The 575,424-nt window shown below is 40.3% G+C and overlaps 11 protein-coding genes, 2 long non-coding RNA genes and 1 other non-coding gene across 32 annotated transcripts; 6 read left to right on the top strand and 8 right to left on the bottom strand.

The window, feature by feature from the left end:
• The first annotated feature begins 7,048 nt into the window (after positions 1-7,048).
• RANGAP1 (Ran GTPase activating protein 1) lies at positions 7,049-40,844 on the top strand. Of its 4 annotated transcripts, none has more exons than XM_089523698.1 (16): positions 7,049-7,302; positions 18,012-18,156; positions 22,951-23,078; positions 24,762-24,821; positions 25,726-25,905; positions 26,360-26,494; positions 27,720-27,878; positions 28,277-28,390; positions 28,986-29,085; positions 29,932-30,016; positions 31,602-31,773; positions 34,337-34,459; positions 35,518-35,620; positions 37,481-37,569; positions 38,251-38,372; positions 39,318-40,844. In XM_089523698.1, the coding sequence occupies exons 2-16, from the start codon at positions 18,045-18,047 to the stop codon at positions 39,385-39,387; spliced, it is 1,752 nt and encodes a 583-aa protein (XP_089379824.1). In that variant the 5' UTR covers positions 7,049-7,302; positions 18,012-18,044; the 3' UTR covers positions 39,388-40,844. The 4 variants fall into 4 exon arrangements, with proteins under 4 accessions (XP_089379824.1, XP_089379825.1, XP_089379827.1 ...); XM_089523699.1 differs by lacking the exon at positions 7,049-7,302 and adding an exon at positions 8,335-10,009; XM_089523701.1 differs by lacking the exon at positions 7,049-7,302 and adding an exon at positions 10,072-10,092.
• A 10,621-nt stretch (positions 40,845-51,465) lies between these two features.
• On the bottom strand, positions 51,466-51,581 carry LOC149311973 (U5 spliceosomal RNA). The gene has a single exon (XR_016281541.1). It is a non-coding gene; the product is annotated as a U5 spliceosomal RNA (small nuclear RNA).
• Positions 51,582-54,976: 3,395 nt separating this feature from the next.
• Positions 54,977-68,646, top strand: CHADL (chondroadherin like). Its single transcript, XM_089526766.1, has 5 exons — positions 54,977-55,076; positions 61,167-61,334; positions 63,112-64,782; positions 65,949-66,115; positions 68,047-68,646. The coding sequence occupies exons 1-5, from the start codon at positions 55,038-55,040 to the stop codon at positions 68,276-68,278; spliced, it is 2,277 nt and encodes a 758-aa protein (XP_089382892.1). The 5' UTR covers positions 54,977-55,037; the 3' UTR covers positions 68,279-68,646.
• A 3,172-nt stretch (positions 68,647-71,818) lies between these two features.
• L3MBTL2 (L3MBTL histone methyl-lysine binding protein 2) lies at positions 71,819-110,965 on the bottom strand. 4 transcript variants are annotated; one of them, XM_089523693.1, is made up of 18 exons: positions 110,924-110,965; positions 105,565-105,823; positions 105,349-105,381; positions 102,850-102,983; positions 94,835-94,958; positions 92,872-92,951; positions 90,908-91,025; positions 87,957-88,091; positions 85,903-85,991; positions 83,309-83,540; positions 82,798-82,874; positions 81,836-81,940; positions 81,149-81,296; positions 79,806-79,888; positions 77,767-78,001; positions 76,662-76,727; positions 75,201-75,368; positions 71,819-73,736 (listed from the first exon to the last, which is right to left on the bottom strand). In XM_089523693.1, the coding sequence occupies exons 1-18, from the start codon at positions 110,960-110,962 to the stop codon at positions 73,570-73,572; spliced, it is 2,292 nt and encodes a 763-aa protein (XP_089379819.1). In that variant the 5' UTR covers positions 110,963-110,965; the 3' UTR covers positions 71,819-73,569. The 4 variants fall into 4 exon arrangements, with proteins under 4 accessions (XP_089379819.1, XP_089379821.1, XP_089379823.1 ...); XM_089523696.1 differs by having other exon boundaries at positions 73,661-73,736; positions 75,191-75,368; XM_089523695.1 differs by lacking the exon at positions 105,349-105,381.
• Positions 110,966-124,591: 13,626 nt separating this feature from the next.
• On the bottom strand, positions 124,592-227,218 carry EP300 (EP300 lysine acetyltransferase). The gene is made up of 31 exons (XM_089523692.1): positions 225,573-227,218; positions 212,095-212,750; positions 191,984-192,160; positions 174,829-175,090; positions 174,202-174,315; positions 170,945-171,181; positions 168,476-168,569; positions 166,898-167,035; positions 160,885-161,002; positions 160,120-160,291; positions 158,836-158,913; positions 156,759-156,868; positions 156,257-156,412; positions 155,049-155,507; positions 154,034-154,222; positions 151,036-151,192; positions 150,666-150,784; positions 150,059-150,298; positions 147,195-147,283; positions 145,068-145,148; positions 140,612-140,668; positions 139,475-139,552; positions 138,720-138,787; positions 135,784-135,934; positions 134,794-134,940; positions 132,938-133,051; positions 131,672-131,837; positions 130,814-130,978; positions 130,071-130,232; positions 128,583-128,864; positions 124,592-127,932 (listed from the first exon to the last, which is right to left on the bottom strand). Exons 1-31 carry the CDS (start codon positions 225,664-225,666, stop codon positions 125,692-125,694), a joined length of 7,371 nt encoding a protein of 2,456 aa, XP_089379818.1. The 5' UTR covers positions 225,667-227,218; the 3' UTR covers positions 124,592-125,691.
• Positions 227,219-231,951: 4,733 nt separating this feature from the next.
• On the top strand, positions 231,952-264,512 carry LOC149311969 (uncharacterized). Of its 2 annotated transcripts, none has more exons than XR_016281393.1 (5): positions 231,952-232,549; positions 243,653-243,746; positions 244,314-244,382; positions 248,448-248,526; positions 263,995-264,512. It is a non-coding gene; the product is annotated as an uncharacterized LOC149311969 (long non-coding RNA). The 2 variants fall into 2 exon arrangements; XR_016281394.1 differs by lacking the exon at positions 263,995-264,512 and adding an exon at positions 262,026-262,337.
• A 14,335-nt stretch (positions 264,513-278,847) lies between these two features.
• Positions 278,848-283,842, bottom strand: RBX1 (ring-box 1). The gene is made up of 5 exons (XM_089523691.1): positions 283,598-283,842; positions 281,374-281,452; positions 280,266-280,336; positions 279,225-279,310; positions 278,848-279,006 (listed from the first exon to the last, which is right to left on the bottom strand). Exons 1-5 carry the CDS (start codon positions 283,715-283,717, stop codon positions 278,994-278,996), a joined length of 369 nt encoding a protein of 122 aa, XP_089379817.1. The 5' UTR covers positions 283,718-283,842; the 3' UTR covers positions 278,848-278,993.
• A 6,842-nt stretch (positions 283,843-290,684) lies between these two features.
• Positions 290,685-326,286, bottom strand: XPNPEP3 (X-prolyl aminopeptidase 3). Of its 2 annotated transcripts, XM_089523690.1 has the most exons (11): positions 326,155-326,286; positions 320,713-320,829; positions 318,475-318,873; positions 314,890-315,092; positions 311,929-311,991; positions 310,546-310,659; positions 303,800-303,885; positions 301,526-301,709; positions 297,666-297,786; positions 293,905-294,103; positions 290,686-293,427 (listed from the first exon to the last, which is right to left on the bottom strand). In XM_089523690.1, exons 1-10 carry the CDS (start codon positions 326,228-326,230, stop codon positions 293,937-293,939), a joined length of 1,530 nt encoding a protein of 509 aa, XP_089379816.1. In that variant the 5' UTR covers positions 326,231-326,286; the 3' UTR covers positions 290,686-293,427; positions 293,905-293,936. The 2 variants fall into 2 exon arrangements, with proteins under 2 accessions (XP_089379815.1, XP_089379816.1); XM_089523689.1 differs by having other exon boundaries at positions 290,685-294,103.
• A 1,221-nt stretch (positions 326,287-327,507) lies between these two features.
• On the top strand, positions 327,508-349,670 carry ST13 (ST13 Hsp70 interacting protein). Its single transcript, XM_089523688.1, has 12 exons — positions 327,508-327,720; positions 334,238-334,295; positions 334,727-334,811; positions 334,906-334,976; positions 335,530-335,596; positions 335,905-335,989; positions 337,535-337,645; positions 338,115-338,217; positions 341,648-341,764; positions 344,194-344,257; positions 346,314-346,426; positions 348,052-349,670. Exons 1-12 carry the CDS (start codon positions 327,611-327,613, stop codon positions 348,178-348,180), a joined length of 1,113 nt encoding a protein of 370 aa, XP_089379814.1. The 5' UTR covers positions 327,508-327,610; the 3' UTR covers positions 348,181-349,670.
• Positions 349,671-354,908: 5,238 nt separating this feature from the next.
• SLC25A17 (solute carrier family 25 member 17) lies at positions 354,909-371,693 on the top strand. Of its 3 annotated transcripts, XR_016281216.1 has the most exons (10): positions 354,909-355,087; positions 361,973-362,033; positions 363,908-363,974; positions 364,822-364,973; positions 367,074-367,190; positions 367,763-367,908; positions 368,032-368,127; positions 368,577-368,637; positions 369,193-369,275; positions 370,932-371,018. XR_016281216.1 is itself a non-coding variant. In XM_089523685.1 (9 exons), exons 1-9 carry the CDS (start codon positions 355,034-355,036, stop codon positions 371,077-371,079), a joined length of 924 nt encoding a protein of 307 aa, XP_089379811.1. In that variant the 5' UTR covers positions 354,912-355,033; the 3' UTR covers positions 371,080-371,693. The 3 variants fall into 3 exon arrangements, 2 of the variants coding, with proteins under 2 accessions (XP_089379811.1, XP_089379812.1); XM_089523685.1 differs by lacking the exon at positions 368,577-368,637 and having other exon boundaries at positions 354,912-355,087; positions 370,932-371,693; XM_089523686.1 differs by lacking the exon at positions 368,577-368,637 and having other exon boundaries at positions 355,009-355,095; positions 370,932-371,693.
• Positions 360,158-373,734, bottom strand: LOC149311964 (uncharacterized). Of its 2 annotated transcripts, none has more exons than XR_016281218.1 (4): positions 373,588-373,734; positions 373,350-373,455; positions 360,699-360,799; positions 360,158-360,363 (listed from the first exon to the last, which is right to left on the bottom strand). It is a non-coding gene; the product is annotated as an uncharacterized LOC149311964 (long non-coding RNA). The 2 variants fall into 2 exon arrangements; XR_016281217.1 differs by lacking the exons at positions 373,350-373,455; positions 373,588-373,734 and adding exons at positions 368,736-368,883; positions 371,687-371,772.
• A 7,510-nt stretch (positions 373,735-381,244) lies between these two features.
• MRTFA (myocardin related transcription factor A) lies at positions 381,245-484,475 on the top strand. 4 transcript variants are annotated; one of them, XM_089523677.1, is made up of 18 exons: positions 381,245-381,311; positions 398,902-398,955; positions 411,487-411,595; positions 415,971-416,232; positions 449,934-449,999; positions 462,818-462,873; positions 463,824-463,899; positions 466,017-466,178; positions 467,536-467,708; positions 468,233-468,391; positions 469,780-470,072; positions 470,791-470,962; positions 471,841-472,950; positions 474,329-474,424; positions 477,855-478,019; positions 479,855-480,028; positions 480,309-480,369; positions 480,941-484,475. In XM_089523677.1, exons 3-18 carry the CDS (start codon positions 411,548-411,550, stop codon positions 481,450-481,452), a joined length of 3,585 nt encoding a protein of 1,194 aa, XP_089379803.1. In that variant the 5' UTR covers positions 381,245-381,311; positions 398,902-398,955; positions 411,487-411,547; the 3' UTR covers positions 481,453-484,475. The 4 variants fall into 4 exon arrangements, with proteins under 4 accessions (XP_089379803.1, XP_089379805.1, XP_089379802.1 ...); XM_089523679.1 differs by having other exon boundaries at positions 467,533-467,708; positions 469,819-470,072; XM_089523676.1 differs by having other exon boundaries at positions 467,533-467,708.
• SGSM3 (small G protein signaling modulator 3) lies at positions 484,459-524,767 on the bottom strand. Of its 4 annotated transcripts, XM_089523682.1 has the most exons (24): positions 524,538-524,704; positions 515,454-515,618; positions 514,973-515,070; positions 512,919-512,962; positions 510,145-510,230; positions 509,030-509,096; positions 506,727-506,935; positions 506,157-506,264; positions 504,512-504,655; positions 502,477-502,672; positions 501,067-501,212; positions 499,737-499,961; positions 497,431-497,485; positions 494,393-494,520; positions 493,689-493,844; positions 493,097-493,151; positions 492,907-492,956; positions 491,056-491,208; positions 490,619-490,689; positions 490,218-490,266; positions 489,894-489,979; positions 489,537-489,659; positions 486,480-486,540; positions 484,459-486,007 (listed from the first exon to the last, which is right to left on the bottom strand). In XM_089523682.1, the coding sequence occupies exons 4-24, from the start codon at positions 512,923-512,925 to the stop codon at positions 485,924-485,926; spliced, it is 2,259 nt and encodes a 752-aa protein (XP_089379808.1). In that variant the 5' UTR covers positions 512,926-512,962; positions 514,973-515,070; positions 515,454-515,618; positions 524,538-524,704; the 3' UTR covers positions 484,459-485,923. The 4 variants fall into 4 exon arrangements, with proteins under 4 accessions (XP_089379808.1, XP_089379807.1, XP_089379809.1 ...); XM_089523681.1 differs by lacking the exons at positions 515,454-515,618; positions 524,538-524,704 and adding an exon at positions 524,719-524,767; XM_089523683.1 differs by lacking the exon at positions 515,454-515,618.
• A 3,729-nt stretch (positions 524,768-528,496) lies between these two features.
• On the bottom strand, positions 528,497-551,674 carry ADSL (adenylosuccinate lyase). Of its 2 annotated transcripts, none has more exons than XM_089523674.1 (13): positions 551,450-551,674; positions 543,956-544,159; positions 542,538-542,582; positions 542,008-542,087; positions 540,691-540,862; positions 540,181-540,227; positions 538,946-539,036; positions 537,110-537,179; positions 536,193-536,340; positions 535,185-535,275; positions 533,271-533,360; positions 529,472-529,648; positions 528,497-528,639 (listed from the first exon to the last, which is right to left on the bottom strand). In XM_089523674.1, exons 1-13 carry the CDS (start codon positions 551,600-551,602, stop codon positions 528,553-528,555), a joined length of 1,455 nt encoding a protein of 484 aa, XP_089379800.1. In that variant the 5' UTR covers positions 551,603-551,674; the 3' UTR covers positions 528,497-528,552. The 2 variants fall into 2 exon arrangements, with proteins under 2 accessions (XP_089379800.1, XP_089379801.1); XM_089523675.1 differs by lacking the exon at positions 551,450-551,674 and adding an exon at positions 545,456-545,612.
• Between the last annotated feature and the right edge of the window lie 23,750 nt (positions 551,675-575,424).

Genomic DNA, 575,424 nt, shown 5'->3' with positions numbered 1-575,424 from the left:
AAGATCATTTTGCATACTGAGATTCCAAACTAACACAGCTTTGTTTCTGAGTATAACTGCTATTAAACATTTGGTAAGGATGTAGAGCAAAAGAAAAAGCATAGGTGCAGAGATTTCCTTGTCACTTAGTAACATCAGATGCTGGACTGACACATGAAAACCACCTGCAAAGAAAGCAAAAAGAGACTATATATGTGTGTGTGTATGTGTGTGTGTATGTGTGTTTATGACAGCTAAATAATGGAGGAAATATCACAGTCTGCATAGAGATACTCGGCATCTCCTTCAAGACCGGAATACTGTGTTAACAGAGGAGGAAGAGAGGATCAAAATTTAAAATGACCTCAATAGAGTAGAAAGCTGGGCCAAAACTAACAAAATTAACTTCATCGAGGAAAAATGTAAGGTACTGCACTTAGGCAGAAAAAATTAAAGGCATAGATATGGGATGGGGACACCTGGCTTAACAAGACTACATATGAAAGGGATCTATGAGTCCCAGTAGACCACAAGTTGACCATGAGTCAACAGTGTGATGCAGCAGCTAAAAAGGCCAATGCAATTCTAGGCTGCATCAATAGAAGTATAGTGTTTAGATCAAGGGAACTAATAATGCCACTCTGTTCTGCTTTGGTCAGGCTTCACCTGGAATACTATGTCCAGTTCTGGACACCAAAATTCAAAAAGGATGTTGAAAAGCTGGAACGTGTCCAGAGGAAGGAAACCAAAATGGTGATGGGCTTGGAAACCATGCCTTATGAGGAGAGACTTAGAGAGCTGGGTATGTTTAGCCTGGAGAAGAGATTGTTATTAGGTGATATGATAGCCCTGTTTTGAAGGGGTGTCACATTGAGGATGGAGCAGGCTTTTTTTCTGTTACTCCAGAGAATAGGACCCAAACCAATGGATGCAAGCTACAGACAAAAAGATTCCACTTCAACGTTAAGAAGAATGTCCTGAGAGTAAGAGCTATTCAACAGTGGAACACATTCCCTTGGAGTGTGATGGAGTCTCCTTCTTTTGAGGTCTTCCAAAAGAGGCTGGATGGCCATCTGTCGGGAGTGCTTTGATTGTGAATTCTTGCATGGCAAGGGGTTGGACCAGATGGCCCTTGTGGTCTCTTCCAACTCTATGATTCTAGGCATCTTCAAGACTCACATAGTTGTAACCTTATAATGAGCAAGAACCTCATCTCTAGTAGTATAAGTGGCTAAAGTTAACCTACTGAATCACTTGTTGAATAGTGAACTCACATTTGGATATATGCCTTCAAGTCACCTATGGTGACCCCATTAACACTTAATTTATTCAAACTCTAGTTAGCACTACCAATAGGATTCAGGCCTTAGTAACTGTTATCTTTACAGTAGTCTGTGGAGAAGGAACAGCATATGGGCTGCATCTGCACTGCAGAAATAATCCAGTTTGACATCAGTTTGACATCAGTTTGTCACAATACAGTTGTCCCTCCATATATCAAATAATCAAATCTGCAAATATCAAAGCTGTAAATATGGAGGGATGACTGTACTGTGACATCACTCACAGTATGGTGAGATATTTAACTTTCACTGTCAGAGAGCTCTAGTGCCACAACTGACTACAATTCCCAGAATTCCATGGCTTTGAGCCATAGCGATTAAAGTGGTATCAAATTGGATTGTTTCTGCAGTGCAGATGCAGCCATGTTTCCACTGCTGACTCTATTGTGACAACTGTTGTTACTGCATAGCTTGCTGTCAATTATGAGAAAAGACATGGTAGGTCCAGGAAAGAATGAATGTTTTGTACCCTGGGCCAGTGGGTTGTAGTATTTAGATAGAGGAGTTATATAGTTATAATTGCTGCAGGGGAGGTTGTAGATTATATACCAACTGTATACAGTAATTATAATGGTCACTAGTTACTTTTTAAAGTAATTCCAGCTCTTGACAAAGGATTTTATAGTATTTAAACTGTAACAACATTATTACCAATTGAGTTGTCACAGACTGAATTCTACTTTGTCACGTGCATCAAATCTTATCTAAGTATAAGTATATATATATCTAGGTATATATGTCAAGTATGCAATACATACTGTTGAACCTGCAGAGGATACAAGACAGTGAAGTGATTAAATAGGAAATTCCCATTTTAGCACCATAGATTCTATCATCTGTGTTAATTAGTGAGAGAAATTGATTTGAATCAAACACATAACAGTTAAAAAAAAAAGTTAAAAACACATAAATAGAATAGCAATCATGTAAGACTATATAACCATATTCTATTAGATAGATAGATAGATAGATAGATAGATAGTCACATATATAAATATATACTATTAAATAATAATAATAATAATAAATATATATCTAATAGAACAAAAGTCTAAACCATGTGTAACCTTTAAAGTTTTTTCCTTTAACTTTAAAATCACTTAAAGGATTAATCTTAAGGTCAAAGGCTGAGGCCCTTTAACTGAAAGGCAGTTTTATAAAAATATAAGTTAGTAAAATAAATAGTTATTAGATGAGCTTTTTATATCATGTTCACTTTATAAAAGTTTGTTGGGCTGTAAGTTTCTAAATATACCGATCACTTGAACATTGTTATCTATTAAATACATTACTTTGCAAGAATAAAAGGGGGGGTTATATCTTTGATAACGAAGAAATTACATTTATAAAGTATGCTGGGCTTAGTTATTTTGTAAAACAAACTGAATAAATAGTATCTTTTTCTGGCTATATTAAGACTAACTAGACTTGTATTACAAATGTAGCAAATATATTTCAAAAAAAGGGTTCACAGAAAAATTCTTTTTGTCTGCACCTGGGATTCAATGACAGCTTTACAAAGGGGAGTCAAACCAGTCTGAAACTATAAGGGAGCTGCATTCTCATTAATTGCCAAGAACACTATTTTTTTTAACTAGGGTGAGTTAAAGTTCAACATCTAAAAAACATCTCAAACTGAGCCTGCATAATGAAGTCAATACATAGTCCTGTACCACCCTTTCATAGAAAATTCCTAATTTAAATGGTCATGAGATGTATGAAGAAATATGTTATGGGAGGAGATCGTAGAATCATAGAATTATAGAATCGTAGAGTTGGAAGAGACCACAAGAGCCATCCAGTCCAACCCCTTGCCATGCAGGAATTCTCAATCAAAGCATCCCCAACAGATGGCCATCCAGCCTCTGCTTAAAGATCTCCAAAGAAGGAGACTCCACTACACTCCGAGGAAAGAGTGTGTTCCACTGTCAGACAGCCCTTACTGTCAGGAAGTTCCTCCTAACGTTGAGGTGGAATCTCTTTTCCTGGAGCTTGCATCCATTGTTCCAGGTCCTGTTCTCTGGAGCAGCAGAAAACAAGCTTGCTCCCTCCAGATGTTACATACATGAAAAGATGGTCTTGATCACATGTCTTGATCTGGCCAATGAAAACTGTGATAAAAATATCATAACAGAAAATTTCTAATAAATGTTGTGTAAAACCTCAGACAGGTGTGCCTACTTGTCTGAGACACCCCTTCTTGCAAGATTGTAGTTAATAAATCGGAAATTGCTCCTTCACTTGTTTTGCCCTGATTAATTTGATTTGGTACTTTGGTACATAGAAAAATCTATACCTCACAATTAGCTTAGCTAGTAGGAAGACTACTAGCTAACAATTTCAGTAACTTTCAGTTATAATTATGTGAGTTAAGTCAAGTATATAAACAAAGTAGGAATGCTAGAATGGAAACTAGAAAGGACCTTTAATGGTTGCATAGAAAAATAAATTGATTGTTATCTGATATTCTCCGTACATGGGTTTATGACAAATAACACCTGCTGAAATCCCCTCTTCTGCACAACCATTAAAGGTTCAAGAACCTTCTCCACTTCTCACAGACAACAGTAATTCTCACTGTCAGTACTCTCTTTTTAACATGCTTAAATTCTACTCAGCTTTTTATTGATGGCTTTGTTTGGGTTTGCTTCATGGCAAGATTCAGAAGCCCCTTACACTGCTTCCCACAATAACCAACCAGATACTTTTTGGTAGCCCACAATCAGCATATTAAACTAGTATTAATGATATTACTAGTATTAATGATATTACTCCTACATGTGCATGCATAGTTAGTATGAATGGGCATATACAAATCCAGCTATCACGGTTAATAGGTATCTCTGGCCTGTTCCAGACTGCCAAAATAAAGCTGCTTCGGGTCTCTTTGGAGGTATGCTGTTTAAATGATGCATGCACCCTAAGAATCCGGAAGCTGCACCAAAGCTGCACTCCAGTGCTTAGGAATGGAGTGTGGCTTTGGCGCGACCTCTGGACTCTTAGGACCCATGCATCATTTAAATAGCATACCTCCAAAGAGACCCGAAGTAGCTTTATTTTGGCAGTCTGTAACAGTATCTTCTCTATAAATTTGTCCCCATCACTGCATGACTTGTGCTAGTGAATTTCATAAATTACTTTTGTGTTCTGTTGTGGAAAACAGATCTACCCTAATCACAAACAGCAACATAGGGGTAGGGTTGCCATAATTGTCCACTTTTACCAGGGACAAAATGTGGAACAAATTCAAGACCAAACTGTAGGACAACTGCAGGACAAAACTCAGCCCAAAATGTAGGACATTGAAGAAAAATGGTGGACCTTAAATGTCCTACATTTTGAGCTGAGTTTTGTCCTGCAGTTGCCCTACAGTTTGGTCTTGAATTTGTCCTACATTTTGTCCCTGGTAAAAGTGGACAATTATGGCAGCCCTACATAGGGGGGTTGACTCATCACCAAAAGAAGCTTTCAGCAGCTTTAAAATAAAATGCATATTAATACAATGCATAGACGTTTATTAGTAACATTAGCGATTAAACCTTTAGCAGAGAGTCACTACCTCTATTTCAACCAGACAACATGAAGAGATAATGGCGGTTATAAATCATCTGAAAAATGGGAAGGCCTCCAGGATTTACAATGTGAAATAAACTGTTGTAAATTATTCTATTTCATGTATGAAACAACAATTTAATATATTATTGTAGCTGAACAGAATGCCAGGATACCTGTGGAAGACACTCCTTCCTCGGAGTGTAGTGGAGGCTCCTTCCTTGGAGGTCTTTAACAGAGGCTGGATGGCCATCTGTTGGGTATGCTTTGATTGAGAGTTCCTGCATGGCAGAATGGGGTTGGACTGGATGGCCCTTGTCGTCTCTTCCAACTCTATGATTCTATTATTCTTTAAACCTGGGAATGACCAGTCTGTTGTGGTTTCCTTCTGACCTATAGTGCTGTTGAATTAATAACAATTATTGTAGACAAAATGCCTTCATAATACAACATAGGGAAATGCCCTATCCACTCTTCTTATGGAGTTTTACAGGTTCAAAACACACTGCAGAAATAATCCAGTTTGAGACCACTTTAACTGCCCTAGCTCAGTGCTAGGGAATCCTGAGAATTGTAGTTTATTGTGACACCAGAGCCCTTTTTGACAGAGGCTAAATGTCTCACAAAACTACAGTTCTCAGACTTCCCTAGCAGTGAGCCAGGGCAGTTAAAGCAGTCTCAAACTGGGTTATTTCTGCAGTGTGTTTTGGTTTGGACCATAGTTTCAGAATCCTTTCTGTTGGAATACAATGTACAGACAAGCTAAAAAAATTGAACAACTAGAAAATCTACTAAAACAAACATAATTGTATGGAAGTTAACTACATACTTATCTCCTCCTGTTCTGTGTTATAGCTCTGGTGCTCCAATAAACTACTATTTCCAGAACTGAATGGCATTGAGTCATGGCAGTTAAAGCAGTGTCAAAATGGATTATTTCTACCATCTGAGTGCGCCATAGTCCAACGCTCAAACCACTACACCTCACTGGCTTTTGTACTTTTAATGATTGTGTAGAAGAGGGAATTTCAGCAGATGCTGCTTGTTACTTGTGACGTGCTGAAATGTCCTCTTCTACACAACCATTCAGCCCTCTCCAGTTTTGACTCTGGCATCCTTACAATACAAAATACAAGACTGTACTATTTCTGCAGTGAGAATGCAGCCTATGACTCTGGAGATCAGGGTTCGAATTCCTTCTCTGCCATGGAAATCCACTGGGTGGCATTGGGCAAGTCATACTCTCTCAGCCTCAGAGGATGGCAATAGCAAAACCTTTCTGGAAAAAAATGCCAAAAAAACCACTGCAAGGTTGGCGTAAATCAGAAACGACTTGAAAGCACACAACAACAACAACAACAACAACAACAACAACCCCTCTCCATGTAGAGAGATCTTGTTGCACCTTTGAGACTAACTGAAAAAAAGAAGTTGGCAGCATGAGCTTTCATAGACTTAAATCTGCTTCCCCTGATGCATTTGGATATAATAATAATAATAATAATAATAATAGATGCAGAGAGATATTATAGCACCTTTGAAACTTAACTGAAAGAATTTGGCAGCATGCACTTTAGACTAAAGTCTGCTTTTAAATGCATCTGAGGAAGTAGACTTAAGTCTACGAAAACTGATGCTGACAACTTCTTTCTTTCAGTCAGCCTCAAAGGCACTCAGGCAGTGATGCCCAAACTTTGGTTCTCCAGATAATTTTGGACTTCAAATCCCAGAATCCTTCACTATTGGCCAAGCTGGTTGGGGGCTTCTGGGAGCTGAACTCCAAAACATGTTAGAGAACCAAAGTTTGGGAGCTACAATCTCTCTCTCTCTCTCTCTCTCTCTCTCTCTCTCTTTACATAACTGATTCTACATACTAACACGGCTATATATTTGAATTCAGCCCCTTCTCTAATTTTTAGTGTAGTTGTGAGGAACATGTCCTCACATGTCAAAAATAATTTGAAAAGGCCTATATTAAAAATAAAATAAAATCTGAGGGTGTGTGAAAAAACTATACCCCCCACAATGCTTTGCGACAATGAGCGCGAGCCACGTCTCGCGAGACGCAATTGTGACCCCCTTTGTCCCCGCCCCCCTGAGCGACCATGGCTTGAGGGGAGGGAGAAAGGAAGAGCAAAGGCAGGGAGGGAGGGTTGGAGAGAGGAGGGGGCGGGGAAAAAGAAGCCGCCCTGCGCAGGCGCCAAAGGGAGAGCGAATCAGAACGCAGGAAACAAAACTGCCGGCTTTCAAATCCTCCTCCTCCCTCAACGCCATCATTATCATCAATGCAAGGCAACGGACGAGGCAGGAACAGCGGCGGCGGCGGCGGCGTGACAGTCAGGAATCCGCCGGAATACCGGAAGTAGTGCCTCTCGCGCACGCAGCTGCTTGGAACGTTGGCGCGGTTTGAATTATTGAAGCGCCGTTGGTGAGTTGGCGGGAAAGAAGGCAGGCTTCGCTTCTGTTCAGGAAGGAGAGAAGGATAGGCGCTTGCTTTTCAGCCCCAAGGCGACACGTGTCTGTACATACACACATATATACCGTCTCTGTACACGTGTCTTGGGCTGTTACAGACCAAGGACTAATAACAGCACAAACCCACAAAAGCTGCACTCACACAGGAGAAATAACCCAGTTTGGCAGCGCTTTAAACTCCTTGTGTGGCTCTTTGCTATGGAATTCTGGGAGTTGGAGTTTGCTGTGGGCCCAGAGCGGAGCTCTGGGCCCCACAACAAACTCCAACTCCCAGAATTCCATAGCAAAGAGCCACACAAGGAGTTTAAAGTAGTGCCAAACTAAAATGACCTAGTTAGGTACTTAATAATAATAATAATACCACTAATAATAATAACAAGAATAGTAGTAATATGGCAGATCTCTTCTGGCAGGTTATTCCATAGTTTAAGAGCAGCCGTTGTTTCTCCTGAAACGTTGACAGCGTGCCACTGGTGTGTATGTTTTGGCTACCGATGTCTAAAGTGTTGACGCTGATCAAACTTGCAGATGATGCCAAATTGGGAGAAGTGACCAGCGGGTGTCCTGGGTCCAGCGCTATTCGACATCTGTTTTCAACGACTTGGATGAAGGATTAGAGGGCATGTGTTTGAAATTTGCAAATGATACCAAATTGAGAGGCTAGTACCTCAAAATGATCAAAATTCAAAATGACCTGAATTGATTAGAAAGCTGGGCCAAAGTTAACAGCATGAATTTAAACATGGAGAAGTGTAAGGTAGAAAAAAACGGAACACATAGATATAGGATGGGGGACATCTGGCTTAACAAGACTACATGTGAAAGGGATCTAGGAGTCTTAGTAGGCCACAAGTTGAATGTGAGTCAACAGTGTGATGCAGCAGTTTAAAAGGCCAATGTGATTCTAGGCCTCATCAACAGAAGTATAGTGTCTAGATCAAGGGAAATAATAGTGCCACTCTATTCTGCTCTGGTCAGGCCCCACCTGGAATATTGTGTCCAGTTCTGGGCACCACAATTCAAAAAGGACATTGAGAAACTAGAGTGTGTCCAAAGGAGGGCGACTAAAATGGTGAAGGGGCTGGAAACCATGCCCTATGAGGAATGACTCAGGGAGCTGGGGATGTTTAGCCTGGAGAAGAGACTGTCAAGAGGTGATATGATAGCCCTGTTTAAATATCTGAAGGGGTGTCATATTGAGGATGGAGCAAGCTTGTTTGCTGCTGCTCCAGAGAACAGGACACAGCAATAGATTGAAACTAGAGGAAAAGAGATTCCAGCTCAACATTAGGAGGAACCTCCTGACAGTAAGAGCTATCCGACAGTGGAACAACACACTCTCTCGGAGACTTGTGGAGTCTCCTTCTTTGGAGGTTTTTAAACAGATGTTGGATAGCGATTTGTCAGGGATACTTTGATTGTGAGTTCCTGCATGTCAGAATAGGGTCGGACTGGACTGGGTGGCTCTTGTCCTCCACCTTGTCTTTATTTTGCTTCATTTAAAATGAGCCGAAGCTTGGAAGATTCCTCAGGAAGCAGCCAAGAGAGAGGCTTAGTTGGTTAAATAATAAATTAGGAATGATGAGAAAAAGTAATAACTTGCAGTATTGTGAATGTGCAAGGAGGGATAGTGCATTTGTTTTTCTGTGCCTTCAAGTCATTTCCAAATTGTGATAACTCTAAGGTGAACCTATTTTTCTTGTCAAATTTCTTCAGAGGGGTTTTGTCATTGCCATCCTCTGAGGAAAGAAAACACCATGATAGGGTCACCATAAGTCAGAAATGATTTGAAGGCACACAACAACAACTAGATCAAGGTTACCCAAAAGCACAGTGAATGGTCTTAATATGTCAAAGGCTTCAGTAAAGAGAGGGGATAGAACAGTTTACTGAGGTAAGGAACTCCACTACTAATGTTTGTTGTGGTTGTGTGCCTTTGAGTCCTTTCTGGCTTGGCAACCCTACAGTAAACATATCATGGCATTTTCTTGGCAAGATTTATTCAGAGGGAATTTTGCCTTTGCTTTCTTCTGAGGCTGAGAGAGTCACTCTGGAGCTGGAGAGTGTCCACAAACTGGAGTTTCCATGGCTGAGTGGGGGTTTGAACCCTGGTCTCCAAATAAGTAGTCCAGTGCTCAAACCATTATACCACACTGTCTCTCCCAACTAAAAGAGGTCCAAATTGCACCTCTGACGGTGGTAAGGTGGGGATGACCTTAGTGAGCCAGTAGAAATATGTGAGGAAAACAAGTCTTTTGAAATAATGTGCTGTGTTTCCTAACAATTAGAGCTTTAAAGGAAATTACTGGCACTTTTGTATTATACTCAGAAATGAACTGGAAGCCAGTGATGACAGAAAGTACTGAAGCTGCATTTTTTAAAACCAACCCCAGACCAAAAACTGGCTGCAGCATTTTACATCATTTGAGGTTTGCAGACATTTGTAGACACACACACACACACACACACACACACACACTGCTGTTCAGTATTGAACTGAGATGTGGTGAAGGTATGCTACCTTAAAAGTACCCAGAAATTTTGCCTGAACTGAAGGAAAGAGTATAATTGCACAAGCTGAATCTAAACAAATACATTATTGACAAAAGTTACTACCTGACTGTTCTGGAGGAAAACTGGACTGAGAGATACTACCATTTGTGAGTATCATTCTCTCAAGCAATGCTCCCCACTTCCAGGACAGGCTTTACACCTTACACTGGACCATCTTACATACTGACCAGTAAGTAGCACATGTGTCTAATCTGATCTCAGCTTGTTACTTCCAAATTTAGAATCTCTACAGCTTCCTTAAAAGAAAATGAAAATGCTGGTGACGGTGATGGTGTGCCTCCAAGTAATTTTTGACTTAGGGTGACCCTAGGGCAATCCTATCATAGGGTTGTCTTGGCAAGTTTCATCAGAGGAGGGTTGCCATTGCCATTCTCTGAGGTTGAGAGAAGCTGAGATTCTCTGAGGCTGAGGCTGGCCAGTTTCTTCAGAAGGGTTTTGCCATTGCTATCCTCTGAGGCTGAGACTTGCCCAAGGTCATCCAGTGGGTTTTTATGGTCAAGCAGGAATTTGAACCCTGGTCTCCAGAGTTGTAGTCTATTACTCAAACCACTACACCACATTGGCTCTGTTTCTCCCAAAACTCAGAACATCCTCTCCAAGAGTTTTCAAGGCCTGTTACAGACAGGCCAAAATAAAGCTGCTTCGAGTCACTTTGGAGGTATGGTATTTCAATGATGCATGTGTCCTAAGAGTCCAAAAGCCGCACCAAAGCCATGCTCCAGTCCTAAGGACTGTAATGCAGCTTTGGTGTGGCTTTTGGACTCTTAGGACTCATGCATCATTGAAATACCATACCTCCAAAGTGACTCGAAGCAGCTTTATTTTGGCCTGTCTGTAACAGGCCCAAGTCAGTGTCAAATACTTGGGGGAGGAGGGGCAAGATGAACCCAGTGGAACCCTAAGTCTAGAATTGGGCCACTGCATCAGTTTGCAGGTGTGTTTTCTGCCCCTAGACTCTCTGGTCTGTCAAAAATGTGAAAAACAAAATCAAACCAGAAGTGGACAGAAGCTCATCTCTGGTTTTGAAGAACCTTTAAAGTTAAACAATATAAGAAGTGTGTGCAACCTATTTAAAAGGTGAATTGTTTCTTCTGAAAACTTTTTTTTAACCAGAAAACAGGTAGTCTGGGGGTCTAAGAAATGAACAGTCTCAAAAACAGCCTTGCATGCAACCGCAAGACCACAGTTTGCATACCTCTGTCATAGACCAATAGCCATGGTTTATTCAGTGAAGTCCCAGCACCATCAGTTGATATTTGCTTTTTGGATAGAGCCAGAGAATCTACAGAGTATTTTGAAAGTTGTTCTATGACAGTAATAGTTGTACTGCAGAGGTGAGTATCCTTTGATCCTCCAGTTTATTTGGACTTCCAACTCCCCAGAAGGCCCAGCCAATTTGATAAGTAGTAAGGGATTATAGAACTCCTCATCCAAAAATGTTAGAAATTCAGTGGCTTCCCTTGAGAAGCAGTATGGTGTAGTGGTTTGAGTTTTGGACTACGACTCTAGAGACCAGGATTTGATTTCCAGCTCAGCCATCAAACCCACTTGGGCAGGTCACATGCTCTCAGCCTCAGGAGAAGGCAGTGGCAAACCTCTGAATAACTCTTGCCAAGAAAACTCAATCATAAATTATTTGAAGAGACAACCTAACACCAAAGTGGTTCCCCACTCCTGCTGTTCTGTCAGTGTTCACTGCCTACATTTTTTACAACACATATCAGTCCAAACAAAATCACTAATATAGTGATATACTGATGTAAATAAGATACTTGTACAGATCATTACCATCTGCTTAACCTGTGTTGTAAGCTGCCTTGAGAGGTAGGTTATAAATGTTTTTTAAAGACAAGCATAAATACTTGAAAGGATTACCAGTGATCTAAGGTGCATCATTCGCCTTAAGCAATGCATCCACCAACGCAAGGCATAGTATATATGACCTGACAGACGCTGACCTGACAGATGCATGTATTCCTGCCCCCCATACTTTGTGACGGCTGAAGGCCAAGTAGGCTACTGCCTCAGTTACCTTATATAACAAAAGCTACATATCATTACTAGTGAGTCAGGATTTGATCCGCATGCTGTAGGTTGGTCATTTTTTATTCTAAATATGCATGTTAATGATGATGATTAAGAACATAAAATGCAACATTGCTGTTCAATATCTTCTTATACACAGTGGACAAGTATATGCTTCCAGGAAGCCAGAGACAAAAAGGCAAGAAGGCTGTCTCCTCTTATTGCTCCCCAGCAACTGCCATCCCAGTAGGATAGTGTATCCAGCCTTGATGGTACCATTGATTTGGGGCATTTTAAGTAGAAAATTGTGGCAAAGCAACACATTAAATCAGAATTCAGGTTGAAAGCTGGTGGTTTAAGATGTTAACATAATATTAATGCCAAAAAGGTATAATTAGGTCTGTAGGGGAATGTGATCCCTTCATTCTGAAATAGTGTGAAGGTGATCTTTCTTGTAGAATGCTGTAGCAAAGGCAATGCTGTAGACATAAAACGATAAGAAAAGTAGTACAGTCAGCCCTCCTTATCCACGGATTTTTTTATCCATGGATTCAAGCATCTAGGGGTTGAAAATATTCAGAAAAAGCATAAATTTCAAATAGCAAACCTTGATTGTCCATTTTATATAAGAGACACCATTTTGTTATGCCATTGGATTGAATGGGATTTGAGTGTCCATGAATTTATTATCCATGGGAGGGGTGGGGTCCTGGAACAAAACTCCAGTGGATAACAAGGGCCCACTGTATTCCTTACTATTTAAGTGGTGATATTGTTATAGACCATTTTGAAATAGTGTGTGAGATAGCAGAATGTCTTTTGCTGTCGGTTTAGAAGGATTGTTCTTAACCTATCTGAATAATGTGGCTTGGAAGAATATTATTCAAACTGAAAAATAGAGTGGTAAGCTTTAATTTATAATAGAAGTGAGCACATACTTTAACTGATGGTTCAGGAATTATTCCTTGCTGAAATTCATAGCAGTCTTCATTTGAATTTTGATAAGTGTCTTCAGGATTTTATGTGTTTTGGGCTAAAAACAACAAAAACCTCAATATTCCTCAGAGAGCTGGGGTCTGCAACTTACAAAAACCATACAGATTTTCAAAACTTTGTTTCTTGTAGTCATAAGGAAAGGAAACTGGATACTGTAGCATCTTCCTCCACAACCAAGGGAAGTGATATGTAGCTTTGCTCTCCCCAGTTGTTTCTGTGGTCATGATTCTACTTTTTCCTGCCGTCATTCTTTGTGGCAAAGCAGATTTTTATTTATAAATATTACATCTGGGAAGAATGAGGATTTATTTTGCCATTAGAGGCTGTAATTTGGATATGAATTAAAACTGAATTTGTAAAAAAAAAAGGTCCAGTTTGCTAAAGAGAGGTTGATTTGGCATGTTTGTTTGACCTGACATTTACTAAACAAAAATTCTGAATGTCCCAGTGGCCCATGAATGTATGAACTGAAATTTTGATTAGGAAAGATAACCACACTTATGACATTCAAATAAATTCAGAGCTTTATATGGAAATTATTTTTTATTAGAATGGTTGCCTTTAAATTCCTTAACAATGTTAAAATTGTAGAGACTAAAGCACTAAGCGCACACACACACACACACATTAATTTTAGCACAGTCAAAGAACTATGTATATTAAAAGAAGAAGAAAAAAACGAACTATGTTTATTATGGTATGGATGTTATTCATATGATTCCGCAAAGTTTACTCTCTTCTCCTAAGGCTACATCTAATTTCACTGTCATTTTTTGAAGAATTACTTGTGCCACTGTAGAATCATTTGCTTACCATTACATTCTCATTCCTTTGTGTTTACTCATGACATGAAAAATGTGTGTTTTTCTTCAAAACAGAAAATTTTATTTGGAAAAATTAAACACTGAAAATGTTTCCTTTCCCACATTGGTGCTTAGAGGAGCTTGCCACATCGAAAGGTTGAGAACCCCTAATCTTTTGGCTCTGGTTAGACTAATGAATTGCAGATGAAGTTATCCTACTGTTGCTTTGTTGACAGGTTCATATAGTGACATCTCTATTTGAACTTCATGAAAGGATTGAGATGAAATGTGCTACTGTTAGGGATCATAAAGTGGAATGGTTTAACTGGTTTGTATCTCATCCTTATATCAAGGAAATGTTTAAGAAGTACTTGTCTGGCCATCATAATCTTAACTCTGGCTGAGAAGTTTTGCTTGCCTTGTCTTTCAAATCTATTGGACAGACATAATGGATGCTACCTAGGGAAAATAATATTGCCCTACTACAGTATGTTTTAAAATCAGTGAACTGATTTTGCTAAATACAGTACACATAAGATGTTAGGTTTCTTTTCCTGCAGACTTGAGCTGACAGTAGACTATTGATCTAGTCTATGGTTCCTAAATATTTTAGATCAAGTTTAGACTCTACCTAGCCATCTGCTATCTTTGATATGAACTTTTCCATCTAGTTCAAACAGCAAAACCTAATCTCTCAATAAGCTAAAGTGGACTTTTGAAGTTGCCCATCAAAGCAGTAGCATCAACAGGAAACAAAGCAAGCTGAGATATTACTAGGAAATCTGAGAGTTTCACAAGCACTTTATTGTTCCAAAATTTAAGATGCTCTTCTTCCATCCTCCTACGGGGATTGTATGAATTGGCCATTGTATTTGGGAGATCTATCAGCCTGCAGACACTTGTTAGCAGTGAACTTGCAGTCTCCATATATCACTGCATATATTTGACAAGACTGTACTATGACTTGAAAGGCTTAATCAGGCCTTCTGATGTTTCCACTATGGCACGGTTGGCCACATAAAAAGGAGAGCAGGGCCTCTATACCTTTGTTCCATGCAAAAGGGAATTTTAGCAAGCAAATAAGTGACAGTTTATAGTTGTTAATTGCTGTCAAGTCAACTTCAACTTAACAGTGAAATACCTCCAAGTCACCCTATCATCATGTCTTGCAGACTCAGGGCTTCATTGAATCTGTCCACTGTGTAATGTTATCTTCCTCTTTTCTTACTGCTTTCTACCTTGCCAAGCATTATTGTATTTTCTAGTGAGTAATGTCTTCTCATAATATGGCCAAAATACAACAGTCTCAGTTTAGTCATCTTGGGTCCTGGACAAATGGGCCTATAGGGCGCTCTTGTCATGTGCTAGGGGTTGGCCGGGGGCGCACCGCCCATATGTGCCTCACCCCTAGCACGTGACGAGGGCGGCAAAATGGAGTGCCCTGTACACATGGGCGCTGCCATTTTGACACGACGGACGCTTAGTGTCCACATGTTGCACCCCTTGTGATGTCGCAAGTGTGCCATTGGTGCACTGTGGCATCATAAGGATGTCGCAGAAAGAACCCGCTTTTTGAGGGTTCTTTTTGCCATTCGAGGAAGCCACGTGGTTTGTCCGCTGTGGCTTCTTTGAGCGGCAAAACAAGGCGCCAGCAGACTGCCCTTTTTGGGTGGTCTGTACCCCGCCTTGGCTTCTGAAGATAATCCAGACTTGATTTGTTCTAGGTTTTACAGTATTTATTTGTTTCTTTAGCAGTCCATGTTATCCATAGAACTCTTCTCCAGCACTCCATCTCAAATGAGTTGATTTTCTTCCTATCAGCTTTCTTTACTTTCCAGCTTTTGCAAGCAAACATAGAAATGGGAAATACAATGGCATGGACAATCCTAACTTTAGTATTCAAATATGTATTTTTTACACTTCAGGATCTTGTCTAGTTTCTTCATAGTTGCCTTTCCAAGTCCTGGTCTTCTGATTTCTTGACTGCTGTCTCTATTCTGATTAATAACTGAACCAAGGTATGGAAAATTAACTAGTTCAATATCTTAATTGTCTGCAGTCATAATTTTTGTTTGTTTAATCTTCAGCTGTAAACATGCCTTTGCATTTTCTTCCTTGACTTTCTTCAATAATCATTCCAAGTCTTTCTGCTTGTAGCATGGTTTCATCTGCATAGCTTAAATTATTGATGTTCATTCCCTGAGTTTCCTTCTTGAGTATAATCCTGCTTTATGTATTATATGTTCAGTATAGACATGAAACAATTATAGTGATAAAATGCAGCCTTGCCAATTCAAAACTGTTCAGTTTCTTTGTATTCTGTCCTAATGATAGCCTCTGATCCTGAGTACAATTACACATCAGGGCAGTCAAATGTTGTGGCACACCCATTTTTTAAAGAGCCAGTAATCGTCTTTCCTGGTCTACACAATAAAAGGTTTTTCAGTTATCTATAAAGCACAGACTATTTTCCTTCTGGAATTTGGAAATTAAATACCCTGAAGAAACCGGATCCTGCCTGATCTTGGAAGCTAAGTAGGGCCAGGAATGGTTAGAATTTGGATGGGGATTGCCCAGGAATACCAGATATTGTAGGGTGTATTCTAGAGGAAGGCAATGGTAAACCACCTCTTGGTATTCTTTGTTTTTGAAAACCCTGTAAATTTTATGAGGTCACCCTAATAGGTAACTTGAAGGCTCAAACACACACAAGCAAGAGCTACTGAAATTCCCTCTTCTATACAGGTTTTAAAATTTCAGGAGCTCTGTCTTTTTTCTTTTTTTTTCATATGCCATTCTAGCTATGATGTTTGGTACCATACAATCCAGCCTTTCTTTTTCACCAAAACAGCAGAAGGGAATTGACAAAACTGCCTCAGAATATTCCTTGCCAAAGAAAACCCAAGAAATTAATGGGGTCACCATAAGTCAACAGGTGACCTGAAGGGCACACACACATCAGAAAACTAATTACTTTTATTATTTGGTAATGGCTACTACCCAATTCTTAGTTTCAGCCTTTTTAAATTAAGGTTTGTACTGTTGTGTAGCATAATATGAAATGTGAGGGAAGAGTCCATTTAAAACAGAATTCCTTGTTCAGTATCTTTGTAGGGTGGTAAATGCCTGCAAAAGAACCTGACTCGAGAATCAGAACGTATGGTTGGGGGAATGCTTCCTTCCCATACTACTGAGAATAAATAGATACAAATATGAGCAATTTGGTTACCACTTTAAAAAACAAAAGATTTTCCCCCCATCCTTAATTGAATGTTTCATTTTCTGGCTGTATCCCAGGTGTTTAAACACTTAATTGTGGAGGTGATTTGGGTGGCAATCACATATTGGGACCAGAGAAAATTGTACAGTATTTGTTGACTGAATGTGAAGCTGACTTCATAAAATTGTGGATGTGAGCTCCTGGGTTCTGCCTGACAGTAGATTTTTCCTTCCAGTGACAGTAATGTGTTTGACACCCTGCTTTAGTTCTTCCTGTCTCGTGCTACCAGTACTCTGTTGAAACATGCTGACACTGAATGCTAAACCAAGTTGCATTATTTATGTGGAACTTAGCAGAAGGATTGTGATATACACTCCTAAACTATGACCTCTTTTCAATAGCTGTTTTATAATCCACAGCTATTAGAACTGGCATGTGGTGACTTGGGTAATTTTTTGTTCTTTTATTTTTGCCAGCAACATGTGACATGGCCTGCTTGCTTTGACTTGTATGTGTAAATATTGCTGTTTTCACAGGATGCATTCACTGTGATATTAGCTGTTCTGACCCTTTCTGTTCTTTTCTGGTGACATTATATAATGTGAGATAAGAAGACATATTATCATGTTGGAATTTTTATTTTTATAAGCAGCTACTATCATGGCTTGACCCAGACTTTGGAAATAGTGTTGTTTTTTTGTCTATAAGTCCCAGAATCCATCAGCCAGCATAGTCAGACTGTGTTGGCTGCAATATTCTAGGAGTTGTAGTTACTTTTCCAAATTCTGGTTGGCCCTCTTGATATGCACTCTTGGTTGCTGTGTTTCTTTTTGCTGTGTACAGTACATTAAAACACTAAGAGGGGAGGAGCAGGGTTGAACTCGAACTAAAGAATCATTTACTTATAAAACAGCATGTTCAAAATAATAACAATTTTAGGCTGCCTTTATAGTTGCCACAGAATGGTCAGATTCTACTCTCTAGGAATTAACATTCCCACCCCAAATGGATGGTATGTAATGTTTTCCCTTATTTTCCCCCCAGCATACGTCTCAACTGGTAACAGCACAACCTGAAATGGCATCAGAAGACATAACCAAATTGGCAGAGTCGCTTGCTAAAACACAGGTGGGCGATGGGCAGCTGAGCTTTAAAGGCAAGAGTTTGAAGCTTAACACTGCAGAAGATGGTAAGAAGAATAACACTGCTGCTAGTGTCACAACTAATATAAGATAATAGATCCTAGAGAGGTCCAGCCCAGAATATGTGGATATATTGCAGTAATATTGGACTAGGAGCCAGCCTGGTGAAGTGGTTTGAGCTTTGGACTATAACTCTGTCTTGTGCAGGTCATACTCTCTCAGCCTTAGAAGAAAGCACTGGCAAATCTCCTCGGAAATTTTTTGTCATGAAAACCCCATGATAAGGTTGTCTTAGATCACCATAAATTGCAAACAACTTGAAGACACACAGCAACAGATTAGACTCATATAGATATTCACTTTGGTTAGAAAAAGGATAAGTAAACTGCAGCATCCAAAACACTTTTATATGTTCTATTCATGTTAATTAAAACGAAGGAAGGTAGAAATAGAGTTTTAGATCACATTTAAACATTTCTTCCTGCACAGACAGCCAGTCTTCACCTAGAACTTAAATTGACTTTAGGTCATGTTTTAAGATTCTGATTTGTTCTGATGAAACAGGAAGTAGTGGGCACTTGTACACTTCCAGAATTTAATTGCTGCAGGCTGTTGGTGGAGGAGATACTGGAATCCATGCTTAGGCAAACAGCTTATGTATATCTTGGTTTGCTTAACTGAGATATAACAACTTGGAACAGACCTAATGGAGCATTGTTGAATGTTGATGTCTGAAAGTTTATCTGTAAGCCTTTGTCAATTTTGTGACTATACTGTATTGATCCAACCCTTTAGTGTATGATAGAGTTTTTGATACCGTCTTCCATGTTGAAAAGCTTGTCTGTCTAGCAAAGTTATCACCTTTTCACATCTTGCCAATACACATTTTGGTTAGGATGTATGAACCAGGGATCCTCAACTTTTTTGTAGTAGTGGACTCATTTAGAATTGTGAAAAAGTCCTAGGTACCATTACAAAATGGTTGCCCTGGAGGAGGGGTTTTGTGTTCTCAGACTGTTTGCTGTGGTTTATATAGTCAGTTATAAAACTTTCCAGAAAAGTAACATGCCTGAAAGCCTGAATAATAATAATAATAATAATAATAATAATAATAATAATTTGTATACCCCGCCCTATGGCAAACCAATCCGGGCGGTTGACAACAGTAAAATATAAAATATAACAATTAAAAACACTTTATCCCTCCCCCCCCCTTAAGACAGTATTAAACAGTATAACATGTTAAAAACACAATATCAAAGCATAAAAACAACAATTAAAAACTAAAAACCCTGATATCCCTCTGTTGATCCTCAACCATCACTAAGATGGGGCCACGGGTAGGTCAGTGAGCTGTACTGTGAAAATTCTTCAACGGTAGCTGCTTGTCATGTGCCTGGACCCAGAGGCATTCTGAGAAATAAGGAAAATGAAGATGGTGGCTATCTGCAAACCATATGCTCTGCTTTGCAGGTATCCAAACTATTTCATTTAACAAAAAACAAACAAACAAAAAACACAAAGAAAACACACACAAAAATGAGTAGCAGACAACCTTGGTGAGGTTTGTGGAATGAAAGAACATCAGTGTAAAAAGCTCATATTCTATTCTCTATCCAACATGGATTTCAGTATAGTGTATGATTCATCTATATTAAGAGAGAGCAAGAAGTTTCTTGGCAGTACACTTTACCATTTTGGGACAAAACTTGTTTGTTGGCAAGAAGGTGTATGGCAAAATGATTCCCCAGAAGGTTCCTATCTATAACATAAGGGCAATTATAAAAGAGCAAATACAATATATAATGAGGGTTTAAATGACAAAAATGTAACACATCTGGATAACATAGGTTCCATGCAAGACTGTTTAAGGAAGACATTCCATACATTCCATGAGTGTGCCACATTTCAGAAACTGCCTTCTGATGAAATAATGTGTCAATGGTTAAAGGGCCATCAGGATCAGAGCTTCAGAAGAAAAGTTTGGTTCATGGCCAGATAATATTGGACTATATGGTCTTTTGGATGTGAAATGTTTGGCTGAAGCCCCTCTCCAAACAACTGGTGTCTTGCCACTTTCTGTTCTGGATCTCGTCCTCTAATAGATTATACGTATGAACCAGTCAAGCCCTGTTTATCTGTTTTTTCACTGTACTGGGATAGTTATTGCAGCCTGAGAAGTGCCAGATGGTGAACCCTTGAGTCTTCGGTACATCAGTGTAATTGGTTCTAGAATGGAAAAAAGTCTATGCTTTGAAAAATTTCTTCTGTTTTACTGAATGAGCATATGAATATTTAACAGCTGTCTCTAATTTTAAATGAGTTGAGGAAAGCATCATATAGTGTCTGAAAGAGACTCAAAAATCTTATTTTCTTGGTCTCAAATGCGTTGTGAAGGTAATGGATCTCATTGTGGATAATATACCTAAAATTTGAATCCACTATTATAATTCTGTATAATTTGTATCATCCTAATATCAGGATTATTTTACCACAAACTATTTTCATAAGCTTTTCTTGCTAGAATCCAAGGAGAGCAATGCTGAAAAGAAGGCAGAGCTGGTTCAGCAAGTATATGGAATGGAAATTTTAAGGGAGGGTTAATACAGTTGGAGTAGAGTGGAGAGATGATAGAGATCCTAACCAAGCCATGCATTTTACTTCGTTTCTCATTCAAGAGAGCAAGCCCTTCGTTTAAAAAATGTAAAATTTACAGATTCCCAGGAAACCAAATTATTATGTTGACTTTTGATCCATATTTTGTATTCAGAGCTTTAGGATGGTATTCCATTCCACTTTGAACTTTAGACAATTCTTCTTGGTTTTAATTCCATGACAAAAACTATCCTAGGTACGAAAGGCCCACACAAGAGCCATAGGAGAGATTTGCCAAGAATTGTCAGTATGGAACTTAAGTAAGGAGTATGCAACCTCTGACCCTACAGTTTTGGTAAAACTGCAACTCCTATAACAGTGATGGTGAACCTTTTAGAGGCCAAGTGCCCAAACTGCAACCTAGACCCCACTTATTTACGGCAAAGTGCCGTGTCGCTCTGGCTTTCTAGTAATAAACTCTTGCAAACTCTGTGCTGGGGCGATGGCACATGTGCCCACTGAGAGGGTTCTGAGTGCCACCTCTGGCACGCGTGCCATAGGTTCGCCATCACTGTCCTATAATCTCTCACCATTGGCCATACTATTTGGGATTGATGAGAACTGGACTTTGATTATTTCTGCAGAGCTTTCAAGACACTCTTAGTTGTGCCAAACTAATCTGAGATCTCTCTTTCTCCCCCCCCCCCCCTTCTTTTTTCTTTTTATATAAAATTGCCAGCTTGGTAAATGTAGGGAATGCTGTAGATGTAGCATATCTCAATTTCAGAAAGACTTTCAACAAGGTCCCCTGTGATATTATTGCAAACAAGCTATTAAAATGTGGTTAGACAATGCTGCTGTTAGGTGGATTGTAATTGGTTGACGGGCAGAACCCAAAGGGTGTTCAGCAATGGCTCCTCTTTATCCTGAAAAGAAGTGACCAGAAGAGAGCCACAGAGTTCAGTCCTGGGCCCAGTGCTGTTCAACAGCTTTATCAATGACTTGGATGATGGAGTAGAGGGTGTGTTTATGAAATTTTCAAATGACACCAAATTGAGAGGGGTATCTAATACTCCAGAGGCGAGGATCAGGAAATAGAAATGTGCAGATAAAAGATGGAGGACACCTGACTTGGCAACAGTACATGTGAAAGGGATCTAGGAATCCTAGTAGACCACAAGTTAAACATGAGTCAACAGTGTGATGCGGCAGCTAAACAGTTCAATGAGATTCTAGATGGTATCCATAGATATATAGGCCTGTTACAGACAGCCAAAATAAAGCTGCTTCGAGTCACAGTGGAGGTATGGTGTTTCAATGATGCATGCGTCCTAAGAGTCCAGAAGTCGCACTAAAGCCATGCTCCAGCCCTAAGGACTGGAGCGTGGCTTTGGTGTGGCTTCTGGACTCTTAGGATGCATGCATCATTGAAACCCCACACCTCCACTGTGACTCGAAGCAGCTTTATTTTGGCTGTCTGTAACAGGCCATAGTGTCTAGATCGAGGGAAGTAATAGTATCACTCAATTCTGCTTTGGTCATACATCACCTGGAATACTGTGTCCAGTTCTGGGCACCACAGTTCAAAAAGGATGTTGACAAGCTGCAGTGTGTCCAAAAGAACACAAGCAAAATGGTGAAGGGTCTAGAACCCATACTTTATGAGAAGCAACTTAGGGAGCTGGGTATGTTTAGCCTGGAGAAGAGAAGGTTAAAAGGTGATATGATAGCCCTGTTTAAGTATTTTAAGGAATTTCCTATTGAGGATGGAGCAAGCTTGTTTTCTGCCTCTCCAGAGAATAGGACCCAAAGCAATGGGTTCAAATTACAGGAAAAGAGATTCCACCTAAGCATCAGGAGGAACTTTCCGACAGTAAGAGCTGTTCGACAGTGGAACACTCTCCCTTGAAGTGTGGTGAAGTCTCTTTTGGAGATCTTTAAACAGAGGCTGGATGGCCATCTGTTAGGGGTACTTTGATTGTGAGTTCCTGCATGGCAGACGGTTGGACTGGGTGGGCCATGTAATCTCTTCCAACTCTGTGGTTCTGTGAACTTCACCAAGCAATGTCATGTATATGGTAAACTGTGCTTTGATTGTGAGTTCCTGCATGGCAGCATGGGGTTGGGCTGGACTGGGTAGCCCTTGATGTCATTTCCAACTCCATGATTCTACATAGCGCAACTGTCACATTTAGCACTTATGTCTTAATTTTAAGAAAGAATAATATTGTTCTTCCCCCATGCAGCTGAGGAAGTGATTAAAGAGATTGAAGAGTTTGATGGCTTAGAAGCATTGCGTCTAGAAGGCAACACTGTAGGGGTGGAAGCAGCAAGGGTCATTGCCAAGGCTTTAGAGAAGAAGTCTCAGCTCAAGGTGAGAATTTCAATAAATGAAGAAAGAGGGAATAAAAAACTGATCGGCTAAGATCCTGCATTGCACTGGAAGATTATAAGATATTCCATGCATAATTAAGCATCCTGCCCTCTTTCTGTACATTTGGCCTACTTATTTTCTGACTGGATGCCCATTATTCAGTTGCTGGGCAGGATGTGGTGCGGCTGGGCAGCCAGTTGGCTCCATTCCTGCACCTGGCATCAGGAAGAAGACATTATCCTTGATTTCTAGGACCCCCAGAAGGTTAAGGATGATTCCTTTTCTTCCTGCAGAATGAAGTTAATTTGCTGCTCCTTGCCCTCTGGCCACTGAATAGGAGTATCTAGTCAGACAAAAGAGGTACATGGCTCAAGTTATAGTAGATGGAGGTGATTATTTCATCCAAACACCACAGCCCAAAATATTACGTGCACAGGGATAACTTTCAGTTACCGGTTACACCAACTTATGTCCCAAACAGGATACCAAACATTATTTTTCTGTCATTTGTACAAGACGAAGTATAGCTATGAAGATAACTTCTTGTATTTACTGGCTGACTAGCAGATAACAAAGGCTCAAAAACATATGTGGCATTGACAGTTATAAGAAACACCTACAGTTGTCTTAGCTGTATTGAATTGTGTGAGGCCTATAGTAGCTTCCACAATTGAATCTGTAAAATACAGTTCACTAAGAAATTGGTTTTGATAAGCACTGCCTAATTGAGCAGATGGGAACTTGAAAGTTGCCATGTTTCTATGCAGGATTCTCTTATATTGCTTTACATATACATATTTGGAGAAATTTGAAAAAAACGGGTTGAACTGGTAGTGTAAATACTAATTCAAATCATTCTTCAATAAAAGATTATTTTTCCAAGGAACAAAAAAAATGTTGGGATGAATGTGCAGTACACACTCCACTTGCTCTTGCTGTGGGGGTGATTCTGGAGCCATTTCCCTCCCCCCTCTCTCCCCCTACTTAAACAGGACAAAAGTAATTATTTCTAGGGGAAGGTTGATTACTGTATTTGTGGACTGTGTTTTGAAGTTACTAATTTTTGTCTAACTTAAGCAGGGGAGTAGTGCTGGTGCAACCTCTGAGATCTAAGTTTTTTGTTTTGTTTTTGTTTAGTGGGAGGGATGGAGAAGTAAGCTTTTTAAATATAAATGTGAAAGATTGTTCAAGCTTGAAGTTCAAGCACAGGACAATTTTGAATAGAATATTTCATTGGTAATATACTTTTCTTAATTCTTAGGTATTATTGCTATGTATTGCTATGTACCTGTTATGTTACACAGCAACATAAGTAGCAAATTCTCCAGACAGTCTGTGGTACTGCATATTTTTCACCACAGTTTTGTATTCTTCTGTACTGAGTATAAATAGTTTTTTGTGAGTTTTTCGGGCAATGTGGCTATGTTCTAGAAGAGTTTATTCCTGACGTCTTGCCAGCATCTGTGGCTGACATCTTTCTCTGAAGATGCCAGCCACAGATGCTGGCAAAATGTCAGGAATAAACTCTTCTAGAATATGGCCACATAGCTGGAAAAACCCACAAAAAACTATGGATGCCGACCATGAAAGCTTTCGATTTCACATGAGTATAAATAGTTTGTAATAAAACCACTATGATGTTTGAGCATATAATGTATATATAATATGGATGTCTTATTCTAGAAGTGCTATTGGAGTGATATGTTCACTGGGAGATTGAGATCTGAGATTCCTCCTGCTTTGGTAAGTGCAGCTCATGGCTCTTAATTTGATCATAATATCTTACTGCAGGTTCTTAGTGTGGGACTGTTCTGAGTTTAAAGCACAGGAAAAACTTAATCACCAGCAGTTTATTGTTTCTTTTACAGAGATTTTATGACAATAGAGGAACTGAAATCCTATTGGTAGTGCCAACTAGAGCAGGCCATTGAAGCAACTGGCAAAAAAGAAAGGGAAACCCAAAAACCTACAGTAGCAAGGGCAGGCATCAACGGAGTTACTTTGCTGCTCTTTACCTCATTCTCCTTTGCATACACTCACTCTCTGATCAGAGGTTATTGCAGATTGATCACTAAGTTTGCCCCTACACATTACCACACTACTTCTATAGCATAAAGGCCAGAAGGAAACAGCAGGAAGGGATAGATGGGTGTCACTTGTCCATCCTTTCTCCTTGCCTAGCACTCATGGGTAACCCACAGAACTTGAGAAAGAGCAGCTGCCCATCTAATTGTGTTGCCTTCATTTTGTGAGTGAATAGGAACCTCTGAGGTCAAGTGGAAGGTTATAAGTAGACAAGGAGCAGAGCAGATATCCCTGATGCCATAGTGGTGCCCCTGTCAAGGACCTACTCCAGTCACAGTCTTTCTACTGAAGGCAGTCTGTCCAAGTACAAAAGGAATTAAGCCCATGTAAAGATGCCTAAGTATATGGCCTTGATATTTTCCTTCTTAGTAGACTATTGTACATGTAAAGACTGCATCCTTTAATCCTGGAGGTATTTTCTGTAATATAATACAATATTTTATACTACATAGTTTCCACATGTGAAGAATAAACATTTACTTAAAGTGTCATATCCTGGAGCCCCAAATACTCCTTAGTATGAGAAGAGACTTGGTCAATTAACCCTTGCGTCATTTTGCAGATATCTCTTGGAGATGCCCTAATTAGTGCTGGCTGCCAGCTTACAGAACTGGACCTGAGTGACAATGCCTTTGGACCTGATGGTGTGCGTGGATTTGAGGCACTACTGAACAGTCCAACCTGTTTCACATTGCAAGAACTCAAACTAAACAACTGTGGCATGGGCATTGGCGGTGGCAAGGTAACATATTTCCTGTATCTGTACAAAGATCAGTAGTAGTTTCCCTTGTTTTCATTCCACTGCCATTGTTGTAGGTTGTTGCCTTGATAAAGCCTCCACAAGATGATAGAAATAGGCTGTACAATGGGAATTGGAATTATCTTGTGGCAGGTACTCAAGGTCAAAAATTGACTCAGTTCTTTTGCTTACCATAGAACATTTTGGGAGGAAACAAAAGACTTAACCCTTGGGGTGGGTAAGGAGCCTTATCTCACATGGAAAGAAGTGTGTACTGGAGACATATAACACAATCATTGCATTTTACTGACCTAAATTACCTTTATGTTAACAATTGACAGTTATTTTTAGTGATATGTAATGTTTTTGTGTGACTTAGAGGAAGGGAAATCCCTCTGACCAAAATGATATTCTAACAGCGTAAACAGTTTAATACTTTATGATGTTTTTTTTAAAGATCTTGGCAGGAGCTCTGACAGAATGTCACAGAAAATCAAGTGCTCAAGGCAAGCCTTTGGCTTTGAAGATATTTGTAGCTGGCAGAAACCGTCTGGAAAATGATGGTGCAACTGCTCTTGCTGAGGCATTCAGGGTAAGTACGAAGAGTAGGGGCTTGACACAAAATTATTTAACCTGATGCTTGTTGTATGTAAATGGAAGATTTTGCCATTCTAAGACAGTCCTAAAGAACATGTATATTCTTTGGAATCCAACATAGTTTAATGTCATTTTTTAAAAAGTTCCTACTATTCTTTCAGGTGCTGTCCTAGGTATAGCTGTTGACAGTACTGATGTACCAGTGGTCAGTTCACTGGAGCAATAGCCAATTCCTCTTATTCTTCCGTCCTACTATAATAAATAAAACTATATTCAGAAAACATACCCAGGCATAGCTGTATGGCCATGTAGCAAAGTACAGTAAGATCCAAAATCCACAAAACAGTAATACCTTTCTTGGGCCAGCAAAATTGCACAAAATACATGTTGCAATGTTTTGAAATTCCACTGGTTGTTTCTTCATCAGGAAAAAGTGTTAAAAATCATACTGGAGAAGAAAAAAATTATGACAGTGTTAGTCACAAGCCTGCATTTTGTCAAGATGCAGCTGTTTTCAGTTCAGGTGGTATTCAGGCAGACAGGCCTCTCCTCCTTCTGGCCATTGGGGTACTCCAGGAAATGAAATTTAAGTTCCATTAGCAAGACAAAAAGAGATCCTCCTGTTGAGATCCAAGTTGTCTCTATCTTCTACCATTTGAGATTTCTGCTTCCAACAAAGATAAAACATCCCCCCCCCCCAAAAAAAAAAAAAGTTGACTACAGTTGGCATGTTTTACCAAAACAGCACCTGAAAAATGTTTCCTAATGCAAAAACACGGAAGGCTTCTTTAAAAATTCAGTGCTCTCTGCCTAACAAAGGAGCTTATAGCTTCACAAAGGAAGGAGGCAACTTGGATCTCAAGAGCAACAACTCTTTTTGTCTTGCTAAAAAAAATAAATTAAAAAATCTGGTGTGTTTTTCATTTACTAAAGGCATCATAACACTTACAAATAATCTGGTTTCTAGTCTCTAATGTAGCCATGAGGTTTAGAAGTTTGGCTTGGTGTGATGTCTGTAAACTATAACCAAAATTCCAGAATTCTGGAATAAGGGATGCATATTGGTCATTTGGACATTTGGAAAAGCTTCTCTTGAAGGATATCCAGGAACAACTGCAGTTAATGAGGAGGAAAATGTCTCAGAGCACTGTTCTCCAAGAGGTAGGCCGTAAACTTAATCTCTTTTGTATAATTGGCTTCCATGCTGTTTTGCTGCTCAGGTTATTGGGACTTTGGAAGAAGTTCATATGCCACAGAATGGAATCAACCATCCAGGAATTAGAGCCTTAGCTCAGGCCTTTGCTGTCAATCCCCTGCTAAGGGTGATCAATCTGAACGATAACACTTTTACAGAGAAGGGTGCTGTGGCCATGGCAGAGGTGAGTTCCTTTCAGTTGTAACTTTGTTGTTGTTCACCTTCAAGTCATTTTCAACATGGCAACCCTAATGTGACCCTATCACAGAGTTTTCTGGGACTGAGTGTGTGTGACTCACTCAAGGCCACCCAGTGGGTTTCCATGGCTGTGAGGAGAAGTCTCCAGCATCATAGACCAACACTTAAACCACTACACCACTCTGGCTCTCTTCAGTTGTAACTGCCCAGCTCTTAACCCACTACACCACTCTGGCTCTCTTCAGTTGTAACTGCTTGCTTAAAAATATGAATAGCCATTTGGGTTACAAAATCCTGGCAAGATGTAGGCAAAGTATCATTTTTTTCAGGATTTAGTCTTTCGTTGTCTGAATTTTTGATATCCTGTGTTTTTGTTCTTCTCAGACACTGAAGAAACTCCGCCAAGTGGAAGTGATCAACTTTGGTGACTGCCTGGTGCGATCAAAAGGTGCTGTTGCTATAGCTGAAGCTGTGAGAGAAGGACTTCATAAGTTAAAGGTATTGGTTAGATCTTAATCTTGCTATAAATTGTTGTCAGCTAAAAATACCATTAATGGACAACATAAAAATCAGCTTTCAATTATTTGAAAGGACCCAGTTATGTCTGATGTATGGAAATGGGTTTTAAAGTGATGAAATAAAGAGTAATATAGGTCATTGGCTGAGCACTGCTCTTGCTGGATGGCTGCTGGGCCAAGCTGTAGCTAACTTTTGCCCCTGAGTCAACTGGCTGAGCTCATTGGTCTCTTGTGGGAAGAAACCTAAGGAGAGACTGGAGGGGAGAATCTCTCCCTAATAGTCTGTGTCTGGGGTATATACAGAGATCTTGAACCTCTTAAGAATTGGATAACATGCAAATATTGTAAATAAATACATATCTTCCAAGGTTTGCAAGAAAAGGAAAAAGCATTTGTTGCAGTCTGTTCCACCATACTGTTTGTCATGTAAAATGAGTATCCAGATTGTTGGAGGCAATTAGCTTACAGTTGTAAACAGCTTAGACACTGTTAGTTTAGTATGAAGCAGTATATAAATGAAGTGGTTTGTTTTGTTTGTTTGAGTATTCTTGTAAAACCATTCTTTTGTCTTTCAGGAACTCAATTTGTCCTTCTGTGAAATCAAGAGAGATGCAGCTCTGGTTATTGCTGAGGCTATTGAAGACAGATCAGAGCTGGAAAAGTTAGATCTCAATGGTATGGAAAAACATCTGTGTCAATAGTGTGCTCTAGTGTTATCTACAAACCTGCTGCTAAACAGTTGACTGGCTATTTCAGATTGGCATATACAATTACCCTAGTTCCTTTTTCAAGCTCCCCCTTTCACCCAAACTTCCCTCAGATTTTGAATTCATTACCTACTTTATATAGTCTTGCTTCTGAGGTTCCTGTTCTTTAGTTTTCCTAATTCCTGTGATTTTCCAAGCCTCAAATAATTATGCAAAGCTATTGTTGTTTGTACGTCTCAATCCTAGGCAATTTGACATGATACTTTTTCAGGGAATTGATGAGATAACTGTGTCTCATCAATTCTCTGAAAAAGTATCATGTCAGCTTTATTTTCTGAGGCAGTTGTGTTTATGAATGCGTATCATACACGAAGCTGCACCAGAAAAAAGCCTTATGCACCCTGAAAGAAGTAATGGGTTGTGCAACTGCAGTGGGCACAAGCCCCATTACTTCCAATGGGGCTCGAGCTTATGCGCTTTATCTTTTACACGGGGAGGGGGGTCCAGAACAGATCCCCCCTGTAAAGAAAGGGCACACTTAACTGATCAATGAAATTTCAGCACATGCACTTATATCATGGATTTTTTTTAATGTCCTATGTCATTAACCTAGCAAACAAGCTGCATTTCAGTTTCCTTCAGAGAGCAAGTCCTGTACCTGGGCATCCATTTTTGTTTATTCATATAAGCATTATAGTGAAACAATGGCAGGTTTGCCCAGTTGGAATGACAGGTAGTTTTCAGCAGTTCCATTATACTGTCAAATTACCTTTGAACAACTCTAGAGCTCTGTATGCTTCTATCCTTTTTATAGGCAATTGTTTTGGAGGGGAAGGTTGTGAACAACTTCATGAGATCCTTGAAGGTTTCAACATGGCAGAGGTGCTTGCATCCCTGAGGTAAGGGAGAAGAAGAAGCTATTGTGCTCATGATCTGCTTGTGGATTTTCAGTAGGCATCTGGTAGGCAGCAGACCTCTTCTTATGTTTTTATGTATAGTTCTTAGATTTTTTATTGAAACTGAGTATAGGCAGTGATATTTGTAAAAAGGCTGCTTGTCTGGCAGTACTAGTGATTTTATTGTTTTTAATAACCATGATTGCAAGGAGAAACTGGCTGAGCTGGGGTGGCTTTAAATTGTCCAAATTTTTGGCATCAACTTCTTATTCTTAAAAATCTGAATTGTATATACTCTTTCTGTTAATGATTTGTTATGGTTGTCATTTGTAGTTGGTGGACAATAACCAATTGCTGATATAGCAAAAAATTCTGTTTTTTTATTTCTTTGTCTAAATAATATGTGCATGTAAAGATTTATTTTAAGGCCAATCACACTGCCTGGAAACTTCTGGGAGTGTGTATTCTTAAAAACAAGGTGCATCCTGGCCTTTTCATGTGAAAAAGTAGCAGTTTTACTACTGTAGCAAGTTCAGAAATGGGGAGCAGATAGGGGGCACAAAAATTGGTGGGAAGGAGATGCTGGTCCACCACAAATATAGTTAAATTAGTGCAAGTCAGAAAAGCTTAACAGGTTTTGTCACTTTATACATCTTGCCTAAAAATGACACTCTGTGTGCAGCAGCCTTGCTGTGAACTCTCTTTAAAATGGCTCCCTCAAACAAGCACTTGCCACTTTGGCTATACTAGTGCCTCCAACCTGGCATCTCTTAATTTGTCAGTATGGACAGGCATGTTAACACATATACCTCAAGCTCCTTGATTTTTTTCTCTGGACTTCTTACCTGTATTCTCTGTCTTTGACCCACCTACTCCTTGACTCCTCTGCCCCTGTATCCTCAGTCCTCAATACTTTGTGCTTGTCACCCAAATTGACCTGACAGCTGTAATAGGAATCAGCCCAGGCTGTTCTGGCTATGTTCCCTTCTTACCAGAAAACTCTTGAGACCACACAAGTATTTACACTAGCCCTTGACCTCACAGTATTCCTGGGCAACATCAGGAATAGATGCCAAGAGTTGAATTCTACCCCAGAATTCTGTTCAGTAACTAGATTTCAGTTTAGTGACAAACCTTTCTATTTTGTCTTTGAGTAATTTTAAAGACCAAAGCTCTTTGGAATAATTAACATTTTGGCAAACCAGATAGCTTCTGTTACTGGACTAGTTTTGTGTCATTTCTTCTTCTTCTTCTTCTTCTTATTATTATTATTATTATTATTAACCTTTATTTATAAAGCGCTGTAAATTTACACAGCGCTGTACATACATATTATTTCTTAATAATGTTGTGTCTCCAGGTAGCTTTTACATTATGCAAGATTACTCTGGATCAATCTTGGCTTCTTTACCTTTCATTACGAATCTGTTTGAATAAATACTAACTTTTAACTTGTTTCTACAGTTAACACATTTAAGTTTATATGTTAATCTTTGTTGTATATTACAAACCAGGGAACTACAAAATGTACATGCAGTATGTAGAAGGAGCCTTATTTATAACATTTTACACAAATTTCCTCACATAGTGATGATGATGGCGAAGATGAGGATGACGATGAGGAAGAGGAGGAGGAGGATGACGATGAAGAGGAGGAGGCAGGGGAGGAAGAGGAAGAAGAGGAAGAGCAACCTCAGGTTCAGGAGAGGGGCCAGGGAGAACAAGAATCACTAACACCTCAAAAAATCATAGTGGCACATGTAAGTACGTTGCTTTTAGATGAAGAGAACAAACTGTTGTAAATCGGTACATTGCTGTGAGACAGGAAAGTGCTAAAAAAAATTTCATGCCAATTTTCCATGTAAATACAGTGGGACCTGGGTATCTGTGGGGGATCCGTTCCAAGACACACACACACACACACACACATTCAGATACCAAAATCCATGGATGCTCAAGTCTTGTTGTCCCCAATGTTGGTGTATGCATGCACGTGGCTGCACTGCCATTAGGGACAGTGGAACAGGGGCTTATCTAAATTCTCATTGTCCCTAATGGCAGAGTGGCCGTGTGCATGTGCCACCACTGGGGGCAGTGGGGGCTGTCCCTAATGGAGGCGCAGCCATGCTCATACGCCACCATTGGGGACAATGCAGGCTTGCCACCCGTAGGTGCTGAAATCCACGGATAACAAGTCCGCAGATAATGAGGCCCCACTGTATTTCCATTTCCAAAAATGGATCAATGGATCAGATTAATTAATGAATACAGTACTAGTACAGTATTAATTAATGAATTACAGTATTAATTAATGAATATTGTACAGTACTAAGTGGTGGCTTAGTGGTTAAAATGCCAGTTGTGATGATCTGAAGATCAAAAGGTTGGCAGTTCGAAACCCAAGTGTTGTATGATGGGGTGAGCTTCTGTCACTAGTCCCAACTTCTGCCAATCTAGCAGTTTGAAAGCATGCAAATGCAAGTAGATAGATAGGTACCACTTCTCAGTGGGAAGATAACAGTGTTTGATGCAGTCATGCTGGCCACATGACCATCAGAGCAATCCATGGACAACGCTGGCTCTTCGGCCTAGAAATAGAGATGAGCACCGCTTCGGCTACGACTCGGCTACGACTAGACATTCGTGTCAAGGGACTACTTTTATCTTTTTACTAGCCAAATGTTATTGTTTCAGAGTTACTAACTTTCTTAGGTGACTATGTAGCATATATGCATATGTAAATTTTTTTGTAGCTGACCAGTTTGTAATACAGTCAGCCCTTCATATACACGGATTTTTTATACACGGATTCAAGCATCCATGGTTTAAAAATGTTCAAAAAAAGTCTACATTTCAAACATCAAACCTTGATTTTCCATTTTTTATAGGGAACACCATTTTGCTATGTTATTATATTTAATGGGACTTGAACATACATGGATTTTGTTATACATGGGGGATCTTGGAACCAAAGCCCAGGGTATAACAGGGGTCCACTGTATATAGCAAAGATTAATAGAAAGCTGTTTTGGGCCCCAATTTTGGAAGAAAAGCAGGATTCCAATTAATATAATAGTAATACAATAATAATAATAATAATGATAATAATAATAATAATAATAATAATAATAATAATAATAATAATAATAATAATAATTAATTGATACAATTACAAAGCTGTTTGACCATGCTAAAATGAGCCTGTTGTTTCTTTCATTGTTGATTTCTTTAGAATTTAAGCAATGTAAAGGAATATAGGTTGTACTATCTTGCAAAAGTCAAAATTTATTCCAGAAAGAGTAATTTCCAAGCATTAACGTGTTTGAATATAACATTTTAAAACAACATAAAGTGCAGTTTATATAAGGTTCTTTTCTGATCAGATATTTAAATTCAAATACTTTTTAACTTTGCAGAGTTCATACAGTATTTAATATAGCAAACTTTTAAATTTAAATATGTCAGACATGTTAAATCAGATCACTTTTGCTTTAGAAAACTGAAGTTTTTCTAGAGAAGCTGTTATCATGGTTGATGAGTTTTTGTGGACTGGCAAGCCAGGACCAGGCATCATGCTGGTGAATGATGCCCACTTGTATTCATTGCAAGCAGAAACAGCTGAATAAACATGTTTCTCTGATTTGCTTACCACGATTTCCCCATCTGTCTTGTTGCTCCCCTGCCAAGCCAGATAAATTACCTGTGTTTTGTTCTATGATTATTTCTCTGGCTTTGTGGGAAGAGACAAACTAGATTGCTGCATTCAGAAGTAACAGTAAACTGTGAATGAAAAATCTTTCATTTGTTCATCTGCTCCTGCTTGCAGTGGGAGCAACTAGGCAGCATGTAGTAGTGTTCTCCCTTGTTCTGGCTTGCCATTCTGTGCAATTTTATGCTCCCTTCTTGGACTAAATTGAGCTGTAAATTTATCATCTAAAAGCTCCTGTTGATGTTTATCCCATGATGCTTAGCCCTGAATTCTATTGGTTAAGCCCATCTAGAGAAGACCCACTGAATTAATTTTTGAATAGAGAGTCAGCACATATGTAAATCAATGCATCGATTCAATGAGTCTACTGTAGTTGGGAATAAGAATGCCATACAGGCTTTAGTTTCACTACTGGTGAGAAATTTCCTTGCATATATTGGGTTAGATTTAGTGATACCCATTGAAATGAGATTTAAGTTAGCTATGATTTAAGTCTAGATCCAGCCTATAGGCTGTTGCTGCCCCTGCTGTTCTGGACCAGCTTTTTATTTTACTTTTTCCTCTTTAACTGCTTTCGGTGAGAAGTGCTGATCTTCAGAGCTTTCTGTTCCCAGGGTACTCCTCCAGTGTCTTCCCCTCCTCTTCCTCCTGTGGATGTTGGCACTTTTTTAGCTTTTCCATCTCCAGAAAAACTGTTGCGACTGGGTCCCAAGTGCTCAACACTGATAGCCCAGCAGGTAAGCCATTTCCCCTCCATGTTAGTAAATGTTCTCTCTGCCCAGGCTCATTGTTAGCACTTTTTTTGCCCAAATGTTCCACCCTTTCATTGCTATGTAGAAGAATGCTTTGCATGTAAATAGAAAAGGAGAACATTAATCTCTGGATGCTGTAGAGGAGCAATGCACAATGTATGCATTGCAAAACTGTCTAATTCCACCTGAGCAAATTCATAGAGGTGAGTATTGAACCAATCTAGAAGCAAAGGCTTCAGTGAGAGTTTTGTAGTGCCTAGCTTCCCACAGTTGCATTTTGCCAGTCCATGAATTTCTTTCCTGGACTCAGAAGACCAATTGCTTACTTTAATTTGTTCAAAGGATATAGTTAGAGATACTTGAAATTAAGTAAATAGTAAAGCCTAAGAAAACCCTGTGAAATTCATGGGTTTGCCAGAAGTTGACACAGAAGTTGAATGTGTGTGTGTGTGTGTGTGTGTGTGTGTGTGCACATGCGCGCACACACACAAACAGCACCATGAAAGCTTAAAAAAATTTTTTACCGCAGTGAGTGTAAAACATGGCTTATGTATGCCTTTCTATTTTTGCCCATAGAATTTATTGAGGCTGCAGTGATCATTTTAAATTCTGCATTGTCCTCTTAAGGCAAGGCATGTTGGGAACATGTACCATGGATTAAAGTACAAATGGATTCCCTGAAATACAGTTCTTTAAAACATGGTGGATGTTCCCTGTATGACTTGACAAAAAGCGTAGTTTTGGATATGTGTACGTCAGAAATAGGACCCCCAAGCCCATATAGGTTAACCACTCTGCTTAGCTACTTCAATATCTGTTGTCCACAGAAATTCATCTTACTGTTGAAAACATTTTGCTTTTCATTTATGTGTGTAATTCTGGAAAAGCTTACAATACTCCCTATTATAAACTGAAGTTGCTGTGATGTAGTTTTCATAGATTGTGACCCAAGTATGACAAACATAAATCAGACGTTATATCCAGCATCGAGATATGTTGCCATACACATTTATGTTTATGTTCTGGAATTTTATTTCTTTTAGACAGATACATCTGATACAGAGAAGGTTGTCATGGTTTTTCTGAAGATCTCTTCTGTGTTTAAAGATGAGATAACAGTAAAAACAGCAGTGAATGAAACAACAGGTAAGTGTGTATTTCATTTGTTCAAACCAGGTAACATCCAGGTTCTTAATAATTTTCCCTTTTCGGCAGCCTCACTAAGGATGCAAATTGGGTTATCAGGCACTCTTGTGCATGATTGATGGGTGGCCTGTTGTGTTTGAGAGCCAGCATAGTGTAGCAGTTTGAATGCTGGACTAAAACTGGGAGACAAGTACCTAAAACCCTGCTCAGCCATGGAAATCCACTGGGTGAACTTGGGCAAGTCACACTTTCTCAGTTTTGGAGGAAGGCAGTTGCAAGCCTCTGAAAAATCTTGCCAAGAAAATCCCATGATAGGGTAGTCTTAATGTTGCCATAAGTTAGAAACAGCTTGAAGAGACACAGCACACACAGTTCGTTCTGTCTGTCTGTCTGTCTGTCTGTCTATCTATCTATCTATCTATCTATCTATCTATCTATCACTGTAGAAGCTGTTGCACAACAACTGCCATCAGTCCTAACCAACATAGGCGGGATACAGAATTCATAGAGGTGAATTCATAGAGGTGGTCTATCCGCACCTGGTTTTGTTGCGCAATGGAGCTGCAGCGGACAAACTGCGCGGCTTCCTCGCGCAGCAAAAAGAACCCTTAAAAAGCAGGTTCTTGCAGCGCCATAAGGATGTCGCAGTGCACCAATGGCGCACTCGTGACATCCTTATGGGGGCGTGACATGCAGATGCTAACGTCCGTCACGTCAAAATGATGGCACCCATGTGTATAGAGCACCACCATTTTGACGCCCTCGTCACGTTCTAGGGGTGAGGCCAGTATGGGCAGTGCGCCCTCGGCCAACCCCTAGCATGTGATGGGGGCGCCGCAAAGGCCCATCTGGAGAGAGCCATAGCTAATGAAAAGAGATGATGGGAGTTGTAGTCAGCAACATCCAGAGGGCTGCATAGCCTGCTTCCCTGACATAGAGGCTGCCTCATACACATTAAGAACTTCTGAAACAATTTAAAGAGATACATATTAGGTCGCCAAATGTGGAAATCAATTTCTTAGGTAAAAAAGAATACATGTAACTCTATGATAGTTAACATGCTTGTATATCAAATCTTGATTCCCCCCTTTCTTTCCTTTTTCTTTGTCCCATTTTTAAGAATATTTAAAGTTAGAACAAGTTACTCTCTTGTTTATTTTGTAGCTTCAGGTATGTAATTCCTCCCTGTGTGTTTGATGGCTAGCCTCACCCTTTGCATATTGTGATTGTACACATTATGGATGGAAAATGCAGTTAGTCCTTTTCTTTATGTTCAATAATATCTTGATTTGGAGTTGTTGTGAATTGTCGCTCGAATTGGACAGTGTTAGTAGGCATGGGAGCTGCCCTAAGGCTTTAGGAAATAGGAACAATACATTTTATTCAATTTATTCAATTTATTTATTTATGGGTATTTATAAACTACCAGCATTTGCAGATTTCTAAGCAGTGTACATAGAATCATAAATACATATACTATAAAACCAAGATATGTAATCAATGTACTATATATACATAAGACTAATATGCATGATACACTAAACTACAGCAAGGCATAAATCTTCAATGTGCCACTAAAAATTAGAATTATCAACACATGTGTAATCTCTGAGGACGTATTACTCTTATAATGGGTAACAGTACATTAATGTACTGTTCTTAACAATAGCAGAAATGATTTTGAGAGTGTGGCATGATCATGAGGGCAGTAGGTGATAGCTCTGTAGTAGAGAAGCAGTCTCCAAGGATAATATTTTATATTCATATTTTGTTAATTGTTAATCAATCTTCTGATTGTCCAGTGCTGTGATTGAAAGTTCTCATATTCTTAAAATGAAATCTGCCTCTGTCCATTTTTAGATGCCTTGATGAGAGATGCATTTTCATCAGCTACTTTCAATTCAGATGCTTTCATTACCAGCCTCTTGATTCACATGGGATTACTCAAGGTGAGAGGAGAGACAGGCAAATTATGACACCTTGGCAGTATGATCTGTATTCATATTTGCAGCTTTGTTGTGAAAAGGAGAAAGATTTGTAAGGTCAGGATCTCTGGCTGAAGAACATGTTCCTGTCCCACTGACCACATAAATCCACTTTACATATCTTGTGATGATGGCTACTATAAAGCTGGTCTTACAGCAGGATGTTATAACATGGAAGTATCTGTTTCTGTTCTTAGCATAATAGAAAGCATACATAGGAATAAAGTTAACACCTTTGCATAGATAGGACATGGATCAAGCACTAGGTGTGCCCAAGAATCAGATGAATGAGAAGCTGTGTCTTCACTGCTCTCACTATATTTACTGTTCTTGTTTGGAAAGATAGTTGCATACCCTGCCTTGGCTGATTCTTTAAGATAAGGAGTGATACTTAGCACAGATGCTGTAGTGCTCTATTTATATTGCTTAGGCAAACACACAAACACACCCACACACCATAAACTGTGCTTTGAAATGCTTGTGGTAGGACATCAGGATGTTTGCAGAATGTATGAAAATGGATGTGGCCAAAAGAAATGAGAAAGCTGTAGTATCTGGATAGGTATTTGCAAGGTTGAACTATGCTATCAGAGCCATATATAGTTGTTTATTTCTGTCTCCCTCTCTTCTGCTTCCTCTTTCCAGAGTGAAGAGAAAATAAAGGCTGTACCAAGCCTTTATGGCCCTCTGATGACACTAAACCATATGGTACAGCAGGATTATTTCCCTAAATCACTCATCCCAATCCTCTTGGCTTTTGTCACAAAGTAAGTATTGTGCCTCTTTCAAGGGAAAAACCTAACAGAGCAAGGCTGCAATCCTACATTCCCTCAGCATAGTATAAACATCCTTGTGTGGACCTACACAAGGCTGAGGAACTGAGAAGCCCCTGAACTCCAATCACAGGGAGCAGGAGCACAGACATGTCTGGCTATGTCCCCATAGCAAACACAAAATGATGGCATCACTGCTGAGACTTTTAGAGAACTCCAGGTCTCTCAACACTGATGTCATCATTTCACATTTTACAGGGATGTAGCCATGTATTTTTATAATTCTGCTTGCTCCCCATGGAGCAGAGAATGGCTATCCAGGGCAGCATCAGGAGCAGTTCAGTACATTGGGGGGGGGGGGTGCTGGAGAGGGAGGAAGGGGATACCAACCCCATCAGTGCCCCCAAAAAGGACATACATACATAACTAAAATATGTGCGTGAAGATGTCCCGAATAGAATGTTGGCCCTTATTTTATTTAGCTGCCTAAATAGACCTGATTCATTCATTATGTACTGCTCTAGTTGCCAATATCATGGTTTCATGTCAACCAAATATGGCTGTTCAGACTATTGTTGAGAAAATATTTGTATTCAAAAGGCAGGCAGATTTGAATAGATTTTCCCTGGTTCCAGTCCCCTAGTTCATGTCTTTCTTCCTCCTATTTCAGAGCATTTTCTCCTGCTATACTTTGCCCCACTTTGCTACAAGTCATAGCACCCTGTACAACAAGTGTGCTTGACTGTTGTATCTTCAGTGTTTCCTTTTCAAACATGCTGTGATCACAGTTGCCTGAAGAGGATTCTAAGGCTAGAAAAGTTTTCATTTAGAATAACAGATCTTAGACACCTTTGAGAACTTCTGTTGAATAGAACTTCAGTTGAACCTGAGTGCAAGTGAAATGATTATTCGCCTTTCATTTTTATTTTCTTTTGTCAGACCCAACCGTGCTTTGGATTCCTGTTCCTTTGCTCGCCACATGCTGTTACAGACCCTTCACCAGTTGTAATATAAAGGCAACTATGCGCTTTCCCCGCATGGGACATGCATCAAAGTGATCTGAGATGGAAAGACAACAAGGACATAAGAACTTATAGATGAAGCATTGTCACCAGGATGTCTGGCTGCCTTCTGCTAAAACACAATTCAAGGAACTCTGCCATGTCCGTTTTATGGTTTTGTGTTTGGTTTTTAAGCTCCTTCTTTCCAAAGTGAACTCTGCATTCCCCAGCATCTTTCTCTTATTTGGGGAGGGGGACTGTTCCCCCCTTCCTTAGGTTAATTCTCCCTCAGCTTGTATTTTTGCTGTTTAGCTGGAACTTCACCTGTTGTCAAAGTGCTTAGGACTTAAGATCCCAAACTGTGTTGTTAGATGACAGCCTCTCTTGAGGTAACAGTAAAATTCTGGAGACAGCTTAATTACTGCATTGTGTTCTCAGCTCAACACTGAGGTTTTTCCTTCCACTTTATGCCAGCACCAGGCATAAAACAATTTCACTTTTTCCCCCTCTTTCTGAGCATTGCGAAGTCTGGTAAGTGTGTGGGATATGGTGTATATATTCCTAATTGGGGATATTGCGTTGCCTATTTGGTTTTCATGTGTGATCCTTCAACTCTGTTCATTTTTTTTCTACTAGAAAGACTGATTATGGATGGCCTGCATAAGACTGTTAGTGATGTTGCTTTACATGCTTAAACATGTGCCTAATTAAAACCGGTTTGGTTCACTATAAGCATAATCAGTTTTGACTCTCCTCCTGATCTCTTTCTCTTTTCTTTTCCTGCTGCTCCTTAAGTGGTGAGATTTATTGTTTATTAAATGTTAGATTCTGTCAAACTTGTGGATAGTGATTCCATAAGTGAAATTGGGTTAATCAAAAAGATGTCAAATTGAAGCCCTTCATATCACTCAAATAATAGTGACTATTTCTCTGCTATTTTAGCTAATTTGCTTCCCAATTTTATTGCCTTTTGTTTATTTTCTGTTTCAGTATTGAATGTTCTTCCTTACACTTCACTGTGTTTCTTCTTTTTTATGGCCTATTTCATAATGAGAAGAGAAGGAAGCATGTTGCAAATTAGTTTCTTATCTCACATGTTTTGTCCAGCCATTATTGTGTCTAAATAATGGGGTTTGTTACTCATTTAGGAGAAGAGAAATATTCAAGAAAATGGTTTGGACAAGTTCCCTACAAAAGAGCAAATTTATGTAATTGCCATTCATTTCATTGGAAATTATATAGAAGCCATTGTATTGTATATTTTGCTTCCATATAAAAGTGAATAGTGCTCAACGGTGGGTACACTGTATCCTCAATGACATATATACTTCTATTTAAAAATATTTTCTCCTCAATATTACAACTACTTTCTGTGAAGAACTGGTTTCTTTGTTTTTCATCTACTGCGTTGCCATTTGTGAATGCTTTTTTCCAACTGCATTGTTCATCTGCTAAATGCTACTACTGATAAAATATAATTCATTTTTATTCACTGAATTGAATAAAAGCAACTGCTCCTTTTCTTCTCCTAACTTCAAGAAAAGGACACTTGGTGCATCACACTGTATCAGAGATACAGTCTGCTACGACACATCCTGTAGAAGTTGTGGCTTTTCCCAAAACTAGTGGAAAGGGCAGTCTGTGAGACAGGGTGGCCCAGGCTGGTTTATAAAAACAACTGCTACTTTCATGCCACAATTGTTTGTCAAACAGTTCTGCTGGGTTTTGCAGTGCTTCCAAAATGTACCAGAGCCTGTTTTAAGTAGGCATACTGAGACGGACAAAATAGGAGTGTGTGCACTCTGGACAATGACATCCAAGAGGCATCAAATTTCTTTAAAACCATTACCTATTCCCAGCTTTAAACAAAGGCCCAGAAAACATATTGCAAAAGATCTGGTCTTCTGTTTCTCTTAGTTATAGCAAAGCAAGAGGAGAGACTATAGATTTGATCACAGCATCTAACCTATTCTCTAAAATCCATTTTTGCAACAGATCTTTTCCTGGCTGCTTTCTCATATACAGGAGAGAACGGTACACACACACACCCGCCTACCTGGGATGCAGTTTTGATTGTACAAGTGGTCTGTAGGGAAAGGCTTGAAAACTCTTCTCCAGCGCCATTACAGTACTATGATCAAATTTACTGTATATACTCATGTGTAAGTCTAGAAATTTAGGTTAAAAAATTGACCCAAAATACCTGGGTCGCCTTATCCATGGGTCAATGTAAGTACTGTATTTAAACTCACATAGAAATGCAAGAGTTTAATCCACCTTGGAGAAGTGTTGACCCCCTTCTAGTCTCTTATCCATCCAGCCTTTTGTATAAGCAGAAATTAGTTATGCCTGCTGGAATTTTGTTAAGTTCTTTGGCGTTGTTTTTCTTTGATTCATTCACTTAAGATATTTTGTTATATGCCCCTAGGTTTTACCCTTGACTTATCCACGGGTCATATCAAAATCCATAATTTTGGCCCCAAAACCTGCCCTTGACTTATAGTCAAGTATATACAGTACATTCTCCAGCATCTGTACTTCAGTTAAAAAGAATACCCAGTGAAATATTGGGGATCTGCAGTCTAATGTTAAATCTGGTTCTAGATCTGAGGTGTTCAGCCCATATGACCTGAACATCTCCCAACATAGCAGAAGTCTAACTTGCACCATTAAAAATAAAATGAAAACATCTATCCACTCAATTTTGTTTATCAATATATTGTATCAAAAATAGGCAATCCTTCACAAGTGGAATTTATTTAAACTATATGGGCAGTTTGTGCTTTTAAAGATTGTGGCCAATCTGATTATTTCTAGATGGCACAATTGCAAGTATGATGGTTCCTGCCAAAAATGTTGAGTTATCAGTGGCCTAAGTGATATAGTTGGAGTGCTTTTCAGAAGTATCTAGTAATGCCACTCTTTTCCATAAATATGAGGTAATAGATCCTTCCTTACATTCAGTTATTCCTTTGAGTAATTTTTCAGTAAGAAGGCAATAGATACATATCTTCTGGTTGTTTTAATGCTTATTATGATCATGCATAGAACCTCACCCGTAGCTGTGAGATTTTTAGTATTTGTAACTCCTAGTTATTTTAGCTATGATAATAGAGCTTTGAGGGTTTGTTGTTTTTTTTTAAATCGGAGACTCATAGATTGATGTGAATGGAAATCTGGATGAGGAAACAGAAGTGCAGTCTAGGTTTTCTTCAGGCCATTGCTTGACAGCTGTGATAGATAGATAGATAGATAGATAGATAGATAGATAGATAGATAGATAGATCATACTCTAAGCTGTCATAAACTGACTTTTTGGTCACCTTGGACTGGTCAGTGCCAAGATACTAAGAAGAGGGTCCATCATCAACATCATAGTAGCGCTGGAACTGGATTGGTCGGAGCCACCGCTTGTAAGCAGTAAAGACAGTCAGAGGTATCAGTACTAGAACTGTAATACTAACACCAGTTCCTAGGACTAAATTGTAGTGTTGAGACAGAGTGTGGGCACCAGTATGCCCCAATGTGCATTGCTGGGCTTTAGGGGCCACACACTCAAAGGTTCTCACTTTGGGGAATAATGCAAACTCTGTAATTTGTCCCTGATTGGAGATGGTGACATTCAATCTCTGTTAATCACTCACAGTACTGTATATGTTGATTCACAGAAGACTTGCATTGTATTTCAAACTGGTCATGATCTCCAGAGAAAGATGAGGTAACCCCTAGGACAGTGTTCCCTTTTGTCCTTGTGCTGATATTAATATGCTCAAGAGAGACATGGGTCATAGTTTTCCAATCTATGATGATTATCATGAGTAATTGGTCTTATGGTGATGTTATTGTGAGCAGTTGATCCTGCTGTGGAAATCATTCTGCTGGTAATTAAAGCAGCGGGAGCAGTAATAGGAAGTGTGGTAGCATTTTTGAATGAAAGTTAGTGTCATGGCCTTCAGTATATTTACCCATGAGGTGACTGAGTCAGATACAGGATGAAAAGGTAGGAAAGTCAGTTTCTGTAACTGGGTAGAAAGAAAGACAAAAGAATAGTCAAAGTCCTTTGATGTGGTCTGTAACATTTACTCTCTGTAAGTTTAAATTTTAAAAGAAGATTCTTGTTGTCTATCACAAATAAGGCACAGTACAGACTGCCCGAAAATGGCGGTCTGCAGGTGCCCATTTTAAATCCGGAGGGACGCTGCAGCCGCTAGACCGTGCAACCTCCCTCTGGAGTAAAAAGAACCTGTTTTTTCCGGGTTCTTTTACCGGCGCCCGGGTTACATTGCAAGTTTGCCAATGGCGCACTCATTATGTAATGGATGTGCTGTGACATACGGACGCTATGCATCTGTTAGGTGAAAATGGTGGCGGCCATGCAGACAGGACGCCACAATCAGGCTGCCACCATTACATACTAGGGTTCCAGACCGTGCGGTTGCTGCACAGTCTGGAACCCTAGTATCGCCGCTGCCACGCCTCTTTCAGCCTGTCTGTCTCGGGCCTAAATAAGACATATAAAATGATCCTTAGTTGCAAAAGTGTATCATTTCATAGGACACTTCCAATGAACTTTGGAACTGAACTTTTTAGAAGAACTGGAAGGAGGCAAAATGCTATGTGGTGCTATGTGGTGTAAGCCATTTTTATCCCACTGTTACTCCCCTGGCTAACGATTTTGCACATTCTTCATGCATTATAAAAGCCTATGAAATCTATGAAATCCACAGTGACTTGTGGAGTGAAAGTATATTTTTTTAAAAAAAAGGATTTTCATATCTCATTTAGTTATGGCTACAAATTGTCCACCTCCAAGGTTGAGATTAATTAGATTCTGTCATTCAGTCAATTCACTATTAGCATCATGAAAAGAGCATTTCATTATCAGAAACAGAGTACTTATTAGAAGAAGGGAGAAAAAATGTAATTAACAAATAATAAATTTGAAATAGAATCATAGAATAATAGAGTTGGAAGAGACTGTAAGGGCCATCCAGTCCAACCCCCTGGCATGCAGGAAATCCAAATCAAAGCATCCCGGACAGATGGTCATCCAGCCTCTGTTTAAAGACCTCCAAGGAGGGAGATTCCACTACACTCCAAGGGAGTTTGTTCCACTGCCGAACAGCCCTTACTGTCAGGAAGTTTCTCCTAATGTTGGGGTGGAATCTCTTTTCCTGTAGCTTGCATCCATTGTTCCAGGTCCTAGTCTCTGGAGCAGCAGAAAACAAGCTTCCTCAATATGACATCCCTTCAATACCAGACAGAGAAATTCGAGCTGAGGATAGGATGTGAATACTTTACATTACAAAGGCTAGTCGTACATTTTCTGATTTTAAAATCACACATCCATTGCCTTCCATTATGAATTGGGACAGAATATGTCTTTTTCACATGGAAGAAAGTTTGGGGTACTGTTAGGACAAACAAAGGAGTAAATTTTAAAAACCTGTTGCAAAAATCATTTGACTTGTTGTAGGTCTTTACCACTATCACCATAAAGACATCAAGTGATTTTTTAATGCACATCCAGCATTTCTTTAATCTTGCCAATGGGAGATTTTTGGTGGGAGAAAAATCACACTTTTAAAATGTGAAAAAGTATAAATAGATGGGTTATGGAATTGTAATATTGGTTTTAAGTTTTGGATTATACATCTGAAAAACAGTGAGGTTAGAGTTTTAGGCCTCAAATTTAAAGGGCCTTTAAAAGAGACAAAACAATTACAGAAATAATCCAGTTTGAGACCACTTTAACTGTCTGCCCTGGCTCCGTGATAGCAACTTTTGGGAACTGTAGTCTGTTGTGGCATCAGAGCTCTCAAACAGAGAAGGCTAAATGTCTCACAAAACTACAGTTCCCAGAATTCCCTTGCATTGAGCCTGGATTATTTCTGCAGTCTATTTTGGCCCTAAGTGTTCATATGTTTGTGGCCAAAGGCAATGCCCCAAAAGATTAAAAGGCCAGGCATAGCACTTTTAGAAGTAGTTGGCAATTGGAACTGGAAATTAGTAAAGAAGAGTCTTGGAAAAACAAAAAAGGAGAAGGACTGAGAAGAAAAAGTAGCTATAAGAGAAGAAGGTGGCTGGGCTTGAAGTCTAAAGGAAGCGTAGAAGAGAAAAGGCTGGAAAATGGTAGTAGAAAACAAAAATATTTAGAGGAGTTGTGCTTAGGAAAGCAGAGATGCCTCAGTAAGCAGGCAACTAAGAAACACCACCGTTTTCAATATGCTGGTTTTAACTCAGTTCAAAACCTGTCTTCAAAAAGAAGCCCTCATTTCATTTCTATGCCTAGTGGGTCAACCAAGACAAGAACAAAGGCTGTACATAAGACATTTCATTACAGAAGTCGCCTCACTTCTCAATGCTGGACTGAAATTGGAACATTTGACCCTTAATTTAAATAAAGAGATCTAAAGAAAAAAAGACTTGTATTCTTCACAAGTGTAAATAAGCATAACATTTTATGTTAAAAATGTATTATCTTGCTAAGTATGAATAAAATCTATTTGGGTATATATCAGTCAGTACAACGAATGCATTTTGTTCTTACGGAAACTCTGGCTTAGTCGTGGGTCACTCTCACACCTAAACTATAATAGACAACAGTGAAATTAAGGGAGTGTTTGTTTTAATGTATACAGGGGCTGTGGAAATTTATTAGTAAGGTTAAATTGAAAAATTATATATTTATAAGGAGAGTTTGCCACAATTCTGTGGTGAACAGATGGGATTGTAGGAACACCAAACCTAAGCCTTACACTGTTAGTTTGGAAGAGGTGAGAACTCCATCCAGTTCTGGGCACCACAATTCAAAAAGGATGTTGGCAAGCTGGAACATGTCCAGAGTAAGGCGACCAAAATAGGGAAGGGTCTGGAAACCTATGTCCTATGAGGAGCGGCTTAGGGAGCTGGGAATGTTTATCCTGGAGAAGAGATGGTTAAGAGGTGATATGACATCCCTGTTTAAATATTTGAAGAGGATGGAGCAAGCTTGTTTTCTGCTGCTCCAGAGAGTAGGACCGTGGAGCAGTGGAATCAAACTCCAGGAAAAGAGATTCCACCTCAGCATTAGGAGGAACTTCCTGACAGTAAGGGCTGTTTGACTGTGGAACACGCTCCTTCGGACTGTGCTGGAGTCTCCTTCTTTGGAGGTTTTTAAACAGGCTGGATGGCCGTCTGTCAGGGGTACTTTGTGAATTGTTGCATGGCAGAATGGGCTTGGACTGGTTGGTGCTTGTCTCTTCCAACTGTATGGTTCTACATTGCCTCTAGCTGTTGCTGGACTGGAACTCCCATCAGCAAGCAGTAAGGAATGCAAGGAGTAACCATCCAACTATAGCTTGTGGGCTACATAATCCCCACTCCTGGATTTTTGTGTTAACGTAGTGGATTTAGTTAACAGGCACAAGCCCTAGGTATGCAGACCCACGCCATTGATATAAACGGTAAACAAGACAATAACAATTATTCTCTGAGATTTGTAATTTCGTGGTGGTTTTAGTAGCTTGTCCTTTTTGTAAGTATCTTTGAGCAATGCAACTCAAAGGTTAATAAAAATCCATCTGCAATTCAGATTATTCTGCCCCAGACTAGATTTTCCTGGAAACTATAGGAAGAAGTGAGTTTTTAGAAGTCACGTTAAAGCCTAAACTACTTTCACAGATAAAGTGTCTTATTCCTATAGCATTCCTATGGAACCAGAATTGCTGAGATGGATTTTTTTCCCTGAGGTAAATGGTGGAGCGCTGCTGGTCCTTGAGCCATTGGCTGCTGGTCCCTGGTGAATTTCCAGGAAAACATTAAATATTTGTAGCCAATAAGCACATACATGGTGCCAGTTCCTAGTGTAGTGGTTTGAGCGCTGGATTACAACTGTGACAACCAAGGTCTGAGCCCCTGCTCACCCATGGAAACCCTTGGGCAAGTCACACACACTCGGCCTCAAAGGAAGGCAAATCTGCTGTGAACAAATCGTGCAAGAAAAACCCCTGATATAGCCACCATAAGTCAGAAATAACTTTAAAAGATACAATAACAATCCTGGTGCTTTGGGGGGGGGGCAATTGCCAGTCCCCCTGAAAGTTAGCCTGAATTGCTCTGCTCTAAGGTACTACCTATAAGTATGACATAACTAATTATTTTAGATGCAATTTCTATTTAAAAAGTAACATATTGTATTACATTGATAGCACCCTTTAAAAAAAATATCCCAGAATGACTCCTCAGAACATCTTGAAATAAGAAGATAACACTAATTATTGAAAGACCTAAAATTTACAATGACAACATTAATGTCACTGGGCTGTTTTTGCTGTTATTATCTGCCTTCAAGACAACTCTGACTTATAGCAATACTATTAACTGGAGATTCTTGCCACAATTTGTTCAGAGCTTTGCTACTGGCTTCCTCTGATATAGCCGATAGCAGTGGTATTCTGTGGACTAACACTAGTTTGCATCCTGCCAGTCCTCAGCAAGTTTCCAGGGAAGAAACTGTTGTAGTCAGTGGCCACAAATATGGTGCTGGTCCCTGGCATTGTGAGGGGGGGGGGGAGTAAAGTCACAAAATTTCTGCTAACAGGGATTCAATAATATTGTAGATAGCAACCTGTCAAGAAATTGCTAGACTTTCTAAAGATAAACTGATGGTATTGCATATTTCTTCTTCATGGTCTCTGCAAATCATACAAATGGGTTGTACTGCGCCTGTGTGATTCAACCCATTTGTATGTATTCACAGATGACCACTGGAAGAAATACCATTACAGGTATGCAACCTGCCCATCTCTTACTTACTTTATCTTTAAAGGGACTTGCAATTACTTCTGTATTCACCAGTTGTTGCCCATTAAGGCCACCTGGGGAACTGCACTCCACAGGGCTGTGATCTGATCTTCCTTTTACTGGGCTATATTTCTTCTCCCTGCCTTTCATATACTCCTTTTGAGCCAGATCATGTCCAAAAGGAAACTGCACTGAAGCAGCAGGGTTTCCTTCGATTGTTTTCTGGTGAAAATGGTAATGTAGGAGGCCTGGAGGAGAAGAGGATGCTTACCCCAAAACATAATATATGCATTTAAAAGTACGTATCTGATAGTTGCTAGACACTGTCCCAAACGTGGGCACAATGTAGAACCAGAGTACTAATTTGTTTTTACATGTTCTGTTCTTTAACAAACAAACAAACAGGTTTTTTTTTTTATAAACAGGAACCAGCATTTTATTTTATCCGAACATTTGTAGACTGGAATGCTTATACTGTAATTTTCATAGTTGGCCAATATCATAATTATAACTAACCAAAATACAAGAAAAGTGGACAAACTGCAGGTTCTCCAAAACCTTTTAAGGTAAAGTGATTACAAACAAGCGGGGGCCCAGCTATAACTTGTTTTGGAAAATCCCATCTTTAACCCTTCCAGGCAGAATGTGTTACTAGATGAACTTTTTATTCTACCATCTAAAGCATAAGTTGTAATGGAGGGTTAACCCCATCCAAACATTAGGCAATACAGTTTGCCTTTTTCCCCCATGTCCACATCCATGTTTCAGGGGGAGAGATACTGCAAATACTTAAACAGAACAAGGATTTCTCACTTTCTTTGGTTAGGTGATGTTTCAGTGCAATCCCATAAAATCTCAGCAAATCAAAACATATTATTTTCCCAGTCGCACCCCTTTCTTTTTCCTCCTACCAAGTTTCAGCTTTCCCATAAGAATTACCTCGGTCATTGGTATCTTATACTTGCTCCCCACACATCTACTTGTTACCCCAGGTCACTCCTGATACGCAGCCTTTTCTTTTCCCAGCATCAACAATAAGATAACCTATTATCTTATATTAACATACTGCGTATGTCTAAACAGGGCAATTAAACATGGCAAGAATTCAGCATGGCAGGACCATGAACCTGACTTGGAATTTGGGGGGGCAGGGGAGGAAGGGTGTGATTGGGGTCAATTTGAATTGATGACAAGTAGGATTAATGGTTTTGCAAAAGGTGGATTGTTTGGACTTGAGATATAGTATGCAACTGAACACATTTTTAGTCCTGACAACAATTATATACAGTGGTCCCTCTACATTCACTGGGGTTAGCAGTGAAAGACTCCCACGAATGTGGAAAAACTGCAAATAAAAAAACACACTACTCTTTTTATCCAAGATAGTACCTCTCTAGGAATTTCCAGGTCCTCCAGTGCCAGAGGCTGATCACAGATTCATGTTGGAGGACCTATAAATGCCTAGAGAAGTGTTTTCCCTAGGAGCTTGTAGGTTCTCCAGTGCAACTCTATGGTCAACTTCTGGCAGAATTGTGCTGGAGGACCTAGAGATTCCTAGAGAGGACACATTAATCAAAGCCACAAATAATCAAATCCACCAAAGTCAAAGCCGCAAACGTGGAGGGACAACTGTCCTCTGATTTACTCTTCTTACTAAATAAAGCTTTTCGAAATCTACTGCCAAATCCAACCGGATTCCTCAGTAAAGAAATTCAGACTCAGAAGTAGAAACTCAATGCCTTTATTAAGAAACCTGTCTGGTGACTTTGTCAGAACTGATTTAGGACTGTTATATCCACATAATTAAACTGCACATACAGTAATTCAAGCTTCCATCTGACTTCATTCTAATTGCTGAGAAAAAATAAACTTGTTTCTCCTGCTATTCCCACAGCGCCTTTTTCTTTGTTGTCCCAGGCTCTCTCAAATGTCCTTGGGCACGCTCCCCTCCTTTCCTGGCTTATCTCAGCACCTGGACTGCATTCCCACTTCTAAAGCACAGTGTTACAACATTGTTAAAACATACTGTCACTACTACATATTTCATTACTACGTTATGGCAGGACAAAAGCATGTGCAACTCCCAACATCCACTCAAGGCTTGTCTAGTTCCTGGAATGGAGTAAACCTGTAGATTAGGAGTGAAAAGGGCAGCTATGAAGGAACTAGGCAAGCTCTTGAAGTGTAAAGATGTTGGATACTAAGGTTAGGATTGCCAATGCCATTGTATTTCCCAATTCTGTGTATGGTTGTGAAAGCTGGACAGTGAAGGAAGAAAGCTGGGAGGGAGAAAAATAATTTGAAATGTGGCGCTTGAGAAGAGTTACACAGATAAGACTTTGGCCATATCTTGAAAAGACGTGACTCACTGGAAAATATAATAATCCTTGATAAACTGGAGGGTAGTAGGAAAAGAGGACATTCTCTGGCTGCATCCACACTGCAGAAGTAATCCATTTTGACACCACTTTAACTACCATGGCTCAGTGCTAGGGAATTCTGGGAACTGTAGTTTTGTGAGACATTTAGCCTTCTCTGTCAGAGAGCTCTGGTGCCATAATGAACTACAATTCCCAGGATTCCCTAGCACTGAGCCAGGGCAGTTAAAGTGGTCTCAAACTGGATTATTACTGCAGTGTGTTTTGGACCTGAATCTACAAGATTTAAGCAAAGCAGTGTCTGGGAGGTGCCTCATGGATTCAAAGACATAGCTGCCTTAGGCTGTGGAATCAGTCTGTAGAGAGACCTTGCAGCACCTTTGAGACTCACTGAAAGAAAGAAGTTGGCAGCATGAACTTCTGAGGAAGTAGGCTTTAGTCTAGGAAAGCTCATGCTGCCAATTCTTTTTCAGTTAATGTCAAAGGTGCTACAAGATCTCTCTGAAAACATGTTGAGGGCAATTAACAACAACAACGAGGGCTATATTTCAGAGGGGGGAACTTGCAAAGTGGTTTGACTGTGGGGACTATAGGGACCAGAGTTGGAATCCTGGCTCATCCATGAAGACCCACTGGGTGACCTTGGGCAAGTCACACTCTCTCAGCCTCAGACCATGGCAAATGCTTTCTGAATAAACTTGTCACGAAAACACCTCAGAAAATGTCCTTCCTTGGTGCCCCTGTGAAGTCAGAGAGGACTCAAAGGGACACACAGCAACAATCAAAACAGCCCGCATCAATTGCCTGAATAAAGAGTAGGAAACTCCTGGGGCCGCCATTTTGTGTCCCTGAGGCAAATATACCTTCTGCCTCTGAGGTAAAACTGAAGGTAACTTGGTTCTATTTTTTCCACCAGAGAAAGGTAGCTCTGCCAAAGCAGAGCCTCAAAAAATTGGTTACAAACTCATAAATGTTCCTCTCCACGGAAATCTTTAGTAAAAGGCGAAAGATTTATACGATCTGAAGAGAAACCAGAGTATGCCTGACTCCCTTCAGGCGCAGCCACCCGGCCTCTGGTGACTGCTAGCCAGGTCATGGTGAGTAAAACAAAGTGGCTAAAATTAATGTAAACCCCTAATTCCACCTTCGTTAGCCGTGTCTGGGAACCGAATTTACTACTAATATTATCTTCGGTCATGTTTATAAACCCTAAATATGTATCGAGGCGTATGCAAATTGACGCAATGAATCATGGGTATGCAAATGAAGCCGCTCTGAGTGACAGGCATGCAAATAAAGCCGCTCTGCAGCTGACGTCACTCCCGCTGACTCCCCTTAGTCTGTTCTCGAATGAGGAGGACGTTCAGTTCCCTGACGAAGGCATGCCGAGTAGCCATGCGCATGCGCTAACCTCTTTACGGAAGGGAGGGGGAAAATCAACCCAGAGGATGACGTCAGAGGCTCACTTTAAGCCTTGAGCCAAAGGCTGCAACTGCACTGCAGAAATGATCCAATGCTATGGGATTCTGGGAAATGACCCAGCGTTGGAATTCTATCCAATATTATGGAATTCTGGGAAATTATCCAATGCTATGAAATTCTGGGAATGGTAGTTTGTTGTAGCACCAGAGCATATGCTTTGCATATGTAAGTGCATTGAGGCTGTATGTATGATATTGTAATTTGAAGGTATAATTTTAATTTTGCTGGTTGTTTTATGTCACAACTATTACCATGACATTCAGTGATATGCAGGAACTATGATTAATGCGCAAGAGTAGTACAAAAACCATTGCTAAAGATTCTGTATGGCATGGTAATGGAGGAGGTAAATAGGGGAGTGACACCATGAGTTAACACACCAGGTGACACCAACCCTAGTGACACCACTGCAAGGTTGTGGTCCTGTGGTGGTGTTTGGGGTGTGTGATGGCTGCTTCTCTCCCGCAAGGTATTTCATAGCAGCCCCAGAGGTACCCCTCTCCCAGTCAGTGGCAGGTAGGAGTTTGCTGTTGCTCATCTGGGGGCAAAGGCATCGCACAAAGAGGCAGGGAACAGCTCTTGCATATTTTTAGATGTACTTATACAAATTACTCTTCAGATTCAACATGTTCTTCTGCCTCTGTTTTTTCAATACGAGTAAACACAGTGGAGGATAAGATAGGTGAGGGAGTAATATAAATGCAGGATGATCTTTTAAGACAGAATGGGGAACTTTGGCAGGTTACATACCGCTGAGAAGCGGCGCTCTCCCGCCGCTGCCGCTTGCAGCATCCGGGAGCTGGAGCTGCCACACCACGCATCTCCCGGATGCTCTGAGGAAGCGGAGGACGCTTCCGGGGCCGAGAAAAGGCTCATTATCAATACGTCACAACCGCGCCGCCTCATGTGGAGGCGGCGCGGTCGTGACGTAATCATGGTGGCGGGCGTGTGGAATGGCTGCCGCCATTTTGTGCACGCAGAGCGCGTACTAGGGTTAGGGGGGTGCGGAAGCACTGCCCCTTCCTAACCCTAGTACGCGCTCGTTGCGTATTTTCTGGCGGTCTGTAACCCGCCATTGATTCTCCAGATGCTTTGGACTGCACCTCCAACAATCCTCTTAGCATTGACCATCCTGGTTTGGACTCATGGGAGTTGAAGTTAAAATATTTGGATTACCAAAGTTTCTGCATTCCTGTCAGGGCTTCATGTAGGTATGCTTCTCTCTGCATGCGCCTGCATGTGCCAATTAATTAGATGCAGAGCAAGGACTTCTCTGTCTTCGTAAATAAGACATTGTGTAAATACAGGTTGGCACATTTGGCAAACTGAAAGAAGTAACACATGCTACAGTTCTACTATATAATACATGTTGTTTTCTTATGCTGAAGACCCACATTTTGCTCACATCAACACTATAGACAGAGACTCTAGTGTTAATACAAGGATCAACAGCTCTTGACACATGTTTCCCATACCATCTGCAGCAATAGCAGGCCACACAAATAGCCATAGTGTGTAAGAGAGTGAGTCCTTCATTCCCTTATATTTCACAGTAAATTTTCTAAAGCAAAAAGCATTAAATGCACAAATTTTGTTGAATGAAGGGTTTTTGAGATTGTTCTGAAATTAGGCACACTCCTACTTTCTGTGATTCAAACCAAAGTTATCCCAGAACTAAGGGTATTTTCAACAGAAAAAGAGTCTCTTCATCATATGGCAAACAAACTATTTTGTGATCTTTTTTTCTTCATTCTACAGAAGAAGAAGAGTTTCTTCAGTCTAGTGGAAAATTCCAGCCTCATAACACACCATTCCCTTTCCCAGGCAGAACCTGTGAGAGAAATAATATGCTAAAGAACCAACTATTTGACGCACATGGCATTATGTTAATATTTTGAAATAAATTAAGGGGTTGTCAAATCTGGAGCTGTTTTGATGAGAAGCGAGCAAGGTCTTGAGCACAGAATACCACTCATAAAAAGAAACATAGGAAACACACAGTAACACCCCCTTCAAAAAAAGCCCCTTCTCTTTGTAGTATTTAGGCCATTTCTCTTTTCTCTATTCTTGAGTCTACATCCTCAAGGCAGAATTTGCTCTTGCCGCTCTAGTCAGCAATACTGGATAGCAAGATAAACCTGCAAACATTTTTACAGTTACAAAAATAATTACAAGTATGTACTGTATATACTCGACTATAAGTCGACCTCATGTATAGGCCCAGGGCAGGTTTGGGGGCAAAATTATGGATTTTGATATGACCCTTGGATAAGTCAAGGGTAAAACTTAGGGACATGCAAGAAAGGATCTAAATGATAAAGCAAAGGAAAACAATACCAAAGAACCTACACAGTTCTGGCAGGCATAACAGTTTTGGCTCACACTAAAGGCTGGATGGAAGAGAGAGCAGAGGGAGGTCAGTGCTTCCAGGACAGATTGCACTCTTGCCATTCACCTGGGAATGGTTCTCTTTTTAATGAGTTAAAGTATTTACATTGGCCCATGGATAAATCGACCTCAGTTATTAGGGTCAATTTTTAAAATGAAATTTCTAGACTTACACATGAGTATATACAGTAACAATAAAGTATGTGCATTTGTGTGTGTGTGTGTGTATTCCTTTCTTTTACAATATCTGGTTATCCAGAAGAACAAATGGAATGGAAAAATCATCCTCTTTTTTCGTTCAATTTTTTGATGATGATGATGATGATGATGATGATGATGATGATGATGATGTAAAGTAAGGCCCAGAACATTTAATGGGCTTACAACCAAGGGTATGTGTCTAAGATTGCAGTCTAAAGTGAGTTTTGGCAGGAAGCATGAGTGTGAGTGTGTATGTGTGTTTGTAAGAAGGGGGAGAAGGGGAGAAAACTACTGCTGAACAACAGTTCATTCAGCTCGCCTTTAACTGCACAGGCGCATACCAGGAACATCCACAAGGTTTCTATTAGCTATTAGGTGAAGGGCTTTCATGCTAATATTTTCTTCATTCCTCCAAGCTGTACTTTATGTCTGCAACCATCATCTTCATGGGAGAAAGCAAGCGGGTAAGTTATGGGGTAAAAGAATGGGGCAAAACAACTAACCTGTTCAGAGATGAGGTTGTTAATTGCATTTTAGGATGTCTTAAAGATCATTTGCTGGGAAAACTTTCTGGTTGAAGCAGTCAAGATTCTGAATCCCGAATCTGTGTTTCCCCACATCACACACACATGGAAACTAGGTAGCTGTGCAGTCTTTACATTGTCTGGAGCACAATTTAAGCACAAAAATTAAGCAGATTTAAATCAGTTGCTAGGCCTCATGTCAGCCTAGAAGTATGAGAGATTAGTTAGAAGTGTAAGATATAAGGTAGCATCTTACAAGGTGTGTGCGTGTGTCTTTATCTTTAAGGCTTTCAACATCAACATTTTGAAGACTTTTGTATTTGGGGAACACACCGCAGACAATGTAGCCTCAATAAAATTGCAACTCATTTGGAATCATCTGTAATAAACATCACACTTAATTAAAAACTAAACTAAACCAAACATATGAGGAAACTGCCTTCCTTCTTGTAACTGTGTTCCAACTTTCAGTACAGATTCATCTCTCAAGACATACACCATTACTATCTTTACACTCCCCAGAATTATTTCAATCACTTTTACACACTTACATGTGAGGAATGTATGCTAATTGATACAGATTTTGCTGAAAATAAGTGAAGCTCAATATTTTACACTTCCACTTAGTAAGACTATTCATTAGTAGACTTCCTTAAAATGTTATATTTTCCAGGCTGATATTATTAATTATTCTGTGGCCTTGAAGCATGTTTTTATTTTTGTAGTAGTTGTTGTTATGTGCCTTCAAGTCATTTCCAACTAATGGCAACCCTAAGACACAGGGTTTTCTTGCCAAGTTTCTTTGGGGGGTGGGTTGCCATTGTCATCCTCTGAGGCTGAGAGAGTGTGACTTGCCCAAGTAGGTGTTTATACCTGTGTTGTTGTGTGCCTACAAGTTGTTGCCGACTTATGGCGGCCCTAACACAAACCTATCACAAGGTTTTCTTGGCAAGACTTAGCACCAAGATTACCGCACTACACTCTCATAGTTACACCCCAGAATGCAGCATTAGGAGTGGGTTTCAATGGCCAAGCTGGGATTTGAACCCTGGTCTCCAGGGTCCTGTGCTCAAACCACTACGCCATGCTGGCTCTCTTGTTGTTGTTTTTCTAGTTTTTAATTATAATATAACAGCAATGATGAAGATGGTGCAATATGGTATGTATATGTGGACCAGAGAGAGTGAAACCTCAGTCCTGGTAATGCAGGAAAGTTAAAAGGTACAGAAAATAACTAGGACACAGCCATAGGTCACAGGGCTGGACCAAGGCATTTTGCTGTTTGAGACAGAGCAACAAAACCTCCCACCAAAGTCAAGATACATACTACTCAAATATGTTGGCACCTTAGGCAAAATAGCATTGCTTTCCCTGTTGTGTGATTAACATGATATCCACAGTGCATAATTATAGCACTGTGATTCCACTCTCATTGCCAAAGAGTCCATTTTATGGAATCCAGGGATTTGTAGTTTGGTACAGCACTAGAGCTCTCTGGCAGAAAGTTAAAGTGCTGCAGTTGAGGGGAGGCTATTAGGGACTTTGTTGTTGGGTGCCTTCAAGTAATTTCTGACCTATGACAACCCTAAGGTGAGCCTATCACAGAGTTTTCTTGACACAAATTGTTCAGAGGGAGTTTGCCCTTGCCTTCCTCTGAGGCTGAGAGAGTATGACTTGCTCAAGGTCACCCGGTGGTTTTCCACAGCTAAAGAGGGAATTGAACCCTGGTCTTACACTGCAACTGATAGACTACAAATCCCAGGATTTGCAGATGATGGAACCACAGAAATTAAAGTGGTATTAAACTGATATAATTGTGCAGTGTGGATACACCTGTTGTTATTACAACAATTTACAAAATAGCTAGCAATCTGTTGCCCTTTCATGACGACAGATCCAGTCAAATAATCTGGCTAAGAAAATGCTTCAGTCTGCCTGTGGTAAGGCAAGCCTTGGGACTGCAGACTGGAGAGATGCAGAGACAAAGGAGGTAATGTGAAAAAAAGAGAAAGGAAAGCAAGTAAATGAACAGGTTTTGTTGCTTTATATAAAATATCCCAAGTATCAGTGGGCATGAAGTGCGATGCTGTATAAATATATTATACCACTGAGTTCAAAATCTTGTGTGTATGTGTGTACCAAAATATGTATACTTCCAAGTCTGTAGAATTTTATTTTTCCCTTTGAATTTTCTCTATATTTTCTGTTGGCCTGAGATTTTGGCAGTCTTACTGCTTCGCCCCCTGTTTCACCAACCATTTCACCCTCTTTCTCCCAAGCTTCCTGCTGTCCTCTCATCTCTAGCTCTGGGGTCTGCGAATGTACATTAGATCCCTATTTAAGAATGGTAGACTAAACATTTGCCTTTTTAAAAATGTCATTTACATATTCAGAAAGTGATAAAGACTGGATAATGAGCAGGAAGCAGCAATATTAGAACAGCACAAGCACTTCGCAGCCTACATCCTCTGATTTTAATTAATGTTCATTCATAAGAAATGCAATTTCCATCATGTCAAGGTGTGTTTGTGTGTAATGGGATGGGGCAAAGAGAGAGGTTGCAGGGGAAGAAAACATCCGGCAGGGAGAGATTTTATTTTTAAGAAAATTGGAATGTATTTTAAGATCATCTTTTGTGAAAATGTCGCCAAAGCAGAGCCAGAGGTATCACTTGTCTGTGGCGAGACCCTTGTTTTGTGGAAGTACAGCATTTTTAATGGAGAAAAACAAAATCCTTAAAGGTCAGACATTCTCAAAACCGTGGGCACAGAATGAAGATTGCTATTTGTTTGCTCTAATGAGTCTTACTTTATAAGATGATAGCAAGGTGAACTACACGGGATAACATTTTATTTTATTTCTTTTGCTTTAAAGCAAAGGTTTTGTGCCTTCAGCATGCAGTCCTAGCACAAAGGTTAATTTGTTTAACTGTTATTATAGAGGTACAGCAGGAGAATATGCTACCTGTTTGCCTCCTGTTTTCTAATGCAAACATTTAATTTCTGTACCCATTCAGTACTGAATTGCCTGAATTGGCGTGTTCATGATGACTAACTTCTGTAACAAAAGAGGACTGGAGCTTTGAGACTGTTCAAGGCAACAGGCCACAGCTTAGTCACAGAACATCTCCATTCTTCTACTATAATTGATTCAACCCCCTTCTTTCATTCTGTTTCAAAAACTATATTCCCCAACTCATGCTTGCCAAGGTAACATGATTACAGGGGGAAAGGAAGACCTACAAGGCAGAATCAGTCCAGAATCTTGTGATACCCTAAATAGGTTAATTTAGCATGAGCTTTTCCATAGACAGAAGCTAATTTAATATAATACATGGAGTGCCACAATTGGCGGATCATTGCACACATGCTTGTGTGATTGAATGAGAAGAGGATGTAGTCTGTCTGATGAGAAGGAATACAAATATAAAAACTGTGACCATTGATAATTATCTGTTATTGTGTGCCTTCAAGTCATTTCTGACTTATGGCTACCCTAAGGCAAATTTGTTATGGAGTTTTCTTGGGATAATTTCTTCAAAAGGGATTTGTGTTTCCTTCCTTTGAGGCTAAGAGAGTGTGACTTGTCCAAGGTTACTAGTGGGTTTCTATGGCCAAGCAGCAATTTGAACCCTGGTCTCTCAGTGTCCTCATCCAACAATCAAACTGCTACAGCATACTGGGTTTTGATAATTATCTAAACAGTGATAATTACAAATAATAGTTAGCCCAGACAACCTGACATAAATGGGCTGGTTATATGTGTATGCATATAGCACATATGGTATATATAGCAGGGGTTTGTGCATCTCATCATCCTCTGATTTGATACACACCATTATGTATCATCAAAGCCCTACTGCATTTTAATAGTTCCTTTGCAAAAGAAGGAATGAATGTAAATATGATATTAGAAATGGCAATATACAAAAAACAAAGGGGCACACTTCATTCTCCCAGGACATCTTGGTCCTTGAACAAAATAATTTATAGGACAGGTTCCAACAAAAACAGTGGAGCAGGAATCAAGAGTTCCCGCTCCATCTCCTGCAGGTCAAATATAAATACAGGGCTTCTATCCCACTTAGGCCACCTCACATCTGCATATATATCTTTTGTTCTTGTTGCAGAGGTTGATATTCTCTTCTGTCCTTTGCAATGACCAAAGCAATGACCACCTCCAAACACATGGTTTTGCTGTAAACATTATCCCAAATAGCCTTTCTTTGACTGGTAGGAAATGAGCAAAGGTCAGAGATCCAAAACACACTGCAGAAATAATCCAGTTTGAGACCACTTTAACTGCCCTGGCTCAATGCTAGGGAATTCTAGGAACTGGGGTTTAGTGAGACATTTAGCTTTCTCTGTCAGAGAGCTCTGGTGCTACAATAATCTCCAATTCCCAGGATTCGTGAACACTGAGCCAGGGCAGTTAAAGTGGTCTCAAACTGGATTATTCTGCAGGTGTTTTGGACCAGAGAAACATCTGGCTATGTCCCTAGAGGCAGGCACAGAATTATTACATAACCCATCAAGAACTATGGAGGATCCCAGTGGATCTTGATGGACAATGCCATCAATCTTCATCTTCTCTGACCCACCCTGCCACTCTCCGCCCATCACAGAATAACTGTTCAGATGGGGTATCAGCAAAAAGGTGAGTCCTGGGAGTAGTGAGCAGGGAACTATACTGGAATTCTGCCTGCAGAATTCTTATGCTTTGCTGGGCAGTGTAAAATATCAGCTATCTATACCACCACCCCACTACTGTATGTCAGTTGCCATTATTTAGGCAATTGCCCCTGTTTTGGACTAATTGTAACTCTGATTATATGATAATAATGTCAAATGCACAAGAATTTCCCAGGATATTCAGCTATATCTCTTGAGATGTGAATAGGTCAATGGCTACCCATGTGTTAAATCCACTTTATGCCCGTATATGCCTTCTTTTGTTCACTGCAGAAGTTGATATTCTCTTCCACCCTCTACGTGTTAATGTACAGAGTGCATGAAAATGTTCAGATGTAACATTTTGGAAATGGTTATTCACTTTGCAGAAGCCTGGAATTGGCTGCAGCTGGGACTCAAACCAACAGGTGATGTCCAAGATCACAGTGTGTGCCAGAAGCATGTAGCAAGATGTAAATATAGTGTGTCATCTTTGCAAGGGGGAAAGTATTTCAAGATGCACAGGAAATTGTACAGGAAGGGGTTGAGCTAGATTGCCACATGGCAATTATGTATATAAGCTCAGATGTCCGTTTGTACAGTTTGTGGGTTTTGTAGTTGGTGGATGGTGTTGATTGTTCTCGCGTGTGTCTTTGGCAACAAATAAACAAAGTGCCTCTACGGAGATAAGCCAGGTGTCGGTTTGCTTTTCTTCTAGCAGCTGTTTTCCTGGCATGCTCCGGCAGCTAACAGTTGTTTATCTTCAACACAAGGCTTCCAAGTTTACTCTGCGCGCTCACGTTTGCATCAACACTACGGTGACCAAAGCCCATGCCAAGACTCACAGCTTTGCTGTGAAAGCACCATTAAACAGTCATTTAATGACTAGTGGAGAACTTGCAGGAGGTGTGTGTGTGTCAGAGAATAATGTGACTAGGTGCACATAGTCAGATGCAGAATGATTACATCATCCACTGAAATCTCTGGAGGACTCAGTGGATCTTTATGGAAGTTGCCATAGCCAGGTGTTTCTCCCCCTCTCTTCACCAGTCATGAAATGGCAGTTCTGTGGAGTTATGAAAGTAAAGCCATGTGTCTTGGAAGTGGTGAATGGGGAGCCGTACTGGAGCTCCACCTGTGGAAGTCTTAAGTTATGCAGAACAGTGTCGGGTTTCAGCAGTAGTGTCCCACCAAGAAAGGACAGTGGTCCAGGTGGAACAGCTGGAATGACCTGGCTGTTGTTCTCCAGCAGCCACTGCCTGAGCTGGCCACCTCAGTCTGCCTAATAAAAGGGTTGGCCATGAGCCCTAGAAATGTCAATATTGACCGATCCTTTCCGCCTTTTGTCTTCTCCCCTCAGCTTCTTCACAATATGAGGGCTTCTGCCACCCTCCTCCTGATATCAACACTGCTTATTGGAAAGCTGGTTGCTGAACGCTGCCCACTAATCTGCATCTGTGATCGCATCAAATATCAAGTCATGTGCTTAAACAAGAACCTCACGGAGGTGCCAGTTAGCATCCCTCAGGTCAGTCTGTAGGAAGTGGTGAGGCATAGGAGACATGAGGGTAGTAAGTACTCATGAGGTTGTTTTCCCTGTTCCTACTCCAAATGTCATCGTGCAACACTCGTTGCTCCTTTGGGCTTCAGTTGCTATTACAAATCTTGGAAATCGCTGCAACATTCCCAACATAAGGAAGGGAAACATCTGGCCTTCCATGTAGTTTTAGATTTTGATGCCTATCATTCCCTCACCATCAGTTATGCTGGCTAGGGCTGATGGTCTAACAATATGTATGTTGCCCATTGCTTATCTAGGAGAGCCAAAAAAGCCAGGACAGACCTTCAGTCCTGAATAAAAACAGGGTCTGCCTTCTAATTATTTCTCTTATGAACAATATCAGTAAATTTGTTAATTTCCACAGTCTCTTAAGGTTTTAATCATATGCCCTTTCATGGGTGGAATTATTTGAGCTGCCTAGTTTCTAGCAATACAGTAACATTTGTGCCTGTGATCTGACCTATTTATATACAATACCTGCATTCAGTACCCATGAATCACATGGACAAGATCACCCTGGTTTTTCATTGCACACTACCAACCCTTTTAACTAGTCTGACCAGGAGCTTTTGTTCAATCTTTGGCTGGATCAATTAAACCTAAGTTCATACTGGCCCTACTAAAATTAAAGCAGACCCTAAACAAGTTTTAATATTCACTTCCAAAATCCACAAAACAGTTATGGCCCTTCGTAGGGCTAGTCAAAATGCACAATATCCACACTGCAAGATTTAGAAGCTCCATTGGCAAAGGTGGTAAGAATCATACAGGAGAAAAAAATATGACAGAGTTAGTCACAGTGAGCGGAAATGGTATGGAGGGATGACAACAACAACTTCTTACCTGCCTCTCCCCATGAATCGAGGTGGGGAACAACAACAAATCAACAATTAACAACATTAATTAAAACATGCAACAGGATTAATAGTTTGAAAGGATAATTCACAGATTATATATCTGAGAAAATACTAATGAAAACTTATTTTTAAAATTCACCTAAAAATAATTACAATCCCATACTTACTTGCTGAAGTTTTAATTAGTTGCTTCATTTTATGTCTGTCTCTGTGTGCACACATGCATGCACCTCCCAGTCACCTGTTGACTTGTGCTGATCCCATGAATTTGCTACAGCAAGGAGTTTTCAGAGGTGGTTATGCCAGTTCCTTCCACTGAAATGTACCCTACAGAACCTGGTATTTATTGGTGGTCTCCCATACAAGTACTAACCAGGTCTGACACTGTTTAGCTTCCAAGTTCAGACAGATCTGGTGTCTTCAGGGCACTTAGGCCTTTTATAGTGACTAATTTAAGCCCCACTGATTTTAGTAGGTCTGATCTACGTATTACTAAATCTGGAACAAATCTAATATTGCCAAGAATTTATCCAGTTTTTTTTATATTGAAATAATCTTGTAATGTTACCTTGTAATGTTAATTCCTTTTTAGGAGCTCCATGGATCTATAAATGTTATGCTTTCCCTCCCTCAAGAAGTCTCCTAATTTTTTCTCTCCCCCTGGCAATAAATTTGATTTTTAAAATGCTTTTTATTTTATGCTATAAATTCAAAAGGTGAGAGTTACAGAGTGTTGATTCCTGTATCAATTCCAAATACTTTAAAGAGCATTAATATTTTATTGCCTAACACACTGGGGAACTACTAGAAGCAACATTTTTGTCATTAACAGTGAGCAGGACAATTAATTGGGGATAGAACTTAATTTTTATCTGTGTAATTTGCAGGTAACTCAAAGATTTGACCTTCGGGGTAATGAAATCAAAGTCATCCCTGCAGGAACTTTCCTCCCTATCCCATATCTCACCCATTTAAACCTTCAGAGATGCAAGGTGGAAAGAATTGAAGAAGGAGCATTCAGAGGGTTAGGACGGCTGGTTTACCTCAACCTGGCATCCAACAATATAGCCTTCATCTATCAGGAGTCCTTTGATGGTCTTTCTTCTCTCCGGCAACTTATGCTAGAAAATAATCGCATTGAAGAAATAATGCCTGGAGCATTTGGACAACTGGGCTTCCTCAGCTTTTTGAATTTGGCCAGGAATTCCCTGGTGTATCTACCAGATATGGTCTTTCAGGGTCTCCAGTTGACCAAGTGGATCAATTTGTCCCATAATTCACTCAATGTGCTCGCTAATGAAGCCTTTGGTGGACTACCAACCCTTAGGAGGTTGAGCCTAAATCACAATGAGCTGCAGTTCCTTCCCACTGATGCACTGTCTAGGCTGTCAGGCACAAACAGACTGGACTTAGGACATAATCCCATTGCCTATATTGGTGAGGAGGCAATTGAGATGGCTTCCCTGAAACAACTCTTCCTGGACAACATGGCCCTTCAGGATGTCTCACACAGAGCTTTCATCAAGAGTCCCCTGCTGCAAACCCTTGACTTGCACAACAACCAGCTCCTTGTGCTACAGCCATTGACAGAAATGACTCATCTGAAAAAGATCAACTTAACAGGGAACCCGGTGCTTTGCACTTGTTACATGCGCCCCTTCAAAGAGTGGGCTGCCAAAAAAAGAATACATGCTGATGTGGTATGTGCTGGCCCAGTTATCTTTAGGGAAGAACAGCTGGAATCCTTGAGGCCAACAGATATGAAGTGTAAGGATCACGCCTTGGAAGAGAAGTTGCTTCCTAGCATGGCCACAGTCACCAGTGGCCCAGAGGACGGTGCTGTAAAGTGTCCAGAAGGGTGTTCCTGTTCCCCTGATTACCAGCATGTGAACTGTGACCACAGAAACCTCCAGAGCATTCCCAAAGGATTTCCTAGCAATACCCAACTCCTGGACTTGCGCCACAATGAGTTCCATTCCATACCCAAAGACTCCTTCCCTGGCTTGAAAAACCTGACTTCACTTCATCTGCAGAACTGCAGGATCTCCACACTGCAACCTGGCGCTTTCCAGGATCTGAAAAGTCTTGTCTATCTTTACCTGTCTAACAATGACATCTCCTCTTTAGATGCTGCTGTTTTCAAAGGAACTGCCCAACTTGCTTACCTCTACCTGGATCACAATGGATTCACCCACATGCCTCAGGGTGCATTTGGCTTCTTACCCAACCTCTTTGCCCTTCACCTGGAACACAACTCCATCAGTCGCATGGCAGACAATGCTTTGTCTGGGATGGAAAAGCTCCACTGGCTTTTTCTAACAGGGAATCGCATCACTCAGGTGTCTCCCAGGGCTCTAGGTCAAGCCAAGATGCTGGAAAAGCTGCACTTAGATGACAATTCTTTGCAGGAAGTGCCCACCAGGTCCCTCAGAGGGCTGCCCATATTTAGTGAGCTGAAGTTGTCAAAGAATCCTATAAAGTACATTAAGGATGGTGCCTTCCTTCCAGTGGCAAGATCACTGCAACACCTCTACCTAGATAATATGGGACTAGAACAGGTAAGTTGTAACAAGAGCATTAGAAGCTGCAGTAAGAAATATGGCAAATCTAGGGGCATTGGAGATGGTTTTGCCATATTTCTGCCCCCCCCCCCCCCCAATTTTAAGCCCCAAACAGGCCTTTTTCTAGAACAGAAAGTGAGCAGGAAGTTAATGTTGATAAAAAGGATACTCCTCAGAAATGCCCCCCATACCTCCATTTTTAAAAAACTTTTCCCAAAGATTGTAGTGAGAAGTGTGATCCTTGAAGGTCTCCTGAGAGGCTAATGTGGCCTCTTAGAGTTGCCCTTTTCTGCCCTTGATAGACCCGTTTGACAACTTTTTTTAATATGGCTTGCATTGAGAACATTATCATGCTACACTGATTACTATAGTGCTATATTCCACTTTAACTGGATGGCAGCATTCTATGGAATTCCAGGATTTGTAGTTTAGTGAGACCCAAGAGCTCTCTGTCTGAGAAGTCTAAATGCTCCTCCCTAACTTGCAAATCCACAGGATGTTGCCATGGCATTTAAAGAGGAATATAATAGTATAACAGTGTCGTGTGATAAGCATCTTGGAGTAGCTGCACAATGTTTACATAAAATCCCAGCATTATTACTGTTTTGCTTTTGATCAGACAACATAAGTAAATGGTTTTCAGTGGGACTGGGATATGATGCAATGCCAACCCCCTTTTGCTCAGGAAAATGCATATAGCTAAACACTGCTAAACCTAGTGCTGACCACCAGCTGTCATAAACTAAATGTGGTCAAGTCTGGTAAAATAATTCAGATTTTTTTTCTACTCTGAAAATGAAGTTTTGTAAACATGTAAAAGTATCTTCACTCTGAATGGTCTGGAGAAGGACTGGGCACCTTGGATGTCTGGATTAATAAAAGAGCTGCTTAGGTAGGAGTGTTGATCTTAATGTGACACTCGGTGGATCAATATGAGTTTCAGTTTTGTATAATGGCTTGAAATAGTAACGATCAGGACTTGGGAAAGCTACTTTTTAAAGGCTACAACAGTCAGAAGCCACCAGACATGTTGGCTAGGGGATAGTGGGAGTTGCAGTCCAAAAAAAAGAAAAACACAACAAATTTTCCAAGCTCTGATAAGGATAGTAATGCATTGTTGTTGTCCGTTAATTTTTCACATCAAACCTTTTCTGTATTTGCAGATTTCCTCTAGTGCCTTCGCAGGCTTGGGTCCAAGGATAAAAAGCTTGTACCTGGAAAAGAACAAAATGCATGCAGTGCCTGATTTCAGTGGCTTTACAGCTCTGGAGGTCATCAACCTGAATGACATCCCTTTTCATTGTGACTGTCAACTTCTTCCACTACGCAAGTGAGCCACTGGTCTTCACTACGGGAAAAGAGCTGTGAGGGGAAGAGGAACCCTTGTCTCCCTACCCTTATTTGGCCACTGTGATATATTAGTTAGAACAGGAGTGAGGAAAATGTCACCTATATGTGGCCCACTACTCCATTTTCACAGCACCTTTCACAACCTTTGGACCGCCCCCCAAATTACATTATTTTCAATGGTTGAAAGGGTATGCTTTACTTTGTTTTCCTCTCCCAACCTCTTCCAAAATGAATTTCAATATGGAGTAATGTAATCCATAGATATAGGATGTGGGACACCTGGTCTAACGAGACTATGTGTGTAAAGGATCTAGGAGTCCTAGGAGACCATAAGTTGAACATGAGTCAACAGCGTGATGCAGCAGCTAAAAAGGCCAATGCGATTCTAGGCTGCATCAATAGAAGTATAGTTCAAGGGAAATAATAGTACTATTCTGCTTTGGTCAGGCCTCACCTAGAATACAGTGTCCAGTTCTGGGCACCACAGTTGAAAAAGGATGTTGACAAGCTGGAGTGTGTCCAACTAAAATGGGGCAACTAAAATGGTGAAAGGTCTGGCAACCATGCCTTATGAGGAGAGACTTAGGGAGCTGGGTATGTTTATCCTGGAGAAGAGATGGTTAAGAGGTGATAGGATAGCCCTGTTAAACTATTTGAATGTCATAAAGGATGAAGTTCGCCGTTTGGGAGTACTCCTGGATCCGTCTCTGCAGTTGTCATCTCAAATAGATGTGACGGCCAGGAGCGCTTGGTATCAGTTTCAGTTGATACGCCAACTGCGTCCCTACCTGGACCAAAAGGACCTTGAAGCAGTGGTACTTGCACTGGTAATCTCTCGTTTAGATTTCTGTAATGCGCTCTACATGGGGCTACCCTTGTACCAAGTTTGGAAGCTTCAAAATGCGGCAGCCAGATTGGTCACTGGAACATCTAGGTTTGACCATATATAACACCAGTTTTAAAATCTCTTCATTGGCTGCCAATTAGCTTCTGGGTGCAATAAAAGGCGTTGGTCATCACCTTTAAAACCCTACATGGCTCGGGCCTGAGTTACTTATAGGAACGCCTCTCCCTACACAATCTGCCCCACACTCTCAGAACATCAAGGAAGTACTTATTGGAACATCATAATACTAGGTTAACAACAACTTCCCATAGGGCATTTACAGCTGCGGTTCCAAAATTATGGAATAGCCTACCGGAAGAGATCCGTCTCATCAATACATTAGAGGCCTTTAAGAAGGCAGTCAAAACAGATCTCTTCCGGCAGGCTTATCCATCGGACTCTATATAAAAGCTTATGATGATGTTCCACTCTCAACTATTACTATTGGCTACTGATGAACTGTTTTTTAGAAAATAGGAATGTGGTAAATTCAGTATTAGTGTTTTATCAATTGTATTTGTATTACTGTAATATTGATGTAATCCCGCCTCGATCCTGGAGAGGTGGTAAATATAAATAAACATCATCACCATCATCATCATCATGCTAAGCAACTCTCAAGCCATCTTCTGAAATGCTGCAGTCTCCATCTAGGCTGGCGTGAGAATCATGCAGCCCTCCAAATGTTGTACTGCAAGTCTCAGGAGCCCTAGCCAATAATGAGGAATGCTGGAAGGTTGCTTGGATTAACTTGCTTGGATTAAATATGCCAACCCACAGAAATTAAAGGATCCATTGATTGTGATAAGCTGACCAACTAAATTCCTGTATTTCCTTAGAAAATTGTAATGTGGGTTAAGTTAATGGACACATTATGTCCCAAGAGCTTTCCTCCCCATTCTTCATGTTTTTTACCAATAATAGACCACCTAGAAATGTATGAAAATATGTTAGCCGATTATGAATATACAAGAGCTCATTGGGCAGATGGATTCAAATTTCTCATATCTTCCTCTGTTTCTCAGGTGGCTTGACAAGCTGAACCTGAGAGTAGGAGCCACCTGTGCCTCTCCAGCAGATGTACATGGCCAGAAAGTAAAACGCATAACTGCCTTCCAAAGTTGCCCAGGCTGGAGTACCAAGAAGGCCAAACGGACCAGCTCAAAAAAAGCCAAAGCTAAGGCTTCAAGGAGCTCTACTAAGAGGCAGCACGCAGGGAAAAGGCGAATGAGAGCAAGCAAGAAAAACAAGGCATGAAAGGAAGTAAACCAATGCTGTTGACAGAAACCTGTTTGTGATCTTCTATTAGGAAAATAAGTTAGCGAGCGAATGTATGCATGGCCTTCAAATCCACTCTGCTAGAACATATTCTTCTTCTTCAAAGGGAGAAAACAGACTTAATTTAATCCAAAATAGAATGAGCATAGGATGTTAGAAGAGATGTGCAAAGATTAAAATAAAATATATTCAACATCCTGCAACCTATTGTAGTTGAAATATGTGAACTGTTCAAAATAGATAGATATCACTGCTTTCTTCTGCTTGCCAAGAGGCAAAAGAAAGGGTGACTCTGGAGACTTCCACTCTCTTAAGCCTGTCTTTGTACCCATAAAGGTCTTTATTGAAAAATGGATTGACTTTTGCTTAAAACAAAACGAATGTTGCGCCTCAAAACTGCTGAATTTTGTGGCCATTATTAAATTACCTACTATTTCTGTATCTCTACTGAAGTAATAATTGTCTTTCTTAAACAATCCCCAACATGACAACTGCCTTTCTAGCAGCCAATGGATACTGGGTAATTGGCCAAGAAAGGAGCACATGGCAACCCCATGGATAAGACGCTTCCAAGACCCTTGTCCTTAACCGCTTTGCTCAGGGCTGTGGTCTCCTTAACTGAATCTATCAATCTAATAGCCTTCCTCTCTACTACCCTCTACCTTTCCTAGCATAATTGTCTTTTCTAGTAAGCCATGTCTTCTCATGATTTGGCCAAAGTACAATGGTCTCAGTTTGGTCTTCTTGGCTTCTAGGGACAGCTCAGGCCTGAACTGCTCTAGTACTCATTTATTTGATTTTCTGGCCATCCATGGTATTCTCAGTACTGTTCTCCAGCACATCTCAAATGAGTTTTCTTTCTATCCACTTTCTACACTATCCAATTCTCGCATCTATACAGGGTGATGGGGAAAACAATGCCTTGGTCTATCCTTACTTTGGTGTTCAGTCTTATATCTTTGCACTTTAAGATATTGTTTAGTACTTTCATGGCTGCCCTTCCCAGTCCTAATCTTCAGATTTGTTGACTGCAGTCTCCATTCAGGTCAATGATGGATTCAAGGTATGAGAAATCTTATGACTATTTCTATTTCATTATCTAGATTGAATTTATGTATGTGATGCTTTTTGTTATTGTTGCTCACCTAGTGTGTATCACTTTACACTTACACTGAATGGCATATTTAATTTCACTACCAAAAAAGTTGAATTCAAGCACAATTCAAATGAGTTTGGGTCTCCTCTGGGAGAAAGTCAGCATATAAATGATTTTTTTTTTTAAAGTGCAGCAGTGTGAATTTTTTATTTATTTATTGTACTTTTTAAAGCGCAGGATGATATAAGAGGATGACTAGATAGCAGGACTTAATTACAGGAGCTTGGCCTTGAAGCATGAACATGCCATTGTTCAATTATTTCTAGTTATTAAGCCAGCACAAAAATAAAACAGCTTTTATTTAATAATGCAGTCCCAAATGGCAAATGCCTTCTGAGGATGGTACTATTGGTCATCTTCTGCACCCACTCTGTTAAATGTTTAAGGCTACTTCATATGACATAGAAGCAAGATGATTGCTGCTCTGCATATAAAATCTTGTGATTTTCTCTGCACTGAGTAAATCATTTATTGGAAGTCCCAAGTGGCTTTAGAACAAATCTTGCAACCTATCAGCAAAAGAGGAAGTTGGTTTGGACAAATCACACCATGAAGTTATCTATAGAAATTATATTCTTAAACAGAAAACACACTGCCAGTGTTAATCTATGAAGCACACCTTAAATGACAATTTAAAAAATAATATACTTTGTTAAATATGTGTCAAATATGAAAAATCATAAGCATTAAACCACACTGAATTTTAAAAAGTCCAAAACAATAAACAAACAAACCAAAAAACCACAGCACATGGCAGCCATCCTTTTCCCTACATGTAAATGTGCATAGAATTCTTGCAGTGTACAATACCTGCTTTTTAAAAAGTAATTTATAAGCTTTATTTTTCTGCCTTATGTGTATAGTTTAATGAAACAATAAAACTAAGCAATAAGCACAAAATTAAAATGTTATAAATTAAAACATTAATTTTAAAATATTAAAAATTAACTCTCACATAAAAATATGCTTTTATTTAGTGGCAGTAACAGTGAAAAATTCCCAAAATCTTCATGAAGGAAGGAAGGAAGGAAGGAAGGAAGGAAGGAAGGAAGGGGCATAGCATTTTTAAAAAACATAGTCATATTGGAAGTCTTCTTGTGCCAGTGTACATTTACTGGGGAAAGTGGATCTATACCAAAAGCTACCACATACATTTAAAGACTTTGAGGCTACTGTTAGAACTCAAGAAACTCAAGCCGGAAGAGCAATAAAAAGCTATTGTAATAACTTCAAACAGACTTGACAAAACACATATAAATGTTAGCACACTGAGCATTATTTTGGGGTACAAATATTTTTTTATAATAACAGTTACCGAGAGGCCATAAGCATGAACCGTGAATGGTCAGATGACCTTTAAGTGAACTTCTGGCTGGTCACAGACCTGAGGACATGAGGAAAGGGCCCCTGTAATTTTAAAACCATCAACCAGGTGGAAATCCCATTGTTTCTGGGATTCCTGAAAAATCCATCCAACTGCCTCAAGACTCTATAAAAAGCCTGCATGGCACTCACATGGGCTCAATCTGAAATCGAGCAGGAATGCTGCTGGATCTCAGATGAACCCTTCAACACAGGCTAGCTGCCCCTCACATTTCAGACCACTTTGTTGAGCCACCATCACTTCCATCATCCACTGATTGGAGCTTTGCTTGTAAAGTATTGCCTTACCTCAACCTTGCTATAAGCTACTACCTTTAATTTCGATAGTTCTTGTGTGCATGCATGTGTGAATGCTATTGCGTGAATGGTGACTGCTGTTAATCAATAAAACTAAGTTGTACTTTGCTCTCTGAGAGTACTAGTTCTTGGACCTGTTATACACAGGCAAGATCCCAGTTATCATCACCATAGCCCTCTCACTATTTCCAAATGAGCTAAATTAACTTCCCCATTTAATAAAGTTTATGGGTGCCTTCTTGAGACCTCTTGCAATTTAGGTAACATAGATTGTGTACACACATCATAGTCTATCTTGGAGTAAATGCAAACAGCAAATGAGGCAAAACAGTTTGGGAGTGGTAGCTGGGGTAAGAAAGCACATGAGCCAGAAGGGAAAGGAAAGATGCTGCCACCTTGAACCTTGAAAGATGTTGCCCATAATCCTTGAGCTCTTCTTAAAACAGAGAGAGCTTAGTCATTAAATAGAAAAACTGAGAGTCATATTATGCTTTATCTTGAACCTTGTAAGCCCTACTGAGATATCCAGAGAACTTGATCCTCAAGGAGAAAAATTGAGAATTATACTATGCATTACCTTTCTAGCGTGAATTGATATGGAGCCCTGGTGGTGCAGTGGTTAAATGCCTGTACTGCAGCCATTCACTCGAAACCACAAGGTTGCGAGTTCAAGACCAGCAAAGGGCCCAAGCTCAACTCAGGCTTGCATCCTTCCGAGGTCGCTAAAATGAGTACCCAGACTGTTGGGGGCAAATTAGCTTACTTGCTGTTCACCGCTATGATCTTTGGAATAGCGGTATATAAATAAAACAAATTATTATTATTATTATATGACACTGTTATTCTAATCTAAAAAAACCTTTTCCTTTAAAACATATATGATGTGGAAACACAGTGGACTGGTTCTAAGCAGCTTTGTTGCATTTTCTGTGACATGCATACAGACCATCATATAACAAGGTAAAAACAATTATCCTTTTGATGGCAACTATTTAACACCAGAAAGAGCCATTTCACCAAAATAGTCAAAAAGCAAAGCCATGATTTGCCAGTCGAGAAACTTCCATAGAGATCACACAAATGCACTTCAGAATTTAATAATGCACAGCTTACTTTTGTAGGGACTTTACCTTTGTACATTTTTAAAATCACAAAACATTTTTCCTTAATTTCTTGTAAAGACTCTAATTTATTTCAGATACAAAATCACTTCTGTTTGTTCTCCTTTGCTATATGGCGAACATGGTTACCCCTGGATGTTCTTTGTTGTTGCTGTTGTTAACTGTCCTCAGGTCGGCCCCCAACTCATGGCAACCCTGTGGATGAGACATCTCCAAGCCCTCGTCTTCCAGTGCTCTGCTTAAGTCTTGTAGATCTAGGCCTGTGACCTCCCTAATTGAGTCTAGCCATCTGGTGTGCGGTCTTCCTCTCTTTCTACTGCCCTTCACCTTTCCAAGCATTAATAACTTCTCAAGTGAATGGTGCTTTCTCATGATGTGCCCAAAATATTATTTACACAGTTTATTAATAGAATATGAGTCTGTACAAAAAAGATGCAAAAGAACACATATCACTGTATTGTGCATCTAGAAAAGTTTACAATAATTTTTTCCTTCCTCCTTGTCAAACGTTAACTCACTTCATAGCAAAGAACAGAGGAAAAAGAAATAGACCTCTGCTAATTTGTACCCCAGCAACTAGCTTCCTCACCTCTTTCTGGTGAGGAGCCATGATCTAAAGTGGTCACGTAGGAGTCAGGACTTCAAGGACGCAGGGGCACTTCTCACTGTATGCACTGAATGCTTTCCTCTCAAGGAGAAGAAGAGGATGCTCCGATGTCTGCGCATGACGGTGGAGGGGTCAGTTCATATACTATTTAAATTCTCTTGATACCTTGGCCATTTGGATAAAGCAGCATGCGGCAGAAGAAAGTTATACAGAAAAAAAAGGGAAATAAAGACAATATGAGAGAGGTCAGAGGTGTGATTTACAGCCGTCACCTCCAACCATCTTGAAGAGTGTGGTCCTGTAGTTCTTTGGTGCATATACAGATCCGATCAATACAAGTCTAAAAAGCCTGATAGCACCTTCTTCCTATTGCATAAGAATTCTTAAGCACAGAGGTTCATACTCAGTTCCTTCAAATGTCATCCAGAAAGGCACTGAAGGGTTGTCTTTCTGAATTATTCTGTTGAATGTGTTCTCTGAGAACTTTATGGGGTGGAATCATCTTCTATGAAAGAACTACAGCTCTGAAACTATTCTGGACTGTAGCCATGCTAGCTGGGAGATTTTGGGAGTTGTAATAATAATAATAATAATAATAATAAATCTCTGTTTCTTTTCCAAGCTCTTGTTTAAGGCCAGTGATTCATTCCTTGTTCTTCCAAGTACTTCCATGCAGGACTCTGGAGTCTCTTTGCAGCCTGAATTTCTAATCCACATCTTCATCCTTCAAGTAGGTGAGCAGCACAGGTCTTGCTGGAGTTTCTGCTTCCATGTCCTCATCCTTCAAGCAGCTGGTGGGTACAGGAAGCTGAGGGGCTTCAAATTCTATTGCTGTGGCATTAAGAATTTCTTCTTTCACCTGTGCATCAACAACTATTAAAAACAAAGAGAGATTCACAACATAAAGACATTATCAGGATATAGTCCTCAGAGTTCTGTCTCACACACTAAAGGTAGTGCTAAAACATGCAGTCACTAAATAACAGTGAAACTTGCCAGGTAAGGAAAGAAAAGGAGAAGGACATAAAAACAAATACATCCCTATATAAGTATACCATGATCCCACCATCATTTTACTTAAAAAAACACACACACTAATAATGGACCTGTAACCACCAGAATCACCCGCATGTTTATATTCTTTTTTTCATGTTGTGAGAGCTAGAAACTTGCTCTTTTCTAATCTGAAAAGCATGGCTTTCAGTTTGAGCTTTCTTGCAGCAGCAAATGGATTCTACACTGGATGTGTAGTATGTTTTCAGCAATGCTAGTTTCCAAACTGCTTGCAGGAAACCAAAGCCCACCAAATTGCCAGAAAAATATCATGGGAGATATTTATAGTTGAGGCATTTGGGAATTAATGTGACTGCTATGAGAACATTGCTGCTAATATTGGATATGGTAGTAGTTCTGAAATACTAGAGATCGCTTTACAGTTTCTTGGCAAAAACCTGGACATTTTCGTTTAATGCTTTGTAAATCAAGATGTATATATACATATAAAGTAGCCATACTGTAGAAACTGTAATTTTATCACTTAAGCAGTATCTACAAGATTGCAGGTTGGTCAGAAATTGACCTCATTCAGTAAAATATCAGCTGGCAATGATATATGTATCATTGCCATTTGGGCAGTTGTGGCATTAGATGTGCAACTATCCCACACAATTTGCTTTATAGTAATCAGATCTATGCATTATTATTTGCACACCATTAGACAAACTGGTGGCATTGAACCATCCTACACAACTTAATCTCTGCTTAAAAAACAGGTGCAACTTGTTATAGTGCAATACTTCCACTGCTGACAGTGACATGGGTTTGAGTACAACCTGAGTGAAGATCTACTCTTGCCTTCCAATATTTGGGCTCCTAATCCTCTCTGTCCCAGCCTATAAAAATGAAATGGAACTACCAAACCAAACAAACAGAAAATCCAAATTGTTTAAACTATTTCCACAGAAATAGTTTGAACTGGCCATGAAGCTAAAGTAAAACATGAAATCAAGTATATTTATTAATAGTTGATTGCAGCACAATTTATTAAAAGGATTTCTGTAGATACAGAACATGGATGTTTTGATAAAGTAGTTCTCATTTTTTATTTATTTTATTTATTTCAAGGATTCATATCCCAGCTTTCTCCCACAATGATATTTTTGGCAATCTACTCCAAGTAACATCTCAGGAACTCATATTACATCCTTTCTGCAGCCCACAGGAAGGTAGTGAGCAATCATGTGTAAATGAGTGTTTTTCCCCCAACATCCTCCTCCTTCTCCAGATGATGAGGGGAAAAAGAAATGAGGAAGGACCAAGCTACACACTTTTCCTTACTTTCACCAGGAACTGGTTTTGGTGAGGTTTTGCTTGCAGCTTGTTTTTCCTCCTCTGATTTTGAAGCATCTATTTTCGAGGTAGCTTTCATTTTCCTCTTTGCTTTTGGGGCAATTGTTTTATTGGCTGCTCGCTTGATGGAACGGGCTTTAGCAGTCATCTTTTTTCCTTGGTATACAGAAAGAACATAAGTCATATATTCACCTTCCGTATCATTATTATATCATACATTCTTACTCTGCGTTTCCTTCAAAGAGTGCAGAACAGCCATTTTTGCCTGGGTCTTGCTGAGGTGGTGAAACTTGTGACTGGGCTGTATCATACCTTCTGCAAGTGGTGAGTATATAACTGAACGCTCCTCTGTTTTTAAAGTCCTCTATACAGAAAAATAGGTAACAAGAAAAGTGGTTCTAAGCCAACCTTACCCAGAGCTGTTCGTTTCCTAACATGGTTAGTGTTTGTACAGCAGGTTCTTGTCAAAACAGAAGGTACCACCTAGACTGAGAGAGGGGAACTTCTGAAACGTCAGATTTTGAGGATTACAACTCTTGCAAGTCTTTCTGCATTGAGCTTCTAGGAATAGAAGTTCAGAACATCTGGAGGGCCAAAGACCCCCCCCCCATTCTTAGACAGTATTGGTGATGGATGGATGGATCAAACATAAAGCAGCTTATTTCAAGGTCTCCTTCACTATCCTATAGGCACATCCTGCTTACATGCTGATGTGTGTGTGTATGGGAGGGGGGACAAGAAATAGACACCAAGGGGCTCGATAGACTGCCCCCTTTTAATGCCAGATCGGGGCCATGGCAACTACATGCCGCGGCTCCAATCTCACCTTTCCGTGGTGCAAAAAGTAGCTCCTTTTTGCACCCTGGAAAGGGTGTCATAGCTGCAGCTTTTTGGTGCTCCTTTGATGCTACATCATGTAGACGCAACACCAGAGGAGCACAGTGATGGTGCCTGCTGTGTGGTACGGCGCACAATGTCATGCCGGCCTGGGGGCAAAGTTGGGGCATGCATCATGTGGATACCATGCCCCGACTCCACCCCCAGCCTGGCCTTAATGGTCGGTCTGTACAGCCCCCTACTTCCTAATGAACTTACTGCCTATATAAGATAATACAGATATAGTCACAATTCCACAGAAATTGAATGGTCAACTTTAGCAAATCTTAAGATTACATGTCAGTGTAAACAAACCTAAAGTAAACAGCCTTTGTTAGAAGTATGTTAACAGGCATAATGTTGGAGTGTCCTGAAGATCCAATAAAGCTTTTCATTACAACTTCTGTGCACAGTATTTCTGCCATCATTCTCTGTGCTCAGAGCTATCCATAGACAGTGTTATGTCTTAGTATTAATTAAGCCAGAGTTTTTGCTAGCCACTCTTAACTCAAATCATAGTGTGATAATACAATGAGGCATCATGGATAAAAAGTTGGTCCAACCCCTACTTACGCTTCTTTCCATATGGTTTTCGCCTTTTCTTTGGCACCTCTTTAGCTGGTACAGGTGACACAGACTCTGCCACCAAAAAAAAAAGAGGGACTGTAACTAGAATCTACACAAAGTAGCAACTCATGATGAAGATACTTAAGATAAAGTTTCCAGGTAAAGTAACTATGATTAGCTCCAACTGCAGCTAGCCAGGAACATCATATAAAAAGGAAGGAAGTTGTGAGGGATGCACAGAAACAGACAGTCCTCTCATTCATGCCTCCATACCTATCCCACCAGTGTTTCCTCCCCTCGAATATTTGCATGATATATTAATTTTATTTTTCACCTAAAATTGTGCTTTGGGATTAAAGGAGTACACAGATTGGTAAACACAAGCATCCAATCCTCTCAGTCCAAACTGAGTGGATTGGGTGTCTGTGGAATTGGCCATGCCTTCCAATAGCAGACCCAATAAATAACCATTTCCACCACGACCACCTGGCTACCCATTACCAGTTCAGATCAGGAGAGAGAATGCAGATACCCTTCCTGAACATTTTCCAATATGTTTTCACAAATATGATGGATACAAATTTTGTTTACATTTAAACACATAGCCCCAAGATGCTCAGGATATCAGATACTCTAAATATTTAATTCTAGAAAGTGAACAATTCAGGTAAACAGTGTCCATGTAGATAGCATGCACTAAGATTTAAGACAGAATTAAGATTCAGCAGTACTAACTTCTGCTGACTGTAAAGAAGAGTAACACTAGACAGTAGCACTAAAGGAAGAATGGCACTAAAGCTTATCCTCTTTGCAATGACTAAAGCCATCACAAGGAAACTATGAACCATGGGCAAAACCTGTATTTGCTAAAGACACCCCTTTTCCTGCAGCATTTCACTTCAAGGGTAGCTCCTTGCTAGCCTCCAGCCTCCACTATATTTCAGAGCTTTTAAACTTGAGATGATTTTCTATGCAGAAAGAACATGGGGTAGGTTAGACTGAAGGCTTCTTTCTCAAGTACAGGAAAAGAAAGAGAAACAGATCAGCTTGTGATGAACAGTGCAGATTGACTTGATCTAGTTGTGTTGGAATAAAAGACACGTTCTCTTACCTGGAACCACTGGTGGCTGCAGCTGGTAACCTATCAATTCACACCAGCCTACAGGATAAATATCTGGGGACTCACAATCCACCCACTGGTCATATTCACTGTCCCATCCATCAAAGTGGATTTTGAGGAGATGATGGACAACCTGTTTCACTGTAGCCACACAAATGAGCCTTGGCTCCATTAAGTCTACAGCTTCCAGTTTGGCTCCCATTTTGAAGCCATGATTTGGAAAATCCTAGAATAAACAGAAATAAAATAAATACAAACCTAAGTTCTCTCTCTCTCACACACACAACAGTCATAAGCCATGAAGATAAAATGTTTACTTTTTAAAAAATGAAAACCAAGTTTTTCAGGCATTGAAATTCTACAACGTCTTTTTTACTGTGAAAACAGAATAGCTCAGGTTAGGAAAAATGTAAAATATGTCCAAATAAGAGATATGCACCAAGGACAAAGGAGGAACAGATGTTGAAGAACTACATAATTAAACAGTACCGATGTAAGATTATAAAGAGATTTGACCATATCATGCATTCTTTTTTATTTCGTTTCAACATTGCCTATTGTAGTGTTCCAGGGGGTATCCAGCCTGGTCCACTAATGCTGTAGTTTTAAATATAAAATGACTTATATAAAATATATTTCATTTTGCACTTAGCACTAAAATGTGAATGTGTTTTAGTATTCAAATCGTTTTGTGTTTTAATATTTTACTAAAATTTAGTTTCACTGGGAGCTGCCTTATTGAACCCCATTTTGGAGTGAAAAACAGTACAAAAATCAAATTAATGAATCAGGAAATCAAGAAATATGACGGTGCACAAAGTTTTCTCAACTAGATGTGATAGTTTATATCAGTAAGGAAAGAAACAGAAACTTTGAAAGATGATACTCTGTTCTCAGGATACCAGATTCGGTATCTGATCCCTTTCATGAACACACATTTTGACAGCAGGAGACTCAAAGAAGCATAAACCAAGCAAGTAGATACTGTACCAAGTCAACCCTCTTTTTAAAATATTGTTCATACTCTTGTTCTTAATTTTGCTGTGTAAATGTTATATTTCTATATAGTGTTAAATTTTTAAACTGGAAATCAGTTTTCAGACCCTGCTGGGCAAAATAAATTATAAACAAAAATAAAATTATGAATGAATCAAAAGGCTATTTTCCTCAACAGAGATGCTAAAAGTTAGTGTTTACTACTGCAGCACCACAGGCACATCTATGCAAGCCTAGGAAGGAAAGGGATCAAGAGAAAGGAAGGTGTTCAGAAGGACTAATGCTTAGAAAAGTTACATTTCTGGACCACAGTACCCAAAATCAATCAGCCAATAAAATCACTGAAACTCTGGAGGCTGTTGTCCAAAAACAGTAAAACTACCAAGTTCTGGGAATTTTATACTATTCCAGATATATGATTATATTAGTTAGGGAGTGAGGAACTACTCATGTATCTCTTAAGCTGGACAAGAGAGCAAAAGCTATCTTCACCAAGGTATTGTGCAGGACAAGTACTACTTTGTAGTAATCAATTAAAAACCAAACCCTTTGGAAACTCAATAATAATAATAATAATCATCATCATCATCATCATCGTCACAGTTTATTTCCAACATTCAATACTCATAGATGTACAAATTCTAATAATGAAACTTCCATTTTACAGCTGCTGACAAGCCTGTTCTCCACTATTGGAGAACACCAATAGTGAAGTCACTGAATAGTGAACACAGTGAAGTCTGTACATTACAATTTGCAGACTTCCTTTTATTGGTTCTGAAACTACTACAAGATCAAAGCAATGCCAAGTTTTAATATTAATTATAGAATAACTTCTCCCCTCCCACAAACCATTTGTGATAGTCTCTGTCAGGGGAACCAGAACCGTTTACATCATTCCCAAAGTATAATTCAATCTGGGACCAACAAAGTGATACTTCACATAAGGCTTTTTGGCTCTCATCACCACATTCCCTGGTTTGGGGACATGGTGGTGCCTCTATTATGATTTTGGCCATCCAGGGGGTACTTACCATGTTAAAGAGACGTGTTGGTGCAGCTTTTGAATTGGTTTCTTCTAGATAACTTGCCCAATCGAAAGTTTTGGCATCATAACCTGAAGTATGAAGTTGGGATGTTACTGAAATAAGACAGCAGCCAGGATGGGGGGACCCATTCCTCCCTGCCCAAATCAAGACCACCACATGGAATGCTGTCCCTGCAAGACTGAGCAAAAGCACCACAAGCAAACTATACTGCTGCAGAGAAAAACAACATTGTTTGCTTTAAGGAATACTGTTTCTGAAAATCAAATAATTCTATTTTTAGAGGCATTAAAAGACACCTAGAAATCAGAATATGGACACAGACTTTGTTTCTTCCTTCACACACACACACACACACACACACACACACGGAAGAGAAAGAGAGATGAGAGCTGTAAGCAGTAAGAAAACACATTTCTGAGTCAGGTGCTCTGTTTGGAATAAGAGGAGCAAGACAGAAAGCATATTCTTTCCAGACACTTTATTATGTGGTGCAATTTTGATTCCAAAGCGGGGCGGGGGGGGGGGGGGGAGATAATCTGGAAATTTCACAGCAACTGATGTTTCTTGTGAAAAGGGGGCATAGTCTGCTTCTATGGCAAAAAATGGCCAAGAGAAAACTGTTTGGAATCCCACCCAGATACTTCTGAACTTTATCTGAAAAAAGTAAAATAATACATCCCTTCATCAACGTGCACGCATGTACACACACACTGATACCTCATGTTGTGTTTCCTTTCCCATTCAATGTTAACACATTGCTCTACCTGTTAAATTCATAATACCATTATTCCCCCCCACCAAAAGGAACCAATTTTCTAAATGGGGTTGCACTTGGTCAATTACTCCCAAACAATCTCTTTGTTCTTCTTTTACAGAAAAACCCAGGACTTAGATTCCATTGGAGGGGGGGAGGCAGAATAGAAGTGCAACAAACAAATAAATAAATAACATGGCCTCTTCATGTGGCTAAGAAGGCTCTGGGGAGTCTACTGGAGTACAGCACCCTGGAGGTAATTGGACTCCTGCACTACAATTGCTCTGCTCACAGAACTTACCCTGCTAAAATTTCTGGGAGATTTCTCAGCATGCCATGCCAAAAGACTATTCATCTCCTATGAAGTATGGTTTATTAGGTGAGGAGGGGAGATGTCAGGAGTGTTTGTAGTGGCCACAATGAGTAAAAGGCAGAGCCCATGATCTTCTTGCATGGAAAAGGAATTTTGATGGGCCTCATTGTTCCAGGTTAAAAAGGAATTGCATTTGTAATTAGTGATTTCCGGGCATAATATATGGCAGTGTAAGTTGTTGCTTCCAGGCTCTGATCTCACCTTTTGGAGGGATCAGCTCAATACTGTTCTTCTTGCAGAAACCAGCAGGGAAAATGGAATGCAAGGAAGCATGGTAGCAAAACCAATCTGAACCATCTTGTGAAGCTGCACCATCAATGCCAATCATGAGGTAGCCATCTAAAAGAATCTGAAAACAGGAGAGAAAGGAAAGGGAACTTACACTCAAGTCTTTAATCCTGAAGGCTTCTCAATCAATGTTATAGCCACAGTTCACCAAAGGGAGATAAACTCACGAAGGTGGATCAGTTTAGCTGCCCAAGCTTGACATAATTCCTTGCTACCCTCTTTATTCTTATGTCTTTGTCAAATATATTTTCTTGCTTTTCTTTTACAAGAAAAAACAAGAATACTAGTGAATTCTAAACACATCAACACTATAAATATTACAAGATTCCCAAACTCTTTAACATGCACTCCTTTAAAAATAATAACATATTGAGACCCACAAAAGATTATACTGCTGGAATTTTGCATGTTTTTTAGAGAAGGAACTCCCAAATCTTAGTACTCTGTCTGTACCTGAAAGGTCTGCTAAGGGCTCCTGTTATGCTTTTGTAACAGTTCATGCTATAAGTCCACAGTCTGCACCCCAAAGCCTCAGAAGGCAAATGATGCTAAGAGCTGTGCTTGGCTATAGCTCTTCTCTCTTTTCTCAGATCAACATACCTTATGAACAGTAGCCACACAGATGTTGCCCATATTCAAAGGGTCAATGGCTTCCAGTTTCATGCCCTCTTCAAACCAACTACCCTCTGGATAGACAGCACGCACCTAGAACAGATTAGAGCGGAAAAGATATATGTTGTTTTAAAAAGTTGTGAAAGTAGACTGCCAACTCTAACACCAGGGACCCAGGAGCTTTAAGTTCATATTGTTTTTCATCTAAAGCTTTGCTGGGTGGTCTTGACTGAGCTATAGTTTTTCCTTCATTAGCTGCTGTATTGGATGTATAGTGATCTACATCACAGGACAGTTGCAAAAGCAAATAGGATACACATGGTAAAGGGCTTTTCTCCAGTATTTCGTCCCCACTAAAGTTGAAATATAAGGAAAATAGTTCTTACTAAACTTGCGTAGCAAGGAGTTATCAACTGCCATTTAAATTTATAAGAACTAAGCAAACAACAAAAGCATTTTTAAAAACAAGCCTTTACTTTCTTTTCCCCCATTCCCACTTGCCATCAGCTCACTCAGATGTTCCATCCTATTTCCAATCCATCCATTATAAGAACAAAGCAAACAACAAAAGCATTTTTAAACCAATCCTTTACTTTCTTTTCCCCCATTCCCACTTGCCATCAGCTCACCCAGGTGTTCCATCCTATCTCCAATCCATCCATTATAAGAACAAAGCAAACAACAAAATCATTTTTTAAACCAATCCTTTACTTTCTTTCCCCCCATTCCCACTTGCCATCAGCTCACCCAGGTGTTCCATCCTATCTCCAATCCATCCCTTATTCTTATCATGGACTCCATGGAAGCTACCAACTCGGTTCATACTGAGGGAGGAGGGAGTTTAACAAGCCCACAAAATATCATCCTCGGAAGGGTGCAGACTTCCCCCTTCCAAGCAAAAACTGACCCAACATGGCAGTGATGGAAACAAGACCCTGATGCTTTCCTACCTTCTTAAAGAGATATGGGACGGCATCACAATAGATCTTCCGGAAAGTAGGATGGTTTGACAAGTCATTGCACTTTTCTTCGAATAAAAACACATAAAAGGTTGTCATCAGGAAAAAAAGATGAATGAAGCACACAGATTTTGTTAGCTACATGTTATCTTTGACAAGAAAAATGAAGCAATTTGAATTTTTAGCGATGCAACATCAGCCTGGTTCCTTATTTTGACTGCTAGCAAAGGGTGCACTAGATTTATATATTATTTAGATATGTATAGGTTTTTGGAATAATTACATTTACATTGAGAGCAGAAGAGATGACTACATGCAAAAAGCCTGTGTTACAGGGTAAACAAATTAAGTCCAGTATTAATATGTTCAGTTGGAAATCAAGGATAGTGAGCAGGAGCCATTAAAGATGTCTGTTATGTATGTATAGATCTCTCATTCATAGGGTCTCCACAAGTTGAAATTGACTTGAAGGTAGCTAACAATGACCTACACAAATGCCCACCTGCTTTCTTTATGGAGTGGCCAACTCTTTTGGACCAGCCCACAGGGTGGATCAAGGGACTCCACATGTGGCACCAGAAATCATCATCGCCGTCCCCATCCTCATAAAGGAGTCTCAAACGGCCACCAATCACACTGTCCACTACAGCCACACGTGTTTGAGAAACAAGGGTCTTGTCCACTACTTCCATTCTCATGCCTTGGCGGAAAGGATACTTCATGTTCTCAGTCATCTAACCAAAGATGAAGAGAAACACCATTATATTCCCTGTTAGGCAAAGAGGTTCCCCTCAGTCATCCACTGGGCTTCCTGGTGAAGTAAAGGGCACCCCAAATGACCAAGGGAGTAGAACAACTCCTTTAGAGGAGACACTGTGATGCTGGAAGCTTTTTAAACTTAGTGAAGAATTACACAAGTGTACAAAGTTTACACATGGTGTATAGAAAGTGGATAGGAACAAACACTCATGATACTAAAACTCACAGTCATCCACTAAAGCCGAACAGTGAACAATTCAGGACACATAAGCTGGAGGACCTCTTTTCACAATGCAGATTTAAGAACTGTGGCACTGCCTGCCACCCTCAACAGCCTTAAAAGGGCTCTTAGCTACTTCTTGTGGTAGACATGTACAGTTCGCCCTTCTCTTATGTGGGGGGTCCGTTCCAGAGCCCCCCCGGGTAAGAGAAAAAACACGGATGCTCATGCCCCATTCAAACAAATGGGGCTTGTGCCCGCAGCGGTGGCGCATGGGGCGTACGCCATGGGAGTGCGCCTCATTCATGCGAATGGGATGCGCCGCCCCTTGCGCCCCGCACACTCCTGCGCAGCTTTGAGCATATGCTCAAAGCCGCATATAACACGGGTGCACTGTATTTCCTCAGGTAACAGAAGTATCTCTTTGATTGCCAGTTGTTGAGAGAGCAAAAGCACACCAGAAGCATCTAGTTGGTTACTGTGAATGGTGTACAACAATAGATACCCCAGGTCTGACTCTGTACATTTTGGTCTAATCCTTCAATACTTAGCTCTGATTCTGTAAGGCTCTTACTGTGTTATGGTTGGTGTCATGATTTGAACTGGGTCTGGACCTGACCTGGACCTAATGTGGTATTCTTATAACTATACAATCCCTTTTCCTTTGGAACTTAAATGATCCAGTTAGAAGTTTACAACAACATTAGTTTTTCCCCCAGTAGCTCCTCAAATGAAGATGATGTCCTACATCTTTGGGAAATGCATAAGCCAGTTTGATGCTATAGCTGCACACTATAATGTCCTGCTGCAGATCTCCCTTCTGGCACCAACTTGCTAGGTGACCTTACATAAATCACTCTTTTTTATCTTCAATCTAGAATATGAGCTGACCAACCTTAAAAGCTTACTTTAAGGACTGCCGAGCTAATATACAAGAAATACTTTAAAGCATTTTTTAAAACTATAGGGAAAATATTAAGAAATATTATGAAACAAGAAAGTTTCAGCCCAATCACCCTATCTGTGCTTATTCAAAAATCAGGCTTTACAGACTGCAGTGGGGCTTCTGTTTGTGGGTGTTTCAATTGGTACGTTAACCACAACAACAAATATAAACAATTAATTAAGTACAGAGGCATTCTGTGCCTGTGCATTTGTGAAGAAAAAGAAAAGAAAAAAGAATCTTGTTTCGTAATTCAGTTGCCAACCCATATTTCTGCAGTGGGACTCATTTTAAAGCAAATTTGCAGCTTTTGATAATATTGTCAGGGCCCTGCAGGCTTTAGAGCTTCTACAAAGAGAAAGTCTTCTTGACACTCACTGTCTAATCTCCCTTCTCTAAGCCTCAAAGGAAGAGAACGTTAGGAGGAAGAATAGCATAATGAAGCAGACTCCTGATCACCCCCATCCTTGTAGCCACTAATCAGTCTCTCACAGTGGACATCCAGCAGACACAGAGCAACATTTCCAGAAATTCAAAATAGGCAGAGCCAGTTAGTGCATATTTAACTCAGAAGCTGGCAAAACCTGCAAAAGCTCTTTCTTATATCCGCCATCTCACAAGTGAGAGGCACAGATTACGAACAGAAATCCCTTCTGGCCAAGATTTTTTCCTAAAGCATGCCACCAGGGGGAGCTTCTTTTTCTCTCTCCTCTCAAGTAGAAACTACAGCAGGTCTTAGATATTGTATTGTACTTCCAAACTAAAGAAATGCTTGAGACAAGCCTGTGAAGACAATGAATTAAAACAGCTGGGCTTAAGTTATTCTTTACTAAAATCCTTTGGACATTCAGTTTCAACATCTAGATGAAACTTTACACCATTCTATGTTTATTTCCAAATGCCTTGAACCCCATACTACAGTATGTTACATATGCAACATACCCAAATCCAAAGGTTAAGCATACCCAAGAGGCCTTTCTTCCATCACCATGTTAGCTATAATTCTGCTCCCACCACAATTTCTAGGCAGAAATGAGGTCTGGCAACGTATCTTCAGAAGCATGGGCAAATAAATATTCTGCCCTCTGTGTAAAGAAAGAGCCTGAGAGCCTTTAGGGCTGAAGGGTGGGGTATAAATCCGTAAATAAATAAATCAGAAAGGTTTCTTCCTCACCTTTATATGGAAATCCACTGGGAGGGTTCTGGATCCCACAAGCTTTTTCATGAGGTACTCCTTCCAGTTTGTGTACTTGGAATGGATCGCTGCCCAGAAAAATGTAAAAGAGCCAGTATAGTGAATCTTTTATACTTATAGGAGTACACAAAATTACACAAAGCCACTTCCACAATTTTCTGGGTAAACTTAAAAGCTTTCTGTAGGTTCAAGCTCTGCTCATTCAGATGCCTCATCTGCATGCTCTGTACCTTCAAAAACATCACAAAGTCCTTGAACAGAAGATCCAGCATCATCTAAATCCCGACTAGAGCGTGGAAATATTAATTAATTAGACAACAATTCCAGGAATTTCCCAGACAGTATAGTCATGCTGGCTACAGAATTCTGTGTCGTAGCCCCATAAAAAACTGTTCCAAGCTCTGACTGCAACACACTGCTGCCTTGAACAAGCACACAAGAGTTTCTAATCGTGGTTTAACTCTGGATTTTGAATGGGTGATGACAGTGAGTCAACTTATCAGTTTTTATGTTCTGCATTTTAGGCTGTCAAATGCTGCAAAGGGCAACAACTCATGTAAGCTGTGTGTTGTTCTGTATAATTTGTTTTTATTCTGCTAGCTATGGTGAAGGGCCATACGCGGCACTGAATTCTGCCTCAACTCCTGGATATTCTGCTTAGTAGCTTCCTAGTTTCTGAGGTTTGATACTGGGTTGGGCAAATGTGGCTCTCTAAATGCTGTTGGATTCCAAGCGCAATCAGTCCTAGCCAGTGTAGCTAATGGTGAGGAATGTTGGGCGCTGAAGTCTAACAACATTTGGATGGCCACCCTTTGGCCACCATTTTACACACACAGTTCATGGTAAGAAAGAATGAATATGAGCATTCTAGGCAAACAAACAAGTTGCCCAAGAGAGTAATAGTTACCAAGTAATTGTGAATGTTAAAACTTTTGCATTTTATTTCCCTCTGATCTCACTTTTCCTAATCCCACTTCCAACAGAACAAATACTGACATTCTGGTGATACTCAAAGGGGTGGTTGTATTAGTTTGTGTTGCATTAAAATGAAGATGTATAGAACCTTAGAATCACAGATTTATCAAAGCATCAGTTTTCATGGACTACAATCCATCAAATGAATAAGACAATAATATTCAGTGGGCGTGTATGTGCATATGTACACACACACACACACTGTGCTTCAGATGAATTTATTATAACTCATGGTTAATTAAGTTTGTTAACCATAAGATGCCACATGTTTTGTTGAAATTCCGGATAACATTTCATGCCTTTGGTGAAGTGGTCTATAGGTCACAAAAGTTCATGTTATAATAAAGTGGTTAATAATTAAGTTGCCACAGGACCAGTTTTGTAGAAGACTGACATGGCTACCCCTATAGAAATCATATAACAGATCACTCTTTTACCTATGTAAATTCCCTTTGTGGCTTTCAGGGAGAAGAGCATAGTTTCAGGAGGAGTACTATCAAAGCAGAAATCAGGTAATTAAAGTAATTACCTGGCTTCGGAGAAATCATCAACAGGTAGTATTTGCTAAAGACATGAATTCAAGTGAGGAGTTGAATTTTGCAATGTACTGGATCAAGACAATTTGAATCTTCAACCATCAACCACGCACAGTGATAACCATTTCTTCTTTCCCCTCTAAGAACCCAATCCCTTGAGTAAATACTGTAACATCACCTTATCAACTCTCAGATTTGAAAGCATACATGCAAATTAAGCACTTTTTGCTAATGTTTCCAACTTGCCTAATTTATTACAGACTGCAGAATTAAGGATTTAATACTCACTGGATCCCATACATATAATCTGATTTGACTAGGTAAAAGCTGATGCCACTGTGAATGAAAGAAAGCCCCATACTTAGGTGAGACTTAAGCCTGGAAATGATTAATTACAGGCACTTCAGCTTCCAGAATCCCTTGGCTAGCATAACCACTGGTCATGCTGCCTAGGGGGATTCTGGAAATTTTAGCCTAGAAAAGTCACTTTTTCCAGCTTTGGATGACACTGAAGATACTTACTCTGTGGGGGAACCAAGATTTTACTGTTAATGGCACACCAGCCAATAGGATGCACATCCACAGTGCCCAGGTTGACCCAGAAGTCATGGCTGGAGTCATTCTCAAATCCTTCATAACGTAGTAGTGCCTTGTATCCTACCGTGATTGGGAAAAGCAGAGCATCAAGTCTTGAACACCGTACTTCTTCTTTTTTCAATTATAACAATTCTTTCTGCAGAAAAACTTCTCTGTCTCAGAAAAGTTAATTTTTTCAGACTACATCTACAGGAATCCTGCAGCCAGCATAGATTATGTAGCTGTAGATTCAAGAGAGTCATTATTAAGATATCATGTTATGTTTCCAAATGGCAAAGTTAATGTAGAAAGTTGTAGTTCAGAAAAGCAACTTTCTTAATCTACCTCCTAACACACAGTTTCTACCTCTAGTTTTAGAAAACTGTTCTACAGCCCACTGTGTGCCCTACAGTTTAATATGGTTTAATAATAGCCCTCCTGAATCATATGGCTGGAACACAGCATAGCATGGTAATTAATCTCCCCATGGGTATTCCATCCATGTTATAGATGCATGCATACTCCATCCGTGTTATAGCTTCTCTATTACGTGCCTTTCTCCACCATGATTATCAGGATTACCAAGTATGCCCTCTTAACAGGCATACTTGTTCAGGAGCTCTGCATGTACAAGACCCAGGTGCTTCAACTTAGAACAGGCATGGAGATATTTGGACTTCAACTTCCAGAATTTCCCAAGCAGTATGGCCAATAGCAAGGGACTATGGGAGTTGGAATGCAAATATCAGTAGGAAAAAAGCTTGTCCATCTCTGAATTGGGGGATTTCAAGGCACACAATCTAATGAGCAACTCTCCCATCCTCAAGAGCCTTGCAATTTCTTACATGGTGTGAAGAATGTAAATGTCATATCATATCTACAGATAGTGCTAGGGTGGAGTCAGTGGTTATGATGTACACTGGCACCAATGAAACAGGGAAAAGCAATTGTAAGGTCCTAAAAGCTAAATAGGTTTAAATACCAAGACCACTAAGACAGCTTTCTCTGAAACACTGAGATGTTACATAGGAAGTGCCAGCTACACGGGCAAAGATGAGGACCTTCAACATGAAGATGAGATTGTGGTGCATGGAGGAGGTTTCTAAATTTGTTTCAATGAGGAACATTTAGGAAAGGCTTGGTCTGACCAAACGGATGGGCTCCATTTGAACCAGAAAGGAGACACTCTACTGGCAATTGTATGAAAATAGTATTTTAAAAGTGGGAAAGTAAGTGGGAGAAAACCCATAGGAGCTGATTTTGATCACCCAATTGGAGGATTAGGTAGAAACAGGTCACATGTATTCAGGTATTGTATACTATACCAGTACATGCTATAGTTTTCACTTTGGGTGCAAACGCCTCATTCTGCTTTGTTCTGATATTGGGGTACGGTGTGGATGTAGTTTCATTTTCCTTCCTTAAGGATTCCCTGGAATCTCCACCAAGGAAAACCCAGACTACCTCCAGTGGTTGGGCTCGGAGGACACTAGGATTCCCAAGAGAGCCACTGTACATTTGTTCTCCATTGTCTGGTATGTTTTTGTACATTATTTTATTTTTTTTAATACAAGGAGTAATGCATTAACATAATTCTGGTGTAATCCTATTAAGGATTAATGTCCAGGGAAAACACAGGGTTCAGAAAAAGTTTAAAGACTAAATGAAGAGTAAATATACAAAAGTTTAAAGAACAATATACAAAAGCAGAACTGGGCAAGTGTTGGTTCTTTGGGGGGACGGCATGGGAAAAAATGGTGGAAGTGGAATCTACCCAATCTAGATGGGTCGTGATTCCATAATAGCGTCACTATGTAACTGAGCAATTCTATAATTGTGTGATTACAGCCATTTAAAAAAATCATGGAATAGGAGGTGAAGCAAACAGGGCGGTATACCTGATACTGTCATATTTCAAGGGCAAGAAAGTAAACTATTGCTTTGGCACTGAAGTACAAATACAGTGATGGTGCCAAACAGTATGTTGCCATTCTGCTACCTTTTCAAGTGTAGAAATGGCTTTCAAACAGAACCACTATAAATAACTGAGTAGTGTAATAACAGACTCCCTAGCGTAGGGGTTTTTATACCATGGCTAAAAGTTTCTGAGTAAAGTCGGGGGAAACCAAAAGATATGTTTTTTCACAGTTAGTGGCCGTAACAGAAACATGATGCAATCAATACAGTAATCTAGGAATAAAAATGTTATAGGAAGACAGACAAGGACTGTTGGAGGCAGCCAGTGTCACTTGATACATACTGAGTTAACAAAATAAATATCTTTAAAAGGGGCAACTTCTTCACAGAATGGCACTATCAGCCCCCTCGCCCAGTTAGTTTAATACTGGAGCTATGCAATTGCAATTCACAGGCTAAAGAAAAATGTCCTGGGTGTTCTTGATGTCATGGAGGTATCTAAAGGAGAAAGTAACAGGCAACTTCAATTACCTATACACAGACTGGATACATGCATGTTCCACTCACAATAAATAAGAACAATTATTTACATATACTAAACCACTCTCCCTTAGAATAAATAGTCATGGAACCATCCATGAAGACAGGAACAACAGAGTTCTTCCTAAGTGATGTTAAGGATCCATAATGCAAGAGGCAATGGTGCCTAGTATATAAATTGATGATGATGAACATCAAAAAATTACACAGCCCAAACTGTTTGGAAGGAAACTGCCCTTCTTGCCTAATACAGAGGGGTGACAAAAAGTGAATTGAAAGGGAAAAATTAAGAGTCCAATCTATTCAGAACACTTGGGTGTTAACTCTTGTTTTCTTGAAAATCTACTATCAAGGCTCAAGTTAAAGGCAGATTGCATATTAAAATTAAAAAATCAATAAATAAAACGAGTCTTTTCTGCTATCTCTGTCAAGAGACCCACCTGCAACCCTAATCACAGAGGCAATCCAATACACACGACTGGGAAGGACAGCATCAGTATTCAACACTTCTACCTTCATCCCTTTTATTACATCCTCCCACTGGTCATAAAGAGGCACCTACAAGATGGAAGGTTTGGTGAAGAACAGGGTGCATTGTGGGGAAAAAACAGGAAAAGAAAAGTCACAGAAAGAGCAGCAAATCATTAGCATTATTTATATTTACATGTTTATACAGTCAAAGTAGTGAGGGAAGTGTATATTAGAAATGGCACTATAGGTAGCTTTTTGTGGATTTTTCGGGCTATGTGGCCATGTTCCAGAAAAGTTTCTTCCTGACGTTTTGCCAGCATCTGAGCCTGGCATCTTTCTCTGAAGATGCCAGCCACAGATGCTGGCGAAACATCAGGAAGAAACTTTTCTGGAACATGGCCACATAGCCCGAAAAACCCACAAAAAACTATAGATGTCGGCCATGAAAGCCTTCAGCTTTGCACTATAGATAGTTGATAGATATCTATAGCTGTGGAATAGGTATAGCTTACTGTCTTACATTTCTAGTCCTCATGACTGAAACAAAAAATCAGAGATGAGAAAGGGGGCATTTTTTGCTAAGACAGTAGAGGGAAAATATTTCATTAAGACAGTGAAATTGTTTTGGTTTTTGTTGTCTGAAGACAGACTTTGATATAACAAGTAACAAAATACTTTTTGGGGTTCTTAAGGAATATGTTCTATAACAATCTTGGTTGTTGTTGTGTGACTTCAAGTCACTTCCAACTTATGGAAACCCTGAGGCTACCCTCTCGTGGGGTTTTCTTGGCAAGTTCCTTCAGGGGGGTTGCCATTGTCATCCTCTGAGGCTGAGGGTATATGACTTGCCCAAGGTGGATTTCCCATGGCTGAGCTGGAATTTGAACCCTGATCTCCAGAGTCATAGTCCAACACTCCAACCTCAACATCATGCTGGCTCTCAACAACATATTAAGAGCTTTCTATGAAACCATCACTTTTTCATTGTTACTGGCAAAACCCCAATGTCTTATGTTTTTAATTTATTCTTCATATTTTAAGATCTTTGCAGAGCCTAGCTGTAACTTATTTTCAACAGGGTGGGAACCCATAATCCTCCAGACCATGCTGACATTAAATGACACACACATTTTAAGAGGCCAGAAGCTGCACCAAACCTGCGCTCCAGTCCTTAGGACTGTAGTGTGGCTTTGGCGTGGTTTCCGGACTCTTAGGACACATGCATAATTTAAACAGCATACCTCCAAAGTATTTATTTTGGCCTGTCTGTATGGGGCCATTCTTTACTTTTTATCGACACAGTATGCAGTTTGCAATGTAGCTATTTAAAGTCATATTTATTCTATTTATTCTATTATTATCCTCAAGATTGCCTTACATGGCAGCTCCTACTTTTTCCTGGTTAGGCAGTCTGTAATGGTATTCTGCAGAGTGGGAATCTTTTCTGTTCATCATGGTTTTCAAAATCATCCTGGAAAAGCACAACCAAGCATCCTCAGAAGACAAAACAGAAGCTGCTCAGATTCCTCCTCAGTCTCTCATAACTAGAGTGGGGTGGATTAACCACACAAGCTGCAGCATTTTCTCTGTCACAATTTCAAGTGGTACAACATCACTACCAATTTTGATTTGGGGCAGAAAACCTGACATGTTCCTTAATTTTTCTGCAATTTGGAAGAAGGAAATCAAATCACCATATTTCTGGTGGCTGTTTTGGTGTTTTTAAGATAAATTTTAAGGCAGGGAAATTTTAAGGCAGAAAAATAAAATAAAATGAGGGGAGCTTTTTGGGGGAAGGGGTCTCTAAGGGTGGGCTTTATGAACTGCAGAATGGGAGCCAGGACCCACAGACAAAGTACACTTTCTTCACTTCTGATGTAGAGGAATACAGTACAGCACATTTAGGCATGATGAAAATCAAGAGAATGCTCACATGTTTGAAACTGCTAACAGGTGCAGCCTTGCATTCATGGTCCTGCAGGTACGTTCCCCAGTCAAACCCTGCAACGACAGCTACAAGAGGATACAAGAGAGCACGAGGACCATCTCAGTATAGAAGGCTCAAGGTTGGGAAACAAGTGCAATGAAACGGGTATAACAATAGGCATGAACATGTCTTTCATTGAAACAGCATCCTGTTCCCAAAACAGGATGCATGTTTTCAAAATGCAGAGAAACCTTCATCCATCATAAATGAGAACAGTAGCTACATCTCAGGTAGACAGAGAACAAAATAGGCAAGTTGTTTTTTCTAAATCACTTCCCAAAAACCAGTGCAGACTGTACAGGGAATATCACAGAGGTCAGGAGCAAAATTCCCTCTCTGCTTCCTGACCATCTTACTGTGATTAAGAATTACATAGGTGTCTATACCAAAGGCAATGGATAAGTCTCCAAATTCATGACAGTCCTAAAAACATTCATGTGATGTTTCTTGAAGTGAAACCAAGTACCATCACACTTTAAACTCATTCTTTAAGACTGCAGTCTTCATCTTGAGATGCTGCACTAGCTATAGATAATGTGGCTTTTAACATGTGGTCAGCATGGTTTTCAAACTTTTCTGTTTCTCCCACCCCACTCTGCAGTGCTGGGGATGCTGATTATGGCTTCTAAAGTATTCAAAAGTTCACTTTTTCCAATTATATTTTAGTGATAAAATAAAGGTATTATTCAATCCCAATTTTTGATAGATAACAATTTTAGCCATGGATAAGGATAAGTAGTTCCCTTTTCCACTAAGTCGGCTAATCATATTCAGTCCTTAGTTCAAATCTGAGCACTAGTGCCTATTTAATATATTTAAGAATGAGATTCCCATGAATTCTGTGTCAGCCCGAGGTACTGAGAGATAAAACATACTGATGAACAAAGTGTTAAAGGCAGCTACAATGCCCTAGTTTTTACAAAAAAATTATAAAGAATCACCTGAACCTGCCCTGCATACTCTTATGTCTAACAGAAGATGGCCCAAGTAAAAATATTACCTTAGTTACTGGGCGTCTGAACCAGGAAAAGATGCAGAAAGGAAAGCAGAGCTTACAATAAACTAGGGCAGAAATTATTAGGAAAGAAATCTGAATTCTTGTTATAAGGGACGAATAACCAGACCTTCAAAATGTTTGTTTGTTTTTTTTTTTTTTTTTTTTTTTTTTGGACTATAGCTCTTAGAATTTCACAGTCATTTTGGCCAGTGGTTAATTATATCAATGCAGTTGGCCCTCTAGCCACAGGTTCTGCATCCATGGATTCAATCATCCATGTATACACATATTCTGCATCCACAGATTCAACCATCATCCATGGCTTGAAAATATGCCCTCCCCCCCCCCAAATAAAATAAAATAAAATAAAATAAAATAAAAATCCAAAGAGCAGAGCTTGATTTCGCTATTTTATATAAGGGACACCGTTTTGCTATATTACTGTATATAATGGGAATTAACCATCCACAGATGTTGATATCCACAGGGGGCCCTGGAACCAAACCCCAGCAGATGCCAAGGGCCCACTGTATAATGTATAATCAATATAATGTATCATTTGCACATTAATACTTTTCTCTCTGTTCTTCTTGTTGTGTGCCCTCAAGTCATTTCTGATTTAGGGAGACCCTAAGGCAAAAATACCAAGGGGTTTTCTTGGCACAATTTGTTCAGAAGGGGGTTGCCCTTGCCTTCCTCTGAGGCTGAGAGAGTGTGACTTGCCCAAGTGGGTTTTCATGGCTAAGTGGGGATTCAAACCCTAGTCTCCCAGTCCAACACTCAAGCCATTACACCACACTGGCTCTTTTACCTCAGTGGGTATTTTCATTTAAAAAGAAATGCTTTTTCATATGCACAGCTCTGAAGAACTTTCTATTTACTCCACAGTTTGAAATAGGTGACAGCACTTACCATCCTGGCCAGTGAGTGTTCCATCTGCCAACTGCCCAGTTCCCTGTGTATGGAGAAAAGCCCCAATTTTAGCAGACCAAGCTGCCTTGTGCAAGACTTTGGCTTTTTTTGTAGGTGGTTTACCCTGTGAAAGTGTAACAAAACAATACACAACAAAAAGAAGACATAGATGGGTCAGATCGAGCAAAACAGACAAATCTTGCTGCTTCCTTTGACATGATCTAATAAATAATAATAATTTTTATTTATATATATCACGCCTCTCCCTGCGGATCGAGGCAGGAGTACAGCACAATTTTAAAATTACAGTTAGTTAAAATACATTCTCATGATAGAAAATCTTAAAAACACATCAAAAAACCTAAACAGGTACAATATCAGCAACTAATTTCCCATAAACGCTCTGAATGAAATGTCATCTTAAAGCTGTTATAGCAGATCTGGGGGATAGGTTCGCCGGAAGAGATCTGTCTTGAGTGCCTTCTTGAAGGCATCTAAAGTGGTAATAAGACGGATCTCCTCCGGCAAGCCATTCCACAATTTGGGAGCCATAGCAGTAAGTGCCCTGTGGGAAGTAGATCTTAGTCTGGTCTTTGGATAATCCAATAGATTCTTCCCAGTTGTTCTGAGAGTGTGGGGCAGATTGTGTAGGGAGAGGTGTTCCTTCAAGTAACTCGGGCCCAAGCCATGTAGGGCTTTAAAGGTAATAACCAACACTTTGTATTGCGCCCAGAAACTAATCAGCAGCCAGTGAAGATATTTTAGAACTGGTGTTATGTGGTCTGACCTGGCTGCTGCATTTTGCACCAATTGAAGTTTCTGAACTTGATACAAAGGTAGCCCCATGTAGAGCGCGTTACAGAAATCAAGGCAAGAGATTACCAGTGTAAGTACCACTGCTTCAAGGTCCTTTCGGTCCAGGTAGGGACACAGTTGGCGTATCAACCGAAGCTGGTACCAGGCGCTTCTGCTTTTGGCCATCACATCTACTTGAGAAGATAACTGTAGAGATGGATCCAGAAGAACCCCCAAACTGTAAACTTCATCCTTTAGGGGAAGTGTGATCCCGTCCATGACTGGTTGACAAATCTCCATCCCTGGACTTAGGGAACCTATCGCGAGTACCTTCGTTTTCTCTGGATTCAGCTTGATTGTTTCCCCTCATCCAGCCCATTACCGACTCAAGACAGGCATCCAGACAAGAGGTGCCATTCTTAATCACTGCAGCAGTTGGAGACATAGAGAAATAGATTTGGGTGTCATCAGCGTACTGATAACACTGCACCCCATGTCTCCAGATGATCTCTCCCAGCGGTTTCATGTAAATGTTAAACAGCATGGGGGACAGAATGGCACCCTGAGGGATGCCAGATGTCAGCTCTCTCTTAGGAGAGCATGAGTCCTCCAGCTTCACCATCTGGAATCTGCCTGAGAGGTAGGACCGGAACCACTGGAGTGCAGTGCCCCCGATACCTAACTCCCTCAGGCATTCCAGAAGGATACCATGGTCGATGGTATCGAAAGCCGCTGAGATGTCCAAGAGCACCAACAAGGTCATACTTCCCTCGTCGATGCCCAGACGGAGGTCATCGACTAAGGTGACCATGGCTGGCTCAACACTGTATCCTGTCCTAAAGCCGGTTTGAAATGGGTCCAGATAATCAGTTTCATCCAAAACAGCTTGGAGTTGGAGGGCGACTGCCCTCTTGATCACTTTGCCCAAGAATGGTAACAGGGAGACCAGTCTGTAGTTATTTCTTATCAGGGGATCTAAAGAGGTTTTTTAAATAGCGGTTTAACTATCGCTTGTTTCAATTCTGATGAAAATGTTCCCTCTTTAAGGGATGTGTTAATTATGAGGTGTAACAAAGTTTTCATCACATCCCCCCCCCCCCCCCCCGGACAGTCAACCACGATGGGCAAGGATCGAGAGAGCATGTCATCCTCTTTACACTTTCAAGAAGTTTGTCCACTTCATCGGTATTTACAAACTCAAAATGATCCAGTATAACTGAGTCTGCGGAGTCACTGGACACCTCTCTTACTGATTCTGTTACAATGTCCGTGTCCAGATCAGCCTTTATCTGAGAGATTTTATCTGCAAAGAAGTCATTAAAAGCATGATAGCAGGCTTTAGATGGTTCTAGTAATGGGTTCAGGGTGGAAGATGGTTGGGTTAGCTTTTTAACCACCCTGAACAGCTCTGCCGGGCAAGACTCTGAGGATGCAATTCGTGCAGCATAGAAAGAATTCTTTGCTGCATCAATTGCTTCTCCATATGACTTCAATAGGTTCTCATGGAGTGCCTTGTCAGTTAAAGGCTGATGTTTCTGCCAGTGGCGGTCTAGTCGTTGTGTGGCCCGCTTCATCTGTCGAAGATCTTCCATATACCAAGGTTTTTTATTTGAAGCGGGCCAGAAAGGACGCTCGGGAGCGATACTGTCTATAGCCCTAGTGAGGTCGTTGTTCCAGGTATTAGCCAGGGCATCAACAGAATCGCCGCCATTCCCAACCATAAAACCCTCTAAGGCTTCTTGGAACCTTTTGGATTCCATCAGCCTTCGAGAGCGGACCATTCTAATAGGTCCTCCATCCCTGAGAGGGATATGGGTGGTAGCCTTCAGTCCCACTTTGACCAGGAAATGGTCTGTCCGTAACAGAGCAGAGGTCTGAATTACCTCTGCCCACGGCTGTTCCTGATCCGTACTAAATACCACATAGAATTTATTACCTACACAATGTGTTGGACCCGAGACTAATTGAGACAGGCCCATGGCTGTGATGGAAGCCATGAACTCCTGAACCGCACCTGTAATATCTGATAAACCGGCCTCGAAGGGGATGTTGAGGTCCCCCAGGACAAGAAACCTAGGGGACTCCAGCACCAGCTCCAAGACCAGTTGTGACAGCTCGGCCAGGGACTCTGTTAGGTTACGGGGTGGACGGTAAACCAACAGAATCCGCAGACTGTCCCTAGCCTTCAGGGTCAGGTAAATGCACTCAATGTAATCTGTTTTCCGGATAGGTTTCCTGGCCAAGGTGATGGTACATTTATGGACTAAGGCAATTCCTCCCCCTTGTCCACTTTCTCTAACCGGTTCCTAATAAACAAAAACTATTAAACTAGAAGAGTTGCCTTGTTAACCTATTTAAAGGCATCTACAGGGAAGCCTTTCAGTACCATAAACACTTGCAAATGTATTATTTCTGCAGCTTTCCAAAGCTAAAAGTGACTTTGTCAGATTTATGTAATGAGATGTGTCATGGGTTTTACTGGCTACAACCTCTCTCATTACATGTGTCTGACAAAGTAACTTCTAAACTAGAGAGGCCCATGCCACAATACCTTAGCTGGTCTTTAACATTCCCAGGGAACTGTTTTTAGCATTTAAATTAAAAAAAAAAAGTTATACAATTTCTTTGCCTTATGGATTCTGACTGGATGGCATGATTTTAGTTTGTAAGAGTGGAAGAAAATAGAACTCTGTACCTGAAAGTTTCAGTAATCATTTATACAGGAAATTCATATAAAGAGAGTGTGTGTGTGTGTGTGTGTGTGTGACAATTATATATAAACTCCTTACTGAGTAAAATCATCTCCTGTCCAAACTGCTTTTATATGCTGAGATTATGGAGTACTATTAATTATCACTCTTTTCTTCAGCTAGTGGTCCTGTTTTTTTCTTTCCCTCAAAAGCCTCTTCTCATATAGGAATCTTAATCTGAAATAAACCACCTCTGGTTGAGCAAACCTAACACATAGAGAAATCATTATTTCTACCAAGGGTTGTTTATAAAAACATCTCCCTTTCTGTGTGTAATTAGGCAAGCTGGGATAAGCACTGTTCCCAAATTCTCTAATTGAAATTATGCAAGAAAGATTTTAAAAGTCCCCACTCCACAAAATCATGGACTGAAAAGATTAGGAAAGGGATGAGGTGCTTGTGATCTTCATACATTGTGGAAACATAATAGTCTGTTTCCTACAACCAGCACAGCTATACCTTTAGGAAATGATTGGTGTTAATATTAATACCTTTAAGTATGTTGATACATAACGTTCAGGAGAATTCAAGATTTTCTAATCCCTGAGAAGAACTGTTACCAAACATTTCCAAATCTGTTCACTGTTACCTAGTGCAGCCTCTTAGCACAGGCCTAGTGACACCTGAGGTCCTTATTCCGTAGAATTGCTTTTAAGAATACAAGAAGGGCTACTGCTGGTGGGATCGCTGGGGAGTGACACATGGGCAAGGGCCTGTCTCCCTGCAGCCTCTTTGATAAATAGGGTAACCAACTGACTAGTCCTGTGTAGAGGACAGATGTACAGCCAGCAAAAGGAGGGAGGTAATGCTACTCAAAGAGCAGCCATTTAAGTTATACAGGGGACTGGGAGATATGGAAATGGGAGACAGATGCACCATCATAGGATAGAATGAACGATAGGGTGTTAGTCACCCCTAAACTGTCTACCATCCCAAATAATCTGGACAGCCATGGAAACAATCCCCCCAAGTTGAAAATGCTGCTGCTGAATGCCAGGTCACTGAATGGTAAAACAGCTGCCATTCGGGTCTTGATCCTGGACGAACAAGCTGATCTGACCTGTATTACAGAAACCTGGCTGGATGAGGCTGGAGGGGTTAATCTAGCTCAGTTTTGGCCACCAGGATTCTCTGTGCAGCAGCAGGCAAGACATGGGGGGCGAGGAAGCGGAGCTGCAGTGGTGAGGGCAGGGAACCGTCTATTATCACCTCTGTTGTAAGCCGCCCGGATTCCCAGTGATTGGGCAGCATATAAATAAATCCTATTATTATTATTATTATTATTATTATTATTATTATTATTATTAATATCTCCCTGACCAGGCATCCTATCCTTCAGTTTACATGGTCAAAGTGTGTTTATTTAAAGATGGGCAGCCAGGATAACTTAGAGATTCTGTTGGTGTATCGCCCACCCTGCTGCACAAGCCTCCCTGCCTGAGCTAGCCAGGGTGGTCTTGGGGATGGTGTTGAAGTACCCACAGCTTATATTGCTGGGAGACTTCAACATCCATGCCGAGGCATCAGGAGTGGCTCAGGACTTCATGACTGCCATGACAACCATGGGGCTGTCCCAAGTGGTATCTGGACCCACTCATGCAGCTGGGCACGCTCTCTACCTTGTGTTTTATACAGGGGGGATGATGGTGATCTGGGAATGGAGGAACTTTCTACTGTTTTGTTGTCATGGACAGATCACTTTCTGGTCAGGTTTAGACTTGTTAGAACTCAGAACCTCTGCAGAGGTGGCGGACCCATTAAGATGGTCTGCCCCAGGATGCTTATGGATTTAGATAGATTCCTGATGACTCTTGGGGAGTTTCCTGCTGCCTTGGCAGGTGGTCCTGTTGAAGCCCTGGTTGATCTCTGGAATGGAGAAGCTACCAGGACAGTTGACATGATCACTCTTATGTGTCCAGTCTCACGGAGTGTAGCTAAACCAGCTCCTTGGTTTCCTAAGAAACAGGCAGCAATGAAACAAATGATATGGAGACTAGAGTGACATTGGCAGAAAACTCAGTGTGAAGCCAACCAAAAACAGGCTAAAAACTACCTGAAAACATATGGTGATGCAATAAAGGTAGCAAAAAAGGGTTTTTTTTACAAAAACTTTTGGAGCTGTACAGAACTGCTCAGCTGAGCTGTTTCGAGTGGTCAGGGATCTGTTACAATCTGGTCCTATGGCGAATGTAAACCTGTTGAATGTAATCAACAGCTCGCTGTGAAGAATTTGCCCACCATTTCACTAATAAAATTGCTCAGATTTGCTCTGACTTACAGATGCTAGAATTGATACAGTATCGGCAGATATAATTTTGGCACCGGCCTGTCCAGTATTGATGGATACTTTTCAATTTGTGCATCCTGATGATGTGGACAAGATCCTTGGAAAGGTGAGAGCCACTACATATATACTAGACCCCTGCACTTTCTGTATAATTAAACAGGCCAAAGGAGGACTGGTAGCGTGGGTAAGGGAAGGGATCAATGCCTCTTTACAGCAAGGCAGAGTCTCAACATGCCTAAAAGAGGCTGTGGTAAAACCTCTTTTGAAAAAACCTTCCCTGAATCCTACTGCACTAGATAATTACAGGCCAGTCTTCAGTCTTCCACTTTTGGGCAACGTGCTAGAGCATATGGTGGCTTCTCAACTCCAGGTGTTCTTGGATGAGACAGATGATCTAGATCCATGTTAATCTGGTTTTAGGTCTGGTTATGGGACAGAAGCAGCTTTGGTCACCTTGGTGGATGAACTATGCAGAGAACTGGACAGGGGGAGTGTGTCCCTGTTGGTGTTGCTGGACCTTTCAGTGGCTTTTGATACCATCCACCATGGTATCCTGCTGAGTAGTCTCTCTGGGATGGGGCTTGGAGGCACTGCTCTACAGTGGCTCCGCTCTTTCCTGGAGGAGCACTCTCAGAAGGTGGTGCTGCGAAAATTCTGTTTGACCCATTGGCCATTGGCCTGTGGGGTCTCTCAGGGCTCAGTCCTGTCCCCCATGCTTTTTAACATCTATATGAAACTGCTGGGAGAGTTTGTCTGGAGTTCTGGAGTAAGATGTCATCTGTATGCTGACAATACGCAGCTCTATCACTCTTTTTCACCTAACTCCAAGGAAGCTGTTTTTGTCCCACACCGGTGTCTGGCTGCTGTAATGGAATGGATAAGGGCAAACAAATTGAAGCTTAATTGAGACAAGACAGTGGTGCTCCTGGTTAGCTGAAAAACAGATCCAGGAATAGGGATTCAGCCTGTGTTAGATGGGTTACACTCCCTCGAAAACTCAGGTTTATAGTTTGGGGGTACTTCTGGAATCAGCGCTGAGTCTGGAAGCCCAGGTTTAGATGGTACCAACAGTGCTTTTGCAAAGTTAAAGCTAGTGTGCCAACTGGGCCCGTTCTTGGAGAAGTCAGATCTGGCTACAGTGGTGCATGCCTTGGTTACATCCCATTTAGACTTCTGTAATGCACTCTACATGGGGCTGTCTTTGAAAAGTGCTCAGAAATTCAGCTGGTCCAAAGAGCTGCAACCAGGCTGTTAACTGGAGCTGGCCAGAGAGAGCATACAACTCCCTTGTTGCAACAGCTCCATTGACTGCCAGTCAGTTTCCACGCACAATTCAAAGTGCTGGTTTTGACCTATAAAGCCCTATACGGCTTGAATCCAGGCTATCTGAAGGACTTTATCTCCCTGTACGAGCCTCCCAGAGTATTGAAATCACCAGGAGAGGCACTTCTCTCTGTACCACTACTCTCTCAGATGTGTTTGGTGGGACCAAGAGAGAGGGCCTTCTCAGTGGTTGCTCCCAAGCTTTGGAACTCCCCCCAAGACCAGGATGGCTCCATCCCTGCTATCCTTCTGATGGAAGGTAAATATGTTTTTATGCCACCAGGCCGTTGCATAACATGGATGCTTTGTTTTTGTTTTAAAGAGTTTTAAATTTTAAAAGTATAATGTTTTTAATTGTTTGAATTGTTTGTTTTTAAACTTTGTATTTTCAATATTTTATATTATTTTGACTTTGACTGTTTTAGATTTATTAGCCACCTTGAGTCCCTGTTCTGGTAGGAAGGCAGGATATGAATGGAATAAGAAGAAGGAGGAGGAGGTGGAGGAGGAGGAGGAGGCAGCCCCTTCTGGATCATACTGGAGACCTATCTAGTCCACCATTCTGTTTATACTATGGCTAACCAGTTGCCTATGGAAAGCCTGCCAGTAGGATATGAAGGCAAAAGCACCTTCTCACTTAGGGGCCCTTATTTTCTCTAGCAACTAGCCTTGAGAAGCTATATAACCATTAGTATTAATAGTCACCAATAGCCATCTCCTTGATGAATTTGTCCAAGCTTATGAACATCTTGTAAAAATGCAGGTATCCAATTATATTTACTCACCAAATAATTTCTTCATGTTTGCTTACACCTAATTAAAAAAATTAACTGTTGCTTCATCAAAAGGGTCTTGCTCACCTGCAGCCTTGCTAGGATGCTGGCCTTCTTAGAATTTGAAGAGTAGCTTCTGGAGCAGGAGACGCTGCAGAAACGTTTGGTCTTGGAGAAGAAGGCATCTTTTGTGCCCACAATACCACACATCTCACAGATAGCTGAGGGAGCACAAATATAATAAGCCTTAGAAAGGCAAAGCAAATGAGTTCCACCAGGAAAGCACAAGACCATGCTGGCTGAAGGATTCTGAAAGCTGTAGCCTGAAAAAGAGCAAGCCTCCCAAGCTCTGCAAATAGGAAATATCAAACTTAGTTCATTGGGGCTGTCCTTCACAAATCTAGGAATAACTCTTTCTACTACTGTTAATACCACCTAATAACTAGGGCAAAGTTTTAATGGCAGGAACTTAAGTAGGTCATAAAGTTGGGGCAGATGGCAGCATAAGAGAAAGGCAACATAGGTTGCTTCATGCTGCTTGCTAACAGCAGTTGTTCTTGCTGTTGGGTCATCTGAATGAACAAACTGACAGGAAAATAGAGAAAGCAGAACCAAGTGTGTTTTATGATTCCACAAGGAATTAAAAGACATCAGTGAAGATATTTTATTACATTGGCTACTAAGAATGTGAATCTAACTAGAGAGAAAGCACATAGCTAGGTATTACAGCCATGGGTACTGTATCTGAAGAAGTGGATTCATATCCACAAAAGTGCATGCTAAAATAAAAAAACAGTTAGTCTTAAAGGTCTGCCACATTCCTTTTTCCCCCTCCCTCTCCTTTCCTTCTTTTTATCCTGCAAGACTAACACAGCTAGTTCTTTAATAGCTAAGGGTACTGCCCTGACAGGAAAGCAACAAAGCACAGCATGCATGTCTAGGCTTGGCCATGGCGTTCGAGAAGGAATCTCCCTCCAACTGTAAATGGCTAGGTGAATCTGAACATCTCACTCATTCACAAACCATAGCACACCACAGCACACAGACAGAGGCTACCCAAAAGCATTTCTGTATAGCATTACTCCAAACAGGAGTTCTAGCACATGGAATCTTCTTACAATGCAGATGGTCCCAATTCTAAGCATTTACACAAAGCTACATTCATCAGAAGCCAAAAACTTATAGTCTTTGATCCAAATTTAGTCATCTGTGCTACAGACCCACCGAACTCAATGGAACATATTGTATATAATCAGTGACTACAAAGTTTTCTCTGTGCCTCCTCTGCTATCATATCTCAGTTGTGGAGTGCACTTCTCTTCTGGGTCCAGTTGATATCGACAAGGGTTTCATTCCACCATGAAGTCAAAACCTGGTTTTTTATTAAAGTATTTGGTGCCTAATACTTTTTTCAAGATTTGCACACCTACATGGGTTCAAAGTTTTACCTTTTAACTTCATAAACTGTTTAATTTGCTTTTACAACAGTTTCATTATTTTACATTTTAAAATTTTAAGTGGCTTTAAATTGTTTAGCACTCAAAGATCTGATAATGTAAAGTGGATATAAATATATAAACAAACAACACATGTTCTATTCACTTCAGTAGGCCAGCTCTACTTGAGACTAAAATTAATTTAGATGAATAGGATTTATGAGTCATGAGTCACTGAAGTACCAGTGAATTCAGTGGGTCTTTCTACCATAAAGATATCTATATCTCAATTCAATTCCAACATCGGAATCATAACCAAATGGGTTAAGCAAGAATCTGTATCACCAAATGCACTACCACCTTCAGGCATTAGGAACTGCAACAACTCAAGAAACACATACTTTTGAATGATTTGAAGGCCATCATAAGGAAATATTTGATATGGCCTAATATGCTCCACTATGTGTATCTCAAAACACTTTATGCAACTCCAAATCATGTTTTATCTGCCTGTTGCTATTTCAGAATTTTCAAAAATATAGCAGTACTGTGAATCTGGGCCACAGTTACTTCACATCTCATGTCACTATAACTATTCTAAGTGCGTATTATACAAAGTTCAGGATACAATAAGAAAAAAATTATCTAGATTGCACCTTTTGACATGTATTTTATTTAGCAAATTTATTTTGAGTACAGAATTTGGATTTTCTGAGCACAAGCTTTGGTTGAGAAATAAGAAATACAGAAGAATTATATTCTTACTAATTTCATCAGTTTTAGCTAAAAATGACCTTGAGGTTATATTCTTTCCAAACTGTAACTTTTAAAAGGGTAAGCATTTAAATAAAATGGAATGTCAACATTGTATAATAATAAAGTATACGTACAAGGTTTCAGAAAATATCTGTATCAAAGTTTTAAACAAATAACATACAGAATGTTTAGAACTGCTGTTTCAAGAAAGATCTCTAGGACTGAAATACATCAAGGAACCTGCTGATGGTCACTGCATATGAAATTAATAAATTGAATTCTTTCATGTTAGTTTGTGCTCGTCTATGATCATAATAATAAAGGTTCTGATTCTGATTCCATGTTAATTGTTTCTTCACATAGCTGTGTTATACACCTGGGCAGCTATACATACCTTCCTGTCCTCTCGATTCTGTGGAAATGCATTCTGTGAAAAAAGAAAGATTTTACACAGAATGTGGCTCTCTGTTGTTGTTTTTTAAAGAGAAAGCTTAAAAAGTTATAGGCAAAATTTCCTAGCAAATAATTCTAACACCTCTCTAAACAGCACAGCTGCTTCATATTCCATCAGTTTTGGGCTTATTTCGCCACTAAACAAGGCACCAAGTACCTGGCTCAGATCCATTATCATCTGGCACTCGGGCAGTAGGTGTTTGGGTCTTTGAAAGGGACACAGGTAGTTCCGCAGCTTCTCGATCTGCTGCTTCATTTTCACTAGAGTCTTCAAGACAGGAGGTGCTGGCACTGTCTGCACTGCTGGTGTAATGCCGACAGCTATCATAACCCCCGAAAAGATCCAAGTCATGATCCTCTTCCTCCTCATCAATCTGCTCAAAGGATGAGGCTTTGCAGAGGGCAGGAGACTCCAACTATCAGTAAAACAGACCAGAGGACTTTGAAACATCCAAAGGCAGTAACACAGCAGGACAGATGGAAAAGAGCATTCACTTCAGTCAGCTGCAGAGTCACCCCAGTGGCCAGAAAAGGAAGGTAATTCCATGCATGGGGGTCTCATATTCCCTCAATACAAATCACAATCAGACTGTGGTGGGTGGGCAGGCATTTATATGAATAAAAAGGGAGCACAATAGATATAAATCAAGTATAAAAATCATAACTCAGTCTGAAAGAATCGAATATGATATACAAATGCATGCATACAATGACAGGTCTTTGTGGTTTCAGGACTTGTAGCACTACAGCTCTTCAAACTCTGACAATGTTTTTCATGTTTCCCATCTTTAGGGAACCCGGCCCAATTCTCAAAGGAATTTCCACACTTCCACTGTAGAACCACTACAGATTATAGAGCATTCTGGAGAAATCTTCATTAGCCCACTCTGAGTCCATTTCAACTGCTAAGCCAGTCAATAGGCCTGGCTATCACTTGAAATGAGGGAATAGGCCAGAATAGCATTCTTAAGTCCACTGCCCAATGACTTGGTCTTCAACTCCCATGATCCCTCATCAGTGGGCAGATAAATTCAGCACTACAGAGCACCAGGTTGGGGAAGGCTGGCATAGACCATGCTTAGTAACACCATCATCTTTCTAGCCTAGTGAGGGTATTACAAATCAAAATGTTTGCATGTCGAGAACAATCTTTCCCTTGAGGAATTCCTAAATAGCACCTGAATGGTTCCTAAGAAGAATATGCAACCATTTTATACAATGGGAAACTTACAGACAAAACAAATAAGACAATAAACAACAAGATAGTATCAAAAATTGTCTCTTTTGAAACATTCAGCAGAACATATTCTTTTAGTGACATTGTGACTCTGTTCCTCTGCCACTGACTACCAATGCACAGATGAGACAGAGAAACAAAAACATTGAAATATTGTGATAAATAATTAAATTTCCCTACAAATTTGTGAAGATATGGAATAAGATACATAGCTGCCATTCCTGGCATCTTTGGAACTTACTATCACCTCCACACTGGCCTTCTGTCTGAGGGACACTGAGTTGCCCAACACTAACCAGTGAAACACCTGCCCAAATAAAACTGAGAGGCTGAAATCCGACTCTTCTGTCACTGCTATCAACTTCCTATTCATCCTTGTCAAAACTGCACTTTTTGTCTACAAGTGTAGACCAACAAAAGAAGATTGCCAGTGTTAAATGCCATGAAGATGGAAACCTCACAAAGTGGACATTTCAATCTACACCTTCTCAACTCCATGGTGTACAGATACTGAAACATCTATAAGACTAATTTCTAAACCAACTGGCTTTTTTGAAATAATACTTCACTAAGCATTCTGTTTGATCTAAGCAGAGTCACACTGGGTTAGTAATTGGAAGGGAGACCACCAGTGAATAAGAAGTGCTGTAGACTATATTTTTAGACGAAGGAAATGACAATCCTCCTCTGAACAACTCTTGCAAGAAAACCCTAGCACAGGGCAGTTATAAGTTGGGGTTATCTTGAAAGCACATAACAACAAAGCACACCTGGTCCTTTGCATCACAGCTGGCAACATTACAAATCCCATTCAGCCCAACATCAAATAACAGACAAACTTATAAGTTGCACAACAATGTACTTCATGCTCATGATTTTAATGATGCCAACTTTTCATATACAGAGCAGCAAATGGATAGCAGTTTCACAAGACATTTGTGCATGTTCTTGTTCTGTTCATATGCTGCAACAGCAGCATAAAAAAGACAACCATGTTCAGTCACATACAACCATGAATGTAAGCATGGCTAATCTTTGGTTAAGACTCACAAAAGTATTGTGGAAGTTTGCCTCTGTAGCTACTGAGATACTCTTGTTAATCCTGACACAAGCATTCCTCTCTCTCCCATTGATAATGGATTGGTAAATAAAGACAATATAAGTTTCTTAGATTAGTGGATATGTCAGTACAATCTACATTTCTGAAAAGGAGGAGGTACTGACACAGTTTTTGTCATTCCTTGTTCTCATTCATGCAATATGACTATCAACAAACAACTTTTCAAGCAACACTTCTATAGATACTTTTTTCATAAATAACTATTAGTCATGACAGGTCTGCCTGTGTCACTTGAAGTGCATCTAATGATGATAACTCAGGGTGCTTTTATATTCCAAATCATAACAGACCACAAGGGTCATCCAGTACAACCCGCTGCCACATAGGAATACACAATCAAATCACTCCTGACAGATGGCCATATAGCCTCTGTTTAAAATACTCCAGAGAAGAAGATTCTACTGTACTCCAAAGCAGCATATTCCACTGCTTAAGCTGCCAGTGTAGATGAGCCCATAGATTAACTGACATGAAGATATGTTCATGTGATCTTCAGTATGTGGAATTATGTATTTCAGTGTATTATATACAAGGAAATCTACCTAGCATTGCTTGAGTTGATGCTGATTATTTCACATGGTAGCATCTAAGGTTTTGCTTCACACCAAAAAAAATTGACCCAAATCAGCAGTTTTCCAAGAAGTCAGCGATTTCCAGTAAGTGCTGAACTTGCCCAGAACTTTTTAAAATAACAACCTATATACAAAAATCATGCCAAATGTGTATTCTAGTGTAAAAGAAAAATAAGAAAAATCTGGTGTGTTTTGCTTGATAGATGACTGATTGGTGCCAAAACTACTAGAGTCTTTATTTTGGGTCCACCCCTGTTTCCTTCAGACTGGTACTGCAGTTTCACTGATCCATGACTGAAAAAAATATGTCCTCTCTAGCATTTTCTAAATCCTCCAGTGTGATTTTTTTACTTCCACCAGAAGTCATTCATTTCAATAAGGTTCGCTATTATCTGCGATTTCATGTTTCTACAGTAGGTCTGGAAACATATCCCTCATGGATCTGGAGGTCATAGTATATAACACTCCAAGTTTGGTGACCTTGTGCTCAAGCACAGACAGACAGACAGACAGAATTTAGAGTGATAGAATATAGAGTGACTACGTCCATTTACTTAAGAAGCCATCAAGCACTACTGTACTAATGAACTCCTTACCAAATCTCTCACAGATCATCTGGTTCAGATTCTTCCTATATCTTGAACTATCTCACTGTACATGTTTAACGTAATTCCCGAGTTTAACTTCAGGTTATTCCACAAAACATTCCATGAAAAGGTATGATACATAGCTGGAAAAGGCACAGAAGAGGATATCCGAAAGCATCAAAAGAGTGGAGTTACTCATCTACTAGGAAATGTCACGCTTGGAATTGTTTAGCTTAGAAAAAAAATACTAGAGGTACATACAATTATGCAATGTGTGGAAGAAATGGACAGTGAACAGTTTTTAGCCCTCTTTGTTAATATTATTCACAGAAATGATGAATGGGACAGAGCAAATAATTCAATTGTTGCTTTTACTACAAAAGCCATACAGTGGGCCCTTAGAATCTGCTGGGGTTTTGTTCCAGGATCTCTCCCCCCGGATACCAAAATCCATGGATGCTCAAGTCCCACTATATACAGCGGCAAAGTAAAACAGTATCCTTTAACAGCAAAATCAAGGTTTGCTTTTTGGATTTTTAAAATATATTTTCAGGTTGTGGATAGTGGAATCTGAGGATGCAGAAACCATGGATACAGAGGGCCAACTATAGTGATGACTGCCACTTTAGAAGGCTTTAAAGGGAGACTGGACACATTCACAGATGATGGTATTCCTTCAAGCATCAGAGGTGCTACGCCTTTATGAATCAGTTGCTGGTGGATGTATCAAGGTTTAGGATGCTATTGTATTAGTGTCCTGCTTGTGGGGTTCTTATAGACAGACATTTGGCCACTATATGAATCGAACGCTGAACCAGATAGGCCTTTGTTCTGACCAGCACAGTTCTTCTAATGTTCTGACATTTGTAATCCCTACATAAATTCCCCCTAGTACCTCCCTCTGCTTCTTGTTACTTTATCAAATTCTACACTTAGACTCATGTATTTTGTAATCAGAATTTATACATACTAAAATTAGAAAATAGTCCTACTAAATTCAGTGAGATTTAGGTCCAAAACAGACTGCAGAAATAATCCAGTTTGAGACCGCTTTAACTGCCTTGGCTCAATGCTAGGGAATTCTGGGAACTGTAGTTTTGTGAGACATTCAGCCTTCTCTGTCAGAGAGCTCTGGTGCCAATACCCAGGGTTCCCTAGCACTGAGCCAGGGCAGTTAAAGCGGTCTCAAACTGGATTATTTCTGCAGTCTGTTTTGGACCACTGTTAACTTTCGCATGTGTTCTTAGGGTTTCTTGGCAGATAGGGACAGGCTGATAAAGAGCAGCACCTTGAAATAACCACAAATGAATGGGCGGAGGTGAGCCGCTTGTGGATTCGAAACCTGGTCTCCAATGCTCAAAGCACTACACTACCATCTTAAACGAGGGCTGCATCTATGCTGCAGAGCTGCTGGGTTTGTCACCGCTTTAATGGCCATGGCTCAATGCTGTGGATTTCTAGAAGTTGTGGTTTTGTGAGATATTCAGCCTCCTCTAACAAAGGCTCTGGTGCCCCAACAAAATACAAACCCCAAGATCCTACAGGAGTTAAAGTGGTGCCAAACTCCATTAATTCTACAATGCAGATGCAGCCTAGGAGATGCATTTTATGAGAGATCATTCCCTGTAGCTGAAGATAAAACTATGCAAATTGACTTCTACTGACTTGCTTTGCTTCATCCCCAAATGTCCCTCCAGCCCCGGCCACGCAGAGACTGAGGTCCAAAACACACTGGAGAAATAATACAGTTTGAGCCACAGTGCTAGGGAATCCTGGGTACTGTAGTCTGTTGTGGCACCTGAGCTCTCTGATAGATAAGGCTGAATGTCTCACAAAACTACAGTTCCCAGAATTCCCTAGCATTGAGCCAAGGCAGTTAAAGCGGTCTCAAACCGGATTAATTCTGCAGTGCGGATGAGGTTTCCTCTTCCAGAGAGGTGTTTGGGCCTTAACTTGAAAACAGCAAAATCCCCACAAACAGCAGCAGCAGCGGCGTTTACCTCGCCGCCTCCTCCTCCTCCTTCTTCTTCCCGCTCCATGGCTGCAAGTGGCCGCTTCACGCATGCGCTTTCCGCACGGCAGAAGCCACCAGCTTCGCGGGCCTCGAAAGCCTATTGGTCCAAACCTGCTCCCACTGCAGCCAATAAGCAGCGATGGCTGCAGAAACGGCAAGACTTAAAGGAAGAGGTGGGGAGGGCGGGGGAAACGAACCCACCCGTTGCTATGGTGACCGCCCAGGTGCATTTCGGGAGCTGTAGTTTGAAGCAATAGTCCCCAAACTGGGCCCTTTAAGATGTTTTTTTCTTTACTTCTGCTCCCAGAAGCTTCAGCCATGTTGGCCCATAGTCTGGGATTCCCTTAAAAGAGCACAGTTTGGGGACTATTGGTTTTGGGTTTGAGTCTCAACTAGGCCATGGAAACCCACTCACAGCCTCAAGGGAAGGCCCAGGCCTCTTCTCTGAACAAACCTTGCCAAGAAAACCTAACTATAGGCTCACTTTGTGTGCCTTGGAGAAATTTCTAATCCTAAGGTGGCCCTATAAAGGGTTTTCTTCCTCTGAGGGAGAGAGTGTACCCAGTGAGTACACGACCAAGGCTCAAACCACTACGCCACACTGGCTCTCAAGGAGACATGGCTCACCATAAGGTTGCCATATGTCAGAAATGATGTGAAGACACACAACACACTGGGGACTGCGGAAATAATCCGTTTTGAGTTGACCCTACTTTCACTGCCATGGCTCAGTGCTATGGAATTCTGGGAATTGGTAATTTGTTGTGGCACCAAAGCACAGTTTATTGTTTCACTATGACAGTGAAAATAGGTTCAGACTGGATTATTTCTGCAGTGCGGATACAGCCACACACACAGGTCCCAAACACACTGCAGAAGTAATCCATTTTGAGACTGCTTTCACTGTCCTGGCTCAGTGCTAGGGAATCCTGGGAATTGCAGTTTATTGTGGCACCAGAGCTCTGACAGAGAAGGCTAAATAGCTCACAAAACTACAGTTCCCAGAATTCCCTATCACAGCCAAGACAGTGAAAGCAGTCTCAAAATGGATTATTTCTGCAGTGTGGTTTGGACCTATGAGAATAATGCCTAGGGAAGGGGGAGTCCTAACCACAAAAGAGGACAAAGCGCCTCAAAATGGAGGACACTCCAGAAAAAAAAATGGGGACATGACACAATGAAAGCTCAAAACTGCCTTGAGTCCCTGGGAGGAAGGCAGGATATAAATAAAAATAATAATAATAATAATAATAATAATAATAATAATAATAATACACTCATAGAGAAACCTTGGGTGCTTTTGCTTCATGAGAGGAATGCCTAGGGGACGGAATAAATTGTGGCCTGCATTTTGAACTGGAGTAAAGGTTGGACATGACTTGACAGTCCTGTCAATGGGGAATACCTTTACCTTTATTTCAAGTCTGAGGAGAGCTAAGGGTGACCAGACAAGAACTTCGAAATAAAGCAACAGGGATACTGGGAATTCTAGGAGGAGACAAAGTAAAAGCAAGACGATTTCAAAATCACTAATGTTATTACCAAATTCAAAAGTCGCCATTGCTATATTTCGCAATTTTTAAAAAAATATAGTATGGTTCTGTTTTCAATAGAGGATATTTTCATATGGAAAACCACATTTTATTCTTTTACTGTCTTCATTGTTTTCAGTGGACTCAGGCCATTGGGGAGATGGTCTAATGCGTCTCCTTTGTTAATCTGGAAGGCTTCTCCTCCTACATGTCAGCATTCAGATTCTATGACTGTATTATCACTATTTTTCTCCTTTGCATGCTGCTGCTGCTGCTTACAAAAAAACCCCACAAAAATTTGCCCGATAAAGCATGCACAATTAATGTTCTGCCTTTTTGATTGCCCTCTGAGAAGATTAACTTCAGATTCATTTTTTGCTTTATTGCCTTTTTGCCTTAAGGCTATATTAATTTGCCCTCATCTTGTTCTTTCATTACTTAGCAAATCACTGTTATTATTTAATATTTTATTAAAATATTTATATCTTGCCACTATGCCCAGCGTGGTGTCGTGGTCTGAGCATTGGACTTTGACTCTGGAGGTCAGGGTTCGAATGCTGGCTAGGCCTTGTAAACCCAGTGGGTGACTTTGGGCAAGTCACATTCTCTCAGCCTCAGAGGATGGCAATGGCAAACCGCTTCTGAAGCAACTTGCCGAGAAAACCCTGTTATAGGTTCACTTTAGGATTGCCATCAGTTGGAAATTATTTGAAGGCACACAACAACAACAACTATAACACAAGATCTCAGTGCAGCATAAAAGAAAATTCTTGTTGGCCCTGTACAAACAGGCCCTTTAGCACGTCCTGGCGACATGCTAGGGTTGCCTCGGGGTGCCATTTCCAGACGCCCCACAATACACGGTGCGCACAGCTGTGATGTCACTGCCGCACACCTTCCTGACGGGGGTTCGCGGCAGCGATGTTTTTGCGCCGCCACAGGCAGTTTGCGGCTGCGCTAAAAGGAGCCACTTTTTAGCAGTCCTTTGGTTTCTGTGTAGCCACGCTGTGCAATTTGGATGCTGCGGCGCGATTACGCAGAAAAGAGAGGTGGCCACTGGCCGCCTCTTTCTGGCGGTCTGTACCCCACCATCGTTTTTTTTTTTTAATGGGCTGACACTCATCTGTTATTTTTTCCCACCCTGTTAGGATCCCTCCCTCAGTGCCCCTTTTAAACAAAAATTCTGCTACCCTTTCCTTTTCTCTTCTCTTTATATGGGCCCTAGTTGACTTTTTCTACATTACATGACTTACAATACGACCTGTACATTGATAATAGTGACCTTCTCTGTAGCCCACAATGCTGTTACTCCTTTCTTTCTTTCTTTCTTTCTTTCTTTCTTTTCTTTCTCTTTCCTTTTCTTTCTTTCTTTCAATCCAAGGCGGCTAACCTGATCCTGTCCTTTCTGATATTTCCGCTTGGATGCTTTCAAGTTCAGCATGTCCAAGTCTAACCTTTTAATCTCTCCTTCCAAACACTTGGCCTTTTTAATCTCTTTTTGCATGCAAATAGCATAACTATCCACCTTGGAAATGACTTTGTCTTGGACTCCTCCTCTTTGTTTTCAAGATTCAGTCCATCTTGAATCATGACATCTTCCATAATCAGCTTTTAAATACAAGAACCTCAGCTTCTTTTTTTGAAAGTCTACCAATCATCTCTTGCCTTGGCTACTTTATTGTATTCCTTTTTGGTACCTCCCACCCCCCAGTCTAACTTTGATGTCCATACTTCTTTTCCCAACAGTTCATTGCCTAATTAATCTTGTTTTTCTGATCATATCTCATACAAATACACCATTACCTTTCTGATATCTGAGAAAATATGCAAGAACAGAATTACAAGAACAAGAATGCAGAGGGCAAAGACTGGATTACATTGTTGTCTAGATGCCCTGGAAAAGGAAGCAAATTTGTTGTTGTGTGCCTTTGAGTCATTTCTGATTTAGGGTAACCCTAAGGTTGAAACTATCACTGGGTTTTCTTGGCATGTTTCTTCAGAGGGGGGTTGCCACTGCCATCTTTTGTGGCTGCTCAGGCTCACCCAGTGGATTTCATGACTGAACTGGGATTTGAACCCAGTTCTCCGGAGTCATGGTCCATAGTTCAAACCACTACACCATGGAGGTGAATAAAGCATGATAATTCCCCACTGCTAAATACCTAGAGCTGAAGCATTCAACATGTATCTGTTTAGCTAGTGCTATGAGATTTAATGAAATGGAAATTACTGAAGGTTTTCCTTGTATGTAACTGGTACAAATATTTAATAGATACTAATTTTCCTTTTAATCTGTCACATTTGTTCACCAATTTACTGTATTAAGTAACTTTTGGCAAGAGCGTATACGCTATTAATTTATTAATGATTTGTATTTGTTACCTCCTATTGAAGAATGTTACCAGAGGAGTATAATCATTATCATGTCGTAAAATTACTTTGCCAATTGAAAGGTATGTCAAGGAGCAATTTAACTGAAAATCTCTTGCTTCAAAAAATGTAACTGCTCTGCATAGTTTAATAACTATGAGTGAAACGGGCAAAAACAAAGAACAAAAACTTTACCCAATTCTGCCTCTTGAACTTACCACTGAATTTAATGTCTTAGTAGGAAAAAACATTAAACTTGAGCAAAGGAAAAGAAATACATATGCTGAACATGTCTTTCAGTGTTCAAAAGCCAGGATGTCAGAGCTGGAGCTCTGTGTATGCAGCTCTTCCCATTCAACCTGTATCAGCATCACAAGTCCCAGTTCTGGGAATAGAGCAGGAGACAATATAACCAACTAAACTAATAAATAAACAAAAAAATATTGATACACAGATTAATTTCCTTACTGTACTCCCCAGATTGTCAGTGCTGTTATTAACGTTTCCTGCCAGCCATGCACTTACCACTTTGAGGCTCCATCCATATTACACAAATAATCCAGTTTGATACCAGTTTAACTACCATGGCTCAATGCTATGGAATTCTGGGAACTGTAGTTTGTTCAAGTCTTAATTCAGTGATGGGAGATAAGAGCCGGGTTCCTCTGCTAGGCACTGGAAAAACATTCCCCAGCACTCAGCTAGAAAAATCTCCTCCTTAGCTAATCCTCGGGGTGAGGTAGAAATTAGGTAAGTGTAAGTGTGGAGGGTATGCAAGTTTTTAAAATATTCCTACCTAAAATGTTTTGAAAGATGATCAGAGTAAAAGTTTTTCCACTTATAGCATCCCATTTATGGAATGCCCTCCTCAGTGAGCCTTTCTTGGTGTCAACTATATTGTCTTTTCACTACTTTTCACCCACCATTTTGAATATCGGCAGGCATTCCAGTATATTTATTCAATTTGTCCCCCCACACTTTCTCTTGAGATAGGAGCCTGGGCAGCTAGCATGTGAACTGCCTAACTGAACAGGTTTTGTCTAGTCTGCCAAATTTATATGCAGTTATTGGGCTTTCTGTTTATCCACTGAACATTTATGCTGTTTTTTAACTACTTGTATACTGCCCAGCCCAGATAGGCTTACTGAAGGATGATCTTTGTGGAAAAGAACAAGAATTCTCTCTCTCTCTAATAATGGATTTGGTTAGAATCAGGTTGCTAATATTTAATATAGAAATGTACAATTTGCAATAATTACAGTCTTAGCTTTGATTTGAAAAATGTTCCTGGCTGGCATGTTTGTGCCTGAAATCTTGATGGAAGTGTGAAGTATGTGGCAAAAGCTCAGAAAATACAGTACAGATAAGAAGAGGCTGGTGGGAACTGATGTCTCACAGTTTTCCATCTTCATGGCACAAAGGTGGACATCTACATGTTGTAGGACCAGAGGTCCATGATCCATGGTGGGCTATGCTGGCTAGACCTGATGGGAACTGAAGTCTTACAGAGTCTGCAATTTGTTTGGTAATCAATTGCTCAATATTCCACCCAATGTAATTAAACAATATCAGCTTCTGGGTTGTCCTGGTAAAATCGTTGCTACCTTTGAAAGTATACTTTATAAAAAATAATACTCAAATATTTGAAAACGGTCCTTCAGACGCATCCCTTAGTATGGAATATCTACTCCTGCAGGCTTGCTCCCAGAAAGCAGGCCCAGGAGATGCTTAAGACATGTTTATTTCCTGAGGCAGCTGAAATCCCATTATTCACAGGTAGGAGGAGATATTGGTGGTTTGGAAAAAAACTGTGGTTATATTCTGGAGAGAAAAGTTAAACCAAGACAGCATTCTGGGCCCATTTGAAGGAAGGCCATGTTAGAATCATAGAGGTGGAAGAGACTTCAAGAGCCAATGATTCAGGGAAACATAAGACCATCCACTGGCCAAATGTAGAAATGCCTCAGGCTCCAGACCTACTAGGCTATGCCATGTTACAGAAAAATGAAGGATAGTAGAGATGACTGGCTGAAGACGTTCTTTGTCTTGACTTGTCTCCTTGGATGGCTGACAAACTTTAGGAAAGAATCTGAAAAGCAGTAGCCTTCTGATATCAGTGCTGGATGAATGACTCAGTGCACAGAACATCTTGCACACATAGCATTGGGTTGTACTTGGATGGGAGACGTCTGAAGCAATGGCAGCTGGTGAGCTATCTAACTTTGTAAGGCAAAGCTTAAACAGAGGCCCACATTCAAAATGCTTGAAAAACTCTGAAAGCAATGTTTTCACCTTGTTTTTATTTATCCGGGCAACACTTCAGCTCTAGCTCAGAGGTAGTAGACATCAAGGAGGAGGAGCCTGTAGTGTGACTCTTGTAATTCAGTCTGCCATCACACACACATCACCACCCTCCAAAATATTTGGAATATAGTCAGATTCCCCCTTCATATTATGTGAGTTTTTCTCACAGCCCAAGCTTTTACATTTAGAATCCCCGCTGTCTGTCACTTGCCTTTTAGCTGCTGCTTCCCTGCAAAAGGAAATACAAGAGATGCCTCTTGAGCCTGCTCAGGGTTATTTGTCTGGCTCCGTTGTAAAGCAAGTTGTGGCAGCCTATACCATTTTATGAATGCCTCATTCAGAGGCCTCATCCCACTGCCCAAGTTTTTAGTTTATATTAAGACTTGTAGTTTTAGGAGTCTGTTTTCTAGTCATTTGTACCACCAAGCCTTTGCTCCCACCTGCCAAGTTCTTTCAGACTTTGTTATCTCAAACACCTTTGTTAAATTAAACACACTGTCATTTACTAACAATACTGAGAGAGACAGCACTCAGGCTAACTGGTACACAGAAAAAGGAGGGGGGTTAGCCAAGTTACTGCCTGTTTTGTACCTTACAAAAATGGTTAGGGCAATATTGAAAGCTGGGGATGATACAAAACACACACACACACACCATCACAGACAAACCAGACTGATCTTTTTTTGTCAACAGAGGGAAGCAAGGCACCAACTTCACAGGAATTTAGGCCTCCACCCAAGAGAAAGCCAGTATATAAATAAACAATTGTAGAGTGTACTTAGCACTCTTTCTTATGGGTCTTCCTGAGGGAGAGTTCAATGAGTGAATGCCCAAAACAAAACTTCACACTCCATACACACCTGTAAAGTATGGCATCTTAAGCCAACTGAGATATCATGGTGCCACATGTTCACTAATATTAGGGATGCTATGGCTTCCATTTGTTTTATCTCCCACATTGTCTCTTACCTTGCACTCTGCTTCTGTTGTGGAAGGAGTAGAAGGGGCCTCAATCTACCGGTTGTGCATAACTGTGGCCCTCAAAATGTTTTTTGGTCTACAACTCCCTTTAGGTCTAGCCAAAGGTGAAGGGTCACATGATCTGCAATTAAAAAACATGTGGAGGGCCACAGTTGCCCACTGCTAAGCTAGAGAAACAAAACAGTGGGATGAGGAAAGGGTTTTGTATGGTACATCTATCAGAGCTAATAATAATAATAATAATAATAATAATAATAATAATTTATAGTCCACCTTTTCCCAAAGGAATCAAGGCGGATTACAAAACAGAAAATGACAATAAAATGCAAGAAATTTATTATTTTACTGACACCAGTTTTGCTTTCTAGTTATTCAAAAGCAGTTGAATAGTAACATAATTTTAAAAAATCAGAATGCTACAAGCTTCTGACTAGTGTACAGAACACATCTAAGTAATGAGGCCACAACCCCTTGTAACAGCTAAGTTACACTGCAAAAGTGGCTCTTCTCTATTATGTCACAACGGTCAAATGACTAATGTACATGTTGGATACTGCAAAAAGTAACTAAAAGTAACTTATTATCTGTAGCTAACCATTTTCCTACACTGGCTTATATGGCTAGACTTTTACTGTTGACACACACGCTGCCATAACTTCCCATTCCAGTAGTTTTTGTCTTTTTGTGGTTGTTGTGGAAGCAAATATCCAGTATCTCATTGCATAATGACTATGCCTCACATAGTCACTTTGAAGGCAGCCGGGTGTATCCCTATGGTCAGCCACTAACCAGTGGGGACAAGAAGCTGCTGGGAAAAAGGAAGAGCTGCCACATTCCTGAACCTTCTATCATTATACTGGCACTCAAGGAAGGTGACGACCGTTCCTTTTTCTTAGCAGACAGTGCATGCGAGCCTTCTGCTGCTCACTACCCGGCTCACTACTCATGCCTTCAAACTTGTGTTGTGTAACCAGCAGCAGTGGAAACCCAGCAATGATATATGCTGGTGTAGATTTCTACTCTGGAACCACAATATAGGCTCTCAGCCTATAGGTAGAACAATCTTAGGTTTGCAGGTAGAATACAGGATGTATTTTGCTTTAGGCTGGATAATAAAAACCCAGGAATTAATAAAGATAAAACAGAACTTGATGGAATTTTTTTTATAACAAAACAGGTCACATTTCTAAATATTACAAGCTGCTAAATAGGAGATATTTGGAACAGGAAACAATTAAATACACTATGTTGAAATGGTCTCTTGATATTGAGAAATTATGCCAAAATTATAAGGAAATGCATATCTCCTAACACACTTAATCTGATATATAAAATAGGGACGGCTTCGTGCTGGAAGTGTCAAAAACCTGATGCAAACTATATCCACTTATGGTGGAGATGTAAAGCAGCCGAAAGGTATTGGTGACAGATACACTCAGCAATGACAGAGATTCTCCAAATTATTATACCTTTTGACCCACTCCTTTTCCTTTTGAACATGACCTCCATAACAAGTAAAGAAACGGAACAAGAGAATAAACGTATAATATTATACATGATCCCATCCGCTAGAATTATCTATGCTAAACTGTGGAAAAAACCTGTGATACCAACAGAAGATGAATGGCTTAATAAACTATATGAAGCAATGGAAATGGATGTAGTAACAGCTTGTATGAGAGAAAACATAACTGAAAAAGTTAAGGTAATTGAAAAAGACTGGCTCTGTGTCAAAACTTAGAGAGAAAAAACTTCAGCGTGGTTAAAGATATATTTTAAGAATAAGCAATAACTTGTATTCTGTTTTGTAATCTGTTTCCTTCTAGCTATACATTATCTGATGGGAAATTGTTTACTTGGGGATAACCCCTCAAATTGTATTATCTGTATATTTATATATACATCAAGGTAAATCAACCACCTTTTCTCTTAAGGAACATAATTAGAACTTAATAGAATCTGCTTAGTTTCTTCTTCTTTTTTTCTGTTGAATATACCAGATAGGACACTAAATATGCGAGAATTTAAGAAGATTAAACCCCATCTCGGAAGTATATAAAGCTTAGAAAAAAGAGAAGTTTGTTCATTTTATTGGTTTTTTAACGTCTATATGTCTATAAAATTTTAAAAAAAGAATACAGAATGCCTTTTATTTTATATAGTGTGTTATGTACAAGCATTCCTGCACAACTCAGGACTCCTTTAGGTTTCTTGGTTGCGTTCCTTGAGACATAGGCAAAACCTTTTCACATAGGAATGTACTTAGCAAGTCTTCCTTTAGGTAGTTATGAGAAAGGTTGACAAGACATTTTAATTTATCCACTGCCTGTGAATGGCAACTTTGTTGGGAGGACATAGTTGATTAGATGCTAAGAACAACTACTTAGAATTCAAACACATAGCCATGTTAGTCTAGAAAATCAGTATGCAAAAGGATCATGTAGCATTTTTGAGACTAACTGAAAGTTGGTAGCATGAGCTTTTGTAGACTTGAACCCACTACCTCCACTCCAAGCATGTATCTGGGGAAGTAGGATCAAGTCTACAAAAGTTCATGCTACCAACTTCTTTCAGTTTGTCTTTGCATACTTCATTACAAGTTTGCCAGTACAGCAGTTAACTCCCAACTTTCTAGAGCACATGTACCCCATTCTCTACATTTGCTTCTCATATTAATGGACACTATAGCTATGTTCTCTTTAGAAATAACTTCATTTCAGGTGCTTGTGTCTTATCTTCCACTATCTGGAAACAGGCATGTTTGAAACTTCAGTTCCTACAGCATGAAATGGCCACCTTTAAGTTCTGCTTGACCAAGAATTAAATACAGATTAGAAGCCACTAGATGCGCTAAATAACTCAATTATTGCAAATAGCTGCTTCTCCATTTTTGACAACCAGCAAAATGAGAAATGAGGAAATGTTAAGTTCTGAGTCAATTTATAACCAACCAACCGAGACAGGAAATAAAGTCAGCCAGTCAGCCCTCCTTATTCACTGATTTTTTAATACACGGATTCAAGCATCCATGGCTTGAAAATATTCCCCAAAAGTATAAATTCCAAATAGCAAACCTTGATTTTCCATTTTATATAAGGGACACCATTTTACTATGCCATTGTAATTTTTTCCATGTTTTTTTCCCTTTTTTATTGTTGTTGTCACACAATTATAGGAGCTAATTACTTCTTCCTGGGACAGAGATTACATTTGACTTGAACAATATAAAGTTACTATAACATCCAAACAATGATATATGGCCAACATGGCTACCCCTAGATATTCTTTTAGTATAAAGTTTAATATAAAGTTAACGCTAACTGCCCAAATGGTTGATGTAACTAGGGCAAATACTATATGCCATTGTATTTAATGGGACCTGAGCATCCATGGATTTTGTTATCTATGGAGGATCCAAACCCCAGTGGATAACAAGCGCCCCCTGTAAAAAAAGCTTCTGCCTTTAGAATGAATTATGGATTATGTAATAACAAATGGACTTTTTTGTGGATTGAATTTATGTAGATTTCTTCCATATACTCCTTGGTGTTATCTAAAAAAAATCTTAAACAGTTCGGGAGCATTTAGTGAATCTTAGAAGTGTACTCAACTTTTGATAAACTGAAAAGTGATGTCAACTTTCAAAATTTATCTTCACCAATATTAGTACACTTCTAGCAACCTACTGGCATCCTCTGTTTTAATCCCTCTCCAAATGCTGATCCATCCAAGTTCTCCCAGAATTTGTTTCATATTCTGTACTTCCATGTTAAAGTGGACACAATTTTAAACATTTCACAGATTCTTACCTGCACACTTATAGGCATCATTATTTTTGTTCCATTCATCCCATACTTAAAACATGCTGGAATGGAAAACTGTGACTGAATGAGCATCAACCAGAGTGGTTTATAATATATGGGATACTGCAGATTGTTCATCTCTTTCCCACCTTATTCCGTTGCTATTCCATATTCTATTTTAGATGGCAGCTTCCTTGGAACACTAACCTTTTAATTACTCCATAAAGTGCTATATGCACATGAACACCATATAAATAAGTAGCATCCACTAAGCAGTCTCAGTTATCATTTTACAACCTTTACAATAGGGATTAAGGTATAAGAATAAATAGCCCAGCTGCATTTCCGTAGCCTTCACAACAGCCTACTATCCAAGATATATGGAACTGGAGGAAGCGACAGCGCCTTTACTTTTTCTATATAGTAGAAAGTGGCTTTGAATGTGACGCTTCTGCGTGGAAAACAGAGTCATGTTTCCCCTACTATCTAGGATCGAAAGTTAGAAATATAGCTTTTGTATAGTTTGTCTGGTATACATACAGCCTCTGTAGTGGAGCCTGTATTTTTTAAAGCAGGGAAAATGCAAAGGATATATTTGTTATCATCTTGTGGAAGGGGAGAGTGCATACATTTCATGCTTCTGCATGGCAGCAGAAGCACTAAAACAATCTGAGGTTGAACTTATGAAATAGGTTTATGACTGTCTATGAGTTTTCAATGAAATAAAATTTTGAGGAGTTAGATCTTTCTGCCTCTGATGAGGAAAGGACTGTAGCCACATTTAGTCTGAACCGGGGAAAATCACACCTTTGATTCTTGGATAGTACATCTCATTGCTGATTACAAACAAATTGTATGTTGTGAAAGCCAGACCCATCTGTAAACCAGAGAGACAACCTAAGAATTTTCAGATTTAGTCTAACAGTGTTAACTCTTAACACTGTACACCTCACTGATTTCTAGAGTTGCATACTCAAGTCTCCTGTAAAAGCACCCCCTTTCACTCTAGATTGTGTAGAAGACCACACTAAACATAACCCAAGTCAGATTAATGCATGTATTTTAAAAGGACAGGGCAAGTCTTTGCAGACACTTAGTTGCTGCACGAATATTAAGAAATTTGTAAACTTAGGAGATGTTATGTCCAGCTGGCCAATCCTGAGTTTACAGTTGAGTCAAGAGCATTTGGCAAGCTGTTGCATTTTTGATCTAGTACCATAAAGTATTTTAATTTGTGGTATCTGCAGTTAATTGTGGAACTAGCATTTTAGGTGTCTTATGGAAGTTGCCTTGGGTCTCACCATTACAAGAAAGGCAGGATATAAAATAAATATTTTTGACCTCATACTAACGTGATTTTGGACTTTCACACTTAAAAGACTATAAAACTATGCTCTTAATGGAATGTAGATAGAGGATTAATTTAAAATGGAAAGCTTTGGCAACTATTGCAATGTACTGCATTTTCCACAAAATAACATCACTGTATTTTTAGAACACAATTACATATAACGATTTTTCTTGTTTGGGAGTGATATTTTATGTATAAGGGCTAGTAAAATTTGTAGTTTTACTTGGGTATTAAATTCAGCTCTAAACCTTAAGGGGTAATTGATGTCCAATCTAATTCTCTGCCATTCAGTTTGTCAGTGCTGGGTCCAAGTCTAGACACAGAATAAAAGCCTGACTTTGATATTGAGCCAATCCACAAAAGGATACAAGAGTCTGAGGATCACTTAGAAAACCTTCTCTTTACTAGCATGTATAGGCACCGTGACAGGATTTCTAAGCATCAGCACTTAACATGAAATCTCCCTTACACCCTCAGGATTACCCACATCAGCAGAAACCATGATGCCTCTGCAGATCCTTTATGTAATTTATTATATCATTAGATGTAGCTAAATATTATTCTACCTAAGTTAGTGGATATGAAAATCTTCAAGTGACTCCTGCCACTTCATGAAGTCTTCAGTTTTCACAGCATTCTTCTCAGCAAATTAAAACTGTGTTATTGGCACACGAAGACTTGACAAACTTCTGACGTGTCTGAAATCTCAATTATATCCCAAACTCTCATGAATCTGTTGAATCATGAGTGTTAAAATCTAATGTCATTAACAACACTTAATTTCTCATTGAGCTTCAATGTCCACACACTAAAGCATGTTCAGCTACTCTATCTGAAGATGAAATACTACCTATCTGAAATATGCACAGAAAACCCCACCTGGATATTAAGAAACTTTTATATGCTGCATCAGCACTGCAGAAATAATCCAGTTTGACACCACTTTTACTGCCATAGCTCAATGCTATGGAATTCTGGGGAACTGGTACCACAACAAACTACAACTCCCACAATCCCACAGCACTGAGCCATGGCAATTAAAAGTGGTGTCAAATCGCATTATTTCTGCAATGTGGATGCAGCCATCGTTTCTATTGTGCAAGTGGAAGCAAATACAGAGTGACAGCAAAACAGACACTGACCATCTTCATTACAGCTCAAAATACCCATCTGTTTAAAAAACTACAATGATATGTTATACATGAAGTAGATTTCCACAAGTTGTTTTTTGCAAAGGCATACCATCTTCTTTCCCCATTTTAAAAGAAGCACCAATAATAGGGAAAAGAAGAAGGAAGCATTAAAAAACCCAGTCTGTCTCACACAGTTTATTTAACAATAGGTAATAAGAAATCAATTAACAGTCTATACAGTGATCGAAAGTTCATATTTATAAGTAATCAACTTTAATTGCATGATTTACAACATTTGAGGGTTTTTTGCTTTCTATTTTCAAGTTTTACAGAAAATGGAAGAGGAGGGAAAAGGAGGGGAGGGAAAGAGAAAGCAAGCATAAAGAAGAAACCCCAGGGATTTTCTCTCAGGTTAAAATTATACCCTTGGAATAGTTTCTTACCCTCTTTATTTTCCTTTGTTAGATGTAAAAATAACAAAAAAAAAATCTTTCAAGAAAACAAACCACAATATATATACTACATCCATTTGGCAGCTGCCCCCGTGTATTTGCAAAAAAGTTGTTTTCTCTCTACATGTACAAATTTTAATACTTGAAGTTTAAGCTCAGACTCTGGTATAGAAAATTCTTGGAGGACAAAAGTAGACTTCGGGAGGGAGACTGGGTTACTTAATCATTTTACAGTTTTTAAAAGAACTGACATCTTTCCAACCAAAGAGGAAAAATTGGTATTTATCTTTAATATATATTTATATATATATATATATGCACTGTATTTTTAAAGCAACATTCACCCTTTTTGTCCTCCAGTTGTAGGCAATGTTCTGTTTTGTTTTTTGCAGTAGACATGAGGAAAACCAGAATAGGGAAAAAGTTAACCATCTGCCTCAGTAAATTATAACTATCAATATTACATATTTTCATTAATTTAAAAAAAATAAAACCTAATGGAGGCTAGAGAAGGAAGTCATTTAGTCAGCAGCCAAATAACTACCCCCCTCCCGAGCACCTCCCCAACGCACGCGAAGGGAAAACAAAAACAAGAAAAAGGACTGGTTATGAGCCCAGCCATAACAAAAATATATTTTCTTTGTATACTATTGTCCCTCAGGTTCATTTTGTTGGTTTTGTATTTTTAAAACCACAAACTACTGCTGCAGAGTTCAGATGTATTCCAGGGAAAATGTTCTGCTAAGAAAGATTAAAAAAAATTGTCTTCAGTACAAAAAGTCTTTGAGAAAATAAGTTTTTTTTGCTCCCAAAATGCTACAATGTGTCTTAGTGTATGTCTAGTGTACTCTGTGAAAGGTTTGAATTTAAGTCTGAATTATCTGAGCTGAGTCCCAGTTCTGTGGCACTTGCACCATGGAGACCTGCCATGCCTGGATTGCTAGCAAGCTGAGAAAGCATTGCGCTCTGGTCCGGGCTGGCAAAGTGCCCTTGATCCATGGGGTTTGCCTGGGCAGCTACCAGTCCTGGATGTGGGGAGCTGGTCTGTGGGGAGACATGGTGTGGAGAAGGCTGAGGCTGCATCCTAGGAGAGGGGCTGGAATGGGGTGGTTGGGACTGGGGACGTGGTGAGGGGACAGGCTGTGGCGAACGCACTTGATTGGTGAGTGACGATGGAATCTGCTGGCCTTGTAAGTGTGGGGACTGGGCCTGGTTAGGGAGCATGTGCTGTTGGGGGCTCATGGGATTGGGCTGAGCTGGTGATCCCATCTGCTGCTGAAGTAGTCGCTGTTGGAAAGCTTGTTGCAGACTCGATCCTGTGTCTGCACTCATTGCTTGTGGAAGCTGGCTCATTTGTCCCATATTTCCTTGCTGCATCTGCTGCATGTGATGCTGCATCCTCTGTTGCTGTTGTTGGGGGTACCCCACTCCCTGCGGCTGTTGGAACTGGTTATGGTTAGCCATGCCAGGACCCAACCCAGGGCCTGCTCCTTGTTGCTGCTGCTGACGCTGCTGTTCAATCATTTGATGTCGTCTCATTAGGAGATCCCGGAACTGAGGAGACATTCCCGAATGATTCATGTTCATTGGCTGTGCCTGAGGATTCATTCCACCCATAGCCTGCTGGGGTGGAGGCTGCTGAGGTGGTGACTGCTGGGGCATGCTGGGCCTCTGAACACCCGCTTGCATTGGATTCATGTTTTGCATGGCTGGATTTGGGTGCACTCCTTGCTGCCCTGGCATAGCCTGTTGCTGCTGAAGCCCTGGTTGCCCTTGAGGCATTCCAGGTTGCCCTGGCATGCCCTGTGGATTCTGGTTCCCAGCATACTTGGCAGCCCGCTGCTTGATGAAAGCAGCTAATAGTTGAGGGTTGGAGTGCAGGATGTGAAGCACCTGCTGCTGCTGACTGGGAGAGCTGGGAGACCTGAGAGTCCGCAGCAGGTTTTGTAAGGCTGCCTGGGGGAGAGAACTTGGTTTTGACTGCGCTGCACCAGGTACTTGACCCATTCCTGGCTGTGGTGACATATTCATCGGCTGCCCAGGCTGGGCCATTGACATCATTGATTGTCTCTGCATTCCTGCCTGCAGCTGCTGAGGTTGAGGCAATCCTCCTTGGGCCCATGCTGGCTGCTGCTGAATTCCCGTTGGTCCCATCCCTTGATCTATGTGGCCACCAGGACCCCTAGCCATCTGAGGTGGTGTAACACTCATAGGCTGTATTGGATTCATTTGGGCCATCTGGTTTGGATGTTGAATTGGCCTTTGGAAAAGAGGGACATGAGCCATCTGTCGCTGGTGATCTGCTACTCGTTGTATCTGCATGGCTATTTCTACAGCAGCTGCAGGAGGGCCCTGGATAGGTGGCTGAGCTGTCTGAGGAGTTGTTGGAGGAGTTACCTGGTCACCAGCCTTGCCTTGAGACACTGTTCCTGGAGGCTGAATTCTTGAAATATTAAATGGAGACATGTTATTGGGAGGTGCAGGTTGTGGCTGTGAAGCAGGCTGGGGTGGAGGCTGTGGCTGTGGGGTTTGCGGAGTTGGTGGCTGCTGTCCTGTAGGAGTAGTTGGTGTAGCTGGTGTTGGTGAAGGCAACCCCTGCTGTTGACCTACTATACCGGTCCTCTGCATGCTTGCCATCCTCCTGCGGAGCATCTGAGCCTGCTGCAAGCGATGCTGAAGCTGTTGCTGACGAAGCTTGTGTTTGATGTTGAGGCAGAAGGGTACTGGGCACTTGTTTTCCTGGCAGTGCTTAGCATGGTAGCAGCAAAGGGCAATGAGTTGCTTGCAAATTGGGCATCCTCCGTTGGTTTTACGCTTGCAGCCTTTGGTGTGCTGCACAACCCTTTTCATCTTCTGACAGGATGGCAGTGAACAGTTGGCATTGCGACACTGGCAGGCATGGACCAGAGATTGGATGCAGCGTTGAATGCTCAGGCGACGTGAATCACCAGGGCTCTGAGTGGTAGCTGTCTGTTGGTTGTTGCTCTCATCATCTATACCAAGGCCCAGTTTCTCCATCTTGTGCTCATGGTTTTTAGTGTTATAGCAGGTGATGCAAAGGTCATAATCCTAAAAACAAAGATGATTAGTCAGAAAACTGCCAAGTTGCCCAACAGAAGTGTACAGGTTTATCAACTCTGATAAATTCAAGAAAATTTCAGCAGAAATTTATGGCTGCTATAAAGCAGTCTTGGAATATGATAATCTCAATTGGATAATGAAGAATCTGTCCAAGAACTCACTCCTTCCAAAACCTATGGAATTATTCTACTTAATGTAAGCATATTTGCCCAGAGGCAACAGAAAATATGATCTGATCCCCCAATACCACTGAAAACCAAATCTCAACCAAGTTGAACTGAAAGAAAAGAAAGAATAAATATTCAATTAACGCTATGCAATGGAGATCAAATAAAGTGACACAACATAGGGCTATTACAAAGAGCAATACAAATGAATGCCTACCATCCATTCCAGGCACTCATACTTTCCATCAACTATGAATTGCTACAGAAAGAAAAAACAGCAGACACCTAGACAGAACAGGAACTTGGGCATCTTAAGTTTTTGGGACTGTAACACTCAGAATCTCCCAGCTAACCTAACCACTGGCACAACAGACTATATTAAACATCTGAAGACTAAAGAACCTCTAACTCTTCAACCATGAATCCAAGTTTAAAGTTTAAACAAAGGCTTTCAATATAGGCCAGACTTACCTCACAGACTGTGCAATGCCATCTTGTTTCCACATGGTGCTTGCACTCATTGCAGGTATAAACAAAACGGTCCTGGCTTTGTGTGTGCAGCTCTACCAACATACACATAGTTGACCACATTGCCCTTCGTAGTGAAGAAAACTCAAGATGTTTATCTCTAGCAAGGGTGAGGAAGGCATCACGCCCATCCATTAAGTCACATGGAATAAGTGGGTCTGGTTCAATAATGGGAGGCAGTGAGTTGGCTTGAGGACCAGCGATGAGACGGATCACAAAGAATACCTGAAAAAAGGAAAGGAGCCAACTGAGGTTCTAGTCTTTGGGTGGGAAGAGCTTTCTCCAGAAATGGTGGGAGGAAGTCAATAAACAAAGAGTCAAGAAAAAGAACCCACCACAAAAGCTCTGAATTTTTTTGGGAAAATTTATTGGAGCAGATATATATACTGTACATAGCACTGCACAATCTCACAACTGGGAGCAAAGCACCCTTGTGCACTAATTGAACACTAAAATCTGTAACCCCTTAATTACTCTTTATCATCCAGCCACAATGGCAAACCAGTGTGACAGACTGATGGCCTAACTTAAGTTACTATGGCCCCTCATGCTACAGAGTGTTGAAATGGTGAGATGCTCAATAACAATACTTTTTGTTTGCTGGATGGGTAGCATCTACTCAAATACTTTGTCAGCATATTTGGTTTATAATTTCATAACTGTATTTTACACTTCAAGCTTGGATAATGTATTTTATTTTTTGCAGTTGGCCCCCAAAAAGTATAGCTGTTTGTAGATTTTGTTGTATTTTGCTGCATGGCCAACAATGCCGTGAATATTTTTTTTACTTCATATATCAGAAGAAAATGAACACAGGATTATTCAACCATTCTACTGACTCTACATCCAAAGCAATGCCTCTATGTGATCATAATTCTATGCTATCCTTTGTTGCTTTTCCTAAACCAATGTATTAATCCTTCCTCCTTTTTCCCATTGGGTGTATTTATTCTATATAGTAATCCTGTGAAAATATTTTCTACTCTTTATACTATGCAACACCTTAGAACTTGGCAAACATATTCAAATTTTAAATTTACAAAATACAGTTCTTAAAACAGCCACACAACTTTATTAGTTCCTGCTTTTAAAATTATTTCTGAATTCTTCAGGGAATCAGTTCATTTGGGCTTTTTTACTTCTTGTTTAACATAAATGGAAATAGTGTCCTACTAATGCATCTCCTCCCCCTCTGTGTGCATATGTGTGTCTGATCTGAGTGTACTCTTTTGCTTCAGAATTACAATCACTGAAGTTTCAGGTCACTGGATTAAATTAGCAATGGATCTAATTTGTCTCAGCATATTACAAGATGATTCTTATTTGGCCGTTAACGTCTTTCAGATAGTGTGGCAAAAATACTCCCCTCTGTTTCTCTGTACACAAGTCAACTCCAAAACCACCACTGAAACCTTTTACATTTGCTCCTACCTCCTTGTGCTTCTCCATAGTGGCATATAGTTTCTGAGAAAGATCATTGGAGACATTGGGCATTCCAGGCTTCTTTTTATTGCCACGACTCAAGCTGCTTTTATTTTTACTAGTCTTTTTGTTGTTCTTCTTTTTGGCATTTTTGCTATCTCCTTTGCTAACCTGAAAATGAATCAAGAACTCAGTCACAAAATTGAAAAAATCAAGATAGAGTCTGTATAGGAGTTTACATTGTCTTGAATAACTAAATCAAACAGAAGCATCAAAATAGAGCATTTGTTAAGCTACTAGTCCCAAAAACACTGGTGGCAAGCCCAAGAAGCCAAATAGAGCCAAATGAGGTTGGTAGCAGTATGGAAGTCCTTTTCCTACCCAAAACAGGGATGAAGACTGTGGGGCATGGAACAGTTTTCAGGACATTTTAACAAGTCATTTCTCTGCTAACCAGTGACTGGGAAATGCAAAGGAAAGAGTGCTATTGCACTTGTGTCTTGTTAACAGGCTTTCTAAAGGCAAATGGATAGCAATTGTTTTAACAGAATGTTAGAGTAGACAGATACTTGGTTTGCTTCAGCAACATTATTAATGTGTTAATCTTTGGACTTTAGATCCTTCCTCCTCCTCACCAGATAACCTAGAAATACTAAATCCTAGAAAAAGAGACCCTTTATTTTTTATGCAAATTCTTTATCTTCAGATTTTACAAAAGGATAACAATAACTGGCTATAAACTATTTCCTTACATCAGTGCTCTCATTGCTAGTGTTCTCTTCTCTCTTCCGCTCCTCTTCCTCTTGTTCTAGCTCCTTAATGCTTTCTTCTAGAACATTTGGCCAGAAATCCCCCTCAAAGTAAGGCAGCTCTTTTGCACTTGTTAGACGGTCTTCTGTTGCCTGCTTAAAAATATCCTGAAATACAAAATGATTTATCAGTACACACCACCCAGAAGACACACCACTGCAGAAAACTTCTCAGACACAAATACAGAAGTTCAGCTTTTCTCTCATGAACTTAACACTAAACAAGAGTTTCTCTATAGCTTACGATAGGGCTAGGAGACCTCTGGGTGGGAAGTGTATTCTGCTGTTTTGAGAAAAGAAGGTATTTAAATCTACTTTAATACCATTCACAGAATTTGATATGAGCTTTACAAACAGGAAGCTGATGTACCGAACTGAACTGAACCTTGGAGAGAGAAAAATTACTGCATGGAACTGAGCTGCTGCACTGGAATTTACTCTAGAGTAGCCAAGCTTTGACTTCTTGTTGGGAAAAGAGCTAAGGATTATATCTAGTCTTCCTACCTTGTCATGACCACAGTCTTAGTTCAACCTATTGTAAATGGCTTCCCAAACTGGAACCTGGTTCCACATCAAAAAGTAGCCCCCACTCCCTGGCTTACAGTTTGTAAACAAGCAAATACTTTTCAAATATTAAGTTTTATTATTTTATGTATAGCGCTGTGCAAATCTACAGCACTATATAATAAATAAATAGATAAATAAATAAATAAATAATCCTCAAAAACATTTCTACATCATAATCCAGGATCAAGGGGATGGAAGAACTGAAAGTGTCACTAAGTTTAATTCACAACCAACCTTATAATCATGAACTATACGCTCTGACACAGATTTATCCAACATCTTTTTGTACCACTCTTGCAGTCGTTTCGGTTTGGGTATCTTTTGGTCAGGGGGGTGGCAATGGAAAATGTAATCATCTCCTTCACTAGGTGGGCAGGCCCAGATATGTCCAGTTGTATACCTAAAAGTGTTTAAAGAAAACCAAGACCATTACTACCACTATTAGCTATGCTATTTCACTGAGTTGCTTCTATATTTATCTACCTTTTCAGGAGTAAGATTTCTTCCTCTATGATAAATCTTAGCAGATCAAGGGCTCAATTCTGACACCCTGAGACTTATCACAGGTTGCACTCCACCATAAATGATTGTCTTCCCTCAAACCAGAACCCATAAGACATTCACTTCTAGACTCCCCCCCCCAACCAACTGCCAAAATAATCTCTTATAAAGCAATATCCCTTATCTAGTTTTAAAGGAGAATAGCTTGTTTGAATCATAGAGTTGGAAGAGATCTCAAGGGCCATCCAGTCCAACCCACTGCCATGCAGGAAATCTAAATCAAAGCATCCCTGACAGATGGCCATCCAGCCTCTGTTTAAAGACCTCTAAGGAAGGAAACTCCACTACACTCCAAGGGAGTTTGTTCCACTGTCGGACAACCCTTATGGTTGGGAAGTTCCTACTTTGGAATCTTCCAAGAGTGTAATTCCTAAAAACAAACGAACAAACAATTGTTTTTCTCGTGTTGGCAGTCCAAGGGCTGCAAAAAACAGGTGGGAGGCTGCATCCAGCCTGCATGTTGCTCATTCTTATTCTACAGCAAGTAACAGAATCGAAAGTAACCTGACTATGTTAAATCCAAGGACCTGAAGAGGTGCAAGATGATGGCACTGGCCAGACCCAGAATTGATTATGTTCGTAGACACAACTACTTCAGATACCTTCAAATAATTGAACTGGTTCATATTAAAGTGATAAGATCAACTATTCACACTGATGACAACAGAACAAGACTACATTTTCAGTCAGTAATTCAAAAACTATTCCTCTGCTATACTGCTATTCAGCTCAAACATGCCATCTGGGTAGTCTCTAAATAAAGGGCAATTCTCCCCTGCACTGAGGGGACTAAAAAAAGTATTTTACAATTGCAACAAGTCATCTGGCCTTAAAGTTCTTGTTTTGCACCTCTGACATACCATTCAAGGCATATCTACACCCAAAATAAAACATCTTCAGTCTAGACATCACAGAGACTATAAAATAAGAGAAACTTACCCCAACTTCTTGACATACTCTAGGTATCCTATCAGTATTTCGTGATATACAGCAGTCCTCAAGCATTTAGGGCGGAAGAAATGAACACTGTCAAGGTATGATATGTACACTCGCCTAAATAAAGAAAAGAATAAGTTTCTAAGTCTCAGCTGTCATCATTTTGTACTGTTCAAATATTTTCCCATTCTATCTTCTATATTTCAAGTATGAAGTTAAAAAACTACCATTAGTGTTTGAATTAAAGTGCAATTAGCTCTTAAGGAATTTATATCCTTCACAATTTCCCCCTTTCCTTTGCACAATTATCTCAACTGCAAGACTATTTACCTCCCCAAGCTAATGATTTACATCTTACATAATATTCTCATTTCAGAAGTAGGCAACACAGGGCTGATTTAGACACAAAGAAAAATCATGGTTGAGATGTAGAAGAATGAACCTTCAAGGAGCTGTAGGTTTCCATGCTACAATTCCCTTTTTAGTTTACAGACCAGACAGAGTTTGCCATTTTGTCTAATCTGGCTGTGTTTTGCATTTGTATTTACAACTTGGATAAAACTGTGCTGTCCAAGGCTGGTTTGTAGATCACTATGAACTACATTTTCCAATCTGGCCAAAACAAAAAAACACCATGACTTGCCTGAAACTAAAAAGGTTAACTGTGTAAAGAAAAGGGGAGAGAAGGAGGTGTGTGATTCCAGAGAATTTTGAATGCTTCAGAATTTGTGTCAAACCTTGGTTGATGTCTGGACCAAACCAACACATATTTGTAGGATATTAATGGTTTCTCTAGCAACCAAGACTTCAATGATGGTTAGTCTCAGATAAGCAATTTTCAGAGAGAAATCCCTATTAATTTGTTTCAGTATAGAAATAACGGGGGGGGGGGGAGTTCTGTAATTTTTAAAGAGAAGCAAAATTATTTTAGTATAAGCTTCCATGGGTTAAGATAAGATTCATCAATTTATTACAGAGTACAATATTCAAGGGGGTTGGTTGTTCAGCAGCTGTGTGGCCAAGAGCCCAGGAGAGCCTTGGCCACACAAGGCCAACACAGCATCTCACTATCTCTTAGCTACTCCACTCTGGCTCTGGGGATTCCTTGGTTGCAGTATGACAGTAGAGTTCCATTTACTCCACCTGTGTCTCTCCTAGAAGAAGAGAGTGGCAAGGAGGAGACAGGATGGTTCTTCAGTTGTTGCTGTGTAGCTGCTTTGCCAGTTACCAAATGGATGCAGAATGGCCCTGCCTGCCTCTGCTAAAATGGAAGCACTTACTTCTACAGTGATGGTTGAACACATCTGGTGACCATAATTTTTGGCTTGACCAACAAGGTCAGCTAAAAAGTACAGATCCCGGAAGATAAACATATGAAGGCACAGGAACCTAATATAAATTATATTACATAGGCATGGGAAACAATAAAGTATTTCACTATAAGCAGGTAAAACAAAAATATATTATACAACTAAATGGTGGATTCCACCAACTAAGATACAAAAGTTTTGCCTTCAATAATAAATCCAACATATTTTTTGTTGAGTTGAGTTGCCTCTGTAAAGCAGACATATTCACATGCTTCTAAAGAACAGTCCATCATTTCTAGATTAAATTAGGTCCCTTCTACAAAGAAAACAAATATGCTTGCCTGGGGAAAATTCAGCTCTGTGTGAAAGGCAAGTGAAGGACAGAGCAAGTGAAGTGGGCAGCTTTCTTAAAATTATATTCAATCTTGCTACTGGCTTCTAAGACAAAAATGTTCAATACATCTTAGAAGCCCGAAGTCTTATATCAAGCAACAATACAACTGAATATACCACTAAAAGAATAAACGTTATGTAAATGTTATTCTTTACCTCTGGTTGGGTTGAGGGCAGTCTGACCCATATTCCTGAACATGCATTCCAAAAAAGCACAAATCTACACCATCAATCTCCTCAAAAGCGAAGAGGGCTTTTGTTCGATAAGGGAACTGTTCTGCCATCTCTCCACTATCAACAAACCTGAAAAAATGAAAAAGACAAAAATTTAAGGCATTTCCAGGAGGCAAACATGGTGCAATAAAAAGGGGGAAAATTAATCAAGTGCTGAAGAATTTAGAAATGAGTATTAGCTCACAAATAACATTTTAATTGTTATTTTATATTTTTAGCATTTATTGATTTTAACTATGCTTGTCCTACTTTTTTTTTTTATAATATACAACATTTCATTTTGACTTGTGTAGAGGCATATAAAGACAACAGTGAAGGGAATTATAACTGACTGATGTGCTTATGTGTCCAGCTCACTGTCTAGCCTTTCACAAACACTTTAATCATATGTCCTTTTTTCATGTTATTATACTGCATGGGCATAAAAACCTGCTACACAATATGTACAACAAATAATGAGTATGCTAAAGCATTTCTACTGTAAATACTGTAAATACTTCAAACATTATTATCACTAGTATATGCAATTTACTTATATTGGATAATGGAAAGGAAGTGGACAATATTTTTTGCATAAGAAAGTTACACAGCAACAGAAAAGACTGAAAATTTGTTCTCTTCCACCTATAAGGTAGAAGAGAATGATATCCAATACCAAACATCAATACCCAAGCAAATTATAATACATCTAATTAATACAAATGAGTTATAAGAATCTATTGTGGAAAAGCTGAAGTATTTAAAAGGAAATTATTCAAAAGAGATGACATGGAGATACCACTGATGGAGAAGATACTGCCAATACTCTTCTTATTACCAATAAAATAAAAATAAAAAAAAATTTTGCGTTGTTAAAACACTAAAATTTAAAACACATTATACCAGTTTAAGTCTTGAAATTAATAACAATACCTTGCTTTCATTCCTGGTTTAACTTCTACAGTTTTCTCTGAAGTATGAACTACCCTAACAATGACTTCGCCCGACTCAGGATGATTCTGTCTTCTCAGAAACTCGTTCACTCTGTTCTCCAAGAATGTACCAAGTCTTGTGGTTGGTAACCCTGTACAAAACCAAGAACTCTTTAAAATGCTGCAAAAGAAATTAACCAAAACAGCCTATGCAGGTATAGTCTTAACTCAAACCTCACCAGTTAAAATGTGCATGCATTTGCTATTGGTGATCAATCTCTGTTCATCAGTTTCTCAATTAAGGGCTGTAACCATAAGAAGTGATCCGTTATTGCAATAATACTATTCAATAAAACTAGCAACCTCAACATTATGTAACTGCTCAATGTGCTCAACATGAAAAAAGAGTGCTGTCGGGTATAACTACCTCCAAAAGAAACAAAAGTGAACTTTAGAAAGCTTAATGCACAGGAATGGTCTATTCTGGCCCCTCATTGTTGCCAAAGGTGGCTAGCCTGTGACTGTGGGAAATGCACAAGCAGGGAATAAAGACTACAACCCTCTCACAATTTGTTTCAGACCTCTATAACTATTCACCATGACAGTAGGATCTTTCTTGAACTGACTTGACTACCCAAGAAAAAAAGATACCTCTGGACAGCTCCATGAAAAACACTGTGTACAGTTAAAATTGGAAAAGGCAGATTGAGTTTTCAGGAATCAGGAAAGGATTTTGAACTTAAACTACACACACAATTAAGCAATTTCCCCACCCCCACCCCAGTTCTCAATGATCCCTATAAATCCAGGAAGCTTTAATTATGGAAAAAAGTAAACAGATGTTGCATCTCAAAGTATCAACCTCATATGGTAGTTTTGTGTTCATTTCATAAAAATGGTGTTGAAGAATAAAATTCCTGAACAGTTTTAATGTCTTCCACATTTCAAGAATATGTGGAAAACTGGGCCTCCTAATTACATCTTGTCAGTACAGGTTATCAAGCAGTTACCAACAGCCATGGATTTGTATAGTTTTTTATATTTTATAATTTTTAAAATTTTTAAATATTTTATCATTTTTTAAATTATAAAATAACCAAAGATGTACAGTGCACTCTTCTTTTATGAGGGGGAGCCGTTCCAGATCCCCCCGTGTAAAAGAAATTGTGTGTATGCTTGAGCCCCATTACAAACAATGGGGCTCGTTCTTGTGGCGGTGCGTGCGCGCCATTGTTCCTTCCAGCACATGGCGCCACTTCTTCCAGCGCTGCTTTCAGCATGACATTTTTACAGTATAAAAAGCTTAAGGGGAAAAAAACCATGCAATTAACACCATCCAATGAGGTTGCATTCCTAAACATGTTACTTGAGGTGATATGATAGCCCTGTTTAAATATTTAAAGGGATGTCACATTGGGGAGGGAGCAAGCTTGTTTTCTGTTGCTCCAGAGAACAGGACCCGGAACAATGGATGCAAGCTACAGGAAAATGAGATTCCACCTCAACATTAGGAGGAAGTTCCTGACAGTAAGGGCTGTTCGACAGTGGAACACACTCCCTTGGAGAGTGGTGGAGTCTCCTTCTTTGGAGGTCTTTAAAGAGAGGGCTCATACAGACAGGACAAAATAAAGCTGCTTCAGGTCACTTTGGAGGTACCGTATTTTCCGGCGTATAAGGCAACTTTTTACATCTGCCTTATGCGCCAAATTCTGACCCCAGAGACAGGTGAATGGTGTAGCCACCTCTCTGTCTCTGGGGTCCTTGCTGGGTCCTCTCCCAGCAGACACTCGCACCGGCTTGAGGGGGCCTCTCTGGAGGCCTGAGGCAGGTACCGCGGCTGGGCTCTCTCATCACCATTGTTGCTGCAAAAGACAGTGGGGAAGTGGCTCCAGAGCCAGTCGGGCCAAAGTAAAGAATTGGCCCCTTATTCCTCACCGCTGCCGCCGCCACCACCCAGAATACTCCGCTCCTCCAGCGGCTTCCGTGGCGGACTTCTGAAGCCGCTGGAGGAGCGGAATATCCTGGGTGGTGGTGTTTGGCGGCGGCGGCAGCGGACTTCTAAAGCTGCTGGAGAAGCGGAGTATCCTGGGTTGTGGCGGCGGCGAAGAACAAGGGGACGGCTCTTAACCTCGGCCCGACTGGCTCTGGAGCCGCTTCCCTGCCACCTTTTGCAGCAACAATGGCGGCGAGAGTCCAGCCGCGGTACCTGCTTCAGGCCTCCAGAGAGGCCCCCTCAATCCGGTGCAGGACCCCCTTATAGGAGGCCAGGGACACTGCCGGCATGCAATTTGGGGTCGTCTTATACCCCCAGTCGCCTTATACGCCGGAAAATACAGTATGCTGTTTAAATGATGCAAGCGTCCTAGGAGTCCAGAAACTGCACCAAAGCTATGCTCCAGTCCTAAGGACTGGAGCACAGCTTTGGCGCAACTTCTGGCCTCTTAAGATACGCGTGGCATTTAAACAGCATACCTCCAAAGTGACTAAAAAGAAGCTTTATTTTGGCCTTTCTGTACGGGCCCAGAGGCTGGATGACCATCTATCGGGGATGCTTTGATTGAGAATTCTTGCATGGCAGGGGGTTGGTCTGGATGGCTCTTGTTGTCTCTTCCAACTCTATGATTCTATGATCAATGAATGCCCAATGACCCAGAGAAAGGGTCTTTTCAATTGCTCCATCCAGGCTCTAGAACTCATTTCAGAAGGAAACTCATCTTTTCAGAATTTAAAAAAAATTATCTAAACTCCACTGCAAACTGTTTTAACTGGCTAGACTGAACAATAGTTTTAGTCTGTTTTTTGTTTTTGTTTTTGTTTTTTGCAGGGGGGGTAGTTTAATTTTTCTAAGCTGTTTCATACTTTTTTATCTTGGTATAAACTCCCATAGTCCTTGTTAACAAAGTCAGAATAATAATGTTATGAAGTATATCCACTTACTTCTAGCACAGAATTTATTCTCTCTTCGGGTTCGCCCTGTTTTCTTTAAGCAACCATCACAAACAAAGCTAAAACATAAGAGAGGAGTGAATTTACTTATCCAAATACATTTAACAGCCATGTGAAGAGTCCTACAGATTGATAAACCAGTACTGATTTCAAACATTTGTCTACTCAAATGTAATTTATAAGATTTGATCAATATTAATAATTATTAATCACTGAAAGGACTCATTGTTCAGTACATTTTACCATCTAATTTTTATCACAGTTAAGCAGAGCATTAATTTCAATCTGAAAATTACTATATATTACTATCACTCCTGTATCTCCACTTCTGCAAATATAGTAAGCATGAAATCCACTTAGTCATTATAATGAGATGGGTAACGTGGAAGATATTGTAGTAAATTGTGTGATATATGGCAGCTGTGTGCTTCCTGGCACCTGATCAGTAAGGAATCTATTAGAACAGAGAAAAGTGAGTGTCCCGGGGTTTTAGTTATGGAAAGCACCCCCACCACTGATTATAAAGCAATATGTTAATGAACTATTAATAAAAGCCAATTCATTTTCACCCAAACACCCACGAGACTAAAAGTTATGATTTAATGGTAGGCATTTTCCAACCAACTTTTAAAATTAGAATTATCCATAAAGAATTGTAGTCAGTGTACGTTTGTTTATTTCTGCAGACAAATGTATCACTGCATACAACCAATCTACATCCTTACAAGAAAAGTAAAGCAACCTACCCAGATGGCCAAATTATCTCATTGTGAAGTACACAAATCTGATGCATTTTTCTTCCACACTCTGTGCATTCAACAAATCTGGAAGAGAGGGTGAGGACAAAAAACCAACAGCATAAGCAACAAAGGATATTGTCAAAAGTAACAGGATTAATAAAAAAGTTTCCCAGTTAAATTATTATTCATACAGAATAGAAACTATATATCCTTACACCTACAGATCAGCTGTACATATGTCTTCATTTAGACACAGATTAAAGTCCTAAACAGCTATCCCACAAATGCACTGCAGTGATTTTATTTGCAAATTTCACAACACTTCAGAATTCAAATCTAACATACATAAAACTTTAAAGATGGAACTAGCTAAATAACAAAGCCAATTAACACATTTGATGACTGGGAAGCTTCGGGGGGGGGGGGGGAGGGGGAGGGGAAATCAAGTAGATACTTAAAAAACAACAACCACTGCAACATAGATATTCCAAACATACTTTTTAAAAGGACTACAACAGTCATTTAATGCTCCAAATCCAGAATAATTAGAAAACAAAATGGAAGCATTGTTTGGGACTACACTTTAAGCAGGAAAATGTTTTCATCATCATATAATATAAAATCTATCCGAATGATGATATGCTAAGGCAGGGGTAGGCAACCTGCGGCCCGTGGGCCGGATGCGGCCCGGCGAGGCCTTGGGACCGGCCCCAGCCCAGTCCTGCCGCCGATTGCCGCCGGGGCCTTTGGGGGGCAATTGTCTATAGAAGTCTCAGAAACATGCATTTATATTAACAATTTTTAAAAAATCAGCAAATTTTTTCATGTGTCCTCCATTTTTTTAAAAAAAGTGTCTTCCATTTGAAAATTTTGTCCTACATTTGTCCGGGTTTATTTATATATTTAATTTTTTAAAAAATTAGTTAATTATTTATTTTTTGGCTTCGGCCCCCCCCCAGTTGTCTGAGGGACAGCAACCCGGCCCCCGGCTCAAAAAGATTGCCTACCCCTGTGCTAAGGGAAGAAAACTAAGACCTTAAAAGAAAGATTCCTGAACTGATAAGATGGCTAGAAAAGGCTTTTCAAAGGTGATTTAAAAAAAAAGAAAAAGGTTTATTGAGGACAGTTTTAAGTATTACTTACTGTTCTGGATCCAGTGTATCATTTTTTCTTTTTGAAAATTGATCTTTATTTATTGTACTGGGGAGGGAAATGGACAGTTTTAGTTATGACGACAGGTCAAATGCTTATAATAATGTTAAAAATCTAGTGTCTGCAGCAAACTGCTATACATTTCAATAGGACTTTCCAGGAATACTCTGCTTCAAAATTGTTTAGGGAGGAAAGAAAAGCAAGACTACAAAAAGACAGAACATCACAAGCTAATATTACCACAGTTTTTCTGTCTAGCTTACCATGGAAGTAAATAAAACTGTCATGGACTGTTGCAGCTGGATTTAAAACACAGCACAGTGATTGTTCCTACACTGAAACTGCCAATCCTCTGCAGATGACTCAAAACCCAAACTCATAGGGTGGTCAACAGGGTGTAATAGTGGGACTAGAAGCTAAAGAAAATTTCTTCTCATAAGGCAAAGGAAGCATATATATTTGTAAGCAGCTATTATGGGATTACTGGTAATCCAAATCCACCATCAAGAGCATGTAAGAACAAGCAGGTTACTACACAGTACACAGGTTCTTGTTTGCTTAACTGTATTCTATTGCATGAATTAACTTCCATAATGCATTATGTATAGCACTGTCTTTTAAAGATTGTTCAGAACCTTCAGTGTATCAGCTCAACTGCTAATTATAATCCACTGGTTTATCATTTTACTAGTAATAAAAAGTTATTTTTAAAAAAAACTGTAACCCAACTCTTTTCAGCCATGGCAAGCATTAGGCTAGGAACAAAGGAAACTTCCCTCCACCAAGTAAGACTATTTAGTCAGACTTTTGATTACTCTTTTAAGTCGAGTTTTGTAGCCCTACCTGGAGACACCAAGGAATGAAAGTAGGGCCTTCTGCATGACAAGCATGCACTCAACACTTAATAATAATAATAATAATAATAATAATAATAATAATAATAATAATGTTTTATTTATATACCGCTATTCCAAAGATCATAGCGGTGAACAGCAAGTAAGCTAATTAGCAAGTAAGCTAATTTGCCCCCCAACAGTCTGGGTACTCATTTTAGTGACCTCGGAAGGATGCAAACCTGAGTAGAGCTTGGCTACACCTGCCTCCCCTGGCCTGGGGTTCTCAACTAGTCTTTCATCCAGGGGGTGGGCAAACACACACCTGCTTAGATCCAACTTGATAGCTGCATCATGTGCCTTTAGATCACTTAACAGTTTGCTTTTAGATTCAGTTTACTTTAAAGATCCTTTCTTGACCTAAGCCTCAAATGATTTGAAACCAGGATATCTAGAAGGACCATGTTCTCTTATAGAAGTGTCTCATTTTTGAGATCTGCTTCTGAAGTACTTTGCCAGGCTGATAAAGTAGCTGTTAGGATGCATGTAGCCCCCAAGGCAATTAAAACAAAGAAATAGTTTTGCCCTCTCTGGGCTGTTTCAGGTCCAGGAAAGGCCTTGTAAGAACTAGGAAGGAAACACAAAGCATCAACTTCTAGTTTACTTCCTAGTTAGAAAAAGCGATTTGCTTTGGTGGTGTATGTGTGCAGCAGAATTGCTCTCCACGATTCCAAGGTGCATAGGGCTGCTTTTTGGAACCCCTTCCCCATTTTTAAAAAGAAATTTGGGGGAGCACAGGGACCCATGCAACCCCACAACCACTGGTAGCTGCTCTCACCTCCTTTAGAGACTAAGTGGATAACAACCAAGGAGAGAGATCTTGTAGCACCTGCATTGCAGAAATATCCAGGTTGACACCATCTTAATTGCCAAGGCTCCATACTATGGATTTCTTTGTATGATTCGCAGATACCATGAAGAATGTTAATTATCTCATAAACTACAAATCCCAGAATTTCATAGCAGTGAGCCATGGCAGTTAAAGTGGTGTCAACCTGGATTATTTCTTCAGTGCAGATGCAATCTAAGGTTGTTATCCATGGAGTTCATTCATCCGAGGAAGCAGGCAAAGTCTACAAAAGCAGACAAAATCTCATGCTACAACTTCTTTCACAGTTACTTTCAAAGGTGCTACAAGATCCCTTTATATGCTGATATTCTAGACTAACAAGGCTACGTTTCTGCACTGAACCAAGGATAGAGTTTTTTCAAGTGATACCTCATATCTGAAAGACCTGCACAGGTGGATTTATGAGGCAGGCACATCTACCATTATTTAAGTACCAGAGTAGTGCATGGCTTTTTACAAAAGTGAAATTGAATTGCTGCTGTCTCTCAATAATAGCTAATTTATTAAATTTTGTCACCAGCTTACTTACTCTTTATTTTGTTGATTGTGGCTTTGTCTGAATATTAAATTTTGTTCTCACTGTTTTACATTGCTTTGGAGAGGTTTTATAGAAAAAACCCAAATTAATATCACAGAATGGAAAGTAAACAAATTAGATTTGGAAATGCATGAAGACCAATTGCTATCATATATGCCTGTATAAAGCTCTACAGTGCACTACTACAATCTGCCTTTTGGAAGCTGAACATATGGCTTGGTCATAGGAATGATATTACATCTATCTTTAATGGCCGATTACCTGTTATTTTCAAGCATAACCTAAGCGACTTAGCCCTTTGTTAATTGAAGGAACACCAGAGATCTCCTCTTACACAATGACATCCTCAGAAGAGGTTCCACTGCAAAAGTATCTCCATGAATTGAAATATGGCAAATACCTATAAAGTCTCCAAGGGACAGTGCCACAAATAAGAACACTGTCTAGAAAATGTTGACCTTCTAACATCACCTTTCATCCTTTGAAGGCTGGCACACATTATTTTTTGGTGTATACATACCATCTCACAATCATAACAGATTTAAAAATTAGGTCTATTAAAATCAGATGTACTGCATATACTCATGTATAACTAGAAATTTTAGTAAAAAAACTGACCCCAAAAACCTGGATTGACTTATCTACGGGTCAATGTAAATACTTAACTTTAACTTTTATTTAAAAAAAAAAAAAAAAAAGGGGGGGGGAACTATCCCATGGTAAAAAGCCAAGGGTATCATCTGTCCTGGAAGCACTGACCTCACTCTATTGTCTCATCCAGCCTGCATTCAGAGTGAGCACAAGCAGTTATGTCTGCTGGATTTTTGAAGTTCTCTGCCATTTTTTCCTTTGCTTCATCCTTTAGATCTTTTGTTATATGCCCCTAATTTTTACCCTTGACTTACCCACGAGTCATATCAAAATCCATAGTTTTGGCCCCAAAACCTACCCTCGCCTTATACATGAGATCGACTCATAGTCAAGTATATACGGTATTCCATAAAAAATGTATTGAAGAGCATTTCACCATGTGTGGGACATGTGTTAAGTCCAGGAGTGCCATCTTCTATCATTAATACAAAGTATTTTAAAAATAGTTATCTAATTATTTGTATAAGACTACATGAGAGTAACGTTTTGTCTGATGTGTTGTCTATGTGTGTGCGCGAACACGTGTCTGCACACACACGCATGTGTGTATTCACAAGATGTATTTTTAGGAATTAATGCAATACAATTCATATTTTATTTTTTATTATTTAAATATTTCCCAAATCAGGGATAAAAGTACTTGAGAATATTCTATATAACATTGTACAAGTCTATGCATTAATTCATGTTTTCTGCAAACTAGCATTTACCTGCAGGCCTATAGAAGATCCCACACCTTTAGCAATTAATTTTTATTATTGCATACGACTGGGAACCATGTTTCAAACCACTGGTAACCAGGGGATTAACAAATACTGGGGTTTACAAAAAGGAATGTTATATAATACATAAAAATACAGGTGTATTACATTTCAAGTATCAAAACATGACTGCAGTGTCTACTGAAAGTTTTCCTTAAATTTAAGCCAGATTTCAGTTAGGTATCTACTTTCACCCAGGTAAAGTGCCTTGCTAGGTCAAGCAAGAGTGAAAGAGAAAAATGTGTGTTTGTGTGCACACATGCAAACTGGAAACAGTTTCATCATCTAATAAGGTATTTATTAAAATGTGTAAGTCTACTTTAATTATCACATGACTGGGAATTAAACAATGAAGTCTCCTCCCAAAGCAGAAAGACTGAAAGAATGATCAAAATTCTCAGCACCAGGCCATCATACACTCAGGCACAAAAGATGTATCAAATTAACGGGGACTATCTTTCCATTTTAAAGAAATGGTGTTTCTTATACAGTATTCCTAAAAAAAAAAAAAAAATGGCTCAATGTTTTAAAGTAAGAATTTATTCCGATACCCACAATTTGTTAAGTTTTTCAAAAAACTGCTTTTGTCTTCTATTTGTCCTGGAAATACCATGAGGTCTTAGCATTATATTATCTTTTGCCCTAACTGGATTAAATTTTCTTTAAAACTGTAGCATTTAGACTATGGAGAGGCTAATGATATAATGGCTATGGGGAAATTGAGGGGGGGAGGGGGGAGAATACAATTACTCACGTTTGTGGTTGTGATGGGTCATCCCCCAAAGAAACGCTCTCCCCTTGGATTTCGTTGAAGCACTTCTCACAGAAATGATACCTGTCGGCAAGAAGGCCATATTTGGGTGAACTGTTCCGTCCACACAACACAGCCCAAGCCAAGCAACGGAGTCACCAATCACATCAGGCCAAGGAGGGGGGCGGGAGCAGAAAGCAGGTCATCAACGGCGACAGGGACATTCAATGATGAAGATTTATGGGACCCAGAGTTTGTGTTTGGTTGTTTTGTTTTGTTTTGTTTTGGTTTGGTATGGTTTGTTTTTTTGCAATCAAAGCCAAGTGCAGACAACGACAAGCATGAAGGAGAAATAAAAAACAATACACATACACAAACAAAGAAATGGGTTTTGCAGGACAAAAACAAAAACACAGAATCAAGACAGGACAACACAAAGCAGAAAGCCAAGGCAAAGCACAGATTAGCATTAAATCTCTCAAACGGGATCACAAGCAGCAAATTATAGCAAATAAAGAGTATTCCATTTCAGTATACCCATGCTCTCCTCATTTCAATAAGCAATGCTACATAAAGCAGAGAATCAAAATAGAGAAGAAAGAGGGTAAGAGGAATTGCTGCTCTGACATTTGCATCAGGATAGCAATTTTTTCACAAGGACATAGGCCAGGAGTGGGCTGGAAATGGGCAAGAGTAATTCATCTTCAGAATACTCATATGCTGACAGAGTACTGCCTTTCCCTCCTGAAGTATCTGTCTGCGATATATGTTTAAAGCAGTGATTGCAATCTAAAAAAATGTAAAGTACTTTAATACATCTGACAAGTATAGGTATACTTTTAATATATGAAATACTGATGTACATTAATTTGCACGCATGGGTCAGTTGAGATATTAAAAGAATTCCACCTTCATCAGGATTAAACGTGTTTTTTCTAGATTTTTTTTTACCCTCAGTGTGTACAGAAACTTCAGCCTTTCCACTGCTGGGTAAGTTAATTTGAGTGCACAAACACAACAAAAGGGAACAAAAACAAAAAACAAAACTGCGACAATATCTTAAAGCAAAACAAAACCAACACTGTGGGATTTGTACTTGCTAAGAAATTCCCCTATGCATCCCCACTTTTCTAGCACTTAATAAAAATATATTTGTTTACACTGACAGAATGATAGAAATGTCAATACATTCAAAAGGACAGGATCCAAATGAGTATACCAGTATCATATACCAAGTGGTTTTGGGTTACATCTTTTGGACAGTAAACCTCCATTTCACACAGCCAAAAATATGAAGGAGCAAAAATCAGACCGAATGTATCCTACTCTTACATTCTCAACATTGTTTCATACTTCAACAGACATATTAACACACTTTTCTAATCAGATATTTGTGAACACCAAAGCAAAATAAATTATTCTGTGAAAAAAGTAAGTTTTGAGAATGACTGCTACCATCTTTTAGATGGAACCAGTATCTATAACACAAGGGAAGAAAAGGGGTAAACTGGAGGGCCATAACTAGTTCACAAAGTACATGCTGACTGCAGGAACCCCTGTAAAAAGGACTACACTAGGTGCCCACTGGTAGCAAGGAACATCCTCAGGATCACCTGACAGAGACTGCCTCAATTATTACAGATCCCAGGCATTTACAGAGATCACCACAGAGATTCTAGTTTTTTGTGGGTTTTTTTAAAGGGAAGTTCAACTCAAGAAATGTCATGCATGAAATTAGCAAATATGTTGCTTTTCAATTTGGTTTTTAAATAGTGTAACAGATTAACCATTATAGCTATGGACATGACAACTGAATTAATTTGAACAGAGAAGAACACTTACTTTGGGAAAAGACAGAAGTCAAAAAGACAGTGAAATCAAGATGCAGATATGCATGCTTTGTTTTGTGTTGTTTTGGTAATGAGAAAAAGTGTTGAAAGGTTTGCTGCAATAGCTCCAAACGTATCTATAACATATATACCTAGTTTCTTGAAATAGGGGGAGATGTCAAATGCTGCAACAGGACCATAGTTGCCATGGCAAGGCTGTTAAATGTTTAAGAGCGTGCCTGTCTCCATCTAAATACCATTATTACAGCAGGCACAGAGCAGCACCAAAATGCTTTCTTACCTGTTTTGGTAACTGTAATATGTAGCATCCCTTGGGATTGTGCATAACTGTTTTCCATAGCAACATAAAGTCTGTGGTGAAAACTCCAACTGCAAAAACAAAGAGAAGGGGGAACAGGTTGCTTACAAATATCCAAGGAACTATGAGAAACTCACAAGAAGTTTCATGTACTTCTACTGCTATGGTCATCAGACTGTAATCTGAAGCCAAAGGTGTTGACCACACCCTGTGGGTCAAGTAGGCTCCGAGGTAGGTTGGGCATAAAAAATTTAAATGGACTAGTAGTAGCTCATACTAAGTATTTATTTCTGCAAGGAACCCTGATGGGTGGGGAGAGGTGATAAATAAATGCAAATAGCAAACAAACAAACAAATAAATAATGTCTGTGTTAAGATTGCAGTCAAGAGTTTCCAAGTAATGTGGAACATAACAAGCTTCCCCAAGACATTCTTGCAAACAAGCTTGTAAAATGTGGGCTAGACAAGGCAACTGTTACATGGATTTGTAATTGGTTGTCTGGCGAAACCCAAAGGGTGCTCAACAATGACTCCTTTTCATCCTAGAAAGAAGTGACCAGTGGGGTGCCACAGGGTTCTGTCCTGGGGCCTGTGCTATTCAACATCTTTAAGTAAGTCAGATGACAGAATTGGGGGCATACTTATCAAATTTGCATATGACACCAAATTAGGAGGAGTAGCTAAAACCCCAGAGGGCAGGCTCAAAATACAAAATGACCTGAATAAATTGGAAACCTGGGCCAAAAGTAACAAAATGAAATTCAACACAGAGAAATGTAAGGTACTGCATTTAGGCTGGAAAATGAAATGCATAGATATAGGATGGGGGGCACTTGGCTTAATGAGACTACATGTGAAAGGGATCTAGGAGTCCAAGTAGAACACAAGTTGAACATGAGTCAACAGTGTGATGCGGCAGCTAAAAAGGCCAATGCAAATTCAGGCTGCACCAACAGAAGTATAGTGTATATAGATCAAGGGATGTAATAGTGCCACTGTATTCTGCTTTGGTCAGGCCCCACCTGGAAAACTGTGTCCAGTTCTGGGCATCACAATTCAAAAAGGATGTTGAAAAACTGGAACGTGTCCAAAGGAGGGCGACTAAAATGGTGAAGGGACTTGAAACCATGCCCTAAGAGGAACGACTTAGGGAGCTAGGTATGTTTAGCCTGGGGAAGGGAAAATTAAGAGGTGATATGATAGCTGTGTTTAAATATTTGAAGGGGTGCCATATTGAGGAGGGAGCAAGCTTGTTTTCTGCTGCTCCAGAGAACATGACCCGGAACAATGGATGCAAGCTCCAGGAAAAGAGATACCACCTCAACATTAGCAGGAACTTCCTGACAATAAGGGCTGTTCGACAGTGGAACCCGTGGAGTCTCCTTCCTTGGAGGTCTTTAAACAGAGGCTGGATGGCCATCTGTCGGGGACGCTTTGATTGAGAGTTCCTGCATGGCAGGGGGTTGGGACTGGATGGCCCTTGTGGTTTCTTCCAACTCTACGATTCTATGATTCTATAAATGTCCGAGTTGTATTTATTTCGTAACTGCACTAATTTCTGAAGAAGTCAGATCTGGCCACAATGGTACATGCCTTGGTTACATCCTGTTTGGATTACTGTAATGTACTCTATGTGAGACTGCCTTTGATAGCTTTTCAGAAACTTCAGTTGCCCCAGCCATGTTGTTAACTGGAGCTGGCTGCAGAGAGCACATAACAGCTTCACTGGCTGCTGGTCCATTTCCAGGAACAATTCAAACTGCTGGTTTGGGGCCAGGTTATTTGAAGGACTTTATTTCCCTTTATGACCCCTTTTGAGAGGCGCTTCTCTCAGTACCACCATCCTTTCAGGTTTGTTTGGTAGGAACAAAGGAAAGGGCCTTCTTGGTGGCTGCTTTCAGGTTTTGAAACTCCATCCCTAGAGTAGCCAGAACGGCTTGTCCCTGGTGCCCTTTGAGCTGCAGGTACAGTTCTGCACTGTGAGGCTTTTTCAAACTGATGGGGGTTGGGCTTTTAAGTGCTGTGTGATTCTGATTTAAAGGTTTGTACATAGTTTTAAAATGTGTTGTATTATTTTAATGTCTTTTAAGTTTATAAATTGTTTTTTAAAAACATATTTATACTTAAAAAAAAATTTTGTATTGTTTTAAATTTGCTACTAGCCACCTTGAATTTCTATATCGGGAGAAAGATGGGAAACAAATAAATACTCATTCGTTTTATATTTTTCAGACTCTTAAATATACTGTTTCTATAACAGCATTATCTAACTCAACAGGGTAGCAATCCTATGCATGCTTACTTAAAAAGCCAATGCCACTGAATACTGCAAGAATTATCTCCAAGTAAATATGCACAGGACACAGATATCCAGAAAAAGAAGCCCCAAAATGACTTCTAAAGTACTGACTTAAATACCTTGTACATAAATACACAGGGATAAACAAGAGTTCACAAACTTCTTATGCCCTGGATGACTTACACTTCATGTTTGAATGCAATTAACACAGTTTAGTGGAACACGTAGTCAGCTCTCAAATAAGCAGTGAACATAATTTAAGATAACTTCAGAATACAATTTCAATTAATACATACTGACTCATTAGCATCAAAAGCATTTTAATTCATTGTCTCACTTGGATTAAAAACATTTGAATGATCTACAAGGCAACTCATCCCACAACCAAAGTGGTTAGGAGTGGGAAGAAGTCACAATTAGCTAGGCTCTAATAATATCTGATGTCCATATTTATGCTCAAAATTATGAGAATTCTTAAAATGAGACACTCAATTATTTTGACAATTGGTACAGTTTCCTGATGTTCAATCAAGAAGCCCCTCCTCACCTTTCGTCCACAACAATATCCAAGGCTCTGCATAACTGGATCAATCTCCTGCTCAAACACCTCTGCCAACTTGGAACAGTACTTATACACTCTAGATGTTTTACGGTTGTAAAGCCAGGCGTTATTGAACATGAGCCAAATATCATCCACATATTGCCAGGGCTCCTGGTACTGTCCTGTGTCAAGCTTCCTTTTGATAGTAGAAAGATCCATGGGATTCTTTACTATATCAAAGTAATCCTAAAGGGGGAAAAAGGCAAACAAATTAGAATTTTCAACCCTTGGTTGATGATCCTGGATCTTGCTTTCTTTCAGCTGAAGCTTTTATCACTTGTCAAACAAATCTACTAAATGAAATCTTAAAAAACTGCCTGCCCTTCTTAGAAATTAAGTGATAAGAAATTTACTTCTAGCCAGTCAATGAGGATGACAAATACTAAACTACTTTCTAAACTGAAATGACATAATCTTACTCTGAAAAGACTTCTCATAATTTCTTGCCCATATTGTAATCTAGAAAAAAAGAGGTGGCTTTATAAGACACTATAGATATGCACATAACCTGCTTTCTATTAAGAGAAATAAAGTTCTTTTATTGCACACTTACAGGAATTCCTAGTAGCTGGGGATCCACAGGCTGTCGGAAAGGAAGGGACTCTGGGTCCTGACGATAAAGTGCCTCCAAGGTTGGCATAAGCGCCTGCCTTAATTCTTCTGGCTTGAAAACTTTTAAAAAGAAAGACACAGAAGTTTCAAGTAATTGGAATATGCTATCCTATATAAACAATACTTCATCTATCATGTCTTCACACATTTTCTATGCTGATATTAAACAGCTGAATTTCACAGGCCTATCTTCCTAGCTGAAGGATAGCCTTCTACACAAAATTTCTGTTACTAAAATGTTACATACATGTTCAAGTCTTTGATCTTGAGAAATTATTTTCTATGTAGCTGGTAGTAGAAATTTAACTTACTTTTCCTCTTTGACTGTCCTGAAGCTGGTGAAGACTGAGTACCTGGAGTACTAGGTCTTTCCTCCTCTTCCTTCACTTCTTGTTTCACTTCTGGTTTCTTCTCTTCTTGCTCCGTTGGTTCAGATTTACATTCCTCTATCAGAGATTCAGCCTTAACCTGGAATCAGATAATAAACTTTAGAAATCTCTTCAGCAGTAACACGGTGTGTTGCAGGGATGGGCCAAGTGTGATCTAAGGGCCACAAACAATATCCAAGCCCCCCCCCCCCCCCCCAGGATTAGCCAGAAGTTTTTTTTAAAAAAAAGAATGACACTGTAATTTGCTGCCATAATGCACTGGCAAACCATTAAATGCATATGAGTTAATGAGAAAAGGAATTAGATACTCTACAGTCAACTGGGTAGTCTATATCAAAGCCAATATAATTATTTAAAAAGTCAGCATTACATGTCAATGTCACTTTATAGTTTATTTTAGAACATTTTAAATTTATATATGAATGTAAATATAATTAATGTGGTATAGGTGGGGAATAATGAATTGGGACCTTTTAATGAATTAACGTGAACATTTTAAAATTAATTTCAAGAAATTTTAAATCTATTTTAAATAAATAAATCTATTTTATATACCTATTGTATTTTTTTTTTTGTTTTAAACTAAAGAAAACCCTAGTCTGTTCCCCCAATAAAATGCTGCCCTTAAACACTTGACTTGGCCAACCTGGAAAGCGATTGCCAGCCATGTCGCACTTGCCTACACCTGCTATATACTGTTCCCAACATCAACTGGGAAGACTCACACTCTGTCCAAAGCATTTATAATTGCATGAAATTTTGAGCACTATTTCTTTTTTTATAACTTCACAAGAAAATGTGTGAAAACCAAGTAACATACAGACGTGACCACTTTACATGACTATCACATGTACACATAACATAAGATGGGAGAGCAAAATGCAGCCCAAAGGCCCAACCCCTTTTTGTAGTTATGCAAGTCCCCACTATCAACTACAGTAGAAGTAAATTATTGATAAAATGCAGCATCACATTCTTGTTATTTTTACAATTTGCTGCTGAAATTCAGAAGCAAACCATTGCTAGAATACTGCTCCTGCTTCCTAAAGGAGAAAAAGGCAAAACTTCCACTGTCATGAACAACTAATTCTGCTGTACAGAGCTGGCTGCTTCTGCTCTCAATCTTTACAACCAGGCTCTGTGGGAAGAGCAGGGGTACCAAGAGCAAAATGCTTTTAGTGTACTACAGGTAATTTTCCTAGTCACTCCTGTCCCTCCCACAGAGTTTGGTTGTAAAGACCTAAACCCAGAAGAAGCAGCTGACTCTATACCAAAGTTTTGGCTGCTGGTGGTCAGGGGGATACAACCATTTTGCCTTCTTCAAGGTCAGGTCTTTGGCACACTGCCACATCTTTCTCTACCTGGATGGAGCAAGGACAAGGGAAGGTGCCAGTGTATGTAAGAATTGGTCCCCTTTCTCCTGTAGCCGCAGTGCAACTTTCCATATCATCATTGCTAGACAATATGGCAAACGAAAAATATTGGTTTCTTATATCCTCAAATTAAATAGTTTAATGTCCCAGCATAAGGACTAATAATGAGTGATATACTGAGGGAATATATAAAGTCAACATATTTAAGGCACCTAGGCTATCTTGGTTGGCTAAAGGCTTTCTTCAGTAAGAGTAAGCCCTCAATAAGTCATCCCAGAAGGCATCTGACTCCATCCTGGCCTCTGAGGGGAAGAGAGGGTAGGCCCAATCCCATCAGGCCTTCCTAAAGGAACTGAGCCCTCCCAGAAGGCATCTGACTCCATCCTGGCCTCTGAGGGGAAGAGAAGGTAGGCCCAATGCCATCAGGCCTCCCTAAAGGAACTGAGCCCATCCCAGAAGGCATCCAACTCCATCCTGGCCTCTGAGGGGAAGAGAAGGTAGGCCCAACACCTTCCCTAATTGGGCCTAACCAGAGTAAGAAGAAGGGCCCTCCTTCCAGTCCATCTGCCCTGGTCCAGGCATCAGAGGGAGAGCAGATCTGCTGGACTTTTCCTCTTTCCCACTGCCATTCCCTTCTCCTTTTGTGTCTTGTCTCTTTAGATTGTAAGCCTGAGGACAGGGAAATGTCTGATTAACAATTTGTAAGCTGCTCTGATAGCCTGGCTGAAGAGCGGGGTATAAGCAAATTATTACTATTATTATTATTATTATTATTATTATTATTGATGATGATGATGATGATACCCAATTTTATAATATTTAAGTTATTAAATTCCCTGTTGTTTTTTTTTCAATTTCAAAGCCCAGATTAAAGGCATTTCAAAAACTTAGTACTGCAGTGTCAGCATAAGAACAAGATGCCTTCCATATATTCTGGAAACAGTTCCGATAAATCCTGACCATCAACCAAACTGGCTACGGTTTATATGAGTGTAGCCAAAACAACTGGAGAGCAGAAGAGTTGTTTGCCCCTGATGTTGGCAATACAGTTCTTACATTATTATCCACACATTATTTTCATGCTGTACTCTTTACTGAAGCACTTTATGTAGGATCCATGTCTCAGTGGTCCTGCTTGCGACTACTACAAGACTTAACATCAGCTGGTGATACCAAGATGCTTAGTAACCATTTGAAATTATTGTTTTTCACCATGTTTTAGAGACTGTACACACAGGAGACATGGCCAACAAGCACACCATTTTTGAAGCACTTCAATTTTGTTTATAAACTTTATTGAGCTACAAGTCAGAATGGCAGCATATGGAATGCTGGACTTGGAAAGATCTAGAATCAAATTCATGCTTAGCCATGACACAGGTAACCATGAGCCATTCAGTCTCTTCTTACTTCGCAGAGTTGTTTGCAGATGAAATGGGGAAACCCAAAATACATCACTCTGTGTTTTTTTGAATGAGCAGCAAGATTGAAATACGATAAAATGAAATAATAATTAAATCTACCTACTGTGCATTCCATAAACTCACCTCTGGTTTCTCTTCCATTTGCAGATCAGTCTGTTCTGGTTCCTCTTCTTCCATTTTAACTTCCATTTTAACTTCAGGCAGGGGTTGTTGCTGCTGTTCAGGAGCAGCCTGCTGAGAGTTGACATCTGCACTGCTGGCAGATGGTGGATTTGATACTTGCCCATCAATATTTGCGCCTGCCTGAGAAAGCTAAAAAAGAAAAACAACATTTAGATTTACTTGTTTTAGATCTTGTAAGTATATCTGGAGAGCCAAAAACATTTGCAGAAGATTTTAATTTTTGCGCTTCATTTTGTTCTTGTGCATCTTTGGCAACTTATGTTACCTGCTTCCCAAGTACATGAACATACTCTATGGAATCAATTTACACCATCAATACTTGTCCAATATGGTGCTTAGTTATGCTCTTACACCAGGGGTAGGCAACCCTTTTGAGCTGGGGGCCAGGTTGCTGTCCCTCAGACAACTGGGGGGCTGAAGCCAAAAATTAAATAATTAAATAATTAAAAAAAATTAAATAAATAAATAAACCAGGACAAATGTAGGACAAAATTTTCAAATGGAGGGCACTTTTAAATAAAAACCGGAGGACACGTGAAAAAATTTGCTGATTTTTTAAAAAAAATATTAAGATAAATGCATGTTTCTGAGGCTTCTATAGACAATTGCCCCACCATGCCCCTTGCGCGAGACGCCAAAGGCCCTGGCGCCAATCGGCGGCAGGACCGGGCTGGGGCCAGTCCCAAGGCCTTGCCAGGCCGCAGGTTGCCTACCCCTGTCTTACATACTATTCTTCACACCAAACCCCTGTATAGACTGACAGTACGTAAGCTCAGTATTTTAACAACATTAAATTCTTTTGAAACACTGCACGCTGAAGACAACACAAGTGTCAAAGTTCAATGTACTATTTTGTTCACCCACAAAATCTTTGGCATTAAATTAATGCCATTTATACTATGTGCAAACCAAAACACAGAAACATTCCAAACTCAGCAGCAGTATGTTGCCTTACAGGTGTTGTAGGATGCTGAGGCTGCAGCGTTGCTGTTGGGGTGGGTACAGATGCAGTCGTGCTCTGTTGTGAAAGAGGCTGCTGTGGCAGCTGTTGCTCTGCAGAAGGGGTAACAGAAACTGGAGGCTGCACTTGTGGAGTCAACTGAGCCTGGGGAGGTGTTGGAGTTTGCCTCTGAGCAGGATGCATAGTTTGAGACTGTGGTCCAGGGGGCATTGCTTGAGACACTGTGGCAGGAGCAGAGGCAATTGTCACTTGTGGTGGTGCTGGTGGCTGCTGCTGTTGGGGTATCAGACCTGGGGGTGTATGATGAGGAGTAGGAGTACGACTTGGTACTGGAGAAGGAGAGTTTCGATGCAAATTAGACTGTGGAACAGGGGGACAATGAATATGACTCCCTTGGGAACCTGAAGCCACAGCAGGAGAAGTTACAGGACAGGAAGAGCTGGTCATTTGTGCCTGTGCAGAGAAAGTTTAAATTATCCATTTCTGAATATACAACATTCATTTCAAAATCTAACAACTCAAAGTATTATCAGCTTTTCATTTCCAACCTATTTCATCATAAAGGCAAGTATAAAGAAAATGTGATGGTACTTGGTGGTAGTGTAATTGGAGAATGTGTAGGATGGTCCTGGTCCCCTATCCTCTACTCAAAGTGGCTCTCTAGTTGCTATGTACTATGTGAGATGAAAATGCCAGCAACTTAGAAGACATTCTTAGCAATAGCAGCTTCATTTATATACTCACTTCATACTGCACTAAGCAGTCTCTAAGTGATTCACAATTGTAAGCTAATTGCCCCCCAACAAGTTGGATACTCATTTTAGTGACCTTGGAAGGATGCTAGGCTGGAGCTGCCCCTTAGCCCTGGCTGGGATTGAATTCACAACCTTGTGGTTTGTGAATGAGTGGCTATAGTATTGCCATTTAAACACTGCACTGTCGGGGCTACTGATTCCTCAATAAGAATCTTCTTCAATAAGGATGTCAAGGGTAAGGAGGAAGAATGTATCCTTAAATAATCAATGAAGTCACTATCTAGTTTATTTATTTCCTTTTTGTCAACCCCATTTATCTGCCTCTACTTATTATTATTATTATTATTATTATTAACCTTTATTTATAAAGCGCTGTAAATTTACACAGCGCTCTACCAAACAAATAACACCATATTCAAAGAGGGAATGAAAGTTTTCTCAACATACTTGAGAAGTTGGAGTCTGATTGCCAGGCTGAGTCATAGGCGTGCTTGTTGGATTCATGCCAGGGGACAATGCAGGAAACTGGCTCTGCTGCAGAAACTGGCTTTGATTGGAAGGCTGTCCAACCCCTTGCTGTTGCATACGTGGGGAAAATCCCATCTGTGAGAAAACATATATTATGAAGTAACAGAATTCTGCACCTTTTGCTTGTCTCTTTGTAACTCACTGAGTTCAGATTGACCTGACACTTCAAGATCATCACAATACAGCATATTTATTGGTATTCTGTTTCTCACATCTTCAAATCAATTTGTTCAAACTATTAGTGCAAGAGGCTAAAGTGGGACTCCCTTGATATTATAATCCCAGCAGCCCAGTAAATCCACTATCTGAATATTCCTGCACACTTTTTCATAGGAACCCAAGACAGAATTGATTAAAAGATGAACAGGATGCTATACATACACATCGAACACTACAGCTAGCATCTGAAGGATCAACTGACCTGGCTCATGGTCCCTGTCTGGCTTAGCTGTCCAGGGTGCTGAAGGGGAGGAGTTTGTCGGGGTCCAACTGATGGCATCTGCATGTTCATTGAGCCAAACTGATTGATTCCTACAAGTTCACATGTTTAAAACAAAGACTGAGTTCATTAGAATCATTATTTCATGACACACACACGTTAATATGTAAGAGAGAAAAGGGAAGGATGTTATTAAACCGATGATACAGAAGAGGATCAAGGTGTCAGGAGAAAGTAATATTGGTACTCGGTAGAAAAAAATACAGAGGAGACACTGATTAGATATGTATGCAACTAGGATTATTCACAAAAAATTGTACTTATGGAAAATGGTGAAGGAAGCACATGGAGTGCAAGAGGATTTTAAGGAGAAACTGAATGCACAGGAACAATAAGCTTTATAGAAATAATTTGCAGTTCAAGTAATAGTTAGAAAACAGATAAAAAGAAATTTAATGTGGTAACTAAGAAATACATTTAGCATACGAATTCTCAACCAAAACAAGAGTTGGAATATATCAGGAATGAAAAATGAGAAAATAACAGTCTCATGGGTAATTATTAGATTTAGATACAGTCCAGATTACTAGAAAGGCAATAAAGAGAAAAGGATTTATAACAAACAATCAAAAACATGTATCATAAATGCCCCCGAAAGACGAGAGAGAGAGAGAGAGACCAATATATTTCCAAAGATAAGACCAGGAATAGTGCTGTGAAAGTGAAGGGACTGTTTTTTCATACTCAAAAGCAAAAAATAGTGGAAGATTCAGGGAAACATGTCATCAAGACACAGAATTGGACAAAATTAGAAAGCTGAATGGAAGGAGAGGCAAGAATTAATAAAAGCTTGCAGCAGAAGCCATACAAGAATATGAGATCATACAGAAACAGAGGAAAGCACCAAAACAGCAGTAAGGTGGTATGGATGGAAGCAAAGACAAGAAAGATAACCAGATATTCAAAAACAAAATTGTACAAAAACATAAGCGTATAATCCTTCCCTATACTCCATTCCTCCAGGAAGATTTTTCTACAACCAAGGAAGACCAGATTGGCAGCGACTTCCCAGAGGGCTTTGTCTGCCACCGCTCTAAAAATTTGGAATGACCTGCCGGAAGAGATTCACCAATTACCCTCTCTGGAGGTTTTCAAAAAGGCGATAAAAATGATCCTCTTCCGGCAGGCCTTCCCTGATTGATTATGCCCAGAACCGACCGAATCTGCCCATCTCACCACGTCCCTTCCTTATTCGTTGAATGCGTAATAATTTTTGATGTATTGTCATATATTTTAATTATGTTTTTATTATTTTAAAATTTTTATAGTTGGGAGGAAGGGTTAGGGTTGGGGACTCGTGGGCTTCTTGTTGTTTTTATTACTGTGTGTTGTATAAATCATGTTGTTACCCACCTCAATCCCCAAAATGGAAGAGGCGGGATATAAATAAACATTTCATTCATAACTGGGTGCCTGGGGGCAGCAGACAATGGACAAACTGACTGGCAGTTAAATAGTGAATGAGCATTAGCATGAGAGACATGCAATTTCAATCACATTGTTTTAAAAAGACTAGGTAGGAAATGAAAGTTGGTTTTTATTAGGAACATATATGCTCCTGTGTACTGGTAGTTCTGAAATATTTTTCTTTGGATTTCACATATCTACTGGAGACTGATATTATCAATATAGATGTTTAAAAGCTACCCCTTGTAAGAATTTTTATACTGACCAGCAACTAGGAAGTATTTTCTCAAAAGACTATTTCCATTCTTATCTAAATGGATTGGTGAACCACAAATGATGCTGAATTTAGAAGCATCTAAACAGCAACTGCTTCTTTCACAAATTAAGAGATCATTATTTAGGAAAATCAAAAGGGTATTTATTGACATGAAACACAACACAAAAGCAATTTTAAACAGTTGAGTGGGATACACAGGACTACTTTAATATTTTAGTTTCTTTTTGGCATTCTCCAGAGGGAAGAGTGAGGTAGAGAGAATGAAAGTTTTCTCTGTTCATCTAAACTGGTCAGATTTTTTCTCTGAATTCTCACCTGGTGGCGTCTGCATGCGATTCACCATCTGAGCTGGCACGTTGGCACGTATCATATTTGGGTCAGGAAGAGGGCCATCTGCAATTAGGTGAAAAATCCAGAGTTACTAGATTTTCTCATGGTTTATGAATTAAAAAAATAATTTGTGTGTCTTGAATGCCTTCATTTCCAAGGGATAGCTGTTCAAGCAAATATTTTAAAATGTCTTTAACTTTAAGGTATTGCTTTAGTCTTTGGTCAATTTCTACAGTTAAGCTACATCCTAGTATTTGTATTCAAAAAGTACCTGAGAACAAATAATCAAACTCTAACAATTGGAACTACAGCCATGATATAACAAAAGACAAGCTATGGTAATGCTAGCCTACGGAACCCATTCTCATTTTTCAACTGCCAAGTTAAGTTAGATTCACTAGTAGAAAGGTAAAGGTCTTGAATAAGCTTTCACTTGTTGTTGGCCAAACCCCTTCTTTGTAAGTCTTCATTAATGCCCTGAAAACACATTTGTTCTCACTGGCTTTTGTTTCTGAGCTGCCAGTTTTAAACTGCTTTATTTTGTACATTTAAAGAAAATGTATATGCTGACCTGGGAAAGTTTTGCAGTCAAACATGTTCTAAAAATAATTTCAAATAAAACAAAAGGTGATAGTCAATTGCACGAGAAAGATCACAGGCCCACAATACAGTTGCCAGAGAAGGTGAAGAGCTTGTTACCTGACTACCAATAGGTTAGAGTATACTTCTAGTATACAACAGAAGTAAAACATTTTTAAAGATGCTGGCAACAAAAGGGGAGACTAGTTCCTCTTTCAAAATAGTGCTAAGCTACATCCTGTGCCTGATTCAGTAATAAGGGTTACTACTAACATAAACAACTCCACCCATGTAAAAGACCCTCACTGAACAGTTGATACCAAAGTAATACACTCTGGCTCAGCAGAACAGGAAGTGAGAATGATGAGACTTCCTGGGTATAATAGCTGACTGCCCAGGCAAGTCAACGTTTATGATTTTTAGAGAAAACAATGCAATCGCTCTCACTCATTTGCTTGTTTCATTCACACAAGCTGCATTCAGATCACACCATATCCACCTACATGATGAAGGCTGTATGAATTTTTGTCTGTAGGACTCAAAGTCATTGGCAGACCTTATGGCAAAATGAATGAGGTCTAGCAGTACAAGCATTTGTATTTCTACGACTTCCAATTATCTGTCATTTGGATTCTTGAAGAGGTAGGAAACAATAGATGATGACAAATGATGTAATTATACCACACTTACTTGCTGTCATTCCAGGCTGTGGCTGCCCCATAGGCCCTTGATTCATAGGGGCTGGTGGCATGCCTGGGGCAGTAGGTATCATGTTCTGCCTCTGCAGTCTTGTCCTCCTCTTTTCCTCCAGTTCCTTCTGGATTTTATAAATCTTCTCTGCTAATAGGTGGTAGTACTCTGCCTATAGTGGGAAAATAATTTTAAAAAGCATGTGTTTAAACAGTTGTATCTTATTAGGATGTACTTTTCTCATCAGAAGTTGTGCAACACTATTAAAATACTGATAATTGAAAAAGGATGGTCTGCATGCACACATAGAGAGGGAATTCATAATGCAGGGATCTAGACTGGGAGAGAGGGGTTTAGCAAAGAGGAAATGTAAAAGGGCTAAATCCCTGCTACTGAGATCCAAAATTACAGGGAAAGCCATTTTTGATTCCTCCCTCGGTTTTATTGAATGCTATCCAATTATAGAAAATCATTAACAACGAAGCCTTCATATGTCTACATATCCCCAGCCTGGACGATGAACAAAACATTGCGCCTAAATCCTTGTAACTTGTTTCATAAGTAACTGAACAAGTGATGACTCATTAACATTACTGAAGAATTTCTTTGAAATAATGTTTCAGATGTATGTTATAATGATGGGAAAAGAACATGACTATTTTTAGTAGCAAATGTACTAAAAACATACAAGAATCAGTTTATCTAGAAACAAATATTCAATATAATGAATGCAATTCCAAAAAGTTATGAAGTTCAAGAGCTTACCCTACTATTGGCTGATTCATACATGTCCCCTTCTACTTTCCGAGCATAGGAGACAAGATTTGCCATTCGCCTATCTTTTAGTGCTGCAGGATCAGGAGTTGGAAATATGGCTTGTACTCTGCAAAAATAGAGTGGAAAAAATGCTTAACACACTACTTGCCTCCAGAATATTTATGTCTCCAAAACAAGTGATCAGTATTTCACATAAATTAATAAGCATAATACAACTTTATTTCTCTACTCGGGTAGTTAAAGGAAAATTTTACACACACACACCACAGCATGCCCTTGGTATCTGCTGGGGTTTGATTCCAGGATCCACTGTGGATACCAAAATCCATGGAGGCTCAAATACCATTACAGTCGGCCCTCCTTATACGCGGATTTGCCATGTGTGGATTTGACCATACGCGCATGGCAAATCCGGGGATGTTGTCCCCAATGGCGGCACGCGTGCACGCGCACAACCATTGGGGACAAAATCCCCCTCCTCCCCTCTTTCCTTCCTTCCTTCCTTCCTTCCTTCCTTCCTTCCTTCCTTCCCTCCCTCCCTCCCACCTATCTATCTACCTACCCTCCCTCCCTCCCTGCTTACCTGCTCCGTCGTCATGCGCCTCCTCCTCCACCACCGCAGGAAAGGCCGGGTGCTGCTCGTGGAGGCCAAGAGGCCTGCAGGCTGCACCCAGCTCTTTCGCGGTGGCGGCGGCGAGGAGGACGAGCCTGGCTTCGTTCTCCTCGCTGCCACCGCGAAAGAGCTGGGTGCACCCTGCAGGCCTCTTGGCCTCCAGGCTGCCCCCGGCCCTTCTTCCTCGGCGGCGGGGGCGAGGAGGGCGAGGGCAAGCCTGGTCCTCCTCGCCCCTGCCGCCGAGGAAGAAGGGCCAGGGGCAGCCTGGAAGCCTCTTGGCCTCCAGGCTGCCCCTGGCCCTTTAAAAGCGGCAGAGACAAGGAGGACCAGGCTTGCCCTCGCCCTCCTCACCCCCGCCGCCGAGGAAGAAGGGCCAGGGGCAGCCTGGAAGCCTCTTGGCCTCCAGGCTGCCCCTGGCCCTTTAAAAGCGGCGGAGGCAAGGAGGACCAGGCTTGCCCTCGCCCTCCTCACCCCCGCCACCGAGGAAGAAGGGCCAGGGGCAGCCTGGAAGCCTCTTGGCCTCCAGGCTGCCCCTGGCCCTTTAAAAGCGGCGGAGGCATGGAGGACCAGGCTTGCCCTCGCCCTCCTCGCCCCCGCCGCCGAGGAAGAAGAGCCGGGTGTAGCCTGGAGGCCCCTTTTCTCCAGGCTACACCTGGCCCTTTAACAGCGGCAGTGGCGAGGAGGATGAAGCCTGGCCCCGTCCTCCTTGCCGCTGCCGCTGAAGAAGAGCCGGGTGCAGCTTGGAGGCCTCTTGGCCTACAGGAGCAGCACCCGGCCATTTTGCGGCGGCGGAGGCCAAGGCCGCGAGGAGGACGAGGCCAAGCCTCCTCCCTCGCGGCCTCGGCCTCCACCGCCACAAAACGGCTGGGTGCTGCTCCTGGAGGCCAAGAGACCTCCAGGCTGCATCTGGGCTTTTTACAGCAGCGGCGGCGGCGGCGAGGAGGACGAGGTCAACCTTCGTCCTCCTTGCTGCCGCTGCCACCATGAAAGGGCCGGGTGCAGCCTGGAGGTCTCTTGGCCTCCAGGAGTAGCACCCGGATTTTGCTGTGGCGGTGGCGGCAGCAGCGAGAACGCGGCGGCAGCGACCCAGGTAAGGAGGGAGGGAGGGAGGGAGGGTGGGAGGGAGGGAAGGTGGGTAGGTTATAGGAAGGTAGGTAGGTAGGTAGGAGGGAGGGAGGGTAGGAAGGAGGGGGGAAAGAGGAGGGGGACTTTTTTGTCCAATAGCAGCGCGCTTGCACGCGCGCCGCCATTGGACAGAATGGGGCTTGAGCACACGCGGATTTTGGCATACGCGGGGGTGGGTGGGTCCGGAACGGATCCCCCGCGTATACCAAGGACCCACTGTATATACAATAGGGTATTAAAATGGTATCCCTTATATAAAATGGCAAAACTAAGGTTTGCTTTTTAGAATTTATATATTTTTAATATCTTTTGAAGTCCTGGATGCTTGAATCCGTGGATAAAGAATTCATAGATACAAAGGGCTGACTGTATACATCTCACTAACGCAGTTCCTTCTACAAACAGGAAGCAGGCACATGGGCTAATGAATCCAATCCCCACAATCTCAGCATACCATAAGCAAAAACATCAAACAAAAAGAGGGAAACAAGAAAAGGATAAGAATACATCCTACTGGGAACTAACCCAAGCACTTTTTAATTTTGTCAAAGAATACAGGAATCTTAAATGAGCAGTGAATTTTTCAGGTACAGATTATTTTATTCTTGATGCAGTGGGCCCTCCCCTTGCATGGGGAATATGTTCCGGATCCCCCCGTGTAAGGGGAAATCCGTGTACACTCGCACCCCATTAAAAACAATGGGGCATGTACTTGCAGCTCGGGGGAATACACGTGCCATTTCTTTAACTGACGCATGGTTTCCACATAAGCTGGAAGCTGAGTATAATGCACCCGCATATGGTGCGGGCGCACTGTACAGTGGTACCTCGGGATACGAAATACCCAGGTTACGAAATTTTCAGGATACGAAAAAAACCCATAGGAAATTATTGTTCCGGGTTGCGAAAGTTTTTTCGGGTTACGAAAAAACTTTTGGTGCTTTTCTGCGCGATTTCACACGGAATCGCGGCTTTTCCCCATTAGCGCCTATGGCGATTCGGCTTGCGAAGGCTTTTCGGGTTACGAACGGCGCCCCGGAACGAATTAATTTCGTAACCCGGGGCACCACTGTATATCCTTATCAACTTCTAAATGAAAGATAAAAAATAATCATAGGAGGAAATCTGGATGCTATGGTGGCCCAAAAGACATACAGTACAAAGCATTTTACTGAACTCACTGAAAGCTTTGGAAAGATCCAAAACACACAAGCACTTAGGCACAGAAATTCAATTCAGACACAAGACATTCATTCTTTGGATGCCTAAACTGTTTTTCTAAACATTCAACCGAAGTTTTAAGATCCTGTAATGCTACGAATTTGGGATGGAAGGAAAATTTCACTACAGAGGAGGGGAAATCTTATTTGGCTTCCTCCATTAACTTTTTCTCTGATTTGATGGTACAGCTAGGAGGTGCTGAAGCAGAAAACCTATGTCAATTGGTGCTAAAGCAGAAAACTTATATGAATCTTGCTTTTGCTTTCTATGTAGATGGAGATAGTAATACTGGAGAACTCTAATAAAAACTTGTGGTGAGCTATAGCATTCATTCAGTATGCTCATTCATGATATTCAGCACCTAATTTTTTTTTGGGGGGGGGGGTGAGAAGCTGATGCATTTGTGTCTTAGCTGAAAGGCTATGTTGTGGTGACAACATTGGGAAATTCTGACAAGAAAAATAGACATCAGGTTACCTTGACCTATAGAGTAAAAGCACTATAGGCTATCTCTCTTATTTGCAGAAGAAACATCTAAACAAGTAGTCCCCAAACTGTGCCCTTTAAGAGATTTTGGACCTCAGCTCCCAGAAACCTCAGCCATGTTGGCCAATAGTCTGGGATGCTGGGAACTGAAGTCCAAAATCCCTTAAAGGACACAGATTGGGGACCACTAATCTAAACCAATGATTCCCAAAGTGGGCAGTATGGCCCCCAAAGGGGCAGTGGAAAGATCCAGTGGAGTGGTGAGGGGGAAAGAGGCAGCAGGGGGTCAGTGCAGGGGAAAGGGGATGGTGGGGCTTCAGGGACAAGGGGAATCAGAGGCCTGTATGACCATGGTAGGTGGGGATGAGGGTTGCATTAACCTTCTTTTCAGGGTTCCCTAAAACCACAATGCAGCCTTGCTGATCATTTAGTGTGGTGGTGTCTCCCACTTTTGGCCTGCTCCCACTTCCTTAGATGCAAGCCACTAGACTAGAAGCACTGGTGGCACAGTGGTTAAGTGCCAGTACTGCAGCCACTCACTCACAAACCACAAGGTTGTGAGTTCAATCCCAGCCAGGGGTTAGGGTTGACTCAGCCTAGCATCCTTCCAAGGTTGCCTACATGAGTATCCAGCTTGTTGGGGGCAACTACCTTATAGTTGTGAACCACTTAGAGACTCCCTTTGCACCTGGTTGCCTTGGGAGCAACAACTGAGCAGTTGGCTGAGCAGTGACTGACAGGCCTCTGCCCTGCACTGGTCTTTGCTAGAGGGGTGGCATGGGTGAGGCTTCTTAGTTGATGTTCAGCCGGCTACTCAGTTGTTGTTCCCAGGGTAACCAGGTGCAAAGTGACCAAGGTTGGTTATTATGAATTTGCAGTAGAACAATAAACCTCATTATCAAGAAATATACATGAGGGGGTAAGGTCGTCACCCAAGACAAAAGGGGCCAGTAGCCAGAAAAAGTTTGGGGACCGCTAATCTAAACAGAGATCTAAGCTTTTGCTCTGCATATCAGACAAACACAGGTACAGCCACCATTCCAGTTTGCTCCTGGTGGATGTGCCCTGATCTGAACAACAGGGAAAACTACAAGGTAAAACAACAATAACAATTATTTAAAACATCACAGTGATGAGACAGTGTGTGCCAATGCATGGTCCTCTGATTTGTCAACACAAGTAAACTAAACCCCCCTGATAGATGTGGGTGACATGACTGGGCCCTCCTGGTTGTCTCCCTCTGAGTGATAAACAGACTTGGCTATCAACTAGACAGAAAATTTGTCACATTTCTAACATTCACTGGGGATAGAGTCAATTATTTTTTCACTAATTTCAATAGTAATTCTGCTTAAACCCTCAAGCCCTCCCTTCAGCCACCATCTTGAGGGCTAGCTCCAACAGGCCTGCCTGGAAGAAGACAAGCCCTCCCTTCATCCACCAGCCTGAGGGAGAGAGACGCAGGCTAGGTCCAACAGGCCTGCCTGGAAGAAGCAGAGCCCTCCCTCCGGTCCATCTGCCTTGGTCCAGGCCTCAGAGGGAGAGAAGAATGATGGACCTGATCCCCTCCCCCCTCACCATTCCCTTCTCCTTTTGTGTCATGTCTTTTAGATTGTAAGCCTGAGGGCAGGGAACCGTCTATTATCCCCTCTGTTGTAAACCGCTTGGATTCCCAGTGATTGGGCGGTATATAAATAAATCCTATTATTATTATTATTATTATTATTATTATTATTATTAAACATCTGTCCTGTCACTCCTCCAGACTCCTATGAAGTCCTGCAAAGGTAAAGGACCCTACCTTCCCCAAACACAGCTATTACAGTGGAGCCTTGTTATACGCTGGGGTTTGGTTCCAAGATCCCCCGTGTATAACAAAATCCGTGTATGCTCAAGTCCCATTGAATATAATGACATAGCAAAATGGTGTCCCTTATAAAAAATGGAAAATCAAGGTTTGATAATTGAAATTTATACTTTTTTTGAACATTTTGAAACCGTGTATGCTTGAATCCGTGTATAAAAAATCCGTATATAAGAAGGACCGACTGTATATTGTTTCTTTTCTTTATATTCCTATTTCTCCATACTAATTTTCTCTCCCTCCCTCTTATAACTTCCCTACAGAACATTACATCAATAGAGGTTGCAGAAGGTGAGAAACATCAATAGACATCTGTCATGTAGTGCAAAGGTGCCTCAGATGCATCAAAGATTCCTCAGATGGAGAAAATGTAACCCCCATATTTGTGGCCATGAAGCCCCCTGACAAAGTCCTTAAACTTTAAAAAAATTCAATGAGCATTTGGGACAATTTTCACAACAAAATCACACCCAGGAACCTGAAAAATGGTGAAAATATTTTCCATGAACACCCTGAACTGCCTACTCAAAATACCTCTTTGTTTGGCCTACTTTGAGACTGGATGGGCCTGTGCAGTATGCTGGGGCATTATTTGAAAACTGGCTCCTGCCCATTTATCCATCCAAGTGTACATCTTTCACTATTTCAGTTTTAATTGAGAGGTCTGAACAACATTTGGTATCAGTACTTACAGTTTATGAACAAGGTGATTTCGGAGGTCCTGAGTAATATCTTCATGCCATGGTTTTCGAATTCCAATGCCAGATGGATGTGTTGCTGTTGGCATGGCCCCCAGATTAGCAACACTGGCATTTTCATTCATCATAGGGCTGAAAATAAGATGAATTCATATAAGTGAAAGCTGATAAGTAGGTGACACAGGATAGTAGGTAAGATTATGGTCAACTCATGTTTAGATTCTGACCCAGAACAAGTAGATAAACAGATTACTGGCACTTTTTTAAAAACTGTTTTTTTGCTTTTTAAAGAAGTTTTAGCTCTAAGTTATTTTCACTTATACAAATAATCAGATTTAAAATATGATTTAAACTTCTGAATTTGAACAAACAACTGAAGTAAATCTGGTAAACCAGCTCCAGCCCTATCTGGAGAGGGCATACCTTGCTTTGAGAAAAATCCAGGCTGGACTACTATAATTTGTTCAACATGAAAGTTGTCTATAGGGCCTCTTTTTGAGTGTGCTCCTTTTTCAGAACATTTGGACCTAAAGGTACAGGGAGTCATGGAACATAATATCTACTGGATTATAGCAGGAACCATCTGTGCAGCCTTCACAAGAAACCTAAAGCCACATCTATTCTCCATGGCTTTGTCTTAAGGTTTTTAATGGGACTACCTGACGCAAATTTATTGTGTGATTGACCTTAACATTTCTCTTTGGTCAGTATTAGTGTTACTGTTTGGCTTGTATTAGTATTTAAGTTATTAATTTGATTTTAATTGTTTATTTATGCTCTTTTATGAATTTTGCAAGAGAGCTTTTTTGTTCTATAAGCAGTCTATAAGCATCCTCAAACCGAAATTAAATTAATCAACCAAGACATAATTGACTGGAGTTGGAGCTTCATGGCCCTAATGCAATCCTTGTCTATTCAACAAGCATCAGAAGCAGAGTTCTGCACAAGCTAATTCATACTGAGTTCTATCCACAAGAGTTCATTTTGCAGGGCACAGAATTAAACTCCTGGAAGTTCCACACAGCCTTATTCACACTGTATATTATATCTTATACCCTATGTTGAACAGCAGTGACATACAACCTGCAACCCCTAAGGGGCTTACATACAGCTTTCCCTGCCCCGCATGCCTAGCTCTCTCCATGAGGAAAGGGTATTATGGGGTGAGGGATAAATTTGTGTCAATGCAGACCTCGTGGTTGAAAAGCTTGTAGACCCTGCACATCATTAGCAATAGCAGAAAAAACAGTTCCTCAACAATATTCAAATGCTTACATTTTTAATGTTCACAGAACTTGTAGCAACACCACTGCACAATTCAGGGCAAATCTCAACATTGCTCTAAATACAAAATGAATTTGAATTCTAATTAATAACAGATCTATTAAGGCCCATATGCAGTAGGAGCGTAAGGATGAAATCTTTACGTATTTCCCCCCCTGAAAAGCCCTTATAATAAAACCTACCTTTTATGGTTGCTGTCCTATATACTAGGCATTTCTGTCTGTGAATTCTTTAATCAATGCATTATTTTAAAAAATTATGCACAGAATTAAACAAAAATAAACTTACTTTTGAGAATTCATAGCTGAATGCAACATGGAATCAGGTAGCAAACTCTGTGCTTGAACTCCAACACCTCCATTTACTCCCATAGGATTAGCATCTAGGTGGAAAATGGGGGATTGGGGGGGAGGGAAGAGGCATTAAGCAAAGCATGCTCTACAATAGATTCAGTCCTGTAAGCATGTAAGAGCCTCCACACAACTATTAGTTTGTTTTAGGATTTCTACCTCTTTATGAATTTTCATTACATCTAAAAAAAGGTGTTAAGTTATTGTTTTAAAATTTGGCTTTTACATTCTTATCATGCTTCGTTGTTTTCTTGCTTTAATGTTTTATGATTGCTGTACAACTGCTAGGTTATGTTTACTGAAAGATGATAAACAAATACAGTAAGGCCTCACTATCCTCAGACTTGCCATCCACAGATTTAAGCATTCATGGACAGCAAGTCCCATTGTCCCCAATAGTGGTGTGTTCACCTGGCCATGTGCATGTTGTGCCACCATTAGGGACAACAGGACTTGAGGTCCCACGTTTTTTCATATCCATGAGAGCGGGTCTGGAACAGATCCCTCGTGGATACCAACGCCTGACTGTGGCCTCATTCCCACTACAAAAAAGTCCCGGTCCCAATGTGAGGTAAATGCTTCTAGTTCCCATTGGAATTGGATGTTGATCCTCACTGGATCGATTCCAATGGGAAAAACCTGCAGTGAATGGCAAAAGCGTGGGGTTTCCTGACACTACATTTTTTGCAGAACTTTCCTGAGGAATCGATTCTCAAATAAGTGGGAACGCCTGCTCGGAATCGATTCTTCCTGAGGGGAGGGAAAATTGGGATAGAACTTTTGACAGCTCCACCATCCCCCCCCCCCCCCCCCCAGTCAGTGCTGCCTTTTTTAAAAGGGTAAATTAAGTGATTGAGTATTTTACAACTACTTGGCTTGGCAAGAAGTTGCAAAAGCGTTCACTTGATTAATCTCTCTCTTTAAAAACAACAACAAAAACCACCCCCTCTTCCTCCCGGGTCCCAAAGGTCTCCCTCCCCAGTGCCACCCTTGGATCGAGTGATCCAAGGGTGGCACTGGCCCCAGAGGGACCCTCAAGGGTCTTCCTTCCTTGCCTGGATCCTCCAATGGGAACGACAAGTGTTCCCAGCTAAAAAAGTGGTTCCAAACAAGGTCCCTTTTCATAGTCTGAACGAGGGGTCTTTTGGAACCACTTTCATTAGTGGAGCGGAGCCAGGTTCCAACGCGGATTTTTCGCAAGTGGGAATGGGCCCTGTATACTGTATCCATTTTTTTTTAAAAAAAAATCAAGTCATAGCAACTTAGTGAGATACCTCTCTACTTCCCATAAGATTTGACACTATTGCTCAAGGATGTAGATCCACAAATTACCGAGAATATGTCCCAATTTTGTGCTGTTGCCATTGCAACACGCAAACTAATTATTAAGGATCAGAATTGTGGTTAAAAGAACGAGTTGTTCAAGGATCTCCTTTCCTATGTCAGTGTGTAATGCTTCCTATTTAAATGTATATTTGTGTTTTAATTTGATCTTTTTTAGATTTATTAGTTTTTTGTAAGAATGTTTTTATTGTTAGTGTATATATAACACTGAGATACTTTGGTCAAAGACCATAAATAAACTATTCTATTCTATTCTATTCTATTCTATTCTATTCTATTCAGTAGCCAAAGACGAAAGACAAAAGACATATTTAACATTTAATAAATTCCTATCTCTAACAATATTTTCTCTCCCATTATTTGAACAAATTCAAATCATGCAATGATGTATATCAGAATTATTTGCATTACTAAAGTAAATGGCTATCATGATGACAGGCAGTAGGGTAGGTGAAGGGGAATTGAACGAAATCCTTATGTGCATGTGCCTCTATTATCATCAAACAACAGGTTATGGGCCCACTACAGAAGAGCTTTCTTTCTCCCCTAAAATTGCAATAAATCATGTGAAGGAGAACAAAGAAGATGACACAGGTACATTTTGCTTCTTTAACTGTCCCAGACATAGAGACATCGACATCATCATCATCTATCCCGCCTTTCTCCCAATATAAGTATTCAAGGCAGCTAAAACCAAATTTAAAACAGTACAATTTAAACACAATACAAAAGCAATTTAAAAGTATGAATATAAAGTTTAAAAAGCAATTAAAAGTTAAAACAATTACACATTAAAATTCTAAAATATATTAAAAACCAATACATAGATTTAACTAGAATTAATTAATAGAAATTGCTGAGCTCTGATTTAGCTTTAAAGCTACCATGGTTTCCATTTTATGGTTATGCTCCACTCTAGCACCCAAGGAACACTGAGAACTTCCTTTTGTCACACAGAAAGTTTTCCATTACTCTCTTTCCCCAAAGAAAGCATAATTTTAGAAAAGAAGCAAACTAAATGAAATGCAAGAATATATGGTCACAAATAACATGATGAACTTACTTGTGGGATTCATGGGGCGAAGACCTTGTGGTGACTGTCCCTGTTGCTGACTCTTCACTTGAGTTTGAGTCTGCGTCTGCATCTGGTTCCCTTGATACGTCAGTCCAAGAGCTGCATAAGCCCTCTCAATAGAGCTGGGGTCAATCTGGTTAGTAGCATTTAAATTGGGTGTTGTTTGTTGTCCAACTCCTACAGAGCCAGAATTGCCAAGTCCTACTGCAGCACCACCTAATAATGCTAAAAGAAATGAAAACTAGCATGTATTATGTTTTAAAAATCACTTCAGACTATTAAAAAAAATTGGACAGAAAACACTACTTTCAATTATAAAAGACAGAAGTCAGCTGCTGGACCATCATCCTTAATGCTTAGTGATGAAGGGAGAAACATTATTGTTGCATTTCACTGTGGACATAGGAGATTCCACTCAAGTTGTTTTTCTGATTATAAGCCAAAGAGAACACAACCAATGCCAAGCTACACTCTGTGGATTGAAAACAAATCTAAAGAGATATTTCATACCTGTTGTTTCTTTAAGGCAATTACTGCAAAATGCCCATGTAAAGCTCAATTATGACCCCTTTAAAACTTATTTAATGTAATAGTCCCATTATGTTCTGAGTAACAGTCCCACTATATTCTGCACTGGTCAGGCCTGGAGTACTCCATTCAGTCTGGACACCACATTTTAAGAAGGACATAGAGAAGTTCAGAGAAGAGCAACAAGGATGGTAAGACGTATGGAGCACAGAACATGTGAGGAAAGGTTGAAGGAGCTGGGCATGTTCAACCTGGTGAAGAGAAGAATGAGGGGTGACATGACTGCACTCTTTCAAGTACATGAAAGGGTTGTAATAGAGAGAAGAGAGCAGACCTGTTCTCTGCTGCCCCAGAAGGTAGAAGCAGGCCTAACAGTTTGAAGTAACAGGAGGAGTAGATCTCAATTGAGCAATGGAACCAATTGCTTGGAGCGGTGGTGGATTTTCCTTTTCTGGATGTTTTCACAGAAACTGGAAAGCTACCTGATGGGAATGCTTTAGATGATACAGTGGGCCCTCGGTATCTGTGGAAGAACCGTTCCAGATCCCCCAGTGGGTACCAAATTATGTGGCTGCTCAAGTCCCATTGTCCTCAATGGTGGCACTGCCACCATTACGGACAATGGGACTTTGCCAACCCCCGCCCCGAAGCCTGCCTTGCTGCAGCAGGCGGCTGCCTCCCTTCCTCCTCCTCTGGTTCTTCCTCCCTTCTCCTCCTCTTATCCTTCTCATCGCAGCTGCTGCTCTTCCTCCCCTCTCCTCCTCTTCCATCCCCTGCCGCCTCCTCTTTTCCTCCTCCCTTCTCCTCCTCGTACCCCCTGCAACTGCTACTGCCTCTTCCTTCCTCCTGGTCCTTCCTCCTCTTCCCACCATCTCCTCTTACTGTTCTTCTTTCTTCCTTCTTCCTGCTCTGCTGGCCCCTCCCCCCCCTCCCCCACGCAGGCTTGCCTTGCCGTCTGTGGATACTGAAATCTGTGGATGGTAAGTCCACAAATATGGAGGGCAGACTGTACTGAGCAGGGGGCTGGATACAATGGTTCATGAGGGCCCTTATGTTATGATTAACACATGCATGCTCCGCCTTTTAAAACATTTTCCCAAATGAGTGTACATTTCAAGCACTAAAAAGCCACAATAAACTGTGCTTATAACGTGAACTTTAAAAAGTTTTCATACAATAATTAAATCATCAAACTCTTCTATTATTAAAAAAATAAATAAACCATCATTATATTACAAAAAGAAGGAGCGTGGTAAATTCCCTAAGAATGTAATTTTAAAATGTTGGCATGGCCACTGAAAATGTCCTGTGTGAACTGGCTAGCCAAATTTGTTAGGCTCATCCACATGCCCAGAACAGAAACCGTTATCTCTAATGGTGTTCAGAAAAATAACACCCAAAGCAGTCACTGAAATGGAAAATACTGGTTGCTAATAGCTGTGAAAGGTAGTGTTTAAGGGGTGGTTGATGAGTGGGTATGGATATGACCTCTGAGACAAAATGAACTAAGTAGAAAAACATTCAGATCAATGTTATATGGTGTGAATCCTATTGTTAGTTCTAATTAAGTACACCCATTGAATAAACTGGATGCATCCACTTGCTGACTCACTATTCATCAGTTGATTCAATGGGCTTACTGTAGCTGAGACCAACCCAGTGGTCCCCAAACTGTGCCCTTTAAGAGATTTTGGACTTCAGCTCCCAGAATCCCATACTATTGGCCAACATGGCTGAGGCCTCTGGGAGGTGAAGTCCAAAATCTCTTAAAAGGCACAGTTTGGGGACACCTGGACTAACCAATACAATTCACACCTTTGTTTCAGATCCCTGCCCTCATCACTACATGGACAAAAAGCTTTCTCATGCTCACTTTTCAAACATCCATTCTTAATTTGTACACACACACACAATTTTACCCTCAAAGTCTTTTAGCCATGACTTCAGCATGATCAAAAACTATAAGGACTACAAAACTGGACAATGAAAAACAAGCAGGCAACTGCAGGTCTTGATGTCCAGATATGTATTTCTTTTCTCCCTTTTATGTGTTACTGTGGGGAAAGCCTAGCATGGCTCTTCCTTGGGCATCATTTGAATCCTAAAATAAAATAATCCTTGCATTCATTGAGAAAGTAGGTATCATACCCCAGCCCAACATAATAATAATAATAATAATAATAATAATAATAATAATAATAATTTGTTTTATTTATATACCGCTATTCCAAAGATCATAGCGGTGAACAGCAAGTAAGCTAATTAGCAAGTAAGCTAATTTGCCCCCAACAGTCTGGGTACTCATTTTAGCGACCTCGGAAGGATGCAAGCCTGAGTCGAGCTTGGGCCCTTTTGCTGGTCTTGAACTCGCAACCTTGTGGTTTTGAGTGAATGGCTGCAGTACAGGCATTTAACCACTGCGCCACCATACTGCTTATGCCTGATAAAAATCAAGCTCAACCAGATGCTGCACAACTGTTTAGGATAATGTTGCATTGAGCCACTGCTGTAGAATTAAATTCTCTGTTCAGAGCAGGCAATACAACCAAGTAACAATGGGTGGGAGGAGGACATTTGTGCATCCTGCACTGTTGCTGTCTGGTAAATTTGGAACTGCTTGCCATGTAATAACCCTGAAATCCAAGCCCCCCTCCCCCAACCCTACAAAATGACCAAGCATTATTTCTTAATCATAAGAATTAAAAATAACTGCTTACATTGTTGGTTTCTTTTGTCTCCAGCATTCTTGAGAGGGAGACACACAGGACAATCATGCCGTGTACAATTCTTCCAGTGTGATATGATTTGTCGTGAAGATGCACAATGAGCCACTAAAAGATAGTTAAAAACATTTTATGATATTTAAAGCTTTCAGCTATTCATACTAACTGCAATGTGCTACTGATGTCTAAGAACTCATCACAATTACTTGAGATTGAATGCAGCAATGTAACTCTGAAAATTTCTGCCAGCACTCAAAATCACAAGACTTTTGTTAGTCCTGTTCTGACTGATATTCTAATCAACTAGACTGCCTTCTGAACCCATCTAATTCAAGGTCGAAGCTTCCCGGTGATATGCAACAGATTAAACTGTTATAATATTACTTGGTCCAATTGCACAATGGAGATCCAAACTGACTGATAAGATTTCTGTATACTTTAATTTCTTATCCAGACATTGTAATTTTGTAAGAAGTACATATCACTGCAAATCATTCTTCATCCAAGTCTTTCCAGGCTGTGGCTGCTTTGCATTGTAAGGTGGAAAGGTTTTAAAGGGTTATAGCCTGTGGAACTTTAAAGAAGAGGATAACAGACTTATCTCAGAAGAGTTTCACTCACCTTGGCAGGATTTTCCAGCCTGGCAATGTGTCATATGGTTAAGGACGTTCTTCATGGTTCGACAATGAGGGAGGTTACACTGTCGAACCTCACCATTTGCTTGTTCCCGCCGCTGACATTTGTGAGCATGCAATAGCAGAACAAGCTGTTGCTGAATAAGCTTCCGTTTTTCTGGGTCTGCTGTAGGAGCTCCTGATCCCATACCCTGTGGGGCAGCTGCCACCATCCCAGCCTGCTGAACTGGAGGAGTCTGCTGTTGAGCCTTCAGAGGAAAAAGAGTACAAATAGAAGTCTATTATTTATTTGATTTGATTTATATCTTGCTTTTCTCTCAAATGGGAGTCAAAGCAGCTTACAAAATAAATTATAACAGGACATCTAAAAAGTATCAAAGTGTGAAAGGCATTAAATGATACGTTCAATTAAAATACTACTTTTGAACATTAAAAGTTAAAATGCAAGACTGCATACTAAAAAAAAAAAAGCAAGTAGAAAGCTATATGTTACAATCAGCCAAACAGAAAGTATTTTCATCTTTTGAAACTTTCCACTTAAACCTGAGGGGGGAAAAGTAACATCAAATTTTTTAGTCAGTCAAACTCATCTTTCTCTCAGAACAAAGGTCACTCACCAAGCTGTTTGCTGCTGAGGATGAAGAAAACCCATTCTTTAGTAAGGCTCACCTAGCAACACACCATCACATAATTGTACTGAACACCAAGGTAGGAATCCTGACTATTGTTAGGAAAGTGCACCTGCTAGATACTAATAGAGTGTCTATAGTATCCCTAATGACAGCAGTCACAAAACCTAATAACATCAAATATGGTATAATTATTGAGTATTTCAAGCTTCTGGCAGCCAACTTACAAACAGACCATACCTAATATTACAGGGAAAGGATACATCAAGCACAAGCGACAGATCCACTATGGTTGTTATTAGCAATACGTGGAGAGGACTAATATAGTTGAGGATTATGAATACAACAAGACCTACCTGTTCTGTCTAGCAACTCCCTTTTTGGGAAGTAGTAAGCTGAGCACTAGGTCTACAATGGGTTTTTTTATGCAACTTGGGAACTTTACAGACTGGCCTGAAGGCAGAGTCAAGGTGTAGCGACCTGACAATGCACACCTGAGTCCCCGCCCCCCGGGGCGCCCTGATGTCGCGAGCTGCTCCAGATGGTGTATGGCATCATGACATGCCTCTGGCACTGTGTCTAGATGATGCAGCGCTGAAGGGACACCATATAGCCGTGCCGCCACAGCTATGGAACCCTTTTGAGAGCACAAAAAGGAGCCATTTTTTGCGGCTCCTTTTTGCACTCTAAAAAGGCTGGATTGGGGCCGTGGTGTGAGGTTGCTGCAGCCCCGATCCAGCTAGGAAAGGGGCAGCTTGAGGCCACCCCTTAGAGGCCATCTGTCAAACCCCTACATCTTTTAATAAATATCATTATTTAAAAGTACATCTAGGTTCCCTTAAAAAAAGGGATCCAGGCAGAAAATCATGGTAGATCTCCTTAACATTAGTTGTTAGGAGAATTCAACACAACTAAAGCCACTCTTGCGCTAAAACAAATTCACCTTTCCAGTTAGTGTCAAACTCCAATGGTCTTCCTTTTTGTGATTTTTTAAAAAAGTGTTCAGACTCTTTTTAAGAATACTGCATCTTCTTAGCTTCCAACCACAACCAGAGCTGAAAGATACAGGTTTCTACTAGTCTGTATGCAAGCATTCTAAAGTTTCAGTTATGCTAATAATGAAAGAATGAACTTTAATCTGAATTGCCTTTACGTCATCATTCCCAAATTACTAATACTGAAATTAAATTTGTGTGAAGTACAGTATTCACAATAATTTCCCACTGTATGCCATAAAATATTCTTATGCCAGAGTGGATAAAACAGATTGTTTTGGAACAAAAGCATGATTGTTTTTATTAAAATGCTAAAAAAATCCTTTACTGTTTTAATTTTTGGATGATTCTCATGACACAAATGGTAGGTAAAGCTTTACTTAAAATTTTACACTGCTCTGTAACACTTAAAACAGTTCTAGTCTCAGAATAAAAATGACGGGAGAAGTATGGAAGATGTGATCTAGTTGCAGAGGTTTTAAGGACAGCATACATACATTTACTGTTTTAAAAATTAAAAATAGAAGTTTTTTTTAATAATTTAAAAAGCAAGCAGAATGGTTCATAATCAAATTGGTCTAATTTTATCCTATCTTATACAGATGGCAAGATTTTTTTCTTTAACGAATCAGTTCATTGCAAGATGTCTGAATTAGCCTAATTAGAAATTTAAGTTTTTTACTAGTGCTAAAAACTATTAATCCACTAAAGTTTTGCTTGCTAATCAAATGAAATCCATAGAACAGAATTAAGGGAAAACATGTTTATTGGTTTCAAAGGTATTCTAAATTTATTTTATATTATTGTAGATATGAAAAGAAGATTTTCCCCCTTCCAATTGTTACTAGCAATCTTATGATTGTTGTTGTTAACTGTTATTGGCTTCAATCTATGGCAAACACATGAACCTCCAAGTGTTGACCTATCAGCGGCAGTCCAGCTCAGGTGTTGCAGACTCAGGGCTGTGACTTCCTTGATTGAGTCCACCCATCTGGAATGCTATCTTCTTCTTTGCCTACTGCCTTCCACCTTCCCATGTATTACTGTCTATCTCTTTCGGCCAGTGAGGGAGAGAATAGGCTGGCCCAGCGTCATCAGGGGCTAGCCTGAAGATAGAGGCTCCTCCCTCCATAACTGTCATCTTTCGGCCTGTGAGGGAGAGAATAGGCTGGCCCAGCTCCATCAGGGGCTAGCCTGAAGATAGAGCGCCCTCCCTCAATAACTGTCATCTTTCGGCCTGTGAGGGAGAGAATAGGCTGGCCCAGTTCCACCAGGGCTAGCCTGAAGAAGAGCCCTCCCTCCGGTCCATCTGCCTTGGTCCAGGCCTCAGAGGGAGAGAAGAACTGCTGGACCTGATTACCTCCCCCCCCCCCACCATTCCCTTCTCCTTTTGTGTCGTGTCTTTTAGATTGTAAGCCTGAGGGCAGGGAACTGTCTATTATCCCCTCTGTTGTAAACCGCTTGGATTCCCAGTGATTGGGCGGTATATAAATAAAACCTATTATTATTATTATTATTATTATTATTATTATTATTATTATTATTATGTCTTCTCATGATATAGCCTAAATACAACAGTTTAGTCATCTTGACTTCCCAGGATAGGTCAGGCTCAAAGATCCATTTATTTGTCTTTTTAGTAATCTATGGTATCTACAGAACTCTTCTCCAACACCACATTTCAAATGAGTTGATTTTCTTCCTATCAGTCTTCTTCATTGTCCAGGTTTCACAATCACACATAGAAATGGGAAATATAATGGCATGGACAATCCTAATTTTAGTATTCAATTATCTAGCTTTACATTTCTGGACCTTGTCTAGCCCTTTCAAAGCTGCCCTTCCAAGTCTGAGTCTTCTGATTTCTTGACTATAGTCTCCACTCTGATTAATGATTGAGCCAAGGTATAGAAAATCTTAAATTATTCCAGTATCTTCATCATCTAATCTGTGGTTATTGTTTTTGTTTTCTTAATGTTCAACTGTAAACCTGCCTTTACACTTTCTTGCTTGATTTTCTTCAGTAATCATTCCATGCCTTTTCTATTTTCTGCTATTAGCATGGTGTCATCTGCATATCTTAAATCGCTGGTGTCCCTTCTTCCTTTTCATGCCTCCTTCCTCTGAATCTAACTCCGCTTTACCTACAACAGATTCAGCATACAAGTTAAAAAGATAGGGCAGTGATGGTGACCCTTTTAGGACTGCATGCCCAAATTAAAAGGCCGTCAAGCACCGGGTGTTGCCTGGTGTTGGGGGCAGGATTCCACCCTATGGGGGTGGGACTTGCACCCTCCAAGGGTAAAGACCTCCAGGACAGGACATCTTCCCCCCATCCTCCTGGGCTTTCAGCTGCCTCTCCAGAGGCAGCTGAAGGCCAGGGATGGCAGAGGAGGAGGAGGAACGGGCGCACACCTGTTCCTCCTCTTCCCCACCCTCAGCGCACCACAATAAATGGCTTTGCGTGCCATCTCTGGCACACGTTCCATAGGTTCGCCACTTTGCTGCTCTCAACGTTGTAAGTGGCAGAGGGCTACCTTTTCTTCCTCCTCTTCCCTGCCTCTACCTCCTCTTCTCTTCTTTCTCTCTCCCATTACCGCTGTTGCGGCTCTTTTTCCTTTTCTTCCTCCTTTTCCTTCCTCCTCCTCCTTCCCTTACCCCCTCCCATCACTGGTATCACTACTCTTCCTCCTCCTTGTCCTTCCTCCTCCTTCTTCCTCCTCCTCCTCTTATCCTCTCCATCACTGCTACTCATCATCTTTCTCCCTCCTCCTCCTCCGCTGCCCCCCCCCCATGGGCTTGCCATGGGCTCAAATCCGCACATGGACAAGGAGGGCGGACTGTAGAACCAATTCTTTACGAGTGATCCATTGCTTTCCATTATCTATACAATTAAAGGGTTAATGAAATAATCTATAAAGCACAGACTGGTTTTCTTTCGAAATTCTTTGGATTACCAACATGAATGGTATGAAAACTACTTAGCCACACTCTCTCTAAAAATTAATCTGTACTCTATATAAACTGGATCTCAACCACATCTGGTAACTTAACCTTTAGCAAAACAATATGTCTACATTATGACATATAGGTTGAGTCTCCCTTATTTGAAATTCTTAGGACCAGAAATGGTTTGGATTTCCAAGTTTTCTGGACTTTGGAACATTTGCATATACATAATGAGATATCTTGCAGATGGAACCCAAGTCTAAACATGAAATTCATTTATGTTTCATATACACCTTATACACCTAGCTTGAGTGTAATTTTATACACAATATATTTACTAATTGTGTATGAAACAAAATTTATGCACACTGAACCATCAGAAAGCAAAGGTATCACTATCTTGGTCACTAGCTCTGAGAAGAGAGGGGGTGCTTATGATCAGGTGATAAAATGGATGCCAAGGCTGTGATCTGACACCTGCATGTGCTGTGTTTTAGACCAGCATTCAGATTCATTTGTAGAAATACTAAGATTTCCTTTACACCAGCTGTGAGGGAAAATATGGCTGATCTGTGAGCTCATCTGAGATATTCTAATTATCAAACTTACCTTAAAGCTAAATGTGTATTTACTATATTATGTGCATAACCAGCTCATAATGTGAAAATCACTGTTTCTCTTTCCTGACAGATTTTCCAGAGTACCCTGGAGATTAGAGGCATTTGGGAGAAGATGTATTGGAGATCTGGAAGCCAGGTTGTTTGGAGGGGGTCCTGATCTTCTGCGCTGGGGGAATGAAACCTGGTTTGTGTCTGAGGCAAATAGATTTCACTCAAAGATGACCAAAATGTGACTGCATTGGTGGAAGACAGTTCTGTCTGAGGTCCATCCTCCTAGATCCAGTATGTACCTGCTGAGAAAGTCAGCTTCCGTGTTAGGGAGCCCTGGATGTGATGTGATGATATGGAGAGTAACTTCTCCTCTGCCCAAGAGAGAAAATAGTCAGCCTTCTTGTTTAGGGATAAGGAGCAAAGACTGCCTTGTCTTGTCAGTTAAGATTTGGCTGCTGTTGTCTGTCCAGACGTTTGTGTGCCCCCTTGAGAGCCTGAAAGAGTGCTAGTTTGATAGCCTGTAGCTTTAGACAATTGATGCAGTGGGATTTGTTCCAGACCTGCTGAGCTATACAGTCCTTGAAATAAGCCCCCAACCCAAGTGGTTGGCAAGTGCTAAAGACTTCCCTGAGATGGTCCTGAAACAGAACAAGGACAGTCTGTCTTCCCTAGTAAGATGAATACTGGTGCAAAATTTCTTTGGGGGGTGAAACAGGCGGACCCAAAGGGGCAGCTTGGATTGGGGCTGCAGCAAACAGACACACGGCCCCACTCCAGACAGTTTCGGCCCCAAACATCCACTCCTATTTGGGGCAGAAAAAAGACGCCCCTTTCCCTTTGGAGCTGGCTTTTTGTCAATTCTGGGGCATGTAGCATCTAAATGCCATGCCCCAAGCCAGCAAGAAGCCGACTTGACTGGGCCGTCCTTTTTGGCCGTTCTTATGTGAGACTGAAAGGGGAAACAGGACTCACTGAAGGAGGAGGGAGTGGAATCTTGCCCATGTGGCGAGATGAATGCAGGAAACTATGAGGCCTAGAAGGTGAGAAAGTGAGATCAGGTCTCCTACGTCATGCTCACAAAGAGGACAGCCTCCTTTCTGATCTTTCCTATCCCCTCTGGGGATGGAGTAATAAGATCTTTCCTGATGTCTATGAGTGCTCCTAAATGTATCAGCTTTTTTGTTGAAACATGGTGGGGTTTTTTGTTTTTGTTAGTTTTTTTGGATGTTGGTGGTGGTATTGTCTGTGACAACTTGGACCACCCTGTGAAAGCATTAGTGACAGGAAGAAGTTCTGATGTGCACGAGTGGAGTCCATCGGCCCTGAACCCAAAGATCTTTGCAGTGAGTTTCCCAGCCAGTCATGGATGCATTGGCAGTGACCATCCTGGCCCACACCCCTGTTGGGAGGGTTAGTCTCTTGTAATGCCAGTTGGAAAGATGGTCAAACACCGACAGAAATAAGTTTTGTAGGGATCTGAACTTCATGCGCACCAGACAGGTGATAGCTGTGGTTGACGCCATGACGTCCAGGAGCAGTTGGACATCTCTCACCGATGGATGGGAGAGACGAAGGACAATTCGAATGTGAGATCAAAGAGTCTCAGCACTTCTTGTATGAAGATAGTTACGAGCCATGACAGAGTCCAGAGATGCTCCTATTTACTCTATCACCCTGACCAGTTCCAGAATAGACTTGGAAGGTTTGATGGTAAGACTGGGGTCTGTGAGGAGAGACAGAGTATAGTGAATGTCTTTGAAGAGTTGGTTGTGAAAGGACGACACCAGATGCCATTAGTCTAGGTAAGGGAAAATCTTTATCCCTTGAACATGAAGAAGTGAAATCACCACTGCCAGGCACTTAGTGAAGACCCTGGGGGGTGGTGGAAAGGCTGAAGGGTAAGATGGTATATTAATAGAGATCTCCATCCATGGCAAAATGAAGGTATTTTCAATGATGAGGCTGAATTGTAATGTGGAAGTAAGCATCTTTCAGGTTGTTAAGAGGCGAACCAATCTCCTTGAAGAAGAAAGGGCAGGATGGACTGCAGAGTTACCATCTTCAATTTGCATGGAGTGTTGTAGTGGTTGCCTCCTCTCATGTCTAAGATAGAATGAAGGTTTCCATCCTTCTTGGGAACCATGAAGTACCTGACAAAGTAAGCATCTAACCTGCACCTGTCTGGAACACTGTGGATGGCAACTTTGTCAAGATGGGAGGTGATTTCCTCTTGTAAGGTTGGTGACGATCAAGTGGAATGAAAGACGCCAAGAGGTGGAGTACTTGAAAATTCTATTGCATATCCAAGGCTGTTCCTTCACTGTTCCTCCACTCCTTCAGTTTCCCTGAATTATCTACTCTTTTACTAAAATGTTTGGTTGATAAACTATTCATAGCTCATTCTTCTACATTTTTCTAATCTCAGTCTTGAAAAACTGTTATAATTTCTCTCACTTCTGTTCCCATAACTCCATTACATATTTCCAGTCTTTAGCTTTCCTCTATGATTAATTATCTATTAAAATCATCAGTTTGTTAGTTTCTACCATTTCATATAGCTTTACAAGCCAATCTGTAAATGCTATTTTTCGATGTCAAGAAACACAAAACATAAAAAGAGAAGTAGAGGCCATAAGAGACAGAAGAAAAAATGTCCAGCCAGGCGGAAACTGTGTATGTGTGGGGGGGAAATCCCTGCTTTTCTCTTATTGCTTTTTGTAGGGGGACAAAAAAGGTGTAAGAAACAAGAAGAATAGGAAACTGGAAAAATAGTAAATTCTGAAGGTATACAGAGTACTCAGCTAGAAGATGACCAAATAGAAGTTACTCTTGCAACGGATGAAAGAGAACCAAGGTGGAGCTAGATTCGCGGGACTGGGAATGATCAGTACATGGGAGTGGACAGGGCTACCTGCCAATCTGCTCAGCTTTTGAACCTCTGAATAGAGTCTCTGTAGAGGCGTAAAACCCTAATGTGTGAGGCACAAAGCCACACACACTGATCCATAAAAGGAAGAGCAACTAACAAGGGCATAGGTAATGCCCGTTCTATTAATCCAAAATGGCAGTCTAGTAGACCTGGTTCAAAATGGCCACCAATGTGTGGGTGTGCACATGGTTGCTTACTTAAGGGCCATCACTTGCGAATACGCCCATTTGTAAAGGCCACTCAGGTCTTATCTCTCCTTGGGCAGTTCTGGAGGAGAGTTCTATAGCAAAATCTTTTCAAAATGCTGAGGGGATGCAGCCTGAGAAACTGAAATAATGTTCTCTTCCAAAACAAACCAACAAACATCAGTGTCATTTGTTCACAAGTGCTGGAGAGGCTTTCAAAGCCTGATCTTTGTCTTAAGGGGAAGGGGAAAAGAACAGATGCCTCAACCCTGTCCAGGTTAAAAGGAGCTGTCTTCCTGCTAGAGAGGATTTTCTTCCACATAAACCTCCCTGGCAGCAGCAAAGGCTCTGGAATAGGCAATCACTAGAGGGGAGTTTAGCATTGAGCATACATCCTTGTAACTCCTGCAGGAGCTGGCTAGGAATACTCCAATATCTCTTTCTAAACCACCCTGCCTAGCAGGGAAGGGTGCGGAACTTGAGGGAATTTCAATTTCATATTAGCTTGCCCCATTATGCACACAAACAGACCCCCCCCCATTAAATAAACGTGAGAAGAGGTGAGGGAAACAGGTTGGGGGGGGGAGCGGCTACAGACGTGATGAGACTTGGATGAAGATCGCCAATGAATACCAGGTGCAGTAGGCTGTATTTCAGAGGAAGGAACTAGTAAAGCTACCTCTGAGTACTGTTTGCCTAACATAGCCTTTTGAAATTCACGGCATTGTCATAAGTTAACAGTTCACTTGAAGGCACACATACACACAATCAAATGTAGATTTAATTTAAAACAGGGATGCACTAAGCAAAACTGTTTTCAGATTAGTGTTCAATTCATTAAAAAAGGAGCCACCTTTTTTCATTTTAAGATGGGCAAAAGGGGGGGGGGAGACTGAACAGATTCTTCATGTACACTACCTGAAGAACATAACACTTATAAACCAATGTTAATATGTATACAGAATATAAGAGGTTGTATAAGTATTCAGGATGGTATTTGATATAGTATTTTATATAGGCTCTTTTTACTATTATCGGTTTTTCTTGGCAAGTTTTGTTGAGGAGGCTTTGCCTTTGCCTTCTTCTGTGGCTAAGAGAGTATGATTTACATAAATAATTATGGATTCTATGTTCAGACATGGTTGAATTAGCATTCCTTGATCATTCCTAACATCCTCACATAGTTTTCCATTTGGAGCCTCAGGTTTAAACATTTTATGAATGTGAAAAGCAGGGTTGGAAAAGGACCCGTTTTAAAAACAACATCCAACAATTACAATAATATGCTATATAAGTGGCATTTGATGCTGGTAAGTTAGCAAAAACGCAGGGAAATATACAAACGACAGCAGGTTGAAAGTGCAGTAAGGTCAAAGGTATCTTTTTCCATACCTGGTGGTAGTGTCAAAAAAACCACCACACTACCCCCCGCATGCCCAGAAAACCCAGAAACAGATATATACTCATAACTAGGACCTTAGAAATCAACTGTCTCATAGAACAAGAAATGTATTTACTGAACATGCTGCCTCCTTTAGAAAACTAAATAGAAAGAACATTTTGGAGAATTCTGTTATATATATATATATAAAATATCTCAGCAGCAAGAGTAGTATATGTCAAACAATGGAAAAAATTGGAAACAGCCTCAGAAGAAGATTGGCTTGTAAAGCTATATGAAATGGTAGAAACTAACAAACTGATGATTATAATAGATAATTAATCATAGAGGAAAGCTAAAGAAGACTGGAAATATGTAATGGAGTTATGGGAACAGAAGTGAGAGAAATTATAACAGTTTTTCAAGACTGAGATTAGAAAAATGTAGAAGAAGAATGAGCTATGAATAGTTTATCAACCAAACATTTTAGTAAAAGAGTAGATAATTCAGGGAAATTGAAGGAATGAAGGAACAGTAAAGATGTACCTAGTCCCAGTCTAATAAGATTAGGAACTGGAATGGATTTGTGCAATATGATGAGTTATGTTAACAATCTGTCATTTTAGTGAGAGGTGTTTTTTTTAAAGATTTAAATGTAAACACTTAAAATTAATACATTTATTTTACTAATAATAGTATCAAATTTATCATTATTGTCACTGTTATCAACATTATTAGTGATATTATTACCACTGCTCTGTTTATTTTAGTAAGGTGATAGCAAATTATTAATTGTTCATACAAAGGTGATTTGAGATTGGTATGAATAAAATACAAAATGTATCAACCCTTAAAAATGGCCAGTTATTGTGTTTATATCAGTTGTGGGTTGATGTGTTTTGTTTTGTTTTGCATTAATGCTTTCATGAAAAAATGTGCATCCTAATTATTATATTAATACGGTGAAACATTATTTGATATATTAGAAAGCTTGATCAAATATGTTTTACTGTTTTCTAATATTAACAATCCAAAGTAATTATGCTTTGGTATGCTTTATATCTCTGAATAAAACACCAATTTTTAATTGCTTATTATTTCTATTAGATCTGAATATATGTGAACTATACATAATACAAAGTACTCCTAGAGTCATTTTGGTATGTTAATTGAAGGATTTGTTTCTGAATGGAATACAAACTTGTGGCTCAAGGGCTTGTAAACAATTCTGAAATCATAAATTGGGAACAAAGTTTGTTGAAAGAGAAGGGACTCTATAGGTCTGGCAAGTAAAGCAGAGCTGAGCACAGTCAAGGGCTCATACTGATCCCTCCAGGGGACTTTAGAGGGCTGCAACCTCCACATCTACCAAGATTTTTTCAAATTTGCCCTCCATAACCTAATACTCCTTGGGAATATGGAGACAATGTCACCATGTTTTTGCCCCTCCAAAAAGAAGTGACTCAGACTTACCTCATTTTTGAAATAGAGTTAATGAAAGAGAACTGATATCAACACACATCTTAAGAGATGGAATAAGCATACCAATTATACATTGATTCAATGATATCTGATTAAAGTAAAAGCTAGTATCATAAGTTTTGTCATCAGTGTTGAAGTACGCATGGAAAGATAGAACTTAGCATCATTTACTACTTGATGTAAATAATTCTGAAATAATGAGGAACATGTAAGCATAGCCTTCTCAAGCTGGTGAAAACTACAACCCCCACCACTATTCCAATGGCCCATGCTGGTCCAACCTACTTGTTTTTCTCTTATTGCTTTTATTATGATTATTAAAGGTAAATCCTTTCTTTCTCCGAGTTGCATAATCATAGTTCAACTAACATTCTATCATGCCCTTGGCCTTGTTTTAATGAAGAATCACTGGTTTATGAAGAATCAGATTTTAAGGAACATTATCTTTCTTAACCTTAGAGGGGGTGCTAGGAGTGCAAAAGCAGTTCTGTGAGCAACATGTACATAGCATAATGGTTGCAAATCATAAACTGGTATTGGAAGGAACCCTAAACTATTTAATGAAATGTGTATACAGTTGTACCTCAATTAACAAAGCCTGACAGTGAAGCTCCTTTTTGCAAATACTTTTTATACCTGATCAGCCTCTCTTCTTTGTCCTCTGTCTACCTGGAAGTTATCTAGCAGCATTGACATTGAGAGGATAACAATGAAGGACTGAAGAAACAGATTTTTGGTGTCGAGGTTACTACACTAGTCTTCAGTAAACAATGCAACAAAAGCTTGAGCTAGGAAAGAGCAAGAATCTACTTTAACCATGTGTGCCTGTCTACAGTGGAAGGGAATTCCATAACCTGAAAATGGTCACAGAGAAATCTTTCTGCCATATCCTCTCCCAGCATATCTATGATAGTAATGGGACTGATTTAAGCTTACACACTTTTTTCTAAGTATTTTTTCCTTGAGGACCAGTAAGCTCACAACAGGTGCTTCAAAAGACATCACATCACCTTCAACATACTGTATGAGGCAAAAAAAAAAAGTATTGTCTCTGTCTCTTAAAAGTGCAGAAGAACAAGTTGCTTACCTGTAACTGTGGTTCTTCAAGTTATCTGTGACCTCACAAAATGAGATTTCTGCATCTGCACAGTGCAAATTTTGGAGCTTTTAAAGCTATAGGGCTAGTGTTTAGGAAGTTGCCCAGCTCCCTTCCCACTCAACTATATAGCGTGCTCTGTCACCTAATGCTATAAGTCCACTAAGCAGCACAATTTATGGAAAAGAAGTTGGCATGATACAATGTGGGGAGGAGGGATGAGCTTGTGTGAGGTCACAGATGACCATTTGAAGAACTACAGTTACAGGTAGGCAACCTGTTTTCCATCTTCATGATCTCCATGATTCACAGAAAATGGCAGACTAGGAAATTATTTACCACCGGAGGTGGGAGAGTTGTGCTATACAGAAGAAGAGTATAACCCTTCTAAAGGCAATCTCTTCTGGAACCAAGAGTCTATACAGTCTGCCCTTGCTTTACATGCGGGAGCCGTTCCAGACTCCCCTATGTAAAGCAAATACCGCGCATGCTCAAGCCCCAATTAACTGAATGGGGCTCGTGCATGCGGTGGCACGGCGGCACATGGCCCATTAGTCACAATGGGATGCGCCGCCCCTTGCGCCCCACGTGCTCCCACATGGCTTTCAGCGTATGCTGAAAACCGTGTATAGTGCACCGCCTATGACACAGGCGCACTGTACTATAGTGGGAGACAAAGGTCGAGAGCTGTAACTATGTTGCAGCCTGACAGATGTCTTGGAGGGGAATACCACTGAAGGAGGCTGGTGGCAGAGCAACTTGATTTGGGCAGGAGATCAATTGCCCACTTGCTTGTACATCAGAGGGATAGTCGCTTCAATCCATTGAAGAAACGTTAACTAGAAACTGGCAGTCCATGTTTATGGGATGAGTAACAAATGAAGAGGCACTGTTTTTAGCAAACCATACGGTCAACATAGGGACCAACAGACATCTATGAAATGCAGCAACATTTCAAGGCTGTTGGACAGGTGCAGCATAAATGCAGGTATGATGATGTCCAGGTTAATATGAAAGTGAGAGATGACTTTAGGGAGGAACTAATGTCTTGGTGAAGGACCATCTAATCCTTGTGAAAAGAAATATAGGATTGGTACAAAGGATCCATCTTGAGATACGGTAACTGCTAGTAAGAAGACAGTCTTCCAGGTCAGAAGTCTAAAATTACCTCTGGCCATGGGTTTGAAAAGAGGTTTCAAAAAATGAGATAGGACCAATTGGAGGTTCAGGAGAGGGGTGTTGGAGCTACCATGAGAGGATGTAGGTTTCTGGTAACCCTTTAAGAACTGTCCAATCAAGGGATGAAGAAAGCAAGAGGGTTTGCTCATGCACTGGAAATGCTTTAAGAGAGCTGACAAGTAGCACTTAACAAAGGGAAAAGACAATGCCTTCCCTGTGAGAGATATGAGAAAGTTGAGAATGTCAGTGGTGCTTGCTACTGTGGAGGAGATGCCCTGGGAATGGAAGAAGGTAAAGAATGCTTTCCATTTATATGCATACAACCTCCATGTAGAGAGTGGGTTTGTGGGCTGCTTCCAGGATTCATTAAACTAGAGATGAAATGGATGTCACAGGAAAGCTTTCCAAATCATAAATTTGAGCATGGGAAGATCTGGGTGTCTCACTCTGCCTTGGCTGATGGTGACAAAGTCTGGAGGGGGGGGGAAGTCGAGATATGTTCAGTTGGAGACGTGGAGCAGGAAGGCAAATCACATCTGTCTAGGCCACCAAGTGGTGATGCACCTGGTCCCATCTCTCTGAATCTTGACAATGACCCCTTGTGATCAGAAAAAAGGGAGGAAAAGACAGTTGAACCAAGGGCCAGAGAACCTGCCAGTTATCTCCAAGGCTCCTTTTCCCCTCTGGGAACTGGGAGCAGAGAGTTGCACACTGCTGACTCTGGGGAGAGTCTACCTCTGCAGTGCCTCAAGTCAAAAAGAAAAGGAGAAGAGGGTCTCGATGAAGAATCCATTCACGTGGACAGGGGGGCATGACTGAGGGTGTCTATAAGAACATTCTGCCCCCTGGGCAGGTGAACTGCTGACAGCCAAATGAGTCTCCAGATACCCCAGTTCCAGAGCTGGCATGCCAGCTGAAGGGGAATATTCAACTTCATCTAAACCTGTTAGTTGATCTCATAGATTATTGTGGTATTGTCAGATACTTGGACAGTGGCAATCTGTTCTCATTTGCTGTGATGCTTAAGGTGAAAGTTTCAGTATAGATAGCTGTGGTAACCTTTCAGTCCTCGTTGGAGAAGTTATGAAGGAAAAAAGAAGTTTGTACTACAAGAGGTTGACCACAATTTGTGTGCCACCTGAAGTAGGCATGGAAGAGGTGGAAGAGAGGCAGATGAAGGGGGTCCAACTTGTAATCACCGATACATTGAGCTTTGGATTTGTGATGCTGAGCTTTGAACCTGTGAAGTGAGGGACTGAGCCATACGGAGGAGATGGTCAACAAAGGCCCAGATGTCACTGTGTGGAGATGCAGGGTTGCATTTTCCAAGGACAGGGCATGGTGAGACCTCCACCAACTGAACCTGGTGATCAGAAGAGTCTGTTGCTTCGCACAATACCAATAACTGCCAAAGTGCAGCCTGAGTGAGTTGTATGGGTTTCACTAATAACTGTGGTGATAGCAGAACCAGGCTGTGTAGCATGGGAGGTGGAGGTTGAGGGCTCAGCCCATGGCAGAGGAGGAGGGGGAGAGTGGATCTGTGATGCCCCTGTGGTGGTGAAGTGCGAGACCTGCAATTCCAATGGTAAACATAGTATTTAGGATGAGCATGGTGTCATTGTCCATAGGTCCTGCAAGAATAACCATCTAGGGATGGGGAGTATTCCTGATAATGGGCCCATACAGAGAGGTCAAAATAAAGCTGCTTTGGATCACTTTGGAGGTATGCTGTTTAAATGACACACACATCTTAAAGAGGCCAGAAGCTGTGCCAAAGCTTAGGACTGGAGAGTGGCTTTGGCACAGCTTCTGGTCTCTTAGGACGCATGCATCATTTAAACTGCATACCTCCAAAGTGAGCCGAAGCAGCTTTATTTTGGCCTGTCTGTACAAGCTCAATCTAAGCCATATTCTATTTTAAGACTCCTCCCTGGCACCTCTGATATTCAATGCTGCAGGGAGAATAGGAGTACAGGTAGTGGTCACAATATGGAGAAGAACAGTATTGTGTGCTGTGGTGTCTCTGGTACTGTGGAGTATGGGACCTTGAGCCCAAGGAGGAGTTAGATCATGATCAATCACTACACTGTTTGCTGGTTTGAAGGGGAGACTTCTGAGGCTGTTGGTCTAGTTACTGAGGTACAAACATTAAAGGGAGGTCTGCAAGTGGAATCAAAGGTGGCATTGGTGCCTTAGTGGGAGAATCCACCACCTCACCCCCTCTGAGCCAGGCCTGTTTAGAGGAGATCAAGCTCAAGATAGAACTGGGAGATCATTCTGATTCGTGGGCAAGTTTGGTTGTAGTGACCATGGCTGCTGTGCAGAGGGAAGACTCTGCTGTATAGAAAGGTCCCGAGAAGGGGTAGTCAGTTTGTCCTTCTTCTCTTTATGCATCATACCACATCAAAGGTCTAGAATAAATGTGGAGGTTGGCTGGGAAATTGTTTTGAGATGCAGTGAAGATGTCAACAGAGTGGAAGGTACTGAGGTCAGTACAGACCTTTCTGCAGAGAAGGGGCTAGAGGTACTGGCTACTGCTTCCATGGCCAACTGTTTAAAAGCTATTCTAGCCAAAGGAGACACTTAGCGTTTCCATCCTAACCTGGAATCTCACCTCCACGAGAAGAGCAGGGTTTGAAAGATGCTGCGGAGGCCATGAACTGAGGAGTCCAGGTCAAGCCATGCCAAAAGACTGAGAAGAGGAAAACTGTCTGAGTTGTAAATGAATGAGAAATGAAGCCAGTTGGCATTCTGAGAAATGATCACAAACAGTCGAAATCAATTCAAAAACATCACAATAGAAATAACCAAGGGGTGAGATGAAAGAATAGTAGAAAAACATAGTGAAAAAGTCAAAACCAAAAGTTCTTTCCCACAAAATATTAGCAAGGTTAACTATTCTAGAAGGTTCCAAAGGTTCACTGCACAGGCACAGAGTACCCAATTGTTTGGGTCTGAGACCACAAAGAAGAACCAATGTTTAATAACCCTAATCTGCTGTAGTGGACCCCCCCCAAAAAAACCAAAAAACCAAATACCCTGAGGTTTAGGTGGCAAGGCATACTATATAGCTGATTGGGAAGGGGGCGGGGCTACTACCAAAACACGAGCCCTAAAGCTTTAGAAGCTTTGAAATTCACACTGCACAGGTGCAGAAACTCTTTTGTGTGAGTCAGAGAGATCACAAAGGAGAATTTACATGATCCAAGTAAAGTATCATAACAGAAGTTGTAACACAGTAGGGAGAGGGGGACCAAGCAGATAAAGTGGACAAAGAAAGCAGCAGCTGAGCCCAGAGCTTTTCTCTGAATTAAATTTCTATCATTTCTCTCTTATAATTTCTGTTCTGACATCAAAAGGGGGCTCATTTTAACCTTCCCATAATACAGTGGCTCTTTCCCATCTGTGGGAGTTGCCCTCACCACTACAGATGGCAAAGAATACCAGGTGGTTATGCCCAATATTATTCAATGGCATCAACATGTGCACAGACGGGTCAGTGTGCATATGTCACCATTGAACAATATGGGGCATGGCAATGCATAGGTAGTCAAAGCCGCACATCACCAGCCTGCCAAAAGGAAGGTTCCACTGAAGTTAACAGTCACAAGCAAATAACAACACATTATACAAGGTACTAGGACAGAACCAATGGAGAATCCTAAATAATTTATGCAAGAGTATGATTCAAAAGTTACTACTTACCATGTTAGACATTACTGGACCAGGCACTGGCTTCTTGTCCATCGGGAACTGGGGCAAGCTGTTAGGTAATACCGGTTTATTCTGCATCTGAGGACCAAGCCCACTGGCTCCAATAGGTTGTCCAGTGTTCTGGCTGTATGACGGGACATAAGGACTGGGATTGTTCATCATTCCCATCTAGAAATAGAGAAGTGACAATTAAGTTTAGAATATCTTCATTTTCCATTTTGTTCATTTAATGGAACACTCTGCAGATAACTACTGCTTTGGTACAAGGAATAGCGTTTCAGTGCACTGTAGGTAGCAAAAAAATCCTTATATACAGTGCACTGTAGGTAGCAAAAAATCCTCATTTCTGCCTCAAACTCAATTATATGCCAATCTAGTAATAAACAAAAGTTTGCTACCATTCAGCACTATTATCAATATCTAAATCTCCCTTAATTGTAAAAATGCAATACTTCAAAGATGTTCTTCTCAGATTTTGTTTCCAACTGATATCTGTATTTGTGCATTTGACAACTTTACAAGGGAACATTTCTCTGAATGAATGTAATTTTCAGTGTTATGATCTGGTACTGAGCTACATTCTATTCATAGAGCAAAAATAAAAGTGAAGATTCAGTAGAATGCCTTAATATATGGACAAAGGATTTATGAGCAGCAACGCTTAAGCTAAAACGTGACAAAACACTGGAGTACATATGGAAATATATTTGGATCTGGCAGCTTCATGGACTTTTCATTAGCAGTCATAGTGGTAACCTTGTGCCTTTCAAAGGTTTCTTACAACATCTCCCACAATCTTTTTTTCTCTCACAACAACTTCTTGCCATGAACATTCTGCTTTATATTCATTTAAAGTTCCGTTTAGTTAAAATTAAGTTTTTAGATTCTGATATGATTATATCATAATTTGAAATTTTTAATCGTAATTTTAACTAAATAAAACTTTAAACGAATATAAAGCAGAATGTTCAAGACAAGGTGTTCAAACCTTTACTCCCGCAACATAATTTCTAAAAACTATGTAAAAGGAAAGGCTTTATGTAAGACTGTGTACATTATCTTACCACCCCAGTTCCTTGTTTTGGTTTCCTTTCTATGGAAATGAGTGCTTTATGTCTGCTTGACAGAAGAGGAAGCAAAATCATCATCTCTGATTTACTAAAGCTACTTTCCCCCTGGTTTTATTTTTTAATTTTTTTGATAGCTCCTAACTGGCAAAATCAAAGAGGTTCCTTGCAGCTACATTTATCACCAAAACTTTTTAAATATTAAGTTTAGCAAGGTAAATTCAATTTGTGATTGTTGTCCGTACTGTACTTTTAATACACCAAGCATGATAATTTAATGCCAAATCAAATAATACACAATACATTTTGTGTATCTAAAGTAAAAAAGTGATTTTCAATTTGGAAAGGGTCCTAATATTACATTTCTTCCATTTTTCTGAAAATTTCCATTCCACCCCCACCCCCAATAGTTTTTGGAAATTTTACATTTCAAATTCCCTGTCCACATGACAAATGTGCCAACTACTTGCCTAACAGTTTTAAAACTATGACCTCCAAAAATCCTCCAATTTTTTGGGTGACTTTGGTTGTAGTGTCTTCATAGTAAGTCAACAACTGTCTCCTCCTTCAGCTCCAAGGTGGGGAAGCAAGTTGTGGCTTTACACCAAAGGACAACTGGGACACTACTCAGAATCAACAAAATCCCCAATGAAAGGTTGGTTTAAATAGGCATCAGACAATTGGTCCATCTAGCTCAGTTTTACTTACACACAGAAATGGTTCTCCAGGATCTCAGGGAGAACCTAGAAGTGTCAGTAATTGAATTTATGACGCTCTACATTCAAAGCAAATCTACCACTGTGCTATTGCCTGTCTTGAAACAGAGAGCCTTCACTCTTAATAAGTAACACAATCTCTTGTGCCATGTTTATGATGCATGACCTCCAAAAGCAGGTATGTTCCTTCTTTCTTTAAACAGAAAAAAACACAAAACTTCTCTATGTTGTCAATGACACTAGACTAGTGTATGCTTTGTTTAAATTTGTTTTAATATTATAAATACAGATACTATATAATTTTAAAGAGAGATCTTGTGCATGATTTTAAAATGTGTGTGTTACTTTTCAATCAGGTCTTAATTATCTCAAGCAGGCAACACTATTTCATGTTGTTTAGTCACAGAAGTTAAAATAAGAAAAATTCAACACTGAAAATTGTGAGAAATGTCCATTAACCACAATCAATTTTACATGGAAGTCTCACTTTCAGCAAACACAATCTTTTAAAGTATGTCTAAATCACAGGTCGGCTCTAATTACAATTTTAAGTAGCTATCACTAGCATTAATTACTACCAATTCCACTGACCAGATAAAGCAGGGCAGTTAAGATAAAGGAGGTCAACCTAAATTCAACTATAACATTCTGAAAACTGCAATACTGCATACTGTTACTTGTTGCACTACTATACATGGTATCAGTACACACAATTTCATTGCCAAGAGACTAAGCAGGTACTACTTTGGAAAATCTACATAATTCAGTGTTCAATTTTCTGTTAGTGTCAGGAGCTGATTTTTTTCCAGCTTGCCTACCATAGTTAATAGACTTGCTTTGTTTTAGTTAATAAAGATAGCTTTGTTTGCTTACCTGTTACACTGTACTAACACTGCAAGATGGGACACATAGCCACAAGTTAATTGCTAATGCTATTGTTCACATTCATTTGGTGGTTAATGAGAAGTTGGGAAAGGGGAGGAAGAGATGGTCTAGGGTGAAAGGGCGGTCATGGGAAAGAGGAAAAAGTGAGCAATTTGGTTTTATGGGCAAATGGAATGTCAAATTGCTCAAATTTTGAATTATTGTATGCTTTAATTATATCTGTTAGCACTGGCTTTTCAGTCCCGACAATATACATCTGATGTAAACATCTCTAGTTTCTGGATAAAGTTTTTCTGCTTCACTACAGAGGCTTGAATTACTAAAGAAATCCTGCACATGTCAGGTAGTCACAGCACAGTAAATTCCCACTGCTAGAAAGCTGAAATGAATTTAATATTTTAAATAAGCAGAGTTCTGAGCTGCAAGAGAAGTAGTAATTTGGGATGCTGACAGATTATTTAGTTTCAAACACATAAGTACCAACACAATATTAGTTTGATTACATCATGGAGAATAAAGTCTGCCTCCTATCTTGCTACTGGTTAAGAGATGCCACTATTAACAGTTTGGTTCTAGCCATGTCATTCAGTTTGCTCAGATCCACTCTCAGATGGAAGTTACACAACAGTACTCTCTCTTTGTAGATGAAACTATGAAACTTACGTACATAGAGAGATCTTGTAGCACAATTGAGAATAACTGAAACAAAGAAATTGGCAGTGTGAGCTTTCCTAGACTTCAGTCTACTTCCTCAGATGCAGGGAAGTATACTGAAGTCTACGAAAGCTCATGCTGACAATTTCTTTCTTTCAGTTAGTCTCAAAGGTGCTACAAGATCTCTCTATGTACTGATTCTACAGACTAACATGGCTATATCTTTGATTTATAACTTACAAGTTACTCATATCTTCTTCTCCAAAATGCTTTACACTTAGACTCTTCCAGTATTTAGAAAACAAATTTTAGAATAAATAATAATTATACATTGTATTGGGAGGGTCTGTTCTCACAATTAGGTTGCACCAAAGTGGTAAGTCCCAGTCAGCACAGACAATGAACAGGAGTTATGGGAGTTGCAGCCCAACACCTCTGCATGTACTACCCCATCAGGGAAGGTTCCTTGACTTAACCTGGCAACATATAAGATTCTGTATTATGCAGTTAGCACTTACCTAAACTTTGGTACCAAATGTGAGGGTGACTTTTTCAGCTTTTCATTCAAGTCACCTGATGTTTGCTCTTGCAAATAATCCAAGGAGGAAAGGAAATGTCATATGTATCTCCTGACATTTTGGTACTTTAAGATAACAAAGCAAGTGCTTCCCCCCCACCTTCAATAGAAGACTGAGGCATGAGAAATCAAGATTTCTTACTACCTGTCCAGCTTTGCTTAGGCTCCATATCTGTACACACCTGGCAATGCAACTCCTTTTTAGTACTGACCTTTTATGTTTTATCGTTTCTATGCATGTTTTCACCTCACCTGTAAATACAGTAATAATGGGCAATCCTTGAAATAAAAAGAAAAACTGAAAGAAAAGAAAAAATATCCAGAAGAAAAAGGAAAATTGTCTAATTTTCTGAACAATGTTCCTATATACTTATATTTAAGATTACTACAATTCCAAGAATTTTAAATTTTATATTACTGTTTGATAGCAAATTAAGACTGAACTTGTTTTCTTGTATTTAGCAGAAATGGCTGACAGGTCTCACCAATTAAAATATTTGAATTGGTCATTATTCAAGAACCAAAGGGGTTAAACAGTGCTGTTCACAGGCATAATGATTCCAGGCAGACAAAGATGGTGTCAACTTTACTATTATAGCATTTATGTACTAGAGGGTCCTCAGATGAGGGACACATGAGCAGCAGCAATTAGAAGTGGATCTCACCTTATCTGTCCAGCCAGGAAACAGGGCAATTATTTTTTTATGAAAACTTCTATGATGATAATTTAAGTTGCCTTCTGGCATCTTCCTACTAATACTATAATGGCTACTTGAATTATATCACATACTAAAATCATGGCAACAACATTTAGCTACTTTTTCTTCCTAAATCAAGGCAGATCGACTCAAAAGAATAATAATTAAAGTACTGCCATGATAGACGGCAGTTTCCAGCTTTACTTTTAAGATTCCAGTACAGTTGGGTTCAGGACTTCACATGAAGAAGGAAAACCATAACTTTTGGGGTATTAAGAGCACTGAGCATTGAAATGTAGAGCCAAAGCCCCACCCCCATTTCAGCTAAGCTGCGGTCCCAAACTATGCCCTTTAAGAGATTCTGGACTTCAGCTCCTAGAAGCCTCACCCATGTTGGCCAATAGTCTAGGATTCTGGGACCTGAAGTCCAAAATCTGTTAAAGAGCAATTTGGGGACCACTGAGCTAAAGGGTTACTTGGCATTTTAGGGCTGCTGACTCTGGAACCAGTTACATGTCAAAAACCTTTGAACCTAAGATGTTGATAAAGAAACCAAAACATTTCTCTCTAATCCCCCCTCAAACTACTTTCTTAGCATTACTGTAATGCCTTGAAAGTAAGTATGAAAGGAAGTTTCCTCCAAACCTTAATTGTTGTGTGGCCATAGGAAAGGTTAGGAGGAGGGGGGAGTAAGGATTTTTGGGTGAGGAGGAGGAAAAGAGGGCTAACCACTTTTGGCCACAACCCTGCACATTACTAGTGTGAAGCTGATTATATATTTCATAATGCTGCCCCCATGGTCTCACTTGGGAAGGTGAAGATTGCACTGGGTGATATACCCAGGGGAGGGTTGATACCTGGGTGGGCTCTCCTTCTTCTCTGGTGCAGGAAGAGTAAACATGTGCCCGTCCTGGCTACTACATCACTAGGCTTTCTAACACGTGACCCTTCCGGCTCACACCCTCAGCAATGGATGACACCCTCCATACCAGGTGATACACTAGCTAGTGAGGCCACTGTGCTGCCTTCAACAATATGGTTGCCCACTCATCCTCTATTACACTGTGGGCCACACCCAGGGATAAGCCACATTGGTGATCAGTTGAAGGACCCTGCACCCCTTTCAATTTCCCCCTTTACTACCAACATGAGGTTTAAAAGACATCAACTCAAAAATGCCCCAAAACCACCCCACAAAACCTCTGGGGTATTTGCATTTGAAAGATTTTCTGTCCCCCTCACTTATTCCATGCCCAAACAGGGCTTTTTTCTCCAAACAGGAACTGCTTGCTGAAATTGTAAAACAGGCAGTTCCTGTTGGGTGAGGAGGGGGGAAAGAGTCTCTGGCATTAAACAAGTGAGATAATGCAATTCCCTGCCTCTCTCCTCAGCAATATGGGCAACATCTTGCTTCCAGAAGCTGAGAAGCACTATCAGCCACTTTGATGCCACAAAATATTTTTGATCCCCACATAAGGGAGTAACTATAGAGATCCTCAAGGGAAAATGGCTTTGGGAAACTGCATTTTCTCCAACCACACTGTACTAGAATGCTACAATTAGCCAAAACAAAACAAATAAAATACAATGATTATCAATGTTTTGTTTTAAAATTTTCTGAAATCGCAAAAGCAGCTTTATCAGAATCTACTACTTGGCAATTCCGTTTATAAAAATGACTACATACATTATCTAATGTTGTGCCAAAAAAGGTAAAAAGTTGTAAAACACTAACTGGGTTATCACAATCTACATCTGTAATTGTTTCTAATACATTCTCAAACTGATCTCTAATTCCAGATTTAGGGCCTTCCAAATTAATTTTTAATTCTAACTTGATAACATGCATGTAATTCTTTCTTTTTTTAAAATTACACTTTAGCACCTGTACCAATTTGATAAGTTGTACTAACTTGCTTACTATTTATTACAATTGGCCAACATGGCTGAGGCTTCTGGGAGCTGAAGTCCAAAATCTCTTAAAGGGCACAGTTTGGGGACCACTGGTGCAGATTCAAAGAATTTGCTTTATTTTCAGATATATATAATATGAAGGTATATCTTCATATGTATATTTATCTTCATATGTCTATCAAGAGAATGGTGTATGGAGGAATGCTGTTCATGATGATTAATATATATTTATTTATATATATTTAGTTATTAAAGGCTTTATCCCACCTCTATTATGGGATATCAGGGAAGTATAATATGAACAATTTAAACTACTTAAAATTAAAACTATTTAAAACAGTTCTTATGATAGAGTAGAGGAGACCAATTCACCAGTTATCAATTTTGTTGTTATTTATTCAAGACTAACAGTTCCATAAACAGACCTTCTATGAATCTTAAGTTTGATACAAATACGAAAATATAATGAATTTAACAATAACAGGAAACCTTAATGTTTCCTAATGCCAACGCTATTCACCCTACAGCCTTATGAGGCTCAGTATTAAGCCAGGAATACTGTCAGACTCTTTTTTAGAAAAGAAGGCTGTGAATGTTACTACTGCCCCAGCTAGAAATGGAATGGAGACTTCATGACCAACCAGCAGCCCTAGGCAGCAGTGACCAAATGATGGGAGGTACAGTCTGACAACAGATGGCGGGCTGCATGATTCCCATCTCTAAGCTAAAATGAACAGAAACTGTCCATGCCATCACACCAGCTCAACCAGTGTAAGAAGATTTCATGTCATAAGTGACATAGCCATAAAAGTGAAGACTAATATTTAGATGCACTGATTCTCTTACATGGCAATTAAAGATGGATTAGCATCAAAGTCTAAAACCATATTAACCAAGGTATTTATTCTCCACACCTCCAAGGGCCTTGCAAACAAACAACTGTTACAAATGGGGCACAGTTGGCCCTCTGTATTTACAAATTCTTTATCCATGCATTCATCCATCCACAGCTCTCTCTCTCTCTCTCTCTCTATATATATATATATATATAGAGAGAGAGAGAGAGAGAGAATACACACACACGTGCATGCGCGCACACACACACACAAAGAGTCAGCCCTCCTCGTAGGTGAGCTTGCTTTCTGCAGCTTTGAGCTTACATGGAAGGCAAGCCCCAATAGAATAGGGTGCATATCTGCACCACTGCGAGCATGTACTGCCGTGAGCATGCACCCCATTATTTTCTATAGGGCTTGAGTATACACTCTTTTCCCCACATGCAAGGTGGTGGTGTCCAGAATGGATCCCCCGTGTATGGTGAGGGCAGACTGTGTGTGTATGTGAATACATTCCAAAAAACAAACCTTGATTTTGCCATTTTATATAAGGAACACCATTCTGCTATGTCACTGTATTTAATGGGACTTGACCATCCATGGATTTTGGCATCCACAGGTGGTCCTGGTACCAAACCCCAGTAGATACCAAGGGCCCACTATATAAAATTAGTCAAATAACAGACAGTGATTCACATGTACTGATTACAAGTGAGCAGTGGTTATTCCAAATATACAGAACAGGAAAATAGTCCATAAAGCACACACGATACCGGGGTCTCCTGTTGCAGAAACAAAATTTTTACAGTGCGCCCTTTGCTTACGTGGAGGATCCGTTTTGAACCTCCTCCCGTTGTAAGCCCAAAAACGTGTATGCTTGAGCCCCTCTCACTTGAATGGAGCTCGTGCATGCAGCGGTGTGATGGTGGTACGGCTGCGCGCATGTGCCACAGGCGCGCACCCCATTCATTCAAATGGGACGTGTCACCCCTTGCACCCCGTGTGGCTCTACATGGGCTTGAGCGTATGACGTGGGTGCATTGTACTTCCCATCACATTTAAACATTTAACCTGCATTAAAAAGAAGATACAAACCATCTGCAAAATTTGCTAGCTCCTCTCAACATTTGTTCTTAGAAAGATACCTGCCACCATAAGCTTTAGTTGTATCAGTCTAGAGAAACTGTCAAGATGGACTTTTCCCAGACAAAAGTATTTACTATATGTTAAGTAGGTTTATAAATACAGAATAAATACAGAATTTAAACTTTTATTTTTAAGTGCAATTATGAACTGTAAAGTATACTGAACCCTTCAGTAGCTACTAGAAGAGGTGCACATGCAAAGCAATGGATGAAAATATGTAAGTTTTTAAGCACTATTAGTAAGTGCTATTAATTGGAAACATTATCTTACATATGATATTTGCATGCTAACATCAGGGCACTGCAATATATAGATGAAGGAAGCTCTTTTTTGATTGAGCCAGGGCACTGGTCCATCTACCACACTACTTACCACAGACTGACAGTTGTATCAAATGGGAATCTTTTCCAATCTTGCCTGTAGGGTTGGGGGACTGTTCTCCAGATACTAAGTTATGAAATAATCCTACCCTCCTCAAGGCATTTTGTTCTAGTTCATCTGAACAATGTTCTGCTGTTTACTACTGATGTTCTACTAATCCACAGGTCTTATCTGCTCTTTCAAAAAAAATAAGTAAATCATATGTTCTATAAACCAGAGATGGAAACCATGCAGCTTCTGAGACTGTTCAGATCACTCTATAAGCCCTGGGCCCGTAAAGAACATTTTTGATTAAAAAAACACAGAAAGGTGCATTTTTCCATGACTAGTTAGATCAGACCACAGATTTAAGACATTAGAAAAATCCAGTCTATATATGTGGGAAATTCAAAAGATCTCTGTACGTACTGATTCTACAGACCAATATGGCTATTTCTTTGAATTATACCACTTTACTGTGCTATACCTATCTATATATTAAGGAATATTTATAAAGTGCATTATAATACAGATTGAATACACCTTATCAATAATAATAATAATAATAATAATAATAATAATAATAATAATATATATTCTATTTCCCGCCTCTCCCTACGGATCAGGGCGGGATTACATCAATCAGCAAATTACAACAATAAAACATGTCAAATACATGATATAAAAATACATCACTGTCAATACAGTACAATACTATACAGTTGGTCAGCTCTCTATAAAAGCATGCAATGCAGACTGGGTAAGATATATTACAGGAGGTTAGGTGGGTAGGATCGCCGGAAGAGATCCGTCTTCAGTGCTTTCTTAAAAGCGTCCAGGGTGGTAATGAGACAGATCTCTTCCGGCAGATCATTCCACAACTTGAGGGCCACGGCGGAGAACGTTCTGTCTATCTAAAATGCCTGGGATCAGAAATGGGATTTTAAACTACAGATAGCATAGTATGTTCCTGAACTGTATTTGCAAGACTGGAGAAAAACATAAGGACTTGTGGAATCGCAAACATTCAGGTGCAGTGCTTGACATAAATGCATGCCCCCTGCCATTCCACAGATCTTTTTTGTTTTTTAATCTTTGTAAGCTGCCCCGATTGCATCTTGTAGAGGGGTGGGATATAAATAAATCATATTCTTATTCTTATTATCTTTGCATCTCTCTCCAGCCATGTATGTCACATCTCCCTCCCACATTGCAAACACAGTACAGGTATGTACTACACTACCTGTATTTCTGAATCTAAGATGTTCCCAAACTGAGCCTTTCAAGTGTCATGTCAGTGCTCAAAATGTTTTGAGTTTTGGAGGTTTTTAGATTTCTGGATTCCGGTAGCTCAACCTGTACTGTATAGATTTCCTCTGAACAAGCTATGTCACAGTAATACAGTATTTAAATAGAACACTCCTATATTATAATCCAGATTTCTCCAACCCAGGATACTCCAAATATGCTGAATTACATTTCTGATCAATCCCAACCACCATAGCCATGGTGGCTAGGGATGCTGTTATTTATTTATTTATTTATTTATTTATTGTATTTCTACCCCGCCCATCAGCCCTAAAGGCTATCAGAGCAGCTTACAATTATTATTTTTAATAAGACCCTCAGGCTTACAATCTAAAAGACATGACACACTAGGTGGGAACATCAAAAGCTAACTCAGGAGTGAAATTCCTTGTTGGAGGGGTTTTTAAGGGCAATGTGCATAATAGCCAAGCCACAAATTTTGTGGCACTATCTAAAAGAAGTAATTTTTCATACAAAAGCAGGCTCAGCTATTCCTAAATTACAACTGCTTTCACTTCTAAAGTACCACAGAACAGCAATTTTTTAAAAAATGATGTCTAGTTGCCTGCCTGTTTTTTCTAGGCTTGGAAGTTATTAAGGGCAGATGGTTGGAGAGAAACATAGATCAAACATATCTGCTGTCAGCTTGTACCAATTCCACCTCAAAAAAGTGAAACTTGGGCTCCTGGCCAATCCAGTTGAATGCACTATGGAATATCAGCCTCCATTTCACATTTCTTCTTTAGCAGACTTATATACATGAAGAAACTTTGTCTCAAATGATATACAGCTAAAACCAAAATGTTGCCTTTTCTGTTAAAATCAGCAACAGTGATGGCAAACTAAACCTAAAACTTCTATTAAACATCATCCTTCTTTACTCTCCAATTACTAAACCAGGAACACATGTTAAGACCTGATGGTTATACTCTGGGCCCTTGTACCTGCTGGGGCTTGGTTCTCAGGAAGCCCTGGATACCAAAATCTATGGATATTCCTTATATAAAATGGCAAATCAAGGTTTGCTTTTTGGAATTAAAAAAACAACAACAATTAAACCATCGATGACAGAATCCATATATGCAGATATGAGGGCCAAATGCATCATGCTCAAATTGTAAACTACTCCTCTTTCTCTATACACACACACATATGCACACACACACAGAGGAACATGGTTGTGTTAGAGAGTCAGTGTGGTGAACTGGTTTGAGTGTTGGACTATGACTTTAGATAGCAGGGTTTGAATCCCTGCTCAGCCATGGAAACCCACTGTGTGACCTTGGACAAGTCACACTCTCTCAGGTTAGCCTCAGATGTAACCAAACACAAATGCCCTCTGAACAAACCTGGCAAAGAGAACCCCATGATAGGTTCACCTCAGGGTTGCCATAAATCAGAAATTACTTGTAAGCACACAGTAACAATATAATCTGATCAGTTTTGTTACACTTCTTAGAACCACCTATACTGTATTCAATGGGACTGTTGGAGAAAACAGATAGTTATTAGGTTATAAACCTGTAATTTAAACTTTACAGCATTAGGCTATAAAGTAATTTTAAAAAAATAAATATAGCTTTTTAGGTCATTTAGTGCTTGCATAACAGAAAATGCCATTGTACAAGTAACATTTCCTTGTGAGGTAAAAGCAGCCACATCCTTCTTAAAATGGTGCCCATCGCATGCAGTTTTTCCTAAGCATTTTTTAAAAAATTATGTTTTACAATTCAATTATTCAATTAACAAAAGACACAACTCTCTTCATGCTTAAAGGAACATGGCTGCTTCCAATCACCCTCCATCTATTACATACAACAAATGAAAAGGCATCAGGCCAGGGCTTAAAAATTCAAAGTACAGTATACACTGCTCTACAAAGTTCAAATGTGCCCCAAAAGGAACTGTAACAAATGGCCAGAAATACACTAAGACCTTAGGTCTTCAAAACAGAAAATTTCACAGCAACCTGTTAAAATGTCCTATTTCTTAGAATTACATTTAATCAAATGTTCAAGTTTAGTCTCAATTTCAAAGTGCATTTGCATCCAATACCCTTGGATTTAATCAGGATAAATCTAGTAATTTCACTAGTATTAATGCATTAGGCATCAGAATTATAAGAAGTTAAAAAAACCTATTAATTTATGAAATACTAACTTGTATGCAACAAGTAGTGCTGATTTAATGAGAAGTGCTACAATTCACACAACCTGGGGCACCCATGTTTTGCTGACCCCCATAAAAAACTGCTCCTGAACACCTGGCGGGAGGCTACAGAACACATAGTCGAACAGATGTGTAGAACTACAACAGGTAAGGGGCCCAATGGTGCAACTTGTGAGAGTAGAAGCACTTTTTCACAAAGACAAAGGGTTGAAACAGACTGCAGAAATAATCCATCTTGAAACTGCTTTAACTGCCCTGGTTCAATGCTAGAGAATTGTGGGAACTGTAGTTTTCTAAGACATTTAGCCTTCTCTGTTAGAGAGGTCTGGTGCCACAACAAATGACAGTTCCCAAAATTCCCTAGCACTGAGCCAGGGCAGTTAAAGCTGTTTCAAGATGGATTATTTCTGCAGTCTGGTATTGTTTTTTGTGGGTTTTTCAGGCTATGTGGCCATGTTCCAGAAGAGTTTCTTCCTGACGTTTCGCCAGCAACTGTCAGGAATAAACTCTTCTAGAACATGGCCATATAGCCTGAAAACCCCACAAAAAGCTATGGATGCTGGCCAAGAAAGCCTTCAACTTCACATATAATGGGTATGTTATAAAATCAAATTCCAACTGTTACCTATATAACTATTTTAGCCAGTGTTATATCCTTCCATTAAATCTATTTGTAAATCAAGGGCTATTTCAGTTATTTTTAAGGATATTATATAAATAAATACAGGGGGTGAAATCCAAGAGATTTTAAATACATTTATAGTGTTGGTCAATGGACACAGTGAATCTTCACTTCAGCAGCTCTAGAAACAAGAAGCCATTAACAACGAGGTGACACCACGAAAAATAGACACACACAATAATCTAAACAAGGATGGTGTCAGTCTGGTGGAATTCTTTAGCAGTAGAAGAGGGCCAACTACTGTACTAGCATCTTTAAGGGAGCAACACACACCTCCTTACGCATAACTGATAGGTTCTCTCCATTTGAAATCACAAGTCTATTTAAACAGGGGTAGGCAACCTTTTTGAGCCGGGGGCCGGGTTGGTGTCCCTCAGACAACCGGGGGGCCGAAGCCGGGGGGTGGAGCTTCCACCCCTGGGGGCGGGGCTGCATGCTGGGGCGGAGCTTCCACCCCCAGGGGCGGAGCTTCCACCCCCAAGGGCCATGCCACCTCCTCTTTGCCGGCCCCTGACAGGGCCCCAGGCCCTGTCAGAGGCCAGGAAAGAGCCGGCGGGGACCGCCAGCACTGGAGGCCTCCCCGTCTTTGCTGGCCCCTGACGCCAGGGCCCCGCTGCCGCCGTCGGAGCCCTCCTGGAGGGCCCCTGTGACGGCAACTGGCCTCCCAGGGGCCCGCTACTGCCGCTGGAACCCTCCTGGAGGGCCCCAGCGGCGGCAACTGGCCTCCCAGGGGCCCGCTGCTGTCGCAGGAGCCCTCCTGGAGGGCCCCAGCGGCGGCAACGGGCCTCCCAGGGGCCTGTTGCGGCTGCTGGAGCCCCGTTTCGGGGCTCCGGAGGACACAGCGGGCCTCGGAATGGGCGCCGCCATTTTGCCCTTCAAAATGGTGGCGAAATCTCACGCGACCTTTTTGGTCGCGCGAGACTTCGCCGCCATTTTGAAGGGCAAAATGGCGGCGGGAGGGACCGGGGGCCGTTGGAAAGGCACCCGCGGGCCGGAGCTTGCCGACCCCTGCTATTTAAATCTTGTAGTATAATCCTGGGACTTATACAGTAAAATTAAATAATTCTTTGTGAATATGTTCACAAATTAGGTATGCGAGAGAATGAAAAAATATCCTCAAATTCAGTTCTTCCACAGTATTATGAAAAATAAGAGAAAGAGTGTCCTGATAGATCCTTCTGCCTACCTTCTTCATCCAACACAACTGCCTTTCTGGTTCATGAACACATTATCATGATAGCTAAGAACTACCATCAGCAGCAAATATACCTCTCTCTGCATCTCTTACTGTCCCAAATAAAAATTTTCTCCCTGACAATCACCACTAAGTACATCTACATGGAAGTGGGATATAAAGAACAATGATTCATAGGAATTATGTTTCAACATAACTGATAAATTAATGTAATGGAGTTTTGTTTTGGTAGAGGATTGTTTCTCATCCTGAATATTCGCCAGATGATATATTTAAAATGCATTCTAGAGGTTACTTTCATTATTTTCTTCCAAAATATGTATTGGATGGTTTTAAATTTACTTTTCTCTACCACAGGTCAAAAAGTGCGTATTTTCACACTGCAATCAAAGTTTTCATTTTACTTCAGCTCTGCAGAAGCAAACCCCCTCCCGGCCAGTTATTGAGAAACTAATGGTTATTGTTTTTAAAATCTACATTTAAATTTATTACATGCATGTTTCTGCATCCAATAGCTTTTATGATTATAACTGTTTCAGCAGATTGTAAGTTCTGTAAATAAATGCATTTCATTTGTATTTTTAAAAATCCAAAAACAAATTTTGAACATAGTGAGTTGGCGTGGCTACGTAAGATGAGGGGAAATGGCAAGAGGGAACTTTTTAAAAGAAATGTTCAGCTAACACATCTATCAGTGTGTTTTTGTACTGCCCCATTCAGTTCCCAGTTAAAACTCTAAAGAATATTGTGCAGAAGTCTGAAGAGACCATTTTCTGTTGCAGCCCCTCAAACTTGACCTTGCTGCTAATGAAAAAGGAGGAGCATGTACAGAATGGAACTTTGCATGAATTATAAACAGAGGATATTTCTGAGGAGGTCTTCTTAGACAAATCCTATTACAGCCATTTAACAACATTTATTATTTGGTTTAAGTTGTAGTAGTATTTAATTTAGGAAATACTTCATTTATTTCACTACTGATGTTACATAAATTTCTTCATTGTGATGTCTTCACATTATGCTTGTGCCATATAACAACATTAACAAAGATTAGACAGATTACGAAGTGTACAATGACGCTACAAGCACTAGATTCTCATTTGTGACAACATGTACTTTTAAAATAGTAGAACACCATTGACAAAGTTGGCCCATGAAAGCCTTATGAAAGTTGTTTTTAGAGTATTTGCTGTTACAGCAAACTGAAGTGTTATTTTAATGCAATGGACAGAATTTTTGCTGAACCAATTTAAGTTCACATTTTATTATTGTGAAAAGACTTAAAAATAAAATAATGCTTTTATCCGTCACTGTGGTTTAGTAAGAGAATGCACTGTTAACTGCCCATATTCTGTATCTGGATCCAAGGTCATTGATGTAATTATACAAAACATTCAGTGCTTTATGAAGAGGTTCAATTGAATGGCTTGAAGATGGAATCTTAGATGTTTGAATGGGCTGGAATATTTGTAATCAACAGAGATGGACATGAAGTTCCAGGTGACAGATGAGCTAAGAGTTATCATTAAAATCCAAGACCTACGGGGATCTGTGATATCTCACAACTCATGAATCCTGCTCAGCAAGGAGAGCACTGCACCACCATCTTGTGAGCATAACAAGAGATGACCCTTTCTCACAATGTTGAAACTGCAAAATTGGATAGACACAGATCTGCCTCCTCCTCATCTAAAAAAAATTTGAAGGAAAATTGGGTGGTTTGGCAAGTGTGTGGCCAAGATATCAGTCTAGCAGAAGTTGCCATCTACAGAGTTAATGGAAGGTATTCAATGAGAGATGTAATTGAGTAATAATGCATTATTTGCTATCATGCTTCAGAAACTGCCTATTTTACTTATAGCCACACAGCTAGTACAGTTGGCCCTCTCCTTATGCGGGGATCCGTTCCGGACCCCTCCGCGTAAGGCGAATTCCACCTATGCTCAAGCCCCATTGGAAAAAATGGGGCTTGAGCACAGTGGCGCGGCAGCGTGCAGGGTGCCCCCATTCAATTGAATGAGAAGCGGCGCCCCTTCCACCCCATGCGCTCTCCCCGGCTTGAGTGCGTACACTCAAGACCGCGTATGGCGCGCCCACGTATGGTGCGGCCGCGCTGTAATATGTGACAAGTTAACAATCTCTTCCAGGAGAAAAGCTCCACTAACCTTGGATATGTTCCCCAGGATTAATTGGTCAGAAATGACTAAGCACATTTGTTAACTTTTTTGTATGGGTTCTTTTAGATTCTAGAAGCCTGACTATTTTATAATATTGCAACTTGAAGACCCCTACAGGTGTCCATATTTTATGATATTCATCTTGTCAGAGCCATTAGACCAGAAATGGGGGTTAATTTTAGTCCATATGACGTTCCCTACAGGTTGCTACTTGAGGGGATACACCAGAATTGGGGTGCACCAGAAACTATGTTCTCTTACATCCAATCACCATTCTTATCCAATTTTCAGCCTACTCTCCCTTTTACAAAGGTTTTTGGTAAGCAATCTAAACCACTACATTTGTGGACAGTTTGGGGGCATACTGCTTGGTGTTATTTTTTTAATGAAAATGCTCCAAAATACACACAAAAATTACAATTGTGAGTTTGAGGCTCTAAGAGCTCCAAAAATGGACTTCTGGAGGGCATGTAGATAGCAAGTAGCACTTTACCCACTCTGCATTAGATACAAGTTTTTCTTGATGAATTTCAGGTCTCCTTGTAAGTCCAATAACCTAGCTTCTGTACCATACTGACTCTCCACATCTAATTAAATTTGACTATCAAATTTCTACCAAGGAAAAGGTTTTTATAAGTCTAAGGAAATACATATAAGTTTAGATGTAATTTCACAACTGTGGGCAGCCTCCAAGCTGTCAATTATTAATTTCAATTTGTTTATTTTTTAACAAAGTTAGTATGCTCCTCTTTGGACACATATTACTGTTTCCCTGGTCACTGGCATTACATGTGATCTGTCCATTGCCAAAGGAGGAAAAGTGTTGTTGTGATATGACTTCATGTGGACTGGCTTTGTTGTTGCTGTTAACTGTCCTTGAGTTGGCCCTGACTCATGGAGACCCTGTGGATGAGATATCTCCAACCCCTGCTACTCTGCTCAGTTCCTGTAAATTCATGCCTGTGACCACCCCAATTGAGTCTAGCCATCTGGTGTGTGGTCTTCCACTCTTTCTGCTTCCCTCCACCTTTCCTAGTACAGTATTATAGTCTTTTCAAGTGAGTCATGCCTTCTCATGATGTGATCAAAGTACAACAGCCTCAGTTTCATCAACTTGGCTTTCAGAGAGAGTTCTGGTTTCCTCTGCTTGAGGACCCATTTGTTTGTCTTTTTTACTGTCCACAGTATCCTCGGCACTCTTCTTCAGCACTACATCTCAAATGAATTCATGTTTTTCTTATCCTCTTTATTTTTATTTTTAACTGTCCAGCTCTCACATCCATACATGGTGATGGGGAATACTATGGCTTGGACAATTCTGACTTTGGTGTTCAGTTATATGTCTTTACTCTTTAGGATCTGCCCTTACCATTCCTACTCATTTCTTAGCTGCAGTCACCATTCTGATCAATGTTTGATTCTATATATGGGAACTCTTTTAACTATTTCAATACTGACTTATGGCCAGCCTATCTTAGGGTTTTCTTGGAAGATTTATTCAGAGGAGATTTCCCAATACCTTCTTCTAAGCCTGAAAGAACCATGCTGGCTTCAAATAAAAATACACTTCCTCCAATTGAGCATCTTATATATTCATAAATGCAAAACAAAAACAAACCCTTAATCTGGGATCTTTTGTGTAAAAAAGTGCTACACCTCTCACCTACAGGCCCTCCTTGTTAGTTTAAGGGAGTAGGCAGGTTTAAGGTCTACGGGGGGGGGGGGGTGTTTCCTTCTTGGATCCAAATTTCTGGAATGTATTACATTACAAAGTGAAGTTTGTCAAATCGCATCACTGCAAGCAATCTACAATCATTTATTTTCCATAGGCATCAAAGTTGTGCTTCCTGAGACATAATTATTTCTTTTTAGTATTGTTGTTGTAGAATGTCATTTTATTGACAGAATCAGTTCTTAATTATTATATTTATTGTTGTGTTGTCTTGCCCTTACAAGCTACATTGAGTATTTACCCTAAAACACAGTCTAAAAGATGTTAAATAAAACAACATGTAGAACAAATATTATATATAGCCCCATTTAAATCAGTATTTTTAAGCTGTTGTTCTGCTTAAAAAAATCTAACAACTTAACTTGACCAAAATTAGATAGCTACTATGCTTGCATTTCAGACTGAGCAGCCATCAGGTTCTTTTTGGAGTGTGGGGAGTTCAGTCTGCATACACAAGCCCTCCAATGATATGATAAGATCTTCAGAAGTCTATACAAACAAAACTACTTGTGTTACTGGCTCACATAGACCTATACAGTTGAAGAAACTGCTCTGTTTAATTAACCCACCTTTCAACTTGCTGCTCTGTAACTAATCAAAGGCACTGATTCTGTGTCTATTAGTGTGATCAGCCCAGAAACACACACACACACCCCTCAGAAAACACATGTACAGTCAGCCGCCCATATGCACTGGTTTCCCTTTTGCAGTTTTGATGATTCACAGACTTGATTAATATGTTCTCTCTGGGAATCTCTAGGTTTTCTGGAGTGATTCTATGGTCAAATTCTAGCAGAATCTCTAGATTACTAGAGAAGTGTTCTCTCAGGTTAAAAAAAAATAACATAAAAATAACCTTCATGTTTTTAATTTATATTTATTTAATTTGTGTTTTTGCCATTCACCAACCATGGTGAATGTGGGAGGCTGACTGTGTTTAGGCAAATACTTTTGGCAAAATACATACATATTCCCCTGTCCCTTCCCTTCCAACATTCATCTCCTATAGCTTTCTGATACTGCTTTTCTGCTTCCCAGTACTGTAAATCTGCTTTACCTGGTCACTGCTTAACATGTTAAGAAGGAAGACACTAAAACACACATAACTTCTAGTCTCAGAACCAAGTAAGATAACTTGTCTCCCTCTCACAGTGGGATGGATGTTTTCCAAACAGCACTAAGAGACAAATCAAGACTATCTGAGATATGTGAGGCAGGCTTCTATAAGCCACACTAAGACTTTTGAGTAAAGGGTCTCTTGTGAGAGTTCCAGGATTCTGTAAGATCTCAAATGTTATAGGAACCCCTGAAACTCTGCAAATCTTGCAACTGCAGGCCAACAACCATGATTAGGAGAGAAAGTATACATCTGTCAAGTCAAACACACTGCTCACCCTAGGATTCAAAGAGTGTGGGCTAACCATGCCTGCGGCCCCACCCCCACCCCAACCATTTGGTGTTTAATTTGAGGGCTGTGCGTTCAAGCTATACCTGCAATGACAGAATTTTCAGCATCCTGTTTAATGCTCATAGGGGCCAGGCTTTCTTGCTATAAAATAAGAGACAATGCTTACAAAAAAGGGACATCTGGCAACCCTATTTTCACACAATATAACTACCTTCTGAAACAGCAGTAGAGGACTTTGGAGTAATTTTAATGCTAAGAAGACTAGACAAAATATGTAAATATCGTCACCATCACATTTAAGATCATTTTGCAGGGGAAGAATCAGTGAAAGGTTTTGTTCCGTATTATCTACTGTGATAAAATGCAAATACCTCCAACTGATTAAAAATACAGTAACTTCCACATCCAGCAATATTGCTTTTTAGTATGCACTGATATACTAACATACATTCATAGAATACATTCATGATTACATTGAATCCCTCCAACAAATCTATTCTCCAGAAACATTTTAAAGTGTTTTACTTTATACTGGCATACTTCAGAAGTGTGTGCTTTAGGAATTCTTTTTGCCTTACCTTGTTCATAACTCCACCAGGCTGAGGCCCTCGCAAGCCTGCCTGTCCTCCCATTTGTGGAGACCCTTGCTGCAGTGTCTCAGCCAACAAGTTACCAGCATTACCCATTGCTGGGTTTGGATATGACATGTTGGAACGTCCTCTTCCAGCTCCAATTGAACCATTCATAACTTGCCCCTGCATCATTCCTTGTCCACCAGTCAACATGCCAGGATTCATGCCAGCATTTATTCCTGCATTCATTCCCATTCCAGGCTGAGTTACTGGACTGTTTACTGCTGGCATCATTCCTGCAGTGGATTGAGTTGATGGACCTTGGTTTGGTCCACTTGCACCCATCCCCAGGTTTGGGGATGTTAATGCAGCCTGTGCCATAGGACTTTTGACCATACTATTTAAGATTCCCATTCCAGGATTGTTCTGTTGTGGCTGGCTGGCCATACCCTGGCCAGGACCACCAACCGCCATATTAAGGTTTGATGAGCTACCAGCCCGTAGCAGTTCAGACAGCTGTTTGTGTTTAGAAGCAGCATCTTGTGCCATACCAAGGCTAGTCTGAAGCTGGTTAATGTCACCGCCATTGGTAAGTCCCAGTTCTGTGGAGCTGATCAGTTCATCTGGTAAATCATGTTCCAAATCAAAGAGGGATCCAAAATCTACATGGGAAGAAAAAAAGTATTTAGTAGACTGAGCAGATTATTTCAGAGAAACAAAAAGTAATTTTTCAAAACTGATATGTTATTACTTAGCATTTAATTTGCTTTGTAAAAAGAAAAATACTTTTTCTTCAGTAAGTCACATCACCCTCACACACAACAATCCTGTCCATAATAGTGCTTTCTAGACATTTCATCTTCTTCTCTTCCAGGATTATAAATTATATTAAAACTTTCTGTGTACAAAGGTTGTCACCTTGCATTCATAAACCATATGTCAGGAGTTCAAGGCACTCACAACAAGGCTTGCCAATACATTTTAAGGCAGACCAGCATTAAGTCCATATGGAAAAAAGAGACTGAACGAGTGAACACTGATTTGTAAAGTCACATTGCAAGTTCACAGCTGAAGTGAGATGAACTAAGACTTCAGAGATGACTCATATACTATGCAATGCTGACCCTTTTCATGTTCCAGTTTAAATAGGAAAGTCTTGGTTGCCCTACAACAGGCGAAAAGGAGGTCTAGCCTCCCTTTTTGCAGCCCCCATGGCCTCCTAGAATAGATTCCAAAAACCCTAGACTCCTAAAACTCTATACCCAAACTTATGTTCTGAAGGAAAATCACTTGTAAAAAGCCTCAAACTACTGCTTGAGGTAGAATTACATACTGAACACCTCGCAACCAACCCAAACTCTGTATTTATTTTTTTATTTAAAAAAAGATTGAAAAAAGGCTGGGTTAAAAAACACAAAAATCAGTTAAGTGACTTTGTAACTTTCCTGTCTTGACTCCTTGAATGGATAATTATCTTTCAGGCCCCTATGTTCAATGACCACAGATCCCTAAACCACTTGACAAAATTGTACAACACAGGTTAGTATTTGGATTGGAGGCCACCAACGAATCCCAAGTACTGTAAGCTATATTTCAGAGGAAAGTGACAGCAAACCACCTCTGAGTATTCCCTGCTTACGAAAACTCAATGAAATTCAAGGGGTTAGTATAAGTCGACAGGCAGTTTAAAGGAGCATGAGCATGTGCACGCACACACACACTCAGTTGTTACTGCTGAAGTAAAAAGTAAAGAAGAAATCCATGGATTCTGATAACTGAAGAGAGATTCCTCCAAGAAAGCAGGGAGGGGAGCTTTTTCCATACAAATAATTCTATGCATTCTAGATGTTTTAAAGACAACCAAACATGGCAGAAGTAGAAAGAATGAGCTCAAGGGCCAGATTAATACTGATTAATCAAACTACCAAAGCTGCACGTCTGATTACAACTAATTAAATATACTTTTGATTAAAGCAAGTTAAATAAATGAATAAATAAATAAATAACAATGAACAATAATATGAACAATAAAATAACAAATAGTATAGTGGAAATAATGGTATATATATTTAAAAACACACACATACAAAAGTGGAGCTCTTAAGCAACCCAAAAAAATTCCCTGGCCTACAGTGAGCAAACAACTTCTTGATATCCAACCTAAAAAAACTATAATTCTTGCAAACACCTTATTCAAATTATGAACTGAATTAAACTAAAGCCTATAGCAATTTAGCTAAAATGTTCATATCTTGCACCACTATTTCCTAAATTAAAAAAAAAAAATTACATACCACAACAGCCATACCAGAACATGCAATACTGCTATTTTAGACTATCTGAAGAAGTGCACTTGTCCGTCCTTAATACTAAGAAATTAGCATTCAGAACACTTTTTATGATTGTGAATTCTTAGATTTTAAATGCTACAAGCTTCAATGGCCAATGTTACACATCAACAAATGAGTGTGTGTAGCTATACACTACCATTTTGATCATGTAGCACTGGAAATGACTGATAGCAACTACACCTCAATCATTCCGCTCACTCTTTACTTGGTCTGGACTTGCAATGCTTTGACAACCAGCAAGATACCAACAATTCTAGCCAGAAACAACACCAAGCAGCTACAAACACATTTGTTTAAACCACGCATGCAAAACCTGCTCTGTTTATTTTGCTCAAAAGTGTCCCATATTTATACATTCTTGAAATAGCTAATGTCCCAATGAAAGGATCTACAAGCCATCCCTACATTTTACTGGTTCGTATCTTTAGCAGCACCCCTCCCACCAACATGACACTCAGGTTCACAGTGCCCAGGAGCCCCATATCCTCAGTCAATACTCAGGAATAACAGGAAATGCAATCTAAAGGATCCAGAAGGTATTAGGTTGGACTGCTGGCCCACAGTGATTCTATTTTGGCTAACTTGCTCTTAATTATTAACTGATTTAATTTAATGAGTAACATATCTATACATCAGTAAGAGATGGACATATAGAAGCTATGGAAAAAATTATCCTTACTAAAGTTGAGCATTTGGGGGAACTGAAAAACATGCAATGTCTTTTAAAAGTATTTGTAGTTTTTATGTCCCTTCATGTTGACATGGTGACCCCATCCTACAGATTTCTTGGCAAAATTTCTTCAGAAGTTTGCTACTGACTTTCTCTTTGGCAGAGAAAGTGATCCAGTGAGCTTCCGTGACTGAGTGGGGATTCAAACTAGCATTTTGAAGTACTAGTCCAACATACAAACCAATATGCCAATGTGCTATAGAGGTTTGAATATTGGGCTGTGACTTTGGAAAGCAGGGTTCGAATTCCCACTCAGCCACTGAACTCCACTGCGTGACCTTTGCCAAGTCACTCTCTCTCAGCCTCAGAGGAAGGCAATGGCAAACCCCATCTGAAGAAACGTGCCAAGAAAACCCAATGTAGGGCCTTAGGGTCGCTATAAATCAGAAATGACTTGAAAGCACACAACACGCCACTATAAATAGGTTCTAAAATTAAGGTCGAAAACACACTGCAGAAATAATCCAGTTTGAGACTGCTTTAACTGCCCTGGTCCTAGGAAATTCTGGGAACTGTAGTTTTGTGAGACACTTAGCCTTTGCTGTCAGAGAACTCTGATGCCACAATAAGCTACAATTCCCAGGATTTCCTAGCACTGAGCCAGGGCAGTTAAAGAGGATTCAAACTGGATTTCTGCAGTGTGTTTTGGACCTTTCAGTGACCAAGCTCACGCTGCACTGTGTTGTTATGTGCTTTCATAATGACCTCAGATTATAGTACAGTGGACCCTTGCCTTACACGGGAGATCCGTTCCGAACCACCACCACCCTGTGTGAGGCGAATTCCGCCTATGCTGGAGCCTCATTCACTTAAATGGGGCTCATGTGCATGGCGGCGCGGTAGCATGCGCGCGCCACAGGCGCACAACCCATCCATCTGAATGGGATGCGCCACCCCTTGCACCCTGCATGGCTTGAGCACGTAAGCTCAAAGCTGCGTATAACATGGGCGCACTGTAATTCTATCCTAGGGTTTTGCTGGCAACATTTATTCAGATAATGTTTGCCACTGGCTTCCTTTAGTGCTGAGAATGTGTGACTTGCCCAAGGTTATTCAGGGGTTTTCCATGTGTGAGTAGGAATTCAAACCCAGGTCTCCCAGAATCATAATCCAATACTCACGTTGGCTCTCTTGCAAAATGTATTATTTTGTATTAAGTATTATCAAATGTATTGTGTATATTTTGGCTTCTTCATAAAATTACTGTAATTTGTTATATTAAATTTCAAAATATTAAATACTACTTATGTAAACAAGCACAATGAGCCCTCCATATCCACAGATTCCTCATCCATGGATTCAACCACCCACATATATATATTCCAAAAAGCAAAGCTTGATTTTACCATTTTATATAAGGGACAGCATTTTACGATGCCATTGTATTTAATAGCATCCATGGATTATGATACCCATGTGGAGGTCCTGGAACCAAAACCCAGTGGATACCAAGAGCCCACTGTACAGATATATTAACTTATGCTTACTTTTACATCTTTTACTTCTTGTTACAAATGGTTTTAAAACTTGACATACATGTATGCAATCTAGCACCATGATCAGTTTATCACATCAGACAAAAGTTTACAGTTTGAAATAACTAAGGGGGGAGAACAGTGGGGAGGGGTCAATGTTGCATTGAATACTAATTTTGCTCCATGAAATATTCTTTAACTAGTCTCATTTTCTGAGCCATCACTATCAGCAGTCTTCTTCTGAGCCTTCATTTTATCATTTTCACTGCTGCCTAGTAACTGAGGGTTTGCCAAAACTGAGAAAAGATTCTCCATCCTCTCATATATCAGTCTATTTCTTGATTTACTGCATTTTTAAATACAGACAAGTTTCTTCCAAATGCTGCAGAAGATGGAAGATGTGAAGCAGGGAGAAAAGCAGGAAGATTCAAAAGCTAAGTCAGATCGCCGTTCATACTTCAGGGGGGATATGCTTAGCAGAATTAGTCTGCAATCCTGTATTCAAATACCCGACAATATTCTGCATTCTGTAATAATTTTAAGTTCCTTGCCAACATGAAGTCCTATATGTGCTTAGAAATTATTTTTAAAATATAAAAAATTCTAGATATGTCAACAATTTGTTTTAAGTATTTCACTGATCATCTTAAAATAAGGTGAATTTATCCTCCATTTATCCAGAGAAAAAATATCCTGGGAGGAAAGAACAACAAAAACACTTCACACACACACCACCACCACCACCACCACTCAAAATTTTCAGTTCTGCTTCATGGCTTCACACATTTAACCAAAAAGCAAATAAACAAACCTGTAGATATAACCAAAGCAGAGTTACACATTTCTAATTGCACAGGTTATATTACATACATACTGAGCAGGTGAAGCTCTTGAGAGATTAACGTAACTGTGCCACTCCAGAAATTCCTATACTTCCTATTCAGCAGCTCTGCTTTCTGAAACCATGGACTGCTTTCTGAACTTAAGAAGTAGTTTAAACAACAGTTGCAAGGGGGGCTGAAAATGAAACATAGATGAAAGCTACCCAGTCTAGCAAAATGTCAACTACTGGCCATTCTGTACAGCTGCATTTGGACAGCCAGAAACTCCATATTCATTTCAGAGCTTCACCACTGCATTCCTGTCAATGGGAACCACCATATGCTTGTATTGTAAGCTAAGGAATCTGAGCTCTAACCATACAGTTACTATGCAATTAGTAGTAGCCAAAAATTTTAATGCTACTTGTTATTTCACTGATTCAGTGCAATTCTTTTACACCTTAAATTCTGATAGACTAAATCACCAGAAATCAGGCAAATTTTAACTGCACTGAAGTTGATTAAGAAGAACTACATCATATATTTTTATATTGAAAGATATTTGTAACAAGGGATCTCCACATTTTGACCAACACTGAAAGTCAACCCAGCATTTATTAATACCGGGACCAATCCTCTCCAACTGCTTGCTCATCTCACTGTGTCCACTGCATTTACTTCCAGTTAACTCTTTACCTGCGATCCAACGCACATTTACCTAAGCGTTATCCCCATACAAGTTAATGGGACTGCTTTTCCAGCAGACATGCAGAGGACTGAGTTGCTGCTTAGCTGCACTTTTGTGCAAAATCAAAACAATAACATTCCCCAAAACCTGACAGATTCAAGTCTTGTGGTGAAACAGGTAACTGGCACCATCCCTGCAACTGTTCTGGGTTCTAGGGGATGCAGACTAGTTTCTGAGATAAATATGGGAATTGTTTTCCATCCCCGTTCTACTCAAACATGCAAACATCTCCAATACTCAACAACTACCATACATACAATAGAAAGTTCAGGCATATATCCCTTTTAGGTCAGGAGAGAAAGCAGGCATCCTATGTCTAGCATGTTCATGAGCCCTCTCCATATTTTCAATTACCAGTAAGTCACATCCACTGGTTGGAAAATCTACATAAAGAACAGATCAAGAGAGCGCACAAGAGCTTCTGGAACTCTGCAGCTTGTATGCAGTACCAGTGCAATGGATCTCTAGCAAACAAGTTAAATGATCAAGTTCCTTAATCATTCCCGTCCTCTTTTCCAGTAGGCAAGTAATATAGGAGTTAAAGGGGGGAATTTGTGATCCCTTGTGAGACCTGCACCCCTTTCCTCACGGCCATTTCCTTTTTTAGGAAGACAGCTCACAGTCAGGCAGCAGGAGCTCCTGCTAAAAAGAAATTACTCCTATGGAATGGTCAGCCTCAGAGAAATAGAGTTCTCTGCCAAAGTGCAGACCCCTCTGAACACAATGCAAGCGCCAGTGTCACTGTGTTGTACTTCTCGTGGCATAAACAGAAGCCACCTATTGAGCCAATGGTTTCTAGTATTCCCCCCCCCCCCTCAAGCAAGGAAGAACTACAGCAAAAAACCAAGCATCTTCAGGTATTTCTCAAATGAAACAGTAATTCCACAACTCTGGAGGAGTCTAAAGCATTTTGCTTAGAACAAAGTATAGTTGATACACTTTGCTGCAGAAAAAATATGGTTCTCCTCTAATTTATAACACAGTGCAGTGAGTCCACTTTCAAAACTACCACAACACCACTGAAGTTTTCTCTCCCACAGCATTTTGAGTGTACAGGGAAATGAGTGCTGAGGAAGAATCAGCAAAAATCACTTTCTCCATCCATTCCTGGAATCACCCAATTCATAAAGCTGACCACATCTAACCCACATTAGCCTTGCATATACTGTTTGACAAAAGTATGTTAGCTGCAATCCCGAGATTTGCAAACGTGCACACATGCAACTATTTGGCTCTCAAGGACTACTCTTATGCACTACTAAACATTATATTTCAGCTCCCTTGAATAAAAAACAGCAAGGAAAAGTGAATACAAAACTGCTTAAAGTAAAATGTAATGAGTTGGTTTTAGATAAGCCAGAGTTATCTTCAAGCAGTTTTTGTAACTTCAAAATTATTTGTTAAAGTCTAGTTGGAAATATATTAAGAGAGAGAGAGAGAGAGGAGACTGTGGATGGTAGAAAAACCTTGAATACATACTAAGTTCTCAGAACTGATGTGTTGCATTTTTTTTAAAAAAAGTGACAAATCCAAATTAAATAACCTTATTTTATATATCTGAAGACAAAAATCCAAAGTGAGTTTGGTGGGCAAGGCAGAAAAATCATTCTAATATAATCTAAATATATGTCTCAATATATCAGCAGCTGCTACTGTAAAAAGTAGACGAATTCTCAAGGAATTCCTTCTCTTAGCAAGAAACATTGAATACTTATCTTCAGATATCAAGAAACCCAACTTTTACTGTAAGGTGTCCTTTTGCTGCAAGACTGTAAGTCTTGTTGCTTAATGCAGTATGTATAACCTATTGAAAATATTATTTAAAAGAAAGACAGCATGATTATATACTATTCACCTCATGCCCATCACAACTGCTCAGGTAACATACAAGTGGCATTGCTCAGTGTGCACTGTTTAATCTCACACTAAGCACGAACACAAGACATGCTGCATGTGTAGCCAGCCTAACTCTCACTCTGCGGTCTCTTCAAGTTCTACTTTCAGAGGCAAGGGACAACTACAATGGTTTCTACCATCATTTCCTCTGGATTCGCAGATCTATGATATCCACCATTACAAACTGGCCGGTATGCTCAATGACTCGCTCTGTGAAGTATAAAAAAAATTCTATTCCTAGACAAAATAGAAAGCAATTGTTATTACTATGTGGTGATGGAGCCAGAAGTGCAAGGATGGATACTGAGATAGGTCTCCTCCACTACAATGTACTCCAGAGTCCTGGTACTAAGGGAACCACCAACACTGGCAACAAGCAGAGGGAGACAAGATCATTCCTATTCACAAGGTTGCTATATGGACAACTGATAAGTTAATTGATTGATACTGTACTGGATACTAGATCATACACTAACTATTTGTCCCCCACGTGCTCATTTCTCACAGATTTTTCTGACAGAAAAATTCTAGAGAAGCCAGATAGCAAAAGATTTAAAGAAAAAGCTAAAAGATCTATTTAAAATAACTTTAGAAGAAAAAATGTCTAGTGTACAGCAACTTCAAAGACAAATTGGTGGAAGGCCTGATTCATTCTACATTCTAAATTGATATGTAATTGAAAACTCATGGAAAATGTTGAGTATTAAAAATAAAAGTATATCACGGTATTTCAGATGCATAAAATGGAGTATATTCAGTGGCAGCTATGTTGACCATGCAGCAAAATACACCAAAATACAATATCCACAATGCAATGATACCTTTATTTGGCTAACTCCAAAGCATAAAATACATTAAGCAAGCTTTTAAGCTTCACCAGCTGCTTCATTAGGCAAAGATGTTAAACTTCATACAAAAGGAAAAAAAGGTGATAGTGTTACAGGCCTACATTCTACCTCAGATGTTGCTCTGTTGTTACTTAAGATCAGGGGTAGGCAACCTGCGGCCCGCGGGCCGGATGCGGCCCGGCGAGGCCTTGGGACCGGCCCCAGCCCGGTCCTGCCGCCGATTGCCGCCGGGGCCTTTGGGGGGCAATTGTCTATAGAAGCCTCAGAAACATGTATTTATATTAACATTTTCTAGAAAATCAGCAAATTTTTTCGTGTGTCCTCCATTTTTTTTTAAAAAAAATGTTCTCCAATTGAAAATTTTGTCCTACATTTGTCCTGGTTTATTTATATATTTAATTTTTTAAAAATTTTTTAATTATTTATTTTTTGGCTTCGGCCCCCCAGTTGTCTGAGGGACAGCAACCCGGCCCCCGGCTCAAAAAGGTTGCCTACCCCTGCTTAAGATGGTATTGCGGGAGTATGTTTTACTTTCTTGAGCTAATATCTACAGATAGAAAGCAGATATTTTCAAGTTCAAAATGACCATTCTAATCTGGTCCATGTAAGCACAGGCAATGTGAGCAAGTGCACATTAAACCTAGAGCACCAGTGTGGGGTAGTGATTTGACTACAACTCTGCAGGTCAGGGTTTGAATTCCTCCTCAGCCACATAAACCCACTGGGTGACCTTGGGCAAGTCACCTTCTCTCAGGCTGAAGGAAAACCAAAGACAAACTCCCTCTAAACAAACCTTACCAAGAAAACCCTGTGATAGGTTCACCTTAGGGTTGTCATAAGTGGGAAACAACTTGAAGGCACATAACAGTACATTAAAACTAATCAGACATATAACTGGGATCCCAAGAGCCATACAACCTATGTCTAGAACGTTAAAATTCTCTTGTTTTCAAAGAAAAATTCTTTTTCTATGCACTATAAACTAATTTAAAACTGAAATAAATTTAAAACGTAAAGTTGGGGGGGGGGGGCGGGGAAGAGGACAGAGTCATGCTCTACTGGGCTTGTACAAGACTTCAGACATGCCTAAAGCAGCTCTTTGGCTTTTGAACTATAGAACCCAATTGTGTCAGTCCAAAGCTGTTCTGAACACATACTACACACAGAAAGATTTCTGTAATAACAAGGATAAACATGGCAGAAACATTTTCTTTCTGGGTGGAAAAATAATTTCTTAGCATGCCAACAACAAACTGAGAATCAGTCACATACTTCTACCATCAGAAACATATTTCCATGCAATGCATGACCCCCATCTACTTGGCGTCTTGTTATCTCAAATTTATTCCAATAGTTTTATATACTTATATGAGATTCTAGTTTAAGAGTTCTAATAATATCTTAATCGCAGAAAAACAAAGAAATGAAACCGTGCATCTTCACATATGCCAAGCTGGGCAACACACAGCCCACCTGATGTCACCAGAGTGCAACTCCCAGCATTCCTCACACTCAGTTATGCTGGTTAGAGTTGATGCGAGTTGCAGAGTGACATCTGAAGGCATGCACTCTGAGCACTCCTGACATCTAAGTCTGAGGTAGGCAAGCCCTTGCCCTTCAGATGTTTCAGATTTTAATTCATACATTTCTGACCACTGGTAACTGACTAGAGTTTATGGGAGGTGCAGTCCAAAACATCTGTACAACACAGAACTACCAACACTTACCTAGGATGTACATTTTAAGAACGGACAATTAATCTGAAAACAAGTCCTGTACATTTGTTAAGCCATTTTATAGCATAGTCTACTAAATTTATGGAAGCAATACAGTTGTGTTGTTTTTCTGTTCAGCACAAGCTTGTGTTAAGTGTTCTAACCTTGTGTTTTCTGCTACACTCATATAGACGCTAACCTGGTTATATTAAAATAATGAAAATCTCAGTTTGTTTCATTTACAAGATATTGATTATCATCTTTACTCTTGTGCTAGTGACAGATCCTGTATATCAGTTTACCAACAGCTTTGTATTCCTCTTGCCTCTTTTCACATAGACCCCCATGGAATTTAGCATCTAGTTTAAATGTTTTACAACTGTAGCTGTTGCTGTGTGCCTTCAAGGCTGCCCCATAATGGGGTTTTCTACTCTGCGAGCCATCAAATGTGTTAAGATATGTTCAAACAAGCAAAGAGCAAGACAAGAATTGAAACAGCTACAGCTTCTAACAGCTAGAAAGAGATGCAGCACTGTGACGCAGCATAATGGGGAAGAGGCTAGTAGTTTGTTTCAGAAATGAGGCTTACTACAAAAGCACATGTTGGCATTTTTGAGAAAGACTTCTATGCACAGCTATGTTCTGGACACTCTAAGCCAGACCCATTACCTTTAAAAAGGAAACAGACCGTACAATACAGTCTCCAAAATAACTACCATTACAAAGTAGACCCAAATAGTCCCTGCTCCAGTATGTTAACTGTATTTAAACATTTAACCAATGCAACTAGATTATTACACTCCAACATCTGTAGTCAATTGGTAATTCAGTGAAGATTCAGTCCTATAAGGCACTATTTTCAGGATGAATAATAATTGAAAAAAGTCTGAAGTATAAGGCAACGGTTACCTTTAAGAATGCAGGTAACAAATCAAATAACCAAGTACAAAGTCTGTGTACCTGAAACTGGGAATAGAAAAATACAATGGGTGACTACTAATTCAGAAAAAGAAAGCAAAACCACTGAAATTGATTCTTGATGAGAGCCTATTCTTCCTAATCTACATAAAGTTATCATGGTGGGAAACTGTACATTGAATACATCTATGTTAAGACTGCTAAATATTTACTAGTGAGTAAACCCCACCGAGTGCAACAAAACTTACACGTAAGTGGACATTCATAGGTTTGCACTGACTTGAAGGGGAATTAAGTCTATTCAGAAACAGTAATGGGGAATGCTCACAAGCAAGGATGCACAGAACTGCAACCAGCGACTTATTTTCTTTCTAACAAACTATGCAGCAAAGGAAAGTGATACAATATAAACGTAAATCCTTCTGTGCAGCACAATTCTGAGAAAGCAACATATACTCCTTTACCTCTGCAGTTATGTGTTTATTATTTACCTCCAGAAACAACTCTGAAGATGGCCCCATCTCTACTTTCCCACTAGTAACATGGAACCTGTTGATTTACAGGTAAATTTGGCACCCCAATATCAACCAAAGCTGCCTAGTATTATCTCTAAATTGTTATTCTTGCTAGAAAATACCTTAAGAGAGATCAATTCAAGTGAGTCCTCTGCCTAGCCTTGAGCATTTCCAATCATGCCAATCCATTCAAGCAAGAATTCAGTCAAAATGCATATAAATATTCTGTTGGCCATCACACAAGATCAGCCATTTTCCCTGACTTCAAATATCCAGAAGCATCAACAAGCTGAAAGAATAAGAATGGCTACCAAGAATGGCTACCAAGATATAAGTATCACAGTGGATAGTAGATGTGACTAAAGGATCCCAGATCTTTTTTAAGAAATCAGTTCTGAAAACTATTTTGTGGATTGATTACTCCTCAGGAAAGCAACACCCAAATACTCCTTTGTGTTTCATTCCACACTGATACGGTTCTCTGAACTTACAAGACATGTTTGTTAGCACCTGTAACTTCTATGTCTTAATTCCAAGTTTCAGTATTTCCATCCAAACTCACTGGCTCATCAACAGACTCATTATCGAAACATAGGAAGATTTATTTATCCTCATCCTCACAAACGTAGCAAGAGTACAGGAATTTCAGACATACTGGACTCGCAGAGAAGCAGATGTAAAATGTAAGAAGAGGGCTCCATGTTGTTTTCAATGCAAATCTGGCGAAAGTGTTTTGACAAAAAGTATCACTATGAACACTACTCACCAGCAGTAGCAACAATCGACAGTTAACCATTTTGGTGAAATGAAGCAAATAGTAGCAAATTAATAATAATAATAATAATAATAATAAACCAGAATTTGCTGCCAGCATGTTGATAAAGAATAAGGAATGCTGAGATGAAACACCTTGTTAGATGAGAAAAATAGACATCCACACCAAGGCAGATATTACAAGCCATTGTCCAAAACACACTGCAGAAATATTCCAGTTTGAGACTGCTTTAACTGAGCCCTGGCTCAGTGCTAAGGAATCCTGGGAATTGTAGTTTATTGTGGCACCAGAGCTCTCTCTGACAGAGAGGGTCAAGTGTCTCACAAACACTACAGTTCCCAGAATTCCCTAGCATTAAATCAGGGCAGTCAAAGCGGCCTAGGAGTGGGCTATTTCTGCAGTGTGTTTTGGACCTTATAGGGCTGCATCCACACTGGAGAAATAACCTGGTTTGGCAGTGCTTTAACTGCCGTGGCTGAAGTCTATGGAATTCTGGGAGTTGGAGTTTGTTGTGGGGCCCAGAGCTGAGCTCTACTCCACTCCAGGCCCACAACAAACTCCAACTCCCAGAATTCCATAGCATTGAGCCAGAAAGAGAGTTAAATCGTTGCCAAACTGGGCTATCTCTCCAGTGTGGATGCTGCCCACAGTGTAAAGAGGTGAAAGGGGGGACTCCAGCCCCAGAGACTGACCTGTGCCATCGCTTGCAGAGACAGAGAGCGCCGGTGAGGAGAGTTTAGGCCTCTTGGCTGAAGGCGGGCCCGACTCCACCACATTCTCGGCCATTTTTAATTCTTTTTTTTAGGCAAACAAGAGCCCAAATTGGAAGAGAGGGGTGAGGGGGGCTCTCCTCCAAATGCAGCCAGACACTTCCTTGGGTCCAGGATCAACCAATACAAAGAAGAAGAAGAGGAGGAGGAGGAGGAGGAGAAAGGGGCAAAGTTCCTCTTTTTTCCTTTTTTCTTCAATGCCCCTCTGGATCTGTCTCCTCCTTCGGGTGACAGAGGGAAGGAAGGGGGCACAGAGGGAGTGGAAGCAGTCTTTTTTTCTCCAGGGGGGAAAATTGAAAAAGGATAAAAAGAAGACGGAGCAAACCCTTCCCAATTCTATATATATATATATATATATATATGAGGACTTGATGGGGTTTGCGATTCAAATCCGGCTGCTGGGCTGCTGCTTCCTGGTGGCCACCATCTTCTTCATCCTCCGGGGGGTCTTCGTCTCCTTCTTGGCCGTCTTCTTCTCCTCCTGCTGCCTCTTCAGTGTTGCTGCCTCCGCCATCAACCTCTTCCTCCTCGGCGGCGTCGTCCTCCTCCTCCTCATCGCCACAAGGAGGCGGGCGAAGGAGGAGAAGAGGAGAGGAGAGGAGGCGGCGGCGGCGGCGAATAGGGAGAGAAAGGAGCCTTCTTCTTCTTCTTCTCCTCCGTTTCCCAAATATATCTATCTCTCAGCCTATATGAATAGATATGCCCACCGTCAACGAGGGAAAGGGAGGCAGAGCTGCCCCTGAGTCGTCGCTAATGGCTGCAGAAAAAGGGAGCCGTACAGAGGAGGAGGAGGAGGAAGCGAAGTCCCAGGAGTCTCCGCTTCACATCTTGTTGTGCAGGAACAAGGAGGAGGAGGAGGAGGAGGGGTTGTTGTCCCGATGGAGGCAGCAGCCACAGAAGCAGAGATCCTGGGAAGGGAGGAGGAGGAGGGTGGTCTCGGATGCTGCCACCGCCACCCCCACCTCTCTCTTCCTTTCTTTCTCTGAAGCAGGGGACCCCCTTCTGGTCAGACGGAGGAGGGATCGATCCCGGAGGAAGAGGAGGAGGAAGAAGAAGAGGAGGCCCCTCCCCCTCCTCGCTCTCTCTTTCTATCAATCTCTCCCTTTCTCTCTCTCGATAGCTCTTCTCTTCCTTCCTTCCTTCCTCGCTCCTTCTCTCCCCTAGAGAGGCGCGACGGGTGGCTCCTCACTCAGGCGCTGCTCCTCCTCCTGCTGCTGCTCTTCTCGCCATGGAGGAGGAGACGGCTCTCCGAAGGGCTCTGGGTGGGGCCCACCGGGGCTCTCGCCGAAGCCGGGCAGCAGCCAGGCTCAAGCAGTGCTATAGTAGCGGGTCTTATCACCACCGAGGTTTCCAAGGCTGCCTGGGCCCCGAGTTTTTTCCGTAGGTCCCTCTCCGTCGTCGGCGTCCCCTCCGTCTTCTTCGCCTTCTCCTCCCACCCAGCCCCTTCTCTCACCTTCGCTCCCTCCCCTTATTAGTCGCTCTCTTTCTCGCTCGCTCTCACACACACAAACAAAATGGCGGCTGTTGTTTCTTCACTCTCTCTCTCCCTCCCTCCCTCTCTCTCTCTCTCTCTCCCGATTCCTCAGAGGGAAGCATAAGCGGCCGCGGCCGGAAATGAGCCAAGAGGAAAAAGGGGCGGGGCTTTAACACAAGGAGAGAGAGAGAGAGGAGGGAAGGGAGGGGGAGGGAGGAGAGGAGAGGGCGGGGACGCACGCAACGCAAAGCTCGCGCACACAATGGAACGCGGAGGGAGCGCCTCGGAGGGGCGGGGGAGCCACCGCCCGCGATCACGTGACCCTCCCCCAGCCACTCGCCTCGCGCCCCTCTGAGCGATCCCCTTCCGCAAACTCTCGAGGCCCCGCCCTTTTAAAGGGGAAGACTGGGAAGCGTCGCTCTTCGCTCTCTCTTAATACCTCCGCCCTTTTTTTGGCTTTTTGGTCGGCGAAAATGTGCCGCCAGGTTGTTCCTTGGGATAGGCCTAGTTGTAAAGGGAGGGAGGGAGCGAGGAGAGAGAAGAGGCGATTGTGTGTGTGCCCTGGACCTGGCAGGGGCCGCGCTGCGCAATCTGGGCTGAGGGTGGCTTTTCGGGGGGAGGACAGGCCCTTCCTCAGTCCAGCCGCAGAAACGGAGGAGGATTTTAAAGCTGTTTTAAAGCGAGGCTGGAGCTGACCCTGGAGCCCCCCCCCCCGCAGATAGACTAGAGTGTGTCGAAGAACGGGGGGGGAGAGACTCTGCTTGTGTGTTGTGTGCGTAACGTAGCGGTGAGAACACAAATTGGCCCTAGTGTCTGACAACAAAATCATCTCATGCTGGTCATAGTGTCCGAGCACAAAAATCACTACATATTGGACCTAGTGCCCGAAAAGAAATATCACCTCACGTTGAGCAAAAAAATCACCACAGATTGGCCATAGTGTCACCTCACATTGACCATAGTGTCTGAAAACAAAAATCATCTCACATTGACCATAGTGTCTGAAAACAAAAACCATCACATACTACCTATAATGTCCAAAATCAAAAATTACCCCACAATGGATATAGTGTTTGAGCACAAAAATCGCCACATATTGGCCATAGTGTCCAAGAGCAAAATCACCTCACGTTGGCCATAATGTCTGAAAACAAAAATCACCTCACGTTGGCCATAGTGTTCGAACACAGAAATACCACAAATTGGCCATAGTGTCCAAGAACAAAGCCACCTCACATTGGCCACAAACAAAAATTACACCCCCCCAAAAAAAAATTACCTCACATTGGTAGTAGTGTCTGAAAATAAAAATCATCACATATTGGCCATAGAAGTTTATCACATGGGGGAAATCATGTACAAAAAGGAGATTTAAAAGCCGGGGGGGAAACCCAAAAGTGGGTTGATTTTCACACACGTTGTCGTTAAAGTGGTGGTAACCCAAACAGAAAATAGACAAAAGCCACTCCTTTTTACTTTTGAGATTTTCCGAAAGTAAAAAGGAGCTGCTGTTGTCTATTTTCTGTCTACTTTCTGTTCAGGTTAACACCACTTTAACATTGACCTCATGTGAAAATCAACCCACTTTTGCAGGTTTTTTCTGATTTAAATCCCCATTTCTGCATGGGATTTATCTCATGTAACAAACTCCATAGTATCCAATAACAAAATCCCCTTACATTGGCCATAGTGTCCGGGGGGGGGGGGGAATCACCTCACATTGGCCATAGTCTCTAAAAACAAAAATTACATCACACTGGACATAGTATCCAAGAATAAAATCACCTCACATTGACCATAGTGTCTGAACACAAAAATCACCACAAATTGGATGTTGTGTCCAAGAACAAAATCACCTCACGTTGGCCGTAGTGTCCGAAAACAAAAATCACTTCACACTGGGCATAATGTCTGAAAACAAAAAGCACCTCACATTGGCCACAGTGTCCAAAAACAAAAATCACCACAGACTGGCCGTAGTGTCTGAAAATAAAAGTCACCACACACACTGCCTATAATGTCCGAAACCAAAAATCACCTCACATTGGCCATACCACAGAAATCACCACACAGCCTGAAGGCGGCGGTGCAAAGGTCTTTTTCCAAGCCATCCCTCTCTTATTACACAATTCCTTATCCTCCTTTTCCTGCCAGGATCCATGTCTGTTTCCCTTTCAGAAAGAGAAAAGAAAAAGCTTCAGTGGAAGCCTTTTTATTCTGGAGTAGAAAAAAAGGGAGCAGTGTTGAGTTTGGGCACGATTTTGGTTATAATAATCCTGCTGCCCTGACTGTCCATTCTTAACAAGAATCGTTGTTGTTGTTGTTGTTGTTGTTGTTGTGTGCCTTCAAGTCGTTTCCTGCTTATGGCGACCCTGGAGAGTTTTGTGGACAAGATTTATTCAGAAGGGTGGTTTGCCTTTGCCTCTCCCTCTGAAGCTGAGAGAGTGTGACTTGCCCAGGGCGACCAGATGTCATCCCTGCTCAAGGAGGACAAGGCACTGCAACATGTAGGACATTCAATAAAAAAATGAAGGACATGACCAAATGAAAGCTAAAAACATTCATATAAATGTAAATTCATGCTTCTCAGGCACTTCAAAATGGAGGGCTTTTTGAACTTCCTCCTGGGCAGAAGGTTGAAATGGAGGACATGTCCTGGAAATGTCAGCACTGCTCAAAGAGGACAAAGCACTGCAAAATGTAGGACATTTTAAAATAATGGAGGACATGACCAGATGAACGTAGAAAACACTCATATAAATGTAAATTCATGCTTCTGAGGCACTTCATAATGGAGGACATTTTGAACTTCCTTCTGGACAGAAGGTTGAAATGGAGGACGAGGCACTGCAAAATGTATGATATTCAATAAAAATGTAGGGTATGGCCAAATAAAAGCTAAAAACACTTGTAGAAATCTAAATTCATGCTTCTCGAGCACTTCAGAATGGAGGGCATTTTGAACTTCCTCCTGGACAGAAGGCTGAAATGGAGGACAAGGCACTGCAGAATGTATGATAGTCAATAAAAAATGAAGGACATGACCAAATGCTAAACACACTCATATACATGTAAATTCATGCTTCTTAGGCATGCTCAAAATGGAGAACATTTTTAAATCCCTCCTGGACAGAAGGTTGAAATGGAGGACATGTCCTGGAAAGGAACATCTCTGGTCACCCTTGGCTTGCCCAATGTTACCCAGTGGGTTTCATGGCTCAGTGGGGATTCGAATCCCGATCTCCAACACTCAAAACCATTACACCACACTGGCTCCCTCAACAAGAATCATATCATACTCTTATTCTGAGGTACAGAGAAATTGAAATCCAAAACACACTGCAGAAATAATCCAGTTTGAGACAGCTTTCACTGCCCTGGCTCAGTGCTAGGGAATCCTGGGAATTGTATTTTATTGTGGCACCAGAGCTCTAGGACATAGAAGGCCAAATGTCTTACAAAACTACAGTTCCCAGAATTACCTAGCATTGAGCCAGGGCAGTTAAAGCAGTCTCAAACTGGATTATTTCTGCAGTGTGTTTTAGACCTAAAAGATGTGTATAAACTGCCAGCGCTCTCTGCCTTTCATTACCGTCTGTGTAAACAGGATCCTGTTTCTCCAGACAGGAATGAAACAGCAGCACTTTCCTCACAATTAAATGTTCCTTTGTGTAATATAGAATTAGAGAATCCCATTCTTCTCTGCTCCTCTCCTTTGCCTAAGAGGTGAGGAACCAGTTCACAAGGCCCCTGGACACATGGCGTGCCTTTAAAATCCAGTAAAATCTCCCTGTGGGAAAACTTGTCACCTGAACATTTTATGAGGTGGTATTGTAATGTGGTATATCGCAGCCTAATTCACTTTTTTTTTGGGGGGGGGGAGGGTCCTGAATTCATGTTTTTGATGTCTACCTCACCACTATCCTCTAAATAAATAATGATTTGACTAAGGAAAGTATCAGAAAAGGAAAAGGAGAAAATGTTGCCAGTTGTGTGAACTGGTAATTAAGTGGCCCAGAGAGCTTAGATACATGTTGAAGGACTCTAAACGATGCAATAGAATATGTAACCTACAGAGGTTGCAAAAAATAAACTCATAACAAAATAGGACATAATTGCTGCCTTTGAATCCTTTTGTGTGTGCTTACTTCTTTTTCCCAGCTCAGTTTGCAGTCTAAAGCCTGTTTCAGAACACTTTACTTTTACTTATACAAACTAAATTTGTAGCACAAATTCGATTATTGGCACAAGTTAAACTGCTGTTAGCACAACTATCAGGGCTGGCCAGGATACCACCTCCATTGTGAGGTGAAGTCCCAACCTGGCCGAAGGCTAAATGTCTCAGACAAATGTCTCTACAGTTCCCAGAATTCCCTAGCTAGGGCAGTTAAAGTGGTCTCAAACTGGATTATTTCTGCAGTGTGTTTTGGACTCTTGTGTCACAGGCATGGATTTTAAAAACATGTTTATTTTTATAAGAGTTTACAATATATAAAATGTATACAGATCATAATATCAGTGATAAAAACAAAATTTATACATACAAACATAAATAGACTTCCCAAGTGCTATGTTAGCTTAATATTTATTCACCATGATCAATTTCTTCTTTTAATAACTAATCCTTTATTTATCACAACCCTCTCCCAATTTCCTTAATGGGAGTGAAATTATATATTCTTATTTTACACCTATATATCATATTCTTGCTTTCACCACAGATCTACTTTCATATTCTCTCCCCACTCTTTCACCAGAAATGTTATAACGAGTTTCCAATCATTTTCCTCCAATTCTTTCCTCTTAATATACATGTGAGTTTATCTATAGCCATATAGTCCAATAGTTTATACAGCCATTCTTCAATGTGGACATTTTAACCTTTCAGATGCTTTTGACTTCAACTCAGAGAAGTCCTAGCAAGAATCACAGAGCTGGAAGAAACAACAAGGACCGTCTATTCCAGCCCCCTGCTGTGCAGGAAGACACAATCAAAGCACTCCTGACAGATGGCCATTCAGCCTCTCTTTAAAAAACCTCTAAAGAAGGAGACTCCATCACAGTCCAAGGGAGTGTGTTCCACTGTCTAACAACTCTTATCATCAGGAATTTCTTCCTAATGTTTAGATATAACCTCTTTTGCTGTAGTTTGCATCCATTGCCCTGTATCTTAGTGTTTGGATCAGGAGAAATAAGCTTACTCCAAACTCAATATGACCTCAATATGACATCTCTTCAATTATTTAAACATGGATATCATGTCACCTTTAAACTTTCTCTTTCCCAGGCTAAACATATCCAGCTAGTCCTCATAGGACATGTTTTCCAGACCTTCCACCATTTTGGTTGACCTTCTCTAAACATGTTCCAGCTTGTCAATATGCCTCTTGAATTGTGATGTCCAGAACTGGACACTGAATTTCAGGTAAGGTCTGAAGACAAATGTACGAATTATGGTAGCTGTGGTACAAAACTACTGATGTTAAAAGTTTCCCTGCCCTGTGCTATGTGGTATCACTCTTCCGTGGTTCTATTCTTATCTAGAAGTTGAATCTCACAAGCTGGTTTCTGAGACAGCTGTTCTGCCCATCTGTGCTGGTTTGTGAAGTACTTTGAGTCTCCATTTCATCTCCCTTTCACTTTTTCTCCCCAACTAGATTAAACTGCTAGGTAAAGACATTAAATTATTTGTGCTGAAGCTATTCATACTCAAATTATCCAATACTAGGAAAAGAGTGGAAGTTATAACACTATGTCCAAAGTCAGTACAAGAGAATGGGGGCTAACAGGGTTAAACTCTGTCTAGACAAGACAGAGATGTTACTGGTCAAAATAAGAGATAGTTAAATTTTGATATAGAGGAGATGGTTCAAACTATTCCAGATATGGTTGCAGTTCCCTTGAAAAAAATAGATTTGTAGCTTGGGTGTGTTCCTGGATCTATTGTTTCTCCAGAATGTAGTGGTGGTTGTTAACTGCTGTCAAGTTGACTTTGACTTATTCGACTCTCTATGAATGAGAGACCTCTCAGTCTCCCTGTCATCAACAGCCCTGATCAGGTCTTGCATGGCAGCAAACAGATTTTAAGTACTCACTTTTTGCTCTAGATCAGTGATTCCCAAACTCTGATCCTTCAGCTACCAGAAACCTCAGCCATTTTGGCCAATGGTCTGGAATTCTGGGAGCTGAAGTCCAAAACACTTGGATCTTCCCAGAAAATCTGGAACCCTCTGAAATGATGCTGGGCAGCTGTTCACATGCACATCCTGCTGTGCCACCCACTGCCACCACTGGCATAAGTCGCTCCTTCTGAGGTCAGAACAAGACACCCAGCCATATGACTGACACTGGCTCCTTCATTTTCAGGCACAGAGGAAATTATTCACACCATCAGGCAGCATAGTGGGATGCACATGTAAACTGCTTGGCATCAGTGACCAGGTAATAGGGGGAATTCAGGACAGCTTTGAGACAGGACTACTCCAGACTGCACCCAGAGTATTCAGGCCTATTTAGACACAGCCTTTGTTTGATTTTGCTTTAGTAAAGACTAACTACAGTTTGATTAGACATGGATACAATGGTAAAATGTGGTTTGTCAAAAATTGAAATTAAAACTGGTGAACTCTTCCTTGTGGCTATATTAAATGGATGGGATACAAGCTCACAAAAGGAACGTTAAACTATGGTTCAATAAACATTTACATAGTTATTACCTCAAGTGGAGTACTTAGCCAAGGATGTCCAGAGTGGTATTCCAAAAACAAGAAGCAGTGCACATCAAATACAAGCTTAATCTAGTCAGATTTGAAGCACAGTGTGGATATTTGCTGTGTGGATCATTAATCTTGTTAGCAACCCTGATCATAGGAAAAGAAGAGTAATTTGGTAAGAAGAGTTAACTGGAGCTGAAAAACAATATATAGTCAGCCCTCCGTTTTCTGTTCCAGACCCGCCCCCGCCCCATGAAAATGGAAACTCACAGATATTCAAACCCCATAGGCTTGAATGGGGGGGGGGGATGCTTGCTAGCGGCCATGGGCACGTGGGTTGGATGCGCGCCCCATTTTAACCCCTTCCATTTGCTCCTCATGAGAAAGCGAGGGTTGTGGATCTGAAGTCTGTGAAAACGGAGGGGCAACTGTCCCATTAAGACAGAAACATGGCTTTTAAGGTATAATGTACTCCACATTTAAGGAAATAATACCCTTTATTGGAAATATTTCCACTGAATGTTCAGATATTATTTATTGCAAATATAATAAAATATACACTTTATTCATATAGCAGAAACTGTAACAGACAGTATAATTACCCTTCTATTTCTAATTTTTCTTGTGTGTATAATGTGAATAATAATGCATAGTAACACATGAGCTTGCTGTTACTATATATTTATAAATTCAAACATTTATATCCCATGTTTTTAATGTTTACACACTACACAAGACAACTGATAAGGATAATAATAAAACCGATAATACAATAAAATTACAAACATAATTATAATAAGGGCAAGTGGTTGCAGTAGACAGAAGTGAATAAAATTAATAAAATAGAAAAGTCTTAATCAACCAACAAAATACCATCACACAGGGTGTCAGCCCAGCTCCCAGGGCAAAGTATTTAATTGTTTAGGCACAGTTGCTAAGCAGATCTTTTCCCTTGACCCCACCAGTCATGCTTCCATAGTTCCTCGAATCTTGGAGTTCAGGCAGCTTGGTAAAGGAAGGGATAATTCCTAAAGTATGTTGCATTTAAATAATTTAGGGCTTCAAAGCTAATCACTAACATTTTGAATTGTGCCCAGAAACAAATGAGTAACAGTGGTCTACTGTCCCAGCCCAGGATTTCCTCTGCCCCATCTCGGATTCTCCCCTTTTCACTTGCTGCCCCTCACTCCTAGAACCTTCTTCCCCCACAAGCAAGAGCCATCACTTCTTTAACCAGCTTCAAAACGGAGTTGAAGACCATCCTGTTCAGAGAAACTTTCCCAGGCATTGCATAATTGTCGCTTACTATTTGATGTTCTTTTGGTGCCTGTTTTATTGAATCATTTCCTATATTGCTATGTATTTTATATGTATTATCCTGCTAGAAAGGCCCCTTCCCCAACACCACTCCCTTTGTGTCGTGTCTTTTTAGATTGTAAGCCTGAGGGCAGGGAACTGTCCAATTAAAAAGATTGTATGTACAGCGCTGTGTAAATTTACAGTGCTTTATAAATAAAGGTTAATAATAATAATAATAATAATAATAATAATGGAGCCTTTACAGAAGAAACATGGTTTACTGTATATACTGGACTATAAATTGACCTCTTGTATAAGTCAAGGGCAGGTTTTGGGACCAAAATTATGGATTTTGACATGATCCATGAATATGCTGATGGTAAAGAGGCATGAACAAAAGAGCTAAAGGATGAAGCAATGGAAAACAATGCCAAAAAACTTACAAAATTCCAGAGGCATGTTTGTGCTTATACTAAAAGCTGGATGGATGAGAGAAGAGAATGGGGTCAGTGATTCCAGGAGACATTATGCTTTTGCCTTTTGCCAGGTGATGATTCCTTTTTAAAATTAAAGTACAATACTTACACTGACCCATTGATAAGTCAACTTAGTTTTTTGGAGTCAAATCTTTGACTAAAATTTCTAGACTTATACATGAGTATACACAGTAATGTTTCAGGCAGCCACCAGCAATCTCACAGTTCCATTCTGGACCATTGTAATTTCTGAAGACTCTTTAAAAATACACTAAAGTATACACTTGGCCCTTGATATCTGCTGGGGTTTGGTTCCAGTACCCACGTGGATACCAAAACTGGTGGTTTCTCAAGTCCCATTATATACAGTAACATAGTAAAATTGTATCCTTTATATGAAATGGCAAACTCAAGATTTGCTTTTTGAATTTTATATATTTCTGGAATATTTTCAAGCCATGTTAGTTGAATCGATGCTAAAAAAAAATCCATGGATATGGAGGGCTGACTGTAGACTATATTGTAATAATACAGTGTAGATGTGGTAGTTTTTAATCATGTATTCAAAAGGAATAGAATACATAGACAGAGAGTTAGATATATTGTGCTCTGACTGGACCAATTTGCAATGTTATAATAATGCTTTCTGCTTTAGTAGAAAGTAACTAAATGGAATACACAGTCCCTTTTTCTCTTTTGTGTCATGTCTTTCAGACTGTAAGCCTATAAACTAAGCCTGTTTTTGTTTAATCTGTCTATAGAACTGATAAGTTTTATACATCACCACTGTCATCAAACTATTGTCAGTCCAACCACTTTAAATATCTGTATTTTAAAAATAATAAAATAGAGAGAGAAAGAAGAAAATAAAATAAAAGCCTTCAGTCTCTCTTAACAGACATACCTGGTACCATAAACCAACATGTCAAACTAGTTGAGCAGCTCTGTGGTGGTTTTACTTACATGCATCATCTTTTAAAGGAAAATCATTCACCACCTGATAAACTGCACAGGGCAGAAAGTGTAGAGGAACCTCACCACCATGATTCAGATTTGCATATATGATTCCCAGTACTAAGGACTGCTATGGATTTCTTGGCAGGCAATAGAAAATACTTCTCAAAACCTAGAAATAGTGTGAAACAATATGGGACAAAATTGAAAGTTGATCTTGGAAAGTTACAGTTTTAAAAGTAAATACTTTCAGTTATATCTTTGTCCACAGTTGTTTGTCATTTGCTATTAAATCAACTTCATGGCAACCCTAGGAATTAAAGATTTCTAAGTGTTCTACTCAGGGCCTACAGATTTAGAGCTGTGACTAATAGGAATCCTTGGTGAATTCAGTGTTAGTATTTTATTGTTGTATTGATTGTAAATTGTACTAAGTGTCTTTTAAGGTTGTAATCCCGGCTCGATCCATGGGAGAGGCGGGAGGTACAAATAAACTATATTATTATTATTATTTATTGATATATGACATGGTATTTATCTTTTGCTACTGTACAGTTGGCCCTCCTTATTCACAGATTTTTTTAATACACGGATTCAAGCATCCACGGCTTGAATATATTCAAAAAAAGTATAATTTTCAAGTATCAAACCTTGATTTTCCCATTTTATATAAGGGACCCCATTTTGGTATGCCATAGTATTTAATGGGACTTGAACATATACAGATTTTGTTATCCACAGGGGTTCCTGGAACGAAACTCCAGCGGATAACAAGGGTCCACTGTATTCCATTTTACCAGGTATTATCCTCTTTTTCCAATTAATCATGTCACCTCATTAAGTCCAAAGTACAACAACCTCAGATTAGTAATTTTGACTTCCAGTGGGAGTTCAAGTTTGGTTTGTTTTCAGAACCATTTATTTGTCTTTTTGCTGATCCTGGCTATTCATAGACCTCTTCCCTAGCACTACTCCCAACAGTTGCTGACAAATTTGCACCTTAAAAAAAATCTGACTTTAACAAAAGTAATTACATAGTTTCCTGCTCAGTTACTTTTAACATTAATAAATATATGAATGTTACAACCTACTAGCTTTTGCAAAACACATGCATTCCTCCTGTCTGCCTTGTCGTTGCCTCAAGATCCATAACAAACTATTATATGATATTAATGTGATGGTCTTCCTCTGCCATTTGGTTGAGTCACACTCCAGTAACTACTGAAGTAAGTAAATGTTACAGTCATGTGACAAAAAAAAGAGTTATGTTATCCCTTCTTCATATACTTTTGTATTTGTTGCTGTTAAGTGCTGTCAAGTCAACCTCAATTTATGGCAATCCTATGAATGAGAGACCTTGAAGTTGCCCTATCATCAACAGCACTGTTCAGGTCTTGCAGAATCAGAGTTTCTTTGATTGAGTCTATCCATTTGTAATGTGCCCTTCCTCTTTTCTTACTGCCTTCTACCTTGTCAAGCATTAATATCTTTTCCAATGAGTCATGTCTTCTCTCATGGTATGACCAAAGTACAACAGTCTCAGTTTAATAATCTTCTAGGGAGAGGTCTGGCTTGATTTGCTCAAGTTCCCCTTTATTTGCCTTTTTAGCGGTCTACAGTATGCATAGAACTCTTCTATGTATCACATTTTAAATGAGATTATTTTCTTTCTATCAGCTTTCTTCACTGCCCTTTCACAATGATACATAAAAATGGGAAATACAATGACATGAGCAATCCTAACTTTAGAATTGAATTGTATTTCTCTATTTCCTTCATAGCTGCCCTTCCAGGTCTTAGCCTTCTCATGATTTCTTGACTACAGTCTCCATTCTGATTAATGATTGGCCCAAGATATGGAAAATCTTGAACTGTTTCAATGTCTTAATTGTCTGTTCTAATGTTATGTAAATAATCTGTGGTCATCCATTGTATTTTCTTAATGTTCATCAGTAAATGTGTCTTTGCACTTGCTGCCTTGATTTTACTCAATAATAATTCAACGTCTTTGCTATTTTCTGCTAGCAGTACGGTGTCATCTGCATATCTTAAATTGTTCATGTTTCTTCCTCCGATTTTCAAACTTCTTTCCTCAAAATCTAATCCTGCATTAGGCATTATATGTTCAGTACAAAAGTTAAACAGCTAGAGTGATAAAATACACCCTTGCCTGACCCGCTTACCAATTGGAAACCATTCTGTTTCTTCATATTCTTTCCTGATAGTAGCCTTTTGTCCTGAGTACAAGTTATGTATCAGGTTGATCAGATGTTGTGGCACGCCAGTTTCTTTAAGAGTGACCAAAAGTTTTTATGATCTACACAATCAAAGGATTTGCTATAATCTATAAAGCACAGAAAGACGTAATCCCCATATAGGATGGTGGCCACTATTGGACAGCAAGTCACAGCAAGACTAGTCAGCACAGAAAGTGGTAAGGAATTCTGGGAATTGCAGTCCGCCAACATTTGGATGGCTGCAGGCTTCCCACATCTGGTTTAAAATACCAGTGCAAAATATACTAAGACAAAATATTTGTTCTACTCCACCTATGCATACAAACTTGAAATGTTTTAAAAGAACAGATTCACCTACCTTTACAGAAGTGTCTTAGTCTAGTCTACTGGAAACCATCAGACCTTGCCACAGCCAGACAACCAGATTGCTGGCTGTTTACCAGCCTTATATAGATTGCACTTTCTTGTTGATGGTAGCCAACCAGCACAAAAGTACCCATGTGGGTAGAAAGTGCTTCCAAATCAATGGCTTCTAGTGTTAGTAGTCAAAAGCTATAATATAGCTATTCCCTCATTTTTGTCTACATTTCTTTTCTTGATTAGAAAAAAAAATTGACAACCAAAAGGAGGACTGGAAAAAATGTGTTAATAAGTGTGTGTGTGTGTGTGTGCACTTGAGAAAGAAAGAAAGAAAGAAAGAAAGAAAGAAAGAATACGTATAACTAATCCAAGAGTGTAACAAATGGAAGGCATCAGCTACATCCCTATATAAATATGTGTGAAGCAGGCAGGGTAATATTTTATAGAAAAGTCTAAACCTGGGGACAGTTTATAAAGGTCCAGTTTATAAAAATTCTACCATCACTTTGGCTTCCAGCAGGTCCTTAGTCTCTGGAACCTGTTCCCCTCCCTATTCTACCAGTAGCTATAGTCTGCATTCAAGCAGTCCTTTGGCAAGTGACTGCTAAGGATTTTTTTACTGGGGCTTATTACTTTTTGGATATTGTATCTTCTCAATTATTTTTAAATTGATTTTTTTGCTTGTTATGAATTGGACATATGATTTAATTCAATTTTAATAGCTGATATTGTTTAATGTGTTAATTGTATTTTGATTCTAAATTACTCTGAGACACTTTGAGTCCCATTTGGTGAGAAAGGTGGAATGCAATTATAATTTAGGTAACTAAGGTCCAACGCACACTGCAGAAATAATCCAGTTTGAGACCGCTTTAATTGCACTGGCTTAATGCTAGGAATTCTGGGAATTGTAGTTTTGCAGGACATTTAGCCATCTCTGTCAGAGAGCTCTGGTGCCACAATAAACTACAATTCCCAGGATTCCCCAGCAGTGAGCCATGGTAGTTAAAGTGATCTAAACTGGGTTATTTCTACAGTGTGTGTTGGACCTAAGTTAATGTCTTAACCCATATCCCCATGCATTTTTATAACTACTCCAGATTCATTATTATTATTTTGCTTGTGTATTGCTGGAAAGGAATATTAACAAGAAATAGCTTTTTTCTACTATTGTTTGTGAAAGAATATACCCTCTTTACATTGTTCTATTGCCTTCAAGTTGACTTCAACATATGGCACCCCCACTGCAGGACTTCCTTGGCAAGATTTATTGAGAGGATTGCCATTGTCTTCCTCTTACACTGGGAAAATTGTGAGTTGCCCAATGTTAGCCACTGGGTCTCCATAGATGAGCAAGGACTGCAATGCAGGTCTCTCAGAGTCCTAGTCCAATTTGAGCCAATTTGACTGGGGTGAGGTACCACTGATAGACCAACTTGATAGTATTCTCTTTAATGGCAATGGAACTAGTTTTAAATGGTAAATGAGTCCATATATTTTCCCAGGTCTTACTATCAATTGAAAGGGAAAGTTCTGCTTCCCATCCTGCCTTATGAAGTATTGAGTTCCGAAATGTTTCTTCTAGCAGACAATTATATATGCATGCTATTTGGCCTTTAGAATATATAGCCAGAGAGATGCACATGTTTTCAAAAAAAGCAAGTGGATGAGGATATTCCTGTATCTGAAGCAGTTTCTTTAAGAATAAATGTATCTGTATTATTTGATACCAGTTCTGATGACCAGAGCACAGATTAGTTGCTCGATTGTGATAGTTGTCCCATTGTGGAATAGGTCCCTAACTGTACACAGGTCAAAAACCTCCCAACCTCAAACTTGTGCCTATTTTTCTGGGCTCTGGAAAAGAGGGTGAATAAGAAAAGGCCGTAAAGGGGAAGGGTACGGAGCCAAGAGATGCCTCCATTTCTTCCACAAAACCAAGGCAGTGAGCAAACAAGGGTTATTACAAATTTTAGTGAATTTATATATGGATTCAGAAAAAACTGACACATGTTCTAAAGTGTATTGTTGGCATGGTTAATCTGATCTAAACACTGGAGTGGTCTTACATTGTCTAGTCAATGTTCAGGGAATGCCTCTTGGATCATGTTTCTCATTACCAGATATGATAGGGTATTCTTCAAGCTGCCCAATATTGTCTGCATTTAGTATTCCTATGGGAAAAGTGAAATGCACAGGGGAGAACCATAGCAGTACCACAATTCACATGACATAGAAGGTGCAGCACTGGCATAGATATATCCCACACTAGTGGAGGCTGAGGGATTGGATGTCACTGGAATGGTGAATCTGTTCTGGATCTTTGTCCAGACTTAAACAGTTCTTTCCAATGTGCCACACCATATCCTAAAAATAAGTTCAGCAAGCTGGATGGTCCCTTTTTAAAGTTCATACTAAAAGCTAGCAGAGAGTAATTGCCCTAATGAAAACTGAGGCACACAAACCAATTGCCTTTCATGAATTCACTGGGCTTTTCATATTGGTGAGCTGGCAATCTGTGGATTTAACCTCCCAGGGACTGCCACATCCCATATTATTAAATGGCAGTGCATGCATACTGACATTTCCATGAACATGTTGCCACCATTGAATAATATGGGATGCACCTGTCAGTGTTTTTTGCCATCCTGGGGATGGTGGTGGAAGAACCAAATCCCCACAGATGGGAAGGGTCCACTGTACTGGATATTCTCAGTCACATGAGAAATATAGAAAGAAGACAGAGATCAATAATCATTAAGTACTCTGGAAACATATACATCAGTTTCTGCCTTTATCTTGTGAAGAGATAAGACTGCATCCACATGCCATGCTGGACACATATAAACATTGAAAGTTTGTAATTGTAGTCATTGCCAACTATTTGTGCTTTTGTTGTTTATAATATATTTTGTCCTGCACATATGTCACTAATTGCACTGTATGCCTAGCATCTTGTTAGTGACATAAGCATGTGTAAGTCCATTTTATGGCTGCATATGCATTTTTGTAATCATTGCAGATGTTGCTAGTCTTTTCATCCCTACTCAGCATCCAATGCCCCCCCCCAGTTCACTATTGCACTGTAATAGCCCCCTCCCATGGCCATTATGTTGCTGGTGGAGAATGGAGGGGATTGGAGAAAATCTCATAGTCAGGTGCAGGCCAAAGATATAATCTGCTGAGATCTCCAAAGGACTTTAGCACATTTTGGCAGAAGATGTTCTCAGTCTACATCTGGCTATGATGAGTCCAAGGGTGAAGATGGGGGAGCTGCAGCTGAGTTCCACAGACACATCTTTTATGCTACACTTGACTATGTAGGGCCTTGGCCTTAAAGTGAAACATATGGTGATAATACAAATTGCTGGAGAGATTAAAACTTGTAACATATATGTAAGAATGCAGCTCTGTGCCTCAGAATGTTTAACTTCCTCTCTGAATTTTATATATGAATACAGTGATGATGTTAAGTAATTTTAGACCGAGAATTTAATGATTTTACAAGAAGAAGGAGGAGGAGGTTACTTCAGATATGAACCATACAAACAATATTTCTATCATCTCCCCCCCTTGCTGAGAGAGTGTGACTTATTTCCATGGCTCATCAGAGATTTGAACCCTGGCCCCCAGAGTTGTAGTCCAGCACTCAAATCACTACACCATGCTGGCTCTTCTTTGTGATTTATTACAGCAGGTAACATAATCCTTAATTTTATATATGAGTCATGTGGACAGGCAGCCTGAAAGCATGCATATGCCCACACATACACCAACCATTGAACTCAATGAGATTGATGCCTGAGAATGTAGAATTGCTCTTTTAGTTAAGCAAATTATAAACAAATGGTGGAATCTTTTCACACAGACAATTTTTCTCTTGTTGCATCAGTCAATTTTCCATGGTGTGTACAGCAGCCCCAAGTGTATTGGAGCCATGTCCTGAAAATACATATCGATCTGTCTGGTGGATTGTTTAATTTCACATTACACAAAAACTATTTTTTCCTCTCTTATATAACCAATCCAAATGCCGGGCAAATATTTCCCTATGAGATTTATTCCAAATATGAGGGGCCTGTAAGAACTATCCATTAGATTTCACATATATTCTCCCACACAAAGGAGAAAAAAATATTTTGTTATGAATTAATATGGGCAATGACCTTTCCTATTAATACAAATGCCATTTTATGCATGCATAAAATGAATACCAAAAAAATGCATACAGAAAATGGGTTACTCTTTCCAAGTATACAGCTTACTGCTCTCCTGCTAACATGCTAGAGATTAAATATATGGTTAATGTGCATGTGCTTTTCCTATGTTTGTTTCCTTCAGGCAAGATTGTGAAAAGGATTTTGTCCATAGTGGGGGGTGGGGGGGAAGTTGCTTTATTTTTATGATGCTTTCATTTTCTAACACAATCCTCCCTTGTTTTTCCACTGCTGCTTCTGTCTTTTTCTTTATCACAACAAAATCTGCTAAGGAGAAAAAGATGTAACAGCATCACAGTATGACAACCCCTCCATCTGGAAATGCCCTACAGCTATGTACAAGACTACAGTGTGGTGGCTGTTAAGGTAGATGGACTTTATAACAAATATATACATATCCTGATTTGTCAACCTGGGATCTCTGCTCTGTTCCCCAGCATAAATTAGCACTTTATAACTGTCACTATGAATTTTAAATACCTGAAGGCACTAGATCCCATCTTGAGAGCTAAGCAGGGTAAGGGCTGGTTAGTACTTGTATGAGGAGCAACAAGGAATACCAAGTGCTGTAGTCTATATCTCAGAAGAAGACAATGGCAAACCACTTCTGAGTACTCCCTGACTAAGAAAATCCTATGAATTTAATGGGGTCACCATCAGTTGACTGGTAAATTGAAGCCCCCCCCCCTTCTCTCTCTCTCTCTCACACACACCTACTTCTGAATATAATACAATATATAAGCAAATGCCAAAAAAATGCCAATGCATCACTCAGAACAGAATTCCAAGATGCTTCATTCATGTTGAACGCTTATCTATTTTTCCCCAAGCCTTCCCTGTGTAGTTCAATTTATTATCAGTTTAAAGGACACCATAATTAGTATGTTTACATTTAATCTGCTAATAAACTTTTTTTTCTTATTTCTTGAGCAGCTCCTCACCACTCCAGTATTGATGATAACAAATTAAGCACATAATAGTTTAAGGAGCGAAACCACACAGGTATGCCTATTGAGCATTAAGTGCTCCATTCATATAATCTGTTTTATTCAAATAAGTTATATAATGATCAATTTAGGTTACAAAAGTATTTTCTACAGATACGACTGTCATATTGTTTTACCAACTGTTTGCAATTGGTATTGCTCTTCTCACTTTTCCGTTCAGAGGAGAAGCAGATGCTTTCATGACTTACTCAGAATCTGTGCAGATAGATGTCAATAATTAACCTGCTTCCAAAGCCCAATTATTTTTGAACAGACAATGTCAAATTATAGGATTTATCATCAGTTTCCTGCAGTACTTCTTTAGTCTTATTAGCTGGTCCTTATTCCCCTTCTCATGCAGACTTTTATTGCTCAACCACTATTATAACTGTTCCCCCTCCCATTAATTTTCTCCCCTGTGCCTGTGTTCAAGCATTTTTGGGGTAGGTAAACAAATGTGATAACTTCTCACTGATAAACAAACATTGCATCATAGACCAGAAGTTCTGTAGCAAGGGAAAATGTGGACAAAAAGTTTCCTTTCCAACAATAAAGGGCATAGAACCATCTGCCTTCTTGAAGCACATTTCCCCTACATCTCTTTTTTATTGTTTAATAGGCAAGAGCCTGTCAAAGCAGAGGACATCTAGCCAAATTCAGGCAAAACTGAGATGTCTCTGGAACAGCATTATCTTGAAAATAGCCCATGTAGGGCTTCTCATGTGCTGCATATTAGTGCACAAATTAGCTATTTAGATTACAGTTTCGGGAAGTGAGTCATATCATACCACTCTGAGTGGCAGGAGCTCTCTATAGTCACCTTTTTCCTAACCTTTATGAACTCCTTTAAAATGGAGGTGCTGGTTTAGGAACCTCCTAGGCTCAGTGCTTAATGTGAACCAAAGCTCATCAGAAGAAGAGGACTGTCAGGATTCAAAACCTGCTTTTAAAACCAGTTCATCTTGGTCCATGGGAATTCTTCATCAGTGAAACCTGCCCATATATGTCAGACTGAAAGAGAGAGAAAATTATGAAGTGAAAATTCATGGCATAACTGTCAAGCTGGCTTGAAATTTGTAATTTCTTAGTTCTCCGTAATTTCCCTTGTGAGGTAGGTGAGGCTGAGACCATGACTTGAGTCTTGTAAGGTAGGAGATACTTCAAGTGATTTCTCCAAGAACACCAATTAATTTCATTCATATTTGTTCTTGTGATACAAAATCACCAGCCTCCACTTTTCTTATTATTTCCATTTTAGTGACCAAATCTATAGATCTGAATCCTTTTTTTTTCCTTAACATGCTAGGACTAAATAGAGAAGTAGGCTTATGTGCTATTCTGATTTCTCTATCTTTTGCTGTTTATGCATGCTCAGTAAAGTATTTTGGAAACAACTTTTGTTTTTCTGCTTGTTGAAGGCAGGAACACACAGTTACAGTAGGATCAGCTACAGCAGAAACCCATTATTTCCCAGTGCAAGCTGTTACTGCAGATATGCTACTGCAAATTGGCATATAAAAACTGTTTCTCCAGCTGTCCTTCATCCTCCTCCCAATGTTGATGCTGCTAAAAATCTTCCAGTTAGATAGAGGATGAGGAAGAAAAGGGAGGCCTGGGCAGGCATTAAAAAACCTTCTAAAAAGAATTTATTTGTCAGAGGCATTGTTCACTGAAGTGTGCTTGCACCTTTCTCTGACCAGAATAACTAAATAGTATGTACCTGCCCACTGCTGAACATAAAACTGATCTTCTAGCATAGAATTCTTTTAAAATTTTTGTATTGGGTTTCAACATTAGTATGTTGAATTTCATTAGGTTACCCATCAAAGAACTATAATGGGATTTCCTAAATTTGCTGGACTGGGACTCATGCCTTTAATACGAAATACTAATATTTTGTCATTGTAAATTGATATGCCCATTCATATGGAGGCTAAGGCCGAGATCCATCATACCATAAATAGACACCCACTGAGTTATATTATGTTGTCATTGTACAACCTCCATACTGAGTAACCTCATAGTACAATGTATGTGGTCAATGCACATGGTTGTCTTCACAATGAGCAATGTCAATGTAATATTCAATTCACTATGACAATGCAAATTAAAGAGTTAGTCTTTGTACTTTGTTGTTCGTACACATGGTCAGTGCCCATTTGTGAGCTACTTTTCCTACTTCAACACACTTCGGCAGTGCATCCACATGTGCGCTGGTTCTGCATGTGAAAATCCATTTATGCCACCACCAGCTCTCTGACAGAAAAGGCTAAATCTCTCACAAAACTATAATTCCCAGTATTCCCAAGCATTCAGCCAGGGCAGTTAAAGTGGTGTCAAATTTAATTAGTTCTGCAGTGCGGATGCAGCCAGAGAGAGCAGAGGAAACTGGCGTGCAGAAACTACAAATTGTGATAATTACCTTATTAAAAGTGCACCTCCACATCTCATCTGTTAGATGAGAACAGACACATCCATGTAGCAGATACATCTATGTAGTGGTAAGCCCATGTGGTGTGTGACTGCCCCCCTGGCTCTGAAAAAGTCACTGGAGATAGAACTGAATCTCTTTATCTCCTGTGCTGCATGCCTAACTAAATAGCAGGCACTGAAATATGAAGAAATCCAGAATAATGTCTACTTGAAATAGGTGGACCACAAACAGATTGTTAAAGCTGTGCTCAGTTGCTATAGCAACCAGACTTCCAAAGTGATGCAATGAAGAAATAGCATCAAAGAGTATAGCTAAGTGTACATGACAGAGTCAGAGGCAAAGCCGACTGACATAGTGGGGGAGCTCACTTGGCTGAAAAGAACAAAACTGCTTTGCCTGGTTTAGCAATCTGCAAGGCCTTGAAGGGCTGGCTGGTAGGAAAGCAAACAGCTCTATCCAGTTTCCTAGGCTGCATCTGCATTTTAGGAACAATCCGGTTTGGCCCCACTTTAACTGCCATGGCTCCATGCTGTGGAATTCTGGGAATGGTAGTTTGTTGTGGCTTTGCTTCAATCTGGTGCCACAACAAGCTACCATTCCCGGAATTCCATAGCATAAATCCATGACAGTTAAAGTGGGAACAAATTGGATTATTCCTACAGTGCGGATGAAGCTCCTGTATGCAGGATCACCAAATTTAGTTGTTAATCTGTCAGGAGCAGTCAGTTACAAGTGAACAAAGTGTAATTTATACATTATAGGGTTTTAAAATGTGATTTGCCTACTGAGATGTCCATATTGTTTATCTGACAGAAGAGAGGGAAATGGCCATTTGACATTGTCACCAAGGGGCTTGTATTTTGCGAACAAGGAAAAAAAGAATAAAACCAAACTAATATGATTGCAACATGTCCATTAAGAAATAAATCATATTGAGTTCAATGAAATTGTAAGCCTGAGGGCAGGGAACTAAGATGGCTTTCCCCTGCTTTTATTTGTAATGTGCCATATGTAGTGATAGGCTTTTAAAATAAATTATAACAACAATAATAATGAGATTAACACACACACACACACACACACACACACACACGATTCTGCCAAAGTCAATTCCTTGGGAATTGAGGGCTTGGGGCATATCTGCACTTCAAAAGTACTAGGGTCTGAAATTTAAAAAAAAGAACATGATTGTTTCTCTCTATATTGGAGAATTATCATCATGAATGACTGAAAATTATTGTTAGAAATTTTGACCACTATCTAGACACACAATTTCCATGGCATTCCTTGAGCAAGATGGACAGTGTAAAGGCTCTGAAACTGTTGTACATTACTAGTGCAGACATGGCCATAGTTACAAGCAATAGAAAGCGACAGAATTAAATAGCCAGTAGTGTGATGAAAGAACCTGGTGGGAGAGCCCAAAGGAAGGACATGTCCAATTAGAAGAATGATGCATTGATTTCCAACACAGGCCCATCATCTACACTGCCCTAAAGATAAGATGTACTTCTAACCTGGCCTAGTTTAATGCATGCATACAATTCATACCAGCATAGGGGAACTATTGACCTTAGACTTAGTCATTGGTTTCTTTGCCTTTATTATTTATGCAATTAACTCAAATGATTATCTTTCTTCACAAAGCTCAGTGATGACCAGGTGCTCCCAGCAATCTACCATTCAGGCACTGAACTGCTACTGAACTGTGCACTACCAGACCATGGTAAGTTTCCTCATTCTCAGTATATCTTTGTTTGGTGTTACTCTACTTGGCTCATACATTTTGAATTCCTTATTTCTATAATCTCTTTGTCTCATTACTTTTGTGATCTCGTCCAAATAACTGCCTCCAACTTACCCCACTTCAGCCAGTGCAGTGTAGTAAATTGTGTATCTGATGAGAGAATGCATTTTCCAGGAAGCCTTCAGTAGTTTCTAGAAGGTTCAGAGTGATTTTCTTTACATATGCAAGGCTTATCTGACTTGGATGTTTCATTTCACACATGCATGATGCTTTGGATAAAAGGTTTGCTAAGACATGTTGAATTACTCCTTTTTTTGTGGTGTATGAATCTATGCCTATTCTTTTAATGTTATTTCCACCTATGATACCAGATTTTCTGTTAAAGTTGTCCAGGAACTCATCCACTTTGTTAACTGAGGTATACCTGTCTAGTAAATACTGATATTCAAATCCCCCAAACCCTGATATTATTTTGTAACTCAAAACTGCCTTTTGCTGGTGCACAATATCTATTCCCTGAGGCAGGTGCCTAATATTTGCTGCTACAGATAGCCATTGACAAATATGCTTGGTGTGATGGGCTACTGTAGCTGCAGTCCTATACACGGTTGTTGTTGTGTGACTTCCAAATCATTTCCGACTTATGGCGACTCTAAGGCCCCATTCCCACTGGCATATAAAGCAGATCAAGACTTGGATTATGGGAACATTGTTCCATTTGAGCACTCATTTGATCCTCATTATGCCGATTTCGTTCCCATTGGAATTCGGATCTGATCCCCATGGAGAGCTTGGGAAGCAAAGGGACTTGGGGGAATAGAGGCTCCTTCTCCCATTTCCAGAGGGGCTCTGGGAAGACACAGGACAGCTTGGGAGGCAATGGGACTTTGAGGAATGGAGGCTCCTTCTCTCTTTTCCAGAGGGGAAAAGCGCCTAAGCGATTGATTGGCTGTGACGTCACACGCCTAGGTGCTTGATTGACAGCTGCTTTAAAAAAAAATAGGTTCCGGAAGGGCAATGGGAATGGGGAGAAAAAAAGTCCACTTCAAATTACAACTGAGAAAATTTCAGTGGGAACGAGAACATGGGTCAAAAAAACCACGAGTCTGTTTGCACCCTTTCATAATGGGAGTGAGGGACTAGATTTGAATACGACTCGGAAAAAAGATCCGAGTCAGAATCAAAGTGAAATACGTCGCTTTATATGCCCAGTGGGAATGGGGCTTAAGACAAACCTATCATGGGGTTTTCTTTGCAAGATTTGTTCAGAGGGGGTTTGTCATTGCTTTCTCCTGAGGTTGAGAGCATCTTATCCAAAGTTACCCACTGGGTTTCATGGCCAAGCTGGGAATCAAACCCTTGTCCCCAGAGTCATAGGAGTTTATCACACAAGGGAAATTGGATGTATAATCCAATGGCAATCCAAACGCAATCATGGGGTTTAATGTTATTGCATGATAGACTACCACATGCAATTTCAAGCAATGGGAAGTCAGTCCGAACACAATCATGGGGTTTCACGTTATTGCGTGATAGACTACCACACACAATTTCGGGCAATGGCAAGCTATTTTTGGGCAATGGGAAGTCAGTTTGAATGCAATTCGAATTCATGTATATTTGCTGTACTAGCGAATTCACGTGAATGTGTTCTGGCCCCACTTTTTTTCATTTGAAATTAAGAGAAATTCCTCCCGTGTGATAAACTCCATAGTCCAACACTCAAACCACTACTCCATGTTAGCTCTCATTTTACACATTGGGGCTTATGTAGTAAACCTATTGCAGGGGTTGTGTGTATGTTTATGTTGCAGGCAGCTAACTACTGATGGGTGGGTGGGGGATGCAAAGATTCAGGACTGACTCCTTTCCATTCTAACTTTTTAAGAGCCCCCTTCCATATCTGCCCAGTTAAGCCAAACTGGAATAAATTCAAAATGTGAGGAATCAGAGAAATACACAAAACAGAAATGTAGATAATATCTAAGCACACAGGTTGAGGACATTTTGCCCATTCTTAAGTAGCCCCCAGGTATTTCAAAGCCTTCTGTTGCCTTTATAATTCTTAACTCTTAAGCAAGATCAAAATTACATACATGCTTCATCCAGTTGGGATGAATAAATGATTAGTCACTCTATTTAATCTCTCCTTTAGTTTCATCTTTTAAACAACATACTCCGCAGAAATTACCATCTTAATAGGGTATTTTATGTTTGGGTTGTCTTCTGTATTGCCGTGTCCCCTTCAGTGGTTGTTTCTGACTCTATTTATTTTTATTTTTCTGTTTTCACTTGATTGGAATTCAAACTCAGGAGGCATTTTGTACAATCTTTGTGTAAACCTTGGATGTAATTGGAGAAACGTTTAAATAACAAATTTCCCAGGGACTATTACTTTAATTAGACCTTTATTATCTGGACTGAACTCTGTTTTGCTTTTACTCTTAGCTGCTTTCATCTTTTTTTCAGTTTTAAAGTTGCTGGGTGCATCTACTCTGTAGAAATAAAGCAGTTTGACACAATATAGCTCCATCCTATGGAATCTTAGGATTTGTAGTTTTACGAAGTCTTTACTCTTCCCTGCCAAAGAGTGCTGGTGTTTCACAAAACTACAAACCCCAGGATTCTGTAGGCCATTAAAGTGGTGTCAAACTGCATTGTTTTTATATTTGTTCTTGTCTTGTTGGAGTATGCAGCAGTTTTGTATAAATGTAAGAGAAGACTTTTTGAAAAACAACAAAATCCCTTAGAGATTGTCACCAAATTTGATTGTTAAAAACCTTTTAACTTTATCTGGGACCTTAGTTTCAGCTCCAAAAATTCTGATCAGTCAGACCACCAACTCTTCCCACACCTGTCCCAGTAAAGCATTCAAATAGTGTAGTTATCATGGTCATGGACCAAATGTTTACCATGCTACACAACATACTGAGATGAAACCACATATGACTTTTTCCCCCAGATTTCCCAGTTAGAGCCTCTTACCTGATGTGCTAATCTACAGATTGTTGACTTGGAAGTTGATGTTTTTTAACAGATTTTTTAAAATAAATTTCTACATGAATTGTTGACTTTGCATTCTGATTTTCAACTAGAAATTGAGAGAGCTTATTCAGTGGGCTCTCAATATCCATGGGATTGCCATCTGCAGATTTAAACATCTTCAGATGGCAAGCCCCGTTGCTTTCAATGGGTGTGTGTGCATGCAGCCACATTAGCATGTCACACCCACCATTAAGGACAACTAGACTCAAAAACCTGTGTTTTCCCTTATCCATGGGTGGTCCAGAATTTTTTGACATATCCACATTTGAACATACTAGAGACATTAACTGAGGCCCACTAAGTATCCAAACCAATAATTTATATATACAGTATCAATGTCTGCTATCTGTAAATAAATATGACATGTGAAGTTTACAGAAAAAATGAAACAGAGGGTTGGAATATCCAGTTCCAGCTAGTCCATGGACGCAGAGCAATGTATACAAACTACAAGAAAAGAGATTCCACTTAAACATTAGAAGGAACTCCCTATCAGTAAGAGCTGTCCAATAGTGGAACACCCTCTTTTGGAGAGTAGTGGAGTCTCCTTCTTTGGAGGTCTTTAATCAGAACTGGATCGCCATCTGTCGGGGGTACTTTAATTGAGATTTCCTGCATGGCAGGGGGTTGGACTGGATGGCCCTTGGGGTCTCTTCCAACTCTATGATTCTATGATTCTAATGGCCATTGGTTTTGACATCTATAACTAGTATGGTTACAGCTCTCCAACTATGTTTTGTACAGCAGAAATTGCTCTTTTGGGTATATTGATCATCACAATGTTTATTAAAGAAAGGGATTGTTAAATCAGCAGATTGTTGGAGATGTAGTACAATGGGCCTCTGCATCCACTGGGTTTGGTTCCAGGACCCTGTGTGGATAACAGAATCCATGGATGCTGAAGTCTCATTAAATACACTGGTGTAATAAAATGCTGTCCCTTACGTAAAAAGGCAAAATCAAAGTTTGCTTTCTGGAATTTAAAAGATTTTTTTTTTAAAAAATCAAGCGATGGATGTTTGAAGCCATGGATGTGAAGAACTGACTGTTTTACTAATGCATCTGTTTTGGAGTTGTCACATACTAGCTATATTTTGTGAGAAAATAATCACACAAGTAAATTTGGTTTTGGAAAGTGACTTGATATTCAGGGACATGCATATTCTTTTGAATTATTATCTGTTCCTTGGAAATTAACAAATGGTGAACGGAAGGAGATATTTTTGCACCCCTTTAATTGCTAAAAGATTTTTACTTTTGCTACTGGAAAGTCAGTTTTTCTCCACCTGTGATCCACACTCATTTTAGAGGCATTTAGAGATTTGATAGTACATTTTTTATGATAAATAATTTAGTAATTTACTAGTATATTTCAGATATTTTTTAGCATTTTTCAACACTGTAGTATATTAACATACCTTATATTTAAGTCAAGATAGGCTATCACATTGCCTATATTGACTATACTATTTATAGCCTGATATATGGCATCTATCAGGGTATCAGAGATTCAAGGTACTGTATTGAGAAAGTATCCAGATATCTGAGTGTTAGCAGTCTATTAGCACTGGGAAGCACCTGATATTTCTGGTATCAGCTCCCAAGCACTGAGCACTGACTATTCCTGCCTTTACAGCCCAGCCCTCAAAAGACATTGGTTTATTTTATGAACTGAAAATCCAGACTGCTTTTACTTGGGAGTCTGCTTTGAGACTCCCCCAGGATTGTTGTGTTTGGTCTACTGCCCAGAAGATGTTGTCCTCATATGCTAAACAAACCCATAACAACACCTGGTTAAACTGCTTTTCTCAAGGATTCAGGACCAACTCCTTCCCATTCTAACTTCTTAGGAGCCTCCTTTCCTATCTGCCCAGCTGGAATACTTGGCAGCTTCCTTAAGACATTCATTGTACAGCAAAATATTTATTTTCTGTACTATCTTTTTACACAAAGAATGCATTTCTCTCAGTCCTATTTAATCACCCTAGTGTGGGGACAAAATGCAACCAATATATTGTTGTTATTGGCAAATCACGATGGATATCTCAAGACACCTGGCCAAAACTCACCTGTGCCAAGACCTAAAGCCTGGCTGATTGCTCTATTTCAGCCATGTACCTTGCAAAGCAATAAGAGAGAGTGACTTTAGCAAATACGTTGTATACAAACCGAAGAACCAGAACCACTCCCCCAGTCCTCTGGGATTAGAGGGAAAAGCTTCCAGAGCAGAGGAGGTTAACTTCCAGAGAGGGCTGCCTGCGTTGTGCTTGCTTTTTTCCACGCAATCGTGGGTTTTATTCATCAAGGGTGAATCAGTTCTCTTTTTGTTTAGCCCATGGAATAGCACCAGGAACTGAATAGAAGGCGGTCTCTTTCGTTCAGCCTAATAGAAGAAGAAAAAAGAGAAAGAGCCTGACATTATCCATTTTGTATTTTCATTTTCGAAGCATTTTCACTTTCAGGTCTGTTGTTCTGTGTTTCTTGTTTCTTTTTCCCCCCTAGCACCATGCAAAGGAATGTGAAAGAAACCTTCCCTGAACAATGCAAAGCTTAGTGCAACGATTTGATTTCAAGCAGGAGAAAGTGGGGAGGGAAAGCCAGACAATAAATCTTAAAAGTACAATTAACATCCAAAATCCACCAAACAGTTGGGCCTTGATTGGCCAACCCAAATGCACAAAATACATGTTGCAAGATGGATTTTGTGCATTTAAAAAAGTATTTTGTACCTTTTGCTTGGCAACATGTGTATTTTGTGGATTAAAAAAAGTAATTTTGTACATTTTGGTGTAAAAAACATGTATTTTATGCATTTAACAAAAAAGTGTTTTGTGAATTTTAGTTTGCAACATGTATTTTGGTTGAAACATATATTTTGTGCCTTTAAAAACAACAACACCAGTATTTTGTGCATTTTGGTTGGCCAATCAAAGGCTCCCTGTCTGGTGGATTATGGATGCTACTGTACCTTAAGATTTAATGTGTGGCTTCTCCCCACTTTTTGTGGATTCTGGATGTTGTTGTACTTGGCTACATGGCCCAATCTGGCTAGCCCTGGACTGATACCTCTGGGAATAAATCTGAACGTGAAGTATTTAGGCTCAAATGATTTGGCAGCATCCCTTTAATTTAAGGCAGCATGGACGACCTTTTCTTTTTATGTAACCCTCCAAGGCTGGGCGAGGCTTCAGCAGCTGGTGGATCAGAAAGCTCTCTCCAGATGGTGAGGTCCCACTTTCCCTATAAATGTCATGGTGCTAAAATCCTGCCTGCACCATGGAAGAGCAGCTCTTGCTGCCACAGACTAAAGAGAAGGCTGGACTGAGCAGGATGTGCTTGTTTCCCAGCCAGTGCCTTCCTTCCTCTGAAAGGCTTGCAGGGAGGAAAGAGAAATGCAGGACCCCATTTCCGACAAGGGCCAATCCAGTGAGGGGCAATCTCACTCTCAGCCAATCAGATGGCTGGTGATGGCCACCTCAACCAATCGGATCGATCCCTGAAGCTCCCTTTCCAATTCCCAGAGGGAGCTGGTTAATTGCAGGTTAGGAGCTGCCAAGGAGAGCTGCTCCTCAACGCCTGATGCTGTGCTTTCTGCCTCCCAAGCCAGGGAAAAAAAGAAAAGACTACTTCCTAAATTCAGTCCTGTTTTCTTTGGCCTCTGATTTAGCCAAAGAAAAGGACCTTGGCAACACAGAGGTGCAAAACACACTGCAGAAATAATCCCATTTGAGAATGCTTTAACTGCCCTGGCTCAGTGTTAGGGAACCCTGGGAATTGTAGGCAAAGGAAACAGAGCCCAAAATACGACATGAAAAAGACTACCTGTTTGCTTTGGCCAAAGACAAGGACCCTGGCAACACAAAGGTCCAAAACACACTGCAGAAATAATCCAGTTTCAGAATGCTGCTAAATGTCCTGTCTGTGATAGGGAATCCTGGGAATTGTGGCCAAAGAAAACAGAGGCCAAAGAAAGCAGGACTGATTTCAGGTGGTAGTCTTTTTCATATGACTGTGTTGTTGAGTTAGTTGTATTCTTTGTGTTCCATTTGTTTCTTGAAGCAGAATAATTTGAAAGGCTGACCTCCTAGTTCACTCATAACGTAACAGACGCACAATGACATGCAAACACTGCACGTCCCTAACATTGAGCCAGGGCAGTTAAAGCAGTCTCAAACTGGATTATTTCTGCAGTGTGTTTTGAACCAGAGGAGAAAAATTGTAGCTGCATCAGTGCTTCAGAAATAATTCAGGTTGACACTGCTTTGGCTGCATCTACAGTGGAGGGATAATCCGGTTTGACACGACTTTAACTGCCATGGCTCAATTCTATGGACTTTTTCTGAAGCTTTGTTGGATCCAGCAAGTGGATTTTCCCCCCTGAAACAATCAACATGGACAATATCAATGTGTTGTTGATAATATGGGGGGATTTTGGAAACTGTAGTTTATTGTGGCACCAAAGCTCTCATAGAAAAGGCTACATGTCTCACAAAACTACAGTTCTCAGAATTTCATAGCATTGAGACACAACAAGTACCGTCGACCCAAATTATTTCTGGAATGCAGATACAGCCTTAAACTACCTCAATGCTATGGGATTCTGGTAATTATAGTTTTGTGAGACATTTTGCCTGCTCTGTCAGAGAGCTCTTGTGCCACAATAAACTACAATCCCAGGATTCCATAGCACTGAGCCACGGCAATTAAAGTGGTGTCAACCTGGATTATTTCTGCATTATAGATGTGGCTTGCCTCTCTTTAACTCTGATTGGAGCAGCTACTTTGCATTTTTCCTGCACAAGACTGGGACAAGAAAGCATTCTTAAGCTTTCCCCAAAAGACTGAGAAATGCTTTCCATGCTCCAGAGCTTGTATAGATAGAACAGATTAATGTCCATTAAAGGATACCCTCTAAAATGTGTTACATCAAGAGGCATTAAAATAAGTATCAAAGCTCTACTATGTGTTCATATATTATTTATGCTGGGTTCAAGAGTATATTATTATCTGAGGAATTAATATACTTGCATGCAACTTGACTACATTTGTATGAGGTATTGACTTACTGAGATTTAAAGGGGGGGACTGTGTCATTTTGCTTTTTCTATGCTTGTCTCCCTCAGGAAAACCTAGTAGCAATGATGATGATGATGGTGGTGGTGGTGGTGGTGATGGTGGTGGTGAAACACAGCTTCCAGTGACTCTGTCATTTGAGTTTTGTTCTGAACAGACTTTCCTAAATCTCTCCAATATGATCCTGAATTTAGTGCTATTTTCTCCCATATAATTACTTGCTTGTACATTTTACAAGTAGTGTACAGCCATGATTCTTACATTTTGGTAACAATTGGTGTCTTTACTATGTAGTCATATACCTCCTCACATTTCCCATGTAGCTGGCGTGTTGACTGTATTATTAATCCATAGTTGTTTATGGTGAGTACAGAAGGTAGAACTTCATAGCTAGAATCTTCTTTTGGGAATGTCTTCACTTTTTTTTACTTCCACAGTCTGCAGATTTAAGAAATTGGGCATTCCTAATTTTGAAATCCATACCTCCTTGAAGTATTTTTTAGGTTCTTTTACTTTGTGTAATTTTCATATATGTAATGGTATACATTGTTGCTGTATGCATTGTGCTTTTGTTGTTTCAGAGAAACAAGTCATGCCAGACTAATCTGATCTCACTCTCTTTTTTTTATATAAAAAAAGATGAAGGGAATACTGTGAATATAGCATATCTTGATGTCAGTACAGGCTTTGACAAGGTTCCCCATGATATTCTTGCAAACAAGCTTGTAAAATGTGGGTTAGACAAGGTAACTGTCACATGGATTTGTAATTGGTTGACCAGCCGAACCCAAAGGATGCTCAACAATGGCCTCCTGGCGCCTGTTTTTCTGCCAGAGGGAAGCCACAGCCACCAAACCACGCAGCTTCCTGCTGGTTGAAAAAGAACCCGTGAAAAGCAGGTTCTTCTAAAGCCGTGGCGTCAGCCTAACAAGTGCGCCACTGGTGCACTTGTTACATAAGTGCTGCACAGCGCTGTGCAGATGCCACACGGCGCCTATGTAACAATGACAGCGCCCATGTATACAGGGCACTGCCATTTTTACGCCCTCATCATGTGTTAGCGTTGTGGGGCATGGGGGCGCTCCGCCCCCAGGCAACCCTAGCACGTGATGAGGGCGTCACAAAGGGCCTGTATGTACTGGGCCAATGGCTCATTTTCATCCTGGAGAGAAGTGACCAGTGGGGTCCTGCAGGGGTCTGTCCTGGGCCCAGTGCTATTCAACATCTTTATCAATTACTTGGATGAAAGAATAAGGAGCATGCTTATCAAATTTGCAGATGACACCAAATTAGAAGGAGTAGCTAATACCCCAGAGGACAGTATCAAAATTAAAAATTATCTCAATAGATTAGAAAAGTGGGCCAAAGCTGACAAACTGAATTTAAACATGGAGAAATGCAAGGTACTGCATTTAGGGCAAAAAATTGAAATGCACAGATATAGGATGGGGGAGACTTGGCTTAATGAGACTACGTGTGAAAGGGATCTAGGAATCCTGGTGGACCATAAGTCGAACATGAATCAACAGTGTGATGTGGCAGCTAAAAAGGCCAATGTGATTCTAGTCTGCATCAATAGAAGCATAATTTCTAGATCATGAGAAGTAATAGTGCCACTGTTTTCTGCTTTGGTCAGGCCTCACCTGCAATATTATGTTCAGTTCTGGGCACCACAATTCAAAAAGGACGTTGGGAAACCAAGGACGGCAACTAAAATGGTGAGGGGTCTAGAAACCACACTCCCTCGGAGTGTGGTGGAGTCTCCTTCCTTGGAGGTCTTTAAGCAAAGGCTAGATGGCCATCTGTCGGGGATGCTTTGATTGTGGGTTGAACTGGATGACTCTTGTGGTCTCTCCCAACTCTATGATTCTATGTTGTTGTGTGCCTTCAAGTTGTTTCCAGCGTATGGCAACCCTAAGATGGACACATTGTGGGGGTTTCTTAGCAAGATTTGTTCAAAGGAGGTTTTGCCATTGCCTTTCTCTGAGGCTAAGAGCATGTGACTTGCCCAAGGTCACCTAGTAGGATTCATGGCTGAGTGGAGAATTGAACTCTGGTCTCCAGAATACACTATTTTTCATAGAGAAGTCATCTTGTAATATCTTGAAGGTTAATGTTTGTATGTTATCCAGGGACAGGCTGGCTAGTGTGAATGTGTAAAAATATTGTCTTTGGCTGCTACCATACTGTAGAGTTAATGCAGTTTGACACTGCTTTAACAATCATGGCTCCATTCTGTGGAATCCTGGGATCTATAGTTCATTGTGGCACCATAACTCTCTGACAGAGGCTAATACCACAAATGCCAGAATTCTGTAGCATTGAGCCATAGCAGTTAAAGTGGTGTCAAACTGCCTTAATTTGACTTTTGATGCATAAAATTAACTTTCAGGAGGTAATCTTCCACACTTTTTCCTCACAGAGGTTGTCTACATGTGCATTATGGATAATTTATATTTTTTTAAAAAGAAACAGGGTCAAAGAAAAACACAGATTGAAAACTAAGGCCTGTAATATAATTATCACTATGGATTCATTTTTAAGGCTGTGTGAATATAATAAACTTTATTTCTGCCAAAAGAACCAGGAAGTAGAAAATTGGTATAGCAATGCATGAAGGGATAAACAGAGCAAATAACTTCTCTCCATAGTAACAGAACAAATCACTTGCTATGGGGTGGAGCAAATTCAACCACAAGATACTAACTATAAAATTAGTTAGAGTTGCTTGTATTGCTGCACTTTAGCACACATTTAAAAAGAAAAGAAAAGAAAAGAAAAGAAAAAGAAGCAATCTTGCTTTCACTTCCCAGATAGTAAACTAGTTGTCTCTATAGTGAATACGATACCAAAATGCTCTTTTTTAAATTTGGCTTGTAGAGATTTTAACTTTGTTGTAGTTGTGTGCCTTCAGTTCGTTTCCTACGTATGGCAACCCTAAGGTGAACCTGTCATGGGGTTTTCTTGGCAGGATTTATTCATAGGAGGTTTGCCATTGCTTTCCCCTGAGGCTGAGAGAGTGTGACTTCCCCAAAGCCACCCAGTGGGTTTCATGGTTGAGTAGGGAATCAAACCCTGGACTCCAGAGGCATAGTCTAACACCCAAACAACTACACTACGCTGACTTTATAGATTTTAACTAGGAACTTACTAAGGGGTTATTCAGACATTGTTGTTTTTAGTGCAACTATGCAAATCATCTCATTCACACATTTCAGGTTTGTAGTTCACACTACAGAACCACATCTGTGGGCATCTCTACGAGTCTTGATGCCCACACGTGCCAGCACTCAAATAAAGATGGAGTCAATGATGCAAATGTATTCGAAACACATTCAAGGCATGCAGAGTTTTATCCCAGCTTATCCTGGTTCTATTCACATTGGTGTTTATCACACTGAGGTTTTTGCAGCTCTGATCCGACGTGACTGCAGGTCCCACATTGCGAATTCATGCAATATCACATGTGATTGCTTTCTATGGGGGCTTGTTCCGTGGGGCTTCCGCAGTGATTCCAAAGTGACTCCTCATTTTGATGAATTTGGCAACAAGCGAATTCACAGAAATTGCTTCTAAACTCACTTCGATTTTACTCCAAATTGGTCTGGTGTGGAATACAACTTTGCTTCTGTCCCGGTACACCCCCCAAAACCTCCAAGGTCACACATTTCCCATGATGCTGCGCTGCAGTTTTGCCCCAATTGCTTCCGTTGCTTGGAAGGGTAGATGACAAGGATGGAAGGAATGAAACAAGGAGGCTGGGGGGAGAGATGGGAGCAATGGAGGGGGCCATCGGAAGCTGGGGGGGAGAAACAAACTCCAGTTCCCAGAATTCCATAGCACTGAGCCAGGACAGTGAAGGTGATGTCAAATCCCCAGTGTGGATGCAACCTATGAGAAGGCAACTGTTACAAAGGGAAGGAGAGTGGATTGGATTCAGGGAGGTGGTACTTTAGGGAGCATGGAGAATAAGGGAAACTGGATCATTTCTGCAATCCTCCAAAATGGGTCTCCTTCCGATGCAAAGGATTTACTTCCAAGTAAACCTGCAGCTTCTACACTGATTATTTTGCAGTGAAAGAAATTTGTTATTATTATTATTATTATTATTATTATTATTTCAATAATAATAATAATAATAATAATAAATGGATGGGGGCTCTGACACGGAGGATAGATGTAGATGTGGCTGAAATGGATGAGGAGAATGAAAGGAGAATAGATGTAGATGTAGCTGAAATAGATGAGGAGAATGACAGGAGAATAGATGTAGATGTGGATGAAATACATGAGGAGAATGATAGGAGAATAGATGTAGATGTGGATGAAATACATGAGGAGAATGACAGGAGAACAGATGTAGATGTAGCTGAAATAGATGAGGAGAATGACAGGAGAATAGATGCCGATGTGGCTAAAATAGATGAAAATGACAGGAGGATAGATGTAAATGTGGATGAAATGGATGGGGGTTCTGATACAGAGGACCCATTTGAATTTGGCTGCCAGGGATGGGAAAATAGAAGGGAGGAAGAAACGTGAAGCTGTCATTCACGTGAGGCTAGCAGTCATGTGAAAGTGGAACCAAGCTCTCTTCTTCACCCCGGAAGTGCAAAGGTTCAGGATGCATTCAGACCCCCACTGAGCATACGCAAGGGTCCCAATTCGAATCATTGAATCCGCATGGTATGCACCGGTGTGGTAATACAATTTGCACTCACTCCGCTTTGCATAAGTCCACATCACGTGACTTGCATTGGATTCGATTCCCCCTCGATTCGGAAAGGCAATGGAAGGGCAACCAGGTGTGATAAAACATGTGCGTTATAACGTGAATTCGCATAGCTGAACCAGGAGTCACCCCAGATCTGAGCTGCAAAAACCTCCGTGTGATATACTCCAGTGGTTCACAGCTGAGGATGAGAATCTTTTAGAAAAACTCAAGAAAAAAAAATGAGATCGATTACCTCAGGCAGCCCTCCCCCAATAAAACTTAACCGGACACATTCAAAATGGATCTGAACAACAAAGGTTCAACCTGGATTATGTCTGGATTATTTTCACTATCTGAATAATACTACTGAGTCACCAAGGGAATCCCATTGTGGGAGAAAGATGGGATATAACTCCTTTAAATAAACAAACAAGTGGTTTCTCACTTGTGGCACACCAACTTAGGAAAACCCTTCAACCGATGTGCAACTGGCACCCACGCACCAGTGCCGCCAATTTTGTTTGTCTGCATACTTCAACAGGCTGATTCTCTTTTATTGTCTGTACTGCTTTCCTTTGTTTTATGCTAGTAATGTGGGTTTTATTATTGTTTTTATCATATTTGTAAACCACCCTGTCACCCATAGGGACGAAGGATGGTTTCAACATATTTCAATAAATGAGAAAGAATCATAGAATCACAGAAACACAGAGTTAGAAGAGACCACAAGGGTCATCCAGTCCAACCGCATTCTGCCATGCAGGAACTCTCAATCAAAGCACCACCGACAGATGGCCATCCAGCCTCTGTTTAAAGACCTCCAAGGAAGGAGACTCCACCACTCTCCAAAGGAGTGTCTTCCACTGTTGAACAGCTCTTACTGACAGGACGTTCCTCCTAATGTGTTTAAAACTTTGCTCAGTTGAAAGTTTTTCAGTCATCCATCCTGGTTTCTTGAAACACCTCCCATTTTTCCTCCTCATTGGAACTGTTTGAAATTGTGCCTTCAGTATCTCCCTTTTGAGAAACGCCCATCCATCCTGAACTTGCTTCTCCTTTACTATTCCTGATCATGGGATCATCCCCAGCATTTCCCTAAGTTTTTTGAAGTCAGCTCTCCTAGAATGTGTGTCTGACTATGCCTGGCTTCTCCTTTCCACTGCATAACAAACTCCAGTAAAACATGATCACTCTCACCTAAGGATCCCACCACTTACACCTCATTTACCAGCTCATCCCTGTTAGTTAGGATCAGACTTAAAATAGCTGACCCCCTTGTTGCCTCTTCCACCTTTTGGACAATGAAATTGTCTTCCAGGCAAGTGAGGAATTTAGTAGACCCTGATGTTTTGGCTGAGTGATTTCCAGCAAATATCAGGATAGTTTAAGGCCCCATTCCCACTGGCCTATAACACGGATCAGGATGCAAATCATGGGTGCATCGTTTCCATTTAAGCATGCATTCAACTCGCATTGCTCCGATATCGTTCCCATTGGAATTCGAATCTGAATTGAAGTATCCTGAAAAACCCAAATTATAGGTCAATAAAACAGTTTTAAAAAACAGTGGCTTTTTAGCAAGTTTTCCTGTGCCTCCCTAGTCTGATTCGGGGCAAATGAATGGGAACGAAGGGTGTCTGATTCGGGAACCTGGAGATGGGAGGAGCAGCGCTCAAGGGGCTGGCCTGGGGGTGTCACCCTCTTTGTTCTCTTTCTGCATTCCCGGCACCATTTTCTTCCATTCACATAGGCTTTCCCCCAGTGGATTGGGAAGCAGGGTAAGGCGATCGCACTACATTGAGCTCCAAACGCAGTAAACACATTACTCCCCCTGCAACCTCCCCTCTGCTCCACATTCATAGACAGATGTGTGAGTAGAGCCATTGAACACCATTTTAAACTATTATTTTTTCTTTTTTTCTTTTTTTGCCTCTGCCTGAGCGCCTGAGCAGCAGATGGGCTTTGCAGTACATGCCTGCATGATTGCCCCCCAGACAGCCCTGGGAGCAATGGGGGAGGCAAAGGGATTTGGGGTGATTAGAGGCTCCTCTTCTCTCTTTCCCAAAGGGAGTCTGGGGAGACACAGGAGAGCCTGGACGCCAAGGGATTTGAGGGGAATAGAGGCTCCTCTTCTCTCTTTCCTAGAGGAAGTCTGGGGAGACACAGAAGAGCCTCGGATGCAAAGAGATTTGAGGGGAATACAGGCTCCCTTCTCCCTTTTCTGGAGAGGAAAAGCACCTAAGCGGCTGATTTGCTGTGATGTCAAGCGCTTAGGTGCTTGATTGACAGCTGCTTTAAAAAAAAGAGGTTCCAGAAGGGCAATGGGAACGGGGAGCAAAATAACCTGCTTCAAATTACCACAGGGAAAATATCAATGGGAACGAAAACAGGGGTAAAAAAACCCGGGTCTGTTTGCACCCGTTTTTAATGGGAATTATGGGTCAGATTCGAGTCAGAATCCAAGTCAGAATCCGAGTCAAAATTGCAGCAAAATAAGCCGCTTTTTTTGCCCAGTGGGAATGGGGCCTAGGTCATCATCAAATGTTAGCCAAGTGCATAATTGTGAGCTTTAATACATGGTTAGTAGCCTTATACAAAGTGTGTCCAACTAACAGGTAACTCTTGGTGGATGTTGGGTTGCTGACTCTGTGGTTGCCAAGAGAACAAGAAAATTCAGAGAGGGAGAATTCATCTGAGAGAAAAAGAAAGAAGAATGTGGCAACTGAAAACTGAGCTGGAAAGAAATGTGTGTGAAAGACTGAAAAACAGAAAGGCTCTGAGGTGGAGAGAAACCTCAGCTGTCTGAACCTGTTGAACAGGAAGGCCAGAAAATAAGTCCAGCAGCTACACAGAAACAGAGCAGGAGGAGAAAGTCCCAACAGCTGCTGTAAAGGGAATGTCACCTGAAGAGAGGGGCTGCCAGTCAATTCCAGCCCTCAGAGATGTCGGCTGTCATGACCAAAAGGCTGCCAACTGAACCCAGCAGCTGCAACAGCAGACATCAAGTCTTTTACACTGTCAGGACAGGTGTGTGGGGAGCAATGTTATATAAGAAACTGGGGAAATAATGAGATTATGGGGTCCATTGTCTGACCTATATTTTGAAATTCTTACTTCTTTGGACTGAGGTTTTTTTTTTCCATCTTTTTAAAAAATTAATTTTATTGTAGAAGATCCAACAAGACAATGTACATAAAAATTAAAGGTCTACTATTACTGTCTCAGAGTATGATTCCTTTATGAAAGCTCTTGTATAATGTCCTTCTGGAAACGCAAGTGATGAGCTGGTGGGTTCAGACATTTGGTATTGTTGTTAACATAGTCTAGGAAAGGGTTTTTTCCCCCAAAAACTTTTGATCTTGCAAACAACTTTTCCATTAACAGTACATCCCATACACGACGTCACCAGTTCTCTATGGAGAAATTACCAGATTTTTAGCAATTTCAACCCTGGTGTCAAACCAGGGCACCATCCTTGCAGTATATTTGTAGTGATGTTTGGCACCATCCTTGTAGTGTTTTTGTAGTGATGTTTGGCACCATCCTTGCAGTGTTTTTGAGGTTCTTTTACTTTGTGTAATTTCCTATATGCAATAGTATACATTATGCACTATGCTTTTGTTGTTCATGTGTGCCTTCAAGTCAGTTTGTTGTTGTTGTTGTTGTTGTTGTGTGCCTTGAAGACTGAATGCCTCACAAGACCACAATTCCCAGAATTTCATAGCATTGAGCCATGGTAGTTTAAGGCTGCATCCGCACTGCAGAAATAATCTGGTTTGGCACCACTTTAACTGACATGGCTCAGTGATACAGAATTCTGGGAACTGTAGTTTGTTTTAAATTTTTTATGTTTTTGTTGGGCTAATAAAGGTAGATTTAGTAAGAGAGAAGTTTTAGCCATTATTTCCTTTAGAAGGGCAATATTAATTTTAACTATCTGTGTTTTTATTCCCTCACCCCTTATTTGTGAAAACTTACCTAAGCATACTATTATCAGTTTTTAGCATTACAGGTCTTTTGTTTTAGCCTTGTTGTAAGCCAGCTTGGGTCTAAGACCTGGACGAATAACATACACAAATACTATATTCTGGCTGGTTTCATCACTGTGAGATCAAACGTGCTCTTGGAAGTATTGTAAACAAAATACTATACAAATTGGTGGTAAGGATGAGACCAAGATGGATGAGGAGTCCATTTAAAATACATTAACTATTTGTGTATGTTGTTGTTATTGTGTGCCTTTTTGAGTCATTTCTAACTTATGGTGACCCAAAGGTGAACTTATAATGGGATTTTCTTGGCAAGATTGTTCAGAGGAGGTTTGCCATTGCCTTCCCCTGAGGTGAGAGCATGTTATTTGCCCAATGTTATCCAATGGGTTTCATGGCTGAGTGGAAATCGAACCCTGGTTTCCAGGAGTCATAGTGCAACGCTCAAACCACTACACCACGCTGGCTCCTATATACATTTGTGTGTAGTGAATATTACTTTAATCATTATGAGTCGTGATTAACTCATTTAATCACTATGAGTCATTATGAGGCTGGTATTTCGGAGGAGAGAAGAGTTAGGCCAATGCTAGCCTTGTGCCCTGACTAAATGGTTGACATGCCTCTCTCTAGTATAGGTAGCAAGCACAGTTTTTTTCCTTCCAAATTTTATTTTATTACAATTTAGAAAATGTATAAAATGTCAACATATAAAAACAGAAATTATTGTCTGACAGTTACTAATAAAACAATAATGATATGGTATGATAATGTAGAAGAAGGGTACTGAGGAAACTTAGTTAAATTAGTTAACGTGAGTTAAATCTACTTTCTGTACTCTCCCTACTTTATGTAAAAACTGCCTCTACAAGAAAATTGCTGTCATTTTAACAGGTTGAATTCTTAAACTGTATTGTATTTAATTTAAAGGGGAGGTCAATTTATTTATTAAGAGTACGGTGGAACCTTATTATACGCAAGGGATCCGTTCCAGACCCCTCCGCGTATAAAAAAATCCGCCTATGCTCGAGCCCCATTGTTTCCAATGGGGCTCGTGCGTGGCGGCGTGGTGGTGTGGCGGCGCGCGAGGTGCAACGGGTGCACGCGCCCATTCAATTGAATGGGATGCGCTGCCCCTTCCACCCCGTGTGCGCCGGCGGCTTTGAGCACCTATGCTCAAAGCCGCCTATAAAAAGGCAGCGTATGCGGAGGCTCCACTGTATGTATTATTCCAATATATTCTAGTCATGTAAGCCGCCTTGATTGCTGCAGCAGAATGGCAGGGTATAAGAATACAGTTTATTTTTTATTTTTTATTTAACTTAAAAAGTCCACAGTGTTAATGAGGTTCTGATCATGATCAGATCCTGGCACAGTTGGGTCTTCATGCAGAATTTCCAGAATGCATGATGGTGCAGTGGAGGTTGTATCTGTCATGAATTATTGTTGAAGTACTCTATGAAAAGGAACCATTTTTCAGTAAAAGATGTTTTTCCAATTTGTCCTTTTCACTTTCTTATATTGTCGGTGCGTTTCTCCATCAGCCACATGTCCCAGGTTTATCTCCACCAATTTTCTATTAAAAGTTAAACTGTTTTCTGGTTCTTAGCAATCTCCAATCTGGCTATTGCTATGAGGAAAGGTGATCAAAGCTTTTTGTTTCAGCATTTTGTTTTCCACAAGGAATAGTGAGAAACATAGTAGTCCCAGGCAGAAATTCATCCTTTGTTTTGTTATTTTGGAGATGATGTCTACTATATCAGATTAGAACATTTTGGAGCATTCTAACCATATATGCATATAGGTCCCCTTAGTGCTGCACCTCCTCCAGCACTTGGGTGAATTGGTTTTTGTGATCCTAGCTAAGTGCACAGAGGTGATATACCATCTCACAGCATGCACTTACAGCTCAACTCTTTTGTCTTTAGTCCCACCTTGGTGATTTACAAATGACACTATTCTAATTTGCTTTTTGTCTTCAAAGTTAAATGTAAAAAATCAAAATAATTTGTTGGTAACTATCTCTGAGTTGGCTTTATTTTTCCAACGCAGGGTGCACGTTCTCGCCTATAAGGCCCCAAAGTTAAGGCCTACACTGTCTTAAGTCTAAAGTATCCCAGCAAATGTCTTCTCTCAATTAACTCCTTCCTCTGTGCATTCTGACATCTGCAGTGAAAACGCTGCTGAAGGCACCATCTGTTGTGGATGGAAGATTAGCATTTACTAGGAGCAAGCTCTTCTTAGTTGTCCCAGTAAGGTGGAGCACTCTCCTCAGAAGACGAATTGACTTTCTCATTGTCTTTGTGTGAATATCAGAAAGCAATGTACATCCTGTAATTGAAGTCTTCTGTTGAAGATATTAATGTTAGCCTTGTAGCCACTCTTCTTCATTCACTTGTTCACCCATCTCCTCCACCCACACAAACTTTTTGGAACAGCAATTATTCAAACATGTTTCAACAGCAAGTGACTATTATGTTCAAGTGATTTAACAGCTAGTTGCCAAGGTTTATGTACATGTGGTCCATGCTGGAGATGTATTATCCTTGTTTGCACTATTAATGCTAATTGAATGAAGCACACACTCAGTGCATCAATGACATCTTACAAATGACTCTGCTGACCCAAACTTCTGCTGTCAATGGAGATAAATGTAAGGAGACAGAAATTCCCTAAGAGGTGGTAAATGGGCTTGCATTTACAGACAGTACTCCCACTTTCTATATTTGTTTGTTGAGTAGCACCTCTGTGAGTCTTAACAGTAAATCAGACAACAAGAAATGCAAAAACCAACAAATCATTTCCCCAGCTAGCCAGCAGAACCATAGCAGAGTATTGCATTTCCCCATTCTCACTTTACTTATGTTTAGTGTGTGCAGATAACCTTCTCCAGAGATGTCATCTTGATTGCTAAATTTAGGAGTTTGTTATCAGGCTGAAACCTAGCTTTTGGTAAATGCCTTTAGAATTATTTGGTTTCTGCATATATAGTTTTGGTGATGGTGCCACAATAAAGACTCCTTATGGCCTCTCATATTGATTACTGCTGCTATTATTCTGTTAGGACTATTTTATCTGGCTATTGTATTTTGCATTTGATGTTTTGTTTATTTGATTGCAAATGATTTGCTTTAATTGAAAATAAGGCACGATTTTTAAAAATTAAACATATACATTATGCTTTGCCAGTATACTGGAGATATGTCCCTCAACATAATGTCTGAATATTGAAGGACAGGGAACATCCCACAACTAAGGTATATCTCTCACATACTGTATATTTGATTAAAGTTAGCTATTTAGCATTTTCAGTGCCGTCAAAAGGTAGAGATGGCAGGCAGTGTTTGTAATTCAAGTTATCTATGGCGGGTTACAGACCGCCCATTTGGGGCGGTCTGTACCCGCCCCTTTTCCCGGTGTATCGGGGCCTCAGCTGCCAGAACGGAAGCCGCTGAGGCCCCGATCCGCCGCTTTTCAGGCTGCGGGGAAGTGGCAAAACGCCACTTCCCCGCAGCCTGAAAAGGGGTGTCCTTGGGGCTTCAAGCCCCAAGGACACCCCGCGGGGGCGTGGAGAAGGAGAAAGGGGCCGCTTGGCCCCTTTCTCCCTTGCTTCGCTGGGCACAGCTGTCTGAAGGCTGCGCCCAGCGACGCAAAGCGGCGCCGCAAACCAGGAAGGAGCTCCGAAACAGAGCTCCTTCCTGGTCCACGCAAAGGGCGCACTAGGTGCCCTGGCGCGGAGCGAGGACATCACGTCCGCGCCTCCCCGTATAGAGGCGGCGCGGCCATGACGTCCTCATGGCGGTGGCCGTCTGGAATGGCTGCCATCATTTTTTACGCGCAGAGCACGTATTAGGGTTAGGGAGGTGCGGAAGCACTGCACCTCCCTAACCCTAGTACGCGCTCCGCGCGTACTTTAATGGCGGTATGTAACCCGCCTTTGTTTTCTTGGGTATAGTAATTTGAATGGCAGCTACTGAGTTTATGTTGCAGGATCACTATGCACATATTTTAAACACACATATTTTAAAGCTGAGATGGATTATCCATATGTAAGGGAAGCATGTGCCTATTTGACCTTATAAAGGATAATCACAATATATAACAAATAATTACAGCAGTGGAAGGTGAGTAGAAGATGAAGACTCCACAACAGTGGAAGACACACACCACTAAAACAATTACAAAGTTCCAGCACATTATTTTGGTAGGATGGGCCTTATACACTCAATTATTAAATGCCTGTCTAAGCTGAAAAGTCTTGTCTGCAAAAATAAAGTATGGAAAGTGTAAGACTAACTTCTCTGGGAAGGGAGTTACAGAGCTTGGAGGCAGCCACTGAGGGGTTTTTAACACTGTGAAAATAATCTAGGAGGAATCCGGGTTAAATCTCTGTTGTTCACAATGCATTTGACTAAATTTGGACTGGGGCTGCCAAAAACCCACTTAACTAGGATAATCGATAGCGAGTTTTCCCTGAGTTTTTTTTTTAAGATCTGTATCGTCAGTAGTGTGAATAACCAATGCGAATAAACCTGAATAGACCTGGGATAAACTGCTGCATACCTTTAATGCATTTTGAATGCATTCACATCACCAACTCCATCTTTATTTGAATGCTTGCACATGTGAGCAACTGAACTTGCAAAGATGCACTTTAATGTGGTTCCATAGTGTGGAGATCTTTAAACAGAGGCTGGATGGCCATCTGTCGGGGATGCTTTGATTTAGATTTCCTGCATGGCAGAGTGTTGGACTGGATGGCCCTTGCGGTCTCTTCCAACTCTATGATTCTATGATTCTATAACAAACCTGGAAGGTGTGAGTGAGATGATTCACATTGTCATGCTAATAAAACCAGTGTCTGAATTATCCCTGAGAATGCCCTTTCCTCCCACGAGATACACCAGTAAGGATGGTGGGACAGAAAAAAGGGCATCCCCAGCATATCCCAAAGCATGGGCTGGTTAATAAGGGGAAATATGGTCCCTCAAATAACCTGGTCCTTAGCTGTAGAAGGTTTTATGGGTCAAAACCAGCACTTTAAAATGTATGCAAAAACAGACTGGCAGCCAGTAGCCAGTGAAGCTGTTGCAACAAGTTGTGTGTTCCCTGTAGCCAGTCCCAGTTAGCAATCTGGCTACAGCTCTTTGGATCAGTTGATGTTTCCCAACACTCTTCAATGCAGAACACATTACAATAACCCAACTGGGATGTAACTAAGACATGCATCACCGTAGTCAGATCTTATGTCCTAAGGAATTTACACAACCGGTGCACAAGTTTAAACTGCACAAATGCGCTGCTGAAATTTGAGCTTCCAGGCTCATCCAAGCTGTGGACCTGCATCTTGAGTTTAACCCCATCCCACACAAGCTGAATCCCTATTCCCTGATCTGCCTTTCAACTCACAGGGAGCACCTCTGTCTTGTCTGGGTTAAATTTCAGTTTGTTCAATCTCATCCAGTCCTTTACTGAAGGCTTATGACTGGTTTACAACCAAAACAGCTTTCCTGGGTTGCGATGGAAAGGAGTAATAGAGTTGGGTATCATGCATGTACTGATGGCACTGAACTCCACAACTCCAGACAACCTCTCCTAGTAGTTTAATGAATATGTTAAATAGAATGAGAGACAGAACGGAGCCCTGAGGGCAATGGCCAAGGGGTCGAGAAGGAGTCTCCTACCACTACTTTCTGGGTTTGCCCTCCAGCAAGGAAGAGAGCCATTGTAAAACAGTGCCCCCAAGTCCCATACCAGCAAAGCAACCCAGGATACCGTTGTTCATAATATCAAAAGCTGCCAAGAGGTTCAGCAGAACCAGCAGAGGCATACTCTCCGTCTTTAGCTCCTGGCATAGCTCACTCACCAAGGTGACCAAGGCCATCTGTGTCCCATAACGAGATCTGACACTAGTTTAATCCGTCTCATTCAGAAACCCTTGGAGCTGGGAGGTAATCACATGCTCCAAAACTGTGCCCAAAAATGGAAAGTTAGACATTGGCAAATAATTACCCAAAATAGTGTGATCCAGGGAGGGCTTTTAAAAGAATAGTCTTATAACAGTTTCCTTCAGGCAAGCTGGAACTTTGCCTTTTTATGCAGGGCATTAACTATTATTTTTGCCCACTCAGCCTGTCTTCCAGCTTTTTTTTAATAAATCAAGAAGAGTAGGATCTAAGTATGGCAGGTGACTCTCATGTTTCCAAATATCCTGTCCACATCCTTGGCTTGCATAAATTGAAAAGTATCCATTGCCACTGGACAAGCAGGGGGACAAAGTTACATCCACTGGGTCTGTATCAATTATAGCATCCAAGTCTGAGTGGATTTGAACAATTTTATCTGAAAAATGCCAGGCAGGTTGTCTAGTGGTCTGGATTGGACCTGTGTGCAAAAGATTCCTGGCCACTCAAAACAGTTCTACCTGCTGACTCCTTGCAGATGCAATAGAAGCAAAGAAATTAGTCTTTACTGCCTGTATTGCCCCAGAGTAGGCCCTCAGATAACCTTTAGCCTGTGTTCGATCAGACCCACTCCGATTTTTCCACCACCATCACCTTCTTACTTGTTTCATCACCATCACCTCCCTGGAAAACTAGGGGGACAGTTTGGCTCTACTCTGTGAGAGGTGATACTCAGGAGCAATAATTTATACTGCTCTAGCAATTTTTGCATTCCAAAGATCAATAGCAATAGCAATAGCACTTACATTTCTATATTGCTTTAGGATGCTAAGCACTCTTTATGCAGTTTACAATATGTAAGCCAATTGTCCCCAACAGGATGGGTATTAATTTTACCAACCTATAAAAGAATGGAAGACTGAGCCAATCTGGAGCCCTGCAGGATTGAATTTTCAATGCTTTGGCTGCATTATCAGTTCCAACTTCAGGCAAAACACTCAAATCCAAAAAACTGTGGGGTAAGACACCTGATCAGGGGGATGGAATTTGATAGAATTACAAATGTCAATTGGGCTCTAGACTTCATTTTGGGACAGAAAGTGCTTTCTTTTCCCTGTAAGATAACCTTTGACAGGAAAGAAACAATACCACTGACCATTATAGACTTCTGGATAGGCTCTCTGAAATTTAAACAGAGGTTGGTGGCCATCTGTCAGGGATGCTTTGGTTCTGAGTTCCTGCATGGCAGGGTGTTGGACTGGATGGCCCTTGTGGTCCATATGATTCTATGAAAGGGGCGTTACAGGGTTTTCCTTGGTGGAAGTTCTGTTCCTATTTGGCAGGCTGGTCCCACAAAGTTGTTTCATGACCTGACAGTTGTGCTTTGGGATCTTATGTGTGTTGTGTGCCCTCGAGTCGATTCTTATTACTTAAGGAAACCCTATGGTAAACCTATCACAGAGTTTTCTTGGCAAAATTTGATCAAAGGGGTGCCTTCTTTTGAGGTTGAGTGTGTGTCTTGCCCAAGATCACCCAGTGGGTTTCCATAGTTGAGCAGGGATTCAAACCTTGATCTCCCAATGTACTACTCCAACACTTAAACCACTAAACCATGCTGGCTCTCTTTGGGGTCTCTTAAGGATCTGTTCTTTCTCCCACTCTGTATACTGTCTATACAAAACCAGTGGGAGACTCATCCACAGATTTGGGCTGAGGTTTTCCTTCCAAATGCACATGCCAACCAGTTACCTCTCTCTTTCAGTGACTGAAGGTGCATCAATGGAAGCCCTGTGCTAGGATGTGATAATGAACTGGATGACAGTAAAGACACGTGACATTCAGTCCAGATGAAATGAAGGTACTGTTGGTAGATGGGTCATTCACATGAGCTAAGAGCATTCGGCCTGTTCTTTGGATGAAGCCCCTCCCCAAGGATTTAGTTTGCAGTTTGAACTTCTCTTTTAACTCAGTCATTAGCAGTTTGAATAACACATGCAGTTAAGTTTGTTTTGACAAATTATAGCTGATACACCAGCTAGAAACACGCTTGAATTCAGACTACTCTGATAATCTCCTACTTAAAGAATGTTGCATGTAGTGCTGCCTGTAAACACCGACTCAATTCAAAACTGATCTATAGGATTATTAACTGGAAATGTTTTGATTCTATTGTGCCTGTGTTCTACTAGCTATAATGATTTCATTCTTGTTTTCAACCCACTTTAAAATGCTGGTCTTAACTTACAATCTTTAATGATTTGTAGTTAGGAAAGATCACCTTTCTCCGTATGTGTCCTTCTTGAATGCTGTGCTCTGTGTCTCCACCTACTAAAATTAGGTAAATAGCTAAATAGACTTTTAGTAGTGTCACAAGTATGGAATACCCTTCTCTGAGAAGGTCCTCTCAGTGCCACTTATAGTTTTTTACACATGCATACATTTTAAGTCGTTATTTTAAATGAACTGTGGGTTATCAGACAGTGTATTTTGAAATCTGAATGCTATCTATTCTCTCTCTAATAGAAGGCAAGTTGTAAGTTGCAAAATTGTTGTATTTTTAATGTTTTATTTCTTTTGCTTCTTTTTTCTCCAAGTCATCCAAAGAATTGGCCAACCATATAAATTAAAAAATGGCATAAGAGGATTGGCTTAACCTACAGCTGAGAGAGTGGTGACTATTGTACCCATGTTTCTTTTGCATTAAGTTGAAGCTACCGTAGGTGGTTTGAAAGTAAACCTTTCAAAACCAAACCCAGTCATTCTTGTTTTCATTGTAGAGACCATAACACAAGTCTAAAATACCACACCTAAAAATCACTATTACTTGCTTTTACTTTACTTTCCAGTTCTAGAATAGATATATCAACTTTTTAAATAATTGAAATTAAGATTAGATATACCATATATAAGGAAGTTTTAAAAATTGACATCTCTGCTGGTGATTCATAGTTTACTATAAGTTAGAAGGATAATGAGAAAGTTTGAATGCAGCCTATCAAGTTGAAAATGGAGACCATAAAAGGCTTTGTAAGGGACTGGAACTGGGCCAGTGGGAATAGGAAGCTGTTGTACAGAACAGACACCTGAAGAACAGGAAGTATAAGAAAGACTGGCTTTTGTCATTCCCTGAATCATCAAAAATGCTGTGCAATGCAAACCCTTGTTAAAACCTTTAAAACAAAACCACAAAGCCCATCCTTCTTCATAATCAATGCTGAAAGTTTTTTCTATATTCACAAGCAGTTTAATGGCCAGTACTGAAATTCCCAAGCGTTATCTATCTTACACCAGAGTACCTTATGTTTCTGGATGTCCTTTAACGTTTTATATATACAGTAGAAACATAATTACCACACTTAAGTTGAATCAGGAATATGTCTTATAGAGGTTGATGATGCTCCAAACTCAACTGAAGATATTCAATCTCAAATTTCTAATTTGATCACAACTAGCTGATCACAGAGATTTCCACCATAACTTCCTTTTGAGGTTTAAACTACTGACTTCAAAAGGGGCAAAAATGAATTGTGCTAGGGATGTGGCAGATAGGCAGATGACATATCTGCCTTATCCACAGCCCTCTCTGCTTGTCTAAGTTATCTAAATAATTTTCTTCTCATTGCTTGCAAATGAAAGGATTTTTTTCAGTAAAAGATAAAAATCTGAGTCTTTAGGAAAGGGAAAAGGGCTAATATTTTTCTGTAACACTTCTTGGTAAGATTATGGGCAGGGTTTTGGATGGAATAAAGTCTCTGAGACTGGAACATTTTCTCTATCTGGTTTTGAACATTTAGGGTATGGCCCTTTAACCAATGTTCCTCCTACTTCAGGAGAAAGAAAACTCCTGCCTATGGATTTAATCTGGGTCTCCTGCCAGCTGGAATTTAGCACTCTAAAGAGTCCAGAGAAGGACCTTCTGGACCTATGGCAATTCCACCATTCTGCTCCCTATTGAGAAGGCAAGACGGCTGGGAAGGGGGGGGGGAGGGGAAACCTTTATTATCTCCATTAACATCTATTTTAAACTTGCCATCTTGGGCAGAACTTTTTAAAAGGCAAAGGTGATAACACAAAATTGACAAAAGATGCATCTTTCCTTAAAACTGTTTCATGGAGGAAGCAACTGATTAGTTTACATAGGCCTGTTACAGACTGCCAAAATAAAGCTGCTTCGGGTCTCTTTGGAGGTATGCTGTTTAAATGATGCATGGGTCCTAAGAGTCCGGAGATCGCGCCAAAGCCACACTCCATTCCTAAGCACTGGAGGGCAGCTTTGGTGCAGCTTCCGGATTCTTCGGATGCATGCATCATTTAAACAGCATACCTCCAAAGAGACCCCAAGCAGCTTTATTTTGGCAGTCTGTAACAGGCCTTAGGTTTATTGCTTCTAAGAGTCAAACTCCACTGATGCAAAGAGCACACTGGAAAAGATTTTATGTATTAAAACCAGGAAAGAAACACATTTGGCTGGATAAGAAGATAATGATGAATTGTTAGAGGCACCCTCTTCAATTCTTCTGCAGGCTCAAAGAAATTGTAAGAATGTTCAATTTCTTTCAGAGCTCTAGAGAATTCAAAGCTATAGTTTGAGTGCATTCATTCTAATGTATGTAAAACTACAGAGAAATCATTAAGATTTTTATGCCACACTCAGGGGGCATTCCCACGTGGCAGATAAAACGGATTATATTGGTGCGATTCTGATTATGTTCCGGGAATAATTTGAATTTTTTCCATCGTTTCCATTACCAAAAGGGGCAAATTACCTCGATTCATTTAGACCCTGTTTTCGTTCCCAATTATTTTAAATCGCTTTATTTTAAAGCGGATTAACTTACTCCCCGTTCCCATTTGTGTCCACAAGCTGTCAATCAAGCGCCTAGGCTTCAGACATCACAAGTCTTGGGTTTTTTTGGGTGGGGGCAGCCAATGAAAATTGGCTGCATCCAAGGCTCTTCTGTTGTGTCTCCCCAGACTAGAAGGAGGCTTGGCAAATCGGATCAAGCAGGAGAAGGCAGCGGGCTTCATTATTGGGGAGAATCTTTGGGGAAGAGAGAAGATTCCCCCCCTCAGATCCCTGGGTGTCCAGGCTCTCCTTTCCCCAAAATTGCTTTGCCTCCCCCATTGCTCTCTGGGCTGTCTGGGGGGCGATCAAGCAGGGATGTCCTGCAAAGCCCATCCCATAGTTCCTCTGGAAGGAGCCTCCTTTCCCCAAAATAGCTTTGCCTCCCCCATTGCTCCCTGGGCTGTCTGGGGGGCGATCAAGCAGGGATGTCCTGCAAAGCCCATCTGCTGCTCAGGCAGAGGTGAAAAAAGAAAAGTTAAAAATTGTGTTCAATGGCTCTCCTCACACATCGGTCTATGAATGTGGAGCAGAGGGGAGGTTGCAATCCACCAGGGGAAAGGCTATGCGAATTGAAGAAAATGGCACTGGCAATGCAGAAAGAGAACAAAAGGGTGACACCCCCAGGCCAGCCCCTTGAGCGCTGCTCCTCCCATCTCCAGGTTCCCGCATCAGACACCCATTGTTCCCATTGGAATACAGCGAATCGTATCCCGCTTTCAAAAATAACCCACTTTATAACCTACTATTTTTTTAAACCAGTTTATAGGCGTCTAATTCGAATTATACGATATAATTCTATTTTGAATTGAATCGCAGTGGAAACGATTCCAGGGCATTAAGGAACTAATTCGGGCATCAGTGGGAACGACACCTCTTAATTCACTTCATGATCCGCTTTATAGGCAAGTGGGAACACCCTCTCTGAGGAATAATTCTACCTGGGTTTAAAGATTGAGAGGTTGACAATCAATGGTCATTCTAGGGAGGCTGAATCCACTACACAAGGCTTAAACCCTTGTGCCAACCAGTATTTTTCAAAATTATTTTCTATTACAGCTGTTCTTTGCTACTAACTACTGTTAGTAGCAAACTACTGAACAAAGTTTCTAACTACTGTTCTTTTGCTTCACTGACAGCAATATCATTTTCTCAAACGCTGCTTGACTCGATCTGGACTTATCCACTATGTAGATGGCTCTTTCCTTCCAACAGCTCTGCAAAAATCCTCAATGGAAACTGCCACTCTATAGGCAATTGTTATAGCTGTCGATTCAGCCTTGGAACTTTAGCCAAGTCATAGCATAGGAAAATACAATCATTCAACAATCTAGACAGCATTTGTATAAATGTGTTATGTCTTAAGAATTCTCAAATTAAAGGAAACTGTGGGCCCATACAGACAGGCCAAAATAAAGCTGCTTCGGGTCACTTTGGAGGTATGCTGTTTAAATGACACACACAGCTTAAGAGACCAGAAGCTGCGCCAAAGCCACACTCCAGTTCTAAGGACTGCAGCACTGCTTTGGTACAGCTTCTGCATGTGTCATTTAAACAGCATACCTCCAAAGTGACCCAAAGCAGCTTTATTTTGGCCTGACTGTATGGGCCCTAATCTTTCTTGTTCTTAGAGGTCTTCTGACACTTTTTTTTCAAGTGGATGCACAGGATTCAGGCAGAAAGTGAGCATATCTAGTGTTTGACTACCTGTCCTCATACTGATTTTGGAATAAACAACAGGTCTATAACCAAAGGCAGCTTGTCATAATCAAACCTACGGTTCTGAAACTCTTCGAGCCAATATAATGGCTACCAAAAACAGTACTTTGAATGAAAGACACCTTACTAATGCCTCCTTCAAAGGCTGAAATGGTTAACCAGTCAAACTATACACCACTAAATTTAGGTACCACAAGGGCAACTGATTTTTAACATTTACCATATTGCATTATTCATCCTCCATGATCTGCTGACTTGCAGACTTGGGGGACCTCAAAGAAATGAAATTGCCTTCCACTTGCCGGCTTCTCTTCTTTGAAGGAAAGCAGTCCTCCTCCTTAACTTGTTCCATTTGCTGTCACCGATTCAGACACTATAAATACCTACGTATACTCTTATTTCCAAAATTATAATTAAAGGAACTATGGGCCTGAACAGACATGTCTAATGAAGCAGCTTTGGGCCACTTTGGAGGTGTGCTGTTTAAATGACGCTTGCGTCTTAAGAGGCTGGAAGCAGCGTTCTGGTCTTTAGGACCGGACTGTGGCTTCGGCTTGGCTTCTGACCTCTTAGGACACGTGTTGTATAAACAGCACACCTCCAAAGTGGCCTGAAGCCACTTCATTTGGCCTGCATGTTTGGGCCCTGAATTGAACTAATGATAGAAGGGGCAAGAAAGAAATAATCCGGTTTGCAATGCAGAAATTTAAAAACGGTGTGAAGGATTAACCCACCCAAGTTAGTGCAAGGGATTAACCCACCTGTAGTTGATTACTGCTTCAGCCTATCTGAGAATGAGATAATGTTCTTATGGCTGCCCAGCTTTGGAAGTTTTCAATTTAGTGATTTTAGTTGAGACATGGGAAGGCCATGAGAAACACTTTCAAATATATTTTCAATATTTTACTTTACTGTACGTAAATAAAAATATTAGTCAAAACATGCAAGTGTAATGAAAACAAAAATGGTATCTAGTTCCAAGAAAATTAAAAGAACTCAAGACATCCATCAAGGTTCATTACTATTCACAGAACTTTATTATGATGAAATAAAACAAGAGACAACAGGAACAGGAACAATCCACTCGCAAGGTGAAAGGGTATTAACTAGATGCAGAATAAACTTGGTGCAGAATAAACTTGTCAGCCTTCTCTCTTCTGCTAGTGTCCATACCTAGAAAGAGATTTATGTTCCTTTTAGGACTCGGCAGTAGCTATGTCAGCATACAATCACTTTTAAAATACAAATGTTGAAGTTAGCAACAGTACAATCTAGGGAATGCCACTTGCAAATTTCAGCATGGTCAGCTGTCAACAGGATTTCAGGGAGGTGGCCATTTCAACTACAGATAAAATTTATATTCCTTATTTATAAAAGCACAGTACACTTACTTCTGGAATTCCCATTCTCGGTTGTCTAAGGGGCACACCTGCCGAGTCTTAAGCCAGCGAGAGATGCAATGAAAATGGAAAGCATGCTGAAAAAGGAAGGCCAAAGTTAATCAAATGGTAGGTTGAAAACTGTGTATTTCAAGTAAGAAAATTTGCCTAAGGAAGGGATGAAATTAACCTGTGGAATAGTTTTAGTGGTTTGATGTGCATAAATAACCACAGGTCCTATGAATTTCAATAAATCAAAAAGGCTAATGTTACTTTGGTTATCTGATCAGCCCTATGCCTTTTACACACAAGGGCAGTTGGGAATTGCTGCAGGGGGAGCATCTAGCCTCATATTAATTCAGAAAATATTTTAAAAGCTTAAGCAGAAGGGGACAAAGAATGCCTTCTATTATGAAAGGAGACAACATTTATGTCCTATACAATCAACTGTATTCCAAAAGTCATGATTTCCTAGTTTGGCACTAGAACCAACTATATTTCAATTCTGTTCCTTTCACCTACTGCCATTATCTACCTCTATTTGGTATGAGCTTAAGTGGATATTTAAGCATAAGAATGGAAACAACTTTCACAGATCAAGACTTTGCCTGTTTCAGCACTGCAGTTTTCATAGTCCAAGGGAAGTTGCCTTTAAAAGTGAACATCTCATTTTCCTGACAACTGAAACTAAAATGAAAATGAACTGTATGGGCAATAAATACATTAGCAGGATCATGACAGATCAGGATTGCTAAGAAAACAGATCAAGGGCTCCCCATTTTCTTCATTGTAATTCACAAGGCAGCAGGCAGATTAGACCAGCTAGCCAGCACAGAGTCATATGATGCATTCTGCCTTCTTCTTCAGCTCTGCTGTTTTATTGAATCTAGGAAGTTACCCAGCCCCAACACAGTCTGACAATCTAAAACAATTAATTCATTAATGTATAGGATCAACTTCAGCATCAATTAGGAAATCTATGAAGTTCAGTTACAGGGCATTTGACAAAGTAATATCTGATCGTCATAAAATCCTGAAAATCAGATTTCTTACATTACAGACACCCCATGCAACAGTGCATTCTTCAGAGGTAGCTGATGCTTGGTTAGCTTGACATTCTATGCCTGTAAAAACAAGAAAAAGTTTAAAATCAAGCAATTGGTTATTTACTGAAAAGATAACTTATGATGAAATATCCATATTCTTGTCAAATATGTTTATTGCAGGATATCAAAAAGCAAGAGAGACAGATTCATTGTGGGATGGCAGAGTTCTGTTAAGACCCAATTCCCATTTTTTTTACATCATGACAGAAATGGCTTCAGTATACCAAGCCATTATAGTAATTTACCACAATATAAATTTCACTTATAAATTATTTTGTATCTTTTAACACTATCCATAACCAATAAAATTTGCCTGGAATGTCATGAAGAAGCTACCCATCTGAACTCCAAAAGGTGGAGAATATGTGAAGCAAACCAATTATTTGTCCATAATTAATAATAAATAATAAATAAAAATTTTATTTATATACCGCCCTTCCATCAGATCAGGGCGGTTTACAACAGTTAAAATACAATAATGACAATTAAAAGCATAGCACAATTACAAAAAACATAAAAACAAAAGGCCCCAGGATTAGCCAGTCCCGTTGCCAGTGCGGCGGAGGAGGCCTATAGGACCTTATTCAGGGAATGCGGTCCGAAACAGAAAGGTCTTTAGGTCCCGTCTGAATTGGGCCAGGGAGGTAGCTGAGCGGAGCTCTATGGGCAGCGTGTTCCAAAGGGCTGGGGCGGCGATGGAAAATGTCCTCCTGGTAGTGGAGACCAATCTCGCCCCGGGAACCCTAAGTAATTGCTGCCCAGATGTTCTGAGGGTGCGGGGCGGAGTGTATGGGGAGAGGCGGTCCTTCAGGTATCCTGGGCCCAAGCCATTTAGGGCTTTATAGGTCATTACCAACACCTTATATTGCGCCCGGAAGCGAATGGGCAGCCAATGGAGCTCTTTTAATACCGGTGTTATGTGGCTGGCCCTGGACGTACCAGTGACCAGCCTGGCTGCCATATTCTGCACCATTTGAAGCTTCCGGGTTTGGTATAAGGGTTGCCCCATGTAGAGTACATTGCAGAAATCCAGTCTCGAGGTTACAAGTACTTACACAAATCCATAATGTGGTTTCTGCAAATGGCACAGTTGTCAACCACAATGTCCCAAGCCCAGAGTGCAACGGCATTCCACTACAGAATGAAACAAAAGGAATGACATGGCAATTGTTTACACAAATTTTATTAGTTGCTTGACTGTGTGTATGCGTCTTCAAGTTACCTGTCCGTTTGTGGCAACCCTATGAATTTCATAGGGTTTCCTTAGGCAAGAAATACTCAAAGGTGGTTTCCCAGTTCCTTCCTCTGAAATATAACCAGCAGCACCTGGCATTTGTTGGCAGTCTCCCATCTGAGTGCTAAGCAGAGCTGACCTTGTTTAGCTTCCAAGATGAGACAGGATCTGATGCCTTTAGGACTTTTAGTGAAGAGCACTAATATGTTCAAATCACAGACAAGGTTGTGAGAATGTTTTCAGGGGGTGTCATTTAACCTTGAGGCCTAAATGTTTTCTACACAGTCTTCTAATAAAAGCTCTTTATGTAGCGCTCCTTAAAACCAAAGAAGTAATTTACTAGATGTTCAAAGGCCAGACAGCAATCTAAAAGCATAATTTCTAATATAAAAATACTGATGTTTTTGTCTACCTTTGAGTCCTTTGTATGTAGTGGGCATCTCTATTGCTTTTTACTGTGTATTTTGAACTACTGTACCCTTGGGAGAAAGCCATATCTATCTTGATAGATTTTCTGAAGATGTCAGCCACAGATGCTGGTGAAACGTCAGGAATAAACTCTTCTAGAACATAGCCACATAGCCCGAAAAACCCACAAAAACCTATCTTGATAGGATTTCAGTGTTAGAATCTTGCTTGATAGTTGAGTCCAGCAAAACAAACAACCCCGTCTTTGTCTTTGTGTGTGTGTGTGTTGTCTTTAAGTAGGCCTTCTCCCAAGGAGAGAATCATGTTAATATATTCACCCCTCCACATTTGCGGCTTTGATAATTCATGGATTTGATTAATATGTTCTCTCTAGAAATATTTAGGTCCTCTAGTGCAACTCTGTGGTCAACTATAAGTAAAAGTTGCCCTGAAAGACCTAGAGATTCCTAGAGAGAATATTCTACTAGGCATTTGTAGCTCCTCCAGCGCATTTCTATGGTCAGTGTCTATCAGACGTTAACCACAGAGTTGCACTGGAGGACCTAGAGATTCCTAGAGAGGTGTCCTCTCAGATTAATAACATGGTGTTTGTAATTTGTAGTTTTTCCATATTCCTGGGGGTCTAGTGCCCCTAACCCTAGCAAGTATGGAGGGACAAGTGTAGTGCCACATAACTTTTAACCCCGGCATACCCCACTCATTATGAATACCAATCTGTACCTTTCAACACTGGCATATCCCACTGAAACTTTCAAAACCAAGTGCTTCTTAATAACAGGCCTAGTTTACTTCACCCACTTTTCTAAAACCACTATAATCATGTTCAGTGCTTTAGGTCCAAAACACAGTGCAGAAATAATCCAGTTTGAGACCGCTTTAATAACTTCCTGGGCTCAGTGCTAGGAAATCCTGGGAATTGTTTATTATAGCCCCAGAGCTCTCTCTGGCGCGTTACAGACCACCTGAAAGCGGCGGTCTGCCACCGCCATCATTAGCGGCGCTGAGGAGCCCCGGCGGCCAAACAGCAAGGCTCCCTGGCGCCGCAAAAAAGAAGCGCCAAAATGGCGCTTCTTTTTGCGCCCTGGAAGTGGCGTCACGAGTCGCTAGTCACGCACTCACAGCGTCACTGCTACTGTGCGATGTGTGGATGCTAAGTGTCCGTGACGTCAAGATGGCAGCGCACGTGTAGAACGGGCACCGCCATTTTGTACGTCACCAGGATGTACTAGGGTTAGGGGCGTGCGTAAAGCATGCCCTTTCCTAACCGTAGTATGTCCTGAGGACGTACTTTACGCCCGTTTGTAACGGGCCTTTGTGACAGAGAAGGTTCAATGGCTGCACCCATGCATCTCACACCCACACTGGAGAAATAACTCGGTTTGGCACCGCTTTAACTGCCTTGGCTCAAGGCTATGGAATTCTGGGAGTTGGAGTTTGTTGTGGGGCCCTGAGCCCACAACAACGCCAACTCCCAGAACTCCATAACCCAAACCGGGTTAATTCTCCAGTGTGGACGCAGCAATTGAGCCTTTTCTATCAGAGCGAGAGCTCTGGGGCCACAATAAACTACAATTCCCAGGATTCCCTAGCACTGAGCCTGGCAGCTCCCCTCTCACCTTCTTCACTTCGAAACGCTTCTTGCCGGCGCTGCTGTTGGTGCCACTCGGTGTGTCTACATCCATCGCGGCAGCCATTTTGAATAAGCAACTCCCGGCAGCCTTTCCTTCAGTGCGCATGCGCGTCCTAGGAGGCGGGTGTTTCTTTCCCCGAAATCTCGCGATAGCTCCTCTTGCGTGGGTGGGAGATGTACTCTTTTCCCTCGGGAGGGGCTGCCTCACCCCGCCTCTTCCTCCAAACAGGTGTGTGCGGGCGGGGGAGGCAAGGGGGCGGGGCCTGATCACGTGCCGATCTCTTAAAGGCGCTGTTCAGGGCGGGGTCCGTTATGCAGGGTTTGGCGTCGTCTTCGTCTCTTTCGTGCGGGGGAGGGGCGGCAGCGACGGAGGAATAAGGGGCGGGGCCAAGCGAAGGGATATATTTAAAGCGATACACACCAATTACTCAGCTCTGCGGAGGAACGTTGATTGTTGTCCCTCTTGGGGTCGTTTCATACTTATGCCCCCCCCCCCTAAAGCCAACCTGTCATGGGGTTTTCCTGTCAGGTTTCTTCAGAGGGTGCTTTATTTTTTATAATGTTGTTCTTGCCACAGCCACAAGAGGCTGAGAAAGTGTGACGCCCAAGGTTGCCCAAATAAGTTTCCACAGCCAGCCGGGATTCGAACCCTGCTCTTAGTCTGACAAAACACGACATAAAGCCAGAATCCATAGCTGTTTTTTGTGGGATTTTCAGGCTATATGGCCCTGTGTTGTCGAACACTCTAGATAAGAATATTTGGGGTATTTCTACCCCACTCTTCAGCCACAAAAGCTTACAATTATTATCATTTTTAATTAGACAGTTCTCTGCCCTCAGGTTTACAATCTAAAAAGATAAGACACAAAAGGAGAAAGGAATGGCATTGGGGAAGAGGATCAGGTCCAGCAGTTCTTCTCTCCCTCAGAGGCCTATTTAAATAGTAGTAGTAGTAGTAATAACCTCTTCCATTATTATTAAGTTATTTATAAGGGGCGGTATGTTTACACAGCGCTGTACATAAAATACAATAAAAAATTAAAACGGACCTGCCAGAGAGGTACATTCTAGAACACACAATACAAAATCGAAACAAAATCATTCCACAAAAACATACAAACGACTGATTAAAATAAACTTCAAATAACAAGCAATGCCATTCTATCACATAGCCTCCCCCCAAAACCCCACAAAACCAGTAACACGGACATATATAGTCCAAACACCCCACTGACTCTCTCTCTCTCTCTCTCTATATATATATATATATATAAAGCGACAAATACACATTTATTTATGGGGTTTATATCCCAAAATATTTTATATTCCTCCCAAAATGGGATCCATCCAGGCGCTTCGGCCCAGTGTCGTCTGAGGGGAATTAAAGCCGATGGAAGCGCGAGGCTCGCCGTTTCTTTTTTTCCCCTCAGAAACAAACATGAGATTAATAAGTAACACCAGTTTGTGTGCGTTTTTGTGTGTGAGGAGGAGGAGAAGCCCTCAGGACGTGGCTCCTGACAGGATTCGTCGTCGCCTTTCGTCGTCGTCGTCCTCCCCTTCTTGGTCTTTTTCGTCTTCTTGTTCCCCCTCAGCGAGGCTTCCCGCCCTCCCTCCTCTCGCTGCACCAGTGCACTGCCTTAATTAGGATGACTAATCCTTGCTAAACCAGTGGCGTAGTAGCCCAGCTCTCTCCAGAATCCATTATTCGGCTCTTTAGGCTTTGTGTAGAGAGCCTCTCCCCTCACAAAAATACAACAACAACAACACCTCGCTTTGTATCCCCCACCCCTTTCTTTTGGTAAAGCCCTCAGGATGAATCTGCCCACACTGAGGAGGATGGCTTCCATGGCGAAAGGCCTCTTTTTTTGGCAGACCTAAAACAGTCAGGCCAAAAACTGTAGAAATACACTCAGCCCTCCACATTCGCCGTTAGGGTTAAGGGCACAGGACCCCCGTGATTGTGAGAAAACCGCAAATAGCAAAAACACTATGGGGTTTATCACACGAGGCACTAAACGCTCTGGAATCGTTGGCCAAACGCAGAGGTGGGATCGCTGCGACGCTTCTGAAGCGTCACTGAAGCGCATCCCGCTCTTCTCCCGCCTGCGAACGATTCAACGGGAGAAGAGCGGGGCGCACTTCGGTGATGCTTCAGAAGCGTCACAGCGATCCCATCTCCACGCTTCTGGAGCATTTGTGCAACGATTCCAGCGCACTAAGTGCCTTGTGTGATAAACCCCAGTGTTTTTTTTTAACCTGAGAGAACACCTCTCTATGAATATCTAGGTCCTCTAGTGCAACTCTCTGGTAAATATCTGCCAGACATCGGCCATAGAAATTGCACTGGAGGGGCTACAAATGCCTAGTGGCGTGTTCTCTCTAGGAATCTCCAGGTCCTTCAGTGCGACTTTTGGTTAAAGTTGACCACTGAGTTGCGCTGGAGGACCTAGATATTCCTAGAGAGGACATACTAATACAATCTGTGAATAATCAAACCCACAAATGTGGAGGGACAACTGTAATTGACACCGCTTTTATAGCCCTGGCTCAGTGCTAGTGAATCCTGTGAGTTGTAGTTTGTTGTGGCACCAGAGCTCTTTCTGGCAGAGAAGGATAAATGTCTCACAAAACCAGAGTTCCTAGGACTCCCCAGCACTGAGCCAGGGCAGGGCAGTTCAGGCGGTCTCAAACTGGATTATTTCTGCAGTGTGTTTTGGACCCCAGTCTCCTTTAGTTGAGATGTATGGGGGTGTAAAAGACCCAACAGCTCCCCATCTAGAGATTTACTCCTTTAAGGAAGGCCACTGAGCAGCCTGAGTTCCCTTGCTACCTGGTGTAGGGTGTAAAGAGATCTTGTCGCACTTTTGAGACCAAAAAATGAGAAGCTGGTACCTGAGTTTTCCTAGACTTCAGTGTATCCTCCTGAGATATGTCTTGGTCTCGAAAATCAGTATGCCAAGGAATCTGTGACACCAAAAAATGAGATGCTTGTGCATGAAATTTCCTAAACTTGACCCGATCTTCCTCAGATGTATGCAGTACTTCATTTATTTAAGGTAGGATCATATCTACAAAAGCTCATCCTACCAGCTTCTTTCTTTCCCTTAGTCTCAAACTTCAACAAGATTTCTTGGCATACTCATTTTCTATTACAGTCAGTCCTTCTTATACACGGATTTTTTATACACGAATTCAAGCATACACGGTTTGAAAATGTCCCCAAAAGTATAAATTTACCTTGATTTTTCATTTTTTATAAGGGACACCATTTTGCTATGTCATTATATTTAATGGGACTTGAGCATACACGGATTTTGTTATACACGGGGGATCTTGGAACCAAACCCCAGCGTATAACAAGGGTCCACTGTATCAATATGCATCTCAAGTAGGCTCAAGTCTACAAAAGCTCATGCTGCCAGCTTATTTTCTTTAGTCTCAAAGGTACAACAAGATCCCTTTGCATGCAGACTAACACACACCTGAGGAAGTAGGCTCAGGCCTAGGAAAGCTCACGCTGCCAGTTTATTTTAGTCTCAAATGTACAACAAGATCCCTTGGCATACTGATTTTCCAGACTAACACACATCTAAGGATGTAGAGAGATCTTGTAGCACCTTTTGAGAGAAAGAAAGAATTTGGCAGCATGAGCTTTCGTACGCTTAAATCTACCCCCTCAGATGCATTAGGTAGCTCATGCTACCAGCTTCTTTTAATTTGAAATATGCAACAAGATCCCCTTAGATGCCGATTTTCCAGACTAACGTGTTTAAGTAGCCTCAAGCCTAGGAAAGCTCATGCTACCAGCTTCATTCTTTCCTCTAGTTTCAAAGGTGTGAGAAGATCTGTTGGCATACTGATTTTTAAGACTAACACGCTTGAATTCTACCATCATGGTATAGAGTGTTTGCAACTTGGTGAGCTGGGCAAACCATCAATGTGGGGAATTTCTGATTATCCAAATGTCAGACTCCAACTTGCACCTTACCTTTGTTGTTGTTGGTGTTGTGTGCTTTCAAGCAGTTTCAACTTATGGCAACCCGAAGGCAAACCTATCACAGGGTTTTCTTGGCAAGCTTCTTCAGGGTGGGCTTGCAATTGCCATCCTCCTTACCTAACTATAGAACAGCCAATCCAACAACAGCTGGGGGGCCACAAGCTGCCCACCTGTATGTTCTATTTACCACAGTCCTCAACTGGCTTAGTTGTAAAAGCAAGGGCTTAATTCTGACCACAGGTGAATTTGTCTTGATGTAGACTTAAAAGTAATGTCAGTACTGTTTTCTATCCTCACCTGTGGATAGAATGTTCTAAAGTTAAAATGATTTGGACAGCAGTCATTAATCAGATCTCATTAGCAAACAAACCATTCATTTTTGTTCTGCACTTTTATTATTTTATTTGTATACCAAAAAACAGTGCTTGGAAACACAAAACTCTTATTGCTTTTCTTCTGGCTGCTGCAAGAACTGAAATACCTGCTAGTTGGAAGAAGGGAGATTTAACTCTAGAAAAATGGTGGACTAGAGTTTGGAATACATGGTTACTTGAAAAACTTTCCAGCATCATCAGTTCCGGTAATGGACAAAAGAAACCACACTCCTTTTATGATGACTGGTCAACTTTTACTATGTTACTACTACCTCACATTTGTCCAGATGACCGTCAGGAACTGACTTATGGGGAAACTTTCTGCTTGAACCCAACACATCATGAAAGGCTCCCTCAGTGAACATGTGTGTTTATTCTAATTATATAATGCCACCTGGGTAATTATCCTAGTATAATTGTATACATGGGGGATCAGTTCCGCCCCCTCACCGTATGGGAAAAAACACAGGACCCCAAGTCTCGTTTGCTATGGCGGTGGGTGCCATGGGCACGCATGCCACTTTAATCCACGGGCCTGCTGTCCACATGAGCATGAGTCTGTGGATGGCAGGCCCATGTATGGGAAGGGCACACTGTATGTGATTTCCCCCCCTGTTAACACATATACTACGCCTGTTTGAACATTTTGTTGTCGATGTGACTTCGTATTCTTCGTAGAACTGAAATAATTTTTTTTAAAAAGTTGTATCAGTGCCCTTATGCCTTGATTTTTTGGTATTTTTTCCAGCAATAACAAGGTGATTCTCCCCACCCCAAACCAACTAAGCAAAGAGGAGAAAGGAAGCTTAGATAAAGAGGAATACAGACATCATCGATCAGTGGGCACAATAACATCTGTTGTGTCACGTGAACACTGGACAATAAAAAAGATGTATGCTTATTACACAGACTTGACCCACTAACAAGAGGTGTTGATGTTACACATACTTAGCTCTATTCTGCACTGCAGAAACAATGCAGTTTGACGCCACCTTACCATGGCTCCATTCTATGAACGCCTGGGATCTGTAGTCTATGGTGGCACCAGTTCTCTGTCATAGAAGGCTAAATATCTCACAAAACTACAAATCCCAGAATTCCACAGGATTGAGCCATAGTGGCTGAAGCGATGTCAAATAGCATTATTTTTGCAGTGCAGATTAGACTTTACTTAAAAATTAAACGTCAATGAAACTATTTCCTCAGTAAACATGCACGGGATGTGTCTTCATGGTTTTACTTCATCTACCCTCTACCAGCATATTGTCCATAAGAATGAATATATTGTATGATTCTGCCTTTTTAAAATTTCTGATCAAGCTACTGTTTCAAATGCAAGAAATGTGAGTAGTGTATATTTTTAAAAATGTACACTAAAAAAACTTTATGAATATCTAAAACATTTAAAATCTTTCCCCAACTTTATTTTTGATTTATCAATTTCATCTTCCTGTTGCATTTGAATTTCATTTCCCCATATACTCCCTTCTTAAGTTACATTCCAAGTGATACAGTGTGATGTATGCACCGTTTAAGCTGCAAACCTATGCAACGACCTGTGAGTAAGGTCTATTAGGTTAGATTTCTGATTAAAAATGCACAGGACAGGTATTTAATCCATCTAGTGATGTTCTGGCTTCTAATAGGAAGATGCGATATTTCAGCAGTGGATAGGAAATCTTGGTAGTTATTTCTTTACATTGATTACGTTAGATAACCTGTAGGAACTTATCTTGAAAGACAGGATAAAAACACCTTAAAAGAAATAAATCCCTACAATTTGGGATTTGGGAAATAAAGATTAAAGAAACACACAAAGCCAAAAATCTCTTTCAGTATAAATAAACATAAGTAAACGGCTACCTTGCCTAGATTTCAAGAATTACCAGAGCAAATTAGCTAATACTACTGACACAGAAGAGCAAATGAGGGGAAAGAAGTGAAAAAACAGCAAGAGGACCATCCACAAGATATAGTACAAATGCTTCAGGCTGCAATCCTGTGTATACTTTGTTGTTGTTATGTGCCTTCAAGTTGTTGTTGTTGTTATTATTATTATACATCATTTATATAGCACTGTAGATTTTCACAGCTGACTGTAACAGTAACACCATCATAGGGTTTTGTTTTGTTTTGGGTGAGATTTATTCCAAGGACATTTGCTATTGCATTCCTTTTAGGCTGAGAGAGTATGATTTGCCCAAAGTCACCCAGTGGATTTCCATGGCTGAGCAGGCATGTTGAACCCTTGACCCTAAGACCTAGTCCAAGACTCAAGCTACTATATCATGCTGGAACCAGACTAAACAAAGTGGTACTTAATTCTGAGTAAATGTGCCAAGAATTGCCCCGACAGATTGATACATTAAAATTTAAAAATATAGAAAATGCCAACATGCAAATGAGTTCATAAATGGACTCTCTGTAGCTTCGTTTTATTCATAGAATTATAGAGTTGGAAGAGACCACAAGGGCCATCCAGTCCAACCCCTTGCCATGCAGGAACTCTCAATCAAAGCATACCCAACAGATGGCCATCCAGCCTCTGTTAAAGACCTCCAAGGAAGGAGACTCCACTACACTCCGAGGGAGTGTGTTCCACAGTCAAACAGCCCTTACTGTCAGGAAGTTCCTCCTAACGTTGCGGTGGAATCTCTTTTCCTGTAGCTTGCATCCATTGTTCCAGGTCCTGTTCTCTGGAGCAGCAGAAAACAAGCTGGTTCCCTCCTCAATATGACATCCCTTCAAATATTTAAACAGGGCTATCATATCACCTTTTAACCTTCTCTTCTCCAGGCTCATGTGAAAAGGAAAAAGGTGGCAATGTGAAGGCACATGCATACCAACACATCCACACAAACACATGTGATATTACAACATGTTTATTGACAGCTCATATTTGTTCTGTACTTTTAAGCACTATCTGGAATAGCAGATAGGGCTTAAGGGAAAGTAACAATGTTTAAGTCATATGGAAGATGCATACATTTCACAATGTTACATACAAATAACATACCAGTACAATCTGTAACTGTACTGGTCTCATAACAATGAGAATGACAGTCATAGAGATTAACATTGAAGATTTTCAAGGAGAAGCTAAATTTTTTTAAGGATTTTTTTAAATTTCTCTAATCTGAAAAATGCTTCAAACATGTAGGCCTAAATTCAATTTTAATCTCAAATAATAGACCCGCTGAAGTAAAGAAATTTACTTAAATCTTGACCTAACCAAGTTTACACTGATTCAATGGGTACCACTTAACCTCTTCAGATTCATGAATTGGGCTTTGTGTAAAAAAACCAACAAACTGATATTGTACAATGTGAAGTTGAAGGGCTTTCATGGCCGGCATTCATAGTTTTTTGCAGGTTTTTCGGGCTATGTGGCCATGTTCTAGAAAAGTTTCTTCCTGACATTTCGCCAGCATCTGTAGCTGGCATCTTCAGAGATGCCAGCCACAGATGCTGGCGAAATGTCAGGAAGAAACTCTTCTAGAACATGGCCACATAGCCTGAAAAATCCAAAAAACTATGGTATAGTACACATTAAAGGATAAAATAGTCATATTTTGCTCACTTTGTTATGCTGGAGAGTTATGCCTTTTTGTAAAATGTTTCTAATATACTAACTCAGTTTCCCCCAAACTACAGATGTTTTGTGGACGTTTATCGCCACCATCTTTTTGTCACTGGTTTATATAAAAAAGGGCCAAAAGGATGTGCAACCAAGGAACCTAAAGGTCTTTTATTCATGACCAGTGGTGTTAGTTGTCAAAAGAGTGTGAGGCTCTCATTTCCCACTGTATTCTCCAGCGCTAAAGGCTAGTAATAAATGAAAAGTGTATCTATCAACAGATAAGTTGATCATGGCAGAAGGAATATGTGCTGCCTTTAACTAAGAAAGCGCAGCCTAGCATTCGGCTGCTATAGAGATACATAGATCACCCAAGAGACTATCCTTGGACGTATTATCTGTGCTACAGCATTACACAGGAGCAGCACAAAATTGTATTTCCTTCATCTTTTATTACTTTCTTTTTACAAAAATGAATTGTTAAATCCATCTACTCTTTCTACCCTTTCAAAATACTACATTTCTGTACATATGCATCAAAGACAGGAATGTTTCAAAAGGGATCTACATATCCAATGACTACCCTTAAGGATGATTCAATAAGAAGACAGATGCTTCCGGTCAGCCGTTCTATTATCCTGCATTTTAAATTTAATTTTTAAGGACACCATTGCTGATACAGAATTCTTTTTGGTTTTCAGCAGAAGAAAATATATCTGTATTATATATAAATATATATAATATTCTGTACAAATATAATAAAATATAATACCTTTCATTTAGAGACCCAAAAAGTGCTTTACAGACAAAGTCTGGTTCTTGGATAGTTCTGTAACATTTAATCCTTTACAGGTTTTCTATGATAAAAGATTTATCTTGATCTAGCTAAAATAGTCTCAATCTTTAATTTCAATCATTAGTTTCTGTTACTTATTTTTGCATTTTTTTACTTAAAGAAAAGTAGCTGACTGACCTGCTTTTTATGCTTACTTTAATTCTTTGATATTATATTATTTGCTGTTATAGGCAGTCTCAAGTCACACATAAATTTGGCAACAACTTACTTTACATTTTGGAACTGGATATACAAATCCAAATGCAAAATATTGTCAACTGGCATAAATTCATCTATATATTTTTGGGATTCTCAGGACAAACTTATGTAAGTAGGAGTTTAATTCTTTCATGGTCACTATTTATGTGTGCTTGGATAAGGAAAATAGCCATTTAATTTACATTGCCTGTTTTTAATTATCTTGGTTCCTATAGCTCTTCCTCCATTCATGTGAAGTAGAGTGGGGTTGGGGGGACATTCCAGGCAATTTCTCCTCCTCTGCAGTCTCCCCACCATCTCTTGCTTCATTCCTAAGTGTCCCACAACTCCAAGAACTGATTTTTGGAAGGTGCAGGCAAATGGAAGGAAAGGGACAAGGAGAAAAACCATGTTTTATGGATGTACACTCTACTGAGTTTATGGAAAGAATACTAGAATCCAAACCATTGACACAGTGAGCATATTTTGTTTTGGGGTGTCTACAGTGAGATAAACAGGGAAGTTAAAAGGAGCCCTAAAATGTCCCTGCTTTATTCGTAGTATCTCTTTGAAACTGACATTTGGCCTGGCTATCATTGATTAATGTAAACATTCAACTCTATACAGATATAGATGTATTTAAGCCTCCTATGGTCAATGAGCTTTGAGGAGCTAATTATGCATAGGGTCAGGCCATACACTGCTTGTCACAAACATAACATAGAGACTCACTTTGGCATCAGTAGATGTCTAAATATTAAACTTTTGTCTTTTTAAATGACACAATCTCCTTTTGTTGCTCTGTGACTTCCACTCATTAGTCAGGATGCCTGCACTGGTATATTGGAAAGATCATATTTTGCAGGGCGGAGAAGATGAAAGAGAAAATATTTTTATGCTCTTGAAATTAAAACGAAGGGCCATTTATGTGAATACTGAAATTTAGCCCCTACGTTCCCTGTGCAATCTGAGAAACTGTGAGGAACAAAAGAACCATAATTCAATATATCACTAAGTAACAGAAATATTATTACAATATGTACACAAAGAAACCTATTATAGACAGTGTACTGAAGAATCCAGCTTCTGTATCTGAATTCTTTAACATTAGCATCAAACTAGAATACCTGTTAAATATCTAAGTACGTTTTCCCCACTTCAACAGAATGCTTTTTTAAAAAAATACTTATACACAATCCCTTATAAATGTTTTTCAACAGAAAATCTATTCATTCTAGCAATCTTAATATTCAAGTATAAGGACTATAAAATGCCACATTATACCTAAAAGAATACATTTCCTGATCTTTACCTGAGCAAGATGTAGAAGGCAGTTAAAAGTAGTCAAGGGGTGCAGCCACAGACCTGCTCAATGTCATAGATCTCCTTTGGGCAGTCTGCAGAAAGGATTAATGGTGTATTCTCTGTTACTACAACATCATCTTCTATACGTATGCCAATGCCACGGAATCTTTCAGGAGCATTTACATCATCTTCTGGGATGTAGATGCCTGGAAATAAAGCTGGTGATCAAAAACTAAAGCTCTTGGTTTGCAAATTATGCAGTGCAAATGCAGCATGTCACAACACTGTTTAGAAAAAATTATTTCTAGATAAAGTTTTTACAGTGCAACTATCCTGCTTTGTTCATGGAATTTTACAGAGGGTGCATTAACTTTATCATGCTTTCCCACTGTTTCTTTTCTGATATTTGATGAGGAAGAGAATAAGTACAAAGGTGTTTGATAGGCCTAGGAACTCTCCATCTAGAAGCACTTCCAGATCTAAAAAATCATCTCTGATTTTAACTAAGAAAAACACTAACCTTCAATTCTGAAGGAAATGGATGAAAATCAAAAAGGGATGTTATTTGGGCCTACACTAGAGGAGAAACTCTAGGAGCTCATGAAAAGCAGATACGCCCCACTCTTTCCAGCACTGATACAATAAAAAACCCAACATCCTGCTGTATTGCATTACTTAAATCAAAAGGGGAAGTAGATTGCACATCAATAGCTGTGCGTGTCTTGGCAAGAACCTGCTATATTTTGAGGATCTCTAGTAAGAGCAATGGTAACTCAGAGAAAACATGATTATTTTCATATATTAAAATTAAGTCAGAAAGGAGAGCAATTATTCATCACATTCACTGAAACAGAAGCACAATGTGCTTAAAAAACAAAGGGACAAATGTAGACATCATACAGCAGGTAGAGATTTTCAGTGCTTAGTCCCAGTTCATATATTTGCCTTGCTTTTCACAGGCTACAATGGCTGCTTCTGTCTCAGGAAGGGATGGCTAACTGCTTTGGTAGACAATCACATTTCTTCAAGCCTTCTCCTGGGTCCATGCTGTGGGCAAGAAGAGATCTGCCACTGCTTACTTATTATTGCAGCAGTGCAGTGCTGCTGCAGACATCAAACTAGAACAGTAATTTCTTTGTTCTATGTTTTGCACTTCCATGAGGGTAAAGAAGTAGTAGCAGCAGTAAATCTCTCCTTGTCATAAGACAGAAAAGAGCTTAAAAAAAAAAAAAACCAAGGCAAAGTTACCAGTTGTTGCATGAAGCTAAGTAGTCACTACAGAAACTATCTCATCTATCATCTCAAATTATCTCCATCCTTCCTCATGTAAAATCTGCTTAGTTTTCCTCTATTTTCTACTGATAAAGGGGCCTATGTGCTTCATCCAAGACGAAGATAGTTTTTCTAGGTCAGTTCACTTTTGTATTTTCAAAACCAATAAACATTTCTGCCTTTCTTCCCTTGCGCAAGGGGTTAATCCAAGTGAAACCTAAAAACCTTAGAGCATTTTACAGAGACTCATTTGAATGTAAGCAGACCCTTCCTCTTCCAATCCATCTCAGGGCACCATGCAGACGACATGACTTCAACATTAAGTCATTTTCTATTCCTTCTCCCCTTATATGCCCATCCTGTTTTGGAAACATCTTCATTGATGAAGAGATTTGTCAGTTGTAAAAGCCTGCACACTTTTTGTGTCCTGGCTGGTGTAATAAAGATACAACCCCAATGTGGATTTTGGCATATTATTCATTGTTAAGGGGAAAACATGAATTAGGTTTACGTTGTTGTTGTTGTTATCCACCCTTGAGTCGATTTCAACTCATGGTGACCCTGTAAATGAGATATCTCCAAGATACCCTGTCCTCCACTGCTCTGATCAGTACCTGAAAATTTACTGTTTAATTTTATAGTTGGGAGGGAGAGTTGGGTCGGGGTTTTGTGGGGCTTGTTGTTTTTATTGTTGTATATTGTATTTACTTTGTTGTTACCCACCTCGATCCTCAATCGGAAGAGGCGGGATATAAATAAATATTATTATTATTATTATTATTATTATTATTATTATTATTATTATTACCTGTGACCTCTTTTATAGAGTCCTTCCATCTAGCATTTGGCCTTCCTTTCTTTTTGCTTCCTTCCACCTTTCCTAGCATTATTGTTTTTTCCACTGAGTCATGCTTTCTCATGATGTGGCCAAAGTACGACAGCCCTAGTTTAGTCTTCTTGGATTTCAGAGATATTTCTGGTTTGAACTGTTCTAGGACCCATTTGTTTGACGTCTTGGCTGTCCGTGGTATTCTCAGCACTCTTCTCCAGCATCACATTTTGAATGAATTGATTTTCTTCCTATCTGCTTTCTTAACTATCCAGCTCTCATATCCTTACATAGTAATAGGGAATACTATGACTTGGGTGATTCTGACTTTTGTGTTCAGTTGTGTATCTTTACATGTTAGGATCCTTTTTAGTCCTTTCATAGTTGCCCTGCCCATTCTTAGGGGCCAGTACAGACGGGCGGCTATAGGCCGTCCCTGTAAGCCCTGCATCTGTGCCATGCAAAAGGAGCTACTCTAGGTAGCTCCTTTTTTGATACGTCATAAGGGCTGCAACACAGCCTTCTGACGTCTCTTCTGTCCACAGGTGTAAGGGCTTGGCAATGTGGACGCTGAGCCACATCGAGCCCTAGTATTGGCGCAAACAGCCCATGTGTACTGGGCCTTAGTCGTCTTATGATTTCTTGGCTGCGGTCCCCACTCCGATCAATGTTTGATCCTAGGTATCAGTTTACATACTGATCCCAAATACAAGACAATACAGATGTAGAACAATACAGAAGCTTCTTGGGTGGGGAGATGTCTTATTAATTGCATCAAGTATTTCCATTTCACAGAATAGGACTGGGGAATCTGTGATCCTCCAGATGTTGGCCTCCCAACTCTCATTCTATCCACAACACCCCATAGTCAGGGATTATAAGAACTGTAGTCACCAGTTTCTGGATGATGACAGATTTCCCACCTCTGTCACAGAAAAATGTAGTTACTCCTTTCAGTCAATCATAGTATAGCAAGAGAATAAAGCTGCAAAATAGCCTTCCTCAAGAGATCTTAGGGTAAGCTATCATATGGTCTCTGTTTCCCTCCCACCCCAAACTTTTGGTCAGCCCTTATGCTACCAAAAAAGTAACCCCCCCCCCCAACATGTTTTCTAGTTTTACAGCTGTAATGGTTCAAAACATGCTTTTTAAAACATACAAACTCAAGATGGCAAATTAGGGGGAAATGCCATAGGTGATGGATAAAAAGAAAATCAATTCGTTTGAGATGTGGTGCTAGAGAAGAATGCTGGGGATACTGTAGGCAGCCAGAAAGACAAACAAATGGGTTCTTGAACAGATCAAGCCTGAAATACCCTTAGAAGTCAAGATTATCAAATTAAGGCTATCATACTTTCGCCACATCATGAGAATGCAAGACTCACTGGAAAAGACAATAATGCTAAGAAAGGTAGAGCAGTAGAAAGAAAATAAGACTGCACACCAGATGGCTAGACTCAATTAGAGAGGTCTCAGGAATGAATCTGCTCGACTTAGGCAAAGCAGTGGAAGATAGGGGTCTTACAGATGTCTCATTCGCAGGGTCACTATGAGTCAAGGGTAGCTAACAACAACATGCCATAGGTGACAACCAGAGAGCAATTCTGCAAACATACAAATACTTGAACACAATTCCTCCCCCCTCCCCAAGTACTATTGATATTTACCTGGCTCAATGGTGATCACCATGCCTGGCTGGAGAGGAATTGATCTGGATACATCAGGTGTATCGTGAACATCCATTCCCAGATAATGTCCTACATGATGGGGGCAGTATTTCCGAACAGCCTACAAGGAAGTAAAGAACATGTTCCTAGAGTAAACAGAATATGGAGACATGCAGAACATATGACTTCTTGAGCATAGTTAGACACAGTGAAGTGGATGGACACAAATAATGGCTTGTCCTTGCTTACTTACAGCTAGCAGAGTCTGCATGGGCACCATTTTTACAATGCCTAATCCTAAGGGAAAATCCATGGAATTTATTGTTTTACACTTGCAACTAGCTTAGTAGCCTTTACTAAATTCAAAGGTAAACATCTGGAGCATAGACTGATTAGTGGGCATTTAGCTCTGACATCCAGAAGTACAGTCGTCCCTCCTGATCCACAGGCAATCCTCCAGACCCCCACCCTGTGAATCAGAAAAAATGCAAATACTAAGCCTCCATTGATTATAATGGCTGCCCCTTTGACACGTGCATCATTTTGTCCCTTGCCTCCCTTGCTGTCCACAAACGATTACAACCACGGATGCCAAGTCCATGAACAGGGAAGGACAAGAGTATAGCCTCCATTTAGAGATACAATATATCTATGGCTCCTTAGCTGCAATCTTGCTATGCTTTCAAATCAGAGCACCAATCTCCAGGTTGGGAAGGTTGTAGTTTATCATCCTAGGAACCTTTCCCCTCATGCTAGAAACACTACTAGTCTGCCCAAGTTCTTGAAACGGTGCTCTTCCCTGGATATATGATGTGGGAATAGCCACCATTTTCTAAACTCAGCAGAATTTCCAGTGAGAATGCTATAGAGGAAAAATTCAGGATGGATATTAACACAAAAATATTCTCAATTGTGTAACTTACACCTGCTGGATATAGTAATTCTGTACCATACTGAATATACATATTTGAGTTATCAGCTAAAACAGAATTTGATGCTGACTTCATGGTACATCTCCTTTTATAATGGCTTATGTTAAGAATATTGGAACATAGAATGGCTCAATGCTAAGACACTTGGATGAATTATGCCTTTCAAAAATAAAGCTCCCCTTTTGGTTTTTGAGGATGCCCAACTTTTCAAACTGGCAAGATTCAGTAACAATCACAATCACCTAGTAACAGGTGATATGATAGCCTTATTTAAATATTTGAAGGGATGTCATATTGAGAAGGGTACAAGCTTATTTTCGGCTGCTCCAGACAACAGGACCCAGAACAATGGATGCACGCTACAGGAAAAGATTCCATCTAAACATTAGGAGGAACTTCCTGACAGTAAGGACTATTCGACAGGGGAACACCTTCGGAGGGTGGTGGAGTCTCCTTCCTTGGAGGTCTTTAAACAGAGGCTAGATAGTCATCTGTCAGGTATGCTTTGATTGAGAGTTCCTGCATGGCCGGGGGGTTGGACTGGATTGGCCCTGGTTGTCTATTCCAACTCTGATTCTAAGATTCTATGATTCACCTCTCTTGCCTTTGAAGTCATACTGTATTGCTCTTCTACATATGGATGCTTTAAAATTTGCTTTTTTTTCTTTTGATGTGTCTCCTGCAGCCATATCATATCTGTATGCAGCTATTTGTTATTGCTTTGAGCACTGTATAAAAGGGTTTTTTGCAGACTTAAAACATTTATATTAAACAACAATTCTAATGCATTGTGCCGATATCAATTTTATGCTTTTAAAAGCCTGCAAATAACATGGAAGATCAGACCTATAATATGGATCAGTGGCATGTGCCCTGACTGCATTTGGTAACTCAGTAACAGTTAGCCTTCTAATGTGAATGGTTTTTCTACATGAACTACCTTTTATGGGTAATAGTGGGAGCCAAGAATTACTCAGATACTTACAGCTAGGCTTCCTGCCACACTGAGATCATATTAGTATCAAATATTATTAAGTTAGATGGAAACATAACATAAGAATACAATAGTACATCCATCAAAATGGCCAATGATCTTTATTTCTGAAGTGATGCAAGCTAGAGGAAAAGAGACTCCACCTCAACATTAGGAGGAACTTCCTGACAGTAAAGGCTGTTCGACAGTGGAACAAATTCCCTTGGAGTGTAGCGGAGTCTCCTTCCTTGGAGGTCTTTAAACAGAGGCTGGATGGCCATCTGTCGGGGATGCATTGATTTAGATTCCCTGCATGGCAGGGGGTTGGACTAGATGGCTCTTGCGATCTCTTCCAATTCTATGATTCTATGATATGTTCTAGAGTCACAGTTTTTCACTATGTATGCCAAACATTATGCCAAACTTGCTGTAAAATTCAGATTTCATTTTAAAGCTGCTTGTTTTCCCAGTGATTTTTTTCCTATCTCTGAATATCTTTAGCATTACTCACATTACGAAAATAGAACGATTCTATTTTCATATCATATCAAAAAACTGATAAAGTTTGCTTTCAAAAGTTATGTTTGCTGGTCTTCTCATTCCTTTTCCAAGTAACCCTACAAGTAATCCTTTTAAGTTTTACATAGTTAAGTTGACACATTTTGGAAGGTAGTGGATAGAGCTGCCCAATTAGGCTGTCATTCCCTTTGTTAGCTAGCTAAGTCAACAAGATCTTGGTTTGTTTTGAACCACTTTGAGCATACAGTTCATGGTACAGAAATAGTGACTGACATGTTTAACGAAATAATTTTGTGCAGATACAAATACACTTTGAGCATAGATCTTATGGAAAAGTGGTTTATAAAAGACATTTTTTTTTGCAAATACAAATCCTGTTGTTTAAATGGGAATCCCTATTTTGTAACAACCTTTACCTTATGATAGGAAGTGATTATGTTTGCACCTATCTGATCTCTCTCAACATTCCAGGAAGTGGTGATAAAAAGATGGCAATATCCTGTGCTGAAGTACTATTTGTGCTTCTATCTGTCCATCAGAGAACCAAGCAAGAAAAACACACCTGTTATGTGGAGTATTAACACAGCTAAGCAGAATCAAAGTGACTCATTAACAGACACTTTAAGAAGAAGCAGTTCCTCAGTTTTCATGAGAACAAAATAGCCTGTGTAAAAAAGCCTTTGTGTTACTTCTCACTGCCATCAGAAAATTAGCCATTTTCCTCCCCCAGTCTGGCAATTCTGTTCAACGATCTCACTGTCAAGTTAAAACAGTGCCACCTCCTATCTCCACCCCACTCAATTGACACTTGTCAAAAATCAAACAATTGCAAGCCTTGAGCAATCTGAATGTTCTGCCATCTGCTGGTTGCAAGTGGTACTTAACCGCAAGCCTTCCCTTTTTACAGACAATGTCTCTCTTGGATGAGCTACAATGCCAGAAAGACCACTGACAGCCAACTCAGCAGGAAGCTGCAGTAGAGTGGTTCCTTCACATGCGCTGGGGGTTAGGGTTGAAGGACCCCCATGAATGTGGAAAACACACACATAAAAACACTATTTTTTTTATCTAAGAGAACACCTCTCTAGAAATCTCCAGGTCATCCAGTGCAACTCTATGGTCAACATCTGCCAGATGTTGATCATAGAATCATGCTGGAAAACCTACAAATGCCAAGAGACGTGTTTTCTCTAGGAACCTCTAGGTTTTTCAGCACAACCGTATGCTCAATGTTTGGCAGAGTTGCGCTGGAGGACCTAGAGATTCCTAGAGACAAGATATTATTCAAAACTGCAAATAATCAAATCTGCAAAAGTCAAAGCTGCAAATGTGGAGGGCCAACTGTAGTTTTAATTTTGAGTGTCCCTTCAACAGGTTTTTCTCCAGTGGAGAAAAGCAGAAAAATGAACAGATACAAATATAAGGAGGCTAAGTACCTTGAAGAGATGGTTCTCACTGGTGCTTTTCTGCAGGATCCCGAGATCTTTCAACTTTTGTCCAATGAGAGTTAGCATGAGATTGTAGATGTTCTCTAGACTCACACCTGGAGAGCATAGCCTCAGGCAAGACTTCTGTACTTCCAATACAGCCTGGTACAGCTCTGCTTGGGGACTGGTAAACCTGAGAATGAAAGGCCAACACAAATCACCTGAGGTATATAGCTTGAACAAGGAGGAAAGTCAAGGGTCATGCTACATTTTCAAAATAATTACATGACACAGCTCATTGAGACTGTTCCACTTCAGAATACAGGTAGAAGATTGGCTCTTTGGACATCCACCTATGTAAGTCAACACCTCCACACTCTGTACATTAAGAAAACAACAGAGGGGAGGAAATTGATCCTTTGAAATGCTAGCTTTTTGCAAGCAGAGGTTTTCTGTTTTTTGTTTCTTTTTCAGTGGTAGAAATTAAATGAAATTATATGCCTCATTCGCATTCTAAAGTGGAACAATAAGATAGAAAATTTCTGAATGAACAGTTTGGTTCTGTATCACTACAACTGTAAAGCATCTCTGTTATACAGAATATGTGAAGATTTTGATTCCTGTGTATCAGGCAAAAGGATGCAAACATTAGCATGGAAAATGAACCTCTGAAGTACAGTATTTCACTGTATGAATGAATCTTCAGACTGTCAGACAGAGACATTAGATACTGAGTGGTATTGTATTTGGTTCTCCCCATCTTTCAAATCATGCTCTTCCTTGGACATTTATCATAAATAAATGGTATCTAACTCCTAACAAACTGGTCAAAAGGGTTAAAGGTTTTAGAGCATGGAATGGATATGACATTATCGGAGCACACATACATATGTGGTTCAAATGCTCTAAAATATACCACTTTTGGTGTTCCATGCCAGAAAAAAATCTCAGCTATCAGAAATAAGAAAGTGTATCACTGCCAATGTTTATTGTTGCTTAATGTTCACAGTCATTAGAATCAGAGAATTGGAAGAAACCATAAGGGCCATCCAGTCCAATCCCTGCCATGCAGGAACTCTCCATCAAAGCATACCAACAGGTGACCATCCAGCCTCTGTTTAAAGACTTCCAAGGAGAGGGAGTTACGAAAACAAATCCTAAAATACCAAGACTTGCTTGCTTCCTTTCTCGCCACTGCTAGTCTTGAAATAAAATAAAATAAAATAAAAATGGATAATTCCACAATAGATAACCGATGGCAAAGAATTTGGACCACTTTTTTTGGAAAAGGTGGTACACAAATGAAAGCCTTAAAAGGTCTCATCAGCAATGATGTCTTCATCCAGAAATAGCCTCCCTTCATTGATTATATAAACAGGAAGACACATGATCCCAAACCACCACTGAAGTAAGAGGCCTTCTAGAAAGGCATTATGAATGGCAAATGCCACCCTCCTTAAATAAATCTAGCACTATCTTAGTATACCTCTAGGTAGGTCACTCTGAAGTACTGAGATACTATTCTTGCAATGTAGTACTCATCACCAAAGGGTTGTATCCTTTTGTTTGAAAAACTTTATAGGGTTTGAAAGCTTTTGAAATAAACTAAAGGAACAAAGACAATGAAACAGAGGCACTTTGTGGGAAACTAGGGAAGGAAATTAATTAGATGTACAGAAATTATGCCTGGATTTCAGCTCTAGTTTCCTCTGACGCTTCAGATGCTTAAGAGGAGACGACTTTCAGCACCTTAGAAATTTGGGGCTTGTCTACATGGGTGGCTCATCCCTAATTCCTACCAGGGTTGCTGCATTCTGTTTACATGACGCATGACCAAAACCCCGAATTGAGTTTAGACTGTTTTCGTGGTGCCTGCACCTGATGCAGAGCTTCCTTCCCCCAGGCCTACATTTAAATAATTCAGCTTTTGCTGAGGGCTTTTGGCTTTCTTTGCAGTGAACATGGCGGCTGCTTTTACTCATAGACCCTGAGAGGTGCCCAGTGCCATCACTGTGGGCACAAATCACTCTGAGGTGAGAATCAAGTCCCTAGCATTGACAACATGGGTGGGTTCTTTGTTCTGACTTCAGCAGTGGTGTCATGTAAAGAACAGGGACCCTGTGGGAATGCAGGCATTTGTTGTTTGGTGAGAGAGCAGAAAACCTGCAGCATAAGAAAGCAGGTTGGGGGAATTTAGGGCCAGAATACTCCAGAGGCACCCTGGAGTATTCTGACAAGTGGAAATGGTGCCTTGGTAGTTTACTTGATAGGCATAAAACTTACCTGCCATTGATGGGCCAGGTGCGGGTGATATCACTTACATAACAGGAGAACTCACATCCCCCATCCAGTAAAACCATTTCTCCATCCTAAGACAAAATAAAAAAATGCAGCTCCTTGATACTGAAAATTATAACTCAAGCAGAGGTATAAAATATATTCAAAAACGAACCAACTAACATATGTCTGTAAGTGAGATGAGCTACCTACACATTTTCATTAGACAGCAGTGTAGACAATTTAAAGCTGCATTTTCTAGCTGTAGCCCAACCATTTTCTCTTTTCATTCTGTAAATACTTGTAATAAAATATAAGTAAGAATTCTTAATCCTGAAATATTATCAGTGTTCTTGAACTAATTTTTTCACTTTTGTTCCATCTTTTAACATCAATGAAATATCTGTGTGTAGAAAGATAGCACCTTTGAGACTACAGTTGCCCCTCCTTATCCATGGATTTTTTATACACGGATTCAAGCATCCACGGCTTGAAAATATTCAAAAAAAGTATAAATTTCAAGTATCAAACCTTGATTTTCCCATTTTATGTAAGGGATGCCATTTTGCTATGCCACTGTATTTAATGGGACTTGAGCACACTCAGATTTTGTTATTCATGGGGGTTCCTGGAACCAAACCCCAGCGGATAACAAGAGTCCACTGTAATTGAAAGAAAAAAGTTGGTAGCGTGAGCTTTCGCTGATATAAGTCTACTTCCTCAGATGCATTTGGTTAGATATGAAATATCTGCCATTCAAATACACACCTGCAGATAAATATTTAGTTATAACTATGATTGAGCAACAGGTTGGTTGGTTCAGTAGCAGTTATGACCTTTCTAATTTTCCATCTCTGTGTGTGTGTGTATGTGTGTGTGTGTTATGGCTTCTTTCTTTCTTCAGTCTCTACATAATTTTGAGTGGTGCTCATTCAAATGATCAGAAATGTTCAGTCAGAAGAATGTCAAAGCTGTTATCTCACAGAAGGTGTCATAAGTGCTCCTTAGCAAACCATCCTGTTCAGAGAAGCCTTCCCAGGCATTGCATAATTGTTGCTTACTATTTGATGTTCTTTTGGTGCCTGTTTATCAAACAATTTCCTGTATTGCTATGTACTGTATATGCATTATCCTACTTGAGAGTATGTATTTTCCCTGGAAGATTAACCATCCATTATGAAGCCAAGCCCTCCCTCCAGTCCATCTGCCTTAGTCCAGGCCTCGGAGGTAGAGAGGAACTGCTGGACCTCTTACCCTTTCCCTCCACCACTACCTTCTCCTTCTGTGTCATGTCTTTTTAGATTGTAAGCCCGAGGGCAGGGATCCGTCTAGCTAAAAAGATTGCATGTACAGCGCTGTGTAAATTTACAGCGCTTCATAAATAAAGGTTAATAATAATAATAATAATAATAATAATAATAATAGCATTACCAGATACTGAAATAAGGACGAATTTCATTTCTATAACAATATTTTATAATGGGATTGGTAACTTGAGGTCTTATAGATGCTACTGGACTGCTATGTCTATGATCCCTGATCACTGACTCTGCTGGTTAGGACTGGTGGCTACAAGGGGATGCAATTTCGGAGGTAAAATTATGAGGGTTGTATCCACTATGCCCTCAAGTTTTTCCCTGCTTCCTAAGGCAAATTGGTTGGTAAATTCTGGTTAATACTTGGATGGGAGACTGCCAATGAATATCAGGTCCTATAGGCTATATTTCAGAGGAAGGCAATGGCAAACCACCTCTGCGTATTCCTTGTCTATGAAAACCCTATGAAATTAATGGAGTCACTATAAGTCAACAGGTGATTTGAAGGCATGTACACACAGGCCCAGAACACATCAGAAATAAACCAGTTTGAGACCACTTTAACTGCCCTGGCTCAATGTTAGGGAATTCTGGGAACTGTAGTTTTGTGAGATATTTAGCCTTCTCTGTCAGAGGGCTCTGATACCACAGTAAAATGCACTTCCCATGATTCCCTAGCACTGAGCCAGGGCAGTTAAAGTGGTCTCAAACTGGATTATTTCTGCAGTATCTTTTGGACCACATTTACAGACAGAAGTCTTTTAAAAACAGAATGTGAAAAGGAAATGACTTCTGCTGACTTACTGTTGTTAATAAAGACCTTTCCTGTGTCTGAAATAGCCAGGGAAGCCCCCAAAAGATGGCAAAAATGCCCCCTACTTCCCAGAGAACAACAACAAAAAATGTTTTAAAGATTTATTTTGCAGGAGCACTTGGAGCAGAGAGATGTGATCCTCCAAGGTTTCCTGGGTTTGGGAACTCATGCAGCCCCCTAGCCTTCCTAGTTGCCCACCCCTGCTTCAAATAATTCACATGAAAGTTAAATTTGAAAATTTTTTGAGGCATTGCAAATGTTCTGAGCTATCTTTGGAGGCAATCTTGTCTTTAAAAAGGGGGATTCTAAATAAACAAAAAGATAAGACTGTCTCCATGCAGTGACAAGAATAAAAGAGTTTTACTTCATAGACTGTGTAACGTATGTAAAACAATTCCTTGTAATATAGATGGTGAATGTCCACCAAAATGTAACAAAGTGACATTTTGGTGGAATTAGGATTGCTTATACTATAAAGACTGATTATTAAAATATGAATGAAAAAGACCTGAATTATGACATTCACAAATCTAGTCTTTTTAGTATGATGTTTATGGGGAAATATAACAAGACTAATTTTGCTAGAAAGTCCCACTTTCAACCTGGATCACTTTTCATGTGTTTCAGTCAAAATACTTTTAATCTGGCTGTGATCTTTGCGATGGTTTATCTTAACTGGATGGAAAACATACAAAAGATTCTGTTGTTCTGGTGAAGTTAAAATCCATTTTAGAACAGCTGTGAATGAAATCCCTAAGTTTGAGTAGAGACTGTTGCAGATAAAAGACATTATTTTAATATCTGATATTCACCAGTAACATGCTAACCAAGAAATTGAGCACCTGCTGTCTTGCACTAAGAGGATCCCCTGCGCTTGTGTGCTTCAGCTGTTCATTATCATTCCTATAACCCCCCCCCCCACCAACTAAATAGAATAGGGGAAATCTCTGCCCCAACAACAAAGACTCCCTTTTTCCAGTCATTATTTAATCACCTGTTAAAAGGCATCACACTTAGAGAGACTGACTGGCATCAAGTGTTCACTTTCATCAGTCTCTTTGGAAGGAAAGGAAGAAGGAAACAGAATGTCTACTTCTTAGGAAATTCACTTTTCTTAAGAAACAACAGCATGGCAATACAGTATTATGTCCTGGCTTGCTATTCAGAGAAACCAAGACAAGCCAAGTTGGGGCAGGATCCACTCAGCGATGAGAATGTGCATGACAGGTATATAGTTCATACAAATTTTATTTACAGAAGTACATTTCTCCCCACAAAGAAGATTGTGTTCATTGCAACGGTATGAGAATATTAGCCTGTCATGACTTAAGATAGTCAGGGAAAGCTCTTCTTCGATTATGGGAGACACACCAAACACCACAAAAGAAAAAGCCTTCTCAGTTGTAGCACCACAATTGCAGAATACTTTCCATATGGATATGCAACTGGTACCAACACTGCAACTCCCTTCACTGCATCTTAATCTTTTAGTTTTGTTTTACCAGTTTTGCTTCTTTATTCTGTTTTGATGACATGTTTTGCCGTTTTAATTACAATTAACTATTTTAAATGGATCTAGGAATGAAGAAGGACAGTTTTTAAACATATACATAAATAGAATAGAATGTTTGAAATTATTTTCTCTTCCTTCTAGAAAAGCGGTACTGTACTATTTATTCTGCATAAGACAGACATGAGCACTCCTGAGTGAGGTGAGGCTGGTTCTGCTTCTGAAATGTGTTGAAATAATTCAAGGAGAGGAATAGGTAAAAATCCATAATCCCACTTTTTTTCACTCCAGCTTCTCTATAGGGATGGATGAATACATGCATTTTATTTGAAGTTCTTTTTGTCCTACTTCTGAATCAGTTTGTGGATTTTTAAAAACACATTTACTGTAAAATTCAAACATATTTTGTACACATTTCCATGCACATTTCTCCCAATAAAGCATTTTTTCATGCAATTTGATCTAGTACATGTTAATTTTCCCCATGTATGTATTTTTTTGCATTTTCCCCCATTATTGTTTTTCATGCATTTTTGCTTGGTGAATGGTACTGCAGAAAATGAAGAAATGCAAAAAATCTAAGTTATGTGATTTGGTGCACATTTAGATTCAGGAAGGGTCAAGTAAATACAAACAAAACAGATTTCTCTACCAATCCTATTTCTCTCAACAGCCTTATTAAGGAACAACCTTAATGAACAGCACGTGCTGCAAACCCGTTATATTTTTGGTCAAGATTCCACAGCACAACAATTAATACAGTGGTCCCTCCACATCCGCTGGGATTAGGGGTAAAGGCCCCCTGTGAATGTGGAAAAACTGCAAATAAAAAAACACTATTCTTTTTACATAAGAGAACACTTCTGTAGGAATCTCCAGGTCCTCCAGAGCTAGTCTATGGTCAACATCTGCCAGACGTTGATCATGTTGGAGGGCCTACAAATGCCTAGAGAAATGTTTTCTCTAGGAACTTCTAGGTTCTTCAGCACAACTCTATAGCCAGCTTCCTGCAGAGTTGCGCTGGAGGACCTAGAGATTCCTAAAGAGAACATATTAATCAAAACCACAAATAATCAAAGGCACAAAAGTCAAAGATGCAAATATACAGGGCCAGCTGTATATATACTAGAAGCAATAATGCAGTTGATATTAGTTTCTCTATAGTGTCTTTAAAGTGAACTCTATTCTCAGGAATATTTTCTTCTACTTGTAAACATAGTGTTATTACTTCCACTAACTTCTCTTCCCTTCTGTCAGTCAACTGAAACTGAAGATACTCAGAATTAATGATAAATAGTACAATATATACACGGTAAGAGTTGATTGATTCACAGGACAATACCCCATGATCCAGGAATCCAGGAAAACTGAATTTAATTTACATATTTCAAGGCATCCTGATCACTTGAAAAACCTGAAAAAAATGGATGTTTAAATCAAAATGGAAAATTCAAACTGTACCTCAAAATTCTTAAGGAACTCCCACACAAGGAAAAGAAAAGCTACACAATTGTGTATTCTGGTTATACCATGACTATTCAGTCATTATAGCTGAATATTTTCTTTTTATATTGTGGTAAGGCTATTTCTTACTGACCGCTGATGTTCCGGCCAGCGATTTGAAGAACTGTTGTTTTATGTACAGCTGATGCATATATGAAGGAATTTAGAGGAAGTGCTCTCTGAACAAATCTTAGCTAGTAAAAACTGTGATAGTTCATAACAGAGTAGTCATAAGCCAGAAATGACTTGAAGGTATATAAGAAGAAGACCAAATTGCCTAAGAAAAAGAAATTCATAAGAAAATCTGAAAAAAAGTTATTTCTACATTTAACATTTCTATATTAAAAATTAAGACAAGAAGTTTAAGTCACAATGAGGTCAGCATTCTAGAACAGAGAAGCCAAGCTGCACATGGAATGGAATGCTGGACGCAGTTTGACGTGTCTTCAGTATTTCAGTCTAGGCTTACTTTGGAAGGAACACTACCAATAATAAACATTTTGTAGTAAAATCTTTAATACAGAGTGTCTAAATCCCTTGAATCCATTTTTTTGAGGAAAGGTAGAATACTAAATAGATAAAATCTCTACATAGTTTGTTGTGGGTTTTTTCAGGCTATGAACATGGCCATATTAGATTGTAAGCCTGAGGGCAGGGAACCGTCTATTATCCCCTCTGTTGTAAGCCGCCCGGATTCCCAGTGATTGGGCGGCATATAAATAAATCTTCTTCTTATTATTATTATTTAGCCCAAAAAATCCCACAACAAACTATGGATGCCAGACATGAAAGCCTTCGACTTCAAAATCTCTACAATTACAATTCTATATACAATTGAAATGGTAAAGTTAATTTTCAGACACCCTATATTTTAATCTGATTTTTAAATTGGATATGCACATTGATGACCACTATTTTTTTCCTCATGCATCTGAGGAAGGAGGCTCAGTTGTACTAAAGTTCATACTCCCCGCTTCTTTCTTCCAGTTAGGCCTAAAGGTGACCCCTTTGAATACTGATTTTCCAGACTAATGCAGCTATGACTTGAATTTTTCTGATAATTAGGCCAGGAACCAGTGAAGGTTCTAACTCAGGAAGCAGACATTTGACCGCCACAGGCTGCATAAACTAGTAGATATCAATTAGAGCAGGGGTAGGCAATCTTTTTGAGCTGGGGGCCGGGTTGCTGTCCCTCAGAGAACTGGGGGGCCAAAGCCAATAAATAAATAATTTTTTAAAAAATTTAAATTAATAAATAAACTGGGACAAATGTAGGACAACATTTTCAAATGGTGGACACTTTTTTTAAAAAAGTGGAGGACATGCAAAAAAAATTGCTGATTTTTTAAAAAATGTTAATATAAATGCATGTTTCTGAGGCATCTATAGACAATTGCCCCTGCGCGCGAGAGGCCAAAGGCCCCGGCGGCAATCGGCAGCAGGACCAGGCTGGGGCCGGTCCCAAGGCCTCGCCGGGCCGCATCTGGCCCGCGGGCCGCAGGTTGCCTACCCCTGAATTAGAGTAAAACATGTTTAAATAGTCAAGCAAGTTTCATTGGGATCAAATGTCAGTATGTTGCAGTCAGAATATTAGAATCTATTTGGATACCTTGATGCGTTGGTTGTTTTTCACATAATGCAAGGTGTTGGATCTGTTGCCACCTGCAACCACAGGGGGGTAAGCCAAAATGTCAGCACCACGAGCACGACACTCAAATTCAAACTGTAATGACCAAATTGAAAAATAAGAAAATTTATCAGTTCTGACTCAGAATTACAAAGCTCCTGTTTGCACATGCATAGCACAGCAAACCAATGGAGTGTAGAAGATACAATGCTGAAATAATTTCAGAATGTGGAAATGTTATTTTTTTGGCTGACAACCCCAGAATTCCCAGTCCAGAACGGCCAGCAGGTGGGTTTCCTGTGAGCTGTAATCCAAAAAAAGTATACTTTTTAAGTCCTGGTTTTACCCTTAGGGAGATGTAGGTTCAAATTTTTACTCAGTGATGGGTGGCTTTAGATCGGTATCACTTTACTACAGAATTTGCTGTGAAGAAAAAATAGAGTAACCTAAGTCTATTCTAAGATCCTTGGAAGAAAAATACAGAAATGGACTCGATAGCAGAGGAACCCCAAAGCATCTGGCATCCCATGGAACAACAAAAGCATGAGATCACATATTTTTTTTATTAGACACATGCTAAGTGCCCAGAACTTAGTGATTGTTTTTAAGAAGCTAAATCACCTTTTTTTACCTCTCCCTCTTGGCCCTGACAATTCTTCCATTGGTTAGAATGATCTGCTGCACAATGCTTTTGACTTTGGCCCATTTCCATTGCCAGATATTGATTTCTTAAGAGCATCAAGTCAGTCAAAGGATTTCCTAAATTAGATGAAAGAAACATAGACAACTTGGAGACACTCCTAATGTCATTAATAAGCTTCTTCATTGCAAGCTCTGTGTTCTAATTTGTTCCTCATGGAAGGAAGCAAAACTTCTTGGTCTGTCAGATGAGTAACAGAGAAACGTTCATACAGTTGTTTTGGTAAGGGTGATCATAGCCACACTTACAAGTATATGTGAGGTATCTCTTGAAGTATATGTGAAATATACCATGGTTTTAAGTATCCAAGTATGGTAATAAGTATGGGAAAGGCTAAGGGAACGAATGCTTTTGGACTAACATATGCCAACATTTTAAGTAGTCATCTGGTTTCACCCTAGTCTTCTCTGAAGATTCAGCCATGTTTTTTATCCATTTAAAAAGAGGGAAAACGTTTTATCAAAGAAGCTTAGTACTGGCAGATCAAAGACCTTTATTAACCTCTCACTGTTGGTTTAGATGTCTATTTAGAAAAATGTCCTACTGAATTCGGTGGGAGCAAACTTTCAGATGAATGTGTATAGGACTGCAACTTAACAGTTCAATGAAAAATCTACTGAATGAAAGACTATGATGCTTCTTTCATAATCCAATAAAGCACATACCTTAGCATACAGAAATGCTTCATCCACCGGAGCTTTGCTTGCAAACATTGTCTCTATGAATGCCTGTCAAAAAAGCAGTGAAAAGCCTCTTATTAAACAGATACAAGAGGAACAAGTTCTTTCTACATTAAGCAAAAATATTAAAAATGAAGGATTAGCAGACAAGTGTATTTTACCCAGCTAGAAGAATCAGGATCAATTCCAACACATAAGAACTTTTTTCAAGAATGTATGCTTTTTTCCTATGTCTGCTCATGACTTCTGAACTAAACAGAACTGTAATTTGCAACTCCATCTGTGTACCTATATCATTTCTATCTAACAGAAATTGCAACTTAATAAGAAATAACTTCCAGAAATGTGATTTCAGAGTTAAAATCTGAACCTTACACAATAAGGGAACTGTGCCCTTATTGAGGAATTCATTATCTAGCAGGTTATGGAGAGCAGAACTCAGAAATCTGCTTGTGTTTCCAAATGCAAACCACGGTTAAAACCACAGAGCTAAAGTACTTGCCTACTGTCATTTTTTATTTTACCAGCACTCAGCCTCTTATATTCACTATTATCCTTCTGGTACATCAGACTCTGGAAGTGGAGTCAAGATCATAATGATGGTGTCACAGTTCTATTCAAACATCACACAAACACACTTAGGGCAATCCATAGGCTCCAAACCCATTTGAACCTATGGTTTCTGATACCAATTTGATGGCCAATCACAAACCACAGTTTTTCAATTTAAGTACAATGCTGTAATATGCTTAAATTTCCTTCTCCATTGTTTGATGTGATTCCTATATTGTTTGCATCTCCTTTCATTTTTTTGCTGAATCTAACATTTTATTTCCTCTTAGTTTAACATATCTTAATCCATTAGGAAAAAGTTTACAGTGTGTAAATATAGAAGTAAATATCGTAGACAGAAGTCCACCTGTATTTTTATATTCTGAAACCAAATAAATAAATTTCAATCAGCAATGAAGTAATTATATTCTAGACTTTTATCCATTCCTCTAGAGGCCCTCCTCTATTTTCCCATCAACAAGCTATTTCTGTTCTTGTACTAATCATGAGATTTGTGATCAACTTTTGTCCTTTTTTAAAAAAAGCAATTACTGAATCATAGCAAGTGCATCACAGCATGTGCATCAGAGGATTTTGGACAATATTTATTATAGTATAGTATAGCCTACCTTTATAATATATAGCCACCTTACTTTCTTCAAGTTTTCTTGCATAATTGTCACTTGCTATTTGATGTTATTTTGGTGCCTATTTTATTGAATCATTTCCTGTATTGCTATGTATTTTATATGTATTATCCTACTAGAGAGGCAGGCTAGCTCCAACAGGCCAACAGGCCTCCCTGGATGAAGATTAACCATCCATTAGGAAGTCAACCCCTCCCTCTAGTCCATCTCCCCTGATCCAGGCCTCGGAGGTAGAGAAGAACTGCTGGCCCTCATCCCCTTCCCCACCACCACTCCCTTCTCCTTTAGTGTCGTGTATTTTTAGATTGTAAGACTGAGGGCAGGGAACCGTCCAATTAAAAAGATTGTATGTACAGCGCTGTGTAAATTTACAGCGCTTTATAAATAAAGGTTAATAATAATAATAATAATTCTCAATGACCTATTTCCAGGAGGATATATAATAACTTAACTGATATATAATAACTGTTTTCACTATTATACCTCAATGGCTGTTAATTTTATAATTCACATGCTCCAATAAGCTCTCATTTTTCACCACTCTACTTATGAGAACGGGGTGGTTCCTTTTTTTATAAAAGCTAAGGTACAGTACTTAAATTGACTTGTGCATAAGTCGACCTAGTTTTTTGGGGTCAATTTTTCACTAAAATTTCTAGATTTATACATAAGTATACACAGTACATCAATTCCAAAGAGATTTATTTCTACTAATGTAAATTGCTCCAAATACAAAGTGATAAATCTGGAAAAAAATCGGCACAGGATAGTTGCCGTACATTGTTTTACTTATAGCTTCAAATTAAAGCACTGGTCAATCTTTACTAAGTCCGTAAGTCTTGAGAAAACATACTATTCTAGTTGGAAAAACTAGCAGTGAGCTACCAGGTTTGAATGTATATTATAAAAAGATTAATGTCAAACATGATTATTTTTAAATGTAATGTATTTGCTCTTGGCCCACAATATCAGCATCAACTTTCATAACAGAATCTTGCAGTTAGAGGCAAGTTCTGCTTCTTTACAAAACCTTTTAAGGTTGTTTCAAATCAAATGGCCTTAATGGCCATTTTAGATCTAAAACCAATGGGATTTCATGATCTCAGATAAATATGCCTTTACTTATAAAGCTAAATAATACAGAGGATATTAAGTATATTTAGCAGCCTAAAGCCAGATTGGGGCCATGGTAACCACACGCCACAGCCTCGATCTAGCCTTTCCACAAAAAGGGCATGGAAAGGGCACAGCAAAAACGTTGCCATAGCCACCAGTGCCACAGCTTTTCTGCGCTCCTTTGGCACTGCATCATCTGGACGGGACGCCAGAGGGGCGCTGTGACGACCTCCACTGTGTGGTGCAGCACACAGCATCACACTGGCATGAGGGCGGGGTTGGGGTGTGCATCGTGCGGACGCCATGCCCCACTCCGCCCCCAGGCCTGCCTTTGATACTAGCCTGTACACCCTGTTAGTTTCCCTTCACCTTACCCACTGGTTCTTTTTGTATATTCATTCATATCGGCTTAATTTATTCTGGTAGATACCAGAAATTATACTGAGTATCTCATGTTCCTCACCAACAAATGTTTTCTGCTAAAACGAGGCGGGGGGATACTATAAATGTAAAAAAGGAAACGTCTAGACAAGGATCTCACTACAATCAAACTAACATCTGCATCTCACTTCCCATTTGAAAGTTGCTTTTCTACCAATATCCTGCTGAGCATAACTGCGTTGCCTCATACCTGGGATGTCACTTCACCTGCAATTTTCATCCTCTTAATCTCTGCAGCAGACTTAACTAGGCGTAAATTCTGTACTAAGTGCCGAATGGATCGTATTCGGTTCTTGCTTCTAGCTTTGACTTCAGCTAAGTGGAGTAGGTAATCAGAATGGAGCTGTGGATGCACCGGTTTGGCAAAATCATACCAAACCATACAAGATTCATCTGTGAAACAAAATATAAACAAACATTATTTTAATTAGGGGAATTTAGAACCTACACATCCCTCTTGAATTTTAAAAAACCCGTTGGTTGGATTAAGCAATGAAAAAGATCAGTTCCCCAAATTTCTGATATCAGGCTATCTTTGTCCCTCTACTGTCGTACAAACCTCTTCAAAGGAATTACCAATAATAACAATAGTTGCTAAAAAAGATTATTTCTGTTCCATTTATACACCAGAATATTCCACTAACAGTGGAATCCCAACAATATTCCAGTAGTACACCAGCTGTTTGAATATATTAAAAATAACAATTCATGCACAGGAGAGATCATATTCCCTCAGTTTAAATTGGGGTGGGCAAAGTGCTGCCTTGGGCATCATGTATAGTCTCCCAGGGCTGTTTTTGTGCCCCTCGCCCCCTCCAGAAACCAGAAACCATCTCTTTGCTGGCAAAGAAGGATGTGGGTGAATTATTTCTCTCTGAGATGCCTCGAGGAGAAGCAATTCACCTTTTACACAGAGGGCCTTGCAGTGTTTAACATAACAAAACCTACTTTTTCAAATCAGTAATCATTTGACCATCCTTGTTTTTGGTTTTTATATTTTGACAGTCCACGTGGCCACAAAAGGTTCGGGGCACAAAATTCCTACCCACTCCGGAACTTGCCAACGTTACCAACCCCAGCTTTAAATGTTTCATGTAGTCATCTAGAAATCTACATCTCTGGATAAAATATACCACCATGCAGACTTAGCAGATCAATAACTCTCCTCTTAACAGTACAATCCTGTGAACATTTACCTTTACTCAGAAGTAAGCTCCATTGTTTAACAGGGCTTAATCCTTACTAAGTTTGCTTAGAACTACAACCCAAACAAATCATTAGGCGAGGTCAATATATTATGCTTCCTTAAGAGTCATTCCTCAAAGAATGAGGTCCGGCAAGGACAAATATTTAAATAAGCATGATTCTGTGGTACCTTAAAGACTATCAAATTTATTACAGCAGGCACTTAAATGGATTATAGTAATCAGATATACTGTGGTCCAAAATTTTATTTATATGAAAATGCATACCCACAAGGTGACATGGAGCTTGTCTCCACTGACAAAAGACACAGTCTCATCTTGCACATTCCTGGTCCCCACCAACCTCTTTAATGCCACACATGGACAAAGTGCAGTAATATCGGCCTAACAAGCAATATATTTCCCCCTGGTGAACTCACTTTGGTGCAAGGGGACAATCCACAAGTCCTTTCACATTATTTTCATACACACGGCTGTGTTTGCAACACTGTTGTTTGCTTTCCCAGCATACACCAACCAATAGCTATTTTTGTTTGCTTACCAATTTAGACCACCTTGCACTCTGTCTGGATGCATCTTCATCCAATCCCCTTCCCCTTTGCCACCCCAGTGAGTGAGTGAGGTAGTTTATTTCATCTTTTATTTATGAAAATTCTGAGCCATGAGATCAGTAGTGAGGGGTTAGATCACTCCACCACTCCCTCTTCCTCCCCCTGCCCAAGTGTCATTTTTTTTACTGTTTTTACTTTTCCTCCTCCAACCCTTCCCAATCTGATCATTGTTGTGTCTTTGGTTTTACTTCAGTGAATGGAACGAGAATATTCCCTCTTCCCCCATTTGATTCCCCCCATGATTATTCATTCACTCACTTGTGTGGAGATGTCATGCATGCACTCTCCCATCCTCCCTGATCATTCACTTGCTCACTTGTCTGGAGATCCGCATACATACATTGAAGATCTCCACATGGGCGAGAGAGCGAATGATGGGAAGATTGGCGTGGGGAAGAAACAAAACAAAGATGACACAATGCTGATCAGGTGGGGAGAGGATTGGAGAGGTGGGAAGAGTAGAAACAGTAAAAACAAATGTGACACTCAGGTCTGGGGTAGGAAAAGGAGGTAGTACAATCTAATCCCTCACCACTGATCTCAGGGCTGAAAATAAACAGAAGTTAAAAAACAATGGTGACACACACATATACAAGGCTTGTGAGACACAACCTGTGCCACCCTCCAAAAACTCCTCCTGCCCCTGGCTCCACACTGAAGCTGTGTTGGCGCGTCAGCCACACTCAGGAAAATCCAGATTTTTGTAAAAGGTTCAGGATAAAAGTTTTTTTAAAAACTGATTAAATCTGCATTTCCTGCAAATCATAAAGAAAGTTGTGTGGCAGGCTTGTTGCAACTGCAAGGTGAGGCTGCTTCTTTTATCCATAAGACTAGGGTGTGAATCTACACTTGGCAATGAAACTCACTGGGTGACTTTGAGCAAGTCACACTTCCTGAACCTCAGGGGAAGACAACGGTAAATCTCTTGTGAACAAATCTTGCCAAGAAAGCTCAGTGACAAATTTGCCTTAGGGTTGTCATAAGCTGGAAATGTCCTGAAGGCACACAACAAAAAGTCAAAACTCTCATCAAATTGTAACCAGTTCTTCTCTCTAATCCTCTCTTGAGGTCTCTTTGCTCTACTAATGCTATTTCAGGTCAGTGACAAATGTCATCAGCTATGAAATGTTTCCAATTTTTTAAAAACACTATTTTTTAAATGTAAGATTTGTATTCATTCTTTCGCAAAGCGACTGGCCTGTCTGCCCTGTGTAAAAGACAAGATGGCATGAATGCTTGCATCAGTTTGGAAGATGAGGAAGTACTGATATTGGGCAGGACTTTTGCTGGTAGTACTGTGGAATCTAGCAGAAGTTGTCACCAAAAATCCAGCTCAGAAATTCTGCAAAGTTCTCTACAGCCAATTTTGGGCTACTCTGAGAACTAGAGAGAAGAATGAAGGGACATCCTCTGGTACTAAAGTTGCACTGCCAATGCAACATTTGATTTAAGCCATTGTCAGTTTCTGTAATTGTGTTGCTCAAGGAAAGCATAGGGGCAAACGTATCCAGGTTTGGAATCAAACTTTGTTTCTGTGTTCGTATCTTTGTTGTGTGACCTGATATTGGTAGTTAATGGTAGGGTGTATATAGTAAAATTCATTCTTTGTTTCTTTTCTTGCCACAGACTAACACAGCTCCACTTCTGAAAACTGTAACTACTTGAATGTTAAACTACATTTTTTCCTAATAACCATTTGTTAGTTTTTTTACAACCTGAAGTAGGATCACTCAGAGGCTATTACACAGCCACAGGTAAAGCATAAATGCTAACGATTAATTTTCTTCAAATTTTAATTTCCTGCTGAGGTAGTGTTAGTGATAACTGCAGTCATAGAGCTAAGGGTGCAAGAGTTTGCATTCTGCTCCTGTCAGGCCCTCTACCTGTGACTGAACTGTTCCCAAACTTCTCACACCCTGATAAATCTTGTACTGTTCCATATGTTGTACTGCTCATTACCTTTCAATTTAGCCACCAAGTGTCTAAATTCTTCAATGGCATATGCTTCATCCACACCTGTAAGAGCCATTGCTCCATCTGTACCAGACCGTGGCCCATCCCACAGCTCCCTACTTGGATCCCGTCGGGGGACAAAGAGCAGAGCTTTATGGGATGGCAAGGGTTTTCCAGGCACACTTTGCAGCACTAAGATGCTGTCAGGTTCCTGGAACCCACAGAGATACAAGAAGTTAGTGTCTTGATGGAATGTGTATGGAATATCATTGCTCATGTAGTAGGTGGGATTTGAGAGCAGAATCACTGTATGGTCCATTCCTTGCACCTCTTTATTTATCTGAGCCATGAGCTTGTGTCTGCGGAGAGCATATTCCACTTGTGACAATCCTGGTGTTACTTCTCCTGTGAAGAGAAATCAAAAATACATTCATGTTGCCTGTTAACCTGGTTATTACAATTCTGTGCCATACTACCAAGCTCACTAATTTCCCTTCTCCAGCATCTTAACTTCCTCCCACAAACCCTTCCTCACTGTTATTTGCTCTATTCCAAAGTGTCTACATGTCAAGCATATTAGTCTGTTATATAGTCCACGTCAAATTAACTACTAGACCATCATAAACAATAGTGCAAAATTTTTGAACTTGAATTCTCAAAGCAATCCAAAAGAGTATTAATTTTTATACTGCAAGAAGAGTCAAGACACCATTTCAAATATTAAACTTTTATAGCTCTTGGACATTGAACAGATAACTGTAGTGCTGGTTCACTCTTGGGAAGATGACAAAAGGGATTCTTGGCTGCCCAAAGAAAAATTTCCAACAAATGTTGGAAATAAGGCAAACAGTAAATAAGGCAAACTATTTTTTAGATTATCAACTATGTACTTAATAGCTCCAAGGAAAAGTTCTCTTTCTCAGAACTTTACATTTAATCTTTCAACCACATTTTATCTGCAAAGAATGCAAAGTACAGGCAACAAAAGTCTTTGACAAAACTGCACTGAATATACAAGATCTACTGACAGCAAAAGAAACAAAAGATCCATCAGATTAAAGCTGCCTTCACTTTCCATCAAAAAGCTAGTAAAAGTAGACCCTTCCTTATGAGGGTTGGCTTTCCTTATGAGGGCTTTAAAAAGTTTTGGTGCTGAAATGCCCCTGACCTTCAAATTCAGCTACCACTCCTCTGGTGGCTGAAGAATACAAAATAGGGTCTTCTACATGGGGAAGCTAGTGTGGTGCAGTGGTTTGAGTGTTGGACTATGACTCTGGAGACCATGGTTCAAATCTCTGCTTGGCTATTGAAACCAACTGGGTGACCTTGGGTAAGTCACATTCCCTCAGCCTCAGAGGATGGCAATAGCAAATCCCCTCTGAAGAAACTTGCCAAGAAACCCCTCTGATAGGTTTGCTTTAGGTTTGCCATAAGCCGGAAAGGATTTGAAGGCTTACAACAACAACAACACGAGTTTTGTTGTTAAGTTTTCGCCATGTTCATACAGGACAATGTAATTTTTATAGCTGATAGTAACTGCTATGGCATTTTTTCAGTTGTTGCCATGGAAATTATTGCTGCCCATATCTGTGATTCTCTAATGTATGTTACCTTTGCCCAGAAAAATATGTACACAGGGATGGTGTATTTCTGGAATTCTAGGAAATGCCTTCTGAGCTGGGTCATAAGAGCTGAATGTAGGAATTCCATGAAAGGTGTACATTAATTTTCGTTACTATATTACTCTAAAGAAATAACATGAAAGAATCCGACAGCACAAGAAACAGTATCTGTGACCACAATACAAACTTGCCAGGGAAGAAGCTCTGTTGAGTATACTGAGCTTTATTTCTGAGTGAGTATGCCTAGGGGATGCGGTGGCTCAAGTGATTACGATACTGACTTTGTTGATTGCAAGATTGACAGGCTGGCAGTTCAAGGCCCAGGTGCTGCATGATGGAGTGAGCGCCAATCATTAGTCCCAGCTTCTACCAACCTAGCAGTTCGAAAGCATGCAAATGCAAGTAGATAAATAGGTACCACTCCAGTGGGAAGGTAAACAGCATTCTGTGCAATCATGGTGGCCACATGATCACAGAGTAGTCTCTGACAATGCTAGCTCTTCGGCTTAGTAACAAAGATGAGCACCACCCCCTATGGTCGGACACGACATGACTTGACAACCTTGTCAATGGGGAATACCTTTACCTTTATGCTTAGGACAATAGTAGGCATGATCCTTACCTGCTTTGAGAAGGTGTGGGTGTGTAAAAGGGCTAGGTTGGCCTAGGTACCGGTTTGGGATCTTCCTTTGTTGAACAGGCTGGATGGACAAATTCCGAAAGTAACAGAACGTGCATCCTAAAAGAAAACAGCTGCATTGTGTCAGAATGAATATACTTTACCTTTCTAACCATAATGCAGCCAAGTCATACATCCATCATTCCGGAGCACTGAGCATCTTACCTTGCTTTCAATCATAAATTCCTGGCTAACAGTTCAGTGTTTACATGGCATGTAAGAAACTAGAATTTCAGCATTTAGGAACCTGTGCCCTGCAGATTTTCTTAGATGAAAACAAATGTTTAATGTTATTTCTATTTCCAATTTTATTTCTATTTTACTTCCTATTGTAATTATGTTACATATTACTGTTTGAAGGTCTTAACATTTTTATTCTTATGCACTTATTTTTATATCTTTTAGCTTATGTCGCATATTTTTATTTACATTTTTATAGTGTTTATAAGCTGTGCATGTGTAGTCTATTCATACGTATCTATATTGCATTATTGTATATTGTATTTAGTGTACTATACTAACATTGTGTGTGTGTGTGTGTGTATATGTTATGGTTTGTATTACAATGTTTTGAGGCACTTTCAGACAGCCCCTGGGCTATTCAATAAACATATTTAAGCCCTTCTCCCAACCACCATCTTGAGGGGAGAGAAGCAGGCAAGAAACAACAGGCCTCTGCCTGCCAAGAAGAAGAGCCCTCCTCCCAACCACCATCTTGAGGGGAGAGAAGCAGTCATGATCTATTGTTAATCTGATATTGGAAACTGTTTTGATAGTCCACGGAAAAGCGGTATACAAATAAAGATTATTATTATTATTATTACATTAATACTGATGAAAACGCCCATCAACCCTCACCTTGCTAGGTGAGGCTAAAGGGAGGTGGAATGAAAATATTGAGGGCGTGGGGGTGTCTTATCCCTAAATTAACAAAAAACAGTACATAGAGATCTTATAGCACCTTTGAGACTCACTGAAGAAAAGAAATTGGCAGCATGAGCTTTTGTAGACTTCAGTCTATTTCCTCAGATGCACTCCACCAAATGTATTTGAGGAAGTAGACTAAAGTCTAGAAAAGCTCATGCTGCCAATTTCTTTCCGTCAGTGAGTCTCAAAGCTGCTACAAGATCTCTCTACATACTGATTCTACAGACTAACATGGCTATATCTTTGAATTCTTAACAAAAAACAGTTTGTGGATGCTTGACAATGCATTGGAAAGTTCAGGGCTAGGAATTCAAAAGATTACATTTTATTTATTTACTTTTTTCATACATGACACTTCAGACAACACTGACATAATATCTCCACACATTTTTGTCTTGAGCATTTAGGCTGTGAATGCTGATGTGGCAGTGATTCTTATGTCACTGTTTATACATATAACATTACCCAATATCTTCCACAATACAAGTAAAATATTTACTAAAGAGCAAGTGGTGTACAAAGAACGGAAAGGCTGCATATTTCCATGATTCTTTTATCAATGAACCATTCTTCAAAACTTTACACAGAAATCTAGCAAAATGGAGAGTGAGACAGTAATCTTTATTAGAGGTTATATAGAAAAAGAAAACAAAAACATAATACTATATTTTAAGTGCAGACCTCTTTAATTACTTTCTGCTATTGGGTACTAAAACATGTTGCTGTTCAATTCTAAAAGCACTCTACCAACACAGACTTTTCCACAGACTGGAATCTAATTAGAGTTAGAGGCTTGTTACAGACAGCCAAAATAAAGCTGCTTCGAGTCACAGTAGAGATATGGTGTTTCAATGATGCATGCGTCCTAAGAGTTCAGAAGTCTCACCAAAGCCCTAAGGACTGGAGCATGGCTTTGGTGTGGCTTCTGGACTCTTAGGACGCATGCATCATTGAAACACCATACCTCCACTGTGACTCGAAGCAGCTTTATTTTGGCTGTCTGTAACAGGCCAGAGTCATCTGAGAATCAAAGACTTATTTAAAGAGAAATACAGATTTATTTAATTTCAGTGTCAATATACTACATTTGAATAAGCTGCCCAAATTAGAAGGGTTTGCAGCAACTATGTAAGAACAGTAGTTTCAGAACAATACAGACTAGATGCATAATCCAAAAAAAGTCAGCCATGCCATGGCTACAAAACTGTGTAACCTTTGCTGGAATTAAGCTCAGTGAATTAAGTTGACTTGCTTGTAACTAACTCAGCACTCTCTTGTCTCTGCATAGGCTGTGGCTACAGAGTTACAACCCAAAGTATACTTCCCCAGAACCCAGTCCAGATGAACTCTCCACTAAAATCAGTTAGAACTACACTAGCAACTATCTCCCAAACAAATGCCACTTTCAATGGGAACTCCCTAGTGATTATTTCCTAACAATTACAGCACTTCAGCTTCTATTATATAGGCACACCTTGGTTGACAAAGTCCCTGACAAAGAAGTTCCTTTCCACTAAGAGCCTGAACAGACAGGCCAAGCTGAACCAAAGTCCTAAGGACTGGAGCATAGCTTTAGTGCAGCTTCTGGCCTCTTAAGATGTGTCATTTAAACAACATACCTCCAAAGTGACCTGAAGCAGCTTTATTTTGGCCTGTCTGTACAGGCTGTACAGACCCTAAATCTTTTTATTGTCCGCCAAACCACTCTCCTTTCCTTCCTTGTCCTCTATCTAGCTCAAAGATTTTGAGTATATTTCTCCCATGGAAGGGAGTTCCAATGGATGAGAGCAGCCACTGTGAAGGCTCTCTCTGTGATCTCATCAAGTGAGCCTGTGATGACAGCAGGGCCAAGAAAAAGCCATAGCTTAAAGAAATACCTGAGCTCAGCCATTAATCAAAATGGAGACTGCAGTCAAGATATCAGAAGACTAGGACTTAGAAGGGCAGCTATGAAGGAACTAGACAAGATCTCACATGTAAAGATATATATCTGAACACAGTCAGCCCTCCACATGGTGAAGGGTCTGGAAACCATGTCCTATGAGGAACGACGTAGGGAGCTGGGAATGTTTAGCCTGGAGAAAAGAAGGTTAAGAGGTGATATGATAGTCCTGTTTAAATATTTGAAGGGATGTCATATTGAGGATGGAGCAAGCTTGTTTTCTGCTGCTCCAGAGAACAGGACCTGGAACAATGGATGCAAGCTCCAGGAAAAGAGATTCCACCTCAACATTAGGAATCTGGATCACCTGAGAGAGTTGGGAATTTGGGGCACTGCGCTTCAGTGGTTCTGGTCCTACCTCTCGGGAAGATTCCAGATGGTGAGGCTGGGGGACAGTTGTTCTCGTAAAAGAGAGCTGGCATTGGGCATTCCTCAAGGCGCCATTCTGTCCCCCATGCTATTTAATATTTACATGAAGCTGCTGGGACATATCATCCGGAAACATGGAGTGCGGTGTCATCAGTACGCTGATGGCACCCAGATCTACCTCTCCATGTCTCTGACTGATACAGTGACTAAGGAAGGCGTCTCTCCTTTGGATGCCTGCTTGGAGTCAGTAATGGGCTGGATGAGGGAAAACAAACTCAAGCTGAATCCAGAGAAAACAGAGGTGCTTGTGATAGGTGCCCCAAGTCCAGGCAGGGAAATTTGCCATCCAGTCCTGGATGGGGTCACACTTCCCCTAAAGGACAAAGTTCGCAGTTTGGGAGTACTCTTGGATTCATCTCTACAGTTGTCATCTCAAGTGGATGCGATGGCCAAGAGTGCTATTTGATGTTTTAACACTGGGTTTTTTTTGCTGTTTTTATACTGTTTTTTAACGTGTACACCGCTATGATCTTGAAAAAGGAATAGCGGTATATAAGAATAAAGTATTATTATTATTATTATTATTATTACCAGCTTCGGCTGATACGCCAACTGCGTCCCTGCCTCAACCGAAAGGACCTTGAAACTGTAGTACATGCACTGGTAACCTCTCGTTTGGATTTCTGTAATGCGCTCTACATGGGGCTACCTTTGTACCAGGTTCGGAAGCTTCAGCTAGTTCAAAACACTGCAGCCAGATTGGTCGCTGGCTCTTCAAGGTCGGAACATATAACACCGGTATTGAAATCTCTCCACTGGCTGCCTATTAGCTTCTGGGCTCAATACAAAGTGTTGGTTATTACCTATAAAGCCCTATATGGCTTAGGCCCAAGTTAGTTGAGGGAATGCCTCTCCCCATACAGTCCGCCCCAAACTCTCAGATCATCAGGGGAAAATCTTTTAAGAAACCCCAAGGTGAGATTAGTAGCAACTCACCAGAGAGCATTTTCATCGGCTGTACCAATGTACTGGAACAAACTGCCAGAAGAGCTTCAGATGAGCTCTACGTTGGATGCCTTTAAAAAGGCTCTAAAGACTCATCTCTTTCAGTTAGCAGACCCTCCGGACTCTCTATAGAGAATGTTTGTTAGAAAGGACTAACCGCGATCTACAGATTCTATGTTCTTTTTAAATGCTATACTAGGTTTTTAGTGGAATTTTTAATTGTATAGATATACTGATATGTATGTTTTTTAGATTTCTGTGAACCGCTTTGATGGTTCCGGAAGAGCGGTATATAAAGTATGTTATTATTATTATTATTATTAGGAAGGACTTTCTGACAGTAAGGGCTGTTCGACAGTGGAACAAACTCCCTCGGACCTTCCTCAGAGGTCTTTAAACAGAGGCTAGATGGCCATCTGTGGGGGATCCTTTGATTGAGAGTTCCTTCATGGCAGAATGGGGTTGGACTGGATCAGGGCCCTTGGGGTCTCTTCCAACTCTATGATTCTATGATTCCACATCTGCGGCTTTGAATTTTGTGGTTTTGATTATTTGCAGATATGATTAATATGTTCCCTCTAGGACTCCCTAAATCCTCCATAAAGAGTCTGCTGGAAACTGACCATAGAGTTGTACTGAAATTACTAGAGAAAACACTTCTCTAGGCATTCTATGACCAACGTTTGGCAGATGTTGACCACAGAGTCGGGCGGGAGGACCTAGAGATTCCTAGAGAGCTGGTCTCTCAGGTAAAAAGTATTGGGTTTTTTTAATTTGTGGCTTTTCCACTTCCAGGGCGGTGCAGTGCCCCTAACCCCACCAAATGTGGAGGGAACAGTGTACTAAAGTTAGGATTGTCCATGTCATTGGATTTCCCATTTCTATGTATGGCTGTGGAAGCTAGATTCTGAAGAAAGCTGCATCCACACTGGAGAAATAATCCAGTTTGAGGCCCCTTTAACTCTTTGTCTGGCTTAAGGCTCTGCTCCGCTCTGGGCCCCACAACAAACTCCAACTCCCAGAATTCCATAGCAAAGAGTCAGACAAAGAGTTAAAGGGGCCTCAAACTGGATTATTTCTCCAGTGTGGATGCAGCCCTAGGCTAAGGCAAGCCGTCTTTATAAGGAAAGGAAGGCTCTAACCTGAGAAGCAGCACATGCCCCTGGCGGCAGCAGCGGCAGAAGGCTGGAGGAGCCTCTGGACTGGGAGCCACACCATCCTCCCCGAACCCCCCTCCACCAACCGCTCCCACGCTTTCAGGGGCCTCCTCCGCACTCGGTCGGCCCCTGATGACGTCACTGAGTCGCTCTCTCAAGTGGCCTTCGGCCTCCGCCTTGCAGCTTCCGGCAAGGCCGTTATAGGTGGCTAAGTAAAACGCCTTCTTTTTTTCCTCTCGCCTTGCCTCAGGCCTACTGATTTTTTTTTTTTTTTTGCTGTTGTCTTTTAACGTTTGTTTTTGATGTTCTATATGCCAGGTGTTTTGAAAAGGCCGTTATAAATAATAATAGTAATAGTAACAACCACTTTAATTATTACGTAGAGGAGATCTTGTAGCAGCAGTTACAGTCTCAAAGTTGCTACAATATCTTTTCGTACCGATTCTGCAGACTAACATGGCTATATCTTTGGATTCTGCCACTTTAATTATTAATATGATACTTGTACACACATGCAAGTCCACATGGATAAAAACATCTAATCAATGGAGGGATGATGATGACAAGAACAATAATTGTTGTTAATTATTATTGTTGTAAGTGCACATAGATTACAACAAGTCCACATGGATAAAAACATTTAATCAACCGAGGAATAATGATAACAATAATTTATTATTAATTTGTTGTTGTTATAGGTCCACGTGGATAAAAACACCTGATCGACCGAGGCATAATAATAATAATAATAGACCCCCACATGGATAAAAACACCTAATTGACCAAGGAATTATTATTATTATTATTATTATTATTCCACATGGACAAAAACACCTGCTCGACTGAGGCATAATAATAACAGGCTCACATGGTTAAAAATGCCTAATTGGCTGAGGAATAATAATAATAACACCAATAAGTAGTTATTGCTGTTGTTGTTATTTTTAAAAAGCCCACATGAATAAAAACACCTAATTGACCAAGCCATATTATTATTATTATTATTATTATTATTATTATTATTATTATTATTATTATTATGCCTCGGTCCATTAGGTGTTTTTAATCCATGTGGACTTTGGGGGGTGAGGAAGAACGATAAACCACAATAAAGGTAACTGGAGACAGGCAACTTCTGGGGCGACTAAAACACGCAGTTTCTAGAACATTCTGGCCCCGCGCCTTGAATTGGGGGCCACAAGGGGGCGGGGCTGTGAGGAGAGAGGGGTCCTGAGTGACTCGGGAAGCGCCGTCATAGGGGGCGGGGCCTGAGAGGGGGCGGGGCGGAAGGGGCGGGGCTAGCGTGGAGCGCGCGCGGGGGGCCAAGGGAGGAGGGGCGCGTGACGAGGAGCGGGGCCTCGAGGCAGAGGAAGGAAGGCAGGCAGGCAGGCAGCGGGAAGTTCGTTACTCCGCGGCGGCGGCGTTTAGACCCTTGTGAGCCATGGACCCGCAGAAGCTGAAGGAGCTGCGGAGCTTTGTGAAGCTCTGCAAGCAGAACCCGGCCCTCCTCCACACCGAGGAGCTCCACTTCTTCCGGGAGTGGCTGGAAAGGTAAGGGTTAAGGGCCGAGAGGAGGCTGGTTGAGGCTCTGGGTTCGAATCCTGGCAGTGGGTGGGTGACCTTGGGCCAGGCACGCTCTCTCGGCCTCGCTGCAGAAACACAGCGGCCCCTCCGCCTTCTCTGTGGCTGGGGCACAGCTATCCCCCTGAAGGTGGGAAACCCGCAAATGACAGAAACACTTGTGCGCCTCTCTAGGAATCCCTAGGTCCTCCAGGGCAACTCTGTGGTCAACATCTGCCAGACACTGACCATAGAGTTGCGCCGGAGGAGCTGCAGATGCCCAGCGGAGTGGCCTCTCTAGGAATCCCTAGGTCCTCCAGGGCAACTCTGTGGTCAACATCTGCCAGACACTGACCATAGAGTTGCGCCGGAGGAGCTGCAGATGCCCAGCGGAGTGGCCTCTCTAGGAATCCCTAGGTCCTCCAGGGCAACTCTGTGGTCAACATCTGCCAGACACTGACCATAGAGTTGCGCTGGAGGAGCTGCAGATGCCCAGCGGAGTGGCCTCTCTAGGAATCCCTAGGTCCTCCAGGGCAACTCTGTGGTCAACATCTGCCAGACACTGACCATAGAGTTGCGCCGGAGGAGCTGCAGATGCCCAGCGGAGTGGCCTCTCTAGGAATCTCTAGGGCCTCCAGTGAGGCTTCAGGTTAAAGTTGACCATAGAGTTGTGCTGGAGGACCTAGGTATTCCTAGAGAGGACATACTAATACATTCCTCTCAAAGGCGCAAAAGTGGATGGCTGAGTGTGATTCGCTTCGACACCAGTTTTAAGTGCTGCGGCTCCAGTTCGTGGAATCTTGGGATTTGTAGCCTTATAAGGCCTTTGGACTTCTCTGCCAAAGCATTGAGCCACGGCAGTTAAAATGGTGTCAAACCGGATTGTTTCTATAGTGCGGGTGCAGCCCTAGTTAAGTGCTTCATTTGCATTTCTGGCAGGAGGCGAGCAGCGAGGGGCTGCTGTTAGGGTTGGGATTTTGAGCTGCTAGGAACATACGTCATTTATTTTGCACAGTGAAGGTTGACTAAGGTCCAAGACGCACTGCAGAAATAACCCAGTTTGAATCAGCTTTAACTGCCCTGGTTCAGTGCTTAGGAATCATAGTTTATTGTGTCTGCACAGCTCTCTGGCAGAGAAAGCTAAATGTCTCACAAAACTACAGCTCTCAGAGTTCCCTAGCACTGAGCCAGGGCAGCTAAAGCGGTCTCAACCTGGATTATTTCTGGGCCTTACTCTGTAAATGCTTCTTCGGTGTTTTCCTTTAGATTAGGTACTGATTGGAGGACGTGTTGCTGGGTTTCTGGACAAGAGAGGCCTAGTCACTGGTGTCATTGGAAGCCTACCTGGTTTTGATCCAGTTAAACCATGCTGCTTTCCCTCCCACTTATTTGCCAAGGAGGCATTTCAGGCTGCTGAGCTAAACAAGTGTTCCTTATTAATCTGCCTGTTTTTCGGAAAGCTTAGAGCACTAATGTCCAATGCACAGAGCACTTTTGTATGAGAAGGATTTTAAGTTCCATTTTAGACCCCTGTGTTCAGTGTTAAGTCATGTGTTTGTTCCACTTCCGTTACACTGGGCTGAAGACGCACGATGCTGGGATGCGGTGCCCAGTTCTGGCTCAGAAGCACATTTATATAGTGGGCCCTTGGTATCTGCTAGCATTTGGTTCCAGGATCCCCCTTGGATACCAAAATCTCTGGATGCTCAAGGCCCATTTAGTACAATGGGATAGTGAAATGGTGTCCTTTACATAAAATCGCAGAATAAAAGTTTGCTTTTTCAAAATTACATATACAGTGTGTGTGTGTGTTTATATATATATATATGGTATGAATGTTTTCAAACTATGGCTGGTTGTATCCGTGGAGAAATAATCCACGGATGACAAAGGCTAACTGTACTTTTCACCTGAATACATACACCGGGGTCTACTTTTAAAGTTTTTTGACATGCAAGGCTAGGGTACTACTACTGAGCTTTCATATTACCTTACCGTTTCTAGCGAGGGTAAGCTGTCACTCTCTCATCTGAATGAAGCATACATTAAGACCTCCTGCAGTTCATAAAGCAGGGATGGGCAGCTATGGTCCCTGAGATGTATTTCGACCAGAATTCCCAGTATCCCACATTATTTCCATTTCCAAAATGAAAAAAAAAAACAAAACAAACCCCCATAACCTTCGACTTGGAAATATTACTTTGGGGAAAATATGCTGTTGAAGCATCTATAAACGTCGAGCTACAGTACTTGGGTTTTTTCTCATTGTAAAAAATAATGTTTCATTAAACCATTTATTCCAAAGCCTGTAACACAAACTGCAGTAAAAACAGCTTGAGTGCAACGTTTTGGATTTGGAAGCCCATCTGTAATGCTTGGAAAGAGCTTCTTCCATGCCATTGTGTGTTTCCAGGCCTTGAAGCACTTAACTGGATTACCCCTCTCACTTTGCACAGCAGCGGAATTGCCTGTTACAATTTCCCCTTGAGGGCTTCAGGCCTAGCTTGTAAGCAATGTTATGTTGCTAGGAGTGCCATTTATGCAACCAACCATATATTATAGAAATAAATTCAAAACCATTGTGGAATCTTGTCTCATTCTCCAGAACAAAACCCCAAGTAACAATATTGATCTTGTGAATAACAGTGGGATAACTTTGACTTCAGGGGTCTTTAAATGAAAGTGTGATGCCATCATGGTGACATGCATATCAAAGTAGTGTGGAAGAGTGTAGAAAGATTTACAACTGAAGTTGTTTAAAGACTGTGCTTGCTGTAGCTGTGTCTGCTCAATGGCATTTCAGAGTAGTGAGTTAGATCGTTTATATTTTTCCTGTTGTTAATAATAATAATAATAATAATAATTTATTTATATTCCACTTGATGTCAAGGAATCCAAGCGGATTACAACAGTTGTTAGTTTTGCTTGTCTGTGATGTTTATTTTAAATCAACTGCCCTTTGCAGAGTTAGAAAGTCCTGCATTTGTTGAAAACAGTTATCTTAGATATGCTTAACTCAGTGTGGGATTGCCCCATAAGTGTTTCATTTTTGAATTTTAAGAATCTTAGTACCGATTGAATGCTGAAGTAACAGGCTAAATTAAGTTGCTAGTCACAACAAGAGTAGATCCACAGAATCAGTTTGTGAATAAATCCACGTTTGGTAAAATCCCATTAATTTAATTGGTGTATTCTAGTTGGGACTAGCAATTGGTTTAGTTCTCCAAATAAAAAAAGATTGAATGAATATAAAACATTAACAACTAATATGCTCTTTACTATCATTCAGTACCTTTGCTAGAGAAAATATATTGGAGTGGCTTTTTTTATTTATTTGTTTACACTTTGTTCTTAATGTTTCTGTCAGGGGAGTATATTACAGAAACCGCTGTCACCTTAGAAGCATTTACATACAACACAAGGAGACAGTTTCTTAAGAGAGAACATAGCACCATGAATTTATTGATGCAGCAGCTATGATTCTCTTCCCCCGCATTTTGCTCTTCATTTTGGGGCAGCTAAATATGATGTAAAGGTAGTGCTTTAGGCATGCATTGTAGGATGCAATTAAGCAAAGTAACTACATTCTTTGCTGTAGGGAGGGTGCTGTGGTTACTCTGCAGTCCACATCTCTTGAAAAAAAGAGTTGTTGTTCTGCTGTTAAAATAGCTTAAGCTAGCCTCTCTCTGCACTCCATAGTTTAAACCTGTAGAAATACAGGCATACCTCAGTTAAAACCTCTGATAAAGAACTACCTTTTAATGAAATCTCTCTATAGAAACCCACTCACCCCCTTTGTTTTCTGTCTAGCTAGAATTTTAATTTTTATTATTTTGTGCAGCAATAGGAGGATGGTGAGAGAGGGCTGGAGAAACATAGGCCCAAAACACACTGTAGAAATAATCCAGTTTTAGACTGCTTTAACTGCCCTGGCTCAATGCTAGGGAATTCTGAGAATTGTCGTTTTTTGAGACATTTAGCCTTCTCTGTCAGAGAGCTCTGGTGCCACAATAAACTACAGTTCCCAGGATCCCTAGCAGTGAGCCAAAGCAGTTAAAGGGGCCTCAAACTGGATTGTTTCTGCAATGTGTTTTGGATCATAGGCTTTCAGTGCTGAGTTACAACAGCATTTCTGCAGTAAACAAAGCAGTAAGGCTTGACCTGGAAACATATGACATTCTACTCTAGGTGATCCTAATGTAGCTATATATACTTATTTACAACAGACAAGGCAAACGGCTGTCTCGAGAATCACTTATTGAGCATGTGTGAAGAGCAAAATTGAAAGAAAATGGGAAAGGATTTTAGCTTGCCTTACTAGCTATCCCAGCATGTTGAAAAACCATATAGATCTATACGTTTTATTTATTTATTTACGGTATTTAAGCCCCACCCTACAGGCTCTCAGAACAGCTTACAATTATTTTTTTTTTTAATAAGACGGTTCCCTGCCCTCAAGCTTACAATCTAAAAAGACACGACACAAAAGGAGTAGTGGTGAAGGGGATCAGGTCCAGCAGTTCTTCTCTCTCTCTGAGGCCTGGACCAAGGCAGATGGACTGGAAAGAGGGCTCTTCTTCTTAGTCTAGGCCAGGCCTGATGGAGCTGGGCCTGCATCTCTCCCTCCATGGTGGAATGGCAGCAGATGGACTGGAGGGAGGGCTCTGCCTATTAGAAGGTACTTGGAAGGAAGAGGTCCAAGCAGCAGTAGAACTAGCAGCTTCATCCTGCCCCAGATAGTCACTGTGGTCCTCTCATTCTCTCTGCTGAGCTGTTTTGCAGCAGAGCCCTGTCAGGTCCTGGTTTTATAGCTCTAGCAGGCAAAGCAGCTGTGAGTGATGGCAAACACAGTGCCTACTGAGTCAGGGTCTCAATCCTGTAGAGAGAGGAATCCATTTGGAAGGCAGAGGTCCAAATACCAGTAGAACCAGCAGCTTCTTCCTTCCCCTGCATCCTACTTCTCTCTCTGTTGGGGTGTTTTACACTCTTCTCTCCCTCAGAGTCCACAGCAGTGGCAGTTGGAATGGAAGGAGGGGGCCTCACCAGTTGCTGGGACCGGCAACAATGGCTCTTCTCTCTTTCAGAGTCCACAGCAGTGGCAGTTTTGCCACCAGTATGTAAAAAATAAGAAAAGTAGAGGTTTTTGGAAGAAAAAAACAAGAATTCTGAGATGAATTTTTGAAGATATTTTCAAGCGATCTCTAAAAGTTTTGAAATGCAAGATTTACTTGACCTAGCTGTTTCATTAAACCTGATCTTAATGTTAGTTTTGAATAAAAAGGTTGCTGAAACAAGTTTAATTCTTTGTTTGTCTCTAGTCTTTCCATGTAATTTCTAACTCTGGTACCAAAGCTTCTGTATTCACTTTAATCCCCTGCACCCATTTTCTATTAGGGTAATGGGGTTTCATGCATGCCTCTACCCTATACTTGCTGTCTTTAAAACTTTCACTATATGCTCATTCACCCATTATAGGGATATATTTAATGCTAAGCAACCACACCATGTGACCAGAGAACCTTCCAAGTGTGTTTTGCAAGCAGTGAAATACTTCTCCCTCTCCTCCTTTCTCTTCTCTCTGCCCCCATCCTCTCTAGCAGCTCCTCTTGAAACTTTCTTGTAGTTAACTAGGGCTTAGGCACTGCATATATAATATTTTGAATGTACAGTACCTTTAAATGTACTGTAATTACTATTTTTTTTTAGCTATGAAACTTGCATACTGCCCATTTGCCTTACTATGCTAAACTAGTCTCAGGGAGGCCCAAGAGATTCAGTACTTTCTAAAGGAGGCTGATTCTTAATTGAACCAGTCTTCACCTTTCCTAGAAAAGGACTATCACTCAGGGAATCTAATGCAACAGTTTCTTTTAAGGAAGTTAAGCCCAGGAACACATCTATATCATTACCATGATAGGTATATGTCAGGGGTAGGCAATCTTTTTGAGCTGGGGGCCGGGTTGCTGTCCCTCAGACAACTGGGGGGCCGAAGCCAAAAAAATAAATAATTAAATATTTTTTTAAAACATTAAATATATAAATAAACCAGGACAAATGTAGGATAAAATTTTCAAATGGAAGACACTTTTTTTAAAAAAAATGGAGGACACATGAAAAAATTTGCTGATTATTAAAAAAATGTTAATATAAATACATGTTTCTGAGGCTTCAATAGACAATTGCCCCCCAAAGGCCCCGGTGGCAATCGGCGGCAGGACCGGGCTGGGGCCGGTCCCAAGGCCTCGCCGGGCCGCATCCAGCCCACGGGCCGCAGGTTGCCTACCCCTGGTATATGTTTCCTGGGTCAAGAGGCTGAAAAATGCCCCTGTAAGTTACAAGCTACCAGCAGTTCAAATGAAATTAATCAGTTTCAAGAGATTTTCTATTTGATTTGCTTTCAAATGCATAGGTGGACTGTTGCTATAAAGTGCTGTCAATGTAGCTCCTGATCATACTTTATTCCAAAGAACATCAAATCCTGACTAGTGCCTTTCTTTCTCTTATAAAGCATGGGAGGTACAATACCACCAGCTTCCTGTAACACTTCGACAGAAGGGTCTGATGAGGTAAGAGATGAGCTTTGTTTGAGTTTGTGGCTTTTAAATATGTATGTATGATTCTAGAACAGAGGAGCATTTGGAATTATATGAAATAATTTTATCTCACTTTTCAGGAGATAGTGCCCTTGTTGCTTTTCAACACAGTACATATGTGACTTTATGTAAATTAGTCTGTTACATTCTTCAAAGGGTGTATAACAGCCCATTATACATCTCTTAAGATACATAATTTTTGTTGCATCCTTGCTCGTTTCCTGACCATCCTATGTAAAGACATTTATTCACCTTCATGTTGATGTAAAGCTTTCCATGAGAATGTTGGTGTTACAAAACACCTGGCACAATATTCCTTTTAGAAATGTTTTTGTTTTTGTGTTAACTGTTTTTTGGAAGAAGGTTTAAGTGGACATACCAGTAATTGATACATTTTTCATTAGGCAAAAACAAAAGAAACAGAAGAAACAAAGTCACCAGAAGATCCACCAAAACCACCAGAGCCAGAGAGTGAAGAGAGTGATTTAGGTGATTTATTCATAGACTCTGGAGTTATGACACTGTTTTTAGGCATATTATGCGTAATAACTGCTCTTATTGTCAATTATCTCTTTGTCTACAGAGATTGATAATGAAGGGGTTATTGAACCAGACAAAGATGAACCTCAGGCAATGGGAGATGAAACTGTTGAGGTAATTGAGTTTCATTAAGTCTGAAAGTGTCTTCTTAAACCACTTATTGATTCTTAGATAAACTGGTTAGTATTTCTTGATGAAACAGCCTTACAGAATGTCAAACAGACAAAAAGCTAGCCCACAAAGATATAGGATTTAAAAAGTACAGCCAGGGTACACAACCCTTTTAGCCCCAAGTATGTGTCTCTTGCAGTCAGGGGGCTGGGCTGCACACACACACACAGAGGAACATGCACCTTAGTATGCCATACAACATGCATACTATCCATCCATTTCATGCTTTAGCAATCTGGACTGAGATTGTCATTTGACAGAGAACAATGATATTTTTTCCTGCAGGAAATCTAGGCTGCAGGGGAAAGTGGGTGGTATTCCACCAGCTTTGGGGTCCAGCACTTCAATGCAGAGAAAAATAACTCAGGTCTGTTTTTAGTTAAACATCCACTGAGACATCTTAGTCATAGTAATACTCTGGTATCTTAAAATTTTTAGAACTAAGAACACTTCCTCTGAGTTACGTTCCAGTCTCTTCGACTTTTTCCTTGTTTAGGTAACAGAAGAGATGATGGACCAAGCTAATGAAAAAAAGATGGAAGCTATAAATGCATTAGGTGAAGGTGAGTTCTTTAGCTTTTCTTTTTAGGAAAATTTAAAAACTTTTTAGTTATAAAGAAAATATAAAGTACTTTTCTTTTTAAAGATTGCATTGTGAACATAGCTGTCTGAAATAATGGCTCAAAGATGTAGCTATAATTCTTTGGGTCTAAAGACATGCTATTAAGGAGCAGTTCCATGATCCTCTTCTGCAGGGCTGCTAGGACCACGTTCTCTCTTCACTCCCTTCTTACCATAATTGTCCTAATTAAGACAAGTATATGTCATGGATTTCTTTTGCGGTATAATTGAAACTTTATTGATATTACAGGTGAATTTCAGAAAGCCATTGATCTGTTTACAGAAGCCATAAAGCTGAATCCTCAACTGGCTATACTGTATGCCAAAAGGGCCAGGTGAGAGTTTGAATTTGAAAACTTGTGCTTTAGTAGGTGCCAAACTGTATGTACCGTATTTTCCGGCGTATAAGGCAACGGGGGGTATAAGACAACCCCCCCCCAAGTCGCCCGCCGGCAGCATCCCTGGACGCCCCTGAGGGGGTCTTGCACCGGCTGGAGGGGGCTTCTCTAGAGGCCTGAGAGAGGATCCTTGGTGGCTCGGCTCTCGCCGCCATTTTTTTTCAAAAGGTGGCGGGGAAGCGGCTCCAGAGCCAGCCCCTTACTCCTCCGCGCCGCCGCCACCGGGGATCCTCTGATCCTCCAGCGGCGTCAGCAGTCCTCTGCGGAAGCTGCCGCCACCACCCGGGATCCTCCACTCCTCCAGCAGCTTCCGTGGCGGACTTCTGAAGCCGCTGGAGGATTGGAGGATCCCCGGCAGTGGTGGCAGTGCGGAGGAGTAAGGGGCCGGCTCTTTTCCTCGGCCCGGCTAGCTCTGGAGCCACTTCCCCGCCGCCTTTGGGGGGAAAAATGGCGGCAAGAGCCAAGCCACCAAGGATCCTCTCTCAGGCCTCTAAAGAGGCCCCCTCCAGCCGGTGCGAGTGCCGGCTGGCTGGGAGAGGACCCAGCAAGGACCTCAGAGACAGGGAGGTGGCTATGCCATTCGCCTGTCTCAGGGCTATAATTCCCGCGCATAAGGCAGACTTAAAAAGTAGCCTTATACGCTGGAAAATACAGTACACAAACACAGTGTAGTTACAAACATTAATACTAGATGTCTAAATCATAATAGATGTTGCCCATTCTGTTTTACATTAGTAAAATGTCAACTTTACTATGTGATTGTTTCTAAGTCTTTACATGATGCCAAAGCTGTTTAGCCTCTTACTTTTGTTAGGCCCACCTCCAAGCTAAAATATTTTTTCACCCTTTGGGGTTGCTATTAATCATATGAAGCTAAATGTCACATTTCTGAGTTTCTGGTGCAGCATATGAGTAACCTTTGCCTTAGATAAGTGGTTGAGTTTAATTCTCTTTCTGCTAATGCTGTTACAAATGCATCATCTGTTGATAAACACTGAAGAAAATTTTTTAAATCTATTGCTATGTACCAATATATGGTCTTGGAAAAAATGTAGAAGCCTTTACACCACTATAACGTTACTTTAATTAACTTTAAAGTGAGTGCTTGAATTTCATGTTATTTGTTAGTGTAGGATATACCCAAAGTACTGAAACAACTTGTAATTTTAGGAAAGCAGAGAGAAGTAATTATTAAAATGGATACTATAATTTTCAGTTAACTTGTATTTGCTGTTTACTTCCAGGTTGAACACTCAAACAGTATGATCTGGAAAACATATCCGGGCATAACTGTGTTGGCCATATAGCAAAGTCCAATGTCATCCAAAATGTTATTAATCCACCAAACAGTGATATCTTTATTGGGACAACCAAAATGCACAGTATACATGTTGCAAGCTTTCAAAGCTCCACTGGCTTCTTCAGGCAAGGTGTATCTGATTATTCATGGAACTCTCTCTCTCTCTCTCTGGATGTTGACAGTGTATTTGTGAAAATGCAGAAGCCAAATGCTGCCATAAGAGATTGTGACAGAGCCATTCAGATTAACCCTGATTCAGCACAGACCTACAAATGGCGAGGAAAAGCTCACAGGTAAGAAACTGCAACTTCTGCTTGCTTTTTAGCCCCTCAATAAGGAAATGGAAATGTTATGATCTAGTTTTCTATTATGACCTAAGTTGTATGATGTTCTTTTAAAGGGCAATCAATTCTGAGAATAACATTGCTGAACCAAAAATTGCCCAAGGTCACCCAGTAGGTTTACATGGCTGATCTGAGAATTGAATGCTGGATCTCTCTTAGGTCCAAGACACTGCAGATATAATCCAGTTTGAGACCACTGTAACGGCCCTGGCTCAGCGCTAGGGAATCCTGGAAATTGTAGTTTATTGTGGCACCAGTGCTCTCTGACAGAGAAGGCTAAATGTCTCACAAAACTATAGTTCCCAGAATTCCCAAGCATTGAGCCAGGGCATTTAAAGTGGTCTCAAATTGGATTATTTCTGCAGTGTGCTTTGGACCTCAGGAACAAATACTGACTCTAGAATCTTGTCGTTATCAGGCTCTTAGGTCACTGGGAAGAATCTGCACGTGATCTGGCTTTGGCTTGTAAACTGGATTATGATGAAGAAGCTAGTGCCATGCTGAAGGAAGTGCAGCCACGAGTGAGTAAGAAAAGGATGAAAGATAACAAAAGAATTCTTTCCTTACTGATAGTTCTAATTCTGCAGTGTTATGTAGAACATGCACCAGGAAGTAGTGTCTGTTGAAATTATATGATCTCATAGTTCCAAACAGTTACATAAGGGCATTTACGTTCTGTTCTCTCACAGACTGCTTAGGAGTGATTCCTAGTCTGCAAAATATAAAACTTTGCTACTCCACTGTATATCTTTTAGTAAACAGCTGTAATATGGGATGCAAGTGTGTGTGTGTGTGTGTACACATAAGAGCATCTCCTCACAATATAAACATATTCATTAGAAAAGGAGCAGATATTGACTGCTCTGTAAACTAAAATCAATGATTTGGTTATAATACAATGTTTCTGATTTGCTTTGCTAGTCTTCCACAAAGGTTTGCTGTCAGCTTTGGTAGTTCAGAAATTCTGTAGCCTCGTTTGTGAGGCTCCACTCTTGTTTACAAATATAACTGCATGCTCAAATCATAATTTTGAATTTTAACTTTATTGATGCCTATGGGTTGGCGTTCTGTGACAGAATATTATGAGAGAAAATAACTGTAAAACCATGGATCTGTTGTAATATCCTCTATATAGAAAAGTTGTCCAATAATCTTAGAGAAACCCCTGGAAGAGCATGACACTGTAAATGGTTTATCAGAAATCATTTGCTGTACCAAACATTTTTAATATACATTCTAATGCTATTTAATTAAAAACTAATCCCAATTTCAGGATGAATAACCTTTGGCCATAATGTATCTTAAATAGAAAACTTATCTTTAGATAGTTTTTTCCCCTCAAAAAGCATTTAATTTTAAAAATCCAATTTCAGTAAAAAAAAATTGATTTTTATCCAATCTGGTCTGGTGTAAACCTTCAAAACTGGTGCTAGGGTGGATGGGTTTCTTCATGAGTAAGGTGGAATTCTTATGCATGAGGACACTTCTCTCCACAGGCCCTCCAGTGTAGGTTGGCACTCCATCATGTATCTGAGTGGACAGAACTGGGACAGGTGCAATCCACTCATTCATCTAGGTCTCTGAAATTTAATCATCTTAGCCCCTTGATCCACAATCAAGTCATGAATGGCTTGTTTGGTTTTTTTTATTGTGGACTGATCTGACATTCAGCCCCAGCACCATTAAACTGGAGCATGGGGTAACAGAAAAACCTTAGATCGTAGGGGTTGGGAGCAGGACTGAAACACCCTTTTGTAATTCTTTTTTTGTAATTTTTTATGTCCCAAATCCCTCCCCTGAAAACAGGATTAAACAAGTTACAATTAAAACATCTATTAAAAACACATTAAAAAATACAGCGAGGACAGAGCGGTGGAGTGATACATGATGTGAGGGGCAGTCATTCTGTGGCCGGGCACTTTTATTCAGGAAAGGCCTGCTGGAAGAGATCCTTCTTGACAGCTTTTTTAAATTTATAATGTGTTCTGCTACTGCTGATTATTCTGGCTGACCCATTCTGCTGTGTGTCTCTTGTTCCTTGATTCGTGTTTGAACACTGCATTTGGTGGTCCCTATGTAGACGTGTCTGCAGCTGCATGGTATACAGTAAACTCCTGAGGCCATGAAAGGGTCTCTCCTGTCCTTCGCTGAACGCAGCGTTTGCTGGATTTTCTTGGTCAGTTTGTAGACCATCTGGGGGTTGTGTTTCCTCACCAGTTTCCCTATTCTGTCTGTGACTGCTTTGATGTATGGTAAAAATAGCTTCCCTTTGGGTGATTGTGTGTCTTCACTTCTATGAGTTTTTCTGGGTCTGTCAGCCCTTCTGATGTCTGAGCTGGACTAACCTTTAGCCTGTAGAGCCCAATCTAAGGCCTGTTACAGACTGCCAAAATCAAGCTGCTTCGGGTCTCTTTGGAGGTATGCTGTTTAAATGATGCATGCATCCTAAGAATCCGGAAGCTGCACCAAAGCTGCACTCCAGTGCTTAGGAATGGAGTGCGGCTTTGGCGCGACCTCCGGACTCTTAGGACCCATGCATCATTTAAATAGCATACCTCCAAAGAGACCCGAAGCAGCTTTATTTTGGCAGTCTGTAACAGGCCATAGTGCTTCAGTTCATCTTCCAAGAAGTGGGGTTCACAGATCCTTTTGGCCCAGTGTACCAATGTTTTTATGGTGCTCATCGGCCTTCACATAATCATTACTAAAAACTGGAAATATGGCCTGTTACAGACAGCCAAAATAAAGCTGCTTCGAGTCACAGTGGCGGTATGGTGTTTCAATGATGCATGCGTCCTAAGAGTTCAGAAGTCGCACCAAAGCCACGCTCCAGCCTGGAGCATGGCTTTGGTGTGACTTCTGGACTCTTAGGACGCATGCATCATTGAAACACCATACCTCCACTGTGACTCGAAGCAGCTTTATTTTGGCTGTCTGTAACAGGCCTATGTTAGTTGAAAAGAGTTTGAGCTATTGCTCTTAATAAGAAGCCCACTGAGAGTGGAATAACAGAGGAGAAAGTAACTTAGATGTGTTTATTTATTAATGGTGTCCTTCAACAGTGAAAGAGTGTAGGTTAGAGTTTCTTCTTTTCAGCAAAGAGTCTGGAACAATGTTGGTTCACAGACGTGGAATAGGAACATTGATAAATCCACGAGACTTAAGACTGTTTGCATCTTATAAAGCCAGACTTGTATTAATGGACTGGACTTTTTTTCTTTCTTTAGTTGCCTGTCCACATGTTTCAATGGTGAACTACTACTTTTTTACTGCTGCTTTTGCTCTTTTTGTTTGTAAGTTGCTGTATGAGGACTTTTAAAATATACCGTATATATGCGACTATACGTTGAGAAATTTTTGCCCCAAAATGGCCTCCAAAATCCTGGGTACACATGCACGTGGCAATACAGTACTTTGACCAAGCCCCTCCCCAGCAGCCTCTTTCCAGCAAAGCTGCCTCCACTGGGGAAAGCCCAGCTGAGGACAGGCTGGGAAGGGCGATCAGTTGCCCTGCAGCCTCTCCCCAGCTGGGCTCCTTCCACAGAGGCAAGCCCAGCTGCGGAGAGCCTGGGGAGGGTGATGGATCGCCCTGCAGCCTCTCCCCAGCTGGGCTGCCTCCATGGGAGAAGGCGCAGTTGGGGACAGGCTGGAAAGGGTGATCAATCGCCAGCAGCCTCTCCCCAGCTGGGCTGCCCCCTTAAGTCCGACCCTCAGCATATCCACGGGTCATATAAAAGTCTACATTTTTGGCCCCAAAAGTTGATCTCGACTTCTACATGAAGTCGACTTATAGTTGAGTATATACAGTAAAATAAAAGTTGCAGTGTATATCAGTTCTCTCTCAGATCATTGATGGAGTATGTATCAATTAAAAATAGCTATGGTGAGGAGAGTACAAAGCTGGTGTGTTTTCTTGGATGCATCTGATAAATACTCTTCTATGTGTTTCAGGCTCAGAAGATTGCAGAACACAGGAGAAAATATGAACGAAAGCGTGAAGAAAAAGAAATCAGGGAAAGGATGGAAAGAGTAAAGAAAGCCCGAGAAGAACATGAAAAAGCTCAAAGGGTAAGAACGTAACAGACCATGTATACTAAGAAGATAACATAACATTACAGTATATCCAAAATTTTTGTGCTCATGAATTCTGTAATGCAGTTTGTGGCAACTATGGGAGTTGTTTTTCCAGCTGCCGTAAAATCTGGTTCTTGCATATTAGTGTGTTCAAATTATCTTCTTTACGTTAGTGTCCTGTGTTTAACTGAATCTGTCTGTAGTCTAACAGAATTTTAAAATGGTATAAAAGAAATGCACTGTAGTTTGAAACCCACTGCTAGAATTGTGTGAGGGCATATCAGGCAACATAAGCATTAAATGACAAATTTCTTGAAAAATCCAATTTTTCTGTGTTAACATGGACTGAAGCAGTGTCACAGAATGCTGCAGTCCCTGGAGCATATAGACTTTAGATCAGGGGTAGGCAACCTTTTTGAGCCGGGGGCCGGGTTGGTGTCCCTCAGACAACCGGGGGGCCGAAGCCGGGGGGGTGGAGCTTCCACCCCGGGGGTGGGGCCGCATGCTGGGGGCGGAGCTTCCACCTCCAGGGGCGGAGCTTCCACCCCCAAGGGCCATGCCACCTCCTCTTTGCCAGCCCCTGACGGGGCCCCAGGCCCTGTCAGAGGCCAGGAAAGAGCCGGCGGGGACCGCCAGCGCTGGAGGCCTCCCTGTCTTTGCTGGCCCCTGATGCCAGGGCCCCGCTGCCGTCGCAGGAGCCCTCCTGGAGGGCCCCTGCGACGGCAACTGGCCTCCCAGAGGCCCGTTGCCTTTGCTGGGGTCCTCCAGGAGGGCCCAAGGGACAGCAACTGGCCTCCCAGGGGCCCGCTGCTGCCGCTGGAACCCTCCTGGAGGGACCCTGCGACGGCAACGGGCCTCCCAGGGGCCCGCTGCTGCCGTTGGAGCCCTCCTGGAGGACCCCGGTGAAGGCAACTGGCCTCCCAGGGGCCCGCTGCCGCCGCCGGAGCCCTCCTAAAGGGCCCCAGCGACGGCAACTGGCCTCCCAGGGGCCCGCTGCCGCCGTTGGAGCCCTCCTGCAGGGAACTTGTGACGGCAGTGGGCCTCCCAGGGGCCCGCTGCTGCCATTGGAGCCCTCCTGGAGGACCCCGGTGCAGGCAACGGGCCTCTGGGAGGCCCTCTGCCGTCGCAGGAGCCCTCCTGGAGGGCCCAAGGGATGGCAACTGGCCTCCCAGGGGCCCGCTGCCGTCGCAGGAGCCCTCCTGGAGGGCCCCAGCGGCGGCAACTGGCCTCCCAGGGGCCCGCTGCCGTCGCAGGAGCCCTCCTAGAGGGCCCCAGCAGCGGCAACGGGCCTCCCAGGGGCCCGTTGCGGCTGCTTGAGCCCCGTTTCGGGGCTCCGGAGGACGCAGCGGGCCTCCCAGGGGCCCGTTGCGGCTGCTGGAGCCCCGTTTCGGGGCTCCGGAGGACGCAGCGGGCCTCCCAGGGGCCCGTTGCGGCTGCTGGAGCCCCGTTTCGGGGCTCCGGAGGACGCAGCGGGCCTCCCAGAGGCCCGTTGCGGCTGCTGGAGCCCCGTTTCGAGGCTCCGGAGGACGCAGCGGGCCTCCCAGAGGCCCGTTGCGGCTGCTGGAGCCCCGTTTCGGGGCTCCGGAGGATGCAGCGGGCCTCCCAGAGGCCCTTTGCGGCTCCTGGAGCCCCGTTTTGAGGCTCCGGAGGCCGCAGCGGGCCTCGGAATGGGCGCTGCCATTTTGCCCTTCAAAATGGCGGCGAAATCTCGCGCGACCTTTTTGGTCGCGCGAGACTTCGCCGCCATTTTGAAGGGCAAAATGGCGGCTGAAGCCGCCGAAATCGGCGGCGATTTCGGCGGCGGGAGGGACCGGGGGCCAGCGGAAAGGCGCCCGCGGGCCGGATCCGGCCCGCGGGCCGGATCCAGCCCGCGGGCTGGAGGTTGCTGATCCCTGCTTTAGATCTACATCACCTCTCCTAATTTGCAGATATTAGATGCACTCCCTCGATTACTCATGGAGGGGCGACCTCCTCTGTTTTCGATGGCGTGCGCCCCATTCAAGCCTACGAGATTTGAATATGTGCGAGCCTCCATTTGCGAGGGGAGGTGGGTGTCTGGAACGGCTCCCCCACAAAAACAGAAGGCCAACTATACTTGTAACCATCTTGGACCATTTGTTCTATTTTTCTACAGAACAGTTTGTGAAGTTATAGAACAAGGGTGGACAAAGTGTAGCCTGCAGTCTACAAGCGGCTCTCCAAGACCTCTTCTACCCCCTGGCCATTTTCAGAGGGTGGGTGAAGCTATTTTAGACATGTGAAGGGCTATTTCAAAACTGGAAGGGACCACTCAAGAGCGGTGCCAAGGGATATTTGAAAATGACAGATGCTTCTCTTCAGGATCTGTGGGGCAAGTTTAGGAGTCCTCTGACTGATATAAATTGTCCACTCTGCCTGTGACCCATTCTCATGATACTTTGCAGGAAGAAGAAGCACGTCGACAGGCAGGAGGACCTCAATTTGGTGGTTTCCCAGGTGGCTTCCCAGGTATGAATTTGTTTTAGATCATTTGATTAGATGAAGCTCTTTTCTTATTTCTTCCTTTTAAGAGGTGAGGTAGGAGAAATCCTGAAGGAGATGGCCTGTTTGGCTGTAGCACTCCATCTGTGGAACTGGTTTTGGACTGTGAACTGCTGGTTGACTGATTCATGATCTCCCTCACTAATTTACTTGAGCAGAGGGAGCTATACAGAGCAACAATGCTTTCTTTACACATCAGGAAAAAAAGACCTTTTTAATATCTCCTCAGCCCCCCTTTAAATGTATTACAATCTCGCTAATAACTCTTTTCATGCTAGTTATATATATTGTTTGGTTGATTACTTCTTCACTGTTGTTAAGTGCCTTTTCAAGTTGTTTCCAACTTGTGGCAATCCTAAGCAGTACCTGTTATGGGGCATTCTTGCAAGATTTCTTCAGAGGTGGTTTAGCATTGCTTTTCTCTGAGAGAGTGTAACTTGTCCAAGGCCACCCAGTGGGTTTTCTTGGCTGAATGCTGATTTGAACCCTGGCCTCCCAGAATCTTAGTCTAGCACTCAGATCACTACACCATGCTGAGATTTTATGGCTGGATTGATGTTTTTCATCTGAAAAGCACTTTCATCTGAAAGAGACTTTTCTTTATACTGTGTAATTTTGTCCTAAAACCAGATTAGGTGAAGAGTAGTATATGTATCTTCTTTGCTTTAGTGTATCTGTACCTCTCATAGACCTACAGAAGGAAGAATAAGTCTGTAATTTCCACCCCTAGTCTTCCTTCGTGTATACCTTTACTGTTTCAACCTTATCTGCTAGGAAGTAGGGCACTTCATTATACTACGTTCCTCATGCTCTTATCCAGCATACGCAATAGTGAAGAATGCTGGGAGTTGTAATCCAACAATATCTGGAGGACTGCATGATTCCCACTCCTAAAGTAGACAAACCAGGCAGTTAGAGTCCAGAATCAGGAGACAAAATAGAGGTCCAACAGAGTCCTACCCATGGGTGAAGGACATTTGAGACCCAGAATCATGCAGTTGTCCAAGGTCCAAAACTGTTCGAATTCAAGCAGCATCCAGATAGGGGCAGCCCAATGGTGAAGTCAAACACAGTCCAAGATCAGGTACTGATGTATCATCTATAACTCAAGGCAAAGGGTCTCAGGCAGAGGACAGGTATTGCTCCCAGCAGCTTGTCCAGCTTGAAACTGAGGCTTTTGCAGCTGAGACCCCACTGTAGGCTGAGCTGGAGGCATCTCAGCAAAATGTATTACCAGAAGCAAGACCCTCCTCCCAAGGAGACTCCTTACACTGGAATAGCCATTACTCCCATGTAATACTTCTTTACAGATAGATACTTTGCTGAGTATCTACCTCTATCCTAGCTTGTACTTTTATTTTATGCTGCTCTCTGAAGTTGGGAGTAGACTTAGCCTTGCTCCCTGAGTCCGGCAGTAGGCATCCATCTCATGCATAAAGCAGCCTCTGCCTCAACTCCTGATGGTTCATGTTAAACAAAAGCAACTGATTTCAGTGGGTTTATGCTCATCATTAATGGAGGAATCCTACAGCAGGCACATGACATCCTTCAATCAGATGACGTAAGAGGGCATTGTGGTTCTTTGATGGGAGTCTATTGTCATGTGCCTCCACTTCAATTTAAAGAAACCCCTTTCTAGGGATTTCTTTGCAATATTTGTTCAGAGGAGGTTTGCCATTGACTTCCTCTTAAGTCTAGAGAGTAATTTGCCCAGGTGACCAGGTGAGTTTCATTGACTGATTGGGAATTCAAATATGGTATTGTGGAGTCACAGCCACCACTCTATGCTGAATCTTTTATGGTTAGACAAAGTTAAGAGGTGGCTTCCTTTACTAAATAGATTGTTATTTGACTTGGTGTAAATTGTGCCTTTGAGATAAACATTTAGGGTAAAGTTTTGACCTTCAGATCAAGGATGAACATGTTATTAGCTTGCTTTCCTAGATACACTAAGGTTCCTGAGAATGGGGAAATGTTAAGACATATATGGTCTAATGCAGTGTTTTCCTTCTTTTATTTGAAGGTGGTTTTCCTGGTGGCATGCCTGGTGGCATGCCTGGTGGAATGCCTGGGATGGGCGGCATGCCTGGACTTAATGAAATTCTTAGTGATCCTGAAGTTCTTGCAGCCATGCAGGTGAGAACAAAGCAAATAAAAATAACCATGCAAGCTGAGAGATGTTTGGACTCACGTACTTGCTTCTTTAACAACTTTCTCCCAGAATATTTGCTGCTTCCATTAATTATTTATTTCCAGCATCTTTATCCTGTCTTTCCAATTCAGAAATGCTCTGAGTATAGCACTCCTACTGCCTTGGTAACAAACAAAACTTTTTCTTAGGCAGAGCATGGGTGAGGGCCATTTCTACTTGTTTAGAGGTTCCCAAAGAGCTTGAGACAGCATACTCACAGGCATCATGGGAAGTAAGTTATGCTGAGAGATGTTGCCTGCCCCAAAGTCACTCATTGGGTTTCATGGCCAAATAAGGATTTGAACTCCAGTAATCTTCCTGCTGGTTGAACATGCTTGGGTCCAGTATTAGACCAGCTCTCTGTAACTAAAACAGTGGAAGAGTTGGATTTTATATTAACTAGTACACTCATACATCATATGGTGTCTGAATGTAATGTGATATGTGAGGATTTTGATTTTTTTGGAAACATGCCTGTGATTTGGGTTGCTATCAGAAACAAAAATACTAGTTTGAAAGGGTGGATGGAAAAACTGTTTTGTTTGGCATAGGTAGAGTGTTACCTTCATGTGAGCTGGAGGCCAGTTCTGCATCTCAAGGCTCCATACTCAATTTCCTGTAGAGTAGCCATTCTCAATTGGTATCAAATGAATAGTTTTTTGATACAACAAACACTGACTGTTAAATTCACCTTTTGGTGCTGGATTGCAGCAGGGTATCTGCAGTAAACAATGCAGACTTTCAGCTAAGAAAGAGCAGGATTCTACTCAGGCTGATCGTATTGTAGCTTTTGTGCCTGTTTACAACAGGCATGCTCACTCTTAACTGTTCATTCTCAAATTATTGTGTGTGTGTGTGTGTGACTTTGGGTCACTTGCCAACTTGAGGTGGCCCCCATGAATTTCATAGGGTTTTCTTAGGCAAGGAGAGCACAGAGGTGGTTTTTCATTGTCCTCCTCTGAAATATAGCCCACAACATGTGTTATTCCCTAGTGGTCCCCACTCCAAGTATTAAGGAGGCCTCACCTGCTTAGCTTTCAAGGATATTTACACTATTCAAAATTATCAGGGTACGAGTATGAGTTTGTTCACTGCTAAAAGAAATAAGCCATCACAATTCAATATAATTAAGGTAAAATGCAAACAAACTATAATGACAGTAATAAATTTAAAATGGAATATAGGTAACAAGCATCTGCCCTGTGTAATTCTTATAAATAATTTTGATGTCTAAACTTATTTGTGGCCAAGGCAAATTTTGTAACCATACCATTCATGTATGCATTATTGCTCGCCAGAAGGGTACAAATCTGTTCAAGGGGAGGTCGTTTGGAAAGAGAGTGGAGAATATGATTAAGAAACTTTTGTCTAGTGACCTATAGAGAAGGTATTTCAAAAGATAGTGGTGAATGTCCTTTATTTCCCCTGACTCACAAATGCAAAGTCATTTTATTTAATTGTATGTCAGATTGAAGTTTTAGCCTACTAAAGCATTAAATTAAAAAAAAAAACCTGCTTAATTTCATTCAGTATTACAGGGCCAACTCATTTTTCCCTTCTTGTTTTCCAGGATCCAGAGGTCATGGCAGCTTTCCAAGATGTTGCCCAGAACCCAGCAAACATGTCAAAGTACCAAAATAACCCCAAAGTCATGAATCTCATTGGCAAATTATCATCCAAATTTGGAAGTCAATCATAAAATCCTCTTTGATTGCAAGACATGGGGGAAGTATTAATTGTTTACTGTACGTTGCAATAACACAAACCATTGTACCTCTGATTCTCTAAAGAGAACTGGAGTGCTCTGGGAAGAATCCTCTCTCCTCCCTCCATGCATCCGAATTAAATGGCAGCCAGTTCATGATTGTATCCAAATTCTGTTTGAAAAACACTTTTCCCCCTTGTCACTATCTTTGCCCTGTCTTACTCAACAGTAGTGCAGTTCACTTTTGTATTTCATTAAATGTAAGCTTCCAGTAGATTGTACCAAAAAGTGTAGGAGGGGTGGTCTGGGTTTGTTTTTTTTTAAGTAGTGGAAGTGAGGGAAGATAATTGGGTGTGTTTTTTATAATGGTGTTGGGTTTCTGTTTCCCAGTAACTGGAATTCTTGTTCTGACATGAGCAAGTGCGGCTCACTGTTTCTATTTTCATGAGAAGTAATAGTACACAACTCATATTCACTATTTACATTCACAAGGGTGACTTAAAACAGTTAAAATCAAACTCTTATTAGATCAGATCCCTGCACACTTTAGCTCTAAATATTTTAGTACATATGCTATTTAAGCTGGACTGCTTACACTATCAAAGTTTAGCAGAGTAACAGGTTTGTCAAGGTATGTAGGGGGCAAATGTTTCTATCAGCATTAATAACCTAATTGACTTCAGTGTTTGGGAATCTTTTTGTTGAACTGAATTTACTTTTGGACATTATTGCCTGGCTTAACTTCTTAATATAATTGGAGGGAAAATAACTGAATCCTATCACCTTCTTGCATTAATTCTTTGAATAGTTCGTAATGCAGATATACAATATAGGTTTGTTAATGGCTGAAACTCTGGACTCTGAGATCATGAAGCTCCTAATGATCATACATATCTTGGCCAGATCCTTTAGATTTGATGATATTACTTCCATTCATTCAGTTGAATACTTTCATATAACCCCATCATCAATCTCTAATATTAGTAGTTATATTTTTGTTAATGTCATATTCTAATATTGATACTTGTGCAGGTTAAGAGGGAGAGGTAAAGTGCTGGAATAGCAGCTCTTAAGTGTAATTACAGCATGTGTATTCGCTTGAACACCTTGCTGAAATGTTCATCGATAATTAATGCAATTAAACTTTCTTTTTTGTCAATACTAATTTCTGCTCTTAATGTTGGAAAGCTTATAGTAATTAAGTCTTGGTCTCTTCTATAACTTTTCAGTGTTTCCTGTTCTGTGCTCTTGTAATTTTGTCTGAATCAATTATTAATGTGTTTTCTGTTTTTAATTAAACTTGGTCTGGTTTAGGAACTCAACAGAGTCCAAAAAAAAAAAAACTCCAGAAAGTTTTTTCCCTCATACATTAATTATCTTGTCAAATAAATCAAACGATGAATTCATTTTTGCTTAAGAAATAGTTCTAAAAATACTTCAAAAATAGTTGCCTTTAAAGATAATAAAGATTGGTTTTGAAGAAAGTTGTGGTTTATCTTTGCATAAGCAGTGTTTAAGATACTTAGAACAAATCATTGGAAAGGTATTCAAGAGTATATACCTGCAGTACTGATCCTCTCCTATAGAACAGGGTGCGGTCTTCCTTTTGATTTGGAGAAAGGCAAAGCAAAAATGTCAAGTGAACGTATGGGAGGTAAAATGTGAAAATAGACAACGATCCTTTCTGTAGAGCAGGCCAGTATTCCTCTTATTACTATCCTGGCATTAGTCTTGATCCCTCTTTAACCAATATTTTTTTAAAAAAAACTGCTGAGGCATCACTCTGTGCAAAAACGGATAGCCTCACTATATGAATGTCACAGCATTTTTGTGAATTGGCATTCAGAAATGCAGTTGGCCTTCTGTATCCATGGATTCTGCATCCACAGATTCAACCATTGACAGCTTGAAATTGTTTAACTCCAAAAAGCAAACTTTGATTTTGCCATTTTATATAAAGGACACTATTTTACTGTGCCACTAAATATGATAGCACTTGAGCATTCATGTTTTTGGTATCCACAAGATGTCCTGGAACCAAACCCTAGCAGATACCAAGGGCCTACTGTACAGCATATATGCTGTAATCAACAGATGGTGTAAGAAACTTCAGTTGGGGGAGGGATGTGTTGTTGCCAGGGATACCAGATGGACAGATGCAAACTTTATGGTATGTAACTATAGGCTTTTATAATATACAAAATGTAACATTAAAAATTAGGCATACATTTTAAAACCACATTTTTACAGATCTGGATAAAACAATTTTATAAAACCATTGAACAAGAAAGTGTTAAATCAATAATTAAACTACAATATGTTCCTTTATTAACCAAGCACACAGTTTCTTAGCTGCCAGTGCAAATTGGATTACTGGATATGTGAAAAATAGCTGATTGCTAGCTAACAATTCTGCTACTTTCTGGAGTGTGAAATCCGTATATAGCTGAATAATGGGTGACAAAAATCTTTGGCAATGGTGTGAATAAATTGAGTAGAACAATTAATGAATTATACTGTATTAGCAATCTTGTTACAAGCAAATACACATTTCCTTTCAATAACTGGAATACCTAGAAATCTCTCTTCAAGATACGCTGAAGGCATCTGCTAGAACTTGGATTCTGGAAAAGCTTTTAGAAACTCAGAAAAGACCAAGGCTTAAAAAAACTGGCCTTGTTTGGCTGACCTGGATCTGTGGGTACCAAGTGGTAAATTGTGCCCCAACTATGGCTGCTTTGTCTTGGCTAGCATCATGATAAAAAAAAAAAAACACCATCCAGTTTTTAAGGCTGTAAGGACTTGGATCATTCTCTGTTAAGGTTGAAGTCCTTACCTAAGAAAATCTTATGAAATTAATGGGATCACACACAAGATTGCAGACCTTTCTCTTGGCGCCATTGTGCCCATCTGCCAAACCAGAGTTGTTCTAGTCAGCAAAGTTTGCTAAGGGGTTGTTTTTGTTGTTTTCCCTTCCTTCGCTGCCTCAGAGGGAAGAAGAGCTCTGCAAAACAAAAAACAAAAAAAAGTTTGCTAAGGGAATGGTCCTCAAGTCCATTTAATACATGGCATAAACTAAAGAAAACCAGGTGAATTATAGCTGTAATTGAGGGAAGACCCAACTCGGCTCTAAGATGAGCAGTGGAAACCTTGGGGGAAAGCCAAAAATCTGTTGCATGAATTTCACCTGCAAAATTTCCAAAGCAGACTTGCATCATCTCTCCAGGTTTCTGCTCCATATAGCGTTTAGGGTTAATTTTAACAGTAAAAACCTTTAGGACATGATTTATTCCCTCTAGTGTAGAAATATTTTTTAAGTTGCCTAATGATCTGCCACTTACGTAAGATTCTAGTGACTCTTAAATGTTGCTTCCAAGAAAGTTAATCACCAAAATGCAGCCCCAAGTATTTAAATGAGAGAGTGCCCCTGTTCTAAGAGATGCCCATCAAGACCACTTACAATTAGGGGTTCTCTTCCTGAAAACCACGATCTTAGTTGTAGAATAGTTGCCAAACACCGATAGTAAGTTTGTTGTGAGCCTTGCCATCATATACTGCAGCAGATAAAGCTATAGTAGGAGTGCTTGGTTCTACAGGTTCTACATGAAGCATTGTTTACCTGCAAAACTAGTTTTAAGAACAAAGTAAGACAAAAATAAGTGCCATGGGAAAAGCTGGTTCTACAATATCTACTCAGAATGCTTAATTACTATTTGTACATAGTTTAGAAATATGCAATCACTACATCCAGTTTGCAAATTCTTGACTGCTCATTCTTTGTATTCCTGCAGTGAACCCTGCACTGCAAAAAACATATCCTCCAACTGTACTAATTTGTCAGGGGTGGTCCCAGTTAATCTATTGTCCCACTTTTTCATCTTTTTAAATGTCCCAGTTTCTCTTTCCACTTTACCTCTTTGTCCTGGCTTACTTCAATTGCTACAAACTGAATTCAAAGTGAAAAATTAGTTTGCACTAAATATAGGGGTGGAGGCAGGAAAGGAATAGGATCTTGCTCTCAGCCTCTGCCACTTTGTGTGTTCATCCTCATTAATAATTTATTGTCTTGACCACACTCTGATGTTGCTTGGCCACGTTTATGTCTTTGCCCGTGAAATATTGGTAGGTATAAAATAGGAGAACCAGCTTGTTGGTCATGCATACATGCAAACCACCTAAACTATTTGTTGTGTCAATTCAAAACAAGGCAGGAAAATATATTAGTGGTATCCGTCACAATTCCAGTAAAATGCTTGGCTGCCTAAAAAGGGCCTCTGTAAACAGTCATGTTCAAAATGAAGGACAATTTGGAATTCCTCCTGGACAGAAGGTTGAAATGGAGGACATATCTTGGGAAAGGTGTGAAATAATTTATGTACAGTTCAAAGATATAGCCGTGTCAGTCTGTAAAATCAGTATGCAGAGAGATCTTGTAGCACTTTGAGACTGAAAGAAAGAAAGAAGTTGGCAGCATGAGCTTTTGTAGACTTCAGTCTATTTCCTCACTAAATAAATCTGAGGAAGTAGACTGAAATCTATGGAGTTTATCACACGGGGGTTTATCCTGTGAATATCCTGGGAAAATCGAGTAATTACGCAAAACGATTTCACATGATGTTGAAGGCTTTCATGGCCAGCATCCATATTTTTTTGTGGGTTTCTTGGGCTATATGGCCATGTTTTAGAAGAGTCAAGGTGAAATGTCAGGAAGAAACTCTTCTAGAACATGGCCATATAGCCTGATTTCACATGACATGGCACAAAACCTACTATGAAAGTGGTCTCAAATAAGCATTATCGCACATCTTTTTACTTTCGGGATTTCAGCAACAATGCATTTCCTATCACTTTATTTGTGCAGTTATGTGTGATAACCATTCACGCAATTACTCGACATTTTCACTTTATTTGCGGGATGCTTTAAATGCGCTTTAATCTCTTTAATGCCGAAATTAGCCCCAGTGTGATAAACTCCTATGAAAGCTCATGCTGCCAATGTCTTTCTTTCAGTTATTCTCAAAGGTGCTACAAGATCTCTCTACAAACGTTTGCATGAGTCTCAAAGGCCTGAAACACATGGGCAAAAAGTGCTGGATTTGGGCTGCGTTGGGAGCCTGGCGTTTAGATGACACATGCCCTGAATGTGGCCAGAAGCCGTGCTGATGCCACGGCAAGCATGATGAACTAGGCCAAAAAGGAGCAGATATAATCCACTTCTTCTGGTGGCATGGTTCAGGACCACAGCAGTGGCCCAAATTGGGACCAGGACTGTTGCAGTTGCCACAGTCTTGGAGCAATCAGGGCTGGAGAGGTCCTTTTGGCCCAACTGCTTTTTAAATTGGCCTCATTCCCACTACCTTTTAAATTGGATCGTGAATTGGTTTGAACCGGTTCAAACGACCCTGGTTCCCACTTAATCTGAATCGCTGAAGTGATTCTGAGAGGGGGGCCATGCCCTAGACCCATTTAACCAGCATTTTTTCGATAGATTGGAATTGATTCAAATTTCCCCTTTGGCTGATTGGAACTGATTCATTTTGAATTGATTCATTTGTGAATGGGAACCACAAGTCAATTATTTTGGAGGGAAAAAATGCGACCGGGGCAAATGTAGTTTGAACCACGCTCCACTGTTGAATCGAGCCATCAAATCGCACACTGATTTATCTGTAAGTGGGAATGGAAGCCAAGAATCCCAAATCTTAATTTGTTTTAAAATGAATGGTCTGTGTTTAGATGGTGGCCTCTTCCATTTGGCCTTCCAGGTCTTCAACTTTGTGCGCATCTTGCCTGGGAGCAATGCCTTGTCCATTTTACTAGGCTGACTTAAGAAGCAAAGATTGGCCTTATTATGAGTGTTTCTTTACTTTTATTTGGTCATGTCCCACATTATTCTTGAATGCCCTCCGTTTTAGTGCCTTGTCCTCCTTTGCAATGAAGACACCTGGCCACCCTGTGAGAGAGCTGACTTGCCCAAGGCACCCAATAGGTTTTTATGCTTGAGCGGGGATTCAAACCTTAGGTCCCAAACACACTGCAGAAATAATCCAGTTTGGGACTGCTTTAACTGCCCCTGGCTCAATGTTAGGGAGTTCTGGGAACTGTAGTTTTGAGACATTTCATAGAATAATAGAGTTGGAAGAGACCGCAAGGGCCATCCAGTCCAACCCCCTGCCATGCCATTTGGCCTTCTCTGGTGCCACAACAAAGTTAAGAGGTGATACCATAGCCCTGTTTGAATACTTGAAGGGATGCCATATTGAGGAGGGAACAAGCTTGTTTTCTGCTGCTCCAGAGATCAGGACCCGGAACAATGGATGCAAGCTCCAGGAACAGAGATTCCACCTTAACATTAGGAGGAATGTCCTGACAGTAAGAGAGTGGAAGATATTCCCTCAGAGAGTGTGTTCTTTGGAGGTCTTTAAACAGAGGCTGGATTGTTAGGAGTGCTTTGATTGTGGGTTTCTTGTGTGGCAAAATGGACTATGGCTTCAAAAAAAGGGAGGCTTTCTGACTGAGGCAACGGATAACAGCCCCCTCCCACAGAAACTGGGTGGGAGGAAAGGGGAGCGAGAGAAGAACAGGCAGGGCCTAATGGCCTTGTTCTTTCGCCTCAGAACAAAGTGGGCGGGGCCTAGGGAGGGGGGAGAGGCGTCGTGGCGCCCGCGCCAAGGCGGTTAAGGCCCGCTCTGCGGCGATTGGCGGAGGCCCTAAGGAACGTCGCGCGGGGTCACGTGGCTGGGCGGGGCCGCTCTGCTGGCAGCCTTCTGCCATCTACTTGTACTGTTTCTTCTTCTTCTTCGTCAGTCAGCCGGCGAAGTTGGAGGCGGCAGCAGCAGCAGCAGCGATGGCCTCGGTGCTCTCCTACGAGAGTTTGGTTCACGCAGTGGCTGGAGCTGTGGTCAGTAGGCGAGTTCGGAGAGGGAACCTGGGAGGGCGAGAGGGATGGTGGGGTAATGGTAGTAGTAGTAGTAGTAATAATAATAATAATAATAGAGTGATCAATGAAATAACAAACAGTATAGTGGAATTAATGGGATACTGTTGTATAATAATAATAATAATAATAATAATATAAAAACAATAACATTTAAAAATACTACTACTATTAATAATAATAATTTTAATAATAAAGTGAACAATGAAATAAACAGTATAGTGGAATTAATGGGATACTGTTGTATAATAATAATAATAAATATATTTATATTTATTTATATTAAATTTATATTAAATAAATTATTATATTATAATAAAATTATAAAAACACTACTACCTAATAATAATGATAATTTTAATAATAAAGTGAACCATGAAATAACAAACAGTATAGTAGAAATAATGGGATACTGTTTTATATATATATATATATATATATATAAAATTAATGCTACTATTAATAATTTTAATACAGTAAGAGTGAACAATGAAATAACAAATAGTATAGTGGAAATAATTGGATATATATATATATAATGCTAATACTAATAATTTTTAATAAGAAAGTGAAGAATATATTAAGAATTAATACTACTGATAACAATTTTAAAAATAAAGTGAACAATGGAATAACAAACTAAAGAGCAGGGTATAAGTAAATAAATATTATTATTATTATTATTATTATAGGGGGAATAATGGGATACTGTTATATATATATTTTAAAAATTAATGCTACTATTAATAATTTTAATAAGAGAATGAAGAATGAAATAACAAATAGTATAGTGGAAATAATGAGATATGGTTTTATATATATATTTTAAAATATAATAATAATAATTGTATATAATAAAATAATAAAAATAATACCAATAATTATAATAATAAAGTGAACAATAAAATAACAAATAGTGTACTGGAAATAATGAATTATTATTATTTATTTCTTAAAAATAACATTTAATAAAATATAACAATAATAGTAGTAGTAGTAATTGTGTACCTTCAAGCCTTTTCTGACTTGTGGTAACCCTGTCATGGGGTTTTCTTGGCATGTTTCTTCAGAGGGTGGGCTTTTGCCATTATTGCCGCCCTCTGAGGCTGAGAGAGTGTGACTTGCCCAAGTCGTAAACCCAGTGGGTTTCCATGGCTGAGCTGGCATTTGAACACTAGTCTCTAGAGCAGTGTTTCCCAGACTTTGGTCACCCAGATGTTTTGGACTTCAGCTCCCAGAAGCCCTGACAGTTGGCCATCTGTCTGGGGCTTCTGGGAGTTGAAGTCCAAAAACACCTGGAGGACCAAAGTTCGGAATCGCTGCTCTAGAGTCTTAGTCCACACTGCATGTGCTTCCCAGTAAGCCAGGCAAAAGCAAACTGTTGCATCCTTTAAATACATATTTAAATAAATCCATTAGCTTATATGTTCTTCCTCATTAATAACTAATGACCATCTTGACTACAATCTGTTGTCGCTTGACCAAACATGACCCAGTTTTAATTTCTGAAATGTTGGAAGATAGGCAATCCTCTGTATTCAGCTTACTGGTTATTAAGAGTGCTGTCTGCTGAAGATAAAAACGTTGAAATTTGCTATTGAGCATTGGACGCTATTAGCCTTGTTTTTTCTCCAGGAAATGTCAACGCTTCTGTAAAGTGGGAAAAGCAGAGACAGAGGAGGAAATACTTTTTGTGATGTCAGTGATTGCTTAGAGAGGTTATTAAGAAGAAATGAGAGAGCTTTCCTTTGTACTCTTGCCACAGTCTGGACATGGATATTCATAGTAACCTGATAATACGTTGCTTACACTTTTTAAAGTCTTTTTCTTGTGCTCTGTCCCCTCTGCCATACTGAGATGGCCCATTTGTTTTAGCTATCTGTGCTTTGCGCCTGTTATCGCTTTGTTTCTCTGGGCTCATCAAGATTGATAATTTGTGTTGAACTATTTAATATCACTTCTTGACACTTCTTCATCTAACCAGTTTCCTAACTTAAAAAACAAAAAAGGTGACAGATTTGGTCCATTTGTGAGAATCTTGCTTGTAACCTGGATTGTGGTGTTGGATGTGGTTGTGTCCTACCTTGCATCCCTACCCATTATTTTGTCCTCAGAGGTATTGAAGTCTTTATGGTCTCCTTTATGCCCAGTGTCTCCGTACAATTTTTAATTTAAAAAAATTTCTATAGAACTTTAACACTATTGTTATAAACTGATATCACTGTTTTTCCCTCGGCATAAGAAACATATCGGGCAAGGAGTGGAACCAAGAGGAAGTGGCTGCAAAAGTATGAAAAGTTTACACCTTTGGCCAGTGTTGTAATGCCCTATGCAAAATGAACTACAACAAACAGGCGCGCAAGGAGATTTGGAATTCAAAGTGGACCAGAATGTATTAAGGGCAGGGAACGTGATGAATTTAATTGAGGAGTAAAATGTTGTGTTAATTGATGAGGATAACCATGACTTGTATTCAAACAAGAGGAATGTCATTTTGGTTCTTCACAAATAAAGTTGTACAGCAATGAAAACCACCGTGTCCCAGCATGTTTTGCCAGCCTGAATGAGTTATTTCTCTCTGCTCTATTGAGATGCCAGGATTAAGGAAATAATAACATTTTTCTCTCTTGCTCTTTGCCTCCATAGCTTCTTGACCCAAAACTATTTGTATAGTAAATTCTTTTGCTTTGACACAACATGAATTTGATACAGGAGAGATTTTTACAGGTATCAGTTACTCTGGGGATATTTTGTATGGGCTGTAGCCAGAAAACTTAGCTCGTGGGTGAATTACTTGGATCTCATACAGCAAAGGTTCTCAAAATTTGCAGTTCTTGAAAGAGAATTTAAGAAACCCTTTTATCCTTAGTGTTGCAGCAGCAGCATCAAATATAGTGTAACGCTATGAAAAAACATGGGCTCTGAGCCAACCCCATTTCAGACTATTTGATAAGTTGTCCCTAGCTGAAACATCCATGATCTCCATTGTCTGAAAATAGATCAAGTGCAGGACCATGTGGACAGATATTAAACTGTTTTATAACTTTATTGCTAGCCACCTGAATGGAGTTTTCAAATTGCCAGTGGTCTGCAAACCACATTTTTACCACTTCTGCCCCAGGCTGTTTGCAAGGGCAGGGTCCAAAAGCAGCAAGCAAATTAAAAGATGGGGACCAGGAATGCGAGACAGCAGGTGCTCCCCATAAGGAGCATCATAATTTATATAAATTCCATTGTGTGTATCCCTGCCAGTGGAGACCCACTTGATTAATAAGGGCTTTATTCTGTGTTACTCCCCAAATTGTGCAATGCTCTTAGTTAAGAGTTGTTCAGTTCCTCATCTTTCTGCTGTTTGGAAAACAATTAAAACACATCTCTTCAAGATGACCTTCTACATTATTTTGATTACTGATTAAGATGATGATTTTAATGGTTTTATCATACAATTGGTGTTTATTTTATGTTTAATTTGTGATGAATATGCGTTTAATTATGCTCATCATCTGGTTTAAGAAAAGGAAAGGCAGGATAAAAATGTAAAAAATCAGTGTGCTTTTTCATTTCCCCACTTGTTTAAGTGTTCATATTTAACATATATTAGTGTGCGATACAAATCATGTAATGCCTTCCAGATATAGAATTCTACAGGCATAATATTTGTCCGTAAGTAAGGTACTTTTGCAAAATGAATTAAAAACAGCTGTGTTCTGCCATATTATAAGGATCAATTTTTAATGCTAAAATAATATCACACTTACTTAAAAGTGAGTAAATGTTAAGAGTCACAGAAATTATGTTTCTAAACAATGGTTGTACAAGCTTCCGAAAGAAAGGCATATTGTACCTAAGGAGCTACCACCAGGACACTCGCCTGCTCTTTAAAAATATAGCAGAATATGGGGAATAGACCTTTTTTTTAAAATGCAAGACCACAGTCAGTAGATGTAGAATATATTTTCTTAATGCCAGTTCACTGTTTGCGCTTGTGGAACCTAGAGTTCTTTTATCAGCAGCTTGGTTTGAACAAGTAAGATAATTCTGAAAGGATATATTGTTTATTGAACAAGAACTTTTTGAGAGCTCAGCTGTTAGTAGACATCATTAATAGCTGGATGCTGCATTTCTTGGAATTGTACAGATTCCTGCCCCTCTTCCCTGTACGTCTACACCTTTCTGGCCTGATGACTTCTATGAACCACTTTTAGTGTTCATTTATAAATAAGAAACACAGAAATTCAGAACAAATTATATTTAAATAAAGAAATGTGAGTTTTGTTTGAAGCCTACGTGCTAGAAAATTTGGAGCAGCTGACATTCAGGCTGGGCCTTGTACTTCTTCCTTTTCTTTCTGTTTGCTTTTTACAGATACAAATATCTCCTTAGGCTGAAACCAATCAGCCCAAGTATTTGGGTTGTATGCTGGAAAAGTATTTGTAGTACTGTAGTACTGACACTGTTATGCTGAACAATCTTTCCCTACTTTTAACAATTGTCATTGTGCAAAAAAAAGAAGGTCCGCATGCTGCCTTGAATTACAGTACATTTTAGTTCAGTCTTGTGGTGTATCTCTTGTCATAAAACAATGCTCACCAGTGACAATTATAGGTTTCCTTCAAATATACCTGCCACATTGTAGAATATGCAGTTGAACAGAAGCCCTTCCATCTCTCTGTGAAAAGTCTTGCTGTTTCAAGTGCTTTCAAAACCTAGTGTAAGTCCATGAACAATAAGAACCTACGCTGGGGCTTTTCTTGGTGTCCTCATAGGCTGTACAGGTACTTAGATATAATGTGAGATGTTTCTCAGTGCCTTTGTAGTGACATGTTTTGAATATCTGGATATTTCTCAGCTTGATGAGAGAGAACACCTGCAGCCAATCCCAAACCTTGGGAGAGGCACAGTTAGAGAATTTTTTTTTAACTTTTGAAAGTCAGCTTATATCTGTGTACCTGTGAATTAACTGAGACTGAATCCTATATTAAGCATTAAATTTTTATTGAATATTACATACACAAAAACCTTCATGCTATTTATCAAATGCTTTGATTCTGGCCGTTTTGAAACCACTACTAGGCAGCCCTGCATATAAATATATGATGATGGGTGTTTGTGCTTGCTGACCTCAGGAAATATGTTAATTATTAAAGCTTTAATATTATAGAGTAGGAGTATGAGATTGTTTTCCATGTGAAATTATTACTTGTCTTCACTGACTTGTCATATCTGTGCTTTGTTCAGACCTGTAAAAGTGGAGCAAGAATAGGAATGAACTACATTTGTTATCTCTGCTCATTTATTTCAGATTGCAAAACTCAATTTTAAAATCTTTTAAAAACTTTTAGGGTTGTTCATACTCAGTCTTAAGCTCTTTCCTAGATGTATGATTGAAAACTTCTGATAATCCATGTAGAGATTAGAATACTTTCTGAGCAGATTGGTTCTTGTGTGTATAACCTTACATGGGCTTTCAACAACATCCTCCATGATACTTTTGTGGACAAACTAGTAAAATATGAGCTAGACAAATCTACTGTGAGATGTATGTATAACTAGTTAAATTAGACACAGTACTCACCAATGGTTCTGGAGAAAAGTGGGCCCAGGGTTGATCAGCATTTTTATAAAGTCTTGTATGGAAGAGGAGAGGAGTTAACTGAAGCGCAGATGACACCAAACCTGGAATGGAAGTTAATAACTTAAAAATAAATAAATCTGGATTTAAAATGGCAATTTGGAAAATAAAATAGAAGCAAATGTAAGGTTCTGAATTTAGAAACAAAAGATAAAATGCACCTGTATAGAATGGTAGTGGCACAAGACTTTGTTGCTACACTTGAAAAGAATCTAGGGGTCTTGATAGAATACAAACTAAACATGAGTCAGTAGTGGTGGCGAAAACGTTAATATACTAATTCTGGGCTACTTTAATAGAAATATAGTGTAGAAACAATAGTGCCAGCCTGTTCTGCTTTGGTAAGATCTCACCTGGAGTACTTTGCCTAGTTCTGGCCATCTCAGCTTAAGAAGAATGTCTGCAAGTTGGAACATGCTTAATCCAGAAAAGCAAAAAGAGATGATATGATAGCCATTGGTTGAAAGATGTGGAAAATGGAGCAATTTTTCTGCTGCTCCAAAAAATAGGTCCTAGAGTAAACCAGTGGATTTAAATGACAGAGATTTTGACTAAACACTGGAAGGAACTTCCTGATAATAAGAGCTGAATGACAGTGGAACAGACTACTGAACAAAGTTGTTGGATTCTCCTTGGCTGAGTTTTTTGAAACAGGTTGAATGACCATGTGTTTTAGTTAAGGATTTCCTACATTGGTAGTGATTTGGACTAAATAACCTTGGTCTCAATTGCAATGTTAAAATTCCGTGATTCTTTAAGTCTGTGATTCTGTATCTTAACTGCACATTAGGCTTGCTGTTTAGAAGCAGAAATGATGTCCTAGAACTCTTTCCCAAACTTAGCTTAGCTTAATAAATGCACCTGAGAAAGTAGACTGAGTCTATGAAGGCTCATGCTACCGGTTTTTTTATACTGTTAGTTTCAGAGGTGCTGCAAGATCCCTTTGCATACTTAGTTTAATAAAGTGTTTCTACATGGTTATACTTCTATTGTTCTCATTAAAGCCCTTATTAAAACTTTCACTCTGAAATGAAACTTTATAGTCCTACTGTTTAAGACTAAGAATGTTACTCTTGAAGAAAGTCTGCTCTTTTTAAAAACAGTTTGTTCAAATTCAGAAATATATAGAATATTTTTGTTGGTAAATTTCTTTCTCAGTAAATATGTGTAAACTCTTGTGATATATTAAAGCTAACATTTTTGTTACCACTTTTTAGGGTAGCATGACTGCAATGACTGTGTTTTTTCCACTGGATACTGCTAGACTGAGACTTCAAGGTGAGGAAGCATATGCTGTTTTATTTAGCCTTTCTGAAATATGAAATGTCTTACTATTATTTATTCCACTTACATCCTGCTGTCCCTTTATGCCAGTGCTTTCAGACAAGCTGAAATGGGGGACTAGCATTTCTCCCCCAGTGCACCAGAGGTCAGTGTTATATTTGGGCCCATTGGCTACATTTTTTTTTCTTGGAAGCTCTCTGGGGACCAACTGTACATGGCTGAAATGCCAGCACTGGTTCCTGCGCTATCCCTTTTAGCACTGCTTTGTCATAATCAAGGCAACATGCCTGGTTCTGGTCTGTTATAAAGATAAAGGTAGTCTCTTGACATGAATGTCTAGTCATAACCAACTATAGGGATGGGTGCGCATCTCCATTGCTAAGCCAAAGAGCCAGCAATGTCCAAGGACTGCTCTGATGGTCATGTAGCCAACATGACTGCACCAAATGCTGTCACCTTCCCATTGAGAAGTGGTACCTATTTACTTGCTTTTGCATGCTTTTGAACTGCTAGGTTGGCAGAAGTTGAGACTAGTGACAGGAGCTCACCCCATCATGCGGCACTTGGGCCTCGAACTGCCAACCTTCTGATCTTACAATCATCAGAATATATCCTTCAAATCCTGTGATATAGGTGAGGATGTGAGCTATTGGCTTTTCTATGGCTCAACCCACTCAGCTTCATGCCTGACCAAGTGTTCTTTGTTTAAAGTCAACTGTAAAGCAATTTTAAAATCAGCCATCTGAAATTTAAAAAAAAGAATTGTGCGTCATGTCAGAAGGAAGGTAATGGTTTCCAAAGAAACTGTGGTGGTCTTTTTGCAATGTGTAGTCATTAGTGCTTGGCACAGCATGTAACCTCTCTGTTTGGTGTATTATTCTTTAAAAATGGACTGTTTCCATGGGGCTGATACTTTCAGAGCCTGAAAAAAATCCTTGGCACTTAGGAATGTATCCAGCTCTTGATTTTGAGATCTGCACTGGTGGATGTTTTGTATAACACTGTCATAGAGAAAGAAGGATATTCAGAATCTTGATTTTTCTCATCTTGTATTGTCTCCATTGCATAAGTACATAATCAGGATATTTTATGACATCCTGCTTCTTACCTGGTAGACAGGTCACTATGTACATGAAGTAAGATGCACATATTTTAAAAATACAGTCATAGTTGTGGTTCTGTATGTATATATATGTGTGTGTGTGTGTGTGTATCTTTAGTATTTGGAAAAGGAAAATGTATCTAGTTAATTCTTGGCCCTGAGAATTCTGAAGTTCTGGAAGTACTCTAGCATAACTTGTGGGGTTTTTAAAAATTCTGCATTTAAAGTTTGGAGACTAGGTGGAGAAAGGAAACATTTGAAAATGAATAATTTATGACCTGAACAGACAGGCCAAAATAAAGCTGCTTCGGGTCACTTTGAAAGTATGCTGTTTAAATGACACGTGCATCTTAAGAGGCCAGAAGCTACACCAAAGCTGCACTCCAGTCCTTAGCACTGGAGTGTGGCTTTGGCACAGCTTCCGGCATCTTAGGACACATGAATCATTTAAATAGCATACCTTCAAAGTGACCTGAAGCAGCTTTATTTTGGCCTGTCTGTTTGGGCCTTAGTTAATTTTCTGAGATAAATTCAAAGTATGACACGCATGTGGGGTAAGCAGGAAGCACAAGTATCTCTTTTGTACTGATCACAATTAGACTCCAGCTTCTTCACCTGACCCATATTTATATCTATGATGGTTTGGAAAATGCCAAAACATTTATAATGTTTCTCTGTTACATTTGAAGTTGTATTCAGAACAATATTAAAATAAGGGGAAGATTGCTCCAGTTCTCTAAAGATAAAGATCTGTTTTATCTTACAGTTGATGAAAAACGCAAATCTAAAACCACACACACAGTTCTGTTGGAGATAATAAAAGAAGAAGGCCTGTAAGTACAAAATCTTTAGCTAGCAGAACTAACAGTAGGCTTTTAACCATTGTTGCACAGAAATGTGGACAAACAATGGTCACATGTTTGACAAGTTGTCTTTAAATTAAGTGCCATATATGGAATTTTGGGATTGGGAGTGTCCACTAGAGTCCAGTCCTTGACCTATAATTCTCTGAAATATAAAGTTTAAAAAAATGAATTTTGTATAAAGCACAATAAAAAATGTTGATGTTGCCATCTTGACTTGTAGCAGTTACTTAAAATAAAATAAGGGATCAAACATGCCATTGTGAAAGAGTTATTGCACCACTACATCTTTCTAATGCTTCAAGAATAATTCCCACACTGCTGTGTTACAAGATGAAACAAGAGGCTTCTGGCTACACAGAAACCTTTAAGGCCTTCAGTGTAAATAGAACAATTTTGTTGATTATGATAAAAGTTCACATAAATCATAAAGGTCAATTTCTGATATGAAATACTGAAATAATTAAACAGTGGGTCTATTCCTTTTCTCCAATTTTTTTATTTTCTCTTTGTCCATCAATAGAGCGTTTTACATTCTGTGCCTATTTATTGAGAAATTAATAACATTTATTTCAATTAGATTTAACCTCAAATGTGTGTAGGATTGCATTGCTAATAAATATTGGGTCTCTATAGTTGTAACTGTTTAGAAAAAGAAATGATTAGTCTCTTTGGTTTTGAAGGACTTAGAAACATTTGTTTTATAGGGAGATATTATGATTGTTCAGTCTGAATCTGGCTGCAAATAATGTTGATTTGCTTTTTGCTAACAGTGATTCCACAATTTTTACTTTTGTTTTTGATGTCTGTTCCTTAGCTTGGCACCATATCGAGGGTGGTTCCCTGTCATCTCCAGCCTTTGTTGTTCCAACTTTGTCTATTTCTATACATTTAATAGCTTAAAAGCTGTGTGGGTCAAAGGTCATAATTCAACTACAGGAAAAGACCTAATTCTTGGGGTGGTTGCAGGTAATCCTTTCCAATATGCTGTTAATTTTTAAAAGATATGTAGGGGTTTAATCTATTTTTGTGAGTAGCTTAAAAGTCAGTAATTAAGGTAAATTTGAAAATACAAGATTTGCTTTCTCTTTCTGCTATTTATATTTTTCCTGTTAGCATCATTTTCATCTCATCTTTGTATGCAGTACTTTCTGCATACAGAGTAAAGCATAATAATTTAGTGTGTGTGTGTGTGTGTGTGTGTGTGTGTGTGTGTGGTGTTTCCTCAAGTTGTTTCTGGCTTATGGCAACCCCAAGACCCTATTACGAGTTATCTTGGCAATATTTGTTCAGATGAGGTTTGCCATTGCCTTCCCCTGAGGCTGAGAGCATGTGACTTGCTCAAGGTCACCCCATGGGTTTCATGGCTGAATAGAAATTGGATGCTGGTCTCCAGAGTCCTAGTCCAACACTTAAACTATTATGCCACACTGGCTCTCAGTAATAAATTTTACCCAATAATATATAATATACAGAAAGCTTTTTGATGTATCATATTTTTTAATATTTGGCACTTCAGGTCTCCATTACTGACTACAAGATTCCAAGGCACAGAATAATGTGGGAGTCTTGTATCAAGCCAGGGAAAGTATTTGTGAGAACTAAGGTGTGTAATGGCAGTAAGAAGCAAACTTGCTTTTCCAGCTCAACAGATCATTTTGACATCACTTGCAGTTCTTCCAGCTGTCAGTATGGTGCATAATTACAGCAAGGCTTGTCTTTTTTTGCAGTTATGACTTTATGGATGAAATCCAGTTGTTACTCCCAGTTAAAGTATATCAGTTGAATACATGGGATTTGTTAAGTCAATGCTTATATAAGTCTTTTTGAGCCAATGTTGTGTTTTACTACATTATTTATAGCCCATCTTTTCCTGAAAGCTGGGAGTCAAGATAAAAATGTACCTTTAAAACATACAAAAGGTTATTTTAAAACAGCATTAAACTGTTTATCAAATTAAAGCCAGTAAAAACATCACTTTAAAAGTCCAGTCAACCCTCCTTATTCACCGATTTTTTATACACGGATTCAAGCATCCACAGCTTGAAAATATTCCAAAAAAGGATACATTCCAAATAGCAAACCTTGATTTTCCATTTTATATATGGAACACCTTTTTTTCTGCCATTATATTTAATGGGGCTTGATCATCCACGGATTTTGTTATCCACGGGGGATCCTGGAACCAACCCCCAGTGGATGACAAGGTCCCACTGTAAGAGATAAAAGTAGTATAACAGACCAATAAAATTCCTTTTCTTATAAAACACTCGAGGTCCAGAAAGCCTGCTGGAATATCAGTGTCTTCACCTGCTGACAGAATGATAAGGAGAGAGTCAATCTAGCCTCTGTAGAGTTATATATTAAATTTATACCCTACTTTTCTCCTAGGATGGTTTATATTTGTCATATAACTGATAAAATAAACATTTACATTGCTTGGAAGCAGCTGCCAAAAGTGCTCTCTCTCACATTCCTACCAAATGTGCTTGTGAAGGTGGCAGGATTGAAAGAAATACCTCCCTGAAGATCACAGAGCTGGGACATGCTCATATGGTTCTTCAGATAGCTTGGATTCATGCTGTATAGGGCTTTATAGGGCATAACTAGCATGTTGAACTGTGCTTGGAAACACATAGCTAGCGATGATATTGTAATAAGGAAGAAGTATGTTTCCTATATTCAGCTTCAGTTTAGTCACCCCCATCCTGTCCTTTACTTCTGTCTGGCACTGGTTTAGAACAGGTTTCTGAACAATCAGATTTAACCTTTTGTTTTCAAAATATTTTGTACAGAATAGTGTTTCTCAGTCTTGGTTCCCTATATAATGTTGGACTTCACCCCTCAGATTCCTCACTCACCATTGCCCATAGTGGAGGATTTGGGAATTGGTAGTCCAGCAACATCTGAGAAAACCACCTGTAGTCTAGACTAGAGCATAGTGCAGCTGCTGTTTTGTTGTTGTGGGGTGGGAGAGTGCATTCCTCTGTATTACCTTTATATACTGAAATAAAAATTAGTTGTTCTTTTAATTTTTTTAAAGTATTTATCTTGTTCGTATTGCCTCAGGTATAGTGAATGTATTGTTGACAACTCCACTTTGGGTAGTGAACACTCGTCTGAAACTCCAAGGGGCAAAATTTAGAAATGAGGACATTATACCAACCAACTACAAGGGCATTGCAGGTGAGCATTTGTTGCTATCCCTTTTCTTAGTAAATGTAATGGTGAGCAGTCCCATCATCCCATTCGGATTCCTTTACATATGTAGAATCCATTTTACAGAATGTTCCCACTGATGTGAGAGGGAGGGGAAAGAAATGTTCTCTAAGTATGCTTTCCTCTTGCATCCTCTTGAACTCCTTGTAGTTGTATGCTGACACATTTTGGTGATTATATCAGCTATTTATATGCACATTTGTTGAAGCAATCCATGGATGGTAGAATGATTTAAATCGAGGATTGAATTGGTTCTTTTCCTTTATTGCTTTAAAATTGTCTTGAATTAAATATCTGTCCTGGCAAAATGTACCTGTGGTCATGACACTGATACCCTGGTCACAATACTGCTAATAATGATTTGACTGAAAAGAGAATGGCAATATAAAATACAAACTTTCGAGGTTCCTCTCCAAGTCCCTAAGCAAATATGGATGTTTAGACTGGTCAGCCATCAAAATCTATAATTAATTGCATCTTTGCAAGCAGACAGTGGCTGAATATTAAAGATGGTTGTTGTACTTCATTTTTCTCATCAGATGCCTTTCATCAGATAATAAGAGATGAAGGAATTTTGGCATTATGGAATGGTACTTTTCCTTCACTGCTGTTAGTGTTCAACCCTGCCATACAGTTCATGTTCTATGAAGGGCTTAAGCGGAAGATTTTGAAAAGGCAACTGCAGGTGAGATTCCAAGGCTTGCAAACAAAGTGGTGATAAAAAGTTATTCCTTCATGTAGTTCATTAAGCGCAGACTTTCATAATTTCTTACTGTATTCAATTAGCTCTTTATTTGCACTGTTACAGCTTTCCTCGCTGGATGCATTTGTCATTGGAGCAATAGCCAAAGCAGTTGCAACTACCCTCACTTACCCTATGCAGACAGTACAGTCAATTTTACGGGTGAGTATTCATTGAATCAAATTATTTTACATTTATTGTTTCTTTCCGTAACTGCTTTTGTCTAGTATTTTAAAACTCAGAGTGACCAATATTTGTTCCACCTGACAGCTTTTTTTTAATGCTGTTTAGAAGTGGCTCAGCAGTTTAGACGCTGACTCTAATGATTGCAAGGTCGGCAGTTCAAGGCCCAGGTGCCATGTGATGGAGAGATCCCATCACTAGTTCCAGCTTTTGCCAACCTAGTAGTTCAAAAGCATGTAAAAGTGCAAGTAGATAAATAGGTACTACTTTGGTGGGAAGGTAACAGCATTCCATGGAGTCATGGTGGCCGCATGACCACCGGAGTCATCTTTGACAAAACTGGCTCTTTGACTTAGTAATGGAGATCAGCACAAAATCAGATTTTGATAATCTTGCCAAAGAGGAATACCTTTACCTTTACTTTTTAGAACCATAATCACTTCTGTGAACACAGCCTGGAGAAGTTTTTAAGCAACTGTTTCCTCTTCTGTAAGTTTGATTTGTAAAAAAACCTATTAGAAGTAGATTTACAGTTTTGATCATAAATAGAAATTATATTTTTGGTGAAAATGCAACTAGAATCTTACATTTTAATTACATGGCATATGGCATTCATTATTGATGCTACTGTTCTAAGGCAAGTTAATCCACTGCCTGGTCTCCCATTCAATACATAAACAGGATTTACAACTTGTCATCATGTGTAGATGATGTAGTATTATCTCTTTCTGTCTTCTGGAAAACAAAGAATATTTTGACATTCAGCAGTGTGTGTGAACTAGATGAGTACAATGCTAATAGAAATGAGACTTTAATAATAGAAAATAGATTACTAAAATTAAATATTAATATCAGTAAATAATTGAGCTATACTTTTATGTGTAGATAGGTACGTAGAATCATAAAAACATGCTTTCGCTGTTCTGTATTGTTCTGAAATGACAAAATGCTATTCATTTATCTACTATAATACCTCCTCAAACAAAAAAGGGGGGAAATAATGCAGGAGAAACTGTTAATCGGTTCATTTTGATTCCTTTTCAGTTTGGACATCATCGACTGAACCCTGAAAACAAGAGACTGGGTAGTCTTAAAAATGTACTCTACCTTCTGCAACAGAGGATAAAGTAAGCTTCTAATTTTTTAACCTTCTAAAAATAAGTATATGTCTTTCAATGTCCATCTTATCCAACTGAATGTGCCTGGTACATTACAGCAAATAGCAAAATAGTTACATAGGGATTTCCTTGCGAATGAAACATTTCACCCAAAATGTTAAAATTTTCACCTTTGTTTCTGTGCCCTTGTTCTATTAAGCAGAGGCTGGCCATTAGTTCCCACATAATACATGTTCCCATCTGAGCTTACTGTACTAATATTTATTCTTTCCTATTTCTAATACCTTTCCACTCAGCTAGCATGTAAGGCAGTTTAAAACAAGAAAAAGAAAACAAACCTAGAATTGTCCAAAGATAAAATATTAAAATAGAGACTTATCCACTCAATGTATTTTGAATTGAATGTAAGAGAAAGCAGAAATGTCCCCAGTGCCTGCTAAAAGAGAAAGATTAGTTCTACTTCCATCAGATATCTTCAAGGACTGGGTATCAGTCCTCCCATGAAAAGCAACAGGGATATAAGTTCAAATAGAGAAGTGGCATTCCTTTCCCAGTCCTGCACAGGTCATCTTTGGTTTCCCCTAGATTTTCCATCATCTGATATTTAGTGTTTCTGGAATTCCCTTGTCAAGTAGACCCACTAAATACTGACCCTTTTGCACTTTTTTGCACCATCCAAGGACATTTTAAATTCTGTCTCATTTGTAAATATATTTTAATATTGCTATTTTAACGTATTTGAATTGCTTTTACCTTTTTCCAAGCTTTTCCGAAGCCCTAAGTTGCATCTGCACTGTAGAAATAATGCATTATGACACAACTTTAACTACCATGGCTCCATCCTACAGAATCCTGGGATTTGTAGTTCTGTGAGGCACCTACAGTCTTCAGCAGAGAGAGCTAAAGACATTGTAAAATTGCAAATCCCAGATTTCCATTGGATGGAGCTAAAGCACTTAAAGTTGTGTCAAACTGCATTATTTCTATAGTGAAGATGCACTCATATTTAGTTATAATAAGGTGCACTTATATGTTTGAAAGATGTATGATTTCACACTAGCCTTGCTTTCAACATCCCAGACTTGCCAGTGTTGATCAGAGAGGTCTGCATATAGAGTCTTCAAGGATTTGTATGCACTGATGTTTTGAATAGGCGTATTTTACTCATGTTCATATATCTTTTTGAGGAAAATGCTGGATGGGTGTTTAGTGTTTGCAAGCACCACTTGTCTTTGGGAGTGGGGGAAGAAAGAGTTAAATCACCCCATTCTTACTCCTGCTCTGCTTTAAATGGAGTCTTCCTAACCTATCTTTGCCAAGAAGCAGCACCAGCAATTGGAAACACAATACAGAACACAATTTACCTTGGCCAATGATGTAGTCTTCCTGGCAAAAGCAATCCATGGAGTAGTTTTGGTAAATTTTGCTGTTTTATAGCTATCAGAGGTTTATATAGCTCTTACTAAGTTTGTTCAATATCCCAGAGCACTAGTTTAACCAGTCTATGGATACCACTTCCCTGAATTGTGAATTATTTTAATAGCGGATGGATAAGGAGAAGAATTAGATGTCCTTTAGTGAGATGTTGAGGATGGAAGGAAAAATCATCTAGCACTTTGTTCTTATAGTATAATCCTACTATATATTAAATTCTTTTCTTTATAGGCGCTTTGGATTAATAGGACTCTATAAAGGACTCGAAGCAAAGCTGCTCCAGACAGTTCTGACTGCTGCACTGATGTTCCTAGTCTATGAAAAACTTACTGCTGCTACCTTCACTGTTATGGGATTAAGGCGTTCACTGAAGAACTGAAGTATTGGCCTCTCTTCATGACATGTTCATGTGTAGGAAAAGAAAATTCTTTCTGGGAAATCAAAATCACAATCTTGGGAATAATTAGGTGCCATAAAATATTTAGTGTCAGACTCAAAAACACTATTTCACTGTGATCTCATGTTCAGTGAATTCTGAACATACGTCTGAACGGAAGCTTGAATATCAGAATTATCTGCTGCCAGTCACTTGGAGATTTTGATTTAGAAAGCAAAATGGAAAAGAGAGTTCATTATGTAGATGAAAATCTTTTAAACTTCTTGGAGGGATTAAGTGTCTTTCTTTATGGGAATAAGGGTATTCCTCATATATTTTTTTCTTCAGTTTAAATGACTGGTCCATTAAAACTCTTAATAGGGAACTATGATTTTAGTATAACTTTTGTTTTCTTTTATTGGCTGCAAATGTTTGAGTTCTCCTAGAAAAGCTGTGTGGTGGTCTCTTATGCCTACCTTTTCATGGGCCTAAGGAATGTGACAACAGAGTCAGAAGTTACTGCTTTAAGCAGCAGATTTTTGAAATAAATTTAATGCTTGTAATCTAAATATTTTGCCAGTCTAGTGCAGTAAGATTTGATAATACATACCAGTTATGGAAACTGAATCACCTGGGGAATACCAACTTCGGTAGAGTTCTTTCTGGTATCCAATGCAGCAGAAATACCATATTGGAAATAATAGTCCTTTCACAGGTATTACTGGTTTTTTTAATTTTTTCACCACTGCCTCCTTTTTGATTAATGACTAAGCTAAGCTGTTGTTAATCACAAATAGATGCAAAAGCCTTTGATGTCATCTTGCAAACAGCACTGGAGAAGAAGGGGAAAGGAACACACAAGATTGTAGCTCATAGCCTTGTCTCTACTTTTACAGAGTTTAAATATGCCACAGAATTAAACTTGTATCCGAATTTTTGAGAAGAGCTATTCTCACTCCTGAAGCTTTAATAAAGTTTCAATAAAGGTGTGAAAGGCTGTGAAGGAATAAACCAAATTATGTGCTGCAGATTTACACTTTATAAACAAGGGTCAGCTTGTTCCTGAAACTGATCAAAATGTCCATTTTTGAAAACATATGTTTTGTGATGGTTTTTTAAAAAAAATCTTCAGTTTTCTCAGAAATGTACTAATGAAAACCAGTTATAGTCAATGGAAGGCCTGAACTCCAGATTCCTAAATCTCAACACATGTTCAGGACCTGACTGGCCCCCATGTTTATTTTTAGTGTCATTTTGTTATCATCTGAATAGCAAAGCATAAAAATACTTTGCTGTTTCAAAATGATATTGAGAAGTATGAAAGGATGTCTATTCAATCATATTCAATTGGCTTTGCATCTACCATGCTTTGGTTAAGCTGATCTCAGATAATACAGTAGATACAGAGCTAAATGTGTTTGGCCCTTTTTCTTGATCCAGTTCTATCTGGTTCCTGGATGAGATGAAAAAAAGACATGGATTTTTAAAAACCAAATCAGATGTTATTTCTAAAGAGCTATTTGAATCCTGTGTACGAGATTCTCCTCAAGCTAAAAAGAACAGCTGTGTGGGTTCTGATCTTGATTGGCACTGTAGTGTGAAAGGAGAGGGGGTCAAATCCCTGGAGTGGTATGTTAGAGACTGCCATGCTTCAGCTGCCATTGCCTCTCACACACACACACCGTCTCTGTTAGGACTTGAGCAGGGCTCCCAGCCATCTCAATGCCAGCTAGCAAAAGTCCAACAAAGCACAGGGGTTACAGCCAGTTGCTTGGAGGTCAGCTGGCTGCAAAAGGGAGGAGCCAAAAATAAAAGTCACACAATTGCAGCTAAGGAAGGGGAAAAGCTGGGGAAAACAGAGGCCAAGGACCAAGCCATACAGGAGAAGTGACAGTGGTCAGGATACAGGAGAAGTGGCAGAACTTTCCTTGTCAAGAGCTAGCAAGGAGGGTCATGTCCACAAAAGACCTGCAACAGAGAGAGAGCTAAGGGAAGTAAAAAACTACAGGGGGAGAAGAGAGAGACAGTCAACCAGACAATTCTTTTAACAGTGTAGAGGTCTCCTCCCTACCCTTTGTAAGAGGAGGTGGCAGTCAGATCTTGTTGAGATCATGAGAGCATAACAGGCTTGGCTCCATACTTCCACAAGACCAGCTGTGATACAGACTGCTCCTGAAGGATCTGATTATAGTGTGGGCCTGATAATACCTGCCTCCTCTCAGATGCCAGTTCTAACTTGCCTGTGTTTTTGGACCTGATGCTTCACCACTTACCTCTATGAAGAGTCCAGTTCTGAAGGACGTAGCAGAGTTTTGGATTTGATCCAGCTTCTGTCCCTCAGGGTCAGCATTCTCAAGTTGTACCGAGGGAAAGGCCTATCTGAATACATGGAAATGAACACAATAAAATCACTGCAGCATGAATGTGAGTCTCTTTCTTTGGGAATGGTCCCCACTATAATGTACATCTGCCCATGGGAGGAGTAGCACCCATCATCCCCTCCCCATTTACCTGTTGTAAAATGCCTTCTCCAGCTGCTATTTGCTGTCCAAATCTGCTATGTGCAGCAAACAATAAGGTTTTTAGGGATGGGTATTTTCAACAGGAAAACAGCATGTGGAAGGAGTAATTTGCCTTCTGTACTGTTGTCCATGTGGGGTGGGTACAACCTCTTTTTCTGCACAAAAACAAATTGAGGCCTCACAAGTCATCAGACACACAAGTTTCATGCTACTTTTGTTCCATTGATTCCCCCCCCCCCTTTCAGTTAATAAAAAAGGGAAATATTGGACCGTGGTGACACTTTAAAAGCTAACGTTGGCCGAGGATGCAGCGTCCAATCAGGCCTCACCCCTAGTACGTACTGGGGGTGTAAAAATGGCAGCATCCTATACACATGGGCGCCGCCATTTTTACGTGATGGACGCTTAGTGTCCGCACATCGCAGCGCGGTTGTGATACCGCAAGTACGACATTGGCGCCTTGTGGCATCACAACTGCACCGGAAGAAGAACCCGCTTTTTGCGGGTTCTTTTTGCTGTGTGTGGGAGCCGCGCGGTTTGTCTCCTGCGGCCCTCACGCAGCAAACACGGGTGCCGGCAAAGCACCCTTTTTGGGCGCTCTGTAAAAGCACCAGTGTTAGTACAGGTATGGCATAAGATTTTGTGGACTGTAGTCTGTCAGATATAATATAAGTGGTCTACAGTCCACAAAAGTTAATGCCATAATAAATTTGTCAGTTTTTAAATTGCCACAAGACTTGGTTTTTATTTTTATTCTTTTTTGTGGTACAACTTAGCTATCTCTCTGGAATAAAAGGGAAGACATTCTTTTTTATATATACATTTGCACCATTCTTTTTAATTACCCTGTACATCAAGCCATTGAAGAATCTCAGTATGCAGTATTAGAAGTTAAGTACAGTTGGGGCTGTTTATTGCTTTAGAGAGGGATAAACTGCTTTCTACTGTAGTTATTGAAATTTATAATGCAATAGATGATTTTTAGCTTTTGAGTATGTGTTTCACAGTTATACAATTTTAAAACAGCTTCAGAAAACTGGGAAAGATTTGTCCTTGATATAAATGCACTAATTGTAAAAATCATGTAAGAACAAAGATTGTCCTTAGAGTGCTGTTGAGACTTTAAAAAGTCCTTAGTGGAAGATGTGGTTTGTATACAGGAAATGGAAGACTAACAATCCTTTATGGCACAAACAATTGTGTAGGAATTCCCTAATGGTGCAATCTCATCTACAAATAACACCAGCTGAAAGAAGATAAGATGGCTGTTGACTTCCTAACTGCAATAGTATTGTTGCAACAGAACAAGTCATATGTTCTATCTGTAGCCAAGGCTCTGTGAAGGGTACAAAGAGGCAGTTCTACGTATGCTGTGAGGAAAGACTGGGAGAGCACCCTGCTTAGCTTCAGCCCTGTCGCCTGGAGGCTGGGTAGATTACTGCCACTGGTGTAAAGTTAAAGTAACTGCAACAAAAACCTGGGGTAAGTAAATACCTACTGAGGTTAATGTTAGGATCAAGATGTCACCTCCTTCCACTCCACCCCTCCAGTCATAATGGAACATAGGTTTCCTACTTTCTGCAAACAATCATGAAATCTCAACAGCAATATATGAACCCCTACTAAAGATTCCCTAAAATTTATAATACACACCTATGGGTAGATTGAAGACTGAGTATAAATCCAGTGGCTATTCTGGGTCAATGCCCAATACAAAAGCGATCTTATGCTGTTAGCCCAGCAGGCAGGGAAAAGGGAGGCAGGGATAGGAGCTTCTCTTCCTGGTCATGAGAACATAAGTCTTAGTCCAGAATCGTTTTCATAGTTCCTCCACCTCTACCTTTGGGAAGGTTGTTTTTGTGTGCGCCTTCAAGTCATTTCTGAATGGTGACCCTAAGGCAAACCTATCGTGGAGTTTTCTTGACAGTTTCTTCAGAGGGGGTTGCCATTGCCTTTCCCTGAGTGGATGTGATTTGATTTGCCCAAGGTGACCAGTGGGTTTCATGGCCAAGTGAGGAATTGAACCCTGGTCTCCAGAGTCACAGTCCAATGCTCAAACCACTACACCATGCTGGGTTTAGGGGAAGGACACAAGTGAACTCACAGCCTCCTGCTCGCATTCTGTGTCAACAGGTATTGAGAGGCATACTATTTACCTCTGTTACCAAGCACAAAATACAGCCATCATGACTTGTAACCACTGATAGCCTTATTCTCTGTGTATTTGTCAAATTACCGTTTATTGTGGTCTAGCCTGGTGTCTTCTATGAATTAATTTAAGAATTTAACTCAGAGGTTGAGGGCCACTGTAACCCCTCAGGAAACCTTAAAAAGTCACACACACACTCAAGCCCTAAACGTATAGATGAACTGTAAATTTTGAGACTATATCCACATAACAGCACAATTATTATTGGTTTTGAAATATTTGTTGTGTTTTCAGTGCAGCCGATTTTCACAATGTTAGCTGTTTGTTCTAAGAAAAACAAAAATCTAACACTCATAACAAAATTGCATGAATTTTATGTTAAAAGTAACTCAATTATAGTGATGTCTAATAATGGTCTTCCAATAACACAGCTGTGGCTGCAGATATATAATAAATAAAGCAAAAACATGTCTGATACAACCACTAGGGGTCACAGGTTGACAAGAAAAGAGACAAATTATAGCATAGTGTGCAGAATTCACTTAGTGGGAGTATTCAGACAGTGTCTTGGCTGCATAGTTGAATAAATTACTGCTGGGTAGTTACTCTGTAAGTAATTTTAAGTATGGTGAAAGGGAAAACTTATTCTTCTAATTGATGTCTGGCAGTCGACAGGAAGTCCCAGCTATAGTGGTGTATTAATAACTGAGAATACAGAACTAAAAGATAATAGATATATTGGATTATTTAGAACTGTATATATGCGTATAAGTCTCTGTATTTATGTGGTACTAAACAGATGGAGATGGGGAGCCAGTGTGGCATAGTGGTTTGGGCATTGCACTATTTTTATGTATTTTATTTATTACAAGGATTTCTATCCCACCTTTCTTCCACAGTGGGAGTCAAGGCGGGCTACAATAATTTAAAAAGACAGAATTAAAGCACTGGTTACAAAGGTTAAAGAAACAATTAAATATTAACACCATTAAAACATAAGTTAAAAACTGCATAGTTAAAACCAGTAAAAACCATTAAAACAATTAAGACAGCACACCACACTACACAGGTAAAATTCACCAACCAAATGCCTGCCTAAATAAAAATGTCTTCAGAGAAAAAAAGAGAGCAGGAGGAGGACAACCTAACTTCCCATGGACTAGGACTCTGGAGACCAGGTTTTGAATGCTGGCTCAGCCATGGAAACACATTGTCATGGCAATGACAAACTCCCTCTGAAGAAACTTGCCAAGAAAACCCCATGACAGGTTCACTGCTTTAGGGTCACCATAAGTTGGAAGATGACTTGAAGGCACACAACAATAACAACAAGCAGATGAAAGGCTCTCCCTCCATCCCAACTGTCCTGGCCTCAGAGGGAGAGTCAGTATTTACTGGACTTAATCCCCTGCCCCCTGCCATACTCTTTCCTTGTGTGTCCTCTTGCCTTTAGATTGTGAGCCTGAGGGGAGGACACTGTTTTGTCTTGTTTTCTTTTAAACCATCATTAAAGGTAAAGATAAAGTAGTCCCTTGGCATTACTGTCTTGTCGTAACTGACTGTCCGGGGTGGTGCTCATCTCTGTTACTAAGCCAAAGAGCCAGTGTTGTCTGAAGACAACTCCAGTGGTTATGTGACCAGCAAGATTGTATCAAACACTGTTACCTTCCCACCAAAGTGGTACCTATCTACTTGCATTTGCATGCTTTCGAACAGCAGTTGGCAGAAGCTGGGACTAGTGACAGGAGCTCACCCCATCATGCAGCACTCAGGCCTCACACTGCCAACCTTATCATCTTCCAATTGTCAGAATTGGCGGCCTAACCACTAAGCCACTGTATCCCTGCACTACACCATGGTGCATTACAAAGCACCAATACAAGAATTAAATCAGAAGTAATGTCTACTTTCCATTTTTGGCCATTTTTTTGAAGAATGCTTCAGGGGTATCTATCATTCCTGGAGGCATCCAAGAGTTTGTTGTTGTTATCCACCCTCGAGTCTATCTCGACCCACGGCGACCCTGTAGATGAGACATCTCCAAGACTCCCTATGCTCCACTGCTCTTCTCAGGTCCTGCAAATTCATACCATGACCTCCTTAATAGAGTCCATCCATCTAGCATATGGCCTTCCTCTCTTTCTGCTTCCCTCTATCTTTTCTAGCATTTTGTTCTTTTCCATTGAGTCGTGCCTCCTCATGATGTGGCCAAAGTACGACAGCCTCAGTTTCGTCATCTTGGCTTCCAGAGGGATTTCTGGTTTGATCTGCTCTAGGACCCATTTGTTTGACTTCTTGGCTGTCCATGGTAAATTCAACACTCTTCTCCAGCTCCACATCTCAAATGAATTAATTCCCTTCCTATCTGCTTTCTTAACTGTCCAGCTCTCACATCCATACATGGCAATAGGGAATACAATGGTTTGTATGATTCTAACTTTCATGCTCAGTTGTATGTCTTTACATTTTAGGGTATTTTCTATTTCTCTCATAGCTGCTGTCCCCATTCTTAGTCTTCTTATGATTTCTTGACTGCAGTCCCCAATCTGATCAATATTTGATCCCATTATTTCTTTTACTATTTTTATTTCCTCATTCTTTTACTATTTCTATTTCCTCATTGTCCAGGTTGAATCTGTGTAAATTTGATTTTTTCCCCAGGCTTTTGCGTGTGCATGAGCTTAGAGGGGCTTTGAAGAGCTGGGAGAATTGCAAACATGCTCCTGAGGGTTCATATAGGATCCTCAAGTTTGCCCACTCCTGATCTAGGCATTTGAGTTAGTCAGAAGCTAAGTATACATCACTATGTGATGTTGTTGTTAACTGCCCTCAAGTCATCCCCAACTCATGGAAACCTTGTGCATGAGACATCTCCAAGACCCCCTGTCCTCTACTTAGGTCTTGTACTTTCAGGCCTGTGACCTCCCTGATTGAGTCTGTTCATCTGGCATGTGGTCTTCCTCTCTCTCTACTGGCCTCTACCTTTCCTAGCATTATTCTCTTTTCTAATGAGTTGTGCCTTCTCATGATGTAGCCAAAGTACAAGAACCTCAATTTGACCATCTTGGCTTCTGGCAATATTTCTGGCTTTACCTGTGATATGACAGTTCAAAAGCCTATTTCTAGGTGGCATCAATGGATATGTAATATATAGATAACAAGAAGAAAAGGCATTAGACTATTTTGCTTGAGTCAGGCTGAGAGGGATAACATTTCAGGAAATTTTTAATTCACAAGAAAAACTTTTTGGCTTAGGCTTTTTGTTTACCAGAAAAAGAGAGATGATCTGAAAAACTGAGGGGGAAAACCACACTAATGGCATCCTTTACACATGAAAAGTCACTTTGCTACTTTAGGAACATAAAATGTATTATGTATAATTTAGTTTAGATAACATTGTAATGCTTGGTATAATAAAAAAAACAAAGAAGTTTGGAAACATTCAGTACATGTGGTGAGGAAAAGAGTCAAAGCTTGTGGAAAAGAATGATTTTATTATTGAAAATAGCCCAAGTACAGGAATAAATGTCAAGATTAAACTCTTCTAGAACATGGCCACATAGCCTGAAAAACCCACAAAAAACTATGGATGCCGGTTGGCCATGAAAGCCTTTGACTTCACATTAGCCCAAGTACAGTTTATTCAAAATATTACTATAAACTGAATATACTTATTTAGATTTTAAAAACAAAGAACTGGAGCCTTGAAGTCCATCTAAACTCTAAAGTATAAGGAATCTCTCATTTTGCCAATTGCCTTACCAAACCTACCTTTCATAATTTCTACTTGTCATTTCATTTTGGGATGACTGTTACTGAGTTGTGCTTAAAGCAACTGCACAGTGAAATAAAGACTTAAATCCTGATTCCTTTAACACAGCTTTCTCTAAACTACATTTTCCATGCAAAAACACATGCAAAGTTATCTTAAGTTAAGTAACATCCTGCACCAGTAAGCCCTATTGATTTCAGCAGACCCACCAACCATATGGGTTTGGCAAGAAAGCCCCCAATTACTGGTTTGCTTTCTCACTTTCTCAGCTGCTTTTATAATGCCCCAGTTTCCCACCTCTTCTCCACCTTTCACCTTTTGTCCTGGCTGTCTTCAGCTGCTGCAAACTGAGGGTGCATCTACAACACTGTAGAAATAATGCAGTTTGACACCACTTTAAGTTCTGCAGCTCTGCCCTATGCAATCCTGGGATATGGAGTTTGACAAGGTCTTTATCATTCTCTGCCAAAGAGTGCTGTTGCCTCACAAAACTACACATCCCAGGATTGCATAGGCTGGAGCTACGACACTTAAAGAAGTGTCTAACTGCATTATTTCTGCAGTGTAGACGCACCCTTAGTTCAAAGTACAAGGTAGTTAACTGGGCAAGAGGGAGAGGGGAGGGTGGAGTCTTGCCCTTCCCAGTAGGCTCAGGCTTTCCTAAACTCAGTGTGTAAATTCTAGGGTTTTGTGTGTGCGCACCTTCCTCACTAAGGAACCTTTGCCCTCTTTTGGCATGGGCACACCCTTTGAACACACTCTGAAAACCCCTCCCTAGTTTTCATCTTTGGAAATATAGCTGGGCATGATTTCAGTCTGTCTTCCTTCCTTCCAGGCTCAAGATTGCACCCTCCATTTACAATATTAAAATACCCAAATAGAAGCTAGAATGAATCCTTTTTTTTTTTGCATTCAGCCAGCATAATTTGTAATTCAGAACCAGCATGGTGCCAGTGGTTTGAGGGTTGGATTAAGGCTGCATCTGAACTGCAGAAATAATCCAATTTGATACCACTTCAACTGCCATGGCTCAATGCTATGGAATTCTGGGAACTGTAGTTTTGTGAGACATTGGGCCTTCTCTGACAGAATTGTAGTTTCTTGTGGAACCAGAGCCATGGAATTTGGCGAAATATAATTCGTTGTGGCAGCAGCGCCATGGAATTATGGGAAATGTAGCTTGTTGTGACACCAGAGCCAGGGAAATCTGGGAAATGTAATTTGTTGTGGGTCCAGAGCCATGTAATTCTTGGAAATATAGCTTGTTGCGGCACAAGAGCCATGGAAGGAATTCTGGGAACTGTAGTTTGTACATTTCCCAGAATTCCATGGCTCTAGTGCCGCAACAAACTACAGTTCCCAGAATTCCATAGCACTGAGCCGTGGCAGCCAAAGTGGCACCGCCCTCCCCTTCCGGCGCTGGGCGCACTGTCCCTTTAAGGCCCCTCCCTCTCCGCCCTTCGAAGCTGGACCAGCAAAGCTCACCTACCGCCGATGACATAATCCTCCCTTCTGATTGGCTGCTTCCTACCTCACTCTCCCTCTCCTAGCCCCGCCCACTTCCTCGCTCGGTGAGTCACTCGACGGCCGTTGACGGATGCTCGCGCCGCTCGCCCGCCTTTGATTGGCTGCCTGATCTGCCAGTCCGGAGGCGCAGGGTGGGCGGGAGCTTCCGTGGCTGTAAGGAGGAGGAGCAGCAGCGGCAGCAGAGCCGGCGGCGGAGGAAGAAGGAGCAGAGGGAAGTTTCGTGGCTCGAAGGGGAAGAGGATGGCGAAGGAGGCGGCGTGAGCAGGTGAGGCGCGGGGCTTGGGCCTCGCGGGGGAGGAGAGGAGCAGGAGGAGGAGAGGGCCAGCGCCCCGGCGCCTCCGTGGATGGGGCACCAGCAGCAGCAGGGAACCGCCCCTCTGGAAGGCACGCACCGGGTCTCTGCCCTTCCCTCGGTCCCCAGAGCAGCCCTTTCCCCTTCACCTCAGGCGCCGCCACGGAGGGGCCTCCTCCTCCTCCTCCTCTTCAGCCGCAGGCGAGACTTCGGGGCCGCCCCCGTCCTCCTCCTCCTCCTCCTCCTCCTCCCCCCTCAGCCTCCCAGACTAGGAACGGCTCCGGCTTCTCCTCCTCCCCCAGCCAGGATTTCAAATCACGACTTTTGAATATATGTATACACACACACACACACTCTATAACTATATATATAAGTATACACACATATATATATAGACACACACACTATATATATATATATATGTATGTATGTATATATATAAAACATACATACATATATGTATATGTGTATACATATATATGTGTATGTATATATATATATGAGTGTATACATATATAAAGATAAGTATATATATACTTATATATGCCTATGAGTGTCTTTTAATGGCTTTATAGTATTTATTGTTGGTTTAATGTGTTTTCTTCCTGAGGAAAAGCAGGGGAGAATAAAATTATTATTATTATTATTATTATTATTATTATTATTCCTTTCTTTTTTAAAATTGTGTTTTGTATTTTATCATGTTGAACCCGCCTCCAGCCTTGAGGAAAAGCAGGAAAGGCATTAATAATAATAATAATAATAGTTTAAAGTGATTTCCCTTTCGGGTGAGCAGACATCTTTAGATTTGTATTAGAGTGTTTTGCCTTTGGAAATGTCCTACTGTTTTTGAATCTCCCACAGTTTGCAGCCCCTTGCTCTCCTTGGTGGATATGGCATCTGGTCAGCCTTCCTCCTAGAGAGCCCTTCAGGTCCATGAGTTTGTTTGTTTTTTGAGTGATTTTGTTGTGGAATATCAATCAAGACAATATACATGAATCAAATAAGAACAAACTTGGCAGTTCCACCAACAAACAACACAGGTCCATGAGCTTTAACACAACAAACTTAAAAGAAAGGAAGAAGTCCTTGACTCTGGAGTTTATCAGACAAGGGAAATTGGAAGTATAATCCAATGGCAATCCGAACGCAATCATGGCGTTTCATGTTATTGCGTGATAGACACAGTTTCTGGCAATGGGAAGTCAGTCCAAACGCAACCATGGGGTTTAACGTTATTGTGTGATAGACTACCACACGCAATTTCGGGCAATGGCAAGCTATTTTTGGGCAATGGGAAGTCAGTTCGAACGCAATTCAAATTCACGTAAATTTGCTGAACTAGCGTTCTGGCCCCACTTTCTTTTCTTCGATATTAAGAGAAATTCCTCCCGTGTGATAAACTCCTCTGTTCCAGAATTACAAACTGATTCTTGGGCCTGTGGTCATCCTCTGTCTGGGTTGCGGTGCTTATGAATACCTGCTGCTCTCATTTTAAAGGATTCAGCTTTCAGTATCTACTAGACTTGGAGGCTAGCAGAGGTAGGCTTCCCTAGTGCTTGTCCTGTAGCCACTGTAGTCCTAATGACTGGGTAAATTGGATCCCATTTTTACTTCTTGATATACTTGGTAATATGTAGTTAGAATTCTGCCCTGTATCACAGTTTGAAGGCTGGAGAGCTTTCTTAAATTTCCCATTTTGAAACCGTCTCAGCATCACACCGCATGGTAACAACTTCTACCTACCTGTGTTCTCTTCAATAAATATATCTGATGAAATGGACTGTCCTCCACAAAAGGTTGTTTGGTAGTTTTTAATTTCATGTGTGATTCTTTCTTTTGTTTTAACAACACATTTTTTTTTCTGGGGAAAATACATTTGAGTCATTTGTCACATCACATCTGTGTTAGATACTGTATATACTCATATGTAAGTCTTGAAATTTTAGTCAAAAAAATAGCCCCCCAAACCTGGATCAACTTATCCGCAGGTATGTGTAAGTACTGTACCTTAACTCTTATCAAAAGAGTTGATATCTTGAGTAGAGTGGTAAAAGGCAAGAGTTCGGTCCATCCCAGGAGCACCTAAAAGAAGCAACAACGCCCTCGACCTTTTTTGCTGCAGCACTGCTTCAGAACGTTTTGAAAAGGTAGCAGTGCCAGATTTTTGGCTTTTCCCATTAAAGACTGGCAAATGGAATCAGGCTTTGAAGGTCTTGAATAAGACGTGTGTGTATGTTTATCAGCTTTTCTGGGAATCGGGTAAAGTTGAAGGCCATAAACACTGTAAAGTACTCACCATTTCTTTGCTTCACATTTTCCTCCTTTTTGACATATTTTCTTAGGAGTTTATCAGACAAGGGGAATTGGAAGTATAATCCGATGGCAATCTGAACGCAATCATGGAGTGTAACATTATTGCGTGATAACTCACTACACGCAAAGTCGGGCAATGGGAAGTCAGTCCGAACACAATCATGGGATTTCACGTTATTGTGTGATAGGCTGCCACATGCAAATTCAGGCAATGGCATGCTATTTTGGGGCAGTGGGAAGCCAGTTCAAACACAATGCATATTCACGTAATTGCACTAAACTAGCAACGTTAAGTGAATGCGTTCTGACCCCACTTTCTTTTCATTCGAATTTAAGAGAAATTCCTTCCATTTGATAAACTCCTTCAACTTGGTCACCTCCTCCACACATCGCACAACCACAATTTACTGCAGTTCCCCCCTCATCCATCCAATCATTTGGATGAGAACAAAGTTATGCCTGATGGTATTTTGTAAGTTCTTTAGCATGATTTTCCTTTGCTTCACCCATTATATCCTTTATTACAAATACCTAGGGTTTACCTCTACTTATCCACGGGGTCATACCAAACTCCATAATTTTGGCCCAAAAACCTGCCCTCAATTTATACATGAGGTCGACTTATGCTTGAATATAAATGGTAGTCTATGGTCCTATCTAGTGCTGTAGCAGGGAATCTGGGTACCTGTAAGTATCAATGTACTAAGGAGGAGTCTTCTGTTAATTTCAATTACTAAGTCCTAGATTACCAGTCGTAAAGAGTATACTTGTGGGGAAATGGTATGTAAGGAATTCTGGGTTTAGATTGAATAACCAATTAAGATATTAAAGAATGATGTGCAGAAAATACATGAATGCAAGGTCTGAGACTACGTAATCTGGAGGGATTCAATCAAGTTTTCCTTTTTCTAGCAGTTTTATTTTCTACATGTAGACAGTATGACTTCTCACAAGCATTCTTGTGTATGTTAAATAGAATAGGAGTTGATTTTGTAGGCATATAAAAACAAAAAAGACAAATGGTGCACTGAAACAATTGATAGGTAGCTGATCAGAAGATTCATCTGCTTCTGATTAAGAAGCATAAGGCCCTTTTGTTGCTGTTGAGGATGAAGTCCAGACATATTACAGCCTTGAATTATATGCAGCAAAAAGTATTTGACAAAAGTGGGTGTCTGAGAATAGGCTGCGTAGAATCCTGTTGTTTCGTCTCAACTAGAGTAGACTAATTGAAGCGGTTCTTATATGATTAATCAACATGTAGGTAAATGCAATTGATTCAATGATAATACTCTACTAACATAGGATTTAGGTCAGAGATTTCTTTGGGGGATGGCATATGCGGTAACATACTCAAAAGTTATGATTAAAATGTTATCTGCTGTTATTTGTAGTTCCAAGGACTTGAGTTGTTGTTCACTGACATCAAGTCAACTTCAACTTATGGTGACCCCTTGAATGAGAGACCTTCAGGTCATCCTGTCATCAATTGTCCTAATCAGAACTTGAAGACCCAGGGACATGGTTTCCTGGATTGAGTCTATTCATTTGCAAAGGGGTCTTCCTCTTTTCCTACTACCATCTTTTTTATCAAGCATTACTGTTGTCTTTTCTAGTGAGCCATGGCAGGATACAGACTGCCCAAAAAGAGCGGTCTGCCCGCACCTTGTTTTGCTGCATGAGGGAGCTGCAGTGGACAAACCATGCGGCTCCCTCGCGCAGCAAAAAGAACCCGCAAAAAGCAGGTTCTTTCTGCGGTGCCATAAGGACATCGCAGTGTGCCAATGGCACACTCGTGACGTCCTTATGGGGACGTGATGTGCGGATGCTAAGCTTCCGTCGTGTCAAAATGGTGGCGCCCATGTGTATACGGCGCCGCCATTTTGACGCCCTTGTCACATGCTAGGGGTGAGGCACATATGGGTGGCACGCCCTCGGCCAACCCCTAGCACGTGACAGGGCGCCACAAAGGCCCGTCTAGATTGGGCCTTAGTCTTCTCACATGTTCAAAGTATGACAGTCTCAGTTTGGTTATCTTGGCTTCTTGGGAGAGTTCAGGCTTTGTTTGTTATATGACCCATTTATTTTTCTCTTTAGCAGTCCATGGTATTGATAGAATTATTTTCCTGAACCCAGCTTGGACATGTGGCATTTCTTATTTATTTATTTATGGTATTTATACCCCACCCTTCAGCCCTAAAGGTTCTCATATAGTAAAAACCTTTGTTGTAGAATTTTGAGCATCACTCTACTTGCATAGGAAATTAATGCAATGATTCTGTGGTTACCATATATATTCAACTATAAGTTGACCTCATGTATAAGTTGAGGGCAGGTTTTGGAGCCAAAATTATGGGGTTTGATAGGCCCTGTGGATAAGCTGAGGGTAAAATTTAGGGCCATGTAACAAAGGATGTAAAGGATGAAGCAAAGGAAAACAATGCCAAAGAACTTACAGAATTTCAGGAGGCATAAATGTGCTTATATTAAAAGCTGGATTGATGAGAGAATAGAGGGAAATTGGTGCTTCCAGGACAGATTACTCTCTTGCTTTTCACCAGGGGATGGTTCCTATATATATAAAACGAGTTAAAGTACAATACTTACATTGACCTGTGGATAAGATGACTCAGGTTTTGGGGGTCATTTTTTTTTACTAAAATTTCCAGACTTAGACATGAGCATATACAGTACTTCAATCCCTGGCATCCCCTTTCTTGGGGTTTGGAATGTATATTGATGGTTTTTAGTCTATGGGCCTTTGTTTTGTTTTCCATATTAACTGGTAGATTTTAGTTAGAACTAGAATAGATTCTGTCTCTGTAGCTTGGACAAACTCTATTGGTAAGTTATCTGCAAGGAGTAGCCTTTTGAAATTCTGGTAAACATCCCTGAAATATTTCTGTTCTGTACTATTTAGTATTTTGAAAAATAATCTGTGAGATAATGGCAATTACTATTAGATACATTCATCTCTACAGCATGCATATGTTGTCTACCATATATTGTGTTGGGTTTGGTTCTTAAGGTAAGTTAATATAAGGAAGTTCAGGGGAGGCAAGTTTGCTGTCTCCTCTTGCCCGCTCAGGATTAAAGTGGTTCTCCTGAATAATGTTAGAATGAGATTGCTGCAGAAGGGAAGAATTGTCCCAAATCAGGAGAACTGCCTTGAGCTGGGATGATTTCCCTTCTCCTAACATCTGCTTATGTTCCATCTCATATTGTTTGCAATGCCCCTCTGAATTTTTGTGGAGAGTTTTTCATAGGGGGAGTATGAATGGAAACTTTACCTCCCTGAGCTTCTTTAAGAAGCTTATCTTACGTTCAGAGACAAATGACTATTTGAAATATACATTACATATCTGTATTCGTATAGTATTCAGCTGAGGTACTTAATAACTTCTTTGGCAGATAGAGAAAGACAATGTATTTTTCCAACTGCAGTGAGAGCCCACTTTTCCTTATTGATGCATAATGCTATCAGAATACCAACATTCACGTTACATAGATGTGGAACATATATTCATGACCCTATCCCTATGATTCATCAGCTGCTGGTACACTGAGAGCCTTTGGGACACCTACAGAAATCTTGCACGAAGGTAAAATAGTTCACAGTGCAGCTTTTGATGAACTCTTACAAGGGAAAAAGGGAACACAAGGTAGTGGTGGGAGGTGGCAAGCACACACATGCTGACAATATGTTGAATATTATTTATTTTATGGTTGCTAGGAGTTTTATAAGATCTAGTGGAGCCTAGTACTCTGTAGTCACTAGTTAGATACCCACAGAAAGCTCTCAAGTAAGGCATAAAAAATAACATTATTTGTTGTTTGTTAAGCATTTGCATCTGTTAGAACTATCCTTATTTAATTTGATAAATTCCTTAAGAAAAAGCCATGTCTGCTTGTCGTCCTCTCAGCAACATGTGGCAAATAAATCTAAATAGTTATTTGTGAGTTTTTTGGGCTATGTGGCCATGTTCAAGAAGAGTTTATTCCTGATGTTTCGCCTGCATCTGAGGCTGGCATCTTCAGAGAATGTTGGCTTGGAAGAAAGTGCGCCCACGTTATACGTGGGTGTGTTTTACGCGGTCTTGAGCGTACGCACTCAAGCTGCGGGGTGTGCGCGGGGCGGCACGTTGCATTCAAATGACTGGACGTGTGCGCCCATGGCGCCCCATGCGCTGCCGCGCACAATCCACATTTTTTCGCAATAGGGCTCAAGCATAGGCAGACTTCGCCTTATGCGGCGGGGTCCGGAACGGATCCCCCGCATAAGGCAAGGGCGGACTGTATATATACTGTGTGACCCTGGGTAGGAAGGAGTAATTTCCATGTTAATCTGCCAGCATTCTTGGAAGATGCCAGCCACAGATGCAGGTGAAACATCAGGAATAAACTCTTATAGAACATGACCACATAGCTCAAAAATCCCACAAAACACTGTGGATGCCGGTCATGAAAGCCTTTGACTTCACAAATCTGTAAGTGTTCTTACATGTTGCTGAAGCACTTGTCTTCAATCTTTTGTCAGACAATTTCTTTAGTTGACCAGGAGCGGAAGTGTTTGGGGAGATAATTTATATGTCTTTCCATATCGTATATAAGTTTGTAAAAATGCTGTGGTCCTCATCAGAGGATTTTTTTCCTTTTGAAGATGTGAAGAATGCTGTATAGTTATGACTGATAATTTTAATTATTCCTTATTCCTGGTATTTCATGACTATTGGAAATTGTCTTTGGATCGTACTCTTAAAATCAGATGGCTTGAATTTCAGTGACATATCTGAAGCCAAATGGCTCATAGTGTTTAGGAAAAAACAACATGAAATAACATATCTCTCAGTGGAATACATTTATTTTCCCTATGTCAACTAGTCTCCAATATAGTATATTTTGTGTTCATGCAAAAACACACAAAAAAAATACAAAATGCAATTCTAGAGAATATAGTATGCAGTATCCTGTATGCACATGGATTTGGAAATAGGGGTAAGTAGGCAAATGTGCCAAATAGCCTGTGAATTGTACATGTACTCTGCTTTCTGTTTTTTCACCCTAGACTTTTATTCCCAATTTCATCAACTTTTTACTTGCCTGTTCCACTTTTTGGAAATCAGTTTTTGGATATAGGTATGAATGATGAATTCAACCTTTTTTTCTCAGTTCTGCAATGTATATTAAGTTAAAATGATATCTCCATATTTTAAATGCTGCTATTTGGGATTGCAGTCCTGTGCACACTTACTTAGCAATAAGTCCATTTAAAATCAGTAGGAATTCTGAATGTTTGTTGTTAACTGCCCTCACGTCAACCATGACTCATGGCGAACCTGTGGATGAGGCATCTCTAAGACCCCGATCCTCCATTGATCTGCTTGGGTCCCATAAATTGAAGCCTGTGACTTCCCTAACTGTGTCTGCCCATCTGGCATGTGGTCGTCTTCTCTTTCTGCTGCCATCTACCTTCCCTAGCATTATTGTCTTTTCTAATGATTCATGCCTTCTCACAGTGTGGACAAAATACGACAGCCTCAGTTTTGTCATCTTGGCTTCCAGGGAAAGTTCAGGCTTTATCTGACCAAGAAGCTATTTGTTTTGTCTTTTTGGTCATCCATTATATCCTCAGCACTATTCTCTAGCAAAACATCTCAAATTAACTTACTTTCTTTCTCTTGGTTTTCTTTACTGTCCAGCCCTCACATCTATTCATGGTGATCTGAATCATAGATCTGAATCATAAAATGGGGAATATAGGCCTGTTACAGACTGCCAAAATAAAGCTGCTTCGGGTCTCTTTGGAGGTATGCTATTTAAATGATGCATGCATCCTAAGAATCCGGAAGCTGCACCAAAGCTGCACTCCAGTGCTTAGGAATGGAGTGTGGCTTTGGCACGACCTCCGGACTCTTGGGACCCATGCATAATTTAAATAGCATACCTCCAAAGAGACCCAAAGCAGCTTTATTTTGGCAGTCTGTAACAGGCCATAATGGCTGGGACTATTCTGACTTTTGTGCTCTATGACATATCTTTACACTTTAGGTTAGGATCTTGTCTATTTTTTTCATGGCTGCCCTTCCCATTCCTAGTCTTATTTCTTGACTGGAATCTCCATTCTTATCAATGATTGATCCAAGGCATGGGAACTCTTTAACTGTTTTGAATTCTGAATAGACATGCATAACATTGCATTATTCTTACGTGATTCTGATAGTCAAGTTTTCTATAGTTTGTACAAGACTTCTGTGGAATTTTCTTTTGCTTCTTAAGTATTGAAGAAAAAACGATTGAATTTTTTTGGATTTTCCTCCACTTGTTTTTGACTGGAAAAATGAGTATGATTTTGGAAATTATACGGGAATTGTGTACTGCATTCATTCTCCACACCCCTGGCCATTTCTTTGTCCTACTGGACATTTCTGTGTCAACCCACCTGCTGCCAGCACATTGTTTCTCAGCTGTATAGCTGGGATTTGGGTGAAGGTAGTAGCTGTACAGTGATGAGAGTCTACACAAATCCTGGAAATTGCCCACCTCTGCATTAGCTTATAATAATTGAAGTAGGAAACATATTCAGTAGTAACTATGCTAGCCATGCAGCAAAGTAAAACAAAATCCAAAATCTACAAGAGTGATGCATTTGTTGGTCAGGCACAATGCAAAAAACACAAATGCAAGCTTTTGAAGCTCCCGTAGCTTCATCACATGAAAGAAGTTTAAAAAATCAAACAAGAGGAAGAAAAAAAGTGACAGTGTTGGAGTCACAGGCCTAAATTATGTATAGATGCTGTCTCTGCTTTTGATGATTTGATTTGGAGGGATCTCAATATAGGTAGATGCCACACCTCTCTTTGCCTTGTGGGGACCAAGGCTAAATGATGTTAGTTCTTGGAAAAGGGGAATCTATTAATACCCTCCCGTGTATGTAGTAATTTGTTTTTATGGAAGTGTTTTTTATAAGTACTTTATGGAAGAAGAGGATTCATAGTTTGCTATTCATGTTTATGAAATAAGACTTAAACCAAATTTACTCAGATGAAGCCAATTGTTGGTCCTTATTAAAGCAGATTCTTTGAATCAATGGAACTTAAATAAGGGTTGATTTACCAAGTTCCTGTTGATTTAGTGGGTCTATTCTACTTGGGATCAACAGTTGGATTCGGGCCTTTGCCTGTTGTAACTTTAGTTTGGAAGTGATCAGCAGCTCAATTCCAAACTAAAAGGGGCAATAGGGATTGCTGTTCTGTATTTTAGGGGTTCTTTTGTTTGTGGGAAGGGCTTTTCCTTTCTTCCTTGCCACTGGGAGAATTATGTGCATTTTCCTTTGTTTCTGACAGAATTTGCATTTTAGAAACTAAAAGAATTTGACTTTTTGTTTACTTTTCACTTTGGTTTACATCTTCATTAACTTTTTTGTGTAAGAAGCTTTCCCATTTTTCTTCTACCAAAAAGTAATGGAAACCTCGCTAAAGTAAAACTGAAGGTTATTCAGGTGGGGATTGTTTTAGGTTGTTAAGCTTAAAAAGATGCTGTTCAGCTTTTCCTTCCTGGTCAAATTTGCCTTATCTTCATACAAGAAATGATAATAGCATTTAAAGATGTATTTCAAATGTTTAATGTCTCAGGCGGGATACAGATGGGCAAAAAGGGGTGTATTCATGACGTCATGAAGGTAGAGCCTTCAGACGGGCCTTACCTGAATGCCGCCATGAACACGCCCCCCGCACGCCCCAAGCGGGAAGAAGCGGCATTAAAAAGGTGCTGCTTTTCTCCGCTTCTTTTCCGTTTGATGCGCAGCTGCGCAGCTCCGTCTGTAAGCTGCTGCACCGGTACGCCAGAATTGCTACGCCGCTAATTTAAGTTGCCCATTTAAAAGCTCCGAGTCAGCTGCGTCGCATAATGAGTCGGGGTCCTGGAACATGCGCAGTTTTCAGTCAGGCTTTAATTGCAGCGTCAGCTGCCATGCAGGTGTGGAAGCTGCAGCACAGCTGCAGCGCATTTTAAGACTCGTAACCCTAACCCTAACCCTAACCCTAGAGCAACATGTACGCATGCGCTGCTTGGAAAGTTTGGACTTTAAAGTGAGCCCCTACACACATTCCTGTGCCATTTTCACCTAACAATAAAAACCACTAAAACTGTAAATATTTACATATGTACAAGGGAGGTGATGGGGGATGGCAGGGGGACAGCGGTGGCAGCGGCGACAGCTGTGGCTGTGCATTGCAGATTCAGCAGGAGCGCAGGGACCAAAGGAGAGGAGGCATCCATGATGCTGGTGACACTGGCAAAGTGCAAGAGGACAAGGATGCCAACACCAGCTGATCACCAGCTGGCAGGAGACCACCATTGTTCTTGGGCAGAGCGGGGGGAAAAGTTTTAAAGGGGCTTGGGCACTTTAAATGTGCACATAGGCTTTCTGCCGCCGCTGCTTAGCGCTGCAGCTGCGCAGCTGCGCATCCGCCAGCCGGCAAAGGAAAAAAAAAGCCCCGTTTTTGGCCGCCCGTGAGGAAGCTGCCTCTCTCTTTGCAGCGTCCTCCGAGGCGGCGGTTTGGAAACTGCGGGTCAGAAACGGCCCCAGGTGAGGCGTCTTCACTGCCCCCCATGTGGAAGCCCCATCTCCTGAGCCACGCCCCCGGGGTGGGCGGTCTGGAGGCTCCGTATTCAGCAGAATACACCTCCAAGACGTCTTCCCCTGCCCGTCTGTATCCCGCCTCAGTTAGGATTAGGAATAGAAATGAGAACATATTCCAGTTCAGTTAATTGTGCTTTCTTTATGTTGTGGATTTTCTTGAGAGAGGTCCTCCTCTTTCTTGTTGGTATGCAGTGTTGAACAATTTTAAGAGAGCATCATCAGTTTAATATTTGGGCTCAGAGCATGAAGAAGGAATTTGAACATGGGAATAACCAGCATTTACTTCACAGCTCTTTTACAAATATGTGAAAAGGAAAACCATTTTTTTTAAAATCAGATTTGTGACTAGGGAGTTGTTTCCCCAAGAGACATACTGTTTGTTTATTAATATTGTGTTGCTTGGTTTTTATAACTAATAATATCCCCCTCAACAAATACAATTAAGAACTTATATTTCATGTTTCAGTAATATTTAGGACCCCAATCTCTTGAATGTGGTTCTGTCAAGGTTTTCTTGTACATTTAGAACACATTGTATATACCTTTGTTAAAGGGCTGAAACCCCAGTGCTTGTATTCAGATCAGAGACTTTTTCTTAATGCCAGTTGGAGACTTTCCATGTTGCTCAACTACTCTTAAGTTCTGACTAACCATAGTGAAGGCAGATAGCCCATTGTAATTGCTGGAATAGCAACAGCTTGGCCTGGGCATGTAAACAATGATGTATAAACATTTCCACTGAATTGAGAAGTTTATTAGCAAGACAAGACTTCTACATCTCTTAGAGCTGACGTTATGTTCTCAGGGGAAAAAAACTTGTGAAACTTGCAGTACACTCATACCCTGTGGCTGTTAAGCAAAAGAGGTTGGAAAAAACTGTCTCTGTGGTCTTTTACTAGATGTGTAAGTTAAACAATGAAAACAATATATGGTCGTATTGCTTTTTCACACTAGTGTCTTGATAAAGAAAAAAAATCATTTCCTATGCTATCATACATATTTAGGAAGGGATTAGTGTGGAATGGACGGAAAGTAGGTTAACATACATTGATAGATTTTTGGGGGATTTGCAATAGGTTAGCAGAAGTTTGGATCAGCAGAACAACATCAAGTGAAGCTGCAAGTTGTTTTTCATATATTGCCTGCATACAGTCTCAGTCTTCCTCTTCCGTTTTAGCCAGGTCTCTGTGCAATCCCACCAGACAGGTTGTATAATTTTGATTTAGACTTCTTAATTTGTGGTATTTCAGCTGTAAGTTTGTACATGTGTATGTGAGTTCTTCCAGTTTGTGGCCTACAGAAGGTAACATGTCTGTCCCTGAGAAATTAGGTTACATTAGGTTCTACCTAAGCCTCACTCTTTTACATCTGCTTTCTAGTCAGTAGTCATTTTTCTTTATGATGTGAATTACAACTTTAGTCAACTCCAGAGTACTGTTCAGTTCTGATGCATTCTAAATCTTAAGAATTCTTTTTTGTTCTTGTTCTCATTAGACAAATAACATCCATTTGAATATATGGTACCTTTTTATTAATGGATATTTATGCAGCCCTTCAAAAACTGTCCTGTGATTGAACGTAATGGGTATTGTTTTGGTTAATGTTTCATTTCTTGGTTTGGGACATACTGGAGTTTTCTTTTTATAAAATTCCATAGAGATAAAATTGATCTACATCAAAGTTTAGGGTTTGGAACTCATTGTTTTTTTCTTTGTAATCACTGGATGTTTTTACTAATTTTATTTACAATAGATATTAGATTTCAGAGTGCAATCTTCTTGTATTTTTTGGAGAAAAAGCTTAAAGGAAACCTTTGCATAACTACCTTCCAAATGACATGTTCTTAGGTGTTCAAAATTGTTATAGTACAGTGTCAGTTGTTCAAATACAGTGTCTGAAAGCATATTTATTTTATTTCTCTCCCATTTTTGTCACAATATGGGATGCAAAGCAGTACTTACATTCTGCTAGATCTGCAGAGCTGTAGCATGCTCTGTGTAAATGTTTTAATCAAGCATTACTATATACAGTCAGCCCTCAACCCTACAATCAGCCTCAACTTTTGTGGGGGTTAAGAGTACATGACCCCTGTGAAAGTGGAAACACTACAAATATTGTATAGGATGTTTTTTCCCCCTGAGATAATATTTCGCTAAGGCATTTGTAGGTCATCCAGGGCAATTCTGTGGGCAACTTCTGCTGGAAGTTGACCATAAAATTGTGCTGGAAGACCTAGAAATGGCTGGGGAGAGGCTGTAATCCTCAGATTATCAAATCTGCAAATGCTTAACACATAAATGTGGAGGGATGCCTGTAGATATCAGTGCCAGAAAATAAGCAGCTACTCAGAAAGCAGTGCTTAAGTAGCAAATTACTTTTATAATTATCTACTCTGGCACTGCCCAAGATCTCTGAAGAGAAAAGAGGTTGCACCTATTGTAACAGGTGTTTTTCAAATGGTTTGTCTTTATACAGTGATAACTTTTCACCTTTTCCTGCTATTTTGGCAGTATTTCACAGTGTCTCAGTGAAGGTATAGAATTATTTCTTTCCTTCTAAAGAAAAACTGTTGTGCATTAAAACTGTGATTAAAACTGTTGTGCATCCTTGTCTGGAAGGCTACTATATATACATGACTATAAGTTGAGAAATTTATATCCAAAATTGATTCTAAAACCCTGGGTTGATTTATATATGGGTCATTACAGTAATAGTGCTTAGAAAGGTCCTGAAAGAAGCATGATCCCATATGCCTTGGCAGTGATTTCAGAAAAAGGTACTGGCAGGAAGTGAGTGTTTGTGTGTGAGTAAAAGAGGTGATTCCTTTCCTGATCTGATGTTAAAGACTTCTCTCTCCACCAAACTTCACATTTAAATCCAGTTCCTTTCCATGCTGGTGTTAAAGACTTCTCTCCCTACCAAACCCCACATTTAAATCCACTTCTTTCCCTTCCCCATCTGATGTTAAAACCTTATCCTCCAGCACCAGGGAAATGGCCTGGAGAAGGAGGGAAGGAAGTGGTGTTTTCCCCTTTAGATCCTTTGTTATAGTCCCCTAAGTTTTACCCTCGATTTATATAGGGGTCATATCAAAATCCATGATTTTGACTCTAATACCTTCCCTCAACGTATATGTGAGGTCAGTTTGTACACGAGTATATATGGTAAGTAGCCTGTGCATGTGCAGTTCTCTTTCTATTAATGTTCATAGCTACTATAAGCAGCTGTTCTATCAAGTGGGAAACTTGGGCCTTCAGTTATTCCTGGGTTGCAACTCCCTGAGTCCTTCACCCATTGTCTTTGGTAGCTAGTGCTGATGGTAGTTGTAGTATGACATGTATAGGCTACAATTACTTCCCCTGTGGTGCAGATAACCTCTTGTACTGAAAGTAATGTTAAAAGCTTGTGAGGGAGGAAATGATGTTCTGAAAGCATGTTATAGATCTGCCAAAGCTACAGTTAGACTGACTGCAAATACTACAGTGTGCTAATATTGAGGCCTTGGACCTCTGTAAATTATTTAGGTTTTTTAAAAATATGGATTCACAATTTTTGATGTGGGATAATATGCAGAAACAAAAATTCCATGTGTCATGCATGTGATTTTATAGATGGAGAAATCCTTGCAAAAGCAGGAGAAACTAAATTTTCATGGATTCTGAGGGTCATGTATCCCTCAGATCCAGACCACAGCCAAGGCTTGTAGATTCTTTTTGTACAATATTGCCAAAATCCGACCATATCTCTCCGCCTCTGCTGCCAAGATCCTGGTCCATGCCCTAGTGGTCTCACGACTTGATTACTGTAATGTCCTCCTGGCTGGGCTTCCTCTTTCTCACCTCCGTCCTTTAATCTCTGTTCAGAATTCAGCTGCGCGCATTATCACTTCCACCCACCGCTCTGACCACATCTCTCCTGTGTTGGCATCCCTTCACTGGCTCCCCCTCCCTTTCCGCATTCAGTATAAGCTCCTGCTGTCCACGTTTAAAGCCCTCCATGGACTGGCCCCTCCTTACTTATCAGACCTTCTTTCTCCTCACCTTTCCACTCAGGCCCTCCGTTCTGGTAGTCAAGGTCTGCTGTCTCAGCCCAGGATTTCCTCTGCCCCATCCCGGATTCGCCCCTTTTCACTCGCTGCCCCTCACTCCTGGAACCTTCTTCCCCCACAAGCAAGAGCCATCACTTCTTTAACCAGCTTCAAAACGGAGTTGAAAACCATCCTGTTCAGAGAAGCCTTCCCAGGCATTGCATAATTGTCGCTTACTATTTGATGTTCTTGTGGTGCCTGTTTATTGAACCATTTCCTGTATTGCTATGTACTGTATATGTATTATCCTACTTGAGAGTATGTATTTTCCCTGGAAAATGATTAACCATTCATTATGAAGTGTCGCCCTCCCTCCAGTCCATCTGCCTTGGTCCAGGCCTTGGAGGTAGAGAGGAACTGCTGGACCTCTTACCCTTTCCCTCCACCACTCCCTTCTCCTTCTGTGTCTTGTCTTTTTAGATTGTAAGCCTGAGGGCAGGGAATCGTCTAACTAAAAGATTGTATGTACAGTGCTGTGTAAATTTACAGCGCTTCATAAATAAAGGTTAATAGTAATAATAATAAAACAATGTCAGTAGCACCGTTCTTCTATATGAGTGTTGTTACTCTTCAGAGATGAATGCTTTCACCTATTATTATTATTATTATATTATTATTATTATTATTATTTATGGTATTTATACCCTGCCCTTCAGCCCTAATGGCTATCAGAGCGGCTTATAGGTGATACAAGGAAAGTTTTGCATTACCTTTTTATTGTGATTGTAGTCTGAATTTACCAACATGGCAATAGTTTGGGTAGCCACCCAGAGTTTATCTGGGTGAATTATTGGAGCAGATGTGCTGGGCTGTCATGACAAAGGAAAACTATGAAAGGTATACTGTTGCTGGTTCTCTATGTGTGAGCATGATATATATGACTGGCTTTGGATGAAGAGGAAACCCATTTTTGTTTGCTTATATTGGGTACAGTATTGTGGACATGCTCAAAGTGGGTTGTATTTCATGCTAAGACAGTAAAGCTACAGTACTGTTAGATATCACTGAGGGAATATTGGTGTTTGCCAGATGTAGTGGTTTCCATGTATTAACATTCCAGATAAGCACAAGACAGATTCTAATAACTGCTAGTGCAAGTATGTTTAAGGTCAGCCTAGGCAGGAGCCTTTGTTGTACATTTCTGTGGTTCTTCAAAGTACTTCCTACATGGCCATTGTGTTGATTAGTAGAGTGGCTGTCTGGAAGTGTCATTTATCTATAAACATAGGGAAAGTATATATGGATTCTAAAAATGCTGCTCTTTATAACTGTTGCTTCACTACTAGTTGAGGCTGATTTTAGTATGTTTTTGTGAATAAGGCCTATTGATTATCTACAGATTTTGCAATTCTTTACAAATTCATATGGATCTTTATCTTAGATGTAATATGGAGGAAGGTTTATTAATATTTTTATAATAGTGTAACTTTGTTTTTATCTGTTTCTACAGACAGAGGCAGAAACAGAAATATGCAATGCCATGTTTAAGAATAATATGCATTTTAAGAATTGGGCCAGGCTGGATTGTTTCCAGTAATCTGACTTTATTAAGTTTCTGGAGGGTGTAGATTGGTCAGGTAATTTGGAAATAGTTGTTCTTGTTAGCAATTTTGCACAAATAACAAACAGTGGCTTTCAGTATCCAGGATGAGGCTTATTCTTTGTATGATTCTCCCTACCCTATGTATGCAGCTTAATACAGTGGGCCCTTGGTAACTGTTGGGGTTTGATACCAGGACCTCCTTTGTATAACAAAATCCATAGACCCTCAAGTCTCATTTTATACAGTGGGTTAGTAAAATGGTGTCCCTTATGTGAAATGGGAAAATTTAGGTTTTCTTTTGTAACTTTCACAAATATACTTTCAAGCTGTGGATGATTGTGAATTCAGAATCCATAGAAATGGAGGGCCAACTATAGATTACTTCCTGGCTTGATCAGATCATAGGATATGCACAAATCAGGTTTTGATTCTGGACTGGGGACAAACTGTGATTGGATTAAACCAAAATATAATTTAATAAGTAGAATGATGTGGGGAGAGAAGAGTGTGTGTGAGACAGGGCTTGTTCTCAGTTCTCTAAGACAAAGGTGGGGAGTCTCTGGCTGAATTCATTGTCGAGGAAGTTCTTGGGGGGGCTCCTTCCAGTGGTGGATGGGACCAAAAGCAAGAAAATAGGACCAAAAATAACAAGTACACACAAAACCATACAAGTTCTGGAAAACAATCAGATAATGGGGGAGCAAGTGTGCCAATCTGGGGAATACCAAGAAGGCTGAATTTGGTTCCAGCATTTTGGTCTCCCCCTGCCCCCAAAGCCATGATTGGGGTTTATCTGATTGTTGCCTTTAGTTATGTCTTAGTCCTTCAATTTCTTTGAAGGAGACATCCAAATACTTCAACCTGGTGAGAAAAGTTCAGGAGGAGAAGCTTAGTTGTTCTGCCCCACCCGTTGATAATGTGGCTTATATCATGATATTTATATGATTTCTTTTTTTCCCTTTTTCTTTTTTTGCAGTAATTGGAGCTCCTGGCATGGAACTGAGCTGGGTTGATTTGTGGGAACTATAAGGTAGGTTAAACTTTCTTTTATTTTCCCAATATAAATTTTCCCAGTTACATATCTTTTAAATTTTATTTAATGGTTTATAGTTTTGATTTTTGCCTGGATGTTATTGTGGATTCCACTTCTTATATATTGCTGTCGGTTGGTATGTGGAAAGAGCCACATAATTACAATTGTTGCCTAAACCGAAGTATTTCCCTACCAAATATGAAATATTTTCATTATTTCAGAAATGATAAGTTTCATCTGTGAATGGGATACATTTTTTGGAGTGAATATTTTCTGGAAATTTTTCCAGTACCCTAAACAGATTCTGAACTATTTTTTGTCCACAGGTTTAGCTTCTTTGTCAACATGTTTAGCTAGTTTAACTGAAATGCTGGAGTAGTGGAAAATCAATATACACAGTATTATTTAAATACTGAGACAAATTCAAAATATTAATTAAAAAATAAACCATTTATAAATATTAAATTAAAGATGCTGGTTGATAACCATTAGCATACTGATTTTAGCTTATCCAAAGAATGATTTACTGTATATACTCTTGTATAAGTCTAGAAATTTTAGTCAGAAAATTGCCCCCATAAAACTGAGTCGACTTATCCACAGATCAATGTAAGTATTATATTTTAACTCTTCCCTTTCTCTGAGTAGAGTGGTGAAAGGTAATAGGTTACTTCATCCCAGGAGCACCCAAAGAAGCGACAAACCTTTCTATTGTTTCCACCATGATCCCTTTTTGATTGCTTTCATGGGAAAATGGCAGTGGTGGTACCTCTTTGGTGCTTCTCCTCAAAGGAGTGCTAAGACAAATCAGGCTTAAAAGGATCTGAATAAGTTATTTCTTTATGAAGACAGTAAAGTTTGACTTTTACACCCTTTATTATGTGCTTCTAAGTTTTATCCTTGACTTATCTATGTGTCATATCAAAATCCATAATGTTGGCCCCCAAAACTTGCCCTAAACTTATACATGAGGTCAACTTATAGTCGAGTATATACAGTATGTGTGCATATACACACGCATGTGTGCATGTGCGTGAGTGTTTGTGTGCGTGCCTGCTTACTTACTAGGAAGAGTCATCTGAAGAGTCACCTGAAAAAAACAAATTACAGCTTTGAGATAGCTGAATATAAACTGTGCACAGTGTTTGCACACAGCATGCCAATGTGGCCATGCGCAGTCATGCCATCATTGAGAAGAACACGACTCGAGGTCCTACAAAATTTGCCAGAGCGAAACTGCTATGGGCGTGGTGATAAACCTATGGCATGCATGCCACAGATGGCACACAAAGCCATTTTTCAAGGTACTCTAACCCTATGGAGAGGCAGCTGAAGGCCCAGGAGGATGCCGGGGAGGGGCAGAGGAGGAACAGGCATGCATGACTAGGAAGGGTCCCCCCGGAGGTTCCGCCCCAGCACTGGATAACACCTGGTGTTGGAACACCGTTTAGTTTGGGCACTTGGTTCCTGAAAGGTTCACAGTCACTGTCCTGTGGATACGAAGGGCCAACTGTACTATGTTGGGCTGATGGGGGCACTTACATCTGCATATAGATGTAAGGCGGGGGGGGGGGTCACAAGGATTGCTTTTAAAGAAATGGTTGTAGCTAAAATTTTGATTGGCCTAATGTATAACCTGTACTCAGGACAACAGGTCACCATTAGGACAGAATACAGAGAAACAAAATGATTTCCAGTTGGCATGAAGATCAAGTAAGGGTGCATTTTATTACCCTATCTATTTAATTTGTATGCTGAACCTATCACATACAAAGGTGAATTAGACTCTGAAGAAGGAAGATCAGCAATTAAGATACAGTGGACCCTTCCCATCAATGGAGGTTCAGTTCCGCAGGGCCCTGCAGATGAGAAAAAAACATGGAAGGTTACACCCTATATTATTCAATGGGTGGCAGTGTGTGAGCATCTGCACGTATGTTCTACCATCAAATAATATGGGGCATGGTGATCCATGGTCAATCAAATCAGCGGATCATTAAGCCACTAATGTGGTGTACCCACTGAATATGGATGACACTATACTACTAGTAGAAAATAGCAAAGACTTGGGCTGATTATTGCAGAAACTCAGGGAAGAAAATGCTAAGGTAAGTTTGCACTTGAGCATCGAGAAAACAAAATTAATGGCCACAGATGATTTGTATAACTTTAAAGTAGATGATAAAGACATTGAAATAGTTTGAGATTTTCCGTTCCTTGCCTCAGTTATTAATCAGAATAGAGACTGTAGTCAAGAAATTAGAAGATTGGAATTTAGAAGGGCAACTATGAAGGAGCAAGACAAGATCCTGAAGTGTAAAGACATATTGCTGAATAAAAAAGTTAGGATTGTCCATGAGATTGTATTTCCCATTTCTGAGTATAGTTGTGAAAGCTACACAGTGAAGAAAACTGACAGGAAGAAAATCAACTCATTTGAATTGTGGTGCTGGAGTAGAGTTCTACAGATATCATGGACTGCTAAAAAGGGAAATAAATTGGTCCTAAAGCAAATGAGCCTGATCTCTCCCTAGAGGCCAAGATGACTAAAATGAGGCTGTTGTACTTGGGCCATATCATGAGAAGGCATGACTCAAAGGAAAAGATAGTGATGCTTGGTAAGGTAGAAGGCAGTAGGAAAAGAAGGAAGATCCCTTTGCAAGTGGGTAGATTCAATCAAGGAAGCCATGTCTGTGAGATTGCAAGACTCAGGGCTGTTGATGGCAGGGTGATGGAGGTCTCTCACTGATATAGATTGACACAACAACAAATTATTGTTCTGTAAATAAAGACAATGGAATACTCAGTATCACAGTGCTTAGTTCTTTTCCCCAGTGGGAGTGCATTTTATGTGTGAAATTTGTCGGCAAACTATTGTGTCAGTTTTAAAAAGTTCTAGGGCACTGCTAAAATGAACCCTATCCATACTATACCCACATTAGACTGATCAGACTTAGGGAAACTGCAGTGGCTGGGAATTCTAGGAAGTGTAGTTTGTGAGACATTAGCCTTCTCAGTCAGAGAGCTCTGGGGCCACACCAAAATTATAATCCCCAGGATTCCCTAGCACTGAGCCAAGACAGTTAAAGCGGTCTTGAACTTTATTATTTCTGCAGTGTGTTTAGGACCCTAGTGGGGTATAAATACAATATAATAAGAACAATAAGTGATGATATATCAGTATGGCGGCAGTAAACAACTGTACATAGAGATGGGAAAACATCTGTACGTGAAAGAGTAAGATTAGGAGAGAGAATATCTCTTTTAGAGAGGGGAGGGTTGATTCTGAAAAAGCTGATCTTGCCTAAAGCCTACAGTATATCCAGATTATGTATCAGTATGCCAGAAAATCTTTTTTTAAAAATCTGATGCTTTCTTGGCTTGATTAATAGACGGGTTGCCACAACCTGGGAGGTACACAGTTTCCTTCCAACAGAATGAAAGATGAAAAATAAGGTACCAAAGTTTTGAAAAATATTTTTAAAATTAATTTTTCCCACAGTGTGCAGAGATAATCTGGGGTCTTGCTCCTCCTATATATCCTTGAGGTAGGGCTTCAACAAACTGTCAATCAAACTTCACCACCCTAAGTGGAAGATCTAGACTCCCCCCCCCCCCCCCCACACACAGTTGCTGTGATGCTTCAGATTCACAGATCTTGTAGAGGAGACTGAAACACTGTTGTTTTTTTGCTTTTTAAAACCTTGCTACCCTGATGGGGAAAGCTGTTTTGTATGGGAGTTGGAAAGAGCGCACAGCCCCAACCTCTCTTCAGATGGCCAGTGGATGGTTAAGGGTGGATGGGTGGAGGTGGAGACACCCTCTGGACAACCATTCAAAGTCAGATGATGGACCCATCTACCTGGTCTGGGAGATCGGATCCTGCTTTGTTCCATGTCCCAGAGGCTATGGAGACACTTGGGAGAGGCTGCGTGTACTGGGGGAAAGCTTACATGTCTGTCAGCAAGCGTGGCTCCGGCCGTGTGGATAATTGATTGTGATGACCCCATTTCTCGCTGACTTCTAGTCATAAATGGCCAAGCTCTGCCCTTGGAGTTGTGATGCTGGATCATGCTTCTTGTACTGCAGGCTGGGGACACCTAAGGGGGCAGGGGGCATGGTTGGGGAAATGGCAGCAACTTCAGAGTCGTCACTCGGTGGTGGGATGGATCATGTCACATACAAAAAAACCCTGCAAGGCCCAATCATTGATTAATGTGGGTCCTCTAGAGGCCAAAAGCACACAAGACAAACAAGGAAGCTTCATTCCTTGGCTTATCTGAGAGAAGAGGGTGGAGAGGGTGGTGGGGGACTGTTCTCTGATGGTTCCCCCCATGTAGTAGTAATAATAATAATAATAATTATTATTTATTTGTATACCACCCTATGGGAAACCAATCCAGGCGGTTGACAACAGTAAAATATAAAATATAACACTTAAAAACACTTTATCCCCCCCCCCCCTTAAGACAGTATTAAACAGTATAACATATTAAAAACACAATATCAAAGCATATAAACAACAATTAAAAACTAAAACCCCTGATATCCCTCTGTTGATCCTCAACCATCACTAAGATGGGGCCGCGGGAGGAATCAGGGAATCAGGGAACCTGGGCCGGGATGGTTAATCTGGAAAGGCCTGCTGGAAGAGATCCGTCTTGACCGCTTTTTTAAAGCTGTCTAAGGCTAAAAGGATAAGCTAAAAGGATAAGCTATCAGATGTAAGGCTAAAAGGATAAGCAGGCCTATATCTCCTGCCTCATCATCTTGAGATTCTCTAGGCTCTGTGTTTCCCATCCCTTCTGACAAGGGATGGAGGGGTTGTCTCAGGATGAGAGGAATGTCTCTCTTGAATTAATGTTTGTTTGCCTGTTTGATCTGAATGATTTTTCTATCCTTCTCAGAAAGGTGGAGAAGTCATTGAGCTTAATTCTTACCAGTCAGTTAGCCAGTGTTGTGAATGAACAAGTACCTGAAATCAGATCTAAGGGTAAGCAGGATTGTTCAGTAGCACCCTTCCCTGTGGTGATAGCAGATGTTATGAAAGCAGAGTGGACACAACCTGGATTTGCTAGGGTGCCTTCAGTGTATTCTCTTCCTTTGGAGGTTATGGAGAAGTTGAAGCTCCCCTGTATTAAAGCTGCTGTGACAGGATTGATTTTGGAGAGTCTTTTACCCCAGGATGGGGAATGATACCCCCCAAAATCCAGAGGCCAACAGTTGGAGGCTTTTCTGTGTAGAGCATACGAGGCATCTGTGGCCATTTGAGCTGCTTTGGTAACTACCTTGTTTGCCAGAGCTGTTGTCAGGTGGGCTAAGGATATGTTGCCTCATATCTCTAAGGAGGAGATAAAACTTACACAGAGAGCTAATAAATTGACCAATGTGTCTGCAATCATGGCAGATGCCAGTCTGGATTCTGTCCCATTTTCTTCTAGGTTCATGGTGATGTATGTTGCAGCTTGGTGTCAACTCTGGCTAAAGAACTGGAATGCTGATACCAAGAGTAAGGCAAATTTGGCCGTGTGTCCATTAAAGGGGTCTGAATCATTTAGAGAAGGCTTGTGAGGTTTTGGTGGAGACCAACGATAAAAATAAAGTGTTGCCATCCTTGAATAAAAAGGAAGAGATGAAGACATTTCCATCTGGGACACAGTTCTTTTGTCCCTTCTGGCCTTAGTTTAGACAATAAGATTTCGGAGCTTTCAGGTCAAACTGGTCTTCCTTCAAGCCCCAGGGTAGACAACAGCAATGCTAAGTATTTAGCAAGGACACAGCTGCTTCCACCAGCAAACAGGATAGGATAACAAACCAGTCTGTCTTGACTTGGAGCAACTCCTAGTGTGACCATGCTGCCAGCATTTTATCCATCACTGGAAGTGGACATTCCAGTGTTTGAATGTGCAGGACTGTGAGGGAAGAATACACGATAGACTTCATTTGGAAGCCTTCAGATGTTTTTGTTTGATCCCATATGTCCAGGTCTCTGGAAAAACACCAAAGGATGCTGTAGGCTACAGATGCCCTTCTTCAAATGAGGGCCATAGGGTCACTGCCCCAGCATCAGAGATTTTGGGGATCCTATTCTGTGCTTTTCTTGATCCCAAAGAAAAACAGGGATTGCAACCTACCTACAAGAAGTACCTCAGATTTGTCAACCTGGAGAAACAGTACCAATACATAGTCCTATCATTTGGGCTATCCGTTTCCCCTTGGGCGTTCACAAAGGTGTTGGTGGTTTTGGTGGTTCATCTAAGGGTGTGTTGGATGCATGTCCACCCACATCCAGACAATCTGCTAGTCTGTTCATCCTCATTGGGTAAAGTCAGGAAGAATATGTGGATCACCATGGAGTATCTGGAGTGTCATGGGTTTGTTATAACAGGCAAGAGAGTCATGTGGCACTATCTCAAAGGACCCAGCATCTGGGTGCCATTGGAAACACGACCGGACATAAGAGTTTCCCTTCTGGGGGACAGAAGAGAGAAGTTACAGTTTCTGGTGGGCATGGTGTTGGACCAGCCAAGCTGTTTGATGGTGGCTTATACAGATGTGATTCCTTAAGCCAGGTTCCACCTAAAGAAGCTGCAGTGATTTGTTCTCCCCATTCAAGAGGAAATTGCTGAGTGGTGTTCCCTGAGGCTTCAACTTCTCCTGCCAGTATAAGGGGGTCCCTGGTTGGGTGGCTATAAAAGGCCTTCAAGGTGGAAATGCCCATCTGGGAGTCGAGGAGAGCGGTACTTACCATCTATGCCAGCTGAGAAGGTGGGGGTGCATTGTAATGATAGAGGGACAAGGCCTGTTGTCACCCAGTGAGAAGATAGATAGTATCAACTGGTTGGTGCTACAGGCAAAGTGTCTATCTTGCATTTCTCAGCTTGCAGGCAGAAGTTCAAGGAAAATGTGTTGATCTAGATGAGAGAAGTGATCCTCCTCCTGTTCTGATGCAGCGGAGGTTCCCCATTTGTCCTTGAAGGGGGAGTATCTCAAAAGACAGCTGAAAGCTCAGGCCGATTGGCTGAGCAGAGAAAGTCTGGATCAAAGAAAGTGGGAACTGGACTCCATGATATTTCAGTGTTCTAAAAGTTTGGCCTTTTATGAGTGGATCTTTTTGCCTTGCTGGAGAATCACAAACTCCCTTGCTTTGTATTGACATTTTGGATGAAAGGGGCATTAGTCTTTGATGTTTTGACCATCACTTGTCTAGGGGTGTTGCATTACATCTTTCCTCTGGTTGATGTGTTGCCCAAGGTATTAAGGAAAATAATGGAGGGAGCAGAAATAATTCAGTCTTGTTGGCTGTAGTTCTCAGATATGGCCTACATGCTGGTTCTGGAAGGTTGGTCTACCGCATCCTGATCCAGGTTGGTTATATTTACACAACTGGAGGTTGAGGGGGAAAGGTTAGTGGCTGAAGGGTTTGAGGAGTTGAACATGAGTCAACAGTGTGATGTGGCAGCTAAAAAGGCCAATGCAATTTTAGGCTGCATCAATAAAAGTATAGTGTCTAGATCAAGAGAAGTAATAGTACCACTGTATTCTGCTTTGGTCAGGCCTCACCTGGAATATTGTGTCCAGTTCTGGGCACCACCATTTAAAAAGGATGTGGAGAAACTGGAGCGTGTCCAAAGGAGGGCGACTAAAATGGTGAAGGGTCTGGAAATCATGTCCTATGAGGAACGACTCAGGGAGCTGGGAATGTTTAGCCTGGAGAAGAGAAAGTTAATAGGTGATATGATAGCCTTGTTTAAATATTTGAAGGGATGTCATACTGAGGAGGGAACAAGCTTGTTTTCTGCTGCTCCAGAGACTAGGACCCGGAACAGTGGATGCAAGCTCCAGGAAAAGAGATTCCACCTCAATATTAGGAGGAACTTCCTGACAGTAAGGGCTGTTGAACAGTGGAACACACTCCCTCGGAGAGTGGTGGAGTCTCCCTCCTTGGAGATCTTTAAGCAGAGGCTGGATGGCCATCTGTCGGGAATGCTTTGATTGAGAGTTCCTGCATGGCATGGGGGTTGAACTGGATGGCCCTTGTGGTTTCTTCTAACGCTGTGATTCTATGATTCTAGGAGGATCTTACTCAGACTATTCTAGAGGGAGTAGGCATGGTCGAGCTGTGCCTGCCCCTTCTCTCTTTCCAGGCTAGGGCAGTTGGAACTTCTCAGCTTGGCCATCTCAGGTTAAAAGAAAAATAGATGTTTCTTTATTTCCACCCATGGTTGCTCGCCACTGCACTTTGAGAAGAGAACCAAGTTGATAGTACCAAGTTTAATATGAGGAGTTGTATTTTTTCCTAAAAAGAAAACCTCACCTAGCCACTGGCTCTTGATTGCTAATGACTTTCCCACAGAAAGCAGAATATACATTTTAAAACAAAATCTGATAAAGATAATGCTGAATGACTGTGCTTGTTAAGTTCCAAATAAGTTTTGTTGGCTTATTTTATGCTATGAAAACTATTTAATAGAACTGGTTTCTCACAGTTGAGAACGAAAAGTAGTTTTCATGGGTCATGCTTATTTTTGCTTCTTAATTGTACTGCACATGCTTGAAAATTTCAGAGCAAGTAGAAGGATTTTTGCTCAGATTTATTGTTTAGCTAAATAACCGAGTTATCTGTTTAGAATTAACACTTAGAAATCAAGAGGCCTTTCTCACACTTCCCCAAAAATAGTTTTTAATTCCAGTCATACTAGTTTTCCATGTTCTTAATCTGTTCTGAGACTATAAATATGTCTTTTGTGGAACCATGACTTAAAAAAAGTGACTGATACGGCTTGGGATTGGATTTGAGTTTGCGAATTGTGGCTACATATGAGCAGCAACTTTATGCTGTGCTTTGTTTTTGTTTGTTTTGTAAAACTCTAGGCTATGCATGAGAGCTCTCCTGTTGGTATGCTTTTATGCTCTTAGATTTTGCTTATAAATCTTGTGCTATCCTTTTCTTCTCATCTCTTCCCGCTGCTTAAGCCCCAGCTTTGTTTACTGCGGTTATTATCAGCTTTTGCATTAATCCTAAACATATTATATAACAGTGTAGATGGATTTGTACATTCGTTTTTAAAATTTCTCCCTCTCTCTCTGCTGTTCAGAATAACACAAAGAGGTGATGTGGTTATTTCCAGTACTGTCTCTCTGAATACCACCACTGGTAGAAATTATTTTTTGGTTGTATGGCACCTGAAAATGTGTTACCAGAAATAAATACACTTTATCCTTTCTGTGTGTTTATTTATATGTAAAGTGAAGATGGTGCTAAATAAATAAATTAAAAAATTAAATAAAAAAAAAATCCAAAGGTCAGTAATTTAAATAAAATTGAACTGGTTTTGGTTGCTTTTTTAAAAGATAGATTCTCTTACTGTTTGTTTGCAACGATGTAATGTATTTTGGTTCGTCATATATATCTAAAGGCAGCAAAGAGAAGAGTTCATTTATTGCCTGTTCCTTCCTTTTGAATAAAATGAAAATGCAAGTTCCAGTGTTGCAACCTATTTCTGTCATGGCAGGCAACCTGTCAAATCCTTATCACAATTACTTCTTTCTGTACATAAATTGCAAAATTGGGTTTAGCTTAGTGACCCAAGGAATGGCTACCCTGTCCTTGACACCAGTGGTTTTATATAATAAACAGAAGCAGTGGCACCATTAAAAAAATATACCCCATGTTAAGTTTTCCCCCCATTATTTCAAGCTTTTAATTGTTTGGGACTGAAATAGGTAAATACACTGTGAAATTGGTGGTCCCAAGGCATCCTGTATTCAAAGCATGGTGTGAAAGAGGGCATCAGTCATAAGATAAATTATATCTCACTTTTCTTTACCTTTTGCCTTGACTGTGTGCTTGAATGCTAAAGATCAATAGATAAATGTTTTAATCACCTCAGTGGCCCTCTTGTGCACATCATCATGGCTGGATTTTACAGTCATCCCTCTGGATTTGCTGACTTCCCTTCCACGGTTTTGAATTTTCGTAGACAGGAAGCCAGAGGGATAAAATGTTTTTAATGCAGCCATTAAAAACAATGAGGCTCAAATATTTGCAGTTTTTCTGATTTGCTGAGGGGTCTGGAATGGATCCCCCATGAATCAGAAGGAACGACTGTACACATTTATATAAATTCTTGTTTCCTTCCCACTGATAGTTCTCTATTGTGTATGCGAGTTGGTTTAAGATAGGCACATAGATACCTACTCATAGGGCAAACATAAAGAGAAGAGAGGCAATAGCAGAGACTTTTTTCCTTTTGTACTATGCAGTGTTTATGCTTCATCATTGGCATAAAATTTAAGATGGAATATGAGTTAGAAAAAAGAAAGCAACACAAAGAGATTAGGAATCTTTTTTCTCTCTGCCTTTCTGAAGAGAAGCAGGGTCAAAACAAAGTCACACTGAAAAATGATTACAGTCAGCCCTCCACATTTGTTGCTTTGACTTTTGTGGATTTGATTATTCACAGATTTGAGTAAAATCTCTCTAGGAATCACTAGGTCCTCTAGCACAACTGTGCCGGACATTGACCATAGAGTTGTGATGGTGAACCTACAGATTCCTAGAGAAAACACTTCTCTAGGCATTTGTAGTTCCCCCAGCATGATTCTGTGGTCAGTTTCCGGTGGATGTTGGCCTTAAAGTTGTACTGGGGGCCTAGAGATTCCCAGAGAGGTGCTCTCAGTGAAAAAATAGTGGGTTTTTATTTGTGGTTTTTCCACTTTAATGGGGGTCTGTGCCCCATACCCAGCTAATGTGGAGGGCCCACTTTACGCCTAATCCAATATCCCCCTTAATTTGCACTTAAAACTGGATAATTTAGTAATAGCTACAGTTAAGAAGACTTGAATTATTTGCACATGAGTATCTAAACGTAGACTAAGTTGATGAGCTTCTGGTGTATACTGATAGTAGTAGTAATAATTACTAGATAATAGGTAACTATTTGTTAATCCTGTCACTACTCCGAGCCCCTATCACTTGTTCCGGCTTCTGCCAGCCTAGCAGTTCGAAAGCATGAAAATGCAAGTAGATAAATAGGTACCACCTTGGTGGGAAAGTAACAACAGCATTCCATGCAGTCATGCTGGCCACATGACCACAGAAATTGTTTTCAGACAATGCTGGATCTTTGACTTAGTAATGGAGATGACCCCTACCCCCTGCAGTCTGTTACAACTAGACATTCACATCAAGGGGAAATCTTTACCCTTACTTTTTGATAACTAATAAATAAATACAACCACATTGAAGGAGGAGAGCAGCATTACTGGAATATGCTATTAACTGATCTTTGCCTCCATAGAAGTCTGAATATTAAATATAGTCATACCTAGATCAGTGATTGAATACCATCTGAAATTGAGACTGAATCTGGGATCCTGGCTCAAAGTCACATTACCATTTGCCATCCCCCGCTCCAGTTTATGATGATCTTCTGAAATCCAGTGGCTTTTAGTACCTCTTGCAGACTGATGGCACCATCTCCATTTGACTGCTCTTTTCTCTGTGCAGTTGAATCTTTCCATTGTTTTGCTTTGATGTTTCACTACCAGTTTAGATTCATATATATGCTGGATTTAATTTCTTTTATTCCAAATCATTTATTCTGTTTATGCTTTCTATATCCAGTGACAGTACTACAGTTCACTTTTTGGAATAGTTATGAAACCTGTAGGCTTTATACAGTAGGCTGTTGGTAGCCACTGCAGTTTGGTTCCAGGTTCTCCTGTGGATACCAAAATCTTTGGATGCTCAAGTTCTGTTATATACAATGGCATAGTAAAATGGTGTCCTTTATATAAAATGGCAACATCAAGGTTTGCTTTTTGGAATTAAAAAAAAATCCCCCCAAGCCGTGAATGGTTGATATGGATGGCTGACTAGTGGATTGCTCCCTTTTTTATAGCCAGTTGCTAAACTAAGTTGCATTTTGCTGTATAACATTGTGAAAACACTGTGGGCCTGCTGCATTGGCAGGATAGAGACCCACAGATTCAACTACCTGCAGATCACCATGCCCCATATTATTCAATCGTGGTGTGTGCACATGGATACACTGATGTGGATGTGCACATATTGCTGCCATTGAATAATACGTGGCACGAATGTCAGCATTTTTTCCCATCCATGGGGAAGCCTGGAACCAAACCTGTGCAGATAGGAAGGGTCCACTGTAATTTATTCCCCTCCTTGAGAACACTGGTTCATGCTTTAATCGGCTCCTGCCGTCATTATTTTAACTTTTATCATTATTTCCGTTGTCACAATGTGAAGGTCATGGGCACTGGTGCACTACAATGTGAAGATGGAGAAATATTGGTCTCCTTGGTCTCTTCATCTCTGTGCAGGATTCTGCTGCTGAAATAAAGCCCTGTGACACCTCTGGGTGATGTATCTTCAGAGCCCTAAATGGTTTTATTCTACTGACCAATATTTCTCCACCTTCATGTTGTGGTGCATCAGTGCACCTTTGTATTTTCATATCTACCACTTCTGCTCTCTGACAATCTTATCCTCTCTCAAAACAGGTTTATCTCTTTTCTTTTGCTAACCTATGCACCTCCAGCAACTTGCTGCTGCTCGTAAGTGATGCTCCACTCAATTTCTTCAAACTCCTTCTCAAAACCCACCTTTTGTGTGAGTCACAGCTCTTTAATCCCAAGCTTCTGTAAATGAATACTTAATAATGGTAGTATAAAATAAATTCACTTATGTCATGAATCGGCTTTGTTTGGTCTTGGACATATCTAATACAGGGATAGGAATCATACAGCTCTTAAGATTTTGATAGACTGCAGTTCCCATTGTTCCTTGCTTGGTTATGCTGACTTGGGCTGTTGGGATGTGCAGTCCAACAAATTCTGGAGGGCTGCATGATTTCCGTTTCTGATTTAGTATCTTATACTGTGTTGTGGGGCAAACATGAAGAAGAGCTAGAACCTTTGTCAACAGAAAAGATGGGTATAGTTGATGGATACCATAAATTTCCACAGTCTTTAGAGTCTTATGTAGACTCAACTTCCTTATGAAAGTTAAATTCTTGATGCAGTGTTCTCCATTTTTTATGTGGTTTGCCTTGGAGGATTGGTGTATTAACCTTTACATTTGTCTCTCTTCCTTACTTGCTCAGCCTTAAACTTGATCCACTTAACACTGCTGCACCCAAAGATTAGATTTTCTTTTGGTCTCCTCATCAACTAGCCAGAATAATGTAACAGATGGCTTTTAAAATGTAAGAAAAATAGTTACTGCTTCCCAAAATAGTCTCCTTCTACATGTCACCTGCTGCTGCTAGTTGATGCAGGTTGCTTAGCAATTTTTAAATGAGTAGGAAATTGCTATTACCGTGGCAACTGCTCTTAAATAGAAACTGACTTAAAGAAGCAAAAAACAGAGAGAAGTGTTTGTGGCAGGGTTCTCACTTGCTTAGGAAATTGTTTTCATCATCTTGTTCAGAAATAATTACTTAGCAGTACAATGTTTGTTGACCACTGAAAGTATATGAGAGAGAAAGGTATGCTGTATGATGAAGCTGTATATTTGGGTCTATAAAGTGTATGCGTTTTATATTAGGGCCGTCACTAATGGCTGTACTTTGAGTTAACAGCATTGATGTTTAGGCTTTTGTGTTTGTGACATTTTGAGTTGAATGAAAAAGAAAATACCAAATATGTATTTTTGTATAACTGTGTTACGATTTTTTTAGTTTAAAAAAGCATCTGTTTTTAATTTTGTTAAAGTTTAAATGTAAGCAGTTTAAGTATAATTTTAACACTAAATATCTGCACAATAACAACATCTTTGATTAGCATAACATTGCATTCTGTTTTAGGCATCTCTATGCAGCTGCTTCTTCAGGATGCAAGGTTATGCAGAAACTTGCATTAGCTGAGGTTGTTAACACAGATAATTACAGAAGCTTGATGATGCTTTGCCTGTGTAGTCCTTGACAGAATGAGTTTTAATGTTAATAGAATATAAAAAGCATACCTTCCAAAGTTCAGTTGTTTTTTTTAATTCTATACAACACAGAGTACCTGCAGATAATACTGCACCATTATAAACTGTTAAGCTTGATCTGGGCAGACAGGACATCTTAGTTCTCCAGTGTCACATTGCATTGAATAATTCACATAAGTTCTTGAACTAGACCTATAAGACAGGCATTTTGTGACATTTTCACTTAAAGAGTTGTAAATATTGTTACCAAATTTCAGCCTCATGCAATTGTTGTTATCATCTGCCTTTGAGTCAATCTCAACTTATGGGGACCCTGTGGATATCTCCCAAGACTTCCTATCTTTACTGCTTTGCTTAGTTCCTGTACATTTGTACCCATGACCTACTTAATAGAGTCCATCTATGTAGCATGAGGTCTTCCTCTCTTTCAGCTTCCCTGTATCTTCCCTAGCATTACTGTCTTTTCCAGTGAGTCATGATGTGGCCAAAGTACGATAGCCTCAACTTAATAATCTTGACTTCCCTGGAGATTTCCAGCTTGATCTGTTCTAGGACCCATTTGTTTGTCTTTTTGGCTGTCCATGGTATCCTCATCACTCTTCTCCAGCACCACATCTCAAAGGAATTGATTTTTTCTTACCCACTTTCTTAATTGTCCAGCTCTTGCATCCATATGTGGTAATAGGGAATACAATGGCTTGTATGATTCTAACTTTCATGCTTAGTTGTAGATTGTTGTTTTTTAGGATTTTTTCTAGTTCTTTCATAGTTTCCCTCCCCATTTTTAATCTTCTTCTGATTTCTTGGCTGCAGTCCCCGTTTTGATCAGTGTTTGACCGAGGTACAGAACTCTTTATTTCTATTTCTTTATTATCTAGGTTGAATTTGTGTAGATCCTCCATGGTCATTATCTTTGTTTTCTTTATATTCGGCAGCAAGCCTGCCTTTGCACTTTCTTCCTTGATCTTCCTTAGTAGTTTCGTTAGGTCTCTGATTTTTTCTTCTAGTACCTGTAGTATGGTTGTTGTCTGCATATCTTAGATTGTTGATATTTCTTCCTCCTATTTTCACTCCTCCATCTTCTGTGTCCAAACTTGCTCTTCATATAATATTTTTTTGCATATAAGTTGAGCAGGGAGGGTGAAAAGATGCAGCTTTGCCTGACCTCTTTGCCAGATGGGAGCCATTCTGTTTCTCTGTGTTCTGTTCTGACAGTGGCCTTGTGTACTAAGTACAGATTCCTCATCAGGGCTGTCAGATGTGATGGGACTCCCATGTATTTAAGGGCATTCTATAGTTTGCATCATTGCAGTCAAAGACTTTCCTATAATCTATAAAACATACTGATTTTTTTTTGGAATTCCTTGGTGTGCTCCATTAGCCATCACATGTTTGCAATGTGTTCTCTAGTGCCTCTTCCTTTCCTGAATCCTTCTTGCACCTCTGGGATTTCTCTCTTCTATTTATGGTTGAAGTCTGTGGTCCAAAGCACACTGCAGAAATAATCCACTTTGAGATGGCTTTAAGTGCCCTGGTTAGGGAATTCTGGGAACTGTAGTTTTTGTGAGACATTTAGCCTTCTGTATCAAAGAGCTCTGGTGTCATAATAAACTGAAGTTCCAAGCTTTCCCTAGAACTGAGCCAGGGCAGTTAAAGCACTCTCAAACGGGATTATTTCTGCAGTGTGTTTTGGATGTATATTGCAGAATTTTGCTTGCATGGGAGATTAGTGCTATAGTCCCATTGTTGCTGCAGTCTTTTGTGCAGTCTCTTGTCATGGCCCGTTTTAAAAAAGGTTATAAAGTGGTTGAGATAATCATGGTTGCAACAAATCTATTACTTCTGGATTGGTCTTTCATTAATTATATGTAATATTGCATGGGGCACTGAGATTGGAGAGGCAGAAGGGCGGAAATGTGCCTGTGGAAGTTCGGTTGTTCCTTCAGTGCCGGGGATTTGATCTGAAACTCCCCTATCCTTAATATGAATGTTTTTATTTTATTTAAAAACACACACACACACACACACACACACGAACAAATCCAGAAGATCTGATCACTACTATCCTGACATTATCTTTAATTTGGTCCTTTAAAATATATTTCTCAGGTCATATGGTATAATTGCTTTTCTGTGTAGAAAGAAAGAAAGGACAATGTGATACACTATTAATTTGTATTGGTTTATGAGTGGGTTAGTATTCTTGGTAATAAGTGAGAGACATCTAGAAAGTTTTTCATTGTTTCAAAAAATAGTCCTTTAATTGTATTCTCTCAAGAAAAGCTTTACAGAGCATTTGATTCTAGCTGCTGGCTACAATTAGTTCTTTTATTTCTAGGTTATATAGGAACTCTGTCTTGATTTTACTGCATTTTTTTCATTAGCTCATACATAACTATGCTCATATGCTCCTCTTCAAAAAGACAGGTTGATTAATTGGTGCAGTATGAACTGTAGTAATGTAAAACTGGCAAATTAGCATATTCTGCCCAAATGCAGCAACAAGAAAGCTAAGAGGCTTACTTTTACTAGTTGCCCATTGCCCCTGAGACTAGGAAGTTAAGGCATTTCATTTTGAAGGTTGCTGATTATCCCTCAGGAAAGGAATGCTGGTTTCTGAAATGCATGGGGCTTGAATAAATTCTGACACTTCTTATTACTTGCTGCATTCAGTCCATCCCTTTGTCACTTCATAAGACTTTAAAAAGCCATTCTCAACATTTGAATCTGTTCTTAGCAAGCAAGTAGTAATGTGTTTCCCTTTTTTTACATTGATGAGTACATATAGACATACTTTTCTAGGCAGAATTAATCTTGGATTAATGGTATGAATGTGACTGAGAGAAAACAGAAGAAGGAAGCCATCTATATCTCTGTTGCTTACTTGTGTATCAAAATTTTAAAAAACCCAGTGATTAGTGGACTTACTTGGTATTGATCTTACTACATTAAAATACATTGAAAAAAACAGCTACACTGAAAAAAAGCTGTACCTGGAAGGCTAGTATGATTGATACACCACTATCTCAATTCTTGTCTGTTTCTTCTTCAGTTTGCCATCACGAAAGCCAAAGTGGATTTCTCCGGTGTGTTGTGTTTGCCCCCTTCCGTCATTGCTGGAAATGGGCTGGACGGAGGAGGGGCTGGCGAGAATGAAGATGAGACGCTGGTGGTGTCTCTCTCGGGGGCACCAAGCCCACAGAGTGAAGCTGTTGCCAACGAGCTGCAGGAGCTCTCCTTGCAGCCCGAGCTGACCTTAGGCCTCCATCCTGGCCGGAACCCTAATCTTCCCCCACTGAGCGAGAGGAAGAATGGTAAGTAGAACAGTAAAGTCTACCATGCTGAAAATATATAGAATTCTAAGTTTTCCTTATCTCGGATTGCACTGTAATACCCAATGTGTGATGGGTCTCAACTTGTTGATGTACATGAAAGACATGTGAGCCTCTCTGTCATAACTCTCATACTGATCATACTGCATCTGTTGACTTTTCTTCTCCTTCTGTTTTAGATTGAGAAAAATATTTATTTCATTGTTTAGTTTATATTCAACAGGAACAGAGTTTATTTGGTAGTAGGTGACAAAAACAGATAAAAGCTTTTATTATTGTATTTACTTGTGTGATACACATTCATTGTTTTATTCTGAGCTGCATTTATCTTTACCTTTGTTTTTACCTTTGATTTAAGTGGTTTCATAGATTGAGACTGCAAAATGCTCAATCATCATTGTAAATAAAAATGGAAATAGAGTTTAGTTCTCCTTTTTAGTGTTTTGGTTGATTGATCAGTTGTGATAAGGCTATATTGCTTTACTTATATTAATAAAATCAGGAGACATGTAAAGACTTCCACAGTTTGAAACCAAAAACCCTCCATTTTACTGTTGAATGTACTCCTTTTACTCTTAGCAGTATCCCCCCATAATATGGTTGGTGCTTCATTTTTATCTGAGCATCATTGAAAACATTAACAGCTTTCTGACAGTTTTTTCAACCATTACCTGTTGGATTTAGATTAGTACACTAGTCCCTCCCTATTTGCAGACTTGGAGTCTGCGGTTTTGTTCCTTCGTGGACGGCAAGCAGGGAGGGACAAAATGGTGTGGGCGTGGGCACAGCGCCGTATGCGGGAGCACATCACCATTGTAACCAGTGGGGACTCAAATATTTGTGTTTTTCTGGATTGGGGCTCCCCTGAATGGATCCCCCACAAATTGGGAGGGACAACAGTAAATGTGTTATGTGCCCTGAAGTCACTTCCAACTTATGACAACCCTAAGATGAACCTGTCATGGGGTTTTCTTGGCAATATTTGTTCATAGGAGTTTTGTCTTTGTCTTCCTCTAAGGCTGAGAGCGTGTGATTTGCCCAAGATTAGTATAATAGATAGTAACTTTATATTTAGTTTACTTAAAAGAATTGCAGTCATGGTTTTATAGCCAATATTAATCTAGGAATTTGGTTTATATGAGCCAACTGCCTTCTTTTCCTTAAATAGTGGGACTAATTTAATATGGGTCCAATTGTCAGGAAACAGCCCTTTTCCCAAACAGGAGTTTAAAAGCTCTTTTAATACAGTTGCAAGCTCCTCCTCAATACAGCAGTGGTAGAGGTTTGCCACTAAACTCATCTTGACTTGATGTTTTATTTTTATTTAATATCTAATATAAAACTTCCTCAGGCATTCATTAGTGCTCTGATTGTTTGGTCAGAAAACTGAGATAACTGATAACTTTGGAAAAAACTGAATGTCCTCTTCATGTGAGTTTTCTGGTTGATAGACATCACCATAAAACCTTTAAAATTCCTGTCATGTTTCTGTCATTGTTTTAACTTGCTGCCCTGTTAATAGTTCTATCTGTGGTACTATGTCCACTCCACCGAAAGCATCTGAGGAAGTTAACTGAAGTCTTGGAAAGCTCATGCTGCCAACTTCTTTCTTTCAGTTAGTTTCAAAGGTGTACAAGATTTCTCTACATATTGTGGCACAATAGGGAAATTGTAATAGCAATGCTGTTTGTGTGTGTGTGTGTGTGTTTTCTTTTTGCAGGTTGCCAAGCTTCCAAAAACTTGTCTTGCTTTGTGTTATATATTTAAGATAGGCCATTGTTTTGTGTTTTTGACTTGTTGCAACAATGTCTACTTGCCCCCTAGCTACTCTTAATTGTTTCAAAGAAATATGTGAATTATCAGTTTTAAGTTTCTATCCTCGTCATGCCTTTGTACAGATTTTCAGTTTATTGTGTGTGACTAGTCACGTCTTTGTACAGATCTTTCCTTATATCTATCTCACTTATGCCTTATTTCTCTAACACAACAGTCTTGAGTTGAAATCATGTGGTTATCATCTGTAAAGTAAAATATTGTTGTTGTTTTTAAAATGCATCTCACATTTTTGTAAATCTGAACACCAGATAAATTCTTAGAATTCCAGTTTCACCAAGCCACGTGGGAGTGATCTGAAAATCACTGAACTTCTGTATTTGCCACAATTTCTTTTTTACATAAATTAAGAGAGACAACAGCCCTTTACTGGTGTTACCCTCCCTCCAAGAAAGGCTATCAGTTTGAGTAATGTTCATTGTATCTGCATCTGCCAGCTCTTGCCCCATCATGTTTAGTTGTAATCTTGTGTGTATGGAATTGTAAGTTCACATAAGTAAAAACCCTCTTCAGCTCTATTGAGGAAGTAGGAATAGGAATATTGGGAGATAGGGCTGACATCTGGTACTTCTAATGTGCTTTGATACGTTCAGTTCAGTTCAATCTAGTTCTGCTATAACACCTGAACAAGGCTGAAAGTGTGTTCCTCAATATGTGCCAGCACATGAGCTATTTATTAGCTCTTGGACCGTGATGAGTTTTCAAGAAAGAAACAATGATTACTGATGGGCACAAATATGATACTGGTCCCTGACCCATGGTGGGGGGGGGAAGATATTGTTGAACTCCCCCCCCCCCACATCAGATAGCTTCAAAAGCACTTTTGAATATGAATTGTAATATGCTGAGTAATCAGTGATATCCTTCCCTTGCCTTTAGTGTTCAGAAAATCTTAATGATTTATCTAGGGAAGAAAACTAGTTACTATATCTTAATTATCTCATGTTTTCTTCAGAAACATTCACAATCACATTTAAATTCCTTCTAAATATGAAATCAGTTTCCTTAAGGCTTTATATATTGCTAACCTTTTTAAAAAGTCCTCCTTAAAATCTTTAACTGCAACATGCCTGACTTTGGTTCCAAACACACTGCAGAAATAATCTGGTTTGAGAAAGCTTTAACTGCCCCAGCTCAATGCTAGGGAATTCTGGGAACTGTAGTTTTGTGAGACATTTAGCCGCCTTTGTCAGCTCTGGTGCCACAATAAACTACATTTCCCAGGGTTTCCTAGCGCTGAGCCAAGGTAGTTAAAGTGATCTCAAACTGGATTATTTTTGCCATTTTTTATCATAGTTATTTTGAAACATCTCTATAAATTCCTGTGCGCCCCCCCCCCCCCGCAAAGATCGCAACCACTGCTCTTTATTTTATTATTTGCACCCTAGATCAATAAATTGAGCTCTTCTCTACATTATTGGGAAAATTAGTATCTTGATGTGTGTCTAAGTACCAAAGTATAACGGTGTGTTCTTTTCAGCCAAATAGATGTATGTTTTTTAAACTGGAAGATTGGGACTGTTTTATATGGTAAGAGGCACATTTATTGTGAAACATTTTTAAAATGTCAACTGGCATGTTTTCAGCATTTAAGAATGTGATTAAATCAGGACACATGAGTTACTTCCTTTCCTTTTCCATAGCAGGAAGTTCCTGTACTTTGTGTATTTTGGTTTCTTTTACCACTTGCTTAGAATTGAGATGTTTCCTATATGACCTTATGCACAATGCTGATCCTCCATTTTCCTGTCTGAAACAGTCAAGAATTTAAATTGTGGGGATGTGGTGTGTGTGTGTGTGTGTGTATAGGCAAAGTGGACGCTTAATTCCTGATCACTAGTAACTTAAAACTCCCTCTCCCAATTTTTTTTACCTGGGAGCCAGTCCATTTCCTGCAATCTCAGTTTATTGCAAGTACACTTGTCTCTCCATATTCGCTAGGGTTAGGGCCACAAGACCCCCATGAATATGGAAAAACTGCAAATAACAAAAACGCTTGTGTTTTTACCTGAGAGGACACCTCTCTAGGAATCTCTATGTCCTCCAGTGCAACTTTGTGGTCAACATCCGGCAGACATTGACCATCGAACTACACTGGAGTTGCTAAAGATCCCTAGTAGAGTTTTCTCTTTAGGACTCTCTAGGTCTTTCAGTGCAGGTTTTAGTTAAAGTTGACCCTGGAATTTCACTGGAGGACCTAGATATTCCTAGAGAGAACATATTAATAAAACCTGTGATTTATCAAAGCCGCAGATATGGAGGGATGAGTGTAATTAATAGTAGCTGAACCTGGTAAAGGGCCATCATAGTGTACTTTTCATTCAGAGGGTTTCTGAAAGATCCAGGATAAACAGCAAATACAGGAACTTCAAATATGAAACCACTCTCTTCTAAAACCCCTAAAGACACAGCTATAAGGGAAGGCACCCATAAAATTATACTGTTGGAGGGTACACCAAAAACCATTTAGTCTTAACTCACTGCCAGTGAAGGAATCTACTCCTAAAATATGTCTTGAGAGGTGGGCATGCAGTCTTTCTTCAAAAACTCCCAACAAAAGAGAGTCTACTACTTTTGCATGGGGTGGGGAGTCTTTCCCACTGTCAGACAGCTCTTAATATTGGGAAATTCTAAAGTTCAGTCAGAATTTGAATTCTTAAAATGAGGTGTGCAGAATGGGATTGCTGTGAGTATGTAATTAAACAGTTCATATGCCGCTCTGGTCATAGATGTTTGCTGTGTAGGTGTGATCACTTCCTCTTTGTTTCAAGCACTGACATACTTTGCTGATAGGGGAGTTTCAGTTCATTGTTCAAACTTTTCACACTTTTATCAAATAGCCTCATGAGCATACCTTGTCTGGTGAAGTTGTCACTGTGCATGACTAACCTTTTATATTGGGTAATAGGGAGGATATGCTAGGAGTGACAGGAGAGAGAGTCATTAAAATACCAAATAGATGTTGCCTTGACTTGCCATTTATTTATTTATTTATTTGAGGACTCTTCTGTTCCCAGCATGTTGGGTGGCCTTCTGGCAGGTTTACTCTTAGACCTGTTACAGACAGGCCAAAATAAAGCTGCTTCGAGTCACTTTGGAGGTATGGTATTTCAATGATGCATGAGTTCTAAGAGTCTGGAAGCTACACCAAAGCTGCACTCCAATCCTTAGGACTGGAGCGTGGCTTTGGTGCGGCTTTTGGACTCTTAGGACGCATGCATCATTGAAATACCATACCTCCAAAGTTACTCGAAGCAGCTTTATTTTGGCCTGTCTGTAACAGGCCTTAGTTTGCTTTAAATGTACCTACGTGTTTTGGTAGCAGCAGTTATATAGATTGTTCTTGGAAGCTGTTCATTTTTCTGCCTCAAAATCTGAAATGATTGTATTTATATTACAGTCCGTCCTCGCCTTACGCGGGGGATCCGTTCCGGATCCCTCCGCGTAAGGCGAATTCCGCCTATGCTCGAGCCCCATTGAAAACAATGGGGCTCATGCGGGGCGCAACGGGCGCGCGCGCCCATTCAATTGAATGGGATGCGCCGCGCGCCACGGATTGAGCGCATATGCTCAAGTCCGCGTATGGCGCGCCTGCACTGTAATACAGAATGTGGCTCTCTTTAAGTATTGTTTACTTTGTAGTAAAAAATTACCTGATCTGCTCAACTCCTATTTTAATACTTCAGGACTAGAAATGTACAACAAAAATTGAACAGCCAAATGAATACAATTTAAGTATAATTTTTTTTAGTAGTGTAAATTGGCAAAAATATATTCACCTATTTTAAAAATGCTGTCCTCCAGGCAGCTTTTGTACGTTATATTGCTTCAGTTTCTAGTTCCATAGACAAAATACGTACTCTGGTGATAGAAGAAGAGGATTCCTCATTGTTTTCCTAATTCAACATGTTTACCTCATTAACCATCATCATATGTGTTTACTTCATTATGTCAAAAATTGTACTGTGTGTCATTACATTCTCAGATTGAGTTAGATTAAATATAATTATAGTCATAGATTGAGTTCATTCCAAGACAGGATTGATAGCATGTGAAGAACATTTGATGTGAAGCAGACTTCTGCTGTGCTTTTGCTACAATTGGGTTGCAAAAACAGACACCAAACTCTGTGTCAGATGTCATAGGTAAATAACTTGTACAATTTATTCAGTTGAATTATACACAGAGAATTTTATGGAGTTTAATTTTTGTTTCCTTTAGTTGAAAAATAGTGTTCTGTTGCAACTGTGGAACTGTTTATACAGCTAGTTTACATATTGGCGTGTTTCTAGACAGATGAGCTTGTTATTGTCAGATGTTTGGTATCAATATAATAATAATAATAATAATAATAATAATAATTCTTATTAATTAATTTATTTATATTTTCCTGCCTCTCCCAGGTGGATTGAAGTGGGATTACAACCCAACAATAACAATAAGATACAAGAATAAAACATATAATTTTCAAGCATTAAAACAGTTAAAAACAGTACAGTCAAACAATTATAAGATATAATATTCTGATCCTGAATAGGAGAGTGAATGATGTCTTTACAGAAGATTGGGTGGATAGGCTTGAATAGTTAGTTGCAAATCGTGGCAAGATGTTTACCAATTCCATGCCGATTGTTGCTAGTTCTTGTGGACTAACAGTGATCAACATGAATAGCCAGCTATTTACCAACATCATTGTACTATTTCTTTCTCCCATTCTTATTTAGTGATAAGTATGTGGGGATTATAGATGAGAACTAACTAAAGTTTTTCCAGAAAGAAATGTCACCTTTTCTATTTTGTGTCTCTTTTTGTTCAACAAGCTTAGCAATAGCTAGTAGTAAGTGTTAAACATACTTGGAGAGGACAGCTCCTTAAGTGTGATTAAAACACGATGTGCTATCATATGCTTTGTGGAATCTCTGAAATATTCAGGACTTCTACTTTTAACTGAAGATAGTTGTCATTCCCCATCCCCAATAGTCTGTGCTGATGTGGCAAGTTCAATGTTCTTAGTCTTCAGACAACTCATTGTAGAGTCTTGAAGAGAACACATTGGCTTAAATTCAATTTTGTTAGTTCCATTTTACAGTAAAATTATTAAATCATCTGAATTTACGTAACTTTTGACTTGCCAAGTTCCTATTGATTCATTGAGTCGATTGCATTTGGGTTTAATCCTGTGACCTAGTACCAATTTACTTAAATAGTTTCTATCAGTTTTTCTTCCTATTCCCTATATACTTGTTAATTTTCTGAATTGATATTTTGCACCTCAGGAAGTGGGAGGAATTGTGAAAATCTGAGCAGTTTAAGTTATTCTGTATGTGTTTTGTGTGCCTTTAAGTCATTTCCAATTTATGGCAACCCTAAAGTGCTATCATGGGGTTTTCAGAGGAGGTTTTCTATTGCCTGAGGCTGAAAGCATGTGACTTGCCCAAGGGCACCCAGTGAGTTTCATGACTGAGCTGAAATCTAACCCTGATTTCCAGAGTCATAGTCCAGTGCTCAAACAAACAAAGCAGCACCATTTATATACAGCTTCCTACTGAATTAACAATATCTAAGCGGTTTACAACTGTAAGCTAATTGCCCCCAACAAGCTGGGTACTCATTTTAGTGACCTCGAAAGGATGCAAACCCGAGTCAAGCTTGGGCCCTGGCTAGTATTGGACTCGCAACCTTATGGTTTTTTGAGTGAGTGGCTTGCAGTACAAGCATTTCACCACTGTGCCACCAGGGTTCCTGGTGCTCAAACCATTCTGCACACAAAAGTGGGATTAATTTGTAAAGCCCACAAGAGCCAGTGTGGTGTAGAGGTTAGATCATTGGACTATGGCCCTGGAGACCAGGGTTCAATTCTCCGCATGGCCATGGAAAGACACTGGATGACCTTGGGCAAATCACACAGTCTCAGCCACAGAAAATCTCATGATAAGTTCTCTTTAGGGTCACCATAAGTCAGAAGTGACTTGAAGGCACACAATAACTACAACAAACAAGTAAAAGGTTAATTCTGTTAAAAGTTTTCTTTATCCACTCTCCCCTCCAGGCTAGGCCAGTGGCAGTTGGAATCAGGGCTGGGAAGTAGTGGTGATTTTGGAGTTATTCCTTGTCCTACCCTGGAGTAAGATGTTTTTTCTTAATGTTACTCTCATTCCTACTCTTATAAAAACCTCTTACTCCTTACTCTTACTCCTACTCCCCAGCCCTGGGGAAAAGCCCCGATTGCTTAGCAAGGCTGGTGTGTGTAAGTGTAAGTGTCTCTCTTTGCCTCCCAGTCTCTTCCCCAGTGCAATATAATAACATTGTTTTTAGTGTTTGCACATACAATATAATAGGAATAAGGAGTAACAAATATATTTTATTATTGCATACTCCTACTCCTGTGAAAACCTCTTACTCCTACTCCCCAGCCCTGGTTGGAATGAAGGGAGGGCCTTTAGTCTTCCTCTGAGGCTAGGCTCGGTGGAGCTGTACCTGCCTCTTCTTCTCTCCCTCTGAGGCCAGAATAATGGCAGTTAGGATGGAGGGAAGGCCTTTCATTTACCTCTGGGGCTAGGCGTGATCACTTACTGCTGAATAAAATACTTAGACATAATGACCTACGTTTGTTTGTTCTGTGCTGCATCCCTGGGCTGGGGAGCCATGCACCCTACACAGAATAAAAACGTCCATTGTAGGCCACCCACATCTTTACCAGAAGAACATTCCCATATCTAAGTTGTTCAGATTGCTTTTCTATTTGGAGATGGGGGAGGAATCTCCCAAGTGACTAAATGATTATTCATTCATTTGTAACAGCATTGTTTCTCTGGGAATGTCTAACAGTACACCCTTTAAAATGACTTGAAACTATCTGGCTTACTTTCCTTTGCAGTGTTTGTGCTGTTTGGTAGCAGCTTGTTTCTGGACCTAAAGTGTGGTGCTCTTATCAAATATTCTTCAATGTTATTTCTTTTATTTGCATTTTTCTGTCACTTGCAATTAAATCACATCACCATTTCCTTGATTTTCATTTCCCCAGTTTTTAGTCAACATAAATGGTACTTTTATTTGCCTAAGGGCATAAAACCTATGATTGTTATCAGTCTGGGTCTGTCTTGGTTCTTTCACATTCCTGGCCAGTTCAATCTTTAGGTTGTGCATTGTTAGTCAAATAACTGATTGGAACAGATAAAGTAGAACTTGCAGTAGCTTGTTGACCTGTGCTGACATACTTTCACTGCAGAAAAAGAACACATTCTGGAGAAACTCAGATGTTAGGAATGTATGGAATTTTACTCTTGAGGCAGTTCATTAAATGAGCTTAATGCTTCAGGTAATGGAGAGCTTCCACTGGACTAAACAGTGTACACAGCACTTTGAAACATGCTGTAAAATTTTGGGCCTGTTCTTTGGAAATTGACAACATGGGATTAAAATTATTTTTAAACCATAAACTCAGATGTGGTTTTTAACAGATTAATGGAATTTGGAGGTTAAAGATGTGAACTGTATACATTTAATGCTGAAAACTGGCCACAGTATTAAAAGATCTTAGGGAAAGCCTGTTTTAGCTTATTAAAATAAAGGAGTGCTTTTGGTTCATCTTGAACCATCAGATTTGATTTTGAACTTCTAACTTTGGGTTGTAGTCTGGCTCATGATTTTTTAAATTTTTTTGCAGACCAAACTAAGTTAGATCATAGTTGTATCTTGTACATTCTTTTTACATTTGTGATCCTTCCAGGATGCTGTTTGCATATAAAACAGTATGTTGGTAGATCAGCTTTGGACAATGAGATTTTGAAAATGTAATCGGAGAAATTGCTGTACTGTGGAATATAATGATACAGATGGCCAGCAGCCAGCCTGACTGAGAATTCAGAAATGTAACTTTGTATATAACTTTGCTAAGCTCTGCTTCATTAAATATTTGAAAGCTGCCCTGGAATCAACTTCAAAAGATCTCATTCTGGATAATGCCAAATGAAGTGGGTGTGAATTACACTAGTAAATTTCTCAGCCTGTTTTTCTCATCTGCAAATGTTCTGGGTCGTACTTGTTGCACTTCATGTGGGCTGGACACAAAAATTTTTAAGCTATGTTAATGTCTCTGTTTAGAATCACGTGGTTCTTGTGATTCCTGGAAGAGAACTGCCTCATCAGTATAGTCCACTGGGGAATTTAAGAGTTCACAAGCAACCTCTTCCTTTCTCAGACAGGAGACATTGTAGGAGAATGACACTTCTCAGAAAAGGAAAATCCTGGAGGGACCCTTGCTTGTTACAAACTTCATAACTCAAAGCTGTTGGAATGTCTGGGCTTGTAGTGTGTTTCTGAATTTTACCTGCAACTTGGAGCATTTGAGAACTGTATAGATTAGAAGAAGGAACAGTTTTTAGTGACAACACAAAAGGACTTACATTTAAAAAGGAAATCTTGAATGAGTCTGAATCTATCTTTCCTGAATTTCTCATTGGTCCTTTTGAGATAAGGAATCAATATGATACTGTTGGAACCAGAGATTCAAATGATGGCAGTCCAATCAGGTAACCTCCCATCAGTTAAACAGTGTTAATGTGCTAGTAATGATAATGTGAGGAATTAGAATTGAATGCTTCATATTAGTGGACATAGAAAGAGACTTGTTTAATGATTATAAATAATTCACTTTGGGGTTTGGTTAGGAAGAAAATGTTCAGTCTTTTCTTCACTGTTATTTCAAAAGTTTTAACTACATGATCATTGCTTAGGATTTCAAACAACTCTCAGAGCTTCAGTGCTTTAATGAAGCAAATTTGGCTGGGAACACCCCATTCTCCTGATCCCTGACTATCGCGCCCTTTCCAGGTCACAAAAAGGAGCCACTTTTTGCAGCTCCCTTTTGTGCCCTGGAAAGGCCAGATCAAGGCTGCGGTGTGCGGTTGTCATGGCCCTGATCAGTTGGACGCGGCGGCAGGCCTTCCCTTAGGGGCAGTCTGCATAGCCTCAGAGTCTCAGGATGTATTAAAAATACAAAGTAGCCCTATGCATTTCAGCCAAGAAATATTTGTATGACCTTCTTTAGGGTCTGTGAAAATAAATTGGGGGGGGGGGGGAGGGATTATATTCATGCAAGACATTGGCTGAAGAAATATAAAAAGTATTGTTATCATTGTCATTATTTACATAGTCCATTGATGTGCACGGTGCTTTACAAGTAAAATAACAAAAAAGCTGGCTCTGCCAGAGGTGTACAATCTAAAACACACACACATATATATGCACACACATGGGAAAGAAGGAAGTCTTTATTTAGAATGTGTTAAAAGAAATGGGTGTGTGGACTGTATATGCATGCAAGAGATTGAAGAAATCTAAAATTTATATATGTGCATGTGGATCATATTAAATAGCATCTAGAATACAGTCATTCAGAAGTAATCAACCAAATAAAATTGTTTACATAAAAAAAAAATTCTATATACTTTCAAGGCAGTTGGAAAATTAACCTGTAACCATTTCATAATAGTGTGTCCCCAGATTTTTTGCCTGATAGCTGATAGTTTTATGATCATGAGTCAAAGCATTGTAAGCCTTAAATTTTTAGCCCAGTCTTAAGAGGAATCAATTGTTGTAATCTCTGATACTTCTGATTTTCTTAATAAATTATTAAATGTTGCTTTGTCTTAATTTGGTAATTCAGTTACACTGAGTTTTTGAATGCTAACTAAGAACCTGTTGGAAATTCCATCTTCCAAATACGTTGTTACATCCCAGATTGCCTTTTCAGTGGTGGCCCCACAAATCTGGAATGGTCTTCCCGAGGAGCTCCGTCTTGTGACCCCCCTGGAAACATTTAAAAAGAGGCTTAAAACCTTCCTCTTCTGTCTAGCCTTCCCTGCTGAAAAATGAAGTTGTGCACTCCCAATCCCATTGACTCTGTGCCTTACTCTCTTGAATGATTGTTTTTAGATTTTATATAATTTGTATTTTGTATTTTATTTATTTTATGAGATGTTGTAATGGTTTTATCGGTCTGTAAACCGCTTTGATCTAAGGAAAAGCGGTATACAAATAAATTTTATTATTATTATTAATAATAATAATAATAATAATAATAATGGAGCCTGATTAAACAAAAATACGCATTGATTTGACTTTAAATAATTGGTAGCTACTTGATGAGAAAATGCAGTAAAATACATTAAAATACAGGCAGCCCTCCACATCCACAGATGCTTTATGCACAGATTCAACTATCCATGGCTTAAAAATATTTTAAAACATATAAATTTCCAAAAGCCAATGTTGATTTTGCTATTTTATATAAAGAACGCCATTTTATTGTGCCATTGGAATGTAATGGGACTTGAGCACCCACATATTTTGGTATCCACAGAAGGTCCTGGAACCAAACCCCAGTGGATACCAAGGGCTCACTGTATACATTTGTAAAATGTATTAAAATTCTTCTTCAATATAATATTTTTTTTATTAAAACTGTTTCAGTGTTAAATGGAATCTCCTTCCTTGGAGGTCTTTAAGCAGATACTAGATGGCCATCTGTCGGGAATGCTTTGATTTGGATTTCCTGCATGGCAGGGGGTTGGACTGGATGACCCGTGCGGTCTCTTCCAACTCTATGATTCTATGATTTTAAATCTCTTCATCAATGTTTAGTTAATACAATGCCATTGTGTATGGCAACTTCCTTAGTTTTTAAAAAACTACTTCCAGTTACTTAAATACAGTCCTCTTTGTATAGTCAGTATTTTTTTTCTGCCTGACATTCATTTTCTTGCATTTGTGGTTGTGCTGTCTTAGTCTGTCTGTCATGCCACTGCAGTGGTTTACTGTAGTTTTCTTTCATGAAGCTCCAGATTAGCAAGATTGTTTGAATAGAAGTTAATAATTTTTAAAGTTATATTTTTATTTAGAAACTGAAAAGAGAGAACCTTTATTTTTCATTTTATTTTCCCCATTAAATCATATTGTGTGTGTGTGTGTGTGTGTGTGTGTGTGTGTGTCCCCATTTGATGGTCACAGTTTAGAGTTGTGGTTGGGATTATTATTATTATCCTGTCCCCCCCCCCCCCCCATTAATAATTGGGACTCAGAGCAGCTTACAATTTAGCAATAGCAATAGCAAGTACATTTCTGTGCCACTTACCAATGTACTAATTGGTTTACATAGTGTATGCCAATTGCCCCCAACAAGCTGGGTGCTCGTTTTACTGATCTACGGAAGGATGCCAGGCTGAGTCAATCCAGAGCCCTTGGCTGGTATTGAATTGACAACCTTATGGTTTGTGAGTGAGTGGCTGCAGTACAGGCATTTAAACCACTGCACCAGGGTTCTAATTTAAGAGAACAGTACAATGAAAACATACAAAAGAGAGCATTAAAATAGAATTAAATAAATAAATTTAAATAGAATTAATTACTACAGTATTAAAACAGGTCACTGTTTAAAAAAAGTTTTTAAAAAGATAAAAGCATTTAAGAACAGTACACTATAAAACACTACAACCCCCAGACCATTCTTTTAAAGACTTTGTTTTAAAAGCCTGTCTGAATAAAAATGTCTTAGCCTGCCGATGGAAGGACAACAAAGGAGAGGACCATTATGGTTACCTGGGAAGGGAGTTCCAGGATCTAGGGGCAGCCACCAAGAAGGCTCTCTCTCGTGTCCTCATCAACTGTGCTTGAAATGGTGGTGGGACTGAGACATGGGCCTCTCCTGATGAGCTTAAAGCCTGGACTGGTTCATATAGGGAGATATGGTCTGCCAGATAGCCTAGACCTGAGCCATATAGGGCTTTATAGGTCATAACTAGAACTTTGAATTGTGCCCAGAAACAAACTGGCAGCCAGTGGAGCTGTTTCATCAGGGGCTTTATGTAGTCTCTGTAAATTGCCGCAGTTAAGTCTGGCGGCAACTCTTTGGACCAGCTGCAGTTTCTGAACAATCTTCAGAAGCAGCCTCAAGTAGAGCACATTACAGTAGTCCAAACAGGATGTAACCAAGGCATGCACCACTGTGGCCAGATCTGACCTCTCAAGGAACAGGTGCAGTTGCCACATATGTTTTAGATGTGTAAAAGCACTCCTGGTCACTGCAGAAACCTGGGCCTCCGGGTTCAAAGTTGTATTAAAACAGATCTGACATTTCAAGGAATGGATGCAAAAACACTCCTGGATGCTGCAGAAACCTGGGCCTCCTGGTTCAAGGCTGAGTCCAGGAGTACACCCAAACTGCAAACTTTGTCTTCAGGGGGAATATAAACCTATTTAACACAGGCTCAATCTCTGTTTCCTAATCTGCCTTCTTACGGACCAGGAATACCTCTGTCTTGCCTGGATTAAGTTTCAAATTTGTGTGTCCTCATTCAGTCTGTTACTGATGACAGACATTTGTTTAGGATCAGGACAGTCTCTTTAGATTGGGCTGGAAAGGAGTGGTAGAGTTGTGTGTTATCAGCATATTGATAGCACTGTACTCCAAGACTCTGGATGACTTCTCCCAGCAGTTTCATGTATATGTTGAATAGCATAGGGGACAAACAGAACCCTGAGGGACCCCACAAGCCAGTGGCCAAGGGGCAGGAGTCCTCCAGCACTACCTTCTGAGTTTCCCCTCCTGAAAGGAATGGAGCCAGTGTAAAACAGTACTTCCAAGTCTCATCCCAGAGAGGTGATCCAAAAGACTATCATGGTTGATGGTATTGATAGTCACCGAGAGGTCCAGCAGAAATAACAGGGACATGTTCCCTCTGTCCAGTGCACTGCATAGGTCATCCGCCAAGATGACCAAGATTGTCTCTGTTACATATCCAGGCCTAAAACCAGATTGAAATGGATAAGAGTTTGTTTGGCTTTTCCGCCTTCAGTGCCCAAAGTTGCATTTATGTTGCTTTTTGCTGCAACCCTAGGGGGGTTTGTTATGGATCAGTGATAGGATTAGAAAAGTATATATACAAGCCAAGATTCTTAAAATTCTGTTCTCATTGTAAATTAAATGGAACAATCTTTCTCCCTTCAAAACATTTCCAGCATTGGATATAGCTGGGATTGTTCAAGCATAGTGATTCCCAAGACATTACTACTCAAGTCTTGTTAAACAGATCCTGTTTTGGCTTATGACACAAAGCAGTTCTGCTGCCTTGGATTAAACATTAAATATTCAGCAAAGAGGGATTTCTGTGAAACTTAAAATAGAGTGTGAACCATGACACTAGTGTTTCATTGAAGTTCTGTTCTTGATAGTGTGGCTGTTGCTGTTGTATTTTTTTTTTAAGACAAAGTTTAAGAATAACATGTTAGGCTAACTCACAATTTGAGTGCTGACTTGAGGAAAGGCACCGATACTGTATATGTAACTTGATGTAGATTTTAAGATCTTTGCTAAGATTTTGGGGTGGATATGGAAAGTATAGCCTCTCCTTTGGATAATATGATTGAAGAAATTCTCTTGTACAGCAGAATTGGCATGCTGTTAAAACAAAGGTCTTCATGTTCAGTCCAGATACAGACCAATGCCAGCAGAGGATACAATAATTCCACTAAAGAACAATGCATAGTGAATATTCCAGATCCTCCCTGCTATTGATATTCACAAATATTTTCTTCTTGAGATGCATGTTTGGGTTATTTATAGATATAATTAGTAGGCTCATCACGCATTGTTCTTGATGTATGCCTTCAAATCATGGCAGCAAGATTTCTTCAGAGGAAGTTTGTCATTGCCTTTCCCTGAGGCTGTGAGTATGTGACTTGCCCAAGCGAGCTTGTTTTCTGCTGCTCCAGAGACTAGAACACGGAACAATGGATGCAAACTGCAGGAAAAGAGATTCCACCTCAACATTAGGAGGAACTTCCTGACAGTAAGGGCTGTTCAACAGTGGAACAAACTCCCTCGAAGTGTAGTGGAGTCTTCTTCCTTAGAGGTCTTCAAACAGAGGTTGGATGGCCATCTGTCGGGGATGCTTTGATTGTGATTTCCTGCATGGCAGGGGGTTGGACTGGATGGCCCTTGTGGTCTCTTTCAACTCTACGATTCTATGATTCTATGAGTAAGGGCTGTTCGACAGTGGAACACACTCCCTCGGAGTATGGTGAAGTCTCCTTCCTTAGAGGTCTTCAAACAGAGGCTGGATGGCCATCTGTCGGGTATGCTTTGATTTAGATTTCCCGCATGACAGGGGGTTGGACTGGATGGCCCTAGTGGTCTCTTCCAACTCTGTGATTCTATGATACGAAGGTCACACAGTGGGTTTCATGGCTGAGCTGGGACTCAAACCCTTGTCTCAAGAATCGTAGTCCAGCATTCAAACCACTGCACCATGCCGGAAATGGCTATAATAGAGCTACCTGGTAGGTAAAATAAATCTTTGCTTTTTAAAGTTGAGAATCCTCGCAAAATAATTATTTTTGCATTTTTTAACACAGAAACGCACTGGATGTGTTTACACACAGAGTGAGCAAATGTGGCCTATAGCAGCATGTAGCTCACAAGGTCGTTTGTGGTGCCTTCACAACATCCTAGTCCCTCATTAGTTTATTTGTCTATTTTAGCAAAATCAATTCTCATTTATTTGTGGATTGAAAAAAGAGACTATTCCTGCGCCTTCAACAGTCTACCCTGCTCCAAATGCAGTGGAATCACCATCCCAAAAACCAGGGTTGATAATGAGGGGATTCAATACTTCTTTAAAAAGTACAGAAAAGTGGAGTTAGGAGGTATGCCCCCTCAAGGTCCTGGAGTGCAGCTTCCAAATCTCTGACAGTTGCACTCCTCTAGAGAACCAGCAGAGTGTAGTACAGTCGGCCCTTCTTATACGCGGATTTGCCTTCCGCGGATTTGAGCATCCGCGGAAGGCAAACCCGGAAGTTGTCCCCAATGGCGGCACGCGTGCATGCGCGCTGCCATTGGGGACAAAAGTCCCTAGCTTACCCTCCCCTTTCCTTCCCTCCCTTCCAGCCTCCCTCCTTCCCTCCCTCCCTTTCCCCACTTACCTTTTTCATCGCCGCCGCCGCCACCTTGGCCTCCGAGTCACCGTTACCGGCGGCGGCGGTGGCGGCGAGGAGGCATGGCCCTCGGCCTCTGCGGGAAGCCCACTGGGTGACCTTGGGAGAGTCACACACTCTCAGCCCCAGAAAAGCCCATAATAGGTTGGCCATAAGTCATAAATTACTTGAAGACACACAGCAACAGCAAATGTTTATGTAAACTACTATCTGTAATCCTCAACAACACCTGCAATATGGAGATAATAACCAGGTTTGGAAGGCTTGCTGCATTTTGATTGTATAGAAGAAAAGCCCTAGAAATCTAAAGTAGTATTAAATTCCTTCTGTCCCCTTTATGTAGAGGGGTAGTGTTTTCTTCAGTCATCTGTGCAAAATGCTCACTTTAAAGCTTAGGAAATCACTGCTATTGAATTTGAATCCACTTCAGACATTCACCACATTTCTCCTAAACCACAAATGTCTATGCTAATGTTTTCCATTTCCAGATGACAAGACTTGGCTGTGTGTAAAACATAGGTTTTTACTGCTTACAAGAGAGCTGCTTTAATAAAGTAACTTACAAGGAAGGATGTATATATTTCGGTGTGCTCTATGCTTACAAGCATCATCATGAGTGTTTTATCAGTGGTAGAAAAAGTGATCTGTAATTGAATTGGTTAGGCCTTTGTATTAATATTTTTGGTGTACAAGTTATGTAAGAACAATAAACTTAACACCTGAGAGTGCTAATGCATATACAAATTAAAGATCTAGTGCAGATCACATACAAATCATACCTTCCAAGACTGAGGTTTATTTGCCCCCACCCCCATCAAATGTATAAAGTTCTCTTGGTATAGTATGTCCTGGAACAGGGGTAGGCAACCTGCGGCCCGCGGGCCGGATGCGGCCCGGCGAGGCCTTGGGACCGGCCCCAGCCTGGTCCTGCCACCGATTGCCGCCAGGGCCTTTGGCCTCTCGCGCTCAGGGGCAAGGGGGGGCAATTGTCTATAGACGCCTCAGAAACATGCATTTATATTAACATTTTTTTAAAAATCAGCAATTTTTTTTGCTTGTCCTCCACTTTTTTTAAAAAAAGTGTCCACCATTTGAAAATGTTGTCCTACATTTGTCCCGGTTTATTTATTTATTTAATTTTTTTTTAAAAAAAATTATTTAATTATTTATTTTTTGGCTTCGGCCCCCCAGTTGTCTGAGGAACAGCAACCCGGCCCCCGGCTCAAAACGGTTGCCTACCCCTGTCCTGGAAGATCAGGAATGAGTGTGCAAAGAATAGTGAGTATTTTTTTTGTGGCTTGAGCATTGTAAATTATGTTTAAAAAATCCTTCTTGCTCATTGAGGTTGTCTGAACCCCCCCCCCCTTTTTTTTTTTTTTTTTTAAACTGGTGAGAGAATGTGGAGCAGGACTTTCTCTTTTGTGGAATTCCATCCTTCAAGAAATGAATTTCATGTTAGAATTTCTCACATCTGAGGAAGTAGACTGAAGTCTATGAAAGCTCATGCTGCCAAATTCTTTCATTCAGTTAGTCTCAAAGTTGCTACAAGATCTCTCTACGTACTGATTCTACAGACTAACACGGCTATGTCTTTTAATTTCTCACACTAGTTTGTTCCATAAGGCATTGCCAGGCATTTAATGTTTTTAGGATGATTTTTGCAATTCTGTGTTGTGTTGCTTCTTAGTACATTTTTGTTTGACTGTTTTTACCATGTTTAGATCCTTGGACAGGGGAGACTCATACATGCAATTTAATAACATGAGACATATTTTACTAACAATAATGACAGTTGCAAAAGCACGAGGAAAACATTTTTAAAGCCTGCTGTATAGTATTTGATCTCTTCAACTACTTAAAATGCTTACTGACTTTAATCTAGAACAGTAAAATACCAACAGTCAAGGAAGAGATAATTTACTAGAATTTTGGGATAAAGACATCACAGAGTGCAAAATCTTATACAGTATTACTATATTTTAAGGTTACATCATATTTTGGATTGCCTTACAGTGAGCAATCCCCAGTTGTGTTTGAACAAACCTCTTTTAGTGTCCTATTCTGCTCTTTGATCTGTATAGAAAAAGGAAATAATTTTGCAGTTGACAATTTTATAATAAATCACTTTACAAACCCAAGGAAAATATTCTAAAGAATTTGTGGAAATGATTTTTTCCTTTGTCAGTGATAGTTTCATGTAATGCCTTCTTTTTAACTCAGTGACACAAAAATAACACTAGATTCATAGTTGTTTGCCAGTATTAGTAGTTGCCAGATTGACTTCTGTGATATCAAAAGAGCCTTTACAAAAGAGCCCTACAATTCTTTACAAAATCTCACCTAACACTCATGGTGTTACAGATTTGTTGGACCCAGAGCACCAGCTATTCTTCCAGTGTTTTGTTGTTCAAAAGGTAGCAGTTGTATGAAATTGTATGATGTGGTGTACCTATTTCTGTAGTCGGGCATGTCTTACTTTTTAAGATATACCTGATATGTATGCATCATGAATAAGCTAAACAGCCTTGAAATAGACAAATTTTGTCACAATAGTCTTTCCTGTTTGGCCTGCTAATGTGCTTCTAGACCCATTTTGTCCAAGACAATATAGTGGATTGCTCCTTCAGCCTCCCTAGAATGACCATTCATGGTAAGTGTCAACCTCTCATTTTCTTTTCATGTAGCTCTCTGTGCCACAATTCCAAGATCGTGAAACTTATGACACCTGAAATTTGATATTAATATTAATGGGGCCTTATAGGTGTGCATAGCAAAGTGATTTCATTTAATAACAACAATGTTTATTTAAATATATTGGCTGCAGTACCAGTATCAGCCATGAGTAGCAGTCAGCTTAAAACTGTCCATAGGCTGCAGTACCAACTTCAGTGACAAGGTAGCAGCCTTCCCTACCCACATCACTATTATTGGGTATAACAGCTTCTATTAAAGAGATTCTGTTAAAAGCCAGCTTGCCAAAAAGTGACTAGCAAATTCTGTAGCAAGAACAGCTGAGGCCACAGAATGGCAGACAGAGTGGGAAATACTGCAGACAAAGCAGGAACGTTGCTTGACGAGATTAACAGAATAGCACTAGAACATCCAAAAGAGTTGAGTCTCAAGAACTATATAACTTGTAAGATAAGAACCAAATACGGCAGGAACAGTTGCATCTAGAGTGGTTGAAATAGCAAAACGATACAAGACAGGAAACACATAGTAGGTTCCTGGAATCAGGATTCAGTTTGTGGATTCTTTTCCCCTGAAGATCATGTTATAAGGAGGCAAAAGGTATGCATATATGTCCCACAGTTCATGGTTTCTCTCACTCCAAATAGAGATTGATAACTCCATAACTTTGCTTGAAACCTTTCATATACAACAGAGTACAGCCTACTTTCATGCTGTGAAAATGGATATGTTTGCTAGTTTTAAATAATCTTTACACTGTTAGAAAGCACGTTGTCAGTTAAACTATTGTGCATAAGTGGGAAACACACAGTAGGCTTGTCACATGTGATGGGATGATCTGTGTTCCCACAGTTCTACACCAGGGATGGTTGAATAAGGCTCGAGGATGGATTTGGGCTAAATGAGAAATGTTACGTTTGACAAAAAGCAAACCCCAGATTTGAATGGAAGACTTCCATCCCACCTGTCAAGCATGGATTTGGAAATGTGATGTTTTGGATCTGATTTATTGCCCCAGGACCTGAGTAGTGCTATCATTGACATAACCGTGTGTTTAAATAGTCTAAAGGAGAATGTCAGGCTATTAATTTAACAGCTGAAGCTGAGCTGAAAATTGATCATTCAGCAGGACAGGAAATATGTGACAATCATAACAGTTCACTGATTTTTTCCCCTTGTCATTATAGGAATTGTAGCACAATCAAGGTAGTTGGTACAGTTTAGCATGTGTTTCGGGAGCGGTGGAAATAATCCAGCAGTATACTCAGAAAGGCGAGAGAATACTTAAGCCAATGAGTGTCTATTGTATATCTGTAGTATATTATATCTGCATCTTATCCTAAAGAGTTCTGCCTCATCACTTGCATTTTGGTATACAGAATATGTAGTAGATGTGTTTCACCAGAGAAGCAGAGCTGAATCTTGGAAGCATTTCATATTGAGTCAAAGGGAAATAGTAATCTGCTCTGTTGAGAATACATTTTGGCAGTTGAAAGATTTAAAGTGCAGTATACCTGTACTCAGATTTGTGAGGTAATGAGAGAGTGACATGGAAAAGGAAGTGGGGAGGAGTTGGGGGAGGGGAAAGAGCTCAGAATATGCTTTGACGTCATCTGATAGGTTTTCCAGCCTGCAGCTGCTATTTTTGCATCTACAGTTCATGATATTTAAAACTTAGTTTATGTAGAAGTAACAGACACTGCCAAAAGTGAGGGTGGCAGTATATCCTGTGTATATGTGGGTCTGCTGGCGGGAGGGGCAAGGACAGTGTATTTCAGCAACTGGGCAGAGATCCAGATTCCCAGGCTGGCTGACTCCTCAGCTTCTGAGAGAAACTGCAAATAAAGTTTCTCTTTGGCCACCTGTCCATCATAGCTAGGAAACTCCTGAGCTGCTTGAGCAGCTGCAGCCAGTTGTCTGCAAGGATAAGTATATAATATACCAACTGCACAGACACGTACAGGGCTGCATGTTTTGAACTTTTATTCAATCTCTATAAAGTTGTTGTGGCCACTACATTGGTGCCTGGGAGCACCACACATTTGGGTACTCAAGTAATCCATGTGAAGATAGCTTTAGAGTAAAGTCTTTATATACATATTCCCTCTTATGTTTCATCGGGATCTGAGTGCAGGCTTTTTCATGTATTTCAATCTGAAATTTAAAAGCAGAGCATGATTTGTCTATGCTCAGCAGTAACATCAGATTTATTCTTAGATGTAGGACTATTGACAAATCAAAGAGTAAAACTGATGGGTGGATGTGGGTGTGGTTTTGCTTTAGAGAAAGTAGGATTCTCAAGGCCTACATCCTCAAGGCCTACATCCATTTGTTAATTCCAACTAGGATAGATTCAATAGGAATTTGGTAAGTCAACATATACCTAAATTGATGCATTGAATATAATGGCTCTATTATAGTTTGAACTAACAGATGGGTATAGATGCAATATTTTTGTTTTGTGTTTTTAGTTTTTTTGTTTGCTTTCAGATTGTGCCCTCTTAGGCAAGAGCTGGTGCTGGGGTAACATATGTTCGTAAGAAGTATTAAAAAAACCTCTCAGTCAGCTTTAGCAAAGGGAAAGTGTGGTGTCTTCTTTCTTAGATATTTTCAGGGCAGGATTGGAAGGAAGTTATGGGTGCTTTTAATCTGGGGTATTTTGTATCGGGTTAGAATTGGACCAAGTGACACTTCATATCCCATTCATTATTGATTATGGTGTACTGCAGAGTAGGGCGTACTATTTTTCTCTTGGTGATTAGTCTTAGAAAAATGAAAAAGGACTGAAAGTTATAAACTCTGTCTCCCTTGGTGTTGACAATTCTAGTTCTAGAAAGAATGGTGGGGTACAGACCGCCAGAAAGAGGCACGTCCCTGGCGCCTCTCTTTGCTCCGCAGGAGCGCCACAACAATCAAATTGTGCAATGCTCCTGCACAGCAAAAAAGGAGCGCGGGAAGCGGCTCCTTTTTACAGCGCACTTCCACCACCCCAGAGCGCCAGCAACAGCGCGGTGATGTCGCAGCTGCGCCACCCCCAGTATACACCGTGTCTAGTGGGCGCGCTGCAGCTCTGGCACCCTCGTCACATGCGAGGGCTGCTGGGCATGTGGGTGCTCCATCCACCAGGCAGCCCTTGCACGTGACGAGGGCGCCACAAAGGCCTGTGTGTTCCGGGCTAATGGTAGCAGGCTACCAGAGGTTCTTAATTTGTCTTATTTTAAGTGCAGGTTGATTCTGATTATTATAGATGAGTGTCATCCTAACACAGTGCCCCACTGCTATTTAACATCTTTAACCATTTAAACAACCCTAAGCATTTCCACTATTGTGATATTTCAGAGAAAAAGCAGTCTGAGGTAAACCACTCCTAGTTTAAAAGTTATTCTACTCTCAGATTTACTCTGGCTTTTTATCCAATATCTTTTCTCCTAATGCACTCATCAAATAAGGAATTGGAAAAAGTTTCAGTGTCTATTTCTTCAGATGTGTATGTTTCAACTTTGTGAAGACTGTGCTGAAATTTCAGAACTAGAGACGAGGAGGAGAGGGTAGGAACTAAATCACGTGATGATGCTTGATTGGCAAGTGTTTGAGGTCTGAATAGGGAAACCAACTGCTTACTATTTTGGGTGAATGAGGTTAGCTGTTACTGCAAGCAGCTTCATGAAAGAATCATCCATCTGTCAGTTTGCACAGTTGTGGAGAGTAAGGCTCTGTCCTCTCCAACTCTGTAGTATATGCATGAATATACAACCCTTCTTAGGGAAAGGAAGGTATTTCTGTGCTTAAACATAGTCCTTATGAGACAACAAGCTTTTGCTAAAAGCTCAGCGATTCTTACCTTCAGATGTTGGCTCTCTGTCCCAAGTAAGGGATCAACAGAACTCAAACCACAGAAATCTATATGGTCCTTTCTCTGAGGATTAAGCATCTCTTCAGAAACCTGTGGGAATATCTTGGTTTTTGGATTTTCTCCATAATGCTGGACAAAACCAAAACTCTACAGACCACTTATGGTGGGATTGTGCCATTTGCAGAGATTGTGCCAAAGGAAGGAAAAACTGTAGGCTTGGGTCATGATTCTTACCACAGCTTGCGAGAAGGTTAGTAAGTTCCATCCTGTTTTCCTTTGGATATCTTAATGACTTTCCTGTCAAATCTATTTGAATATCTTTCATTGTGTCCTACAAATGTCCAGTGAGCTAGTTTGTTTTTAATAGGACTTGATTTCTTGGATTTCTTTCAGCTTCTTTTGGAAACTGCTATGTGTATTTTTATATAGGAATCTTGTAAGCAAGGCTGTGAATCATATATGAGAAATTTAATATGTTGTTACGACTAATATGGAAGGCATTAGTCTTCAGAAGGCCTTCTGTTTCAGTTGTAAAAGGAATGGACAAAATGTTTTGATTTTTACAAGGGAAGGTGTAGTATAGAAGACTGTTCTAAGAGAAATTGATACAGGGTTGTTCTTGTTAAAATATATGCGATATAAATGTGGTATTGTTTGTTGCTCCGTTGCTAATTGGAAAAAAAGATGTGATGTGAAAGATAATTAAGAAGAGACCATTACTGTAAGTAGGACAGATTGTAAGAGTTTTGTGTGAAGAAGTGGAAGATGGATGACATCATTGCCTATGGATAAGATGGAAGGATATCAGGGTGGAAAGCTTGTTGGGAGAAATACAGAGGAAATCTCTATTTAAAAATTAACATGCCTGTGGCAGGTCTGAAAGCAAATTTATTGGATTGATAGGGAAAAGTTGAGGTGTGGAATAAGTGTTTCCAAAGCCACTTAGGTGATTGTTTCTGCTTTTTGAACTTGCTTTAGGACCAGGAACTTGAGGTGGTTGCCAGAATACAGTGCCAAGGTCTACTTGGACATATAGCTAAGTTCAAAAGCTAGCCAAGTGAGACAGTCTCCAAGTTACGAGGCTTGATAGATGGGACATTTGGAGAGGGACCAGAACAGCAATGAAAATTAGAATTTGGGTATTTGAGGTGCTCAGGGACTCGACAGACCACCCCTTTGGAGTGGTGTTCTGCCTCCCCTTTCAGCATCAGATTGGGGCCGTAGCAACCACACACCACGGCCCTGATCCAGTGCTTTACTGGCGCTAAAAAGAATGGCAAAATGCAGCTCCTTTTAGTGCCAGCAAAAAGGCGCCCTTGCTGCCATGGCCATAGCTTTTCAGTGCTCCTTTGGTGCAGCATGTCTAAAAGCTGCAGTAATGGAGCATCGTGATGCCCCCTGCCATGTGTTTGGGCACACGGGGTGACACTGGCATGGGGGCAGCCGGTGTGCATACGTCACGTCCCTATGCCCCCATGCTGGCGTATAACTGGTCTGTTTAGTCCCTCAGTCAGCAAATTGGAACTGATTCTGTAGTAAACCAAACATGTCCTTAGGTCCTTTCTAAGAAATGAGGATACAATGGTATCTTTTGCATTTTATGTAGCGTTCCAAGATTAGAGAGGAATGCTAAGAACAGGGTAGGAGTTTAGCACTAGAAAGCAATTGGGTTATTTTAAACTAGAGATGGGGAACCTTTGGCTCGCTGTATGTTTTGGATTCCAACTGCTATGATTTTCTTCCATTGACCATGCTGACTGGAGCTTCTGAAAATATAAGGGGCCAAAGTTTCCCCACCCCAGCTTTAGTCACAGAGAAATGTACAGGTTGAATATCCCTTATCTGAAATTACTGTAAAAAATAAATGTTTTGGATTTTAGAATACTTGTATTTGTCAAGATAGGGTTAATGTTGAACATTAAGAAACAAAAATAATGTCCATAGATGATCTACAAGAATTCATCCTAGACAGTGAATGAATAAAAATAGTCAGGGTTCCGATATCTTGGATCAAACATTGATCAGAAAGGAGACTAGTCAATAAATTAGAAAAAAACAATGAGAAGAGCAGCTATGAAAGATCTGGACAAGATTCTAAAATGTTAAGATATAACTCTGAACACTAAAGTGAGAATTATCCAAATCATTGTATTCCCCATCACTATATACAGATGTGAGAGCCGGACAGTGAAGAAAGCGGACAGAAAGAAAATAAATTCATTTGATATGTGATACTGGAGAAGAGCGCTGAGAATACCATGGACAGCCAAGAAGACAAACAAATGGATCCTAGAACAGATCCAGCCCGAACTGTCCATGGAAGCCAGGATGACTAAATTGAGGTTGTTTTATTTGGCTACATCATGAAAAGGCATGAATCATTAGAAAATACAATAGTGTTAGGAAAGGTAGAAGTAGTACAAGGAGTGGGAGATCGCATGTCAGATGAATGAACTCAATCAAAGAGGCCACAGGACCGAGCCTGCAGGACTAGAGCAGTGCAGTGGAGAACAAGGTGTCTTGGAGAGGTCTTATCCACAGGGCCACTATGAGTCGAGGTAGACTTGAGGGCAGTTAATGACAAAAAAATTGGATATACAGTTGGCTCTCCTTATACACGGATTTTTTATACATGGATTCAAGCATCCATGGCTTGAAAATATTTTTAAAAAGTATAAATTTCACGTATCAAACCTTGATTTTTCCATTTTATATAAGGGACACCATTTTGCTATGCTATTGTATTTGATTGAACTTGAGCATACACAGATTTTGTTATTCACGGGGGTTCCTGGAAGCAAACCCCAGTGGATAACAAGGGTCCACTGTACTTATATAATGAGATATTTTAGATATGGGACCCAAGTCTAAACACAAAATACATTTATGTTTCATATACATCTTATGTGCATAGCCTGAATGTAATTTTATACAATATTTTTAATAATTTTGTGCCTGAAGTAACGTTTGTTACACGAAACATCAGAAAGCAAAGGTCTCACTATCTCAGCCCACCCATGAAAAATGTTTTATTTTTTGGACTATTCCACAACCCCAGTCTGCCTTTCTTAAGCTGCCCCTTCGGGGTTGTTCTGTTTCACTCCTAAGTCAAAGACAGTCAGTTAAACTTAAGGACTGACTATGTAGGACCCATGGTTCTTGCCAGTTTTTACACTCCAGTTAGGAAAGAATTGTTGCTCAGGGTTGTCCATTTGTACTTCAGTAGACACACTGTTACTATTTTTTTTATCTTGCAGTCCTATTAAGCCAGCTGTGCTTGTGTAACACATTTGCAGAGGCGGATGTTGTGAGATTGTAAAAATGGATTGTGCTGCACTCCAGGAAGTTACAGAGGTTATGCATATAGAACGAGTAACTGTCACAACTTCTCTTGAATTAGTTTTATGTCTAATGAATCCATCAGAAAGGCTTGATTCTGACAGTTCAGATGTTTAATATTTAACATTTTTAATTTTAACATTTAACATTTATATAATGTGCATAATTCTCTTTGTGATGCACTTATTGTGCAACCCTCCAGGCAGCCCAAATACAGATTTAGTGCTGAAAAGAAGTTGTGTTCTAGCTGTAATCATTACCTTTGATTTTCTTCTGTTGTATGATTATCTATACATCTGCCAGCATCTGACAGTCCTTCACAGTGTCTTGGGAGTGTTCTATACACCTTTGTAACCCTAGTACAACATCATCAACAACTCTGGGGTTCACTCATAATTGTTTCAGGATATGCTATTAAATTCAGTACACTTCCCCCCCCCCCCCCCCCCGGTTGGTTGGTTTTGATCTAAGCACATTATGAGGGTCCTTTTTTTGATGAAATGCTCTTAGGTAAAGAGGCATTGTAGAGCAGGTCTCTATATACATGTTTCTCTTGTATTACTTCATAATCCCCACCAGGAATGGTGCATTGTAGTAGCCACTCATGACCTCCCAGGACAGCATGAGGAAAGGCATATCCTTCAGGTTGCCCTGTTTCTCTCTGGCAGTAACCTTGGATGGAGGGTGGCAGTGCGAGAACCAGATTCTGCAGTGTAGAATGTGAGTGAGACCTTCCCACCAATGCTTTGGACATACTTAGAGACATGAAGGTCTTAAAAAGTTTTGAGTGATTCTTTGGGTTAGTAGCATAGGTTGCTATAGACAGTAGAGTGGCAGTGTTTCACTGTTCTTGACATCACTTTGAAGCGCTGGAATTGGTTTGTTGTTAATTGCTCTCTGTGAATGAGACTCCTCCAAGCCCCCCTGTCCTCAACTGCCCTGCTCAGCTACCTCTTTTAATGATAATAATTTCCCATTGCTTTGAGGGATAGAACAAACTGAATAGATAAAAAGGGGAAGAAAACATTAGATTGAGATTGTTCTACACTTATATAAGGTTGTTGGGGTAAAAACAATGGTAAAATTAGTTTAGTGGCAATTTTTTTTAGTATTCACCCTTTTAGAAAAAAATTTCTTAGGAGGATTTCTGATCCTCCTGGTAATGCAAATATTAAGTAACAGTGGTTACTAAAGTGGCACACAAACTGAAACGGAATAAAATCTTAACTCAAATGTAATTAAAGGAACCTTTCTTATTCATTTATTGCACTTGCTTTTCAGACCAAAGAGAAAGGGCTTCATTTTTTCTTAGTATTTTTGTACTACCTTGGCATGAATATAAAGATAAATAAGGGTTATTTCCTTGCCTCAAGTTTCTCCTAATAATATAACACTAAAAAAAAAAATAAAAAAATTGACACCACTTTTACTGTGCTTGCAAAGGAAAGTATAAAGAAAATGCATTTCATACCAGTAATTGCTCCTGTACCATATTATTATTATTATTATTATTATTATTATTATTATTAACCTTTATTTATGAAGCGCTGTAAATTTACACAGCGCTGTACATGCAATCTTTTTAGTTAGACGGACCCCTGCCCTCAGGCTTACAATCTAAAAAGACATGACACAGAAGGAGAAGGGGGTGGTGGAGGGAAAGGGTAAGAGGTCCAGCAGTTCCTCTCTACCTCCGAGGCCTGGACCAAGGCAGATGGACTGGAGGGAGGGCTTGGCTTCATAATGGATGGTTAATCATTTTCCAGGGAAAATACATACTCTTAAGTAGGATAATGCATATACAGTACATAGCAATACAGGAAATGGTTTGATAAACAGGCACCAAAAGAACATCAAATAGTAAGCGACAGTTATGCAATGCCTGGGAAGGCTTCTCTGAACAGGATGGTTTTCAACTCCGTTTTGAAGCTGGTTAAAGAAGTGATGGCTCTTGCTTGTGGGGGAAGAAGGTTCCAGGAGTGAGGGGCAGCAAGTGAAAAGGGGCGAATCCGGGATGGGGCAGAGGAAATCCTGGGCTGGGACAGAAGACCTTGACTACCAGAACGGAGGGCCCTGGTGGGAAGGTGAGGAGAAAGAAGGTCTGATAAGTAAGGAGGGGCCAGTCCATGGAGGGCTTTAAACGTCATATGAAAGGAAAGATGGAATGTGAGATGTTTTCATTTAACAAAGTGAATGGCTTTCTGTAAGATTTGTTGCATTAAGCTCTATGAGTCTTCTTGTTGAACATTATAAAAGCACTATGCAAGACACAGTGGTGGAAAGTGGAAGTAAATCTCTTGTTTCCCCATTACTTTTCACCAACAGTGTTGGGGACACATTGTACAGTAGTACTAATTATTATTTCTGGTCTTCTTCCCCTAGATGAACTGCCCAGTCATATAATCCCTTTAGTTTAGATGTTTTTTTACAGTCTGCTTCACTTAAATGCTTATGAGCTATACAATTTGCCAAAGTGCAGAGACAGTTCACATTCCCACTCAGCTATCATTGGATTAAAGTGTTGTACTCCAAGTTATTTCAAAATGGCATCATGTTTCATTTACAAGGCAAATGCCTGTCTTCTGAACATTGCTGCACATCCATTCTAAGGTTTGAGTTTATGTATATTCTGCAGGAAAATGTTGACATGTCTTGAAAATGATTTCCCCATTAGGCAATATAGCACTCCAGATTTTTTATCACTCTCATTTCTGGCAAATTCTATTGTACAAGACAGCTTAAAAACTAGCTAAACACCCTGACATTTTAGTTACTTCAGCCAAAGTGTTCCTTTTTTTAAGATTTTAAATCCAGCATCAAATAGTTTTTACACTTAATATTTATTAGGAGGGGAGGAGAGAAATAAGGAAATAAATGTTTTTATTGTTTGTTTGTTAGCTGCTAGGAATTGCTTTTGCAAGAACAATGGAATATAATTAAACTTAAGTAAATATATTTTGTCACCTAATTGTAAACACACATTGGGTAATGGATCACATCAAAGAATTTCAGAAGAAAACCAGTGTGTGATTTGTAGGTTATAGCAAAGCCTTTGATTGTATAGTTCATGAAAAACTATGGATCACTCCATAGAAATGGATGTGTGACAACAATCAATTGTCTTCATGCCTAACCTATACTCTAGAGAAGAGGCCACTGTTAGGACAGAATACAATCGGCCCTTCTTATATATGGATTGTTTATACACGGATTCAAGCATACACGGTTTGAAAATGTTAAAAAACAGTATAAATTTAAAATATCAAACCTTGATTTTCCATTTTTTATAAGGGACACCATTTTGGTATGTCATTATATTTAATGGGACTTGAGCATACACGAATTTTGTTATACATGGGGGATCTTGGAACCAAACCCCAGCGTATAACAAGGGTCCACTGTACAGAGAAACAAAATGGTTTCCACTTGCCCATATCATGAGAAAAAATGACTCACTAAAAAACATAATAATATTTGACACAGTGGTAGACAATAGGAAAAGAGGGAGATCACATTCCAGATGGATAGACTCAACCAAAGAAGCCATGGCCCTGAGTGTGCAGGACCTGAGTTGGGCTGTTGATGGTCGGGTGACTTGGATGTCTCTCATTCACCAGTTGCTATAACCAAAGTAAACGTGATGGCAGTTAAAAACAACAAACACCAAATACAAGTCAATGATGAATTTGAGAGATGGAATGTGGGTCTTGAGAACTTCATTTGGCTTTTATATATGCATTGGTAACCCACCATTTGATAATGAATATAAATAATGTAGGAGCCATTAGATGAAACCATTCAGTGGCTTAAAAACTCAGTGTTGCTGCTGTAAAAATATAGGACCTTATAATGACCATGCCCTGTGTAATTTCATATTTGAGTCAATAAATGCAATCACACAAACCCAGTTGAAAGAATGCAACAACATTCTATACATTTGCATAAAAATGAAAGATGCAGCAAAATGTGGCGCTATTGAACATTTCCCGACACTCATCCCCCTTCTCCTCCGCTGTGCTGTACTCAGGTTTCCATCTCCTTGTCTTCTGTTTTGTACCTAGACCCCTCTCTCCACATTTCTGCCCAAAGTAGGCTTCTACCTAAAGAATAGTGGATCAGGAGACACACATATTGAGGACTTCAGCATGGTGTTACGGGTCTGCAGTGAGGGATCATACAAACCTGGAACGGCCTTGTCTTCTTGATTCAAAACAAGTACTTGGAGGGGGAATGGTTCCAAGCTACTGTTGGTAAAGAAGCATTCTACTCAGTCTGTTACCGAATGTCTAGTAGTAACTCAGTTGTTGGGAAAGAGTTGGAAGTAAGGATATGAATAAGATAAAGGTTTGGTTGATATGCAGAAGTTGTTTTGTGCATATCACAGAACAAATATTCATATAGAATAAGTCTGCATGTTATGCTTGTTCTTTATTATACGGTTTCAGTTATACATGACTGAAAGAGTGTTGTTCTCTTAGCATAGGCATTTTCTGGGTCCTGTAACATGATTCTATAGTATGCTTATGCTGGAAGTTGATCACAGAGTCATGCTGGGGGGACCTAGAAATCCCTGAAGAGAACACTTTTCTAGACATTTTGAGGTCCTCCAGTACAACTCTGTGGTCAGCTTCTGGCAAAAGCATACCATAGAATCACACTGGAGAACCTGGAAAATGCCTAGAGAGAAAACTTGTTCATTCACTTTGGGGTAAGAAAAATAGGTGTTCAGATTATATGTGAAATTTGTTATACGCAAAGGATCCTAGAATGGATCCTTTGTGTTATATGCAGGGCTAAGCTGTGGGTAATGTTTACAATGCAAAGTGAAGTCGAAGACTTCATTTTAAATCAATAGAGATACGTTGAAACAAACCTTAATATAATCTTAATATAATTTTAGGAAAAATAGTAGTCTCTTTTTTGGCACCTTAAAGATTAACATATTTATTAATGAATAGATTTTTATGGGTTGGAGTTTCCCAGTGAGGTGTGGGAAGTGCCAGTTCCATCCTTTTCAGCATGAAAGCATGAATTACCTGACCGTGTCTTTTTAATATTGAATTGTAGCAGCTCTTTTGGACACCTTCAGGCTGCTTTAAGTTCCCCTCCTATGCTTTCATCTGGTGAAAATGGGTGTTTTCACTTCCTGTTCAAACAGTTTGTGCTGTACTGTTTTGATCCTCCCTCTCAAGGGCCTCATTTGGTTGCTACATTGTTCCCTCAGTGAGGTTATTTAAGATTTTTTTTTCTGCAAAGGAAGACAGTGTGGAAATGTAGTGTTGCTATACTTAATATCTCAAAGATGTATAGGTATAGACTTCATTCCATATATCTTTATGTCATACTAAATTTGTAGTCAGTCTCCAAGCTAATGTAATATTCTTCATAGTATTGCAAAAGATTAATACAGCTGTCCTGTGGAAATTGAATTCTAATTGTATTTGTCCAGGTGGAACAGGAAAACAAAACCTGAAACAATTAAAAACAAGACCCCACAAAAGTCGAGGGGCAGAGTAAAAAACAAACAAACAAAAACAAGCCACATTTTCATATAACTGCGAGGTAGAATTGCTGGCTTATTATAGGTTATTGTATCTTTGTCTTTATTTGGTTAGATCAGATGAACCTAATCCAGCATGTATCATGATGCCCAAATGTGGGGTGGGAGTTTGTTGCTCCAGAAACCAAGGTTAAAAGGCATTTTGCATGCCTATGTCAACTCACACTTCTTTGAATGGAGTGGCCTAATTGATGCTTCTTAGTATAGATGACCCCATGAAGAATATAGCTTGATTTGGGTCATTTAACTGAGTTTTATTAATGTCTTTTGTAAGCACATTTATTTATTTACTTATGTTTTCTGTTGAATGTATATCCTACTTTTCTGGCAAGATAGGATTCAAGGTGGCTTACAATATTTTTTTGAAAAACTAAGGTATAACAACTAGTTTACAAAAGTTAAAGATTAAATAATATTATTTTAAAAGCATGATTAAAAACAGTTAGAGCACTCTGCATGGGAAAAAAAGAAATGCAGAGTCCAGAGGCACATACTTTTCCCTGAGATTAACTGACCAGGATAATTATTTCCTTATTCTAGTTTCACCGTTACTAATATACTTCAGAAATGGACACTCTTTCTGTTTTGAGATTTTGAAAAAAAATGTATCTTCTGCAACCCGTTGCATTGTCAGAATGAAAGGATAGCTGAAATACATTCAGAACTACTTTGGATATTACTAGAAATGCTTAAAAGTAATAATAATAGTGCAAATTTGTACTTGTATGAAATAGGCAATTCATGCATCTGAAAGCTGTTAGTTAAAAACGTTGGTGTACATGAAAATGTATATGCAAGTATATGAGAGCCAGCATTGTGAAGTGGTTTGAGTGTTGATTATGACTCTGTTGATCAGGATTCGATGCCCCACTTGGTCATGGAAACCCACTGGGTGATATTGGGCAAGTCACACACTCTCAGCTACAGAAAATCTTGCCATAAGGTTGCCATAGGTTGGAAACGACTTGAAGGCACAGAACAATAACAGTATGCAAGTACATCTATCGACTACATTTACTTTGATAAACATAAAGGTCTGATTGCATCCTCCGGGATCCGTATCAGTTTGTTTGGTCTGTTCTTGTTTTTACAGTTTCATGATTTGTAATCGAGCTTGGTAATGTAGAAGTTCTTGAGCAACAGGTCCTGTTTTCATACTTTGTGGATTTTTTATCAACCTGCTAAAATGCTTTGTAACTTCCTTTCCCCACTCTTTGCAGCAGAATACGGAAATCTTGGTGCCTGAGGCTACTTCTGCAATTGTAAGAGTTAGAGTTGGGTGTGGATGAGAGGGTTTCTTTACTCATTAATGTTCAAGAGCTAGAAGAAAATAAAGTGAACAGGAAAATGTGTTCTGCATTGTGGAATATCATAGTAGTGTGTTCCCGTCTTATTTCTTTCTCTGCCTCCTTACAGTGCTACAGTTGAAGCTCCAGCAGCGACGGACACGGGAGGAGCTGGTTAGCCAAGGGATCATGCCTCGTAAGTGTAACTTATGTAAACTTCTCCTTCCTCTTTTGATACCAAGTGTATTTATTGAGAAGAGATTGGATTTTGAAAGATCTCTCTGTACTCCTGTGCAAATTAAGTCATTTTTAATTTCTAGGATTGAATTTATGTTGATGCACAAAGCAAAAAAGTAGCAGAATTATGTGATGCTAAAAGAGATATGGGAGCATGTTGCCATACTAAAAACATTTGAATTGTTGGGCTCATGGTGGTCAGACTGTTAGCAGGCTTCCTGCCATGAGTTCATTTCTGTCATATTTGGGCAGGGAGCATGGCTGCATGGCTGCACACATGCTTAGAAACCCTGAATAGAAAATGTCTAGGCAACAGAGCTGTTTCCTCTATTTGCTGCACTAAGGAGCTAAATTAAAGCTGGTAGAGAGCAGGTTTTGTTTCTTAGTGACAGTAGTTTGTTCGATATGGATTAGGTAGCTGATGAAAGGATAAGAAAAGCTTTGAATACAATACATTTCATATATAGAAAAGATTGGTAGAATTAGGCCTAAACAGACTAAGTATATTGACGGCAGTTTTGTGAGGGCAGGTAAACAAGTAGCGTTTTTCCATTCTTTGTTAGAAGTACATGTTCAAAAAGGGTGTTAATTGTACTAAGACCTGAATAATCATCTCGTCATTGCTCCCACACTTTGTTGTTGTTTGGAGCAGGGGCTTGTCATTTGTGGTTTCAATACATATTCTTACTACTTCCAGTTACAGTCTGCACACAGAATTATTAGCATTGCAGTAACAGCTGGGACTTCATACAAAGCTGGCCTAATTTTTATGTATTAATTATAAGTTCATGGTTGTATTTGAGAGTAGCTCCTAATAATAATAATAATAATAATAATAATAATAATAATAATAATAAATACCCTGCTCTTCAGCCAAAAGGCTGTCAGAGTGGCTTACAGATTGTTAATTAGACAGTTCTTTGAAAGCTTGGAAAGTTTGGGGGAAGGATGTCTTTGTCTCTTGTAGAATGCCATTTTGAGGTTGTCTTGAATGGGGCTAAGGACCCAGCATCTTTGACGTCCAGTCGTTTGAGACATACATTCCCAGTTATTTTGAAACTGTAACTATGGTCCAAAACACACTGCAGAAATAATCCTGTTTGAGACCACTTTAACTGCCTTGGCTCAATGCTATGAAATTCTGGAAACTGTAGTTTTGTGAGACTTTTTCTGTCAGAGAGCTCTGGTGACACAATAAACTACAGTTCCCAGGATTCCCTAGCACTGAGCTAGGGCAGTTAAAGCAGTCCCAAGATGGATTATTTCTGCAGTGTGCTTTGGACCTACCATATATACTCGACTATAAGTCAACCTCATGTATAGGTCTAGGGCAGGTTTGGGGGCAAAATTACGGATTTTGATATGACTCTTGGATATGGTGAGGGTAAAACTTAGGGACATGCAACAAAGGATCTAAATGACAAAGCAAAGGAAAACAATACCAAAGAACCTACACAGTTCTGGCAGGCATAACAGTTTTGGCTCACACTAAAGGCTGGATGGAAGAGAGAGCAGAGGGAGGTCAGTGCTTCCAGGACAGATTTCACTCTTGCCTTTCACCAGGGCATGATTCCCTTTTTAATAAGAGTTAAAGTATATTATTTACATTGGCCTGTGGATAAGTCGATCTAGATTTTTGGGGTCAATAGTCTGAATAAAATTTCTAGACTTATAGATGAATATATACAGCAGTGGTCCCCAAACTGTGTTCTTTAAGGGATTTTGGACTTGAGCTTCCAGAATCCCAGACTGTTGGGGCCAAAATCATGGATTTTGATATGACCTGTGGATAAGTTAAGGGTAAAATTTAGGGACATGTAACAAAGTATGTAAAGGGGAAAACACCACTATCCTCCCTCCTTCTCCTTCTCTGGACCTCTCCCAACCACATAACACCATTTCGCTGGTGCTGGAGGAGAAGGTTTTAACACTGGATTGAGAAGGGAAGGAATTAGAGGGAAATGGGATGTTTGCTTGGTGTGGAGTGAATGTTGAAATCAGATTAAATAGGGAAGGAACTAAATAGAAATGGGGTGCTTGTTTGAGGGAGCGAGAAGGCTTTAACATTGGATTGGGAAGGGAGGGAAGTGAAGTTAAATGACGTGTTTCTTTGGTGGAGAGAGAGATCCAGAGGAGGAAGAGGATGGGGAGAGAAGGTTTTAACATTGGATTGAGGAGGGACTCACCTCTCTCTCTCTCTCTCTCTCTCTCTCTCTCTCTCTCTCTCACACACACACACACACACACACACACACACACACTGCCGCTCTTTCAGAGATCACTGCCAGGCATGGAGAATGGAGCATGGGATGGAGCTTCTATCAGAATCTTTCTAAGCAGTATTCATGTATTGACTCATATATAAGTCAATCCAGGATTATAGGGTCAATTTTTGGGCATAAATTTTTTGACCTATAGTCGAGTATATATGGTAATTTGTTACACTTCTGCTCTGAGAGTGAGTCCTGTCAGAAATAAAATGGCTTAACCAGGGTCAAGTCATTTTTCCTTTTTACATAGTCATCCTCAGTTTAAAAACATTTTAAATTCCTTTGGAGTTGTCCTCTATTTAAAAGAACTTTTAATCAATCCCTGTCCAGGTCAGTAATCAATTAATTAATTAACCTATATAAATTCTAGAGTTATAATTATAATAGACTAAGATATGTTATAATGATATAATAATGGACTAAATGTTATGTCTTTATACTTTAGGATCTTGTCTAGTTCTTTCATAACTGCCCTTCCCAGTCGTAGTCATTTTCACATGTATTTAATAAGAATAGACAGATAATTGCATGAAATTGTTTATAAAACAGCAGTAAATTGGATGGATCAGAAGTGTCTGCTGTACCTTAAGAAAAGTGTTATTTCAAGGATTTTTGTAAACAGAGAGAGAAAAGAAATAAGTTTCAGTTTATACAGTTTCATCCAGTATGTTTTGTCTACTAACAAACAACATGGTAGATAGAGCTGATTGGAATTGCCCTCCCAACACATTTGGTCAGACACTAGGTTGCGGAAGGCTCAGTTAGTGAACTTACTTTTCCTCCTTTGGAGGATAGGGAGCTAGAGAAAAGTCCAGTTCATGAATAGAGTATTTGGCACAGCCCATGAAGTCTTAATACAGTTATATTAGTTTTCAATTTAATATCAGTGAACAGTTGAATATTCAGCCATGGGGTATCTGTTGAAATTTGAGAAGAAGGCACCATTCCCAGTGTATGTTGGGAAGCTAGGCTGAAAAACTGCTGGATTCCCCTTTTAGCAGTGGGAATACCTGACAGTTGACCAAAGCTTTTAATTGATCAATTGGATTAATGAACCAATTTATTCCAGCCCTACTTATTTGCATTCTTCTCTTTATGTCCTGGCCTGACTTTGTCTCAGACATGTTTCAGTTTGCTGGTGAGATTTAACAATAGCTATAGATTAATAGCTTTAGCTCTCCAGAGGCTTTGTATAGACCAACTTACAGAAGCCTCATTTCACCTAGTCAGTGGAGAAGAATTATGGAAGTTGTCATCCAAAATATCTGGTGGGTCAAGGTTTCTCACCACTATTACCTAGAGTGCGCAGCCTATGTTTTATTATTTCTTTAGTTCTTTAATAATGTGTTGCTAAAGCCCTGATTTAAATAGTTCACATTGTATTAGTGCAAGAACTACCAAGATCTTCAAATGCTTAAGAGCTAAAATGTTGCGGTCAAGTTGCTGGCAGTCCATGTTTTGCTCACCTAAATGGGTATTATCTTTACATTTCGGGCAGGCTTCCTAGAACACATTTCTGATCAGAGCAGTTTGTTCCAAAATAGATCTGCTTCTGAGGGCTGGGTTTTTTTTTTAAAAAAATTACATTTATTTTTATCAAGTACACTTAAGCTTGCTTAAATATCCTTGAAAACACCCTATGTCATCTTGGAAGAATGCAATCTTTGGGCAACAGTTGTACCCTTTTTTTGGTTACACTTTAAATCAGAGGATTCAAAACTACTTTATGTGCCCTTGTTAATTTTCTTGGTATGTTAATAGTGAACTATCATTTTCCTCCAAGTAAACTTGTAAATGTGATGGGCTTTGTCAGACTTGGAGCTTGTAAACCTGCAGATACTGTACAATAACAGCCTGGACAGTTGACAGTTGAACATTTGGTAATACATTGTGCTTCTCACACCAAAACTATTAACTTAAAAACACTTATTTCTAGAAGAAGGCGTGTTTCTTCATCAGGATTAGAGCATGGCATGTATATATGAACCACAGAGCTTAATTTCATTATTGGGGCAGGGCCATAGCTCAGTAGTAGAATTTGTTGTTAATTGCCTTCGAGTCAACTCATGGCTACCCTGTGAATGAGACATCTCCAAGACCCCCTATCCTTTACCACTTTGCTCTAGTCCTGTGGGCTCAGGCTCATAGTCTCCCTGATTAAATCTAGCTATCTGACATATGGTCTTCCTCTGATTTAGTGTAAGGGTTAGAACATCAGGCAAGATAGGAGAGTTCAGATCTTTACTCCCTCATGAAGCTCTCTGATTAACTGGCTCAAAATCAGCTTAATCCTTACAGGAACAGTGGAAGGACAAATTGAGTAGGAAGATTATAATGTACATTAGCTTGAGTTCCTTAGATGAAGGGTGGGATATAAATGAAAGAAAGCTAAATAATGTATTTGGGGGAATATAAAATGCACCCCTTACCTACATACAGTCCCTTTGCTGGGGATATACTAGATTGAATGTCCATGAAAAACACTTTTTTTAGGAGAAAGAGAAGAGTAAAAAATTTTATCTGTGCAGATGGTTTAGTATACATCCATAGCATATGCAGTGCTTCATATAAAATTATGATTAGGTCTACACACATCCACAGCAGTTGTATTTCTATAAGTAAAGCTAAGAGTAAAATAACTGAGCTAGCATATTTCAAAATGCTGCTGTCTTCTAGAACAGAAATATCTATATAGCAGGGTGTGAGAACTTTACCTCAGATCCTGAATTACAACCTAGAGACATCTGTCTTATGTCCAGTTGAAGACAGTCATATATAAATTATGGCCTTGTTTTGGATATAATGTTAAGCCATGACTGAATCATATTTGAATGAGCCACATCACACCTTCTGTTCTTGCATCTCCTCCAAACCACTGAAGTTTTTGTTTGTTTGTTTTTTTGTTTGTTTCCTATGCCCCCTTTCTCCCACAGTTTGAAAGCATTGCTCCTAGTTTATGTTAACTACAGCTCTTGTGAGATCTAAAAGCTGGACTTTAGTTTATTCAAACAATCCAGGTTTAAACAATTTTTGTAACTTCAAGATTAACCACAATTTAGTGTGTGGACCATAAGTTGTATTTAGGGATATCCATCTGTCAGTGAAAGGGAAACCATGTTTGCCTTGCTCCCTTGTATACTGTAATGGATGGTTGAGAGACCCTCTGGGGCAGATTTGGGTGAAATATAATGCTCCAATACACACTGACAGAAGCAACTTCAGTGCTAACCAACATATGTCAACATGTACGGAAAACAAAACAATGGCTAACAGATTGGAAAGCTCAGTATACATCCCTATCCACAAAAAAGGAGCTATAGGATCATAGCTCCAATCATATAAGCAAAATTATGCTCAAAATTCTGCAACATAGATTCCAACCATACATGGAGAGAGAAATCCTTGAGATGTAAGCAGGGTACAGGAAAGGAAGAGGCACTAGGGACCACATTGAAAACATGATGGCTAATGGAGCGCACCAAGGAATTCCAAAAGAAAATTAGCATGTGCTCTATAGACTACAGCAAAGCCTTTAACTGCATAGATCAAGGCTATGGAACATCCTTAAAGACATGGGAGTGCCAACCCATCTAATAGTCCTGATGAGAAGTCTGCATTCAGGACAAGAGGCTACTGTTAGAACAGAGCACGGAGAAACAGAATGGTTCCCAGTTGACAAAGAGGTCTGCATCTTTTCACCCTATCTGTTCAACTTGAATGCAGAACATATTATACAAAAAGCAGGCTTGGACACAAAAGGAGGGGTGAAAATAGGAAGAAGAAATATCAACAATCTAAGGTACATGGATGACATCATAATACTAGCAGAAAGTATCACAAACCTAGAGCAGCTACTAAAGAGGATCAAGGAAGAAAGTGCAAAGGCAGGTTTATTACTGAACATAAAGAAAACAAAAATAATGACCACAGAAAATCTACATAAATTCAGCCTAGACAATGAAGAAATAGAAATAATAAAAGAGTTCTCATATCTGGGATCAAACATGGAACAGAGCGGGAACTGTAGTCAAGAGATCATAAGAAGACTAAGAATGGGGTGAGACCAAAAGTTAGAATTGTACAAGCCATTGTATCACCATGTATGGACGTGAGAGCTGGACAGTGAAGAAAGTGGACAGAAAGAAAATAAATAAATTTGAGATGTGCTGGAGAAGAGTGCTGAGGATCCCATGGATGGCCAAAAAGCCAAACAGATGGGTCTTCTGAACAGATCAAGCCAGAAATCTCCTTGGAAGCCAAGATGAGAAAACTGGGGCTGTCGTACATTGGACACATCATGAGAAGGCACAATTTATTGGAGAAAACAATAATGCTACGAAAGGTGGAGGGAAGTAAAAATAGAGGAAAGCCTCATGCTGGATGGATGAACTCTGTTAAAGAGGTCATGGGTATAAATTTGCCGGAACTGAGCAGAGCAGTAGAGGACAGGGAATCTTGGAGATGTCTTACTCATAGGGTCAACACTGACTTGAGGGCAGTTAACAACAAAAGCTGACATAAAAACATACAAAAGTTAAAAACATAACACACACACCAAATTCAAAGGCAGCATGAAGATGCCTTTCCCAAACAGTTGTCTAGTGGGACTGCTGCTTCTCTCTGAGCTCCCAATAGTCATGGTGGCTCCAAATTTGGAAGTAACTAGTTAAAAAATAACTAGTTAATTTAGTTTGCCTTCAAAAAGGAAGCTCTAACTTCATTATATTAAGAATGTAATTTAATGAGTTAAATGAATGAGTTTTCTTCATTCATTGTTTTGTACCTCATCCTACAAATCCATATGCTTTATATATTCATAAAGATAGAGGCATAGAAATAATTGCCAGTGAATTCAGAAGTATTTAATTATAGGTGAATGGGTATAGGTATAGGAACATTTTCTTATTTCAGCAGATCACTTGTGTTTACCTAGATCATATATTTCATTCTATTATTATTATTATTATTATTATTATTATTATTATTATTATTATGCTCCATGTGTGCTTCTGCCAAGGTTTAAGTTTGAAATAAAATTCAGGATATACATTTTATGTGTTCTACCTTTGTACTTCCACAACTGGTCAATATGTTTTTTTCTGTTTTTGATTGTTCTTGCTCTATAGGACACTGTAATGTCAGCACATGGGTGATTTCTGTGGACATTATGGAAAGGATGCAACAAGACAGATAAATGTGACACTGACATTTTTGCCAGCAGTCACATGTTTAGTGTGATACCTAATTTTTCTACTGTGAGATGTCTAAAGTCTCATTTTTCTGGCTTGCAGAATTTATATGGTTTCTAAGACCCTGTAGTCTTTTCTAAAGTGGGAACACATTTTCAATGAACAGATGTGTCCAAGTAGACTACTAAAGGTGTCAAAATTTCTTTTTAAGTTTAGTCACCTCATCCTGCACCTTAGAACATCATAACAGTGTAGATGTATCCCTTGTCCACAGGGTTTGATAACTACTAATGAACTGAACTGCCACCATTCTGTATAATCCTTCTAAAATCCACTTACACAGTCTGCTTACTACATCCTATGCCAATTACTTACTTAGGCCAATAGTATCTAATCTGTTTTACCTGAATTTCATTATATCATTAGCAGTGTTTCTCAGGTTAGTCATTTATGAATGCATTAAACTATCAAGTGCTAGTACCAAATCCTTGAGATGCCAGCTAGCCTGTGCTCCTCCATTGAAACTCTCATTCCTATAAATACCCATGAAAATATAGTGGTCAATAGCTGTAGAAATAAAACCGTGTTTGTGCAATTTCACTTAGGTTATTCTTAGCTATTAATGCCTTTGGGATGACTTTCATTTATTTAATTTAAATACACACACACACACACACACACACACACACGGCATATTGCTGTTTAGTAGGCCTTCCACTTTTGCTGTAGTGTAGTTCTGCCTCAAGACTGCAGGTCAGAGGACAGTGCAGTGTCAGATTGTTTTTCTTTACTAGTTTACTGATAAATTTCTGTTTAATCACTTGGGACTTAACAAACCATCATGTCATTGGACTCATGCTTAAACTGTGATTACTTTCCTATATCATCTTGCTGGTGCATGAAAGTTATGATGAGGTACCTGATGTTAGTACAGTATTGCATTTAGGTGTGACTGTGCATAGGCTGAAACATAGAACACTGATTTTTCTGACACTTTTGCCTTTATTCCTTTATATGCTTTGCTTTCCTGAGACTCCTACTTAGGATACCCGTTTGATTACATAACTAGTTATATAGCATGTATTTAATATATGTGTTCTTGCACAAAATCTTATCTTACTTCTTCATTGTGTCAAGGGAGTTTACTTGGTCTACATTAGTAGAGCATAAGCTCTGGTAAGTTCTACCAGACAACTAAAACATTGTATATAATCAAATAGGCAGACTGTGTGTCCTTTGAGGACCAGCCTAGCTAAGTACAGAGAAACATGTCCCTAAAAAGAAGGTGTCACGTCATGAGTTGTTCATAGTAGCTATGTATGGCGTGGAATAGTTGTGATCTATATTAGTGAAAAAACTACACATACCAATGAAATCACAGATCTTCAAAGTAAGTAGGATAATAGGATTTTAGATTTGGAAGGGACCACAAGGGCCATTTAGTCCAACCCCCTGCCATACAAAAATACACAACAAAAGCACTCCTGAAAGATGGCTATTCAACCTCTGTTTAAAAGACCTCCAAAGATGGAGAGTCCACCACTTTTTGAGGCACTTCCTTCAATTGCTGACCAGTTCTTAAAGTAAAGAGATTCTTCCTAATGTTTACATGGAATCTCTTTTCTTGTAATTTGAATCCAGTGGTTTGTGTTCTTGTCTCTGGAGCAGCAGAAAACAAGCTTCCTTGCTCTTCTTCATGACATCCCTTCAGATATTTAAAGATTGCTATTATGTAATCTCTCACTCTTTTCTTCCCCAGGCTAAACATACCCAGCTCCTTCAGTCATCCCTCTCATAAGACTTGGTTTCTAGATCTTTGATAATTTTGTTTGCTCTTCTTTGGACATGTTCCGGCTTGCCGATATCTTCCTTGGACTGTGGTGCTCAGAACTGGACAAAGTATTCCAAGTGAAGTCTCATCTAGGTAGAATAAAGTAGCACTAACACTTCTCTCAGTCTGGACTATATACTCTTGTTGATACAGCCCCAAATTGCATTGGCTTTTTTGGCTGTTGTGTTGATTCATGTTTAGCTTGTGGTCTGCTAAGACCCCTAGATACTTTTGACATGTACTACTGTCAAGCCAGGTTTCACCCATCCTATATTTATACATTTCATTTTTCTTGTCTAGATACAGTACTTTACATTTATCCCTGTTGAAATTCATTATATTAGTTTTTGTCCAGCTCTTTAATTGTCAGGGTTATTTTGAATTCTCATCCTGGGCTATTAGCTCACCCTCATTTGATGTTATTTGCAAATTTGATAAGCATGTCTTCTGTTGCATCATCTTAAGTCATTTATAAAGATGTTAAACAACACAAGAGCAAGGACAGAATCTGGAAGCACCCCACTAGTCACTTTTCTTCAGAATGAAGAGCCATCTTTGGTGAGCACTCTCTGTGTTCAGTCTGTCAACCAGTTGCAAATCCACTTAATTTTAACGCTATCTAGTCCACATTTCATTAGTGTACTTAATGTATACTTAACATACTATATATGGTCTTGTCCTCATTTTTATATAAGAACTGTGCATATCTCCCACTTCCATTACTGGAAGTCAAGGCAACACATGGAATTAGGGTGATGGAATAAGTAGTGGCTTAAGCATTAGTCTTGAGGGGAGTAGATCTGTGAAAGGCCCATATCTTCACCACTGGAATTAGACCTACATACTGATCTGTGGAACTTAGCAGTAACTTCCCATGTTTCTATGTCCTTCTTCATAGTCCCAAGATAGAATCTTGCTTTAAAAAAATGAAATCTGAAAAAGAGATTCCATTTCTCTAGAGTCATAGAGCATGGGTTACTGCAGTTCATAAACTTGCCTATTTACAGCTAGACAACATCTTAAGGCCATGTTGGAAAAAGTATTTTGGCCTAGTAATGGACATGGTAGATTTGCCTGACAGTTCTGGGCCATTTGTTATGTACTTTGCATGCAGCCAAGAAAAATGTACATTGGTTAGTTTATATAAAGTCTAATAATGCATACTGCACAAGCAATCCTTTTCGGATATTGGATCCTTCCAAGAGAATGTTGTGGGGAAGTAGAGAGAAACTTGTTCCTTTTTGGCATTTTCAGAGATTAAATATTATTTTTGTCTTAGTGCCAACATTGGGGGGAGGGGGGAAGTACAAACCAAATGTTTTTTCCAAATAAATTCCCATGAGAATATGATAGTATTTCTCTTGGGGCATTCACTTAGATAACAGACTAGTCAGTTCCCTTTTATTACTTGGAGTACTAAATAATATGATCTATCTGCTTCTAAAGAAATGATATTCAGATTTTTCTCAGCGATTGTTATGCTGTGCATCTTCTGTTCTTAGCAAAATACAACAGACAGCACAAAGATAAGCAATCTGTGGAGGACAGATTGCTGTTCCCAGTGCTAAATCTTATTTTATAGCTGTGTAGTTTGGAAAATCTTTGAGAGGATGGGAATGGATATGCTGTGGTTCTGACTTGATACCATATTCCTTTCAAGGCTTTTCTCAGTCTTATAGAGAAGTGCCAAACAATAGTGAATTTGGGTGGGAATCATGCAGCCTTGCATGTTGTTCTTCACCTTTGGCTTTGTTGGCTAGATTTTATGAGAGTTGCAATGCAGCATCATCTAGTATACCAGGTCATTCCCACCCTTGCTTGCAGTCTTAGTCTGTGCTGTATTTATTTGAACTAGAATAGTTTGGAGAAAGGCACTATGCAGCATGTGATAAAATTCTCCTAGACTACAGTATATGTATTTTTAAAAATGGTGTGCTTGAAAGCCTTGAGATACTGAAAGAATTTATAATTTAAAAGAAGAGTGATTTTTGGCTTTCTTTCATGGACTTTTTAGTCAACCAGGGATGCCTGTTAATTCACAATTCCTTTCCACATTCATCAGTAAGATTTTCTAGTCTAGGAGTGGGGTTGAACTAAGTAATTCCTGAAAATACTTATCTTAGTAACAATGTGGAAGACTTTTTTTTTAGTAAAAAAATGTTTAACAATATATAGTATCTGAACATCATCTTCTCAATTAAATGGAGTGCTGATCTCTGGAAAGGAACCACAGAATTGTTCCAACATAGATGTTGTGAAGCTTCTTTGGGTTAGTGTGAGTTAAAAAAAGAAAAAAGAAAAACCCACAAATGACTAATTAGTTTCATAGTTTTTTCATTGTTCTCTATGGACTTGCATACAAGACCAATACACTCAGTCTGGGAATGAACTGCATTTTAACTCAGTCTGTTGTAACTGATTAGCAGTCATGGATTTGGGTCATCATATTTGTAGAAAGAGTTACCATTTCTTTACAGTTACAGTATTTCACTACAAAAACTTTGTGTAATTTTTTCTAATGTCTAGATCTTTTTATTATGAATAGTATAGGAATCATTATATGTTTTCAATCAGTTTGATATACATATGGCTTTCCTTTCCTTATAGGCAATTTATTTATTGTTGCTTAATGTTTCTGTGACATGTTTGTGTAGTACAGTCTTCTTTCTTCCTCTTCCTTCTCCTTGGAGAGATGAATGCCCTCTTGCATACAAAACAGAGGTGAGTTTTCTCAGCACTTTATCACAATGTGCTGAGAAAAGATTTGTTGGCTGACAGCAGTCCTTTTAGTCTCAGCCAATGTGAATTTACTGGAATCTGGCAGAGAAAGCCCTGCCCTGCCAAAGGATCCTTCCAAGGCATGTACAGTGCGAAGCAGAAGTTGATCAGTGTTTTAAAATAGGCTCTGCCTTGGCTGTGCTGCAGTAGTGATAAAAGATGGTTGTTGTTGGATCGACTCCTTAAGTTTTCTGTTGCCTCTTAGCCTGTCTCCCTTGCTCTTCTTTGTGTATGTGTTTTTGATAAACAATCACATTAATGCATATATGATTGTAATGTTGGTGCACACGTGTATTAACAATACCTTGAATACACACGCGCGTGCACACACAGAGCCTATATTCTGGTCCTGAATTTTGAGGTGCAACAAGATGTCCTTACAGAATTACTTTATTAGCCTTTCATCAGATTGTATTTCTCCATATGATTTGGTAGATAAAGACTGTGTTTCTTTAGGCAGTAGTGCATCTGTGAGAACAGAATGTCTTTAGCAATCTATGAAAATGGGCTTCGTTCTCAACTGGCTTAGCTTAACAAAGTACCAGGAAGTAGTTCATATTAACCAAAGATTAAGTCCAGCGCTGAGCATATGCAGGAAGGAGCTGCCTTAACATGCCTTATACCATTACTTTGGTGACTTAAATATGTTCATGTGTAGAAATATAAGGGACCAGTTCATGTAATTCATTGATGGTTATCTTCCCAACAGCTCTGAAAAGTCCAGCTGCATTTCATGAACAGAGGAGGAGTTTGGAACGGGCCAGGGTAAGCTCCCAGTTAGCATTTGAAGGGATGCTCTACTTATACTCTACTCTACTTTTCAACTCCAGTCTAAAATGCCCCTGAACACTTACTTTCTGTTTGTGGAGGGATAGACATCATGGTGCACTCCAGATGTTTTGGATTACAGCCATGGTGGCTGGGGATTAAAGGAACTGCGGTTGAAAACCTCCACAATATGCAAGGTTGCCTATCTCTGATCTCAGTGTTTCCATTCTAGAAATTACTGGTGTTGCAGTGTGAATAGTTGCATCATTATGACAATTAGAGCCTGAGATGCAGAGCTCATGCCAGAGAGAGGAAAGGGGTGGGGAGAGTGCAGTTTGCTTGACTACCCTGCTGCCCTAAACCCTGGCACTCTTGTCAGGGCTGCATTTCTTGGGGGTTTCCATTACTTCCTGAAAGGCTCTGGCGAACTGAATAAGAAATGAATTTACTAGTTGGCTAGTTGGTTTAAGTTAGTGAAATTAGAACCTGGGTGCAAGTCTTCATTTGTTATACAGTGGAATGTACAATACTGAAGTTTCAGCCATCGGGCTGACTTTCTTTCTCAAAAGGTGCCTTCCCCCCTTTCCCCTCTTAGTTGTGTGTCTTGAAGTCATTTCTGACTTATGGCAATCCTCTCCCATTTTACCCACTTCCAAAGCCAAATTGAAAATAGGCTTTTAACATAGCACAATGTAAATATTTCAAAATGCACAATACTTTAAGTTATGTGGTGTGTTTCTTTCAAATGTGTGAGTCGATGTTTAAAGGCTGCAGAATCAAACTGTTTAATTGGTAAGTGAGATGGTCCTTTGCCTGTTGCATTCCCAACTGGCGTGGAAGAGTCTGGGAGCATGTTACTCTTGCCATCTGCTTTAAGAATCCAATTTGTTTCATATTCAGGAAAGCATCCTTGGGGTTCAGGATAATATTTTCTATTTCTTCTACAGACAGAGGACTATCTGAAACGTAAGATACGGTCCCGGCCAGAGAGATCAGAATTGGTGAGGATGCATATTCTAGAAGGTATGTGTCCCTGGTGTGGAGCCATATCGTAGACTTTTACACTTTTAAGTTACATATTTGGCATCTCAAGTTTTTTGCAGCCTTGTTCATTTTGTAATATATAAATGGAGGATTTGGCCAGAAGTACTGGAATGGTATAATGGTGGTAGGACATTGGTACTGGACTTTTTGATTGAGGACTGGGCACTTGAAATACTGGGTATTGGTTTAGATTCAGTCCTTGTTGTAGATGTTTGTCTTCATACACAAATGGGAGCTTATATAGGAGCTTGAGTGATGTCAAACCAGTTGCTCACTCAGAATTAGTTACTATGCTTGTAGAAGGGGCTGACTGATTGTGAGGGAATATCATAATTGTGAAACTGCTGAAGCTATACTTCTGTAGTGATGGTGGGTTCACTTTAGTAGCAGACCAAGCTACCTTGTGGTCAGGGTTTTTCAGTCAAGTAGTTTGTAATATTGTATCACAATACATTAAAATATGTTTGCATTAGAAAAACATTTGACAGTCTGCTATACAGAAATAGTTGCAAATAACAAGATTAAAGAAAAGTCATTTCTGGTAGAATGCTACTAATGGTTACTAGTCCTGAGAACTATGTTACCCCCATATCAGAGGCAGTAAACGTCTGTACACCAGCTATTGGGGAACATAAGATGCCGAGTATCATGGTGTTCATGTTCTTCTTGTGGGCTATGTAGAGGCATCTTGAACTAGGTAATATTAAGGGAGATAGAATACTAGATTTTCTATCTTACACAGATTCAGTTCTCTGAGCTGCATAATTTGCTAAATGTCCATAAGGATGTAAAGATGTGTGCCTATGGCAGAAGAATGAGAAATTTATTCAGATTTATTCAGTGTTAGATTTTGAAGACTGCACCTTATTTACATAATATGTTTATACATCTTTACCAAGGAAATATAGAAGAATCACATTTGATGTCAAACAGGACATGTCTCAAAGTAATCCAATAAAAATTAATTTTAAAAAGTAGGAGGGGCTAGGTAAAAAGGAATTGAAAATGAAATCGGGAGGCCAATTTCTTCAGATTTCTGGGTACTCAAAGGTACAGTAAAATGAGCCAAATTAAAATGTATACCATAAGTTGCAAAAGTACCATTCAGTCCAGGAGATCAGCAGGACATTCAGCATCTTACATCAAATAAGCTATTGGAGAAAATAAGGATTCTTCCAGAATCTTACCTAAGGAGAAATTTGCACAAAGCAATGTAAGCAGAAATAGTGGATACAGTATTTCTTTCTCCATTTTGCGGATCCAAACTAGTAATAAAATATGCTTTCAGTATATCAAAGAATGAAATTGGTCAAGGAAGCAGTTGGACTGTTGAATTACAAGAAGCTAAAGGGATGCTAAAGAAGGATAAGGAGATTTTAAAAAAAAAGCTGAATGAATTCTTTATGTTTTATTCTTTAGCAGGAGATATAAATTATATAGCTCTGCATGTTCTGACATTTTCAGGAAGGGGGTCAGAGGAGTAGAGGCAATTGGTACTAACGGATAGTTCTAAGCTGTATGGGTAAACTGAAAATGAATAACGGATCCAGGTGGCATCCATCCAAGAACCTCTGATGACAGACTGAAAAGTATCCAAATGCATTACCAGTTTAAAAAGAGGAATCTGAAAGTCATTTAGGAAATTGCAAGTCAGTTAGCTTGACATGCGTTTGAGTCTAATATCAGTTCAATATGTACATTGGTGGTGGCATTAAAGATAAATTTATCAGGCATATAGAAAAGTACCGGTAATTAATATGATTTTTCTAAGGGCAAGTCCTGTCTCACAATGCCCTTTACATATTTGGTCTGATTCTGCAGATCTCTTCATAAATTTTTAGGACATTGTCACAATTCAGAATTAATTCACTAGTCACAATAAATGTGGAATTCTTTTTGCATGCCACTTGAGATTTAGTTAATTCATTCTGATTCAAGGCAGCTCAAAAATGACTTCAGCTGCATGTCTTGTCAGCATATAGGCTGATGCTTTGGTGGTATGGCATTCCTTTTTATTGTGGGAAAGTAAGCTTTCTCTAATTTTTATGAACATCATGTGACAGAGAAGTGATAATATTTTAACTTTCTCCAAGCAGAAACTTCTGCTGAACCTTCCCTTCAGGCTAAGCAGCTGAAATTGAAGAGGGCCAGACTGGCCGATGATCTCAATGAAAAAATTGCCCAGCGCCCAGGTCCTATGGAGTTGGTAGAGAAGAACATTCTGCCTGTGGAATCTAGCCTGAAGGAAGCGATTATAGGTAAGGCTGGTGACAGGAGGAACTTTGTATGTAGTAGAAATAGCAGCCACTTTCTTTATGCATTTTTTGCTGAGGCTAAGGATAACAATTACACATGGCTTTCCTACCTAGCCAAAATATCTTCTTCCATTAGAATTGTGAGCCACTCAACTCTCTTGGACAGGTAAAGTCCTAATGGCTTAGAAGCAAAGGTACATAATCCCTAAAACTGGAGTGCTGCTGTAAGATGGTTATTTCCCCACAATATGTTTGTTATGTCTTTTCCCATGTAATGGGGGGTAGAGTGAGGAATATAAACAGAACTGATCCAGTGGGAAAAAGTGGACGTTAAGAATAAATGTGAAGGGGAAGTGTAGTGTGTAAGTGTCACCCACTGGCCAGGAGGAAAGACTGAGGAATAGCCATTGCATTTCTAAGTAGCTGGTGATCATTTTCTTTATTTGAGCAGAATTTTATTTGTGATTTCATCCTTCAAAAAATAATAATAATGGGAAATGGTTTTGAGTAGGACAAAATAAACCTTCCTGGGGAAGAGAAGTTAGGAATGGCACAAATAAGTCTGGCACAAAAAAAAAATTCCAGGTACTGTATGGGTTCCTTTCCTTACACCCCTTTCATAGTCTGAGTTCCTTCTGCTCCTCTGATATGATTGGAAAATTCTTCTTTTCATATTCCATCAGTAAAAAGGGAAGTAAGATTCTCTTTGTCTCTGGCCTCTTTTCAGAGGAAAGTTCTTGTAAGGAAACACAGAAAGCTTTTTCTGAAGGATATATATTTAGAATAGATGTAGGTGGAAGCCATAAGTACTAATTGCAGTGAGGGCTCACTTTAATGTAGAGCTGTCAGTTAATTCTGAGTTGTGATTGGAAGCATAAAGAATGTCTGGGACAGCTGCCAGATATTGGTAACTCTGAAGGAGTCTTGTCCTTAAACCTTTGTATGCTGTTCTGAATTCTTAGGAAATAATTCCATTCCCATACTTGCCACTGACAGCTGTTGTGATGGCTTTACTTTTTAAAAGAGAGAGAAAAAATCTGGTAAAATGTTGCCAGTGCTTCCTTTTTCTATTCAGAGTCAGACCTTCAGAACTAAGAATGCCACAAATGTTGGTCTGGTTTCCCTTGCATTTGTCTGCAGAGTAATATTGGAGGGGCATTCCTCTTAAGCTTCACTCCCATTCCTTATTGGTGGTGGAGGTGGTGGTGGTGATGATGATGATGATGATAAAAACATTTTGCAAAGCATATGTCTAAAACATGTCTCCAATTTTAGAAGCCAGAAGTATCTTTTGCTAATTATGATTGAGCTACACCAACTATTATTCAATGGATAGCCTTGTATTTACTTTTTTCAGTAGGTCAGGTGAACTACCCAAAGGTAGCAGATAATTCTTCTTTTGATGAGGACAGCAGTGATGCCCTTTCTCCAGAACAGCCGGCCAGTCATGAATCCCAGGGGTCTGTGCCATCCCCAATGGAAGCACGAGTTGGCGAGCCACTTCCTGCCACCACAGTGGCTTCCCCTGCTCAGGTGAGAATGTAAAATGTTGACTCTTGTTAAACTCTGTGATCTTGCTATTCTCAGACAACGAAGGTGCCTCTCTATTGAGAAAAGATGGTGAGGAAGCTCTCAACAAGATGGGCAATTACAGGTGTCGGGGTGGGTTTTCAGGGAAAATACTTAATATTTGAACCTTGAAATGGTGTTAATAAAAACCCTTAATTTAATATACTTTATGACAGACACATGAGTAGGAACCTCAAGTGATAAATGTATTTGTGGGGCTCTCTTTGAGTTGATACTAGGGACTGGGTCGCCTGAGAGAACTGTATTTTTCTGGGTGCATCTGCAGCTAAGAAAGTGAAAATAAGGAAGCAGCATTTGAAAATGAGGCTTGGCATGCTTTATTTTCTGTGATGTTTTAGGGATCTCTGAAGGCGATGACTTGCAGCGTGTGTGCTCCATCTCCATAAAGTTCATCTCCCTAGTTGCAAAGGGAAGAATAAGAAACAGATATGTAAATGGGACTACATGTCTGATATTTACTCTTCTAGGTTGTCTGTCAGTTGAAAATCAGTACAGACTGTAGTGAGACACCTTTCCTGTCTGAACAGCCGCCAACCCCCCTGCCGCCGCCACCACCTCCGGTGCCTCCTAATCTCACTAATGGAATTGCTACTCCTGCTGCCAAACCACTTCCAACTCTTATAAAGGTACCATTTATGCTGGAATTAAACACTGATAGCAGAAAAGGAATTCATCCTGTTAGGGATATTTTTTAAGAATGGGTGGAAAATATAGCATAGTCTCCCTGTGACCTAATTTAAAAAGCAGTTGGTTAAGATAAACTCTTGTGAATATGGAGTGCCCTGTTCACTGCCATAATGCCTGTTATCAGGCAGTTGATTAAGTGATAATAGAGTTGTGGTGAAAGCTAAAAAATCTTTCTCAGGTAATGCACAGTTGGAGATGGAGGCCTAAATCCTATTGTTAATACTGACTAGAGTAGACCCATCAGTGAGATTTATTATGTATTGACCCACAATTCAGCACTTGTTCAAATGTGTCTACTCTAGTTGGGACTAACCATCAGGATGCCAGCCAATGTATGTAAATCTTTTCTCTGCTACAGCAACCAGTTTATTTCTTTATACTCTACAGCAAAGAGAGCTAGTGGTTCTGCATGTTAAGAAACTGGTTGTTGTTTCAGGCCTCCTCAAGAATTTTTTGGTGCCAGAAACTGACACTGAATCACATTAGTGCTATAGCATAAGCTTTTATTGTGGTAAATGATACAGCAGTACACAGTAAAGAAGCATTCCAACCCTTTGCAGATGGATTTCAGCATCCTATCATAGCCAATCATAAGAGTTGGGCCCCCAAATAAATGCTGTCATGGCCGCTCCTTGGACAGCAATCAAATTCAGTCCTCATCACTGGATATATGGGTTGGGGTGCCCTCATTCAAAGCTGGAGCTGATGAAAGATTGATTCCCTAGGGTAAAATAGTGCAGCAGCAAACAAATAATATCAAAGTGTGCAAGCTTGACTCATCCCCTGCTTTAAAAACTGCAAGCAGGTTAGCAACAAAGAAAGATTAACTCTCCTGCTCCATTCTCAGCTTTCATTCCCCGCCCCACCTCAAGCCTCAAACTGCTAGGTGAACACAAAATGTATCTTACAGGTTCACTAATACAAATGAATCCTTTCTAGCCTGTGGACAGCTGTTAATGTTTGGCCATGATGCAAGCCAAACAAGGACTCCAAAACCCATGTGTTTGATGACAGAGGCCTACATAGATTTCGTATCTTGCATAAGTGCTAAAAAATCTTGGAGAACTGCTAAAATATTTTATGTTATCAAGTATCAGTCAAACATTGGAGTCAAGGGCTACATTTTGTATGCTTATATATTTGGCATGTGTTTTCTTGTAGCCGAATTTAAAGTATATTACTGAAAAGTTAGCTACTTTTGTCTCTGTGACCTGCATCTAAACATTAATTGGGAAGGGGCACAGGAACTGAATAAATCATATAGAACACATCAGTAGAAGCTAGTTGTTCTTGTTTCTGCATTTGAGCTTTTTATTCTTAACTCCAGCCACCCCATCTTGATGCGTCTGTTTTTCACTTCATAAAGCAAAGCCAGTCCAAGCCGTCATGTGAAAAGTCCCAGCGTAGCAAAAAATCCAAGGAACCGAAACCAAAAGTCAAGAAGCTGAAATACCACCAGTATATTCCACCAGACCAAAAGCAGGACAAAGGAGCTCCTCCCATGGATTCATCTTATGCCAAAATCCTGCAGCAACAGCAGCTCTTCTTGCAGCTCCAGATCCTTAATCAACAGCAGCAGCAGCACTACAACTATCAAACCATCCTACCAGCTCCACCAAAGTATGGGTTGCTTCTTGTTTTTTTCACCACTTCATGGAACTGAACTTGTCTATCTTTATTTAACCCCATCAGATATTGGGAGTTGCAACAACATTCAACAATTTTCTTGTCTTCAGGAAAGCTCACCCATATGTTGGCTTGTTCTGGTGCACCAATTTCACAATTAGTCTGCTTTATGAATGTGGCAGGCAGGAGTTTGTTAGGTAAAGCATGAGTTTAGTGTCAATAGGTTCTAAGTACTTAGGTTAACATTTTAAAAAATGCTTGACAGTATGATCTTGTGAGAAATTTTCTTGAAATTTACCCTCCTAGTCTTTTTCTAACTGAAGCATATAATTGGCTTTGCCCTGTATCATCATTATTCACTTCACATGAATTTAGTATATAGCTTCTTATTTCATTTTGTAACATAAATTACTAATATGAACATATTGACAATATTTTTAACAACAAGCAACATAACTGATGTATGTAATGAAGCAGAACAAAAAGTGCAGTTGGTGAGCATACTCAGTGAGGCTGCCAAAATAAGAATACCTGGCAACTACTGAACTGGGAGCAGTCAATTGCATTGCGCTGAATCTTGCAGTCAGGTGGTTGGCCACTTTATAAGAGACCATAGGAGTGTCTTCTAATTTTCTTGGCAGTAGTGGAGAGGAGTGGATTGCGATCTGCTGTGCTAACAGATATTCAACTCACACATTCTTTTTCCCTTCAGGCCTCCAGGAGAGCAGCAGAATGGCAGTAATGCTCCACCTATCCGTAGTCTCTCAGCTTCTGGTAGTAGCACCTCTTCTGTTTCTTCTAACTCTAACGGGCTGATGCGACAAAACAGCAATGTTCCAATGGCCAAGCCAGGAGCTCTTCCTGCAAATCTTGATGACATGAAGGTAACCAAGTAGTTATTAACAATTACCTTGAATTTTTGTTGTTGGTAAATATGGGCTGTATGAATTTTAGGATTTGTTTGTTTGTTTGCTTGTTTGACTACAGTATTTCTGTATCGCTTCCCAGCTCACAAGGGCTCTCAAGGCGGTGAACAAATAAAAGCCAATTAAAACAATGCAAAGATAAAAACATGTTTAAAACACATTAAAATACAGTTGGCCCTTCTTATACACAAAATTTTTTATTCACAGATTCAAGCATCCACGGTTTGAAAATGTTCAAAAAAAGTATACATTTCAAATATCAAACCTTGATTTCTGATTTTTTGTAAGGGACACCATTTTGCTATGTCATTATATTTAATGGAACTTCAGCATCCACGGATTTTGTTATCCATGGTGGGATCTTGGACCAAACCCCAGCGTAAAATAAGGGTCCACTGTATTCTTTTAAAACTTCTAAAAGCAGTCTAAAACAATCCTAGAATCCAGTTTTGAAATAGTTAAATCAGCAGTTTCAAACATTGAATACCAGTCAGAACAGCACTGTTTTGGCTGCCTGCTGGAATCCAGAATATGCTGAGAGCATATTCACCAAAATAGTACATAAATGTATTACCATCGTAATCAGTAATTTTGGTATTGGTAATGAGAATAAATGGTTGAATTTTTTTTTTCTCCCTGCTTTGAGGATAGAATTCTGGAGTTGATCAGTGGAACGTGTTAAATATTGTATTGATGTCAGAAAGCTGGTTAGAATTGAAAGACATTGTCCTCCAGGGTTGGGAGTTTGGCCTTTTCTTGTAAAGCAAAGTAGTATTTGTCAAGAATATTGTCCTAGCTAATTTAGCTTTTCCTTTCATTCTCACTTTTTATATTAGGTGGCAGAGCTGAAGCAAGAGCTGAAGTTGAGGGCACTGCCTGTGTCAGGTACCAAGACTGATCTAATTGAGCGGCTCAAGGCTTATCAAGATCAGAATGGTACAGCTGGTCGAGTAGTCACTGCTCCAAAGCCCAATACGGCAATTCTGCCGAAGGCTGCTGAAGTAGTAGTAGCTTTCCCTGCTGCTAGGCTGAGTTCAGGGCCTGCACTGGTCAGTACGGGCATTACTTCAGCAGAGGTTGTCATGGCCACAGTCAGTGGCAGTGGTGTAATGAAGTTTGGTAGCACAGGCTCAACTCCTCCTGTGTCACCCACCCCTTCTGAGCGCTCTTTGGTGAGTGCTGGGGATGAGAATTCAACCAGTGGGGACGCCTTTGGGGAAATGGTGACTTCTCCTCTGACTCAGCTCACCTTGCAAGCGTCGCCTGTGCAATTTTTGGTGAAGGAAGAAGGCTCCAAAGGCAGCACTTTTAGTGCAAATCTGGTATCGAGGGCAGAGTCCTGTATTAGCAGCAGCAGCAAACAAGACATGGAGGTCCAAGATAAAGACCAGATGCTTCAGGAGAAAGATAAACAGATTGAGGAGCTGACACGCATGCTAAAACAGAAGCAGCAGCTGGTGGAGATGCTGAAGCTGCAGCTAGAAAGAGAAAAACGGTCTCAGCAGCCAGTACCAGCTATGGCTGTTGGAGAAGAGGGCACAGCTGCAGTCCCTGAGCCACCTATGTTTGGTACCCATGTTAAGAGTGAAAAAGGCTTTGTGAGTTGCCAATCCACAGGGCAGCCTAACTGCCAAACGGACCAATTAAAATCCACACAGACCACAAGCCAAATGGACACCTCAGATACAAGCTCAGTGCCAAAGAAAGCTATAATGGTGAAGCAGGAGGTGCCAGCTGCTGAAACCCAGTCATCATGCCAGACCTCAAGTTTTTTCCTTGGCCAGCAAGCTGGGGGCTTCAGTGACCTCATCAAGGGAGCTTCTCCCCCTACCCTCATCACAGATTCCACTGGCACTCACATCGTTCTTACAGTGACCAATCAGAATACAGAGAGGCAGGGCCTCTCACCTCAGGACACAGCGGGGAGTGGCTCATTGCCATTGAAGGTAGGTCTGCACACAGTGATTCTTTGGAACTAGGGCTATTTTTGCAGGCCTTCAAACACTGAACAAATTTCATGTTGCTGCTTTGAAAATGAATAACTATACTTGTCCCACTGTAGTTAGTGAATATACTGGACTATCAAAGTAGTTAAGCAATAAGTTAACATAGCAGGAAAAATGCAATTATTAATGTAGCAGAAAGAAAAATCTCTGCATGGGAAAAAGGGGATTGGGGAGAAACAGCATGTGGTCCTGCATTCAGAGAACATGATTCAGGGCAACATGTTCTTTCAGATTTATGCAGACTGCCACTCTGCTTTTTAGCATAATGTTAGTAACGTGAACTAGTCTGTAGCCAGTGCTACAGTGCTACAGGCCATTAGTTTTCCATTTTCATAGGTGGTCTCAACAGATTGAACCAGAATGTTTCATACAGTATGAAATTGCACTGCCTTCTAAACATACTTCGATATTATCTTAGGGTGCCAGTCAAGTGTGTAGCCTTCCACTCACTGTCCATATTGAGAAGCAGTGGAGTGAAAGGATTCAGACAATGCTATAAGAGTTGTTCCTCAAGATGTTGGCTGAGTAATGGCCAATTTCACTACTAGGTCAGAGAGATTGATCACTCTCCCTGTCCATCCCATCTCTGAGAGCCAAGGAAGGAAGGGGAGTCCAGGGCCAGATAGGTCAGCATGGCAGGCTCAGTTTAGCCTACAAGATACAAGGTTCCCCATGCCTGTACTGAATCAGTTATAGGGTCTACAGAGTGGCTTTCATTGGTAAAGATAGTTTATTTTAGCCAGGAGGAGCATACTGAAAGTTACCCATTATCTAAGAATTCATTGAAAGTTCATTTAAGTGCTAGGAGAGCTTCTTTTTTACTCTACTGAATAAGCTGAACGTTACTTCTACATACATGGTAGGATAAGTGATTGAGCAGTACAGACTGGTTTCAAATGTTGGCAAATGTTTATTTTGGTTTGGTTTGGTTTGGTTTAGAGGCAGATGTCACAGGTATTTATTTATTTGTGCTAAAGATTACTTTAACAGAATGAAATTCCTGAGTGCCATGGTAGTAACTATAATTTTTATTCATTAGTAAATTTTGTCCCCTCCATCCACACACTTCGAAATCCCATTAGGTTTGTAAGCTCAGTTGTTACCACTGTGACATCATATCTCCACCGGTTCGGTCCCTTGCACAGCTCTTCCATTCATCACTGAACTGTTTCCCTTAATTTTACACAGTGACCATGCCACTTCATCTATGGGTCTCAATTTGCAGCACTTGATTCTCAAGACAGGATCTCATAGGATGTCTTTAAATAAAAGAAATAATTTTTTTCTTCCCTTTCCCTTTCCCTTCTTTCTTTCACAGAGAGTATCATCTCCATCAGCTAAAGCATCCAGCCAGCCACCAGTAAGCAGCTCCCAGACATCTCTGCAGACACTGCCAAGTGAAGCTAACAAGAAGGTAGCCAACATATTGATTGGTTTCCTAATAATTTGTATTGTGGTCTGGGTGGCTGAGGAGAAGAGAGAAGCATTATGTATAGAAACAGGTTTCTATATGTGGCACTTGCTGTGGAAAAGGGTCTTCCCAGAGCTACACTAAAGCACCACTTGAAGGGGTTGCTTTGCCTGAGGGAAAGTTGGATGGGCAGAATGGTTAAGTGGAAGCAGTTTTTAGCAGCCATGTCACCATTTCAGACCTGTGAGAATAATGATGTAGCTTCTCTTTACACATTCCTTAAAGATGGAAATAAGAGTGATGGGTGAGTCAGCAGAATCAGGAGCAAGCTAAAGGTGGTTGTGTTTTGAGACTCAATTTTGGAGTTCTTGCTTCTCTCCTTTACTCTGAATTTACTGTTTCATCTGTGCAGTAAAAAATGAGACTTTATCTATCTGTGCTGATTTTCTTTACAAATAAATCCAGGATTTCTTGTTAAAATTTATTAAAATATATTAATTAATAAATACAGTAATAAAAAAGTTGTCATAAGAGCATCTTAAAACAAGTTTAAAAAACTAAAGCCACCCACATTTAAGGTTCAGCAGAATGGTCCCACTAATATACCTTACACTTAAAGGGAGCCACGTGCATCTTTTTAATGAATTTCTAAAGTCTCTTTGGTGCAGCAGAAATGGTCCTATCTCACATCTCAACCAAATGTTATTCCTGAAAGTGCTGGCAGAGTCACCTAGCAGGACCTCCACTGTTGAACTCAGTGAGTAGGCAGCATCATTTAGGAAGAGGTTGTCCTTCAGATACCCTGGCTTCTGTATGTAAGAAATGTGGAAGCAAAATGGAAACCTATAAAACTATAATAATAAGACCATTAATGCAAATCAATCTGGCTGCTACATTTTGCACCAGCTAAAGCTTCTGAATTCTTTTCAGAGGCAGCTCAAGAGCCAGTGATTTAGTCTCAGTTTGACTGGCTAGATCAGAATTATTAAGAAAGGAGTGTACTTGGGATATTAGCTAAAGCTGATTGGAAGCACTTCTCCTGATCACAGCTGCCATTAGAGGATCCTCACATAAATATTGGGTCCAGAAGCATTCTTTTCAGGGAGTATAACCTCATCTAGAAAAAGATACACAGATCAATTCAACATATTTCATCAGACTTTTTATTCAAATCTAACATTATGTACATGTAAAATTAAACTGCCAGGTTTTTGTTTACTTTTGTTAAGTTAACAAAAACATTTTGAATCTTACACAGATCACTTGAAGGCTTCTTCCAAAATGCATCTAGGGATGACTCTCTGCAAAACATGCTCAGTAAGGAATTCTGGAGGCAGCTGCTGTTTACTTTGCCTGTTTTGGTAGGCGATATGGCTGCAGTAGGATAGGATAGAATAGAATCCCATTATTTCTCAGCAAACACTTATTGCATTGTTTACCAGAATCATAGTGCTGCAACCTGACACCCAGAGTCAGTGTTTCTTCAGCCTTCTTTCACTATCCTCCCAATACAGATGCTGCTAAAAAAAAACCTTCCACATAGTCTTAAGGATGAGGAGGAAAAGGAGGGCTGAGTGTGTGTAAAAAGGAGCTTCACTGTCAGAGGGTTTGTTAACTGAGTTATGCCTGTATACCCATTCCTACTTGAGGTCTTCCATTGTTCATCAGCATCTCTGGGTCAAGTATTAATTTAATCAGCCACATCTAGCCCATTACTAGCCGCCACACAATGACTGAAATCTTCCTTAGTAACAGAGGAAAAGATGTGGGGGGGAGGCGGGGGGAGGGGGATTCTCCAGATATTGGAGTTATGCAACCCCAAATCTTTGGAGGTCCTCTCCTATTGGTTTCATGTGGATATTAAATGACATAGTGGATAGAACAGGCTCCCAAGAAGCTCCAAGGGGGCAGGTAGCAGTCACACAGCATCTTTTGGGCAGTGCCCTCAGTTCCCATCCCAGAGAGATGCCCCAGCAGAACCCTGGTGGCGCAGTGGTTAAATGCCTGTACTGCAGCCATTCACTCAAAACCACAAGGTTGCGAGTTCAAGACCAGCAAAAGGGCCCAAGCTCGACTCAGGCTTGCATTCTTCCGAGGTCGCTAAAATGAGTACCCAGACTGTTGGGGGCAAATTAGCTTACTTGCTGTTCACCGCTATGATCTTTGGAATAGCGGTATATAAATAAAACAAATTATTAATTAATTATTATAGCAGCAGCAGATAATACTGCAAGCTGCTAAGACATTCATCAGAATTAAGGGGTTACCGTATAATGGAAATTACGATATAATGGAAATCTCATTTAATATTATATAAAATTAGCCTTCTGAGAGAGCTCTGCAGTAAGAAATTTGGTCACAGTGAAAGGTTTGCTCCCTACTCTACTGCTGCCTTGAGTAGTTCCTCCTCCAGAGAAATGAATGGCAGGCATTCACTTACAATGGGAGATGAAGGGGCGTATTTTTGTACTTGAGTGGAGAGGGGGCTAAATTTTTTAATGCTGGCATTTGCAGTCATTGGGAATCAATCATAACTACTTTTTGTTATTACCTCATCCTAACTTCTGTTTTTTAGTCATACAATATAAGAGTCTGATAGAATCTTGGGAACTTGCTTTCATATTCATACATGGTATTTTCAAGTGGGTGTATTTCTTCCCATGGTGAAGAAACAGAGCCTCTTGCCTTTAGGATTAAACAACCAGATTCCCATAATCCTTATGGTGGAATAAATTTCATGGTATCAGTTATCACAAAGACTTGGATACTGGCAGGTTCAAGAAAGTCTTCTGGGAGAGACACTTAGGTTCCTGTGTGTGTTTCCATCTGTTTCCCAGCCCTTACGTTTCCTTTCACTTTCCCTTTACCCTCCCAGTTCCTTCAAATATATTTTGAATTATATGAATCCCCACACTCCACATATGGAGATACTCTGGGCAAAGGTCCTCTTGTGAGCTGCTTCATGTGGTAATGAGAAGAGTGGCAGTGCTTCAAACAATACTGAGATGAGTCATTTTCTACATTTTCCACAAAGCCCCAGTATGGTGCTAGGTCAATCGCATTGTGAAAAATGAAAAGCTAGATCCAGCAGCTGCCTAATGACGCTTGGAATACTAGGCCATATTTTAAAAAGGAAGCCAAATCCATGGTGGTTCGTGCCAATGCCCAAGGATGGTGATGCCAGTGCCAGCTCTGTGAGAACCCCAACAATGTAATTCAAATAACATTTTCAAAAAAGGCCACTTTTATGTCCCACATGGTGCAGATCCTTGGGGGTGAGGTAAAAATTATGTCCAGCTCTACACAGTTGCTGTGTGAGTACTTTGAAATGTGGTATTACATGAGGAAGTATCTTCCTTTAAAGAAGATGCTTGAGTCAGTCAGTATCTGACCTTTGGTTTCTGTTTTTTTAATCCCTTGTGCTTCTCTGTAGGATCAGAAGCTAGGTCTGCAAATGGTCAGTGGGCAACTGCCTCAAACGGTCTTGTCTTTCTCTGCACCTCCCAACTTACAGCCCTTTTTCCTGAATGGCTTCCACAAAGGACCCCTGAAAAACAGTGTTCCTAGCAAAACTGGCCAGTCCAGTATGCCGAAAAAGGTATCCTGTCAGCATGCTCCTCTGATCACCAAGTGAAAGGGATGTGTCCCCATGCCACACACCAAATATAGGTCCTTCTGACATAATGTGTAGTGTAGTGTAGTGTAGTGTTAACAGTTATACTACTTCAAGAGATGGAATGTGATTGGTTGAAACCCATCTGGGGATACATTTAGAAGTACGTTCTTATATTTGTACCAGTTTTCTTGCAAAGACTGATAACTAAACTTAGGCCTGACCTGCAGCAACAATGGAGTGGGAGGTATTTATGGGGGAAAATTCTCCTGTAAAATTTACACATATCTTCTAAACTGATTTCATAGGGACTATGAATTGGAATTAAATTTTATGTCTTGATAGATTGCATTCTGATTTAGCTTTGCAGCAGTATCATGTACAGTCAGCCCTCCGTATCCATAGGGGATTAGTTCCCGGACCCTGTGCAGATACCAAAAACGCAGATGTTCAAGTCCTTTATATATACAGAGCTCCAAAATGAGAAGGAAGTTTGATTGCCACCTGATCCCTTCCACCCACACACACACCCGTGCATGTCCCTAAGGCAACTGAGGCGGTGTACAGACTGCCCCTTTGGGGCGGCCTGCACCCGCCCCTTTCCCCAACAGATCGGGGCCTCAGCTGCCACAGCGGCAGCCCTGAGGCCCCAATCTGCTGCTTTTACAGACCGCAGGGAAGCGGCAAAAAGCGGCCTGGAAAGGGGTGTCCTTGGGGCTTCATGCTGTATTTTGAATTTTTAAAAAATATTTTTGGTCCAGGATCAAACAATATAAACAGTACAGAAAAAGAGAAAGCAGATCCTGAATCCATAGGCTGACTGTACCTAAATCTGAGTGGATTTTTAACAGTATAATGTTGTCATATGCCATAGGAAGTAGCCCCTTAAGAAAAGTGTTAGTGGTGTAGCTGCAGATAATTTTGCTGCTGCTCCTGCTGCAACAACAACAGATTAGAAGAGAAGTTTCTTAAAGTTGCTTTTTCGCCCTGTTGTTGTTAGCTGTCAATTCCATATATGCTTCAAGTAGGTCAACTTTCTTGAAGAAGTGTGTGAAGTAGTGATGTTAGAGTTTGTCCTAAAGGAGTTAAGTCTGAGAATTTTTGAGGCATTAATTTATCCTTGTATCTCTGTGATGGGTTAAGCAAATTTTGCAAAGGAAATACTATTCACTGAAAATATTTGTTATTACCCATCAGGGCTCCTGAAGCAATTTATAACAAGAGGTATAAAAACTTTCTTTAAAAACCTATTAAAATATTAAAGCAGTTCTGAAATCTAACAACCAAATTACAGCACTTCATAAATAAAGGTTAATAATAATAATAATAGATGAAACAGTATCATTTTAACTGCTTTTTGTAAGTCCAAGAGAAATATAACCAGCCTGACTTTTGGGAGCACAAACCTCTACAGTCAGGCCACTGCTGTAAAGTTCTGTGTAGTCACCAGTGTAGCCCCTTGAGGTGATGGGATATGCAACAGGTTGCTCCTCCGAGTAGAGAGACTAGTACAGTGCGTCCTTGCCTTACGCGGGGATCCGTTCCGGATCCCACCGCGTAAGGCGAATTCCGCCTATGCTCACGCCCCATTGGAAACAATGGGGCTCGTGCGCGGCGGCGCAGGAGCGCGCGGGGCGCAACGGGCGCGCACGCCCAATCAATTGAATGGGACGCGCGCCCCTTCCACCCTGTGCGCGCCCCGCGGCTTGAGCGCGTATGCTCAAGGCCGCGTATGGTGCGGGCGTGCTGTATGTCAAGCAAGCATATAAATGATCAATTTCAGAAGATTGGCTCATTGCCTTTCATTCTTTCCCTCACAGCTTATCTCACAGCCAGGCTCTCCGGCTCTTCCATCTCCTTCCCAACTGGACCTAGAGCAGCAGAACCTGCCCTTCTTTGGTACTCCGCCTCTGTCTCTACCTGCCTCCTCAGTATTGATGAAAGAACCACCAGGTTATGAAGAAGCTGTGAAACAGCAACCAAAGCCCCCTGAGGTGAGGGAGGCCTTGACAAACTGGAAAAGTATATGTGCTGTTGCTGTCTTGGAAACAATTCTGAAAAATCAGTAACAGATTTGAATGGGATCCTTGGGATTGGCTCCCTTTCCTTTGTTGAATGGGAGGCTATGGCACAAATTTCAAATGCCCACCTTTCATTTCATGTAGTTGCTATTTCCCTGTGCTTGTTCAGCCACAAGGCAGTTATTATAAAGTGCATGTTATGGTATTGATGTTGAATACACTATCTAAACAATTACATTATTTCCTTTTTTAGGAGAATGGTTGTTCAAGTCAACAGATGGATGATCTGTTTGACATTTTAATTGAACATGGAGGTAAGAGGGGAGTAAGGGTTTATACCAGGGGGTTTCTAGCCTATTTCGTTCTTATGTATTTTCCATCACTTGAACCACTAGAAACAGAGCTCTCATGAGCCTGTGCCCAAAGTTACACAGAGAGTGAGCCACTGTTTTTAATATTAGAGACAGGCAGTCCTTGAGCTGCATGCAGTCCACCTCCACCCTCTGTGTATAAAGACACTCCTGTGACCAATACTTTTCCTCCACTGGTGCTGCTACTGGAGAAAAGGACTGTTGGAAAAGGAAGCACAGTGACATAATAGGCCTCTTGAGAATGCTTGCTACCATATCCCATGCTTTGGCTTCCAGATTTATGTGTGTTCATCCATGACATTAAAAAATGGATGAATGAATGAAGGGGTGAGAATAGCGTATTCCTGCCCACTGTCATTAGGCAGCTGCTGACAACCTTTCCCTGAGGGAACATGACAGCTGACTCTGAAAAAGTTGCCTATCCCTGCCTTACAGACTTTTGTTTTGTCTTTAAACTGGTAGGCTTAAAGATGTATTAATACCTTTAAGTTCAGGGTGTCTTTCCCCCCCACAGAGATTTCAGCTCAATTCAAGGAGCAGTCTTCCCCCGCGAGAAAAGATGCCGCTGTCTCCCCAGGGTGCCCTTCTTTGTCCAGCAGCCACCATTCCTCAGAGTTCCCCCTCCAAGTTCCCATGGGCCAGACCACCTCTGTTAATCCCACTCCCGCAGGCCGGCTGGAAGACTTCTTGGAGAGCAGTACTGGCCTCCCTCTGCTGACCGCTGGCCCTGATGGACCTGAGCCTTTGTCCCTCATTGACCTCTACAGTGAGATGCTAAGCAGTTCAGCTATCCTGGACCACCCATCCTCACCTATGGACACGTCAGAATTGCACTTTGCCCCTGAGCCTACTGGGGGACCAAGTCTGGACCTGGCAGAGGCCAACTTAGACAGTATGGACTGGTTGGAGCTGTCGGGAGGTCCAGTGATGAGCCTCACTCCCCTCAGTACTGCAACACCTAGCCTCTTCTCCACAGACTTTCTTGATGGACATGATCTGCAACTGCACTGGGATTCTTGCTTATAGCTCTCCTGAGTGTGCAGAAGGGGTGCTTTCCAGGTGTGTATAGAATATGGGTTGGAGCTTAAGTCAAAGTTGCATCTAAAGAACACCCTTCACCACCATTTTGACCAGCTTGTGTGAAGGTAAAGCCAAGGGCAAGTACCAGTGATGTCTTCTGAATGAAGATTCAATCTCAGGCAAGTAACCACCTTTCTCATGACCGAAGGTGGCATGAGACATAGCCCTTTCCTCAAGTAATCAGTGGCTGTACCAGAGTTGTAATGGTTTGTTGGAGGTTTTCAGCATGGAGTACTACTTTTTCAAATGTCAGGAATCTGTCTGGAGTTTAGTTCTAGGCAGTTCAGAAGTATTCATTAGAGAAACTGGGCCTCTCTGCTGAAATGTGCCTAGTTAGAAAAGTTTTTTTTAAGTTGGAAAAATTGATTTTGACATGTTTTAAAAGATTCCCTTAGACTTAAGACAAGGGATCTTTTCCTGGTAAGAGGATTGGGGATCATGATAAATACAGAACTGGGATTCCTAATAGCTGTAGTTACTGGGCATCCCCAGTAATGCCACAGTATCTATGCTTTCTGGCTAACAAGAACGCCAAGCCCAAGCTATGTGCCAGAATTTGGACAGTAGTCACTTTCCCTTGGCTTGCAACTGATTCCTGCATGTAGTCCTTATTCCTGGCTTGGCCCAGCTAAAATAAAAGACATGACCATGTACCTGGATTGTGGTATCGCACCTGGGTAGAATTCCTTTTCTGAGCAGTGAGCTGGCCATGAATCAAGACAGCTGCATCAAGGGTTATGTTTGCAGCCTCCTCTTTTTTAGCCCTGTGATACCTAGTTGCCTAGAACTTGCTGTTTTGAAGAGATTAAGTTCTGGAAAGGTTTGGCCTTTTGGTGAATTAACTTCTTGGCAGCACAAGCATCTGGGTAGTATGCTGCTGTACCTAGTGCTTTTGCTTTTCACTGATTTCACTTTGGCCACTTCCCCACAAATTTCCGGCATTGGAAGTGTAGCTTTTGATGTGCCCAAGACTGGCATTACAGGGAAGTCTGGTCTCAGTAGCTGACTGCACAGAAGGGGTTATGGTGGCACTTCTTTTTGCAGCAGCTTAATTAATGACAACTCCTGTGTAGGAAGCGGTTTTAATCCAAACGGGCTTCAGAGAACTTGAGCACCACACTGCTCTGAAGGCAGAAGCCTTTAGTGCTGCTTGCTAAGCAGCTGCATGCTTCATTGCACAGAGGAAATTTCCTGTAGCCATAATCCCTGCTGCCGTGAAGAATGGTTCTAAACCACAGTCTTGCCTCTTGATACAGTGGTGCCTCGGGTTACGAAATTAATTCGTTCCGCTGTCAATTTCGTAACCCGAAAGGCTTTCGCAAGCCGAATCCCCATAGGCGCTAATGGGGAAAAGCCGCTTTTTGGTGCGAAATTGCGCAGAAAAGCACCAAAAGTTTTTTCGTAACCCGAAAAAACTTTCTTAACCCGAAACAGTTTTTTTAAATTATTTTTTTTCGTATCCTGAAAATTTCGTAACCTGGGTAATTCGTATCCCGAGGTACCACTGTACTTGGTTTCATTTATAGCTGGTAAAAATTTCTGTATATAGCACTGTAAAATTGTTTTGTTTTAGAAAGGAAAGGAAATTAATCCACCTAGTTAGAAGGTGGAACTTCTTTTTTGCTCCTCCTCTTCTGCGATAACCTGTTGAGGAGCTTCTATTTTAGCCTGTGGTTTGGGGCAGAAGAGGACTTGATCCTCACACTGCCAGTTTTAGCCTTATTGCACATGTCACTCAAAGGAAATCATGCTCCTATCAGTCTTTCCCCTCTCCCACAGAAAATGCGTAGTCATGCATCTGCTGGCACTGCATTCCTATCCAGAGTGAGGGAGTGGGTTTCCTTCTCTTCTTTCATAGGAGTCCCTTCACTTCTGGTTCCTTTACACATTATGGAGACTGTAACATATCATATACCCCATTATGATAAACGGACTGATCCTCAAGAGATGATCACAGTTATGTGACTAGCTGTTGTCCTGAAATAGCCACTGCATGTGAAGCTTATTTCATTCAGTTTTTTTTTAAAAAAAAAATCATTGTTTTCTCTGTGAAAATCAGGTTGTTACAGTTGCTGAAGGTGTATTTTCTGTATTGTCTCTGGTACCTGCTACTGATCATATCAATCACTTGGTCTGTGGCTGAGTTGGAAGGTTGGTGCTAGATTTGTCATTGTTCACTGTGCAGAAGAATTGTGTATAGCAGATTAATTTCACTTTAAAAGGCATGAGAGCACCCAAGTTAGTAAAACCTTCTTGTTGTCACACCAAGGGCAGTGGATGCACTTCAATTTGATATTTACTGGCTGAGTTAGGGCACCTTTTTATCAGTAAAATGGGCTCATGTAGAAAGGTACTATGAACAACATCTGTCTGGCTTATTGTCTGTTGTACAATAGTCTAAGACAAGAACATTTGTTCTTTATAAAATGTTGTAATTTTAGACTATTGTACAATTAGGATGAGACTGCAAGAACTTTGACCAACCACTACTGTTAACCCAAAAGGTGCCAGACCTAGTTTGGTGCGCTGCCTATTGTAGGGATATTATTCTTTTATGGAATGGGAAAGTAATTGGGATTACACTAGTGTCAGTTTTTCCCAGTATATCAGATAGTAGCTCTGCTTTTTAAAGTATGTCCTCTAAATTCTTCTTTTATATTGAACACAGTAAAACAGGCATCTCTCTGCCTCTCTAGTTTGAATGTACTTATTCTTCTGCTGATAACCACTACTTGTAATAACTCATATTTGATTAACACGCACACTTCCTTCCACTATGCATCAGTGAAAAAGGTTATCAGCAGAGGTGGGAGACGTAGGCAGTGTTGTAGAATTGGACTTAGCATGAACATGCAACTGGAAAAAGGTATGGAACGAGCAGTTATTTGGGGAGAGAATGGATAAATCAAATTATTTTTTCAGTTACAGATATTTGAAAAATCCATTTTATTAAAAAAAATTGTGTTCTAGTATCTTTGTACATCTCATCTTTGGTCATGACATTATAGATGCTACCCTCTATGTGCCACGGTGAAAATATAACAAAGGCATTGTGGAATAACGAGGAGCCACTCCACTCAGTTGTTATTGGCATAAGCTGCAGTTCAGGTAACATTATTTGCTGCTGTCACCACTGATTCTTTGCTCTTGCCCAACTCCCAGAAAGAATATTCTAGACTGTTGACAGCGTGCCTGATCTTCCATTTACTTAATATGCAGTTCCTAATGTTTATCAGCACAAAAGCACGCATCTTTACTGCCTTCAAAATACTATTACCACCATAGCTCAGCTCACAGAACAGAAATAAGGCTAAAGGCATATGAAAGATTACTTCCAGCTCCCCTGCTACTGTCACAAGATGCGCAATTTATTTATGAACCAAAATGACACAGCCTTGTTTCACTTCATGGTTAGATTGTGCTCCCCAACCAGTGCTTTCATTATCTCTTGCACTCAAATGAGCTGCCACCACATAGCAAGTTATGTGCTCCTGTCTTACAGACCCTGCTAGTTTCACACTTACAGCAGAGGCTATAGTTCTGTCCCTGAGCCAGCTCAGTCCTGAATCTACCTTTTGCTTTTACCATATGTCAAAATATACAGACATTTCTGGATATAACTTACATCTTTTGGTTACTATTTTTAAAAAAATGCTCCAGGCTAAAATGTTTACTTCTGGATCACAACTGGATGGAGTGAAAGGCTAGTGGTAGTAGCAGCTGCCACCATCCTTTACAAGCCCCAAGGCAGTCTCACTGACCAGCCAATCGTTTTAGGCACTTTGTGGCAGTACCAAAGCCACTCATGCACCTGTAGAACCTGGGGTTCATAGTAGCCACATTGTCTCTTTCTTACATTGATTACTGCTTCACACACTATCTCTCTATAGGAAAATAAAAATTTGCCACCACAGGTGAAATTAGTCTTAGAGGAGACTGCCAACCATCAGCTTCCCATCCTGGACAGAAAGGAATGCAGTAGCATTACTAGCTATACAGCTTCACATTACACTTCCCTTGCTTGGTTATAACAACTTTGTAGCCAATGTCATTGTCTTCCTTACCTTTCACCCAGGCCTCACCTCTAGTTGACCTCAGACACTTGGCCCAAGTGGATAGAGTAGGTGCATACATGCACTGCACAGTTTGTGATACACCATGGAGTAGGGAAGTTAGACAGCCAGACTTTGAACAGTAAAGTACAACCCCTGCATTCTTCAATGTGCTCCTACCCGTTTGCTAGAGCAAGCTGCTACCAAAAGACAGCAATCTCAGAACTAGAAAATACAGAAAGAGCACATGGCTGTTTACAGTGTACAATGCATGAAGGGGCAACAGGCTGGTGGGGGAGAAAAGGAATATAGTCCAAGAATAATTATGTCATACAAGAAGTCCAAAAAAGTGGTGGAGCAAGACCTCATCCATCTATGTCCCAGCTGAAAAGGTGGTGCTTTACAAGCATGTCCTGAACTCCTTCCTTCAATGGTTTCTTCTCCTTCTCCTACAAGAAATAAGAGTGCTAAATTGACTGAATATATACAGTAACTGCTGGTAACATGGACACGTCTTGTGCAGGAGCCAGACTACATTCCTATTAAAGTAGAAAGGGTTGCAGCCTAGAATAGCTATTTAAATGGTGACAGGATGAAATTGTTGGAAATTGTTTCTGATATATAGAGACCGTAAGGGACCCCATCATAGGTTTTTCTTGATAAGATTTATTCAGAGGGGGTTTATCTTTGCCTTCCTTTGAGAATGAAGGGTAATTTGCATGTGGTCACTCAGCTGGTTTCCGTGTCTGAGCAGGGATTTGAACCCTGGTCTCCTGAAGTCCTAACTCGACCACCCTGGCTCTTATGGGAGGAAATTGCCCAACACTGAATGAGAATTAGTAGAAAAGGGTAGTAACTGAAGTCTGTTCATTGAGGGACAGATGGAAAAATCTAGGTTCTGCTACAAGGTTACACACTTACCTCTCTTTTTACAGGGAGTTCCCAATCCTGTGAGAGGCTGAATGCAAATTTACTGAGGACCCTGTAAAAAGACATAATAGTAGAGTTTACAAGGAGAATTGTGCATACGCAGTAGTTGGGAGTAAAAAGTTATATCACCCAGAAACTCTGCATCACACAGTTCTGACATACTTGCATTTACTATGTTTTACTCTAAAAAGTACTTGAAATATATAATATTTTGCAGATTATTTTGCTACTACTCAGATTCATAAATATTTTGGGCAATTATAAAATTAGGTGTATCGATTTGTGATGTCCATAATGGAGAAACATGAAGAGCAATGGTGAGGGAAGGAAAACGGTGTGCATGTTTTAAGAACATAATCCATGGGAAAAAAGTAAGCAGTTCAAGTCACCTGTGAATGACCCTTCACTGCCCTATTCTTTTTCAGTATCTAGGTTTGTGGGTTTGTTTTAAACATGAAATGAAAACTGGCCAAGATCCTGTAACATGAAAATGGAATGTATTTTTGACAGCATACATACTGGTTTCAGAGGGAGCACCTCCTCCCTAGTCAGTCATGTGGAGTGCAGGATGTGGCCAAACATATTCTGGTAGCCCATGATCATCTGGGGACAAAAGAGTGTGGCCTTTGCCTTTGTGGAAGGCAGCTCAAGAGCAGCCAGGATGGTCTTGGCTATTTCCTGATTGGAAGCTGGGGAGATATCCTTATGCCTGTAAGTTCTGCAGGTGTTCCCTCAGCCAGGATGGGATGTTATATAAGGAAGTACTGAATGCTGCCTCCTTCATCAACATCCCCCAAACTCATATGCATTGGCATAATGGGATATATTGGTGTGTATCACCAATGGGATGCCTGCCTCTGCACCAAATACCAGATTCTTCAGAGCAGGTCTGAGGAAATGTCAGACATAAACATAATTATAACAAGTATATTCACACACCTGATTCAATTCAATTACATACTTATGTAACAGCACATACAGTGAGCCCGCACCATACGTGAACTCATTGTAGGTGGCTTTCAGCTTATGTGGAAACCGCAGGAAGAATAGGAGAATGGCGCGCACGCACGGCCACACAGTGAGCATGAGCCCCATTATATCTAATGGGGCTCGAGCATACGCACTTTTTGCCTTATGTGGGGGGGTGGGTCTGGAACAGATCTCCTGCGTAAGCCAAGGGCCAACTTTACTAACTTAGATTGTTCTTAAACAATTTCATCCTAACTCACTCAAACATATAAAAACAATATCTGAAAACAACTTCCATCCTTTATTTCTATTCTTCTATTTACTCCTTCAGTTCTATCTTCCATTTATACCCTTGAAGTCTTCATTCAATACTTCCTTTCTTTCAGCCCTCAAAACATCCATTCCCGAAGTGGGAATCTGTCTTTCATTGGATAATTCTCCTTTTAGTTCCACTATTATCTGATAGTCTATTTCTTCCTTTTCCCTTCTTTTTTAACCTCAGTAATCCATGTATCTAATTAAAGATCTCCCACTCTCTAATTGTATCTCATTCTTATTAATCTATACCTCTCTTACTGTCTTGTTTATCTTCCATTTTCCATTTCCCGGTCCACGATGCTATTAATTTTGCTATAATTCTTATATCTTTTTACTATCTTTTTCTGTTATTTAATTTTATTTTTGGATTTATTGTTTTTCAGACTTCATTGTTGCCAATTTCCTCCATTTTTGTGCTAAGTATTTCAACACTTTATCCCAATCTTATAGATATTCATTTGATTCTTTGTTTTGTATTTTCCTAGACATCTTGTCCATCTCTTTTATTTCATTAAGTTTTACATCACATTATTCAATACCTGGAACTTTTCATTTTTCCACAGCTTAGTGTAAACCAGACCTGCACAACTTGGCAGTAGTTAGGGACCAAAATTAAAACAGGTTGAACTTCTTCGAGCTGCATATTGGTTTTAATTAAATATTAATAGATTGGTTATTAATTATTATTAATTAATAATAAATATTAATATTAATTCTGCCATATCCCTGCCTGGCCCTCTCCTCAGGAGAAAGCTGAGCAGTGGAGGAGCCTTGCAGTGCAAGTGTTTGCCTGTCCTCCTCAACATGGACCTCTCCTCAGTGGGAGACCAAATGGCAGAGAAGCCCTGAACTTGTTCCACATCCTTCTGGGCCACCCAAAATTCTTTGGTGGGTTGCATGCAGCCCCCAGGCCGTATGTTCTGCAGGCCTGGCATAAACCATCCTGGCAGCTGCTCACATGTAAAATAAAATATGGCCGTACTTTTTTTTCAATTTGTTATTTTACCATATTTAAAAGAAAAACTTCTGGTTTTAATTCTAAGTTAATCCGAGGCTTGCAGGTTCTAATTTACAGTGGTTCAAAGACACACACAATTAAGGAATCCTCAACACAGGATTTTGCTTTCAATTACAGAACCGAGAAGACCGCTCAGTTACTACCCACAAAATGCCACTCCTAGTTACCCCAAGCTTTCTTACTTTCAGCAGTATGATTTAAGGTGGTGTGTGTGTGATTTTGTTTCTGCTAATGTAAGTCAGAAATCCTTGCCCATCAATCAGCAAATCCATATCTGCTTTCTGCCCAGCTCTGCCTTGGATCAACAGAATACATGCAACTCTTTCTCACAGATGGAGCTGAGGAGACTGTGGGGAGAAGCCATGTAGCTTCCCAAATGAACGATAATACCTCCAGGACTAAGCAAGTAATTAATCCAAATCTTTTCACATTTAATAAATTACACAAGGCTAAGGTTACAAAGCAACAGGTGGAGAAAGGAATACCATTTCTATTTAACAATCAGATCCAAAATGGGGAGCCGGGCTAACATTAGACTCGGCATAGACACATCAGCAAATACAGTAACTTATCCTCGTATGAAAAAGATAAAGGTAAAACAGTTGTAATGGTGTGGACTATGATTGAGAAAAAGGCAGAGCTAGGAAACTGACATCTAATTTTAAATATTACAGAATGAATCTTTTTTTCTTCTAAATGAACCACATACAAGTCAGCTTGGAGGAGAGAAAGATTCCACCTACCTGAGCTCACACTTGATCTGTACCCAACCTGGACTGCGCAGAAATGACCAGGGATGGAACCATTTCTCCACTGTTTGCAGGCTAGAGCACAACACCTCAAGCCACAAATGTAGTACTTGTTCACTGAAAAATAAGTTACAGAGAAAGATACTAGCACACAGGTAGGTTCAGTTACTATGACATTTAACCCAGGGTATATTGAAGAAGAAACAGCACAGCCTTAGCATGGCAAAGGACATAAAGTAATTCAGTACGTCTTGACTGCCATTTGGTGGCCCTTTCTAAAGAAGCATGATTCAAACTTTGATTCTGTGCTAATAAAAGTGGCATTGAAACAAACAGAACTAGGCGGCCTACTTCAGTCCAACACAGATGAGAGAACGAAGCTTCACATCCATCTGAGCATGTGCTGCATCATGTGACATGTTCACAGACTGTACTGCCTGCCAAAGAGAAAGGTAAGTTATTAAATGAGCACTTTACATTCACCAGCAGACAGAAAAGCACAATATGATATACCAACTACATTTCACACACAACATTTGGCCTCTAGAGGTAAAGATTAAAAGACTCTTAATGCCACCCATTCAGAGAGACTTCTGTGGACAGCTGTCTAGGCTCTTCATGGGATCAAAGGAAGAGACCATGAGGGTGTTTGTCAGACCAGAATAAGGTACTCACCCGATAAAGCAGTTCTTCTGGAGTAAGCACTTTTCCATCTTCATCTAACCTAGAACAGTAAGTAAAAGATCCAATATGAGCCAGGGCTATGTGTTTGCATTACCCAGTACCACAGCAGAATAGAAGTAACTTCTGACCAAACCAAATTTAGAATTTCCCACCAAACCAAACTTTCAGTAGTTACTGGTTTCAAAAAAGATGCCCACTCTACCAGCAGAACATGTATCCTTTTGATGGTGACTTTCAATAAGAAATCGCTGTAGCTGGTATGAGTTATCCATTCCAACATTAGTAATGTGGCTAACTGGGCAACGCAACATGCAGAAACATTACAAGTTAAATGTGTATTATCAGGAGAGATACCCTGTAGGCATGAAAATATTAGCATGAAGAAACTTTACCTGTAAGTCTTGCAGAGCACAAGACGAGAATACACAGAGTCAAAGTCTCGCTCCACCTCACGCCCAGCAGCCTAGACAAGAATATGCACAAACTGATCTAAATGTTATCACTACTGTCTCTCTGCGAACAGACAGCTCAGGTATGCAAGCTGTTCTCCACCCCAATCCCACTGATTTCCTACAATCCAGGTGGGCAAAGATGTTATGACTTTGGTTAGCTTGACTAGGAGAGATGGGAGTTGCAGCCCCTTATCATCCAGATGGTGGACTTAACTTCTTGTCTTGTCAGGATGTAACCTCAAGGCTCACCCTCCCAGACATCTCTTGGCACGCCAGCTGTACAGAGCATTACATAGGATGGCAGGCCAGGGCCAGATTTCTCAAGTACTTGCCAGACTGTTTTCGCAGACCCTGCAGAGAGTAAATTTATCTCTTACCTCTTCGATGAAGAGCCAGGGGTGACAGGCCCCACCCAACAAAGATGGCCTCTTCAGCCCATGTTCAAATATGGCTTTAAGGGCTGGACAGAGTGTTCCTCGGACCAAGTCTGTGATTCCTTCAGTGACAGAGTCATCTCCTGCAATGGAATACTGAAAAGAACAAGATAAGAGACTCCCATTGGGCACAGCCAGGAAATACAAGCTGATATATGGCTTAAGTAACCTAAAGGCACTAGATGCTGCATGATCTTGAAAGCTAAGCAGTGTCACCCTTAGTTACTACTTGGATGAACAGCCACCAATGAACACCAGGTCCTGTAGGCTGCACAGAGGGCCCTTAGTATCTGCTGGGGTTTGGTTTCAGGACCCCCACGTGGATACAAATATCTGTGGATGTTCAAATCTCATTATATATAATGAAGTAAAAAAAATTGTGTTCCTTATATAAAATGGTAGAATAAAAGCTTATTTCAAGGAATTAATATGTATTTTACAATACAGTGCGCCCTTGTCTTACGCAGGGGATCAGTTCCGGACCTCCCTGCATAAGCCAAATATCACGCATGCTCAAGCTCCACTCAAGTGAATGGGGCTCGTGCATATAGCGGAACGCATGCGCCATGGGCGCGTGCCCCATTCATGCGAACGAGACGCACCGCCCTGTGCACGGCTTTGCACATATGCTCAAAGCCACGTATAACACGGGCACACTGTATTTTCAAGCCATGGGTTGTTAAATCTGTGAATACAGAGGGCTGACTGTATTTCAGAAGAGAACTGGCAAAACCATCTCTTGAGTATTCCTCTCCTAAGAAAACCCTATAATATCCTTGTGTTGCCATTAGTTGACAGGTAACTTGAAGGCACATACATACACACAAGCTAATCTATACCATACTATTTGCAGAGGGTGGCCAAGACCCTGCACTGAGAAGCTTATGCCTAGTAATCTCTGAAAAACTGAATATGTAAACCATGCAGCCCTCCCTCCCATGGCCATTTCTGTGGGGGAATGAGCAGGCGCATGTTCAGCTGTTTTCTTGTAGATGGATGTGCTACAACAGTCATATATAGAGGCCTCCAGGAGTCCTTGCATGCCCCTGTAGATGAAATGCATGCAGTGCATACAGTTACAGGAAAATAGCTGGACACATCCCCACTCATCTCCCCGTCCCCCATTTAACAGCATGGAAATGACCATGTGGGAAAAGGGGCTGCACTGCTTACAAGGTAGGGAGTTTTGTTGTTATAGTGGTTGGAACAGAATTCTGAAACTCTGCAATGACCAAAAAAGTGATTTATGATGTTATAAGACTGACGTACCACCACCAAAATTCACAGAGAATGCCAGCCAGCATTTTATAGGTCTGCCTTGTTGCTTTATGAGTGGATGGGAATGGCAGAGACCATATTAATAAATAAAGAACCAAGCTCACCAACTTGCATTACCATGGGCTTTGTTCACATTTTCACTCCTTCCCACCCCCAAATAGATGTTTGAAAACTGCTTTTGGGAGGAGCTAATTTAAGACAATATTGAATTGGTTACAAATTAAATGAATGAATTCATATTTATCACTTTATTTCTGTATGTTCCAGTTCTCCTTCTGGGACGTGGGAATAAGATACTACCCATTTTTCTCAGCCTACATATGGCTCTGGTCTTCTTTTGCACAGAGTTCCCAGTCTCCCTGCACCCATTTTTTTTATTCATCTTTTGTACACACATGCAGACTTCTATTTTGCAAGCTGGGAAACACCACAACCTGGGGCTAATGGATAATAAAGACACTAAGAGAGAACCAAAAGCCCAATGTGAGAAGTGCATGCAAAAAGAACAAATTATACCTCTTTGCTCCGTTCATCCAGGACCTCTACAAATTTTGCAGGAAACCAACCTATATCAAGAGAAGAATAAGAAGCTATTTAAGTGTAGTCCTTTCAGAGTTAATGCTGTTAAAAACATCAGGGGAGGTATGCCACTTATTAGATGCTTTGTTCACCACTCTACCCTCACAAATGTCTCAGTTGCACTCACCTCTGAGGCCATTTAGCTCACCCACCCAACAATGCTCATCCTTCTGGGAGACGATCTAAAATAATAAAAAAGGAGATAATAGTACCATAATGTTATAGAAGAAAAAGAGCAAATAAGAAGGCTCTGACCAGAGCAATACCTGATCTCCCATAAATCAGTTTGTTTCACTGGCATGTGTGCAGCCTAAGAAAGGATTTGTATCTACTTCGGCTTGGGGAGAGAAGCCTTTGTCCACTGATCCATAAAGTTCAAGGGGCTAAAGTACAGAGTGAAAACCTTTTGCCCAAACCTGTATCTCTTGTTGATGCCCAGAGATTAGACTTCAATAATACTCTACCTTTTTCAATTTGTGCAGTCTTTCCTTATCTTCATTGTCTCCACCCACTTTTCCCTTATTTAATTTGCTTTACCTAATTATATGTAGGTCTTTCTTCAAATCTCTCTTCACCTAACATCTTTTACTTAGTCTAACTCTTGATTAACCACTTTGTTTTTCTCATATTTATTTTCTACGCTGTAGTTCTGAAACACCTAATTTGTTTGATATCTTGGCAAATCTACTACTACCTGTCTGTTAGTCGTCATATCATACCGTGATGATATCATTCTTACGGAAGCCTAGTTCATCATCATCATGACGCTCAAAATCCAGCAGTGCCTTGGCACGTCGCCGCTGATTCCGGGAACATGCTACATAGCTTTCATGGTCTCTCTGGTGGCTCTCCATTGTGTAGTCTGGAGTCAAGTCCTGGTTAGAGGCAGAAAGACATGCCCATACAAGACCAAAATAATCAAGACAAGGAATTCCCTTGGTTATGTAGCTTCTCTCATTTCTCCCTCTACTACACTACACAGCATCCCTCTATCCCAAGTAACACTGGCCAGTGGCATTCCTGCCTGGGGCATAACCCAGTGCAGGGAGGTGGGGCTTATAGGGGTGGGGATTCTGGTGCAGGGCCAAAAGGAAATTCCTCCCACTTTGCTGCCTCAGTACATAGAATGGTGCCAAAGCAATGAGGTGTGTGGGGATGCATTCTGCCCTCTCAGCAGCCCCACCTGGTCTTCTGAGTCTCAAGTGCCCACAGCCGCATGGGACCCAGAAGGCAGTTGCCCACTCCTCCCATGGTGTACTATCCCACTGGGTGACAGTCCCCTCTGGGGTGTCACCTGGTGTGGTCTGCACCACTGCACACACACACACCCCCCCCCCCCAGTGATGCCACTGACACTGGCACAGATATGGCTATATCCACAGCAGGAAGCAGAGATTCATCAGCCAAAGACCCCTTCACTCACTATGCTGCAACTCTTGGGATCCACACACTGAAAATGCTGTGCTACTTGCAGGATGGCCTCACGCAAGTCTGCAACCAGCTCAGTTTGCTTAATATTCTTGGCCTTCAGCGCCTCCATATCATCTTCTCCTGGTAGAAGAACAAGGAACTCTCTTAAGAAGAACAAGGAAGCAATCACTTTCCCCTCTAAGTGTTCAGCATCTGGTACCCAAAACTCTGTGTTTTCTATATGAAAAAGTTTGTGTCACTGTAAGTAGCAACTCAGCTTTAAAACCATCTGTCCAGTGGGTAGGGCTGTGGGAAGAAGGGTACTGCAACGTATCACCCAGCTTCCATTACAATATAATAAATCTCAAGAACATAATGTCTATGTTGCAAAATTAAACTAGGTTATCTCTCATTGATCCCCTAACTGTTTTGACGGATTAAGTGACCTATCATCCCTGGGAGCGTTGCAGTCTCAAGAAGAGGTTTGTGTTTGTTAACTGGTTTGTCCTGGGACACGCCTTGATTTGCAGATAGTTCCCACAGAAGCAAAGACAAACTGAAGTGGATCAAGAAAAAAATCTGTCTCTCTTTCAGTTCCTCATTGTTACTACTTTGTGACTCACTAACTTTTATCTCTGGACTTCTAAGATGGCAAAAACAAAACCTCCTTCTAAAACAGTGCTACTCAAAATGGTGGTTCCTGGACTGGTACCAGTCTGTTGGCCAGAGGCTGTTGGTTTGTATGGTGTTTCCAATAAATAAAGAAACAAAAAGGCCCCAGTTCCTGGCTTGTTAGAAAAATAAACTGGTAGTCCTTCACATCTCATAGCATGAGAAGAACCATTATAGAAACTTCATGACAGCCACTGACAAGACTTTAGGTGAATAATTTCTTGATTACTACAGAGTAAACAGCTTATGTGTTGTATTTCATTACTGTTTTTTAAAAAGATTGATACAGACAACTTACTGAAAGAAATGCCTGTTTACACACCTTAATGATCAGCAGGTTGTTTGTCACAACTATTAATAGTGCAAAACTATTCAGTATGTATATAATAGACATTCAGCAAGTTTTATTGTACACAGGTCCTCACTACATATTCCAATGCTGTCCATCTCCTACAGCATGGGTCGGCAACCTACGGCCCGCGGGCCGGATGCGTCCCGCGAGCACTGTAGGACTGGCCCCTGGCCGACCCTGCCGCTGATTGCCACCGCCGGAGCGCTCCTTTTCCCCGCGCCTCTGGCCTCCCAGGGGGCGGGGGCAAGCACTGGGGCCGCCGGAGCGCTCCTTCCCCCCGCCCCCTGGGATGGCCTCTGGCCTCCCAGGGGGCGGGGGCAAGCGCTGGGGCCGCAGGAGCGCTCCTTCCCCCCGCCCCCTGGGATGGCCTCTGGCCTCCCAGGGGGCGGGGGCAAGCGCTGGAGCCGCCGGAGCGCTCCTTCCCCCCGCCCCCTGGGATGGCCTCTGGCCTCCCAGGGGGCGGGGGCCAGGGCTGGGGAAGAAGGAGGAATGGAGGAGGAGGAGGGAGGAAGGGAAGAGGAAGGATGAAGAAGAGGAGGAAGAAGGAGGAAGGAGCAAGAGGAGGAGGGAGGGAGGGAGGATGAAGAAGAGGAGGAAGAAGGAGGAAGGAAGGAAGGAGCAAGAGGAGGAGGGAGGGAGGGAGGATGAAGAAGAGGAGGAAGGAGGAGGAAGGAAGGAAGGAAGGAAGGAAGGAAGGAAGGAAGGAAGGAAGGAGCAAGAGGAGGAGGGATGGAGGATGAAGAAGAGGAGGAAGGAAGGAAGGAAGGAAGGAAGGAAGGAGCAGGAGTAGGAGGGAGGGAGGGAGGATGAAGAAGAGAAGAAGGAGGAAGGAAAGAAGGAGCAGGAGGAGGAGAGAGGGAGGGAGGATGAAGAAGAGGAGGAAGGAGGAGGAAGGAAGGAAGGAAGGAGCAAGAGGAGGAGGGAGGGAGGATGAAGAAGAGGAGGAAGAAGGAGGAAGGAAGGAGGGAAGGAGCAAGAGGAGGAGGGAGGGAGGATGAAGAAGAGGAGGAAGAAGGAGGAAGGAAGGAAGGAAGGAAGGAAGGAAGGAAGGAGCAAGAGGAGGAGGGAGGGAGGGAGGGAGGGAGGATGAAGAAGAGGAGGAAGAAGGAGGAAGGAAGGAGAGAAGGAGCAAGAGGAGGAGGGAGGGAGGGAGGGAGGATGAAGAAGAGGAGGAAGGAAGGAGGAAGGAAGGAAGGAGCAGGAGGAAGAGGGAGGGAGGGAGGGAGGAGGAAGATGAAGACATGCAGCCTTTCTGAAGGTGAGACAGTGTGACTTTCCAAAGTGCATTTCTGTGTATTTTCAGTGCTTTCAATGCTAAAAGGTCTGCTTTAACAGTGAGAGTGGTTTCGGCCTTCCCCTTCGGCTGAAAGGGCCCCTTGGAGCCCTTTCGGCTGAAAGAAGGGGCGAAGGAGGAGAGGGCAGGCACACGCCTCCTCCTCCCTGCGGGGCTTTGGCAGCCCTGAGGTGTCTTTCGGAGGACACCTCAGGCCTGGCAAAGCCCCGAGGACAGGAGCTGGGGCCACACGCCTGTTGCTCCTGCCCCTCACGGGCCCTTACTGCTTCTCTGAGAGGCAGCTGGGGGCCACGGAAGGGCAGGAGGAGCAGGCGCGCGCCTGTCACCCCCTCTCCCAATCCCCTTCTAGCTGTCTCTCAGACAGCGGGAGGTTGGGAAAGGGAGCAGAGAAAGCCCTGCCCCCAGAGGGTGGAAGCTCCGCCCCTGGCATGCAGCCCCACCCCCAGAGGGTGGAAGCTCCACCCCCGGCACACAGTCCCGCCCCGGAGGGTGGAAGCTCCGCCCCCGGCATGCAGCCCTGCCCCCAGAGGGTGGAAGCTCCACCCCGGCATGCAGCCCTGCCCCCCGAGGGTGGAAGCTCCACCCCTGGCATGCGGCCCCGCCCCCGGAGGGTGGAAGCTCCCCCCCCTTTCGGCCCCCCAGTTGTCTCAGAGACAGCAACCCAGCCCCCGGCTCAAAAAGGTTGCCTACCCCTGTCCTACAGGGACACAAATCACTATGGATCTGTCCTTACCAAAAAGCAGTGAGGTAATGCCAGACTTCCTGCGCTGTGTCCTGCGTCGCACAATCTAAGAGAGAGAAGCAAAGCACAACAGGAAAGGATATTATTTAAAAAGCTGTACTGATCAGATACAAACCAGGTCTTCAAAGTGACTTACATTAAAGAAGAGTAAAGAAGAGATTAATAGACATTAACCGACAATGGTATAGTAATGACAGGATTCCTCCTCCTCAGGTAAAGGCAATAAAGGGGTGCAATGTTTGGCAAGCACAGCAGCTCCTGATTCCTTCCTTCCTTCCTCCCTCACAAGGCGTCTAGAAACAAAGGGATCATCTACAAGGAACTTGCAGTGGGCAGAGGCACCTACAAACTGCATCAATTCAAGCCTACTTTCTACTCTCATACCACATTTTCCTTAACTCACTATCTCTACAATGGGAATTTCCTTGAGTCACAGACAAAAGAAGGGGGGGGGGAGATAGGAGGTGTGGTGATCATATGTACAGCTTCCTCTTGAAAATGAAACCATCCACCCATAAAGCAGCAGCCATGTTAGTTCACATAAAAAAGAAAAGGGGAGGACCAGGAAAGAAAGACCATCTAATAGCATCTTTAATACTGATTTAAATTTTAACATTAACTTTCATAGGTGTCAAACCACTTCCACAAATGCAATGACTGAGGAGGTGAACTGATATCCATAAGAGCTCATGTTAAAATATAGATCAGTTAGTCTTAAAGGAGATGACACATTTCCCTCTTCCCTCTTTACTCTTCAAATATGAGTTAATACTTTTCCTTGTTCAGCATCTTCCTTGCAAAATGGTGAGTCCAGCAGAGATTTTGAAGAGTGAGGTGGGCACTCATCTAAGGCTCATACTACTGCTTACTCTTCTTGTGGACTACTGAGGGCTGCCAATGGCTATTAGCCATAATAGCTGATTTTTTACTCAGGAAAAAAAAAGAATCTCTCCTTCTCCATTCCCCTTCTCCAGTTCTTACTTTCACATCTCTTTGTTCCCATTAGAAGGAACCACCACTGCCATAGCAATGAGCTCTCTCAGAAGGCAGCACAGCCTCCTTTTCAACACTTCTGCTTTACGTGTCTTTCTCCTCCACACTTCCTCACATACTTTATGAAAAAGTGGCTGATGTGGGACACTGACCCATCTCAGAGAAGGAAACCAGGCTCTGAGATGGAGGAACCAAACTGCAAACATAAGCAAGAAAAGGCTGCCCAATGTCTCACTCCTTCCTGGAATTCCTAGTTGTCTCCCAGGCAGGGCAAAACCTGGCTTTCCTCTCCTCCACCTCCCTTGCACACTGTTCTCTGCAGGGGGAATTCTATGGGAGAGCAAATGATCTGCCCTCCTCCTGAAAATCTCCCCATACCCCCCTTCACAGAGCAGCTTTTCCAGCTGCCTCCCTCCCTCCCACATAACATCCTCATTCACACCCATAAACTCCTCTTCAGACTGGTGCCTGGATCCAGCCCCATCCATTCATCCACTCTTTCTCTCAGGCACACCAGAATGTAATCGAATGGGCTGGAATGGGACATGAGACGATGCTGAAAGCATTTGCATGTTTTGGAGATTCTTGCAAACAATATTTTGGAACAAAAACATGTCAAAAACTATGCCTTTATTGACCCTTTAAGGCCTAAAAGTCATCCAGTTTCTGTGGGATTTCTGTGCTTTTTCCAATCACTCTCATGGAGTCTTATATGACTTCTGAATTTGGTAAGGGAGGGTATTTGGGAAGTGCATGTTCTGGGCTCTTTTGCAAGTTACAGTAGTGGGCTATTTTGTGGTATCCAGATGTTGTGCCTAGAACAGGCTCTAAAAGGTAGTTCCTGTGGGAGGATTTTTGTGGCTTGTTGCATCACTTTTACCTAGCTGTGTGTGGTCAGTGATTTTTATGAATTACCTAGTCAGAAGTTGGCATTTTGGGCTCTTTTACACTATTCTGGATATCTGTTGGGCCTTAAAGGGTGGTTATGCCTTAAAGAAAATTTCTTTTCTGGCCCTTATTATTCATTTTCATAGTGAAAATAATGCTGCTGTAAAAGAAGGGGCCTTAAAATGATCTTCAATGGATGTTAAATACACTAGTTATGACAATCGTAACAAAAATACTAAACAACGCAGAGCAATTAACTGGCAACATGTTGGGAAAGTTTGCTAGCACTTCTTCAACAAGGTATTTTGGTCTGTGATAAACCTTCACTATCACTACCTTTCAACAAGTGAGGAAAATACAAAGCACAGATGCCTAAGAAAAAGTACAAGGAAGGTAACATTTTGAATTTATAATACCTTTGATAAGTTGACAGCAGCACCGGGACTTAATAGCTGCCCTTGGTCGGCAATGAGGTAAGCAAGGTGCTTGCAACGCTGTGTCTCCACTGCCACATCTGTCAGTGACCCAGCAATCCGCATGGCTTCCTGCAAGAGCACATCTGGATCTTCAATTTGAGAGGGGATGTCTGAGAGTGTGTTGAAGATGGATGCAGAGTTCTCTGACTGGATCAGTTCATCTTCCTGTTTTAATATGAACAGGTCATTCTACAGGTTTATGGGTCATTCATGTTTTGGAATACTTGATAGCTGTATCTAGTCCTAATCTCATGGTGAACATGTGAATAGGACAAACAAACAAACAAACAAACAAACAAACAAACAAACAAACTGTTTCCTACAATTCCTTCCCTTTTGCTCTGGTCCTTACTTTATTCTGGCTGTCCCATAGTGCCTGCAGTGAAACTCAGCCTTTTCTACCTGGAATTATCCATGTTTTCCCTTTAATGCTAGTTTTCTTACAATATGAAAGCTATTTTATTAAATGGTCGATATGCTAATTTTTTACTAACAGGGGACTTTTATGTGACATATGCAGCAAGAAGTATCATCATGAAGTCTGCAAAAAAATTTACTGACAGTTACTGACACATATCCAGTCACAACAATTACCATAAATATTCTATTTTTTCCCATAGTTGTGCATAAGGGACTGTCTTAATGCTACATATAACATCAGCTACCTCTCAGTGGAGTATTACACCCATCCTGTACTAGAGCACTAGACAGCCACATGTAAATAGTTTGTTCAAGAGAATATACAGCCCTCTAAGATTGCAGTTCTATATACATGCAGCAAGGTATAAGACTCATGATGTTCAGTAGACTACCATTGAACTGAACAGTCTGGAGTGGACATGATCTGTCAATAGACTACAATATCAACATGTCTAACATTAAAATCAACAACACAGCACATATTTATTTGGCTGTCACAGAAACTGCTGCTGGAAAGCCGCTCACAGAATATCCACATACAAGTTTGTTGGTTTGTGGTACTATTCAAACATGAACCAATATATTTTGGAAATATATAATTAATCACCATAATCTATATATGATTGTGCTCTTACTATTTCAGAAGACTGAAGAGAGGCAAGTAAGACAACAGGGCTGGAAGATTCCAGTAATTACATGCCCTCATATACTAAAGGAGTAAAACACAGTATTTTTTATTTTTCATTCCTGAAAAGCACCTAAACACTTCCATTCAGATTAATGGGAACTTGCCCAACTCATGCCATGAGAAGAAAAAGAGGAAAACTGGTAGCTGAGGAATGTTGGTTACCTTCATGCTGAGCATGCCCAAAGTGACCTGGAAGAGAACTATGGAACCCTGGTAGAAAAAAAGGTCCCAGATGCGTAGCAACAGCTTGATATGCACAACACTAGCAAATGATGTGAGGAACCAATGCAGGGTGATCAGGGACAGCTCTGTGGATGGAGACAGAGGGGGAAGCAAACAGTTCCAGTTTAGCCATTACCAGCATGAGGAAAAATATCATCCCATGCCAGCTCTTTATGAAGTCCCTTTCCATTCCACACATGAACAGAGAACACACAAAACTCTTTCTTGTAAAAAAGCTACCCGTCTTACAATCACTGCATAGAATGGAAGCAAAACCTATTCCCATCTGTTCTTTTCATGCCACACAGTACTGTCAGCACTAGACAGAATGTGTATAAATAACTTCAAGGGCATGGGATTTCATTGAACACTTGAACAAGACTGGACACAGAGGTTCTAGTGAATTTTTCTCATCATAACAAAAAAACTTAAACCTCTTTTCCTGACTCAGAACCAAACTCAAACACACTACCCACCCAATTTGCCCATGTTCAAATTATTTGTATGTGAACCATATTGATATTACACACATCACTAAATTCCCCATACCAGCAGCATTGGTAGAAATGCTTACTACAGTTAGGTTCACGAAACAGAGCTAGACCCTGAAGCTGAAAATTAATTAAAATGCCCTATAAAGCAGGGGCAGACAAAGTATGACCCATAGGTCACCACATCAGTCCCTCTTGCACCCAATTTATTTTTATACTAAAACAACCAAACATCCCCATCTAAACAGTACAAGAAAAACTAATGATCAACTCTGGTTTTGAAACAAGACTTCCTGTTGAGGGTAGGGAGAAAATGGCTAATTGCACAGCCTATAGGCCACCATTGTCTATTTCAGAGTAAAGAAATATGTTGGGGTAGAGGGGAAGTTGTGGGTCCCAGAAGTTTTGTGGGAGTTGAATGCAGTTCCCAGATCTTTGGAATTTCCTCAGCACCTAAAAGGAAGTCATTTTAATTATCTGTTATAAGCACAGAGTGAAAGAGAGCAAGTAGATGCTGCAAGGACTATAAAGTGCTATGCATATTGAATGCATAGCTTTAATGCAACTTCAGGAAGTGTTCTTGACTATATTTTATCTGCCACTAATTGAAAGTGAACAACAAATAAATACTGCATTATTTTTGGACTATTCTCCCAGTGTTTTGGACTACACTGGCAATGCTGATTTGGGGATTCTGGGAACTTTAGTTGAAAAAACATAATGTTTTAAAGCTCTGAATGTAATCCATTTGGGCCCTTTTTAATGTATGAAGGAGACTTTAATCCTCTCAAAAGCCCATAAATGACAAAACAAAACAAAACAAAACAACCCCTCCCCCCAAAAAAACCCTTTCTATTACCAATGTCATGCTCCTGAAGAAGCTTGTCCAGTCGTGGCAGGTACTGCACAATGAGATGTCTCAAGACACGTTGGTCTGTCTGTACACCCATGAGAGTGGTGCTGAAATAAGAGGCGGGCACCAGGTCCTCAATGATAGCACACATCATCCAGAAGGCTTCTTCTTCTTCCAGGAAGAGAAGCAAGGAAGCCACTACCTGTAACATGTGGGACAATAAGGCCTGAAAGTAAGCTGCAGAGCAAGAATTACACAAGAAAGCAAAGTAAACAGCTGAAAATTATTTTATTGCAACCTAAAAAGGGCTAATTTTCATTGCAGCCTAAAATGGGAGCACCTGAAATTCTGGACTCTAACAATGCTCTCAGAAGTAATTATTCTTCTTGTAAACCTAACCACCAGAACAATAAGTGGTTGTGGCATCAGGCTGCAATAGCAGAAACCTGGGATATGCATTTTATTCTGACAAATATATTACTTGTGTTAACTCTAGGCTCTCATGATGATGCTGCCTTTCAATGGTGATGAGATCATGTGCTCCTGTGAGGCAAGAGACTATGCTGACAGCAGCAGTGTTGCCAGCAGGGCCTCCCATATCAGAAAGTCTTTTCCTGAGGAGCCAGACCAAATGTGCCAAACACAGACTGGATAGCTGCAGAACACAAGAGAGTGACACTCATGGAGGCTCTTTCAGAGACAATAGCAATGGCATCATAGCTAATGCTTGTTAGCACTGCACAAAGGAAGGCAATGGTAAACTACTCCTGAAGGCCCTTGTGCCGAAAGCCATGTGCAAAATGATGAAACTCCCAGGTAGGAAGGCACTCAATGAGCTACTGTGGTATAGCAGAGGAGAAATATGAGTAGCACTCTGGTTCATGATGCAACTGGACTGAAGCCAAAAGTAAAGTAAAATGAACAAACGCTTACTTTTACTATCCTGTTCTGAGGATATTGCTGTATACTCTCTCTGTGTGTGTATACAGTGCGGGCTTGTTATAGGCAGCTTTCAGCTTATGAGGAAGATGCTGGGAGAACAGGAGAATGGTTCACACGTGCGCGGCCACGTGCCGAGCACAAGCCCCATTATATCTAATGGGGCTCGAGCATACATACTTTTCGCCTTACACAGGGGCTAGTGGTGTCCGGAACGGATCCCCTGCATAAGGCAAGGGCAGATTGTACTGTAGGAGACACACTGCCCGCACTCGCAGAAGCGCCATTGTCTGAACACAGACTGAAGAAGCAAAGATGGTGCACAGTCATGGACGGGGGTGGGGGGAGGAGGCAACAAGCAACACTCATTCTATTACAAGTGAGCCTCGTAGTTGGCTTGGTGCATTCTCCTTCTCTCAGCTTGCATTGCAAATAGTGTGCTAGTGTGTGCATGCAAGGAATCCAAAGCAAGCCTCCACAGAAAGAAGAACTGATGACTTTCTCCTGTTTCCATGCTTGCAAATTGGACAGATAAGTTTAATTAATTCAAGGAGAGGTACCCTCTTTGCACAGGAAAGCCTTGAGACTGTGCCTCTGTGTGATCAGTTCCAAGCAAACCTTGTAGGCAGGAAGAACTGAAGAAAGAGCTTATCCCTCATCAAATTAATGGAACTTGCCTGTAAGCTGTAAGCATTGAAAGAACAAGTTGCCAGCAAGTGAGTCATCGAAAGCCAGGGAAATCTGTACAGCAAGCCCTCCTTATCCATGGATTTTTTATCCACGGATTCAAGCACCATGGTTTGAAAACATTATTCTAATATATACACTCTCAAAACTAATCCTTAATTTTACCATTTTATACAATGGACACCATTTTACTGTGCCATTGTATTTAACAGGACTTGAATATCCACGGGTTTTGGTATCCACAGGGAGTCCTGGAACCAAATCCCAGTGAATACCAAGGGCCAAATGTATTTTGTTCATTCCACTGCAGTAAGAAAAACAGCATGCTGTTGCCTTCTACCTATGAACTACTATGGCCAACCTACTGTGAACAGCTGCAGTCTAAGAAAAAACACAAGGGTTTAGGCTTATTTACCATGCCAGTTCCTTGGCAGTAGCCAATTTCTGGATACAGCCAAGCCAATCCACGTAATATTCTACGTAGTCGTGGCACACCAATGCTGTTCATGTTGGAGAAGCAGACATTGCTGGGCATGGTGCGGAGCAGGTCTTTCTCGATCTATCAGACAACAAGAATAGTAGATAAGCAGTTTAGAATCAGCTAGTGATTCCCCCCCCCTCCATCTTCTTTTCCCTTCTTAGACCCTGCCTGCCAACATATTTTCTGCCATGTTAAAGTAGGCCTGGAGTCCCACCGTCTATTCTTTTTTCAGAGATTCTGGCATATTCCCACACAGCATAGAAGCCTTACAAACAAATCTACCCATTCACTAAAGCCTCACCTTTAATCTCAAATAAACTGCTCAAGGTAAAAGAGTATGTAGCACATCTCTTGTTGATACTCAGAATAAAAATGAGTATCAGTGGTATCAAGAGAATCAGCATATAATGCAGATGTGTACTTTCTGAAAATCACCTCTAAATCAGCATGGATGAAACTCCAGATTTATATAAATAGTATCAACGGTGCCGGGGAGGAATAACATAATAAACACTGGCTTTTGTGTCATATCCATTTATGCCAGCTGATTTACATGCTGTTACCCCAAGCCTCCTTCCAGCCACCTACTTTAAGTAAAATAAAATAAAATCAATAATCAAAAAAAGCAAAATCGTTCCCATTTTGTCATTTGACAAAATGAGTTTCAGTTGGGGAAATGAGGAAATCCAAGACCCAACCATGGAGGCTAAACATTCTTCTCAAAAACTATGATGAGTCTAAAAGAGACTCATTATACATGGCATGCCCATTTTTTACTTGTTTATAAAGTTATCTCACCACCTTCAGCCAGCTGTTAAAATGACAGAAGAAACATTTAGGTGTCCTTTGTATCCTCCTTTACTAGACTGACTGCTATTTTGAAGTTCATTCTCCAGAACCTTGTGGTCTGATAATTAATAGGAAGAACAATGGAACTATGCTGGACTTAAGGCAGGAGTGAGGCAACTTTATCCCACCAAATGTTTTAATCTTTAACTCTAGAAGCCTTAACCAGAATAGCTAATATAAGGGATTGTATGAGCTGTACTCTAAAACACCAAGAGGACCAAAGGTTTCCCAGCCCTATGGTAACACAGGCCCATTTTTTCGCAGTGTTTATAGTCATTAATAAAAATTCTCACTAAATACTCATCGTCCTTTATGACCTTGTTCTTCAACAATGTTTTTATCTCTACCGTTGCAGAGCATTTTAGTGTGCAAAAAGATCTAGGCTGGATGAAGTAGATGGTGGCATGAGGTTTACATATCTAGACCAGGAAATTGCTCACTTACAAGCATTATAGTATTCATCTTCCCTTTTTCCAGCATGATAATAAATATGCACATATTCCACTTTATTCTACACAAACTGGAGTCAGTAATATATACTGATAAGTCCTTTACACAAAATTCTGAAAAGGAAGACTGTGAGCCAATCCTCTAAATCCATGCTCAATGTAAGGAAAGAATCAACCCAAAAAGAGAAGCTGCACCAGTAATTAAGGGTCTCTTATGCCTTTCTCCTCCACTGAATTCTTATTAGCAGAATATCCAGCACTAATCCACAGAAATTACTCACTTGTTTGGCAGCAATGGTTTCATCATTTGAGCTGTTCTTTACAATTTCTCGGTAAGACATTTCTGAATTTCTCTTCTTCTGTAGAGCACCAGATAGTCGCATCCACAGCTGGGTAAATTAGAGGAATGAAATTAAAAGCAAGACAGGAGATTCCCACTGTGGAACTTCCCACCATATTCCTACTAGACATACCTGTGACAGTGGTGTGACAGAGTCCTCCCTCTCTCTGTCCCACCACTCTCACAGGTACAACTAGTGGAAACACAGTAGAGGAACTTCTTTGCGGCTGAGGAACACTCTTCCTAGAGAGGTTAGACTGGTGGCCTCCTTGCTATCCTTTCATAGGCAGACAAAGACTTTTTTTATTTTGGCAGGCCTTTGAGGGTGGATTCCTAAGGGAGAAAGAGCCTTCATATGCTGCATTGATAACTTTTGTAGAGTGTACTTTTTTAGAAGCATCTATTTTAACTTTGGTAAACTGTCAGACTAGGAAAAACGTGGGATATTATCAAATATAAAAACAACAACAATAGCAATCTCTGTTCCCTCCTTTACCCAGGAGTGCCTCACCTGTGGTCTCATGCTGTGAGGAATGCCAGCCAACACTAGTGATCGCAGCTTATCTGAATGTGGAAGTGTGACTTCTATCTTGTCCCAGGTGAGGTCCCCCACATCATGGTTGTGTGTAAACTCCAAGTGAGCCTGCCATTTCAGCCTCTGCTGTGGCTCTTCTATCAGTGGGATTCCCAAGAGCTTGCTGGAGTTTGGCTCAGCACCATCTATAGCAAAAGCCATAAATTTAAGTGTAGGAAGATATGATGTTACAGATGCTCAGTTCTCTAAACAGCTAAATTAAATCACCCAGAAAGATGGTAAGAAAGCCTTAATGGAAGCTACACTCCAACAACATCCAAAGAGCCACCTTTGTCCATCTCCATCTTGAATAACTGTGTGTGGGTACAGCTATATGTCAATTCTGATACCAACACATTCACATCACAACTGCTTTCTAACCTGATACGCTAGTGTGGACAACTAGACAAAGTGTGGGTCTCGGACCACATGCGATCTCCAAGGCTGTCTGGGTGGTCCTCAACCCCTTCGTATTTCATAGACTGCTTCTTGGAGGGAGGAGGAAGGGTGATTTATCTTTCCTGGAAGAATCTAGGAGCTGTGACTCATCTATGAAATAGAGTGCACCCCTTACCCCCACTAACATCAACATTCCAATACCAGAATAGTGCTTCTACACATTTCTCTCCCCTCCCATCCATTTCAGAAGTCTGTGCAGCCCCCAGAGGGTCCTGGAGCAGAAAATCCCCCTTCTCCAGCTCTGCTACATTTGACTATTTCAACAGCCCCTTCATGAGACTTGTACATTAAAAAAGTACCTTTTCCAAACTCTGCAGCTGGATGGGGGTGTATATCACAACACTCTATGCTAGGTGACATCAGAAAATTAATCTTCATCTAAGAGTTCATTCAAGACTCATTGTTAGCTCAATTCCTGACAGAGGATTTCACAATGCCACCCTGAACATACCAAACGTAAATAATTTTGTAAGCTAAGTAGGGTCAGACTGGGTTAATACTTGAACAGGAAACCATTAAGGAGCATTAGGGACCTCCAGATAGGAATAAGAAATAATCCTGCCTGAAATCCTGGATAAATACTGTCAATCAGAGTTGACACCACTGGGACCAAACCTCTGGTTCAGTATAAGACCACAAAGTGTATAAATAGTAGCCTTAAAATATATGTGAACAAGGCCCCAACCTACTGCTAGTCATCACTTGCACATATTTCAAAAGGAAAAGATGATATGCACACCCACACCCACCCTTCATAATTAATATTACAGAATGCATACCTGTCTTTCATATAATGTAAATAAAGCCAACATTTTACCGTATATACTCATATATAAGTAAACAATTATTTTTAAAAAAGCCCCCCCCAAACCCCTGGGTCGACTTATACATGGGCCAATATGGTCAGGTAACCCCTCACTGTTTCTGATGGTGGTGCGTGTACAACACTGTGCAGCCAGTGGGGACAGTGGGCACTCAAAGCGGAGGATTCAAAACAGCTCACAATGTAAAGAAAGGACACAAATAAAATACAGGGGCTGGAAGAAATTGAGAGGGGGAATGAGTAGAGGAGACCCTCTACTCTCTCTTCCAGGAGACAGCCAAGGTGGAGGGGAGAGTAGGGGCCCTGCCTAGGAGAAGAGGAAGAAGGGTCTGCTTTAAAGTGGATGCCAGTGCCCAGTCATCACATCCCGTCCAGGTTTAAAGCAGCCCCAGAGGCGAAGTGACCACTCCCAGGCTCTCAAAGGGAAGGCCCACCAAGGAGAGGATGAGGAAGCAGCAGTGTGCTCCAGGCGACATTTGGAGGTCCACAGGAGCAATTGGGGCAGAGTTTGCATTTGGCTGCCAAGGAGGGGTTTGAGGGGAGGACTTTGGGGAGCTGGAAATTCTGTGTGATCAGCTTGCCTCTGGTGCGTCTCTTTAATTTATCTCCGCTCCCAATTCTATTCATTCCATGTATTTTACTTACTGTATATCCTTGCTTTACATTGTGAGCCACTTTGAGCCCCTTCTGTCCCCAATGGCTGTGTAGCTATCATTATGTTTTACCCTCACCTTATCCACAGGTCACATCGAAATCCCTAATTCTGTTCCCAAAATCTGCCCTCAATTTATACATGAGGTCAACTTCTAATTGAGTATATATGGCATTTCTTTAGACCCAAAGAGCTTTCAAGACACAACTCTGAACACTTAAGGAATGATATCACTAGAAATTAAAGACTTCTAAGTGAGAGCCCAAGGGGTATCTGGTCACAAGTCCCACCAAACAAAGACCTTGCCTTCTTTGTCTACTCGGAAACCAAATTCATCGTATCGGAACTCAGGTTGCTCAACAGATTCTTCTTTCTGGAAAATAAAAGAGCAAAGTTTTTTCCCCCTGTTGTCTGCCATTAAAGTGATGAACACATAATTTTTACACACTGCAAACATGCAAAATAAAAAGGGAGCATTGTAAACTCCTGTTGTTGAGCTTAAAGGAAGAACTGGAACAAATGTTTATCACTGTTATTTGCTATGTTTTCTCCAACTCCAGTCTTCATTACTGACTTCTAAGATCTGCAGAGACTGTGTATGACTTCTGGGAATCACAGTGAAATCTCAAACTTGTGCTATAGTTCTATGTGTGTACATTTTATCCACAGAAAAGAATATACCTACTCTTGTGCCCCTGTAAGGAATGTGTGTACTCACCACTGGTTTTCACAACTACCATTCATAGCCTAGATACCATCAATACATTGAATTATAAGTTGTTGAACCCACTTAAGCCCATTAACTACAGGCTCAACTCCTAGGATTTGTTATAAAGCCATCATAGTTTCATGAGAAAGTAAAAATATGGTGTTGTAAGCCACCAAATTTCTTTTTAACTCAGGTTAAATTCCTTATTTAATATAGATGGCAGCACAACAAACACTTCTGTCTGGTCCTCTTTCGGAATTCCTATTTATAGAATCATAGAATCGTAGAGTTGGATGAGACCACAAGGGTCATCCAGCCCAACCCCATTCTGCCATGCAGGAAATCACAATCAAAGCATCCCCGACAGATGGCCATCCAGCCTTTGTTTAGACCTCCAAGGAAGGAGACTCCAAAACACTCCGAGGGAGTTTGTTCCACTGTCGAACAGCCCTTACTGTCAGGAAGTTCCTCCTAATGTTGACCTGGAATCTCTTTTCCTGCAGCTTGCATCCATTGCTCCGGGTCCTGTTCTCTGGAGCAGCAGAAAACAAGCTTGCTCCCTCCTCAATATGACATCCCTTCAAATATTTAAACAAGGCTATCATATCACCTCTTAACCTTCTTTTCTCCAGGCTAAACATACCCAGCTCCCTAGGTCTCTCTTCATAGGACATGGTTCCCAGGCCCATTGCTTCCCTTTGTTTTACTATACCTGGGTGTATTTTGCCAGGATTTCCTGAGGCCATATGCTGGGAGTGAGAGCAGAAAAGGGTCCACCAGGTGTTGGTGTATAGCTTCCTATTGGTAAAAAATAAAATGAAAAATAATGAAACATAAAAAGTAGGAAATCTGCAGTAGCAAGGCTATTAGCCAGTCCTAAACCACCTCAGGAGATTGTTTGACTAGCATTATTAATTTCCAGAGTTTGGTGAACTGGCTTTTTAAAAAAGTAAAACTCCCACGATCCTCCAGCGAGAAAAAAAGTGACTTTTCCCAAGCTCTCATAACTTCTGTTTCTGTAGTACTAGGAGTACAGAAGTCACCACAAAGCAGGAGTGGGCAACTGTTGGATATTAGGAGGCCATACTAGTTTATCCTGGGAACCCTGGAGGTGTATCCCCTGCCCCACAAAAAACGAGAGGAGGGACATCCAGTCTTGAGGACATTTATTCCAGTCACCCAGGACTAGTTTGGTAACTGTCAGCTAGAGAACCTTTTCTTCAACCACTCACAGACTGTGGAATAATCTGTCAGAAGAGATTCAACAGCTGAATACACTGTCCAAATTGAAAAGAGCATTAAAGACCAGTCTCTTCCAGCAAGTTTACCTGGATGATTTTTAAATTGTAAATTTTAAATTATGAATTTTAAATGTGAATTATTTTGGTATGTATGCATCTTATTTGTCCTTTAAATTGGCACTATTAAATTGGTGTGTATTTTAGCTCATGTCTTTTTAATTGAAATTGTTTGTCTTAATTGTTGTCCCCACCTTGATCCATGTGGAGAGGCAGGTAGGAAATGTTGTTGTTGTTGTTGTTGAGTATGTGGGGGAATTTTGTCAAAGTTTGGGCCCAATTACATCCAGAAGAGATCTTTTTCCAATAGGACATGATCTAGAAGTCAGCTTCTGCAGGCAAAAAGGCCTCTCCTGGGCATCAAATAATTATGGCCCATGAAAACATGGCAAAATTTCCATGCCCTGAGGATGTGTTGGGGGCATTTAGGTCAAAACACACACACATTTCAAACATAAAATTGGGAATCCAAGCAGTCTCTGAGGGCTGTCCTTTCCCTACCCCTGACACACACACACACACACACACACACACACACAATGTCAGGGTTTCTAAGTAGAATGTATGGCCATGATATTTCTCCTGGTAAATATTAACGTATTATACTGATGCCTACATGGACTGTTCTTATCCTGCTACCTTAATCAATTGTCTTTATTTACTGTAAGAACATGATCCTTGGTTCTGATATTTTTGCTGTGTCAAATAAACTGTTTCTTTGTTGACTGCTTAAATACATTTCTAAAAAATTAATTTAAAATTTAAATTTTTTAAAAGGGCAAACATAGCCTCAAACACACAGACCAAAAGGGCCACCGTCGGGCTGATCCAGAGGTGCTGTGTGCACATGATGCACGTCCCCCGGGCTGCACAGAAGCTGGTCGCGAAAGGAGAAGTTTCTTACCACTCCTTTTTATGGGCTATTGAGGACCGTGGCAGCAGGTGCCCTCGGGAACGTGGCATCTGGCTGCCGTGGTTCTACTGCCCTGTCTGCTTGAGTCACATGATGACTATTTTCTCTTATTGAGCATTTAATTTAGCCACTTCAGATTGGAAAACAGAAACGTGCAAAGATCTACAGAGAAAACCATTTGAATTATAAAAAATATAATTTGCTAAATATATATGGCACTAAATTAGTTTAATTTGGCACAAGAAAATGTTATGCCAGAAGGAAGTTTAAAAAATAGGTTGAAAGCAGTTCCACCAAATAGCAATTCTTCACAAACATTTTAACTCCTAAATTGTAATTAAAACAGTTATTTAAGTACAGCTTCTCCTTTAGCCTAAAAGCAAAACAATATTTCAAAGGCAATAGCAAGGAACACTTCAAAGATACTTTGGAAGAGATACTAGATTGGAGACACTGTCATAATGTTGCTCATAAAAATAGGGCTTCCCCCCCCCCCCCCTTATATTTCTTCACTGTAGTTTCTCCAACTTGTCTCAGTCAGGGCACCCTTCAGAATAGTGAGCAACGGGGCACAGCATGCCGCAGTGAAAGGGGTGAAATCAGTAACATTTAGGTAGTGCTCGACCCAGATAAAGTGCCTCTGTGTAAATGAAACCCAGCCCACTCCATCCTATATTCCTCAAAAGTGGCTTTCTTGGGTTTGCAAGATGCTGCAATGATGAGGAAGAGACAGCAAAGATCTGTTTACACAAAGCCTTCCACTTACACAAAGTCTGAATTTAATCTATTAATTTATGAATTCTCTGTAAGTAAATAAGACAGATTCTTTGTGAGTTCTATGCTTGAGAATGAGAGAACAGCGTCCAGGCTGATTTTGGGGGAAAGGTGGAGTATAAGTAAAAATGAAGATGATGATGATGATGGTGACAGTAATAAACACACACACACAAAACAACAACACCTGGGATTCTAGGCAAGGTCCCAACTAGAGAAGAACCACTGGATCAACTATTGAATGATGTTAATAGTTACATAAACTATGTTGTTTCAGTGGTTCTAGTTTGACTGACACTAGGAAAATCGAATCTGATAAGCAGCCTGATTGAGATAGTAGAGGAAGTTAAAATGAAAATTTCTCATTGAACACACAAAGTAATTAATTTATTCTAATTAGAAAAGTGTGGTATAAATCCACACAGCTAATTTAAGGCATGCTAACAAAACTGGTATGATTAGTAAAACAGAATTATCAGTTACTTTTCAAAAAAGGCTTACCTGACATGGCAGCAAAGGAATGTGGTTTCCAGTGGGTCACTTGCCTGTACAAGTAAGATCCAGGCATAATACATATACAGAAAGAATAAAATTAATTGTGAGACCATTCAATTATACAGCATACAAATAGCTGATCCCAGTTAGTTTGCATTTCCACTACTGCAGTTCAATTAATTCTCTACCTCCATATCATATATATCTGTATGTTCCAATATATCTTCTGTGAATAATATATGGTAAACCATGGTAATATGAAAGGACACAAAATGTGCTTTAGACAGAGTGCCCTTAATAGATATCTACTCATGTATTTTTCATGCAAGACTAGCCCTCGGCAAGATTTTGGCTTTGGTCAGATTAACTATTATTATTTTTTAAATAGCTTATTGGCCTATTATAAATTGGGTTCAGTTAACTAATCAATAGATTTTTTAAAAAATGTTCTTTTCCAGCATAAAAATAATAGTCAATAGGAAGAGTATATAGTAAGTCCAGAATTGCACAGCCTCCATGATGACTGATAAAGTAATGAACACATACAAATAATCAATGGTCTCAACTATGATTTTTATTTATCGTAGTGCAAGACACTTATCAAAGGTCTTAGGGATTGACACTTCCTGTTCATGTACATTGTAACTAGAAACCAGGCAACCATCAACAGATAGTTTTTTCAATATACAGTACTGCTTAGAACTCTGCTTTTTGTGCAGCAAACATTCATTGAAGGAAATTTGTTATATCTTTACAACTAGCTTGCTTTGTGACATGTAACTGCAATTTCCTGTGACTGACAAATACAATGTGAACAGCTTTCAGGAGAAAGGTGATCAAGTCCTTATGATGTACTGATTCATGGAAGTCTAGGGAGACTGGCAGTAGTGTCAACATTAGACCCTGGCTCATTGATTCAGTCACAGTTTTGTCAATGACCATTTGATAAAATTGTCATACATATTTATAAGCAAACACCCTTTGCTTTTACAGTCCCTTCCATTAGTATCTCTGCAAGGTAGCATCTGGAGTCTCTTGACACATACAAATTGACTAGATCATTAACATGTGTATTTCTGCTGATGTTATGCTGACAAGCTGTTTGGTTCAATTTTCCTTCTAGTTATAATTCACTAGGTTGTTCTTCAGCACTGTGTTACCACACAGTTCAAATACCAGCACATGTGTGCACATACTCACACACACATCTCCCCCAGTCTTTCCCCTCAAATTTCAACCCAACTGAAAACAGTGGTTCTCAAAACCGTCTAAGTAAAGGCCTACCCATTCTCAATAATTTCTTGGCAAATCAGTAGATCTATAGCAATTTAAGTACAGTAATTGGTACAGCTAATATATAAAATGTAATAACTTTATTTAGAGCTATATTTTACATTTTATAGGCTGTATTCTATTAACAGCATTCTAGTCAGAGGCGGGATACAAACCGCCACTTTGCGGCGCTTCCCCGCCGCCGCCGTTTGCTCCGCGCGGGAGCTGCAGCAGTCAAACCGCGCGGCTCCCGCGCGGAGCAAAAAAGAAGCTCCATTTCGGAGCTTCTTCTTGCGGCGCCTCTATGACGTCGCGAGGCGCCTGGCGCGAACTCGCGACGTCATAGGCGCCGCGACACGTCTGGACGCTATGCGTCCAGTACGTAAAGATGGCGGCGCCCATGTGGAAGGGGCGCCGCCATCTTGTACGTATTGTATACGTACTAGGGTTAGGGGGGTGCGGAAGCACCGCCCCTTCCTAACCCTAGTACGTATACAATACGTACTATATGGCGGTATGTATCCCGCCAGAGTGTGCATTTCTACACTGGACTATAGTTAAAACACTGATGAAAGTAGCTTGTGAACAGGGTATAATTGTGTTTGGGTAGCCCCTTGTTCTGACAATGGCAGTCACTGTGATTGGTACATTTCCTTGTTTTAGTCAAAGAATATTTTTCACCTGGAGAGATCAACAACACTGTATCTGTAGAAATGAAACATAGGATTTCCAACTCATTTCCCTTGGCAGCTGCTAGTAAGTATATGTTATGAGATATGAATACAAACCTGATAGAGTAGCCTTTAGTGTTTCACTGCCTGCTGCCCTTCTGGGGTAACAGTAGACATTGCTGGGTTTTGTGACTCAGGCTCTTAGGTGGGGATTACTGCAAAAACCAAGATAAACAGGCCTTCACAAGATGAACAGTGACAAATTTGTTGTTTCCCAATCTGAAAAACTGTTCTAATGGATCAGTCGGCCAGCCCAGCAGGAAGAAGTTGAAGCTTCGCAACCAAATTGTTACACTCTTCCTTTTGTGCAAACTGCTCATCTACAATTTTTCCCTTGAGTTGTGGCAAAACATTACAATCACAAATTGCATTTCCACAGAAGTTAAACATAAATGTGCACCTGTTCCTCCTTCCCCGTCTCTCTGGAGCCAGCTGAAGGTCTGTTCCTCCTCCTGTTCCCCCCACCCTCCTAGGCCTTCAACTGCCTTTCCAGAGACAGCTGACGGTCTGGCTAGGAAGAGGAGGAATAGATGTGTACCTGTTCCTCCTCTTCCCTGTCCTCCACATGACCTCTAGAATGGTTTCATGTGCCATCTCTGGCAGGCGTGCCATAGATTCGCCACCACAGGCATAGATCATAAAAGGTTATGGAACATCCTTAAAGACATGGGAGCCAATACATCTGATAGTCCTGATGAGAAACCTGTACTTGGGACAAGAGGCTACTGTCAGAACAGAACAAAGAAAAACAGAAAGGTTCCCAGTTGGCAAAGGGGTCCATCAAGGCTGCATCCTTTCACCTTATCTGCTCAACCTGTATGCAGAACATATTATATGAAAAGCAGGAGTGGACAAAAAAGAAGAAGGAGTGAGAACAGGAGGAAGGAATAGAAACACGCTTAAGGTATGCAGATGACACAATACTACTAGCAGAAAACATCACAGACCTAGAGCAACTACTAAGGAAGATCAATGAAAAAAGTGGAAAGGCAGGCTTATTGTTGAACATAAAGAATACAAAAATAATGACCATAGAGAATTTACGCAAATTCAGCCTACACAACGAGGAAATAGAAATAGTAAAAGAGTTTGCATACTTGGAATCAAACATTGATCAGAGTGGGAACTGCTGTCAAGAAACCATAAGAAGGCTAAGAATGGGGAGGGAAACTCTGAAAGAACTAGATCCTAAAATGCAAAGACATACAACTGAGTACAAAAGTTAGACTCCTACAAGCCATGGGTTGCTATGGGTCAAGGATGGTTAACAACAAAAAGACAAATGTACTGCCTGATAACCAGGCCAGATTCCTCATATATGCTCCCATACAGCTCACTAAACATATTCATAAATAGCTGAATATTAGATAAACTGAGCTAGGTGGGCAGGTTTTTCCTGTCTTTGGTTGCTATGGAACATTCCCTGGCAACTGCTTTTAACACCTGACAAAGAAAAGAAGAGATGCACACAAATATGGGACTGCTAGACGAAAGCGGCACAGAAAGGTGGAATGAATCACATCTGGTGACCAGATGGAACTAGAACTCTAACCCAGAGAGATATCTAATATTTTAACACAATATCATATCTTATACTAAATTCCTTTTTGAGCCAAGCTTTTCTCTGGTACTCAGAGTTCTGCTTATCTTGATAAAAGGAATGCAGTGATTTTCTGAAGTCTACAAAAAATATTTTTCCAGCCTTTTAGATCTGCAAACAGAAGTAAACAAAATTTGTGGTATTTCCACTCAGTTTCCTGAAAATGTAAACATTAGTCCACTTCGTAAAATTGCTGAATGTAGAGATGTGAAGGCCTTTCTTTTAGCATAATGAATAAAACATTTCACACAAGGTATTTGGACTGTCTCAAACTCATCTCTAAAAACTCATTACATTATCAGATCATTAAAATTGATTGTCTTATTTCCTTTTCTCAGTTATGGAAATAAGTGTGTTATGTCTGCTTGACATTATGGAGAACTGGTGAAGAAAATCTGGACATTCCTCGCCCCCCCCCCCCCAAAAAAAAATAAAATAAAGCAGCTCCATGACTACAGGATTTTTTGAGAAGTTTAAGTGTTGACTCACCATTTAAAAACTGTCTCCACAGGCCTACTCTACTTGGGACATTAGTTGTGTCTTCCAGTCATTTCTGACTAATAGCTACCCTAAGGTGAACCTATCATGGGGTTTTCTTGGCAAAAGTTGTTCAGAGGAGGTTTGCCGTTGCCTACCCCTGAGGCTAAGAGCATGTGAATCGCTCAAGGTCATGCGGTAGGTTTCATGGCCAAGCTGGAAATCAAACCCGGGTCTCCAGAGTCATAGTCCAACACTCAAACCACTATGCCACACTGACTCTCAACAGGATTTATGGCAAAATCTTCTTATTTATTTCTGTGCCCTCACACACTGTAACAGCTCATTCAAGTGAACAAGATCCCCAAAGCAACTCATAATTTCTTCAAACAGCTGAGATCCAAAAGCAGAGGAAGCACATTTCCCAAAGCTATGGCAGGGAAACGACATACACCACACTAGCTTCAGAGATGCTGTACACTGTCGCCTCTACTCACCAAGGCAATCCTGAAAGGCAAACAGAACATCTGCTTTCCCCCTCTACCATCATTGGAGTTTTTCTCTCTGCCCAGACCTTTCTCTTTGTCCAGGGGTGGGGTGGGGAGATAACAAATATGATATGTTTACATTATGCTCTGAGAGGAACCACGGAATAGTAACTTTGTTGATGCAAGTTTTATCGCTGACTGAGTTTATTTTTATTTTTAAAATATTAAAATAAATACTTTGAGATGATTTTATTAAAACACCTACTTAACACAGTGAAGCACCTGACTGAGAGAGGCATGTTGAAATCCTCAGTCCTTTAGGCATTTCCTGGAGTCAGCTAGGCCCATGCAAACAATATAAATACTTTAATATGAAACATGGAGTTTGTAAAAGTTTCATGTTACAAAAGATAGGGCTGTGCAATTAAAGGAAATGTTAAGGCCACACCTTATGCTAAGATTTATCCCTTCTGTCAGGAATGTCTTCAGCTTTGTTGGTTTAACAATGGTTTATATGCTGAATTGTTATATTCTCTGCTGCTCATTGTGTCTTGATTTCATATTGTATTTCTTTAGTCATTGTTTTATCACATTACTGTAGTATTTTATATTTTAAATAGATGCCACACTACCCAGAAAATAATAAAATAATGATTAACTAAAGTTATCTACACAATTAAAGAATCAATGGTACCACCACTAACAGATTAGTGGGGCAAAGATAAGAATCAAGAGTACATTCATCCTGGCTTGGTTATAAAAAAAATTGGAGTCTTTGTAAAAATGACACAACAAAGAATTGTTCTTGTACAGATACTCAAAAAGAAACTTATCAAAGTGTCTGAACTGATTTTGTCTTATGATTTAATTTTACAGTTATCCTCAAATTAGGAATATTACCAAATTAAACAGAGGGTCTTCTTAAATAACTATAGGAAGAGGACTGTGAAGCTTGTATTTTGTTATAGGCTGGTAAGGAGAATGTTTCTTAGAATATTCAAGGTTGTACTTTCTTTACAAATAATTTTCACTTGTTACAACTAGCTATGCTAAGGGTCAGGAATGTTCTATTAGATCTAAGACCTTACATTTATTTTTGAGGAGTGCAGTTGATGGCTGATGCTTAAGGGCATTCAGTGACCCAGTGGCTGAGCTGAAATTTGAACCCCTAGCTTCTCTTCTTGTTGAGGTTACACAGTGGAAAGGTCCTTGTAACCTTCCTAGTTCTGATGCAATATGCTGGCATTAAAACAACCCAGAAAGTTGTTCATCTTAAATTGCTAAACAAATATACACTGGACTGACTATGTGACAAATGTTGCTGTCCTTGAGCAAGCAGGGATCACCAGCATTGAGGCCATGCTATTGAAGACGCAGCTGCGCTGGGCAGGACACGTTTCTAGGATGAAGGAACATCGCCTCCCAAAAATAGTATTCTATGGTAAACTCGTCACAGGTCAGTGTAAGAGGGGTGCCCCAAAGAAGAGATACAAAGACTCCCTGAAACAACATCTCAGGCTCAGCTAAATCGATCACCAGCAATGGTCTGCCCTGGCCTATCCACAATGCTGCAGCTTTTTTTGAAAGCTCACACCGAACGAGTCTCGAAGAGAAACGACAACACAGAAAGAATCACAACCCGGAAACATCACCCAAGGAGACTTTCTGCTATGCCTTCTGTAGCTGGACTTGTTTATCTCGGATTGGCCTTTTTAGTGATCAACGCGCTTGTAGAAAGCACGGGATGAGTCCTTCCTGAATCTTCGTTTGCCAAGTAAAGCCAGAGATAATCTGTATTTTTTTCTAATTTACACCTTTCTGTTATGATCTCCTTAATGAAAAGAAAGTCATGCCAGTTTTGGAACTAGCCTACTGTATAGCAGACTATGTCATTGTCCAACCACAGATACATCTTCTAATTAATTTTCTAATTCTGCAGCAGGACAGAACTTGGAAAGTATTTCCAGTTTCTATATGACAAATGAAGTTTTAAGACAGAATGTCTTAAAGACAGAGTGTCTCAAAACTTAAGACACTTTTAAGGCTCTGTCAGCTAAAACTCTAAATCAAACTCTTTAGCACCAACACAGAATGCTCAGGCAAGGATTTCGCAAGGCTGTATGAGGATAACATAAGCAAGACCTCTATTGCCTTCTGAAGTACAAAGCGCCCCTTGATTTTGAAAGAGGTGTGGTACCTATTTCATTACTTTGCCAAAAGACACTTGTTTTCTTCAGGGCAAAACTATAGCTTTTATATTCGTTCAATCATCACAACTGTCACAGAACAAATGACTAGATAGTTAAAGAAGATAGAAAATTCTGAAATCTAAAAAAAATTGGAGCAGTTGACATTTACTTATCTTTCTTCATTGGTAAGAAATATCAAGAATCCATCCTAGACAACGAGAAAACTGAAATAGTTAATGAGTTCCCATACCTTGGTTCAAATATTGATCAGAACAGAGACTGCAGTCAAGAAATCAGAAGAAGACTAGGACTGCAAAGGAAAGTTATGAAGAAACTGGACAAGATCATAAAGTGTAAAGACTAACTCTGAACACTAATGTGAGGATCACCCAAGCCACTGTATTGCCCATCAACATGTAAGGATGTGAGAGGGTGACAGTAAAAAAAGTTGATAGGAAGAAAATCAATTTGAGATGTGGTGCTGGAGAAAAGTACTGAGAATACCATGGACAAGCCAAGAAGACATACCAATGGGTTCTAGAACAGATCAAACCTTAACTCTCCCTGGAAGCCAAGATAACTAAACTAAGGCTGTTGTACTTTGGCCACATCATGAGGAAAAACGCATCATTACAAATGACAATTATGCTAGGAATGGTGGAAGGCAGTAGAAAGGGAGGAAGACTATGCGCCAGATGGTTAGACTTGATCAGGGAGGTCACAGGCCAGGGCCTACAGGACCTGAACAGAGAGCTTGAGGGGTTCTTGGAACTGTCTCGTTCACAGGGTCATCATGAGTTGAAGTCAACTCCAGGTCCGTTGACAACAATTAACGAAATATCAAACACACATCACAGAAAAAGTACTTCTTCACTTAACCTGAGAGAAATTTGTGGAAGCCTTGGATGACTCCTAATTTATTATAGTACATTTTCCTTATTGGTTTTCCCTCCTCTGGTGTTTTTTTCTCTCTCTTCTATATACATTTCTTCAAAAACACACATTTGATTTCTCTCTTTCTGGCAATCTTTGCTACTAAGAAGTAAAGAATATGGCTCTTAAAAGAAGAAATAAACATATTCAGCTCAAATATATGTACCTTTACTCTGAAATAAGTCTCCCTGGAGCTTACCAGATTTAAGTAAATGTACTGAATATAGTAACACTCAACTTACTTTAAGGCAGCCACCCAGAGTAAAAGATAAGTCTATTATTATACAATTGTATAAAATTAATTTTGAAAACTTAGTTGAACTCAGGTTTGGATTTTATCATGCAATCTGATATCATGGGGGACCTTGTCAGATTCAAAGAATTTTATTAGGATTCTGATGTCCTCCTTTACTGTAATCTCATGTTTTTCCAACATTACTTCTGCATTATCTTCTTACACAATGAATTAGTTATGGAAGAAGAAATGGAAATGCTCCAAATTGTATTTTGATAGGTAGTGCTAGCAGACCAGCAATGAAACTTCATTCTAGGTATACATAAGTAAGTTGCCCTCTAGAGCTGAAAGTACGAAGTGAATGGTCACTTACAATTAATAATCGCAAAGAGGGTAGAAGTTGCATTATTATACGTTGGAGGGGAAATTTTTGGAAGAAAAGTCTGGGACACACACCAAATTGTCAAAACAAAAAAAAAAGTGCATGCAAGAAAAAGGCACTGAGCCAAACCAATTAAATCCAATCAAGAATTATTTCAAAAAGTGAGTCAGACAATTGCAGGGTGGACCTGTGATTCATCAGAGAAAAAAATAAAACTTTGCATTAGATATATAAAAAGACTGATTACAGTGGGCCGTAGGTTGCCGACCCCTGATCTAAACACTATATTCCTACTGATGCATCCTAAAATTGCACTGCCTTTCTTAGTTGCCACATCACATTGTTGACTTTTGTTCAGCTTGGGGTCCACTAAGACTCCTAGACCCCTTTTGCATGTACAGTCCTCCCTCCATTCTTGGGGACTTTGGATCCATGTCCCTTGATTATCTGCGGGAGGCGAACAGAGGGGTTTAAAATGGAGTGCACATATGTAGAGTGCGCCTGTACACCCCCATGGAGGCACGCTTCCATTCAAGCCAATAGGGCAGGGGTAGGCAACCTGCGGCCCATGGGCCGGATGCGGCCCGGCGAGGCCTTGGGACCGGCCCCAGCCCGGTCCTGCCGCTGATTGGTGCCGGGGCCTTTGGCCTCTCGCGCGCAGGGGCAAGGGAGGCAATTGTCTATAGACGCCTCAGAAACATGCATTTATATTAACATTTTTTAAAAATCAGCAAATTTTTTTGTGTGTCCTCCACTTTTTAAAAAAAAGTGTCCACCATTTGAAAATGTTGCCCTACATTTGTCCCGGTTTATTTATTTATTTAATTTTTTTAAAAAATTATTTAATTATTTATTTTTTGGCTTCGGCCCCCCCAGTTGTCTCAGGGACAGCAACCCGGCCCCTGGCTCAAAAAGGTTGCCTACCCCTGCAATAGGGCTTCAATATGTGCTGTTTTCCATTTGTGTGTGTGTGTGTGTTGGGAACGGATCTCTCGTGAAAACAGAGGGAGGACTGTACTGCTGTCAAACCAGATGTTAACCATCCTATATCTGTACATTTCATTTTTACTGCTCAAGTGTAGCATCCTACATTTCTTCCTGTTGAAATTCATTTTATTAGTTCTGATCCAGCTTTCTAATCTGTTACAGTCATTTTGAATTCTGATCCTGTCCTCTGTGATATTGGCTACCCCTCCTAATTTAGTTTCATCTGCAAATTTGATAAGCATGCCCTCTATTCCATCAACCAAGTCATAAATAAAGATGCTGAATTAGCACTGGGCCCAGGGCAGAACCCTGTGGCACCCCACTAGTCACTTCTCTCCAGGATGAGGAAGAGCCATTGTTGAAGACCCTTTGAGTTCAGTCAGTCAACCAATTACAAATTCACCTAACAGTCACATTGTCAACCCCACATTTTACTAGCTTTTTTTGCAAGGATATCATGGGAGACCTTGTCAAAGGCCTTACTGAAATCAAGATATGCTACATCCACAGCCTTCCTTTCATCTACCAAACTGGTAATTTTATATATAAAAAAGAAAGAAAATTAATCTGGCATGATGACTTTTAGTAATCACAGCATTCCTTTTTGAGTGCTCTAGAATCTTTTCTGGTATTGACATCTTGCACTCCATTTTAGAGACTGCACTTTGAAGCTTTTCCTCTCTTCCCTTTAAGAGGACAGAAGAGCTTTGGAGAATAGGTAAGCTGGAGTCAGTGTGATTTGAGTGTTGGACTATGGCTCTGGAGACCAGGGTTTGAATCCCCACTCAGCTATGTAATGCAGCTGGGTAACCTTGGGCAAGTCACACTCTCTCAGCCTCCAGTGGATGGCAAAGGCAAACCCTGTTCTGAACAAACGTACCAAGAAAAGAACATGATAGGTTCATCTTAGGATCACTAAAAATCAGAAATGACTCGAAGGCACAAAAACATGAAGGCACAGGTAAAACCCAGCACTGACCTTCTCAGCCTGTGATCAGGTAGAAGTAAAATAACAGAATCATAGAGCTGGAAGAGACCTTAAGGGCTATCCAGTCCTAACCCCTGCCATGCAGGAATACAGAATCAAAGCAGCCTTGACAGATGGCCATCCAGTCTCTGTTTCAATACCTCTCTCCAAGGGAGTGTGTTCCAGATCAAACAGATCTTACTGTCAGGAAGTTCTTCCTAATGTTGAGGTGGAAACTTGGGCAAGTCACACTCTCACAACCTCAGAGGACAGCAAAGGTAAATCTCCTTTTCTGAAGAAAGTTGCCAAGAAAACCCCGTAACAGGTTTGCCTTAGGGTCACCACAAGTAGGAAATGACTTGAAGGCATGACAACAAAAGCCAGCTCACAACTTCCTGGCATCTGGGCTGACCCTTGCAAAAATGTATTATAAGCCCCATGAACCTTAGGACCAGGGGTCTTGAGGCACCTTTGAGACTGTGGGAAAGAAGCTGGGAGCAGGAGCTTTCACAGAACTGAACCTAGTTCCTCAGATGCATGCGCAGCATGTATGATCCCTTTGCATACTGATTTTTTAGATCAACACGCACCTTGAAAGTAGGCTCAAGCCCACAAAAGCTCATTCTCTCAGCTTCTTTCTTTCAGTTAGTCTCAAAGGCTCCAAAAGATCCTTTTGCATCCTGATTTTCATCTAGATTAACACACATCTGAGGAAGGAGGCTCAAGTCACACTACCAACTTCTTTCCTTCTGTCAATCTCAAAGGTGCTTCAAGATCCCTTTGCAAAATGGTTTCCCAGACTAAGATGGCTAGGTCTTTGAATTCTTACGACAAGGGACTCCTTGGTTCAGATGTGCCTGTCCTGCCTGACTCCTGGCTCATGGCATTGCCCCAATGCCTTCGATGATGATGATGATGATGCCTTCAGACAGCTGTCAGTAGACTGAGATGAGGAGTATACTCTCATCCTCTTCCTCTTCCTCCTCCAGTGTTGCTTTTCCCTCTGAGAGACTCATGGAGAGGCATCTTCTCCTTCCTGACCACCTAATCTTAATTTCAGAGGGGAGAAAGTTGGAGCTGCCCGCAGGGTGACCAGCTGTCCTCCTTTTCCAGGACGTGTCCTCCATTTCTCCCTTCTCTCCAGAAGGAATTCCCACAATGCCCTCCATTTGGAGCATGTCTAAAAGGAAGGAATTCAACATTTCTATGGGCGTTTTTAGCTTTTATCTTAGAACAGACTTTGCCCTCCTTTCCCAGGAGAAGTCCTCCATTTCCCCCGAAGGTGCCTTTCCTTCGCCCATCACTTTGCTGGGATGCGAGAGACGGGAAAACAAAACCTTCCCTTTCATGTCCCTTTTCCCCACCCGTAGTCTTGTGACGGTGCCCTGTATGGCCCTCAGCCCTTCTAGGCACACAAACACGAGTCAGGACCCGCTCCGTCACGTCTGAACGCGTCCTCCGAGGCCGCCACGTCCCGCTTCCCGCCTCCCCTCAGCGTAGTATCACGGGCACCGCTGCCCTGGGAAACTCCAAGCCGCCACCTACCTTCCCTCGTCAGGCGCCGACCCTTCGCTTCTCCCGTCAGCGCCGCGTCTGAAGCAAGCGCATGCGCAGTGCCGCAACGCTACCTCCGGGGGGAGACAAAATGGCGGAACGCGAGGCATCACGGGAAGTGTAGTCCCCAAGGGCTCCTTTCTGAGTACACACACACATATACAGTGCCCCTTCTTCCACATTCCTTGGGATTAAAAGGGTGAATGTGGAAATACCTCAAATTAAAAAAGCACCCACTATTATTTATTTATTTATTTATTTATTTATTTATTTATTTATAAACTTTATTTTTTCTACAAATGTATACATTTTCATTCAAGTAATATACAATTGAATTTAAATACTACACAATTACATTATTATTATTATTATTATTATTATTAAGCTTTATTTATATAGCGCTGTAAATTTACTACATAATTACATTACATACATTATTATTATTAAGATTTATTTATTTATATATTATTGTTATTGTTATTAAGATTTATTTATATAACGCTGTAAATGTACTACATAATTACATTATTATTATTAAGATTTATTTCTATATAACCAAGGCACACAGTAACAACGAATAATGTGTGGCTGTGGATCAACTAGCAAATGCCAAGTCCTCCCAATGAATTCCCATCGTCATTTCATCCCACGTTATCCTGCCTTTCAGGGTCCTTATGAGGAGGACTCTCCTTCATATCTAAACAGCTCAATTTATCCTTGTCTGGATTTGATACACTAACATTTGCTTTTACCGGGATGATGCTATCTGCCGGAGGATACAAAGCAACACTAACTGGAATAGAACAACCAAGCTTCCTACCATCTAAATATCTCACAGATTGCCAATTTGGACTATTTAGAGTTTTGATTTTTTTTTCCAGCTCAGATTTATTAATTTTTAATTGCAAACCATCAATTTAAACTATCGTCTTCTTTAATGCATGCCACAGTACCATTGCTGGTTCCTTGTACGTCAGCCTAGGACTCTTCTTTTCTGGCTTTCTATTAACATGAGACTGTTTTTCCTTTGAGCAATTGCACACAAGATCTACCCTTCCCAGAATCTCCAATTGTGCTTTTACTTTTTAATGTATTTATTTCAAGGATTTATACCCTGCATTTTTCCCGTGAAGGGATTCATGGCGGGTTACAATAACTTGGTAAAGCCTGAAAGGGAGAAGGGCAAATTCCTCTGTTAGGAAAAAGGTCTTCTCTACACAAAACTATCTGGTGGGTTTCAAGAGGAGAATATCTAAAGGCAAAGAATCATGTGACTGTCTTCAATCCAAAATATTACCAATGTCATGTGACTTTGCCTGCTGATTAATATTAGCTGACATTGCTGGAATCTTGCATATACAATAGGAGGGTGTATCTGAGAGCCAGTGTGGTGTAGTGGTTTGAGTGTTGGACTACAACTTTGGAGACCAGGGTTCAATTCCCAGCTTGGCCATGAAACCCACTGGGCCACCTTGGGCAAGTCACATGCTCTCAGCCTCAGGAGAAGGCAATGGCAAACTTCCTCTGAACAAATATTGCCAAGAAAACCCCATGATAGGCTCCCCTTAGCCATAAAGTGAAAATGACTTGAAGGCACATAAAAACAATGGTTTTCAATAACATCTTGTTAAGAATAATCCAGTCTTCAAATAAAAAAACAAAACATCTATAAAATACATCTGGCTATTCTGTTCCCTGGGGGAAAAACCCACATAGGTACACTGAAACTTTCATTAGGCAAATATTTATTTATTATAGATTATAATCTATGTGCACAATATCAATGGGATGCAGAGTACCTGGCAAAACCTCATCTAAAATGCAAAGGAAATGTACAATGTGCTCTGGTTGATCAAGGAAGCATCTTCATTTATGATAGTTCATAAACACCAACTTTTGGGGGATGAGCACAATGTTCCAACTAGATCTTAAGCTAGTTTGTCCGTTTCTCTAAGGGTTGAGAGGTAACATCCAACTTGAAGGATTCAACATTCTTCGACAATATGAGGGTCTTTTCTTCCTGCTGTTCTTGTGTCGATTCCAACATTGTGGGTCAGTGAGGCTGTCATCAGCTGGGGTTTTCTGTTTGGAATGATCTTTATGCATACTTTTATGTGCTGATTTTTAAATTATTTTTTCTCTGGAGTTCCTTCTGGGTTGCCTTAAGAGGGACTACTTTTATAGGACAGTATATCCACATCAAACAACCTCTGTAGGTATTTCTTCTGAGCATGCAAGGCAATTCCTGCTTTTTTGAACTTTTAATATTTTTACTTTTCTTCTGTATCTTATGCTCATTCTTTTTAGCCACCTTTTAATTCACTTTGTCATTCTTTTTTAAATGACCCTTTATGCACTTAAGTGAACCCTGTTTGAACTTGTTGTTGTCACTATATATCCCTGCATATCCCTCTTCTGGTTTATTAAAAATTCAACGTTAATAACAGCCCATTGCTTTCCTGTGTATTTATATCTTTATCTCAAGAGATAGCTCTCTAGAAATCAAGTTGAATTATCCATCTGTCTGAATGTTGCCTTCCACTGCTTCTTCCCCTTGCTTAATGTTAAACTATAGTGAGATCTATGATGCAATAGCTGAGGACTTAAACATTTGTCTCCAGAGATTTTCCTGATCTTTCACATTTAGCTGAATCAAAACCTTTTCCTGATGTTCGTTTTCCTGATATTCCTAGAGTATTTAATGGAACTGAAAGGTAGGAAATTCCAGACAGATACGTTGAAATACTCCTTCACTCATCACATAGTTATGGTGCTCACCATTACAAGATGGTGGTTGCAAAATGTGCTTCTTTAAAAGGGGATTCATCATTTCAGCTGATAACATTCAAATTTCAGTGTTCTCTGCAAGATAGGAATTATAGATGTTCTCTCTTATTATATTCTGGCTCACATTTCATACACACACACACACTATTATTGATTACACCCCTCGAAATGCATGGCACTTCACATACAGGACAGATCCCTGTCTTGAAGGTCTTGAAGTCTAAAATCTAACACAGAATGGCATACACATTCAATTTTTTTACATTAATACTTTTACAGGGTAACTTAAACAATTTATAACAAGGGACTGGTACTATACTGCAAAGTCAAGGTTCTTTAAAAAGCACCCTTCCCAAGAACTTTGGTAATTTAGCAGAACAATTCAACAGGATGAGAAAACCAGAATCTATGGTGGAGGAACATCTATTGGAACACCAATGATGGAATGGCAAGGATAGAAATTATCATTCCTATAAAAAGTCTTGGCTCTTCAAGAGATCACTACAGCATTAATCTCCCCTCTCCTCACTGGATATAGAATTGTCTTGTTAATTGCTAAGTAAATCTAGCAAACCCCTTTGTTTTGTTTGTGTGCATAAATTCTTTGAAGCTATACTAACCTCTCTATTTGTAGTGCAGCTCATTAGAAAGCAGAAAATGGTTTAATTTCTTTATATGTCTCAGCCATTTCTGTTTTGTATCTGGGACGCCGAACACTCTGTATCAAGGAATACTGTACCATATCTTATATAATTCCTATTCTGTTTGATTATTACAGAGGTGGTGCCCTCCTCATCCTCGAATGGGCCAGACCCTCTGAAAACTGCAACTACAAGGCCAATATTATCTTTAATTTATCTGCCTGTTCTTCTCCAGCAGTATGTATGTATTTATTTATTTGTATCCTGCTCTTTTCCCAGGATTGGGACTCACTGCTTATTATGATGTAACAGAACTGTTGCAACATTTAAGACCCAATTCATACTTCTACAGATATTTTATTATTCCTTCCACACATACCCAAAATGAAAACTAAATTCAAAGAGACAGCTCAATTTTTACACCCATCTTGCTCTGATAAGGGATCAGCACTGGACGGACCTCTTCTTTCAGGAATCTTGCCACCTAGAAAAAGGTTTTAAAAATAATCTGGATTAAATATACCTATTTAGTCCAAATGCGTTTAGAACTTAACTCCATTTTGTAACCTCAATATAATTTACAAAGGCTGGATCAAAATGTGCTGAAAGAGCATATAAAGGGGAAAGCATAGACGTCTAGCTTTCTTATCAATTAACAAGTGAGATGATACAATACTGGAAGAAAAAGTGAATTCTTTCAGATATATGAGTTATGCCAAGAATGTTGCTCAGACTACTACTGTGGCTAAGGAATGTTTATATTAGATTAACAGTGTGCTGAGCCAGTATGGTATAGTTGTTTGATTGTAGGACTAGGACTCTAGAGACCAAGGCTCAAATCCCAGGTCACTCACTCTGCCTCAAAGAATGGCAATAGTAAACCCCCTCTGAACAAGTTCCACCAAGAAAACACCATGATAGATTTGCCTTAGGATCGCCTTAAGTCAGAAATAACTTGAAGGGCCCACAATAACAACAGTGTGCTAACCTTCTTAGTCAAAGTACTGACTGAATTGATCCAATCAGCATTAAATCCGTATGACAAAGGGGAGCAGGTAATTTCAAAATTAAAGGCAGTAAGTTAAGGACAAGTCAGGTAGCAAATGAAGGAAACAGTTTAACTGAATGTGGAGGGGAACAGTGATTCAGGTACAGGAAAAATGGCAGATTAAGACAAGGGGAAGATATAAACTTCTATTAAATGGAGTAAGAAGAGATTCAAGGGGCAACAAATGAATAAACAGTAATAGGCAAAGAGTTTTAAAACTTCAGAATAACTAAACAGAACAACAACTTTACCTTTCTATCCTCCTTACCTGCTGAGAAGCACGTCCAGTAAATGATGTTGGCTCCAGGAGAGTTTCCAGCTGCCCTTTAATAGGGCTGAAATAGGGATCAGCACGAATCCGTGCAATGAGATCATTATCACCCCCCTCTTGCTTCACAACGGCAGCTGCCTGCTGGGACAGAACCCGTATCTTCTCATGACAATCCTAACAAAAAAATAAACACCACATTAATAATAAGTTAGGAAAACATGTTCACTCGTCTATAGAGGCCCTGGAGACTCATTCAAAGGCTGCTATGCTAGACTGCTCAGGAATGAATGATGTTATTTGAAGTTTGTGTGGCATCACTAATGTAGGCCTGAATTCCCTCTTCACTTTGTTCTTTTCACAATCCTCTTTTTTAATGTGGTCAACAGATTGAAAACAATTCTTTTTAGATTACAGTACATACAACCTGCACTGAGAGATACCAAAAACCTTCTGAAATCCTCCTAATACTGTATGGAACTGCTAAAAAAACAAATAAATGTGCCCTAGAGCCCTAGAAGCAACAGTCTTAAACAGGGACCTGATCCATTCAGTGCTCATCAAGCAGATTGAAAGATGAGAAACATTAGCTTAAGTCAATAAATATAGAATCATAGAGTTGGAAGAGACCACAAGGGCCATCCAGTCCAACCCCCTGCCATGCAGGAAATCTCAATCAAAGCATCCCCAACTGATGGTTATCCAGCCTCTGTTTGAAGACCTCCAAAGAAGGAGACTCCACCACATTCTGAGGGAGGTTGTTCCACTGTCGAACAGCCTTTACTGTCAGGAAGTCCCTCCTAATGTTGAGGTGGAATCTCTCTTCCTGCAGTTTGCATCCATTGTTCAGTGTTCTAGTCTCTGGAGCAGCAGAAAACAAACTTGCTCCCTCCTCAGTATGACATCCCTTCAAATACTTAAACAGGGCTATCATATCACCTCTTAATCTTCTTTTCTCCAGGCTAAACATACCGAGCTCCCTAAGGCGTTCCTCATAGGGCATGGTTTCCAGACCCTTCACCATTTTAGTTTCCCTCCTTTGGACATGCTCCAGTTTCTCCACATCCTTTTTGAATTGTGGTGCCCAGAACTGGACACAATATTCTAGGTGGGGCCTGACCAAAGCAGAATAGAGTGGCACTATTACTTCCCTTGATCTAGACACTATACTTCTATTGATGCAGCCTAAAATTGCATTGGCCTTGCTAGCTGCTGCATTGCACTGTTGACTCATGTTCAACTTGTGGTCTACTTGGACACCTAGATACCTTTCACATGTAGTTTCATTCAGCCAGGTGTCTCCCATCCTATATCTGTGCATTTTATTTTTATTATACTCCTCTTAATTTGGTGTCATCTGCAAATTTGATAAGTGTGCCCCCAATTCTTTCATCCAAGTCATTGATAAAGATGTTTAATAGCACTGGGCCCAGGACTGAACCCTGTGGGACCCCACTGGTCACTTCTCTCCAGGATGAAAAAGAGCCATAGTTGAGCACCCTTTGGGTTCGGCCAGTCAACCAATTACAAATTCATGTACCAGTTGCCTTGTCTAGCCCACATTCTACAAGCTTGTTTGCAAGAATATCATGGCTCCTTTTCATCCTGGAGAGAAGTGACCAGTGGGGTCCCACAGGGCTCTGTCCTGGGCCCAGTGCTATTCAACATCTTTATCAATGACCTGGATGACAGAATTGGGAGCATACTTATCAAATTTGCAGATGACACCAAATTAGGGGGAATAGCTAATACCCCAGAGGACAGGATCAAGATTCAAAATGACCTGAATAGACTAGAAAGCTGGGCCAAAGCTAACAAAATGAAATTCAACACAGAGAAATGTAAGGTATTGCACTTAGGGCGGAAAAATAAAATGCACAGATATAGGATGGGTGACACCTGGCTGAATGAAACTACGTGTGAAAGGGATCTAGGAGTCCAAGTAGACCACAAGTTGAACATGAGTGAACAGTGTGATGCGGCAGCTAAAAAGGCCAATGCTATTTTAGGCTGCATCAATAGAAGTATAGTGTCAAGATCAAGAGAAGTAATAGTGCCACTGTATTCTGCTTTGGTCAGGCCCCACCTAGAATATTGTGTCCAGTTCTGGGCGCCACAATTCAGAAAGGACATTGAGAAACTGGAGCGTGTCCAAAAGAGGGCGACTAAAATGGTGAAGGGTCTGGAAACCATGCCCTATGAGGAACGACTTAGGGAGCTGGGGATGTTTAGCCTGGAGAAAAGAAGGTTAAGAGGTGATATGATAGCCCTGTTTAAATATTTGAAAGGATGTCATATTGAGGAGGGAGCAAGCTTGTTTTCTGCTGCTCCAGAGAACAGGACCCGGAACAATGGATGCAAGCTACAGGAAAAGAGATTCCACCTGAACATTAGGAGGAACTTCCTGACAGTAAGGGCTGTTCGACAGTGGAATGCACTTCCTCGGAAGGTGATAGAGTCTCCTTCCTTGGAGGTCTTTAAACAGAGGCTGGATGGCCATCTGTCAGGGATGCTTTGATTTGGATTTCCTGCATGGCAGGGGGTTGGACTGGATGGCCCTAGTGGTCTCTTCCAACTCTACGATTCTATGATTCTATGATTCTATACATTTATATCAATCTTTCCCAAATGTGTGAACACCACAGCCTTTACTCTTTCTTCCAATGATGTTGGTCAGGGATGGGAATTTGGCAGGGGGGGCATGGAAGCTGCAAGTAACTCCTACGTTATGCATCCCTGCCTTACAGGTAGGGAAAAGGGAGAATAAACTCACCACTTTTCAGAAAGTTCCCTTCATGGAGAACTATTAACCAATTTAGGAAATGGCTAGAATCATTTGAACCTTAGTCAACAGCAACTCTATGTCAAGATTCTCTCCCTCTCTCCACACAGTATGCTGTACCATTTGCCTCACATTTAGCACTCATTTTCAAAATCCATGTCAAAGCAGGAAATGTTGTTAGTCCTTTAACAACCTAATTTTCTCCTTAGAGCCAAAGCAAACAGTTTTGCAGGTGAGCCAAATGTTTCACTTCACCTGGCCAGAAAAATTAATGGGTAGGGCTCTCTGTACTGGTTAGAGTGACCCATTATTAAAGTTACACAATAACTTAATGAAATGGATTCAGAAGTATGCCTCCATGTAAAACAAGCATAGGAGAAAGAAGCCATGTAGGAAAAAAAGCACAGAAGCAGTTTAGCGAGTGCAGATTCAGTGCTGTATTTTAACTGGTATTTGCAAAAGTATCTTTTTGAAGCCTTATCACAATTAACCTGTGAAGACAGCACAACATGTTCCATCCCATGTACAAAGGCATTAAAACTCGTAATAAGTTTTTGCATATACAAATACAAAGACATTACAAATGGCAATAGTTCAACAAATGCTTTCAAAAGGTAGTAATCATATTTAGAGTAGAGGTGGCAAAATGCAGCCCACGGACCACAAGCAGCACCAAGAACTTGAAATAATAATACAAGAACAACAACAACCCACCCCAAAACATTTTTTCTTGCCCCAAATGCTCCCTAGGGCATTTCACCACCTTTTAGGCAGGATGGGCCTTTTTTTTAAAGAATAGGAAATGAACCCCAAGCAGCCCAAAGAAGGCCAAAAACATGGGTAAAATGCCTACATCCCCTCTAAAGGTCAATGAGTGACATTTGGGGGATTTTTTATTTTTGCAAGTGGTATAGTCTTCCAAAATCTCCTGGTGGGGCAATGAAGCCTGCTAATCACTGACAGTTTCCTAGTCCTGGTTTATAGCCAGTGAATAAGAATCTATAATAAGGAACATACCTGGCGATTGCCCCCTGCTTTCACCATAGCCATGATAATATTTTCTGTGGACATGAAAGGCAATTCCTGTTGAATATGTCTTGCAATTACCTACATTAAATCAAATATAAGTAAATATATAGCAGAAAGGATAATTCAAGCTTTGTTAGTTGTTATTGTTTATGTATATTCATCAGGACGGAGAACACAGCTCAGTAGTAGACAAATGCTCTTACATGTAGAAGGTCCTAGTTTGGTACCAGGTGATGTTAAAGATTTCTGCCCAAGATGCTATCAGTCAGAATGGACAACACAAGTAGATCAACAAGTTTTCTGACCTTGTATAAGGTACACTGGTGCCTCGGGATACGAAATGATCGGGTTACGAAATTTCCGGGATACGAAAAAGTTGGATTGGCAAAAACTGTTTCGGGTTACGAAATATTTTTCGGGTTACGAAATTCATTTCGGCGCGAAATTCAAATGCTGCAAAGTGCAGCTATAGGCTTTCCAGTGCTAACGGATTATTTTTCGGGTTACGAAATTTTCGGGTTACGAAAGGAATGGCAGAACGAATTAATTTCGTAACCCGAGGCACCAGTGTACTGCCTGAATGGCATAGTGTTTAAAACTCTTTAAATCTAATGTAGACTTTATAACTACTGACTATTAAAAATAGCTTTTCTTTGAAATATTCCATACTGATAGAGGCTTAAAAACCACCAACAGCGAGAGGAGAGGTGATATTCTCTTGATACAGTTGCACAGATATGTCAAAACAGGGAGTTATAGCAGATCTTTGGAGCAAGTCAGCTTCCTCCTACTTTCACAATGTAAATGGAAGATAAGACTAGCTGCTTCTGAATCAAGTACTGTGTTAGTTGTCTGTCTTATCCCCTTGAAAGAAACATGAATGCTTCAGTGGGCATTTATTTTAATGCCACACACTGCTTATTTAAATATCTCTGGGTGGAGAATCTCAAACTTATTTCTCCTTTTGACTACTTCACCTGTAAAACCATGCATTACTTATTCAACTGTCATTTATCACCATGTCATTCCATAGAATAATAGAATCACAGAGTTGGAAGGATATGGTCGTTTATGGTAGATGGTTCCCACCTCTAAAAAAACTTTGTCCCTGAAGGAATTCCTTCCATGTCTAGCAAGGGACCCCTGCTCGTTTGGGAAGCATTTTAAGGTTCACAGAGTTTATTTGGCATATTAGCTGTGCTTCATGGCCTACAGTAAATCCAACACTACCAAGTAATTGCTCATTGCAAGGAAAAACCAATGACAAAGATAATCCAAAGTGCTTGGCATGACAAATAAAGCCCTATATCGCTTGGGTCCAGACTATCTGAAAGACTGTATTGCCCCATACAAACCCGCCAAAGCTTTAAAATAGTCAGATGAAGGCTTTCTCTTGGTGCTGCCACCATCACAGGCTCACTTGGTGAAGACACGAGAAACAGCCTTCTCAGTGGCTGCTCCCACACTCTGGAATGCCCTTCCACAGGAGACTAGGCTGGCCCCCTCTCACTTGCTTTCCTTTTGCTGGCAAACAAAGACCTTTTTGTTCACGAAGGCTTTAAATATGTAATCATTCTCAGGGAGGCTTCTCATTGGGGTGCACGTGCTGTCTTGACCTTTTTAACTTTTGTATTTTTTAACATAATTTTATACGTTTAAATGAAATTATTTTGTTTTAAAAACTGAACTGGTAAGTTTTTAACTCAATTTTATCTTGAGTCCCACTCCAGGAGAAAAAACATACAAACAAACCATATTTTAGGAATGCTGTTCTGCCATTACTGATTTCAGTCTTGAACCCTGATAAGCTTTAAAGGTGTCCTATGTTTCTTCAGAACACCATGCAAAAACCACGGTTTAAGAGAAACAAGTGCTCATGCTTGATCTGCTTTTACTTCTTACCTTGGGGTACACCACAAGACCTTCAGAGATATTTTGCAGGGTGCTAAGTATTATGTCAGCAGTAAGGAAGGCCTCAGCCAAACACACACGTCTGTAGGGAAAAAGTCATAAAAATATCAAGTAGGGGGGGAAATTGCAATATTCCCACAATACAGGATGTTATAAGATTAATTTGCTTGCTATTCATATTTGTGATATCAGGCAATTCACCTGTGAATGCTGGGATGTATTACAAAACATCCCTTGGTCAACATTTTTCAAGTATCCTCGAACTCTAGCTTGGATCCAGTAATTTTATTTTGAAATGCTCCATTAGGTACCATGCTCAAGTTGCCATGGATGTGAGTTTTAGGGCCTAAATCTGCTCCTCCAATTAAAGGAGATTTATTGAATCAATGGGAACATAGTCCCAAAACACACTGCAGAAATAACCCAGTTTGAGACTGCTTTAACTGCCCTGACTCAATGCTAGGGAATTCTGGGAACTGTAGTTTTGTGAGACATTTAGCTTTCTCTTTTAGACAGCTCTAGTGCTATAATTCCCAGGCTCCCCTAGCACTGAGCCAGGGCAGTTAAAGCGGTCTCAAACATTTAAAGCAGAAGCTGGAAAACTACCTCTTTGGGTTATTTCTGCAGTGTGTTTTGGGCCTTAGTTAGTCAACACTTACATCTATTGTAGTTGGACTAAAACTTCATTTAGGCCTAGGATTCTGCTCAAGGAATCAGAGTTGTAAGGAGTCATCCAATCAACTATCTACATATCTACTACCAAAGCACATTTAATGACAAAATACATTTAAAGCAGAAGCTGGAAAACTATCTCTTTGGAAAGAGGGTCTACTGAAATAAAACAGGTTAACTTCTAAATAGGTATGTTTGAATTGTGAATATTGTAGAAAGCATTAAATTCACAATCAGTTTTTATGTAATTAGTTTCATTTTTTAATTTTCCATATACACCTAGTATAGCTCTACTTCACATCCAAGTCCTAAAAATCAGGAAAATACCTGTTTGCACTGTCATCCAAAGTACGCTCAAACCACTGCACAGAGGCTGTCTGAAGAGGATCCATGACCAAAATCATAAGGTGGCGAGCTAAACTGCAACAACGTTCTGAACGCATGGGATTACGTTTATAAGCCATGGCACTTGAACCTGCACAACAAGAAAAAGAAAGTGGCTAATATGAGAGAGAATAGTATATATGTAAGTGAATCAATCAAGGCTGAAGAACTGCAATCACCAGCACCACTTCAATGTTAAGATGGTATTAATATATTCTTAAACTCTCTCCACTGTAAAAAAAATGGCTCTTCAGAGATTATAATTCTTGCCAATATATAAAAATCCTGACTTGACTACAGGAGTTGCATTCAGAAACATGTTAAACCTTTAAGAAGCAAATGGGAAGGTTCACCAGTTTGTCCCAAACTAGGAAAAAAACTGGTTTGTTGTCTGCATGCAGAGAAAGAGTAAATAAGCTCAAGGAATTTTGAAGGACAGTATCAAAATATGGTTTGACAGTAGTAATTTCCGTCACTCCTACAGCACCTTGCTACATGACTATTAAACAATAAACAGCTTTAACATTTATTAAATTATATTTTCAAGTTTCATGTAGTTTCTGTGGAAATTATACAAGCACATCTTCTATGCAAAGTTCTTTTCTAAAAATGATGCCAAGTGATACCTTCTGAGACTTGTTAACACCATTTTCCATTTGTATTTCACTTTTAAATTATTTCATCACTTTGTAATTATTCAGATTCATTTATTTTATATCCCCATCTTTCTCCCAAAATGGTATTCAAGGCAGATTCAAGAAAGGAGACAGTCATAAGATACATGGAGCACTTCACATGTACACCGAAATAAAGCAATAACTGATTATCAGAAAGAATAAACAGAATAAAATCTTGCTTACCAATTTGATCTTTCTCAAAAGGTTCCTCTAGTTCTTTGAGGTTGGCTAGAAGACGAATATCAGTACATATCTGGAGGAAAACAAGAGTGACTTTACACACTGTTCCCAAACAGTATAAACATCCACCAGTAATCATGGAGCTGGATTCCGTTACTGATCACTGGGATGGGGGGGGGGGGTTCAAGTGGAAAGAAATTCATTTCAGGTGCACACATGGATCTCTTACATGCAAGATTTCACATTTAGTTTAAAGGCCTGACAGTGCCATCCTATCCAGCTCTACTCAGAGGTGAGCCTCACTAACTTCCATTAAACTACCTAATAGGTAATTGTATACAGAATTGCAGCATGAGTCTATTATACAAAGACTTGATTTAATTATTTTTAACATTTCACATCTCATTCCAAAAAAAATATAGAAGGAAACATGAAGAGGAGCATCCTGCCAAAATAAATGGATCTGTTCTTCTTGTTAACTGCCTTTAAGTCCACTGATTTATGGAGACCCTATGAATGAGAGATATCCAAATCACCCTATCATCAACAGTCTGCTCAAGTCTTGCAGATTCATGGCCATGGCTTCCTTGATTGAGTCTATCTGTCTGGTATGTGGTCTTCCTCTTTTTCTACTGTCTTCTACCTTACCAAACATTATTGTCTTTTCTAGTGTGTTGTGACTTTTCATATGTCCAAAGGACAACCATGTCAGTTTACGCTTCTACGCTTCTAGAGAGATTTCAGGCTTGATTTATTCTAGGAACCATTTATTTGTCTTTTTAATAGTCCATGGTATCTGTAAAACACTTCCCCAGCACCGTATTTCAAAGTACTTGATTGTTTTCCTATCAGTTTTCTTCAATGTTCATCTTTCACAACCATACATAGAAATGGGAAATACAATGGCATGGGCCACCCTAGCTTTAGTATGCATCGATATATCTTGACACTTCAGGATCTTGACTAGATCCTTCACAGCAGACCTAAATCCTAATCTCTGTTATGCATCAGGACAATTAAATGTTGTGGCACACCCATTTCTTTAAGAGTCATCCATAGTTTTTAATGATCTACACAATCAAAGGGTTTGCTATAATCTATAAATCACAGAATGATTTTCTTCTGAAATTCTTTGGTGCACTCCATCTATTCTACTAAACCTATGTTTCTCAGCAACTTAGGGATCCCACAGGTTAAACTGCATAACTGTCCATTTTAAAGCTGTATTGAACTTCATTTCATTTAATATTCAATTTACTTATTTATTCATTTTATATCCTGCCTTTTCTCCCAGAACTGATACTTAAAGACAGCTAACAAATTTAAATGAAATACAATATAGATAAAAACATAGAAAATATTATTGTTAAAAGGTTAATTAATTAACCTTTTAACAATAATATTATTTATAATATCCCTTAAATTAATTAATTAAATTATTTATAATAGCCATTAAAAGCAAAATATAAAAATCAGTACCTAACATTATTAAAAACCCTTTCTTTAATAGTCACTTCCCAAAGCCTGTCAAAATAATAATAATCAGTTTTTATCTGCTGGGGAAGTATAGCTGGCAATGGGGTCAATCTAATCTCCCTAGAAAGGGAGTTCTAGATTTCAGGAATAGGCAGAAAGAAGGCCTGCTGTCCTATGCCCATGAGGCATGTCTGAAAAAGGCCTCTCTTGAATGTTTCAGAGCCTTAAAAGTCCTTAACATAGCCTGGCCCAATACAGCTAATTCTGCAGATGTTTAACTGCTTTTGAGACAACAGGCTAGCATTCCCTAGATTCCTTTTTCTCAGCGATGGTTTCAAATGTGGATTTCAAAGTAGTTCTTACCTTGTGTATGGAAGCTCCGAGACTGGACAAAACAGAGAGGACTTCAATATCCACTTTACGGCTGTATGTCTGCCCTGTAACAATATAAGCCCTGAAATCAAATGGAAAGGATGTATTGCTAAGTTCAAAGGGGCCCATGAACAAGGCTGAATGAGTATGTAACATTTTATGGATGTAATAAATCAGTGATATAATACATCAATGGGTACCTCAACTTTTAGTTTATGTGTGCTTCCTGATGCTTTGAAAGTGTTAATTTGAAACCATTCAAAGAAACACAGGGCTGAATAATTAAAGTTAAAGTTAGCTTTATTAATTAAAGTTAGCATGCAATAGAGCAGAAGAAAAAATAGGAATATACACAGTCTGCCCACCACACTTGTGGGGGTTGGGGCACAAGATGCCCACAAAAGTGGAAAAACTGCAAATATGTTAGGGAAGGTGGGAGAGGTGCATGTTCGCGCTTTCCTTTCCCCCCACGCATGCATGTCCCTCCTGCCTTCTCAATGCTTTGGTCGGCTGAGGGAAGCTGGCAGGAAAGTAGGAGGAGTATGTGTATATGCACCCCTTCCCCTCCCGTGCTTTGACCGGCTGAGGGAAGACAGCCAAAGCACAGGAGAAGGTGGGAGTGTGCCCTTCCTGGTTACTCCCTCCGTCTTGGGCTTTTCTCCCCCAAGGGGAAAAGCCAGAAGAAAGGAGGACTGCACGTGAGCCTTTTCTGGACATGTCGCGGACAAACACACAAATAATCAAATCTGCAAATGTTAAACCTGCGAAAGTGGAGGGCCGACTGTACTCTCACAAGGCATGGACAGCAAAGTTGAAAAGTATCATCAAGACAAAACAGGCAATAGCAGAGACACATCAAGAAGTAAAGCATATTTACTTTCCAAACAGATCGTAACATTTAGCTTTAGCAATAGAAAAGTTAGCAGTAAAGCTAAAATCTGAATTCATTCATAGGTCAGAGCTACTAATTTTAAGAATGAAAAGGGCTACAGAACAGTGACAGATCTAGAAAAGAAGCCCCATGCACAATCCTTGGCAACTCCAGGTAAGTTAGGGAAAGGCTACCTGAAATTCTGCTGCTATCAATCAGTGTAGGCACTACTGAGTGCTAAACAAGAAGGAACAATCATATGATTCTGCAGAATGCAACTTTATGTGCTCCCAGGAATGCTCTATTTAGCAATCCTCAATGTTAAGGCAAGCAAGAGGAGTTGTTTTTAACATACCGCTTAAATCCTGCCATTGCAGTCACCAGCCTGTCCAGCTCTTCCACCTCAGAGGAAAAACAGACAGGAACTTCAGAATGCAGTGACAGAAGTGGGAATAAGGAGTAAGCCACATAACAATTTTTTTGCTATAACACCATTCTGAGCCTAGCATCTTTTGCTGAAATGCTATCTTGCTCAATAATTCCTTTGTGCTCAGCTCCATCACACAACATAACTCTTCCATGAGTCCATGTGAATTACATCTCAGCAAAAGACCTACGTAATATCTGTCTTACTCCTTTCCTGATAGCCATAGTAACACTCCAGTCTATTCTATCTGCTCTTTTTTCATTACTTGCACTTTGTTTATCAGGAAAGGAACAAGGTGGATAATTAGTAAGACTGTAAGTGGCTTAGTATGCTCATTTTAAAAGTCAACCTATTGTTATTTTTAAATGTAGAAAGATATACAGTAAATACCTCCAAACAAACTATGACTTTAAACAGACTCTTGCTGGTGATACTTACTTTATCATGATCTCCTTCAAACAACTGCAAGAAGCTGGCTTGAGTTCCTGTGGTCCCTTTCACACCACGAAATCTCAATTCATCTCGTACGCGTTCAAAATTGTGGAGGTCCATGCAGAGATCTTGGATCCACAGGCAACAGCGTTTACCCACAGTGGTTAGCTGTGCAGGCCTAAGAATGACACACAGAACATGATAGAAGAACAAACCCATACAGGTTCAGTAATGATATTATAAAGTAACTGTACTTCTTGCTCCAGAAATATTTCTGTCATTGTTTTTCTTTCCTCATGGGGATTCTAAATGAAGTAATCAGGCTTCTCAAGATCAGGATAAAAAATATTTACAGGCCTAGAATGCAGTCACTGTAGTCCCCTGTCCACATTGCCCCAAGCCACTGGAACACTGATAGCTCCCACAAAATATTTGAAGTAAGGGCATATGTTTGTGGCAATGTGATAACTGAAAAGCTGTTTTACAGTGGTCCCTTCATATCTGTTGGGGTTTGGTTCCACTGTAGATATTAAAATTTGTGGATGCTCAAGTCCCATTAAACCCAATGGCATAGTAAAATGGTGTCCCTTATATAAAATGGGAAAATCAAGGTTTGATTTTTGAAATTTATATATACAGTGCACCTGCGCTATAGGCAGACACCCCAAATGCACCTTCCTGCTTACGTGGAAGCCACGCGAGAGGAGAAAGAATGGCGCGTGTGCCCATGGTGCGCACTCTCTCCCGCGCCACAAGCACGAGCCCCATTCAATTGAATGGGACTTGAGCATGCACTTTTTTGGCTTATGCGGGGCGGTCCAGAATGGATCCCCCACGTAAGCCAAGGGACCACTGTATATTGAATATATATATATATATATATTGAAGCCATGGAAGCTTGAATCAGTGGATGCTTGAATCCATGGATAAAGAATCCCTGGATATGGAAGGTTAACTGTAATTATTCTCTTTCTTGCAGCTTGCAACAACAATTAGTTGGATTTACTGCCCCAAATTTGGTTTGGCTGATATAGATCAAATAGCAAAGAAAATAAAAGCTATTCAATATAGCTTAGCTGAATCTGTTCTTCCCACAAGTATTTTAACAGCACTGAACCTGGTTTCACATACTGTAATTTGTACTAAAATCTTCAAGTCAAGAGCATCCAACTCAAGTAAGATAAAAGTGGAGAAGCTAAGACAACTAAAACAGATAGGTCCTAATGTCATAAAATCTAGCGAAACTTCTACACCTAATCATGTAACTCAATAGTTAAAAGTCCACTGAGAGATAAAAGAGATGAAGATGAATGAATTACTCACTGATAGTGAGTGAAGCCCAAGGTAGGCAAATTGGCATACTTCTCAGCAAAGTCTGCTAGACGGCTTATCACTCTAGCGAGCTAACAGGATTATGGAGAAAAGAAAGCATATTAAGGCACAAGATTTATTATCTTTTACATTTTTAGTGTACAGGAAGCATTTTAAATTATAAAATGGAGACCCTTTTAACAGTTGCCCCTACAGAACTTTCCCACTGCCTCCCTATTCATGGAAGGAGAAGAATTTATATGCAGGAAAGGAAAAGGAAGAGAGAATATAATTTAACCAAATGTGTTTAAAACTCAGTATAAAACATTGGCCAAGATACTGTTTGCATACATGCATTGACCAGTAAATTAATACTAAGTGGTTTACTAGTCAGTGGGGCACATCAGATACTCAGCAAAAGTCTGTTTGCTTGTTTTTTAAAGTTGTTTTGTCACACATACTTGACTGTAATTTCTATACATTTTTGTTCAAAATCATCTGGAAATCAACAATTCTTGCCTCTATGGAACCATGCATCTCACCTTGGGAAGAAGCAGATTGAGTCCATCTCGAAGGACTATCAAATCCTAATGGAAAGATGAACAAAAACAGTCAGACACAACACTGTTCAGTAAACACATGCTTGCTCACTTCTTCATTAAATGCGGTTTGCTGCCTTCATGAAGATATACATATGTAACTAAAAAGGTATTTTGTATTAAAAAAATGTGGAGACAAACCAGGTTAGGTATGTGCAAGTGAGAGCACACGTTCTCCAGAATGAATATGATCATGAAATTACAGTAAAACTCCCAAGATGGCAGCAACATTGCAAAGAAGAAACATTATGGTATAATATTCATACATGACAAGTATCTCCATTTGTGTATTTAATACACTTATACATCATCTTCCTTGTATGTTAGGACAGTATGAAACCAACTATATCAGAGTTTAACTATGACAAAACAGATAAACATTCTTAAAACAACTGAAATTACAACAAATTAAAATTTCTGCATTAATGTTTTTGTCTAGCATGGATATGATTGCAACATACACACCAGATGCACTATCACAGAGGCTAAAAGTGAGTCAAACCTGTACCTGGAACTTGGTAACAATAAAGCCACCCTGGGAAAATCATACATGGAATTTGAAAGCATGGAACAGAAGTACAGATAATCCAAAACCAGCAGTACCAGTGTCAGAATTTAACAAGATACTCCTGGAATCTAGAACTCCAAGTATAAAGTAGGCGATTGTTGTTAGCTGCCTTTGAGTCAACAACTCCACCTTTGAGTCAACCTCGACTCAAGGTGACCCTGTGAATGTGATGTCTCCATGCCCCCCATCCTCTACTTCTCTGCTCAGGTCCTATAGTCTCAGGCCTGTGGTCTCCTTAATTGAATCTATCCATCTGGCATGCAGTTTCATCTCTTTCTACTGCTCTCTACCTTCCATAGCATCTAAACAAAACAAAAAAAGTCCACTCTTCTGCACAGGTCCTCTAATTTAATAGGGGAAGTGTGAGCTATAGGGAAATGTCAACATACTTTTTTGCTTTCAAAGAAACAAATATTTAGAAGAAGAGGTTAATAAATGGAGCTCTCTAGGCCAAATGTGGCCTTCAAAGGATATCTTCCCAATTGCCAGTCTAAAGTTAAAGGGAGAAAATGACAACTGTGGACACGTAATTTGCAAGCAGAGGACTTGGATGGTGATAATGGTGCATATATTGGTCCATCACCCCTCATTCAGTTTTTGAATATGTCCTGTAAGGACAGATAGTTACTGATGACAGCATGAGATATTTATCTGTTTGTTTAAAGAATATAAGTATATTCTCATTTCAAATATAAACAGATTTTACATGTGCACAGAAAATAAATCAAAGTTAAGTGATATATGATTGATTAAAACTAACTGTACAGAGACCAATTTTAATACAGAGGTTTACCGTATTATCCCCAACATAACAGGAAGTTGCTCCAAGGTGAATTATCCCTGCAGCTTTCGGACAACAGTGGGCAAATGTATGTACATGAGCCATTACATCATGACGTAGCCGTTTCTCTTCCTCTGCAGCCATCTTGAAGTCTATGTTATCTAGATTTGCTTCCATTTCCTTTATTTGATCATCTGTAATGGGAAGTCCCAAAGTCTAGGAAAATAAAATTTCTGAGGTTAGCAAACACATGATCTCCAGTTCAATGAGGCCAATAACAAGTTAAATCAACAACTCCACATAAACCCTCTGGAATTTTATTTTCATGGTTCAAGAGCTCTGGCCAATGTTCAAAGTTAGCAACAAGCAATTCACTGACTACTAAACTTACATGTTCAGGTATGGGTGAAATTTAGTTTCTTGAAGTTATTAGTCTTCTGAATTAGCTAGTGAAGAAACATTTCTGTGCAATTATATTTTAAAAATTTAACCATTTTTCTTTTGGAATTTTGCAGATTTCATGTATTATTTTTCCCACTGAACTGGATCCAGTCATATTGAGAGCAAAGCTACTAAAATCAATTTTGTTAAAATTAAACATGGCTAATCTCCTCTGTATATTTATGCAGTTATTTTTAAGACAGGCAGCAAAATGGTTAGAGTGTTAGACTGGGTCTTGGGAGATCCAGGCTCATTTGCCCATACAGTCATGAAGCTCAGTTGCACTCAGCCTGATCTGCCCCAAAAAGTGGTTATGAGGACAAGTGGGGAGTAGCTGACCCATGTGCAACATCTTAGTCAGGATATAATAAAAATTAAAATTTCTATGGGGTGTAGTGAGAAAGAGAGGACATTGTTGGAGAAGCACTGGAGCTCTCTCTGTCCTAAACAATTACACAGCAGTGTGAAGATATATTACAATATTCTACAACACAAGGAAGGCCCCCAGCATTCATGTTTCCATTATTTTATTTTTTATTTAGGTATTTATATCCCGCCCTTCAGCCCTAATGGCTATCAGGGCGGCTTACATTTATTATTATTTTTAACCAGACAGTTCCCTGCCCACAGGCTTACAATCTAAAAGACACGACACAAAAGGAGAAGGGAATGGTGAGGGGGGAGGGGATCAGGTCCAGCATTCTTCTCTCCCTCTGAGGCCTGGACCAAGGCAGATGGACCGGAGGGAGGGCTCTGCTTCTTTCAGGCAGGCCTGGTGGAGCTCGCCTGCCTCTCTCTCCCCTTCCAGATGGTGGCTGAAGGGAGGGCTGGTCCTCTTCGAGGAAGGCAGTTGGAGCTCGCCTGCCTCTCTCTCCCAGATGGTGGCTGAAGGGAGGGCTGGTCCTCTTCTTATTATGACATGATATTTCATTGAAATGGATTCAAACTGCTTCTTCCCAAGGTGAGGTGCATCAAATCCTGTACAGCATTTTCAAATAATATAGAAAAAACAGCTTCTTTTAAATTCTAAAAAAAAAAAAAAAATATTTCGCTGCTATTTAGAAACATTACCCAGGACTGAAGTAACTGATCACATTCTTTTTGTTCCTTTTGGAATTTCACAGCTTGCCTTTGGCCTGTTTCACTATCCCAGCCTTTAGTACATAGGGGAACTGGACATTTTGCATGGTTATTCTAGTCTGATGCAATTGAGCAAAGATTAATAAAGAAATCACCACTGCTTGTATTTTTTAAAAGACAAAACAAATTCAAATATTACTTCTTTTTCACTACACTTACTCCTTCCCTACTGTATTTGAATGCTAACCATCTCCTATGACAGACTGAAGAGAGAACCTACTTGTTCTGTCAATAATCTGACAGAACCTTGATGGAAAAAAACAGGTGCACAGAGCGACTATTTCCAGTTGAAGATCAAGATCATAGTTGTAACTGCTCAGGAATTTGAGCATGCAGATAAAAATAACCAGCTTCCTTCTCACACTAGGAAACAAAATATGGTACAATAGCATGTGCCATGCTTTCTAAAAAAAACACCCCATGGTCTATACATGTGGGAGTACTATCTTTGCTTAAGCTATGAGGCAGTATGTACACCACCTAGGATGAACCGAAGACTCCTGCTCTAATTACTTCCAGAAGTTTTTTGCTTGTCCAGTGTTCCTGCAAAAAGCAGAATTGTCTCTCTCTTCAAAGTCTCTTTCTTCCTCTTGAGTTTTCAACATTGTGCCCCTCTCAAGTCTTTTTCAGCAATTTTTTTCTTGAACACACTGTAGATAAAAGACCTGAGCTGATTTCTGAATATGCTTTTACTCCGTTTGCTTAATCTACCACTCGACTTGCCTGACTTCCCAGTTGTATGCACATACCCTGCCATGGTTACTCATCAAGCCCATCTCACACATGTAATACAGTGGCATAACATAATTACAACAGTAATGCTCCCCAATATTATAAAATTCAAAATCTACATAAAAGCAATACTTTTATTGGCCAATCAAAATGCAGAAAATACCTCACACAAGCTTTTTGAAGCTTCACTGGTTTCTTCACCAGGCAAATATGTTTAAAATTCTCAGGCAAAGAGCTTTAAAACATTATTCTAAACAACTTTGCCTGATGATGAAGCCAGTGAAACTTTGAAAGATTACATGGTCTATTTTCTGCATTTTGGTTGGTCCATAACAGTATTGCTTGTTTGTGGATTTTGTTTTATGTTGCTACATGGTCAACACAGCTACTCCTGAATATATATATTCCCAAATGGTATAATACTGGTATTCATTGGCTACAATTGATTTTTTCTGTCCTGGAAATTTGCCAGAGACCACCAGCTTATGACTTGCGGACCACCACTTTGAATAGCACTGAAATAGATCATCAGTGGTTCTGTCTTTCCTCTTTGTTAAGACATTACTGGAAGTGACCTGGTCACATAAGCCTTACAATTAGTAAGTCTTTAGGAAAGATTTCTGGGAAAGGAGCTGATTCCACTAAGGGTTGAAATAAGTTTAACATTGAGCATGGAAGACAAACTCCAATTTATTTACTCTTGGCTTATGAAATCCCTTGGTTATGAAATGAGGTAGAACACACATTAGAAACAGTGCTAAAGCTGATAGCAAGGGTCAATCCCCTCTGGGCTGATGATGAAACAGGGTTTGTAAAACATGTCTTACAACAAAAGAGGCAACTGAGTGTCTCCTGTATGATTTAGACTCACAACCCTTCTGCAATCAACATGCTCTTTGCTACATCCAACTTGATGACATAGGAGTTGCACTGAAATGCACACACTTGCCACATTCCACCCTAGTGAATTTTGTAATCATTAATCAAAATGCAGAGAAAACGGAGTAGAAACTGCTGGAGGTGTATGGCTCAACTTTCTCATAAATTGCATGCTTTGATGCTGACTTATCATGAGCACATATGTTTTAAAAAATCTTAGAAATAGTAGGAAAGTTTACAGGCCACATTTTTAAAGCTACTTCACAAATTCTAGAAACCAAGCAGCAGAGGGAAAATATTTCCATATCAAGGATCTACCTTTGCTTCTTTAAATACTTTTTGTGATGTTTAAGATAGAAAATGGGGAAGACCATAGACAATCAAATCTAACTGAGAGGCAGTGATATCTTCATCCCTTACTCTTGCTAAGTTAAATATGTAGTAGGAGATACCGGTAGTTTCCTTAATCTTTAAGAAATAGCGGCTGTTATGCTTCTCATTACAAGCAGATTTAATTATTTGATAATATTTTATACTGCTTTAATTTTATAAGAATTTCTATATTTATTTTTATAATTTCAGAATAGTTTACAAGAGTGAAAGTCAAAAACATAACAAATACAATTAGTAAAATAACAATCAAATAAGAGAATAATTCATTACAGCCATTAGGCATAAACAGCAAAGTCAGCAATCAAGAAAACACCTGGAAAACATATGACTTTTCAGTCAGTGGCTTGAACCTTGTACACTGGAACCAAGGATGAGGGAGTAGACATCCTATTTTGATTCCCGTAAACGAAGAGGTACACTTAGATTCAAGGCTCCTATTGCAGTAGAAAGTTACAACTGGTTTTATATAAGTTAAAAAGAAAAAAGTAAAACAACAAACAAGAAACAGTGGATCTAAATATGGAGCGTTCAGGAGAAAAGGCTGTTTAGTTTAGTTTGTTGCAGGCTATGGTGTTGGTATGACAGTCTGGTTACTTTCCTTTCTGTGCAGATTGAGGATACAGTTCTAGACAAAGCAATACATCTATGATAGTGGCCCTAGTGCCTTAGGATGGTTTTAGGTGGTTAGCCTCGTTGTGGCCAAAATCTTCTGTGCTCTGCAGGTAGACCTCTACTGTGCATCTTGGCCTTTGTGCTGTCTAAGAAAATAAGACATGGTCCAAAACACACTGCAGAAATAAACTATCTTTAGAATGCTTTAACTGCCCTGGTTCAATGCTAGGGGAGCTCTGGTGTCACAATAAACTACAATTCCCAGGATTACCTAGCACAGAGCCAGGGCAGTTAAAGCAGTCTCAAACTGCATTATTTCTGCAGTGTGTTTTGAACCTATGTCTCCATAAGACATTTTTATCCAGCCTATCTGTCATTCTTAGTTTACATGAGAGTTTTTCCCATAAAGCAATGGTCCAGATGCAATTAAACCATGCTCTAATATTGAGGTTTGTTAGTGTCTTCCAACATTTGACAATTTCAAGCGTGACTACCATTAATAATATACAGTCTGCCCTTCTGTTCCAGACCCCCGCGTAGATAAGGAAAAACACAGGACCTCGAGTCCCACTGTCCCCAATGGCAGGCGCAATGTGTGCACAGCTGCTAATGTGGATGCGTGCACACATCCCCACTGAAAGCAACTGTTTGTGCTGCCTGCAGATGCTTAAATCTGCAGATAGCAAGCCTGAAGATATCAAGAGTTCGCTGTACAAAGTAGGTTTTTGTGCTTCAGTGGCTTCTTTTTATCTAAAAGACTCAACAAAGGCCCACTGTTTTTGACCTGCTGCCTGGTAATGCTTTCAATTTCCTTAAATACTTCCACACAGAACAAAGTGTTTTTTTTTTTTTTGGGGGGGGGGGGTTGACATGAAGCCAAAGATTTACTAGAGAGTTTGTGAGCCACATAGTTTCTCCAACAAGTAGGAGAGGCATTAGGATACATTTTATGACGTTTTAAAGGTGACCAGTGCTATCTGTGAATAATTTTGATGGCTGGTGTCTTAATTTGGGCTGAGATTGATTTGAAAGGGAAACATGACCATATTGCACTCCACTCAGAGTTTGGAATTATAATCCCAAAATCATTCTCAGCCTAGTTTGAGGCCTGCACCTGGGCCTAGTTTACAAAAATATATACTTTACTTGTATATAGCTAATGACTGTTCCTTTCTTTCAGAAACCAGGAGCATATAATTTCTCAGCAGAGGTACGTTGCCTTAGTGGGCCTTTAGTATGCAGCAAACTTTTGTTAATAGACAGCATTTTGTATCCTATTTTAATTTGTAAGCCACACTGAGAGTCTTTTGGCTGAAAAGCGGGGTATAAATATTCTAAATAAATAAGTAACTTTGAGGACTTTATTATCCCTATAATATTCAAGCATAGCTCATACACGATATGAGATTTTACCAAACATGGCCTCTTTTTTTGTAAACAGAAAAGGAACTTAGAAGATGCAACTCCATTAAGGATGCAACAACAGGAACTCACAATATGAGAAGATGTTTGTGAGGAAGTTAGATTGGAACAACCTTTTGAGAAGGATCCCAGACTCTTGTCAGGAATAAACAACTAGACATGGTTTAGAATCTGTGACATGAAATTTACTTATGTACATCAAAAAGTAAATATGAATATATAGGTTTGAGTCTCTCTTATCCAGAATTCCAAAATCAAAAATATTCCAGGATCCGAAATTGGCGGCTGAGATAGTTACACCTTTGCTTTCTGATGGTTAATTTTGTGTCATGCACAGCATTAGTTAAACTACAGTTCCCCCTGTTTTTGTGGGCTTGGAGTCTGCGTCCTTTGCCCGTTTGTGGGTGGCAAATGGAGGGGGACAAGATGGGGCATCCGCCTCTGGGCGCACGCCGCCATTCAAGCCAATGCGGCTTCAATCTTGGCAATTTTCCATTTTCGCAGGGGGTCCAGAATGGATCCCCCACAAAAATGGAGGGGCGACTTTACTGTGTATAAAATTACTTTCAGGCTATGTGTGTAAGCTGTATATGAAACATAAATGAACTTCATGTTTAGACTCAGGCTCCATCTCCAAGATATGTCTTTACATATATGCAAACATCCCAAAATCTGAAAATCCCCAAAATCCAAAACACGTCTGGTCCCAAGCATTTTGGATATGGGAGTATCAATCTGCAAAAATGTAAAAATAATGGCAATGCTCCGCCTCTTATTTTGTAAAGTTTAGACACTGAATTTAAAATTCAAATATATAATTATAGTGCTAGAATGTCCCTTTCAACTGGGAGTAGAAGCTGAAATTAAAAGTAGCAACAACATGTCTTAAGGTAGCAAATCACAAACATAAAAAACAAGTGTTTTCTTTCCATCATTAAGAACAAATAGGACCTAAAATAAAATAGAAGTGCTCCTGTATAGGGTTCCAGTGATCTTTTCCACCTTTTTTATCCCCTTTTCTCCCATTCTCTGCCAACTTTGTTCACTGAACCCAACCCTCATGAGGCTGTTTGGGACTTTCATCATAATCCCTGGGTGCTTCTGCAACTATCTGGCTCCATCAAACTGGTTAATATAATTTCATCTTGTTCACAAATACTGTTGTTTTAGTTGTTTGAGGACTGGAGGGAGACATTGTACAAGTGAAGTATGGTTACTTCAGTGCTGAAGACTTATGCTAGGAAAAATTGTGAGCTTTGTTGCAACTACAAGGCTAACAAAAATATTATTACACAAATGACAGTATTTGCCCATAGAAACCATACTTGCCCATAGCAAGTCTTTTCCAATGATTTCCTACGGGCGAGTATGGTTTCTCTATAGGCAAGTATTCTCCAGTGATTCCCTATGGGCAAATACTGCATTCTGTTATTACTCTCTATGGGCAAACACTCCCCAATGATTCCCTATGGGCAAGTACTGTCATTTGTTTCATTGCGTCCCCTTAAAGACACACAACCACCACAACCTTAGTATAAGCCCCCATTGGCTGTCCTTGGCCGAAGCACACTCTCTCAGCCTCAGAGGATGGCAGTGGCAAACCTTCTCTGAAGAAGGCTTTGCCAAGAAAACCCTCAGACAGCTTCTCCAGTAGGGCCGCCATCATCATCATCATCATCCTCATCCTCATCCTCATCCTCATCCTCCGCTGTGTTTGTATTTCCCGCCTCTGCCAATGGAGCGAGGCGGGATTACAACCATACTGCAATGATAATAATAACAACAGCATCTAAAATGGCAAGACTTGAAGCCACACAACAACAACAACAACAACCACACCAACACCACCGGGGCCCTGGCTCCTTCCCTTCCCGAGGCAGAGCCGACCTTCTGGGCCTGGGCCAGGTAGAGCCAGAGGCGCCTCCAGGTCCCGAACTTCTTCTTGTCGCTGAAGTTGAAGGCCATGTCGGGGCTGGCGTAGCGGGAGACCAAGGGCGAGCGGTAGCGGCTGAAGGCCTCCTCCTGCTCCTCGGACGCCATGGCAGCCAAGGGACGGGGCCCCGCGGGTCTCCTGAGGCGCTCGGGATGGAAGGCCCCGCCTAGCCCCGGCCTCGCCTGCCTCCTCCTTGGCCCGGCGCTCCCGCCTTCCCTCAGCGGCCTCTGGTTGGCCGAGAACTTCAGCCTGGGCTCGAGTGGAAGCCTAGGCCCGACGCTCCTCCTCCCTCAAGGGGCGCAGGGAGGGCGGCCTTAAAGAGGGATATAGAGCTAGCGTGTTGCTGTTGTTGTTGTTGTTGTTGTGGGTGCCTTATGGCGACCCCATCACAGCATGTTTCCTTGGCAAGTTTTCCTTCAGAGGAGGTTTGCCATGGCCACCCTCCGAGGCTGAGAGAGTGTGACTTACTGCTGCCCAAGGTCTCTCACCCTCGGAGGAAGGCAGTTGGTAAAACCTCCCTGAATAACATTTCCTAAGAAAACCCTTTGATCCCTTCTCTTCATCTGCCCTCCTCTGAGGCTGAGAGAGTGTGACTTATTGCCCAAGTGGGCGTTTATACTTGTGTTGTTGTGTGCCTTAGTTCCGACAGAGGAACACACACTCCCTTGCAGTGGGATAGTCTCCTTTGGAGGTTTCTAAACTGAGGCTGGGCGGCCATCTCTGGGGGAAGCCTGGCAGGGAGGGGTTGGGCTGGACGGCTATAGACTACAAGGGCTGTATCTAAGGAGGTTTGCCCTGAGAGAGCCCTTACTGTCAGGAAGTTCCTCCTAATGTTGAGGTGGGATCCCTTTTCCTCTAGTCTCTGGAGCAGCAGAAAACAAGCTTGCTCCTTCCTCAGTATGACACTCCTTCAAACACTTAAACAAAGCCAGCATGTTGTTGTTGTGTGCCTTCAAGATGTTTCTGACTTATGGCAACCCTAAGGCGTACTTATAATGGGGTTTTCTTGTCAAGGTTTCTTCAGAGGAGGTTTGCCGTTGTTTTCCCCTGAGGCTGAGAGAGTATGGCTTGCCCAGGGTCATTAAGTGGGATTCCATGGCTGAGCTGGGATTCGAACCTTGCTCTCCAGAGTCCTGTTCCAACACTCAAACTACTACGCTGCTCACACTGGCAGGAGGAATTCACACAGGGTAACCAGAGGTCCTCCATTTCGGCCTTCTGTACATTTTGAACAGGGCTAAGAAGGAGGAATTTACACTGATATGTGTTTAAGTTTTATTAGGGCACGTCCTCCATTTTCCGGTGCCTTGTCCTCCTTTGCAGTGAGGACATCTGGTCAGCCTGAGTGTGGAGGGTGGCAAGGAGGAATACAGACATTGTGGTGGTGGTGTGCCTTCAAGTCGTTATCAACTTATGGTGACGGGGTTTTCTTGGCAAGATTTGTTCAGAGGAGGTTTGCCATTGCTTCCCCCCTGAGGCTGAGTGTGTTTGACTTGCCCGATTCGAACCCTGGTCTCCAGAGTCCTGGTCCGATGCTCAAATCACTACACCACACTGGCATAGTGTCCAGTTTCTGTCTGGAATCTCCTACCATTAGACGACTCTGGGTTCAGGTATTCTGGAAATGGATGTGTAGCCAATATAGCTGTTTCCACAAGGAAGTTATACAGTATGGTCCCTGTGAGCATTCTTTTTGCTGCATTCTGGATCCACGAAAGTATCCAAAGACAGTCCCACTTAATGTTAAAAGTGCCTAAACAGGACATAATCAAGACACAACCAGATCTGGCATCTCCAGTAATGGATTTAAATCCCAACTAGAAGAAGCCTGAGGAGTCAGTGGAGATTTGGTAGATTCCGCAGGCAGGTGCAAACTATTGGCTTAGACAATATTTAGTAATATTTAAAATTCCAGGTCCCTTGGAGCACATAAAAAACCCAGAAACTTTTTTTCAGCATTAGTACTAAGCTCTGAATTCAGACACATAGCAATCCACTCCTAGTTCTCCCACTCACCCACCCAAGTCTTCTTCCATTTCAACAACACAATAGAGAAATAGGGATAGGGTCGGAAGTTTTCTTGATAATGTTAACTGGGGCTGTGTCTGCACTGCAGCAATAAGCCAATTTGACACCACTCTGACTGTTGCAACAAATGATACTTCCCAGAATTTTACAGCTTAGAGCCAGGAAAATTAAAGTAATATCAAACTGGATTATTTCTGCAGTGTGGATGTGGCCTGGGAAACAGAAATCCATGCTTCTTTACTCCAGATCACTCAGAAACCTGCCCGTTTCTGCCCACGTGTTGTTGTGTGCCTTCAAGTCATTTCCGACTTACGGCAACCCTAAGGCAACCGTAACATGGGGTTCTCTGGGGCTGAGAGCGTGTGACTTGCCCAAGGTCAGCCAATGGTTTTCTTTGGCTGAGTGGAGAACTGAACCCTGGTCTCCAGAGCTGTACTCAGGCTCTACACCATGCTGACATACATGGCTTTAAAACATAAATAACAAAATCCATAGATATGCCAGCTAATTGCAATCTGCAATTATAAACTTTATGGAATGAGATCCAATCTATGAGTACAAGATACTGGGCATGGCCATGATCTTAATTCTCTCAGCTTCTAGAAGCAGTTGGCTGACCACTGCTGGAGGCAAAGTGCAAGACCTAATCAGACCTCGTCTGATAGCAAAAGAATTATTGTGTAATTATAGTTTTCTGTGCATTTTCCAGACTATTGTGTAATTGTTTTCTCGCAAAATCCCACTGTTCACCCTCTGGTTCCTTTTGATCAGTTATTTTCAAGGGCTGGACACACTCAATATTTACCATTCTGAGGCTTAGTTAATTTTATTGCAAGTAGTAGTAAACCGTTTTTAAAAGTGGTTTTTGTAACTGGTTGAGTAGCCGAACACAAAGGGTGCTCAGCAATGGCTCCTCTTCATCCTAGAGAGAAGTGACTAGCGGGGTGCCACAGGGTTCTGTCCTGGGCCCAGTGCTATTCATCTTCATCAGTGATTTGGATGAAAGAATAGAGGGGCATGCTTATCAAATTTGCAGATGACACCAAATTAGGAGTAGCAGCTAATACTCCAGAGGACAGGATCAAAATTCAAAATGACCTTAATAGATTGGAAATCTGGGCCAAAACTAATAAAATTAAGTTAAACAGCAAGAAATATAAGGTACTATACTCTGGTAGAAAAAATGAAATGCACTGATGGGAGACACCTGCCTTGGCAACAATACATGTGAAAGGGATCTAGGAGTCCTAGGGGCCATTCATACTACCTTTTAACCCGGTTTTGAAATCAATTCTTCCACGTGAAGTTCATATTGGGCCTGATTCTGTCACAATCCATGTCGAGGCTTGCACAAGGAAATGCCCCTTAGCGTAGGCTAACAAGATTTGGGCTAAAATCCGTCTTTTCTTAAAAGACCCGGGTTCCGCAAAATATGAACTTGCCCCTGATCATGATCGGGGCAAATTCAGGGAGGGATTAAGGTCAGAGGGCGGGAAGAGGTCAGAGCATTCCCTCCCCTCATCGGAGGGGAGGAGGAGGAGGAAAGAGCCAAAGGAAAAAGGGGAATCTGGAGGCAAAGGGTGACAGGAGGCAAAAAGGGGGTGACTGACGGGGTCAATTCAGGGCAGGGCAGGGGGCCAGAGAAAGCCAAGCCTCTGCTCTCCAGGAGGGACCTTTTCCCTTTGGTTTTTATTTTTTTTAATTATTTTTGGCAAAAAATGCACATATTTTTTGCAATGAGTAGATCTATAATATATTTAGATCTGGCTTCCTCAGGAGCCCTTTGCAAAAAGAGTACTTTGCAAAAACCTTTTTTTCCTTTGGAATGAATGCTGCAATGCGAATGAATGCTATAATTAGAATGTTAATGTTTCTCTTTCCAATTAGGCAAATTGGCATATTGTTACAGCTTTTGCTACTGTCTCTAAGGAATTCAGGGGTAGCCTAGGGAAAGCAAAAAAAGCATCCTTTTCCGGCATTCCGAGGTAAGGAATTAATGTTGTTGTTGTTGTTGTTATTACCTGTGTATGAGGCATTCTGGAGTGGCAAGGGAGTGGGATACAGGATACAGAGATGGCAGTAGCTTGCATTTGGGGGTTGAAAATGGGGCCAAGGGCAGATCATAACACACACACCAGAGGTTTTTAAATTTGACAAGTGGTGCCTGGTCCTTTTAAAAAAAAGGAGGAGTGGAAAGCACACTTCTGATGCCCCAATGAGTGCTGCAAACGTCACCTATGACCATTGTGGAACTAATATGATTGACAGCCAGGCACCTTCACCTTAAACCCGATTTCTCCCAAGAGGGCATTTGGGTTAAAATGCCCCTGATTGGTAGTCAGCACTTGCTTCCAGAGGGATCTGGGGAGGGAGAGACCGAAGCTTCCCAGTTCCTTCCAGCGCAAAGGTGCCAGTGAGAATGGCCCCCTAGTAGACCATAAATTGAACCTGAGTCAACAGTGTGATGTGGCAGCTAAAAAAGCCAATGCAATTCTACGCTGCATCAATAGAAGCATAGTGTCGATCAAGGGAAGTAATAGTACCACCACTATTCTATTTTGTTCAGGCCTTACCTGGAATACTGCATCCAATTCTGGGCACCACAGTTCAAAAAGCACGTTGATAAGCTGAAGCATTTCCAGAGGGCAACCAAAATGGTAAAGGGTCTGGAAACCATGCCCTATGAGGAGCAACTGAGGGAGCTGTATGTTTAGCCAGGAGAAAAGACGTAATAGCCTTGTTTAAATATTTGAAGGGATGTCATATTGAGGACGGAGCAAGCTTGTTTTCTGCTGCTCCAGAGAATAGGACCCAGAATAATGGATGCAAGCTTAACATTAGGAGGAACTTCCTGACAGTAATAGCTGTTCAAGAGTGGAACACACTCCCCCCGAAAGTGGTGGAGTCTCCTTCTTTGGAGGTTTTTAAACAGAGGCTGAAGGCCATCTGTGGGGGTGCTTTGATTGTGTTCCTGAATGGCAGAATGGGGTTGGACTGGGCTGGGTGGCCCTTGAGATCTCTTCAAACTATGATTCTGAGGCTAAAAATTCCACTTCCCTTGTTCCAGCATGAAGATGTGGTTTCTCTGTCCAATGAATATTAAGAAGACATCAAGGACACTGCCTTCCTGTGCTTGGAAACAAAGACAAGTTGCACCAACAGTTGACGACTAGCAGAGAAAACAGAGGTTAACCCGTTTGGTGTTGTTGACATCCAAGTAATCTAGCCAAATTCCAGAGTCCTCTTTTTAAAGGACCAGCTTGTAATTGTGGTAACTAAGGAAATCATGCTGTCATTATTTAGTAGTTACTGAAGGTACAAAATACACCACATGCCACTAGCACAGAGTGCCTGAAGCCACCTGTAATCACCCAAGCAACAATGTAGACATTTTGTTAGTCTATGTGCATTCCTGTGCACAGCAGGAAGCAATGGCTGCATGGAGAGAATTGAAATTGAGAGAAAAGGACCCCCAAGTGCCAAATGTTAAAAAGACAATGTCCTTTTAACATACAGAGTATACTGGATTATAAATTGAGAAATTTTTGCCCCAAAATGGCCTCCAAAATCTTGAGTAGATTTATACATGGGACAATAGGTCCTTTGGCCAAGGCTCTCCCCAGCCGGGCTGCCTCCGCAAGGGGCAGCCCAGTTGGGGAGACACTGGGGAGGGCGAGCATTCACCCTGCAGCCTCTCCCCTGCTGGGCTGCCCCCTTAAGTCTAACTCTCGACATATCCACAAGTCATATAAAAATTTAAATTTTGCCCCCCCCCAAATTGACCTCGACTTATACACGAGGTCAACATATAGTAGAGTATACATGATAGGTAGTTATACAAAAGCCATCATACAGTTTTAGTAAGAAGGGGCTGTAGCTCAGTAATGGAGCACATTCTGTGCATGCAGAGGGTCACAGATTTAATCCTTGGCACCTGTTTGATAGCAACAAGTTGGTGAGGAGAAAGGCCATTGCTGGAGAGCATGCAAAGCAGCTCCTGGCAGTTAATACATGGACTAGCAGGTTAGTCAATTAATTACCCATGTTCAAGATCTTACCTGTGGATCTGAACACTAATTCAGAATGAATGCATACACATAATCTTCTGTCAAAATTACACTTTTGAATAGTTGTGGCTCAGTAAGTGGTGTTATTCATGAAAATGTTCAGTTCTAATGTTCAAGAAGCAAGAAGTGAATTTGCTGCCACGAGTCAACTTTCCTCATGCAGTGGGACACACGGATACACTTTTGGACAAAAATGTGATCCTCAAGTGCCTGGAAACCACTTCTGGTTTGCACTTCCTTTCTTCCAGCCTTTTTTGTTATTTAAAATAAACATTTGGGTTAGAGAAATTTGGAATTGTATGAGATTTTGTGGACAAGTTTATGTTATTATTATTATTATTATTATTATTATTAACCTTTATTTACGAAGCGCTGTAAATTTACACAGCGCTGTACATACAATCTTTTTAGTTAGACGGTTCCCTAAAAAGATTGTATGTACAGCGCTGTGTAAATTTACAGCGCTTCATAAATAAAGGTTAATTTGCTTTTTTAAAAATTGAGGGTATAGGGCTTTGTGAGGCCACAAAAAGCTGTTGCAGCTGAATGTGGCTGACAAAGGTACACTTACTTACCCCTGTTCTAGAGATTATTTGATTTCACCATTGTGTAAATTCATAAATAGGGACATTGGCTCTTACCTGTGATATGTCCATTTCCAGTAGATAAGAGCCCCACATCCTGTAGTTTGGGTTATGCTCTGCCCACTCACTCCAGTAGGCAGGAAGTAAAAAAGAGAGAACTTCTGGTGACCCCACGTGGGTGGAGCTAACCCTAGAAGGCCAGTCCTAAAACAGCTGAATGCTCCAGAAAAAACATAAACAATTTATTTGGATATCAAACTATAGAGAATTGGACGGCGACAGAGACAGGCAGTGAGCAATCTAGCTTGCTCCCCATAGGGAAGGACTATGTGGATATGAACTATCCTTATGCCAGCACCCCTGAGGGTGGGCCAGGATGTGGGGCTCTTATCTACTTGGAAATGGACATATCACAGGTAAGAGACAATGTCCCTTTTCCCAGTAGATAAAACTCCCACTTCCAGTAGTTTGGGATTTACTAAAGCCGATCTAACAGGGTGGGCAGTGCTGGCCCTTCAGAGACATAGGTTTGAGCACCCGCTGCAGGACCCTGCTGTCAACAGCAACTTCAGCCGAGCCAAGCTGTCAAGCTAACAGGTATGTATGGTGGCTTGTAAGTGGCCACCCTGATGGTCTTTGCTATAGGACTATGATGGCTAGAGGTGCTCAAGCACCTGTAGTTTCTGTCATGGGTGACTTGGTTTCTGGTGGTAACCTCTCAAGGATTCATGGCAGGTAGTATGCTGGCCCTGGCCCACCTGCTAGGCATGGAGACTGATGCCTTCTTGCCCAAAGAGCAGGGCTAAAAGGAAACAAAGTGAGGTGTCAGAGGAACAAAAGCTGTTTCTCCTCTATGGGTGGCTTGGTCTCCAGCATGGTGTATGTTTTAAAGTCTTTCCAATGTCTGGCAGAATGAAGGAGAAGGCTGGGGGTATCTGATTCTGACCTCTGAGGAGGTTAGAGCTAACCCTAAGGGTGGTGTCTGGGTCTGGCTGAATAGCCATGGAGTCAGTTTTAATCACATTGAGCTGCTAGTGTGATGGCAGGAACCCAGGCTCAGACCCCCAATGTGCCAAAGAGGCAAAATCAGGAGGGGCCCCCACCAGGCAAATGGTTTAGAGAAAATCTCCCTTAGGAACTAAGACAGTCAGCACCCTCAGGACCATGTATAAATCCCAGAAGAGAAATGTTGTGTAGGCAAGGCAAGCAACAAGTCACCTGAGGAGTGTGACCATGGAGATGGGATGCCATCCCATCCTGGCCCCTTGCCTGTGTCACAACAGTGAGGTTATAAGTGTAGTCTGTTTATTGCTGTGGTGGCCTAAGGCCCCCGCCGATGTCCTCCTGGAAGAATTTCAATAAGGAGAAGACTGTGGGTTTCATGGAGTCGTGAAGGATCTCCATGCTAACTAATGTTATAGAACAGTGTTTCCCAGGCTGTCTGGTCTGAGGAAACAGCAATTGTTTATATTGTTTTATGAGAGTTTAACAGGAGTAGCAGATCTGACCAAGGGACTGCCACTTTAACTAGCATTGTTATAGAGAGATGGAGAGGGACCGGGCTCAACCTGAGAATGCCAGGAATGTCAGGCATGGGTGCCCTTTGTTCCATGGCCTCATCCTATTTTCCCCTTAGTGGTCAGTCTAGGGAAAACACAAGCTAATGATCCTAATGGGGAGGAGGATTGCCAGTTAAACCTCCAGGGTTTTAACTTGTCCAAAATGTGGATTGTGGTGGATTATGTGATCAATCAGAATGGAACCTGATCCAATCTGGACCTATGCCAGCTTCAACCCGATCACTGATCACCTTGTCAACTGGTTATAGCAATGAAGGTGATATTACAGTGATTTAACTTGTAGCAATGAAGACTTGCCACTCTGAAAGAGGAATGTTAATGTCTGACCACCAACTAATATTTCAGAACAATGTGCAGTTCTTTACTGGAACATCTGTGCACCTGTGTAAAATAAGACTAATTTCATGGTTAGGCAAGGGAGACACGGGATTAACCTTTATTTCACAGACATAGGTGAGTCCATGCAGAAGCGTGGATGCACTCTGTGTTTACAGGGCCTGTTGTCAGAATTAAGTCTGATTTCATCTGAGGAAGACCTTGTCTAGAGACTTTAAAAAATCATCCAAGTCTATGTAGGAGACTATCATCATCCTATAGGAAGGCTGAGGAGTCTCCCGGCTGAATGAAAGGCTGATTATGGAGTCTTGAAATGGTAACAGAGGACTTGGCAAGGATAACACTCTGCTATCCAGTTTGGAAGGGAGAAATTTGTCCACAAAAGATCTGTCAAAGAAAAACAAACTTCAATTTTTAATAGTACAGTGGGCCCTCGGTATCCACTGGAGATTGATTATTGGACCTAGCATGAATACCAAATCCATGGAAGCTCACGTCCCGTAGAATATAATGGCACAGTAAAATGGAGCCCATTATATAAAATAGTAAATCAAGGTTTGATGTGTGTGTGACATATATTTACAAGTAGTGGGTGTACAGAGGGCTGGCTGTAACTCCCTATATGGAGCTTTATGCTACATGGTATATTAGATCTGAGCATGTATGCTAGCAGAAAACAAGGCAAGTCAATTTTTTCCAACCCCAGAAGAAGGCAGTGTTCTTTGAACCAGACTTTGCCATGAAACCCTAGTCTGGGAAAGACACCCACAAAGTGGCTAACCTTATAACAATAGTATGCAAAGGCATTTTGTAGCACCTTGAGACCAACTAAAAGAAAGAGATTGGCAGCTTGAACCTTCATGGCCTTGAACCCAATTCATCATATGCATGATAGACCTTGTCACAATAGGTCTACCTAGCCAGGGACTAGTTGTATGGCAAGCCCATCAGCAAGCTTTCTTAGTTAAAATGTAACTATTTAGACTAGTTAACAGGTAATTGTGTTCTTGTTTTGTGGCAAATCCCCTCAGGGCTCTACCGGATGCCTGTATGGGATTTGAAGCAACCCCTTAGCAGAAAAACCTGATTTTATGTTTAAAACACTCATGGGGGAAGGGGGGGTTCTCCAGGGATGGAGAGGAGCTGTTTCTGATTAAGAATTTTACTTAACCCCCTATATTAGTGAGAACCATCTAATAGAAGAAACTGTATTTTTTTAGTTTCTTCCCTTTAACCGACATCTTTCCTATGAAAGAAGGGAAGGAGAGAGGAGCCAGCTCTCCTGAGGCTAGATGACGGAGGTTCCCTGTGTTTTATAACAGGGACTTAACCCTTTTGCCACTAAAGTGGAGCTTGGCTGGTCACCTTAATCCAATATATCTGTCACCTCATATGAGATAATTTTCTCAAAGATCCTCAATGCGTGTAAGCATTAGAGATCTGCTGAGTGACCAGAGAAGGGAAGTATCTTTCTCCTTGCTTGAGTCACCCTGTTTATTAGACTTTAAATGAATCTGTATTGTTAAAGCTTATGCTCTTACTGAGAAGTGTTTGCACAAGGGAGGTAGAACCATGTGCTCATCTCATGTCTTAGGCTGCTCCAGCTAAGGCAAAAAGGCGCTGGCCCTAATGGAGACAGGGATGGAGGCCTATCAGGAGGGAAGGAAAGTCATCATGTGGATTTTATGGCTAGCCCTCTCCCTTGTTGAATTAGTTTCCAGGCATCTCCTGTGCCCTGGTAAAAAGGAGAGGGGGGTGAGCAGAAACAGCACAACTCAAATCTCATGGGCTAATAATAATAAAATGAACACCAGAAAAAGTTAACCAGTATCTCTTGTAAATCTCAGCCCCCAGACCTGTTGCTGTGGGGACTCTCCCCTCCTTGATTTGCCCCATCAAGGGAGACTGCCTGGGCAGTAGCTTGTTCCAGGCACTGAGGAAACTGCTCTTACGTTAGCAGTGACTGAAGACCATTGGTAACCATGGGTAGATAGCTGCATATGGCCTGTAGTGTAGCCCCGATATTCACAGGGCATTTTATTTTATTTATGTTTGAGACAGCCCCAACTTCAAGCTGGGGTTTAGAAGCTTAGCCCTTTTAATCTCAGGCAGGCTTGATAGTAACCTGGCTGCATTATAGAAGCTGGCTTGGTCCTCAACTCCCGTCCCACTTGCATAGGTAGCTGGGAAGGGCAGAGGGGCTGCTGTGGGACATGGCTCCCCATTTACCTGAGATACGTTTGTATCCTGAGAAAGGAAAATCTCTGATTGAAAGGAGAGGCCAAGCATTCCAACTGCTCTCTCAAGAGTGCCACAGTTTGAGGCAGCCAAACACATGCTATCCACAAGTGCCCCCCACTTTTTTTGTTATTTTTGAGGAGGGAACGCTGGAGGATTTGTATCCACGTGTTCTCTCAGAAAATCATAGAATCCTAGAGTTGGAAGAGACCCCAAGGGCCATCCAGTCCAACCCCATTCTGCTATGCAGGAACTCTCAATCAAAGCATACCTGATGATGGCCCTCCAGCTTCTGTTTAGAAGTGGGTGACAGAGGCCATGCTCCATCTGGTGAGGACATGAAGCCATTTTTTTGCTTTTCTTGTGGGATGCTCTGTGGCAGCCAAAGACCATTTTAGAGTTGGACGCCCCAGCCCCTGCTGGGCCCTGTACAGCTTCCTTTACAGCTATGGGGCCAAGATGGTGACTGTATATGGCAGAGGAGGAATCCTTTGCCTCCTTTCACACCATCTCATTATAAGAATCAAAAGGGAATGTGCAGGAGCCCTGGCAATGCCACCATGTGTTTCTCATGTTGCAATAGGATCTCCCAAAACTGTTGGGGTCCTGGGTGCCATAGGGTCCAGAGATGGGAAGAAAGGAGGAGACTAAGAGCGTATCCCCCCATCTGACCTCCTAGCTGAGTCCCAAATCTTATGCTAGTTCATGGCTTTTGGCTGGCCTGTCCTCTGAACTCTGGTCCTAAACGGGCTGGGCAGAGATGCTGAGAAGGGAAGTTTCCATAACCTCTGGCAAGTTTCCTCACTGATCCCGGGCCCTAAACGCGCTGGGCAGAGATGCTGATAAGTTTCCATAACTTCTGGCCAGTTTCCTCACTGATACCTGGTCCTAAACGGGCTGGGCAGAGGTGATGTGGAGAAACAGAGACATGGAGGGTATACCCCTCACCATCTGTTCCCACAGCTGCCACGTGCTGCAAAGCTGTTTGCAGAAATCTCCTGTGCTCCCACCATGAAAGGGGGCAGCTTTGGAGGAGAGGGAGAGACACAGGCAAAGCCAAGACCTTTCTCCAATCCTGGAAACCTTGCCATATTAAGCCTCTCTTCATGCTTCAAGGCAGCAAGATAAACAAAGAGAAGGAAAGGACTGGAGTGGCTGTAGTGAAGTTGCAGAGTGACAGCTAACATCCTACTGGAGTGATAGGCAGGACAGGACTGGCCTTCTAGGGTTAGCTCCACCCACGTGGGTCAGCAGAAGGTCTTTCTTTTTTTACCTACTGGAGTGAGTGGGCAGAGCATAACCCAAACTACAGGATGTGGGGTCTTATCTATTGGGAAAGTATATAGACACCAATAATGGAGGGGGGGGGACAGGACACTTCATTTTTCTGTGTTTAAAGTCAGGTGTACACGGAGAAAGCACAACAGGAAATAATGCAGAGTAACTAAGCAAAAGATGTGGGCCACACACAGCCATCAGAATGCTTTCTGGCCAAACTAGATGCAATTAATTTAATTATATTTTTATAATGAACTCAATGATCTTATGTGAATGTTAATTCCCTACTCAAATATGAATAGATTATATTATATATATTTTAGAAATAAGGTCATTTTAGTATTAGTACTAGTAAGATTTCATTTTGGTCATATCTGTTGGTATGAACTGTATGAGTAATAATTGCAATGGCCACTACCTTGATGCAAATAAAATATGATACATGTCCTTTTTTGGCGGGGGAGGGGGGGATAGCCACTACGGTACAGCACCAGCTGTATGTGGACTACAGGAAGAGATTCCACCTGAACATTAGGAAGAACCTCCTGACAGTAAGAGCTGTTTGACAGTGGAACACACTCCTTCAGAGTGGTGGAGTCTCCTTCTTTGGAGGTCTTTAAGCAGAGGCTGGATGGCCATCTGTTGGGAGTGCTTTGATTGTGAGTTCTTTGATTAGACTGGATGGTCCTTGTGGTCTCAGTTCCAACTCTATGATTCTATGAATCTGGATGTGGGGGTAATATCACACATCCCATTTTCTCAATGAGATTAACTCACTTCATCTGGATACTTACTTCAGTAGGAAAACTGTATGTTCACATAATTGCTGTTTTTCTCCTCTGTATTTGTGTTTTTTCTCATTTGTTTGCACTGTTAATAGCACACGTGTCCCCATTATAAAACAAGATTTTCACATCCATGTATCTTGGTCTTCTTGATAAAAGTTTCTTTGCAAGCCTTTGGAAAATATTTTATGAGGTACAGTGTAGGAAATCCATCTTTATTTCTTATTTTATTTGCATAATTGAGAAGATGTAGTAGGTAGAAAGTAAAGCCATCAATAGGACTTACTACACAATTGAATATAATATGAACTCTTGCAGGAATGATACAAAGTCCAGCAGAATTACATTCTACTGAGACAGCATTGTGAAGGTAAAAACAGTATTAAAAGAAATTGACAGGGAGTCCAAGGATTAAATGCTTAGCAGCCAAACACATTTATTAGTCTTTTCTTTTTCCAGGAACCCAAAAAATATTTTGTAGTTATAATGTAAGCAACTGAGTTGCACATAATACAATCATATCTTTAAAAAAATAAAAACAAAATAAAAACAAAAGCTGTTTAAAAGCAAAAAACCTTCAGAAAACGTAATATATGTATTACACCATCTCTCAAATTCAATGAAATGACGACGACTTAATTCCTTATTACTCTCAACTTGTCACACTCCAATAAAACATCACCCTTTTGTTGGTTTGAAATCCAGCATGAGAAATACAGTACCTGCTATGGCAAAATACACATAAATGCAACATTTCAGCTTATTTGTACATTAGTAGAGTTTAAACATTTTCTTGTCTTTTTTTTTAAGTGAACCAGTGATTTTAAGTACCACCATACTAAAATAAAAATAGAGAAGAGAGGGAGAAGGGGAGGGCAGCATGCCATGCAAGGGCACAATGTGCCAAGTTTCTGTGTCCATATGAATTCCTAGGATAAAAAGTAAACTGAAATAAAGGTGACACGGGGGGGAAATAAGAGCAAGTTTGAGTAAGATACTATGTCTTTTCCTATTTTCCATTCTCTTGCACTCCTTGGATGCCCAATAAGACAAATGGAGATGGGTATATTATTTCAAGTATAAGTAAAATACTAATAGGTATCTTTGCAAAGAGCCTCAATCCATTATTATGTCTGCTTGATGAAGGGACAGTGTTTTAGGCAATAGCATTTCAACTGTACCTTCTTATTACCTATTTATGTGCAAAGAAGAAAAACTGCCTTTCCTAATCCAGATGTTTTGGGCACAGGATTGTTTAATTCACAAATAAGGCCAGATGGAACTAACTTCTTCCATTTCCTGTAAAGACATTTTCAGCTATACAGCTTGCTCATGGGAAATGAGGCAAAATTCACTAAGTTGGATATCCACCATTGGTCAGTTTCCTGATCAGTTCTTTGTAAACATAGCCCCACAGGAGCTCTAACATTAAAGCAGCATTTCAAGTTTCTATCTAAACAGTGGAAGTGAAAGTAATTCTAAACCCCTTATCCCACTGCTATCCATACCCTTCCCACCACAAAATATTATTGTTGGTTTTTTACTTTAAAATGTTAAGCCTTTTCCAAAGGAAAGAGTGCATAATTATTCAGAGCAAAACAGTTTGAAGAAGTGAGTTTTACACTCCATTTTTTTCCAGGCTGCTGGAGTCCGGGATGAATATGCATAAGCACTGATCCTGCAAATATGCCTATATCATTTCTGAATTTGATCTCTGTTGACTTCTTAATCACATAGCAGTTGTGCACAGAGCTGCTCCATGAGGAGTCAAGTATGGAAACTATAGGGGAGTGTCCAATATGGAGACTTCATAGATAGAACAGAACCAAATCTTAAGATTTTTTAAAATACAAATCCCAAATCATGGGCTCAATATGCACATCCCTGAGATGCACGTTTAAAGTTCAGAATAGGGAGAAAGTAGCAAAGGCTCCCTACAACTGTGGAATTTACCCAAATCATTTCATCCACCTGCTTCCAAAGATTTTGGGAAGTTTGTAAGGCATTTTCACAAGCAGCTACTATTAACAAACATTACTAATGTATCCATGTTTTATTGGCATACAATGGCTTGTGTGTATTGGGAATGAGGCAGCATAAGTTTAACACACAGCTTAAAGTGAACTATTGAACAGCCCTGATCTTTTTACAACACTCATGAAAACTGAACAAGAATGTCTCTCTTTGTTCTAACAGATGCACGGAGCAGTGAATCTAGCTAAAAGCTCATATGCAAATGAAAGATGCAGAAATAAGTAATGCAAGATTTCAAACTCTCCATACAAGAGAAAGTATACTTTTCCCCCTTTAAAATGTATGTGCTAAAGATTGGCATTTCTTTATGCAATATGTGGAAGTTAAAGGAGGGTGATTGACATAATGGGAGAGATAATAATGCAGTATGAATTGTTCAGATCCCTAACTTTCCTTCCTAATGGTTAAAAATATTTCGGAGTATCTGATGGCTTACTTAAAAAGTAAATAATTACTGTTTCCTCTCCCATTCCATCTAGCATGATATGGGAAAGGAAGTATCCTGCTACTTACACCTCCATATAATAATACTTATAAAAAAGTACTTTTTCTTTGAAGCACTTCACAAAAACCTTTAGTCAATCCTCACAAAACCCCTGTGAGGTAGATAAGTATTATTATCCCCATTTTGCAGATGGGGAAACTGAGGCAAAGGTTAGCTGACTCTTGCCTAAGGCAAAAAGAGGGAAGAGTAAAGGCCAGGACTAGTTCTCAGGAGTTTCAGCATCTCAATCCAGTCTTCAAACCACTAAAGAAAGTTCAGGAAGAGTATAATTTTGCAAAGTATGAAAGAGAGTATTTCCAGGATTCTGGATACACTAAAGATAAATGTGCACCATGAGGTATTTTGTGACGAAGAGCTGAAACCTTTTTCTCCTCCCTCCTCAAGGCATCTACTAGAGTAGAGTCCTGATACGATCACACCTGGAAGGCAAGTATGCACGTGAGAATGAGTGTTAAAAGTCGATTAATTAATTACAGTACTGTGAACACCAACATCATTTGTGGTATGAAGAACACTGAATCACAGGTAGGAGAATCTCTTGGCTATGATACTGCATCCAAGATAATGCCAGGCAAACCAAGGCAGACAGCATAGTTAGCAAAATCTGAGAAAGTCAAGGCAACACACCCCCATTAACACAGGAAGCAGACTTTACATTCTGGAGGTAAGCATGTGAAATGTTTTGCATTTACAGTAGCTTCCTGTCACTAAAAATGATAGTTAAATTTAGAATGGCTTCTTTATACATTTTTAGTCACTGCTATCTTCATTTTTGCTCCAACAGTTGTAGAATTAGTTCAGATAATTTCCAGATGTCAGAAGCAGATCTCAAGTGTTCCTTGATCAATTTTGAGCCATATTTAAAGACAAGGAAATTAAATAATGCCAGCACAGTATTACAACAATTCCTGATCAGTGCTGCTTTTAAAGCTGCATCTCTAATGCAAGTTGGTAGCAAATTTTAGGTTTGGAAAAACCTAAACGTTTTGGAAATGTAGTTACTAATAATAATAATAATAATGGGAGAAGCCACACTGCAATTCTCCTGAGGAACACAAGGGCAGTTGTAGCAGAGAACTAGTAGTAGAATAAATCCTTGAAGATAGTGCATTATGCATGATTTCCTGAGGTTGGTAAGAGGTTGAAGAAGATTATGATGATAGTAAAGGGATGTCATAGGGAAAACAGGGATATTTTATTATCATTCTGCAGACCCTGATCTAACACTGCATGGCAAGAATGCATAGTCCTGTGAAACAGGCAAAAGTAACGCAATTTCTCAAGTCAATGTCTAACACCAAAGCCAAAAACATTTGCCTGGCAATCAAAGTAGTATTTCCATAACAACATCAACCTCTTTCCTCCTACTCCGTGGGAATTCAGTGGACACAGAAACAGTTTCAACGGTTTAGCAGGGCTCTCTCTTGCTCCCCCCCCCCCCAATATCATCTCTTGCTGAATGCATAGTTAACATTTCACTTACAAGATAAAGAAGCAATGCTGACCACATATGGGACCTTTTTTGTTTGTCTGAAAAAGAAACAACCTCCTCTTAAAATTCAGTATCAAAATTCACATTTGCATAATAATACATTTCAAGGCCATTAGAGAGGAATGAGAGCGAAGCAAAGAAAGCTGCAGCATCTCTCCTCCTTTATCTTCCTGAATGGAATTGAAGAGAGTCTCCTAGAGCTTTCATTTGGGAAGGGAGACCAGAGGTGCTACAGCAGCTCTTGATTTTGTACATCTTGCTTTTGAGGTGGGGAGAAGAAGAGGTGGAACATATATGAAAGAACAAATAAAATGAGACACTGCAGATTCCCATGTTTAGCTACAAACAGCATCAACAAAACAAATACTTACTTTAGATATTCTTTTTAAAAAAACACAACACTTCTTCCTCACCATTTCAAAAACTTCTCATTTTCTTGTGTAATACCCTGTTAATTTTAATGGCAACATTAAGTGTGCTAGAAGTTATAGGGTAGTTTTCTTCTTCTATCATTAGGACACCGAGAGAGGGCAAAAGTGTACCTATACATCCACGACTGGCAAAAGCTACAAAATACCTTCTTCTCTACATGCATAAATGTGTCTCAAAGTTCACTGCATTTTTCAGTTTTCCAGTGCTTTAAAAAAAGGTTTAAAGCAAGCCACATACACAAATGTAAGATACATAACACAGATACCAATCCAACCAACAACTGAGAGCTAGCCTAAATATTGTCAACTTTACGTGATTTACAACCCACCCACATCTGGATGCATCTGTCACATATGACTGCATATTGTGCAGTTCAGAGACCAGCCCCCAAAGACACTGTTTGTTGAAGGGTACCAACAGGCTGGAATCATTGCATTTGACCTTTAGAGAGAATAAACTGACCATCATCTTCTCCCTGTTAAGCCCAAGTAGTTTCCTTGAACTGACAGTCACATACTCACAAGGCACATTCAGAGATACCACATTTAACTTACTGCATTTTAAAACTAAAACTAAACAAAACAGAACAAAATCCCCAAACTAATAAAAAAAAAACACCACAAGGGAATGTTAAGCGCTTATATCCCAAATCCTATACCTACTGACCCAGCAAGAAGCTTCACAATGTATCACTTTGTGAGACTCTAGTCTACCTTCAGAAGGTACATATTTCTTTAAGAAGTTAACACCTCTGTTTGCATAAATGATTTTTTTTCATTTTTGGCTTACACAATTTGGAATACAGCACACCTTCACTATAAAGCTCTGTTGTAAGGCTACTCTCTAAAGTAAGGCTGCTCTAACTTGGCTCCCATTTATTTTCTTTATTCCCCTGCCCCCTCCCACCCAAACTGCAAAGCACTCAGCACTTTATATAAAAGGAAGGTGAGCCAATCGGACTGGGATAAGGAAGGAGAAGAAAAGCACTTGATATTCACAACCATGCCACCAAAAAATAAAATAAAAATTAAAACAAAAAACAAAACAAAAAAAAACCCCAGCAAGCTAAGTAATTCTTTATAAGGAGGACTCAACTGAAGGCTGCATTTTCTAATACAGAAAAAACCTCATCTATTTATTTTTCTGGTTAAAATATTTTAAGAAATGAGGAATTAAGTTATTTGAATGCATTGATTGGTACACTAATACCTAAGATGAGGCACTAAGAGCTTAAAAAATACTTCCTGCTCACCATTGCTCATCTGCTTTGTTTATCCATGAGCCACATGCCCATATCCCTATTTTCTTCTGTTCCACACACAGCCAATCACATGTCAAAATAAATCCACAGTTTGCCTAGCACAATATTTACCTTCAATAACCTGGAGTGCACTGGTTTCTTTGTTAAAATGAATGGTTGTTGGGCTCAAGTACAGATACATTCCAACTCTATGGCTAAAAAAATACAAATGTAAATAACAGTAATAATAGTAATTATACAAGGATACATCTCTGTCATCACTACCAGTATATGAAGAAGAAATTGGCTCTTAGTTGAGGTTGATTCTTTTGATCCTTCTATGGCCCATTTCTTTGAGAGATTTGCAAATATATGCCATACTGCACAAAGAAACTCAAGAAGCAGGTATGTTGACACTGTTGCATATATCACAGATTTGGTTATGTCTATAGTGCCCATTAAACATCCTCCCAGTCCTATTGGGAGCCGTTTATGTTAGAGGATCCACATCACTGGGGACTGTGTCCTTATGAGCTCAGTTGGTCTGACAGATGTTAGCATTTTAGGAGGCCTGCCAGTTGCGACACATGGTTAGAACTTTGTACCCCTCTGTACCATAGGAGGAGAACTAATTATTTTGATTTGGCTACTGCTTGTATATGTTTAAGCAGGATTAAAGTTCTCATGTTCAATTCAAATTTCTATCAGTCAAGTCACTCAAGCTTTAAAGAGCACCACAGAATGTGTTCTTAGAATTTTTCACAACAAATTAAACCATTTTATGACCAAATTCCATGGATCAGATTCAAAGGTACTGCATTCATGCAAAACTTTTATTGAAGATTTCAGTCTTGGGGATGGATTGCTACAGTAGCAAATTCTGAAAACATTCCCAGAGTAGAACTTACATAAGAGAATTAAGACAGTATATCAAATTCCTGTAAATGATAAATGCAACAGTAAGGCTTAACATATGATTAAGCCACACATAGTGCCATAAGAACTTGAAAAGTAATTAGCAATGATATGAACTTCTAAGTTTTGGAAAATACGGAAGGCCAATATTATAGCTTCTAAGCATGTTCCTCAATTATTCCAATCAATGCATGTTTCTGAAGACATGCAACAATTCAGCTTAATTTTAACTGCATTTTGGGTAGCATTTATTCTGTATGTAGAGTGTTTTCATCACCGTTGCATACTGATAATGAAAGCACAGTAAAGCCCAGTCAAACAGAGCCTACTCAGGGGAGAACAGGGAATCTGATTCATTACTATTTTTTTAAAAATAAGATTTGTGTGGTTTAGATAACCAATGAAAGGTATACAGATGATACAATGTAACATTATTCAAGGCAATGGAGGACAGTATAAAGAGAAAGTTGGCTTGATCAAAGCATTACGACTTGTCACATTTGAGAGTTCAAATGCCTTCAGTGAAAATCAAATTGAAAATATGTTGGTTTACATTCTCTATATTTTGAAAAAATTGAAAAGGAAAAAAAACCTGTCCTAATTTACAGTAAGAGAAAATTGGCTTCTAATCTTTGACATAGCTATTGCAGCCTAAGTGAACAGTCATGTTTCAGGAAAAGTGCTGAAAAAGAAATATAACTTAAATATACCTTAAAAAAAGGGAAACGAAAGACTACGAAATGGTTGACAGCACCTGATTTATTCAGGCATACTGGGAAAGGCAACTTTTCCTGGTTTATCATAATGACAACTTTAAGCAGGTGTTTGGAAATAAGGTTATAGTATCGTTACCCGAAAGCTGTTTGAACAAGACAAAAGAGGAAGACAAAACAGATCCAAATTAGATTCTCAACCTGACAATATACGTTCATACAGAAACACTGTATATATGGGGAGGAAAAGAACTAGAAAAAATTGAAGTTGGGCGTGAACAATTACAATATACAGTTCAAAAGAGGAAGGACAAAAAATTGACATGGGTTGTTTCTCTCATTCTTAATGGAAGCAAGGTCTGTTTTCACAAGAACAGGAATGATCAGACACGTGGCATCAAACTATGAAGAATTTACCAATAGTTCTAGATCAACATCTCGTGCAATTGTTACCCTTTCTGAGTAGAAAACATATGAAAAATATGACATTACCCACAAAACAGCTGCAGAAAACATTTCCCCTATTATTTTTTCAATTTCTTCTTAAAAGTAGCAAAATGTATATTAAGCTACTTAACTGTGAACTTTGCTTGCCTTAAGCATATTTCTAACTTCGCATTTTGAGTCAGACAAGTCGGTTTGTCCTCTAGAAAAAATTTTCTAACTATATTTTGGTGCTTATGGTTCTGTTTGGTTCATTTAACAGACAGAGCACATCAAATTCAAAACACACAGTATGGAAACTTGTATTGCTATGTCTAGAAAAGGGAAACTAAACAATTAAGATCTTCAGGGATGGACATTTGCTAAGAATTTTATATTTTAAAAAGCGTGAAACTTCAGTATGCATAGTGAAATGCTGAGAGGTAAAAACATACTTTAAACAGAACACCACTGTACATTTACTTGTATACCTTCTTCAGCCATTCTTAGACAAGGTTCTTCTCAAGTGGCAGATTTAGATGTTGTTTTCTATTGTTCTACTAAATTTTTCTTCTGGGAGTCAGCCAGTAAGTCAAAGCCTCTGACAAAGCATTCAGATAGTTTCCTTTAACCCCCTCCCCGCAAAAGTCCCTCACTGTCCTATCACACCAAGCAACAACTGAAGCATGTTTTTCGATGTGCACTTAAGGGAACAATGCAACATACAGCAATAGAGGACAACTGTTGTCACAGAACACCAAGCACTATTTCACACTTCACTGTTTTCCTACAGTGGGATAGTCTTAGCACAGGAAAACATGTACACTAATAGGTGAGGTTCAGCATGAGTTTTTGTTTTTGTGTATTTTAAAATTATTATAATTATTTCTCATTTTCCCCATCAGGTAACTGGGCCTTTTGCATCACATTTCACACACTGGTTTATTTTTGTGTATTTTTCCATATGACATCTATCTGAAAACAAGAAATTAGTAGTGCAAGAAATTGCCTTAGGTTTTCCAAGAAACACTTTTACATATATATCATTTTATATGAAGCTCTTTGTATAACAGGTCTTTGAAGCATCTTTTCAGCATGCTCAGAACAACTGTTTCAATTAAGAAAAATTAACTGCTTGATTTCCTTGGGAGTGACTGGACTGCATATGTCCTTTTGCAGGATGCATGGATGTATTACAAAGGCACTAAAGTGGTTGTGATTTCATTCTGTCTAAAAAGCTTCAAGCAAATTAAGTCCTTCTCTCTTTTTGTGCTGAAAGCTAGGAGCTAACAATCCCAGAAAAAATACTTCAATATGCTGATTTCAAGGATGGAAGTCCCAAAATCTGGCAGCAATAGCTGATGTATCTTACTTTCCCCTCCAATGTCCCAAAATTTCTGATTTATACAAATCTGGCTGAGAAAATTGGGGGGGGGGGGAACAAACACCAAAAATCTTCAAAATGGTGATTAACATCAACCAAGCTGATTCTTCTCCAAAGTACAGTCCACTGAACTATTATATAGTCACTTCTGCTTCTTTTTGCTATTTTAAAATGAGTATGTTAAAATGGCTCCATTACTGGGACACAATAAAGATATTTCCTTTCTGAAGCATTCAATTTAAAAGTGGTTTCAAAAAGCACCATGCCACATTCCCAGCAACTACCTTTAGTTATGGTTGACTTACTTAGTCAAACCAAAATGAGTTTTTTTTTCTTTTTTTTTCTTTTTCTAAAAAAAGGTGCTTGGAGGAAGATTATGTTCACTGCGCAATAACTAGATGAATAGTTCCATTCATACACAACCCTCTCCCCATTCAACAACATACACACTCCCACTTGAGACTAAGCTCTACAAGTATAAATCTTCTCACAACTTGGACTTTTAAGAATACAATGAATTTTTGTTGCTGCTGTTGAGAATTCCTTTGAAATCAATTTGTATTTTAAAAAATTGATCCCCAGTTCTAACAACATTTGAAGTCTATCTTCGTTAGATTTTGTTTTTCAATTTTTTTTGCTTTTTGTAAAGAAAACAAATTATTTTAAACTTCTTGAAGGTCCAGGAACTTGTAAAAGTTTATGAAAGAAACAGCCATCTATCTAGGATAAGGTAAAGGTTAAATAAACCATCTTCAAAAACTGGCTTCCTACCCTAGAATTCCTGAGAATGCTTGCAAATTTAAAGCAGGAAAATAAATGTTAAACACAAAAACACTGTTAAATGCTCCCAGAGTTAGTCTTCATCTCATATATATATATATATATATACACATATATATACATATATATATATACACATATATATATATATATATATATACATACACATACATATATACACATACATATACACACATACATATATATATATATATATATATGCGCACACGCACTTTTTGGTCTTTTTTTTTTTTAATAAGTTTTCATTTTTTCCCTTTAAGCTTGTGATGGAAGAACATTTTAGCTTTCATTTTTTAAATATTTCATATCCCTCATTATGTCTTGTAAACAAGAGGGGCTCTAGCACCCGGCTTTCACCGTAGTATCGTAATGAACTCAACAAATCCAAAGTGCAGGCAAAAGGGACTATAGGGCAGGTTGGGAAAGAGTGGTAACACAGTAGTGAACCAACTTGTATGTCAATTCACATACTGGAGCACACAGCTCTTTTCTGAGCCATGATGTTCTGCATTCTGATGTTCTCCCAGCTAAGGACCTTTTCTATAGTTTATCCTGCATGTCTTCAACACTGAGGCCCCAGAACAAATGCAACTGTTTTAGAAGCAGGCATGTATAGGGGCTGCAAGGAAAACCCAACTGGCAGAAAGGAGTTAGGGGAGAGGGCAATTTCCAGCAACATGACAGCGGGGAAATCAGGGAAAATACTTGTAAGGTCCATATATGCTGCAGAATCTGAAATTTAAGTAGAGAACATCTGCCTATGTTACCAGCCAACCTATTTCACATCAAAAGAGTAAGTCAGATTAAATGCAGCAACCCTCTTATCCAGCCTGTTTTGCGACACTGGGTTTGTGAACAGCAAGAGTGGAATCATATAGTCCTCAGCCAGCATAGCCAATGGTGAGCAATACTAAGAGTTGCGGTCCAATAACATCTGAAAAGCTACATGATTTCCACTCCTAGTGTAGAGAAATCACAAACTCCTCCCTTTTGAAATAAACATAAAAAAACTGCTTAATGTTGCTATCAGTACTTATATCTATGTATCTGATATCACTGTATTTTTTAAGGTAACTCCTGAAGGAGAAAGACTC

Source organism: Sceloporus occidentalis, unplaced genomic scaffold, assembly GCF_023333645.1.
Source record: "Sceloporus occidentalis isolate IW3139 unplaced genomic scaffold, rSceOcc1.0.p SCAF_5, whole genome shotgun sequence".
NCBI lineage: Eukaryota > Metazoa > Chordata > Lepidosauria > Squamata > Phrynosomatidae > Sceloporus > Sceloporus occidentalis.
This window is presented reverse-complemented; position numbering and strand designations above follow the sequence as displayed.

Bases quoted from the DNA above. Each gene is read 5' to 3' on its own strand.
- RANGAP1 (XM_089523698.1), top strand. From the start codon at position 18,045: ATGGCATCAGAAGACATAACCAAATTGGCAGAGTCGCTTGCTAAAACA. The intron at 24,822-25,725 runs GTAAGTGCAGCT...GTCATTTTGCAG, and splicing joins CTGAGATTCCTCCTGCTTTG to ATATCTCTTGGAGATGCCCT. The intron at 25,906-26,359 runs GTAACATATTTC...TTTTTTTTAAAG, and splicing joins TGGGCATTGGCGGTGGCAAG to ATCTTGGCAGGAGCTCTGAC.
- CHADL (XM_089526766.1), top strand. From the start codon at position 55,038: ATGTCTGCAACCATCATCTTCATGGGAGAAAGCAAGCGG. The intron at 61,335-63,111 runs GTCAGTCTGTAG...TGTAATTTGCAG, and splicing joins TGCCAGTTAGCATCCCTCAG to GTAACTCAAAGATTTGACCT. The intron at 64,783-65,948 runs GTAAGTTGTAAC...CTGTATTTGCAG, and splicing joins ATAATATGGGACTAGAACAG to ATTTCCTCTAGTGCCTTCGC.
- L3MBTL2 (XM_089523693.1), bottom strand. From the start codon at position 110,962: ATGGAGCGGGAAGAAGAAGGAGGAGGAGGAGGCGGCGAG. The intron at 83,541-85,902 runs GTGAGGAAGAAA...ATCTTTGGTTAG, and splicing joins CAGTGGATTTCCATATAAAG to ATGACTGAGAACATGAAGTA. The intron at 81,941-82,797 runs GTAGGAAAGCAT...AATCTGTTCTAG, and splicing joins TCCCATATCTCTTTAAGAAG to GTGCGTGCTGTCTATCCAGA.
- EP300 (XM_089523692.1), bottom strand. From the start codon at position 225,666: ATGGCCGAGAATGTGGTGGAGTCGGGCCCGCCTTCAGCCAAGAGGCCT. The intron at 154,223-155,048 runs GTAAGGCAACAT...TTTCTTTTTTAG, and splicing joins CTCAGCATCCTACAACACCT to CTTTCTCAGGCAGGCGCAAA. The intron at 147,284-150,058 runs GTGAGGAGGGGC...TTGTTTTTGCAG, and splicing joins GATATTGTTGTGGACGAAAG to TTGGAGTTTTCACCACAGAC.
- RBX1 (XM_089523691.1), bottom strand. From the start codon at position 283,717: ATGCGCACTGAAGGAAAGGCTGCCGGGAGTTGCTTATTCAAAATGGCT. The intron at 281,453-283,597 runs GTGAGAGGGGAG...TTCATTCTGTAG, and splicing joins AGCGTTTCGAAGTGAAGAAG to TGGAATGCCGTTGCACTCTG. The intron at 279,311-280,265 runs GTAAGAAATCTG...TTCCTTTTTCAG, and splicing joins TTGCATGGGGTGTCTGTAAT to CATGCTTTCCATTTTCATTG.
- XPNPEP3 (XM_089523689.1), bottom strand. From the start codon at position 326,230: ATGGTGTGGCTCCCAGTCCAGAGGCTCCTCCAGCCTTCTGCCGCTGCT. The intron at 311,992-314,889 runs GTATGAGGCAAC...CTTTTTTGACAG, and splicing joins CAGGTGAAGTGACATCCCAG to GCATTCATAGAGACAATGTT. The intron at 303,886-310,545 runs GTATCCAAATAG...ATTTTGTCTTAG, and splicing joins AAAACAACCAACGCATCAAG to GATGGAGAAATGGTTTTACT.
- ST13 (XM_089523688.1), top strand. From the start codon at position 327,611: ATGGACCCGCAGAAGCTGAAGGAGCTGCGGAGCTTTGTGAAGCTCTGC. The intron at 337,646-338,114 runs GTAAGAAACTGC...TGTCGTTATCAG, and splicing joins TGGCGAGGAAAAGCTCACAG to GCTCTTAGGTCACTGGGAAG. The intron at 341,765-344,193 runs GTAAGAACGTAA...GATACTTTGCAG, and splicing joins AACATGAAAAAGCTCAAAGG to GAAGAAGAAGCACGTCGACA.
- SLC25A17 (XM_089523685.1), top strand. From the start codon at position 355,034: ATGGCCTCGGTGCTCTCCTACGAGAGTTTGGTTCACGCAGTGGCTGGA. The intron at 367,191-367,762 runs GTGAGCATTTGT...TTTTCTCATCAG, and splicing joins CAACTACAAGGGCATTGCAG to ATGCCTTTCATCAGATAATA. The intron at 368,128-369,192 runs GTGAGTATTCAT...ATTCCTTTTCAG, and splicing joins CAGTACAGTCAATTTTACGG to TTTGGACATCATCGACTGAA.
- MRTFA (XM_089523676.1), top strand. From the start codon at position 411,548: ATGCTCCACTCAATTTCTTCAAACTCCTTCTCAAAACCCACCTTTTGT. The intron at 470,073-470,790 runs GTATGGGTTGCT...TTTTCCCTTCAG, and splicing joins ATCCTACCAGCTCCACCAAA to GCCTCCAGGAGAGCAGCAGA. The intron at 474,425-477,854 runs GTAGCCAACATA...GCTTCTCTGTAG, and splicing joins CAAGTGAAGCTAACAAGAAG to GATCAGAAGCTAGGTCTGCA.
- SGSM3 (XM_089523681.1), bottom strand. The intron at 509,097-510,144 runs GTATAGTAAAAC...TTTATTTTCCAG, and splicing joins TCCTGGCAAAATACACCCAG to AAAGAAGAATCTGTTGAGCA. The intron at 491,209-492,906 runs GTATAATTTGTT...TGTTCTTTTCAG, and splicing joins TGGATGAACGGAGCAAAGAG to TATTCCATTGCAGGAGATGA.
- ADSL (XM_089523674.1), bottom strand. From the start codon at position 551,602: ATGGCGTCCGAGGAGCAGGAGGAGGCCTTCAGCCGCTACCGCTCGCCC. The intron at 540,863-542,007 runs GTGAGTAATTCA...TGTCATTCTTAG, and splicing joins TTGGGCTTCACTCACTATCA to GCCTGCACAGCTAACCACTG. The intron at 537,180-538,945 runs GTAAGAACTACT...GTTTTCCTCCAG, and splicing joins TCGGAGCTTCCATACACAAG to ATATGTACTGATATTCGTCT.